We start from the raw sequence: 576,716 nt of genomic DNA, 5'->3' as shown, positions 1-576,716 counted from the left end.
AGATCAATGAAGATCAGACCAAATATTGTTTAATGGCTTCATCATTGCTTGAAGTTTTAAAGGTATATTCCTATTGTAAAAGAGGGACTCATGTATGATTGTACAAAAAAAAATTACAGAAATATTGTCTCTCCCCTTCAAATATTTCAAAAATTAGGATATACCGTACGATTCATCGGGATTTTCCCCTGGGGAAGTTATAGATGAAATTAAGCGTCTCCTTAACGAGTAGTACATCAATTATTCGCGTCATCATTTACTACGGGAGGCCCTCATCAGAAATGTGCCTAAAGACCAGCAAAGGTACTTGAGAGTACAGCCCCATTCAGTGGAAGAGTTGAAGTAAATGTGTGTTGCAGGCAAAGAACTTAATAATTTACATATTTCCACTATTGAAGGCTCGTCTGCTTAACCTCCTATCAATCATATTTTCAAAAAACCTCTTCAAAACACGTCCAAATTTACTAAATCTAAGGGAAAAAAAGATATCTGCTATTATCATTCTAAATTTAAAATGAATGCAACAACTTGTTCTGGAGCTAGTTGCCATTTTTTGTACTTGTTTCAAAAACTAAATTTCCCTCGGTTGCACAGGACCGAGGTTGTAAATATATCATCAAGCTTCTTTTTCATCAAATAAAATTCAAATTTGATTAACTTTCTGGTAGATACAGGAGCTCAAGTGACTGTTATTCCATTTAAAAAATGTAAATGTGTTTTTCAAGAAAAACTCTCCCCTATTATTGGATATGGAAGAGCCCTTGTTGATGTTACTGCTACAACAACTTTAATTCTCATTCTAGAAAATCTAGGAGAATTGGAATGCAAATATATTGTGGTACAAAGTGGTCGTTCAATTTTGGGTGCAGATTTTTTATACAATTTCAGATTTGGGGTTGATATTTTCATTAAAAAGTTATTCCGAGATTAACCGTGCTTCATTTCAGAACTATCGAAGACTCAAGAAATCAAATTGAAATATAATGATGTCTTTGATAATAAAAGTTTCATTGAAACTTATCCAGCACACGGAGTTGAACACAATATCAAGACGAAAGGTCCTCCTTGATTCGCAAAATCACGCAAATTAGATGGTGAGAAGTTAAATTTTGTACTAGAGAAAATCAACGATGTGTTGAAGAAAGGAATCCTACGATCGTCTTTTTCTAATTTTTCTTACGCTATTCATGTCGTTCACAAAACCCCAAAGGAAGCAGGCGAATGTGCGGTGACTATCGTCAATTAAATAGGATGACGGACCTTTATCGATATCTCCTACCAAATCTAAGAAATTTGGTGGCTAATCTAAAAAGTATGACTGTTTTTAGTAAAATGGATTTACACAGAGCGTATAACCAAATACATATGAATAACCCTTCTATAAATAAAACTGCAATCATTACGCCATTTGGTTTATATAAATATTTGAGGATGCCTTTTGGTCTTAAAAATGCTGCTCAGACATTTCAGAGACTCATCGATTTAATTCTATGAGGAATTCCAAATGTGTTTGTGTACCTTAATCATATTATTGTCGCTTCGGAGTCGATGGATGAGCATTGGGAAACATTGGATTGTAATCAAGGACTCATTAACAAACAATTAAAAAAAACGAATACGTTTTTGTTAAAAATAAACCTATAAAAGAGTATCTTTGTCCAACTTTCTTGGGCCCGTTTAAGGTGATTGAGAGGCACGATCGTTACTATAAATTGGATTTTAGATAAAAAACTAACAATGTGTCGATGGATAGACTTCGCTCTGCGTTTGGAGTTCCAAGTATCCTTCCAGCGTCTCCGACTATAAGATGCACAAGATCTACAACTGGAAGATGATCTATTTATTTATTTATCAATGTTTTTATGATGCCTTTTATTGTGTATTACTAACTAGACGATCTCTTGACTCACTCTGTTTTCTAGGGGGAGTGGTGTAGGAGTTCGACTTGATTAGATGATATTAAATATTCATCATAGTACCTTGTATACTTTCTTCCTTTTTATTTTCGTATAAAGAATGATCCTTTTTCCTTAGTTAAAATAAATATATTTAAATCTTAACACATATTATCCATTATTACTAATAATATTGAGGTTATTCCTCTCTTATATTCAAACAAATTACTTCATATGATTAATCATTAGTTATGTATAAGACAATTAATTAGTATCATAGTCTTTAAAAAAAAACTTATAGATAATTGACATTAATGGATTTAAAACATATATTTAATCACATTCATATTTTAAAATATATAATTAAACTGGTTATATATTATGATAAAAAAGATAACAATATTATGAATTAAATAAAAGAGGTTAATCACATTCTCTCAAAATATGATTAATTGCAGTAGTAATTAAGGCTTCAACAATTTTTACATAAAAGTTTTTATTTCTAACATGAATATATGTAATATGTACCAATATTCTACATTTTTTTAATAGATTTTTTCCTTTATAAAGTGTGTTCTTTCCTTTTTTAGAGATTTATGAAAACTTGATAATTTTAATTTAAGCTTCCATTATCTTTCCGTTTTGTTTATGAACCATATTTATTAAAAAAGTGTCTATTTTTTTTTAATATCCACGCCTTTTTTGTTCATCCATCAAGTATATCTAAAAAGTTTTCTCAGATTTCTTTCAAATATTCTAGATCTTATTATTAATATTTCATTGTTTTGACTCTTTCTTTTTTTTTACAAATGCTATTTTCCAATGTAAAAGGGTATCCTCTATACATCAGTAATTCATTTAATCACCCCCTCCCCCCCAATCAAATAAAAGACAACTGATATTAACAAGGGTCTTCATTCAGTAACACCATTTGTTTTGCTTCCGCCTTCTCCTCGCGCTCTTACACAAATCCCATCTCTAGAAATAATATATTTCAATTGTTCATTCCATGTGACTTCCAAAATTTGTTTAAACATTTTTTTTAAATACTTAATGGTTCCACGGGGGGTGTCCCCCTCCTGTATCACATTTATGCAGGAAAGGGACTATGGCTAAACCATTATATTGATTAACATAAAAGGTCACTCTACCCTTCTAAAAAAGTATATTAACCCTATATGGAACTGTGTCAAGTCAGAAGTACGCCAACAAAATCTTTCACATATCTCATATTTATAGTCTAATTTCTATTTATCTTTTCAAATTTGCTCAAAAGATACCAAACCACAATTAAGTATATTAATGTAGATTGAAGTAAAACTTAAAAACAATAACACAAAAGACTATTCACATTTCTAAATTCAACTCCAGTGAAACATGAAAAAATCACTGGTACATATAGGATTAAGATATCTCCTTCATTGCCAATCATGAATTACATTGATTACTATGTGTTAGGTGGATTTGATAAAGGACCGGTGCTACCTATCACAAAAATATGATCAGCTTGAAGACTTCTGTGGAGGAGGATAGGGACAAAATGGGAAAGTCGATCGTGAAGTTACTAAGCAAAATGTTTATGCAAAGAGTTGAAGGGTACAAAGGGTGGGATATAAGAAGATTAATACTTCTATAAATGTATTGTAAATTATATTGAGCAAAAAATTATTTAAAATTGCAATTACAAAATTTATGAACTTATTTGGTCACTTAACAAAAGTGTCCGAACGATATTCAGGCATCCTGTACTGTATTTTCTAATGTTGTTTTTCTTCATTCATACGTAGAGATGAGGATAAAAATATGGATCCTTGACGAATTACTTTTATTAATTTATCGTCATATCAAATGTTAAACTTTTATATTGTAAGATAATGCAGGTAGACAATCACGTTATTTAATGTTGGATTAATAATTTATGACAGCATAATATTTAAATTATCCTTAAATTACGTCAATTTTTCAAATCACAATATATGTATGTATATATTACCTTAACATCAATGTGTATTTTTGATTGTATGGATAACTATCTAAAGCATAGATTGTGATTAACTTATTGGTATTTATTTGTAAGGTAAGACCTTGCCTTTGAAAAAGATACAATGTGAGGAACGTACCTAAGCGAGGGTGTTGTTTTTGTTACACAACACTTATGAAACTTATCAATTTTTGGAATATATTTTTGCAAAATTGGATGACCTTTTTATAAAGGACATGTATTAATTAATTTTTTTAAATAAAATTTCTTTTGTTTTATAAAATTCTATAAATTTCATTATTTTCAAATCAGCCGTCATTCACTCAGAATATAATACATTTAACTGCAAAATTTTAGAGTCATGGGAGCGTACCCCTACTCTTGGAGTCACGGGGGTAGAAAAGGTGTCATACAAGTATGAATCTTGAAGAAAACATTGCCTAAGCTGACATTTAAAATATTGTACATTTATCGCATTTTCAGCCTGTTTTCATAAGGCAATTTTAATAATTGTATTATGTGATGGGAAATTAATGACATGTATACATTAGTAAGACTTTTAGTTTAATGATAATGCAAGATTGATACAGGAGAACAATCAGACATCTTATCTCTGAACAGAGCAAGCTAACACAGTTGGAAAGGGCAAAAAAGATTCCAAATTTTCTCAAAAACAACAAAAATTCGGGTAAAAGTTTTGCTCTTTTAGTATGAAATTTTCTTCACCGTTGATGACACTGTGACTAAGCAGAACAGCTGCTTCATCACAACTGAACATCCAAACAATATCTCAGGTATAGTGAGACTTGTCTTCAGAACAAAAAATCCAGCTGGAACCATGGTCTGGGCGTTGTGGAGTCTGTCTTCCCATTTTTTTTTTTTTTTTTTTTTTTTGAGAGGAAGGATTGTCTCAATGACACCAAACTTCTGAATAAAAAAGTGCTTCTTTGGGCCAGAAAAAGTTTGGGATCAATTTTGTTATCATTCAAGACAGAGCTCTGTATCATTTCCCCGCTAAGACACATACCTTCCTGGGAGACAACTTTCCGGACTTTTGGGACCTCAACATGTAGCTACCCTCATCTCCAGACGCGAAACCATTGGAATACTCTTTGATAAATATTTTAATTTTTCAGTTTCTTATTTATAGTATACATATATAATATTACCTAGATAAAAGGAGAGTATTAAACATCGGTGGACCATGTGCTAGATAATAAATAGAGGTTGAGATATTTATATTAATTACATTTGTTTGTATTTATTTTTAATAAAGCATTATAGATTGTAGATATAGTTGAATAAAGCCTAAATTCGGTTACAACATACTATATCTAGGGCGTGTCTGGAGGAGAGGTTGTGTGATACTCATCAAAGGAGTGTCCAATCTTTTGAGTCTTCCATCAAGAAGGAGTTAACCAAGCTCAAGTCTTACAACATAGTAGAGGTCTACAAGGGATGTAGGCCTCATATTGATGCAATTATTAGAGCTGAGAGCTCAAATATTGAATAAAAGCTGTGTGAAGCACTATTTTTAGATGATTTTGATAAAATAAATGTCCTTACAAAATCTCTCGGTAAAATTTTACTCTTGAAAAATCGGTAAAAATGTACACCACTAGATAAGATCAACCCTGTAATAAATGAAAGTAATTTTTCAATGATAATTATGATGCTATAGAGTTGACAACTTTGTTATCATCAGGTATCAGTTGAATAATTTTTTACACTTATTAAGAGAAAAACTTCTTTATTGGGAAAAACATCATTGCAAATAACGTTATCCCACTTGCATATAAATTTACATTATATTTTGTTGATAGTCGATTTTTTCTACTTCATTCCCGCCTTATATTTATACTGAAATGTTTAATAGATGAATTTGAGTTCTCAACAATTATTAAATAAATAATCCTTCTATAGTTAAGAACTTTAGTCTAAATACCAATTTATGCATTGATTTCCTTCATCTTTTTGGAACAAAGATTACGAGACACAATAAAGGTAACCAACGTGTGCAAGGAGAATATTATAATTCTCCTTATAACAGTATATAATTTTAACAAAATTTACAAGAAATGAGAATACAAATTCTTTCATTCTTTTATTAGAGCAGTGATTTTGGAACATTTTATCTCCATTACCAAATTCAGAATCTCTATTCCCTTCCAGATTTTTTGCTCAGAAAATTTAAAGCGATCATGCATGCTAATACAAATTAACATTAATTGATAAACACTTCCCTCTTGAGTGTCAATAGATACATATGTAGTCATAAAATAGGGGCCAGTGTTTAAAAAAACTGGTCTTCATAAATTCAAATTTCGCACTTTGTCATGTCATGGTTCCACTTGTATTATCCTCGGTTTAATATGACGTCATGCCCTCATTTTAAAACACAGTGCGTGTTATTTGTTAATTTAATCCTAACCCGTATAAATTTAAACGAATATCTCGGAGTAAGCCTAAGGAACGGTTTTTACTTTTTCTTCAAGGTCCTTCTCGATTGTGTCGTCGTAGGAAAGATATCGTGATGGAGATTTTTAATTGATAAAATATGGAGTTGGACCTAGAGAGTTATTTAAATACAAATTTTTCAAGTCCAAGTAAAGTAAAGAAAAAATACCATTCAAGCTAAGCAATGGCTTGAAAAGTATAATAGGGACTCTGCTTCATAAAGTAAATAAGTAAGTAAAATAATAATTTTAAAAAAAACAATTTGGAACGAAAAAAAACTTTTTTTCTTTATTAAGCCCGGAAATTCTTGGCCCATGTGTTTAATATATTCAGCAAACATCTTCGATGTTCAAATTACAAAATATTATGTTTCCTTATTAAGGAATGAAAAAGGTCACTACCTACATACACTACTATGTGGGTTTAAGCCTAAATGAAAAAATAGGAAAAAAGTTTTAAAGTGACTTTTACATATTGTATATATCTTTCAATATAAAGTAGTATAAAGAAGAATCTGTCGGTAGAGGATCTGTGCACTTCATTAATATTCAGAAGACCAAGCCACTGTGACTTTCTTTTATTTTTTTCTTATTTGTTGTTATTCTTTGTATGTATTTTGGGATCCCTGGTTGTTATCATTAGCTATTTACAATTAGGGTACGTAAGACTACTCAATGAAATCTTCAAACTATGTATTTCTTTAGTTAGCTTTTAGGTTTTATTTTTTGTATCATGCATTAATTAACCTGTATCGGATAAAAAGTTTTGTTTTTGAGTAAATAAGTAGTTATTTTTTTGGATGTTTTTGTTAAATTAGTAACTTGATTGCTACAAATATATATGTAGAAATAATATGTAACACTCAAGAACCTACAAATATTTCATCACTAATTCTCATGTAAGAGTTTTTGACAAAGTACAAAAAAAAATATTGGTTCCATTCTTATGTTTTTTCTTGTAATCATGATTTATGAAGAATAACATACAATCAAACTATTTTCTCCTTGTTAGTACAGCTAAACGTCGCCGTTGATATTTAATAGTTGCTAAAAAAAATCCAGAATATTCATTTTGATTAGTTTGTACCTTAAAATGCTGGATTACTAATGTGTTCCATAGTGAAGCGAGAATATGTTTTGAGGGCCTTTTCTATTCTTAGTTGTTAAGAAATTATTGTTTTAAATATATTTAAAAATTAACAGTCTCTAATTAATTAGAAAATAAATTGTGTAATTGCATCAACCGATTAATTATCGGATGGAGAGAAATGAATTAAATAGTAGTTACCTTTGAATAACTAAATTACAATATAGTAAAATCGTCAAAAACGAAATATACATGGTAGATATGTTTAGGCAATTAGCAATCAATTCCAGAGTATAGAATAGGGTAGGCTGTCTTTTTTCGCCGGGGGGGTGTTAAATCACTTTTTGGGAAATTGATAAATGGCTTGTAATAAAAAGTTGATAGGTACAGTTTAAAAACAGTATGAAAATTTTTAGTTCCGTAACATTATTTTTGTAGCTACCGAACCTCGATTGAAATGTCCTTAGTTTTAATTTGCTAAAATGCTGACTTTTATTATATAAAAAAATATTCAATACAAAAATATTACTAATATTTTTATTGGTTATTGCTAATCATATTCATAAGTCCATTTTTATAAAAAATTATTTTTTTGAGTAACAAATAGAATCGAGAATGATAAATGTTTTAAGGCCAAATGAATACATAAACGAATATTTTTCTAACTTTATATTGTAATACTCTTATTTGTTTTGACAAAGAGCACTTTTTTGCTTTTTTAAGAACAATTAATACTGCCCGTACTTGTTTAAGGGGGCATTTGCTCTAGGACACGTGTTTTTACGTAAAACATAGGAATATTGCCTTTTATCTTTATTTAAGATCCCACTGAATGTAAAACCAGACCTGATAGCATCCTTTTTGATGATAATTCATCAAAATAAAATTACTGTTCGTACCTTTTCGCCAATATAAAGAATAACAATAGCTTATTAGAGTAATTGACACAAATATTTTGAAACTTCTTTCATTCCAATAACACACAAATATATTCGATTCATGTATAATACATATAACAATAGTTAGTTAAGAATTTATTACTGTTTGTCATTGTGCATACATACCTTATAAAATACATTACACAAAATACACATACATACGGCAAAGAACACAACCACACATTTGCTACTACAGCAGAAATTGATCTTAAGTCCTACTTAGTTTTATAATTATTGTCAATAATTTGTTTGATTTTTGTATATTGAAGGAATTTAAGAATACGAAGATCTTCATCCTCTTTTGCATGACTTAGTTTCTCTCATATGAGTGCATGAGGGATATCTGTTAATAAGGTGGTCTACGCTTTGTGGTTATTCCATGCAAAAATTGCATTTGTATTTACTCATTTGCTCAAATGGGCCAAAAATGGTCCATGATCTGTTTAGGCTTGAACAATTAAGCTCATGTTTTGACGCGAAAGTTTAACACTCTTTTGTTTTGGTTTCTTCAACATATGATGTGTATGTTTCATTCTTTGATCTTCCTTGTATCTGTTGCACAAAACTATGAAGAAGAAGTCACCAACCACCTTCTTTATGTAGCTAGGAAGTAATCCAACGCACAAACAATTTTGACTTTTAGTACCACACTTTGCAAGAAAGTCTGCAAATTCGTTTACAGAAATATCTGAATGGCCTTTGCACCAATCTATGTTTATTGCACATTATCCGATCTTTAATATTTCTTTGCACTTCTTAACTGTATCACTTTTTGTAAATGGATTTAAAATAGCAGCAATTGCCGATAGAGAATCCGATCAAATGATTACGTTTATTGGTGGCTTGTCTTGGTTAAGAAGAGCTGCCTATGAGTGATGGTGATGATTTCGCATGGAAGACCAATGTTCCATTATTTAATTATGCTGATGATCGATGAATTGACAAGTCACCTCGAGTGATATTCCACCTTCATCTGTGTTGCCTTTCTCATCTTTGGATCCGTCTATATATATAATTGTATTGTTCAACTTGACGTTTGTCGATCTAGATACAATTGCCGCTGATATAGTCACTTACTTTATTCAATTCAACTTTGTCGCTAAAGAAACGATGCCCACGATGTACATATAACAATATTTAAGTAAACAATGATTAGTTGTTAAAATATATACACATTTACAAAAATCTGAATACGATAAACATAATTTACTGAATAGCAAAGTATTTTTTTGGACTCAAATCAAGATATGCGCTCCCTTAATGCAAGTTTTAAAAATACTCGTGTAAAATCAACTTTTGTCACGTCGTTGCAATATTTTGATGATGTTTTTCCCACATCTTTAACTGCTCTTTCGACTCCTTAAGTTTTTATAGATATTAAATTGATATTTTTTGGGAATGAACAGCTCTTCATTATTGACACTGTTATCAATTTGCTCATCTGATACATATTTTATAATGGGGAGTTTAGTCACCTCTACTTTGGTCGAGTCAACAATTTCATAATATTGACTGCAATTAGAATTTAACTTATTTTAAACAATCTAGGGCACAATTTTGGAGGACTGACTCGTGAAAATTGAATTATCTTCTTATGAGTATGTAGACTTATTTTTTGTATAACATTGGAATATAACTGCCCATATTCGATTTTCTAACTTTTTGGTTTTCGGCCCATCCTAGTATACAGAGTGAGGCACCAAAACGTGGACTATAGATGTTGCTTTAAAAATACTTAATGAAATTCTTATTTTAAAAAAATATTAAAAATAATAATTGTTACAAAACTAGTTAACAAGGCCTTAGCAAAATTGGGGACTCAATATGGCCCCTTTCAGGATATATTTCACCCTTAACACGTCATTGAAATGCCTTTCAGAAGTTAATGATAAACTCTCCAGACAAGTTGTCCCACGCAGCTACTATGGCAGCCTTAAGTGAGTCCATATTTTATTGGTTTCCCCCTCCAAAGTGCCCCACACAGTAAAGTACAGCGGGTTCAAATCTAGCGAGGAAGGAGGCACTTCTTGATCCTCCTAGCCTTCATGAGCTTTATCAAAAGGTGGCGTGGGGTCATCATGAATTAAGGTAATCCCAAGTCAGCATTTACGGATCCTGATGGCCCTTGCAACCACAGAGAAGTCGTTGGTACTCATCGATTTGGTAGGTTCCTTCTTGATCTTCTTCTCCCAGCTGGACAGGAACTCTGAACCCCTCGTTTAATTGTACACTCCAATTCCTGATTTCCTGAAAAAAGGTCTTCTCCATCATTCTTCATCTTGGCAACATTAAAATCAGAATATCCATAATCCTCGCCTCCTCAACTTCTAGGAGATCTCATATGTGCTGCTTTTTTGCTTATTCATGATGACGAGATGACGAAATCTTTATAATACTTTGTCTATACGCAAAAAATGGCTAAACTAGAATGTCAAACAATAATCACTAAATCTTCCTACATTAAGGAGAAAGGATTTTACAATTGTAATAGAACCAAAATCTATGTTAAAATAATACAAATTAGTTACGAAACTTATATATGCTAAGCGATTCCAACAAGAAAAAGATTTGAACCCCATAATAAATGTTATTTAATACAAACTTTTATTTTTATTTCAGTTATGCCCATATTTCCTATATTTATTCGACAACAACAGAGTAGTTTGAATTTTTAGACATAAATTACAAGTTTCTTTAAATCTTTAGTATGTTTTTTCACATACCATATCCCATAGTTGATTCATATTGAATTATTTTAGTACATGGGGAAATTGAAAAATAAAATACTTTACAAAAAAAACTATCTCTCTTTCAAAAACAAAAAGGTATTGGAGGAGCCCTCTACGTTTGTTTGCATACCTAATTATAACCTGTACTATGAACTACTATGACAAAAAATGAGCTTTATAAATATGAAAAAATCTTATGTCGCATATATATTTTTTCAAGAATATTATATTAAAAGATAAGCTCTTAGAAAAGGATACTTCCGTTTTTCAATATCATATCTGTATGATTTCACATGATTTTGAGATAAAAATTTATAATTATACATTTATTAAGGCTATGTTTATCCAATGAAAATAATGTTTTTTTTAGTATAATCCTAACTTGACTTTATATATTCAATTAAATTTCCGATGAAAATGAGCCTCAACAAATATTAGTTCAAACCTAGTTGAAGAGGCTTGTTATTCTATGAAAATGAGAAAATTATATTCTATTATCAAAACATTATTGTCAAATTTGTCGAAAAGAAAACATTTTTTCCTCAATTATATTTTTTATTGTAAAGATTTTCTAATTTGAAAGTGTCTGTCCACAAAATACAAATTTTTCAAAGTTTCCCGAAAAATTTTAATTGCCCAATTGAAAAAATATATATTTTAAACATAATTTTCTTTTTTAAATTGTCTTAATGTTCAAATTTTGCATTTTATATCTTCTTATAATCTATATTCTTATCAACTGGAGTGATGGATCGTTTTTAGGAGGTAATATTGTTATGGTGAGTCCTGAATTCACTGTCTTCCAACTTTAGTAATTGTATGGATTTAAATCTGGGGAGATTTGAAGCCATACTTTAGGTGGCCAAAAGAGATGTACATTGATCTTCAACCCTGCACTGGTATGTGTAAAGCCTGCCATTCTTCATCCAGTATACAACAAAGTGTTTCTAAGACATCCAAGTAAGCTTAGTGATTGATTTGGAGCCAATAATTAAGAAATAAGGATCCATAACTTGGTCTTTACTGCTGATGACACTCAATATCATAATAAGAACCTCTTGGAAGATCCACCTATCATTTGGGAGGTTAATGATCGATCTACAGTGAAGAATTTTTCATCAGAAAAGAAACAAAGGTAACCACCAGTTGATTTTAGAAAGAAAGGAAGTATCTTTCCATGGATCACTCTTAAGCCCTTCATTGGATCAGTGAGGAGGTGACGATGCTGTAGGGGATAAGAGGTTAATTTAAGATTATCAAAAGTAGCTCTGTAGATGGTTGTCTTGCTCACCTGGCGATCTAATGCAAAATAACTCATGGATAGGTGCTGCTGTTACTTACCGTTTGACCTCAGACAAGAATGTTGGATACCTTTCTTATCTTCCCTAGGCCTATGATTCTTCCTGGTAGCATTGCCAGATTGTTTCAGTCTGTCTCTAATACGATGGAGAGTTCGATTGTGGAAATTGAGGACTTTGCAATGTCCTTCTCTTCATGGTCCCTCTCTTTTGCTGTGCACTATATTTATCGATTGTTGATAAAAAACCATGAAGATAAAAAATGTAATCAAAGTGTCACTAAACCTACAAAATTTGTTAGTTTGTAATTTGATTCATGATTAAAATTTTAAATGGTGATTTAAGATAAGGACAATTTATCTGAAATGCAATGTAAAATGGGCGGATAGGAAAGGAATTACTTTTGAGCTTACTTTCGTTAATATATACAGACTTTTATATCCTTTTTCATATCATAGTGAGGGGAAAATAACCGTATTTAATGCCATAAACTTTATTATTTAATATTATTCCGTCAGGGAGGAGAAAAAAAGGAAATGATGTTATAAAAACTAAATACTAAACATATGTATTAATGATTGCCTGTCTGTCTAGTTGCTTAACATGTAAATAAAGGGTCAACTTAACTCTTGAAACGAAAGCCAATCCAAATAACACTTATTTGTTATACCCAGTATTGACTAAATATACAAAAAAATATTTTTATTGGTAATGTTCACCTTTCCATGGCTATGACAACATGTACAAAACTCTTAACATAAGGAAGGCTCACGAATGTATTCACAGTCCTGGATAGAGCCATTAGTCATAAATAAATACACTTCATCATTTCAAATATTATAGACATAAGCTTATTCTTGGATAGGAGAGCTGATGAAAGATATTATTTAGGAGTAATAACCATCCATGCAACCTCTTCTTTGGAAGAGGGGGTCTGAGTTATGCGGGGAAAAAAACGTAACAGTTTGTTATTGTTCCTTTATTCAATTTGCAGTTAACAAGCCTTTTAAACTAAAGATAGTTTAGTATTTTATTAGACATCCTTAAAAAAAAACGTCCAATAACAAAGAAATATATTTGAACAAAAATTTATTTGTTTTCTTAGCTTTACATTTTGTTTGTTTTTTTGTCTTTTTGAGAATTACCTTATATTAACGATTTAAATAAAAAAGTTATAAAATATATCATGTTTTAAACATTTATTGTCTCCTTTAATAGTTTCATATTTAATTATAATAGAACAAATTTAAGGAAATCCACTTTTAAAATTTAGCATTGAAAAAAGATAGATTTTATATTTTCTGACTTTATGCTGAAATGGTATACATTATACGTATATTTGAAGTAAAAAAGAAAACGTAAAGTCACTTAGGGTATCGTCATCTTCGGTTTATTTGTTCGATCAGTTTAGTTTTGTCGTTATTCTCCATTGATTCATCGAAAGTTACAGAGGGAAAAACTGCTGAATATACAAGCAGGTCATAAGAGTAGATGCAATTAAGTATAGAGAATAGAAAACTCCGATTTGGATGCATATCCCAAAACAAAGACTAAAAATTAATTTCAACTTGAATCCAAAACCATAGACAACGATTATTTTTGTAAGTTGGGTAATATTTCACGTATGGCAGAATCTCTTATGAATGAATCTTCTGATTAGTATAGTTTATTAAAATAAGTTGGTCACATGTAAATATATTTTTTCTGTTGATAAGATTCAAGCTTGGAGTATGTATGTTTTATAAGATAATCGATGTCATTGAGAATGGGGATAATGCTGTCTTGAGTAAAAAGACAATATATTCTTTCATATGTGCAAGAATATTTAAAATTTTGCTTATCGAGGCAAATCTTTCGTCTTTTGTATTATTGGAACATACTTTGTAATTTTGAAGATACAAGACGAAAAACAGATCCACTTTAACATTCACAGTTAAATTTATCTCAATTAAGTCTGCAGAAGGTTTAAATATGCTGTAAAACTAGCAAAGTCTTATGTCCTTTTCATATACAAATTACAAGAAAGTATTTTATTATAAATTGTCATGCATAAATCACTTTAGTACTTAAAAGTACTCTTTGGAAAAAAAAAACTTACTCTGCTTAACTAATAGGTATATTTTCTTTTGATATCCTAGCAGATGAAGTGGCATTAGACGTTAATTTTTTTCACTGGATTGACATATATTTGGGAAGACTTTAAAATACGCACGAAACTGCCGAAGGTTTCAAATAACGCTTCTCAAGATGGTTATCTTGTAACTAGTATTTTGGAAACTGTCTCCGTTTGTCAACACTCTCGTATCTTCCTACTGAAGGTGGACTGAGCACACTATTGAATACTTTGAAAATGCATAGGCTTCTTTGGACTTCCGTGGTATTCCAGATAGACGCCTTTTGAGTATTCATCTCAAAAGAATGAATGGAGTTAAATGAAGCTTATTCCCTATAATATCCAAAATTGCACCTAGGAATTCAAAATTTGTTGGGATTAATGAGAGATGAGACACAAAAGACTAAAAAATGAAACAAACAGAAACTGTAGTACCAATAAGGCATAAAACTTTAGCTTAGATGTTATGAATTATCATAATTTAGCTTGTAGTTATATAATTACAATTATTACTACAATACATTTCCTAGATCCTAAGATAGAAATACAATCAAAGGCTTTATATAAAGTATTATAACTTTTAAATTGATAATTAAGATGGACAATATCTATAATTAATAATTATTGATTTAAAATTATAAATTTTCTGTCTCTTCCAAATAAAATTCAAATTTCAACTGATGAATATGTAAGGATAAGTAGGTATAAGTAGGCAAAGCCCCTTAATTGTTTTTATACTTCTTTTGAATTATAGAATATAGCCTCGCCTCAATCAGAATTCATTTTGTTTATCATTTCCCTTCAGTGAGCATTCCATGTAATTCAGAATTTCATGCGACAACATGTCACCTCTTTCTCAAAATTTTCCTGATTTATAAACATTATTAAATGTTACTATACAGGGTGTCCACGATAAATTGGAACTAATTTAAACTTCATCTAGATCCATAATGTGGATATTTGGGGTTAAATCCTACTAATATAAAAGGTTGCGTGAACAATATACTATAACTTCCACCACAATTGTTTAGACAACAAACAATAGTCATCATGGTACAAGCAAGGAGAGACGCCATCCTCGAATTGGGTCGCGCGGGAAACAAGCCCTCTGCTATTTACATGCTTCCACAGAAGTCATCAAATCCTTTAGGGCAGGATGGAGAAGATGGTGGCTGCTGAGGGAGGACATGTTGAATAATTTTATTGTTTAATAGCATGTCTAACTTTTTTATATTAACAAATACACTCCAAATTCCAATTTTATTAAGCAGGTTGAATTTTAAGATAGTTCCAATTTATCGTGGACACCCTGTATTTTGGGCTTTTATTCCCTTTGGACCCGATACTATAACCCAAGTAGTGAAACAATTCACACGTAATCTATATTTCCTCATAAGCAGTGGTCTACACATCACTTTTTTTGTCCACTAGGGGTGTTGAAATGTCGTCAAATCTGTCAATAATTAACTGTGCAACCTCATTACACTCACTCTTTTTATTGAGGTCTGCAAGGGTAAGAAAAAGTTGGATAAATCGTTAGGGAAATGATGAATGACCATCCTCTTTTTTTCATAAAAAGCGATATCCTAGGCAGGGAAAAAATTACGAAGAAAATTAATCTACTTAGACTAACAAGAGCATTCTGCGACTCGGCTTATACCATTGGCTTATATTTTAACCTATTTTTATTATTGCTTTTCTTTTTTGTATTTTTGAACTGTATAACTGGTTTTAAGGACTCACAAGACTTTAGCAATTTTTGCATAACCCCCTGCAAGGGACTTATTATGGTTTTCCTGTTTCTTCATTTGTTGACTTTGTTATTGGCAGTGACAGGAATAAAAAGTAACGGCCATAGATGTGAAGTTTTAGTAAGTTACATTATTGAAATTAAGTCGTACTTAATCATAAGACGCACCCCGTATACATAAAATTATATTTACATTTTTAACAATCAAAAGATTATTTGATAATTAAATTAAATGGGAAAATTGCATTATGCATACTTTTATTTAAAAAAAAAAAAACCTTTTGATTCCAAAAAAGTACAATATTATCCATAATTGTGCATCATATAAAAGAATGTAAGGAAAGATATAAATAATATAAATGAATTTTCTGACCTTAGGTACAAAAACCTCAGTAGGAATAATGATATATTTTTAATATGAAGAGACATCAATTTATTAATGTATTTGAATGTCATAAACATTTTTCATTTTGTGAAATTTGTAAATACAAATATTGTATTAGTATTTATTTTATTTTGTTATTTTAAATATAAATGTAGACTCATTTTGTTTGAAAGGACGATTTTTTTTTTAAATATCTTATATATTGAATAAGTCTATTTGAAATGGGATAGAATTGGAAGAATTCCTTGCAATAATTTGTTATTTGTTTGTTAATAAGGATATAAGTACTTTAGGAAGAGCGAACTTAATGAATAATAATGAACCCCAAGGTGATTGAAATATATTACTAATTTCTACTACATAATTTTTTTAGTAAAAATTGCAAATATGATTTCATAAAAATGCTCCAAATTGGGAGGTTAATGATACTTTTTTATCCAGTAACATGCAGATATAAACTTCATACTTTTTAATAGCTGATATATATTTTTTTTTTAAATATAAAAATAAAAAAGCCTATATTCAAACAATTGGTTTTCTGTCAAATTGTCGTTCATAATATATATTTTTTAAATGTCTAACATGAATGGTTTCCTAAATATAATTGAGGAAATATTAACAAATGTGCGTTAAAGATATTTATAACGCATATAAATTTAAGATAGAGGAGATTTATAATTAAATGCTCGTTTCTGATGAACGGCTTATTTTTGGAGAACAAGATTTGTGTCATATTTTTTTCTCACACTGCTATTTCAAAACATATATAGTACAAATAGTTCATAACTATCGGTAGTTATTATTTGCTAATTAAGATTTTTGGGGGTTTTTTCAATTTTTTTAACGGTGGGTTGTCTATATTGAACGAATTTTCATTCAACATTATAATAAAATAATAAAAAACCCTCTAAAATTCAAATAATCTATGTATCCTTCCTATTAGCGAATTATTAATAATTTTTTATGTAAAATTTAAGTCCAAAAATCGCGTTTGCACAGATTTCATTAGCACCATATTGTTCAATAAAATATAGTTTATAGCGTGAAAGATTTTTAGTTGAGAAAAGTTGTTTTTTCTGGATTTATCTTATCTATATTTAATTATATTTTATCATTATCTTTAAATTTTTAAGTAAATTTTGATTTTTTCTTCAATATTTGAAGTCTCCTTACATAGACATTTTTTTCCAAATGATCGTTTTTATTGTATTGCTAATCGGAAATTTTGGCTATAAATTTATGTATATGCCTAGAAAACTTGAGATAATTAAATTTGTACATTACTACTGCAAAATTTTAGTGCTTCAATGTTAAATTTACCTACAAAACTATGTAAGGCTTTTTTAATCATCACTTTCTAATGTTAATAATAGCAGGTAGTCATTTTGTCTCGTTATTTGTTCTAATAAATATATAAATGGGTGTATCACCCATAATTCCTAGCATGAGCCAGAACTATACTTTACATAAACATAAAATTATAAAAATGGTATATTTTATAAAAAATATTTACTATTTTATCTTATAAAAATGGAGTTTTGACACTAAAAAAAAACAACTTCCGAAGTAGAGAGTAAATTACCAACACAATAGGGTTTTTTATACAAGTACTTGTGAAGCACATTTACTTGAGCTTTCTAAATCTCAATATCCATAAAAATCAAAATTGTTTTTGCTTTACTGAGTAAAAAGATATTATAAGTTTATGTTTGGATATTTTTAAGGATTATCTCATGTACTTTTTTTTTTTTTTTTTTTTAAGCTGCATAAATAGATAACAATCATGGGGTTTTCTAAGTTCTAAAAAATCAATCATGATAAACACATTCAATTTATATGAATAAATACACTAGATTTGTTTAACCTAAAGGACTATACAAATAGACCCCGATATAATGAGCATGGAGAAATGTGAACCCTTGTGAAAAATATGATAAATCTGAGTTTCAGTAATATGTGAATCATTTCATCATCTTTTTTGATTAATTAGTTTTATATAGGAAAGGTAAGAAATTTTCAAGAACAGTGATCCATAAAATTATATTTCTAATTATAGAAAAGTTAGACTTATAATTATTAATAAATGTGAAAGTATTTGTGCAAAAAAAAGAATAAACTAACCTAATTGTACAATGACATATGTTATGCTCTTGAGTGCTGTCTAATATAACAGCTCGAAACGAACAAATTATTCCTGTCAAAAAGATTATACAAAGATCTTGGTAAACAAACTACTAAGCAAAAACACTCTTATACTTTACATAAATAATTATTCATATTGATTTTAATTGATAGTAATCATATTATCTGATAAATGAGTCCATCTGAACTCAATACTTATACACAGTATGTCCAAAAATTGATGATAGTATAAAAAATATCCGTTTTATAGTTAAAAAAATATATATTTGGTAGGAGTAAATGAAATTTGTCGGATACAATCATTAGGCAATATTGAATTTTTCTGATGTAATAATTTTCGATGATTGCATCATATATCAGTATAAATGGGCTCAGAAACACCACAGGATGTTATTTAAAATTCAATATCCGAAATGGTGAGAGAGCACACTGTGATGACCTGGGCCAAGGTTGTTAATATGATAGAGGGCGGATCAAGCTAGAGAGACGTTGCTCAAAGGTTATAGATTCCTCTTATGACCATTGAGAATTGGTGTAAGAAAAGTAGGGAAGGACAAACTCTGGCAAATCGGAAAGGTCGAGGAAGGAAGAAAAAAATTAGTAAAGTTCCCAAACTGGTGATTTCAAAATCGTTGACCAAAAAGAGGCAATCTACAGTGAAGCTTGCTGCTAGATTGACTTCAAAGGGCTATCCAATATCCTAGTCATCTGTCCACAACTACCTGAGGCACTCTTTGAATGCTTAGCCATACAAACCTCGTCTGGATCCCGACTTTCAGAAAACCAAAGGAAGGCCCGGCTTCAATTCTGTCGTGAGTGGAAACACTGGACTACAGATGACTGGAAAAATTTCCTCTTCAGTGATGAAAGTCCATTTGAGCTATTTCATGCCCCAAATCCCCAAACAGATCGGGTTTGGGCAAGATATATTATCAGCCACTAGGCATTGTCAGATCTGCATCTGATTCCACAAAAGCAAACTGTGACAGGCAAGAACTACGTAACAGAGATCCTCCGCAATTCTCTGATGTCAACTTTGTCTCGTACTGAAGAAACGGGACCTTCTTTGTAGAGGAAAATGTTGTCTGACACATCAAGACCCATTTTCCAGTAGGATGGTGCCCCTGCTCACCACTCCAAAAAGGCACAAAAGTGGTGTTCAGACAACTTGGATTCTTTCTGGGGAAAAGATACATGGCCTGCCAACAGTCCTGATTTGTCTCTGATTAAAAATTTGTGAGCCTTGGTCCAGAGGGAGCTCAATGAAAATGCGCCAGCAACTTCAGTAGATGAATTAAAAAAACTGACAAAAGCTTAGGAAAAAATTTATCCAGATACTTTGAATAATCTGCGTGAAGGGATGCCAAAACGGATAAAAAAATGTATTATGCTTAAATGTCGTCATATGGGGAAGTAAATAAAGTTTTTTTCTAAAAAAATCACTTGTTCAGGTTATTTCATGATTTTTTTTTAAACCACTATCATTTTGGACATACTGTAGTTAGTTTTATATTAACACATCACTTAAGTAGAAAAATGGACATAAATACACTAGGATAAAAAAAAAGACATTATCCCAATGGAGAAATAAAGTGTTTTTGGTATAAACATAGGTAGTTCTATATTCAAATGAATTCCATGAAAATTATGAGTAATAAATCATATTTAAAATTAAATTATTACGAATATTATATATATTTACCTCACTAACACAAAAAGGTACACTGTGTTTTGTTGCTAGTTGTTGATGTTTTCTGGTTTTTTTTCCCTTATAACTAATGTTCGGAGCGTTCATTGGTTGAATTCAAATTATATTTTGTCAAACTGTGAACAATTCTCAACAATTACTGAATAATAATTCTATATTTGTGAAAAAATAGCCAACTACGAACTGATTGTAAGCCTTTTTTCTGTTCCTTTTCGTATGCAAGGTTGCATGATACAAAAAAGGTAATGTCGTGAGGAGTGAGGAAAATTGTAAAGCTTTCAACCTCTATTGCATTTAAAACATGTAAAAAAAATATTGAATCCGGTAAATTATTTAAAAATTATTTTTTCAAAAAAAGATTCTGTAAAAGTATTTTGGACAAGATTGATAAGTTGCTGTGAGATAACATATTTAGAAAGACTTACGTTTTCTTTTTATTTTAATTATTAATTGTACAATTGTACTGATATTATCATTTCATTTAAATTGATTGAAATTGATTATTGAGTACCTATTCCACTATGAGGCCATATAGTTTTAGGGAATACTTATCAATTATTTTTCAACATTAGAAAAATCATAAGTTATGTTCTTAAGGTATCAAAAATCTACTGAAATCTCAATCATTGAATTATTCTTATCTAAAGTTTTTCATTTAAAATGCTTAATCTCATTTTTTGGTCGTATATTGCTCTTAATTGTTATAAACATAAGATGAATAAAATAATTTTGACTCAATAAAGAACTTAAAGGCTTAAAACCCTTAGTAAAATAGTTTTATATGATTATGGCTTAGTTTAGTCTCTTCAGTTGTAAACTAGCACCTTCCATCATCATTTCGTGCAAAATGCTAAAAGCTCTAGGTTCAACACTCAATTTAAGTACTATTTTAGGTGTAAAAATATTGAATCTTATAGATATATTTTTGAAACCAGACCGTTTTTTTGCAAATTTTTGGTTTTAGTTTTTAATACATCCACCGATGGAATTGCAAAATTTCCTCAGATTCTTTTTTTGTAAACAGGATTACAGAAAAATTACAAAGCGATTTTCGTAAAATATTAATATATGTGTTCACAGTACGGAACCATTAACTTATGAGATGTCAAGTTCCAGCACTACCTTCAAATCTTTAAATTGACCATAACTTTTGAGATACATAACTCAAGTTCAATTTTGAAAGTTCCAAGTCAAAATTTACAAAACAACTTAAAAAACGCGTAATAGACCATAATCATGGGAAGTGATTTTAAGTAGAGGATTATAATTAGTTGTAAGTAATTTGAAATTAAAATTATTAAAAACGTTAGATACTTTTTGTGCTCAGGAATTAACCTATTCCTGGTTGGCTCATATATATTGACTGCACTACTAAATAATACACTTTCTTTTTTAATGGATGAACCTGGTTTTTTATGAGGGTCTTTTATTATTCCACTTATTTCATGTTAAAGTTAAAGAAAATATAGCTTTATCATGCCCCTATAGGTAGTAACCCCTAGTCTTAAACGTAATTTAGTCTATACTATTGTCCTCACTTCCCTTTATTGGTTGACCTTTTGAAATTTTACTATGCTTAATAATGTAAATAATTAAGTAGGGACAGGTGTCGGTAGAATCGGCATGATTGAGCCAATTCCGATTCCAATACTTCACAAAATGCCAATTCTGGCCGATTCCAGTTGGACTGGAGAAGATGATTGTGTGTTTTATAAGCTCTATAGACTAATTAATTTGATTTTTATACCATTTCACTTGTTTGTTTTTTAACAAGATAGAAAAATCAAAATTTATCTACTTTTATATTCAAATGTAACCTTTTTAAATAAAATGTTTGTCTGTTTTATTTTAAAAAAACTCATCATAAGATACAATTTGATCCACGATTTAGGGTAATCGTTATGTACTTGTAAAATCTCAATTTTAGCTAATATATGAAGAAATTTTGAATGAAACTTTTACTTGTTTTAACTTTTGAGAAATATTTTGTATATTAATATTAAATAACAGGTTCAGAAGATATGACAGTTTAAAGCTTGGTGTAAAACATATTTTGTTCTAAAATAGGAAAAATATCAATCTTCATATTTTGGAAATCCATATTCTTATTGCAAAAAAATTGGACTTTGCAGGTAATAACTACATATACACTAAGTTTCATCAAATTATACTTAATTGTATTTAATACTGAAATATTATGCACACAATTTTATTCTATATTAAATAATATACGATAGAAAAATTAATAGTTATAGTAATAAGTAATCAAAATTGATTATTTCTTACGGTAAATCTTTTTAAGTTGTAATACTAAGTAAATTCCTTAATTTTAGCTATTGTATAAAGCAATTTAAAAAAATCTTTAGCTTTGAAATAAGATGCTTTATTTTAATTGATTTTTGTATGATTATACACATTTTTTTAGGAACTGTAATCAAGATTACGTAAAAAATCATTAATCTTCTCAATCCTGCAATGTTATCAATTTATATTAACTTTTTTTTTTTACTTGTATAGGATTATTTCATATAAATATACTCTAAAGACGTGATTTTTTTTAAGAGGCCCTAAATACCAAACCTATGTCTGTTCAAGGTTTTAATTGTCTTTTATGGTTTAAATAATAAATAATAATTGCAGGTTTTAGCCAGTGGGCAAAAATGGCTTTAAATTTAATTATTAGCCAATAATTTTACAAAAGACCTTTTGAAAATATTTCGTAAAAATTAAAAAACCTTCTTCATGAATTTATTCTTCGTCTCCAACATGACTATTGACACAGGATTTATTCATGTTTTAACACATTGGTTAAACACATCTTACGATCCAAAATATCCCATATGATTAAGAGCAGAACTTTTGTCTCCCTAATGTATTTATTTTTTCAGTTCGGTCTTACGTTATTTTTTCTAAAGGGTGAGGACTCAAAAATTAGATCATTTTAAAAGCACTTATACATATTTTATTTTGAGGCATTTTTATGTTTTATCTTTTCAGGAGTATCTGTGATGTAAGAGAACATGGAGTAAGGATAAAAACAGGAGAGGTAGAGAAGACAGGATGGAGTCGAGAACCCCCTCTGCTCATTATGTCGATGACCCCTTACAGGTCTACATGCGGATTGGTTGGTATTGAGTCCGGAGGCGTGTCTCTAATGACCATTAACTCTTGGCATGATGTACAGCTGATCTTCTTCTTCAAAGAAAAACAAATATACTCGGCAACAAAGTAGAGAGTATTACTCTCTCCCTTTGAAGCCAGTTCCTGGAGCTCATCTGGTTGCTAGTTGGTCAAAATGAGCCCTGCTTTTACCAGGTCTTCATCCAGCAGAGCTTTAATTTCTGAAGTAGTCATACCTGAAAATTTAAAAAAGTAAAATATTGTAATATATTATCATATTGTAAAAATAAATAATACCTAAATAAAGAAGCTTACTATTAACAAATATTTTATTTACCTGATAATTTGACAAGACTCAGAATACAAATCTTTTTCTCTGCTTCCAGGATCTATCTCACGCTGATGTAGTAGATAGCTCCAGTTAGTTGTCTGTACCAGCCGAACTTTCTTTCGATAGGATCAGACTGGAACATGCCGAGGAGTACATAGGAGATGTCTTCATCTAGGAGAAGATACTCTGCAGATCTGCTGCGGCAAGGTACGTCTGCTTTGTTGCTAGGAAGGTTTCTGCTGGGAGGCCAGGTGCTTTACTGTTTTGCCACTCGATGAGAAAGTCGACGAAATCTCTTAAGAAAGAGAGGCCACGTTTGTTCTTCTCAGAGATTGATTCCCGAAGCGCATCTCTCTTTTCGTAGCCAACTCCATGTGTCTTGACGTTTAGGATATTCCAAATAGTTCTGACAAACTCTAAAAATTTGGCGGTGTCTTTAAACTCCAGTCTGTTGTCTTCTTTGGAGTAGTACTTCAGTGCTCCAATGGATGATTCGTGAAACACAGCATTCTGTTGTAGTTCATTGAACTGTTGAGTCTTACGTGACGTGGTGGCAGCTTGAGTTGGCCTTGATGATGACTTAGGAGTTGAGAGGTAGTTGGGACAGTTTGGTGATAGGGATGGTACTACATCTGGGTTGAGTTACCTTTAAAAGAAGAACAGCTATTAGAATACGCATGAAAAGTGAGCAGCTGTCTTACCTCTTCTTTAAAGCCTTTCCAAGGGTCTGACTTCTTTTAGACTCACAGATGAAATAAGATTCGTTGAAATGCAGGGAACACAGCTTGGTACTTTTGGATGGTGCATAATCTATCATCTTCAGATCTGTTTCTCTTGGAATGGCTCTCAGCCAGGGGGTATCAAGTCCGGGGTTTCTTTCTTTGTTTGGCCACAGATTGATCGTAATACCAGACTGTTGTGGTTCGTTGTCATAGCCCGGTCTACACCCTGGAGCACAACCCTTAGTGGGCATAATTGGAATTACAAAGCACAATAAAGATGGAGTCCACAAAGTAACTAATAGTTATTAGTTATTACTTATTATCTTACCAAACACGTTGCATTGTTGTTGGTTTTTTTTCAATGGACCCACACACGTATTAAAATTCATGTTTGCGCGTGCCCGGTCCTGCTTACAGCAGTCCTTGCTTCAATACAGGGACAAACAGAACAACAACTAGCCTTGTTGAAGTCCGAGGATAAGTTGTTCCACTCCTCCGTGATCACTGCCTTCAAGGCATTGAAATTCGGTTGGGAAGTCTTGTTTGTTTTACTCTCCAAGACTTACCAAACGGTAAAATCCCAGGGACTCTCGTCGGGTGCAGAGGAATGCCAGAATTCTGGCGACCAGAAGGTAACCATGTTTTCCCTCCAGAAATGCTGCATGTTCTTGGACGTGTGTGCCGGAGCTATGTGTCTTGGTTAAACACATAGTTGTCTTTGGGGAACGTGACCTTCAACCATGGCAAGATCCATCAATGACGTAAAAAAAAAAAAGAGAATACAATTTTTTTTTGACGGAAAAAAAGTCATAGAATTTCAAAGCTCTCTAGGAACTGTAAGTGAATGTGTTTTCCCTGTACTGCCATTTTTTTAGTAAAATTAATATTGATGCACTCTTTTTTTTTTACCGGAATCGATATCTTGATAATACAAGTTTGAATGTTGATCAACTCATCTCGAATTAAATCATTATTTCTTTCTCTTTTGAAGGAAAGATTTAGAGATGCAATGAACGGATTCAAAAAGTTATCTAAATGATTTCTTGAAAACTTTTTGCCTTTGACGTTAGATTTATCCCAAGAAAGTATTGATTTCTATCTATTACGCTACTACACAACTATTCTTGCTCGTTGAGATTAATCGATCACACGCTTCTTCTTTCATTTGACGTGGATCCTTTTAAAAATATTAAGCAACAGTGTTAAATATATTTTGTTGACATATATATGTATTCTAAATCATTTTCAAACTTCCTTACTCTTTCAGTTTATGATCCAAAATCATTCATATTGGTATCATTTGTCTTAGAAATATTTTGTTTGTCGATTGATTTCTTCTTTAGAGTTGTTTTTTGAAAGTAGAAGAAGAAACTATTAATCAATTTTATGGATGAATGGGTAACGTAGGGAAAAATTCACTCAAATTTTGCATTTCACACTATCTCATTCCCTCGTTCATCATTTATGTATATGAATATTATTTCTAAGTATATTGTACAATGTATATATATATATATGTCAAGCCACAAAGGCATTCATCATTCAATTTTTGAAATATCATCTTTTCAGTTCTTTTCTTGTGATATTTTGAAAACTTTTGACACCTTTAGTTTTGTCAAAAGAGTCAGATTACTATATCTTGTTATATCAGATATTCCTAATCAGTGATTTGCAAGAACGTGGATTTGGGTCGTGCAACAACCCAACCTAGTTCATTAGATGAAGAAACATATTACATATCAATAATAAATATTAAGAATGGGGTCTTTTGAGTTTTAGACTTATAGGGAAAGGAATTGCAAGTGCAGAAAGGTTGGAAGCCACTTCTCTATAGAATCCTTAAAATTAACTTTCAACTAGTAAAAATCTGTAAAAGTTCAACTTTTTTTACCACTTGAAATAAATTATGTGTTCTGAATGGTTGAAGACAAATACATCTTCATTCAATTCATTCCCAGTTTTACATTGCTTGTAACTTTATTCCCTGCTAAGTTCATCCCCGGATATTTCATTCCCGTTATGAAGAGGGATGTTTTGTGACGTCCAAATGTCTATGCTTTTAAAACTAGTCAGTAGTTTTTGAGTAACACTAGAGTATACTATCGATGAATGGGAATCAGATGTTATTGTTAGGCGAATTGGTCTTATGGTGTATATGGATTAGAAATGACGTCATTATAAGTATTTAATAGGGAGTATGACTAGAACCCGTGATGATTATTGCTAATTTGTACTTTGAGAGGTTACCAGTAATGAAAAGACAGGTAATTAATTTACAAGGAATGTAGTAACCACTTCCTAATTGTTCTTACCTCAATAAAAATGAAATAAATATTTATTACTCGAAATATCTATTTTTTGTATCCTACCAAGTTTTTTTTTCCAAAAATATATTTCAATAATTTACAAAATTTAGTAAAATTTTTTGCAATCATAAAAATAATCAGTTTGTTGTAAAGTAAGGAGAAACTTTTTTATAATAAAAAAAAAGAGCAACTTAAGAAATATAATTCTTAAATGCTATTTCAGATTTGTTGCTTGGAAAATTCCCTTGGTATATTTACTTAGTCAACATGATAATATATCAATGTTGCTCTTTTATGCATCAAAAGCTAAAATTTTGTGTTATAAAGGGCATTATCATTTTTTTCGTGAAAAAACAATTATGGGTGCACCATTTCAGTCTCCCTCTATTCTATAAATATTTTTTTTTCTAATATATTCATTTACTAGAAGTAGACTCTGAATTCTTTGTAATAGAAGATAATTCTCTAAGAAATCCTCAGTTTTATTCTCGATTTTTGATGAGCACACACATTCTTGAGTACACTTTTTACTTAGATGATAAAACAGCTTTTGAAGATGAAAAAACACGGTTCATATTGCCAACAACATAAAGCTTTCAAGTTAATTTTTTTATCCCTATCTGATAAGTACTCCCCTTTTCCTTTCTTTTTTAACATGACACACAGCATTTTTATATACTTATATCATGAATATACGTAGCTCTCAGAAACACTCAAATATGAGACAGCGGGAAAGTTCCAAACATCAAGATAGATACACTTAATATGGATTGGGTGGTTATCATTATTTTTATCATAATTGTTCTAATAGTGATTCGAGCCAACATTTGAAGCATAGACATAATGAAAAGAATCAATTGTTATTACACCAAAAAAACTAAAACTCAATTAAAACTTGATATTTGCAGTTGGGGGAAAATATTTAAACATTTTATTTTTTGTAGTTTTAATAAAATTTAATTATCATTATTTATGCCAAAGTGGTCCTTTGCCATGTACTCTAGAACTGATATATATAAATGTTTAAAACATAACTGTCCAGTATGTAAATATAAAAGTAGCAGAAAAATGAAATTGTAACCCTGGGGATTTGAAGAATGTTTTCGAAATTAATAGCTTTGTTGTCATGTAGTTTTTTTAGATGAAGAAAATATAAATAAATCTCACTTCCTCTCACAAGCACAAGGGATTATTTATATGTAGATGTTCTCTCTTCAGCAATTAAATAAAAATGCAAAACACCTTTCGAAAATAAAATAAAACTCTTCAGATTACCAACATTAAAAAAATCCCAGATTATCTTTTATACAATTCTTTTTATATACATATGGAAAGTATCCTACCACTTTTTTTTTCTTCTAACCGGAAATATCCGTTGAATTTATATTCATTCTCTTATTAATATTATAATACACCCCTTTCAATAATATTATATCCAGTACATTGAGAAAATGTAATGACTGTAGTAGATACTTGATAAAACTACTTATCCCCTTTGGATTTTCTAGTTGGAATGTTTTTTTTACAAAGAAGAAAAATGTAAAAGAAGATAAATATCTCAAAAATCCGACACAATACTATATTCTAAATTTACTTTATTTATCAAACGATTTAGAAAGCATTCATTGAAAAATTATAATTGAAAGAAAAATGAGTCTTCAAGAAATACCTTAAAGATTGCAGATTGCAGTATTGTTGGGGGGGGGGTTATTACTATTCGCAAAAATGTATTAGTGCATTAAAAAAAGTTACAGTATAAACGGTGCACTGTATTTTATTTTCACTTATACTTTGTCCCTAAGGAAATTTTATTTCAAACACACTTAGTCATTCTCATCCTAAAAGTACACGAACTTATTATATCTGTAAATTAAGTATTAAAATGTTTTTGTTAATCATATTACGTATTACGGACCACGGACAATTCCTAATCAAGTCTCGAGTCCCATCCCCATCTCTGGAATGGCGTTAGTATTTTCCAATTTTAAAAAAGGTGATTTGACTCTTTTTTTTTATTAAGAAGGTGTTTACAAGCTATAATGAAGAAAAATTTAAAGCCAAGTACAAATGAAAGAAAATATATATCTGACGTTTTGTTCGATGATAAGCGAAAAATTTACTTTTATATCAAGTACAAATTCTTAAAATAAAACACACCTAATTAAAGTCCCCAGATAATAGCTCTATTTTATCAAATTTACATGGTTGACATTAATATGACAAGATACCATTACCTATAACCTATATATTTTTGAAGTGAGTTGATTCACGAGTATTAATTTATTTCAATATATTGATGTACCTACCCATTAGTTAAGAAAGGTTATATTGTAATCCAAAATTGAACTATCTAATATCATAGTCAATAATATTACATATAAGTACGCATGGATAATTGAGTTTTTATATTTTATAAATAAAGTTTTTTACTACTTTTCAGATATGATAGAAGATACAAATAAGGGATATGTATGCATGAAAATATTTATATACACATATGTACCACTATATACTCGTATATTTTTGGAATGAAAGTTTAAGAAAATCCATGGTCTGAATAATAAAACAGTTTATGTTGTCAAAATGGAGTTATATTAGAAATAACTAATATAAAGAATATCCCATAATATACAATTAGGAACATATTCTTTTATAAAAACCTTCTTTATTACAAAAGTGTTGGAAGAGCAGTATAATAACGTGAGTTGGATAACACCATAATCACACAACTTTTCAGTGTGATTGTGTTGTTGTTGTTTTTTTCAGAAAGGGAGGGATATTGCCTCTAGCACTCCGTTAGTGAACTAAAACAATATTACACACCACAAAATTTATAAAAATGCTCAATATTCCATGAATTTACATTTTATAGCCGATATTTTCAGTATGCTCCTGAAACTTTCAATTTAATTACAAACAATTCTTTATTTATTCTGATAATACCTCGTATTTAGCAATTTGTAATTGAGGTTTACTCAATTTATTTGACTGTTAATTCTTAATTCATATTATTTATTGAAAAAATTAAAATGGCACGCACACAAGTGGAAGAGATATTAATTGTAGCACGTGACTTTAAATAGATTCTCCGATGCTGTTGAAATAAAAATGGAGTGATTTTGAACAAAGTCAATTACGCTTTGCTTTTTTTGATTTTTTACAATAAAAAATACACATCCCCTTTCATGAGGTTAAGTAATTGACACTTGGTCCACTCAAGATATTAGTTGAACTCATTGATTGAGGCGTACAAAGACAGCAACATAATTATAACATTATTGCCGTATATTTTATAAATTCTATGCATCCTCATCAAAAAACGGAAGGGTAATAATTTGATTACAATAATTCGCATAAAATAATAAAAGTTGTTTAAATATCATAATCCAAAATTCGACTATGTTTATCATATATATAAATACGTATAATTTGTCGGTTATTTTTTTTAACCAGCTCACTCACCATATTATTGTTACTGTCACCGGTATTTTTATATTTCATTTTCTTAAAATGCAGAATATACTTGTCTACGTATCAAAGCAAACACGGGCATCTACCTTAATTACCGAGATATCATAGGTATATTTCCCTATCAACAAAAGATTATACTTACGTAAATAAACTTTTTTTTTTCATGCAAAATGTTTCGAAAACTTATGAAATCTAAGTAAAGTTTTGACATGCTAAGGTACTTGGGGGTAAGCAAAGATTCACTGATATCTTTTTTTAATCTACATATAAATATGTAGATTCAGTTGCTTTAAATCAAAGAGAGTCAACTAACAAAAACAGCCAAAAATTAAAATACATAACTTACTTTTATTTATACCAAAAAGTTATCCTAAAAACTATACAAATTTACATTCTATTTATTTGATAAGCTGTTTATCTTTTACTACTCTTGCTCCTTATTAATGTTTTAATTGTTAATTACTTCTCGTTATGCTCTGATCAATTATCTAAAATTATTTGAGAAGAATTTGATAACTTCTAATTTTATTGCTTCATATCAACTTTCTAATCATTTGATTAAAGGATTGCTTTAAAAAAGGTTTTTATCATGATGAATGAATAGCCGACGCATAAACAAAAGAAGGCAGAATATGTCCAATACTTATAAAAAAGATTTATCATATCAAGGTTTTTAATATATGCAATCCAACACTATCAATATCTTATAGAATGGTGTGTCTACACAAGATATTTTGTGCATTACTTAGAGACTAATGGAAGAAATGAAAGTAGTCATAAAAATATTTATATATAAATGGTTTATTAAATGTATTAGTATTAGGAATTGGTTGGTTTTCTGGTTTTTTGTATCTCTTCATTTATAATAGACAACTATAATGTGTTTAAAATTAATAAAGAAATAAAATATTTCGGAAGTAGAGCGTCACAAAAAGGAAACGTGTGAGCATCCGTATCGCTTAAGAATGGCTTGATTCTCACAAAGAGGGATTTTCTGTAACATAAACTTTGAAGGATCATCCTCCAGGGCTTTTTTGACCTCAGAATGACTCTGCGGCTGCTTTATAGACTTTGTAGAATGAGGCCCATTTGTGGTGGTGGTGGTGGCTGACGATATATTAGGCATTTTTGTTATTAGTTTATTCTTTATCTTAAATTTCTTAACTTTGGCGATGGATCGAGTCCTAGGACTTTTGACTCCGGAGCTATTTACCTTTGTTCGCAATTTACTTGATGAACCAACACGAATCCCCTGCTTCTTTTCCTTACTACAAGATCCTCTTCGAACATTCCGAGAACTCTTTGGGACTGGAGCCACAAATTGACTCCCAGGAATGTTTTCATAATTATCACCTATGCTTAGAGGACACACTTTGGAAGTTTGTCTCTTCATGAAGGACATAGGAGCTTTTAAATTATTCACTGAATGTGAAAACTTAGAGGACTCTTCTTCCTCTTCTACATCCAATACATCTTTTTCAATACCTTCATCCGAGTCATTCTCTTTTTTCCCAATGGGTAGAGCCTCTTTGTCCTTCATTGGATTTTCACAAATACTTGTTTGATGGTGTTCCATCCATTCTTTGACAAGGGATATCTTGGACTTTGTATCTTGAAAACAGGATGGAATGGACATGATATTGTCAATTAAATCGGTAATGATTGGCTTTCGGTTGGAGTGGTCGAGTGTAACGGATCTTTTTGCTTCTGCAAGGAGTCCTCTTAACTCTTCTCTAGGTGCACTGAAAAAAATATAAATATATATTAAAAAATATTCTTTCTTACATTTTGAAGTAGAAGTTTAAAAGATATTATCATTAGAGTTTTAAAAAAATGACCTAAAACGCGTTCGATATTTGGGTATTCGAGCAGGGTTTTTTTTAGTTAGATACAAAACCTGTTATCAGTATTATTTAATTTTTGAGGTGGGAACGTCTAATTATAAAGTTTAACCACGAGTGTGAGTACTCGTAAATAGTGATGACAATACGCTGTATTTTTTAGCCCGCCCGTTTTTTTGGAATTGGTAATCTTAAGAATGAATTTTCTTTTCCTCAGCTATGGTTATTATTATTTAACTCCTGAGGAGTGAACTTCCGTTTCTACTACAATCAATTATATTAAAAACCTGGTTGAACATTCGTATGCTCTCATAAAAAAGAGAGAGTAACCTTGGGGGTTTGTGGTAGAGTTATAACTGTAAAAGCCCTTGTTGGACTCAGATTAGAATTGAGGATTTACATCAGAGTAATTCTTACCTATGACCCTGTTTATTGTCTCCCCCTCCTCCCACATCAAAACTAGTTGAAACTGATCCAATGAAACGTAATGACAGCTAAGCTGCTCTCCTTCAAAATATTCTTCAAATTTTAAGGGTTCTCATGTTAATTTCCAGTTAATTTTTTTAACAAACATAAAATACACACGATTTTCGTCACTAATCATGAAATTATGGAGAGTATCACTGAAGATTTGTTGAGGAGCAATAAATGTCAGCCCTTGTTGTACTAATAAACTACATTGCACTGGTATTTCTCGCCCAGTCATAAAATGTCATTACAGATAAGCTGTTCATTTCCAAGAAATGATTCAAATGGTTAGGGCTACCATATCCATTTTTTAAAGCTACCTACAGGTCATACGATTTAATACTCAAATCATAATTTTATTCAATAATAAATCTCTGAGACTCTTTACCTAATTCGAATATCATTTTTATTATTTTCCTTAACTTTGAGAATGGAAGAGGTGGAATAATGTTGGTTTTTCCTGAAAATAAAAAAATTATATAAAATCCATGTATGTCAATACTTGAAGATTATCATCCTGTTGAAAAAGAAAAATAAGGTTTTCATATCAAACTTAATCCTCTTTCTTTTTATTATTAAGGAAGAAGTGAGATATGAGTAGTTTGGTAGATAGGTATAAAAATGTAGAAAGTACTTGAAAATGGCTCTAGAAGTACTCGTATAATAAAGAGATAATCTGCTTCCTCTCACAAAATAAATTTCTATTCTTTAAAAACTACGAGTAAGCGTATGATGGGATTGTAAAGTGAAAAAACGATTAGAAAAGGGGCTTACCTTCCAGAATAATGACTCAAGCCGCCGCCAGCACAACTACCTCCATTATTCCCAGTGTTAAAGTCAATTCTGACACCCTTCACTGTGAGGTTGATTCCCACGAAGAAAGAGGGCTGAAGAGTGTTTTGCTTATACACAAGCTCAAAGTTCCCTGAGTCGAAATTTTTATTCTTTTTACGATCCACAGTCACCTTTACCACATCTTCAAGGACTTCAGAACAGAGACGAGCTGTAACAGCTGTGGTGGAACTTAGAGCAGGGCTTGAATTGATTTCTATAAGCCATGGGTTAAAATCTTCTGTAAGCATAAAATCTGCACCATAGAGTTCGAATGAATTGTTACGACTGCTCATGTCCATGGTGTCTTGTGTTGCAAGAAGGGAACCTTTAGTAAAATTTTAATTGACGAATTATCGTTATTTTTAAATGTTGCATATATTTAGGATATACCTTTTGCATTAGAATGTTTGGTTTTATGGGCTCAAATATATTTCTGAATGTATCAAAATTATATTTTATGCTAACGATCATTTTTAAAAAGACATTGGGTATGTTAGATACCTCTTATACCATTTTTGGGAAGGTATGGTTCATTTTTACATAATGAATATAAAATGTGTAAGATACTTTCAAAAACATAAAAATCTTATCTTCAAATGAGATTCTTCTATTTCTGTCAAATCATAATTTTAATGAGGATCCTGAACCAGTAAAAGAAGGAGACTGTCTTACATTGAACGCATCTTAAACTTGAAAATAAATTATGAACTTTGCCTTTTTATTGTATCTAGTTCGTTTTTTAAAGTCTTAAATACAGAACACTTTAATGCAAGATCACTTTTTTACAAAATGAGTTGGTTTTGTATAGTCTTACGAGAATATTAAGAAATTTGTCTAATTTTTATAGTTATAATAATTGGCAAAATAAACCTTATTTTCAAATATATTTTAATTATTTTCTTAGCTAAGATACTATTTCTTTAAGACATACCCTCAAACATGACAATACTAGTTGATTGTACGTATTTAACTTTTTCAGCTGTAGTGTGTTGTATTTATTGTCCATTACGCTGATTTAAAAATATATATTTATAGCTTGCTTAATTTCAAAAAAATAAAAAATAAAGTACGGGCTTGGAGATTGAGCGGACATTCACTATTTCTGTTCATTTTTGACTAGTCGTTTACTAACTTTCTTTCCTGAAGATTATTATATTTTCCCACCTTTGTTATGGATATAATTATAACTATTTTTGAAGGTGCCTAAAATCAAATTAATTTATATAGAAAAATTACAGATCTGATTTTGTGTGTAAAATAACTATCAATTACTGTGTACCTTGATTCCTTTCTATTAAATGTCCCAGAGCACATGATTTGAAAATCATTCAACTATGGAATGGTGGTGTATGAAATAGTTATTCTAGGTTAGAAAAGAGAAAAATTGTTTACATACCCATTGATTTCTTATTCTTATGGCTCTAATAAGGGGCATTAACACACTTTCAACATACTTATCGTATAAATTTAAACTCTCAAAACTTGTTTTTGATGACCAGGGTTTCATCTGCAGAGGCTCCAGAAAGCTAAATCTGTCAAACTTTTATTAAGGTAAAAGAAACTGAAAAAACAATCTCTTAGTGCAGGTGTCCCAAGGTAGTTGTGTTTTCTTTTGAGAAAAAAACATACTTTGTTGAATGACCACATATTAGATATTGTTAGTCTTTTTTCATAAACTTGGTAGGCAAAACACCCAATATTTATTATAATGAATAATATATTTACCTTTTGTTATCATTGGATTTTTTGATGTGAGGGATACTTCTCAACGAAGGAATCCAATATTACAATATAATTTTATAGTTGGGTTTTTTTTTAAACTAGGATCTGGGTCTCTGTACTATATGTATAGCTGCTATAAATGTCTAGTTAGTTCGCTAATGGGTGAATCTAAGTGCATATATAGTTATAAATTACTTTACTATAGTGTTGTTCTATATAACGGTACTATAGTTGTACAGGGGTAAGAAAAGGGGTACTACCACTAAAACGATATTAGAAACTATTCTAGCAGTACAATGATAAGAATAAACAAATAGACCTCCTGATGACACAATCTCTCAAATTTATGAGCTAAGAAAATGGTATTCTATAAAAAAAGCAAGAATAAAAAATGTATATTTTAATATCATTAAAATATGTGAGCCTCTACCCTCTTCCAACACAAAAAATTTTTTTTTACAAACTCCTCTAACCCTTGACGAGTTTTTAAGGTCGAATAATTATCGAAAATATCGAAACACCAGTAATGATTTTAGTACCGGATCCCCCCCCCCACCACCAAAGAAAATATAGGTATATATAGGTATTTCACTGTTGTATACAGTGAAGAAACTAAGTATATGATTCCTTGCCAATTTTGTACGTTTGCCTAATGAGAAAATTAAAGTAGGATCTATAATTGTAATAGTTGTTTTTATATTAAAGTTAATAACATTATATGAATTAAAATCAGTGTTTGGAGGAAGAAAATGCTGGGTATAACCCTAAAAACCCCATCCCAAACGTCAAGTATGGGGGTTAAAACATTATTTTTTTGGGGTGTTTATCTCCTAAGGGGAAAGTACGACTTCACCCCACATCAAAGGGAGGAGGATAGAAGGGGTCGTTTACCTTCGAAATCTTGGACAACAACCTTCTTCCCTCAGGGCACTAAGAATGGGTCGTGTATTGGGTCTTCCATCACGACAATAACCCTAAACAAACAGTCAAAGCATGCATTTTCTTTAAACAGAAAGGACCAAGGACTTAATGAGCGAATTATTGTTCAAAATCTTTTTCTAGAAGGGCAAGTTGCCAAATGTACATTTCTCCGAACGGACATTTGCCTGAAAGATCCAATAAGAAACTATCAGCAATCAGTTACATACCTATGAGTGCCCTTCGCATTGACGGATATATGACTGATCCCCATTTATCTCCGTGCCCTTGTGTTTTGAGAAATGAATGAAATGTAACGCTGTCCCACATGTTTTCTGCAGGCAGTTGTAGAGATCGATCCGTGTTGACAGCATATTTTGATTGAATAGCATTGTTGCACAAATGAATGGATTCATGATGGGATTGAAGATTGTAGGGTTGTGAACAAAATCTATAATATTATTGAATATTAATATATTATTAAAATAGAGCGTTATGAAAGATAAATGAATGGAGTGTCAAAGTTAGTTTTGGAACTTACAACACAATTTATCAAAAAAGAAATATAAATAGATGATTCTATTTCAAGTCATTATTGAGTGAGTATTGAATAAATAGTGATACTGATCATGTTCATATGTATATCATTTATCTCAACTTTGTGAATTGATAAATAATATAGAAAAACGATAAAACATGATCATTTTTTATTAATATTTTTGATAAATCTTTGACATCTTGTATGTATGACATTAAAATATGTTCATGATGTACAAATCGTGAAGACTATTATGTCATTTGCAAAATGTATGCATATAAAAATGGATCTTCATTTCGGATCACATTAATTTATTTAAACGATTGAATTTACATACATACCCTCTACACTGTATACACAATCCTAAAAACTGAGATTTAAGCCTCACAGAAGCCCTATAAAAAGGTTAACGTTATTAAATAGTTGCAAAATGGTTTACAAATAATCTTTTACGAGTACTAATCAAGTGTCAAGTGTTTGAACTTGAGTCGAATCATAATCAATAGTCTGAAGGAGCAGTTTAATCATTACTAGGCTATCCACCTCTTCAAATTTAGTCATTGTCTATATTAATGGGGATTATTTAATTTAATAATTCAAAATGCAGGATTTTTGTCAGTGAGTATCAAGTCACAAGTCATCTTCATGTCGAAATTGTTTCAGTATTATTAGACTTACATTAAACTTTAGAACAAGTTAAATGTACACATCCCCAGCATAGTCTAAATTTTCATATTCAGAACCAGTCATTCTTTATATCGAGGCATTACTTGAAAAAATTAGTACAATACTTCTTATAAAAACCTTAGTTGAATAACTAAATTTTCTCATTTTACTTATGGAGGTGATGTCAAATCTTGTATAAAATCTTTAAAAATAAATATTTTCTTTGAAAATATAATACACTGTCATTCATATACAGCAGTACTATTTTATAAACAGAGGCTTTAACGTTTTGTAAATACAATTTAATTGATCCTATCAAAAAATTCACTTGGTCCAAAAAGACAAAAGATTGATCGTCTTAGTTTATTTTAACCCCTTGTGTACGTACCTTTACATACTCAAATAGAGACATAAATATTTAATAGCATCAAGGTAAATAAGTAAATTGAATTGTAGTTTCTGTTTATAAAGGAATGGTATAAATCCAATAATACTTGTAAAAAATGTGAAGCTATAATGAAATCATTTTCCCTTTAGACATGACTTCAAAGTCAATTGTAAAAGGAGGTAATAAAATGAAGGTAGTTATAGATCTTCTACACAATGTGTTAACTAGCTACTAGTGATCATGTCTAATGGATCCAAACGAAAATGGTAATTTATTTTGATAAATAGCTATTAAAAGAATGAGTCGTTACAATGATGAACGACAACTATACTTTGTACTAAATTGAGTGTAAAATCCCAAACTTTTTGAACCTATTACATTATTATAAAAATACCCTATCTCATTTACAACTGACTTTTATTTTAATTTGTCAATTAACAGAAGAGAAATTGAAGTAGCAAAGGAAAAGGAGGGGGGCCTTTAACATAGAAAACTGAAGGCTGTTTGTGATTTATTTGTCGACCTTAGGCAATAAAAATAAGGAAAGTAAAGTATTATGTTACATGTCAAGGCCTTAATTTGTTCTCTTTACTTATTTTGTTTCTACATATATTGCATAAATAGTATCTTAAGTATCTTATTATGTATTGTAGCTTTAAAAACTATGACAATCAATTGTTATAATGAAAAAACCTTAAATAGGAATGTTTATACATCCAAATGTGCAATGGATTCCATGACGTCACAAGGAGCCATTGACGAATATCAAACTTGGTTCGATAAATCAATAAGGGTCTTTCAATATATTTCTGTACAATATATCGAGCTTTATTGCTACCAGAGCCGGATCCAACGGTGTCCATGATTTTTTCAAGTCGCTTTGCGATGGATATCCCTCTTCCACGAGAGGAGCAGCCGGGTTTAATGATCCACATGTTGAAATAACCATCCATTTCAAATTGGGGATCATGTTCTTTTTAAAAGTTTAAAGGCTTTTTCACATTTTTCAAAGAGATCTTTGTTACTTGGTCCCATTTCCGAATAAAATTTCTGCAAAAGAAGTAAATAATATCCATAACATATATATACTGTACAAATTCTTTAGACTATCAATATTTTGATAGTGTAATTCTTCAATATTTAGCTGAACATTACTGATTGACAAGACATATTCTAAAGCTCAAATTCCACCAGTTATAGTACTCACAAACACATAATACCGAATGGTCCATTAAAATCTGAACACTTTGAATTTTAAACTTCAATAAGATATAATTTATTAATAAAAAAACAAAATTTCAGTAAAATTAATACTTTAAATAGATGTGTGTCTGAGCTCTCTTAATCATTAATGTAAACACCCTTAGTGCCAATGATGGCTTTCAAATAGCGGGAGAAGGCCTGGCATCCGCTGCGTATGTAGTCATGGCGTCCCAGTATTGACTGAGAGTAGCCTTGAGGGCCTCAGATGACGGACACTGAAGGCCTTCTCCTCAACATGCACCCAAAAGGTGTAGTCGAAAAGGTTGGCATTAGACCTTTAGACGGGCCAAAAGTGTAAAAAAAAGAGTTTAAAAGAACTCAAAAGACTCATTTAAAATATTTTTGCAACGGAGGAGATGGGACTCTTTCATTGCTGGAGTCAAAAGTGGCCTCTCCACCATCACAAGGCTCTTTCCACTCACTTTTTTTCTGGTGTAAAACCGCGAGATCTCTTGCATGGACCCTGATGGAATTGCTGACGGTGTATACGTTGGTCCTGGAGATACCCAACTGCTTGGAATTAACAAATGGAAATTCCTCAATCACGTTCAAGTGTCATTTTCTCGACTTTTACGTATGCTAGAGAGCTCATTTTTTTTTTGTATTTTTTTTGTAAATAATTGTTTTTACTTTAATATATTGAAATATGAATTAATTTAAATGACTCTACCTTCATTAATTATTGAATTACTGAATGTTCAGATTTCATGGACCACCCAGTAAATTCGTAATTTGAAAAGTCCAAAAGGAAATCATAATATCAATTCATAGTTGATCATTAAAATAACTAATTTTGTAAATAAATAATTCGTTATAAGATGTACAATTTTTAACTTGTATACTCTGATTGTACAAATTGGAACTGGTAATTACATAGATCATACATTAGACTGGTTCTTAAAATGTTTTTTTGTTTGGGAGGGAGGGGGGTTAAAATAAACAAACATAAAATTTAGTTTAGTTCTTATGTGTTATAGAGAAAGGATAAAAAAATGGGCTTCTAAGTATGTCATTCTTAACCATTAAATAAATATGTAAATATTTTTTAAAGTAAGTAATTGAAACAAGTATTAACTTAGTTCAGGACTTAAAAGTCAATAAATGTTATAAGTGCGTGTATTTACAATCGTTGAACTTTTCTTACACTCTATGTCACATTCTCAATAGCATCAAAAAGTAGTTCTATATGTATGTATACATACTTATGTAAATTGAACATTTTTTTATTATAATAACCCCCCCCTTCCTGTTCTCTACTTTGAGTTAACCTTATCTTTAGGTACATATATGATTGTATTTTCTATAGTAGAATGTACACGAATAAAACTTTGTACATAATACTGTAATTTTAGATTTATATATGATGTATAACTTTTGAGAAAAAAAGAAAGATATTTTGGAAAATAATGAGAATATAATACATAGGCACTAGTATAAACTACATAATATTATGTACCAGTCGTAATATCCGGCATTGCCCAGAGTAATTCCACAAATTTTGTTGTAATAGTATAGAAGAAATCCTCAGGCATACTGATCGTTTTTCATTAGCACATTCACACGTACTTAGACTCAACACTTAGATGTTCTCCCCTCAATAATGAAAGAATATGAATATCAACTTGAAATACATTAATTAAAATGGCGTAATGACTTATGAGTGGATTAGGTATATTTTTAATGAAAAAAGAGTACGAGGATAAGGCGGGAGCGACAAATATGGTACTACTGAATTAACTCCCTGTTATTTATTAGTGAAAATGAATTAATCCTCTAAAGAGGAAAATCATCTACATTTAAAATAGCTGTGAGGGAGGAAAAATATTGTAATTATACTTAAATTCATTTATAAATAAATTTTTTTTTTTTGCATTTTTAAAACAATTTATACTAAATATAGGGGAGAATTCTTCTTTCAGAGGGAGATGTTAATACACTTATGGTTTAGAAGATAATGAATAAAAAATACATGTGCTCTTTCTTTCATTCTTTTTTCTCTTTTTCAGTGGGTATAATATATATTATAAAAGAACTAACTACTAACTATGATGCTAAGAAACACAAAAACTAAATAGATAAACATTAAGAAGAAAAAAAAATCAGGTCCACAACATTGTCGTCACATTAACAGAATTCTTTATTCGCGATAATTTAAGCTTGTCGAGAGCTATTCTTGGTGAAGACCTCTGAAGCGCACCACTGAGATAAGAGTCTGGAGCTTACATATCACCTTCGACGTCAACCGTAGTCCCTCCTTAGTTCCTTCAAAGCCGAATATAAGCTCGTCTGGATCAGGGGTTCTTCCTATTTTCTCTCCTATACCTTTTCTAATGTTCTTTATTATGACCGCAAAGTCCCACAGTCCCGGGATATGTGAAAGATTGTCTTCACTTGATTACAATCCACACAGTGCGCCCAAGAGTCATTAAAATGTCTCCCAGTAAAGAAGACCCCCGACGAAATCCGATATTTCAGGTACATTTCCATTGAATTGAGAATTGGATCCCAAATTGTCTTGAGATATTGATCTACTTTTTCCATCTTGACTGTTGCCCTAACGAACTTATTTCTGATATCCTCGATTGCCAAGTTGATCCTCAACTTTCTATTGGGGATCTTATATGGACTCCCCTTCCTCGTAATTGGGTTGAGTCTGTATTCCCCAAGTTGATTTTGAACCATAATTATCAGGGGTTGACTAGTCTCAGTTTTTAACACATCGTCTATCGTTCTCAAACTAATAGATGTTTTCACATTTTCAGGTATTTCTATTTGGAGAAGTTCACTCTCATAGAGCATGGTCGTTCTTCCTACTTCGAGCCAATACCTCTTCCTCGTCTCTTTGGTTATGCTTTGAATCTCTATCCATGGTGACTATTTAATTTCTTTTTCCCACAAGTGCATTATTCTTTAACACGGAAATATAAGCAAGGTACCGCTTTTTTGCCATAATAGCTGCAACATGCTCCATTGTGTCCGAATATCGATCATACCAAGGCTGCCAAGACACTTTGGAGTGAATTGAGGGATCTACATTTTCATTGACTTTCATATTTTCAGCACCTGTATCTCTATATGAGATTTGATTTACCTGCACGATGACTGTCTCTGCTACTTTGAACGATTTTTAGGTACGTCCTCTTTTTTCTTTTTTGTTCATTGTTTAATAAACTGTGGGTGTATTACCATCTCTATCTGCAAGAAGAATTCTTGCCTATCCTTAGTGTATGAGCTAAGGAGTATTTGAGTCTATAGAACATAAGTTGCACATGCTTGATGCTACATGGATCATATATCTAAATATTTAATATACATATATAGAGTGCACTTTGAGTACAAGTTTAATGCTACAGGCAAAATACCTCAGAACTTTAATTAATATCACTACATTGTTAATTGTTTGAACAAAAATAACTCTTTCTCATTTATTACATACAGAAAAACCTAGCTTTATTAATATAAAATATATCATAAATGTTACATTACTTGCAATTTATCCTGTTCATGGCATATAAGGTAATAGTCGGTAAGGAATTGATTCCATTGATGCTCCCAAACTGTAGAGTCCGAAGAGTCCAAATCCTTGTGTGTTCTTTTACTTATAAAATCATTCGATATTCGAAGAGCAAACTCAATAGAACTTCGTCGCGCCTTTCCTTCCCTTTCCTCGACTCCTTCCGATCCCTTCTTTATAAATGTCTCATGGAACCAGCGAATAAGGCTGAAGCAAGCAGTAATTCTGTAGTCTTCAATAAAGGCCTTCCGCTCCTCATCTGAGGATACCTTAGGGGGAGAAGAGAGGAAAAATTATGAATGATGATTTCAAATCATATTGAGGGTTTTGATATTCGTACGTCAATAAAAAGGTATATTTTCATCGCATACTAATTAATTAAACCATTGGTTTGATTCTTCAATAATGGCTTTTCATAACACTATGCAAATAGAAAGTTTTTATGTGACATCAAAATTGTTGATGTCGTGCATTTTTGGGGCCTAAACAACCAAGTCTTCTTAGAATTAAAACCTTTTTTTATAAGTGTTAAGGAAAATAATGAACTATTAGGGTGTCAAAAGGGACCAACAAATCAAAGGACTTAATCTTTAATATCTGTCAAAAATATATCCATCCAACGAATAGTTGTATTATATGTCAGACAGTAATACATATTTAAAAGATATAATTGTATCGTCATACAATCTTATTTGTATAGTGTTGACAATAAATAAAATATTAAATTTTCAATGATATGATATTTTTAATCAATTATCCTACTTTTCTCGTCCTGAATGGATATAAAACAACATTCATTGTAAAAATCTAGTAGTTTCAAACGGAATTGTAGTACCTATTTATTTGATGTATACAAAATGTGAGACGACTTTTCAAATTTTGCTGGCAATGTAATTTCGGTATGCTGGATTTGTTATTTTTTTACATTAGTACACTCAATACGAACATATATTTACTGTTTCAGCTATATAATATGTTTAATTTGTTTGTGAGAGGCATAGCGGTTAGAAGTATTTTGCGTGCTCGTGGATTATGGTCTTGGCTAACATGGTATCTTGTATTTGAAAGATTTGGTTTTGATTTCGATAGCATAACCTTTATACCCATGATTCGTCACCAGTTGCGACCTTTTTGAGCAAATCTTGATCATCATTGACGTCTGTCAACAGCTCATGAGCGATGCTCATACAACGATTATTTTGGTCGAAATTGGACACTCGTCTCATGCCCAAAATGTTGAAAATGTCATGACACGAGCCAACCGATATGTCAATACCCTCAGTAACTCTGATAGTGATACGACGGTTTTCAGAAACTTTTTTTTTCTTTCCATATGTTGCTGACATGATTGGATGACCAGAACGAGTCTTGTCATTGGCATATTTACGGCTATCTTGGAAGAGTTTATACCACTTCTACACATTTTTTTACAAGTCTGAACAGTTTTACCATATGCCACTGTCAGCATTTCAAGTGTTTTGGAGCACTTAATTTCAATTTTTACATAAAATTTGCTGAAAATTCTTAGATCCATGTTTTTCAATAACAAAAAATCGCTGAACATGCAAAATACTTCTAAAAACTATGCCTCTCACAATTAAGCTAAACATACTTTATAGCTGTAACAGTAAATATATGTTCGTGGTGAGTGTACTGATATACAAAAATAAAAAAATTCAGCATACCAAATATACCTTGCTTGCGAAATTTAAAAGTCACATTACTTTTTGAACACACCTCGTATAGTGAATTTCAAATATCACGGTTGATCATTGCCAAAGACTTCCAAAAGATTTTCATTAAATCAGATGTTAAGTCTTTTATGATTTTTAATCCCTGTCTTTAGTTATATAGAAATTTATGACGTCAGCGAAAACGCTAAATTAATTAATAGCCATTTACCCAAAGAGAAAAGGTGTAACACATGCTTCAAGACTCTACGTACCTATCTAACTATTTTCAACTTTTCAATGACAATCATACCAAAACAATATAAAATAGGATGGGATGGGATGAGAGTAGGCCCACATTTATATACTATAAATAATACTTAAAAGGAAATAACTTGAATGTTGAGTCCTACTAACTAAAACATTATGTATTTAAAGCACGTATCGAGTAACATCTTCAAAAATCGTTGTTTATTTGCAACCTCTTAAAAATCAAAATAAAGCCATTACTATTTCATAAAATAAATAAATAATGATGCACCTTCAAGAACTATTACTTGTATTGCAGTTCTTAAATGTTCTGACGTCTTCATGTTTGTTATATAGTATGTATCTATATAGCATGACATCGCTGTGTATGTAGAGACAACTGATCTAACAGGGTTGATTAATTATAATGTAAACTTTTTCTCTTACATATTTTCAACAGGCTAAAAAAAATGCTGAAAAGGTGACAAACAAGTCAATTTATACTGTGCTCTTTGTTGTATCAGTGGTACTTTCCTTAATAAAAAAAAAATCAAATTACATCATATAAGATCCGTCAAAAAAAAAAAAAACAGACTAGAATAAAACAAAATTTAAAACGTATTACGAATTAGAAATTTTGTATTCTTCAGCTAAATATGAATTTTTATTTCTATTCAGTAATGATTCTGATTAATCCCTAGAAAATACCAAAAAATTAACTGAAAGCTCCAAAAATTCAACGTATCAAGAATATGAAATTAATATATTATATTTAAAGGACCTATTGGGCCCAAATAAATTATTTTTAATAAAAGGAAATCTTAACCATGTATAAAAATTTTAAATACTGCAACTCAGTTATACTTTAACGATGTATGTATCCCTTAATAAAAACGCATGGAGTATTCCTCAAATCGAGATAGATACAGACTTTAGAAATAAAATAAGAGTTGTTCATAATTCTGAGATTCGCATCTAATTTTTTTTTCATTGTGATTAGACTGGTCTCTATAGAATATTGTTTTTTCCCTCATTTTTTTCTCTTATATATATATACATATATATAACAAGATCGATTCCCCGTGTCTCCAGGTTTTTTCAAGGTAAAGGTTGACAATTCGAAAAAAACTAAAAAAGTTAAAACTCTAAACAACGATTTATTGTACTAACAGACAAAGGGAAATCACATATTGAATACAAATTAAAAACTGAAAATTTAATAAATGACTACAGCAAAGAAAAAAGAGGATTAGCAAGTTAGTCTTGGATTGCATCTTCATGATGGTTAAAAGAGAAACATATTTTCTAATTATTTTAATTATAATGGCATAAAGATGGAAGAACTTCAAATGTTCAAGTTTTACAAAATTTTGGAGTGATTTAAAGCATTAATAAAAAAAATTCGAAATGAAATATATAATATATATATATTACAGGTACGTCCTAGTATATTATAAATGTTTTTTAATAAAATACTCCAACATTATGAAGTATGCTTATAGTTGGTGTTACTTAATGTAAAATACACTCAGGATGGCCATATTCTATGTCTATTATTTAACTTTTTAAATCTAAATAAGATTGCCTCTGAAACAGATGTGTTTTAAATGTTAAGAAATTTCTGATCCGATAGTAGGGGACTATGTTACTTTAAAATCCACGATTATCAAATTTTGACGAACTTGAAGTCTATACTACTCAATGAAATCATTAATGAATCTAAATTTTATACGAAAATTAATTAAATTTTTTCATAAATAAGAACGATAACTGATGGTTGAGCTAAGATATTAAATTAAGAATTAGAAGTTCTTAATAAATACCTAATGGGATTTAATACCCATTATTTTTACATAAAAATATTTTTTTGAAGAAACAAAAATGGGTGTATAAAAAATGCTGGATATTTGTAGATTTGATCAGTCAAAGTGCGTAATTATGGTAAAATAGCAACCAGGATCTGTAATACAGATTGTTAAAAAAATTAAAGTAAATATTTTTGTCAATTTACAATTAAATAATTAAGTTTAATTAATAAGCTCCAGTTGAGAGATAAATAATGAAATATTACTAAAGTGTGTATTGTATTTAATTACTTAATCAATTGTGGTTTGTATTAAAAAATGTACTTTTGAGAGCCATTGAGAAAAAAAAGGTCAATGGTGTGTTGTTGTAATAATTACATTACAATAAAAAGGATTTTATAAAAACATTCATTCTAAATCATCACAGAGTATAATCAATAAATTCTCTATTTGAAAGTTATTCATTACTACTATTAAATCAAATCAAAACTATATTAAAATAATCAAATGTATGTTAAGTTAAAACATATGAACCTGTATACTGCTAAGATTAAATTGGTTCTAATGAAAGATCAACGACCACTTTTAATCTATTAAATGGCCTGCATGTTTACCCTCTAAGTTACGAGACAATCATTTCTTGATAACGTTTCAATAATGGTTTACTTCCATCTTTAAATTATAAAGTTATTCGACTAAATTGCAATTGTTGAAAGATTCTCCTTTTTTGTTGTTGTTTTTTTTTTTTTGGGGGGGTTATTCATAATAAAGACTCTGTGACATTAATTAAAAGGTAAAAATTAATTTTCACTTGATCTATTAGGTTTGGTTATTCAACAAGGTGGACTTCGAATTGTAAGAAAATTGCCTAAGAGCAGCATAGATGTAGGTGATTGGAGAGCAGAAAGGGGCAACTTTCATTCCATTTTTGACTAACCAAACAATGTTCAAGCTATCTATTACCCCACTTTTATCTCTTATTAGTGCCCTGAACTATATATCTACTGTTCAATCGTGAATAGTCCAACAATTTAGGAAAGAATGGGGTAATTTACTACTTGCAATGTTATATTGACCTATTTTTATTTCTCTTGTATATAGAAATTTATACTCGGGGATGGTGTATTTCATCACAACAAAACGGAAATAATTGGGGGGGGTACTTACCTCATAACATCGAGGGAAAAAGGATGAAACAGGATGTGAGCTAAACCAATGGAGGTTTTGAAGGCAGTAATGTAAACCTATTTTTGTTGTAAAATAAGCATTCGGAAACTTGTTAACTTGTTGATCACGTCGCAAGTTTTTCCAGACAATCCTTCGTCTTTGTAGACACCATTGGTAATTGGGTATAAAACTCTTGAGTAGTCTAGTAAGTAAAAGGTAAAATGAGTGAAGAATGAATCTTTGTATTCATTCATGTATAAATTTTAATAAAAATAAAAAGTTGAAAAGAACGTTGAAAGAAGAAATATTAATTGCACCATTTAAAAGTTATAGTTTTCTCAAAATTGCAAAGTTACAAACAATGTCACAAAATGAGTAACTACAAAGTAAATTTTAGTCTGTTAAACAAACTTTGCTACATCTTTGATATTGAACATATGAATATAATTGTTGTTGATTGCACCTTAGAAATATTAAAAAAAGCTTTAATCTGAAAAATAAGTTTAAAAAAGCACTTAATGGCAATGAAGGGAAGATTGTATCTTGTTTTAATTTAAATGATGTGGATGTTTAAAAAGCTTTTCTACAAAGGAATCGAAAAAAAAGATTTTAATGAAAGAATATATTTCTAAGACAAAATTTTTGCAAAATTTGAATTGATTTGCATATTTACCAATAAAACATAATTTGGACTTGAATAGAATCCAAATTATGTCCTGTCAAGATTCAATGAAAGTGATTCCTATAAAAATGTGTTTTTATTAGATTACCAAGAACCGCAATGGTTCATGCAGGTCCATAAAAAAGCAATGTGAACCCTCAATTACTTACCTATAGTTTATATGTTCACCAAAGTTGGATATTTTCTTGTAGTTTCCCGAGGAGAGCATTTTAATTGTAGACTCCAAGTTCTCTTTGAGGACCTTTAAGTTATACTCATGTGCATCACTTTGGTTATGTGCTATGGAGGGATTCCCTCCACTAAATGAAGCTGCTTTAACGCAACCTCCAGGTCCACGTCCATTATGACAATTAATTTCAATCCATCCTCTTCTTTTGAGAGCCTTTCGCGCCCCATTAAAATGCCCACCCGTGCAAAATATCTTTTTCTGTCGAGCTACACGTTCTATGTTCTGAGCTGTTCGACGAACTAACTCTTCCTTATTATTCACAGGAGAAAATTTGATGACACTGGTTGGAGGAGGAAGAGATACAGATGAAGGAGTATGCTCTACCACATAATCATCTCCACACGATGAAATACCAGAGTCTGTTGATATTGTATCAGTATTTGTGGGCTCTGGAGGATCATATGATAGGTCTGGAAGTGTCTGAGGCATCCTAAAAAACCATGAACATATTTGACATAGATTACGAAGAAAAGAAAAAGGCAAAAACACGCTATAAAATACTTGACATATGTCATTGCGTATACAAGGATCTTGTGTTCCTTTAAACAAAAGGAGACATTTTTTGGAATTTCGTACATGTTGTAACTTGTATAAGAAAATTGTACAAGTTGCAACTTATTTACAAAACCGACCACCTTAAATATCAACTTCTATCAATTTAGATTTTGATTTATTACGTAGATATTTATGAGTGATCCAACAGCGGACCTTTGAGTTATATAGTGTACCGCAGAATATGTATAATCGCTAGTAATTTTCCTGAGAAAAGTTATAAGTTCGTTCTTGATACATCTAATATTTAATGAAATTTCAAATATTGAATTTTACCTATGGCAAGTAAGACAATATTGGCAATATTTGGGGCTACAAAATAAGTAGAAATTACATTTGCAAGTGAAGAGGTTTTTAAATTAGAACAGAAGCTATAATGTACCTACTTAATAAGGATGATAAAAATAAAATGGGTTAAATAAATTTTTGTCAAATACGAACATGGGAGAGCCAAAAATATCAAAAACTTTCTAGTTAATTACATAATACATAACCCCTTGTACATATATAGTAAGTATTCATATCACTTTTTGGTTACAAATGGTGCGAGTTAAACCAATCAGTATAATTTCCCGACTTACATATTGTACACAACATATTAACAATAATTAAAAGATATCAAATGTATATTTAATTAGATTAAGTGTACCTTCTAGGTTAATTTTATGAATAATGTTATTTTAAAATGATTGATTATATAATATTATATCGATAATTATATCACATATGAGTCCAAGATCACTAATGAAAGATTGTGTACATTTTTATACATATCAACGTATATTTATGTGTGTATATACCTTGAAGTAGATATTGCATTCCCTATTTGGGCTATTACATATTATTTATTTTTCTATTTAATACTTACTATTCAATTTAGAGCCTACTTGGTATGAGTGTATTTTTTATTTACTTTTGGTATCATATTAACCCTTGAGAGTTTGTTGAATGTATTTAACAAATAAAAGCATTCAAGGTTAGTAATTTATGTATTAAATATATTTAATAGATAACCGTTAGTTATATAAAATGAATCAAAAAGTTAAGTTTTTTATAGGGTGAAAACAAACCTGGTGAATATATAATTATATTCAGCAATATTAAATAGAAAATGAAGATGGCCACATTTACAAGGCCTTCAGGTCGGGTAAAAAAATCAATAATCGTAAGTGCTTTTGAAACAATCACAGTTACAAATATCTCCTAACAAAATTAGGGGAAAAAATAAACAGGGGCATTTGAATAGCCCTGACCTTAAAATTAATCATTTAAAAACGTTTTTGGAACATTGTTGAACAAAATTAGTAGCCTTTTATTAAATTGTCTATTTAAATACATACAGAGGCCCAATAGGCATTGCAATCCTTAAATGCTTTTTTTTTTTTGGCTTGAAACTAATTTCATCAAATGAAAAAAAAATAGAAAATATTATTTTTGGATTTTTATAAATAATTGAATAACTTCATCTTCATATATAATTATTATTCAAGTATACTTAACTACAAGGTAAGTGCAGATGTAAAAAAAGTGGCTGTTTGACGCATTTTTGTTGAATTTTATACAAAAAAAAACACATTTTTTTGTGTGTTGGATCTATACAACAAAAAGCATTTTAGGCTTAAGACAATAAAAATATAAAAACCAATTGTAGGGTTGTTGTTTTTTTGTAACTTTTTAATATACATATATAGAGGGAGAATGAACAATATTACCTGTAGAGGAATAAAATGGAATATTCCTTTAAGCCAGCCTTAATGAAATTGCACCCATTTTCATTTCAAAGGAACGTTCCTATCAATCGATAAAAAATAGCAATAATGGAAAATTCTTCATAGTGTATCGTCTCTTGATTAGAGTGAAGTAAATAGATTACCTTTCCATGTGAAAGGTAGGGTTTGAACTACTTTTTTCCATAGTTTTATGTACCATATTTTCCGCATTATGTATAGAACACTTTCTCTCGAAGGACAAGCTATATATGTATAACGAATATACTATACCAGCATACACACATGTACGAGTAAGTATGTGCTTATTTATATCCAAGCAGTAAGAAATTGAGTTAATTATACAATAATATCCCTAATGCTTTCGTCAATAATAATTTTAAGAGACATAAAAAGAGAAAGCTTAATTATAGGGAATAGACCTACCCCTGTCACTTGAAAAAATCCGAATGTTTAATTCAATTAACTAATTAATTATATTAGTAAAGCAAAGTTTGTATGTTAGTTAATCGGTAGACGACTCTTTTTTAAGAATGAGTTTGTGAGGCTATAGCTGAACGTGTCATATTAAAATAGAAACTAAAGGAAACATCTCATTGAAATAAAATACATATTTTGTTAAGCTGAAATTTAGTTGCCCAAAACAATAGAATACATCATTATTTATACATTAATCCCTCCAGATCTTGTACGGAATTATCCTATACTTCTATAAAAGCGAAAGAGATCTATAAAAAAAAAGTATAATCAAACATAAAATACAGTTAGGAAGATAAAAATATTTGAAGTACTCTCTATGTGGTTAAAATATATCAATTTATTACTACTACAATTTGAATGTTCCGGTCAACTACAATGGTGTCAACTTATTTTTCACATCATCACTCTATGCTTTCTATTTCTATGGTAGATATATAAAGTAAAAAATAATCAATGTGACTATGGATTAGGTTTAAAAAGGAGCGTGTGTAGCTAAAGCTCAGCGTGACATATTAAAAAAAGTGAGTATATATATATATCTATATATACATTATTAAATTAAAGTGTGTCTTTCTTTTTGTCTGTTCATCGACACTTAATATATCCAAGAAATATCGGAGACTACCACTAGAAAATTATACAAGCTGGGAATTTTAAATCGGCAATGAGGCATACATTCATGGCTGCACGCCGTTCGTATTCGGAAGACATTTCAAATACTTTGTATTATCTCTTAATCTAATACGCACGTTTTAATAAAAATATATATAAAGGTTGCCAAGATATTGTTCCAGGTTTGAAATCACAACCCTCTATATTCAAGAAATCCAATACTTTCGTTCATCAATTTAAACTAAAAAGTTATCATACGAAGGGAAAAAATGACACGTTTAAATCAGTTTTGTATTTTAAAAATGGTTTAATTTACCAAAAATCATGTATAAAATTACGTTAAAACTTACAAAATCAGGATTGAAATTTATTTAAAAAATGTATCGATAATTATAACAGTTTATGAAAGGATAATTATGATAACCAATAGTTTGCCCTCCTATCGAATCTTTGTAGTCCTCAAAATTATACATTGGTTATTATTTATTTATATTTTTTTTTATCCCATAAAATATTCGACTGCAACAACAGATCGTCCCTAACAATGGCGGCCCATATACAATTTAATATGTATCTTTTTGGATTGGTCGTCCAATCTTCTATCTGGTTATTTAAGTCCTTTATCGAAATAACTATACTCCTTATTTGTACATTTATTTATTCAAAATATCATTTGGGACATAAACACAGTCTTTTAATCTAAAAACCGTGTTGTTTTTGTTTTTTTGCTCTCTTTTTCAATGTCTTTCTTTCTTATAGTGGCCATCCGCTTTGACTCTCAGGATCTCAATGTACTCTCCCTTAGTAAAATGAAGGCACTTCCTCAAACTAAATACAAAGAGATATCTTCGCCATTTATATTAGGTTCTTAATTGAAAAAAATAGCTTAACTTTTTTCAAATCTATTTATTGGCCAATGAATTCTTGAAATTGAAAAATGTGTTCCTGATTAGTTTTAACAAATCCAAAATTGACTTATAATAAATCAATTTTTTTTAATGATGCATTATTTAATTATGGTTCAAGGAATAATCTAATAGTAGATATGACGATGTTCAAGAAATGTTTTGAATTGTCCAAATATTTCAAAAATGAAAATATATTCAATTGCTTAAAAATTTGGATCAAAATTCGTACTGTCGGTTTATCAGATTATTCTAGATGGAAACTACGTCCTACGATAGGACGCAACATCCCAAAATTTAAAGACAATATAGTTTCCGTACAGTCCAGACTGAACCAACTAAATTATGCTTTTTGGGCGCAAATCTAGTCCGAAACCTGTAGACCACGTCACAAGAACATCAACATCATGAAGCGGGCCGTTATCCGTCAATGGTAGGGCATGAGTACTAAGTACATCATCAACGCGACTACAGCGTTCAGAAGCCGGTTAAAGGGCGTTGTTTAGACCGAAGGAGGATAGATCGAATAAAAAATTTTGTGTACTATTCCTAAGGTTTCACATAAAAAAGATTAAATATCAAAAATAAATAGACAAGTTTAGAAATAGGAATACAATATTTAAGTTTTCTTCTCTTTTGAGGTCATTTATTATCCTCTTGCAGCGTTTGATTATTTGACTTTGAGTTGTAAAAGGACTTTCAACATACCTCAGAGTTCTCCATCTAGCACATTTGACAATTTTAGAGACTGTAGACTTCATCACCTTCATCTTCCTGGCAAAATGGTTCAATTGACCTCAAACGCATGTGAAGCAGGCTTTGAGGCTAATTTTATTGGTCTAACACTTCGAGGCCATCCCCTGAGACTTCTTCCATCCTCCACAAGCTTTGTGACCTTGTACACTGTATGAAGGTTAACCTTCAGCATCTTATTAATATCAGAGTTGCTATGCCCGGGGCGGACAAATATGGCTATCTCTAACCTTTTTCTTCCATTTTTATTAATAATTAAAGAATAACAATGTTACACCACTTTTTTTTAGTTAAAAAATCGAGCTTCAGCTGATAAAAGGGGAAAAATTTGATTGCAATTTTACAAAAATTCTTAAATTGTCGTCATAAAGGTGGTCAAAGACTTTTTGAATGATCTGTATATAATCCCTACTCTTGTAGAGTTGTGATAATGGACCCATAAGCAATTTATTTGATAATTCTTTCAAAAGTATATAAGCACTTTTTTGTAAGCTTATTATTTGTAAACTACTATGGAGAGTACATTACAAAAATTAAAGTAAATCAATCAAGATTTTTTTTTTTTTTTTTAATTTTGTTTTGTTTTAAAATTTATACAAAGTTTAACATATATAACTTATAAAATGTTTGCTTAAAACTATGTAAAAGCAAATGGAAAAATAATAATGATGGATGAAAACAATAATAAATGGAACAAAAAATCCAACAAATACTTCAATTGTAAGTGAAAGGTATTTTTTTAACAAAATCAAAGGCTTTTTAGTGTTTCAAATGTGTGTTTCCCCCTACTTGTGGTTGACTTCTGGAGTAGACAGTTCATAAAAAAATCATTAAATTATTATACAAATTGACATAAAACAAAATTAATATAACTGCTTGAATAATTATAATAGAAAGTTGGTTTTGTTGGTAGTAGACCAATTACGTCGTTCTCCCTATCTATTGGACTATTTTCAAAGACAAAACAATATAAGAAGACAAAACTTTGGCATGAAGTAAGTGAGAAAAGACGGCAGCAATGTTTTAATGACTAGAAAATAATCAATTTATACTAAAAATATGATAATTGGATACGAACTGCTGTAGAAAATTTATTCAATCTGAATTATTCATTTTTAGTGTTTTTTGTTGACGTTTTCTCTCTATTCAATCCCTTTTATCTTTTGAATCAACTATTTTCTTGCCATTGTCACACAAGAGACCAATTTTTTCACAAAACATAATATATAAAGAACAGTGTAAGACTCGGCTTATGCTGCCATAATTTTAGGTGAGTCCTTTCTATGTATTACTTTATTTCGGAATATCCTTTATTAAGCCGTAGGGATATCTTTGTAGTGACAGTATAAAATTTTGCCTATAGGTCAATGCTCATATTTCTTCTCATATCGTTGAGAGCTTTAACTTTTGAACAATAAAAATTGAAATTCAATTATTGCAAACTTTTGAATAATAAAATGAAAAAAACTAAAAGGAATCAAAATAAACCGATTCTGACTCCCAATTGACTCTCTAATTGACAATTTCCTCGGGAAAGTGAGACATTAAAACCCTTCAAAAGTGTCAAGATTATACTCCAGGGCTTGGTATTTGCTTATGATCACGACGGGGTTTAGATTCGCGCCCGGTCATTAATTGTTTTTTACTCAAAAAGTTATGATCAAATAATTTCAATTTCCGTTTTCAAAACTCAACGTTGCCCAAAATATCGAGATAGAAAGTTAAATTTTGACGTATGATTAAAGTTTTAAACAGTTAAAAAGAAATCATTAGAGTTCAGTAAGTCAATGTTTAAAACATTGACAAGGAGTAAGTAAGCGGAAAAACACTGACGTCATAAATTGCATCATAATGGAAGAAGAGCCCATCTTGGAGGCTCAAAATTGATAGTTTTACTACATTCCAATAAATATTGATTTGAACTCATCAACTGGTTACATGAATGAAATAAGACTTAACACTTGCATTGATGCCATTGATATACAGAAATATTTGAATTAAATCAAAGTAACATGTATTTAAAATCTCTACAAAATGGCTAAAAAAGCTTGATCGATTAAGGACGAGAAATACAAGTAGTACAATTAGAGAAAAAGATATTGTTCTTCCCATTGTAATAATTTATTTATTATCTACAATATGAAAATAATATATTTTAATACTTATAAGGGCCTTATATACAATAAAACTGGGCATTAGAAGGATACATTTTTGATAGGACTAAGATTTAAGTTGTTTTATTTGTTGGTTTCATTTTCACATCCAATAATTCAGTATTTTCTTTAATATTAATGAAAAAATGGGTTCCATTGTTAAAAAACTTGGTTATTTAGGCCTCCAAAATGGCTGTAATCAACCACTCTATAGGAATTATTGATGTTGTTTTTTTTTGGGATACCGTTCTGATAAGAGTAAAAATGTTTTTTGTTTTTTTTTTTGCTTCAGACTTGTAAAAAAAAGACGAGTTGCCTTTTTATTTAAAGTAAAGTAATTTATGACTTGAATTAACCACATCAGATTATTTATCCTTTAATTCCTTCCATTACAAATATTTACAAAATAAATAAAAATGATATCCACATGATCTGTCGTAGCGTCCTTTTTAGAAGGGGCTTAGTATCATTAAAGATCTACATACATCTCGATGTACGTATATTGAGTAAGATTTTAATATTTCTCAAGATATGGTTTGATAAATTACTCATATGATCGATAAGGTTCCCACATGGAATCTATGTATGTACATATTACATATAGGTAAAAAAAAGATATACTTTACTGTCTAAATGATATATAATTACAGAAATACCTCATATTACGTGACACATAGTTAGGGAATGTTCTGATCACCGAGTAATTGATTTTTAATTTGGACTATTTCTTGAATTGTCAGTAGAAAGTTTTCTCTCTTAAGTATCTACTCTAAAAAGACCCCACATCATAAAACATATAATCGAGAACTATTCAGCTACTTGTAACTACAATACACATAAATATTTTGATATGAGTGTTAATATGAGGTGTATATAAGACAGAAACAAGGATCTCAAAGTGTGCATCTCTTAATGATAGATAAGTAAGATGACTCATAGATATGAGCAATTAGTCTATTACAAGTGTTAAAAATCGGTACGAGATCAATTTTTATCGGTCCAGGCTCAAATAATTTATTTTAAGGTGATCATTTGAAATAACAATGGAGGTCATAAAGAAACAACAATTTAAAATCTGTCCAAAAAAAATTAATACAATTTTGGAAAAGTTTAAAATTCCTGGACAGAGTCACAATACTGGTAATGAGTCATGGAGTCCTAATATTAAATAAGTAATCTCTGGTCCTTTTTTTTTAAAGAGTCGTTATCAAATATGGACGTAATGCAAGGGTTTACTGCTTATGTATGTAACTTACTTGAAGTGAAAAAAAGAGAAAGTCAATACACAAATCAGAAATGTGTTTAAATTTCCTCTCTTCCAATTATTTTTTCCTTTTTATTTATTGTTAATATTAAAGTATATATCAAAATAATAATACTTCGAAAAATGATTGCATGAACACCTATCTCACCTTGAGAGTTACATATTATAAGTCAGTAAGTATTTATAAGAATATAAAAGATGGCTACCTTTCATTTTTTTAAGATATATAAATAGTTATATTTGTATTGTTTTTTCTATTTAAATATACTACATTAATAATTTTTTTACAAACACATTCATAAACTTTTCAAAAACTTCACTTTAAAAAACTCACAAAATGAAGTAAAAAAATATTTATTTATGTTGAGAAATAACCTCTATTCTGTAGTTTGACTAATATACATTTTCTTCGTTATTGTATTATTCTTTGTATATCATATATCCTTATATAGTTCTCCTTCAAAATAAGGACATAGAAGTAGATTTTGAAGGCTTGAAGGTTGCTCTAAATTGTTATTATTATTGATTGATTCAAATTGATATTTATAATGATATCAATTAATATCCACATTTCATTTTAATGATTTACTTCTCCTCCAGGAATCAATCAATGTTTGTAAAAACATTCAAGAACCATCATTCAATAATTATTTTTTGAATGTTGCAATATTTATTCAAACCCTTTGTTTAAATCATTTTAAATGTTATAGCGAAAAGGATCCCCTAGAAATGTTAAGGATTCTTGCTCTATAATCCAGTAGCCATTATTGATTCCTATAATATTTATTGTATAAAAAGGGAATAGTTTATTCGTCGCTAATTTTACAATATCCAACAAAATCACACTTTTTTTTATGCACAAGAACATCATACTCTCAACTTAGTACAATTTGATCAACTGATTCCAAATATGGGCTTATTTTTTCTCTCATAGCCTCGTGGCTCGTCCTTAAAACAAAACCTTTTCTTTTTCTCTGTCTTTGTTTCTATCTCTTTTCTTCTTCTCTATCTTTGGGGTAAATGCCCGTCACCAGGACTAGGAATTGTACGAATCTCCACTTGTGAAGATCAATGTCGACAGACTGTCTTTGTTTAAAAAAGTAGAGAGACATCCCCTTCCTGTTACTGCAAATTACCCAAAGGCCATGATGGAGGCTGGATGCTTTGTGTGGTTATTTTTCATACTCTTTCTATAGTATGGACAGTAGGTCGAAAATAATGTCAATTTTTTAGAAAAGTAAATAGCTTAGATTATAAAATGGTATCTAATTGTATAATGAAAAAATTTGAACAGTTCAGAAAAATATTTAGAAGTAGCTCAACGGACCTAAAGTTTAAAAAAATTTACATTTTGTATAAAAATTATAACTATTTGCTTGAATACTGTCCATATACAACAAATTAAAGCTTTTTTGAAAAAATATTAAATAAAGTTAAATAAATTTACAATGAAATATATTTAATAACTATTAGGAATAAAATAGGATTTATATGTCTAAAATAACGTCAACTGAAGTTGATTGATTTTTAGCTCATTACCCCTTGAAGACAAATTCAATTATATTCTAAATATCTAGAACTTGAGTATTATGTTTCACTTTGGAAAGTTATTAATATTGAAGGGTATTTATATTTTTGAGTTAACACTTACCATTGTCCTCAAATTAAAACGGATATTATATACAATTCACAGGAATGACCCTAAATGTTTAGGCATATTTATTTTATAATTTACATATTTTGATTATTTTTACCCTACATGGTCAAATGGAATTTAATCATATTGGTACAAGTAAATTTTAGTCCAGCTAACCTAGAACTTATTGATATATTTGTTGATTTTAAATCAAAATACATTTTTACCAATATGGATTTTTACTTTCATGGGATATAATGGGAGTTCCCTTGAAATTGTAAAGAAAGTCATTAAATTAAAAGTTAACTCTTTGATTAAAAAAATTGGCAAATTTTTTTAAAAACCATAGACTTTTAGTCTTGTCCTATAAAATTGAATTAAAATTATTTCGATCCGTGTAAAGGTTATAAAAAAGTCACAAGGCTATGATTATTAAAAATTCACATATTTTCGCTGAATTTAAATTAGTAGCAAATTTTGATATTTCTCACAACAATGGATTGGTGGCGATATGCTCAGGAAATAAAAAAAAGTAAATATCAATCAACTTCAATTGACGTTGTTATCAAGATATAAATATTTCCATTATTTTATTGTAAATATATTAAACTCAATGGATCATTTAAAAAAAACTTTAATTTAAAGCATATGGACAGTATTCAAACAAATACTCAGTTTTTTCTATGAAAATGTAATTTTCAAAACTTAAAGAGCGTTGAGCTACCTCCAAATATTTTTTTTAAAGTTATTTATATGAAAATACATTTGTAATTAACAATAGAAAAATAATTTTTATTTAATTGAATTACTGATAGTTTATAATAGTATAGTCTTATGATAATAAAAGCGGTTTTAAACTTTAGCTTGAAATAGTTTTTGAAACTAATAATTTTAAAAAATAAAAAGATATAAATTTATTCAATATACAGAACCGTCATATGAAAACTACATTATTGAAAATAAGAAAACTCATATATATGGACTGATATTAAAAAAATGTAAAAAATGAATGGACACAAAGCTATGTTAATAGCTTGACAAAAAAAATGTAATTGTAACACTTAAGCAATAAATTCAAAATATAGCTGATTAAAGCAGCGATTAAATTGTTGAAACTAACGATATAATAAGTGAATTATAATAACAATTAATTTGTAGACAACCATGAATTAAATTATCAAGTCCGAAGGAGATGAGTGTATACATTTGTGAAACTAAGACTTATGTTAGGGTGTAATAGAATGTTCTCTAATGGAAAAAATATATTAATTGAAGAACAAAAAATCTGGTCGAGTTGGTACATTTGCAGTTCTATTCGACGACTTCCTTAAGAATATACATAAACCCATATAGGGTATATTATCTAATCATCCTTGTTGTTAGTGTAAGAGGGTGAATACGAAAATAAACACACATATTCTGGACTCTGTTATGCTGATTTTTGTTCTGTTTTTACTTATTCAAACTTTTGTTTACGTCTTGGTAGGTTCATACATATGTATAAGAAATCTCTCAGGCACATTTGCCCAAGGTATTTCAATGGATCCATTATCAGAAGGTAAACACGGCATAAGAAAGTTATTTGCGATAATATTTTGATCTAATAGAGAAGGGTCTTTAATCCCAATACCAGAATTTCATCATTATATACATCAACTCCCTCTAAATATTTTTTTAAACGTTTCAAATTTTATCAAATGTTCTTTTGTTTTTTTATATAATTTATAATTCAAATTTTAACATAACCCATTTACTTTTTCAAAAAAGTTGAAATTATTATCAACCTATATACCAGGGACACCCCAACAATGGCTGCAATCTCCTTTGGGTACTTTGGTTCTTGAAGAAGTGTGGTAATGATTTCCCCTTTTTGTGCTTGTGTGTGTGTGTATGTGAATTCAATTTTTCTGAACAAAACTTGGCATGAAGAAAGAAATATAACAGTATTCAATTTTTTTACTTCAGCCTAACTAAAAAAAGGCTTGCCAGATTTCGTAAATTAGCATGAAAGCATTTAAGTTTGTTTTTTTCTAGTCACCCTCCTGTACTTTCAAGGAATAACAACTTATTATTTTTGCAATAGCTATGTTTGTTATAAGCTGTGACTCAGATTTGAATTTGCACCCACGGAGTAAGTTTTTTCATGCTCAGTAATGTTTTCTAAAATTCAAGGATATTTTGCATTCTTAAACTGCATTAATCTTATGAAAATATAATAATCATTTTTCTTCATTCGATTTTACATTATTTTTAAGTAATCAGTGAGATAATAGTTTATGAAAACTAAGAGGAGCTAGTTGATACATGTTTAGACTAATAATAAGGAAAAAAGTAATTTTTACATTATCCTACCTAGTATTAAAATAATTTATGTGTTTGTGTGAGGTACGTCTTACTTTGAAAAACAATGATAAAAAAGTATTTATTTCAAAAATGTAGACAAATACAGACTTTAGACATAAGAATAAAAGTTATTCAGAATTCTGAGATACGTAAGTAATGTTATGTTTAATGCTGATGAGACCAGAATCCTGGGCTCTAGAGGCCAAGTGTTTTTTTTTTTTAATTCCCACGAATAAGTTGATTTTTTTATAATACAAGATTGAGTCCCCGTGTCTCAAAGTTTTTTTAAGGTATGGGTTGTTGATTCGAAAATGCACCAAAAAATCCAAAATGCAAAAAACAAAATTATTGTACAAACAGAAAAAGGGAGAACTTAAATACGAATTAAAAAGGAATTAGATAAATGAAAAAAGAAGATGATTAGCGAGTTAGTCTCAATATGCATCTTCAATCTTTCTTATTGTTGATGAAGAAACATGGTAAGTCAGCAATGACAACAAATAAATCAGAAGATCAACCATTTGAAAAAAATCCTTTATATTTCCCAAAATCAGTATTATTAACAAAAATTCCAAAAAAGATTAAATTCTTTTTCTTTTCTATTAAACGTATTTTATCTTAAAGATAATATTAAAAAACTCTTTTTGATACCTAAAAACATGTCTCTAACTTCAATATTAAGGTAGTTATGACCAATTTATCATCGAAATTTCCCCTCTGTTTTTATACTGTTTATGTTATAACCTACACACACTAAAATTTGTGATCTAATAAAATATGATATTTCAATAAAAAACACAACTTTCTTAAACATCAAGAAAATTGAAGGAAATTTTCAGGAATTACAGAATACAGCATTGACCAAAAGATGATGATTTTAAATACCCGCAATTAAATTGTATAATATGAAATTTGAGTGTATGAATATCTTCCCACTCTTTCCAGACAATAAATAATTTTTATTGAAAAAAAAGAGAGGTTGAAAATTCATATAATATATGTACTTACATATTGCAGAGAAATAAAGATTAAAGGTTCTAATGTCGGATTAAAATTTATGCATAAAAAAATTGATTGGAAACATGCCAATTTACTAGATAAATAAATTTATCTATGATATCCATTGATCATTAGATCCATTATTTGTTGTTTTGAAGGCTATCTTGAGATGACTTATTTTCTAGCCAATAGTGCGATTTAAAAAAATAATGGATTTAATTATTTTTTAAATTGTGTGATAGATTAAGAATTTATCTACATTAAATATAATTGACGTCAAATTGATTTCTCTCATTTAAGTAATGAAAATCCAGCAATTCTAGGGACTGGCATTTATGATATAATTTTATGTTGATCTTTTTGTGTTTTGTTTTTTTACTTTAGCTTTGTGTTTTTGTACATGCAAAATTTATAATTAAATGGGATATACTGCAAAAAACTTTTGTGGTGTAAAATTGATTTTCAAAATAATGAACTGTTTGTCATCATCATATTACAGATATCTCTACAAATCAAATTCATTTTGAACTAATGTTTAGCTCCAAATCATTTTAAATGATGTTGGATAATGATCGAAATAAATTTTTATGCGTAGAACAGCATAACACGTACATTGAGAAATATTTACCAAATAAAGGAATTTTTGAAAAATTATTATTCTGGGGGAAAGAATAATATAATCGAGCGGACGCCTTTCAAAAGGGCTTCCAGATTGAAATTTTTTTTGTAATTGTTTTTTTGAAGCAGTTTGGCCTTGAAAAACTAGATTGGGCTTTTGTTATATTTCCCTAAATTTGAAAAAAATATTTATTTAATAGTTTTGTTTTATGAAAATGAAATTTAATTGAATAGGTTCAGTGGTCTATTTAAGTACTTCAAGTATTAATGTGGCCCATTATATTAAAAAGTTGGACATCCCTGATTTAAAGCATCTGAGTTTATTTATTATGAATTAAAACATAATATTCCATAAGATTTTTATATTAATTTATAAAGACCTTCATCTTTCTCCTGATGATAAAAATAAATTTAATAATGGGATTTAAAAATTGTAGTGCAGATCAATCAGTTTGATCTGCAAATTGTTCCATTGATCACGTTTAACAAATGCATTGCTATTGATATAAGGAGCACATTCAACATCTGGGATGCCAATGAAAAGTTTAATCATTAATCACATCTTTTTCAGTGCTAATAATGTCGGAGATGAGAGAATAATGTTGATTTTTACGGAATTGTTCTATGCATTTCACATATAGGTACGTATATATACATGAATAAATATAATTTCCACGATCTGTAAAATTTTGAATTAAGGAAGGCTAATCTGTGTGACTGTACGTACTTTTTTTCAGCCCTTTGGAAAATATATGCTTAATAGCGCGCATTCCACATCTCAATTATTTTTTGTCCAAGACAAAAATAAATCAATCTCAAAAATTCAATCCGTTGTATTTGGATTCTGTGAGAAGGCGCTCAAACAATAGAACGTCAATTAATAGTTTTAGATTTTACTATTAAATGAATTAGAGAGAAAAAAATTACGACTTTACTAAAGCTGACAATTTTCTGAAAACTATATATATATATTTTAATTTGACTTTACTTGAAATTGAACAATCATTACTCGAAACATTCGATTAATGATTCGTCAAACTGTTAATATCACTCAGATGAACAGTAGGAAAATACAACTACAGATGCTCTTTTCTTATTAAAAGAAGAGTTTATATTATATTAACAAGGAAACCCAACATTAAATAAATGATATGAAGAAATTCTTAAAAAGTCGAAAATTTTTACTTGAATCCAACATTACAAATAAGTTTCCTTGTGAAGAAATATTAGGTTAAGTTAAAAGTTCTGAGTGTTTTTCTCTAGATTTCTTTAGTGAGCTATCTTTCATGATTAATACATTACATAACAAAACTGAAAGTATGCTTAAAGGTTAAGCCTACCCTTAAAAAAGTACATTTACCGTTTTGTGTTTGGTGAAGCCAGTTGGGTGTTATAGCATTCCAAAATGGAAGTAAAAAAGAAATAGTTTGATGCTTTCTTCCAAGGTGAAAAGGGGGACCAGTTGGCCCAAAAAAAGTGAGCTGTTTGCAAGCCAAATACAGTATCGAATGCAACAGCAATGCAGTAGTTCCAAGGATTCCGTTTCTGCTAAAATGGACATCGAAAGTGAGGCACGTTCTGGTAGGCCAAAAGTCGAAAATGTCGACAAAATAATGGAAATTTTCTAGTTTGACAAGCATGTGAGCACGTATTCCATTGCCAGGAAATGAAGATTAATCCGAAAACCGTTAGCAACCATTTGTATAAGGCTGATCTTCAGAAAATCTCGATGTATGGGTACCAAACGAATTGACACAAAATAACCTTTAGGATCGAGTTGATGTTTGGGACTCTTTGCGTAACGTAACGAAATCGATCCATATTTGCAGCATTTGGTAACTGGCGATGAATAATGTGTCACATAAGAGAACAACAGCTGAAAAAGATCGTGATCAAAGCACGGTGAAGCGGCTCAAACGATCGCCAAGCCCGGATTAACGGCCAAGAAGATTATGTTTTGTGTTTGGTGGAAGTGAAAAGGAAGGACCTATTGTATTCCATCAAAACAACTCCAAGTCACAAACATCTTTAACGACGAGCCAGAAGCTCCAATAGCTTGGATGAGATTCTTTATCACACCCGTCGTATAATTCAGACCTACCACCAAGCTATTATTACCTTTTTAAGCATTCCAAAAATTTATTGATGGTACAAAACTAGCCTCAAGAGAGGCTTGTGAAAATGAGCTGGTCAAGTTTTTCACCAATAGGGACGAAGTCTTCTTCAACCGCAGAATTATAAAATTGCCTTCAAAATGGACAAAAGTTATCTAACAAAACAGTGCATATTTGATCTAAATCGGATAATCCTAACAATATTAATTTTATTGTCAAAATAAAGCGTAATAATTCTCAGAACTATTTACTTCACCTATTATAATATATCTTTAGAGATATCCTTAGTTTTAAAAATATAATAACCGTAATAACGCTCAGAACTATTTACTTCATCTATTATAATATATATTTAGAGATATCCTTAGTTTTAAATATATAATTCTCTCGATTTAAAGAGATTACTTCATTATTCATTCGTATTTGAAAAAATGATTTTCATTCGTTTATTGAAAAAATAGTATTTCAATATTTGTTTTAATTATATTTTCTTTCAAAATAATGCTCAATATACCCTCTTCAAGTGAAAAGTTATTATTATTATTTGAGTCTACCAAACACGAAAAAAGACACCCTGAATATAATTTAACATTATTATGCAGGTAAACAAAAAAATGTTAATGAAGAAAAACAAAGGCAAAACTAAATATAAAAAAAAAGGCATATAATATTTTCATGAGAGGCATATAATATTTTCAAGAGAGGTAGACAGGCAGGAAGACCCCCCCTGTTAATCATAATGTATGTCATTTTAAAAAAAATTTCCTCCTTAAAAAAACCGAAATAATAATTATCAATAAATATGGGATGACTGCTTATTTTCATCTAATGATAATTACTTAGAATGTTAATTAGTAGATATATACTATATAGTATTTTTACTAGCTGTATTAATAATATATATTGACAAGATTTTTATCTGTAATACACATATATTAGAATACAAAATTCCCAAAAATATGTGTTTCTATTAATAATTATGCTCATACTAAATCATATTTTATAAGATATAATTATAGTCCGACCTTGAAATATGTATGTATATTGTATTTATTATTCTCTGAATAATGGTTCATGTTTGGGGAAATGAAATATAGTTCTATCATGCAATTTGTATTCACCCAAGTAATGTTTGTACATTAGGGTAATGACTTTTTGACTATTTTTGTCAAACGTGATTTCCTGTAGTGATTATAGATAAATATTTAACTAAAAAAGATGTTAATGTTGTTTATTTGATCAAAGTAGAAGAAAAAAATCACGCATAACGCACTTTAAAGGTTATTACTATGCTCAGGAGTGCGTAAGAGAAATGTTACTCAGTAAGTAGCTTACAGCACAAAAGTCGGTCACAGATATCATATATGTAGATAGAAGTGGGTACGTCTGCAGGGGGTTGGCTGGAATGGGCTGCCCCCCAAAAAAAAAAAAGAATTTGTGGTATTACTTAAAAATTTAATATTCGAAATTTCAATAAAATTTATTTTCGCTGCAAATAGGTATGGATTTTTGAAATTTTTCTCCAAAAAATGCCATTTTTTGTAAATGGCTGTGGATTTTTGGGAAAAAAATCCAAAAAATTTAATAAATTGTGAACAGCTCTGAATTTTTTTCCACAAAATTTAATTGATCCTCCCCTTTACTAAATATTTATGGTTATGAATGATAACAATACCTGTACGGATCCAATTGTACAAAGGATCGCCTATCTCTGGGATTTGTTCTATCCGATGGCTGCATTAAAACTAAATTGGATTCTGAAAGAGGATAAATAAAATGATTGATTTGATTTTATATTTAAGTGATTCTTATATTTGTATGAAAACTATAATATTATTTTTATATCAAAATCTAATCATTAATAACAGAAACTTAAAATCATTTTATGCGTGATGTCTTTTGCTTAAATTACTTTAACAGTATGCATTAATTTAAATTTGACATAAAATTAATTTAAAAATTATTTAGGAATATGAGATTATTAAAAATTTCATACCCTTATGCACATATATGTACTGTACACATTATGTACTAAAATAGAACAAGATAATATGTTCAGACTCTGTTTTGACTTTACTTTTTTTAATTTATTTATGCCTAAAAAGACATGCAACTAAAGTACAAGCAATAAAAAATCATACGTACGTGTTCTATGAATCTCATGTCCAAATAATTTGCTAGATAGAAAAAGGATTTACTCTTTATACTTTAATTACGTGCAATAATCATTTCAAAAAAGAATTTATTTCTATAACTAATTCGTTGGAAAACATGCAAAAAAGGATTTTAATATCCGTGATATCATTTCAACATAAATTTTACCAAGTGTAGTGTTGTTTTTATTGAAAAAAATTGGATTCAAGCCAAAATAGGACAGATGGAATTGATCCTATGAACTGATTCTTTACAGACAGAGTTCAATCAAATTTATATATTATTCATGATTTGTTTTGTTAGCCGTTCATTTGTCTACTATTCTTCTCTTCATTAGTTTTGAGACTGAATTACTTATTTTACACCTTGAAGGATTCCCCACTATTAAATGAAGAATAGTTGTCCAACAGCTAAGAAGAATTGGGCAAGTGCTACCAAATAGAGAGGAACTAACTGTCAAACAGCTTCCTTCACAAACCAGTTAAAAAGAATAGAACTGAGATTCTACAATGTAAATACAAGTACAGGGTGCGTGGACAAATCTGCTACATATTAAAGACGACATTACTCCATCAGCTGATGTCTGATCCGTCTGTTTTTGGTGTGAAATTTTTTTTTCGGGTCATAGGCTTTAGTTATTGTTCACCACTTGTAGCGATAGCATCGCCTTAAGACCACTGTAGATAGAAGGAAAAGTTGAGAGATAATCCATATATTTAGGTGATGAATCAGCAGAGAAATCTTTATTTATATTTCCTTTTTGTCATCAGTTTATAAGATTTATGTGATAACGCATACTGTTGTGAATTATATATCTAATATAAATCTTTTCTTAAGCAATTATCTCCTCAAATTATTAATAGTTATAGGATATTAAGGAGTTGTGAAACAGTTTGGAAGAATTGTGTAAGTACTACCAAATAGTTAATAGGAATAGAATAGAAGCAAGAAGTATAAAATGGAGAAAAATATCATCAAATTGAATTCCAATAAGTTTTCAAAAATTTATTACACCGTGTTCATATTTTGTCTTGCATCATTCTTAGTGGTGAGATTTTCTAAGAAAAAATTACAGTTAAATGGTCGTAGCACTCTTCTAAAGTCCCACTCCCATTTTTATTTTCTCTGATGAAGATTGCCTGAATGGGTTACCATAAATTAAAACACAAAACGCAAATATTGTTTTATTCTATTATTATTTTTTAAGTGCCTTGCTACTTCTTTGAGGGAGGTCGAGGAAAGTAGACAATTTTCACATATATCATTTATAAGACTACTTTAAAACATTTTATTCTAATTTTGCAATATAATGCAAATTATTGTGAGGAAAAAATAAATGGTTTTGTAAGTTTTTGATTTTGACAAGATATTGGGAAAAACTGCTTTTAAGAAGCAATACTTTTGTTATAATGCTATGATGAGACTTTGTGGATTACCTTACTTATCCGGATTGATATAGTGTGATTAGTAGATGTAGTATAAAATATAGTCAATTTCCCTCTCCATCTTTATTATGATAGCAAAAGAATTAGAATTATTATGATCTTTTTCAACAACAACGAAGCATTCATATTATAATTGAATAATTCTTTATATAGAATTATTTTCTGAATAATTTTTCAATTATATTAACTATTGTCAATGGGATGTGCCACTCCCTCCTTGGCCGATCAACGCCGGGTAACTCTTTCCAGTATGCTCATAAATTCATAGCATATTAAGGACTAATTCCAGCTCAGTTAATCAGTGTTATAAATGCTTATAATCAAAGGCATCTATGTCTATTCATAAGTGTTGGCAAGCAATTTTTATAAAATGACAACACATATCGAACACCTAAATTTTCATTTTTATTGATTTTCAAAAAGTGTAGAAGGCATGATCCCTGGGCTAACTGCTAACAATAACGAAGGTAATTTTTATACTAGCGGCATATGCTAAAAACATAAAATCTAAAATTAAATGTAAATTTGATTCTTAAAGATCAAAGGAATCTTAGATTTACTTAAAACTCCTCCGCCAAAAAAAAAAATATTATGAAAAGACTTCAAATCTTTTTCGAGACTCCTTTTGACGTTTAATTCCTAATGGATTTATATATATCTTTCCTTGAGCAGAAAAATAATCAATTTGATTGCTTTTGATAGTATGTGTTCAAGTGTCAAATTAAATTAAATTAAATTAAGTACTAACATATATGTGTAAATACTACATAAATAAAACATAATTACTCTTGACAAAAATGGATGCCTTTAAATGGGAACTAACTCTTTTTTAAGGGCTTCTAATGCTATTTAAATATATATCATATAATATAAATCAATCAAATTAACGAGTACATTCCTAAATATATTTTCTTCTTCATGAGGGGGTCTTATATTATTTAATATTCCCTATACAGACTTTTACAAATCGAATAGTTCCATCAATAATAAAGAAATATTTACAACTACATACCTAGAAATATAAAAAATTATCACTTATTTGTCAGGATATTTATGTACTTGTATTTATTACACACACATATATTTTCTTGAATCTCTCGGAAATACGTAATATTTTATGTTTTTTTTTTTTTTTGTGTTCTTTTTGGTAAAGTTCTTTATATGTTAAAACAGTCAATATACGAGGGTCATATTAGAACGTGCGCTATAGTACATATGCCTTTCAATAGATAGAGATATAAAATATAATGATACTTTTTTTATAAGATATTTAATTTTTGATTCTTTTTTCCAAAAAATTTAATTTTTGTGATCAGCTGTAGATTTTTGATAAAAATTGAAATCGTCTTTTGTAAATCTGTAGTGTAGGATGTTAAAATTTAAAGATGGCCTTTTCAGTAAAAATTGTGCCACTCATCCACTACATCCACACCAAAAAAAGGCTACCTCCTTCCAAATTTTAAAGGTATTTTTTAATTTGATCTTCTGTTGTGCATTGATGAAAAAGTGATGTTTGAAAAGTTTCAGTCTTCAGAGGCCGTTTTCGGGACCTCTTTAGTAAATTGAAAATTGCTCAAATAAGGCTCCAAAAATATATATATCAAGTTACTAACAACTACCAACACTATAGCATTACAAAACAGTTTAACTATTATATCAACAATATTTTAGTCCTGATTTTAACTATAAAGAATGGAATCAATTAGTTTATACTCGAGAATTTTAAAAAAATGTATAGAAATATTTTAATTCTTCAATAGGGAAGATACTAAAGTATAAATTTCCATCATGAAAATCTTCATGACTTGTTTCTATTTTACCACTATTTACATTTTATCCATTACGTAGTTTTAATTAGTAGAATTTTTGTTGTAATTATGTACATTACGGTAGTTTGAACAGACTATATCTTGAATAATGTTGTTTCAATTAGCTCAAATATGTTTTTCTTTTTGTTATACGACTATTAGAAGTACTTTATACTGACATAAGTTCTCCTACTTTAAAAATAAATTATCATCAATACTGGAAAAATGAAAATGGGAAAGTCAACATAATAAATTTAATTGAAAAAGTATGCTGATTTTGTTGTAATTTTCTATAATCCATGGTTCTATAAAACAATTCGGATCTGCAAAGGAATAGAGAATAATGTTACTGCAATTAAAGATGCAGAGTATATATTAGAAGTTACTTTGAAAGATTTTATTCTACACAAAGGAAATAAAGTAGTAGAAAATAGTGATAAAATATGACTATCTACTCCGATTTATATTTTATATATCTCAAAAATCAATGATCAGAAAAGATGTATAAATTGAAGGTAGTAATATTAATTAATTGGCCCTAACTTTGATAATTTTTTTTTTAGAAAAATGATTTTAAAAAAAAGATTGTTTACTGATTGTCTATGTATATCAATGTTGAATTTTTATAGGATCTTTCCATATCTTTTATTAAACTTCTCAGTCAACTTCTTGTCATAAGTGTTGGTAACGGAATAGAAAATGGCTAAGCTCATTGTTTTTTTTAAATAACGTAAAAATATGTTCAATGCAATCCAATGTTTTGATCCAAGAACAATACTATTACGACCTACTGGTTGACTTCATATATTAAATAAGTTATGCCTCTACTTCATGAATATATTAAATAGCCGACAATTGATCTGTATATATTCACTTGCATTCTGAACATATCTATCCACAAATGTTGTCAACTTATATTCACCGACCTACTATATTTAAATCCAAACTTTTTAATATATATTTTGATAATAAGTCGATTGAACTATCCAAGTACATGTATCCATCCTTATAATTTTGTACATCATTAATTCTGACTCGGAATTTGCCTTAGACTAAAAGTTAAGACTTGATATTTTTATTCTATCGAAAGAGGGCTGATGTCTTTGGATTGATAGATTTAGATATAATCAGTAAATGAATAATATCTAATTAAAATTAGTTCAGAAATTTATTAAATGACTCCTTATACCAATCAATTCAAGCATCGTTAAATACAATATCATAGTTCCTTGATGGTGATATTATAAAAAGTGGAGACTATCACATAATGGAAACTTTTGTTTGATACTATCTTTCTTCTTGAACATTGAAAAATAAACTGAAGTAAATTCCGACCAAAGAATTACTCTGAATCATGCCCCATATTTTATATATTATGAAATAGTTAATATTGAGCAATTTACTCCCAATGATGATTAGGGCTTCTGTTAAAAGCAAAATATCGGCTAAATACTATGAAAGGAAGTTTCTGACCGCATATCTATGTACATTATACATCTTTACTCATAGTTAAACTAGAAACCATCTGAGTAATGAACTTATACATAGCTACATCAATCCAAAAATATCAATAACGCATATTAAAAATACTTTTTATAGTATTTAAATAGAAGTTTGATACCCGTCATCAATATTGAATCATTTCTACGAAATTCATGTATTATTTCTTCTTTTATTTCATAAACAGCTTCCGTTATGATCGGTTATACAATTATGTCTATATTATATTTTGACACTCCACAGAACAGTAATCCCTATTACTTGAGCCACATGCAATAAAATTTTAGATTGAGCTCAGATGCTTATTTGATTCAATTTGGAGGTCAGTTAAGTTTTTAATTTTTTTATATATTCAAAATACTCTTAAGATATGTGGGCATTCGAAATGTTGGGCAAAAGTATAATTTTCTCATTTTTACAATTTTATATGATCTTAAGACTGTACTTTATAAACTTAAATGTTATAAGTCTATTGCTTGAAGCATACAAAGGATTTAATAACCACAACATTCGCGAGTTTCTTCTTATTACCTTAAAAATAGATTTAAAAAAACGCATTCTTGAGTAAAAAAGTAATTTTGGGGTTAGGGAGGATTTTTGGGCAGAATTTAATTTGCATAAATCCACACCCCTCCCCCTATTTATAAACAAACAAGAATATAGAAGCAACAAAAACTACGTGTTAATAGTGTTTTGAACGTTGATTGATTGGATTAGTCCTTGTTAAGCTCTAAACAATTCTCAACAAATATTGAATAATAGTTATATATTTGGGAAGAATAGGCTAATTGCCAACTGCTTTTGGGCCCTTTTTCTCCCTCTTTTTGGAGGAAAGGTTGCAATATCAAATAAAAATACAAAATTGTTGTACTCCTTGGATAAACTAGTTGTAAATATTTATTCTTTTCACAGAAGATGCAAAATATATTTGTCTTTCACAATATATATATTATTTGATCAATATTAATCAGTCTCCATTTTTTATACCTGCGTTAAAAGTAAAATGCTTTAATGTTGAAAGTAAGACTCATTAAAATTGCATTATTGTATAAATATACTTCAATATACAAATAACCTATTTTATTACAATCTATGTAAAAAAATGCCTATACGCCAAAAGAATTATCTTTCTTTTGTTGAAAAGTATTAAAGCCATTTTCCTTTTATGGGATAGGTATCATAAAAAATAATCACATAATTGTGATGTTATTTTTTCTTCAATGTAAATTTTTTTTCAAATTCACGATTAAGTGATAACATGTATTTATTGATTTTTAGTTGTAAATCGATGCTTGAAATTTTAATGGATGAGCATTCTGAATTTTTGTTGAAGTTCTTAACAATGTCATTGGTTATTATTCAGGGCTGTCGAAATAGAGTGAAGAGACAGTAAGTGCAATCAGTTTACACTAGATGGTGTTAGAAGGATAACATATCTTAAGAGTATTTTGATGAAAAAAAATCAAAATTGCCTGCGCCTACCCCGAAAATTACTTTTTCAACTCTGAATTTAACCGATTTTCAAATCAATAAAGAAAATTCGTGTACATTGTGATCATTAAAGCCCTTTTATAGGTTTTTAATATTTCAAATTTATTGAATATAGTTTTAAGGTCATATTAAGATCATCATAGTAGCATCTATGTATTGCTAATAGCTATTTACAAAAATATTTTTTTTACTATATAAATTGCATCGAAGTTAGTGGACATCTCTTCCAACGGTGCTGTAGACCCTATACAACAAATTACTTTTTGATTCAGTGAATATATAAAATTCATCAACACTATAAATTAGGAATGGGAAAAGAAATACTGTAAAATTTGATTAAACGACCATTTATAAGAAAAAATAATTTTCAAAGTTGGAGTGGCGTAATTGGGCGCAAATTAAAAAAAACCAATGTGCTAAGTGTTTTTTTTTACATGAGAAAATTAGGGGTTAAATCAAAACTGATTTTAACTCTCTCCCCACCCCCTATTAATAGGTAATCATAAATTAAATGTTGTTGCTAGCTTTCCATAATAATGTAGATGACAGTATTTATTATGGGCAATCCTTATAAATTCAATTATGATCTCTACTTAAGAAATTAAAAACTCAATTTCATATTACTTTTGTTAATATTATAATTTTTGAAATATAATTTTTTAAGGATATTTATTTATTATCATTTATTAGCTTCCTTAGGTATTTGAGAAACGAGCAATTTATTTTTAATTTCAAGCAACCTTTCAAATAAAATCATCAAAAAAATGGAACATCAACATGCCTCACATAAACAATTGACCTTTTCTTTATTAAATAAATTTGTTAAGAATATGTTTTAAGTTAAATTAATGATAACTACGGCAATTTACAGTCATTTACAAGATTGTGCCAATATCGGTCTAGCATTTCAATCGGTTCCAATTCTTGAACCAGTAGAACCGGAACTGAAAAGTGAAACTGAAACCGCAATATATTGCCTATCGGTTTCGGTTCTTGTGCTTATATATATATTATAAAAAATAAATTAGCTTTAATCAATAAGTCAATTTTCTGAGTTTTTTTTTTTTTTTTTTTTTGGGGGGCAAGTGTAGCGTTTTCCGATGATTTGTTTTAAGTGCCTGTTTCTAATCTGAGCCTGTATATAAAGAACAGAGATCGAAACCGTTGAAATGAAAGAACCGAGACCGATATAACCGCTTAACCTGGACCGGGCGCAATCAGGTTATTTATAAACATGCTCATCATTCGTTTCGACAGACAAAATATATTAAAACATGCAACTTCTATTTTAGATCATTTTTGGAAAATAAGCGGAGTTACGATGCCAATACAAAAATTGACACTTTATAATATGTTGTAAGCTGTCAAGTTTTCTTAATCTTTTCCCCTCATCAATGTTCTGAATGGTGTTTGTTGACTTTTGTTAAGTTGTGAACAATTTCCAACAAATTATAGAATTTCATAGTTGCTACCAAGTTATTTTGGGTCTTTTAGCTATTTCTTTTTAGAGGAAAGATGGGAAAATACAATAAAATTAACGATATAATTAGTAAAATAAAAACTTGTTCTTGTTGGAATATTTAGCCATATATACTTTTACCAGTTTTAATATGTTAATCGTATTTATTCATTATAAATTTTACCAAGATAATAAATGCACAATTGTTGCAATTTTTTTTTAAATGACCCTGAAGAAGAGATACAAACAGCAACTAAAATTAGAAAATCAAAATCAGAGTAATCATAAAATAACACAAAAAACACAAAGATATGCAAGAACAAATATATTTTGCATTATTCATCAACCTTGTTGAATTGTTGTTTTTTACAATAATGAGATTAAAAAAAAGGCCAGGAAGTAATAGGGATTTGTAAAATCAAGTCATTTAAATTACAATACATCTTCAATTATCCACCTACTCTAATTAAAAGTTCAATTATATGTCTAATTTTTACATGTCCATATTATAGAACAATTTATCTTTACAAAAATCGCAATTTTATTAAAGCCCAACTTTAATAGCAATTTAAAGGTTTATTAATGAAGTGGTGGCATCATTTCTAACGATTAAGTATTTGTTTTAGAACGTTTCTACAAGGCGAATGAATGTTTCCAAACAAAATTTGATGCAAACTAATATATTTTTTACATTGCACAACTAGTAAAAACGCAGTTAGAAAGCTAAAGATGATTCATTCCTTGGATAGTCTTCAACAGTGACTAAATCATATTAAATTTTATCATAGTCTGGACAAGGGGTCATCAAACTACGGCCCAATGGCTAGATCCGACCCGCCGACTGAACTTGAATTTACTGCATAAAACGTATAAAATACGAAACTTTATGATAAAATTTAAATTTGAATATTATGTTGGGAATACTTAGTAGAGGATATTGATCGCTATGTGCCTCAAATTTACTTATGTTCCAGTGTATTTTATGCGTATTATCTTGTAAATAAGTGTAGAGTATCTTTGTCCTGTTCCATGCATTTCAAGAAATAGATATTCAGTGCAATTTAGATGTAGCCCGTTCTTTCATTTTCAGATCCCGTTTTCTTTATGGCTACTAAAATAGAAAGATGACGCCGAGCGTTGCGTTTTCTATGAAGAGTGGGGGAGTAAAGTTTGTGGAAACAAAGAACCAGTGAACTAGCGACGTAATATGCAGCAAAAGTGAAGTAGCTTTGAAAAGGTACAATCTTCGCTGTCATTATGAAACGAAACATCTATCAACATATTTGAATTTTTCTGGAAAGTTATGCTCTGAGAAATATGAACCAATGAAATGTGGTTTAGAAACTCAAAGAAACTTCTTTACGATAAAGTTTGCTGAAAATAAATATGTCACTCTTACAAGTTACAAAATAGTGGCAGAACAATGAAAACCGTTTACGGATGGCAACTTCATATAAGAGTGTATGATGGACGCAGGACACGATTTGAGTCCTGAAAAACCGATTTGTTTGGAATTATCTGCCTTACGGCAAGTTCGGCTGAGCAAAGAACAGAAGAACTTGGAGTGAATATAGTGCTACAAATATGCAAAAAAGCTAGGAACTTTTTGTGGTATTCTCTGGCGCTGGATGATTCTACTGATCATTCGAGTACTTCACAACTGTTCTTGTTCATTCGTGGTGTCAATTTAGAATTTTAGATTGCACAACAGTTGGCACCCTTTTGCAGCATACATGGAACAACAGCATACAAAAAACTTTGCAAGACTATAAGCTTCAGTGGAATCAGCTTCGAGGTGTCAGTTGATGGAGGAAAAAACGTGACTGGAGTGAGGAAGGGTCTGGTGTAGCATTCAGGACTCAGTTGGAAAATTTGCAAATTTCAGGCACTCTGTTCATAAACTGCATCATACAACAGCGAGCACTTAGATACATCTTTTGTACTGAAACTACTCGTTTCAGCTGTGAGCTTCGTTGATGAACAAGCACTCAATTACCATCAGTTTCAAGCTTTTCTTGAAGAAATTGATTTTGATTTCTGTGATTAGCCTTGTCACTCAACAGTGAGGTGGCTCAGCTGCGGTAAACTCCTGTTTCGTTTTTACAACCTACGACACAAAATAGTTATTTTTCTCATTGAAAAAGATAAAGCTGATTCACAGCTGTAAGATCCTACCTAACTGTCAAAGTTGTCATTTTGTGCGACGTTACATCCCACATGAATAAATTGAACTTCAGCTTTAGGTAAAGGATAACTTCGTCTGTGATCTATATAGAACTATCAGGAGATTTTAGAAAAAGCTGAAATTGTTTGAAGCACAACTGGAAATATTTTTTTTCTTCTCATTTTCACAGAGTTTTTTGCTGCATTCACCAAAGATAACAACCTCGATTTTTCGTACAAGATTATTCATGACTAAATGGAACATTTTTTGAAAAGATTTTCAGATCTTGACATAATTGAAAGTGGCATTCTTTTGTTACAGAATCCTTTCGATTGTAACCTTGATGATGCACCATTTGAACTACAGTTGGAACTCATTGATTTGCAAGCAAATGACTTCTTCAAAGAGAATCACAGAGAAGGAAAACTTATTGCATTTTACAGCCGCTTACCTGATGATGACTTTCCGAAACTGAAGAACTTTGCCGCTAGTATGACATCAGTGTTTGGAACAACTTATGTCAATGAGTAAACATTTTAAAAAATGAATTATGTGAAGTCAGTACATCGAGCATAATTGACAGATTAACATGTGAAAGCAATTCTCTGGATTGGATTCAGGAATTATAAACTAAATATAGATGATATCTTGCAAGCCAAACGTCAGTTCACAAATCTCACTAAACTTGTTTGCCAATTAGTTTGAAAGATTAATACATGTGCACACTATGTCTGATGTAAGTATCTTTTTGCTAACGTCGCTTCTTTGATAAAATTTTCGTAAACTAACATGTTGGGTGTTTTTGTTTTTTGTTCATTGCACACCCCCCACCCATGATTAACATTAACTGCTAAACTTAGTTTTTTGTCTTTTTTCCCTGAGCTTTCTTTCTAACTTGTTAGTATTGAACAGAATGAGTATGCGATCCGCGCTTGTCATTCTTTCAGTTATTAGGTCCGTAGTAAAAAAGTTTGGTGACTCCTGGTCTGAACTATCAATTTTGAGTCAATCTTGAATTTCAAATGAGGAAGCTTGAAGATGAATTGATAGATATCCTCTCCGTATACACATAATTTCACTTTTATATATAGTATGACCTTGTCATAACTTATTAAATAGATAGATCCATTGTCTCCAAATATATGTATACGAAATATACGTCATTTTACATTTAAAAAAATTATATACCAATACAATATTGAATAAACATTTTAGAGGGGCTCACGAGTCATTTCTTATTAATCGGAGTCTTATACGAAATTTTAGAGTTGAGTCTGTGATAATCTCAAGCAATAAATCCATTTCATTAAGGTATATGATGATATTTTATAAGAGGGCAATTCTCTATTAATATTGACTCAAATTATATTCCTATATTAGACTATAACTATTTAATCATATCATTTACTCATAAACGAAATATCTAGAAACGTATTTGTTAGTTTTTTAACTAAACATTTTACTTTATGTACATAAATATTATTAAATGTTATAAATATAATACAATATTTATAATATAAATAACTTTTTCATTAGGAATTTGCAATTTTTATGTGCTAAAATGAAATAAGACTTTGAATTTTTTGGCTTCATTCTATTAGAAGGTGTAGTGTTAGATATTATAAATGAGTTATTAATTCAATGATGAATTCTGAATTACATATTAACTCTTGTTGAACATTTTCTTTTGACCATAAGTACGAGTCAGAAAAAAATATTAAATCTCGTCACACTCGAGCCAGAGTCTCCGGCTCTGATACATTTTAATGTTAATACAGCTCATATCTTTAGTTAAAACACAAAACTCAAGATACTTAAAATTCATCAGGATATTTCGGCCAATTCCTAATTTTGATCGTTACAATGACATAAATTCCATTACATGATTGGAGAGAGGGACAATAATTAATTAACAGTTTAATTTAGAAACGAATTAAGCAATTCGATCTTTTAATTATGATGAAAAACAGCATAAGATCAAGTACTGTGAACTATCATAATACTATCTACTAAATATTTGAGTTTCAATAGTTCTGCTGTCGCAATAAGAATTATTGAGTATTGATCAAGACTCGAACGTATCTCCAATTCACGCAAGTTTTTTTTATCTATAAGCATTGATTGTTATATTTTGAGTTAATGGTAATTATTTAAATCCATTATTGTCTCCTCTGGGATTTCCATCTATCAATCATTTATAAACTATAATAAGACTCCGACTACTACAAAGATTTACACATACAATTCAAAATAAAACTTTACAATAAAATCGTATAAATTGAGGGATTCCAAGTTGTACATAAGTAGTGAATCTTTGAGTGTGACAATTGGACGAGCAGATGGGTGAATATTATTAATTATGCAAGAGTAGAATGTATTAAGGAAGTTTCGTTGGTTCGTTCGTGCATTCCTATTGAAATAAAAAAGGATTCGTACCATATGTTTTTTGTAGCTAGAAAATATATAATGTACAATAACTTATAACGTAATTATCATCTTTAAAGAATTTGTGAGCTGAACGGGTAATATCAATATTAATATGTCTGTATTATACAGTAAATGTATGTAATATCAAGGTAGATAAATTGGCAGGGAATAGGATAGGTGGCGATTAAGAGTTATTACTATAATATGTATTTTTTACAGTAACATTGTTATGACATAACGACATGGAAATATAATTTTAATTAGGTATAATAATAATAATCAAAAAGGTAACATTAATATAATAATTTGGCCTTGTTAATATATATATATATATATATTCAAATATAGGTACATACGCCTGTTTGTTTATATGTAGTTTTTGTTATCAAAGTATAATAAATATATATTTTTTTATTTATATGCAATTAATTAATAATATAAAGGGAACATATTACGGACAATTACAAAGTGTCTAATTATCACTGAATATTTCATAACATAACATATGATAATATATAAAAAGAAATAAAATTGCTTGCTACCAATTTTTTTTTTTATGAAAAAGAAATTCATCATTTTCATATACAAGGAAAACAAGAATAAAAAAGAAAGAAAGAGAGAAAAGGCATAATCTTTTATCATTAATACATCACACTGAATGAATATTAGAGAAGAAACTACTACTAAAACATCATTATACAATTTGAAAATGATAAATTCATCAAATGAACAAAAAAAAACATAATTATAATAGTAATATATTAATCATAATACATTTATTTGCATTGTATTTTGGCTGCCAACACTCAGTGTTCCATCACAGACGTATGTACACACATGCTTCGAAAGCAAAGCATGAGGCCATTAATATCCTATGCACAGTCACACATAGTCTAACACCAATTTCAAAAAGTATACTTATTTCTGAACTTCAGGTGCAGGTGTGTTTGAAAATAATTGATAGAGGCCCTCTGTTGTAGGCTGATACTTGATAGGTTGATACTCTGATACTTTTCCAGGCCCAATAATTGCACTTTCTATTTTCTGCTGTTGACTTATGATACCAGATGATTCTGAAAGAAGGGGATTCCCCTTTATTGATCCACTATTTGAGTTTATTTCACTAGCTTTATAATCCATTTTTGACTTATTAAAGACTCCATCCACTTCCATAGGGCTAGGGTCATACATGACCTTTTTGGGGTCGATGGGAGTCATCTCTTGGGAAATAAAGGGAGCAACCACTATTTCTCCAATACCTTTCTTATCAGTAAGTCCATTTGTTGCTCCATTCCCTTCTCCTACTTGATTATTCCAAGCACCAAGTTTACCTGCTTCAGGCACCCAATTTTGCTGAGTAGGTGTATTCTGATCATTAGTACTTGTTGAGTCGGCTGACCAAGTCGAGGTTATAGAATGGTCCCTTGTCAATGGCTTTTCATTTACATTCCATTGAGGGGCTGGAGTATGATGTTGTACCTCACCTGGCTTTGTACCTCCACCAGCACCGTTCACACTACTTCCAGAGCTACCCCATTCTTCGTTCCATATATTATTAATTTTGGCTGGCTCATTAAACCAATTTGGAGCTTCAGAACCATTTGTTTCCTTCTTTGAATCTGTTGACCAATTAGCAGAAGCTACAATAACTTGTTCCTTTGCCTTTTCAGGCCAGGAATTCGTAGAAGCAGGGGGGACTTCATTTACAGGATTAGGAGTTGCCTCATTTTGTTTGGTTTGCCAAACAACTTCTGGTACTGGAGGTGGAATTGCAGCTGTAGAAATGACAATATTATCTGTCGCAACAACAGTTGCGGCATTGGGCCATGTTTCTGACGTTGCAACTTGATTATCACTCCAATTTTTATTGCTTTCACTAGGAGCAACCCAATTCTGAGTTACCGTAACAGTAGTTGCTGGAGTATGCCAGGATTCAGTTGCAGCAACATTGGATGACCAAGTAGTAGGAGCAGATTTGGACCAATTTTCAGCCTCAACTTTGACTGAATTCCAATTCTCTGATACAGCTGCCGCAGGATTACTTTTGAGTTCAGGAATGATATTGGATAAACTAATTTGAGATTTTTCTTGAGGTGGAGGTTGCTCTGACCAGGTAGAAGAAGGCTCAGGTGGTGCTTGAGTAGTGAAAAAGGGAGTTGTGTCCATTGGAGTGTGTCCTTTGGGTGCTTCTTTTGCTATTGGGGCCGTTGTGGTCGTAGAGGTGTTCCAAGTTTCAAGCCAGTTTGAACTTGGTTGAGAGGTGATAACTTGTTCGTTTATCTTTTGTTTTTTGGGATTCAACTCAGGGGGCTCAGAGGCAACGGCAACTAGGGGCGTAGGGGCTGCCGGTGTTAAAGGAGCCGGTGCCACTTGTGTTGTTTGACTTGGTACTTGCTCTGGCACAGGAGCTGATGGAGTGGTCGTGGAATTGTTATTCGTTGTATTACTATTGCGCGATATATTCACTCGAGCCAAATTACTATCGATACTTTTGAGAGTGGGATCGGGTTGAAGCAGAGCCTTGTTAATAGTATTCATAACATTTTCAAACTTTTCTGAATTTGATATAATTGAGTTAGGCAGCTTAATGGAGATTGTTGCATTATCACTCTCGGTCCCTTGGATATATATAGGACCGTTCGTAGCGGATTTTGATTCAATGTTGGTCCCTAGAGTGATGTAAAAAAAAATTAAAAACTATCATTAGAAACATTTCTTAGTTGATGTTGTATAAATTTTAAATAAAGTAGTCATTTACATCCATAAAACATATAAATATGTAGCTCAACTAATTATTTTATCAGCAAAAATGCGTAGTTTCCTCGAGACAATTGCTGATCAATTTTTCTATATTAATAAAAAAAATAAGGAATTAAATATAATGATGAATGAATAACTTCACAAAAAAAGCATCACAGTAACAAAAACTATTTAACGTCCGTCTTTAATATATGGGGTATAAATAGGTATCTTATTACACTAATCAATAAAATGATTGTCATCACATCCCCACTAAAACTTTAATATAAAATACACATAATAAAAAGAGGCATCAAAGCATTACTTTTAGAAATTCCCTATCATTTTTCTAAACTATCATTGTATAATATATGTATCATGTTATCATACGTATTTGTGAGTTTGAACTCGGAGGTGTGCTCCTGGCTTCTTCTTGATGTCCCTTCCTTTTTTTTTTCATCCAACATACTTATATATATTGTATGTAAATATACTATAAATAATAAATATTATGAATGGGAAATACTTAAATTATTATCCTTATTTAAAAAAAAAATGAAATATATATATATATATGTGTAGAGTCGCAACATGTGTTTTGAAATTCGTGAGTATTTAAGTTATTTGTATACATATATATTGTGTAAGTATACACGATGTATTTTAAATCAAGTTATTGTGATACATAATGATAATGACCTTAAGATATTTATATATTGAGTGTATTTATAAATAATTTAGACACGCGCACACACTCAAGACGATATAATAATTCAATATTCAATATTTAAATTTGTGAATTAAAAGATCTACAATGTACATACTTAATGATGAAAAACTTATGTATCTTGGACATGTTAAAAAAAATAAAAACCGAAAATCAACATGGTAATCCTGATAATTTGAAGAATGTTTTGGAGGAGAGCCACTAAGCTGTCATTACATTTCATTAGATCACATTTAATCAGCTGTGACGAGGGAGGACAAGGACATTTGCAAAAACTACTACTCAGATATCGATCCTCAATTCCACTTGGAGTCCAACAAGGACTTACAAATTTACATAACACCGCAAAAAACATCATGGGTACTCTTCGTCTTTTACGAGCACACACGAATGTTCAATCAGGTTTGGAATCTAATTGAATGTAGTAGGAAAGGAAGTTCATTACTCAGGTGTTAAATAATAATGAGTAATGACAATAGCAAAGGAAAAGAAAATTCATTCTTAAAATTACAAATTACAAAAAATACGGGCCAGCTAAATAATACAAATAATTTACATCACTATTCCGTGTGGGGTTCATTATATTTATCCCTTGAGCAAATGCCTTTTCTGCTTGGGAAAATTGAAAATTATTATTTTAAATTTCGGACAGCATGAAATAGGAAAATATAGAAAAAAATAAAAATACGAGCGCAAAAGCTGTTTTGAATTTTTATCTCTTGGTTGGATAAAATTCAAAATAGAACGTACCTACTCTTGCACTCAGGGGAATCCCTGATTATTTGGTCATCCTTGAGGTGAAAGATCTCATATATTTTTTATGAGAACGAATAGAGGGAGGAACAGACATACGGTAAATAAATAAGAAAGAGAAACATATTTCTAAAGTTGGATCAATTATTAAGAGAAATTGTCTCCAACTCACAATCATTTATTAACTTCAACAATCCAGAGTTATCATTTGTATTGCGATAGGCAATGTTAATGTTCTAGCCTTTTACATTATTTCGTTTCATCTGCTAAAATTACACCGTCTCCTAATTGGCTATTTAGTTAGCTATTTGTTATTTTATTCTACTTTCCAGAAATATTAACCTTTAATTTGTCAGATTTCAACATTTCAGATAATATGAATTTGTCAATTATTTGGTGCACATTATCACACAGCGATTATTTCAAAAAAAATATCAAAAAATGCAACAAATAAATAAAATAATCATGTCAAAACTTATATTGAACTAAAACATGGCAAGGTTGTTTTAATATAATGAAATATCTTCAGATTATCACATATCAGAAAATATAGAAGCGTTAAATTTTAACTACATATTATTAAAACTCGAACTTTAAAGTTCTGTTACTCAAAAAATACATCACCAATCGATTTGAAATTTTACAAGATTATTTAAAAATATATGAAGATTAAATAACTATCTCTTTTGATATCCTAGGTTGAAGTACTTAAGAATTGTTGCTACGTCCGTAACATGTCCCACAATTTGGAACACGTTCGAAGATGCATAACTTACCTTAAGTGTTTTTTTTTTTTTTTAAATAAATTAATGGAAAGGTATTAAAATCTTCCTTTTTAGAGATTAATAGCCTTTGAATTGTGAAACTTTTAACTTTATCTGCATAAAATATTTTAGTTTTGAGAAGACTTTTTTCCAGTTTTGTAGAAACCAAAAATTAAAAGACAAATTTTCCAACATTCAAAAATTTCATCAAATTTCTATATATGTTGGTTGACACAACAGCATTTTAATTGTACTACTGAAGCTTAAACGTACTTAAATACGCATATATATACACTCGTCCTCAAAATTATTCAACCCCTTGTTAATTTTTGTGATAGAACTAATGCATTTTTGTCAAGTTTTTTTATGAATTATATGTGACCTAGAAGTGAATGAATGACAACTATACACAATTCAAGGAACTTTTGATTTCATTGGTATTTATTTTATTGATGGATAACTAAAAAATACTATGTTCATAATTATTTATACCTCTGTTTCTCCATATGTATTAATAGTCAATAGCATAGCCTTGGTTTTTTATGACTGCTTGCTTCAAGACGATTTTTGTACGATTCCAGATGCTTCTTGCAGTGTCCAGTACAATTTTGGCCCACTCTTCCTAGGCAAAAGCCTCAAGCTTGTGTTTCTGCACCGCCCAGTGATGTTTTAATGTGTTGAACCTCTTGTGCTTGTTACTTATGCTCTGTACAGTTGCCACAGGAACATCATACTTCATTGAAATGGTCTTGTAATCTTTTCCTTAGCTGTAGGCATTCCCAAGACGCTGACACAGGTCTCCTCACTGAGATCTTTTATCTTGACCATGATAACCAAAAATTGCGTGTGACGATACGACTATTACACTATTTATACTCTTCTGGAAAGATGCTATTTCTTATCTTGCTTAACATTTGGTCATCAGACGAAGTATTTATTTTATTAATGGTTCATTGTAAAATGATTGTGGTAAAAAGGTTGCGGACAAAAACGTTGAGGTAATATCGTTGTGTGCATTGTCATTGTGAGACAAAAACGTTATGGGTAATATCATCGTGAAGCAATATCATTATAGGCAATATGATTGTGAATAATTTAATTTGAAGACAATATTATCGAGTGCAATTTCGTTGCAATTTATATTATATTCGGACAACAAAACTATGGAATGATGAAGAAAAATGCCAGAAAATAACCCTTTTAATATGCTATAATACACCCTGGTCCCAAGTTGTGTAGATGAACAGCATCAATGAACCCTTTTAAAATCCCCTAATACAACCAGGTCCTCAGGTTGTACAGGTGAAGTGCTGGGACCCAAGGCAGTTTAAAATCTACCACCGCCGCGTTTATAAGCACCAAAAACCCCTTCTAATAATACACCTTGGGCCACGGGTTGTTCAAGGCCAAGTCTATTTGATATTTTCATACTTAACGTTTCAATAAAAACAAAGGAAAACTAAGTAAACTCTTTAGTAGTCCTACTCAAAAACATTGATAATTGAAATCAAAAAAGTATTTTTAAACACAAGAGTGGGCTCAGGGTCTTAAATTGAAATAATTTTGATTTAAAAAATTAATGTTAATATTATTACCTTAATTGGGTCAAGGGATATTAAAAGGCTTCCTTGATGCTCAGAGAAGCAGCGGTGGATAAATTTAACTTGCCTCAGGGCCCAGCAGTTCACCTACATAATAATATGGTCCAGGTTATATTATGGGATATTAGAAGCGTTCTTTGGTGGTTAGAAACGCGGTGGCAGTGGAGTTTAAATGCCTTGGGGCAATATTACCATGCAATGATATTACCTCAACGTTTTTATCCGCAGCCTTATTACTACAATTATTTTACCAGACACCTCTATTAAAATATATTCAAAGAAATTAAAGACAAAGATCAACACTTTAGACACATTTTCATTGACATTATCTCATAGGTACGAATAATTTTGAACATCACATTTTTAGGTGATCCATCAATAAAATACCCATAAAATCTAAAATTCCTTGAATTTTGTATTGATTTCATTCTTTCACTAGTTGTACATATAATTCAAAACCAAATTAGACAAAAATGCATTCGTTCCATCACAAAAATTAACAGGGGTATGAATAATTTTGAGAACAAGTGTATATTTAGGGTAGTTAAACATAAATTGATTTTTTTATAATGTGTAAAAATCTGGCTATAGAAGTATTAGCAAGGTAGGCTTGGTTTTATTCTAGAGGTGAGATTCTACACGGCGTTACCTCGCTAACACAAAAATACCATATGTATTTTGTTGTCAGATGTCGATTCCCCTATGTCATGGATATTTCATAATTTATTATTTTTTATAAATACACCAAGTTATTGCATACATATGCTCTATTTCCAAAAGAACAGGAATACAATTTCTTGTTGATCCCTCGTCGTTTACATAATATATATATTGGCCATTTTATTATTTATATGAAGAAATTTTGAAATAATATAATAACTAATCATAAATACTCTTTTAATCAAATATTACTAAGCAATATCATAATATACTAAGAATAAAATACTATGTAGATTTAAATAATATGTAATTTATTTTAAAAATGGTGAAGAAATAACATGACAGTGATAGTCAGCGAGTATATAAGATATAAATAGCGGTTGGTATGATTGACTTATTTGGCTAACTGCCAGATGATTTCGGGCCTTTTTTCTGTTTCTTTTTTAAGGAAGGTTGCATGATACAATAAAGATAACCACGTGTCTAAAGTACTCTTGAAAATAAAATCAATTACTGTTATGAGTTAGAGTAGTGAGGAACGTGCGTTTGCCTCTGAAAATAAATATTGCCGAAAAATAGGTTCACAGAATATTTTATAAAATTTAAATAATTGTAATTTAGCTCCTAAGTTTCATTGGTGTGGCTTATGAAAATCAGTTAATTGCTTCAACTTCCAATACACAAAAAACGATTTTTAAATTCATTTCTACCATTTGAAATTTCCTATATTCTTTGAACGCGAATAACTCCATGAATAATTATTTTAGAGAACTGAGTCTTTTGTTATCAGACTTGATGTCATGCGAGAATTCTAAATTACTGCAGTTTGTTTAAATTGGGTAATTGAAACCGAATTTATTACCGAAACCCCGACTTTATTAAGACCTTTGCTAAATCGCCAAAAACTAATAATCTAATCAACTTATCATCCACAACTATCAAAAAAATATTTCACTAGTTAAATTTTGCATATTTTTGTATAAAATAACTACCCCTTTTAAACTTCTCAATAAAAATTAATTTAAAGAGAAACAAAAAAATCACCAGTTATTAAAATATCGAAGTTAGAATTTTTAAAACTTTAAAAAAAAAAAATATAACTTCTTTGATTTAAAAAAAAAACAACTTGTTCTTTCCCATTTGCAAAAAGGAAGTTATGTTACCGCATTTATAAGTATAAGGTGTCTGTTATAATTAAAAAGTAAATAACATTAGAGAGGAAAAATTATCTTCTATTGAGGAAATGTAAGCTTGATAAAGAACTAAAATCATTCGCAAACCATGATTTAAAGCCAAGTTTGAACCCAAGCCTGAACATATATTCTATGTTAATAAAAGGAAAATGTTATGAATTTCCAAAATCTTTTAAAAAAAACGCATCCCACATTTTTCGTACAGGAGAGAAGGAATCAATATGGTGTCTTCTGTGTTTTTGTTTGTTTAGTTACTTAGTATGTACATAGTTTGTTTGTAGGTAAAACCAAAAGTTTTTAAATTATAAATTTTACTTTTAAAGTCTATGGGAAGTAAAAGAGGAGGAGGAGGCCTGTCATGGGAGGAATAATTCAATTGGCTTTCTAAGGAAGTGAATATATTTATAAGATAATAATTTAAGAAAATTTGCCAAAAAATAAAATAATATAATATAATACATAATACAGGACTTGAGTCAATGAACTTATAAAAATGTGTGTAGACACACTTTGTTCATGTAAGAAGAACTGTTCAACATACATCCGTGAAAAATAAAAGAAAGAAAGCAGAAAATATGTAAAAATGTACAAATATATGTCGAAACGTTCTAGTTGAAATTCAAGGTTAAGTTCATTTGCCAAGCAACGCTGAAAGAAGATTTGCTTTCGAAAATTTAAGCTTCTGCTCCTGCTTACGTCATGTATATGTGGTCCGTCAACACAAAACCAAGCGAGGATGATTTGTATCATAAGAAATGAGTCTGCGTATCATTTGATTTCTTCAATTAAAGATTAAGTATAATTTTCAATTCTATTAATATATTATTCTGATTAATCCATTGGATAGCAACAACATATCTGGGACAGAGATGACAAGGGATGGGAAAATTATCGAAATCCTCGTGAGCAGTCTTATTTGGGAGTGGAGACTGTAGTCCTTCCGGTTTAGTCTCACTCTGGTATAGTTCAGTCCTGCATATCAGTCCTAAAAACTTAAAAAAATCGGTCCTTGATGACGTCACTCACCTTTATTTCTTTTTGTTTAATCTGTTCTAGTACCGGCAGTCCCAAGGACCGAGTGTACTGGTCTTAAGACTGGAGTGGACCGAATAAATAAGAACTGACACAGCACTACTCGTGAGCATACATTTATTTAAAAAATGTAGTTATTAGTAACCTGCAAGATATTAGTGTTTTTATCAATCATTTTTTCCTATTTTGAAAGTTCAAACGTATTAACCAGCAAGGAGCACTATAATGATATCAGTAGGCCGATATTATGTCGTCAATCAAAGTGCCCAACATATAATTTTCTTTATTAATTAAATAAGTCTCAAGAATATCGACAATTTTCACATCTCTTAGAGATCACAATAAAATCTAAAGTGCCCTTTACTGGTGTTGTGTCATTCCTAATTTATTAGGACCAGTCCTTAAGGCTGGCAGTACTAAAAATGATTAAAAAAAATAATTAGAAGGGACTGCAGTCTTGAGTCATACATAAGGATCGAAAAAGCACTAATCCTTTCTCACAAATACGTTTAAATTTTCAAAATAGGTAGAAATAATTACTAAGAGCACTAATATCTTGCAGTTAACCAGCAAATACTTTTTTTTAAATATATGTTCACGAGGATTTCGACAACATTCACACCCCTAGTCCTTTCAAACTAGAAATTTAACATACATAAATCATCATCTATTACGCAACGACTAGAAAAAAACCTACGTAACATTCATATCTTAAAATTAAGTCGTCTATTTTTTTTATTCGAACAAGTTTGTTTTCTAAACAATAAAATGAAGAACACTAATACATATTAGTGTCGGATTATGATCTGGAAATCCTAGACAATTATAATTTTAACTCATTCGGTCTACTGAAAAAAAATCAGTGTTGACCAATCCCACAAAAAAGACGGTGTTTTTTAAAGAAAGAGAGAAAAATGTTATTGTTGACCTTTTTTTATAAAGAAATTTCGGACTAAGATTTTAATTTTGGTCCACAATTCAGATCAGTCTCGAAAAAATCACTCAAGATCATATCGAGTCCAACTGAATCTCAACACTTATATTTGGAATTTTGTCCAACTTGTGCAAACATATTGTACAAGTTGCAATTTTTTCGTATTAAAAGGTCTTACTTACATAATTATAACACCAAGTATTTACATTATAACTTTATATGGATGCTATCACTTCCATTTTGATCTATCAAAACTACATATTTTTAAGTAATTACGAGTATTATTATTCGCTTAACTAAATAATTTGCCATATAATATTTATCAATTAGTAATTTTCATCAAAAAAGTCAACCTTAATAGTTCAAAACATCTAATGAAATTTCAATCATTGCAATATACTTATTAGGTACATATCAGTAAATTGTAAATTTAAACTGCTTCTTCATCTCTTTTTTTTCTTCGTAGTAGCAACCTTTAGAATCTACTTGTACAAGTTATAACCTGTGCACAACAGTGTATATGTAAATCAATTTTCCAATTTAAAAGATTTTATAACAATACAAACGACGACACAAAATTTTAAAACAAGTTACATAACTTTTTTCTCATTAAAAAAACTGCCAATATTGCCAGACTTGTTATTATCATTATTTTTATTTTATGAGGGCAAAAAAATACATGTATATTCTTGCAAAAGCAAAAAAAAAAAAAAAAGATGTGTGATCTAGGAATTGGAGAAAACAAAAACTAAAGTTATGTATACTACATCAAATTAAATCTTCATTTAATCTAAAAAATATTGATATTACTTCAGTTATTTTATGTAAGTAATTAAATTAAAATGAAAAAAAGGATAAGTAATTAAGAAAGTCGTTAATAACTCCATGCATACACAAAAAGAGAAGGAAAATGCAATATATCAACACAATGTAGAAGAATGAAACACTAAACCTTTGAAAACAATAGAGGGGGGGTTACTGCATGAAAATGAACCTTTTTGGAATAATTGAATTTTAAGAAGTATGGTTGAAAGTGATGAATACTACATGCTGAAGTATTCTTCCAGATAATCATGAAAATATGATCGTTATTCTTTCAAGATGGAGAAGATTCTTCAAAAAAACAAAACAACTTTCGGTATGAACAAATTTAACATACGAACAACAAGATAATATATCATTGAATATTAATTTAAGTTGATTATAGTATTACTATCGTTCTCTTATTTCACTTTCTGAAAAAACTGATGATCTATTAATTTTTTAACATACACTGACTATTCTATTACACGATCTATTTACGATTTTTTTTTAATGTTAACTACAATCCCAATATTAATGATATATGCAAAATATGTAGAAATTAAATTGATAGAAGATTAACTTACCTAAAAATTCTTGAGTAGGATTTGTTAGAGTTCCGTTGGAATTCCCATTCACCATGATTTTAGATTCTACAGCCACATCACCCACGTTTTTAAGCAATTCCTTTTGAGCTGCTTTAAGAGTATCTGATGATATTTTAGGAATCACCATAACGCCTAGTGAAGAATCTCCTATGGAGTGTGAAACGTTATTAGAGGGTTTTTCTTTTTGAAAGAGATTCGAAAAAGTCGTAAGACGATCGGATTTGAGTTCTTCATCCGTATTATTATTGTTGTTGTGATTTGTAATATTAGAGAAGCTAACGGAATTAGATTCTTCCTGAATGGATTTCCGGTGATACACATAGGATCCTTTAACGTCCTCTTGCGTTTTTTCTGGATCAAAAACTGTGTCCTCACAATAATCTATTTCTTCTTTTGTCATATATCTCGTTTCCACGGGCTCTAAAATGGTTATTCTTGATGAAGGATTACTTCTATTGGATCTAATTGGAGAAAAACTTTTGGGTGATGAGCTTGTTGAAGAATTATGGTCTTTGGTGGTCTCCTTCAATCGATATGTAAATGAATGAGAGTCTGAAGTCTTTTCACCACATTTTACAAAAACTGAAACATCTATTGGACAACTAGATCTATTTTCTACTCCTGGTCCCAAGGTATAAGGTGGAATTGTGACGATCATATGAGAATTATTAAAAAAATCTTTATCTGCAAAAGAAAATAATGGAATTATCAATTAAAATTATAAAATGAACTTATAAAAAGTTGAGAATTATAAAACATTTCTTTACGTGCTAAAATTGGAATAATTATTTTTATATATTCAAGTAGGTATTTGAAGTAAGCAATGTTTTAAAATCATAAGTGATATAAAAAAACATATTTTAATTGCCTGGATGAATAATTTGTCTCCAAGGAGCTCGATGAAGCGCCTCAGAATTTGGTAAGTTCTCTAGAAAGACGACTACAGCATCCTTGAGAAAGTTTTTACCGATCATCCACAGCTCTCCGCCTCCTGGAAGAGAGGAAATATCAGTGGACATTTTGAGAATTTCTGGCGTTCCGGGTTGCTGAGAACAAGAAATAGGATCCGAAACAACTTGCAATGTCTCTTTGGAGCCGTCTTCCTCTTCGAATTCAATACGAAATACCATACGACACTTTGTGGACTTTTTTTTCCAATTGGTCCTTTGTTTCTGGGCAGGTATCTTACTTTCGATATCTGAATAGCGCTCTTTCAGAATACCGACACAATCGCACCTAACAATGAAGTCTTTATCTACCTCCATGTCCATCAAAATAATGTCTGTGCCTTCTTGACGCCACTCCTGACTCGGAGTGGAGTTTTTCCCCGCCACTTTACAGGCTTGATAGTAGACATGAGGCAAAACTGGGCGGCCTTGATCCGAGCCAATAAACACTTGTAGACGAAGCTTTTTTTCAGGTCCATGGTAGCCCTTGAATTGAATGGTAGGGAAACCGGAGCCTTCACGATCCTTCACAGATCCACGTGAGCCCTCCGTTTGATATCGGGCGCGGTGTTGCTGTTCGGGCTGATTCAGGATTTTGAGGGTTCGTTTCCCGTTTTTAGAAGAGGAGGAATAGGATTTGAAGAGGGAGCTAAAGAGGAGGGAAGAGTTCTCTTCCTTTAGGATCTCTGGAGCTGAGCTCGAACCTGCTCCACAATATTTCCTCTTCTTTCCATTCCCTCCATCCTCCACGTAATTCTCCTCGCCACTGACATTTGAAGCCTCCTCCATACTGTGGTGCCGGATTAGGCTGTTTCTCTTACCAATGGTTTTCGCATCGGATTAGTCCTCTTCTCTTTGAGTCCTTGTCGTCCTATGTAGGTATGTCTTCGTCTTTGTCTTCGTCTCCGTCTCTTCAGAGTTCGTTCTGCGTGTTTATTTTACAATGATAATAAATATCCGAACAAATAATAAAAGGAAGAAAAAAAAGGCAGACAAGGGGAGAAAAGAAAAGAAAAAAGAAGAAGAAAAGAACTGCCAGAGAAGTCGTCGTCCAAAATAGTAGTAGGCGCTACTACTATTAGTATTTCTATTAGCTAGTATTTTATTACTACTAGTACAACTTACTGTAACTACTATAAAGTATGTATATATATTTATATGAACTACTAAATTATTTCGCCTTTCTGTTTCTTTTTTCCCTTTTTTATTATTATTTTATTTTGAATAGGACGTCTTTTTAAACATTAAAAAACACAACATGATGTTAGATTTAAAGATCAACAAACTCAAAGAGAGGGAGAGAAGCTAGAAGAGGACTGAAAAAAAGGGAGGGGAAAAACTGGTTCGACTTCTTTCTTCCAGAATTTTTTTTTTTATAATTTTTTTAATAACATTGTAATATCGTCAAATAAGTAAAGGAAGAGTCTTTGGTCGACTAACTGGAATTGAAGGTTCAGTCATACTTACATGAGTAGGATGGCAATTTATTTTACATATTTGATCACAATAACTAATAAGAGTGACGTCTGCTGTTGTTTTCCTTTTTTATTGTCTTTTTAAATTCCCAGTAAAGGAGGGGAAGAAAGCCATTTGGGCCGGCCCCGTCTTTTCTTCCAAAGTCTTACCTTATTATTCATTTGCTCTCAAGGAGTTATTTATTTTCTCTTAGTCTTATTAGATATTATTTATTACTTCTCTCTTGATCGGCGATTTGTGGAGTATTCGTAGAGTAGGTTTCATTATTAGTATCATTATGTAAGATAAGGCTCCATGATTTAACACCTTAATCTCCTTTCCTCCCAGCAACAAGGTGTGCTACTGAATTAATTAATGATAGTAAATCTCCTCTAAAGAATTAATTAGAAAACCCCGAATGGCATAATTCACAAATCAAATATTATTTATTGGAACATTATTCCTTTTTATCTTATTTATTTCTCAGTTAAAGTACCTGCAAATAAATATATAATATTTGCAATACATATATTATAGGAGTACAACAGGTGATTGACACATGTTTATATTTAGAATTCATTTTAATATATGACCCTTGACTCTGGAGATAGCAGGTTGCCTATAAATAAGCTTTTTGGAGTGTTGATATTTTTTTTAAACTCATAGAGATATTATTACCTGCGTGAGTGTGGTGTATTATTAATAGTAGACTATATACTATCCCATCAACCAGGTATTAAGGGAAGTCTGTCCTTCCTTTATTAATGGATTCACCTATCAACTTTCCATTTTTGAATAATATATATTGTTTGTTGTATTGTTTTTGTTAAGAGAAGGAAAAGGAGTCAAACAACGACATTAGTAAATATGTATATCTAAGCTATTTAATGGTATTCTTAAATATTATCAGAGATAAGCATAAATAAAGTCTAGAAATATTGTTTGAAAGAGTATTAACTGTCAAATGAAGTATACGGATCAGTGGAGTAATCACTTGCCTGAATATTATCACTGATAAGATATATGTATACATAAAAGGCTTGAAGTAGTGGCTCCCAATTAGGGCTCCCGGTGAACTCAAGAGAGCCCTTGACATAAATAACAGATCCTGGTAAACATATTTTATATACTGCAATATAATAAATAATGTCATTGGGCTCTGCAGAGATGAAAAAGTTGGGAAACACAGATTTAATGAGTTAGATTTTAGACATGGGAGCCCCGAATTATCAATTTCTTAATTGATGATTATATTAAATAATGATTTTTTATTTTAAAGATATCTCAAAAGAAAGCATGTAAGATCCCAAATTCCCTGGTTTTGAATCCTGTTCTTAAGATTTATTATCCTTTTAGAACTCGTATAATTTTGGTAGAAACATTTTAATAATTTCACAACTAAAATTTAAATGTACTATTTATTTTTTCGTCAGCGATTGATTATTCTAGTTCCCTTTTCTTTGTTAGGCTTCTGTACGTTGATTTGTTCAAATTTTCAACTAGTTGAAAATTTCTTGCCTTTAATTAAAGGAAGAATAATCATATTGTTGCGATGAATTGGCTAGATACTAATGCTAATTTTGAGACTTATTTCCTCCTTAACTTTGGGAAGAGCAGTTGCAAGTACAATAAAGACATCATGTACATGTTCATAAGTACTGTGAAGCTGATAACCTAAACTTTATGGCTAAAATTGACATTTTCCAATTGGTATTTTTTCCATACTAATTAAGTATTTAATATGGGATGAGTAGACTAAAAAAGCATCAATATCCGCAAGATGGCACAGATGTCATAATAAACAAATAAATATACAAACTACTATAAATAATTATTAACACAAGGTGGCGCCATTATCCTTTGGTATGTGAACAAACTACAAATAAGTAAAGAACGTTCATATCCTATTGTTTTACTTGTTGATTTGATATAAAATGAATTGTCATTCAATATCAAATCGACTGGACAAAATATCCTTCGATAATCACATTTATTTTTTCGTCATCGAACCTTAATTTCAATAGGAGAATAAGGTGATGTATAATTTTAGCTTCTAAGTTTGTATGAGTCCCTTATGAGACTGCTGCTCTTAATATTTTAAAGAGCCTTGTTTAGAACATAATCATTGGCGTCTGCAGGATGTTTTTTGGTAGAAGGGTGGGTCGATGAGCTTTATTGACAGTTTTGACTGAAAAGTCTAGTCTTTTTATAGATTTCCAAATTTCACAAATTATTTTTTATTAAATTTCAGATGAGACAAAATATGAAAGAATAACAATAAATAAAAAAAACATGAGAAATTGATTTTTATTCTTTCTCAAAAATTACGATATTTAAATTTTTTTAGACAAACGGAAGTTTTTCCGTTTTGATAACCATAAAAATTCTGAAAAAGTTGGCCCTTGTGATCCTGGTGCCACCGTAAATCATATATTCTGATTTCTGGAGTTGCCTATTTTGTGGTTCGTATATGTCGGCCGTAGAACGACATATTTACTATTAATTGAACTGTTCCAACAATATATGTGGTTTATAAGACATCTCTGCTTAATTGAAGAAGAAAAAATATCTTGTATCGTATTCCAAACATATTTAGTGATCTGGTCAGTCTTTATACTAATAAATTATAGAGAGATACAAAATGTTTCCTTTTTACAAGTGTCACATGTTTTTTTGTTTTTTTTAAATCTATTTTTAAAGTAAAGTAAACACTAGTCTAGGCAGGATTAATGATTGAGAATATATGGTGCGTATTTTTATTTTCTTTGTCATAAGATCTATGTATATATTACGTAGGGAATAATAGCTAATAAGAACTCCATGCTTCCTATGACTTCGCTTAATCTTTGAGAGATTAGTGGCTTTGTAATTTCTTATAGCTGCACGTATATACATTGTAAGATTAATATAATTATTTCATTTAGTATGTAATTTATACAATATCATGTATGACGTATGTTCTCCATGCCGCTGTTGTTAACAATTATATGTACGTACATAGTAGTTAATAAATTATTTTGTCGTAGTTGAACAATTTTTTCTGATATATTGTAAAATTTTACAAATCAGGAATGACAATAAATAAATATTATAAAACAACAAGCAAACATGCTATGTATGTAGTATGTAGTTTTCTAAAAGGAGGCACGTAGTTCAGTATCTACGACTTAAAGAAGCTCTGAGAAACTGAATGAAAATCATTATCAGAGGCAACGTGTAATGTACCTATATGTACAACCTTGTACAACCTGCTGGTCATGGTCGGTCTTATGAGTAATCCACACATAATGGGCCTTTGTCTATATTATATTGCTCAAAACTTGATTATATAATTTTATTATGATTCAAGCCATAGTGCATCATTAACTTTTTTGTTACACAACCTACCATCCCAAAAGAAATTAAAAAAACCCCAAAATCAGTTGGAAGTTTGCAATTTTTTTAAACTCTATCATTAGTGTTGGATAGGTCTTAAGCATTAAAATACTAAAAAGACTACATTCCTATCAGTCCAAAATGTGTCAGTCATACGACTGGATCTAATCGGCCTTTTATGGTAACTATAATAGCTGTGATGATTTTCTTCGTTTTTATATTCTTCAATTCTAGCTAGGAGTGAAGAAAATAAAGAGATAACTAGGACCCTAGGACAAAATAATCTGTCCTTAGACCGTTTCATCCTTAAAAAATATCAGAACGATCAGTAAAAACTGAAGAGGGGTGTGAGAGACTGATTAAAGAATCAGTCCTAGGATCTAATCTCAATTATTCAATAATTGTTGGAATTGTTCACAACTTAACAAGACCTAATTGGAATTCATCACATCGCACGGTGTACCCTTGCTAAAATAAACTTATCCTATGTATTTTGTTGTCAGTTATGGATGCCCTCGTCTCCCTTGATACTTCATGGCTATTTCATGACTTATTCTTTTTGTTAAATAAACAAAGTAAGTAGCTATGCAATATTTATACTTGTATTAATCCCTCGTCTTATATATCTGTATATATAAATCGAGTTTGTCTGTGTGTGGCCTTTATTCGTGCCCACAGTGATGGACTTAGGAGGCTGAAATTTTTCATGGGTGACTCTTTTAAACCTGAACTTGTCAGGTTAAGATGGGGTGCAAATTCGGGGGGCGGGGACTTATTCTAAACACAAAAGTTTTTTTTTTTTTCAAGTTTAAGGAGACTAAATAAGGGATAGAGTTATAAATCAAAACGTGACTTTTGCCTAAAAAAAAACAACTATACGAATAACGACGTTTTCCAAATTGAGCAAATGCAAAAAGCCTTAGGAGACTATAAAGAAGCTTTATCAACACTTTCATACAGTAATGTTTAATCAACACAAGAAATTCTTTTTGTCCATTTTTTGAAAATCCCTCCACTTCCTCGATTCAAACAAATTTCAAACAGAAAAAATGGAACAATCTGGCTGAAAATTGGTGTCTGTTTTTCCAAAAGATGCTATTAACTAAACGTAATCTCGAAACACGCCAGTAGTACCATCTCTCGGACATTGCACACATTTTTCAAACGACCCTCGTATATGTATGTATAATTTTAACATTACAAAAGGCAAATAGAATCTTCCCAAATCTTCTCAAGTAATATTAATCGCATATTCGTAATAATTACTAATTATATTATTTATAGAATAGTTATTAAATTATTGTGGTGACTGGAACATTCGCCCTTGGAATTTTCACCTTGAGAGTTTTCGCCATAGGAACTTTTGACCTCATACATACTTTAGTATAAATGTATCTTTGCACTTATTTTTTCTGCCTTAAAATGGGTCTTTTGTAACTCATTTTTTTTACATGGACAAAATTACCAAATGAATTCAACAGTCTTCTCAAGAACAATCATTAAGGATTCTGGGTCTAAAGTCTCATGTAGTCCTTTGAACCCTAGGAAAGGGCGGTGGTATATCTCCTGCATTTTATATGGAGGTGACGCGAAAAGACTAGTTATACATGTTTGTCCTATAATGGCACTTATTGTAAAAAGCTGATTGAGAATCCCACTTTCTGCTCAAAAAATTAATGTATGATCCTCATCAAATTGTCCATGTTCGAATATGAATAAGTTCTCTCCATTGGGTAGCAAGGTATATCTGAGAATGAATGCAAATGTGCATTATAAATGACTTCAAGTGGAGCGAGACGCATTTTAAACTTTAAATTAGGGGGTAAAAATATATATTTTTGCCAATATATTTATATATGAGGGCGAAAATTCTGCAAGGCGAACGTTACCTGCACGAAAATTCAGGGCGAAACATCCTAGAATCAATTATTATATATATTGAATTGATAATTTTATCAAAGTAAGTATCAATGAGTGGGTATGAAAGGACACAATTTATAAACAAAGGCCCTTGATTACTATAAATTAATATAAAAATCAAGATCCTATATTATACCTTTTTTGAGCTTTAAATAATTCAAAAGTCAACTTACGAAAATTAATTAAACAGCTGAAATGAAAATACACTATATCTTTGTTTATTTCAAAAAGTGAGTCATGAAGACCTCACAAACGTTAATACTTAAATAGTATTTTGTTAAGAAGCTATCCATTTTCATATTTCTTTTCTATTTATCCGTGTTTTAAGTATTGATTAGTTGAATTCAAATTAGCTCTTGTTATTCTGCGAACAATTTCAAAAAATTACTGAATAATAACACTTAATGCGGCAGCATTTTCGCCAGGCAGCCTGAAACCACATTCAATATTGTTATTTAAGCCATAAAACACCAAAATTATAATTAAAATTTTCAACGCAGTAGGTTTGGTCCAAAGTTGGGGATTTTAATTTAACATAGCTTAACTGAGATAAGTTAATTAAGTTTTAACTTAATTGTTTCATTATTTAAATAGTCTTATTTTAACTTCAACTTAACTAGTCAATTTATCAAAGTTAACTTTGAGCTTAAATAGTTAATTTTTTTAAACTTTTTTAAACCTATCTTAGCTTTAACTTAACTTGATTAAGTGAAAATCCGCAGAGACGTCGTTGAGCGTATTTTATTCTACATAACAAAAATGGATTGCACTATGGAACAAATGACGATCACCTTCTTCGAATGAAAAGATGACCCAAGTTATAAAACACAACTGAATAAACATTGTTCAATATGATGGAATTCATTGAATAATTCTTATTTGGAACTTCTAACTCACAAAGACTTCTTCGATGACTTGTTCCAGGCTGTAAACCTCTCATCTCTCAAAGAGGAAGATAAACAGTTCCTTGAAGAGTTGCCGGCAGTCATGTCTCGAGTGGTGGGGGTACTTGATTTTCTTCAGGGTCAGGAAAACACCATGTTAGGACAGCTGCTTCCAACTCTATTCGAGACAAGACTTCTACTTCAAGATCTTTTGAAGTCTAGATTGAGAAAGTGTTCTTGTCTTGTGGATGCACAATTGCTAGAACTCCAACAAGGATATCGATATTTTTTTCAGTTGAAAACAAGTAATACAGTCATATTTAACTCAATCATATCATCTTTTACTATGCTTGAATTGAAACTACGATAGCTGATGGAGCCTTATAAGAAAAAAAAAGATAATAATACTTGCTCTGAACACAGTTGAAGTCATGCACCAAATCGTACCTCCAAATATTCAGAATAGACCATAGTCTTAAAGAATTATAAATACATGTATGAATTCTTCATGGTATATCAAATTGAAATTGATTTTATTCCCTCCATTTTAGCTCACCTTTAAGTCTTCGTCTACCAAAACTTCATCATTAGATCTATTTTCTACTGTTAAAGAAATAATTATAAAATATAATACTATGATTCCATCCCTGACTCCTGCAGAACGAATATTTATTATCAAAACCACAAAAAGAACCGTTTGAATCCCTCATTTTTTTAGGAACTATTATTTTTGAAATTAAATATGATATTATGATAAAGAATATATATATTATACGGAATTATAAATATTTTGTTGATTTTCCTTTTCTCTTTTATTACATATGTGTTCTCCAAAAGAAAGTTTTGAGTAATAACTACTATGTGTGCTTGGGGTAATTATTTTTTTATTTCATATAATCTCATCTTTGAGTCAAAAGGAGTAAAGATAAACTAGTATAAACTTTGATTCTTTGCATTACTTTAATTATTAAATATTTACTTGTATTTTAGCCTCCTCCGGTAGTTATCATACAAGGCAAACTTCGATTGCATTCCATATTTTAATATATGAAAATAACTTTAACTTAACCAAGGTTGGTTAAGTTAATTTAATTAAATTACTCTAAAGTTAAATAAATAAAAATTAACTAGTTAAAAAAAATTAATCTTAATATTCATTACTTCTTACAATTAGTCAAATAATTATAATTCCATAATTGAGATGAATGAACAAACTAATAGTGTTAGGGTTCGGTCTGGAAATTCTAGACACGTCTAAACCCGTTATAATATTTATGAGATCGAATTATGTCGCTCTGGCAGAAACGGTCTCGTAGTAAAATTTCGGTTGCTTAGAAATATTGGAAATTGATCTAAAAATAAAAAAGGACAAGATTTAGTTAAATTTTGTGTCACGGTTCAGACTGCTGTTTGGACTGAATAAAGGTCCAGATTAGTGAATAAAAAAATTACGTAAGAAAGAACCTAAACAAAATTGGTCTCAGACCTTTTTTTCCTGTTCATTTTTTAATGAAAGTTTGCGAGTTACAACAAACGTAGCGACGTGACATCGTACCTATGTTACGATATATGTATGTATCAATTTGATTCAATCTTTCAAGGTAAATGAAGATTTATGACATCATAAGTACATAGTGAAAGATCCTTACAACTACTTTTGCAGTCCGTAGGTAAGAAATTTGATGTTGATTGAAACAAATGTACATATTATTTAAATATTTATTTTGTTATTTGATAATCATTAATTTGTGCTCAATGCTTCAACTACTTCAACTGTACATGCAATACATTTCAATGCTTTCTTTAGATATGTATACCTGAATTTAGTTAGTTTTGGCCTAAACAGATTTCTCAATTCACATCTCTTCAAATTAAGTTCGTAGTTTGTATGTATGTAGTGTCTAAAGTATTTTCAAAATTATTGAAAATATATGTGGAAAGGAGAAAAATGTATGAATGATGAGTGAAAAGCATGCCAAAAATACATAAATTTAAAGCTACACTAATATTTTTAAAGATTTACATATATTCAATCATTTAAATTATTTATTTTGGCAAGTAAGTGAAATAAACAATAATAGAATTGAGGCAATACTTAAAACTTACAGAGCTAACAGCTAACTAGATTGGATTTAAATATAATAGGAAAAAAGATCAAATATAAGCCTATTTACAAATTTTGTTTGCATATAAGAATGTTTTTCTGTAATTTAATAGACCAGTGCTTTTGAAAAATTTAATCCTAAGGTGCAATGCTGGTTCGCACTTTACAAGATTTTTTTTTTTTTTAAATAAAGATAAAGTATATTTGAAAAAAGAAAACAACTTTTCAGGAACAGGCATTGCTTCACTAATATAAAAATTGACACTGTATTTTGTTGTCAGCTGAAAAGCATTTCTGCTTCTTTTCCCCCTTTATATTTTTTTGAGGAAAAGTTGCTGGTTATAATAAGATTAGAACGTTTCGGAACACAATCCGCATGAGCGTAACAGTGTGTCGGAGTGCACTGTTTGAGTATAAGTGTGACACTAACCCCAGGATACACCAAAGCAATAAAGCAATTAGAAAACGAAGGTCACGTAATCAATATCAAAGGTGTCCGTTGGGACATTTGGAATTCTTGGTTTTTGGAATTTTTTCGAAACAAAATTCAAATATTAAACTTTAAAAATATTTAAAAATCCACAGCTGATAACTAAAAATTCTAAAATTAAATTTTAAATATGAAATTTTTCGGAAAAAAAAGTTATTACTTTAAATTTTCTAGTAAAAAGCAACAATTACTTTTTTTTGGGAGGGGGTACAGCCCCTCCAGCCCACCCCCTGCGGACGCCACTGAATATATCCCCAAATATATTTAGCTACGCAACAACGTTTTTGTTCACTAGGCGAATTGAATATACTTCATTAGATTAGATATCAATAGACATTAGATAGATTACATCATGAGGGACCTTGCGTGCGAAAAAGTTTTCACAAAGACTATACTCAAGCTAACAAACGCATTTCGCCACTTGGTTAATAGTTGATAGCTTTGGATTTCACATCCTTGACATCAATTAAAGTTACGTTAAATTAAGTGGCGTCATAAGTTCTTTGTTTGAAATCAAGCTAGTTTAGTACACTCGAGCTCAAAGGTATGATTCATTGAATGAAAGATATTGTATAGAATAACATACTTTAGTTTGAGTAACGATGTGAACAAATGTGGCCCTCTTTAGCTTTCCAAATTGTTATTTATATTTACAGCTCCAAATGTGGTAGTATACTGTATTAGTCACGTTTTTCTTTAATAATCAGTCACTTTTCAACACTAAAACGAACGAAGAACATTCAATACTACATACAGGGTGCATGGACAAAATCTGCTGCATTTTAAAGACAACATTACTCCATCAGCTGATGCCTGGTCCGTCTGTTTTTGGTATTAAAATTTTTACCGGATCATAGGCTTCAGTTATTGTTTACCACTTGTAGCGATAGCATCATTTTAAGTGGCCAAGAAAAGTCATTATGTTCAATGAGAGAGATCGTAGGTGCGCTGCTATTCAGATTATGCTTAGTGAGCACATGAAATTAAGCAATGCTGTCATCTCTGGCCTTCTTTCAATGTCAGTTGGAACGCTCAGAAGTTCCAGGAAGCAGCTGGAGGAGTCATCGGACCTGATGGACGTTGTTCACAGGAAGAAGAAGGAGGAGAAGAGCACCAGGATTGTCCGGGACTTCACCTTCATCATCAAGGTCAGGGACATCATCGACGAGGATCCCCAGCGTTCCATGAGAGCCATGGTAAGTCTGTTGTCAGCGACAGGCCATGGATGTGGCAGCAGGACTCGGCTCCGGCCCACAAAGCTAAGCGGACACAAGAATGGCTGAAAAGCAATACTTTTGCGTTCGTACCTTTCTCCTCTTGGCCTACCTCATCGCCGGATTTTTACCGGTGGGACTGCTTTGTCTGGTACTACGTGGAGAACATGACCAACCGCTCCTCCCATAACACCAAGCAGTCTCTCATCACCTGCATCATGGAGAAATTCAGTGAGATAGAAGCAGCGCAGATCCAAAATCCCTGTTCTCGATTTCGTAGCCGCATTGAGCGATTTTTGGCCGCAGACGGCGGCTACATTGAATAGATAGCTGCTCTGTATCCTAATAAAGATATTCGTTTTTATTTTATCAATAAATATTATAAAATAAGCTTGTAGTTGTTGTTTTTTTTGAAGATTTTGTCCATGCACATGCAAATCAACTTAAGTTATAAGTTTAAGTCATAACCGTATTATGTAATAAAGACAGGTAGCAAAATATATAATGAGTTGTCATATAACTGATCCTGATTTTAGGAGGCATAAAGGGTATTTGTCTCAGACCCGGTCTTTACTAGGGTACCCGTGCTGAATATTTTATTTAAAATTTAAGTAAGGCATTCTATAAAATATACACACAGTTAACTTAAATAAGGTAATAAAAAAGAATGTGCCTTTTTCAAATTAAATAATTTAAAAAAAAAGTTCTTCCATGAAGTAAGTTAATTTTTCCTCTGAATAAAGGTCCCAGCCTTTTTTATTTTCAGAAAAAGTAATTTTTTTAAAATCAAATTAAAAAAAAAAGAAAATGGCCTAATCATTTATCTTTGCTCAAGGACCCCACGAACACTATTAACCAGCCCTTGATAGTGGAAATGGACTTATAGTTTTATAAGTTCAAAAGATTTATGTTTTAAAAAACCAAATATAATTTATTAGATGTATGTATTTCACTTATTTCGAACGATATATGACTTCATACTCATGGATTATATATTTGACCAGCTGCTGTACAGGAATTGCAACAAATTTGAAAATACATTGGATTTTTAAGGCAGAATTTTCCTTGCACAATCAACTGGCAACGAGCTAACCAGGGTTTGTCCACACACTGAGTTTTGTTGTCTGCTTTCTTCACTTTAACATTTCTCGAGTCATGTGAGGATTCCCGGAAATTCCATGCTCTACACAAAAATGAAAATAATTTAATGGATATTCCATGTTTATGTATCTAAAGGCTCGGTTTCTGTTCTCACCTGCAGGTATAATATCCATTGTCAATTAAATTTGCATTATCAATAAATAATTCATTTGTATCTTTACTCCAACGTACTCGACCTACATGCGGGAGTCTAGCATTATTTTTGAACCAGTTTACCTGGGGCTTAGGAAAGCCGGTCACAACACATCTTAGCATAATGGTAGAACCAATTTCATAAGGACTTTCTCCCTCATGCTGAATAGTTACCTAGATAGGAAATTGTAAACTTATATAATTACATATTATCATAGTTTATACAGATTGAATTGTATCCATCAAAATAAAAAATAATGTGCTTCATTATCAAACTCTGATAAATAATATAACTATTAATCTGATAGTTGCAGAGTGCCTAATAATTAGAATGAATTATTGATGTGATAATAAATAACAAAACAAACCTCAATTGGGGCCTCTGTTGGATTTACAGTCAAATTTATTTCTTCTTTAGACCCTATTCCAATTCCATTGGTAGCACTCACTATCCACTTACCAGTGTCTGATGTTCTTGCAGGATTTATTTTAATTGTTCCTGGTGTATCTATTGAGACACGAGGGTCGTTTGAGTTGATCAAAGTTCCATTAAATTCCCAAATGATAGTCGGTGAGGGATTTGAGGTTATTTGAACTTGTAAAACAGCTGTGTGTTCCTCTTTCACAATGACTACCTATATATATATTAGTAAGAAACATCAAATAATTGATTTTTTAACAGTTTACACTCATAAGTATGTATTCAACTTCAGAAGTAGCCCTGAAATTTGATTACAACATTGATAAAGATACATATATGAAGGTTTGATACAAATGAAATATTCCATAATTGAATTAACTGCAAACTAAACAAATAAACACTTATAAAGAAAGCAAAAGAATCATATGATTTTCACCTTTAACATTTGTTTTACGATTTTGTATTATTCATTCATTTATAATTACGCTATAAGATTGACTTCAGGACTGTGAGTAAGTACATATTTATTTAAGAAATATTCTAAATAAATTATTCATAAAATTACAAAATTTAAGTAATGGATGGTTGCTAAAATTGACAAAATAATTCTATTTTTTAACTTACATGTGACGTAATTGATATGACTGGAGCATAAGTATTTGGACAAATAGACATACACTCCTCCAAGGAATGAAAGATTGTGTCATTTGCGTTTTCCTCAACCATAATGGATCCACATTTGAGATGATCAGTCTTCGACAAATAAAAAGGAGTACAGGAATGGGTATTATCATCAAAATACCACTTGGCTACAACCGAATTTGAATCATGACAATCCCTTCCATCAGTTGGAACGAGTCGAGGCTTCCGACATTGTTTTTGGATTTTTAAAGACATTTGCTATAATTAAAAAAATAAAGATATTTGATTATATAGGTAAGAAGAAGAGTTTATGTTGATGAACCCTATGTAAGAAAGGATTTTATCATAAACAGCTTCTACAAGTTATTTTTACCTTATGTTTGCACGAATTTTGACAAGATTCTTTAGTTTCGAATTGATTTGCATTCCCTTTACACCCTCCGTAAACAAATTCAGAGCATGTTCCTCTCAAAAAATCATAGTACCATCGTGGAAAGTAGCCATTGCATGGACCAGGTTCAACAGGCTGCTTGCAGGGATCTTGATCTCCTGATTTCTTTAGTGCCTTCATACATTCAACCTCACACGAGGCTTGAGTAGTGAACCGATTTGCATTTCCAAGACAACCGTTATAAATGAATTCACGACATTCTTTGGTATTTGAATCAAAATAATAATGAGGCTGCTTGCTGGTACAAGAAGGAGGTCCTGATACCTTTGGTAAGTAGCATTTGACCGTGCCGGAAGGATTAATACATATTGATTCACAAGAATTTCGATCTGTAAGTATTTAAAAAATAGTTATAATGCTATTTATAAAAAGAAAGACAAACTGTTCTAAATATTTTTTAATTGGGCTTGGTGAACAAAGAGAAATTACACTGTGAAAATACTTTATATAAATCAACATCTTATATATCATACTCGTACATAAATTATATTAATTTGTTTTTGTAATATATTACCCTCAAAACGATTTCCATTTCCCCACATCCTCCGAACCAAAATCTAGAACATCCTCCATATGCCATGTTAAAGTACCATTGTCGTGTTATGTTATAGTTTCGACAAGCTCCAGAGTCCTTTGTCATATGACAAATATCTGCTGGTTTATTCTGACACTCTTCAAAGTTCTCACCTCTTGCTGGATTTTTTCCATCCGGACAGCATCCAAACTCACTGGTCTCACAGCTGCATCCTTCCATGTTTTTACCCTTTGCATGTGAGAGACCATCATCACAACATCCAAAATCGGAAGTAATGCAGCTCTTTCCAGTACTTTGACAAGATTTATCTCCATCATTTGGAGTTATCCCATCGTTACAACATCCATATTGAAATGTGGTGCAGGCACATCCCTCATAGTTTGGCCCTGAAGCAGCTGTATATTGATCCGGACAACAACCAAAATCACTTTCAATACATCCACAGCCTAAGGAGGCATAGTTCAATCCATCTTTGCAACAGCCTTTACGAGTTTGTGAGCAATGACACTCTTGTCCGGAGGAAATAGTCATTTCAAAATCGGGACAACAACCTTTTGAACTATTTAGACAACAGCCTTGACCACTCAGACTATGTGCTGGAAGAGTTGAATTAAGGCAGCAACCAAAGGTAAAGTTAGAGCAGTGTGGATTATCTAAATCAACAAGTTGTGGTGAGTCGGTTGTGCTGATTAATTCTTGCAATGAAGTTGTTGATTCTAGTGTGTCTGTTATTGTTGAAAGTGACATTGAAGTCGTTGTTGATGTAGTGGTAGATTCGATGATAGGGGTGGGTGATGAAAATAATTGGCTCGTTGTAGGACCTAGAGTTGTTGTAGACATCTCATCCCCACTTTCAAAGCCTGAAAAGTTGTCTTCGTTCTCCCCTGATATCCTGAAAAAATCTCCTGAGATATCATTCTCTCCAGAGCTGCTTTCATCTCCAGAGCCACTTCCATCTCCAGATCCACTATATCCTTCGTCATAATCACTAACGTAGTCTTCAGTTACTATTATTAATTGTTCATCCTCTGGAAGAAGTAAAATGTCTTCTGAGACTCCTATCCTTTCTTCATCACCACTGAATGAAGTAGTCACTGATAGAGTCAATAGTACGGCTATCAGACACCGATATATAACATGATATTGTTCCATAATCGAAACTCTATGTTGTGTATTGAAATAATAAAGTATATATATTTATTCTACAACATGTTATGTGAATCTAATATCCAGCTATTTCTCTTTATGTAGAATGAGATACTCAACCTCACTGACCGACTTTTTCAAAAAGTATTTTTTTACCTTAAAAAAGAAAGCCAAATTTGAATTTTTAGGGATATGTTTAAAAATAGCTAAAAATGCTTAATGAATTGGAATTCCAATCATTCTTTCATATTATAATATTTTGCAAGTTTTGTTTAAAATAAACTTTACTTATAGAGGAACAAGTCACTGAATGCACATATGGATCACAACTAAATACTTGCAGCTCAACTCTTTGCTCTTTTTCTAAATTCTTTGAACAAAAAAGAAAAGAAAAAAGATGTTCCTTTAACGTCTATGTATTTATTATATCCTGGTCACTCATCTCTCTAGGATTTGTGTTCTGTTTTTGCTGTGATTTTATATCCTACTCATTTTACAAATTAATTAAATTAAAAACATGTGTTATCTTTGTCAAAGCCAGACTAAACATCGTTTATATGTATGTAGATATGTTTTCCTTTACTCATGAATGCCAGGTGTTTTGAAATAATAGAAGATAGTTCTAAATATATAAACATAATGTAAATTGAGAATTCATTCAGCATCTGGATTTGTAGGTACCTCTTCGGTTTAATAGTTGGTGAAATTTGTTTAAAACAACAAGGTTCAAAGACAAACTAATGGGAAACATAAATTGTTTTTCATTAATCCACAGTTATTCAAAATATCACAAAATATGTTCAACTATATATAAATAAATTATACTGCCGAATCCGAATAACCCGGGGGTCTCAATCGAAATATGACTCTTATTCGAAATCCAGCTAAAACTCGCTCTTAAATAATTCGTGCAAATACAATATTAATTCATTTTCTTCATAATTAAATAATGTTATTACCCTACAGTCAAATCTGGATAGTAGCAACACCTTAATTTTAACAAAAATGATTTTCTTATCTAGTATACATCTCAAACTCAATTTTTAAAAAAATTGCACACTACGAGTACTGTACAAAGATATTTATTATTAAAGTTCATAATTAAACTTTAAGCATATTTAGTCTATATTACCAGTCATTTGTTTTTCCAGGAAGTTTAATAGCAATAAAATTTTCCGCCCCATCTCAAGCTATAGGGGTAAAATTACGAAATCCATAATTAAGAATAATAGCATTTGTAGAAGAAATGTTTTCAAAGACATATTTCCGAATTTGATTATTTTCTGTGTAAATACTTTTGGATTTTATGTTATGTCTTATTAAGATTTATTTGAAGCAACATATTCTACATTGTACGCTTCTTTGACATCTTAAGTTTTGAAATTAAGATATATTTTTTGATAGATTAAGACCTATAAAAACAATTACAATATTTGACCCATTGTTTTAAAGATGTGATAATGAAAGGCAAGGAATAAATGGATTGAAACATACACTCATTTTTTCCCTTCCTTTCTTCAGACCAACTACGACCGATACCTTCTATTAATAGAATAGAAATGGAAGCAGGAATTAAATTAAAACAATCTTGTAAGGAATGTTCCTTTATTATCTTAATTCAACTCCTTCATTCATTTCATAAATATTCTACTTTTTTTTAAATTGCCATTATTTTGAGCAACTAAGGGCAAAAAAAGGAAAAGAAACAAGGATGCATGTTTCAAGTATAGATTATCCCTTGTACAATGTATCTGAAAATGGCATATTTTGACCCAAAAACAAGTGAAATATTTATCATGGACAAATTTTCATAAAATATCTGAATGGTATCGAACCTGTTCCCTTCCACTCGACATACATCATTTCCCAACCATTTCCATGTAGAAAGGCTAATGTTGAAGAAGACTTAGGACAGGATTTTTTTGTCAAATTCAAAAGTAGAGCCCATTTTTATAAAAGTGATGTCACCATAATTCAGGCTTGTCCCCCTTCACCATTTTCCGTTCTATTGTTCATTTTGTAAAAACTTTCTGTTCGCTGTTCATTCGTTCATTTTGTTTTCCGTTCATTCGTTCATTTTTGAATTTTTGTTTATTCATTCAATATTTATCTAGTATGAAAATTCGAACCTAAAAATATACTCATTAATATATAAAGCCCCTTTTGTTTCGTAATACATAAAAAATAGCCTCAATGGCGTAGCTTACTAAAAGCAAAACAGGCAATCCCAGGGTCCTAAAATGATAGTCTAAATTTTTATAAAATAGTGTACAATTTCATCAAATTGTTTTTTTTAATAGCCTCAAAATATAGGCATTATATTTATTCAAGACAACCTTTAATTTATTTTCAACAGCGTCTCTCCTTTATAAAATAGCTGTACCAGCATATTTTACCTTATTTACTGGAAATGTTTTCCCGTGGCATAGACAATATAGGCAAATACTTAGTGTGCCGTTCAATTAGGGGTGCCATAATGGGTACATGAAAAAAAAATATGACCCCGAACCAAACCCCACTTTCGGGCCGGTCTCAATTTTTCCGACATTATAGTTTTGGCCAAGTTGCCTTCTTGTAGGTCATCAATTGTCAGGGCCAGTCGGGCCTGACAATTGATCTTTTTATTTCCGGGCTGAATTTTTTCGGAAAGGCCTCTGATTGATTTTTAATTGCTTTTCAAAAGTTTGTAAATTCCTACTTTGAGTTCAACTCGATATACCCATATTTGTCTTAGTTTGTCTATAGTGTTAACCTCTCCAACTGGGTGTGTTCTGTTTTTTATAATTATTATTAATTTTTAGAGACATTAATGCAAGACTTTGGGGTGGAGGGGGTGCTTGCCACTAGTCCCGAATAGCTTGTCTATATTTTCGGCTACAACCCTACCTGAATGCTCTACTCCGACCAGTTCATAAATACATTTCTTAGTATGAAAATAATAAGTGCATATCAACGGTATACACTAAATACATATTTATGCAGTTGCAATATTTTTATTTTGTAACACTTGTCAACATTTTTCTTTTTGTACATAGTTCAATTTTATATTTTGCATTGGCTATGGATGTTACATTTATTTATTATATTATTAGAGGTATTTATATATTCTCAGATATAACAAATGCCTAAGGCAATTAATATATTCAGCTTTGTGTGACAGTATAATATTGAATATACATACATATTTCATTGGCCAAATTGGTTCGGATTGGCTCTGTTCCATTGAATGGTTGATCACAATACCATATAAATGAAATTTAAATACAAAAATAAGAGTAGGGAGAAGCGTCAAAGGTCATCCATTCACCTTTTTTTTATTTTTCAAATGGCATTGCCTGAGGCTTACAAATGAGTAACTAAATCGAACTAACTCGAAAATAAAGCTATTAAATCGACTAAAATTATTTACTTAAAGACTCAACTGCAAATTATAGTTTAAAACAAATAATTTGAATTTAATATTGCAATAATAAATCATCCACGGCTTGCTAGAACCATTCATCAAGTTGTGCATTCTACTGGGCTTTAAAAAAATATGACTTTTCTCATTTTACTAAATAATTGATGTACAACTTCCCAAATATATGATGGTTTGATTTCATAATGTTTTTGAGCTCGAATAAATTAATTAGCATTATAGAAATGCTGGATTTTCATTACTTAAATGGGGAAATCAAATTCATGTCAATTATATTTAATGTAGATAAATCCTTAATATTTTATATAGTTTAAATTTTTTTCAATCTATTGCTTCGTTTAATTGCGCCATTTGCTGGACAATCAGTCATCTCAAGATAGCCTTCAAAATCACAAATTGGGTGAAATAGATCAATAAAAAATATTTAATGGATGTTAATGCATTTACTTATCTAGTATTTCGTAAAGTGTTATCTTTAATCTTGTATGCGAAGTACATAAATTTGCGCCCGACATTAGCACCTTCGAACTTTATAAACACAACACAATATGAAAGTACTTTGTCTTAAATTTTCAACTCTTCTTTTTTTCTTTTTTTTTCAACTCTTCTTTTTTTTCTTTTTTTTTTTTTTTTTCAACAATTCTTATTTATTGTCTAAAGAGTGTGGGAAGATTTTTATATATATTCGAATTTCCTACACCAAAATTTGTGAACTAATAAAATTTGAAATTTCAATAAAACAAAACAACATTCTTAAACATCAAGAGAATTGAAGAAAATTTTCAGGAATTACAGAGTACAGTATTGAGCAAAAAATTGATATTTTAAAATACCTGCAATTAAATTGTATAATAAGAATATCTTCCTACACTCTCCAGACAATTAATGATAGATATTTAAAAAAATTAGAGTTTAAAAATTAAGACAAAATACTTTGATATTGCCCAGTAATAAATATTGAATTTGCTAATATCGGGTTAAAGGTTATGTACTTCGCATAAATAAATTGAATAAAAACTTTAGAAAATATCAGATAAATAAATGCATTAACGTCCATTAAACCTTTTATTTGATCCATTACATTACCCCTTTTTTGTGATTTTAAAGGCTATCTGGAAATGACTTATTTTCCAGGGAATGGTGCAATTAAACGTAGCAACAGATCGAGAGAAAAATTAGACTAACTAAACTTTATTTTAGCCACCATCAAAGATAATAATTATAATTATACCCATAATCAAGAAAAAAAAGATGTAGTAATCTTCAGACACCTCTTATGAACAATAAAAAAATGAACGTCAAAATGAGGGTCGTTCGTTTTTCTATTCAATGTCCATGGCTGCTGTAATTACACACTTTTTGATTGTAAAAATATTTTTAGGCGTGTAGGTTTGATACCCGGTCGCTCATAGAGAAGAAAATATACAAATAATATATATATTTAGGTGATTTTAAAATGTCTATCATCTCAAATATTTATGGGCCCCTCTAATTGCTTTAATTATTCTATTTTCTTCATAAATCTAGTCATATTTAGTAGGAGCTACCGTAAAGCAAATTTTCCTAGTGGTCATTTTAGATTTTAGAAGATATATACTTTAAAAGTAAGTTAATATAGATTTAAAGTCATAATGTTCAAAATCAGTTTACAAAGATTCAATTTTTAGTGATGCTGATAGTGTGCATTTTGGGTATGATAAAAAAAAGTAATCAATATAGTGGCCATAACAATTTGAAGAATGTTTTGGAGGAGAGTAGGTTAGCTGTCATTACGTTTTATTAGATCAGTTACAATCAACTGTGGGAGGTGGTGGAGAAGGATATAAAAAAGGACGTTGGTAAGAAGGACTCCAAAGTGGATCCTCAATTTAACTTTGAGTCCAATAAAAAGATTTATTCATTGAAATGCATAAAAAGGGTGCACGTTTACGCGAGTCATCCAAATTTTTGTATAAATTTCCCCTTTTTGTAGAAGAAACTATCATTTAAGGAAATTTTTTATTAAATACTATATCTAGAATGTACTAACATCTAACAATTGTATATTTTATTTAATATTGTGCTTACCAAAAAATATAGACAAAAAACTTTGAGCAAAATGTACCAACTAAAGATGAAATCTTAGAGCGATGAAATTTTCTACTCTTTATTTTCATACCCCAAGGCAACTTTTTCTGCCTTTACATAATCGAAATTCGAAAAAAGTCAAAACTGGTCTAATGGTAACAATTTGAAGAATGTTTTGGAAATGGGAAAGAATAAAATCAGTGATTACAAGGGAAGAAGGAGAAAAGAATGTAAACAACGACATTTCCTAGAATTACCACTATTATGATCCCAATTCTACTCTAAATCCAAAGAAGGATTTACAATTATAACTCCACAACAAATCTTCAAGATTACTCTACGTCTTCTTTTATGAGCACAGACAAATGTTCAATCAAATTTTTTTAATAATTGAATGTAGTGGGAAATGAAATTTGCTACTCAGGAGTTAAGTAATTATGAAAACGCCTGAGAACAAAAAATCAGTCTTCAGATTACCAATTCCAAAAAAATGGACAAACTAAAAAAACCACACAATTTACATCAATATTAATTTTGAGTCGTACTATAAGTAACTTAAACCCTGGTCTTGAAGCCTTTAACATAAGTCCTGAAATTATTAGACATGCTAGATAACAATATCGTAACAAAATCTCTGAAAATTTGAAAGCTGACATTAAACATAATTTTTCATTAACTTTTCACTGGGATGGATTCTTTTTAGAAGATATAACAGAGAGGGAAGTTCTAGACATGGGTATTATTTATCTAAATTTCTAAAAATGGAGTTGATCAGCGTTTTGGTGTACCAATACGGACTAGTAGTATACATGAGTATACTTTAGTAACTATATAACGACTTATTTTGAAATAGAGAGTGTCAGATCAGGTTGTGTTCATGTTTTATATTTTATTAAATTGTTAATATTGAGCAATTTACTTCCAATGCTGTACAAGTTAGAATTCATGGTATTATAGCATGGAATTGAGTTTCTGGCAGCCTATCTATATACATTTACACCTTTAGTCATAATAAATCTAAATGCCATTTGAGAAATGAATTTATAAATAGCTACATCAATTCCAGAATATACATAACGAATATTATAAATACTTTTTATGGTATTTTCATGGAAGTTTGATACCCTGTAGCAATATAAAACTCTTTTTACCAAGTTTATTTTTGATTTCTTCTCATATTTCATAATCAGTTTCCCTTATAATCGGCTCTCCAGCTATCTTTACATTTTATTTGGACACTCCACATAAGAGTAATTTCTATTACGTCAGCCATTGGCAATAAAATTTAGGACTGAGCTTTGGGCTACAGGATTTTGATTTTTCTTCAAAATGAAAGATAAGGATTATATTCTTATGCATCATTTGAGAAAAGGAACTTTAATGAAACTTTTTAAATTCAGCAACATAACTCTACGGCCTTTAATGACTGAAAATTTTCAAATGTAACTTTTTCATGAATACAAAACATAAAATAAAATTAAAGATTACTCTAACAATGGGACACTTTAGTACAAACGCTAAGATACAAATTTGGAAGGTATTCAGTTTTTCGGATATTCGACCTTTAATATGACCTTAAAACAATACTTTATTAATCTAAAATTATGAAGCTATTTATTCAAGATAAAAGGAATTCAATCACAGGAATTGTCAGTTTTTTCTTATTAATTTAAAAATAGGTTTAAAAAAATCCACGCATTTAGCGTTGAAAAAGTAATTTGCGGCCATTTTTTCCCCCAGCAAAGTACTTACAAGATATATGGCCATCGGAAAAGTTGGGCTAAAATGGAATTTGCTCATTTTCATTAATTAACATCCCCCCCCTTCCCCGGAAAAAATGCTATTGTTTTTTAAGAAGGGGGCGAAAGGGTCATTTGCTCCCTTCTTTAAAAACAATGGTATGTTCCCTAGAGATTAGTAAGTTTATTTTTATGCTTTTTATCACAATTCATTTTCGCCTTTACATCAAAGGGGATGCTAAGTAATTTCTTCTTCTTCATTTTTATCCGGTCATCTAATTTCCGGTATTTTCCTTTCTTCTAATTTCCCAATGCAAATATCATGTTCAATAAGTGGGCACGCTTAACTCAATTTGACAATTGATAAACTGAAGTACTTTAACGTAAAATGTATTAGTGAAAACGATGCCTTATTGAGGCCATTTTAAAATTTGGGACAGTTTTTAAGGATCGATAACGATTTTAACTCCAACCAACAAAGTAATGTATATAACAGGTATTTTAAAGATTAAATTCATTTGACGGGAATTGTCCCTAATTACTTCGTTTTTGTGAGGCTTGAAGATATAATGGGCGTAACCAAAAAAAAAAAAAAAACCTTGAAAAATGATTTTTGCAAAGTCTTCGTGATTTTTTCTACGTTTTGTACTTATTGATGAAGTCAGAGTGGAATGTATTTTTGTTACATCCGATTTTAAATCAATGGCATTAACTCTAGAATAAGATTGCACTCACAAATTGAAACCCCATTCATTCTGTACCATATATTTTGTACATTGCGTTAATCTACTTTAAGTCTAAGTCACTCTGCCCTTCAAGAGCTATAGAAGGGCCACGAGACCCATGTATCTCCTATGATGAATAGTTTGCAAAAAGTTAGTGGGACATTAAAAAAAAGAAGTTCCATGCCCTAATTTTTCTTACATACATACATAAGTATATAATTTTAGAAACAATTTACACTTTAAGACTATTTGATGCATTAAATGTAACTAAGTATATGTTTGCATGTGTAAATACAAATAAGGCAAATTCTAAGAATGGAGAAATAAATAAAGCCTGTTAATGCCAATGCATCAATTTCTACATATATGTGTAGTCGAGTGATTATTTTTTGAAGAATTAGATAGTGAAACTCCTTAATTTTGAGGAACATTTATTTTCAGATGTCATATCATTTTTTTTAAATAATAGGTTGGGAAAAAAGTAATTACGTATATCCCGCCTATTTTCTTTAAACTAAGTATATCTTGTTCATTATTACCACATCGCATCAAACTATAAAGCGTTGTAAAGGTGTGAGTGTATAATACAAACCTCTTTCCGACAGTATTGCGCTTGGCTATTTCAGTCGTGAATTATCGTGCGTTGAGTATGGAGGTCTTAAAGGAAGAAATTCGCCATATTTTACGTTCTTACAACGTGAAAGCGAAAACGACCAAGAAAATTTAGGATGTGTACTTGGCCTATATTGCTTCGGTTCCTGTTGCACAACAGTGGTTCGAGCAATTTCTTCTGTCGCTCAATTCTTCTCTCTACTGTGAACAACTCAACTGTTTGAAACTGGCGATCGAACAGATGCGCCCAGCATTGTTGAATAGGAGAGAATAATACATAATCTAAACAAAAACAGGCTGCACACATCTTTGATGACACGCCAAAAGCTCCAGGAGCTCAGATGGGAAGTTGTCAGGCATCCAACCGAATAGTCCTGACCTGGAAGCAAGTGATTACTACCTGTTTTGACCGTTTAGGGGGGGGGGGGTACAAATTTAGCATTAATAGATGTCTGTGAATATTGGTTGTCCGAGTTTTTTTTTCAATAGAGACAAAGCATTCTACGAGAAGGGCATCCTGAATTTGGATTCTCTTTGGCAACAATTTATCAAACAGAACAGGAAATATTTGGCTTAAATCGGATGATTGTACCACTTCTTATAAAGCATTGTAATAACACAAAATAAATACGAAATTACTTTTTCACCAAACTATTAATTTGCAGAATAATATCTACAAATAATCAAGAAATCATAGATATTTATTTCTCAGTTGTCAATTTTCTACTTCTCTTGCTCCTAACTATTTATGCTCTGAACGTTGAGAGGTTATACACAAATTAAACAATCCTATATTTGAAATTTTTTTGGCTAACTACGGAATAATTTAGACCTTTATCTTTTTGGAGAAAATGTAGAGAGAGAGACAATGAAGTTTAATATTTGTTATACATGCACAATACAAACACTAATTTTGGAACTTATCTTCCTTTCTCTTTCTGAAGGAAAGGTTGAGAGATGCAATGAGCATTATAATTTAACAAATTGTATTCCACCTGTCCCATATCTGTTATGTCATAGCAGTAATTTGGTTCTCGAGATCTTGTTCAATTTTAGTTTTGATCCTTCAATATCTTGAAAATGAATGTATGGATTATGAAATGGATTTTAGATTTCATTGATAGACTCGACTCTCACTTAGGCCATTTAAACTTCGACTTCAGACTCGACTCAACGTTGACTTGAGCTAAATACGCAAACTTGACTATCACTTGTATTAAAAATAGCTCTCTTTAGATACACGACACAATTGTGATCCAATTGCCTCTTCTTGTGTCTGCATGCATAACTATTTACTAAAACTCTTCATAAAAGGTTATAAAACCATTTTGAATCCACCAATAGTATAAAATGGATATTTAATAAAAAAATTTTGTCAAATTGTATATAGCTTTAGTGATTATTTAATTTTTCTTAAATTTATCAGCTACCAATAAAGTGACCTTTAAACAAGGCTGGTCATGTCTCGATAGAACTTTAAGTTAATTGTTTATTGATTTTTTCCTTCTTTAATAGTATTTTCATAAAGTATATTGGTATTATTTATATTTTTAAATATATTTTTGCATTTAAAAATAGCCTTTAAATTCAAAATCCATTATATTTTGCAAAAAAAAAAAAAAAAATATTTTTCTGACAACAAAGTGAAACTTTACATTTAATACAAAAACTGAATGGCCTAGATTCTATTTTATTTTTTGGACAGACTTCACATTGGGATCTTTTGTTTCCAAATTCCATCCAATGTTCACCACAATTTTGTATGCACATATTCTGGCCAATTGAGAAGTTGATTTTTCTTCTTTTGTTTGCTTTAAAGGCCACTGGAGAACTAAGGGGCTTCTCTATCTCTGGTGGACGCCCCATTGTAATTAATCCTGCTGAAACATTTCTTCTAAAGTGTAAACTAGTTATGTATATTTGAACACTTTAATTTTTTAAACTTAATAAAATAATTTTTCAATGACCTATCAATGATTCCGAAAAAAATTCTGTCCCACCACTTAATATTTTTTCAGTCCAATCTAGAGATAGCACAATAAAAATTTGCTTTGTCTATGCGTCATATGTATTTTTATAGTCAAAAACAGCTTTTGGGTAATCTACCGGGGTTTTTTCAGTCTTGCTGTTTTCTAGTAATTGTTTCCTTCTCAGTCCCATGAAAGTTTGAAAGCAAATGAACTCTTTTACTATCCATCCATTTGGTTGTTCAAAATTTTGTAATAAAGGTCAGCTCTTGGCAATTCTTTATCTTTTCTTAAGTTGTGGGTAAATACTTTCTGTTTTGACGAATTGTTGCACACCAAAAAACTTGATTTTTTTAGAGATATTCGAATAGAGGTATTGATGAAATGTAATTATTAAACTAAACTTTGTGATTTTTTTTCCAAATAAATCATTGGTAAGATAAATAACAATATTTTCAAGCATGCCAAAGTCCGTTTACATGTTTCTGCTTTCAATATCGCCATTTTTGCCTTGATATATGCTAAATTTGGAAATATAACCCTCCATATCAGCTTTAGCCCATATTTTATACACAGATTTGATTGGTTTCGTGGGATTATGTTGTTTTAGTGAGTTACGTCCTTTAAAAAATTTCATTTTTTCATCAATATTGAAATGCTCGCTAACATGAAAGTGGATCATAAAATTGTGGTTAATTTTATTGATACAGGGCTTTACTTTATACAGCTTGTCCTTAGTATCCTTTGGCATAGTTAAAATATCATTGATATGTAAATATCGTAAAATTTGAAAGAACCTATTTCTTGAAAAGAATCTTGAAACAAATAAAACGCTTTCATTCATATCAAAAGACCAATATTATTTTATGGACGGTAATTTATGGTATCCCATCAATAAATATATTCCTAAAAAAGCAAATAATTCCTCTGTAGTTATGGATGATATATTTTTCTGTTCTTGATTGATGTATAGCTTTTTTTTAACAAAAAAAATTCTGGAATATGTAGATAAACAAATTTAACAAAAATTTCAAACTCATCAATATAATCAGAGAAATATTCCTTAACAGGACCTTGCAAAAGGCCGGAAGGAGTCAAAGGAGAATTATTTGAGATATCATCATTTGGATTGAAGGAATCTTGAACCTTGTTTGATATAGTCTCTTCGACTGAAGGAAGAATTTCAGGTATTAAATTTATATCGAAATTTGATTCCTCCTCATCTAAGTCCTCTTCTATGTCGGTATCATCAGAAAAGTCGTCAGGTAGAAAGTGTTTGGACAACTTCTTCTAAAGAAAATATTTTTAGGGCATGCTTCTAGATATAAAATAATCAAAATAGCCAGTAGAACACTTACTTATATTAGCATAGGTATTCTACTGTATAAAATATTTCTAAAACGGGACACAGGAGTCCAAGATGAACTTCTTATGTTTACTCGGAAAAGCAAATATTTAAGCATATTTTAATAAATATGAAAATTATGTTAATATTACACAAATCCAGGAAAAAAATTATAAATTATTTAACATTATTGAAATATAAAATGTAAAAATTACTTATTTTTGGACGGGGCTATTTTTTATTTTTTTTATAACAGAAAAGCAAAAAATAGTGAAATACCAGTAATAAATAAGAATCGGAATGGCAAATTAAACATTATATTCTCGAGGCCGATCCCAATTCTGGAAAAAAACAGCCGATTCTCCGATTCTGATTAATCGTCCCATCACTTATATAAGCTTTCTTAAAAAACTACGGAATCGGAAAATAAACTTAATTCATAAATTATATTGTTAAAGTGCAATGCTTCAAAAGTCTGGTACTCGTATGTCACACAGTTAATAGCTTTAAGTATACCATATACAGCACTAATAGCACTCCTGGTAAACTTGGCGTTATATCCAGAATTGAAGCAAGACAACCGTTTATGTTTTAGGAGAGGAAATTTGGGGCACTTTCTCTAAGCTCAAGGCTTCATTATACAATTTAGTGCCCATACTATGTGTCGAAGGGGATATTGTCGAAAAGACAAAGTGTTGAATGGACATAATGTCGAAAGAAAACTTGAAGAATGAAAATATTAATTTATGAAAAAACTTAGAATTAGATCCATTAAGTTTCATTTAAATGAAGAGGAAAATATGTAATTGTAAATTAATATCACTTCTAATATGACCTTCGCAATCATGCAGAAAAGATTGCAAAGGTTTTTTGTTTTTTTGGTTGAAAAATATGAGTTTTGATAAGACCTTGTGGACCATTGGAGGAGACTCTATAAATGTCAAAATTGGGAAGAAAGACAATAACTTATCCGAGCCGATAGGAAAACTTCTTGATTTTGTTACTTAATTGGATATCAATCAAAAGTTTCCGCTAATATCTGTTGGCTCACTTAATAAAGTTGTCTTACAAGATCTCTCAAGGGATCAATACTGTAGGTATCCAATTATCTGTTCCATAAGGGACAGAGTGCTTCCTGAAAGAATATGCCTGTTAGAGATAGTACGTGTGGCCTAAAGCCCTTGAATTACGACTGCAAATATACTTCTCAGGCTTCGGGTGTCGTAACACAGACTAAAAAAACTTGAGAAATATGCAATTCGTTGTTTATTTCATCATTAGAGTGTACGATCCATATTGGTTCCAAGTGAAGGTTAATCAATTTTGGTTCAAGGGTCTAGGCACATTCTGTTTGAATCGGACTATTTCAAGTAGAAGAAGATGATGGCCATCGTGATGCCTGCTGTGAAAAGGTATGCTTCGTATGCACCTAGTGAATCACTCATCCAGACAATTTTGTACTCTGAGGATGGGAAAAAGAGAATTGAAGAGGTAGAAATAATATTGACTATCAGAGGAGAAGGGGAACAAGGCATTCACTTGGGGGACTCCTCCGTCGGGAGCAGGAGAACATCCAACATCACTGTGATGCTTATATGATTAGTGACTTAATATACTAGCAAAAAATTGATGAATCAGAAACACCCTTGCCTGTATTCTAAGCCCTTCAAAGGTGAGAAAGTTCATCGTTACCCCTATGACGATACTCAACTGACTTTGCCCACACATAATGCATCGAAAAAGTTGTAATATTGGTGACTGAAGCCTTCGCCAATTACTTCCTGCACGAAAAGAGAGATGGAGGGATTAGGGCTTGAGAGACCAATATGAGGCCAATGTCAAAAAATGAATCAAAACAGGACATGAGCAACTTGACAATGTTTACGCATGAATAAAATTAATTCATTTTTTATTTTTGTACATAAATTCCCAGAAAACTTGAATTCTTTATATTGAATTGAATGTTAATTGTATTATAAAGGCTATATTAGAAAATATACATAAATAGCAATATTAAACATACTTTATACTAAAACAGATGTTGCTAAGAGTTGTCAAATAGTTTTAAAAATTTTACATTTTTGGATTCTCCATTCAAAAATACATGAAGAAAAAAAAAACACCCCTCATTTTTGATTTTCGAAAAAATGAAAAGTAAGACCCTTCCCAACGGATAACGTCCGCAAGAGAATAAGGGTGAGTGGGTATGTGCTGTTGAGACTGCAATTTTAAGAAAACAGAAAAAACGACGGTCTCTACCCTACAAATAGACTGGATAGTGGCAAGTATATGGAGATTCTTAGACATAAGGTATTTGTATCGGACAACAAGATGGGTCTGGGCCTCACACAGCCAACAACACCCAAAATGTAATGAAGAAAAATACCCCAGCTTTCTTTCATAAGGATTCTTGGCCTCCTAGAGACCAAATTGGTCTCCATTCAACTTTGAAGTCTTTGAGAGGTTCAAAGGGATCTTCTCTATGGTTAAATTGGCGCACAAGGCTGATAAATCAGTTTAATATTTCTTTAATTAAGGTATAAAGTACATTATACTTATTCCCATGGTATTACTAAATTAAAAATGAAATAACAAAGGATAGTATTTGGAAAAGTATTTGTTGTTCCGAGCTTAAAAAGGAAGGAATTAACAATAAATCATTATATAATTATTAATTACAAATTTAAGTTTAATATACAAATCCAAATAATTATTAATATAACTGTAAACTATAAATACAAAAAGTTAAACAATATCCATAACCAAATTATTAGTAAATAATAAATATACAGAATGGAATATTAAATACTCGTATTTTAATAGAAAAATAATATTATAATTAAGTACATCTCCTCTAATAATCTGTATTATAACAGCTTTTAGAATCCTACTTTTATTTCTTACATGAGGTATGTTCATCTAAAAACAGAAAAGTTAATTAATGTATTCAAATTTTAATTCTTATTTACTTATCTTAAATTCGAAACTATGACTCCCTCGTGTGACAATTCAGGTATTTATTCTTGTCTTAATATAATTTTAATAAATGTCATCGTGGAGATCTTGAGCAATTAGTAAATATATATAGTTACGTCCGAAGATAGAACTCCTTATTAAGACCATTATGATAGGTGATTCAACCTCTATATAGGTTTGTAATATAAAAAAAAACAATGGTTAATTATATAGGTACGCTTAAAGCTATTGTTGATACCATTTAAGTAGATGTTCTTACCTTTATTTAGTTTTCTGAGTACAGTTTTTTGAAGCTAATGAGCTATTACTAATTCTGAAGAAGTATAAAAGTAATATTGATTTAATGTAAATATAATCATATTTTATGATTAATTATTGAAAAATAAATACTTACTGTTACAAACAGGAAATTTCAAAGTTCAATTTGATAATTGTAAATTTTTAAAACTTTCTACTGTTCGCCTGGATTGCAATTTGATATGGATGCATCGCAATTTACAATTAAAGTGCTCCTATAAATTGAATCTTTAACACTTGCTAGATCTCGGAACTCATAATACGCCGTGTTTTCAGATACGAAATTTGTCAATTTAGCATGGAATGGCTTTACCTTGATATTATGTCGTTACAATTCTATGATTTTCATGCTAATACGTTGAGGTAACCTGCCTTTTAAAGCTGTGATGGCCTCAGAAATTTGATGGAGATTATTATGAATGATTGTTAGCTCTTCAAATATATATTCATCATTAATAATCTCCGTCACATTAATGACAGAAGGTATCTTTTGATGGATGCTATCTAAATATTCCTGATTACTACGAAGTGCTTGAAATAGTAATATGATGCTTTTAGGCATGTTTCCTAACGTTTAATGACACCTACAAATATATCCTTCCCTTCAATTTAAACTTTGATTTTGGAGATGACATCTTGGGAGGGTTTTTTTTTTATTTTAATTTTTTGAAAAAAAACATATATATTAAAATTTAAAAAAAAAATCATTTCCAAAAATTTAATTTTTTTAATAATTGTGAATTTTTGAAAAAGTTTTACATATTAAATTGTGTATTCGAGTTTTTTTTTGCTAAAAAATATAATATTTGGATTATTTTTCCAAAAATTTAATTTTTCAAATTGTTTTCGAAAAAAGTTTTCATTTTTCAATCCAAACCCTCAGCCCCCCCCGCCCCCAAAAAAAAAAAAAAGTATAACCCTGTGGACGCCCCTGATAGCAAAATGGTATTTCTTAACTTTATAAAAAATAGTAAAGAATCGGAATTGACATCGGGGCTTTTTACTAAAATCGCATTTGAATCGGCATCGTGATTTTTTTAATCGTCCCATCACTAATTTTTGTTCATGTTTGTTTATATGTTGATGCACCACATATCGTCCATTTACATTTAGAACTATGACTAAATAATTTAGCTTAAGTCTGGTTTCATTGCAATTTTTATTACATTTGTAAATACTTATTGATTTAATTTTAAGATATTTATATTTTTTAAATAATATAATTTCAAAAGCATATTCAAAAAAGATTAGTAAATTAATTATTTAAGTTTCTGTCTATTTTTATGTATGTATAAATGAATACTGTAAAGTTTTGTAGTCATTTTACAAAAGGTTCATTAATTAACAAAATCTTCCTCAGTTATATTGAATTAATGAAATTGAAAACTCGGAAATGTTAGAAAATAATCAATCCCATAAATTAAACATTTTGTATCATTATCAAACCAAAGAAATCAACCCTGCAGTGATAAAGCTACGATAAATTTGCTACAATAATGAATATTGAATCTTTTAAGAGTAGCATTCGGCGTTATCACATTACAAGTTGATTGATTAGGATATTCAATTATAAAGAAGAAAAGCCGCATTACAGGGGAAGAAGTAACAAAATTACTAATCTAAGATCCTTTGCTTCTTATAGATCAAAATCGAGAGAAATCTTTAATCTATTATGTATTGTTTAAATAAAATCAAACTTAAACAAAAAAAATTTAAATTATACATGCAAATATTACCCTGAAATAAATTTGCACTTTTGTACAGCAACAAGACTTTAAATTTAAATACCTAAAGACAAACTTAAATAATTAATTTTATTAATAACAAATTTTATAGATTAATGACGAATTATGAGACAAATGTAATTATTGACTGAATATCTAAAAATGAGTATTATCAAAAATATTTCAACCGAAAATTCGACTTTAATTAAACTCGAAACTTTATAGAAAAGTATGGACAGATTTCTATAAAGCATTAATTCAAAAGGCGTGCTCGATAAATTTCACCTAAAACTATTTTACTGTAGGGATATTTCACCGTAATATAAATTTTATAGCTGCAGCCTAATAGCTTAAAAAGATATATTTTAGTTGACGAAATATTAAAACTAAACGTGAGAGCAGGTCGGACTGGAGGCGGACACAGAAACTCGGTACAAACCACCAGTAGCTTCTGCTCTGTTCAAGAAGCTGCGGCGCTGATCTCTGAGCAGCTGTGACCAGAGAGACTCTGTGTTTTCACTGTTTCAACTGTTAAGAAGCAGTCAGTCACTGATCGGCTGCTTCACGTGAACGAGCTCTGATCTCACTGTGTGCGTCTCAAATCGCAACCCTATTTCCTCTGGTCGAGTGAGCGGGGCCCCGTGGCCTGTGTGTGCGCGCGCTGTCTGGGAGAACAGACACGCACAAGCACGCACGCACGCATAGTGCATGTGCGCGTGGCTGTGCGCAACATTATAATCCACCTCCAGTGTTGTTGGGGGTCGCCAGTCTCTGGCACCGTTATTTTTTGGGGGTCGCAGGCTGAAAAGTTTGGGAACCCCTGATCTAGGCCTCGCTCTTGACTGGCTATGTTATTTTTTTTTTTTTCCAAATTTATATTTACCTTTAAAAATATATTTAAAAATAAAAAAAAACATAAATAAAAAGGATAGACATTTTCTAAAAAAGGGGCCCGCATTTATTTATTGTCTATAAAGTGAAATTATTTAAAAAAAACAAAAACGATCATATATTTAAAAAAAAAAGAGGCTTAGAACATTTAATTTCGACTCTGGTTTTCTCAAGAAAAACAATCACTCCCGTTTGTAATTATTATAATTACATGTACAATACAGAGGCGTCCGCAGGGGAGGGTTAGAAGGGCTGTAATCCCCCACTACAAATTAAGCAAGGATACATAGTTAGATTCCACCACAACCCTAATGCCAGTGGCAAGTGGATAATCGTCAACAGCTAAAAATGATCTGCATGACGCACATTTGACTTTCTACTTGAGAGAATATATCCCACAACAAAAACAATGCATTGTTTTCTACTATAATGGGCATTGTCTCAACATCTGAAGGCTGCCAATCTGTAAAAATGGTATCCCATATTGTTACGTCAAGATCTGCCAACACATCTTTGACCTGTAATATGGTCATCTTATTAAATTTCACTAGAGATTTGATCCTAATCTTCTTTTCTGCCTCTAGAATTTGTCGAACACTAATATAATAGATTGCTCCCTTAAGCTGTCTATACCAGCCAAACCTTTCCTCGACCTTATCAGACTGGAACATTGTAAGCATGATGTATACGAAGTTATCCTCTTCTTTGATCACTAAGTACTCGGCAAGATCTACTACAGCTAGACATGTGTGTTTCGTTGCAAGAAAGTTTCTGCAGTCAGGCACATTGAGGTCCACTTTTTGTCTTGGAACAGCCCTCTCTCATTTGAATTCAAGATCCAGATTAGGAGGCACATTGAAACTTGAAAACTATGATATAAGATCTTAGGATTCTTGGGGGCCCCGTCATAACCTTGACGGCATCCGGGGGAACAGCACTTCTGTCCCATCACCTTAAACTTAACAGTCATTATAGGAATCCTGAAGCTATAAGTATAGTATCTTAGCTATCTTTCACTACTGAAAACAATGAAAAATCAATTTTAAAAACAAGCCGTGTCTTTAAATATGCTTCACATCTAATATATTTGATAAGTATTAATTAGAGATTAAGTCACCTAATACAGTGGTTCTCAAATGGGGGTATGTGTGTCCCTTAGGATACTTGGAGGCACTCCAGGGGGGTTCTTGAGATTTTGAAAGAATTTTTTTATAAGTGGTACATAACTCAGGGGCGTCTCCAGGGCTGGAGAGGCTGTAGTCTTCCCCCATATTAAGAAATTTTTGTTAATTACTAAAAAATTCATTTTTCAAAAAAATTAAAAAATTTAATCTAATTTGCTGTGAATAGCTATGGATTTTTAAATTTTTCTCCAAAAAATTTAATTTTGGAATTTCTTTTAAAAAAAATCCAAAGACCAAGCAAAAAAAATAAAACAAAAAAAAGATATATATAATCCAGTGGACATCCCTGTTACAAAAGCTAAAAATGGTTTTTGCTGGTAAGGGGGTACTTGGGTTAAATAAATATTTTACAAGTGGTACATTACTAAGAAAAGGTAGGGAATCCCTGACCTATCAGACTTAATCATATTTAATTTTGCAACCTTATTTATTAAGTATTCTATAAGAAAATTTAAAGTTAAATTGAGAAAAACAATCAAAATTTATCTTTTTATAGAGCAAATCTTTTTAAGTTTTAATATAAGTTATATTCTTTAGTTAAGTAATAATATAAAGCAATTTAAAAAAATATATGAGCTTCCAAATAAAATCTTTTATTTCACTCGATTTTTGTATGATTATATACATTTCTTTGGAATTGTAATCAAGATAACTTTATAAAAATTTATCTTTCATGTGTTGTAATGTTTTTTATCAATTAATTTTAACTTATATTTCCATATATCTAGTTTTTTCACCTCCAATTTTTTTTACGAACCTTTCAAGTACAAACCCTTGACGGTTGAAGGTTGTTATGGTCATTTTTGTGTTTTATGGCTTACATAACAATATTAAATGTGGGGTTCAGCCAGCGGGCGCTCCAAGACTTGGATTTCGTTGTATAATGTTAATATTAATTTAATTCTAATAATTCTTCATTAACTCCCCGCCATTGCAAATGAAAAAAATGTTGAAATGCATTTTCTTCATAAAATATAAGGAATGCAATTTATTAACTTTACTTTATTAAGTATCTATACATCAAAGTATGAATATATTTATTTAAGAATTCAAACGATAAAACCATTGACATATCAACAAATACATACAAGCGTAATCAAAATTAAAATTACACAAAGTAGAGTATAAAATAAATTTTTATTAAGTAGTTTCTAATAAAACATTCAAAAAAAAGTATTTAATGTAATTTTGATTATTAAAACACTGAATGATAATTCCACAAATTAAAATACGATATTTCAACTAAATTGTTTCCAAAATAGAGAAATATAAAAAATAGAACATATATTGATTACGTGAGCTAAGGTCTTTTTTTATAATATACCATTTGTAGAGAATAGTTAGATGAGATAAAAATATTTTCATTTATTTTCGTTTGAAAGATTAAGTGCTCAGTTATTAAAATTCAAGGTTTATATATTTCTTATCATAATTTATTAACGCATCATAGTTGTCAATAATGATCTTTGGCACGGATAGTCTTAAAATAGATACGATTGTTAAAATATCAATTGAGATTACTGTTTGGCATAGATTCGAAGAAAGAAATGATTGTGAAGGAACGTATATTTCCCAAATTAACCCAATCCAGAGTCTTCGAAAAATCCTTGTGGGGTTTCTTCCTACAACAATAAAGAAATATTTGGTCCAATTACATCTTAATAATAGTTATGTATCTAATAATATTTACCTCTTGTAGACAATCTTGGGCGGAGATGGCTTTTAAAACGTTCTTTTTTGAGGTTTCTTGAATTTCTCCTCCAAGTAGAAGCTCATCCAGCATAAAATATGCTTTTTCAAAATTAAATATTATATCCAATTCACAAACACTTCCAAAGTATTTGTCTAAAAGCTCAACATAACGATGAATAATCTCTAAAACGACAAGTTCATTGTCTTCTTCCTCAATGGCACAACAAAAATAAAGACTAGCATACCTGTTGAAATAAAAATGTTTGATTAAAAGTGGTTAATTTAGTCATAGGTACACCTATAATATCCTATAAATTAAAAAACAAAAATAAATAGGTGACTATAGAATGAACATATCTTCTGAGGTGAGCATTGATAGTATCTTCAAACCCAAATCAAAATATAAAATGAAATATTAAAATAACTTGATCCTTAATTACGTAATAGAGCAAAGTCGAAAAACAGAGTAAAAAAATGAATCAAAGGTGCTCCCAAAAAATACATCATAATAGTTATAATTCGATTAATCCTCTGCTTATATGTATTAAATATTGCAAAGTATCTTGGTTTGTCTTGAACAACTATTGTAACGAAGATTTTTACAAAATGGATTGAATATTTTCTCGTAGTAGGCGTTTGTCAAATGTGGATATTTATAATAGAATATTAACTTCAAAAAGTGACTTAATACACTTTAGCATTGAACCCGCATAAAATTGCGGACGGGGGCATTTCTGATGGTAGTAACTATTAACTTGTATACCCTCAAAACTCAAAATGTCAAAAATATTTTGAAGAGTTGTCAAAAGGAAGAATTGAAATAAGATTTAAAAAAATTCATCTGTTAATACAATAGGATATAAGTCATTTTCGAAACTGTTTCATGGCAACGTATTAAAACATGGGCCACCATAGCAATTAAGTTAGATCCACACGCGACTCTGTTAGTTTTAAATAACTAGCAAATGGCAACTTGAGCCCAATATGAGTTATGTAACACATCTTTACATCGCATTCCTTATAGCTAGTCCAAATAATTGATTACCTTTTGTAAACAATTTTAAGATCTTTCCACTCCAAAAAGGAGGACATCTTTGGCTTCCGAGACAAGATGTTATTAATCAATTCCCGACTCAGTTTTTTCTTGCTTTTTTCACTTTGGGCAGTAAAATACTTCTGGAGACGGAGTTTCCCCTGACGACTGAAGAGTAGCATATACTGAATCTGAAAGACATTTTTAAATCATGAAATACACATTATATTTGTCTGTAATAATGATTATTATCACTATATAATATTAAATAACCATCAAGTCTTACCATTTTTTAAATAAAACTGAGGGCTCATAATTTGCATTGGTACCTAATTATTACTTTTGTACAAATGTAAGTATCTGGCACTTGTACAAATAATGTTGTCGTAATTAGCTTTCCACGTGATCGTTATATGTAGGTAAAATGACAACAGTGGCCATCAATACCAACCAACAAACTAATATATAAAAATATTAAGAAATAATATAATCTGGTTGGTAATTCTGTCTGAAACGCCTTCATTTACGAGCAAGTACAAAAATGTTGCCACAGTTATTTGTTGCTAATTGAATGCTGAGAAAAAAAGAGAAAAAAGGGGGAAACAAGAGGGAAATAGAAACGCCATGTTGAAATGCATTTATTTCATTGATTAGTGAGTATAGGCAGGCACAGGCTGTTTGAGAAAGAGGAGAAGAAGGCAGAGAAGGCTGGGTAATAGGAAGAAGAAGTTTGTGAGAGTGTGTGTAGGCGTAGGAAGAGAAGAAAGAGGGCAGAGTGGAGAGGGCGCGCTGGATGGCAGCTAGTAAGGCAAGAAAAAAGACTTGTGTGTGACTGAGTTGAATAGTGAAGAGGAGAGTTTGAAGTAGTGGATTTGTGAATTGAATGACGAAGATGGAGCCGGATGATATCGATCTGTATGCGGATGTCGAGAATGAGTTTCCAAGTTCTTCAATGGAAGGAAGTGAGTCTGGTCCTCCTGGGGATCTCTATGATGATGTCCTGACCTCCAAGGAAGGTCTGAAGCCGAGTATGAAGGAAGAGGCGTCCCTGGGCTCTCTGAATAAGATCGGTAACCACACGGGTGGGTCGGTCAACATTCCTGGGAGGAAATACCAAGTCTATGTGGGCAACTTGACTTGGTGGACAACGGATGCGGATGTGGCAGATGCAGTGAGCAGTATTGTCCCTGATTTTATTGAAGTGAAGTTCTACGAGAACCGAGCTAATGGGCAATCCAAGGGATTTTGCGCCGTCTCTCTGGGAAGTGAAGCCTCGGCTCGGATTCTTTTGGAGAAATTGCCCAAAAAGGTAAGGCTTGAGTTTCTTCTCCCCTTGTCCAATCTAATAAATCTAATTTGTTGTCTTGAATGTGTGTTGCAGGAACTTCACGGACAGGCCCCCGTGGTGACGTACGCTACAAAGCAGGCTCTTCACCAATTTGAAGCTCAGTCCAAAACGAGGCCCACGCCGCAAGCTCCCCCCAACAATGGGACGGCCCCCCCTAAGCCTCCCCCGATTCCTCCACAACAGACAAATTCTCCTCGTCTTCTGATGCGAAATGTGCGGCCGCCCTTTCCTCCTACCCCCCTCTATCAACGTCCTCCTCCACCTACTCCCAATCGCTTACCTCCCCCTCCCAACCTACGAGCTCCTCCTCCACAAGCAGTTTCCTCATCATTAATGGTTGCAATTCCACCACCTAGAGGCCCACCTCCTCCTATTCCAGCACCCCATGTCAATCCAGCATTTTTTCCACCAACGCAACAGCCTCCTCCTCATCACACCGCTTATCCAGCACCGCCTGCTCATCATGGCTTGTCGGAGATAGAATTTGAGGAAATTATGTCACGGAATAGAACCGTGTCAAGTAGCGCTATTGCAAGGGCAGTGCAAGATGCTGCCAATCAAGAGTATGCCTCTGCTATCGAAACATTGGTTACAGCTATAAGTCTCATTAAGCAAAGTAAAGTGGCGTCTGATGATAGGTGTAAAATCCTTATCAGCTCTTTGCAAGACACCCTTCATGGAATTGAAAATAAAAGTTACGGTGCATCAAGAAGGGAGAGGAGTAGATCTCGTGAAAGGCCTTCACATCATCATCATCACCGTCACCATAACTCAGGAATTAGTAGTGGAAGAAGACGCTCATACTCAAGGGAGAGGGATTATCGAGATAGATCTCGGGATAGAGAGTACTACAAAGAAAGATCCAGAAGTAGAGAGAGGGATAGATACAGGGAGGACAAGTATTATGACGATCGTTATAAAGAAAGGAGTGGTGGATCCGGTCGAGATATGGAAAGGGATCATAGAAGCGGTGATACAGGAGATAGAGGAAGAGGAGAATCTCGTAGATCTTCAGAAAGAGAAAAGGATCGCGAAAGATCTCGACATTAAGCGTTCAAAATTTTAAGATCATTCCCTTATATATATTTTTTCTCGTGCCCTATTTTGTATATAGTTCTTCAACATTTTTTTTTCCAATGAAGCAAGTGTTTGATAAAATACATCTCGGTACATCTCTGCGAGTAAACTACCTTATCTGAATTTACACTTCCCAAATCATGGACATAAGAAGACATCATCTCTACATCCTTCAACCTCCGTTATTTACTCAACCAAGGAAAAAGAAATTGCTTTATATGTGGGAAGATTCGACTATTTTAATTAAAATACATGGATTACTTCTATTAGTTTTTTGTTTATACAATATAATACGTGTCTGAATTGTATTATTAATTTTTCGTTATTTTGAGTTACGCGTTCTGACTCGCGTCAATTTCATTATATTGTATATCAAATAAAGTACTATCACCTATATCTGTATATGTATGTTTGAAATACATTGCATCCATATTTTCTTTGTGGGGGAAACTATAAAGGGGAGATTGATTTTTCGAAAAATATTGATGGTTTTAGTGTAAAACTTCTAACTATAATATGTATCTTAATTTGTCATACATTCTAAAACTTGGTTAAAAATGTGTTTTAATATATATGTATATATTATGATTGTGTAAGATTGAGATTACACGCCTGAAAGATAATTTGTTTACTGAATCGTAACTTAATTTAACTTAACATAACTCTTAAGGCATAGAAAATCAATCTTAATTATATATATATATGTATATATTTTTTGTTTATTTCATCTTGCAAAGAGTTGAAATGAGAACATTAGCAACCCTATGATGGGTAATCATTTTCTCATTTCTTTTCTTTCTATATATTTTTATTTCATTTCTTATCTCTTGTCTTTAATTTTGTTTATTTACATTTAAGATAAGTTAATCATCCTTTTTCTTTTTGTTGATTAGTTCTATAATTATTTATTTATAGGAGTTGTTTTGAAAGAATGAAAGAAAAAAAAATATGTAGTCAACATTTTAGATAATATTCTTACATTTGATGTAAACTCTTATTTTTTTATGTTTGGTTCTTATTGAATTGTTGGACCATTGCTTGTTTCCTATACAAATTATTATTATTATTTAGTTGGTATTTTTGTTTAACTATTCATTTTTATGCTAAAGGTTTTTTTATTAAAATCAGCATCATTTTCCTTATTGATTTTATAGCTCATTTTGTTGCACTTTATATCTGTTATATCATAGGAACTTTTGAACATGTTTTTTTATGATATTTTTTTAAAAATATTTTGTATCATACACTCAAAAGCTATCCATCATGTTTATGACAACATATGATCACTTCATAGATTGACTTTTAAAGTATTATTATGAATTTTGAGACAATTTTAGCATCAAACTTTCTTCTTTTTTTTTTTAAACCAGAAACCTTTTAACTTAAATAATTTGAGAGGACCAGGAGGCGCGTATTGGTTGTTTGATTTTGATACATAAACGTATTTTTTATTATCATTTAATAAACTGTTAATTTTCTGTATCCCATTTGATGGTTTTTACATATATATTTCCAAGCTTTGAGCCTGGATAATAAGATAGATTTATATGTGGTATCAAATGTGTATCTCATTGTTCCTGTATTTTTTTACTCAATATGTTATGAACAATTATTTGTTTTGATTTCTTTTATAACAAGGATTTGATATGATAGGATTTAAGATAGTGATAGATAATTAATTATCAATGTGTTATTACTTAAGAATGTAATTTTAAATTCTGGATAATTTTTGTTAAATGCTTTAATTAATTCTTTTTTCAAATGTACACTTCTATGTTGTTATTTTTTATATCCAAATTAGTATTTTTCTAATCATAGAAGTAATTTATTTCAGAGAGGAGACCACTACTACTAATTCTATGTAGTATTCACCATGGGTCAATTCACCTTTAAAAAGTATATATTGCATTACTAATATAGATAATTTTTTTTCTCATTCTTAGGTTCAAAAAGTCAACAGAGAGAGAGAGAGGGAGCCGTGATGATTTGTTTCTTGAATTGCATTTTACTTTGCTAAAAATAGTTGTTGTTTTATTTTTAGAATTTTTTTTTATAATTATTATCTCATTATTGAATAGTGTGTTATTATGCTATGATGTGTCCTTCTGATCACACAATCATTCATTTTTCTAAATAATTATTCCTTGATAATTTTTTGATATATTATTCTTAAACCTTCCTGTCCATTCACCTCATTTCTTTTCCCACACCTTTTTTTATCTAAAGTTTTGCATTGTTGTGATGGTGGAAGTGTGTATTTTTTTAAATGATAATCTTATGTACTTTTTGTATAAATTTTATTTTTGTAGTTGGATCCAAGTGGAAGCAAATCTTTAAAGGGAAGATGGTAAGTCAAGCTTATTTAGTCTTAAGATAAGAATTATAGTTGTGTATTATTAGAGAGATATATATTTTTGTATCAAGTCTAAACCGCAATAAAAAGGTCATAGTACCCTCACGAGAGCGCATTTCCTTTAAGCTTACAAAGAGGAATGGTTACTAAATAAATAAAGAGTCCTTCAGTCAATTATATAGTAAAAAAAGTACCGTAGTTTTAATATATATATACAATGAATGTTCAGCTTCAACTGGTTGTATATATGTATATGAACGGAAAACTAGGAAATCGTTGATTATCGAAAAATTGTTCGATAATAATTGGAGTAGTCAAGTGATTCTAATGGTACGTCTGGGTTTTTTATCATAATTTATGAAACAACGGTTATGATTCATACCCATGACTAAAGCTACTGGAACTTATTTTCTTTAACGAAATTTATTTTCCTCTCTTGGTTTTAATCCTTCAATGGCTCGACATATAGCAATCTTAATCCAAACTCATGTTTAAGTGTCTTAGTCCGGATCTAACCCTTTGTTTCAATTTTAGTTGCATGCTACATAGTTAAATATGTGTAGTGTTAACAACAAGACAACCGAAAAAAAATCAAGAAAAGGAGAAAATCCCGAGTTTTTACTTATTTAATATTTACATACAGTTACAGACATATTTGAGTAAACCATAGACTGTGTTTTCAAATGAGTCAAGATGCCAAGATACCTTACAATTTTAGCCATATCTTAGAACCTTAAGTTGATTTAAGACTAATATTATCCTCGATATTGTCCTAAAAAAGTAACCCATCTGTTTCTTATTCTTGTATTGTGACAATCAATTTTGGGTACTGAAAGTGTAGTATGTTGATATAAATTGACAATATTTCGTCAAGGGATACAAATGTTATGATGCACACACCGTTAGGCTTACGTTTGTGTTGTGTAGCCACAGATGTCTAATGGTTACCTTTATTGTATCACGCAACACTTCCTCCAAAAATAATCAGAAAAAAGGCCTGAAATCATGTGGTACTAGCCAAATAAGTAAATCATACCAACTGCCATTTATCTGTTATAAACTCCCCGATTATTACTGTTATATTATATCTGCACAATTTAATAAATAAATTACATATTATCAGAATCTACATAGTATTTTATTCGATACTGCATATTGCTTAGTAATATTTTATTAAAAGAGTAGCAATTATATTATTTCCATGAATAAATTTTGGCTATTTCTATAATAAAATGGCCAATATATATATATTATATAAACAACGAGGGATCAACAATAAATTTTATTCCTGTTATTTTGGAAATGCAACAAAAGTATTAAATGACTGATTACTTTTTTTATTTATCAAAAATAATGAATTATGAAATAGGCATGATTTATTAATGGAAAAGAAGGATTCGACAGCTGCAACAAAATACACAAGGTAACAACAGTTGGTAACATCGATTAAGTAAACACTAAGCAAATAACAACAAGTCCACGTGCGGTCAATGTTTATGATCATATTTATATTTATTTTATTCGTTGCTTCAAGATCTAGAGATATTTAATTAGATAGATTAAGATTTTAATAGGAGAGGGAATGACGATTGCATCCAAGTGCAAAAAGAAACGGAGGGTTTTTCCTCAAAAAAGAAAATTGAGGACCTCTTCGGAGCCACTGAAACTCAAAGACACTGTAACAAAATGGAGTGGATTCTATTCTCAGGTTTCTGAGTTAAATCTCAAGGGAGCAGCGACTCAAAATCCGGACTTGGAGATCCATGAATCCGAATTTTTCCGTCGTCTTAGGGAGGCCCAAGAAGAAAATTTTTCTGGGAGCTTTCAAGAGTTCACAAAAGATGTTTTCACTTTTAGGAACCATTCTGGAAAAAAGAAAAAAGGAATGAGAAATTTGACAGAGTGCTCCAATTCACTCGCCATATTCCTCTACAACCGAGAATCCATTTACCAAACCCTTATTCAGTGCTTAGAGAAACAAGAGACATCGGATCTGGGGTCTCTCTATAACATATCCGTGGGATTCTTTGCAGATGTTTCTCTAACTAAGGAAATTGAAGTCTATTTTGATGGCTTTATGAAAGTGTTTGAATCGTCTTTGAGTCAACGAACAGATGCCTCTGTGGTTCAGGTATGAAGCTTCAAAATATTATATTAAAAAGTAATCGATGAAATACTTCAAATACTTAAATTTATTTACAGATCATCTTTCAATCTCTTCTGAGTATCGTCAAAGAATTGTTAAAAAATTCTTCTCTCACCACAATGCAGCTCTCTGATAAACTTATATACCTTTTTGACTCGAATAAATATCCCGACTATGTCATTGACTTCATTTCTGTGGTTTTCGCTCCTATTCTCCGAAAGAACAAATTTAATCGGGATGAAGTACTCCATTCTATTCTAAAAACAGAGTGTGTTGATGGGATTGTTAAAGTTCTGGGTCGTGCTATCAAAAACTTCGGGTCCAATTTTTTCACTGGTGCTGAGAAAGCTTGGTCTAATTATCTTGAGTCCATCAACGATTCAGTAATTCTAGAGGAATTGCATGATTTTATTATCAATTCGGATCCCTCTGTAATAGAGTTTGAACCATTGGTTAAACTAACTATCACGGCTTTTATGTCAGATCCTTGCAAATTTTCTCGTTCTTTGAATAAATTGATTATGAGGAAGAAAGCAAAGTTTATTCCTGGAGGTTATATATCTAAAATTTTAAGAAATGGACTACCAGATGAATTATTTAATGAAGGGTATGAAATAGGATCTCTTATTATCACAAGTTTAGTCGCTTTACCTGAACACAAAATTCAAAGATTCGATTTAAAGAATTTTGTTAGAGATATTTTGAAGAAAAGACCTCAAATTATTTCCCATTTATCCGTTGATGATGAAAAGTTCAATTACCTATTAATGCCTTTATTTATTGAAGCTTGTGGTTGCACTCAAATGGATGAAGATATTATGCCCTATGTCGAACCCTTGGGAAATTTAATTGCTGGAACATATTCAGATCAAGATTCAAATCTACCACAATATAAAATCGTCGAATTTTCTACTGATCAACCCAACTCTCTTAATACATTTCCCAATCGAATAATTAGACTAATAGATGATTTAAAAACAAGAGAAAGTGCACTTAAAGCTCTTTTGGGCGTTAGACCCTTGAATAAGAAAATCATTATAAAGAAATTAAGATTATTAGTGGAACTTGATTTTAAGGATGATGAGATGTCCTATTTTGTTTTGCATATTCTGCATGACTTAATGTCAAAATCTGAATTTTTAAAGTTATCAGAAGATTTAAAATTAGTGGATAAATTATTAAAATTAGTTCAAAGCTCCAAAGCAGCGATATATCCCTTTCAGAATTTAAATCTAATATGCACGTCAAACATAGAGAACTTTCTTTCTGCTAAAGAAATATTTGATGTTCTGGTCCCTCATTTATCATCTGGTCAGCCTAAGATTCGGCACTGTGTTCTTAATTCTCTTGCTGCTCTTAAATCCAACGAAGAGGAAAACACAATAATGAAACATGCTCTTGAAGCAGAACGGATTAAAATTGATTTAAGTAATTATAAGGAGCGAATCCGTTTGCTTAGTTATCTTGAGAAGAGACCTGATGATGAGGGAAACACTCTAAGGTCATCATCTGTTCTTGAAGAGGTAAGAATAAGAGTACTCTGCTCTAATCTTATGTTAAATTTCTCACTTTTGTGGGAACCAATTGCTCAATTGATTTTATCTTTCCCGAAAAATTCGTCAGATCAATCTTTATTTTGGAAGATATATTTTGAGATATTAAGTAGTGCATATCAAAATATAACTAGTGATGATTGTGGGGATAATGTGGACTATGTCAACTTTAGAAATCTTCTTTTGAAAATGTGTGAATCACTTCCTGGAACGCAATTACAGAAATGGAATAGAAACTTTGTTTCAAATTTCCTTGATATCTTTTTAATTAATGAATTTAATCGAAAGCGTAAAGACGATGTGAATGAAGAATTAGAAGAAAAAAATATGGATGGAAATGAAGAAAATGGCAATTTAGATGTCTTAAATTGTATAGAGAATGGTCAAGACATTGAAGTCATGGCAATTGACTCAGTTAAAGTTAATGAAAGTGAGAATATGGAAGAGTTTAGTCTAGAAAAGACGGAAACTAAGTATTTTAAGGCGATCAAAAACGTCTCAAAATCCTTGAATCATCATTTGAAAATTTTCTCTAAAATGTCTAATCTACGTTCAGTATACCGATACGTTGATTTAAGAGCATTTATTGTTCAAAATTTACTTTCGGATCCATTTTTAGAGAATCGGAAGATGGCATTAGATTTTATTTTGGTATCAGAAAACAAGTGCATTAATCAAAATCAGAGGGATGTTCTAAATGCCTTGACAGACAAAAAAGGCTGGAAGACCAGTTTGAGGGATTTTGTTCAAAAGTTCAACGAAGAAAATGAAGTTTATTCATCAGTATCATGGATAACTAACAAGTTTATCTCTGGTTTGCTAAAAGAAACGCGTTATCTGAAACATACAAGTCAAGTGAGTAATCGTAAAACTATATTGGAGATTATTTCTAAATTTAAAGACTTTGATAATATTTTCAACGATATCCTTGACGACATAGACACGACTCATTATTGGGAGCTTAACTTTGATATACTTCTAATTGGGCGTCAATATCTTTCAATCTCTGATAATTTAGCAAAGAGGGCAATTTCTACTGTTGAAGTAAATCTTCCATACATTAACAAGGATTCTAAAAAATCAAAAGATCGATACAAAGCCATCGAAGTTTACACTAAGTTAATTAAGACTTTGAGAAATCAATATCTATGGCCTTTTGAGACAAAAAAAATTCATGAAGACTTGCATTCTTCCACTGTTTATCGATATTTATGAGCGAAGAGTTCTTTCTAAAAATGCGCTAATTCTTTTTTAAGGCACTTGTAGAAAATTCATTAGAATGGGTTATTATAAAAACCTCTGAAGATTCTTCACTTTTGGATTATATTTTGAAAGATTTTGATGATAAAAAAAAATATGATGGATCAGATTTTTATAGGTTAAATTTGAATGTTCTTTGCCACGTACTTCGCCATTTAGTTGTGCAAGAAGAGGAGGGTTTTGGGGAATCCGTAAAAATTCTTGCTTCCAACAATTCCCCTCTTTTAAATGCTAGACTAGCCCTTCCAATTATAAGTTCAATCAACTTAAAAGCAAATATAGAGGACATTAATCTGAGATTGGATGCATTGAGAGCACTTACGATAATTTTCCCAAACTATCAGCTTAACAAAGAAGAATTGGATAAGTTCTGTGATAATGTGGCCTCGAGAGTTCGTTTTAGTTCTATAGAACTTCAAAGCGAATGTATTAAAATAATACTAATGACCCTAAAGAAATTAGATAATTCGAAGAGGGATCAGTTATCTACTAGTGTTTTTAAGTTGATTTCTAAAATTCAGGATCCTAATCAGAAGTCGAGATATATTGAAACTGTCTATTCACTTTTATCTGACAAAAAAGAATTCAAGGGCTACGATATTGCTTATGATATATGCCAAAACTACGAAAAAATTATAAGTGGAGCCTCATCTTCTCTAAAGATATTTATATTTTATAATGCCTTGGCCGAAGTGAAAAGATCTGAGTTTGCTAACAGGCGAATGGGTTCTAACTGTATCATAGGACTTCTTCAACATAAAGAAGTCGATCTTATAACAGAGCATGTCTTGCCTGAGATTGTTTCAGTCCTTAACAATAGAAAATCAACAAGTGAGACAACTACAGAAATGATAACTCTTCTTCAATTTCTCATTAAGCACTACTCTGACTCTTTTGAGGATCTAAAAATTCTATCTAATTTAACCAACATTCATGATCCTGATGAAGATTTCTATTCAAATATGAAGCATCTTCAAAGCATTCGAAGGTCAAGGGCGCTAAAGAAAATGGCGAATAAAATAGTTGAATTAGAGGAAGACTTGAGTCAAGATGATGGATATACTCGGGTTATATTTGAATACATTTACCCCCTTTGTGCTTCTGTTCTATTTAATGAAAAAACCACAAAGTATTCTGAGCTTATTGAGAGTGCTATGGATCTAATAGGAGCTCTAGCCAAAAGATGTGACTTCAATCGGTACAAGAAAATACTTATGCACTATTTGAGTATGGACAAATCCATTGAAGGAACTAATTCTTCGGCTTTTAGAAAACAAAGGATTAAACTAATAGCACGAGTTATTGACTCTTTTCATTTTGAGTCTCAGTCTTTAGATTTTCTTCTTTCTAAGATATTTGTTATAATTGATTCTACCAACCATCAAGGATATGAGAATTCGAGCCATGAGGTCTTGTATCTCCCAATTATTAAACTACTTCAAGTTAGTAAATCAAAATCCACGGATGAGTATATTTCCAGAATTATTGTAAAATTGGCCAAAGGATTACGAATGAGGGAATTCACCACGAGGGACCGAATTAGATCTACCCTTAATAGTATAGCTCATCTCCTTGGCCATAACTATTTGGCATACATTATCAGTATTTTAGAATCTTCTTTAAAACGTGGTTATGAACTTCATGTACTTATTTACTCTATCAAAAGTATGATAATATTTTGTTCAGAAAATTTTAAGTCTGGCAATTTGGATTCACTTCTTCCCACTATACTCAAACTAACGCGACTTGAATTGTTTGAATCCGTAAAAGAAGAGAAATCGATTTCTAAAATTTGTACAAAAACTCCAGAAGCCAAGAAAATATCAAGTTATTCATTAGTTGAAGTCATGTCCAAGTTTGCCTCAAGATCCATATCTATGAATATTATTAAGCCATTCGCTGGATTCCTTTATGAATTTAAAAGTTTTGAGGCTCTGGAAAATCTACGAAAATTATTCAAGCACATTTCGGATGGGTTCTGTGTGAATGAAAGTATTCAAACTCTTGACCTCTTAGCAATAGTTCATGCGGTTTTGAACGAAAAAGTCTTCAATTCTTCTGAAAAGGAGGTTAATCTGACATCCCGACAAACGACTGTTTTAGTGGAATTTGCACTCCTGATTCTATCACGAATTTTAAATGGGGTATCCAATTTAGACTCAAGTGACTTTGTTACATTTGTTCCTTTAATATTGGATAAATGCAATAAAATCCGTGATACAGAGGTCATAAGTTTAACAGTATCAATTTTTACTCGACTTGTGCATATGTCAGAGTCATTTAGAGACTTAGTTCCTATGAATGATGTATTTCGTATTATTGTACGTTCATTGATAGTCGAAGGTATATACTCAAAAGAACCAGAGAAAATCAAGTTTCAAGATTTATCCTCGTCATTTCTAAATGTCTTTTTGGAGAAAGGAGGTAAATTGAAAGATGAAGATTTAGATAGCATCAAACTTTTCCTTCAGTTCATTCTGGACTCTAAATCTATCGGTTCAAGAACCACCAAACTTCTGGGAGCCGTAATCAAACGGGATTCAGTATCTACATTAAATGAAAGTATCATGAAGAGATTAACTAAAGACTTTATTGAGACAACTGATGGGAATTTAACAAAAACTCTGGCCGCAGCTATAATGAACTATTTGAAGTCGGGAAAATCATGTGACTGGACCATAAAATTTCTTCTTCAGCAGTTCCATTACGGAGGAGAAAATGGTAAGATTCTTAGTACGTTAATGACACCTTAATCAATCAATTTATAATTTATACATAGGTCGCTTAAGGGCAATTAAAATGGCTGCCGATATTTTGGGGGATGATAAATTTAAATACAATAATATAAGTTTAGTAAGTGTATTTGTAATGACTGCTAAAATTTTAGCGGATGAAAAGAGTAAGTCTTGTGTTGATGCACTTAGGTCTGTTTTTAACTCCTTAAGATGCTCTGACTCTGATATTAATACAATATCCCAACTTGTACAATCCTGGATCTCTGGTTCTAATTCTGATCATTTAATTGTCAGTGCGAAAACTATTCTTCAGATATCCAAAACAGAAAATAAACGATTAATCAACATTGTGAGAGACGTGTCTGAGGACTTGAAGAATTTCATTGAAGATGACAATACAAAACTAGACTCGTTGACTAGAACATTATATGAACATGTCAAAGTTGACTATTTGACTTCAGTGTATAGGACTTGCAAGAAGAAATCTCCAGAATTTTTTACATGGCTCTTACCCCTCGTGGATAAATACATAATGAACTCTAAAAGTATTTTAAGACGTTCTGCAATTGTAATGTTATCAAGTGTTATGAGTGAAGTTCCTTCTGTCATGGATACATCTACAATTGAAAGTCATAAGGGAATCTTCCGCCAAATCTTATTAAATCTTATGGAAGTTCTTAAATTAAATCTATCAATATGCGACGAAGATTTATTTGAAAAGGTCTCTGTGGCTCTTATTTATTTCTCCAAAACAACGGATCCAATGCTACTTATTGGTAAATTAATTGGTGTTGCTAGGTATGAAGTTGAAAATTTGTCCTTTTCATATAAGAGAAGGGAGATCCTCTTTACTGTTGTGGGTGTGCTATGCACTAAATATCCACTGAGTAAAAATATGCTGAGATCAGTACTCAAAATGGCTAGAGCATTGATTGAGCATGAAGAAACCTCTGAGATGGTGGAAGAATTTTATAATAAGTTGGAGGCCTCTACAGATGATCCTGATGCTTTAACAATGATTAGTAATGCAAAGAACCGGGTTGATATCATGGAAGGAAAATTGAAAAGAAAAGGAACAGAAGATGCAAAGATTATGGAGAAAAGAGCCAAAAAGGCCAAAAACTAAATTGGTTATACATAGATATAGATTCAGTCAGTTTTTTATAATGATTAATTATCTCTTTGTGATATTATATCTTATTTATGTCCATGTTATACCTATGTAAACAAAAATGTACTTTGTAACTATCTTTATTGAATAATACTAAATGCAGAAGTGTGATAATAGGCTATAATTTTAGTGAATGAAAAAATAAATTATTGCCGTAAATATCATCAAAAATTTTATCAACATCTTTACTTGCTTTTAAGACAAAAGGATGGTAGAACATAGAAAGCAGATCTGCTATTTTATTTATTTGTATTATGCATCAACATAATATATATTAAATTCTTCACTGATTATATTTTTGTTCTGCATGAGGCTAACGATCTTGAAGCTAGTGATCGTCATTTACACAACTGTTATTTTTAAAAACTTGGTTAATAATGTTATAATCGTGTATGGGAAAGTGAAATAATATGATGAAATCATTTGTCACATGATTTGAGCCTGACCTTTGCTCTTTTCTCTCTTTATCTCTCGCATGCCTTGTGAACTAAAGCTACAATATATAAGTACTATAACTTTGAAGGAGTGGAAGTTAATGTTATGCGTGATCGAAATATTATCAAGGTATGGTCAGCAATCAATAATTCATTGTCATGAATGATGTAACTCTTTTTTTCTTAATTTCTTTAGCTGTTGTATGAAGAGGAGTGCTTTCACAAGACGAGTGCGCTTTTTATTCGAGCTTTCTAAGTCTTATCAATGTAGGCACTTGTAAACAAGGAAAATCCATACATGTCAGTGTAACAGAGCTCTGAAACCATTTTCATCATAATAGAGAATTATTTCTAATTTAAGTGACTAACTGCTATTTGTTGAGAGTGATGTTGAAAATACATTTTTTATAATAAGATGACCTTGGCATTGGCAAAATATATTGCAGAAACGAGGGTGGGAATTAGAACTTATATGTGCACACGACCTTCTATATTGTGCTTATGGGAGAGAGCTAGTTAGCTATTCCGTATATACTGAATAGTTCTTCGCAGAGGGTGGAAATATGGGTAGTGGAAGAATAAAAAAGAAAGAAAACGATTGTGTTGCGTTGTATTTCTTTAAATAATATATTCATATTGATAAATTTACATTATTCAGTCTTGCCTGAGAAGCCGGTCAGGAGAGAAGGGGGATACAAAATAGCTAATAGACGAACGTACAAAATGACAGAAGAAATAAAAAATGGTGAGTTTCTTATTTCTATAGTATCTTATTAACAAATGTTAATAATAATATCCAACTCCTTTGCTTCAAGATGGAGAAGAAGCATGGGTTACTCTGGCCACGAACGAAACCTACGCCATTGGGGCTTTAGTCCTTGCACATTCCCTAAAAATGGTTGGAACAAAAAAGAAACTTGCAGTCTTGGTTACGAAATCCCTTAAAAGCGAAACTATGAGGTAATAAAGGCTATTTTTTCTATCAATTCATTTGAGTCTTGATTTTTTTTCTTTTGTTTTGTAGAACGGCCTTGAAGGATACCTTTGACACTGTACTATGTGTTGAAGAAATGGACAGCTATGATGCTGTGAATTTGGAACTCCTCAAACGACCTGAACTTGGGATTACATTCACGAAACTTCACTGCTGGTGCCTTATACAATACTCGAAATGTGTTTTCCTTGACGCCGATACTTTTGTAAGTTGAGAAGCTAATTTTTGAAAAAAATATTCCGTCTCTCCTAAACTTTCAACGTGTAAATTGATTATGTAACGTTAAAAAATTGACGTTGTTATTCAAATCCTTTTCTAAAAAATTAAAAACTGAAATATGCGCAAAATATTAGGAACTTAATAGTTGGACTATTTTAAAATTTCCGTTCAGTTATAATAGTAAAATAATCACGCATTCTAATTTGGATTTATGGTTCAATAGTAATATCTAATTAAATGAGTATAATTAAAAATTATGTATTGGAGATGAGACTGCATTAAACAAAGTATATTTATAGAAGAGTCTATGACGTGATAAACTATTTTAATATAATTTCTAAGTAAATACAACTAGTCTCGTATTATACACATGCAAGAAATATGTCTCGGTATCTTTTTAAAATATATTTTATATTATTACATTCATATGTATTAATTGTTTCACACTTTCTTGACAACTTTTTAACTATTTTTTTATAAGTGCATAGTTTATTGTATCATTTTAAGAGTAATGATTTTACTTTTTTCGAATATCAAAAATGTGGTCCTCTAATTGCACATTGATTTATTTTCCTTTGCCCATTTGAATATCTTAATAGAATTTTTTTACTAGAGGATTTATCGTGCAAAATCAATTCCTGTTTTCGAAAAGTATGCTCCATTGAGATACATAGATTAATTATAAAATTTTATTACTAAATTTTTTGATTAATTTGTACTCCGCAACTCTTTGCAAAAGTCGCTGTGCCTTGGTGTTACAAGTTGAAAAATGACATAAACTTATTTAATCAATATATTACGGGTATATTTCAAGAAGACAATTGATTATCATTTCTCATTTACATTTACAATGGTAAATGAAATTAATAATTTAATAAGTCGCGGGAATTAGCATATACATATTTACATATGTAACCTCAGCTTTCTAGCTCTTAGGAACATTTTTGTAAATATCATGCAAATCCAGGATTTATCTCCTGACCTTGAATAATATTAATTATTCTACGCAATTCAAATACGACCCAAATATTTCAATATTTTTTTACCGATTACTAAATAAATGAAACACTTTTTCGTTAACCTATTTTAGTTACGTATATTGATTGAATTTTAATGTGCATTTATCACTAAACACCAAAAACGTGTTGCATTGCATTAGAAACTAATGGGGTGTAAAAATAAGATGAAAACGATTTCTGCATCTCTTATTCTTATGTACGAGTATTTGCAAATTTCTCATTGACATTAATTCTTTAAAAGTGATGCTCTTAAAACATTCTGGAAGGGTTCCAAGCTGAGATCTATCTATTTATATATAATATTTTTATTTTTGAATATTATTTATCTATCTGTTTCTACTATAGGTAGAATAATTTTCAATGTTGTCTTAGGCTATGATTGACCAATTTTTTCATTGCTATGACTTATCTTTCATTCACAGATTATATATATGGTCAGATGGAGTAATTCTAATATCTACTATAATGTTTACTCACACTAAATTAGTGCAACTCCATCCGACACATTAAAGGAAAAAAAATGAAAAAATCATTTTGGTCTTGTTCTACTTTATACATACTTAAGTAACTAACCGGCTTAATTATATATATTTCCCCTTCTTTGACTGATCGAATATTTGAAATCTAAACTATATGTATAATGTATATATAATCACATCTTTTGTATCAAATTTTGAATTGCATCAGTTAGTTTGCATAAACAGATGCCTTACAAATGTTTTTCATCGCAGTAATGACCTTGGGTATTTATTATTATGAATGACACATAAATCTTATGAATATGATTTATCTGTTAAAAAGTTATACGAAAACTTTTTCTTCGATAATTTCATAATTTTTATACTATATTGAAATCATATTAATCTCTATTTAATATTGAATACAGGTAATGCAATTTTGCGATGAACTGTTTGATCGCGAAGAACTCTCTGCAGCTCCTGATGCTGGATGGCCGGATTGCTTTAACTCTGGAGTATTTGTATTTAAACCTTCTCTAGAAAGATTTAACTCTTTAGTCAGTTTTGCCAAAACCGAAGGCTCCTTTGATGGTGGTGATCAAGGTCTTCTTAACAGCTATTTTGATACTTGGGCCACAAAGGACATTCAAAAACACTTGCCCTTTGTTTACAACATGTGTGCCACATCTACTTATACTTATCTTCCTGCATATAAAAAGTAAACTGTTTTATAAGAAGTCTATTCGATTTTTCATTCATAAATATATTTTTTGTAATTCTAGATTTAGTGATTCAGTTAAAATTATTCATTTTATTGGCATGTCGAAACCTTGGGATGCACGTATTGAGGGATCAACAGGGAGGCATATTTCTAGAGTAGAAGATTCTCATGCCAATGAACATCTTGAGAAATGGTGGTCCATCTATGAAAGCCATGTTAAACCCATTATTTCTCATGTATGTGTTTTTGAGTTTTATTTTCTCTTAGATTGCTTTTATTTTTATGATTTTTTTTTTTTTTTTGACATTTGACTTTGTTGTGATTTAATTCGCATGTGTCTGTGTGTACTATTTAATTTACTTTAATGGCTCCAATAATTGTAGTATAATTGAGTTTATATAGCTTTTGTTGATACATTATATGAAATGTCAATTTGTTGAGCACATTTAATCGCAACAATTATGTATCAAAAACTGCTTTAAATTATCTTACGCCACCATCTAACACGATTGTTTGTTGATGTTTCATTTTTTAAAATCGGACTGTTCGTTGATTCAACGTTTCTCATTTTTGCTTAATTGTGTAACATTTTTGATTTATTATTACTTGAAGCATATGCTTGGTGTTTCTTTTGAATTTCAGCTAAACTCTCTTTATGTGTACCCTAATGCCAAACCTCCTCAAGTAGTTCCTTACTTTTTTACCTCATATAAAACAAATCAATGCGTCCATACGATAAGTTCAATGACTGAACCGCTCAATAAGACTGTTGCGGTCATAAGTAGTAAAAAACAAGATGTATGGGATGATTCCGCTAGTGTTACACATCCTAGTTCTCCCATTTTATCCTCTTCCATATCTTCATCAAAAGAAAAAGGTCGGAATGTGGATAATTCATCATCGTCTCAAGTAATGTTTGTTTCATGTGATCAAAACAGAAGATATTTAAATTTTCGTATAATTTTACTTCATCAATTTATTGTTCTATAGCCTTTCTAATTTTTTTTTTAAACTCCGTTTTAGGACGTTAGCTTACTTGGATCTTTTTCCACTCAAAATCCATCTCTTGCCAAAGATTCATCCTCATCTATTCAATACTTTAATGCACCACAAAACGTTCATATAGTTGAACCTCCAAAGGATAACAGATTGTCTTGGGAAAAGGGTTGTCCAGACTATATGGGTACGGCTTCTTTTGATAAAATTCTTGAAAAAATTAACACGACACTTCTTGAAGAAAAAAATGAGAATGTTAATCAAGGAGCAACTAAAAATCTTACTGAAGATGGTAATTCATATGTTAATTAATAAAATTACATTATCATTGATATATTATAATCAATATTTTTTTATACATTGCTGCATTTAAAAATTATATTTTAATAGAGGGTTATCGCCATCGGTGAGTTTTCATACATTTTGTTGCATGAGGATGTGTGAGTTAAAGCAGACCTCAATTTTTGCATTTTTTAAAATAACGAATACTAAAATTCCATTTTTTTAAAATTACAGAACCATGATCGGAAAAAGGAAGTCTGTTTCGATATTCAAAAAAATTATTGTATAATATCAATGGATTATCTTAAGAAAAGGTGCTTATAATCACTTCCTCACTTCCCTTTCAACCAATTGTTTATAATTATATATATTTTTGATTATATTTTAGATTGATATAGCATTTTTCTTTAATATTCTTCAGCATTAATTATGCTCTTTATTAAATTATGGATTGACCGATTATAATTTTGAATTAAACTAAAAAATATTTTGTTTGAAATATATAATTACGAATCTAGATTGTGTATCTTAAGATTTTGTCTACAACGGTATGTATCATACATACGTTGCTTAAATACCCCCTACTGGATTGATTCTGGTAACCTTTTTTAACACTTTTGTGAACAGAGCTCAAAATTAAAACATTTTGGTTTTTTTCCCTTGATAAGAAGTCAATGTTTTGCCACTATTTACAAAGATTAAGCTTGAAAATAGTGCTTGTTTGGTAGCTTTTAGTTCAGCAGGTATTTCTTTGCGAGCACGATTCATAGTTCCTAAAATAGTCGTCCTACTTACCGACAGGCTTGTCAAAAACATCAGAATAGTCATCAGAATCAGAAGAACTTGATTGAGGTGGTTGGACATATTCTTCATCTTTTTCCAATTCAAAATCCTCACCTTCTGAATCGGAGTACGATGTGCACTCAAGATAATGTGTTATTTCTTCAATGGATAATTTTTTCTTGGACATCCTTGCACAATAAAAGGTGGAAGCAGAATGGATAGTAAAATTTACGTTTATATATTTATACTAGAAATGTACACGATTCCTATCTAGAGAAGTTTATTCATGTTTGAACTTGCTTGAGCCTGTTCAAACAGGCTTGAGCCTGTTCATACACAATAGTAGAACAAACATATTGTTTAAAATGATTGGGTATCAAATATGATACCCAAGTCTGTCTAGGTAGTGTTCACTGTACCAACGAAACAAATACTAATTTTAATTTATAATTTAGTTTTTTGTGATTAATAAAATGAATTAGGAGAATTCATGAACTTATAAACAAATACAATCAAGAAGTTTCTCACAATATTTCATTGAATCCCAAATGGGTATCAAAAATGATACCCTCGTCGTTCTAGTGTTAATAACTTAAAATGAACTCCGAATTAGCTTCGACGTTTTGGACCAAAAATGACCCTTCAAATTAATAGATACGAATCTCCAGATTTCTCAGTCAATAGCCAATAGATTTTAATAATTGAGGTATTTATTGGAAGAGACACTCCCAACACAATGTAAAAATACATTTTCAAATTAATATTTGGACTTTTTTCAGACTTTGTAACGGCAAAGTGTTCCTGATTTTGTTAGCAATTTTGAACGAAATTAAACAGTAATGAATATGAATTTTTTTAAGACAATATGTGACTATGAATGAAATATGCTCCATCACTACACTCTAGTGTTCAATCGACAATCAGATGTATGGGCTGCACGTAATGAGCCGAATCCAAAGAATGGAAAGACGGCTTGCAAGGTATCAAATCAGTATTCTTGGATTAATTTGTCGAAGTTTCTCGTAAAGTTGTGGACATGCAATTAAAACGAGAACTACCATTATTAACAGATACTAACCTGAGGTTGATGCAAGATTTAAAAACTAGAATTGGTTGTTCAACGTCTGGTACTAAAAATTGTAACCTGTCTTTAGAAGATCCATTATACTTAACAAGAAGGGTTATCGATCCTTTCGTATGGACTACTCTGCCTTTAAAAACTTTAATAGATCCAGCATTCTTACGATCCACAGACTTGCATACCAAAAAACTTGGAAGACTGTTGATATTGGCAACCAGATCAAGTAAGAACTTGATCCTTCTTCCATCGACACTGAGTTTAGCAAACGCCCGTTTATCCCTCGTACTTGTTATCGCTGTAGAGACATTACCCTGAATGGTATTACTGACGTAGTATTTACAAAACTGAGCAAGGTGATTCACTATTACATTTTGTACCATACGTTATACATTTGCTTTTTAGAAATACGTGAACATTACCACAAAATATGCATTTTCCTTCTCTAGGCGTAGACTCTTGTTCATTAAAAGGTTTTATCTTTCTACTAACTTTTGACTTTGGCTTCGAAATATCTTTAGGTACCATGTATTCTGATGAGAAAATAATTTTACTTTTCACCACTTCTCTCAAGTTATCTTCAGCGGACTCCATTGCTCTACCTGTCTGAACCACATCATCTAATTTGAAAAACTTTCTTTCAAACACAGCTTGTCTTAATTTACTAGAGCAGGTGTTTCTTAAAATTGCGCCTTCCCTATGTTCATGTACTTTTTTATTAATGCTGATTTTATTTTTGCAATTTTATTTTTTTAAACAAAGTTAAATTATTTGTTCCCTTGATTTTGATCAAATGACCTTTTTAAAAAAAAAATCCTTTAATAATTTGTTTTGCCCCATGCATTTTTAATTGATATGTTTCCCTTGCCCCAAGGCAAAAAGTACTACACACCTTCTAGCCCTCTCTCTGTGTACGCCCCTGGATGGAGACTGGGAGTTCAGGGGATTGTTTTAATTATACAATATTTCTAAAATTAGAACCTATTTGATCCATTTTCCTAAGATATTTTTCATTTTTGTCGATCAAATTGTCTGCTATCTTTATCAAAATGTAAGGCATGCAGTTTTCTCCACAAATTATTTTTGATTATCGATAAATAATTTGAGTAACTTCTTCAGTTTGTTGACAAAATACATAAATTAGTTACACAGCTTTTACTTCTTAAACTCAAATATTTTCCAATTAGATATTCTCCTATATTTTAATATGAGATTTAAAATAATAAGAATTACGAGTACCTTATTTGAGATCAGAACTAGTACTGTAGTTAAACAATGAAATCGTCACCAGCGGTCTATACCAACCAATGACTGAGTGGCATGACTATCACAATGTGTAAATTTTAACGCCCCTACGCAAATGACTTATAAAATTATGTTTTAAAAATATTTTTTTATAATTTGGCCCCGATAAAATATTCGTGGTAGGGAGATAAATGATATTGACGCCGTGGCTAGAATATCTAATCCTAAGATTTTTATTTTATTTGTAGTTGGTTATCTGGGCAGTTTTTTCCCCAAAGTTGTTTAAGGATGTGAATGTTGTCTAAATCGTGTTGAACATGAAAAACACGCTCAAAAGAATGTCATATAAAATATGCTAACTTTGAGAAATCCCATATTTGCTGACAGAAATAATAAAAAACTGTAATGTTCGTTGCTTGGTGATAGATTATATATTTCAAATTAGGGAGAAATAGTTAATATGATCATCCAAAGTAATCCATCTTACCTGGATATACTTCTTTTAAAATTGTAATTTACGCTCACCGCAATTTAGGCAATGTTTCCATGCTTATATAATTTTTTTTTTCATTATTGGATCATATAAGTTTATAATGCCTGTGCTCATGAAGGACGAAAAGTAACCTGAGGATTTGTCGTAGGGTTATAACTGTACGAGTATATTCCTAGTTGGATATCGGAGTAATTGCTGTAAATGGCTTTCTACATGCCACTTTTTATGATAACGCAGATTACATCTCTTTTTCATTTTATGTCCTATTATGCCCTGATGATGATTACAACTTTTCTGTCTGTATTTACATATAAGGAATCTGTTATAAAAAGGAGGAATTATGTTCGAGATAGTAATAATAAGAAAAACTTTGATAAGAAATATTGCACTACTGATCAAAGAAACATATCAAAATTATAAATGCATTATAATTTTTTTTAGTATATCAAAGATAAGTCTAATATTATTAAATAAAACATTTTCTATTAATAACGTTATCCGAGTCATTTATATTTGTTTATCTGTTACAAATCACTCTTGAGCTTATTATTGATCTCATTTCTTGAAAATATACTCATTTTGAAATGCTTAGAATTTAGAAATTCTACCCTATATCAGGGAGTACTCTCTATAATGCTCCCTGCCTATATATAGAGAGAAATTGATTGATTTTTTCCCCCGAATAGTAATGAATAATGATAGAAATAATAATGGGAATAGCAGTTCCCTTTGATATTGAATGGATAAGAAACGCATGCAGGGGTGCCGCTGCCCATCTTAAATAAAATAAATATATTTTACTTCCTTTTAAGTTGTAATTTTCAAAGTAATTCTAGGAATTTATGGTAGATCAAAGGAAACTAGATATATTTTCATATATCCAGTTTCATGTTATATTTTTCCATCTTGAAAATAACTTTTGCTGGATAGTCTGTAGGGGAGCGGCAGGGGGAGGGGTTTGTAGGGGCTGTAGCCCCCTCCTCCAAAAATTAAGGAATTTTGCTTTTTACTAGAAAATTTAATATTCAATTTTTTAATCAAAAAATTTAATATGTGAAAATTTATTGCATTTTCAATTTTTTCCAAAAAATTTAATATTTGATTTTTTTTCAAAAAATTGATATTAGAAATTAAATTCTTGAAATTTTTTCACAACAACTGTAGATTTTTGAAATTTTTTTCCAAAAAAAAATAATTTTTTGTGATCAACTAGGGATTTTAAAATGTATAAATATATAAACCTACGGACGCTCCTGTTTTTTGTAGTAAATAATTACGTCTAATGTAAAAACCATTATTTTGGTGGTACTGTTACGTGTCTACAATAGGCACATGATTGTAATTTGATCGAAGTTTAAGTAAACAAAATGAGTGCATCCATATAATTTTAATTGTATCTCTTCACCTTTTCTTCAAAAAGAGAATGACAAAGACTCGAAATGAACTTGTAGTTAGATAATTCCTTCATTCCCTACTTAACTGTGGCTCTGTTTTTATTAAATTGGAAGGATATTTACTCATTTGAGATCAATTAATAAACGATCCAAACAATTGATGTTTTGAGGATTCTTTTGTTAATGTAGGTATAATGTAAATATACCAGATATCGTGAAATACACTTGTATTTCTCAACCTTTCTTTGAAAAAAATAAGGGGAAAATGTTCAAAATCAGTAAGTAATTTGCCAATACGTCCTAACTTCTGGATTGCTCTTCAATTATAGCTGATAATTAATTTTTCACAGCTTAACAAAAGCTAATACGAGCTCAACTAATAAACAATCTGAACAATATACATAAAGTATGAGTTTTTAAGATAGTTGTGATTTTATCGGTAAATGTAGCTGATTTCTTATTTCTTACCAGATTTTCATTGATTTTTATCATAATTCCTTCAAAAATAAAATAATAACTAGTGATGAGACGATAAAACGGAATCGGGAAAATTATGTTTAATATTATTGCTAGTATTGAAATATTTATGATTTTTCTAAGTTATGAGAAAAAATAAAAAAAAACAGCCCACCCAAAATTAAGGATTTTTTGTTTTTTTTCTAGAAAATTTAATATTTGAAATTTTCGTATAAAAAAAAATTAATATTTCAAATTTAATTTAATTTTTTTAAATTTTTTTTTCCAAAAAAATTATTTTTGTCTGAATATCTATGTATTTTTTAAATTTTTTCCGAAAAATATAATATTACATTTTTTTCAAAAAAATGTATATAAGAAATTTAATTTTTCAAAAAAATGGCAAAAACCAAGCCCTTCACCTCCCCCGAATCTAATCTGATAGCAAAATGGTATTTTCAACTATTGTTTTTTATATTAATAAATTGGAATCGGCATCGACAACTTTTATTGGAATCACTTTGGATTCAGTATAGGGATTTTTTGGAATTGTTCTATGGCAAATAATAACTGATGAAGTCTATAATTACGCATCTGGTTGTTGTTGTTGTGTTTGTGAAGGGTGGGATATTTTTGATGATAAATTCTAGTGAGTTAACTAATATGAATTTTTGTTGAACTATTATTTACTAGCGGGAGTACCCAACGTTGCTCGGAGTTATAAGCGTCGATGCTGTTATTTCCTTTCATATGATATAAGTATGTATAGTGTTGAGCATCGTGTGTTTAAAAGATGGTAACCCTGACAATTTGAAGAATGTTTCAGAAGCAGCTACAATCAGCTGTGACAAGGGAGGAGGGGGAAAAGTAAATAAACAGGGAGATTATCAAAGAATTAATTTAAATTCGATCCCCAATTCTACTCTGAGTCCAACAAGCACTTATAGTAATAACTCCGAAACAAATCCTCGTGGTTACTCTCCCTCTTCTATGAGCAATGGAATGTTCAATAAGGGTTTGAATATAATTGAATTTTTAGGTAAAAATATTTAGGTAAAGGAAGTTCACTACTCAGACTTAAATATATTAATTAATAATGACAATAGATAAGGAAAAGAAAATTCATTCTGCAGATTACCAATTCAAAAAAACAAACCAGCCAGGTAAAAATTACACAAGATTTACACCAATGGATTTGTACTCTTTTTTTTTTTAATATGACATCCTTAGCTTAAAACGTGTTTTTTTTTTAAATTTTTTGAATATTTCTAAAATTTATATATGACACTCTTAAGCATTAGCTACAAGGTTTTTTCTTTGATAAAAAATTTCTTTACAGCAAACAACCATTTAGATAAACTTTGCATTCGTAAAATACAAAATATTTTTTAGTTGTAACCAAGTTACAATAGGGGGGGGGGGAGATTAATTAATGAAAATTAGTAAATTCAATATTAGCCCAATTTTTCTAATAACCTCATATCTTAGGAGTATTGTCGTACAAAAAAAATAAAATCGACCCTAAAAACTCTCTACCCTGAAAATTACTTTTTCAATACTGAATTTGTGGTTTCTTAACTGATTTTCAAATTAATGAGAAAGCACTCGAAAATATTGCCATCATTAAATCTCTTTTATGGTTGAACCAATAGCTATACTAAAGTATAGTTTTAAGATCATGTCGAAGGTCCAAGGTCACCAAAAATGTCAACTTAAGCAAATGTATATTTTAACGTATGTACTAGGTGTCCCATTATTAGCGTGATCTGTTAATTTAATTTTCTGTTATGTATTGATGAAGAAGTTATGTTTGAAAAGTTTAAGTCTTTAAAAGCCGTTTTTTTAAACTCTATAGTAATTTGAAAATGTCTTTTTTAATGAACTCCTCTACTTTGTAAAGGGATTCAGAGATTTCAATTTTAAAGTTATGATACTGAATTTCAAATTTGTTATGCAAGTTTCTTTCTTCAGTTGATTCAGAAGAATATAGTGCCGACGTTTAATTCTGAAGAAAAAGAAATTGTAGCCTAACGAACTACTTTGGATACTCCAACGATCAGAACCAGAGTACTTACCTTCAAATCGAAAAAAAATTAGTATCAAAGAAAACATCTTTCCTCTGTCGATTAAATCCTTGGGAGATCTTTCGGAGAGTAAGAAAAGTTACATATATAAGTTTTGAATTAATTGGAGGGTGCCTGTGAAATATTTAGGATTTATTGATTTGAATCAAGATGAAGTTCCTTCATTTTAAGTATTAATTTATTGTATCGAACATTTATCTACTACTAAATAAATATATTCTCAAACGACAATGCAATCAAGCTTGGGTGAAGATTAAAATATAAATAAAAAAGTACAAAACCACGGCACAACAGTAAACCCCAACACCAAATTATGTTCAAATAAGTTGATTCCATGATTTATAGCTAAAGTCAGGACCTAAATATTGATAATACAATACTTAAACTGTTTTGCAATGCTATAGTCAAGCATTGACTTAAAAAGGTTGTCAGGAACTTGATACTATTATTTGTTGGAGCCTTTGTCTGTTCCAAAATATAGTTTATGTATTACTATTAGCTATTTAAAAAATATTATTTTTATATTATAATACTATATAAGTTGCAAAGAAGTGAGAGCTCATTATCCTGCGGCCCTTACTGGCGGCATGGACACTTTAGAACAAATTACTATTTGGTTAATGGAATATATAAAAATGACAAATCCCCGGCCCACGAGTTGTGCATCTTCTACTTTTACGCAATGTTTATGTGATGTTTGGTGTAAGCTATAAATTTTTATATTTTGAAATATAATATGTGTATGTTATACTTGTATTTGTTATCATTCATTGGAATGATGAAGTGTATCATAGCATATTAGAAGAAGTCCTTTGTGCTTAAAAACGCGGTGGCGGTAGAGTTTTAAAGTCCCTTTTGGCTCAGCACTTCCCCTGTACAGCCGGATGCCAGGTGTGTATTTTGGATAAATGAAGGCTTCCTTGATGCTAAAGAAGCGGCGTTGGAAGAATTTACCCCACTTTGGGGTGCAACAGTTCATATATAAAACCCATGGGCCGGATGTATTCTAGCATATTAGAAGGGATCATTGTTCTTTAAAGTTCCGGGAGCGGTAGAGTTTAAACTTCAAATATACAACCTGAGGGCTGACATGTATTTTTGTATATTAAGAGGGTTCCTTGATGCTCAGGGAAGCTGGGGCGGAAGAATTTAACCTACCTAGGGCTCAGCAGCTCACCTATTGGGATATATTGTAGCAAATTAGTTTCGAACTACACATACTATTGTGTTGTGTTTATAAAATGATAAGTAATGAGTATAAAAATATTTTTCTATAAAAAACACTCATTAATTTACTGATATGACATTTATAGTATATCAACAATACCCATGTATGATTCCATCATTTTAAATTGAATTAAAATATACAATCGTATAAATCAATAAACGTAATTTTGGGTCAATTGTTCCAAATAGTTCTTTCTCGAAATGTCTGAACGTCAAATTGCTCTTCGGTAAAAATATTTTTGGCCAATTGTCCTAGAACCCAAATTTACAACTCAAAATCTAAGCAGATCTCAGTTAAAGATCTTTCTAAAGATAATCATAAACGTAATAATCTTTATAATCGTATATAAAATACAGTTCGTGTTGTCCTTTATGGGTGCCCACACCGTTGGGCCTAGGTGGCTGAACATTTACATGGGTGCTCTTTTGAACCTGTTTGAAAATTATTTTTTTGGAACTTAACAAGACTAGATAGGGGGTTGAGTTATAAATCAAAAAGTGAGTGCCGTCTCAAAAAACAACTATACGAGAAAATAAGTTTTTTAAATTTATTTAAAATCAAAAAGTTATGGCCAAAATAAGATATCGGTGAAATTTGAACTTTTGTTTAAAAAAAAAAAAAAAAAAATACGAAAAGGCGATGGATTTGTAGTTAAAATAAAACTATGTAGAAATTTGTCTGGATATTCGTTTGCATATAAATTGGACTTAATAAAAATGGTTGTTTAACTGCAATATCTGTCCTTTTCCGAAGAGTTTTTAAATGTTTCCCTTTTTTTATAAACGTAATTTTTTGATATTTAAGAAGAAATGCCACAAAACGATGCATTTTGGACACAAAATTAGAAACCCTGACTGTATAATTATTTATTTTCAATTTCCTACATTTTATTATATAGTGTTTGCTAAAGTTGCAAAAATTAACCAGTTATCTAGGGTTGTTATGATTATTATTTTTTTTCAAGTACGAAAAAATCTTTGTAATTTCAATAAATGCTATTAACTACATTTTTTTTGTTGCTAAATTGGTACAAAATAGATTTTTGAAATTTTCTTCACTAGTTTCGACTTGGTAATTTTTGACATAAATAATGTAAATGGAGGTGTTCTAAAAGACTGTGGCTCTATTGCCATCGACTAAAACAAGTAGTAGTTGAAAAGAAGAATGTCTGGTAAATATGGTGTGTGAGATAGGACATCCAATTAAAGCGGCTACAAATTTTTCTTGAAAATTTTGGGAACATATAGCTAAGTTTTGTCCTGCCGATGGATAACTTTGTCATTTTTATTGCCATATTGGAACATTTAAGCTTCAATGCTTTACTCAATTTCATCAATGTTTGTTGATAACTAAATATATTGGCCACACTATTTTTCTAATGAAAACAAAATGCAGCATTTCCTACAAAAGGAATAACTTATTTGTACTCACATTAGAAGGTAGAGCTTGTGATGCAAATAAGATACTACAAGGATATTTTATTTTCTGGGGTTGGATAAACGCCCCAGTGAAATGATGTCGAGTTAGTCATGATTTTCAAATGTCTATATTTGAAACTTATAATGAATATTCAAAAAAATTATCAAACTATTATTCTTTATTTTTTTTTACAAAATGTAATAAATCAATAACCAATAATGAAGCACAAAAGTATTAAAGAAATATATAATAGACTTGTTAGCAAATGTCAGATGCCAATCCTTTAAAAAAATAGAAAGTTTTTTTTTCTTTTTACATCTCCTAATTTCCTTATATTTTTTGACATATGTAAGATTTTTTCATTTTACTTGCTTATTTCATTTTTTAGGTTTATCCGTTAAAGGATGTTTATTATTCGAGAAGGATATGTAAGTACATATTTCATTTTTTTAATAGTGAGAACAAAGAGGAACAACTGAAAAAGATACAAATCTGGACCATGCATTATTAATGCTCTAAAAAGTTGCCAAAGAATCCTTTTAGTAATCTTATATTCCATTCGAGTATAGTTATTAACATGAATTCATGATATAAAATAATGACCACTAATATTAATTTTTCATGTTTTTTTTTTGTCAAATAGCTAAAGTAATTCTCCACACTCAAGTCCCAAACAAGTCTCAACTCTTCAAGCTCGAGTCTTTAAGTGAATTCAGTCCGAGTCGAAACAGTGAAGGAAATAAATGTTTATATCAGATTATATATGTGTTTCTTCTTGAGCCACTCCTTTATTATCATGTTCGTATTCTTTCGACCATTGGCGTGCTGTAAGACCCATTTTCATTGCCCTGGCCTGAAGGAGGCAGTTTTCATTCAAGATTTACAGGAGGATAAACCTCAGTTCATTTTCCATTCGATGCGTTGAAGTCGTCCTTTACCATTAGCAGAGAAGCACTCAAGAAACATAATGTTTCGACCTCGCTTGACAGTAAAAATGGTGTTCTAGAAGTTAGACTTAGCATTTTTTCCACTCTAAACACTTTTTTTGTTCATATAATGTCTATACTTTTAACATATACTTACGATTAAAATTATTGGCGGTCTTTGTCGTTGTTCAAAATTATAAAATGGGCACAATTTCTGTTGGTCAACTCATATGAATTTTATACAAATTTTGTAATTGTAGTTTCATACTAATATCAAGTGGTATTTTAAGCAATTCTTCCATTTTGGTATAGTTATTTTAAATCTAAAAAAATGATGGATCGACTGAATATATACAATTCAAAATCAAAGAAGAAAATGACTGACTATAAAAATTCATAAATCAATGGTTGATAACTGATAAGTCAATCAAAGTGATATTATTTTCCTTTTTTCTTTTTCTCCTAGCTATATAACTAATCTGAGTGAGATACAACAGTAAAGTTCGAACCGATAGTATAAAACATAAAAAAGCTGCAAATATGTCCTGTGCCAAAATTTCCTCGAGGCAAAATTACTGGTGGTGAAAATGTTCGTGGCAAAATTACCTAGAACCATTTCTTACATACGGGCTAAGTCACAAATATCTCTGGATAAACGTCAACCACAAAATTTCATATTTCCTCCACCATGTTTCACAGTTGGAACTGTGTTCTTTAGATTGTTTTTTTCGTTTAAAAAAAAACATAAGGTTGACCATTACCACAAAAAAGTTCTACTCCCGAAAAAAGTTTTCTTTATCGAAATGTTCTCTTGCAAACTACAAACGATTTTGGAGATACTTTTTCTTGTAACAAGGTGACATTCTAGGACAACTACTATGGGGCCCAGAACGATACAATACTCTAAATATAATTTCCTTTAACTTTTCTTAATCGTAAATGATACCCTTCTTTGTGACTCTTAGGTTGATTGTTCTATATATGGTATATCCAACTCGGGGGAATTTTTTTGCTTTCCTCATGTCTTTGAAAAGTTTTCCACTATTATAAATTTGTTGCATTTGGAGACTATGGCTTTGAACAACAACAGTAAATTAGTGATCCTTCACAATAACTGCCCCTTCTTTTAAGGAGTCAAAATGGTCTCATGACTTCAATAGAAATGGAAGAATGATTTTAAACTACTGGTTGTTATGGTAGAAATTACCGAAATGTTCTAAAATATGGGATGATTAGGATATATAACAACCTAATCTTTTGCAAAATCTTCTAGTAACTTGTAATATAGCAGAATAATTCTGGGTTAACTTCAATGCAGACCAGAGATATATTTTTACTATTGAGTACGCACAATGTATAAGAAATAAAGTTAAGTGAAAATGTCTCAAAAACTATTTTATACATTTTATTTTATGATTATGAATTATTTTAAACAGTTTAAGATGGTACTAAAACTGACAAATTGTATTGATGTATCTAATCATTTAATAGAGCACAATTACTTCAATTTTACAAACTAATATTTAAGCACTGCTTGTTATATGTTTTACCTTGAATTCAGATATATATGTAAATGCCTAGAGTATATACTATTGAGTATATATGAATCCGATTCCCCTTGTGATATTTAAAAATTAAAATATAGTCAGTCGTTAAGCTGCAGTCAAGTTCTTTGGATGTTAATCCTTTGAAGAGAGAGTTAGCTACTGAAGACTATTTCATCATGTGCTCTCCTAAAAAATATGTATTAATAGACTCAAATTCATTTTAAGTTATGTGTATCTTTGCCGTCTCAGCTCCACTTTGTGAGTAAAGGAAGGGAGATCCATAACTAAAGATTTTGTTAATTTAGTCAATTTTTGGAAGTGATTTTCTTATATGGCTTTTCCAATGGGAGATTTGGATTTGGAGAGTGAGAATTTTTTTTTAAAGTGGTTCAATAACTTATTGACTTTGGTATATCGTTGTGTTTGAGGTTTACAATTCGACACACCCAATACTATTTTGGGTGTTTTCATTCAGAGGCTATAGTTCTCACTAGTTTGATTTAGGAAAATAATTTCTCTTTTTTTTCTTATTGTAGTTTCTATCGAATAAGAGAAAAAACAATTTTTGTTGCTTCAAAGACAACTTTTTCTTTAGGTTTAATAGAAAATTTAAAAAAATAAAATTTCACAATACTCATTCTTAGAAATATGCTTGCAGTCTTTAAACTAATATAGTACATTTAAAAATGGGGTTGAGTGTTGACTCATTTTTTTCCCGTAAAAATATCATTAGAAATAAAATATAAAGATAATTTGCCATTTTAATAAAATATATAATTTTTAAAAAACTCGTACATATGTTCTGAATTAGAGCTCTTGAATTAATAACTTTCACAGTTCCTATTTAATAGAATTAGATGTTTAAGTCGTGCTATATAAAACATATGTAAAAGACAGACGGCATGCTACCAATTTTATGTCTTATATAAAGGATCGGTTATCCTTTTAAAAATACTGTAATCAAAGTATAATGAAATACATATTCTAGTTTACTTTACTTTCAAAATTATATTATCAAGCCTATTCCTTTCAGGAATAAAGTATCAACTAATAGGTAAATAACCGACTATAGAAAGATAGGTTCAACATTCCTGCTAAGACACACTAATGCCATACACTATTAGTACGTAAAAATTATCGCCAATAATTTTAGATATGAGTGAGATCAAGCATTTACATTGTTCATTGACTGACCGATAGGTCATGGATCACTTCAGAAAATTTTAGTAATCCATCATCTAAAAACATATTATTTTCTTTTATTTATGTAGCAGATATTTGTTTGACTTTTTTGCTTCATGAGCTTTCTCCTCAAAAACACTCAACTCCAAAGTTTCAAGTTTCAATCAATATGATTATAAAATTTTCAAACCGTCTACAAATCGTCCAATTTATGTTATTCGAACCCTATTTCTTCTACTAGTAGACCTACATACACTGGTTTATCCTTATTACATGGAGTTAATTTGCCATTTGACAGTCAAGAAAGTAGCATATATGTATAAGTATTTAGATATAATTTTACTATTAATTGACTCATTTGTTACACATATTATATAGATACACTTTAATCCCTCAAGTACAATTATTCACCTCTGGGGGATATTTTCATCTTCTGTAAGTTTCCATGATCTAATACGATAATTAATCATTTAAGAAATAACTTTGATAAATTAACAAGATAACTTTTTCATAATATTATATATTAAAATGTTTAGTTAACCCATTAGTACCGATGGTGTGTTTAAACATCCCAGTATTCAAACTAAATACAACCATTAATTTCTCCATAAATATATTTATGTATGTATTTTGATTTTTTTTTGTTAACGATGATGGTCTAGAACGTGGTTTCCTAAACTTTGTAGTTCTTGTGTACATAGTATGAGTTTGCCTACACGTTATACTTTCTCTTTCTATCTCAAAATTGGAGACAACGACAATGGATGAAAGACTTATGTGTTTATCGAGGGGGGGAGTATATATCTAAAGCAGGAAGGTGGAATATGGTTGAAAAGAAGCATGGTAGCCTTAAAGTTTTTAATTATGTTTTGAAATATAAAAAAGGGCGTAGGAGTAGTTGATCTCTTGGATGCATTAACAGCTGTGTACGATGGGATATTTATATGAAAAAAGAGCGGTGGCCTATATTTAAATGGTCAGTAGGGATTCTGATGTTCAAATCATGCGATCCATGAAAGCTAGAACAAATGTGTATCGCACTTATCTATAATTCCTTCGTCATATAATACAATAGACGCTAATCAATCATAAAGTAAAGAGACAAAAACACAGTACTCATCTATTTCTGAGAGGAATAGACAGCAAAAAAAAGTTGAAAAAAGGCAACAATGTTATCCACTTTATCAGGTCTATTTTTTAGCTTAGACGTTGTAAATGTCTAATACGTAAGGAAAATGCAAAGTTTGAGTGTCCAGGATGCAATATTGGACTACATCTATATACATTGCTTCCATAATTGTCTCAAATAATAATAACTATATTATATTTTTTTTTTTCATGATATTTTATTTGTGTAAATACAATGTCTACCTCTCTGAATATGTTTATTTAACTTTTCATTCAACAATAACAATATTTTCTCCAAATTACATACCTATTCTTATATTTAAATACTACCAATACTAGGGATAGTTTTATTAGTTAACCAGTTACTATTGGAGCCCCATGGGTCTAGATTTTTATTCTACCAGACGCTGCCTGTGGATTACACAAAGCACTGCAAGTACACTAGGCACGGTTTTTCCAGAAACGACGATCTAACATGGATGGTGCACCATCTAATGCACTGCAAGAACGTTAGTGATTGGAATATTATAAGTATTTATTTAAAAAATTCTTACACATTTAACTTCTTGAACTAACTTTTTATCTTTTTCAAATATGAACATAAGCGAGAAGCACATTGAGAAAAATATTAATCATATATAGTACAAAATTAATAAAGTTAGATATATCATTCTTGTTGAACAACCTATTTGAACTATTTTAATTAGCATAGAACATGTAATTTGTCCCTGATACATACAATATCCACTTTCTATCATGAGAATAAATAACCACATCAACCTCAGTAACCATTTTTAAACAGCCCACAATTTCCTTTGAAATATGAAGACCATAGAAGAATTTATTTATTTATTTCTAGACCATATTTTGTTTTATGTTAGGTACAAGTAAAGCATTAAAATAAGGTAACGAAACACGACCATTAGCTTGAGTAGATGCAATGGTGCATCTTTTTAATATTTTTTTTTACTAGATATCGCTTTTATTATGACATCACTCAGTTATTTTTCTTAGTAACGTGGATAATTAGTTTATTGTTATAACATAATCTTCCGTATTTTCCTATTTTTTTGTAGCCTTAAAAAATTTGGATTTTATTTGGATTTGAAATATTCATAATAACGTTTATGGACTTAGATATTTTGGTCGGGTTGAACAAGAGATGAAGAAACCACTTCAGTATCGCTGCTATTGAAGGGTGATTAGTTCAAAATATCATTAATATTATTAAAGACTCCGATTCCTTCGCATCTGCTTATATAAGTGAATTATGACCACCGTGTTTCATTGAAATAGTCTACTCCCTGTCATTCTCTGCCAATAAATCTTTTTGATCTTTCTTTCCTGTACCAAGTCTTCCCATGGAATTTGATTAGTGGTGTACTTGAATTTTTCTTTATTCCTAGTTTGTGTCAAATTTCAGAATGAAACCCCAAAAATGAAGTCGGAAAAGGTACAAGTCAGCCCATGATATCTTTCTGCTTATGCTCCACAGTTCTATTTCTGTCTTTCAAACCTCAGATTAGCATCTTCTAAAAAAAACCTATTAAATAACATCACAACTCCTAATTATATCACCAAATAATAACTAAACAATGCCTCTATCGAACAAAAACAGTTTATGTGCACTAGTACATTTTTCAATTATTGATAACGTGGGTCCTCGTTTCGTGACTTGAATTAAATCTTTAGTTATATGTAGAGATGGGATTTTTGTAGAGTGCGAGAAGGAGGCGGGAACAAGACATATTTTATTATGCATTTTTAAATCAATTTAGACCAACCTTTGGTGATCATTCTTCTTTTACATAGAGATGTTAACACAGCTACCACCGAGGCGGAGTTGGCAATGCGGATAATGGATAAGAATCTCGAGATTTGTGTTTCCCGCTTATGAGGGAGCTTTCTAATTCATATTGGTATATTTTTTAGTTTTCTCATACCCTTTTACTTATACTATTCAAAGTATTGCTGTATATAAAATATAAAACTTTTGATGACTCATTTTAAAATGTCCCCTTTTATGACACTATGAATCATAACTTTTAGAAATTGAGGCAATCTCCATCCCTCTCTCCTGACACTTCTATAGACCCCTCTAACCACCTAATAAAGTGAGAGAAGTGAGGAGATCAATAGCTAACCCACTATGATTAATAAATTATTACTATACATAGGACTTGTCATTCTTATACATAAATATATATAAAATATCCGTCTTTTGTGACATGATATATGATATATTTTATTCTATTAAATTTCATCATTAATTTTAAAGGATCTCAAAAGGGTGTGAAGAAGATTGGGTGGGTACTCACTCAAAAGACAAAATATACTTTCTCCATCTTTTTTCAATGTGCTCGTATGTATATTTACATTCATCCCTTGATCCTAAAAAAGTTGATTTTCTGAAATGTAATGAGGTACCGTATTTGATTTATTTATACAGAACATAAAAATGAAAAAAAGGAGAAGATATTACATTGTACCTCTCAACTTTTCCTCCAAAAGATATAAAAAAACAACAACTTAAATCAATTAGTCAAATTTGTACAATATTTTTCCAATTACATATCTTTATTTAATAGTATGAATTTCGCAATTTATAATTTGAATTACATTGATCACGACGTTATATCGTTATAATTATTTTATCTTCCGACCTTTTATCTAAAAAGAAAATAGTTAAAAAATCCGATGGTAGGTTGTCCATGACGTCATTCTTGCCACATATTGGAAAGTTGTTTAGTACAGAATTTTTCTCATCTTATCAAGAGATAGTTTGAGCTTAATTAATCAAAGGTAAGAACCTTGCCCCTTTTGATGAGGAAGTACAGTCAGCCCTATTCAAAAATACAAGCCTGAATAAATGGGATATTAGCAGAAAAATTACCAGTATTTATAAAAATGGCTAAAAAGGTGATTAAAAAATAGGTCTTTCATAAAAAAGATCATTCAAAAATATGTCCTTAATGCAATAATTTTTATATAAATATGTCTATTAAAAAATGAAAAAAAATTCGAATGTTACATCGGTACATCTTATTTTTTATTCGTTAGATGGCTCTTCAGTTCTCTAAATGTTACTGCTTAAAAATGTTTTTGCGACAATTACATTGTTTTTTATTGTAAACACGCATATACTCATTCACTTTAATTGTATCTCATGGCCACATAATGAAATACTTTAGTTTCGTTTATGTTACATCGTTTTAGATTGAAGACAGCAATAGTAGATATTATTAGAAATACTCAAAAGTGTACGTGTGTACATTAGATCTGTTCAAATTTTAACTTTTTTTTCAAACCTCTTAATATTTTTACTTTTTCCCGTTCTCCAAGTTCTGTAGAAACTAAATATACGAGTCATTTGGATTTTGGAGCGCGGCTATGCCTGCCACAAGGGTCTTGAAAATTTACTGTCGGTGGCTCTAAAAAAGGGCAATAAAAAGTGACTTTGTGTATTCTTTTTACTATAGCTTCGCAATGGCTTATCGTATAGCATTGATATGGTTATCAAATCAAAGCCAATAAACTGTGCTTCAATCTGTATAATTTTTTATTAACCCTTTATTTGTGCCCATGAGTAAATTTTACTCCAGATATTAAAAAATGCTTGTTTTTAATATTTTTTCCCCTGTCTTTTTTAGGTATTCTCCTAGGTTATTATTATCATATAATATAACATACTAAAATATTGCCAGATTTTATTTTATAGGCGTGGTCATGCTCTTATCTCAACTGAATAAGTTAAATGGTACTAATTTCCTGAGTCAGATACCAACCGTGATTTCTCATTTTCTGCAGAACAGAGGTTGCAAGTTCATTATCAATATCTTGAAAGTGAAGCATGTTGTTAATCAATTGCAAATGGTGGATAAGAGCATCAGCGGCAGATTTGGCTGTTATCCAGTGCTTTCTATAAAATAAAACCAGGAGTTTATTTATTCTTTCTAGGATATGTATTGTAGTGTCCTTTCCGTACTTTAGTCCACTTGAAATCATTAAAATTTTGAAAGCATATATATTCTTGGCCATCCAACGGGCTTGGTCCAATGAATACCGCGACTAGGTTTCTTACCGAGAATAATCAAGCACAGCTCTGTTACTTCTCTGAAGTCTGCTCTTGGAGATGTCTTCTCTAGAAGGTTTTTTATGGCATTAATTGTTTTTTTCTTCATGATGGTGCAATTTTTTTTTTCAACATTGGCTAAAATTCTTGGATGGTCCTTATCTAACATGGGCCAAACTTCTTTTAATTTATCAAATATTGTATTGTCCGGACCCTGACTCTTCCCAAAAATAGCCTCCCATCTTCCTCCAATTATACATGATGTCTGCGAGCGAAATAGAAAACTTTTCGCCCAAGTTTGTGTTCAATCAGTTTTGCTGCACCGTTGTTGATGTCACTATGGCTAGCTGTTGTGTCAAATACTTGACCAACAACGTTGTTTTTCAGGTTCCATGTTTCCAATAGGTCCAATGTAGGAATGGGACTTTTCTATTGCGTGAGAAGAATAAAACTCTAATTTTTCGCTTCAAAAATAATATTCCTTATAATGATACAAGACCATAAATAATTTTTGTTCAGTAAGCATTTAAACCTTGTCAATTCAAGCTGATAATATTTTCTCCTGTAGATATAATTTTAACCTCTTCCCTTAGAGTCTATTTAGGTGTACCTATTTATTAGGGCCGGGACGGTTCGCTAAACCCACGGCTCAGTTTAACCCCCGGTACACTCTTTACGGGTCGCCGTTCGGTACCGTATAGTAGTAAAATGTTTTTTAATGGAATTAATGGAGTTTTTCAAGTTTTTTTTGGATATTTTAGTTCTTTATAATTTATTTTCGGTAACAATGAACTATTTCTAAATATACTTAACTTTTCCAAATATCAAAAGTTAATATAAAATATATACGGATTATATAATACTATTATTATTGAATTTATAAAAACTTTTGGGAAAAGATGAGCTTGTCTACATTTTCCAGTAATAATCAAGAACGATTGGAACTCACAATATCACCAGCTGTCAAAAAAATAATTTCACCTGATACAAATGTACCTTTAGTTTTAAAGTATCGTGAAACTAACTTGGAAACATAGGGAAATTTATATCAATTATCCATCCACGGAATTTTTTCTTCAACTGTGATGCATTTGATAATTTTGTAAGTCATTATCGTTTTTTTTATTTCTTTTGGATATTGTTTTATTTCTTTTGACTCAGAGTCATAGGCATCATATCGATATTTAAGGCTCAATAGATATTTATAAGGCATGTTCGATTTTGTAAAAAAATAATAATCAAATCCATTGCTCCAGTTTATTTTTAAATGTATTTATGTATAATATTTATACAAACCAATAATAAAAAAAGGATAATTTCAAAATATTTAATATGTAGTTATACATATATATAACAGTACCACAGATCCACAGTTCAACCCCATATCGTACCAATCCTATTATTTAGATATCTATGCATATACAATAGTTTTTGGGTCGATTAATCTGAATCGGAAATGACAGAATCGTTTTTTTTTTCTGGAATCAGAATCGGCATCGGATAAATAATGTTTAATTTACGATTCCGATTATTATTTATTACTGATATTTACCTATTTATTACTTTTCTAAGTTATGGCTCCCCCCTCCCCATAAAAATAAAATCTTGTGAGGGCCCTTGATAACAAAATTGTATTTTTTACTATGATTTAAAATATTAAAGAATCGGTATCGGTAATTTTTACTGGAATCCCATCTGAATTGGTATCGGGATTTTTTTAATCGTCCCATCACTAATATACAACATAGATAAAATGGGCTCCCGAAGAAAATCTCGTTAATCCATTTATTAAACAGTTTTCATCCTGGAATCAATTTGTAAATTAAATGTTTCAATATTTGTTATTGTTGATGTTGCTTTTCTTAACAATGAATTTCATTCTTCCTCCACATTTCCCTTTTCACAAAAAGAGACAACCAATGTTCTTGTGGAACATTTATCATTCTACAACTAAATTATGGCCACCATTTCCCTGATTATTATTATTATTTACATAGCTATGAATTATGAGGATACTCTTTTGTGTGCTTTCTATTTTTCTTTTAAGCCAAGGATTTTTATTTTTGAAAAAAATATTAACATAAACAAAAGAACCAAATTGAGTCTGTTAAGCGATTTTTTTGATATATACAGGTTGATTCAAAATTAGAGTCCCATTAAAGAAATTAAATTAATCACAGAATGATATGGTTTGTATTAGACTATGTAATAATAATTTTTATAAGTTGAATATTGTCCTGTGTACAGGGGTTGACCTCTATTGAACTACCAACACGATTAAAAAAAAGATTTTCTTCTAAAGATTTTAATAGAAACCAATAACAAATGAAAACTGAATCATTTTTCTATATTATCGCCATTTGGCGTTTGGCCTTGCCTCGATCTCGCAACAGGAAAAGGTCTTGATGATAGTTTCCTTTAGTAAATTCTGTAATTTTTCCCAAATTTTCTGTTACATGACGATCTGTTGGTGTGTCGCTCAACTACGCCCCACACAAACAAGTCCATGGGTTTGAGGTCTGGTGAGCTTGGAGGCCAAATTTGCAATGACTTTATCTTGTAATCAGAACGTTTTTCTATTGATTCATAGTCTTCTCTATACTCTTTCATTTCTTTTCTGATTCTCCAGTGAAAGGACTGGTCCAGGTTTAAGAAGTTTGCAATCTCATCATTTCCAGCGCAGATTGCAACAAGGACACAATGCCTTTTCCAGAATTGTGGAATAAATAATTCGATAATCAATGCAATTTTTTAACTAACGCCAAATACTTCTGGCTGGACGTCAAAAAAACATGTACCGTCTTAACTGCACAGGGCTAATCCTCAACCAGTTTCTACATTTCAAAGTTAAAAGGGTCAAAATCAGGCGAAAAGGGAGGCAAAAGGTGAGTTTGCACCATTCTTGCACTTTAATAATTTTTCTGACAAAACCTTGTCATAATATTTCCAACTTTAGTAACGAGAACTCTGAACACAATACTTTAAATTAAATAGCATTAAAACAAAATTTGTCTTCATTTCTGGACCTCACTGAAGATATATTTGAGTGTAGGTAAAAGGGAGGAGGAGAAAGGTGTTGCTATATAAATATACATACATAAATATACTGTTTATACTTGAAGATTATATTCTTAAAGGAAATCTTAAGTAATAAATACAAATAGTCTAAGAAAAAAATAAAAAAATCTTTTTGGTGTCTATTTGCTCCCTTATATATTTTTTTATATTTTTTCTTTCAACAACATTATCATTGATACTAATGATCAAAAAGAATGAAGTGAGTCAAAAAGAAAAAAAAGAAAAGAAAACGACAAATAGGGACAAAAGCATAAAAAAATAAATAAAGAAGGAAATAAGAATAAATGAGATCATATTTTTTGGTTCTTGAAATTGGAAAGAGAAGAATAAATAAGAAGACACAAAGGCGGGAGAGAAAGAGGCGGGAAAGAGGAGAAATTGAAGTACCTACATAATAGAAGTAGTCGTAGTGTGGTATACATGAAAAGAAACCCCCAAGAATCCCCCAAAAAAAAAAGAAGACATTTTTAATTAAAAACTTTTTTTTTTAAATAGGGGAAGAATAGCATTAAAGAAGTTAAATAAAAAAAGGTCTAGGTACAAATGACGTAGACAAATAAATTATTACGCAGAATCACGACTTTTCAAAAAACAAATAACAAACAAAAACTAATCTATAAATGTATTAGTAAAGTTATATGAATTATGACCCAAATGTAAAAGAGACTTTTGTGCAGTTGGTCATCTGAAGAGTTTTTTTTTCTTCAAAGCTGTTATCATCATTATTTTACTCTTGATGAGAGAACATCAATCTATAAAGTAATAACTAGTGCGTGTGACGGAGAGTAACAAAGAAGATTTGGCCGGGAGTTATAAGTATATGTCTTTTTTTGGATTCAGAGTAAAATTGAGAATCAACAATGGAATAATTCTTGCTTAGGTATGCGGCCTAGCTGGCGCTAGGTTACTTTGCCTCAGGACATTTGACCTTAAAGACATTTTGGCTAAAGGATATTTCGTATTAATATACAAATAAATGAGATTTATACGTTGTTTTTTGTTAAAATTGATATTCCCTTGGAATTTTTAATCAAAATATGTTATTTGTATCATTATAAAGCATATTAAATGGTTGTTCTCTGTTGGAAAAAGGATGGAATCATGCCACAAAATCTCACTATGCAATGAATTCGAAACAAACACAAAATAGGTAATAAAATTAGTAGAATAAGAAATCAAATATTGATAAACACAGCCAAGATTCGAAACGAAGAATTGCTTATCATTTCTTCGTTAGTAATTATCATTAGACAGGATGGATTATTCATACTAGAAAAGACTCATGAATTGAAGAAAAAACATAATATGAGGCAGGATCATAATTCCAATATTATTCTAACATAAAACATACATTTAATACATCTTATAGTAATAATTATTTCATATTTTGATTTCAACCAAAAATAAACAATACCGATGTATAAACTTCATTTATTTATAGATTTAGTCGAAATTATAATTGACCTTAAATAGCTTTAAGGTAAAATGTCCTGAGTCAAAATAGTTACAGGCAAAATTACCAAGCAACATTCCTGCTATATGCAGAGTATTGTCTATTTGTGTATATTTCACTCTTCCTCTCACGGCTTCTTGTAGCATAGTTTAATAAAACATCATGACAGCTTAGCTCCTCTCCTTCAACATATTCTTCAAATTGTCAGGATTACCACGTTCATTTTCGGCTTATTCTATTTTTACATATTGGTAGGACAGAAATTATACACCTCTATATACCAGGGCCATCAGAATAACTAAGGAAGGCACAAAGGGTGTATTTGATTCTCTACTAATGGAAATATGCAGTGCTCATACAAAGATTTTTCATTGAAGGTAAAGGGAGGGAGTTGATAAAACTTAAATCATATTTTGACATAACCTTTTTTTTAATACAGTAACAAAAATTAACAGCAATGAATATTATTTATCTTAAATTATAAAATAAACTACACTTATTTTGGAAACCTACATTTATATTTTTGAGAAAAAATGTGATCTACTTCACAAATTGAACAACAAGATTTTAATCAAAGAGGTATAAGTCTAAGGTTGATAATTTTGATAAGAATACAAAAGCGTGCGAGGAGAAGGGAAAAATACTTATGGCATCATTGATTAAATAATATACATCTTCTTCTATCAAGAACGTTATCATTCCCGCCATTATTATTCAATATTAATATAATATTAGATGCTGATAGTCGATAGAGAACTGAATAAAATGCCTAAAATAACGTCGACTTCCAACTGGATTTCTGAAAATGGAGGCCCAGAAATTTGGAAAATACTTATCGGATGAGAAACAGATGGTCTGTCGGATTTGTGGATATAAATGTGCCTTTAGTCCCCTGTCTAAAATTACACGCGACTCATTATCCTCATATCATATCAAGAGTATGGATATTCATCTATAAAATGAAGTTAACGATGAATACATCAAGTCAGACTTTAACGTTGATCTCACAAAATATGCTTATTGCATGTAATCATCCTACGTTCAAAAAGTTTATGGAGAAATACACGGGTAAATTCTTCCCTTCCCGAGGAACCATCATTAATCAATGGAGGATGTTGGTAATGATGTAATTTATAGAAATACCCCCATTGTAAATTGTGAAGTTAAGATAATTTTCAGCATGTTTAGAGTTATCCACAACAAATTACGAAATGGAACTCTGAATTTTGTACCATCTTACAGTAAGTATTCATTTTTTAAAAATCTAATCATCAAATATGATTCTATTTTAGCTAAAATTATCAAGAATTATGATATAAAATCATTAAATGGCAAAAACTAGTACTTAAATAAATGGTCACTACAACGGGGGTAGTTACTTTGGATGATTCGCAATTAGTTTTTCTGACAATAGTTTTCTTCACTTAAAGACTTGGGTATGATCATTAGGTTTTCATATATTACATAGTCAATAAATGTCACTTTTTTTATCACTTAAGTATAAGCTATGGTTAATAAGCTCCAAGAAATGGTGTTCAGAAAACACATAAAAGGCAAAACCATTGCTTAAATAGTTACAACAACGGGGATAGTTACATTGGGTGTAGCATTATAATTAGCAATTGTGCGTATCCTTCATGATAATAGTATAGTATTATACAAGCATAAATAAAGGGGGGGGGGAAATCTTTTTTGATGCCCTTAATAAGGAGTAATACTGCCGGACATTACTACATAATTAGCTTTAGCACTAAATTTTTAAGATGGATTTAATTCTAACATTTTTTATTAGTGTATTTATTGTCTAATTTCTTGATTTTGAAATTTACTTTATTATTAATAATTATTTAGATCTCATCGATGGAGATATATCTATCCTGTGCACAATTGTATTTTGTAACTTCCACATTAGGAAGAAAGGGAAATTATCTTTTTGATTCAGCTCCACGTCTGGCTTGTGTTTAGCAACTAAAAATTATGCCATATTTAACTGAATTCCGATGTCATAACAAGAAAATATCATGTGGATCAATCTATTATTTCAATATTCTCTATTTATAACTTATTGTTATTAGTTTTTATGATTGTAATTGTTTAATTTTGTATATTTATCATAAATGTATGATGGTTTATTTTTTAGCTTGTAGATTATATTTAATTTAAGCCTTCCTTTTAAACTTGGAACTTCAAATATATTTCGAAATACTCTACTTTGCCGTTTCATTTGTCATTATTCTGAGAATATGGTTCATAATGAATTACAATTTCATGGAGTGTGATTGTAATCAAATCTAATGTAACGGATAAAAACTGTCTAAGTCAATTATACGTAGTATGTCTTCATTAAACTTTTTGCTAATAAATACTTTCGTTATACCCTCAGAAATCATAATAAAGCAGGCAACTGATAATCACATTAGTATTTTAAACAATGATACCATAAGTCTCCCCCCCCCTTCTCCTTGCACGCGTTTTTCTCTACAGGATTATCAACTTTAGGTATTACACCCCTCTCCTTGTAGTTACGGGCCTGCTAATATTTTCTCTTTTTAGACCTCTGTAACTTCCCTTCATAACAAAAGTTATAATTAATTATGAACCACATTCTCAGAATAATAACTAATGAAATAACAAAGTAGAGTATTTCGAAATACATGTAAAGTTCCAAGTTTAAAAAAGAAGGCTTAAATTAAAAATAATCTAAAAACTAAAAAATAAACCATCATACATTTATATTAAATATATATATTAAATTAAACAATTAGAATCATATAACTAATAATAATAAATTATATATACAGAATATTGAAATAATAGATTGATCCAAATAATATTTTCTTGTTCTGATACCAGAATCCAGTGAAATATGTCATAACTTTAGGTTGCAAAACACAAGCGAGACCTCTTCTTCATGTGGAAGTTGCTATATACAATTGTGCACAGGATAGATATATCTCTACCAATGAGATCTAACTAATTATTAATAATAAAGTAAATGTCAAAATCACGAAATTAGACAATAAATACACTAATAAAAAAATGTTAGAATTAAATACATAGCAAAAGCTAATTATGTAGTAATGTCCGGCGATATTACTCCTTATTAAGGGTATCAAAAAAGATTCCCCCCTCCCCCGTTATTTATGCTCGTATAACAGCATACTATTATAATGAAGGACACACACAATTGCTAATTATAATGCTAAATCCAATGCAACTACCTCCGTTGTTGTGACCATTTAAGCAGTTGTTTTTGCCTTTTATGAGTTTTCTGAACACCATTTCTTGGAGCTTATAATCATAGCATATCCTTAAGGGATAAAAAAGTAATATTTATTGACTATGTAATATTGGAAAACCTAATGATCATACCCAAGTCTTTAAGTGAAACTTCTAGTGTCAGACAAACTAGTTGCGAACCATCCAAAGCAACTACCCCCGTTTTTGTTACCATTTAAGCAGTTGCTTTTGCCATTTAATGAGATGTGTATCATAATTCTTGATATTTTTAGCTAAAATAGAATCATATTTTATTGTTAGATTTAAAAAAAATGAATACTTACTGTTAGATTGTACAAAATTCAGAGTTCCATTTCGAAATTAGTAAATATTTTATACTTTTTACTGATAACGTTGATCGTAATTTGTTGTGGATGACTCAAAACATGCAGAAAATTATCTCAACTTCACAATTTACAATGGAAGTATTTCTATAAATGACATCATTACCAACATCCTCCATTAATTTACTGATGGTTCCTCGGGAAGGGATAGGTACACCCGTGTATTTCTCCATAATTTTTTTGAACATATGTAGATGATTAGCAAAGGGTACATACAATAAACATCTTTGAGAGATCAATGTTAAAGTCTGACTTGATGGATTCATCGTTAACTTGATTTTATAGATGAATATCCATACTCTTGATATGAGATGAGGATAATGAGAGGCGTTTAATTCTAGACAAGGGACTAAACTTTAGTTATAGGTATGTAAAAAACGTAGTGGACACCATAACAAAAAAATTTATTGTCGGATTAAGTAGCTCTACTATATAATTCTTGATATATATATGATAAGGGAAAGATTCCCTTAGTTTTACAATATACATACCACCCAGTTCAAGCTCCTCACCCTAAAAAACATATTATAATTTGATATCAAAATCATACTTATATCATAGATATGGATCTCCAAAATATTTAATGAGACTCTATGCAACATTATAATTAAAATAAATTTTCATCGTAGTGTGGTTTTAAAATTATTTGAATTTCTTTCAAATATAATGGAACTACACTATACCAGATTGCAAAAGTGTCAATGTAAACTGCAACACAACATATTTAGTATCAATAAGTATGCGCTGTTGTGTTTGTTATGATGATGTTTTTCAATTCGATGATGTACCATCTATTGTTCAAATAGACAAATCAAACAAATACTCATGGAAATTGTAACGATTGTGTGTAATAAAAGGTTTAATTTTTTGACAAAAAAAATTGCAATTTCCTTTATACATATCCAACCAGGTAAGGTAACTTTTGTATCATTTTGAGGAAAAAATTTTATAATAGTTATTATTATGTAAAAAATACAAATTTATATTTTTTTAAACATACCTACATGTAAATTCTGAGACAAGTGAGAAGGGACTTTAGGAGGTAGACTGAATAGCATAAGGAATTGCAAATCATGCATAGTTTATGTTATAAGATATTTTCCATTCTAACATATTGTACGTAATATATCTGATCATTTATATAATGGATGGATGATAGTCGATATATATGTATAACAAATCAGAATTTATATTTATATACGTTGTACATATCATAGGAGTATATATACATACACTGATCCTTTTCATAATTCCGATTGCTCTAAGGAGTAGAAAAGAAATATTATGTTCAATATACATATATATATGTATGTATGTACATGTATTCTGATTCTTCTATTTGATTTCCCATTTCCCTGGCCTATTTATAGATTTATAAAGCAATATCTTCTGAGTTATTTTTATTATCTTCGATGTGAAGAAAAATATATTTCATTGAGTGACAAAGATTATATCTTAAAAGCATTCAATTTCTTATTGTATCATCGTCATCTCTTCCTTCTCGTTTTTATTCTGTTTATTATTATATTTGGTTTTTGCCTTCCAGAAAAGTTTCTGAAGAAATCACATCTTAATATATAAAGTATATATAACATTATGTTGAAAAATTTTATCCGGAGAATTGTTGTACTGTTATACAAGCATTTTTTATTACTCAGGCTATTTGTATTGAAAGAACACCCATTTAGAGACAAAGATATGATTTAGAAACGTTACTTTTGATTTAATGAGCTGAACTACACAACGTTTGGACATGTTACAGGAAAAATTCGGTATATATATAATAGAGTTTGTGTGCGCCCGTGTGTGTCTGTGTCCTTTATGGATGCACACACTGTTGAACCTAGGAGGATGAAATTTTGCAAGAGTGCCACTTTTGAACCGTCAGGCTAAGTCGGGGGTGTCGATTTTTTGGGAGTCAAATAATGGGTACTTATTCTATACCTAAAACACTAAAACTGTTTTTTTTGGAGCTCAAGGAGACTAGATAGAGGATTGAGTCATAAATTAAAAAGTGACTGGCGTTTCAAAAACAACTACACTAATTCGGATGTTTTCTAAATTAATTCAAAATCAAAAAACTTATTGGCCAAAAAAAAAAAAAAAAAAATCTGAGAAAATTGAAATTTCCTTTTATTTCTGGTCCAAAAAAATGGATTTACAATGGAATATTGAATTCGTAGAAAAAATAAAGTTTGTAGAAATTTGTTTATAATTTTTTTTCTTTTTCTTTGGATGTTACAATTTTTTCACAAAAATAAAAGATGGACTTCGAATCTAAACAAATTTTTATGCATAAATGTTAGTATGTTATTTGAAGTTTATAAAAATTTGTTCAAAAAAAAATAATCATAAATAATAGTCACAGGGTTAGTAAGAGTATTGGGGGATGAGAATCTGTGGTCTACCTTAATTTACCAGATAATATAGTGTGATTAGTATTAAAGTATAGTCGATTTCCCGCTCCATCATTAATGTTAAAGTAAGAGAATTATAATTATCACAATCTTTCTCGACAACAACAAAACATTCAATTAAATTTATTAGTATATGTAGTATAAATAAGTAGTTTATATGTGATTTTTCAACTTTTTCAATTATTTTGGCCATTGCCAATGCGATTTCTTCCTTCCTCCTTGGCCAGAGCAACGCCAGGCAAGCCTTTCCTAGTAATTTATATTATGCAAATTATAAATATATAAAATAGAGCTTGTGTGTGTGTCCTTTATGGATGCCTACACAGCTTGACCTCGGACCTAAAACTTTGGATGGGTGCCTCTTTTGAATTTGGTATGGCTAAGACATGGTACTAATTTGTGTGTTTGTGGGGAAGGGGGTCAAATAAGAGGAGGGGGCTTATTCCGTACCCAAAACATAAATACTGCTTCTTGGAGATCAAGGAAACAAGATAGGAGGTTGAGTTATAAATCAAAAAGTGGCTGGAGCACAGTTTGTAAAGAGGTTATATTTAACAAAGTTATAAATTTGTTTAAAGATGTCCTGTGCATTAGATTCAAAAAATTACATCTGAAAGTAGTGGCTCAAATTAATTCAGGACTTTATATTGATCTTATAATACCTTTGTTGGAAAAGTTGTGATATTTCTTTCATTTTTTAAAAACTCTAGTGAATTTCCTTGTCAACAAAAAAAAAAAAAAAAAACCGATATACAAACTGCAATTATGGTTTTTTACTGGAGTGCGCCTCAAAGAAATGTGCATTTTTTAGGTCTAAAACGGTATAAATAGCTGGTAGAGCGCAAGAGTGAGTACATTTAGATTTGATTCTATGTAGCTATGGATTCTTGTAGATTTTTAAACATCGGAGAAACTGTCCCATTCTTCTCCTTCTCGCTCATAAGAGTAAATCATAATTCTATTATTTCGTTATTTTTGGGTCTATTTATACTTTCTTGTCTTTGATGAAGTCATAGAGATATATATATTTGAATACAGTAGATTTTGATTGGAGTCTTCTTGGTTAATTTTCTGAGAGAGGTTGGTGTGAATGGATCCTAGGTATTAATTGTTCTTTCTTAAACCGTTCGAAAAATTAAACTTTATCCTGAATACTCGTTTCGTTCAATCAGTTGAACTGATGTTAATTTAACTATCATCACCAAATCTGTCAAGAATTAGGGATAAAATTCAAACTAAACTGTACAGTATGGATCTTCGTTTTGTTTGTGTACACGCTACGAAGAGCCGGCAACCTCTTTAGAACTTCACAGAATGAATTTCTATGACAATCTACATAGTTAAGGTGCCATTTCTTGCATTTGATCTGTACAACAGCTAGTGTCAGGTCCAGTCCGGTGCACTGACTTCGGAGGTAGAATTTGGCTTGTAGGTACCCGTATTTAGAAGCTAAGGGATTTGATAAATCGATCTCTTAATTTTGCAATTGCTAGGAAATAGTTAATTTATTTTCTGATCTAACGACAAACCGGACTGTTTACTCACTTTCTCCCTAAGCTCACCAACAGTTATTGTAGGACAGCTTGTCACAGTTTGTTATCCCATTTCTATTCTAAATATCTGTCATTTTCTCAATAATATTTCAACTTTTTTTCATAAAGCGTCTATTTTCAATTTCTAAGAAGAAATGGTACAAAAAATCAATTTTGTATATAATATGTATTATATACTAAGAGATGACATTTTAGTATTTTTATCTTCCAGAAAATTTAATGAAATATTTTTTACAATATTTGCAAAAATGAACCAGTTATTGCTGGTATTTTTAGACAGAAATTATTCTCAATAACTTTTTTGTTATTAAAAGTAAGAAAAAAATCTTGGAAGTTTTATATTACTCTTTACAATACGATACGATATTGTCCGAAATGGTTTATGTATTCAGTGAACGTTTATATAAATTAAAACTGTTTCTTCTTTTGTTTTTCATTTAATGTAATTTAGTGTGAGTGTAATCAATTATTTTTGGTGAAGTCTTCTTGTAGACAATCGAAGGTAGTAAAGCTCCTATTGTCCTGAAAATATTAACGGAGCGGGTGAATGTTATCCGTGAAGTTTTTCAAAATTTTAACTTCCACAAGTCCTATGTTAAGTCAAAATTTATTGACTAATGTATTCATTTGTTTAACTGTAATCTCTGCATTATCATTAGATCTGGGACTATATAGTCAAGATAATTAAGTTATAATGCCATAATCGTTAAAAAATTCTTGAAATATTGACGATGTATATTGTATTAAAAGGTTCAGAAGTACAAATAAAATATATAATAGGGACGGGGAAACAGTCGACAAAATAAACGTAGTAATTTATACCGTGATTTGATTTAAAGTACAATTTGGTAATTTTTTTCATAATTGGTATTTGTAAGTACTCATAACTCTTATTAGTGTTATACAAATAGATTGGCAGAACCCGATTATCTTTCTTTTTTCACTCCAAAGTCAAAATTAATAAAAGAAGAGAAAACATTCGACAAAATCAAATGGTATCATTTTTTCCCGTGCAAGATGTTGCTTTTTATGATACTACAGATGATGTCACTTTTTAATTTTCTGTCATTTCCCTGACGACGTATTCAAGGGTTCTTTCATTCGCAGTATTTTTATGGAGACTGTTTAGTTATGCAGTTATATTCAAGTATAATCAACGCTCCTAGCGGGAAGAAGGTTTCGCTACGACCACTACTTTGTACAAATACTGATCACGTGGTCTTCGTTTCACGACTTATTTTATAGCTTTAGATAAAATGTATTAATACCCCTTTTTAATTCCCAATACACAGAGTCAGCTTCTTAAAATCAATAAGTGTCAATTGAGGAAAAGAGCTAAATAAAATGTATATTTATCTCTAAACGGGTCAAAATAATCAAAGAAAGTTCAATTTCAATTAGATAAAATGTTCATTTTAATCTTATGATTGAATTCAATTTGATTATCGGATGCTGAAATATTATCTATTAGCTCAATATTGACTTTTGGACGGTTATTTTTGTTTGCACATAGTTTTTTTCCTCTTGCATTTTGGTCATGGTTATTTATTCACTCGGTTATCGATGATGATTTAGTATGTATGTACAATGTACATATTCTATTGAATGATTAGGTATTATTGAATAGATATCATACATTTCATGTATGATCCAAGTAAAGATATTTTTTTTCTTCTATATTTAAACCTATGGGATTAGAAACATGCATATTAGAGTACCTTATTCTGAAGGAGTTTGATCAATTTTTTTGAACTTAAAGCGGGTTATCGGGAAAAGTTGTTTGTATGTATAAAAATAATCTGTGTAAAATATGAGTTTGAAGGATTTATTTTGAGAGGTTCTCAAATACTACTACAGTATTTATATATATATAAATGATTACTTTTAGTGTAGATGACTATCTTATTTTTTCTTAGTTATTTTTATGAGAAGTAACTATTTATTTGGTAGTGATGATGATTAATAATACTTATACTTAAAAGAATTGAAATATTATTTTATGTTCTTGATGAATAAAGATGAAAATAACTCAATTTTGAACAGAAAATACAAAATTTGATTTATAGTACTAGTTTTTTTTTCAATAAGAAAAAAACTTGAATTATTTTATTATTATATTTCAAAATACCAGTCAATTTTCTCCAGGTATGACATTTCTGACTATAACTATTGGCAATGATATAATGAAAAAAATATTTAAAATAAATTTAAATTTAACACAAAATATTTCGAACACTTTACTTTAATATAAGGTATTTACAATATATTATACTCTAAAAAGATATAAGGCTCATAACTTATTAGGAATAGTTGATTTTAAATAGAATATATTTATTTAATGCATAGACTAGTTTCAAGCCTCTTAAAAAGAACCTGTACACTTGTCTATGGATTTATATTTTTAACTGGTGAATTAAGTGCAAATCCTGTAATCATATTGTGCGGAACAGAAATGATGAACTATAACTCAAAATCCTGAATTGGGTATATGTATTAGGAGTTGACTAAATAGAGAGGAGAGGAACAATTTAATCTTATTCTAATTCTATCTGTTGTATATTCTTAAAAATGATGATGAAATTATAATAAGTGAGTTTCCTCATAACTGACTGAGAAAAACACACTTATTGAATTATAAGTGTAAGTCCTTGTTGGACTAAGAGTAGAATTGAAAATAAACTTGAAAGTAACTCTTACATATGTGTTTGCTAGATACAGAGTGAGATATGGGCTTATTGGCTTCCAAGTAGCACCTCACAGCTGACCTAATAGAACGTCATATCAGCTAAGCTCTTCTTCTCCAAAACATACTTCAAATTGTCAGGCTTACTATGGTAATTTCAGTTTCTTTTATTTAAGCATACCGGAAGATCATATGATCTCTATGATTGCAACAACCGCTGAAAACAATTGCAGCAATTACAATAAATTAAATTTTAGTTCGAAATTAAGAAAATTAGACACATTTTATTTTATAATAAGATGTTGAACCATTAATTTTCGATAAAATATAATTTATAGGACATTACAGGACCGTCAAAATCTCTCAAACATTGGATATATGGAAAGACCAAAACATATTTTTCCCTGTTTATAAAAAGGCATGCACATTGTTTCTTTTTATTAAATTTAACTTTAAGATATATATTTTATCACTTATTAGAATACATTATAAGATTGAAAATATTTATTTCAACTCAGAGTGCCCGTGTACCTTGTACACTAAAACCCATATTAAACCTAACGTGCATAGGGATTTATAGTTATCCATAACTACAAAATATATTTTAGTGATTTAAAATGGGTAATTTTATACAGGATAAGAGCTTGACCATTTAAAATGACATATATCCATGTTTTTATTAATTGTCAAGTTGTGCTATCATTTAAAAAAATTGTCTCTCTAATTCTATTGTATGGATTATAGACTCCAGAATAAACAAGAGCGATATATTAAATAATTATTTAAAATTGATTAAGAATATTTATATTTCCATTTGCAGAGAAACATTTCCTAAAACACTTAGAGGGACTACGTACTATCATAATATGAAAAATCTTTTATAACTACATTAACATTTTTTGCACACACAGGGGTTAATTTGGAACAGATACAAGATTACAATAAAACAGATTACTCGGAACAGATTTGACTAAAACTAAATCAGTATATTTAAGAGAAAAATATCACTTTTTTTCACAATTTTTTTATTTGTTTTCCAATTTACTTATATTTTTATAATAACCTCAATTTTAAAATATGGCTTTTTTAATCTGAGGCCAATCAACAATGCTCAAAAATACATGGGGGTTATTTAAAAAAAACAAAAACCTTGTTTCATTTTTCACGCAATTTTCTTTATATTATTTGTTTTATGTTTCCAGAACTTATTTGTCGATATTTTAATTAAATACATCAAACATTAAGGACCTTGTATCTTTACTACATTTTTCTTAATGGGTTGCCAGATTAAATCGGATTTATCCAGTTATCAGAAAGCTGCTATTCCCATTTGTTGCATTCCTGATTTCCCAAAACACCAGCTACATTCCCGCTTAACTCAACCCCCATATTTGAAGTATTTTTTCTTCCATTTGGCTATTGTCAATTGATTTGGAAAGTTCATGCACGCACCAAATTCTTCCAAAAATAATAAAAATTAGGAGAAATGTTAAATATAAAGCCTACAAAATACCACGAACCGAATAATATCATCATAAAATGGTAGTAAATATTTAAAAAATGATTGCCAGGAACGTGGCTACTTCTCCTTCACTAGATAAGAGTTAATCCATATGGGCAAGTGTTATTTTTCAATAGAAGTACCAACCAAACGAATCTATTATCTATAAAATGTGCTTGATTAAGTACATTAATAGGTTTGTGATGTGTGCTCAAGTTGATTGAAGATTTTTCCCCCACTAACTTTGTCATAATTTACACAAAAAAATCCTATTGGAAGTATGACAAAGATAAATTTATAGTTTAAAATAAACCAATCAATCAAAACATTTTTTCAAAATAAAATTATGAGTTAAACGCAAGAAAATAGTTTCAAAAATCTGTAATTATAATATTTTTAAAGAAATTTAAGGATTTACTTGTTAACAATATTGGTTTTGGAGTTTTGGGTTGTAAAAATCAATACTGTTACTCAAACTATAAAATTATGAATTGTATATGTGGATTACCTAGGATCTCAAAATTGGCAATAACAATTTGTTCCGATTAACTTATCAAAGATCTTTGTTGTTTTAACATTGTCAATATACGTTAGATTAGAAACTACGAACTTTTGCTCCGTGATGTTTATCCCTTGTTAACTCAAAGGAATCTTCCAGAGTTATTTTCATTATTTAGAAAGAATTACTTCTATATGGGCATTTTGTTTTTGAATAAATTTCAGCAGAAATAATTGTCTTAAATATATATGTTTAACGGTCTTGCACATGTCTGCATCGTTAAGGTTCACCGTAATAAGAAAAGAACCAGCTTGAGTTGTCCATTCAGTTATAACATCACCTAATCTTATTAATAAAATATGCTTATATTTCTAAAATACAGTAATTTCCTAGATCCCTATTAAAATTACAATCATGAGCTCCATTGCATAAGATATAAAGGCATTTTTTTACGTATGATCCTAAGTGGCATATTCAAGAAAAACTTCTTCAATTTCATTTTGTGTAACATATGTTTGATATTTTTTTCAGGTCAATATACTATCAGCTGTTATGTTACAATAGTTTTCAATATTCTTGAGAAGTCAATTTTAAAGTGATATTTAATAATTTAATATTTTTAATATATTCTTTCACATTGACTATAGTAACATAGATAAAAGCAACGAAGACACGAAAGTTTATTCCACTTTCTTTGAATAATAAGTAATTGATATTCTAGATGAAATGATATATTATAATACTTCTTTGATTTAATAAATTAGCGTTCATTTATATTGTGCGTTCTTATAATTTTTCTCTATTTGATTAATACTGTTGTTTTTGTCAAAAAAAAGTTGACAAAAATCTCTTATTTTGTCTAATGATATTTATGATATTATATAAATGTGTTGTAAATATTTTTGCCATATCTTTTTTAATCTTCTATAATGGTCTGTTAAAAAAAAATTAAAAGTATAAATAAAAAAAATAAGTAAGGTCCGATTAAAAAAAATATCCGAACCTTAATCGATTAATGTCCAAAAATGGCGTCGAAAATCTAAAGTTAGTAATGTAGTAGTTTTTAATGTTTAGGTTGGTCTGGAATGACTTAAGTATAAAACCTTTTAAGTTACGTTACCATCAACAACTCACCGATGTTATACGAGCCAAAAGAATGTAGAAGTTCGATAACTTATTGGAAATTTGTACGCGGAGGCCTAGAACAGCCTTTAATGACAAGAAAGGGACATGGATAAGAATTTAGCTATTGTCTTCCCTTAGTTTCAGGAATTTTAAGAAAACAAGAAAATTATCCTACAGAAAGATAGACATTTTCAATAAGATTCCATTTTTCTATTTTTTCGAATTAAGGAAAGATCATATTTTATTAAAAAATTTTCGTTAAACAAGTAGGTTATACAGAAATTTTCCTGTATCGAGCAAACACTTCATGTAAAAAATTGTTATATAAAATTTTAATAGAAATTTACTATTTTCGTAAATAAAAGTATCTGTTCTTTCTTATGATATCAAATTAGTTAATATGTGCTTATCATACCATAGCTAGAAGCTTTGAATGCAGATCTAAACTTTTGGTAGACCTTGTAAGTAATATAATATCGTGTATTTGCAAATTTCTAAAAATTGATATCTGCACTCATATAACGACATTTCTACTGTAAGTGTTAGTTACAAACTATTTAAAAGATTTTTTTTTACTTTTAGAAGTCCTAAAAGTACAACTGTAAGATTTTGGATGCCCATTTAAAGCCTTTATGTAATGTGGAATATATTTCTTGAAAGTTTTATCAACACAAAGGGATTAAGTTGTTTGCCATTTTGATTCAGTTGCAAGTCATCAAATTAAGATAGAGCGTAGGAAGGCTTGAGGACATACCTTTGTTTAAACATAAAATGTAGAAATAATTATCGAACTAAAGTAAGTACATTTATTGGTGATCGTATTTTTAATTTAAATGATTTATTTATTTTTAATTATGAATCTTATAATGTTAAACTTAATCAGTAGATAAATTTCATATTTATAAGTGGTTGAATTACTTTTTCTCAGAGTTTATTTCCATTTCTTATTTTACTTTTATTTTTGCTATACGTTAATTCATAACATTAATAACAAAATAAAGATAATGTGTTGGACTTTTCATCTGCTATTGCTAGTTTAGCGCCAACAATTACTTAAAAAGCAATAATATTAAATTATAAGAAAATTTAAATATATCTATTGTGTCATTAAATGTTTTCAAATGTTTAAAAAAAGTTTGCCTAGGAAGTGGTTACCTTTCCTTCACTATACAAGAGCTAGTCCTCATGGGCAATGTATATTCTTCGGTAACAGGACCAACGTAACGGAAGTTATAATCAATGAGTTGTGTTTGATATTGTAGGTTTTTCACCGAAACGAAGTTGCTTCATTATTTTAGTATAAGTATGTTGGTTATAAGTTACAGTAAAAATGCTACTAGAAGTCCAAGGAAGAGAAATTTATAGTTTGAGAGTGATATATAAAAATGATCATTCATAAAGTTCTGAATACAAAATTGTGATTTAAACGCAAGGAAATAGTTTTAAATTTCTATAACTATAAAATCATTCAATAAACTTCAGAAATTAAAATTACAATTTATTCACAACATGGATACAAACCTATAAAACTAGCTAATACTTTGTAATACAGCAGTATATTGTTTAAGATATTGTTACTTGCTAACTTACTGTTTTAAACTGTATTTGAGTAAAATTAAACGGAAGAATCATTATCAGGCCTCTTTATATTTTGATATAATTCAAGTAGGTATCAATATTCACTAAGTAATTATAAACATTCTCCAGCATCATTTAAAATCATTTGAGAACATTCATCATTAAACCTTAGTTACTTTAAATTGAAAATTTTGCTCCAAAAAGCCATTGAGACAAGGTTAAGTATTTTTTTTGAGATAAAATCACAAGAGATTTGAAAACAATCTTTCATTTTGCATTCTCTTTAAAATATATCAAAAAAAAAAGAAGTCATTCAAAATAATTCTCATAGAAATATTATCTAAAATTTTTTACAAAGCTTTTTTCAATGTTAAAAAAAAATGCATAGTTTAAAATTTTATTAAATTTTTTAGTACAATACATAGTAGTACGGATTTATCTTATTATATGAGTGGCACATATTATAATGATTGATTGAATAAAGAAATAAATCAAAAATATGAGGAAATTTTAGTTTTTTTTTAGTATGTACTCTTTTTAAAATTGTTCGGGGGAAATTTCATGTCCAAACTTTTGGTAGACATCCTCAAGCACTCTCCTTGGCGTTGCAGTCTCTTTAATATCCCTAAAACATACCATTAAAGATAATTACGACAAAATTGTGAGAAAGTGACAATATAAGTCAACTAGTACACTTTGCTGAATATTACAAAAACCCCGAATATGGGACAAACTGGGTTTTCCCAAAATTATCCATCTCTTGAGATACACACCATTTTTTAAAAACACATGCAGGAAAATACATTGCCGCAAGAAATACCAAGTCTGGGGAGATAATCTAAGCCTTAGTTTGCTAAAAAGACTCATGACAAGCAAGATATTTGGGCAAAATAAAAAACAAATACGCGTTTCACTGTAAATGTAGATCAGTACTATAAAAAGACATCAACATGCGATCAGAAAAAAATCTGATTGGATTCTTAATGCAGGGGCCACTTTCTTGTATTGTGCTGCTAATGTCCTACAACAAGAACCACCAATCCCATTCTTTGTAGGAACTAGCTCAGTCAAAAGGAAAAAATACAAAAAAATCATGACAAAAAAAAAAAAGAAGACAAAATTTGTTGGTGGAAAAGCGCTGGAAGAACCTTAAAACAAGAAGCGATCAATCTAAGAATAATACACTCAAATCTCTTCACTATATGGTCGTAGAAGCTACAGTTTGGTGTCATCTTCGATATGTATAAATAAGTCAAATAAAGCGGATCGTGAATGTTTTTTCTGCGAATAAACTGTGGAATCTTCATTCCATTTATTTTATTTTTGTGATCGAGTAAGATCTCTACTATCTATAATGTAGATTCTTATCATTAATAACAGGTTTTGTATAAGTCAAGGCGGAAGATTGGCTAATTGCTGTTGCAATGACAGAAGAAAATGACTCTAAAGTGGAGGCGAATTTGCAAAGGCTCTAACGACAATTTATTCTTACAGATCAAAAGGACTCCTCTTCCTGCAGGTCTGAAGACAACAATTGTGATATATATGGACTCAATGGACTTTGAACCTAAAACAGAATTCATATTTTTATTGTATAAAGGGAACTTTTTCCCATCTTTTAACAACTTTTAAATCTTTCATGAGTTTTAATAACTGTTGAAAACTCCATTTTTTATAGATTAATTTTTTTATAATTTTATACAACTGTACAATTTATGCATTTGGCCGATTATATATTTATAAGTCAGTTTTTGAATATAAACTTTCAGTCTTATAAGAGAAAAAAAGATAAATGAATAAAAATTGTATGGTTTTGTTATTATTTACATTTCCCAATACTTATTCTGTATTGAACTTTTCAAAGTCATTCTTAAATATAAGTCGATAGAAATACTTTTAATACAATTAAAGATTGTATTCTTTCTAATACATTAGTGAACCATGAATGAATATAAAATTAAGAACAAAATTTACGTAAAACATTCCTTGTTCATTGGTAATGTAAGTTGTTTTTGTGCAACCATTTTCCCGATATGCCTTTTTAATACAACTGGAAGAATGAAAAAAAATCTATCCTTCTTTTTATCCGAAATTCTGAAAAATAAATTCATATTAGATGTAAAATTAATTAATTTATCTCCGTACTTCTGCAATTTTTCTTTTGTTCCAACACATAAAATCATCATTATTAAAAGTTGTTATTTCTTGTTGAATAATATTTTTGAATGTATCTGCTTTTGCTAATTAGAGCAAGCAATAATTTCTAAAAAAAAAGAATAATAATAAAAAAAATGAAAAAGTTTTTTACCTGTTCTCTTGATGGTGTGTGTTTGATTCAATTGCAAAAGTTTCTATTGCCCAACGCTTGCATACATAACATAATTTCCTGATAAAAAAGTCTATCTAGCTACTTTTACGTTTAACTAAGCTTTCACCTTTGAAGTAATAAGTTCCACTTGGCAATATACAATTGTATTGTAAATTAGACGAGCCCATTCACAAAAAAAAAAAAAAGAGGTAAATTTGGTATTGTTGTTTATAGGTTTATCATACAGGGGTTTTAAATGTTAAAAACATGTGTAGCATTTAAATGACTGCCTCCTTTTTATTAAATAAGAGCTAATTCTCATGGGCAATGTATATTTTTCAATGGTAAAACCAACAAAACTTAAGCTATCATCTATGAGCTGTGTTCGATTGAGTACATTTATTAGTTTATGATCAAAGTAAAGTTGCTTAATTATTAGGTTTAGTAAAAAGTTCTGAGCATTTTCGGTAGATGTCTTTAGTGAGCTATATCTCACAATTAATATATTGCATAAAAAAATAACTTAAAACATGCTTAAAGATTAAGCATACATTTTAAAAATGTTCATTTGAAGTTTTGTATTTGGTGAAGCCAGTTGTGTGTTAGACAGTTTCAAAATGGAAATAAAAAAAAAAAAAATTCGATATATTCTACTTATCACTACGACCTTGGTAAAAAGGAGGAGCAGGCGGTCGTTTTTTTTTGTTGCTGCTCAAATAAAGCGAAAAGAAGCTCAAAACTTTTTACTTCACCTATCATTATAGTCCTACTATGTGTGCCATAATTTAAAAGAAAAATCCTATCCTAAGTCAGATGAAGATAAATTTATAGTTTGAAACATATCTAAATTATCATTCAATTATTAAATAAAGAAACAATTAGATTGAAGGATGAGGGAAATCTTAACAAGGCCTAGATCGTCAGGTTAACATTGAAACTGGTGCTCCATGTTACAAATTAACCTATGCTTTTGAATAAATTATTGCTCCGTATGCATGCACACAAGCTATTACTGAATGAGGACAACTTTTTTTCAGTCTTTAATTGAACTGTATTTTCATTTCAAAAGTGTAAAAATATAAAAAAACTGCCATTTTTACAAGCAATGTCAAAAAATACATTTATTGCGGGTCTTCTTAATTCCTGATTACTTTTTAGTTTAATCACAAGTCATCAAATTAACGCCTCGAGTCTATACCTCTGTTTTTATATTTAAAAATATGTAGGTATTATTAATAAAAAATAAATACATGTGGAGCTAAAGTAAGTATATTTATTTATAATCACTCTTTAAAGTTAATTAACTAATTAATTTTTCATTAGAACTAGAGTTGGGTTGCCTGGCGTTGCCCGTGACATTTAGAAATTAAAATTAATTAAGAACTCTTTTGCTTAATACAAAACAAAAAATAAAGACAATAAAATTTTAATAATAATTCTCGCTGGATATTGGTGTTGTTATGTATCTTTGTACTCTTTTTTAAAAGGAGATAGAGTAGCATGCCAGACGTTGCCTGGGCATTAAGAAATTTATTATGAACTTGTCTGTTAAAAAAAAAAAAATTATAAGGCTGAGAAAATAATATTCAAGTTGAACTATCGTTCGCTCCTCTTTCATATTATTGTCAAAAATCCTTTGTCTTATTCTCTCTTCTCTAAACTTTATAATCTCCTTTAAAAAAAGTCTGCAAATATACATAAAACCATCCAGAGAGAATAGTTTTTAAAATTTTACGTTCTTTATTTTTCGTTTCATATGAAATATACTTTTGCAATCATTTTTTTTTGAAAAATGCTTTTAAAGGCCAAAAAAATGTTACCCGAACCCATCTTGTGAGCCTTAAAAACCTACATGAAAAATATCACCAAATCAGTTCGTTGACAGTTTGGAAAAACAGACACAAACACACAGAAAAAGACACATTCGCATTTAATATATAGATTGATTGATATAATATTAAGTTAAAAGAATTTGTTAAATTATGTTTTTAAGAGCATGCATAACATTTTTCTCAATTTCTACATTTGCTATCAAATTATTTCATATATTTTCTCTACGTTTCCGAATAGGATCAATATAAAAATAAGGATAATGTGTCGCGTTATTAATCTGAGGCCGATCAACAAAGCTCAATAATAAACTTTCAGTCTAATAAGAAAAACAAAGGTTAAAAATATATAAAAATCCATGATATTATTATTTACATGATTTAATTCTTGTTCATTTCTTGAATTTGTCAAGGTAAATCTTAAATATCGATCAATAGAATATCTGTTCAACCTAAGAAAGAGAAATTAATAATATGTTAATAAACCCTATTTGAATATATAATTAACAACAAGTTTACCTACAATTCTCATTTTTCATCGGTGATATTACGAAGTACTTTGCGTAAAACTTCTCTCCCGATATATTTTCCTCATAAACACAGAAGAGCTAATTTTAATCAATTTTTTCTATTATTCGAAATCCTGAAAAACAGATTCAAATTATATTTAAATTAATTTTATGTATTTCCATACCTATGAACTTGTTCTTCCTTTTGAAGGCACGAAATTGCAGATTGATGATCATAAGTCGTATTTTCATGTTGAAAAAAAAAAATCTAATGTATATCTGCTGTTGCTACTGAGAAACTTATCTACGATTCTAAAAAAAAAAAACAAGATGATTGAAATAAAATTTAAAAAGATTTTTTACATTTCTCTTGGTGGTTTGCCGGATTCAGTCGCATTTCTTTATTTATCAAAAGCTGCTATTGCCCTTGATTGCATGCACGATTTCCTGATAAACAAGCCTATCCAGCTACATTTACGCTCAACTAAACCTTCATATTTGAAGTAATATTTTTCCATTTTTCCACTATAGTCAAATGATTTGTTTATTGGGCAAGTCTAATTACTCACAAATTTCTTCCAAAAATAATAAAAATGAGTAGAGTTATTAAATATAAAATCTTATAAAATACTATAAAGGCAGATTTTCTGTTGTAACGAATAATGTTTTTTAAAATGTTAGTAAATATTTAAAAAATGTTTCCCAACGAAGTGGGTCCTCTTCCTTCACTAAATAATAGTTAGTCTTCATAGGTAATGTTATTATTAATTAGCCGTACCAATCAAACAGAAGCTATCATCTATCAACTGTGCTCTATTAAGTATATGAATGAGTTTATGACCTAAGTGAAGTTGGTTGATGATTTTATCCTAATTAATTTTGTCATAATTTACACGAAAAAGCCTATTCGAAATATGAAAAAGATAAGTTTATATTTTGAAATTTATTTCTATTCTCATTTATTTATTGAGTATAGAAACAATCAATCACAATATTTTTTTCATTATAAAATGATGAGTTAAACGAGATAAATAGTTTTAACGGTCTTTAATTTTGAAATAACTAAATATACTTAAGGATAAACCTAAATGTACTTGTTAAAAATATTGATATTGCGGTTATAGGTTATAAAAAATAAATACTGTAACAAAAATTATAAACTTATGCCTTAGTAATTATATAGATTTCCTAGGAACTCATAATTGGCGATAACAATAGTCTTTGTTTCAATTAACTTATCAAAGATTTTGGTTATTAAAATAATGTAAATATGCGTTAGATTGGAGCTTGCTAACGATTGCTCTGTGATGTAGTAGCTCAGTGCTCAGTTGGTAGCTCAAAATAATCTTCCAGAGTTGTGTAGTGCTATTATTTATTTTAAAAGAATCATTTCTGCTTAGGCATTGTGTTTTAGAATACATTTTAATAGGAAAAAATGTTTGACATATACCTTTATAATGGCCATGATCATTAAGGTGTCCCGTTAATGTATTTTTTGAGCTATGTAAGCACAAGAGGTATCAAATTTTGCGTAATTTTACTCATACATAAATAATACAAAAATGAATTTTGAGAGTAATTTAATATAAAAATTAATGATCCATAATATAGAAAAATAGTATAAGCAAAGTAGTGATTATAATCTACGACAAACTTAAAATTTAGTAAAATAGTTCTTTTTTTAATTATATATTATTCTTCTTATTTATTGTTATTAAACAAAATAAATATATAATTTATTATATTTTTATGGATGAGATACACGACAAATTGATATGCAAACAACAGTGGTTCTTAGAAATTTCGAATTTTTCTAGTTTAGAGCAGCAAATTCCCTTCAAGTTAAACTTGTTTAGAGTATTTTCATAAATTTATCACGATATTTTTCATACTTGCTAGATTACTTTTTATGCTATTAAAGTAACGTGTCACAAGTGTTAGGTTTGTACCTGCAAATTTCATCGAGAGGATTTCATGACCTTACTCAGAATAGTTTTTATAATTGCTAGAGTAATGTTTATGCCATGAAAGTACAGTTTTAAAATTTCAGCAAGTGAATTTTGTGGCTTATAAGTAATGAGTTCGAGGCGTAATGAAACTACTTGTTTTATATTGGGACTTTACAAAAAACTTGATGATCAGCACCTACCAACTATAAATGACGTCATTAAATTTATTTTATTTTTCAAGAAGGACTTGAAATTAAATTATAATTATATTAATGCGATTAAAAAAGAAATGAAAAATATTTAAACAAAAGGTTTGATTCCAATAGTAACTAAAGAACGAGCTATTCAACTGTGAAGTCGTAAATTTATAAAAAATCTTTGAAGAGCAGTGGAGCCATCCCAATGATGTACAATTTTTTTTTTAAATTACCCATATTTTGTTGACTCTTGAGTTTGCATAGCTCAAAAAAATACACTAATGGGGCACACGTGTGCATTGCATATGCCTTCTTTCTTGACTTTAATTGTAACAAGGAGAGAATCAGCTTGAGTTGTCTATTCAGTCATAACTCTTTTTACATTTGTATCCATAATAAATGTTGCAGAGATTCCCATAAATCCTCTTGTTGAACATTTTTAAGCAAACTTGAAAGGATACGTTATCAATAATACTAGTTCATTGGTCTATTGAAAAAAACTTACAATTTATAAAAGTATTCCTGGATTCCTTTCTTAAACACAAAGGTCTTATTCATCAGTCTGAATATTTATGCACCTTTTTTTGGATAAAAATGGCGAAAAGTCTTCTAAAATGACCTCATAAGTGTATTGATTTCTTGAGGGAGAACTATTTACGTCTGTATCTATAGTTAACATAGTCTGAAATACTTCATAGGTAAATTTTTGCCATATTTTTTCAATTTCCTTCTGAAGAACAAAGTAAGAAAATAATGTCGATGTTCCCTCATTCAGGCATAGGTCAGAGCACCATGAAGGAGTTACAAGATTTCCTAGGATTATAAATTGCATGACATAAGACATATTTTGTCTTCACTATATCTTCATATGACAAAAGTTAAAATGATTCATGGCGACTCACCAAACTATTGATGACCTATCTTAAATCCCATATTAATAAAATTCCTTACATTGGAATATGGGGAATCTCTCTTCCCAATAAGCATTTTATTCGGCGATTTGTCCCCAAGTATCAAAGTAATCAAATTCATTCTAGACCAATTCCTATAAATATACAAAATAATTATTTATTATAACATTGTAGAAAAAAAAACTTAGGATAAAATTTATCAGTCAAACCCTTTTAATTACTTAACCCTTTGAACCATATTATCTCTTCATTACAAAAAATGACTATAATCATTTTGAAGAAAACATATATTAAGTTGATTTACTGTTGTAAAAAAATTAGAGAATTTTTTTTAATATATACTTGTTTTTTAATTATCAATGAAGCTTTTAGATGTTTTTCTAATTTTTCAAAGGCATTTGTGACTTTCTGTTGTTCATCTTCAAATTCTTTTTTTATTTCATTTACTATCAATATTGCTATTGATTCGTTGACTAATGTAAAATTTGTAATTTCGAGACATTTTGAATGCAATGTGATGTTTTTACGGCCTTTTAGGCACTTAAATTGAATTACTACATGTCTTTTGACAGAAAATGGGACAGTCTCATAATTTTTTTGGATCCATCTATTTAAGCAGACGAACTATTTTAGACTATATAAAGGTTAAAAAACAGTAAATATAAAGTCATTTTATGGAAATAAAGCATAAATACAAAACAAATTAGAACAAGATCATAGTTACAAATGACTCCTTGAAAAGAGACACACAAAATAGGAATTGAACAAAAAGAATGTTTGTTTAAATTCACTTCGGATCTAAATGCCATTTTATTAGTACATCGAATTGCCGTTATACACTAATTCTTTGGATTTTTATCTACAAAAGCTTGTAGTCAAGTAAGTGTTTTAGTTTAAAAAATCTTTTTCTAGTATTTGTATTAATAATTTAGATACGTTTTAAGAGTGTTATGTCTTAGGTGCACGGGGCAAGTCAGTGTTCCTCCATTTCTAACATTTTTCTATGAGTTGTGTATCAGAACTTTCTTAGAATAACGATGTTAATGTTGCATTAGCTAGGGGTCTTTAAGGGTGGTGATTCTGCCTTGTGACTCAATTTCTGAACATTTCACTATTTTTTTCCTCACACATTGTTTTTGGGAGACTCTTGTATTACTTTAAATTCTTAAATCATTTTTGTTCTAGGCAAATAAAATCATTTGTGGTTAGTTTAGGAGTTAAATGGAGTTAAACAGTTCAATATTCACTGAAATATTAGTGTTTGAATTCTAAAAGTAGCTGGAAAATTGTTGACAATTGTAGCATAAGTTTTGAAATTGCAAAAAACACAAAAAAAACAAAAACAATAATAACAACTAAGATTTCAATAGCACTTTTAAAAGCTGAACTTTTTTTTAATTGGCTCTAGAACGCCTTTCTTGGATACTTTTTGAAATACTGCGTTGCTCCAAATTTGGTCTCTTTTGTTATATTTTTTGTAAGTAGTTTCAAGCAGGAATTTTCTATTAATCGATATTTCTTTTGCAATACTATTGCTGAAATTTGTGTTGTTCTCTTTATTCTCTTGGAAGACTCTTCCCCATTCATTTCACAATTCTCTTTGTTTATTCAGGATCCCAAGTAGTGTAATGTTGATTTATATGTAAAATGAGGCCAAGTTTTTCCATGTAACTTATTATAAGGACTGATAATCTCAGATATTTCATTCAACATCAGAACAAATAATTTAGAGAATAAATATAAGACCCCAAATGTACTTTTCATTGATTTAAGTATCCCACAAAATATCATTGTTAAGTTATACTCATAAAATAGGCATTTTAAATTGGAGTGTGACAACTGAAAGCCTTCTATTGTGATCTATGTCCTATACCAGTCCATCAAGGCATATGATAAAAACTGTTGAAAATAAAAGATCTCCCTGTCAAACACGCGATTGTTCAGAAAATATTCGAATGGGCTGTATTATATGAATTTACCAGTTCGTGTTGAGGTAACTGGAAGCATATGAATGATAAAATCTCTAAATCTTTTTTCGTATAGAGTTTTTATCATATATTATTGTGATAGATTATTAAATACCTTTGCAAAATCTATTACCATAACTATTCATACACTTATAGATTTGACAATAATCTGTAGCGTAAAATATATACTGTTCATGACTTTGTTATTTACGAAACCATGCAATCCACTTTTAACGCTACCTTAGCTATAGTATTATGTAATAAAAAGTATAGGTAAATTAAAACAATTGTTTAATTAATATCTTATAAAAATTATTTTTTATTCTCCTATTTACTTTGTATTATCAGAATAACCTAATTAATAAATATACTGAAATAAAGTAATCTTCGACTTTGATAAGGACTACTAAAGAACCTTATGTCGTCATCTGGACAAGTAGTTATCTCCTCTGATGAAAATATCAGGGAAAGTCGACCAAGTTAGAAACAGAAGGAATTATAAATACTTAAATATTAATGTGGAAATTGATAAGTAGGTACATGACATCACAACCACCAAAAACCATAAATATCTCTAATCCAGTTCCCAAACTTAGTGCATTTTATACTTATTACTTATTTTATTTCTGATAAATATTGTAATAGTAACGGAATTCCCATAAATCAATGTGTTTGGGCCAAGATTTGAAATTATTCCTATTGAATTTACAAAAATTAGTTTAAAATGTGTAGTTTTTCAAAACATGTAAAATTTACGTATAGCCATTACTTACTTCTAAAATTTAATTCAACTTATCGCGCTCAATTCTTTAGTAATTTTTGTCTTCCATGGGTTATATATAAATTTTTAAATAGATAGCTGAAAATGAAATTTTGTAATGTTTGATGAATAGCTTTTTAACTTAAATAACGAGATCCTAATTAGTTATGAATTTGGATTAAGAGCAAATTTTGAAACTTATAATCTTTTTTTCCCTTTATATATCTTACAAATGAATAATGGTTATTTAATCTGGTTTAATGTCTTACTTTTTTGAAATATAATTTACTGACTTACCACATCTAAAATGTTAATTAAACTTGTATCATATAATTGCAGTATATATTAGTTAAATGGGAGGATCATATTGCGGAAGGATTGGGAATATTAGAAGTAGATGACCTTATAATTTGAAATGAAAAAGTGATCAATCTCATAGATTATGATGTACTTTTAATTCAGATAATACGATATTTATTATTATACACTATTATATTCTCTATTAATTTGATTTAGCTGTTTGCTTGAAAAATATAATTATTTCATTATTATCAATTAGTGAATAAATTTTTTTGGCTCTATTTTAAAAATAAGTAGTGTCACGTTTGGTTTTGATTTACAAAATTAAATATTAAGGAATTGAATGCAAAAAATAAAGATTGTTAGTTAAAATGTTCCCTACTTTTTATGTATATAAATAAATTGATCTAGACTAAAATATTGAGTAAAATTATTTATTTACATATAAATATATATAATATATTAACATTAAAACAAAATTATTCATAAATTCAATAATAAACAAAAATCAATATGTGGGTTATTAACAATTATTTATAATTAATTATACAAGTATAACGTAAATATAAACATACACTTTTACAATGGGTTCTTATCCATAACTTTTTATTATGAATGCAGGTGGTAGACAACAAAAAATCCTCTTTTAAGGATAATTTTATAATTCATTGTATAGATTATGGACTTGTATTTTGTACAAATACATTTTTTGCACATTTTTTTCTGTTATCTTTTTTTTAATCTAATGTATGCAATATTCACAAATTTTTTATGTCCTTTTTCAAATATTTACTGTGCAAATTAAATCCATCACATGAAAAACACTTCTTTTTTATCTTTTGTGGCTTAAACACATCTGGACGTTCTCGATCCGGATCAAAAGATGTAGCTTAATCCGTATTTGAACAATCATCGTTACTTAATGTGCCTTATAATAGAAAATAATAGGATTAAAATGTTAAAATGAAGCAACGGAAAATGATAAGTTATACCTCCTAATAAATTACTCAACGATGATGATATTCGGTTAAATTAATTTATGTTGTATGAGAAGAAGTTGACAGAGGAACGAAATTGTTATGGTAAGAAGTAAATGGAAACACAAAATCGTTATCTTAAGAGTAAGGAATATTAACTAATTTTGTGTCGGACAAGTTAGATTCCTTTTTTATAGACTTTAAGACAATCTCTTTTTTTTCATTACAATAAACCAAAGGAACGACATTTTTCATTAGATGTTCCATTCTTTCCTCAGGTAATTTTTTTTTTTTTCAAAATATATTCTTCATGAATAGATAATGGCAAATCAGAGTACGGAATTATTGGCTTTAATAAATTTATAGGAATAGCTAGTGTACTATCGGACCATTTTTTAACATGTACGACTCAAGAAAAAACAGATGTGAAGGTTTTTTTTAAATTCCTTTTAGAGGGCAGAAATATTTGTCTAAAAATGTCTTCCAATTATGCCACTGAGTTAGTGGGAAGATATCCCACTAAATTTAGTAGATACATTTTCAACTACTTCCACTAAATCTTCAACACCAACAATTTTTTGCTGATTATAGTATTATTTTGAAATGACACCAAAGCTGCGGTCTGGCAAAAAGTTTTAATGCTTTTTAGCAAGAAAGGGAAAATAAATTTCATCAAATGCACCACAAATAACCGTATATGCCAAAAACGCCATTATAATGTAATTTTTATTCTGGCCTCTGTAAAGGAAAATCAAATGTAGAAAGTGGATAAATTAAAAAACCTATTAAAACTTTCTTACCCACAATTATTGCATTGAATTTCAAGACGCAGAATTGGACTTATACTCTGTAGTTCAGAGCATAAAAGATATGCTACAGAATTGAACCCTTTCTTACATGTTTTCTATAAATATTTAAGAATAAGAATATATAGATTGAGAACGTTAGAAATCATAATTTACCTGTTCGCCCCATCAAACATATATATCTTGTACGTTCCTAATCCTTCATTCTCAATAGCAAAAATATTAACTTTATAAGGAGAATTAAAATGAGTTTTTCCCAATTGTATTGACGTGTAAAGAATTGATTTAGCTTCATAAAAGTCCATAGTTAATAATATGACATATTCCTGATAATTTTGGCATATTCAACCCTCGAATTGTAATATCTACGTTCAGTTTGTACACCAGTTGGAACTACCCCTAGTTACTGTTGGAATATTTCAACGGTTGCATTCGAATACAATATGTTGGAAAAACTAGCATATAGTATCATTTTTAATTACATGCAAAAAATGGTAGACATATATAGGTATGTTGTGTTAAATTTTTGAGGGTTTAAGTCAAAAAACGAAATTTAAATCTTTTTCCCAAAAGCAAATAGTATCGATACTGTTTCCAGTCCCTCTTACTTTACCCATATTTTTGCTTTCTTCCTCTCCCTCTATTTGTATCTTTATATAGTTAATGAGGTAGTGACAATGAGGATTATAAATGTATTCATGATTTAATTTGTTATATTTTTAAAATTTTATTTTTGGATATATAAAATCTATTCAACTTTTTTGCAATTTTTTTTGTCTCAAATAGAAAGAACAAACAAAGAAAATATCAACACACTAGCAGAGAAAAAAAATCCACAAATCAACACCTATACATATAATACATGTCCACTTTCTATTGGACTTAATACTCCATGAATTATACATTATGTTGTACTAAATATACTTGTAGTAAATACATCAAGAGATATTTAAATTATTTGATCTGGAGTAAATAACTATTTTTTATGTCAATAAATCTTTATTCTACATATTAAATGGAGTCTAAAAATACATATTTATTGTTTTTTTTTAAAATATAGTAAGTATAAACTATTACAAGGTCACACAAACAAAAATTGTGTTATATCTTTTTTTTAATGTACTGCTGTAGAATGGAATTTATGGAATTTGTACTACCATAAAAAAGTACTCTGCCTACGAAACAAGTACTCTCTCTGAATGAAATAACTACAGCCCTTCTCCTTTATTTAGCCACATCCAGGAATAAATGGCTACTTCCTTGCAAATTATGGTCTTGAAATAGAATCTTGTGTACATATATGGATTAAAAAAAAGGAGAGGAGGTTATAGTTTATATATATGTTATCTTATGTTGTATATTTTTATTCTTTAGTTTATCAATAGTTTTAAATCACAACTTCATGATTTACATAAGTCCTAATGGGAGTAAAGCTGTTCTTTAATTATTCTGTTTTTATCATCATATGACTAACAATAGTTTGATTAATTTTAATATGCAATGACTGCACCCCGATTATAGCAAACGATATGCTCAGGCCATTATGAAGTAACGATATCCGTCACATATTCAGGAAGTGATACCAAATAAACTCCAATCTGTTCCGTTACTGCTTTTGGAACAGGAAAATTATGTAATGGAGGTTTCTCTTGCCTCCACTTATATTTTGATTTTTTGGTACACCTAGCAGAGCTTGTAATATTCTTTAACATCAGAATCCATTGTACGCCAAATTTTTGTTTGTTTTATATATTCGTCATGGCCGTTACTCCCCGATGCCCACTCATACTTTGACTTTCAATGCTGTTTCTCATTTGTTAATTCATTTGTAAATATAATTTCATACATATACATATAGAGAAGAGTACTTATTCCACAGAGGGGAGTACTTCTCCATATGGGATTTGTAAGGGGAGTACTTATTTTTGGGGAGAAAATCCATACACCAATAGAACCAATGATGTATCATCAAATACAATGACGTAATTAATAGCTTTGGAATATGTTTTGATTTGAGCTACAAAAATTATCGTACTCTTCCTATGTCATATATTTACAACTATGCAATCATTTATGTTGTTGGTTGGTCATTAATTGATCAAAAAAACTGGGTTGGGAAACGCAAATTTATTTGAATAAAAATTATTAAAGGTTTAAAGTACTCTAAAAATCAAAATAATCTCGCTGTAGTAATGTTTACTTTAAAAAGAGAGCGGTTTTAAAGGAAGACAAACTTGACAAGCCTTGGTAACGAATAAATTTTATCTTAGATTCTTTACCTAACGTAATGGCCATTCTTTGTGCCGCACTCTTATTAAGAAGTACATAAGTCATAACACATGCATATATTCATTTGTTTCTCTAACTAAGCAATCCTTGGATAAATTATTAAAAAAATCAATTCTCTCCTTTTTTCTGATTGCATCATAAAAAATATTGGAGAAAGTATCAAAATTTCTAAGAATGTTCTCCAATATTGATACGATGCAAATATTGATTATTTTGCCTGATATATCGGTTTTCCGATTTGGATCCGATATATCAACCCATGTCTAACGTATATACTACAAATATGTCTGCATTTTGCAAGAACCAGAAGGAGTTTGAGTTTATATAATATGTTTTCTTGTAATATATTTTTTTTTTGGGGGGGGGAAATCTCGCAGTTGATTATTTCATAATATGATCTTCCCTCATGTAATTCCTTCAATTAAAAGTTTAATTGAATATTCAATTGAACTATTTTTTTAACAGTTTATTGTATGACAGCGATACAATAATATATATATATACGAGAGAAATAGGGTAATCCTTCAGACCTAACCTCTTTCAAACTTGCTAATCATTTGCATAGTTTGGATGTTATATTTACTGAAGTTAAATCCGGTTTTCAATAAAAATTGGAAAATATCTATTGTTTGCGCATTATTATTTTTAATAAGTGTTATTAAGCAAAAAATGTTATGCTCTAAGTTTTGTCTTTGTTACATTTTTTTCAATAAGGAAGGATTATTAGCATCAGTAATATACAAATCAGTTAGTACGGAATACAAATGCAAAATGCTAAGCTAACAGAAATTTAAAGAGCATATAAAATTTAAGATATCAAAATTACGTAGCTATACAGAATTATCATTTTGTTATTTATCAAACGTGAAACGCCTTACAGTTGAAAACTTCCCTACAGTGAACGAAGAAGAGAAATATATAGCATCCCAATGTGCTATGAATAAGATTCAGTGAGATAAAACAAATATAACGTCGACTACTAAAAAACCATAATAAGAAATACAATTACATATCCTTCCATTACAATCACTACAAAAATTGTCTTAAAATTCGTAGTAATAGAAGATAAACTCACTAAAAAGGCTTTGCGTTTACATAAGAAATTATGATATGAAAGTGAAGATATCAACTCTTAAAAATTTGTAGAGACATGATATTATATTACTTATAGGATCCGCCAAAAAAGTAGATCTTTGTCCAATTGTGGCTATTGTAAGAGTGGTTTCTCCAGCATAATTTAAAATCGACTTTTAATTAAATAATTTTCAATATAGGAGTTCATTGGCAAATAATAAATAATTAAAAGCAATAGAGTCGTAAAAATTTTCCATTCCAGTCGGGGCTTATCAATTTTATCTGTTAATAATGACTATGTAAGGCACAAGTCAAAAGTCAATAAAATCATATATATATATATATAAATATAAATAACACTCATTCGATTCACTTTATTTTTACCATTATATTTTTTGATTTGGTGTTAGTTTTCGTGATCCATTCCGATTCACTAAAATAAATTTGCATAATCATTTTAGATTATTTCACTCAATGTATGTACAATAAACATACATACAATGAATGGACTATATTTTTTGCTAAAGTAATGACGTAACACTTTACATTAGGGTGGACCCTATATTTAAGTTTTTGAAATTTTGAGCCACAAGGGTTTCCAATTTTTCCTTTTAGGCAAAAACCATCGTATACAAATTTTTAACAGTTAAAAAAAATAATTAAAAGTTGGTCAACGGCTCCAAAGTTTTAAAATTTTACGATTATAAAAAAGAAAGTGCTCATACAAGGAATGATATCCATATTTAAAATTAATAAATCATTGATAAAGAGTTAATCAATAAAATGACGAATCTTGAAGGTAATGCATGTTTTTCTTTTTGACATATGTGGATAACTTTCTGGAGAATTACAAATCAACTAAATAGTATGTGTTAGTGTATATACAAATAGAGGACCACAGAGCAATGGGATTTAAACTTAGTGTCAAACTTCATTTTATTCATAGCAATCTTGTTAGGTTTTCAGCTAATCTTGAAGATGTAAGTGATGGAAAGGAAGAAAAATTTTATCAAGATTTAATAGTAATGGAAAAACGTTGGGAATGAAAATAGGATGTGAATATGCTAGAGCATAAAAAGTTCTGAAGTTTATCATACAAAAAAATATCATAAAAGAAATTTTTTAACATAAACTATTAAATAAAAATATATAATATATATGCATATTAAAATATCTGTACTCTTTTTCAAATTATAAATTGTGTTACTATTAGTATATCTGAGATATCCTTGTGTTTATTATATACATTTTTCTACCCTATTAGCTAAAAGTATAGGTGATATAGAGGATTTACAAAGTGATCAATATTAATCTTTTAATAAGTGATAATATAGTCATGTTTAATTATTCATACGTCCTCTTCCAGACCACTACAATATGGCCATTGAACATCTACAAATATTATAATATTGGAAGAGCGTAATTTTTCTTTCCTTTCTTATGTATGTTAATTTTGTTGCTGGAGGTACTATAATACCAGGTTCCCTTATAATGGAGACAGCACAAGCGCCTTTAACAGAAATAAGTTTAATATCGAGGAGGATACAGTGTCTTCGTTTAAGATATCATCTGAAAAAACAGATACTATACTTTGATCTTAGCCAAAAGAATAAAAATAAAATAAGAGACTGGATGTGGAATGTGTTAATATAATAAAGTGAGATATAAGATATTAACAAAACATTAATATGATACATAATCATCAAATTTTATTATATTAAAAATAATATACAAAAACATTTGTGTAAATGGAGAAACAAAGTTTGATGTGCTTTTCATTTCATGAAAATTCCTTATACATATGCTATTAAATATTATGTCAATGACTCTAAGTTATATTAAATACTTTCAAGAAGTTGAAAAACAAAACGAGGATGATACTGACTTTATTTGAACTATTAAATAATTATCTATTTTTGAAATATTTTTATATTTACTTAATTATATGTTTATTTATTAGAGTAGTGGTGACCAAGTATCGTTCTGTGAGAGGTTTTCATTCGGCCCATAACAATATGTTTTTTAGTTATTAATTTTTATTTCCTTATCTCTCTTTAAGTCTTCAAAATACGTCAGGTTAAGTGTTTTGAATTCAAGAAAATGTACCAGTATTGGATATATTTTATTTTATGGAAATTCATGAAGCCCAACATTGCTAATTTAGACATCTCATTCCGAAAACTTGTTAACATCTTTTTGATAGTTACTTCAAATTTTTTGATTGGGACAATACAAAAACCATAGTCACAAAATATGATGAAAAAGTGATTCATTGAATTTTCACATGTGACATATACTAGTAATGCATCAATTCATTGGCAAATAATCTGTAGTTAGTCTAATTGGTCATTTTGTCAAAAAATGTGTTATCGGAAAATGATGTTTTAAGGTAAGAAAATCCCTTTACTTTAAGGGGTTTCCTTGAAACGGAAAATAACCTGTGTTTTTGAAGAATTTTTACGCCGAAAGAGTTTATTTGAAGCATGTATGTGAGTACAATATGTTGTCTTGTTCAAGTAGAAAAAGAGATTAAATTATTATTATAATTAACAAATTATAAAAGGGGGGTTATACTCTACAACGTATAATAATTTTGATATATACTCAAAAGTTATATAAAGTAGTTTAATATGTAGTTAATATTTAAGTTTTATTTACAAAAGATTTTTGGTTTATTAGAATAGTTGCAATATCTATTTGATTTAATTTAATTTGATTGAGTACCTCAATACCAAACAACACCATAGTACATTAATTTGATATACTTATAATTTTAACTTTTTTTAAAATGCGTGTGCCTTATTCTTGCATATTTAATGCATTTTTCTGTAAAAAACATTTTTTTTTTCTTAATATATGTAAAATATACATTTTACCTAAGGATGTATAAAGGAAGAAAAAATAAAACACTATTTAAAATCATTTTTTCGAATAAGAAATTACGGAACATTTTTCATACTACCACTATTCTATCAAATCTACATATTAAACTACTTTATATAACTTTTGAGTATGTATCAAAATTATTATACATTGTAGAGTATATCCCCCCCCCCCTCCTCTTATAATTTGTTAATTATAATAATAATTTAATCTCTTCTTATACTTGAACAAGACAACATATTGTACTCACATACATGCTCACACATATGATAAACTTGAAAAACAATTAACTCATCTCTTAAAATAATTAAGAAGAAAAGATTTTTCGATTTAAAAAAAAAAGTAAAATAATATCCATTGTCATCATTAAATCTTCAAAAAATTATCACCAGGAACCCCTTTATAATTTTTAATCATCGTATTATGCGCCTATTACCCATTTTTATGAAAAAACTTTTTCTTTTTTTTGTTAAAAGTAGGGGTCTTTCAATTGAGGGAATTTATTAAAACTATTTTTAGAATGACTACATATATGTACTGATATATGTACATTAATATAATATACTAATATATATAAATTCAAATTCCAGCTTTTTATGAATGTACTCTATCACAAGCCCCTCGTCATCATCTTTTCGAACCAGAAGTTGTTAAGAGTTGACATGGCGTCAATAGCCAAACAGAGCATTACATTTTGGGCTTCAAAGTGAATCAAGTACAAGCAAAAGTGAAATTCACATTTAAAACAAAGCATGTTGTCTCACTAATTGCTGTGGGAGTCTTCGGGTACGATGTGAAGAAGTGTCTACCCATTTTCATTGGGAACAAGAAGAAGGTCACCTCTGAATAGTACTGTTTTGGGAACAAATAGTTCCTTGGATGAAGAAGAAGACAAGGGGGTTAAAATAGTGTTCCAACAAGATGGAGCTCCAGGCCACACGAGCCAAAATACCCAAAAAGGAGGTTTTGGAGGTTAAAAAGAAGCTTTTGCTCCAAGAACATATGGGCTCCTAGCTCCCCAACGTTAATCCTTTGGACTATTTCTTAAACTTTAAGGTCATTTGAGCTCCCTTCAAAAAGCCTTACGGGTCTATGAGATTTTTGGAGTCAGCCATCAAGGGATCAGAGTGCCAATCAAATCATTTTTTTGTGAAAAAGTAAAAAAAAAAATGAGGGTTCAAATTCGATCTTTTTAATATAATAATACAATTGAAAAAGTTTGAACAATTTTATGAATATTTAAATTTAGCTCAATGGCCCTAAAGTTTTGAAATTTTACATATTTTTGGAAAATACGTGATTTTTTTTTCGTTTCTCATTATTGGTCTGGGAAAATACATACGCAAAAAATATATTAATAAATATTATAGTTTATAATTAAATCCTTAAACAATAAATACATGAGTACCATAAACATGGTGAACAGATAATGTACATAAAAAATGCATTTTCTCTAAAAGATTGATAAAATATGTCCATAGGAATAAAACAAACATTAAAATAATCTTAAGAATTCATATTAAAATATTAACAATAAACAAAAAGAAACCAAAGCTAAAGTTTCAATGACAATAAAAATAGACAACTATTGATCTTTTGAGGCGCATGACTTTTTAAACTGTCTATGGATACGTATCAGGCGAAGTAGAAATTCCTATTCTTATTCGAACTTGAAGGGTAGTAGTAAATAAGATTCCCTGCATTCTGACTGTTTCACTTGAATCCCAGCTATTCTACTTTTACAGCTCGAGAGAGCAAACTCCAAGGCACGTGTCATTGTTGGAGTTTTGGCAACATTTGATGTGACCCCGAATAATAGCAGAGGAGTTACGAACATATCCCGTAGTCCAGATATGCTAAAGGAAATAAATTCCTTCAGCATACAAATAGCAGGGCAGTTCGCAAAAGCATGTATTGCTGTATTAAATAATTTCTCAAAAATCTTTCTAAGGAGCAGTAAAAAATAAATATCCTTTGGATATTTGAAATAGATTGGATGTTGGTAGGTTTAAAACTTTTAAAAACTTGCTGAATATTTCTTCAGCATCTTCTTTAAAATTTCATTCGAACGAACAACATTCTCAAACACCATGGAATGGGGATTTTATGTAATTGTGCAGCTTTCATGTGTGGTAAATTTTTTACTACACTTGAACATTAAGTTGCTACCTAAATCGTTAATCGAAACAATATTATTTGATATAGACAACCCTTCCAATTTTCTGGGTGCTACAAGGGTTTTAAAATAAAATATTCTATTACAATTTGGTCTCACCACGTCAATGGTGGAGGACGATGAAAAAGAAGGTGTCCCTTCCGATAAAATCCTTTAAATTACTGGTACAGATGGAGAACATTTCTCCAGATGATTATTTATGATATCCATTCTAAGCATAAGCCGAGGGTAACACGGACTTGATAGCTACTTAACGTTCGGATGTCGTGTAAGTTCAAACTTTATGGTATATTTTAGGAAGAGTTCTTCTCCAATGAGAAATTTAGGTCTTTTGATTGAAGGTAAATAAAATCTATGAAACAATCGATTAAGTATGCAAGGTTCCATTCCGATTGTTTTCTCAGCCAGCCAGGGATTATCTGTTGCTTTGTAAATTGTAATGGAATTATTAAGAAGTTATACAGATCGATTATCTTCTGAAGTTTAAATTTTCGCCAAGAGGATATTGCTTAGTTAATATATTTATCCAGAAACGTTCAGTTCGAAAAACAGGCACCTTTTCTATCCCATCCGATCCGAAAAATTTCAATTGCACTCTTAGCAGTAAAATCTGCAATTGGAGAATCTTTATCAGGATTCCATTACCAATAAGAAAAATCGTGTTTTTTTTTATTGTTGATTTTTAAACCGGATCTCTTTTCATATTTTTTGATGTAGCCCATTAGAATCTCAATCAGTTTATTAATTGTCTTTCAGAATTCGCCTCTAAAATTAATGTTACGTCATCGGTGCACATATCAAATATATGTTTTGAGTTCTCAAAATCTGCTCCAAAACCCGTAAATTTCTTTAAAAAGAAAAACCCTGCAAGATGGATATGTGCAGCAACGAATAGTAAGAGAGCTGAAAGACAGCCTTACCGACAACTCTTTTTTAAAGCTATTGGGTCAGTCTTCCTATCACAAATTAAATATAACTGATGTTCCATTGAAAAGAAGAGCTCTGGGAGGATTAAAGTATTTATTAGGAAGGAGTTTTTTTCCTGCTTTCATGACATGACCACGTAGAAGTGAATCAAAAGCCTTGCTGAAGTCAACAGCAATTATAACTCCAAAATTTTCCCTTTTCTGTACAATCTCAATGCCTGTCAATGAGCGGCTATTGATATCTACAAAAAATTACAAATACGTTTTTTTACTTAAATTAACAAAAAAAGAAAAAAAAAAAAGTGCCAATTTAGATTACCTTAACCTTGATAACCTTTTTTGAGAAAAAAAAATCTACCTATATAGCCAAGTTTTATAAAATAAATCAAAAAAAAAAATTTAATAAAATATTGCAAATAAAAGTTTATTGGAGCTAATGTTACAAAAAAAAAAAAAAGAAGACCTCTGAGTTAATTTGAGGCCGAGGACAAGGTCGTACACAAGGTCCCCCTCGATGTTTATGATTTACCTATGTAATACATATCATATAAATAATGAACAACGGAACAATCCCAATATTTATGACAATCAAATGGTAGCATTTTATAGTTTAGGCATAGTAAGGTACCTTCGGAAAAGGGAAGATTAATGCTTTTAAAAAAAGTGCCGAAACTACTATATTTTTTTTTACATGCAACATGTCGCTTATAATTATAATACAGATGACGTCACTTTATAATTCTCTGTTATTGTTCTTTCTTTGCCGAATTAATTTTGTTTATTCAGTTAAAAGGGTCAATTCATGGAGGCTGATTAGTTATGCAGTTATACTCAAGTATACTCAACGCTCGTAGCGGGGAAAAAAGTTTCCCTACTATTTTGTACTTAGGTCAAATACTGCTTACGTTGCATTCATTTCGACACTTAGTTTATAGCTTTCGAGAAGATGTATTAATAACCTTTTCTATTCTAGAGTCAGCTTCTTCAAATCAAAATGTATGAAATGGCGAAAACAGTTGAATAAAAAATACATTAAGCGAGTCAAAGAAATTGACAAAAGTTCGATCATAATTCAATAAAATGTTCATCCCGCTTAATTTTAGAATTGAATTCTATGTGATTATCAGAAACTGAAATTTTATTTATTAGCTCAATATTTACTTTTGGGCGTTTTCTTTTTTTTTTTTGCACATAATTTTTCTCCTTGCATTTTTCCTCTTGCATTTTTGTCTTAGTTGTTTGTTCATTTCGTTATGAATGAAGATTTAGTATGTATGCACAATGTACATACTTTATTGAATGATTAGCAATTACTGAATTGATATCATTTATTGAATGTATGTTTCTAGTAAGGATATGATTTTTTTCAATTAATATTATATATACCATTCATATAAAGTAGCTCGTTTTAAAGGGGTAGGAATATTTTTTTTTTCCAATTTGTAATGGGGGTTATCGGGGAAAATTATGTGTTAGTAAAAAAATAATTTGTGTAAGGTATAAGCTCAAAAATGAGTGTGTTGTACATAAATAGGGATATCACTGTTCCAAAAATCGTGTTGGTTTTTTTATCATTGCTCCCAGGGCGGGATCTCAAAGTTAGGTTACTTTTCTCTGGAAATTTGGTCATTTTTACTTACGTTTTTATATCTTAAACTTATTTAAAGGACATAACGTTAAAATAGTTTGTTCATTCTTATTTTAGACTTTGAACTGTCGTCCTTTCACTCTTGCTGCTGCTGTTATCACATTAGCGTCGATAACTCCTTTTTAGGGGTTTAACCCCCCAAAAAAAAAAAAAAAAAATCTTAAACTTTGAAGACCCTATAGTAAGTACATTACATTTCTAATGGTGGTGCATGTAAGTATAAGAACTGTTAACTTTTTCTGAACCTTTGCCACCATTTTGATGACTTTGGCGTTAGATGTTCCTGGTCAATCTTTGCCACAAGACCTGTGGCAAAGATTGACCAGGAACATCTAACACCAAAGTCATCATAACGAGATGAGTATCTATATCTCAGAAACGACTCAGAATTATGTGATGAAATTTGGCACACTTAGTCTACAAATGAATTTAAGCTTCTGGGTAAAAAATCATTCAAATCTGAGATGGTTGGGTTTTATATATTTTCGTTGATTTGACATGACTGTGGAAAAATTATTAGAACAAAAAGAAGGAAATACTCTTTTTCTTCCAAGTTATGTACGGCCTACCACGCTTATTTTAGGATGCAGGTGGGAGACCAAGACAAAGCATGGGCCCCTCATTTTGCAGGTGAACCTTGCAGAACAAATTTAAATGATAAGGTTAATTTACATACGCCTAAGTGACATTGGTTAATTTCTTATCCAACATATATATGAGTACTATTATTTTATTTGGAAATACAATTGACATTCCTGTGTATTACAATATATTAATATATGTTCAGTGTCTGTGTCGCTCCAAACATTATTTTGATTAATATTATACATCGATTTTTGTAACTTCTACTCTTTTCACTCTAACTTGTATTTATTTAGATTGGTACGTGGGTAAAAATAAAAAAATGGATCCCAAGAATTTGGAGGGAGTCTCTGGATCACTCAACAAATTGCTATTTTTGTACTGTGGATACAAAGTACTGTGGAGGCAAAACTTATCCAAAACTTATTAGGTGATCCATTGCTCCAGTACCACACTCGTCGGAGTTTCCAGTACCAAAGCCTCCAAAATTTCCAAGTCCAATAATTTCTTAAAAATGTAATGATACCACATATATGGATTTCATAAGCCCGATTTAAAAAAAGTCCATACTTCCCAAACCGAAAATACTTTAGATGATAAGTCTAAAGCCTTCCTGTACGTCAATGATTTTGTTTCCCTGAGCTAACACCATCCAAAAAAGAGGCTGGACTGTTTACATGTCCTCAAATAAGAAAAATCATGAATTGTTAAATTCATTTTTATTAAATATAATCAAGATAACATAACAAATAACTAATCTTTTAAATGCTGAAATGTTTTTATTAATTTATTATTTACTTTGATTTTCGGATATATCGTTTTTTCATGTCAAAATATGGTGCTGAATCTTAGATATACCCTAAAAACTTGATTTAAAAAAAACAACTTGAAATGACAAACCCTTATAGATTGAAAGTTTTAAAGGTTATATTCGAGTTCTACGGCTTAAATAACAATAATTAATGTGGATTTCAGCCTGTGGGTGTTCCAAGACTTTCATTTTGTTGCATAGTAAAATAATTATTCTAGAAAAAATATGAATATTATTTTTTGGTTTTTGATGCATAAAGATAAACATAATATAATATTAAACAGAACATACAAAATTTAAAAATATTCGACCTAAGAATTATTTCAAAAAGAACGAAGCTTGGACCATTTTGTAATTATAGATCAAATAACAAGTCAATTTTCTTCAGATTTTTCTGGCAATAAGTATTTTAATTTTAAGTTACAAGTTATCTCTTCATTATGATTATTACATATTAGTGATATATCTTGTTTGCATTTATATTCTATTTGCAGTAAGGATAGATTATCAATTTCTTGTATTATAAAACATGTATAAAATTTCAACTATAACTCATAGGCGACTAATAACGAAGATCGAAGATATATTTTTCCATTTTTGTGATAGTCCAAAGTGAATAAAAGCAACGTGAAGTTCTTGCATGCAAGTTATTGAGCGGAGTTTAAAATATGAGGAAGATAGCATCATTGATTTTATAGAATTCATGATCGAATGTTATTTTTAATGATGAATGAAGGATAAAACATTCTTAAGACAATTTACATTTATCTTCGTTTATTAAGTGAACAGTTTTACTTTCTACTATTTATTGAAATTTTCAAAAAAATATGATATTATTCTTAATATAAATATGTTATCTATCTAAACACTTGGATGTCTTGTGTTGTTGAAGTAAATTAGGTAAAATCTTGATATTTTAAAGATTGGTTGTATATTAAACGTCCGATCCTTTATTAATTAATCTAATTTTTAAATCTTATAATAAATCTAGGTTTACTTTCCATTTTAATTTGTTTATTAGTGGTCGGTTCACTTTTGGGGTCAATGAAGTTTACGCCTCTCCTCTTTTTGTTGTATACATTTTTTCTCCTAACCGATTTTATTTATATTTAACGCAACCTTTCATTTTTTATGAAGTAAAATGAAGGGGGGGGGGGAATAGAAAAAATGAAGAATACTTCATAGGAAGAAGTGAAGGTGAGACTCTTACTTCTTCTGAGTGTTTCACTCCATTTCTACTTTTTAGCGTTTCTTGGTACTGTTGCGGTAATTATTGAAGAGGAGTCATTCGAACCTATTACAATAAAAATCATGTTTTTATTATTGTTACATTGAAATAAGTAATAAGAACTGGGAATCAAGAATTCAAATAATATAAATATTCCGGTTTGATTTTGATCAACTTGATCATTTCTCCTTTTTCATGTTCTTGTTATTATTGTTAATACTGAATATACTTAGTAGATATTTGAACCTCAAATACTTAACATTGGTGACCCCAACTTGATTTGAAAAATGCCTCGAAATCAAATTTCATGGCTTGTCTCTGTCCCAAAACAAGCAGGGTCGATTCAGACGGAAGAGGCAAATTTAGCCGTGACTGTCGTGGAACACTGTTCCTCCTATGTTGAGAACTGGTTCTATAGAATTGTAGTTGATTTTGCATTAAGGGGGATTTATCATATCAAAGTTAAATAGAGTCTTATGGCGCCAGTATTGCCGGGTGAGGTTTTTAATATTATTCCTTTTAGTGAGGAGAATATCACTAATAAAGGAGGGAAGAAATCCATATTAGTCCCATATGGGTCATCATCTTCCAAAAGGATAAAAAGAATAATCAACATGATGGTTTATACTTCCGGGCTCACAAGCATGGAGGTCAAAGATGAGGTTGAACGTATTCTGGACGAGAAATATCATAGGGAGTTACGTGAAGTTTGATTAAAAAGGCACTCCACGGATTATCAAAATTTTACAACATTTTTCTCCTTTTTTTTGTTCCATAGAACAGTTTTAGAAAAAAAAACCTCTTTAAATCACTTTTTATTGGCTACAAACATGTCTATAAAAATTTTATTATGCAAAATAACATAAAATTTACTGTTAATATCTATATTGACTAAGTATAGACTTTTAACCTTTTTTCCTAATTTGATGGAGACGTGTGACCTAAAGATGACCACGTAGGAAAATGCTGTTTTGCATAGGTTATTTTCATACTATATGACAACCTTTTTGTACCAGCCCTAATTGAAATTCGAAATAAATTGGAAATAAAACCGTTCTAATGTACAGTATACTGAGTGGATTTATTACTTACTATAATTATCTTCTTATACTTATATGCTTGTGGTTTTTTTAAAACCACCATAAATACTGTATACACGGTTAAGATTTAAAAAAAACAACAACACAAGGACTGTTTCTGCTTCAAAATTTATATTCACACAATAAAATGTTTAATCTGAGGGTATAAAGATGGATTACCACATTTATCACATGTACAAACAATATATTTTTAAGAACTAAATCAATATTATAGTTTTTAAAATCTAAGAATAAAAAAATAACCTTTTAAAATGAAGAAATGTCGTGCTCTTTGAAATAGTCTTGTTTGGTGGTGTGGAATATCATTATTAATTGTATTTTGGAAGCACTAATGTGGCATTTTCTCTCCCACAAAAAAGAAATAATTTAAATAATTGAACTTTTATTTTCAATTTTTGCCAGGGAGAACTGTTTTACCATTGTAGGACATAAATTGTTTGAACCTTTTCGTTCCAATAGACTATCAGTGGTCTTACTTTACATGTTTATACTCTTATTACCTTTGTGATTATCATCAAAAGTGAAAATCTCGAAGTATCACATACCTATAATGTTGGTTTCAGAAGTCAATAGAGCATCATCTTATGCAGTTGTTCTGTGTTTAATAAATTGTCAATGTCCTCTTCATCACCACTGTGTACTTTGTCTAAAATGATATCAATTTGGTCAATAATAGTGCTGCTAAAAAGATTAAAGTTTTTATTACATAATCTAGTTTATGAACAACACTAGATTTAATAATTAAGTATTCATAAAATATATGTACGTACATATTTAAATTTTTAATCTGTTTACTAAAAAAGGGTCATTTATTATGAATACTCTAAAAGAACAAAAACCCAAGATCCTGAACAAATTATTATATCTAATAAAATGAAAAAAAACAAAAACGTTTTAAATCCAGAGGAACACCAGTGTCCCAACAATCTTAAACTGCCATAACTTTTGCATTTTTCATCAAAATATTGCAAAACTTTCAAGATTTATTCCTTATACTAGGCAAATATTAAATTATAAATAAAAAATTAAAATTATAAATACATGAAAAGTATATTTTAAGTAGAATGTTATATTATCAAACTCAAAAAATGACATAGTATGAAGACTTATATAACATAAATATCAGGTCCTATAATGAAATACTTAAGATAAATTTTAGAAATCTACTTTCGCTCTTACTAAAAGCTAAAAAATATCTTAAATATCATAAAAAATGATGCATTGGCAAATGATTGAAAATATAACAGCGGTGTCCCGTCTATTCAAAAGGTAAAACGCTCATATCTTTGTTGTTAATGAAGATATTGGCTTGAAATTTTGCATTCAAACATATTAATTTAAACAAATGATGTAAGAATGAACCATATTTGTGAGATAGAGTTACAATATCAAGACAAATATCTTTTGTCTTGGTGATCTTTGGTGTTTAGAATTTTGGCGTACTCATCAGCCTTCAGCATGGATCCTAAGGGAAAAACACGGGATTCCCGTTGGATGCAACCAGGCCTAACATCATCACTGAAGCAGGTTGGTTGTTGGCGGAGTCATATCGGTGCTCCTTTACAACATCATTTTTCCTGTTGAATACGGGGTCAATAGTTAAGGTCTTCTTATCAGAAAAGATCACAATGAGTCTACAGGTTCCCTGTTTCCTCTTGCCTTTTTTAGAGCTTGGGAAACAGCTTGTGGGGCTTGTTTATCTTCTGGTCATGTCAGTAATTGAAGAATTCTGCTTTTTCTTGAAGGCCAACTTGTCGGACATAGAGAATTTCCCGCCTTATCCTAGAAAGTGTCTGAGATCATTTCCAACCTTCAACCGCATGGAGACGTTGTAAATCATCTTCCTTGAGGCCCCAGTTTGCTCCCAGATGGCCTACTTTGACAATCCCGCGCAAAAGATATCTTCGAAACATTGTAAAAAATGACACTTAAAAAATGTGTATAATAAGATGCGTTCTAAATCTTTTTACTGTAATTATATTTGAATATCTATATGCTGATATGATAATGCTGATTTGAGAGGATTATTTAGTGTGTACTATGGTAGTACTTTTAAAATAAAGTTTGAAATATTTTCCTACACTCATAAAAGATGATCATGTATTGACTTACGAGACTATCTGAAGCCTCTTATAAAATAAAACAATTGACCTTTTACTTCATCCTTTATTTAATATAATTTGCTAATTTTTACTCATAACACAATAATCGGTTTGTAAGTGAGCTTCTAATATTCATTTGCCAATGTCACATATAATTTTTTTTTATTCAAAGGCTCTCAAATGCATCCAAAAGCACGACTAGCTTTTTCATCCAATCTCAACTTCCATTGTTAAAATTAAAAAAAAGCAACAACATATGATAGCAAGCCTTCTGTTTTTTTATTGCTGCCAACTATTAATTATTATTAATTTAATATAAATTCATTTCAAAATCAAAATCTTATGTAATACTTTTTTGAGTTTATAATACGTAGAATTAACTGCTTTAAATCATACCAAAGTATACTATTCAAAATATATGAAAAGAGCATAAAAGAAAATACAATACATTTTTCACTTTGTTTATTTTAAAAAGTGAACCGTAAAATTATGTTATTATTTACCCTTTTCTGGACCATATGATATTTTTTTCCAATTTTTTGATATTTTTTACTCAATGGGACATACAAAACAATTTTTTGTTACATTTGAGATAATTATTTATCTAGGTTTTGAGATATTTTTGGGAACACCGGTCTCCCTGAAGGGTAAAAAAACGAATAAATAACTTTACACAAAAAAGTATATTTCATTCTTATAATTATTTCCTAAAAATTCCTAACATTTTCTTTTATTTAAAATAAAAATATATGAATTTAATTTTATAACCTTTTATAAATAACATTCTTTTTGAGCATGATAATCACGGAACCATTCTTTGATTTTTGTTTAGAATCATTAAATAATTTTTTTTAGTATGTATTACATTGAATATGAGTTTTTTTCTCTGTTTTTTTTATTGTTACAGTTTCTACATTTACCTCTGGTCGATATAATTGTTGGTAGTTGGAGTGGAATGGATTGAAGAATGGTTTTTTGGCATGATGCATGAATTGTTTTTTATCTTTGCATTCGTCTACTGTATTGAAGTATTCAAATAATAACAACATCCCATGTTTTTCGAGCTTATCTATAAGTAGCAGTCTTTTAATCCAGAATATCAACACCTCCGATACCAGAGTTGTAATTTTTTTTAGTAGGTGGACATGGGACTACTATTTTAGAATTTTCACTTTTTTCTCTTCCTAGAACCAACAAACTTAATTATTGCGTTCCAAACTCGTGACAATTAAAGTTTTTCCACGACTGTGAAACCACTTAACTGCTATAAATATTATTTATATATTTTAGCTCGATTTCACATCTACTCATCTTTCTTCATAGTATACAATATAACCAATTTTTATGTAATTTATTAACTAATTGGGGAGAACTGAAGAAAAGTAGGACTCTTGAATTTCTGAGACATTCCAAGCATAACACTTTCTTCAAGAAGATCTTCATTATTTCTTTCTTCCCAATGAATAATTTAACTCATATAGATATTCCATTTTACTACAGCATCTATAGCACCATTTGAATCCCCAATTTATGGGTTTATTCTTCATATATTGCTTTTAGAACAATTTTTCTTTTAATTTAGTCATGTGTACGACAATTGACTGTTTTAGAGTATTGGACATGGGAGATAGAAATTATTCATTTAAATGGTCAATAATTGCTCCTTTTTTTTAAGCTCTTGTCCGATTTATATGCTGCTAAGTTATTCGGGAATTGAAGGTTTTGAAGAAGGGACATATATCGAGCTTTGGCCATTGCATTTTTGATACTCTTAGATAAAATAAAATTATCAACGCTCCAATAAGATTTCAAATTAGGAAACTTCATCACTGACTTCATGAGATTAACTCTCAGAAAGGTGCATATTTTTTCTACATTTCTTACAAACTCTCTATCATGATATCGTAATTAATAAATATTGTTAAATCTAACGTGTTTTACCCTTCAGGCAATAGGGACACCCACATCCCTTTGTTGAAGAAAAAGTAATTTATGAATTTGAAACTTTCACAGTGGATTAAATAGACATAGTTTAATATAAAAAACGTAAAATAACTTCTAAATTAGTAAAAACTGTCTAATTATAAATAATTTAACTTCATCGTACAAATTGTAAAAAATTACCAGGACTAAAATCAGTTTAAATGAGATATTTATTTTAAGAAGATCAATATGACAATAAATTAAATAAAAGAACGGATATAGTTGGCCATTTTAAAGTAATAAAAATAAAATATTTTCAAGAAAAGTTACAGCCAATTAAATTGGTGGAACCCCATGTCCCTATTGTGCCAAAAGGGTTAAAGTGTTATTTATTTGATTTAAAAAATACATATATATATATTACTGAAAAAAATAACCTAAGTAAATAATTAACACTATCGAACTCTCATTTAAATGGTGGGCAGAAGTATCTGAGCAATATTTTCAAGTAAGTTTAGATAACAATACATGGCATTTTAAAACAAAATTTATAACATATCAAATTTAATCTGAATAATTAGTTGTTGTATAACTCAATATGACCACCAACTGTAAACGGGACATAAAGGCTGAGCAGACCTTTATTACATCTTTCTTGTTGAAGCAGGACAGAGAGCTTCATGGATCTCAAGGAGCAATAGGATGTTTGTTTACCTTTTTCTAATCTCCAACTAAAACTAGAAATCACACGGGTTAAGGGAAGGGCTGTTGGTAGGCCACTCATCAGCTTTGATAACGACGTGGAACTGGCTGTAGAGGTAACGTATAGCAGTTTTGACAATATCACAAGCCTCTAAGTCTTGAATCCACATGAACCTTGTATCTGGAGGGTATGTGGCTTCCACCCATGCTATCACAACATTCTTAGGAATGTCCAATTTAACTGAGGAGGTCAACTTGAGACCGTTGTCAAAAATGTGAGCCGGGTATGGATTCCCCTCACTGTTGAGAAAGCCAAGCACCATTATCTTGTAGAGGAATTTGGTCTTAATCACAGAAGGAACTTTACCTCTGTTCTTTGCCAGCCAGTGGTCATTATTTGAGTTGTTGGTAGCGTCAAAGGTGAATTTTGACTCATTAATGATTAGCTTAATGATGCCCGGATTTTATTTACAAATTTGGTGAAGTTTCTTGACTCTTTGCAACCTGATTTCATTCATCTTCTTGGTAAGAAGTTTAAGCTTTCCCCCGATATACCACTTCTAGCCACGGTCGTCCTTGATGGTCCAACTCACCGTTCTCCTACTGATAGGTCTCCTCCGAGCATGAAAACCATTTTAATACCAAGATTTGCTTTGATGGACCTCTTGAGCACAGCTCGGAAGTGGCCAATCGACTTTTTAGCTTTGTGTGAACCACATAAAAAATGGAAAATCCCCTTACTTGGCTTCAGTTGCTTACAGGCGTGCTCCAGGCATATTTTGTAATTTTTAGGATTACTTTCAGGTTAAAGTATAGCTTAGCAAAATAAATGCACTACTTTTAAAAAAAAGTAATTTGAAATATATCCAGATACGTCTGCCCATCAATGTATGTAGTGAGTTCCAACCAGAGACAAAATCGGTATTATGGATTTATAAATATAAGATATAAGAAAAATAAACGTATACAGTGTTGAATAAGGAGTATAATAAACACTATTTAACCATCTTTGAAACTCTCATATGGCTTTTTTATATCATTTATTTTAATATTTTAAATCATTATTTTGAATGCTTTTCTTATATCTATGTACATAGGTATTGTGTGAATATATGTAGATAAAATTAAAGGTAAGCAATTGTCAGAAAAAACACCCCAAAAAAACACAAAACCCAACATATGTATAAGTTAGCTTTGTTCGTATTTTTATCTTGGAGATAACTCGTTTAACATTGTTCGTTTATAGAATTTCTAACATACATAGATATATTCTATTATTCTAAGTTGTTAAACACTTATCTACATATACTTATATACGAAAATGTGTGTATGTACTTTCAAAATAAGGTGTTATATAAAGATTATTTTCGCTCTTTATATGTATAATATATATTACCTCCTCCTCAAACCCATTTAATACATTAGATCTATGAACCATATACCTATATGTATGTATATATCACTTTCGATTCTTTTCCTTTTTACAAGATCTAAATTATTCATGGTGAATGAGATTATTTAAATGTAAATCCTCACCCCTGAAATGGTTTACCTATTTAAATACATACGTACTCCCGTGTTTCTTTTTTATATACCTACATCTATTTTCATCATCATTCCATCGAATAGGCACTGTTGTTCTTTTCCATTAACTCAGAATTGAAAAAGCAAGGAATAATGGTTTACTTCAATGGTAAAACGCCTTATTATAATTTATGTAAAATTGCTATTGGATCATAGAAATGTTTTAAAAATACCCTAATGAAGGATCTTTGTTATAATAATTATCTGAAAGCTGAATATCATATGATAAGGGGTTTCAACCATGATATCTCCTTTCAAAACAGTTATAGATAGGCAGGAAGGCCAAGTGGTGCATGACCATTATTTGACAAATATTTTACCGGAGCCAAAACTTAGAGGAGTCGGCGAAGTTTCAAGTATTTTGTTCTTTAAGATTTGATTTTCTATGAAAAAAAAATCAATCGCCTCGGGAGGGGGGTTATGAGGTTAATAAGATATATTTTGAAAAAGGAGACATAATTTATGACTAATTATAAGATTTCTAAAAAAATACAAGATACAAAATTTCGACTGTTTGGACTCTTTATCTATCGGAAGTGACAGTATATCAATAAATTGTATGTAATGTATCCAGTAGTAAAGAAGACACGGATTCATTTCCTACGAACACCATTTTTTTCTACCTATAAAGTTACCACCAAATTAGCTGATACTTTGCAATGTTCACTGTTTCACCTCCCAAAATACATACATTCATGCTATTTTATCTGATTTAACTAATGAACTGTTTCAAACTGTATTTGAGTAAGAGGAAATTGGAGAATTACCAGCTCTCTTTACATCTTGATTGAGCTCAAGGTGGTGCCAAGATTAATTGAAGCATTATAGACATTTGATATGTGTTTATTTTTTCTACAGAATCATTTAAAATCATCTTTAAAGAACATTCCTATTTCGTGAAAAAATGTCTTTCTCAATATCAAAACATACTCGTAATAAAACTTATGTTACTTAAAAGGATATATGTTTGACATTTATTTTCTATACAAGAGGTTTATGATAGCTACTCTACTATAAGTAACAGATTTATTTATTGTCCAAAATATTTTTGATTTAATATTTACTTCTTACCATCTATTAAATCAAATTAAAAAACATTTTTCAATCATTTTTGACCATTTCAGTCTTTGTATGTACAATATACATACATACAATGAAGGACCATATTTTTTGTCAACGTTATGCTGAAACAATATATATTTTTACAAATTAACTAAAAAGTAAATAAGTGAATTTAAGATCTGTTTTCCATTAGGTCAAATATAGTATTTTGTATTTGATACCTACTGCTATAATTACATGAAGAATGGTTAGTAAACTATTAAAACTAGGCTAGCTCTGTGATTCAATGTATTTAATATATAAGCCTATGATTTAACTATCAAATATTCCGTGTAATTGATTCCACGAGTATACCGGACTGTTCGAGAAACCAAGCCTCCTCTATACTAAAAAATTTCATTTGATAAGAATGAATAATAATATTCCTAGATTTAATAGTTTTTAAGGACTATAAAAATTATCACCATTTATCAACATCTACTTCTCTAGCAATTTTTGAAATGGTTTGCTTATGATTTTTTTGCTGCTATAAGATCAAGATTATCATAAATGAGTCACATAGAGATCTAAATTTACCCATAAACCAAGTTGGGAGAGTCCTGTTGAAAGTTTGGAATAGTTTTTTTTAAATGATGTATGTTTAATTCATTCAATTTAATTGGTATTTATTTCTACTCGGCTTTATGACCAGATTGCCCTGTCGTCCTTGAAGAGCCATTCTTTGAAAAAGACAAAATACGATATTTCAAGTACATCTGTTTTGGTGTAAGGATAAGATCCCAAACACGTTCTCTTATTGTCTCCCTCGCAGTCTCTTCAAATTTGTCTGTGTAGTCTTGACAAAAGTTGTTGTCCATGATAGTACATGTGGGCACCTTGAAGGGGTCCCTGTCTTTTTTTTCCATTTTGGATTGAATGCTGGAGATGATACTTCAGCATCACTAATAGAGGATGAACCTCTTTTGGATTTAACAAATCTTCCACTGTTACTAACCATAAATTATTCTTAAATGTTTCAGTTGGATATATGGAAATCAGCTCACTTCCTTCGATTGGGGTCCCTAAGCCTATAGCTAGTCAGTTTGATTTTCGTGATTTATTCGGAACGCTATTCATTTCTCTCATCGGCGACTACTGTAAACGGTCTGGATACTTTTTACCTTCAGCTTCTAGTATCGCCCTCTTCCATGGGAACCCTACATGTGGGGCCCTCCCAGATGTATATTTCAATTCACATCAATTTTTATGAGTCTAATTTATATGCAAACGAATCTCTAGACAAATTTGTACAAACTTTATTTTTACGAATCCAACATTTCATTGAAAGTTAATTTTTTTATATCTGAAAAAAACAAAATTACAATTTAGGTAAAAACTGGAGATTTTTTTCACATTGACTATAGTAAGAGAAACAAAAAATGATTTTACAGATTTATTCACCTTTCTTAGGATTATAACTAATTGATATTATAGAATAAATTATTTAATGAAATAGTTTTTTTTATATTACGTGTATATTTTTTTATAATACGTGTTTTTATCATTTTTCCTAAATTTAATTAACTTTCATTTATGTTTAGTATATGTGTTTATGTTTCATTACAAAGTTTCTATAAGGCATATATTTCATTAGACCATATCAGAGCTTGTTTTAATGTGCTTTTTTTTTAAATTTGAAATTTTTTTCATTTTTCCAAAAATTGCAGTGCCTTTACCCTCTCTTCGATTTGAAAATAAAAATATCTCGTTTTGTATTGTTTTTTATCAAATAAAGTAAATGAATATTTGTTTTATTTCATATATGACCTTTTTTTTTTTTAGATCAGATCAAACATTTCTTGGTCATTTTTTTAAACTGTGTGGAAAATAAAGTATATTTTTTGTATGCTCTTTTAAAAAAATTCATTCTTCTTGTCTATATTTACATATTAAATATACTTTATCTAGCTCGGGGCTCTATTTTAGAGTTACGAGGATTAAAGGGAAAGAATATACAAAGATAGTTCTAATCAAAAGACTTTCATTAATATCGAATTTTATTTGAAGTAAATAAAAAAATAATAATATCCCTAAAACCTCAAATACCCAAAATTCATATTTGATAAGAGGCTCAAGCTTATTTATGAACAATACTAACTTCCCGATAGGATTGCTCAATCATGTAGAGAAGTGATCGGGGAACAAGGGTAAATTAATCCAAATGAGTAATTAAAACTTTTTTGGGGTTAATGGGAGTTGATGTTTTGAGTGAGGGAAACGAAATAAAAGTTGAAGAAAAAATTGCATCGTAGAGTTCAGGATCTTTAAAACTTCGAGAATGGAGAAATTGTGGTAGGGACTTAGCACAATAAACTAAACTATATATGACACATAAATAATGAATAACAATTTTGTATAGTGTATATGTATTACACCATATTAATTGTGTTTATTTCCATTCCATAAAGAAGGACTTTTATTTCCTACCTAGTGTTATATGTAATAAATAAATGAAAATCCTTTTCTCTATGATTATTATCCATAAATTCTCCAAGTAGATTGGTTGTCCTGTAGAGTATTTGAAAGTTTGGGATAAATAGATTTTACTACAAGTTCCTTTCGGATAACAGGCAGATAAAGGCAGAGGAATGGTAAATCAAAAATAGTTTACGTAAGTTTTACTTTGGCACTTTTAAATTTCTAACAAGTTTTTACGTGTTATGAAATGTTGTTTTTGTTGTTTACTGATTCATTTTTGATCTTTTTGGTGTATTTTATTAACTGATACTTATTTTCAACATCAAGAATATAAGCAAATAACAGTAATAAAAAAATATCTCTGGATCAAAAAATGTTTTTTCATGTTGGGAACGAAAACTTCCAAAAAAGCTTCAAAACTTATACATTCGAAGTTTCGTTTAAAAAAATATAATATTAAGGATCCTTTGAAGGTTTTAAAGATCATGTTTAAATAATCTTGGGATTAAAGAAACTGGAGCAAGTATTAATAAAAAAATGAAGATTTATTTTGAAATATTAATTAGTATGTGATTAATGTTATTCCCTACATTTCAAGTTTTAAAATTAAAAACTGGTAGAAACACGAATTTTTTTATCCTTGGATTATTTAGTTTTATAATATAAAAAACCTCAACAGATTTATGATATAACAAACTTTTTCAAATAGCTAATAACTTTTAAAGTAATATCTTTTCTAAGATTAAAATACAGGTGAATGCTTTTGTCTTCATTCAGAGACAGAATATAATAATTATTAGAAACCATTAGGAAATTGTATACTCCTAAAGAAAAAGGCCATTTTGTCTTAAATTTTAATAACTTAAAAGTGATAATCTCAAGTTTAAAGTAAGATGCAAAATGTTGAAATCGTTCATAACTTCTTTATGTTATATTTTATCATTTTCTTACTCTAGGGTGTGTCGCTCAGTTTTATCTATTTATTTTTTCAAATTTTATATATATTTGAGTAAATTTATTATATATTCTATTTGACAAAAACATATATAGATGATACTGTTGCACAGTAGTATTTTGGCATACTCAACAAATTATTTTAGCATTTATTCTACAAAAAAATGACACAAGGTTTGTAAAATTGAAGTAATTTTTTTCGGGTACGTTTACTAAAGATGCATTTTAATATATGATATTACTTTAGGATTAATATCTAGTTGAGTCAAGGGAAAAAAAGTTCTTGATATAGAAAGAGAGAGAGAGAAAGAATAATAATTGGAAAGAGAAAATGGTGATGGCAGATTTTTAGTAAACGTACCCTTTTTTTCTTTTAAATAAATGTAAATCACAAATAGTACATTTAATATAGATTATATATTTTTATCCTTTTCTTGCACAATACATTCATTTTGCTCATTTTTATTGTGAACTTTGGTCCTTTTGTTGGGCATAAATGTTAGTTTGGTTCATCATAATGTTTATCAATTCATCAATTCAGTGACTATTTCGAAGACTTTAATAATGTCACTGCTCACTAGGGGGTATCACGGGAGCCCAAAATTGAGCTATCACACATTTTGACCCCTCAAAAGTTGCGAATGGTAAATATAAATCCATTTTACTATAAAAAAATACAAGAGAAAGAAATTTAACCTCCCGCCCCCTTTTTTTTGTCCGAAAGGATTCTGTATGAAGTAAAAAAAATCATTATGAAGAAACTTTTTTTTTCTTATTTATAAAAAAGCTTTATGTTCTTTAAAAAATGATATTGCAAGATATGTAATTTTTTGCTAAAGTTACTTCTACAGCGAGATAAATGTTGCGTGCCTCCGGATTTAGTGCGATAATAGACGAAAAAGATAAAAATTACTTATTGAAATATCTTTTTTCTTTTTCTATATAAGTTAGTATATAATAATGTAGATAATTATCCTTAATCTTTGCTGAATGCTATTTTTAAACATATTATATGTAAATATATCAAACTGGGTACTGACACCTAGTTTTAAATTTCCTTAGTTTATTTCTTGATTTTAAAGTTGGCAAAATGTATCCGTGTCTTTGGTTATATCTGTAAACCTTACAGGAAGCCTCTGAAACTAGTTTCACTGCCTTTCTACAGATTGGGAATGACATGGATATTTCTCCAATTTCAAAGGCTCATTCTTTGCTTTCATAGATTCTTTATCTCACCAATATTGTGAGATTGGAGGAACTGAAATTACTATCTTAGACCCATCAATCATATTTATGAAATGATTTGACTCATAGTTTATTTTATTAGGAATTATGAATTGCTTAATACACTACGTTATTATACACTAACTTATATAGAAATTTTTTAAATAAGATATTGGTAAAGTTGGTATGGCAGAATTTTCTCTTTTTCATAAGTAATTTTTATCTTTTTCGTCTATTATAGCACTAAATCCGGAGCTGTGCAACGTTTATTTCTCTGTAGAAGCAAGGGATTTAACTTGAGTAAAAAATTACATATCGTGCAATATCATTTTTTAAAGTACATAAAGCTTTTTTATAAATAAGAAAAAAAAATATTTGATAATTTTTTTTTTACTTCATATAGAAACCTTTCCGGACCAAAAGGGGGGGGGGGTAATTTTTTTCTCAGGGATTTTTTTTATTAAACAGATTTTTATTTACCATTTACAACTTTTGTGGAGTCAGAATGTGTGATAGCTCAATTTTTGGCTCCCGTGATACCCCCTACTGCTCACATATTTTTTCATGTGTTTTTCTGTACTCAACTTTATGCAAATTCAACATAAATTACACAATATATAAAGAGGAAAAATAAATGAAAAAAAGGAAGACTATTTTCCTTTTTAAATTATTGGAAGTAGATAACAGTTCATAAATCTAAAATGATGAAATTGTTGGAAATGTATATAGGTGGATTATGAATCAAGTAAGGTATGTTTTCGCTAATATAAAATTTTATATGAAGTACAAAAATAGGTATCTAATGGTATCTTCTATTTTGAGTTGTTTTAGATTAAATGGCTCAAAAGTTTTGAAATCTCTGAAATGTATTATGTTAGTAAATTATTAGTTGCCTAATTGTAATGTATATTTTTACAATCAGATTATAGGGAGAGTTTCTTTTTTTTGCAGTTTAATAAAAAATGGGATGTTCACAAAAATTTAATTGTAATATCTTCTAAATATATAGTTTAATTTCAACAAACAAAGTATTCCAGAAATGTAAAACTATGTGAAAAGTATTTTTATTTATTTTTAACTAATTTTTATATTAGCTTGTTTAGGAACAATGATGCCATTAAGCTTTATGCGTTTAATACCTATTTTATAGAAAATGTTCAAAATGGTATTTCCATTTTATTTTAATAAATGCAATATACCCATGTTTGAATTATGTGGAAAAAATATTTAAAAATGGCTTGTTTGCAGTTAAACCTACAGTTCCAAAAAAAAATTTTAAATCGGCCAACCGGTTTGCAAGATATGGCTGTTTTTTAAAACTTAACCATTAGGTGGCGCTCAGATATTGGAAAACTTTAACCACTGACTTTAGAGGTCATATTTATGATAGATGTATGATTTGTTATCAAATTATATGTTTTTGGTGCGCAGAGCTTGAATTTGGTGTTATAATTACTGTAAAAATTTGAAAAAGCAATTATCTTCAATATTTTTATGTTTTAGTGGCATTTCTTTGGCTCCCAATTTGAGGATGAAGGATTTTACTAAATTTTGAATAAAAAAATATTTTGATTGCTTCAAGTGTTCCATATTTCCTTAAAAAGTGTATTTATGTTAGTTACTTACATCAACTTTAATTCAACCATGCAAATTTAATGTTAATTTTTTGATATATTTCAACATATGCAATATACCTATGTTAAACTTCTATTCCCAAAAAAATATATTTAAAATTGGCCAACCGGTTAGCAAGATATGGCATTTTTTTCTATCTTAACTGCTAGATGGCGTTCAGATATTTAAAAACTGATTTTAGGGGGCATACTTACGATACAAGTATGATTTTGTTATCAAATTAAATGTATTTTGTGTTGAGGAGTTTGAATTTTTGGTATAATCAGTGTACAACTAATAAAAAGCAATGGGTTTCAATGTTTTTATGTTAAATTAACACTAATTGAACTAAAGTTGAAGGAAGTAACTAACATAAGTACATTTTTTAGTTGAATATGGAACTCTTGAAGAAATAAAAAAGAAAAAAAAATCATGCAATTCTTCATCCTCGAATTGGGCCCCAAAAGATATGCTTCTTGAGACGTAAAGATATAAACAATCATTCCTTTTTATTACTTTTACACTGATTTTACCATCAAATTCAAGCTCTTCACCCCAAAAAACATAATTTGATACCAAAATCAAAATCATGATATGAGATTTTAAATACTGTTATTTAAACTTTGTACAAAAAGGGTTCTTTTTATAAGTTGCATATCAAATATTATTCCATAAAAGACTCTGAATAACGTCGCTTAAGGTATGTTATGTTCCATATAAAAAAAATATTCACCAAACTTTTTTATTGTTTAGTTTAAAACTTGACAAATGTCAATTAACAATGAATGTCTTAAACTTAGTATTGTTCGAAGTATTTTGTGTACATAAACATTTGTAGCCAAATTATTACAAATTGACCATATTCCCAGATTTTAATATTTACGAATTTTCTTACAATGGACATCTTGTAGTTTCAATAAGATTTCTAAATAACAGTCAGTACATCCCATTGTGCACACAAGATCTCAACATTTTAAATTATGCATTAGTCAAATGATCAACCGAATTATCGATTCAAGATAACAAATAAGTTAAAATGAAAGTTTGTTAAACATTCAGATTAATTAGATGTTTAATACACAAAGTAAATCTGAACTATTTGTTAAAATTACATTTGAATTCATATTTCTTTTTGCAGTGTGTTTTACTGCATAACCATGCCTTGAATATATGCTAAAACCGTCTTTTCTTGTTTTGATGAATCTGAATTTAAAGCAATATTTAGTTTCACATTAGAACTGAAATTCAAAGAAGCTTATCTTTCAAATAAGTTCATCAAAAAACAATGAATTATTGAGAAATAGTTTAGGTACAAAATATTTATTTGTTATATTTTTTATTATTTTTGATAATTTGAACCCAAAAAGAAAAATCATTTAGTATTTCACAAGTTTTGTATAAGACCAATCATGAGGACATTATAAATGGCTAACTAAATTTCTCAAGTCTTAAGTAAAGAAGAAGCTAAAAAAATAACCCGTTACTTTCACAAAATAGATAATATTACTCTACAACGATGCCAACACTCTTTTATCAATAAACCTTTAACTATTTATGCTCCAAATAAAGTTAATTTTTCTAAAAACTATTCTATACCTAAATTTGTATTTTGTTTTAAAAAAATCTTGAAAATATGGTAGTTTTTTTTACTTTTAAATTGCATTTTTCTCAGGATTAGATCATTACATAAAAAATATAAGAATACATTTGAAATCATAATATATTTTTGCAAAGAATAAATGAATTTTGATGTGCATTATTGATTTTTTTCTTAATCATAAGTTGCCTTATTTAATAGGTTGTATGGGTGGTTATTTTCTTTCTATCTCCCAAACTTTTCTTCATTTTATTTTTTTACAGATTTGTCTTATTTAATTAATTATATTAACGTTATGCATGTATGTAGAAGTAAAGTACTAATCTGTTCTTTATGACATACTTATATTTTAATGTATGCTTTCTTGTTTGCCCTTTATGAATAAATACAGTAGTTCAGCTAAAAAATGTTTTCTGGTAAAGAAATATATTAACAAACAATAAAATCATGTATTTTAGTCACAAATGTTAAATTTTATATTTTAGTTTCCTCATCTGTTTACCACTTCAAATTAGTTTATATAGATAAAGCATATACGTCTAATAGATTTGCCGGATCTTTAGAAAGTAAGATTCATCTTCCCTTATGGGTCAGATGGAATTGTATCGATTAGGTATAATTTGACATTCGAGTATTACAATTCATCAGACCTTCAAAACCTTAATATCCATATACACAAAGGCGGGCCAAAAAGGAAGTTTTTGACGTCAATGTTTTCATTTACACCTTTCCTGAATGTCTTTTCAATAGTTTTATCTTCTTTAGTTAGGTAACACATTGATATGGTAAGACTAGATTTTATTTTACTTTGTCAGTAATAAGCATACTGGATCTTTTAATAATGTAGCTGATAAGTTCTACAAAAAAAAAAAATTCTAGAGCACGAATCCTTGATTTTGGAATTGAATAGCAAATATTTAGGACATTTTACCCCAAATACTGGAGAAAAGCTTGTTGCTTATGTGATTGAACTATTAGCTTTTTAAGCAAAACAACCATTTCATTAAATTCAATTGTAGATATTGTGATGTGATGGTACAAATGTCAATACAGGGTAAAAAGGCAGAGTTATAAAGTTTTTGGAAGAATATCCCCAAAAACCTCTCTACTAGTTTGATGTGTACAATGTATTCAAAGAAGCTTCCTCTGCACATTTTAATTATAGAGATAGATGGAAAAAAACTGATTCCCGTGGTTTTTGTTGGTCCGTAGGAAAATTTTTGTAACATGTGAAACTTTTCTTTCAATTTCAGTTTCTCTTGCATTAACAGATTATCAATAATTGAGTACAGCTCAAAAGTATTTATATAGCACTCATCATGCTTTATCGGGAAGTCTTGTTTTGGATGATATTACTTTTAATACTCCAGGAAATATAAGTCATGGAAATGGCTTACTACTGCCAATAGGATTTGCATAAAGTTGTCCAACTTATTAATACCCCTCTTAATTTTTGTGATTTTTCATTTTTGTGATGAAACTAATGCATGTTTGTCAAGTTTGTTTATGAATTATATGTATTTCATTGGTATTTTATTGAGGGATAACCAAAAAATGATGCTATGTTCAAAATTATTAACACCCTCAACAATAACGTAAATTAAAACTTATATAACCTGTTTATCTTTGTATTCTAGTTCATTCAAGATATCTTAATAGAATAATACCTCCTTTGATGGCCAAATGTTAAATAAGATAAGAAATAGCAACTTTAAAGAAAGGTATAGATAGTGTACCTAATATATAGTTGTCTCGTCAGACTCCAATTATGATCATCATGGTCAAGATGAAGGAGCTTATTGAGGACCTGCGTCAGCATCTTGTGAATGCCTACACTGAAGGAAAAGATTACAAGGGCATTTTAATGCAGTATGATGTCCCTGTGGCGACCGTCCAGAGCATAATTAACAAGCACAAGAGATTCAATACTATTAGAAACCTCAGTGGGCGTGGAAGGAAGCGCAAGTTGTCCACCAAACTTGCCAGAATACTATAGCTGAACGGTCAACAAGAACCCCCGGACAACAACTAAGACTATAATGGAAACGTTTGGCTAGGCAGGAACTAAAGTGTCATGGTTCACCATCGAGTGAGTCTTGCACAGAGGATGTATCCATGGATGTAGGCCACGGAAGACACCACTGCACAGGGAAAAACATGAAAACTCTCTCCTGGCCTTTGCTAGAGGTTATTTGAAGCAAGATATTAGCTTTTGGTTAACCGTCTTTTGTTCTGATGAGACGAAATTAGAGCTATTTGGCCATACAGATATGCAGTATGTATGCAGGAAGAAAGGAGAAATATACAAGCCAAAGAAAACTGCCCCACCATTAAACAAGGTGGTGGTAGCATAATTCTACAGGGATGCTTCTCTTGCAGTGGCACAGGGAACTCGTCAAGGTTCAAGGAATCATGAAGAAGGAAGATGAAGTTCAGACTTGAATCCTAACGAGAATTTGTGGCGAGACTTGAAGACAAGAGTGATCTCTAGAAAACCAACCAACCTAACCCAGCTTGAGGCCTATACCTAGGGAGAGTGGGCCAATATTCTACTGGCCACATACACAAAGCTTGTGGAATCGTACAAAAATCGTTTAGAGGCAGTTATAAAAAACCAAGGCTATGCTTTTGGCTATCAAAACATATGGGGAAACAGAGGTATAAATAATTATGAACATAGTATTTTTAGTTATGAATCAATAAAATACCAAGGAAACAAAATATTCCTTGAATTGTGTATAGTCATTCATTGACTTCTAGGTCACATATGATTTATAGGCATATCCAGGCATATTAAGGTATACACCTTTCTTCTTCATAAATTTATTCTTTTTAGTCACAGTGGTCCAATAAATATTTATTTTTGATGAAATGGAAGAAAGCATTTTATACAGAGGCCCACATTACATTCATCTTTTAAAAAAGCATTGAACCTTTAAAATAGTCAAAAATAGCAAAAAATATATGGCCTTTTTCTGAAGGCCACGAAAGAGAAAAAATGGGGTCATATTTGGGATCAGGGGACTAAATTCTACTAAGTGAAGCATATGCTGTTCTTTATCTATTTTTGCTGTCGAACAGTGTAATCATTCTATAATAATTGTTGAAAAGTTCTGAGGTAACACCGTGCCCCATTAAAAAAAGATATTGTTTTTCAAAAATAATAATTAATTAATTGATAAAATTAATAAAAATCTATACCCCTACACTTTGATCTAATCTATTTATTAATGGTGTAGTAACATATACAACAAAAATATATAAGAATATAACATCTATATTGAAGGAGGCAAAATAATAATAAAAACAAAAAGAGGGCAGACAAAACACACAAAATCCAAATCTTTTAATCCCATTTAATAAAACAAATTGTTATCTTAAAAGATAAAACATGACAATAATGTAGGAGGTTTAGAAAGCAGAAACAATTTAAAAAATAAATAATCTTTAGAGCTATGTGAATTCTATTTTGTAACTAGAAAGATGCTCAACACTTTAATTCTATATTATTTATTTTCCTTTTTTTGATAACGTAAATATATTTTCAATACACCTGTGGTACGAAAACTTCACAGCCACCCATTCCACCTTTGAGTATAACAAGGAAATTTGCTTTTTCATAGTGACTAATCTAGGTTATAATCAGAGTTTCATATGAGAAAGGTTGGTCTTCTTTTCTATTCAATCTTATGTACAGAGTGTTAACATGTGTACACCAGTGCTTCTCAAAAACCTTCATCCCAGTACACAATAATGAAATAAAAAACATATGGCTCCATCATTTAACAAAATTTGTCATTTTTAAATATTATGTAAGTAAATCACATGAAATTACCGGCTCCTTGGATTATTCTCCGGAGCACACTATTTCACCTTGACTCACATTTTAGGAAAGAATGGCTTATACAAAAATTACATTAGACAATGTATTTCCCTCTTTTCACCGTCAGAGTATTCATTCTATTTCCTTGACTGTGATGAAAATGCAAAGAAAGGATATCTTACGGTGAGGAAAGTTCATCCTACTTCATTTACTGCGATACAAAATGCACTGCAAGGATATTTCACATTGAGGAAACTTCATCGCACATTCGGAAAGTCAGCTTTCGTCACATAGTGTTACAAAATATAAGAAAGTAGCATTTAGTATTATCTAGATAATGCCATACTCGTTTATACACCTTAAACCTTTTTTCCTTCATTTTGAAAAAATGTTATCCCCAGTATATCAATAATTATAGACTTCAAAGAAAGAGGCGAAATACATATCAATGGAAAACAAATTCTAATCTTGTATTGCGATAAGTTGAATTTTTTTTTAATGTGTTAAACTCATCTTATGTGTCAATTCATTGGAATTTTTATAAAAGAAAATTACATTTTTATTTTGTACCATCCTTAGTTACTAATATATTTTTTTATCAAGGTTCTGTGAGTGGATGAGTTGATTATAATAACATGTTTTTTTTGTTCTATAATTATTTCAACCGTCGTGCCCCTTTCGTAAGAGAATCTTTATGTAGTATCAACTACAAGCTGTACTGATTATTGATTTACCAAAGTCAAGTTAAATATTACTTAGTTGTAAGCATATATTATTAAGGTGTCCCATAAAATCAAAAATAATTTTTCAAAAATTCATACGCCCCCCTTTTTTCCAATTTGATCTCAGCTACTCAAATCAAAATAATCTAAAACAACAATAACAGGGGCCAACGAAAGCTGAAAGTCAATTCCATGATTGTAAAACTTTGGTCTCTCGAATTTGAAGTATCTCCAAGTAATTTCATAAAACGTGTTTTCATCCCACCCTACTCCATATAAAGTGATGATACTGAGTTTATCTTTCAGAATTGATAAATAACAAGTCTCTATTTATTATATTACGTAAATTTTTACTTAATAACACGATAAATTACTGTGATTGGATATATTTTCTTTTAAGTGTTTATATTTTACAGTCAGTATATATTTTCTTGTGTTTATGAAAGCAACGTAGTAGAAGTTGCTCTTGTTCCTCATCTGCTGTAATTAAACCATGAAAGTCTTTCGTCAACTTACCTGCTCTCTCAGCCATATCATTAACTGTCCTAAGCATTAAATTATTTTTCTGAATTTGATGTAAGTAGCCTTACTATAGCATAAAGATAGAGCATTGCGAAGAAAATAGTCATCAATTTTGAAACGAGAAAATAGTGACATGCTTTTAAACATGATGAAATTACATTTTTTTTTATATGAAATCAAATTTCCTTTTCCTTGCAGTGTTGTATAAATTGTTAGTAGTAAACATACCCATGCTACAATGGAAAGAATAGTAACGTAACAACCAGTTACTTTTAGATGGTAACGTATTAACTATTTACTTTCAGGCAGTTTTTATTTCTCTTGAAAAGAAGCATGAAGCATATCTGCAATGTCAGACAATAACAAAAAAAATGCTTATATTATTTCAACCAACTAACTTTTAATTTTCAAAATCACAAACTATTTCTCTGTTTCTTGCAACATAAAGCATATTCACTACTTGCAAAAAAAATATTTTCCTCCCTCATTCTTCATAAAATGCAAAAAAACAACATTGTATATAAACTTCATTAATACAATTTTTAGACTTTTTTTGTTACAACAAACTGTCAAAGCTTTTTTTTTGAGATGATGGATGCAAAATGAATTAAAAAGTTAATAATTTACCTTCTTTTATATATTTATTTTTTAGAGCCATATCATAATATTGAATAAGGCTCAATGGGTTTTGAACTATTCATTTAAAGTGAATAAACTATTGTTAAATAGAGCCGAAGGAAAATATTATGCATAGCTAATCAAAACAACTCAATCTTAATAATATCCTGATTGAAGACTAAGATTATTATTTCTATTTAAATAAAGAAGGCTTAAAATAAATTTAAACTTTTCTTTGCTTAGGTATTAATCAATCAAACTTCATAATCTAAGCTTAAATATAAAGGCAAGTTAAGTATTTACACTCAATACATTTATTATTAATATCTTATATGTATGTCCTATATATACTCGCTTTAAGATATTAAAAAAGTTATCAAGGCAGATGTGTAAAATTGAAATGATTTCAAAATATTTTTTTTTTGAAGAATTAAATAAATATATATTTTCAAAAATAAATGCATAAAGAAAGTGAAAAATATAATTAAGATTAAGCGTTTGAAATGCAAATAATATATATATATATATTTTTACATATCTAAGTACATTAAAGCCATCATGTAAATATGTTTACGTATATAATATATCTAAATTATAACAAATAATATGTTATATGAAATCATATTTATTAATATTATATAATTAACGTCACAAACGGAACCTTTCAAAAGATTATTCCCTCTGGTTGGCAAAAATACTAAATAAGAACTAATTTTAGAACACATAGTTTGCTTTTAAACACATATCTGTGTAAAGAGCTGTTCTGCAATCGACTGCGCGAATATATATATGTATTTAAATCAGAGTTATCTTTTTATAGATTAAGGAAAGATAAGACTAAATAGAAAAATCAAATGGGTAGCTGTAATTCACAGAAATAACCGGAATCTGTCCTCGAGCCCTGGATTTTTTATTTTCACAGTGTATCGGATAATGTTGGGTTTTTGGATAGCTAACATTAAATGGTAAAAGAATACAACGTTATGCTTTGTTGCCCACTTATCGATAATATATTTAGAAGAAATATTAATAAGCATTCCTGGGACTGGAGATAATGGAGATAATAAAGGTGATAATGATCATACATGGAAATTTAAGTAAGTGCATATAACAGATCTAATAAAACTTTTATTTTTTTCGGGAAAAAGGAACAATGCCCCTCTTCACTTAGACTATGTGATTTTTAGCTTTACACTGATCAAAACATACTTTGGTGTTTTATTATACTTTCAAATCTAATATTTTCCAATTTAAAGTATTATTGCAACATCAACATTAATTACATAGTCTTAATAGAATATTTTTTTTGATAAAAAGCTATTATTTTTCCAAGAAACATGAGAATCCAAAAAGATTTTCCTTGTATAAGGTATACGCCTTCATTTTTGCCAAAATATGCTTTTTTGGGTGGAAAAAAATTCTTTATTTGTGGGCTATATCCAAAAAATCTATAATTACCTTTGAGTCTCTTTTTAAGCTAATAATTCCAAACACTTATTTTGCATAGCCTCTTTAAAAAATTTTCCGGATTTTAAAACAAAAATTCATTATAATATTACAAAATGATAGATTTAAAGCTTTACTTATCATAGAATAGCCTTCAATTTTTTATCGATAAAATTATCTACCGATTTTCTAATGGTATTTTGTCTTTTTACTATGAAAATCCTGTTATCAACTCTCGTCAGAAACTTAACTCCTGATTGACGACCAAAAGTTATCAAATCACGGTGATTCTCAGACCCTGATATACATTTTGACAATCATTAATGTATATTCACACATCCATTTGCATGTCCATGTCTAGACTTGACATCCTCTACGGTAATTATTCGTCTTGCCGAATTATTTTCACTGTTTGGAATGCCGTCTTACATTCATAGTGACCAAGGAGTATTGTTCATGTCTATAGAGTTAAAACAATTTTTACTAGAAAAGGCAATTGAAATGAGTAAAACAACTCCTTATTATCCCCCAAGAAACGGTCAAGTTCAAATATACAATGTTATAATTTAGAAAAGGGGTTCCTTTATGTTAAGAACGAGAGGATTAAATCAAGGTTGTTGGGATTTAGTATGTATTACCAGATATTCTCCATAAAATACGTTATTTATTAAACTCCACGACAACTGTACAACACATGAAAGAATATTTTCCTAACAAAGTCAATCGACAAAAGGCTCAACAATTCCGTCTTGGTTACTAAATCGGAAAAAGTATATATGAAGAGACATGTGCGACAAAGCAAGATCGAACCTTTGGTTGATAGAGTAGGTCTAATCTCAACAAACCCTAATTATATTGCTGTACATCATGTCATGTGCTGTACTGAAGGTGATACAAGAACAGTATCTTTAAAGGATTTAACTCCACTTTAACAGAGCTCGGTAGATCTTTCTCGTGGTTTTGCAGAAAAATTACATGCAAGAAATTAATGAAATGTAAACGGAAGATATTGGAGGATCTCTAGAATAAAATGAAAAATAGAAAAACAACCCCTTAGTACATAATCTGAGTCCTTATATACTCCGGTGTTAAGAAGGTCAAAAATAAATCAAACATCTCCAGATTAATTAAGATATTGACTAGGAGGTGGAGAATGTGATAAATAATATTGTACAAAGTGAAAGTGCTTTCTAATACTGTCGTTACTATTCAATGTCCAACCAACCAACCAAGGATTATTTTGTATAGATTTTCGGAACAATGAGGTCAATTCTTGAGAATAAGCATAACAAATTGAGTAGTTTGGGGTCAAATTGGTGTATTTTATTTTTTGGTCCATAACTTTTCAGTTCAAAAATTGTGAGGTTTTATTTAAATAATTAGATGTAGTACATGTTTTAGAATTTTACACTCTATAAGTTTCATTAAGTATATATATTTGATATTATATTTTTTTATCCCGCTTTACTTTTTGTCAAACATTATCCTATCGTTCACTGATACACAATTCACCTTTTCTTCAATAACATACAAAAGTTGAATACTCCAATATTTATTAAAATCTTCGATTAAAAAATGATATTCTTTGATAGTAAGATTAGAAATGATGTTTCTTGGTACCAAAACCTATGCTTTTGAATAACATATTGGTGCTTAGTCACTATATTGCTTCAAATTGTCATAGATTCATCTCTAAGTTATTTATTTTTTCAATATTTACACTTTATATGTTTATTAGACGTCCATATTTTATAATTTTCGAGCTAATTTAGATTAATATGACCGCAAAATTATAATTACTTTTAAAGGGACTAAAAAAAAGCTTTCAAATAATTCAAGCTTACAAAATAAGTATTAATGAATGACAATATACAAATATCTTATCCGGTGGTCCATTGAAATCTGAACTCTTACTAATTCAATAATAAAGAAAGATTCAGTTATTAAATTTATTTCTTTAATATATTTAAGCATAAACCGTTATTTACTAAAAGGTCTAACATAAATGCTATTATTTAAGTATCCTTAATAAAAATTGATTTACATTGATATTAATTAAATGAAATCCAATCCAATCCAATTCAAATCCAAGAAAATCCTTTTTGAAATTGAATATTTTCACGAGATACCTAATAAATTATATGAAAATGTTAAAACGTAAATCTGCTCGGATCTCATCGTGAGCTACTTTACGAAATGTTATCTGGACGAAAGACAAAACTCGATTTTTTTAAATTGAGCTGTGAACAGACTTACTATAAAATGAAGTATAGTCTTTTTTGTTTGTTGAAAGAATGACAAAGAAAGTACATATTTTCAGTTTTTTCTCCAGAATTCGGTCAAAAAGAGTCTTTTAAAGTGCATATTTTGTTTAAATCACACAAAATAAACTCTTTCGTTTATAAATTAGACTTTCTTCGGTATTTTGCGTATAGAGTCACAAGTTATCATAACATAAACTTCAGTCTAGTTGTGTAAATACTATTTTTCAAATGGAAAAGAGATAAATTGTTGTATTTTTTCTTAAATGAACAATTTTTATTTTTTTATAGGCAATGAAATAAAAGTATTATAGAGTATAGTACGTTTTTTATAGGCATAATCCAATATTACTTACATATGAGTAATTAAAGATATATTTTTGAGAAAGTATAATCACTATATTCATAATTTTGATACGATCCTATCGCTATTTTTCTCTGCTGAATAAAAAAATAATGTTTCCAACAATTTGACAGTTTGTTGGCGTACTACTGAGATTTAAAAGTCGATCAACCATTTGAATATTAAGATATCGTTTTGCCTTCCAGAGACTCTACACTGTTCACAGTCATATTTTTGTTTTGTTGAAAGGTAAAAAATGCCAGTTGAAAATCCTTTTCTATTTATAAAAAAATTACAATCGGCTAGGTGTGACCGAAATTGAACAATATTTAGAGGTAGATCAATGGCCTCAAAGTTTTGAAAATTGCCAATTTTTTCAAAAAAGGTTACTTATTTCCCAATTATTTTGAATAATGTTTACGATACAACTTTTTAAGTGTTATAACATTTTTAAAATAACTTTATTTACTCTATGAAAGAGACATATTATTCCGATAGAGAAATATTTTTTGTGTGAATTACTAAGCAAATAGTTGAAGAGCAAACTAATACATGTTGAACGTGTAGCGTACAATTTTTTTAAATTTTTCTTCTGCAAAAAACTGATTCTTTGTTTAGGTTGTATCTGAGCTTAATTTAGGATGTAAAATAAGTATCATTTATCGGTCCTTTATAGTTTCCCCAAATATCAAATTGCACTCTATGAAGCATAATTTCTGATACATATGCAGATTTGAAGTACTTTTGTTTACGATTTAAATCCATTCGGATTAGAGCAATCCTTGTATTATAATTATTAATTATAATAGTTATACTAAATTTAGTATCAAATAACACTACCAAATCCTTTGTACTTTCCTTACAAGTTCAATACCACGGTTACTAGTTTGAACAAAGATCGAAAGTAGATATATTACTGGAATATTTTTTAATATCGGAAAAGATAAGTAAAGTCATAGTTTATTCAACAAAAGTAGTGTAAACTCAAAATGCAAAGAGGACACTATTGATAAATCAACACGATCTCAAAGTAAGTTATATCTTATTTGCAAATGTGTTACCAAATTGACTGGAAATGAATTGTTTTTATCGCAAATAGCTTTGGGACCTTTATTGTATTATCATCTTGAATTAAAGAAGATTACCCAGAATCATTAAATTTTATTGTTGAAAAAAATATGAATGCATAGCTCTGCTCCAAAAAAGGTGACAAACGAAACATACAACTATGTATGAGTCTGGAATTTTAAATAGAGAAATATACGATGATAAATTATCAATTTTGCCAACGAACATCTTCAAAGGATTCCTGCAAGAGATGATTTTGTTAGATTTTTTGGAACTCATAATAATATTTCTTGGTAGTATGAAAAAACAGGAACAAAGTCTATGTAATCCGGTTCTATGCGACACAATTTTTGCTTTTCTAAAGTGATGTATAGTTTAAAAATTTCATCATTTAAGTCGTAGGTTAAATGAACTAAAAAAAGATTATATATTTGAATATATTTGAAAGCATGGATACCTTCTCCTACAGCCTCAGATGCTTTATATAATTATTTGAATTCGATGAAATAACTACCAAATTATTACAAAATAAAAAGTGTACTATCAAAAATGGCAGTTTGAAACATTTTTGAAGAAGTTATGGTATTGATCTAAAGAGTTTGTTGTGTTGGATCTATTTGACAGCCGAATCAGTTTGGTATCCGAAAAGTAAATATTATTTTAAATGCAAAATAAGGGAAAACAAGATCAAAATTTAAGACAACGATATATTAATTAAAATTAAAACACTTTTCTAGAAACAAGACAAAATAATATCATTCAGAAGCTGAAAATCCCAGAAGAGTTTTTAAAAGTCGATCCAAAATTGTGGACAAGTAACTATGGTCATAAGAAAGCCCTTTAAACAATTGATGCTCATAAAATTCCAAAACTTCAGTAGTTCAGACATATAATTCAGAAAAAAACTATTATTTTTTTAATATAAATTATCTTATGTTAAAAAAGTTATGAACTAATTAAATATTTTTTATAAATTATCAGTTCTTAGAACTGTTGAGCCACTGCCTCAAAACATAACTCAATTTGAAAAATAATTAAACAATTGTTTGTTAAAGAAAAAGGATCTTATTTTCAATCTAAAAATTAAATAATTCAACAAAATTAAAATACTACATAATTTATTTTTTTTATGTTTTGTGAGGAAAAAAGGGAAAACATTATTCACAATAAGTTACTTCTACAAATGTATTAGTTTTATCTTCATCTAATTCATACTATAATTATCATTACGAATATTTCTTTCCCAAAGGAACACACATATTTCTGATGGTAAATTTAGTGATCTTTAAAAAGTTAAAGAATATAACCTGAACCTTAATAAATCATTTTTTCTGAAGATATGGACAATTTCCCAAACTTTGAGGCCGTTGAAGTACATTCTACACGCATGATATATGTGGTAATCCGCCATTAGTCAAATATGGATGATTACAATACTTAGTTGATCATTGTAAGCCCTTAATATGGGACTTAAAGCCGACCTTGTAAAGTCTCCTTCTACAGGATTCTCAGTTTCACTCCTTGAAAAACTTGCAAAATTCGTAAAAACCCCTTCGGAACATCATTTTCCCTTTGATTACAATAAATTACTTAAGTTGACTTTGTTCAACAAAACTTTATGTATAATTCATTGTTAAATCATTTGGCGAGACTAAATACACATAAAGTTCTTAATTAAGGTTTGTATTGATTAATAATATGATCATTATGTGCTTATACCTACAATCTCATCAGGATGATGACGTCATTGGCATGGTATCCATGATGATGAAATAATTGGACGGATTTTTTGGTGGGAGGGTTATTGATTCGATTTGGAAACACCCACATAATTTATAAATGAACAGGAAATCAAAACTATTGGAGCAATAATCGTTAGGTCTCTAATATGTAGTTGCTATATTAAGGGGTTTCTATGATTAATTTAAATATCAAATTCTTAAAGAAAGTAATATTTCTAGTTTTATATAGGCGTTATCGGATTGTACCAAATAAAAACTTGTAGTATGTTTCTCTTTCTAGCCATTGTTAGTAGTTTCGTTATAAAAATCCTAAAGTATCAGTCAAAATCATAGTTTCTTTCATTCCGAACAAATTGAGTTAATTCTGTATTGATATTGGAATTTAACATCAATTGCTTAATTATTTGAAAGAATGATTTTATCTACTTCGAAATTAATCAATATTATTTATTAAATAACATGTATATTGAACAAAACATGAATTTCAATAGAAATATTGGCTCAAATACTTACGTTAACACAATTTGATTGATTTTATTTCTTGAAATCTTAACATTTAATGTGAAAACTTATTTTAAATATGTATTACCGGTTCCATTCATCGACTTAGAAGACTTATATATTTTTGTAATCTTCCCACTATTTTTTACATATTATTATCATCTTTTTCTTTTAATAAGCTGACGTGTCAAGTGTGATTAAATATGTACGCAGTGTTGATAATCAAGCAAGTTTGTCAATTATCAAATGATCGGTCAACCCTAATTAGCAAACATAAAATGTTCCATTTAGGCTAATTTTTAAATTGTTCTGGAGAATTAAAATAAAATTACATTTAAAAAAAAAATTATGGCATAGTAAATATAAGATTTCCCAGAAAGGACATTAATACATTGATAAGAGCCACAATAATAAAAATTATTTTGAAAGACTGTTCATTTTTATCCTGAAGCAGCTATATATCGAATAACTTGAAAAACTTCATAAACACTATTGGTTTTGATAGATATATTTGAAAGAAAAGTCATTATAGATTCCCCTCTTAACTTTATAACAAATATTATTCCTTTCAAGGCTAATCAAACTAAGATATATAATTTTAGCCTGCATAATTAGCATAGTTATCAATATTTTAAACGTCCTACAAATAAGAATAAATATTTAATATACTCAAGAGTAATTTATCTACATTTTACAAATGATATGTTCATACAAGTAATTGTATTTGTGTATTACACATTTCCTTACTAAAAAATATAGTGGGTTTATTAAAATACTTTACAATTATAAAACCACTTACATGATAACATTAGTTCTGACTAATTATGTTTAAGAAATCATAAATAATGTAGGCCGTATACGTAAGTTTTTATCCAGTTTGAACACAAATATTTATTTATTTTCAAAAACATCTAATTCAAGAATTTATGTTTCGTTTGGAGTTTGGATTTGTATTGAAATATTACTTTTAGTATTATTATCTAGTGAAGGCTAGTTAATATTTTTTTTAGAACCAAAAGAGTTCATAATGAAAGTTAAAATGTAATGACTAAATATCTTTGGAGAAGTGAAATAGATTCAATTATTATGTTGATTTATATTGCTGATGTATATTTTATATAAAAAATACCTAATACATAAAAAAACAGATCAGGGATTATTTTAATTAGAATATGTGCTAAAAATGGGGCACTAAGTTTTAACTTTAAAGGCTTATTTAGTTGTGTTTTGTTTTTACTTTTTTCCTACTCTTCTGTTTTTATTTATGAAGGGAGATCTTCCTTAAATGCATTCAATGCCCTTCTTTTTTTTAAATGAACAATATGTAATACCAAATTTTTACTGCTGTAAAAAAATAAGATCAATATTTTTACCAATGGTGCACCCTAAGGATTTTTTGATCTCAAGTGTAAGAAAAACTTTGAACAGGAATGCTGAATGTATAAAATTTTGAAGGATAGTTAATGAGTTTATGTTAAATATATCTCAGTAAAAAATAAGTGAACCTAAAATATCTTAATTAAGTAAATTGATATTCCAAAAAGCTCTAATGTTTCATTTCAATGAAGGAATTGAGAAACATTTAATGTTTTGAATGCATTTTTGTATGGGGGTGAAGGATTAACGGAGCATGGCCTACTTTTGTGATTGTAATATAATTACAATTATTTAAGCATTAAAACTGTTTAAGATTATATTAATTAAATTATGTCAAACTCAAATCTAAAAAAGTCCTGTTGGATATTGAATATTCAGAGGAGATACATTCTAAAATATTTGAAATTAGGAAAAAACAAATATTAATTCTGCTCGACTCCATCATGAGATACTTTACAAATTGGGATCCGGATTCTTATTCCCTTTAATTTAGCTATGAACAAATTAATGTGAGCTCAAGTACATTCTATGTTTTTAGAAAGAATGGAATAATTAAATAACTACCAACCAATTCTAAATTTTATTTTATTTTTGATTCAAGTGGAGTCACAATTTATCAATTCATCAACTTGAGTCTAGTTTTTGTAAACCACATCTAGTAAGTGTGATGAGGATGATTTGTGGCAAATTTTTTATAAAATGATATTATGTAGGGACGAATCTTTCAAATAACAATTTTGATTTTCTTTAAGGACTAATCTCAATCTCCTACTATTAATTTTATTTCATTTTTTATAGGTCTCAAGTGAATTAATGAGGTTCATGCTCTTTTCCCAGGAGGTTTTCACATATATGTATACCTGTATTTAAAGATGTTTCTTTGCAGCATTAGTCAACATGGATAACCACAATATCTAGTACAGCTGTATCAGTCCTTAAAATGGGACTTGAAATGGATATCAGCACGTCTTGTTCTCTCTTATTCTTATTACTGGTCCTTGTAAAACTTTCCAAATCTTTAGGGGATATCTTTAAATTATCTCTCAGTTTACAATTCATTACTTTTATAAAACTTTAAGTAAATTTCATTTATCTAAGCACTGGGGGGAGTTTAAATGCACAATAATTGTTTGCTGTTAAATCTAGGCGAAGTTTTTGTAGCCATATCCTTTTTAATCATCCCTTAAGCCTTTCACTTTTTTGAATATTTTTTGGAAATTAAATTTTTTTTACCCTTTATAGCTTGTAAAGTAAAAAAAAATCAAACAGGGCCCCAAATGTTATGGTAATATATGTGAGTGATTTTTTTGCACTATTCTTTATGCTCTATTTTGATTGTCTTAATTTCTAACAAGTAAATTTTTATTGATAAGTTAAAGCAAATTATTTTTTGTACAATTAAATTTTAATCATCAGAGAGTTTGGTCCTCTTGATGTCGATACACTTAATTCAGGAACTGTTTATGAACTATGAAAAAAAAAGTAGAAAACAAAAAAATATATTTATATTTCGTTATATGATATCAATGTGTTTATTCTGTTTATAAATAATATAAAGGAATAGGGCGCGATCAAACTAAAAATGAAAACTAATATAAAGGAATCACAATCATGTTTAATTATTAGTGATGTAAATCGTGTGTATTTATTAGCTGGCCGTTTTGTTGGAATTTGTAATCTAAAGAATGAATTTTCTTTTCCCTAGTTGTTTTCAATATTATTTACCTCTAGTGAACTTCCTTTCCTACTACATTATATTATATTCGAAACCAAATTGAACACTTGTTTGTGTTCCTATAAAACTGAAAAAAACCTTGATTTTGATTATTTGTAACGGAGTAACAATGTTAAGGCTTTGTTTAGCTCAGTGTAGAATTGAAGATCATTATCAGATTAACTCTTGTCGAAATCCTTGTTTATATCCTCCTCGTCATAGATCTAACGAAACATCATGACAGCTAAGCTACTCTCCTCTAAAATATTCCTTAAATGGCCAGAATTCATAATTGGGCTGGTAAAGTACGACGTTTTTGAGCAATTTGATTCAGTACAACCCTTACAATTCAGAACGTTTGTACCCTCGGTGCGGTACAAATATATATAATCATATTTTAAATATTTTGATGTTATATAATTTTAATTAATATTTTTTATCATTCTTTTTTTGGTTTATATATTGTATATAAAATACATATATAAATAAACCGTAACAATTGTGTTGGTTATTATTTTTTACAAAACCGAAAATATATTTTTTGTAATAAATATCTATTGTGTCTTAAATATTTAAGCAACCACTATTACAGAATTATTTGGTTTTTTGTTGTTTGGAAGTAATCTGTATTTTCTTACAAGATTTCATTTAAGCATCATCAACTAACAAATAAATATGGATAACGAATTTGATATGGAGATATATATACTTTCCTCTCGTACTTACAAGTTTGCATTTTTATATATTCCTGAATAATAGTATAATTTAACTTGCGTATATTTTATACCAATCTTTGCTTTTATAGTCAAGTTAAGTATATTTAAGAAATTTTTTAAGAATAAAATTTAGGAAAACAAGGTATGTTGATTTTTTTTGATAAAAATCGATTTTTATGAAGCAAATCTTAACACCAGTAATACAAAGTATAATTGGAAATTAATTAACAAGTGTTATTCACACCACTAGATACTAGAGCTGCGGAGTCGGGGTCGAACTCGCCCGGAGTTGGGGCTTTAGCCCGGACTCGCTAGTTGTTGGGTAACTCATTAGTCCGAGTCCAGATAAGGCTGTGAGATCTGGAACCTTGAATAAAACAACAACAGAATCATGGCTGTTACAGCAAATCTATTATTTTTGTTTTATTTTACATTATATACCTACGTTAACAAAACTACAAGTTTGTTCTTGCTCATTTCGGTTCATGCACCAAACAAAGGAAGTTGATAAAGTACTATTCATAATCTAGTGCACATGAATAATCATTATACAGGTGCAAAATACCGTCAAGAAGGTAGTCAGTGTCTTATAATGCCTAAGATACTAGATGGAACACTATGTCAGTATGCCTCAAGATTTATGTAAACAACTGGCCAATGAAGATCTCCAAAGTTGACAGAGAAATGATTGAGTTAGCTGTAAGGAGTAAGGTTTGCAATATTGGACTGAAACGCTCTGCTGCGAAGCTATTGGCTCGATTTCAGCCAATAGCTAAGGATCTAAATCAGGTACAAAGGGACAATTGCAGTAATGTTCAAGCAGTAAATATTTTAAAGAGTAACCACCTCAAAAACAACCAGCAATTGGAAAAAATGTTGAGAAGAAGGTATAAACAGTTCATTACTAAAGCTCATCTCCTTGCCAAATGTTGATCCTTTGATGCAGGGGAAGGAACTTAATGAAGAAGAGATGAATTTGACAATGGAATATGGTAATGAGAAATATCCAGAACTTGTTCCTATCAACATTAAATTTCAGGATAGATCACCTCCTTTGAGTCATTTAATTTTACAGTACACGTGACCAAGACCATTTCAGCTATTGAATGGTAGGAATTTCATGCAGGTTTTACGGGCTTAATAATTTCAGATGAATTAATGTCTGCATGAATAAACTCAATATGAGGATATTTCATAAAAATATGTTCGATTCCGTTAGGCCCAGAATAAATTTAACCTAAAAGGACAATATCTTTAATTTTTAATTAAAGAATAATAATTTAAGTCGTGTATGAAATCTAAAAGGAAAAAAATATTTTTAGTTTACAATAAAGTAGAAATTATTCCAGTTCTATAAGTAAACTCAGAAGAAATTTAGTTAACCAGGACTTAATATACTTAATTTATAATCAAGAAATAAATATTTCAGTTGTATAAGTAGACATGTAATTATGCTATATTAAAAAATTATTATTTTGCATCAAAATTTCTGCATATTTTTAAAGTTTTTCCTTATTTTTTATGTACATATTATAGAAGTATGATTTAAATCAACCTGATTTAAATCAAACAGCCCTGGAAAAAACTATTTAAATTCTATTTAAAAAAAAAAAAAAATATTTTACTATTATACCGTACTTAACGGCATAGGGGGTACTGTGGTTTGTACTAAACAGTGGGCTTAGTATACCGCCTAACCCTGGTCTTTTTTTAAGTAAATTAAACTTATAAATAATAATATGCAGGTATTATACACCGATGAGTTTTTTTTAATTATAACTTCATCGAACATAATATTGTAGAAAAGATAGTTTTCCCCAATTTAGGTCTTAATTGCCTAATATGTCAATGTTATGCATACATTTCATAATTTTGTTTAGTTCTTTACGCACTTCAATAATTGCGTTATTAAAAGGATGATCACTTAGCTTCCTTCTTATTTGCATCTCTTTGTACCTTAGTTAATGATGTATGTTTAACTAAAAAGATTTGAATAGTAGTTAACATATGTGTATTAATACTTATGTTTTTTGCACACTTATGTTGCAATAATATATGAGTCAATTGTTGTGTACACAGGGAGGGAGAGGGAACAATGCAAAATCAAAGAGGCGTAAAAATATTGTTTTTTGCCCCCTTTCCCTTCCATGTTTGAAATATTACATCTAATAATAATTGTCCGGTCGTAGCAAGCCTTGTTTAAAGAAGAAAAAAACAACAACAACCATAGGGTGCTTCTTATGCTGTATGAATGCTAATTTTCCAAAACGTTAAAGAAAATTTTTGTTCATTCCTTTTATACACATGCTAACAAAGAAAGGGGATGGGTCAAAATTAATGACAATTGTTGAAAATTGGGGAATGATTTTATTTTAACTTGCAAAAAAACAAACTACATAAATTGAATAGATAAATTTTTCCATCATCTTTAGTAGAAATAATTAATTGGCATTAACATTATATGATCTTTTTCAACCAAATATATTCAATATTATTTTCTAGGAAATTATTAGTGTTGGACAATCTATGACCGGTTTGAGAGGGCTTATGATTTTTGTTGGGTCGAACTAATTTGGTCCTTTAAAAAAATTGGGCTGGACCGGTCTGATAGAAGAATTTGGTGTAGATTGGTCTAAAGGTAAAATTCGGTCTAGGACAGTCCGAAGGAAAAACTCGTTCTGGAACGTTCTAAAGGTAAAATCGGTCTTGACCAGTCCAAATGAACATTTAAGTCTAGGTTTGTCCCACCTTCTCCCCAAAAAGTAAGTGTTCTGAACTAAAATTCAGTCTATACCAATTCTACATATAAATTGTTTATGATTTCATATGTGTTTTTTAATGTGGAATATGGTACAATGATGTTTAACAAAGTTTAAATAGTGATAGTTTGCAGAAACTTTTATCTTGTCGTTCCTCATTGAATACAGAACTCTAAATTGAGAGATCTCTTGTGAGGGATGATCAAGGTGAACAAATATTCCTTTGTTTCCCTTTAAGTTTAGTTATACCTCTTGGACATAAAACAAGTAAACTACATCGGGTATTAATGAATTAAGAATAACTATTGTTCTTAACAATACTCAAATTAAAAGTAAATCTAGATTTCAAATTATTATATATATTTTAGCTTTATGGTTATAATTTCATATTGTAATAAATGGAGAAACAGATTATGAATGTTACATGGATATAGTATTTAGTTCAGAACAGATTGTGTACTTTTTAGATTTTCAAAGTTATCCAAATATTTATAATCTATTTAAGATCTTTGTTTAGTATAATGAAAAAATCAATGACGTTGGATCTAGAAAAAAAGAAAGAAAGAAATTCGGTCTTTTGATATATGAGACCGAAAAAAACTAGTCCAAAGATTGAGACCGAGGAATGTTGGTTCACAATCTAGGACAGTGTCTGGACTGAAAAATCGACCAAGAAAAAATCACATACTGAAAAAAAGGTGTTAGTCTCAGCAGTAATATTTATGTAAATAAATAGTATATCTTGTGAGATATTGTACTTTTTCTTTGAAGTTGTTAAAGAAAAAGCTTCTTTGATGAACATAGCCTTAAGGATAATTAATTTTAGAGTTTTTTTTTTTTTTTGATGAATTTGTCTTGCAATGTATTTGACTGATGGTATAAGTCAACAACAAAATTATCATAATAGCTATGAATTTACATAATACAGATAATCTAAAAAAGTGGAAAAGTCGGTGGATTAAAGCATGGCATTGACACAGCACTCAAAGTGTCATAATCTTTATCAACGATATAGCTCTACCCTCCCAAATTTTGTAAATTTTTATGACACCAAGAGAATCTGTTCCAACGTAAATGAAGCCTGTGAAGCGTTTCATAGATTCATTTCTTGGACAGAAACTTAGAAGCTACCTATCAATTTTGAAAAAAAGCTGTGCAATTTCGTTCACAAGAACACCTCTTTTTTTTCAACGGGCTTTAAATAGTACATGAATGTAGTAACATTGGATTCTTGATGTCTGGTTACTTTAAATTCTCATAGAACATACAAAATGTCATCCAGAAAACTAAAAAAGTACTAGGAGTCATCCTTAAACTGCGCTGCCCAGTTACTCTGACCAGATTGTATTGTATATATGTTCTACTTATTTTAACCCAATTAATACAATTGAGACAGCTTAGAGTAGATTTGTACGACTAATATACAATGAGACTCCTACGAAGAAAATCTCAGAAAAGTTGGCATTATAAACCTTAAAGCACAAAGGACTGCAAATACCATTTTAACGTTCTATCGTTTATTAATTGGGAAGTTTTGTATCAATGTGCTTGTTGGATCTCAAATAATGATAGCTCAAACTATTTACATGATTGGAACATCCTGTAAATGTACAATAGAGCCTCTTCTAATCAATAAATGATTCAATCAGAAAAACTTTTTCTTGAGGGTAATGAAATATTAGAATTGTATCCCACAGCGTATAAGAAATAATAAAATGAAAAGCGTTTGAAGGTCTTTATTGAAAATATATTTTAGAAAATTAAAATTTTAGACCTGCATTTATATTTTGTTTTTATTATTATTATTACCTCTCGCTCCTATTTTATAAGTTTTTATATTTGTAGTATATTGCTTATATATTTTATTTAGTCTTTTTAATTTTATAAGTCGATTTAGCTCATTAAAGCTGTACTTCTACATATTTATTTTTATGAATTCAAATTTTCTATAAATTTTAGTCGTCATAGGGAACAATCATGGTCATTTATTGACACTGGTCGAATTAATAAAAAAATGATAATGTCTCGTTAAATATTTAATTTTCTCTACTGGATTGAGGATTTACAGTTGTTTCGAAATGACCATTTCAATAATGATGGTATGAGGAATATATTTTATGAGATTTATTAATAGTGTTCCTATAGAATTTTGGTATACTAATATTGAAAAAACTCGATAATTTGAACAACGGCTCATTGAAGCGGTTAGTTCTTGTATAATTTCAACGAAAATCCATAAAATAGGGTTACTTTTTATGGCTTTATTGGAATTAAATGAAAGAGTTTACGGGGTTCGGAATTGTTGTCTGTAGAAATTCTTTATAGGGTTATCCATTGTCCCATCCAATTCAGTGGTATTTGACGTTTTTTAATTGGGATAAAATGGAGAAAGAAACTGAGTCTGGTTTTCTTCTCTGAACAAATTAAAAATGGCCTTATCTAAAATTTACTTATAAATTTTATACTTTTGAATATTCATATCCATACATTATAAAAATTAAATGGACTATGATGATATCGTATGAAAATTAACATATTGTATAAATAACCTCTTTATAAGATATTTAGAAGGGGTTGGAAGTATAAACTCTATTATCCTTTGTTATTAAGGTGGAAAGAAAAGGATTATATTTTTGGAAAGAGAAATAATAAAGAAAAAAAAAAAAAGGTTGTGGAGTTTAATTATGAAGATCAAAACGAGGATCCTAAGAGTATACAATATTTTTGGGAAATAAGGTTCCTTGTGAATTATATTATATTAATGGTATCTTGAAAGCTTTAACCATTTTTAAATTGATATATGCTATTTAATGGATATATAGTTGGTCAAAACTTTTTATACTTGAAATGCTGAATTTATATCACTTTAAGGAAATGAAAAAAACATTTAACTCTTTACAGTCTGGAAGGAGGAAGATTAACTACCTTTCAATGAATTCAAAGGGCTTAAAGATATGGTAATGTCAAAATGTAAAGGCAACAAGAATTAAAATTGTATTTTTAGATTTACAAATATGTTCAATAAGCCAACTCTTTAACAAATATTACATATATTTGTTACAAACATGCATCCACAAAGGTCCGTTTGCCCCAGAGTGACTTTAGCTTAAGTCATTAAAATTATGTAGTATCATAAATCTATAGTTTAAATTTAAGTTAATTAAGTGAAATTAGGTCTAAATTATACCAGAGGCAGGAGGATAACTAATGTACAAATATAAAACTTTGTTATATGTCTGCGGTTTGAATGGTCATCTAAGAATTAGAAACGATACATTTTCTTCAATCATTGTCAGTTTGGGGGTTTCAATGTGGAATATTAAATATATATTATATATTTCCGGGTTAAAAAATATATGTGTTTATTGAATGGTTAGTGATTGACAAGAATCCCCCTTTTCAAACTAGACTGCTATCAGACGGATACCTATCTTCAAATCTAACGGAGGATGCCAGTCACCCATAGGGATAATATAACTTAAGTTTTACAAAATAAATCCAGTGAACTTTTCGAAAACAAAAAGAATATTTTTGAATCTCTTTTATCATTGCTTGTTTGAATTTCCGTAAATCATAAGCCTAAGGCAATCTGTCTATAAATCAAACCATATTTTTCCTATATTCGCGAATCAAGTAGAAGTTTAAATTTCCCAAAGTGAAAATGTTTAGCAGATATCATGCGGGAATTTGTCTAGAATTAATCAGGCCCAGCCTTGAAAAGTTTCTTCGAGAGTAGATTCGAACCTTCATCTCATCACAAATTGATCGACTTGGAATTTTATACCAAACTTTACAGCGAAAGATTTAGAGCCAATGTTTGGTTATAGCCCCAGACAATTATGAATTGAAATTATGAAAAGATTTTTTTACTCTACGCTATCCTCCAATAAACTCTATAGAAATGAAAATGCAGAGACATAAAGAAGAATGGATCCTTGTTTATTCAAGGCATAACGTGGGGCATCTTAAAACATTATAGGAATTTCTAATGTTTGGGATGAAGAAATGACAAAACATTTATGATCAAAGGAAACCCATACAAAAAGTATAAAAATGTACTATCCAATCAAGGATTTAAGAAAATAGTAATTGAAAAGGAAGTGCTAACAGAAATAAAGTGAATTCTCAAATATTATCAAAAAATTAAGGGGCCAAATAAGGTGAATAACTGTGCTGTTTATTTGGATAACATCAAAGAAAATATATTCACTTTATGCCCCGAAGACACTATTCCACACGTATTGAGATTTGGAGCTAATATGGAGACAAAGGGTAAGCTCTCTACTGTTCTTATACAGAGTTGAATCATAAAAAAGGTAATGGAACAAGCATAAACCATAGGAGAACATTAGCCGTTCTAAGGGAAACATTGATTATTTTGTTCCGGAGTATCGATTATGCAAATTGAACGGATAGAAATATTGTTCAATAACAAAATGGATTCATCAAAAAGAGACATACAGTGGATATTTCAAAGAATATGCAGACTGTCATTGACTTTACAAGATTGAGCAACAACTACGGATCAATCATCTCATTTGACTTAAGAAAAGCTTTTGATTTTATCAGTCACAAGGTTATCCTATAGGCCGTGAAAAAAAGTTACCAAGACGTCGCTTTAACCCTATTCGTTCCGTTTTGTTCAATGGGACTTAAATTTTTCTTGTTAGATGGATCCCAGAGTGAACCCATAAAGTTGGGTAAAAGCAACAGGCAAGGTTGTCCGGATTCTCCACCTTCTTTTTCAGTCAAATTAAATCCAATATCTATTTCTTTTTTTAAATTCCATTAGAATGATATATTCAGCGGAAACAGGAATTCCCTGAAAAACCCTCCGGTTTCGTTTTATAATACCAAAAATGAAGTTTAAAAAAAAGCATTGAAAACGTCATTTTTGGGATTATACTTGTCTACTTGGAAAATAGTCGAATTCATTGGACTTATGATCCATAATAAATCTACTTTTTCTTCAGCGCTTGTAAATAATTTGAGCAAGGAGACCTTAATTAATTGACATTGAAGGGGGTATTCAATCAAGTTGATGGCGGGCAGTAAGGACGAAGTAAGCATAAGGGTCAATAGCAAAATGTATAAATGAATACTTAGGAAAAATGCCAATCTTCCATTCCGATACTTTTGTAGGAAAAGTTAAATATATGAAAGAATATATTATTTGGTGGATTTAAGTAAAACCAACGCCATTTGTTATTCTGTCAGAAAAAATTCTTCTTGGTTCCTAGTGGTCTCTTAAGTAACCAGGAACTTTACGCGAGGCTAACTAAAATTTTGCGATATTTTGGACCTTATAAAAAACTGTCTATTTTTTTTTTAGAAAATGATAGTATTTATACAAACTTTAAGCTATAATGCCATTTTGAATTACATTAAAAAAAAATATCAAGCTTCAAAGCATTTTAAGCTTTCAATTTCACAATGTAAAGATATTGATTAAGGTTTGGATCTTATTTACAAAAAAAAAACAAAAATTAAAAAATTTATTCTTTGCTCACTATACAAACATATTATTAGCAGTTTGTAAATTTATGTACATTATACCAATTCTTGAATGCAAAAATGTCAGATGACCCCCATAGTTCTTAATGAAAGAAACTATGGATCAAATCATTTTATGATTATGATTGATTATTCAGAGACAATCATATGAGATCCTCCGATCTTGGATTATTCGTTAACTTATGAAAGCAAAGAATAAGTTTTTGAAATTAAAGAAATATAAATGTCATTTCCAATCGGTGGAAAGGACAGTAAAACTTATTTAAGATGTTTCCTGTAAGATTTACAGATACAATCAAATACACGGATACATTTTGAACCTTTATATCAAGAGAAAAGCTTAGGATATTTAAAAAAAGCCTTTGTATCAGGTTTGGTATATACCTATATCATGGGTTTAATAATAATTATTATTATTGGTAGGAAATATTTTTAATATTTAACATTTATGCTTTCCAGATTATTAAATACAAAACTTGTACAGAACAATAAATAATATATTTCTTGCATTTTCAGCGTTTCATAAGTGATTTATTTTGTCTATTTCTTTAGTAAACACAGGGACACACGAAGTTTATTGTGCTTTAGAATTGACAGATTTAACTTAAAAAATATATTACATCATACACAAAGTCATTTTTTTAATAGGTAAAACTTTTTATTGATGACAAAAGAAAGTTTACTTTATATTTTTTACAATAGAAACATCTCATAACATAAAAGGGGTTCCGGACAAATTTATTTTACGGCAAGTATTTATAAGTACTTGAGGCATGCTTAGAAAAGATTAAGCCTGTAATAGCTAACTTTTTGGTTCCTGTGAAGTCCCTTCATGTTCATTTTGAAAGAAAATATCGTCAAATCTTCTGTAGGAATGCTCACTCAACCTTTGAATAAAATCCTTATTTCCATAGGGGAAAACTCTTCCAGGTTACGTATATTACAAAAGCGATCCTAAGATGTCAAATTTTAGGGTGTGTTTATAAAGAAACTTTATATATTTGTATACTCAATTCAATTTTGATCATGAGCGAAGGAATTATCATGTCTTTACATCAAAACAAAAACATAAATCGTTATATTTTTATTTATTTTTTGGAACTTTTTCCAAGTCTATACTCTAAAAGTGAGACAGAAACAAATATTTAATATAAAAAGAAATTATAGAATCGGTTTGAACCATAATTAAGAACCACTACTCTATAGAGTACTATAATAGTAAATGCAAGATACATCTCCAAGCCAATACTAGTAAATACTTTGCTTGCTTAACAAAGAAGGAAATATTTACCATTTTAAAAATATGACGATTTACCTAAATTTATACAATACTCAAATACATATATTTCAATGACTGGTTGACTTATTTTCACACTTTTTATTCCACCTAATACATAACATGTACAAAGTCAAATAAGATCAAATAAAATAAAATATTTGCATGTTTTTATTTTCCTATGTGAAATGTATTTCTTATTGATTAAGTCAATAATATAATTGTGCAAAAAATAAAATCAAAATTAGGTAGGAATACAGATGTATGTATGTTATGTACTGAAGAAGAACTCATTGTGCAAAAGCTCATGATTCTATCCTTAGTAGTAATGAACGATTAAATGCAATCAGCACAGAGATGATGACAATCAATAAAGTCCTCGGAACTCGGCAGGAATCTGCAGAAGAGTCTCTTTTACCATCAATTAGTTGACTGGACGGAAGATGGTTTTTAGAAAAGATGGAGAAGTCCGAGGAAACGGAGCCGGACTCAGTTAAATTCGGTGTTCTCCCATTGCACAGGGAGGTAGAGCAGAGACAAACTGTTGCACGCATTATGTTGACCAAATGTGTTGAACATCCAAGTTCGGCCATAGAGGGGGCTTGTGTACAGCCTCGGCTCGTTGCTAAAATAGAAATATGAGAATAATTACAAATAATCAAAGAGGTTTCTATTTATAATTTCATAAATGTTGCAATCTATATAAGTCAGATCATAAAATTGTCAGCAAAATAGTTTTTAATTTGACCAGTACAAAAAAAAAAAAAAACGTATTAAGATATGTATTTTCATTTAATTTATATAATAATTTCATTTTGTTAAAATTTAAACTTTTGGCATTAAAATTAAAATGTAGAAGAATCATGATGTAGTAGAACTTTGAATTTATACAAACTCAAATTGAATATTTTAAAATCTATGATTCAATTATGGACAATCTCTATAAAAATTCGATTTATTATGTGCCTTTGAATTTCTTGATGATCATATATTAGAATTTATTTAAAATTTTGATGTTTCCAAAATGATGAAACAGAATTGTCGCTGTATAGTTCTTGAAAAAAAGGTTTTACAAAATATTTTTCTTACATTATGTAATCTGTTCATTCTAATGATATCAAATTGACTAATGGTATGTTCTACTCATACAATTAGTACCTCAATTATTCTCAATCACTCACAAACCCTAGATCAAAAAACTACTAAGAATGTAATATAATAGGTTGGAAAAAAAGTAATTCTGCATTTCTTGCTTTTAGGAAGTGTTACACTCATCTGATATAAGCCAAGTATGCCCCGTTCTGTTTGATAACTTTTTGCCAAAGTGAATCCAAATTTAAAATGCCCTTCTCGTAGAATCCCTTGTCCCTACTGGCAAAAAACTCGGACAACCCATTTTCTCGAGCCTCTATTGAGTCCCAATTTGTACCCCCCATTGCGTTGGTCATAGACAAGACACTTGGGTCCACGTCTGGACTGTAAGATGGATGCATAAAAACTGTTCTTCCGAGTTTCCAGAGCTTCTGCCGCGTTATCAAATATTTATGCAGTCTAGTTTTGTCTAAATAATGTCTTGTTGTCTCCTATATATCAATGCTGACCACTTCTATTCGATCACCAGCTTCAAACGGTAGAGTTGTTCACAATAGATGACAGAATTGTTTTTTTTTCTCGCTCGAACCATTATCGAGCAATGCGATCAGGAAGAGTATACATCGCAAATTTTCTTGGTAGCTTTTGTAGCATTTTTCTCTTTTAGTTAGTAAAAAATGTAAAATATGGCGAATTTCTACCTTTGATACCTCCATACTCGATGTAAGATAATTCAAAACTGAATTATCCTTGTGGAATACTATAACAAAGCATTTGTAGTATACACTCACACCTTTACCACACTCTGTGGCCAATAATGAACAGGATATACTTAGTTAAAAAAGAGGTGAGAAATACAAAAAAAAAAAAAAAAGTGTATAAGAATTTTATGTAAGTGTAAAATCCCGGGAAAACGAGAATTCCAGCAAGAAACCTTATTAGTTATTTATATCTGTCGTAAAATTTTTATGGTTCAAGAACAAATTTCCAAGTTTTTCTTTCAAGATAACTACATCATTTTAATGAACATATATATTTCTAATCCATCATATGATATGTCAAAATGGTTTTCGAAATATATGAATATAAATGTTTACAAATATTTATCTAGATACGAAATAACATTTTTGTTAAGTGCGCTGTAGTTAATATAATTTACAATATAGCTGCAAATACCTACATTGTATATAGTAATGATGGGATAATTATTCGGAATCGGAGAGTAGGGTGCTTTTTCTGGAATTGGAATCGGGGTTGGTATTTGGAAAATAATTTTTAATTTACAATTTCGATTCTTTTTTATTACAGGTAGTAACTATTTATTACTTTTCTTAGTTATGGAAAAAATAGTAATTTTCTGATTTTTTTTCCAAAAAGTTCAAAGAAATTAGCCCCTCCTCCCCAATATATATATATACATAATATTGTGGACACTTTTGGTTGAAAAATGGTATTTTTAAACGAATTTTTAAGATATTAATGAATCTGCATTGGAATTTTTTTTTAGAAACGTATTGAAATTGGGATTTTTTTAAAAATCGTCTCATCATTAGTATATAGAATATACATTTATCTTGAATATACTCATTTTTTAATAAGAAAGTTTGTTGCATAGATATATTTTTATAATAATGAAGACAATTCTTCTCCTTACATATTGTCATGATGAATCTCTATACAAAAAATAAACAAGAATACTTAGATTATGCATACAATCAAGTATCGATGTAGTACATATAAAGTATTATGTGTTCATTGATTATGAGCGTTGAGTTAATATATGCATATTACCTGCCAGATATGCACCAACAAAGTACGACATGACAGTAAATAATAGACTCTTTGTCAAATATTCTTCTGTTGTTCAAACAAGGTAATTTTCTATAGGAAAATTATCCCTTTGTCAAAGCAATACTTATTCTATATGTGTAATATTTTTTGATGGATATGATGACCATTTGGAAGGATACGAGAAAATATTGTACCACCTTGTAATATATAAATGTATCAACATATAAATTATATCACCCTTTCTTCTAAAGGATTTATTTCATTGTTATGTTTTAGAATGATAAACTAATTTATCATTTTCACATTATGGAAAACATTCTTTTTTAAGGTAGTTAGTGAAGTGAGGTTAAATATCCCGCCCTCCCTCCCTAAAAAAATAAATCACTAACGGGAGTACCCCGCATTTATCACTACCTGTGTCGGGTTTCAATTTGTTTAATATCTTAGATTAAAACAAATGGTTCTTAACATTTATTTTGAATAACCTAAATTAGAAAGAAGCAATATAAGCCTTCTTCTCATCTCCAAACTGTTATCAATATTTTGTTGTAACTGAAAGTATTTAATTTTCCTTTTGACTTCTGATAAATGATTTTGCAAATAAAATTAGCAAGTCTAAATCCTCTCACTTCCCTCCCTAAAAATCAAAATCAGCCCTCCATTCGATTAAGAAACACTGGATGAGTGTGAAGTTATCTTAATTTAGCATCTCATTCAATAAAGACTAACCACTCTATCGTTCAACTATACCATTATTTTCATGACCTTCTTGTTAGTAGAGGCATAGATAGCATCTCATTGCCATTAAATGGTTATACATGATATATTTGTTATTAGAAAGACAGCTTCTGATTCAGTTTTGTATAAGAATCACTTTTCTCACATGGTTGTTGGTAGTGCTAATCTAAAATATTACTAAATTGTAATTTTCATCTTTTAAAAAAAATGGAACTTTCTATAACACTGAAAGTAATTTATTACTTCGAATTTACATTTCCATCCTTATGGGAAAGCGTGGTGTAACCTCGCTAAAAACAAAACCTACACTGTATTTGATTGTAAACTTATGATTTTTTTTCTGCATCCTTTCCCCTTATCAGTTTAATTGGTTGAATTTGAATTAAATCTGATTTGTGAAGTTGTGAACAATTCTCAACATCTTATACTTATTGTAATTATATATTAAATGACTATTAACCAACTACCAACTGATTTTGGTTCTCTTTTTTAGATATTTTTGATAGAAAAGTTGCAATATACAGTAAATTTAGTGATATAAAAGAAGCATGGGATACACTAAAAAGAGGTGGAACAACCCTAATAGAAAAATACATTAATAGTCATAACAGATATAGTAAAGCACAATAAATACCTTATGTAAACTTTTTCAAAATTTGGATACTTAGAATTTTTTTGGGATAAACAGATCGATAATAATTTGTAACACATAAACTAATGACTGTAAAAACTAGGCAAACAACATTAGTATAAAATACTTTAAAAAATAATGTTGGACTTATTTTTAATATGCCAAAAAATATATATTCAATTTTGATATTTTTCATTGATTTGTGGTAAAATCCTTCTGATCAAAGTTTTTCAACTTATTATATTGCCAAACATTCCCTAACAAAATTTCCTTTAAATATAGAAACATTTTTCCATCAACAATGTTTGCTTTGTTACAGAAGATATGATTGAATTTGGATTTTTTTATATATTATAATTATTAAGTCTTCCACGTCGATTTGATGAGTAGTGGTAGTAGCAAAATAAGATTAATTCCTGTCTGAATCTTCAATTAATTTTATGAGGATATATTTTTTCAAATGTCTTCATAGAAATAGCTAACAAATAAACTACTATATATAAGATTTCTGATGATGCAGAGAGCTCTTCATAAGGACTTAATTCTGATAAATCGATTTCAGAATGTTCAGTGTTTCATTTTTCTTGCACAACGGCTGATTGAAATTGGCATAATTTTTTCCATCATACTTTAGAGATTTATCCTTTTTGTATTAACTTTGGATGTTCAATAACCTTCGGATTTTGTTCACCTCGCTTACTATCTTAATCATTTTTCAATATATATTCAGCTTCACTTTGAGGCTGACGTGGACTTAAATCCCAACTATGTTCATCCACTGAATTACAATCCGATTCAGAATTATTATCAGAAGGATTAGTAAAAATTCAATCTCATTCTTCTGTTCCTTCCTCTAAAATGTCTAATTTTTCGTGTACTATCAACCAAGCAAAAATCAATTATCTTTAATACCTTCAGCATGTATAAAATATCTTTATTCGTTTACTCAATTTATGGCCAATTTATGTTTTTTAAAATAATATGTCTAATTTAGATATAATTGTAAGAAAGGAAAACAATAATTTTTTAGGATAACTAAATATGATCAAATGAACATGATGAAAAATATATATAAAATCATGGTATTTATCCTTAATTTTTCTTAGAGACCATTATGAAAATTCCCAAAACGATAAAATAATGTGGAAAAATGATATGATTAACATCTAACAACAATTTTTTTAGTCCAATTTGGTTAATACAGTGTTAATATGTATATTTAGACAAGTAAAAACGAATATTTAGTTATATATTTGTCCACAACTTCAAAAACATATACTACTATATATAGTAGGTTGGGCATATATAGGTAAATAATATATAAACAAACTCGTTAATAGTACATTCCAAGAGTAAGTATGTCAAATTATAGAAAATAAGAAGGGAACGCAATGACGACTAATGTATTTAATGCAGAAAATATTTTCACTTGTCCTTATCCCTCTATTGTGTATTCCATGGATAAAAGTAAAAGAATAACTATATGTCAAGCTACAAAATTTCTGCTTTTGTATATCAAAAACGACATAAGTCTTATAAAGACAGGAACGTTATTCATTTATCATTTTTTACATGTCCATTCACATCTATTATTAAAAATACTCAATAGCTTTGAAGTTTCAATGACAAATGGACTACTGTTGTTAAAACATAATATATATTCCAAGTAACATTAATTTTTGAGTTATGGGTAAACTATATATTAAATATTGCAGAGAAAATAAGGAAATTATATAAATATATGTATATACATAACTATTGCTATAAAATAAGATACTCTAAGAAACTTCCTTAAATCGGTTAATACATCTGTATTTTACCATTCTACAAGAAAATAATTTGATGAACATATTAAATATGCATAAATCATTAATCAGGAATATTATATATATATATCACTTTTTTATTAAAAGAATTTCAGACACACACAGACATTTATGCACCTTGGGTTAGATATGAAATTCTATATACATGAAATCTATGGATTTGATTTTTATTTAATTTGTTCTCTCTTGAGTTAAAGACCTTTCTTCTTTTATAAACCATATACTAATACAGTTTTTAATATATGATTTGTAATAAGATATATTTTCTCTTTCCAATTCTTTGGGAATAAACGCACTACCCATACTTGCGGTGAGTAATGATTTTTTTGTTTAAAAAAAAATATATATATTGTTTTTTTGCATCAATTAGTGAGTAAAATTATTTTTTTTTGTAATAAAAAATGATCGGAAGACAAAGTTGTACTGAAATTTGTAAATTGGCATTTTATAATTGTCAAACACATTTTATTTCTTTATAAATAAATATTGACCTATATGGGAAAAATGAAACATTCTGTCTATATTCCAGATAGAGTTTCATGGGTTAGCAGCATAATCTGAGAGGTTTTTCATTATTTCAAAGTGATCAATAGAGACTGAGAATGTCAGAGTTGTAAAAAAACTCTTTCAGATGGGATAAAAATCTTAATTTTTAATATGGATAATTTTCCCAGATAAATTTCTGATCTCCTTTAGAGACATAAAACTTAAATCCAAGAAAATTAAATAAGCTCGCCAAAACTTGATTATAAATTGCAAAATTTACGATTAATTTCAAAAATAAAATTACATCTATTTTGAGTCAAGGTAAAATATAGTTTCAAGGAAATAAGAAGCAATTTTAAAGAACTTAGATTATGGAAAATCCAATTTCCCTTAATCTAAGTTACTATTAGGTCAAGATATAATTGTAGGCAGAGTGTGTTCAGGCTCTTTGCTGCCTTTGATGTATCTTTGTGGAGAAACGTAAGCTGGGATTTTACACAGGGACAGCTTTAAGCACCTCTTTCACTTTTTTAAAGATTCTCCTAAAATGTTATTAAATTCCTTAAATATAACATATTTTAACGGAATATTTTTTAATAATACATTTTTTGGTCAATAAATCTTTATTCTATTTGCAAACATTGCATAAAAAAACTCATTGACCAAGTGTCTTACAATAATATTTATGAACAACATGCAAACTGCTATGATGATGAAGTGCCTTTAGACAATATGGTAGCTTTCTAAATACTAGAAGTTTTGAAAGAGGAAAAAATGACTTAAATTAGTCATATTTTTATGTGGGGAGGGGGGATTGTGATTGACGTTCATCAGAAGGTTTTTAGATGTCTATGTAACTTATCAAATGTCATAATATTTTATTTGCTCATATCTCTAAAAAGCGGTTTAACAAAAAAATATAGAGAAATGAGAATTCTATTTTTTTTCATGTGTGCACATTTTTAGTTCAAATAATATAAAATATCAATAAAAACATCCTTTATCATAAATGTCAATAACTAAATATAATTATTCAGCCTTTGGAGATATCATTCAAAGTCATATGAACGTAAATTGAATTAAAAGTGCAATAAAAAATCAACAAATATAAATAAATTGCCAATTTCTTCTGGTTTAAACTTCAAAACTTTATAATAAATTCATGAATCAATTAGCTCTTATTTTGTTTTTATGGAAAAGTATTGTCATGTGGATACTTCCCTAACTTTCCAATTGGCGGAAATAATGTTTTAATTAAATGAAATAATAAAGATCCAAAATATTGCCTTCAAAGTTGTAAATCTGTTACTATTCATGTAAAATGTATATATAATGTGGTTGATTTGACATTACTAGTTATTAGAAAGATTAAGCTATTTAATAATTACATATTTTCCATCTAATCAAATTCCTATACAATTTTTTTGAAATTTTGACACTTCTTTTTAGTTTCCAGAACATTTATTTAAGTAAGTTTTTCTGTAAAAAAAATTGAGGAATTTTTGTTTGGTACTTTTATTTTACCAGAGTTGACTCTTTCTTCGGAAGTTCGGAAAGTAATAATATAAGTCAATACGTAAAAAATGTTGCGCAACTAAAAACCAAAATATTTTTTATCCTGCTATATTTATAAAAAAGGTAAATATACTTTCTGAAAAAGTGAAATGAAGAGTGATATTAGATATAAGACAAAAAGATATTACCAAATTCTAATTTTGATATCAAGAGACAAACAGCTCTCATATTACTTTTAATATTATTTTAAAATCTAATGGATTTAGAAATGCTATTGGAGAAATAACATCTGAAGTTGATTTTATCTAATTTTTCGATGCAATTATAATCATAGTCCAACAGAGACTTATGTAACTTTTCGTTTATCATGCAGAAGTGATTACTTTATTCTTATTTGTTCACTTTTCAATAATAAAAAAACAATTATGACAGGTTTGGACAATAAAAAAATCATTTTTAGATTCCAATTAGAAAAAGAGTCCAATCTTTAATTTTCATATTTTTTTAACCAATATAGCCTTTAACCTCTGATTTGCATTACAAATTGGTCATTGCGAAAATATTGCATTCTTTTCAGAGTTTATATCACTTTTCTAAACTCAGGACGTTTTTTCTTTTTCAAGTGCTTTCATTCAACTTGACACATTGTTATTCTTCGATATTGACTCTTCAGTAACTTTGATCTCAATGAAGGGTCATTTCTTCAAGGCTAGCTCTCCTCTTCTACGAGCTAATTCCTTTGATTTATCTGTAAGGACTTCAACGCAAGAGTTTTGAATATGTTGATACAAGACTGTCTTCGACACTCAGAGTGTTTAAATATTTAATCAACTTACTCTTTTCTTATATTTTCATATCAAGTCTTTCAGACTCTTGTCAGTCAGGTACGCCATCTTGAGTTGTTCCGATAAATGACTAGCACTTATTATAGAGTAAGAAACTAGATCCTCTTACTTTCGAGATGATGGTATACCGTGTTTTATACGACTAATTGGTCCTGTACCACCTCTCATCTAGAACGACGGATGCTAGGGATTGTTTAAGGTTTGACAGAGATGAAGCTTTTTCCGGGAGGAGAGGGGGTTCCCTGCGTCTCCTCAAGTGACATTTGGAGGACACAGAATTTGTCACCTTCACATTCTTACTATGATTATTCGTACATAACACCACTCACTAAAAGCTTGTGACTTTAAATAATTAATTTTCTTTTCTTGACAACACGTTAAACATCTGTACGAAAAGATATGAAATTCAAGGACAACCATTCTTTATACATATTTATTATCCTTAGGCTAGTTCTTCAATTTTTTATTTATTTTTTTTTTGAAAAAAAAGACAAGTTGCCAAAATGTATCTTTTGATATTAAACTATTTAGATAATTTGATCCATATTAATTCATGTTTAGAGATTCGATAATACCCTTGTAGAAGTAAATTTTACAATTTTATGATAAGCAACATGAGTGGAAATAGAGCAGTTTATAAAGTATATGAATTTGAGATGAATATACGATCCTTAAAACGTTGTAATATTGTTGTACTTTAAACGATCATTTTTTTTTCATTGATTACATTTAGAAATATCTGATATAAGTTATTATTGGTTATTTTCTTTCACAAAATTTCTATTTTTTGAGTAGAATGAGACTTAGTTTATTTGAATCCATAAAATGTGAAGTATAATTTATAAAAATACACATACAAAAATCAGAATCTCTTTTTAAAAGCCTAAATAGATTTTTAAATAATTCTTTGAAACTTTCTTTTTTCTCACTCTAGAAAATTTCACTTGTATTATTTCTTTTATTTTTTTATTTTACCCTCCTAAAAGTTTAATTTTATTTTTAGTTTCTTTTTACTCTTCCCTTTTCAAAAACCTTAGAATTTCTTTTTTTTACACATCATTTTCTATATATAGGTACATACATATAACAGTTTATTGTGGCATACCTTCCTTGTCTACTATTGCTCTCATTATTTGATGTTCTTCAATTTACATATACTATAAACGTATGTATGTATATACACATATTATATACGTAGATTGAAACCCTATATAGTAATACCGAAGATTACGAGCAAAACCCAATGATTGTTCGTTATAAAAATGGACATTTGTTTTTTGAACAAGTCTTTTTACTTCATTTATAAATCGATTCTCAAGTCTTTGTCTACAAGTCCAAGTGTTTGAATATTTTTATATTGTACAATTAGAGCCCTTATTTTTCTTTTGAGATCATTTAAAGTATTTTATTAGTAATATATATGTAAGAACCATAGAGCAACATTTTTCCTCCCTTTAGTATGAACTAGCTTTCTTATCCCAATCAAATCTAATCAAAACACTGTAATAAATACATATGTATGGATATGATGTCATATATTATATTATAGTATATATATAAAAATTAATGAATTCTTCTGGAGGTGAGAAATGATTCCATTTCCCGATAAAATACTATATGTTAGTAGTTTATATCCATAGGTAATAAAAGGACATTTCTTATCTTCATTTTTTGACAATTTGCGCCTTCTCATAATTACTTGTAGCTAATATAATATAACGCCATGAAAGCTAAGCTGTCTCATCCTCAAAAATCATCTTTCATTTCCAGTTTATTTTGTTTAAAACTCCACATATGACAAATGCGTTGATGATGTAAAATAGACTGGGAAACTAAACTTATTATAGATACAGTATTATTCTAAATTACGTGCATAAATTCTCGTTTTCTTCTTTTAAAATGGGGACTAAATGAAATTCCTGACGTTTGAGAACATTCATGTAGATCACACTGGAAATTTAAGTCATAAGTAACTATGAAAAGCTTGTTTTAATGAAGAGACTATTATACTTTATATTATAAGCCTAATGCGAGACATACTCATTATTAGAAATATTCATTGAACAAAGCTGATCAATAAAGACAATAGTTTTAATTAGGAATCTTAACTTATTAGTAGTGATCTGATAACTACTGGAATCTCGGTTAACGTAAAAACGCCTGAGATGATGTTATAATAAATACGATAGCAACTCTTTTTGATAATCTTATTCCTCATAGATCCAATGTCACGAATTTACCGCTAAAGATACAAATAGGTAGACTGTGAAAGTGGCGTAAGAGGCATAAGAAGTAAGGCTGAGTGATTAGAAGTTGATAAGTCGTGTGGAAGTTAAATCTTAATTTGTGCTGCTTCAACTATGAAAAAAAGCTTGTGCCTCGATAATATAACCAAAAGAGAAAACTGACAAACAATAAGTGAAGATTTTAACACTAAATAATAAAAAAACAAAAAAACATTAGAGCTGCAAATATTTAAAGTTTAGAGAAATTGACTTTACATCCACGTCTTCATCGGAACGGAATAAGGTTCAACCAAAGTTAAAATAAGTGACAAATCCACTTGTTAGATTGAGGTTATTTCTTTAGTCACAAAAAAAACTTTTTCCTACATAAATATTACATGCATTTTTTTCTTGTTGCAGCATTCGCCTTTTGAATTAATTTAAAATAGTGAATTTGTGGAGGTTGTGCAATTAGTAATTTAGATTCATTCATGCTATACTCCATTCCCCTAGTGGACAAAAATGTCATCTCATAACCAAGTAAATTGGGAAAAAGATAATCACGTGATCGTCATTTAGTAGAGGTATAATGGGGTTATGCTCTAATATTGCCTTAATATATGAATGGATTAGTTATTGATAAAATCTTTGTACTATATTACATAACACTCAATAATGGAAACTAATATGGATATCAATATTTTCTAAATAAAACTCCTTATTGAGATGTGTATCGTTGAGAAGTTCTGGGTGTGGTGGTAATAGTAAAGGGTTATCCAAATGGAAGCTTCGTATTCTTAGCAGGAACTGTATTTAACTTTGAAATGTAGTATGTAGGTACCTCAGTTCATCTTTCTCGACACATTAAATATGTATATATATTTATATTCATACTTAATATTCCAACGACTTTCAATGTATGTATAAATACATAAATGTTTAAAGCCTCTGACAGTTTTCATTCAAAATTTGATTAAGAATTTTTTTTAATACCATGTCCATTAGTTAAAAAGACGTCGGGTCTTTTTCTTCTCTTCTTCATTTATATATATACGTATATAAAATTTATGTTTATCTTGATATAAAGCATAAATTTAAATAATAACTTTCTTATATCATCTATGTTGTGCTAGTGATACCATCAATTCATTCTTTTTATAGTATATACATATATATGTATAATATTAAAGGGATAATAAAACTTTTTGTGGTAGATGATGCATTATTAAGAATAACTAAAAAGAAAGAAATAACTTATTTTAACGAATTCTATTCCAAATTCATAATTGAAGTGCTTGGTGCAAAATGAAAAATGACATCATTTGTCAAAGATAGTTAATAATATGTTACATATATAACAAATATAATTAGCAAACATAGTTTCAATTGGTTTCCCTCATTATATTGAGATGGAGTGTAAAGTTGTCATTATAATTCAAGACATCAGCAAGATTTTGACTTATTTTTCAACTATAATGTCTAAACCTCAGAAAAAACACAAAATGTAGTTTATAGGTATTTTGAAAAAAATAAATCATTTTCTAAATTTGAAAAAATGGATTAAGGGAAATTCATAATTCAAAAATAAGTCTAAATCACTTGTTTAAACTGTAACCTACGAAAAATACAAAGCATTGATTTTTTTCTAGTTATTGAAATATCTAGACTTCTCTTAAACAGAGCTCAACATTAGGGAAATTAAAAATATATAATTCTTTATCGTTTAATTTTTTGCTGGAAAGGACTTGTGTATAAAGATTATCTTACGGTCATTTTAAGCCCGGTGTTATACTTTTTTTTATACACAACTCAAGAAACACTGATAAATTCAATGAAATATTTATAGATATTCGCTTGTTGAGTAAATAAGACCTTTTTATGTTAATATAGGGTCATAATAAGTGCACTGTAATATGTAGAAGAAACAATTGATTTAGAACTACGAAGAACTATAAATGCAATATGAACGATGACATTAACTTATTTGATCCTACAAATACATGCCTTTGTCTTAAACTATATAATTTCAAAGATGATTTTTTTTTACAAATAAATAAAAACGTATTTTTGGTGATAAAAAAATGTATGAATAAGAAATGATTAAGATTACAGATTGAATTGTGACAGAAAGAACTTAAACAAACTTGTCATAATATCAACAACTATAAGTTGGAATGTTTTTCATTGACACAAAATGAAGACGGAATGAGTTGACACTCATAACATAAAACCAATTAGTACTATTCATCCAAAGTATGCATACCCCATTGGGACACTACGATATACTATTAAAATGTATTAATACTTTTTCTTTTAAATTTCTAACATAAATGGAAGAAAAAAAGAAAAACAGTATACGAGGTCTTTTCTAGAAGTAAGGTGACTTTTTATTTTTTTAGGAAAAAAATAATTATATAATTATCAATATTAATATTGTACCCTTCAAAGTAATCCCCCCCTAGGTATAATGCACTTGTTCGAACGGTTTTTTCAACCCTCAATGCACTTCTTATGAGCACTTTTTGTTTAAGGCTTGAGCTCTCCCAGAGATGTAGTCTTTATCTCCTCAATAGTAGCAAATATCTGTCTCTTCAGTTTTGGGAACAAGAAAAAGTCACATGAGACCAACTCCGGTAATATTTTATAATGTATACCGGTATGATGGTGGTGTTGTTTTTGGCCAAAAAATTCGACAATTCTTATATTGAAAATTAAAGAGTTTCGGAAATAACTTCGCTGGCACTCGTCTCATTCCAAAAATGTTTGAAAAAAAGTTATGGCACAAGCTATGTCAATATCTTCAGCAACTTCTCTGATAATGAGTCGACGGGTTTCTTAAACAATTTTTTCACTGTTTAAACATTTTCAGCTGTTGTTGACGTGCTGGGCGTCCATCGCCATTGGCATCTTCCCGGCCATCTTGGAAGAGTTTGTAAGAGTTTGTTTTTTACCCAGAAGAGTTTTTCCGTATGTTGTTGTCAACATTTCAAGTGTTTTGGAGTACTTCATTACATTTTTTTCACAAAATTTGTTGCAAAGTTTTTAATCCATGTTTTTCAATAATAAAAAATTGTCAAACATTCGAAATACTTCTAACCTTTATCCCTCTCACAAATAAACTAAGCATACTATATAGCTGAAAAAGTAAATATATGTTCAAGGTACTATCGTAAAAGAATCCACCATAACAATTCTACTTTCCCCTCTAAAATTTGAAAAGTCACCTCACTTTTTGAACACACTTCATATTTAAATTGACCATACTTAATGAAAAGTTTTTAATGTAAATACCTTTATCTTCATTGTTCTTTGTAAAAAGTTGTTTTTATAAGCTTATTTAAAATTTAATTTTAATAGGAAATTTTGGAGTTGATATGACTAAAAGTTTTGAATAAGAAACCTAATCCGTCTATACAAAAGCAAATTTCAACAACATTATCAGAATAGGAACAATTATACTTTTTATCATGTTCCTTTACTTAATCATACAGATTTTCTCTGATTCAGTATAGGCAAACATTATAATTTAAGAGTTACCTATTTCACATAGGAACTATTTTTAAAGTCCAAATACTTCTATTATATCTATTTTGTTGGGTTTGCCGATACTACAGTGATACCCAGATATTGACAAATTAAAAATAATGTTATAAAAAGGTTATAATTTAACTGATTCTTTTAATGCTATTACGTATTTAAAATATTGGCCCAAAAATAAAAAGCCTAATTTAATTAACTACAGACTAATCATTACAAGAACGTAACTCATATTAATTGTTAAAACTTTATGGCATCAATTTATTTTTACGGTTATAAATAAGTTTTTTTTGTGTGCTATAAAATGATATTATTTTCAATTGAATTATTTATTTTTCTTATAAAATTGTGTGCATGGGAAAACTTTTTTCCTTTCTAGTACAATATCTTAAATAATAATAACACTTGTGCCATCTTTAGACTAAAAAATTATCAAAAATAATCAAAACACATATATAATTTTGATACCAGGATTGGGACAAAAAAAAAAAAAGAGTTCAAAAGAACGCAAAAGACTCTTCGTTAAAAATTAATTCGAAAGAGTTTTGCAATGGAGGAGATGGGATTCTTTAATTACTGTTGTCAAAAGTATCCAATCTCACACCTCTTTCTACCCACTTGCTTGATAGCTCCTTGGACAGTATTGAGTAAAACCCCAAGATTCCTTGCATGGGACCATATGGGCTTAGGGGGATTGGCCTGGGCTGTTTTCTTTAACTCATCGAGGTCCAGTTTGTCTTTTTTACAGAGCTCTTATTTATCTCCAACGTTTCGGACTTGTTGACTGCGTAGACGGAGGTCCTGTATGGAGTGTGTGAATGGAAATTCGTTGATAATAATTCAGTGTCATTTTCTCGACTTGGACGTAAGGTTCTTGTTTTGTAAATAATTGTTTATATTTTAATATATCGAAATATTAATTTATTTCGCTCAACTTTCATTAATTATTGAATTTTTCAGTGTTCATATTTAAACGTAACACCTGGTATAATACAATATAAAAAATAACCATAGGTGGTCAAATAAAATAAGAAAAAAATAAAATGGAATGAACTTAATTTTTTATAACTTTCGACGTAGATTATCAAAGCAATACTGCATCGATAAACTTAATTCCTTATGCGGCGATCATTCACCATCTAACAGTAAAATCAAAAATAACTAATTCAAGCGAGTTCAAAGTTGGATCTATGACGAATTTCGTGAAGGTCGTCCAAAATCGATTGTTGTGCCAGAAAACATCGATGCTGTGTATAAGTTGATAAAACAGATCGTCATGTGACTTACGGAAGATCGAGGTATTTTTGGGGATCAGTATGACGAGCATCTATATTGCATGAAAATTTGGCTGAAAATAATATTTTTTCAGGGGAGATCCCACGTAATCTGACAAATGATCAAAAGAAGGCTTGTGTCGATGGGTGCTAGGAAATGCCAAACATCCCCAATTTAGTTCCCAATGACTTTCTATTCCTATAAATCATAAATGAATTACGTAGAATGCCATTTTCATGAATAGAAGAAGCTGTTTATGTATTAAAATTCTATGTTTGGAATTAGCTCAATTAGAATGAAGAAAAAAACTCTTCAAAAGATGGATCGAACGTATACAAAAGTGTATTGATCTTCATGGAGAATACTTTCAAAGGCAATTAACCCAATTTTGCTAAAAAACTATTTTTTTTCTCGTTATTTTGCCAGAAATATAATTAGCAACCTATGTACAATTTTGAAATTTGTTCACTGATCCTTAAAGGAGTATCCTACCTATGTAGCAACTATCAAATGTAAATATAGTTTTTGCCAATATATCCACTTTAAGTGTTGTGGTAGCTAAACACTACCTGAAACAATTTTTTGACGGGTCACATACATGTAGTTATACTAACATATGAATGTACTTTCTAAACCCTTTTAAAAAAAGTTATTCACTCAGATATGGGATAAGGGAAGAATCATCATCGTCATGATAATAATAATAAAGAAGTAGTTGTAGTAAAAGATTCCATGTGTAAAAATGTTTCAAAGCACATTTTTTTATATTTAGTTCTCATTTCAAAATTTACTAAAAAGAAAAAATGAAAATTCTTGAATATATAAACACACTTTGTTCCCTTCTTTTACATTTTAAATACTAATAAAAAAATATGAAAAATAACTTTAAATGTACATATTCATAAAAAAAAATGTAAGTATATATTTGGCCAACCGTTCTTTATACTATGTACATACTACTACTACCATTGGGCAATAAATAAGTTTTTCATAATTTTTTCTTTTCCTGGAAGGTTTTTTTAAACATCTTGTTCATCTTTTATGCTTCTCCAAAAGAGTAAGAAAAAGAAAAAAAATTATAAAACTTTTACTTATTTCTTTTTTTTTAAATGAATTTATTATTGTGTACAGTTAGGATTTTATTAGAAATGTTACGAACCGTTGTTGTGTTACACATTTTGAAGACATTGCAGGTCTTTTTATTTCCCTAACTTTTCAACACATTCATTTGATAAATGTCGAGTTGTAAATTCTAAGTATTTTCGTGTATGGGAGCTTTTTTAATTGTTCGAAATCTGAAAAGTCGTAATAATTTTTCAATAATGTTATCACTATTGGAGATAGATCATCTAAATATAAAGTCAGGGCGCCTTTAGGATTATATTGGGAGGGGGGGGGATTCTTTTGAGAAAAAAAACCCTCAAAAAATTACAATTTTTCGAAAAAATATGAAAAAAATCAAAAATCACAGCTTTCCATAAAAATAAATTTTTATGGAAAAAATTTCAAAAATCTATAAATATTCTCAAAAAACAACAATAATCCAGATTTGTTCACAAAAAAAATTCTAAAATTAAATTTCATACATATATTTGTTGTAAAAAATTTCAAATTCAAATATTAAATTTTTCGAAAATCTTTTAAAAATCTATGGCCATTTACATAATATTTAATTTTTTGAAAAAATTAGATTTTGTTTGTACTCTTCCCTTTTCTCCCAGCTGTTTATAACTAATGAAATTCAAAATTATGATTGATAAGCTACTTTGTTTTGACAGTTTCTTGAACCTATCTGGATTATCATGTCATTTACCCCCTTTTTGTACATACCGAAAGTGCTAACAATTTGCAACTTTAGAGATTCGAGGGATGTGTTATCAATAGTATCCATAATAAAATACCAAAGTGTATATTTTTATCTCCGCCAACGTAGCGAGCTATGTTTAATTATGTTTTTGCCTGTGTTTGTTTATTAGTCACCACGGCAAAAGTTGCTGATCGATTATATATGGTCACAGTAAGAGGATATAAAATTTTGAGAGGTCAAGGTAACACAAAACGTAAAATATACAAAATCAATTATAACATTGGAGCAAATTGAGATACATAACTCAATTTGATTATAGACAAAGATTTAACTCTCTACCAAGTGCCAATTTCAGTTTTATATGTTAAATTATAAGTAGAAATTAATGTATTACATTTACTTCATCTAACCTAGGAATCTTTTGGAGAAATCCATATACAGAATGTATATATCTTACTCTAGGAATCACAAGGGTGCGACCGTACACACATTGAATTTAAGAGAACAACTTCCATTGCATTGTGTTGTCCATGAGCTACGGGGATTCCATTCTTTTTTTTTTAAATGTAAGAAATATAATTACAATCAAAATAAATTAATTATTGAAATTCTTTCGATTGTTTGGCATCGTGCTAAACTAGGAAGACCACCAATAAAGAAACTGCACACATTGAGTTCTCTCAAAACACTGGCTATATTTTCTTTTCAAAATATAACAGTAATAACACAATAATTTGACTGACTAGGATAAAGATGATCTTAGGTAGTGTAAGTCCTTTAAACCTATATTTTGAGTTCCCTAGAACTATAAGTTTATTAAAAATCGAAATACCACTGCTATAGGGTTCATATATCAAATGTAGTAAAAAGAAAGAAAAGTTTTACATATTCAGCTTATTTGTATGCAGTTGTTTTTTTCATTACATTTATAATTTTGGCTCTTATCAATTTATTAATGTCCCAATTAGGAATTTTTTTTTTTACCAAGCATAACATAATATTAAAAGAAGCAAAAAAATTATACTTTGCTTTCTTTAGTAATTTTAAAATGGCCAGATAATATTTTCTTAATTATAAAGCATAAGTATCATTTGACTTAAATTCTCAATTGAGCTTGTTTCTACTTTATTAATCAAATATGTGCTTGATGCTTCTGAATCATGACCAAGTATTCCATGAATCCTTAACAATGCAATAATTGTTTTTTTCTTTTTTTTTAAATTAAAGTAATACTTGAAAAAAATCCCTGGGACAATATTCGATACAATATACTCCTGTGAATATATTTATGATAATACTTTAGAACAATACATAGCCCTTTTTAGTAATAAAAAGAAATAGCAGAAAAATGTGCCAAAAAAAAAAAATAATGTATTTTTCTTTTTCCTCTATTTTGTAATTTCTTGAAAAGATAACATCATAATATATCAAAAGAAATATCTATTGTACTTAATGCAAAGTGCGCCTTTGTTTATTGTAGATAATATGATCCATAATAAGACTACATTGATGAATTAACAAATATTTAGTTCAATTTCTACAAGTATATATTTTCCTATCTTTTTACAAATCTATGTATTAATAATTAAGAAATTTTTATTATTTTCTTTAATAAATGGAAATTTATTCTCAAATTAAATAAATAAAAAAATCTTATGTCTCAATTCAAGAATGGGTAATACTTGATGTGGAAAAAATATAATTACCATTAAATGATGACAAATAATATTAATAACATATTATATAGTGTCAATGACAAACTTACAGGTATGGGCTTTTACTGATCGATCCTTCTCTACAATACTTGGATATAGTGAAGAAATAATTTGTAATAGGCTACAAACAACTTCTTAAATTAAAAAATGCAATAGTCATGAATATTATAAGAAAAATAGTAATTTAAATAATTATTATATATATTTTATTAACAAGGTCCAAAGATAAACCGATCTCCAAAAATACAAATTAATGGCTATCTTTGAACGCTAAATGTATTTAAAAAATATTTTTCCTATAAGTGTTCTCAAATTCCCATACAAAAATTATATATTTAACTTTATATCTCTAAGTGGCATTATGAAACAAGCCTAGTCAAGACAATCTTTGAAAAATATTTTTAAATACGTTTTAGATCAAATTTTATAAGTAATTAATAGATATAAATAATTGCTACAATATTATTTTAAAATTATTGTAATTAATTTTTTAATCTTATTACATCTATTTGTTTTGTTTGATAGAGCAATAAAAGAAGTTGTTTACAAAAAAAAATAATTCTAAAAGGTAAAACTAACCTCTTTTTGAGAAGTTTTACTACCTAAGACCATTTCACAAGTCATTACCATTTCTTAATGAACCTTTCTCTCCCTTATTTTTTTCCCTCTTTGAAGAAGAACAATTTACTAATTACCTTATTTGACTAAAAGCAATGAATATATCCCTTGTAATTTTTTAACTCAAATATCCTACATGAAGATAGAAAATAAATTGTTTTTCTTAATGTATTCATTTAAGGATTTACTTTCTTTCTTCTCGACTATGTAATTGTTACACGGATAGCATATGAAACTGATTTTTTAATTTACTGTCCTTGAAGTCCCTGTATATATTATGTTGAGTAATAACGAATATTGGTATTCAGTTTAAAAAAATAATTTTTATAGTCGTAAAAAATTAATTGCAAAGGTTACCAGTTATTTAATTATCCGAGAACCTGACATGATTTCTTTTCAATTGTTCTTTATTCTAACATTTGGAAATATCTATGTAACTTAACAATAGGAGCTAAAAGTAACTTAGTAATAAAATAAATAACATCATATTATTATTTGTCAATTAATAAGAATTAATTATGTTGGAGGAAATGTAGGACGAGGCTGATTTTAAGTAATATATCAATTAACAACTCTTGTTTACATGCTGAACTCAAATTAATATTTCCTCTGTAGTGACAATATCACTACCATTTAATTATGATTAATCCAACAGTTGAGAGGAGGATTAAATTGGGTAACTACTAAATTATTTATGGATTAATTAAAATCTAAAGAGTAGAGACCTAAAACTTGCACTAGCCTGACATTATTATGAAAAGCGTATTTTTTGCAGAATCAAGACAAAACAACACTAAATCAACTTAAAATATGTATGTTTAAATACTATATTTAGTTATACTTTTTATTGAGTATGTCTTCCTTAACAAACAATACCACCCTCGATACGCTGGCGAACCGATTGACAGTTCTGTGCCCATGACGTACCACACTGTCATGATGAGAGCTTGAAGCAAATCCAAGTTTGAATGAGAGGTCTAACATATATTCTCCTCCAAGCCGCGCTAAACTGCAAAGTCCAGGGAGTTGAGGTCTGTGCTAGAAAAGTATTATTGGAGGCAGGCCAGAAGAAAGCCATATTGTTTTTCTTGGCTTCATGGACCTATAATGCACTTCTTGATGTTTTAGGCAGTCCAAATGGTGATACCAAGGGTCTGTCAGCCTTTTGGTACTGACATCGACTCGGAGGATATTGCACAAGCGTTACATTTTTTGTGGTTGCTTCGACATTTTGACTAAGATATATGGAATAAAAACAATTTTTTTTGTTTGTATTAGCTGTTGTTTGGCTATATAATTAAAAATAACGTTACTAAAAGCGTAATTATATGATACTGCAAGTTTTGGAACGTCCTCTGTATGTAACAAAAAAGAGGTCGAAATATGTAAGGAAGATCCATGAGGTCCTGTTGCATCAACTCAGCTTAAAGCTAAACTGGCTTATATGCAATTACTTCATAAGTTTTTAGTTTAAATTTAAGTTAAGTTGGTTCAACTGCACCTAAGAGGTTCGTGATGAACTGTTCCATAAACGTTACTAATAGTTTCAAGGACAAAATATCAATAGTTATTGAATTCTTTCCTCCAAAAAATCCAATTGATCAATAAATTAATGAATGGTATTCCAACTTCAATGATATATGTATTGTAAAATAAAAATTATGTAAATTAAATTCATACTGCAAAATTAAATACCATCTGTGCAAATTGACTTTTTTTTGTAAATGTTCATTTTATTTCATTTTCAAATAATATAATAACATGCTCATTAAACTAGAAAATGTAGATTTGGAATGTGCATAGAATATCCGTTTTGATTTATGAGTTGCATTTTTGTATCATTTTTCTTTAGTTGTTGGGATTTTAAAAGATTAGCTTTTGTATCTTGAATCATGTTTATATTAATAAAGAATGGAACTTGTATTCATCATAAGTCTATCTGGACTATTAGTAAGAGCACAACAATTCCCTAAACATTCTGCGAAAATATCAAATTGTTTGGGACTTCCAGTATAACATGTTAATAGCTAATTGGGATTTTATTCAAACGATCTTAATATAAAAAATTGCACTATTCAAAACCCAAACTGATCCATATGAACGAAACGGGATACTGCAATGTTAAATTTAAAATAACAAAGAGTTATTCAAAAAAAAAAAAAAAATGTGATATTGCTTTGTATAATAATTAAATTGTTCCCTCAATATTTTTCTTGATACATGAGTGCACTTCCTACTTAGAGAAGAATCTGTATTAATGGATTGGATTAAAACTTTGAATGAATAAATTATAATAATTTACTAAAGGTTGTCTAAATGTGGCTTGAACACTTTTTAATGCAACTATAACTTCTTTCATTTGTTTACAATGCAACATTTAAAGATATTTTCTTGACTGAAGGGTTTCATTATTATTCTATGACAATAAACATCATAGTTATTTCAAAATTTGTCAAAGTATTTTTAATCGATGAAAATTGTGTGTATTTTAGGTAATGCTAAAAATAAAATTCATATGGTAACCCTGATATTGGAAGAATGTTATGAAGTGATAGAAAAGCCTTCCCTCCAGTCAAGGTAAATGATAATTATTTATTAGAAAACTGATAATTAATTGTTAAATATATTTTATAACAACACAATATATAATTATAAAAATAAATTGCTGAATTAATTAGAAAATATTGTTGAATGATGAAACATCTTTTTTTATATCAGTTTTTTTACATTGGTAATATATATTAATCATCCTTCTTCAAAAAGATAAAAAAATGCCAATTTGATCTGACGTTTGTATTTAATAATATACTACGTCATATTACATTGGCAATCACAAAAGAAAAATAATTTAATTATCTTTTTATTAGTTTTTGTTAACAAATACACATAAATTAATTTAATTAACATTGATGTACTTCAGTAAATTACCAATATAAAATATTATGTATATAATGTTGTACAAAAATTGGAGCTGTTTATAAGAAAAAAGAAGAAGACTTAATTTAAAATCGACAAAAACTTTACTCCATTCCCCTCAAAAACCTTTAAACATATGTATGAATAAATAAAAATACGTTTTTTTACTCCACCTCGAGTGAAATAGAACACTTTCTTATCTTTTTACTACTTTTTCTATTATTGGAATCCCACCCATTTAATTTTCATTAAATGTAATATTGAAATATCGGAGAAATAAAATATCAATTCTTTTGCAGTTGAGATTCGTTCTAACCAAAGGAGAAAATATTTCTGTTATGTTATGCCTAGAGTATAGTGTAGTGTATACCTTTTTAAATATCAAAAATGAGTTATTCATAAAACACAACACATTGTTTAAATCAAAACGAGATAACTAACACACATACATAAAAAAAACCAACATTTTGATAAAAGGGCCAATAACTCTTCTTTATGCCATAAAAAATGAAGCAAAAAAAAATGTAGAATCATTATTATTCCAGTCGTTGTTATATATAAGTTTTAAGCACAAAGTAGACGTAAAAATAAGTTGCTCCTTTATTGGAAAATAGTAACTTCTTTCCTCTTGGTAACATGTTCACTAGATCATTACTAATACTAAAGAAAATTACTAATAAAACATCAATATTAATCACAAATACTAAAAAAGTAGTCGTTGATTAAATAGTTATAATTATTTAAAATATCGAATAAAACTCATTAAAATTCGTTAAAAATTTATTTGAAATATCTTAGTAGAAAAATTGTTTGAAGTCAAAATTATCATATTAAATTTTCATGATGATCTTCATGGGACTTAATTCCTGCATCAATTTTCCCATTTTATTTTTGCATTATCTGGCCTAGATTTCCATTTATCTCTGTCTTGTACTTTTTCAAGGAATAGATTTCAAAACCTTACAAGGCAGTCTAATGCCATTTCGAACCTATAGTATTTCTGAAATATTATTTTATTTGAACCTTACATGTCAATATTTGCATTTATATGAATTTATTAAGTTAAAAAATTGTAATCATTTTACTTCATTAAGAAATATGTTAATCGTCGATTAATGGTGCCAGAGTTGGTTCAAATTACTCGGTCTTGACAAACTGAACCGACTTAGAATAATTGAATATGAATTATGAATAGTATTTTAGCTAAATCAATTCGGGAGTTTTAAGTGTTCAAAGAATTTTGAAATTTCAAATTTGCAAAGTACTACTTGATGAATGATCGTGTTTTTTCCATCTCGACAACATACAAAAATAATACAGGAAATTAATTTTATTATTTGCCTATCCTCATGTATCAGCAGGAAAAATTCAATTGTGATGCACCAAATAAGGTCTATGTGTGTCCCATTTGTAGTGCACGCTCCTGTATATGACTTTAATTTAAGTTAGATCAAGTAAGTAGATGAATTGAACATTTAGATAAAGTTGAAGCAAAAAGCAAGAAATATATTATCAGTAAGTAAGCAAACTAACAATATATTTACTTTTTGGAAAAAGTTCTAATTACAACTCCGAATTCGTATTTTTTTTAAAATGATTTTGGAGAATTTATGATGTTCTTTTTCTTTAAGATATTTTTACATTTTCTATATTAGAATTTGACACAATTTTAATAATGAAAAAACTCATAAAATCCATTGAAAAGTGAGAGATTCGAAAATAAAAATAGGCTTACACTACAACATACATATATAAATCCTCATTGTATCTCTCAACTTTTCTCCCAAAAACAGAGGAAAAAAGGCTCCAAACTATAATAGTTTACTCTTCAATAATTAGTAGGGAATTCATTGTCCATAGTATAAGTTCTAATAATTTGTGTGCAGACTATTATTGTTTGGGACAGTAATGAGAACAAAAATAAGTAGAAATCCGACTATTTAATAAAAAAAGGCATTAGTTTGTAGATATTTATAGATATCATACACCTTCGATATATCTATTTATCTTTTATTCCATCTATCTTAAGTATTTATGGCCATATAAGTTATAATTAAATGCTAAATTATCATTATACCAAAATCATTTATGAATTTTGAAATCTTTATTTTTTTACATATACGAATTAATTTCAATCGAATATGACTGTAAATAAAAAGTGGTTGAAATAGGGTTGATTTAAATGAGAAGAAATTTAAAAACAGTTAGTTAAATATATTGTAGTTTATACATCTACTCAAAATAGGGAATGCAGGGATCCCAAACTTTTTAAATAGAGGACTGAATGATTGAAAGAATGACAAGCTCAAGGCATGAAAATAAGTATTTTGTTTTAATTTATGAAGTATATTTCCTCTTACGAAATTTTATGATTACATAATTTCCTAATAATGTCATCGACTTTGAAAACGATATCTGGGGGAGAAAAAGAGTTTGGCAATGTAACTTGTACAAGCAGATAACAAGTAAGAAATCGAAAGTAGTCCTATAAGTTAAGAGTTCAACAAAAATAAGTTATTCCACACGGTGTTTAATAAGTTAATTATGTAACTTTTTGCTTTTATCATTACAAATTTTAATTTTAAGCTTCATATGCCCAGATTTATCACTCAGAATCTGCTAGTAGATATTAATGGTAGACAAGATTATATTAAATAGACGACTAATAATACAGGTCACTGAATATTAAATTATAAGAAAATTGACTTGCTTGAATGACAATACAGTAAAACTTAGAGTAACAGCCATATTTTTAGTCAAATATAAAGATAAGTTGCATAATCACGACACAATGGTAAATTCCAGGACGAAATTCTTAACAAAATTTTCATAAATAATTAATGAAAATAATAAATAAATGGAAAATAAAAAACACAGATCAGATCAAATTGCCCCTACAAAAATATCGAACTAATTATAAGTCATATTTATTACAATTTTAATCATTTCTAAATAATAGACTATAAATACAATAAGAACGTGACCAAACTACAGGTATATAAAGAGACATTATGATACCAAGAAGGGTTTACGAGGATATATATGTATATGATGTTATGAGGTTAAACACATCAATATTTATTAAGTTACATATTATTTATGATTATGTGAGTAGATATATGTAGGTATATAAATTATGAGAATCTTGAGAATAAACAACATTCAGTATGTTGGTGGAGAAACATTAATATGTAGTAAGCGTTGTAAGTATTACCGTGATTTGATTTTTGTTACTTGCGTAGAATACAGCTTTTTTAAAGATCATATTCTTTATAGAGAATAATGAAATAGATATTTGTTAAAATAACTTTTTACTTATTAAAAAAGGACTCAAATCCTACAAATATGTATGTATATAAAAATAGCATTAAAATATACGAAATCTGTTTATATATATATTATATACATAGATATAGTCATAAAAAGGCTTAAAAATTATATACTAAATTTAGATTATTACAACTCATTAAATAGAGGAAAACAACAACAAATAAGATGTTTATTCTCATTTCGACATAAGCTCGAATGGTGCATTAGTTTCAATAAAATACACTATAATAATATTCTTTTTTGTACATTGAAATGACTTCTTGAACAATGTTTTTATTCTATTTTATTTAAAATTATAAAATCTTTCCTTTTTTGACAAAATTTTGTTGTTGATATATTTATGTAGATAAATTTTTAAGAAGATAATTTTTAAATTGTATTATATAGATATGTAGCATCATATAATTTTACAGAAAAAATTATAATATAAATAAACTTCAAAGTGACAAATACCTTTGATCTACGTATTTAAATATATTGTATCAAGTCGTAGAATAAACATAATTTAATTACAAATACTATGACAACCTGAAGACATTTTAAAGTAATTTTACATCTAAAGTTACCTTTGTTTATCTTTTTATATCAAATAATATAACATTAAACAAGTCCATTAAAAAGTTTTGAAGTTCAACATTTAATTTTGATAGTACATGACAAACAAATTAGTAACTAGTTTTTTCGTATCAAGTATGGTTTCTAAAAAATTTCCATTTTTTTGTTGTTAGTATTTTTACCCTTTTTTGTCTGAGTCATTTTTTTATAACTCTATGAAAGTAAATTTTTTTGAAAAAGTAAGTTTTTGTTGACTTGTTCTATTATTTGCATCGTTGACCTCGCAATAAAAAAGACAATTTGAATTAAGAATTAGAAGATAAGAATAATCAAATTTGAAATGTTATAAATAAGCTGTATTCTTTTAAAGACTCCTTTTCACCCTTTTAATATAAGATCAACCGAGCAATCATTTCAACTATTCCCCCCTTATATATCGACTAGTGTTTGGTGTTGGTTTTTTATGCTTGGGGACTTTTCCCATTTTTTTAATAGTTTCATAAACCGAAATTGACGCCATATTGAAGGCATAGAGTTGATATATTTATATAAAAAAACACATTTCCTACAAAAGTTTAAAGAAATTTCGTCAAATTGCTTAACAAAAAAAAAAAAAAAGAAACACTTGTATTGTATATAACTTGATGCCCGAGAAAGACATTTATATTCGAAATAAATTTAATAAATAGATCGTGAGAATCACCATACAATGACTTTGTAATTCATATTATTTTAGTTTGATAAATAATTAAAAAGTAGGAACACTATAAGCAAATATATAATCCTTGGATTCTATTCTATGTAAATATAACTGTGTATTGTTGTAGTAACATATTTTTAATACAAATAAGGGTTTGGAGAGATATTGCTTTTAGATAAACGGTAAAGGTTTAAGTACTTAAGTTTGTCATTCATATTTGACAACAAAATACCCTGCAGTTATTCAACATCCTTATTTATATATCATTTGTTTGTTTATACTTCTAATATGGGTGACATCAAACACACGGACATCATGTGGCAACACTCAATTTTGAATGAATACTATTATTTAAATATTTTCTCCAAAATTTGTGTTTGTATCGATAAACTTGTTATAACATCTAGCTGTCATTTTGACAGTTAATATATTGGAATATAGTGATATAAATTGATTTGTTATTACTCAATCAGACACTGAAACTTTATACTTTTTTCATTTTACGACATCTAGTGTCAATAATATAGATCAAACAACTCGATTATGTAAAAAAGATTAGCATATACAGTTATGAAGCCCGCTAAAAAAATTCAATGAAGCGTTACATATGTAGTGCGTCAAAAAAAAAATCAAGAAAATAGTTTTTTAATCATTTATTGATACAGCCCCATGATTTATAAATATATTTGAGTCCGTGGATGTGCCAAATATTTAATTAATATGAATTATTTTCAATTGAAATACTTATAATCCTCTTTCAACTTTTTTATATATAAAATATTTTTTTACCATATGTTCAAAAATAAGTTTTTTTGAACATCGCATTGACGAAAAAAGTTTGCATTAAGAATCACAAAACCTTCTATTTAAAAAAGAAAATAAGGAAATTCATTAATTTGAGAAAAGCTATTTTCATCGAGTGTTATTTTAGCGACATTCACTTAGGTGCCCTTATTATCAGTGAGTTTAAGTTCAGCGGCATTTTCATAGCAAATTTGCCCGTGAATCAAAGGTTTATGTTCATAAAATGTACTGCGATAATAATTGGAGAATATACAAGATTTCCCTGTAAGGAGAGCAATACTCAAAGTGCTTAAACGACATCACACTAAATGAGTTTTTTAAATTCTTCCCTTCACAAAAATTTACAAAGTCAACTCCTTAAAAATCTGAAAAAAAACCTCAGAGGCTTCTGTCAGACTTTTCCCATTTGAATTCAAACCAAACGTTAGCGAGTAACTATGTCAAACAATGACATCGTTTATATTATAATATTTATTATACGAAAATGTTGCTGAAATTAACATCACTAATAATAAACCTACTCAAATAAATACTCGAAAAAATGAATGTAGCTTAAATGGCACTCACTGAAACAAACTTTGCTCAAATAAGGAGACAGGAAAAATGCAACTTTATTTTTTTGATCCAAACTTTAAAAAATTCTTAAAGGATATTTTTTGACCTTTAAAAAAATTTAGAATATGCTATTTACTATATAAATATATGTAAGAAAATCATAATTGCCCATTTTTAATTTGTATATAGGTCAATAAAAATAATTAATTGAAAGCGATGTTTTGTGTCGTAAAAATTAGAGTCAAAGATCAAATAATAAGGTAATGGCCTCATAATGTAACTTTTTGATGAAAATGCTGGAAATTAAAACAATTTACACATTTTTATTGCATAAAAATACATTTTGTGATATGAAAAAAAGCAAATGATATGATAAAATATAGAAGTGTTTGAAGTTTGTAGTATTTTACTTACCCTTGTTCAAAATTGTCATTCAAGATAGTACATATTTAGGGGAAATCAATTTTCATTTTACTGTAACAAATAGATTTGGAGATTGTGTATAGAAGCGAATATCATATAAAAGAGTGCCACTTTTATTTTTATAGTACTGCATATCTATATACTATGTAAAAAGCTTTCAGAAGAAATACACGAAATCATTTTTTATCTCATTTTTAATTGATGCCGTCCCGTTCTTCTTCTTTAATCATTCATGCCGTCAACGAAACAAAAAAAAAGCTTTTATATTGTGACAAAGTAAATAGATGAATTCTACTGAGTGATTAATTACCTTGTTCTCTTATTTTTGAAAAAAGAAAGAAAGAATGGACATTAAGATAAAATATGTAACGAGACATAACAAAGACCCACTTCTTCCTTTTTTTTCCAGGTAAAACGCGTGGATTTTTAAATCAATGGATTGTTTTTAAATTTTTATTCTTATGGGATATTAATTTAATTTATTAAAAATTAAATCTTTTTAAAATAATTTATCTACATATATAGTTATAAAAATACCAATAAATGAAATTTTTATGTGGATATAAGATATTTATTCATAAATATTTACAAACTTTTTATTTTATTAATTCATTTCGTGCTGTCTTCCAATTTAAAAAATCTTATCTCTCCCCCTCCTTTCTCCCTTTTTATTATCTCTATTAGATGTATTCATATATATTTTTTTAATGGAAATAAAGTTTTAAAATTTATTTAAATACGTAGGAAAAAGTATATGTGGGGTACATCAACATAAACGTAATCTTGAAAAAAATCAAAAAAAGAAGAAAACTCAATTTTTAAACAAAACTTATATACACATACAGCCCAATAATATAAGTCTATTATAGGCTTTGTATTCAAATTTGCGGTATGACAAGAGATACTCAATCATTATAACTATAAATTAGAACCTTTTTTTCCACTTAAGATAATTATATTAACCCAAATATGGCTTTTAAATAAATCTTATTCTTGTATTGTGATGATCAATTTTTACAATTTTATTTGCGGTACTTAGGAGGTGTTTATGAGAATAACTTCTTGATATAAATCGATGATAATTCGTCAAAGTCTAAAAATGTAATTTAAAGTCAATTTTGAGAAAGATCTGGCTTCCATTTGTGTTGACAGGCCCCATTAACAATTGACATTCCATGAAAAAAGTTCTTTGGAGCCAAATAAAACATTGACGTTAAAGAACTCATAGTAAACCGAAAACATTTTCAAGAAAAGATGTCGCTATGCAAAGTTTCAAATAAAATGCACAAATATTGTTAAAAAACATCAAAAAACTTCATCTAATTCAATTTATGAAAATATTTTAATATTTTGTACTGATTTAAGGCTGTAATTATGTGTTGTTAATGCGTTTTTGAAGATGTCCGACTTTCAAAATGCTGAAAAGTCAAAGTGCTCTATAAATTAATTATTATGACTAATTTTGCACAGTTTAACTAATCTAATTTTAACGCCAATCGAAACAGATTTGAATTCAAAAAAATGTTTTTGGTAATGATTAATATGTGGATGAGAAATCTTCGATTTAATATTTATATACGTAAGGTTTTTAAAATATTTTAGTCCTCTCTAGTTTTCCTTGTGAACTTAGAAATTGCTAAATTTTTTAGCCTACCTTTTGTTGTTTACAAGATTTTTTCCTTGTAATTCAACCCAAATTCCTGATTGATCTCCATTCCATTATATCCAGTTTTTCCTAGCTTTTTAAAAGAATATTATTAAAGTTACTCTTGATTATTCGTTGTTTCGGTTCATTTTGATCGAGTTTTTCATAAAAATTAACAAGGAGTAAATTAAATTTTAATTCATCTTGGATATTGCAACGAAGAAGATTTGCTCCTTCATTGGATTAGAAACCGAGACAAGCAGACAGCTGACACATGTTCTACAAGTGCTCAAGGATTCAAGGTATTAGGGAGGCCGTAGAGAGGAATATTTTTGCAAAGTACAGGGTCCGAACGATGCGAGTTGGCATGCAAACTGCAGAAAAATTGAGAGTTTGGTTGTAAGCATCCTATTAATACTCTACGCGATCCGGTGCAAGGGGAAGGGGATTCCAGGCGGGTTCGAGAAATATATACAGCAATCGATACGTATCCTTGGATACTTCATAGATAGGGGAGCTTGGCTTGGATCGGGAGAATGGACGGACGAATGTGTATAGGAAAGGATGGATGGATGGCGAGAAAAAAAATATATTATTAAAGTGTTTTGTGTATATATGTTTTTCTACTTTTCACTAATTGTTGGTTTTTAAAAGGATAGTTTTTTATTCTTATTTTAACAATGCCTCTCTACGCTCAACCGGAAATCCATAAGGAAGGGATGAGCGCTCGCTCATCAACTCTCCCTCCTTTTATTTTTTTTATTTTTTCTTCTTCGTTTTTCTTACGTTGGAGGAAGGGGAGGGGTGAAATATAAAATTGTATGTATAACGTTTATATTATTGTGTCTTAGATGTTGTTGGGATAAATTGTAATAATAATTTTTTTTTTAAATCTTGGATATTGATAGTTTTTTAAACGAAAGAGGAAAAAATAATATACACAAGAGATAATGGCCACATAGGTCTTTAATGCATTAATTTTTTTAATTGAAACAATTCTTGATGAGTTTTTAAATAAAATGAGATGTTTAAAATCCAAAAAAGTTATCAAAATTTAAAAAATTTGAATTAAAACTTACTTTGATGATTTCATGGTTTTAATTTGACAGAAAGCTTAGAAAATAAGATTAACTACTAGTTATTTGAAATCATTTTACATGTGGGGGCGTCAACATAGAAACAGCTTTTAGGGAAAGATCCCAAAATTATTTTTTCAGTTCATACATATATACATAGTGTATAATATTTCATAACATTATATAAATCCGTTATAGTGTTTGTATTCGATTTCAGGGAATGAGTTAAGATAAAAGAAGCCCAGAATTTTTAATACTTAAAGTACAATTTGCAGCACCTCAAAAGAGATAATAAGAATAATTTCCTGATAGAAGTTGTTGATAATTTTTCGAAAAATACAAATGTGATCAACACTCAATGTTGATAAAAATCTCTTTAGCTTGCTTTTGTCTTGACAGGCTATTTATTACAGTTAGACAATATCCATCCATACTCTTTTCTAATATGTTCTCTCTTATAGATATTGCAGTTTTAAGTTATTGTTTCCTTCCTGGGATTGTAGGGCAATATGTTGGGTTTTATTTAAATCAAGCAAAAAATATAATACAGTTGGGGAAATAAAAATTGCAAGATTGAAGACTAATTTAGAGAAAAATTTGTACTTTGCTCATAAAGAGTAAAAATGCCTTAATTTATTTGGAAATACGTTGAAATCTTGAAAATTTTCCTCTATCAAAGTACGAAAAAATCTCAAAAGTCCAGATAATAATTCTTACTACATAAATAATATCTATTTTTTTAATTATTTAGTGTCAACGACTAAGTCACTCATTTTACAATTTATCTATTTGGTGGATCATACAAAAAAAAATCTACAATGAAGTTAGAAAGAATAATAGGTTTTTTTTTTTTTTTTTTCAAATTGTCAAAAAAAAAATTAATTACCCTTTAAATGAATATAAATATTTGTAAGTTATTTTTCCACTATTGAAAATAAGAATTTAGGAAAAAAAAAAAAGAAGATATTACAAATGTTTTTTATTTTTGCATTGTATATATTGAAAAAAAACAACAACTTTAAAATAAATTTTATATCTATAGATGTAAAAAAAAAAGAAAAAAAAAATACCATACAAACAATAGAAGAAAATAAACATTTATAAATATTAAAAAGACGTCAAAAAGCCTTATCACAAAAAAGTATACATTCATTTAATTTTTGTGTGTAATATTTTTCGTTCGTTTGTTAAAATTTGTTATTTATAATTTATATATACAATAGGCAAAAACAAAATGAAATTTATAAACAAAAAATTACTTTTGCATTTGTTTTAAAGTTTGTTCATTTTTCGTCATTTTGAATGGTGTACCTGTACATTATATTTGTAGAAAGTTTGAAACATAAGCATTTGAGGTGACATTTTTTTTGCAGTATACGAGTAAATGAATTGCAAAAAAAACAATCTTGTTTAATAATATATATTGTGGGTTTGAAGTGTGTATAATATTTTTTTCTTTTATAAAAATTCTTTTCTTTCATTAAAAAAATATTTAAGTAGGCATTTACAATTTATAAATAGAATTTATTATTTTAAATTACAGTATAAAATGAATAACTAATTCATCAATAGTTCAATTAGGTTAGACCATGTATTGTGAAATCTTAAAGGTTTTTTATACATTGAATTAATGTTAATGCAAAAAAAAATTGTATAATACATGAAATGCTAGAACATTTAGAGCAAAAAAAGTTAATATATGCAAATTGCAATAGTCCTTTTCTGTTTGCAATTTTTTTTTTGCAAACCCCACTGCCCATAATATCTAAATATATACAAAAATAAATATTTTCTTTTTATTATTATTCATAGTATAGGATATATGTACAAATTACAAGGATAATTCAATCAAATAAAAATTATCTACCAATAGAGGAAGAAAATTCAGTTAAATAATGGCACCATTAATTTTCTTATGATATTAATTATATTATCTGGTGACTTGTTTGCAAATATTGACTAGTGTTGTAATATAAAACAATGGAACTACATTTAAATTATTTTTAAGTATTACTAATTAAAAAAAGTACAAAACATACATTGAAGATTGTACTGCTATACCCCATTTAGTCCAGATGAGATCATTCATAATACCCCACAGGTTTTTATAAAAAAACGTTTTAGTAATAAAATCTAAAATTTAAATTAGAATTTGCTATAAAATGATAGTTTGTAACACTTACAATTTATTGGGTTGTGTCTCAAAGAGTCTGATTTATTTATGGAAGCAAAAACAAGATATTTTCTAGGTATATTTGTACATAAGTATCACATATTATTAATAACTCAGTTATGTTACGTTTTTGATGAGGAACGCTTACCTGACAACGCTTCGGCTGCAACAGTATATTTAAACACTTTTGTAAAACTCTTTCCGGACACTGGATTGATTAAGATCCTTATTCATTACAGTGAGGGTTTTCGATTTAATTTACAATTCATGTATTGAATGAATAGTCATTAGTTTCCTTCCTTAGGTCATTCTTCTAAAAAGGGATACTACTTCACTTTAAGCACGACCACCAATAGAGACCACTCAGGAACTTGTGACAAGAAATGTTGCAAAATAAGTCTATGTGTAATAAGCATGTTCGGAGTCAGTTTTCGTTCATAATTATTTTTGTATTACAAACCGCTCTGCTCTAACATTATGGGCAGCTCCTTATTTAAAATATTACTGTATATTTTAACATTTTTAATAAAAACAGTGATTAATTTTATTTAAATATACAACATATTCACAGAATAATATTATATTTAAAATAAAATATTTAAGTTTGTCTTCTCTTTTCATTTTAGGCTTTCTATTTTCCCTCTATCCCTTTGAATACTTAAAAAACTATTTAAATAAAGAAGAATTATGTTTCTCTTTCATTTAATGTTTAAAGTAGTAGAAGTAAAATATATTAAAGATAAAGAAATAACGTCAAAAAATTCAAACATAAATTGGGAATAGATATTCTTGTTCTTATGAAAAAAAACAAAAAAAACCTTCAGGATTTTTGACAGTTCATAAACAAAATATGAATATGTAAACACACATACACACAAAAAGTCCCACAGAATATGAGGAAATAAATTACTTCATGTATGTATTGTATGCTAAAACATATTTTGTTTTTTTTCTTATTTTCCTTCTCTGTCTGTCTTGTGAGGCCTTTCTAAGTAAGTAACATATAATGTCAAACATGTATTTCAAAAAGTTTGTGTGTGTGTGTGTGCTTAGTTTTGCTTATACTCTGTCCATGATTCATTTTATTAGGTCCATTCTTTAATAATTTCTTTCTTTTATGAATATATTTTGCTCGAGATTATTATTTTTCGATATACCGGTACTGGGGTACTGATGTGTTTAAAATGGTACTATAAAAATATCTACTGTAATGGTACTTGAAGTGTAACTACTTAATTATAATATTGATCCCCTGATGGCGAGCCCTCCTGCATAAAATACCTAGGAAAAATACAATAGCCTAACTAAATTACGATAACTTTTGAGGAACCTGGCGAAATGTTTAATTTCCCAAAGTGTTTGGATTAATATCGGGACCAAACTTCACTTTTTGGTGATTGTTCTATTGATGGACTATTAGTAACGAAGAGATTTATGAAAGGAAACAACTAAGTTTAGGGATCGTAAATGGAAAAATGGTTTTTGCGTACTCCTCTTTCTTCTTTTTTGTTCATTATTTAATAGTTCGTCGTGGTGTTAACTTCTCCTTCTAAAGTAAGCTTACTCGAGATTCATTGGTGTATATTAATTTAAAAAAGCATTATTAAAAAAATTTATTTGAATTTAAATGTAATTATAATATTTCCCTTGCACTAATATAATTTTAAATGTAGAAGGTTCTCCATATGTCTCACTCCTGCCTTCTCCTTGCAATCTTACAAAAATCCCATATCTCAGTATTAGTCAACTTGAGCACCATTAAGACAATGATCCATAATCCTGATACGGAACTCAGTGTTAGTTTTACGAAGGAAGAAATATAATTTATGTTGGCAGACTTACGAATGAATATGGGAGAATCAACAACCGAATAACCCTCTGAGCATAAATCAAAGTTTTTGCGATATACATAATTGACAAAGAATTTGGCCCATCCCTACCATTTTTTAGAGTAATTCGAATTGGTGCAATCAAAGAAAGATAATGACGGAGCTTGCCATTTTAGTAAAAGGACAGAAAAGCTAGAAAAGATCGGAAATATTTCACAAGAAATACGCTTTCATATCAATCATACCAACTACTACACTACTTGGCCGCAAAAATAGTTCCAATATAGACTTGGAACCTCCTCTCTATATACAAAATTAATTAAAATTTGAAAACATTATCTGCTTACTTTTAAAAATCTGCAGAAACCTCAATTCTTCTTCTCTAATATAGCTTAAAACTGACCCGATTATAAAAATGGTTGATAGTCTAATCTCAGAAGGGAATGGGATCAAGCTCTCAATTATAGATTGGTTTATCGCTCATACTATTGGAGGAAAAGTCGAATACAAAGTGGAGGCAATACTTTTGTTTTTTTGTTTTGTTTATCTACAACTGTATATCTAAGATGTAGCAGCAGGGCTGGAGGAGATGATTGTACGTTTCATAAAATTTTAGGAATCAAATTTAAGTAATTTATATTTAATAGATAGGCAAATGATGTAAATTATTGTAGAATAGTTTTATAACATTTAATTTTCCTCTGTGATATATATTCATATTTTTAAATACTTAAGTAATTTGTGTTACGTTATCTAGTTTACGTAAATGATATTTAAAGAAGAGAAAAAGTACAAACCTTCTCACATAGGTACAAAAAAAAGTCATCAAATTGTAATACAAAATAAATAATATATACTAATGATTTGTTAGTTATTACATTTCTGTTTGATATTTTTATTCGACAAAAGTATCAAAAGGTAAAACATATGAACGTGGAGCAAAAATTAAATTGTTCTCTAATCGTCTAATATTATTTAAAATTATCAAATTATTTACTGAAACTTTTATTGGTCAGTTCACTTTGAACTTACTAACAATTGTACAACTTTGTATGACGTCCTTGAAGTAATTTTAGCTAATTAGAGTCACAATGGAAGTCATGTACAACTCATTAAAATATTAGTTCAAATTGGATTTTTTTCAAGGATTGATACACAAATAAGAATAAATCGGTTCAAAAAGAAAAACAAATATATCGATGTTGGCCATTATAGCAACACACGATTTTACCTTTGTTGTTTACTTTTGAAGTTTTATTTCTGGTGCATAGGGATTATTCTTAATATATGTATGCGTAAGGTTTTTTTGTTGCAGTGTCATAAATACTTTATTGTTTGTTACATATTGTTATTGCAATCAATTTATTCTTTTATTTATTTTCAAAACAATAAAAAGTTACATACTTTGCTGATACTAACGTGCTCCTTATTCAACTTCTTATAACTAGATGGGAGAATTTATGTGTAAACATTTTATCATTGTTATAATCTATTTTATACAGCGTGCTACTGTTGTTTAACAACAAACTCTAAGAGCCTGCAACAACTGCTCATGCATAAGTAGTACGTTGTTTGTTGTTTTGGGGGCTACACAAATTTTTTTAGTGTCAGTTCAAAGAAGTGACATCGATCAAAGAAGTATTTATTCCACAATCGTGGAAAAGGCTGAATGCCCTTGTTACAATCTACGGAGTACGAGACAAGGAGGAAATTTGAAACTTCCTAAACCTACAAAGCTCCTTTGTGTTGAGAATCAGAACGAACCTGAAATAATCTTGAGGTGATTATGACTCTGTTTCAAGGTACACCCCTAAGAAAACGTTGACAGGGTTGTCAGTACCAGTTTATTTTTAGTATTGTTGGACCCAGTGTTTGACCTAAAAGCTCACCAGAACACAAAACCGACGGACTTCCTTGTGGGGGGCAGTTGAGATTCACACCAACAGATTAATACAAATAATACAAAATCTGAGCTGATGTCCAAATAAAATCTAGGAGGAATTCCAGAATCTGTCAAAGCATAGTATCATCTAGATCTGCTCCCGTTTCCAAGATCAAGGGGAGGATGTTATTAACGCCAAAGGAGATTATATTAAATAATAATATTTTTTATTTATTCAGCCCTTATCCGGCATTTGTTTTTATTAAAATCGAATGAAGAATCGGGTTAGAAGAAAACCCATTCAAAAAAAAAAATCAAAAATCATGTTGTTTGTTAAATAGAAGTATAAAAAAAACACTTAATAAAATTTATAAGTTACACCAATTCCCAAAAACATAAAATCTTCTCAATATTTAATTAAAAGTTTATTATTTTTGTATCAGGTCAGTTTTAATATCATTTAAAATAATTTTTTTTACAATTTGGTAAGCTTTACACAATTTCATATAATGAAGGAAAATAGGGCTATATGAAAAAAAAATGGAAAGAGTTGTTGAAAAATACTCATTTGATTTATATATATTCATATCAGTTTCCTTTTCATAATATCAAAAAGGATAAGATCAAAATCAGGAAAATAGATGTTTGTTAATTACTTTTGACCCTAAAAACGAAAAGTTCTGATTGCATCTGCCAGAAATCTCTCTTTTAAGACGATTTATAGTTTGGATTTAATGTATGCAGAGTGGGCGGGAAAAATAAATTTAATCCACTTACTATAATAATTGAGACTTTATAAGTATATGTAAATAAACTTCTATACAAGGGGAGGGTAGCATGGTCCTTCTGGTCCCCCGTCACCGTAGCCCCTCAATAACGCTGAGTTTTTTATCTTTTCATAAGTAAAATGAACTTTTTACATAAATGAATAAAATATAATACATTTACAAATGAGTAAAAAAATTGAAACAATTTAGAACTACATTTGTGTCACATTTCATGATTTAAGTTATTTTGAGTCATATATGCAAATATATCCCGTCTCATTTTCGATTCAGATAAATATTTGATTCGAGAGTCCACCTAATAGAGTCTCTATGACTCGAGTCACAACTTTTACTCTTTCCTTTGGACTTAAGCCCTGTTATTAAAATACCTATCTCTACCCCATACATTATTATTATATATCTTTAGGTACATGAAATAAATGAATCCCACTTTTACATGAAACATTTTCTTATATTTCTCAATAGACTACATTTTCCAAAAGTAAAGTTTATTGATTTGTCCTGATTTAAAGTTTAAAATATAACACATTTCTCTTTGCTCAGACAAGAATCATGAATTTTTTTACTATTAAATACATACAAGACACATCATTCACTTCAGTTAATTATTAGAGAGACACATCTTCAAAATCAAAGTGCAATTATACTGAATTTATGGACTAAAAGCCATAGCAATAATCATTTAGTTGCTTTTTTAATGTTTTTTTAATTTTTCGGATGAAGTTGCATGGATTAAGTATAAGTAAACATTATATTACTACAATTACTCCATCTGACCTAGGAATTGTCTTTGAAGTCCATATACATGATGTACATATTTTGCCTTCTCTAGGAGCGACAGTTAATCGAATGTACCCATATTGAGATATAATTCTTTTTCCCGATTTTTAAAATTCGTATTGGTGAGATTGACTTGCATCGATTGAATATAAAAAGATATTTTTGTGCTACAGTTAATCCATCAGAAATAGGAAATGGAAGTAAATATACATATTGTACGAGTATGTACAGTGTAGAGGAGCAATACGTGGACTTTAGAGATGGATTTAGAAATTTATCAATAATTTTATAGTTTCAATAATAGGCAAAAAAATAACAAAAAAACTTTTTTCGCTCAATATGATCACCTTCATTATCAGTCATAGCCTTTACACGTTGCCTAAAAGCCATGCAGGAGTTGATGAAAAACTCATCTGACAAGTTGTCCCATGCAGCCAATATGGAGGACTTGTGAGTCCACATTTGGGTGTGAGGTCTTGTTGGTTTCCTTCTCCAAAGTGCCTCATATAGGGAATCTTAGATGCGCTGCCTTTTTGCTTATTGCTTGCTCATGATGATAAAATGACTAAATGATTAGTATAGTTTGTTTATCAAAAATGGCAGCGGAAACTGAATATCAAAAATAATCATTAAACTTTTTTATGGTAATGAGAAAATAAACATTAACTAACTGTCCACGTATGCTCCCTCACCCTACATATCTCATTATGTAGGAACGATCGAGTATCAAATTTACCCACATCTGAAACAAGGATAATGAATTTTTTGACGTAAACATAACAGTCACATTATACACTTTTAGAAAAAAGTTTATTATTATAAGGACACATCCTCAAAATCCAAGCCCAATAATGTTTAATATACTGAATACTGAATTTATGGACTGAAAAACATTACAAAAATAATTTTGTCCCTTTCGAAATAAAGAAAATGAAAAAACAAAAATTGTCCAGAATATAGAAATAAATATAAAATGTACGGATATTGTTGCGACATATATTTTTTTCCATCTATATAAACTTCAGTTTAGACATTTTTCCTACATCCCTTTTATTTTAGGTTTTGTGGATTCATTTACTAAGATAAGCTTCTTTATAAAAATATAAATGATGGCTGATGGAGAACTTTAGAACCATTTAAATAACTTTTAATTCTTTCACAAAAAGTTGAGCTTTCAAAGACTTTTATATAGACATACTTATTACAGAAAGCTCTAAAGTGGTTCATTTAGCATAGAAACAAAATCCAAACAAAAATATTTATAATTTTAAATAGATATTTCCACAACCATTTCAAAAAAATTACTCAATTCTATATACATATAGCTATAATTTTACTATTTGAATACAGCAAACGAAATTATTTATTTAGTCCTAAGCCGAAAACGAAATGTTATATTACATAAAAATTTATTTTAGTATTAAAATAATTCCAGAAATTTCCATTTTTTCAATGAAATCGTTATTTTTTGTAAGATATCGAAGCTTAAAATTGGGGTTGTACAAGATTGCAAAAAAGGTACTCTATATGTAAATTCAAGAAAATATTCTTCAATTGTCCTCTAGAGATTAAGAGATAAAAATATTTTAAATTTAATGCCATTGTAATATTGTAAGAGAGTTCACTTGGCTACCTCTTGCAGATATGAGTTCGAGCCGATGCAACTCCTAGTCTTGAGTTGGCCTAATTTATGACTAGGATTGTTGTTCAGTCGCAAATTCCAGACTACAAAAAATTAAGTAGAATCGGTCTTTCGTGATGTGAAAAATAGTACTTTAGAATGAAGAAATGGTAATTATAAAACTAAATTACATATTTGCAGATTTGGTATGGCTTATTTTTGGGACTAAAAACCAAAATTTCATTTTCCCCAATGTATTATTTTTTATTATAAAATATTTGATTAGTTCTGAAGTAGTCTAAAAAAAATAGGAGTGAGGCTATTTTGCTCTAAATTGGTACATTGTATGTTTATTAAATATTCAATTGAAATTGATTCTGCTTTGAACATTAAGTGTATAGTTAACGTCATACGTTCATAAGATAAGCTATTTATTCATTTTTATCTCCGCTTACATATATGGCGTCATGAATTTCGAGTAAAAAATAGACTAGGATGAGAGGAATTGAGACAGAAACTCAACATATGGCAAATCATCAAACTTGAATTAACATAGAACTGATTAACCATGACTTAGTTTTCTCATAAATACTTGGTTACCTACTTACTGAAGAACCAAATAGTTAAATTTTACCGTTTTAACCTTTCAGCTAAACAATTTCAATTTAGTCACCGCATTTGAAGTATGATGATATTAGATTACATTCAGAGTGAATGTTGGACGATGGTTTTTTTATTGAATACTTATCAAAATCTCCAATATCTCAACTCCCAATAAGATAAGAACAGAAAAGCAAAAATAAGATCCTTTTGGCATTAAATGACAAGTAACTTTTCTTCAACTACTTTAATAGGTGAATCAAATAGAAAAATGGGTTTAATCTTAAACTATTCATATCGTTAAGTTAGTTAAATGAGGAGTTCACACTCGAGGGATAAATATTTATTTCAACCGATGGTAATAGTAAGTACTAGGCTATAATAGTCAACTCATAGTAAGTATTTATAAAATATATGAACTATCATTGTGAATAAAACTAATGCATGTGAGGTAAAAATGTATAAATTTTAAAAATTACTCAAAAGTGAAAAAAAAAAAAAAATCCAAAATGTAAATAGTATAGATGTAAATATTGAATATGTCAAACAAAAAAATAATTTATTAAAAATCACTGGAGGTCAGACACATTTCCTGACGAAAGGATTGAGGTATATAATTCCAGAGAATAGCTGATATATATAAAAAAACTGCACTTGAAAATGTCTATATTCGGTCTTGCGAAGTAGATATTTTAGTGGTCAGAAAGTTTCGTTTCGTGAAAGAGTTGGCCTATGTTTATTATCCTGGGTGTAGTATATAAGTTTATATTTTTGTTTAAAATTCATTGGAGGTTAATACCATCTTTAATGGCTCTGGTCTATGATAGAGAGTGATGTCTTTTGACTTTGTATTGATAGTTTTTGTTGTCGCCCAATGAAGGAAAAAGACGACACAACTCTACCTTGTACCGTTTCTGAAATGATTCCAGATCTCAGATACATAAACTAAGATCAGGAGGACAAAATTTATAAAGTTTTAGAATGAATGAAGAGTTTGAGTTTTGAAATTTATTTCAATGATTCCCAAGTTTCGATTAGCTTTCCTCATAACTTAGTATATATATGCTTAAATCTCAGTTTCCATGAGATGTAAATTCCTAAAGCTAAGTAATCATCTACCACCTTAAGACTTGGGTGGATGAACTCTTCTTTGGAGAAAGGAAGCAGGATACATTTGCCAACATTTATAGGTATTCACCAAGTAACACTCCAGTAAAGACATCTAGTTTAAATATCACCGACAATGTTTAAATAAGAACAGATGATTTTTAAATCATCAACGTATAAAAATATTTCTTCCTAACAAATATCCACTAAATTCTTTATGAAAACAACAAAGAGGGTGGTTCTAAGTGCATTATCTTACAGAACAGATGAAGAGATGTAACAAGGCTAAGAGACAGTAGAATTGATCACTACACACTGTATCCTATTCATCAACTAGAATCTAGGCCACTGTAACGACCGACTCTCTATAACAATGTTGGACAATTTAAAAAGGAATTCCCTCTGAGGGACTTTATTGAAGAGGCCAATTTGTTTGATAATCCGTATTTTTATAGGTACAAACAGTAAAATAAGCGTCTGTTTTTGTTTGTTTTTTAAATACCACCATAACTATTTTACACCATAATTGAAAAACATAATATATTTACTACATAAAGTTTCAAACAGCAAAAAAATGAAAAAAATATAAGAAACCATATGTTGTTCACAGAATATGACTAATTAATGAAATCTCCACTATATTCATTAATCAAAATTACACACGTGTAATAATAACATACTACCATATATTTATATATGTATAAATATATATGTTTTTATACATACAACGTCTACATAAAATACATACACACATATATGCTTCATCAAAATCCTTAAAACACCCTTAATGTTTATGGATAAGACAAAAAATGGAACATGAATAATAATGAATAAAAAATCAAATTCATATTTATTATGAATCTTTATCCCCTAAGACGTGACAAATTTATTTTGAATGTTTCTTTTAAAATAAGATTAAGATAATAGCTTTTTAAATATCTGCTATTGTAGTTTTAAAATAGAAAAAAAAAATTGAGGTGGGGGAGAAGAGAAGAGGACCATTCATTCCTATTGATTACCATAAGAATATTCATTATAGTAATTGCCATATAAACAGTCAAACCTGCATTAAGTGGTCAATCAAGATAAACTAAACAAGCGACCGAACGTTTTGCAAATTTTTTGCTAATAATTGCGGCATTACTAGTCCTTATGTGCCCCCAATGTAGCCAATAATTCCCCAATAATGCAAAAAAAAGTTCTTACAATATAAAATATTGCGGGGAAGATATCCTGAACGACCTTAAGTACACTCTGTATATGTTGTTTCAATCTAGTTTAAAAAGTCAAGCCAACTACTAAAAACAGTTTCTAGAACAATTTCAAGGTAAATAAAATCTTTACAACATCATACGATATTTATTCCAGCTATAAAACAGCTTAAGGAAAAGTTTTCTCGATCTAATCCTAATTCTAGGGTTAGTTTGATAATCAATTTTTCTCTGTAGATTATATTTTGTAGAAAAAAAGAGGTTCAGTTGACGTAAAATAAGTTATTTTTTTCTATTTTTGATTTTGAGCATAAAATTATTGCATTTAATGTATATGCCTGATTGGAGTTACTATGAAAGATTCATCATTAGTAGGGCCAATAAATATAAATAGTGAAATCTCTCTTTTTCTCTTGCTCTTGACTTACAGTTATTATGTCTTGATCCTTTATAATGATTTTGGCATTGAGACCTATGTAGATAGTTTTTATTATACCATAATATCAATGGATTATATTTGTGATTTTTAATTGTATTGATTTGCTTTTAAGTAGCCTTTGTTAAAAAAGATATTTATATGGATATATTATATCTTGGATTACTCAAAATCCCCATAGTATTTAAATTTATTATTAACAATAAAACTATTTGATACATACAAGAAACGATTTGAGAAAAATGAATAAATACATGCAAAAAAAAAAAAATATATATATATATTTATAAATTCTAAACAATAATTATTTAATTAATTTCTTTTTTTATATGCTGACTCATACGTATAACAAATGATTGCATACATCCTTTTTTTATTGCTATTAGTTATATAATGGTTATGAGTACATTTATTTTATTCAATATTACATATGTTACCGTCAACACAAAAGTAAGATAGAAATGATGTTTCTTAAAACGGAGTATAGATTATATTTTGTACTCTTCAATAAATTATTCTTATTAATTCTTTGGAGGCGCTGTAAATTGAATTTATAGTAGCCAAAATTGATCGTTACAATAAAAGCATTAAAAATTGATAGGTTTTATTAAAAAAAACCTTATGGAAATCAATACTTTTTTTAAATCCACATAAAGTTTTTAAACTATAGTTAACATCCTTTGATATCTCATATTTTCTATTAAGTTTGAATACAAGGTCAATTGTTGACAGAAATCCTTCTAAAAAATATTGGACTAGATGAGGTATACCTACAATGTCAAAAATACATTTGACATTTTTCCTTGTTTTGACTTTGCTCAAGATTGCTTTTGTGTTAACTTATCTAATTTATATTTTTAAACTTGAAAAATAACATCAGAGTTAAATAATTCGATACTTAATTAATCCTATGCAAAGAACTTAGTTTCTTGACAAAAGAACTTGCAAAAAAAAATTCACCTGCATAATATTGAGTCATTCAATTTAAACGAGGGCCATAAAAAATTGAATGGAACATGTTTTCAGTATTGAAGCTCATTCTGCGTAATATAAATGTGTACGTAGGTAAAGGATATACCAATAATGGTTAATCATATAAGTTAGTAAGTTTTCATTGACCTATTTGTGCAACGAATTTAATGCAACTGCATCAAAGTAATGCAATAATTTTTCCACATACTGAAGTACAGAGCTCAAATTGGTGCCATAATGTAGGTTAAATAAGGATGTTTCACATAAAAAATATCCAAGGTCAATATTAAAGGTTAAATGCATAATTGACCATCTCTTTTGAACAAATCTGAGATACAGATCTAAAAAACATCTCTTTGTGGCATATATATATACATATATAACACATATTGAAGGATGAATGCAATAGATATTAAGTTTAATTAAATTCACCATTACACATTTTAAATTTAACATAGAGAAAAAATGATATTTTATTAAGGAATTTGATCATAGAAGGATGTTTGCACTCTACCGAGTTCCCATTTTTGTTCATACAAATGTTTTCTGAATTGTTTTACATTTCCTTATAACTTTTTGAGGTTTCGTACTACAAGGCAAATAAAATCAAAGGCCTTTATAAAATATCAGTTATAAACTATTATTAAACATAATTTGACAGCACCAAAAATGTATGTTAACTCTTAACAACCAAAATATATTCATAGAAACATTAGTGGCTAGATAACAACTTGGATTGCATCCATACAATGATAATTTTATGTTAACAATATAGTCTTTAATAGATAATGTTAATTTTTATTCTAAGTCTGCAAATAAAATACGGATGGTTTTAACTAAATTTCACAAAGTACCATAAGAGAAATCAAGATTGGCAAACAGTGAATCTTCTTGACAAAAAATAACAAGAATAATAATATGGTTCTTGCATTTTTATAGCAATATATGTATTCAAATATAATTTATACATTGTATATTTCTGCATTTAATTTTCTATATTACTATTTTTATTCTTATGTGAATATTTAATTATAATTATTCTTATTAAATTCATTCATTTTTAATCTAATTTATCAAAATGGTTTAATATAGGAAAATGTTTTGTTAGATAACCATTCCACCATTAAGCAAAAAATTATTTTCATCATGCATCAAAATAATCCATAGCAAAAAACATTTGCAGATATAATAGAATCATTTAAGTTGTCTCTGATGTTGCCTCATAAAAAAACGGGAAAAAAGAATATACCATTAAAATAAAGATCTTTTGAGGATCCTTAAAAATATTTTGCAAGCAAATAAAAAAAGTTACATTTGTCAACTTCAAATAGTATTTTTGATTTAATGCTTATTTTATATAGTATTGACGAGCAAATCAAAATTTCGAAATTGATTTTTTCGATTTAAATCTAACGTTTAGTATTTTTTTTTTTTTTTTTTTTGTAAGTTTTACCTTTAAGTAAAAAAACATAATAAAAGTAATTTTCAACATATTTTTTTACCTTAAAATATATGTTAATTAAATAATAGGTTTTTATAATTTATGGGAATGATCCAAATCAAAGAAAATAAAATACAAAACAAAAAGGCAAAAATCATCTTTTTTATGAGGTTTTTGTGTGTTTGGGAATGAATTTTATCTTGGTGTTTCATTTAAAAAATATATATATATTTTTTTAAATGCAATTAATTAGGCTTTCATTTTGAAAAATTTACTTGAATTTAATTAGCTTCATATAAATTATAAGCATTTTTAAAAGTAGACATATCATATTTAAATAATAGTAAAGATATTCAGAAAGATAAAATAAAATAAACACAAAAGTTAGATTTGATTGGACAAAACTAATTACTGATTTGTAATTATCGCTTTTATTTTTACCAAAATTAAATTTAAAATTTTTATTGTAAGAGTAATTTATAATGATATATAATATTTCAAAAGTAAAACATATGTTTTATATGCATTCATTCATATCACGAACTTGTAAAAAATTTGGAATAAAAACACTTTTTTGATTAATTGACCAATTTGTGGGATTTTTCATATTATTAGGTCTTATCAAAGCGTGTAAACTATATTTCCCATTTCTCCTTAATGTAAACATCTCTATTAAAATATAATTATATATAAAGCTAGATACTTATACAAATTCTTCCTACAGCAGAAGTTGGCTTAAGATTTTTTGCCAAAAAAACTTTTTTTTTAATTATTTGTCCACATCATTATTTACTTTTATGCTAAAATACAGAGTAGTTCAATTATTTTATTTTTATTGGTTTTGGCCTCAGAAACTATACTATATTTAAGATAAAATTATTTGCCAAATGGAACATAATAATTTCAAATTACATTGTTTTTCATATTAAATTTTTTGTTATTATTTGTATTTTAGCGAAGTTATTACGACAAAGATATTAGGCTTTTTATAATTCTGTAAATAGACTCATTTAACTATATTATTATTTGTTGACCAAATACTATCCCTACTATTAAATAATTCAAAATAAATAGTAAAAAATTTGAAGAGAATGACAACTTTGGTTGGCTACTATTGATGTTTTGTACAGTGGTTTACATATGGATTTAAAACGGTACCATTTTAAATTGATATAGGAACCACAACTTACAAATACACTACTTGATAAAAAAAAATGGGCCGCTGATACTTTAACCCCTCAAATATCTGGCCCATTCCAAAGAAAGTTATCCTTTATAAAAAAGAAAGAATATCAACTATGGAGATCAATGGGCAACGCACGTGTGATATTGTGACGTGATTATTTTGAGCTCAACGTATGTAGTTTCTTTTCAGGATTGCTACTAGAAAAGGAAATGTACATTATCCATATGGACTTCAAAGACAACTTGGTGGTCAGATGGAGTCATTGTATTACTCCAATGTTTACTTAATCCTAAGCTCTGCATCTTCATATAACTAAGTAAAGGAACATTCGAAAAATCATTGTTTACAAAAGTCATCAAACTTTTTGAAAAGCCCTTAAGAAAAAAAATCTCTAGTCGCCCAGTAAGAGCATTTGAATTTCCTTCAGTGCATTTTTATTATTTTATTAGAAAAATTATAAAAAACTACCGAAATATAGATACATTTATTAGTACTAAAGCCGCTATGAAAATATTGGTTTAGTGACAACGCTATTAGCTACCTTTTTTACTTTTTTTTTATGTGAGGAAAGGTTGATAAATGCAATGAAAATCGCTTTATATTCTGGTTAAAACTCGGACATGTAATTACTGTAAGCTTAGTTGAGTATTGTAAATTCAATATCATTTTCCATGAAGTTATTTCGCAAAAAATATATTAACTTATAATGTTTTATACAAGAATAATCTTTTTAAAAAAATAAATAAAAGAATTTTGGGATGTCGTTGTATTTAAAAAAAATACTCTTTTGACTCTAAGAATTGTCTTTTTTTCTCACTCTTATAAAGTCAATATTTTATATTTATGTATATACTAATATATTTTTTTTCTTTATATAAAAGGATAACATAAAATTATGTTCGATAAATCATATTTGGTGATGATATTTCTCAAACGCATTAAGGGTTTTTTCTTATAAATAAATATATAATAGTATATCGGTGAAGTTTGACAAATTTCAAATACTTTAAAATATATTTTATGAGTTATGAGGCTTTATTTTCTATTAGTGCTTTTTTTAATAGCATTTATTGATAACTATACAATATTTATATATATATTGCTATTTAAATATAGATGAAGTTTTAAGAAAAGACGAAGAAAAATACAAAGTATCGAAGAAATTGCTTATCAATAAAAAATAGAAACTAAAGTAGGGTGTGGTTCATTACTGGAATTTTATCAACAATATGTATACTATAAATGGAACCAAAAAACAAAGTGACTGTTAACTTTCTATGTTTTTTTATAAAAAAAAAGTTCTTAATCTTTAAGTCATTAGAAAAACTTTTTGTTTTTTTGCAATGGAAAAATTAAATATGATGGAAATAATGTATTGCAAAATTGTGAGAGCGTGTTAGGGATTATATCAACTTTTTTGTTTTATTCTCATATTTAGTTAGTGCATCGCTATTGTACCATTTTTTTAAGTACTACAAACATTTTTTTTTATGACAACTTTCTGATTTCTTACTGAATCATATTAGAAACAAGGAATACATAATTGATAGTTAATCAACTGAAATATAATTATTAACTCTTGGTATAAGATTTGGGTATATCATTATTCCTTTACAAACTAAGGGTAAAAATAAGTAGGTTTACAATTGCTGAAATACGCATTTAATTAATAAAGAATCACAGTTATCACGAATATATTTTTTATTTATTATGGTCTCCTTCACATGCAATAACACCTTCGATATGTCAGTGAACAAACTGGAGGGTATTGACTATGAATGCCTTATCCATGGCGCACCACGCTGTTATGATGACAGCATGGAGCGAATTCAAATTTGGAAGAAAAATGTGGCATACATTCTTCTCCAACACCTCGTTGGATACATGAGATAAAAACAAAGCTTGTTTATCTTTGTTTCAGATGTCGCATGACTAAACAATGTAATTAAAAATAACGGATATAAAATCCTAATTAAATACTACTGCAAACTTTTGGCCTCTAGTCTGTACATTTAACACCTATTTACTGCAGTTTTCTGAAATTTCGGATATTTTTATTCACGAATATATCAAAATATGTAATTCAAATAAACTATTTTTATTATAATTATGTTAACAAATATATGGCCGCAAGGTTTCAAGCTCAAATGATTCCATTAGTAAGACCAAATCCACCAGACCCCGACGTACATATTTATTATCGACCTCAAGTGGATATAACAATAAAATAATACGCCGAAATTTATGTTGTGGAGCCTTTTATCCCGTATTTTTTCTTCGAAATTCAAAAAATGAATCCACAACAAAAAGATTGATTTAGTGGCTGTTTGTATGAGGCTAAAAATATGGTTAAAACCGCTTTCAAAATCAAATTGAGTCGGAAATGAAGTAAATTATTAAAATAATATTTTTTATGAATAAATAACTAGATCTATCAATGTTTTCTATAATTAATTTCTATTGTATTGTGCACAATTTTTTTCTCATTGAGTTACTTTTGAAGTTTAATTTAATTTATGAGCTGATAGCAAAATAATTCAAATGAGTTAAAATAAGAACAATGAAAAGGGATTGCATAATTACAAAAAGAAAACTCATCCAAAAAAATGAATCATCCAATATTTCAAAGAAAATGAGTTTTCAATTAGAACATAATAACAGGCTTCCTGCACAAAGTCAGTTACTCTGATAAGCAGCTTCAAGATAAAATCAATCAACAAAGAAAATTAAGTGATTTCCCGTTATGAAAGGCAGAGATAATGGTCAAACGTTCCAATATAACTTAAAAGAAAGAGAAGCTGAAGAAACCATTTCTGTTTTCATTCCTATGATTGTCATATGGAAAATTGGCCCAACAGTTGTCTAATTGTAGACATTGTTGATCGAAATGAAAATGGTATTTATAGTATTGCGGAGGAAACTGAAGTTTTAAAAACATGATATTCCTTTAAATAATTCGAACTATGTCCTAAGAATTACCTGAAGAACAATTCGTCGAATTCTAAGAACTTCTGTTGCCCAAGGACTTTTCCGTAGTGATTGCAGTAGAACCAGTGTCAGGCAAATAGATGCAAGTGCTCTAAATCAAAAATACTTCGTAAAGACAGATTGTTATTTGTTGAAATAAGAACTCATTTAATAATAAACCTGATAAAATAAGATTTGTAAATTTATTTTACAGTTAATTATATTTATATTTAGTAATATGACAAAACCATCATTTCTAGTCTTTTAGGAAGTTTGCAAAAAATTTTAGTCATTTCTTAAAGTACCCAAGTACAAGTCACTAAAATTTTAAATATTTTAAACCATTTTATAAAAAATGTAAAAATAATTACATAATAAAAAGTTAGTTAACTTTTAATTTTGTTTAATCATCAAATGGATCAGCTACAAACTGGATAGCTAGAGCTTGCGCCCTTTGTAGGTGCTATTGAGAAAATATATTGTTTAGGCGCAAATACAATGACATCAAACTATAAAAAATGTTATCAAAAAACTAGTTTAATCTGAAACTAAGAAACAAATAAACACTTGCATGTCCATATAAAGTGTATATTGTCATATTGATCTTCATTAATAGAATGCCTTAAGCCTCTGAAACAACGTTAATATTTTTATGTCTGGTTGTAAAATATAAATAATAAAAAAAAGTATTTTTGAGTAACTCTTGGCAAATGTTTTGTAGAATAAACATAGATTCACATTAAAACATATGACCCAAAAAGTAAAGGACATTGTTAATGAGGAGTGTACAGAGTGTATACAATATGAATGAGATAAATAGGGAATATGAGTCTATTTTCTGTTTTGATATTTATCACAAAAAGTTGACCATATCGAACCAGCATGGCATACTATTCAGATTATAAAAATTTCAAGAGATCTGAGGATTGATCGATCCACCATCAAACTGTCAGGACAATCATTTTGTAAACAAAGTGAATAAGCGTAAAACTCTTTATCCTATTTATATACAATGTATATTATACATACATGACTCTGTATATATACACCTTGAGATTTAACCATGTTTAAATGCTTTATAACACAGCGTGAAATCTTTTTGAAGATCTTTGTTAAATGATATTCTTCTACATTTACCCATTTTGTATTTGCTTATGCTATCGACAGAACTTGCTTAATGGGACAAATTGATGAGTTTTAGATAAATGTAGGCATCCAAAGTATACACATTAATTATTGTTTTTATTATTTCGTTAATATATTTTCTGATTTTCCCGACAATAAAAGGGGTTTGGAGCGTGTACAAATTATGTAAATTTTTGACATTTCTTGCTTCCCCTTAATTCCTTTTGTATCATTTGGTACAATTTTTTTAACCCCATCTTCTTATAAAGTAATTACATTATAATTTGTGTGCGCAATTTCAAAATCTATTCTACTTGCGTACGTACTTTGTTAACAACACCTCAATTTTCATAATATTTTAGATAATAATTAGGCTTTGAGAAGTATAAAAATAATCAAAATGTCAATTACGTCTGTTAAAAGCACATTTTTTTGTACAATGTATATTGGTATATTTACCTCTATGATGAGCAAATTTTGTATGTGTTTTTATACAACTGACATAAGAGTCATCCGGGCATTCTTTTGCGTGTTCTTCGTACCTTAGTTTGCCATCCTCACAATCCAAGCAAATGTAACATCTTAGTCCCGCAGCTGGAAGAAAACAATATAATCATACAGTTTTATTAATACAAGTGAAAGCCAAACAAACAAAATAAAATATCATGTAATAAGGTTTTAATTTATGGTACACAGATAAATATCTCTTCAAAGCTCCATACGAGAAGAACATCTCCTCATAATAAATCAAAGATTATATCATAATAAGATTACCTTAGATACTTTGAAATTATTCCTCGCTGTTCTATCTCCTTAAAAGCCGTATAAATTACTGTATTCTACTAATTTTGTACAAAATATGAAGCACTTTTTTTTAGTTAATTTACCTCCATTCTACTAAAACGGTTTCTTTTTTCTACTCAAGTATTGATCCAATCCCAATTTGTTTTTTTTTGTATAATAGATCTGGATTTATATATATATATCTTTAGTGCTTATTCATAAAAGGTTGATAGCCACGGAGCTATATGAATAGTCATTACCTAGATTTCAAGCAATATCCATGGCAGAGAAATGCTTGTATATCAAGTATATTTAAAAAAGATGCTTTTTTCTGAATTGATTAAACTATGTGACACAATTTAAACTTTTTTTAGATTTAAGTGGTTTTTCATTTTGTAACTGTTTATCTATATATTAAATGCAATGTGTCAATGGGTGGGTCCAGAAATCATGGTCAAACCAATCAATTAATTTTATTTAAATATTTCATGATGTATGTTACGGGTAAAAAAAAGGTTCGACTAACAATTTTTTGGCCTTATATTTTCCATATTTTGTAAGCTTTTGAATATTACCATTTTTTTAATAAAACTTACAAGTTTTAAATCTTTTTATCTTTGATATTTTTGAAAAAGTTATAATAATCAAATTTATGTATATATATATTCAACACATCTATGTACAATATATTGTCAGGTTCTAATTAATACACCTGAAGTTATTCATGTTAAAGTTATTTGGGACATTGGTGTGAACAAATAATAAACTGATATATTAAAATGATATATTTCTTCTGCGTAATATCTATTACTGCAGTGATAATGCTTAAATATCTTCAGTTGAATTAAAAATTTGTGATGGAATACGAAGTTAATAAATTAAAGATTAAAATTAATGTTGGTCTTACAACAACTTTACAATAAGTCCAGACCAAATGTGTGCATTGTGCAAGAAAAAATAAAAACTTAACTTTTGTGGTAATTTATTAAATAATACAAAATATCACTTGTAATTTTTGTTATGGTCTTTATTTCACAAAAATATATATCAAACGTACATAACATCATGAAAAAATAAATTACGAGGGAATGCGAAAATAAAAATCACCATCCACTTTGTATTCTTTTAAATAAAAACACACACACACACAAAAAGAAAAATATGCAAACATTGTGAGAGCTAAAAATAACATGTAATGTTTAAAATTACTTTCTAAAATTAAAAATACACTTATAACTGAGGCATATACATAACTCAGCCACAACTAAAAACTAAGAGGTAAACTGTGTTCAAATTTTGTTTGTATATTATTAGAGACATTAGGTAAAATATTTCATTTTATGCCAAATTACTACATACTTGTATTCTCTATATTAATTGTTTTGTCTAGTGAAACATGAAATAAATGTATTCGAATACATAATAAAAGAATAATCAAAGTTAAATTGTTAACGGTCAAAAAACACCCAGGGGAACACTAGTATCTCATAATTATATCGGTGAACTATATGATTCAGAATTTTTTATTAATTTGCATAATGTTAGTATGATCCAAAAGACCCCCCAAAAAATTAAAATTCAACAAAAATCACTTTTATACACGTTATGGGTTTGAAATAGTAAAATAAAAGCTTAGACTCTTTCAGCTATTTTTATCTTTTTTCCTCCTTAATTTTAAACCAAAAATATATAAATCATTCCATTCTTTAAATATTTTATTGTTTTTCTTTTTTAATTTAATTCATTACTTTTCTTTGAATTAATGAATTATTTTTTCTTTTTTGAAACAGTGTATGTATTTTGTTTCTCGCATTCATTCATTTCAACTGATTTAAGTGAAGTCCCCCCTCCATTTTTTTTTTAACTATTGTTGAATACTCTTTAAAACATTTTTTTATAAAGAACTAATGCTTTTTCATAGGTATTTCGTCAAGAAATAAACAAATTTCAAAAAAAGTTGTTGCGTTTTTAAGATATTTAATGTTCAACTACTTATCTATATTTTGATAATAAACATTTTATTTATTTTTAATATTTTTGTATATATTGGAAGTTTAAAGTGATTTTCAAACCCCATTAAGAATAATACTGATATAAAACGTTTTAATATAAATCAAAGTTATGATAAACTTAATGTTACTTTAAAATATGAATTTGTAATTAAAAGTGATATCATCTACTCTACAGAACAAGAGTTCATTCGAAGAAAACACTTTTGAGCTTTTTGTAATATAATAATAGAGTTAAACTAATATGATATTTATAAATAATTAAATCATTTCTGTAATATTTCAAGCAAGTTCTTAACGTATTTTTATACAATGTAGACTTTTTAATTAAAATAAATTTAATATAAAAAAGCATTTCATGATATCCTTCACTAGTGGAATTTGTACATGATCTAACTTATTTTTTATTTGACTGAGGTTTGTGTTTTACCATAATTTTAAAGTAGTATGATCCTTGTTTCTTTAATCCTATCATAGTTATTTTTTTCATGCACCATCTCCTGTCCTCCAGCCAGTGTTTGATTGGTTTAAGGAAAATACAGTGACTCACAAAATGAATTAGAGCCGGACTGGTAAGAATTCAATCCTATGATTGGAAATTATTGTTATTTTATGGTAACTACAACAACGTTTAAAAAGAAAGTATGCCTAAAGTTTAAAGTAGCAGGTGTTTTTCTAGAAACTATAATACTCAAGTAGTTATTTTCATCGTTTACATTTTATTTAATCTCCGGTAGGAGTGAAGGAAATAAAAAGATAGCTATTACCGTGGGACTTTAGGGCGAACTAATCGATCCTTACAACTGAAGAATGATGATGGAGACTGGAGCGATTGAAAAAAAAACATTGAAAGAGAATACAACCCTAAGATCGATACAACACTACCTCCAGCTTATATTAGTAAAATGCTCAACGGAAAAATTATCCCAATTATATTTCCGAAAATAGAGATTGAAATAATTACTGGATAAATATATTTTCATAGTAGAAAAATGACTGAAAATATTTTTTACTTCCTAAGATAAAAGTATATAAATTTAGCATTTTTTTATGCAGTAAGTAGTTTATCTCTGTTCTCAAACAAACATAAAATAGTTGAGAGATGAAGAAACATTCTTATCCAAAAAACTTTTTGGTTTTTTAAAATTATTCCAGGAAAAAGGGCTCAAATTTAACATGTTCTTAAAAACACATATGTGATTATTTTCGTTGGAAAAATCGGCAGTTTCTGAACAATTTTTGATATTTTTTTTCAAGAAACATTGAAACTAATTCTAAACTTTTCAATTTGTCATAGTGCATGATAATTTTTTTTGAAGACCTTTAGTACGTCTCTGTTAGATAAAGATAACATAATATGGAAATATATGTTTGTCTGTTTGTCTTATTTAATTTGTGATACCTAATAAGTATAGCTAAAAGGTAAAAAACGTTTATCAGTTGTGCAATCATTAAATCTTCTTATATCATATGTTGGAGTTTCAAAAATCTTCAATATCGTATACTATGTACATTGCACATACATCCCATTTATCAAAAAAAAAACACCTTATTTTATAATTATTTATCACCATTTTGTCCAACACATGTCAACCCATCATCATTATTATATATCATATCTTTTAAAGCTTTTATGCAATCAATTTACACCCATACTATTTCTCTTTTAATATGATATGTATATATACATACAAGATAAAGATGGAAAATATATGTATACAGTGTACACATAAATACATATACTGGTTCATAATTAAAGGCTATAATTCTTTTTTTATAAATAATGTTTTTCTATTATCTCAAATGACTTTGCTAAATGACCCAATAAATTTTAGATAAACAACATTAACAAAACGAGGACTGCTCAGTGTACATACATATAATATAATCATAATTAAGGGAGAAAAATATGAAGAATGAACAAGAAAGACAAAAAAAAATAGAGATGTTAAAAATATGAATCAAGTATTGTAAGTGAAGATATAAAAAAATTGCAATTCCATGTGTTTGTAAAGACAACATCTTAAATGATGTCATAAAAGTATGATTCCTTTGAGAGACATATGCCAGCTAATAACATGCTATGGTGTTAATGAGAGGAAGTGCAAAAGCTGTTATTATTTAACTGTTTTGTTCAAAAGCAGTATATATTTATCCCATTTGAGAATATCGTATCGAGAACAAAGTAATACGTAATTTCCCATAAATTGTATTTTGAAAGGTTTTGAAAAATGCAAGACAGACAACCATTGTCTTTGAGGACTATAAGATAACTTCTGTAAATGAGAAAACATAGACATCATTCTCCAGTACGGCAAGAGTCTCTACATTCGATATTTTCAGGATGCATTTTTTAATCAATTTGAATTGGAAACAACTCACATAAAAGGCAATATTTTAGATCTTGTTTTTTTGGGTCCCACACTTTACATAAGAGTTTAGGTCATAAGTGAAATAAACATATCGGATTATTAAGCTTTCATTAGATTGAAGCACTTTAAAAAAACTCATTTGTAATATCGCAATATATTTATTTAATAAATGTGTTTTTATAAAAATATATAATATAACTAGCCGATTATCATGGTAGTTGAAGTTATTGCCACTCGCCACGAAAGAAATTGTTTCACATTACTCATGATGGCACAAGAATACCTACAAATTGTTGATACTTTGGGGATACAATGGTCTTTCTCCTGACTTTATTATTTATTTTGTCAATTCATTCAAATACCCAAAAATACAGTCAATAAAAAAATTAGTTTATATTATTCCTCGATATTAACAAAATCATTTTTTTTTCCTCAAAACTTTAAAGTATTTTATATGTAAAATAATATTATAGTTTTTAAGTACATAGAAATAGTGTTGTGTCCGTCCTGTCCAATTCAGTCCTTGATGAAGTCATTTAACATTACTTCTTCTTTATTTATCAATTTTAGTACTGACAGTTTTTAGGACAGATCCCGAGGACTGATAGTAATGGTCCTATGACTGGATTGGACCAAATCAATAAGAACTAACACAGTGCTACATAGACCCAAATTAGATATGTCAAATATGACTATTTACCCTGACACGACTGAAATTAATGAAAAAGTCCGGCAAAACTATTTTTAAGTATAGAAATGGAAAATAACTATACAGTATAGTATTGTAGGTAATGAAACACTCTAAATTTGTGGAATGTATAAATTAAATAACCTAAAGCTACTTCAATGCTCCTTTCACTTCTAGATTCAAAATCAATAATCATATTTTTCTGCTGTAGGATGCACCTCTACAATTGTTATATTTCGACAAAAAAACAGATGTCGATATAATATAAAACATAAACAGAATTATTAGATGGAATAAAGGGTTGTTTTAAAAGGGAGTGCAGGCTGGGAAGTCGTGTAGCTCTACATATGGTAATATGATTTTAAGATTGATTAGCGCCCTCAAATTCTATTTGTTGTATATTTGCCTATTCTGACTGTCATATAAATCTAAATCTCATTTATCAATCAAATATACGTTTGCACTTCTATACATATTTTGAAATAACTATCACAGAAATAAATGAGTAATATTATACATATAATATTAGATACCAAATTAAAGTCAAACATTGACTTATATATGTACATAATGTAAAGAGCATTAATTGAAAAATAGTCATAGAACGATAGTCGTCAAGCAATTTTCATTTTAACTCTGTCTTATCAATGTTCCTATATTTCTTAATATTTTGTTTAACTGCAAATAGTTAGATTAAAACATCTTTTTTACTTATTTAAGTGGATCTGTAAAAATTAAAGGTAGATTTAGCTAGAAAATATCGAACTTTGGGCAAAATCAGGGATGAGGTGTTGCATTTACGGCCTTACTTTGGGAAGTAATCTAGAAACATGGCTTGAAGGATTATCTATATTTTTAACTAAAAAATAAAATTTACCTTCCAAAAATAGGTGGGTTTGTTTATAAAATAACTTAAATGGTTGTAGGTATAAGAAAACAACAGTAGCCGAACAAAAATCCCAGTGGACAAAATTCCCTACTGCTTAAACTCTCCTTAGACATTTCCCACACACTCCCTTTCCCCGAATATAAAGATTTTTTTCCATGTTAAGAAACAGTTAGTCAGAAAATACATAATAAAAGATGAGTGTATGTAAAAATTTATATTGATAAATATATTTTTCAGTTATAATGTATACTATGGGAAACATTTTACTTGAGTACTTAGAAAAGTAGTTAGCTTTTGATGTGTATTACAGGGGGATCAAGCGTTTTTAATGTGTTTAAGAGGGGGGGGGGACAAATTATAAGAACATATGCTCAAATATACGTATTCTTATAATCTTGAGGGTCAAGGAAGCTGGATCTTCCAAAAACTCCACTTAAGTACTTAATTAAATCTTTATTTCCAAAATAAAATCTTTTTATCGACAAAACAGACATCAAAAGAATAATGAAATTTCTTGTACGTTGACACAAAAAAAAATCTTGTATAAAAATCAAGAACAGGAGAAATCCCTTTTTTTACGTCAAAAATAAATACAGCCCAATATTTCATAGACATATTATGGGGTTAATTATAGTGTTTATGCTCAAATTTGTAGGATAAGTTAAGATAACCAAGAATCCATTCACATTTATATAACTGAGCTCGCATATTCTGAAACTGGTCATGAAGAAATCTTGTTTTAAATTTGGACATGCAGTAATGTTTCATTGCCATTTTTCTTGTTATAATCAATCATCTAAAAAAAGTTCATTTGCTGCTGGGAACTTTGCTTCCTTCTGTTGAATAGTAGTCAATTTAGTTTTATTAAGTATCTTTCAGATTGATCTTTTATACATAACTTTAATACTCGATTCGAGTATTACAGCTCTAAGTACATAAAGTTTTATTAACATAATATTCAATTTGATTGCCACCGAGTTAAATAAAACCCAAGGATATTTATTCAATTTGTCTTTGGTCGTTCAGGCGAGAGATAAAAAGGTACCATGTAGTACATACATAATTAATAACTTAGAATACCTTAGAAAATATTTAAGACATATGTATTTATGTGAAAAATATCATAATCTAATAAAGCATTAATTTCTCACAAAATGTCTGTTTTATGATGAGAAATATTCAAAAATCAGAGTTGCGTACAATGACCAAATTACTACAACTCTGAGTTCAAATGGTTCTAAGTCGAAATCAATAGGGTTCTGATTTCAAGTCAACTTGGTTATTGGTTCTAAGACGAGTCCAAGTCCATAAAAACTTGAGGCCGAATTTGAGATAAGAGTACATAATTGATTGAATGTACTACTAAAGTTTGTTTTTTCCTCCGGATTCTTAAAGAAGAAGGATAGAAAAGAATATATATAAGACGGGAGCTGTCTCATCTCATCTCCTTAATATAATATATATATATATATATTTTAGAACATTAAGAAAAAAAAAAATATTATATGACGTATTTATCAAATATAAGTAATGACATTAAATTTATGACTTGCAAGGAAAAGACAAGGCTGTGTTTTATCAAAAGATTATCCGCCTTATAATCTTGAAAGGAAAAATGGAAAATTTACAACTATACATGGTGTCAAAAAGAAAACATATACAAAAACCAGAAGTGACTAACTATAAAAACATATATATATATAATATCATATTGTAATTACATGTAATATCTATTTTGTAGTACTACCTACACATATATATATAATATAATATAAGAAGATCATGTAGGATAAGAGAAACCCTCATTCTTTGTTCTTAGAGTTGTTGCAAAAAATAAAACAGCCAATAAAAGTTAAATAACTATTTTAACTGGATTTATAGGATTGTCGCTGTAGCATGTACTGTTGTTAAAAGTAAGTTATTGAATTTTTTTATATATTGGCAACCGATTCAGGTAAAATTATATATATTTCACCAATAATGGCTCTGATAAGTATTAATTAAATATGTATAGGTATATTTACAGATAATTCCAATTAACTTGCAGAATAACGATGACTTATGGTTTTTAGAGAGATCTAATTTAAGCATAACTCCATATTTAATGTGATTATATACATTTTGGTGGTATTAAATAATAAATAAATGACTAAGGTAGGCTAAAGATGCTAAAAAGGAAAGAGGAGACAAGATATCTGAAATAAAAAGTAAACAAAAACTATGTATATGAATTATGTTCAGGATTCACGTAACCTCGATCAAAAATATAGAATATAAATACCCTTCATAGATGATTAGGGTTATGTATTTTCATTTAAAATTGTTAACCTGAATTGGAAAAGTTATTATATTGAAAACAGTGCGCGTGAGTTTGAATAAAAAATTTTCTTAAAGAAGGAAATATGTGACGCATTAATGCAATTTTTTCAAAATATATTTTAGCTAAGTTAGTTTAATTGTTGTGCTACATTTCGAAATGTGATTATTGGCTAAATTGCGGTGAGCGTAAATATAAAAAAAAACATGTATATCTTAGTACAAACACAATATGAGTACTCTTATATTATTTCTTCTTATTTTGAGAATTCTAACGTATCATAAATCAAGGAAAAGTATAGTTTTATAGTGATCTCTGTCAGCAAAAACTTCCTTATTTTTGACATTATCGCCCGCAGGATTTTGACACTCATCGCAATTTAGACAAGATCTCCATCCCTAACTACAATGTCTACTCAAACCAAGACATTACAATTACATTTAACCACTAAATGAAAATAAAATATTTTCATTCAATAAAAACTGAAGCTCAAAATTCTTAATTTCGGGTAGGGTCACCTATCCGTTGGGTTTTCTATTATTCTACTTCCACAGCTCGAGAGAGCTAACTCTATAGCACAAGTTTTTGTAGGATCACTCGAAATATTTGAAGGGAGCCCGAATAAAAGAATAGCAGTCACAAATTTATCCCTTATTCTTGCTATGTTAAGCAATATAAATTTTTGCAGTATATGTAGTGTTGGGCAGTCCACAAAAGCATGAATAGCTTTGTTACATAATTTTCCACTGTCTTTGCAAGGAGCATGGAAGAATAAACATCCTAAAGATATTTGAAATAGTGAAATAATTCGCTTTCCATCTTTTACTTAAGAAATTGATTCCATGATTCTCTTCTACCACGATATAAGTAGGTGCAATATTTTTAAGAACTTCTAACAGATTTTGTCAGCTTCCTCCTTATAATTTAATGCAAAAGACATCCTCAAATACCATGGAATGGGCATCATGTGATTGTCTGTGGCTCTCTTTTTCGTGAATAATTTTTTTTTTCACAGTTGAACGTGGAGTTGCTGCTCAAATCGTGAAAGGAGATAATACCCTCGATAAAAAAAACAACAACATTCTAATTGTTTTGGTTCCATGAGGTTTTTAGAGTAAAACTTCTTTTTATAGTTCTGTCGCACCTCATCAATGGTGAACGTGAGTGAAAATGACGGAATTCATTTCCAAATAATCCTATGTGCTGCCGCTGAAGATGGAGATAATTCCACCAAAATACCATTTATAAAATATGTTCCCAGCATAACCCATGTGTACACCGGGCGTGAGGAAATAGTAGCTTGCTACTCAGTACCTGGATGTCTTGAAAGGGTAATTATCACTTTTTGATAGACTTTGGGAGCAGAGAAAATCCTCCTCTCAATAGAGATCTATGTCGTTTCGTTGAAGTTAAATATATCCTATGAAATGACTTATTAAGCAAGGACTTTTCTTCTTCAATTGCCATATGAACGAGCCAGGGAATAGCTATTGCCTTACATGGTACATTAGGAATAATTAGGAAATTATAGAAGTCAACCCTCTTTTGTAGATTGAAACTTCTCCATTGGTAAATGGAAGAACACATATACAACGGTTTTTTTATAGTAGATTTTCAAACCAGATCTCATTTCATTGTCATTTTCATTGTACATCCAATGCTTAAATGTTCTGATTTTTGTCTCCACCCTACTATTTTAGTTTTGATAATTTTTACCAGATCATTTTACTAATTTTATTGAAGATTTTTATTAAATATGATAAACTACTACAGAGTATTTTTAAAATCTTTTGACTCAACGTGCTAATTAACTGTTGTATTGACTTTTGCTTAGGGATTTAATTATAAAATGTAATATTTATGTATATATTTAACTTCTCCAAACGAATTAAGTCTTAATATGAAAAAAAAATTGTCAAAAAATGAGTTTTAATCTTGATAAAAACTGAAGAAATATAAGCTTTTAGCTATCTTAATTAATAACACTATCCAACAAAATCAGACTTTTTTTTATGCACAAGAATAGAATATGCTCAACTTAGTACAGTTTGATTCCAAATATGATCTTATTTTTTCTCTCATAGCCTTGTGGACTTCAAAAAAAGGCCATACATTTTTTTGTTATTTTGGCTATATTTAAGGGTCAAAGCTGTTTTAAGCCCTCAGTGTTGAAGATAGAGATAAATTATGTTAATATATTTTAAAGCCGAATGTTAAATAATTTTGAAACCCATTTTTAAAATGGCTGCACTATACTTTTAACTGGAATTATCTTTGTTTAAAGTGGAAAATAGGTGATTTTTATTCAGTGACACATAGCTTTAAGACAAATTAATTCAAAAAGTTTTAAAAAATCTCATTGGATAGTTGAAAATATGAACTTTGATTGAAAAAAAAATGAGCCTCTTCAAAAACACTCTATATTGTTGTCAATTTGAGATAAGGCCACCACAATATTTCAAGCATATAACTAATTTTTGAATTGATTTCATAATAAAAAGAGATAGAAACAAAGAGAGCGAAAAAGAAAAAGGAAAAAAAAAAGATATATTACACAATTTGTTATAACATTAAGCATCATGTCTCAAACTGTATAAATAAATTATTTCAAGCTTCATGGACACAAGAGGACTCGTTGTATATCCACAGTGAATAAGGGATTCCAAAAAATGGACATTCAAGGGAGTCCTCGGAGCAAATCCTTCTTCTTTTTCTCACTCTTTGTTTCTATCTCTTGTAGTCGGGCATACGAATATTTATGGACTTTCGTTATGAAATTAATTCAAAAATGAGTTATATCCTTGAAATATTGCCGTGGCCTTATTTGTAGGATTGCTTTTCTCATATTAAAAACCGATACAATCTTAAAAAGTTTTCATGTAGATGTTGTAGGGGAACCATTTATAAATATTCAAAATAAGACTAGTTTAATTATTTTGTTAAGGCTATAATCGGATTAAAATGTGTATTCTATAAATGATATATTTAATTCTTCTTTAACTGAAGTCTTTTTGAATACTATATAATATTACCTATTTTTAAAATTAAATTTTCTTTTCTTTATGTATAGAAATATTTGGTTATCAACCAATATTGATTATTAGTTAAAAAATAAATTATGTTATGAGTTTTCAATATTTATTTTTTTTAAACGAATAGCAAAAATATTTGTATAAAATATTTTATTTCTAAGGAATGGAACTATATAGATTAATGAGTTTTTTATCAAAATACAGGGAATGGAGAATGAATTTCAAACTTACCCTGAAAAAAATATCTATAAGTTACAAATATCGATATCGCAGTTACTCTTTTTTAAAAATAAGACTATATACCTACCAGAGTTATAGTCGAAACTACATTAAATGAGAATTTCCTAGGATTGAAACGAAGCCCTTCAAAAATTGTTTAAAGTCAAGTCCACGCACATTTAGAAGCTGGCAAGAAACCAATGGAAATTGCAAAGCAGTTGGGTATCCAGACCTACTACCCAGACATGAACATAGTGTTTCAGCAGGATGGTACGCCTGCAGACACGTCCAAAAAGGCCCAGAAGTTGTTGAAGGACAACTTGCCTTTCTGGCCAAAGAAAATGTGACCCCCCTACTCACCAGATGCTAACCCATTTGACTTCACTTTTTGGATGTATGTTGAGTCCAAGGTCTGCACTGTCCGTCACACAAATAACACCAACCTCAAGGACATCGTCAACCACTGAGATGCCATGTTTGAGGACTACATCTGCAATGGGTGCAAGGCTTTCCGTGGCAACCGGGAAGCCATATTGCTGCCAAGGGGGGGGGGGACTATATTGATGATTAGGGTAGCCAAGACATCATATTAGTTTTATTTTTTAATTTATCGACATACTCTATTATAACTGGTTGCTGAAATACATCTAAAAATTAATTTTTTGGTCGATAATTTACATATTTTGGTACACCAAATGACCTTATTAATTGAATAAATTAGAATATGGGAATTATGCCTACTGCAAAATAGACCATATTAAAGTACATTATGAGAGATCACAAATATTTTATTTTATTACAATAATTAAAGAGCTTTATTTCTTGATTGAAAGTGTAAATTTTTTGTCGCTGCACCCGGTATAACTTGTGCTGTGTTGGTTCTTATTTAAGACTGATGACTACTGTCCCATCAATGACAGTCTTGCTCCGGTCCAGTTCAGTCATGCGTAGCAATCCTAATATTAATAAAGTTCTGTCCTTTACTATGTTTTTCAACTTTATTTCTTCTTTTTTAAATCAGTTCTTGTACATACATTCCAAAATATTTACAATCTTAAGTACTGAATAAATATTACATCTATATTTCTAAAGTTCTAAATATGGCACTTAAAATCAGTTCCAAATACTAGATGATCCATTACCAAATATTATTTTTACTTAAATGACAGTAAATAATTTCTGTTTCCTAAATACATATATACGTAAAAACATTGTGTTATTCATTTTTATGGTAATTTACATTACTTAATTGATTAAGGGTGTCTGATGTAATTGGATAAATACATATATAATAGATAATTCTGTTCTATTTTCTCTTTTAGAAAGAAATATAAGAAATGTAATGAAGATTTAATCTTGAGGAGTGTTCGTTATTCATGAATAAGACACTCGTGTCTAAAAATGAAAGTACTTTTATTAGAAGATAGTTATCAATGTGTATAGCATGGGAATCGTAAACCTCGATGAAGAATCCAGTTTAATTTAACTGTGACTTGTCACTCGACTTGGACTTTAATAAGTGAAAGGTTTATGATTCTACTTTCACCCATCAATAAATGAGTTCTAAACATCCCTTGAGCGTAGAACCAAGAAGTTGAATTGTTATAGCAACATTATCCTTGTCTTTGGTGGACAATTGATAGACTTTTTGAATTGTAGGAAACAAGAATAAAAATCTAACAATCCTGGCTTGATATCAAAATTGAAAACAGGCACTTTTAAAAACTGGCTAAGCACTATCCAAAACATATATGTATAATTCATTTTTTATAGAAAAACATTGAGATACATATTTTGAAACAACTGGAATGCATTAATTCTGCAAACTAATTATACTTGGATTTTTAACTACAAATGTATATAATGTACATGCATATAGGATATTACGTGTTAATATTGAGATAATTATTTTTTGTTGCATTCTTTGCAAGAAAATTGTTAAGTCTATCGATTGGAATGTGCTATGTACTTAGGTATTAGTTAAGGTTATTCAACATAGAAATATGTAATATATACTTAATCAAATTTCCTTACTCCAGTGTTCATTAAATATGGGGACTTAGGTTCCCTTTTTGTTTCTCTTTCTTCTTGATTATAACATATATGGCTTGGATAATAAATAAAAGAAGCAAACACTTATCGGGTTCTCTTATCTAGTTAACACTGTAGATTAATTATAAGGTTCCAAATGAATCCCAGCCCCTGGGTTGCTTAAGACTAGGGTAGGAACACCATACAGGTTAAAAACCACTCCCACCAGTTAACAAGGCAGGGGTGTTTAAAATCCTTACAAATTTTGCCCACTGTGCCATGAGTACGCAGAATGCCTGAGATCTGATGTGTCGCTTTTGTTGAGCATCTTAAACAGGGGGGATATATTTGATTTCTTTTGATAAACGTTAAAAAATAACTGCGGATTCATTGTTATTTAAGGAATTTTTAGATTTATCATACAACCAAAAAATTAAAAAAGTGTTTCAGAATTACATGCATCTGGTATATTTTTATTGTTGTTGTCTTGTACAGAGTGGGGACCCAAAACTTTCAGTAATATGACAAAAAATACTAAAAACGTGATTTGTATGGAATCAAGAATATACTACTCAAAACCAATTTGTGATTTGTTGACATACTATGTTTAGCTATATTTTTCATTCAATATGTCCTATTTAAGTAACAGTAACCGCCTGATTCACACCGGTGAACAGATTGACAGCTCTTGGTGATGAAGATTGTGTCACGCTGACATGATGGAAGCTCTGAGAGAATCCAAATTTTAATTAGAGGAGCGGCAGACGCCCTAAACGGCAATGTTCAGGGGATTGAGGCCGGAGCTATAGGAGGCCATATAGAGGCATGATAGAAGTCAGTCATATTGTTGCTGCAGAAGTATTAGCTCTTCTTGGTTTTTATGGGACTATAATGGACTTTTTGATATTGTAGGCAGTTGGGATGGAGATGCCAACAATTTTTGCTGCTTTCTCAGTACTGACCCTGGTGTAGAGGAGATCGCACGTGGGTTGTCTCTTTTATTGATGCTTTGACATTTTAAAACATAGTAACATGGCATAAAAACATAACTTGTTTATTATTGTTTCAAATGTCCCCTTGGTTGTGTAATAAATCCTTGCAATTAGAAGTAACGGGGATAAAATCGTAATTCAATTAGGGGGATATTAATTCATGAAAATGAGCAAATTCAATTTTAGCTCAAGTTTTAGGATGCAACATGATTTTTTAAACACTGTTAAAAAAAAGAATAATAAAAATTACTGCCCCCCCCTCTCCCCCCCCCCTCTACACCCAAAATTACTTTTTCACCCATTAAATGCGTATTATTATAATTTATTTTCAAATAAATAAGAAGAAACTCGTGAATGACGTACTCATTAAAGTATTTTCATACTTAAAACAATAGTTATCTAACATTTTAAATTGATAAAGTTCATATTTAAGGTCATAAAAAAGGTTAGAGGTCACAAAAAGGTCAACTTCTTCTAAATTTTTATTTTAACATGTGTTCAAGGGTATCCAATTTTTAGGGTGACCTGTTACTTTGATCTATTGTTGTAATATAATGAAAAAATTATGTTTTTAAAATTTTAGTAATTGAGTAATCTCAGCAATAGAAATTACTGTTATGTGGAGTGCCAAAAACAAATATACACATAGTTGGACAACGGATAATAAAGGAAACAGTTTATGCAGTAAGAGAAGAAATACAAAATTAATGTCGCAGGAAATAATTCGATACTGCAAAAGGGTTTCAAAATTAAATGCAATTACCATAAGGAGTATTTTTAATATTCGTAATGTATATTTTGGATATTTTTGGATTGATGTAGCTATATATATAAATTTACTTTCCAAATTACACCAAGATTAATTATGAGTGAGGATGTTCAATGTAAATATACAATCAGCTCAAAACCCCTATTTCATGGTACAATACAATTAATTCTGACTTATTTAGTCCACTTGAAGACTGAAACTTTTGAGTTTCTTCTAATTTTTGGGGTAGAGGGGGTGGGCGGATTTTTTTTTTTTTTTAGAGTCCTTCAAAAATCATTTTTCATCTGAAAAGCTGGACTAAAATGGAATTTGGTTTTAACAAATTCAATGCTACTGCAAGAGTCAGCTGACCACTCTGTATATATTTTGTCATGCATAGGAATGAGACACTCTCCACGCGATAAACAATCCCTCTACAAATATATATTTTTATAAGTATAAATAAACAAAAGCACTTATCGATGAAAAGCACACTTATGCTAATATTATGTTTTATCGCGGCCACTGCTATTGATAAAGTATATAATTATTTGATGAAAGAAAAAATCCAATTTTATTCTTGGATATGTATTTTGTGACATAACAGACTCTGCAAAAATGACCTTTTTTAAATTTCTAGAATTTACAATTTCCATTCATTTATATGTAATATAACAATCAAAAATACATATATTTTACCAACTAAATAATAATAGCATAAAATATAAATTAACATCAAATTAGAAGAAAATATAAATAGGGAAAGGAACGAACATTAAACTTTAATGAACATTACAATACATACATACATATAATGTACGGAAATGTAAATTTAGTATTACAAAGTATAAATAATTTATATATAAATGTGCCTTGTAGCGAAGCAAAAATAAAGAAATTTAAATTTGTGAAATAGAATTGTTCAAATAGACTTTTTTTTTTCAACTAAAAAAAGTGCACATGCTTATTTATTGAGGACAATAAGTCCTCCATTTTATTTAATCTAGTATGCATGTACATATATGGCTTAAATAAATACAATTATGTTTTACTGATTATATATATGTATAATAAACAGTATACATATATATGCTAGAACCATTTCGGACATAAAATGAAGAAAACAAAATATGATTCGATTCGATATCCCATTGAGACCTGAACTTAGGAAAAAAATTCCGAATTTGAACCCATTACCCTTCTATAAAAGGATATTTTTTTAAATAAAAAAAAAGGAATATAATTTTTTTTAGAAGAGCAGCTGGCAAGGTAGAGCAGATGCCCCATTGCGATATGGACCCTTCCCTACTATTCGTATTGTTGTTCGTGGATTTTGTGGAGTATGATTTTATAGTTATACTTTGCCTCTCTTCCCGATACTCCACTAATAATCTACATAAAAACTGGGCAGAAAACGATACAGGTTAAGGGTTATTAGGTTATGAGGCATACTTCTACATTGTCCGGTGATCCAACAAAATTTGATGTTACAAGCCTCAAAATGTGTACATATATTTTCTGACTATTGCTGAACAATTAAGTATTAACAAATATATTAAGATATGCATGAAAAAAGATTACCAAACAGACTCTTGAATTATTGTCCAAACAATAAAAAAATTGATAAACCCTCCCTTATATTGAAAGTATTAAAAAAATCCCCTTGATTCTCTTCCTATATATTCTAATAAATAAGATAAAACTCAAAAGTGTCCTCGCATCCTTAATACTAGAAACCTCTTAGGGAAGGCTCAAGCACACCCACTACAAATGGTGTAAAAAAACTGAGAAATAACTAAAATGATATATTCACTAGGTCTTTTGTCAACAATTTGTCCTACTTGTATGGAAATATAGCAATTTATTAGATTTAAATAGTCGAATGTCTACTTGTACTTAAAAAAAGAGGGTTGTGTAAGGCTTGATCTTGGAATTTAATATTATCATAAAAACTGTGCTCTTTGAATTTCACTGACCTCATTTTTTATATAGGTATATATTTGACTATTTTAATCTAATATAAACTATTTTTCCTCATAAAAATATGACAAATGCTATGTCATTGGCGAAATTTCTCAGTTCATTTACCCCATTTTTAAGGGGCACTTACTGGCTTCTAGTATTATATTATATATGATTACACTAAGTTCAAAATGTTAGGTGCGCTATTTTTGAACTTCCTCTTGTTTTTTAGCTACAAATATTTATATTTTAAATACTACAAATCCATATCCAAAGACTCAACAGAATTATTTGTCCTTGGTAATCCCTGAGCCACTCTATCGTATATATTCCAGAGAGCTGGTGGATGCCTAGCAACTCTTTTGGCTAAACCGTACGGTCTACCTATGTATGTTTCTTCAAAATAGTCTGCAACGACTCGTAGTTCGTCCGGAAAAGTATCTGTGAGCTATTGAAAGGCTCCTGGAACCTGGTCCAGAGATAAAAAAAGCAAAAATCAAAAATTGTTCAAAATCTGATAGGATGCTTTTAGGATAGAAGACTCGGCCATGACAACTAAAGAAAAGTCCATTTTGAAATTATTCATTATAAAATTCATTATGAAAAAATAATAATATTAAAAATTTTGGTAGACATGAGAGCGCTGTGAGACCTAAAAAGTAAACTTCCTCTTGTATCAAATGAATTAATCAAGTCTTACTATAGATTTAGAGTTTTACAAAAGAAAATTTTCAAGTGCTAATTATGAGTTGATCACTTAATAAAATAAAAAGATAAATAAATTGAAAATGAAATGAATCAAGAAATGTTTACTTTAAGTACTTTTGAGAAATAATAATTTTTTTTTTGTTTTTGGTTGAACATGAATGTTAGATTTTTATCTACTTTCCTTTAAAATTGGGCTAAACTCTATTTTATTACCCTTTTTTTTACTCATACAGGAAGCATACATCTATGTTTACTCTTATAGGAAGCACACACATCTTTATACTACATAACAATAATAATAACAGCAACAAGGAAGTTGATGCCGTGTTGATGTCAAGAAATGAGAGTGACCGAAGATGTCTTTAGAAAAAGCTATATTCACCCGAACAATGAAATAATCAATAATAAGTCTTAACTAGATTTTATGAGTAATAAAATGAATTAAGTTAATGAAGAATATGTGCATTAAATAAAGAAACCAAAAATGAAGATGGCAGTCTCGACAATTTGAAGGAGAGTAATTCAGCTATCATAATGTTTCATTAGATCACCTACAAGCATCTGTGACGAGGGGAGAAGGAAATAAATAAAGACATGGGCAATAATTACTCTGATGTCGGTCTTCAATTCTACTTTGAGTCCAATAAGGACTTACAATTACAACTCCAAAACAAATCCTCAGCCCTACTCTCCGTCATATATGAGCATACACAAATGTTTAATACGGTTATACATTTATCAATGATAGTTTGATTGTAGTGGAAAAGGAAGTTGACGCCTCAAAAATTTAATAATATTAATAACAGCTTAGAGAAAATAGGATTTACTCTTCAAGTTGTCAATATCAAATAAATGAGTCAGCTAAAAAAGTGCAACTGATAAGCATAACTGAATATGGGATTAGACTTGGTGGAACTAACTCTTAGGTCCCCTCCATAACAAAAAGGATAACATTTTAAGTTAGGATATGAAAATTGTCGAAATCCTTGTGTCCATATATTTAAAACAAAAAAGTATATGTTCGTAATATGAAAAGATATTAGTACTTGTAGTTACAAATTATCCCTAATTTGAAAATTCAAAACGTGTTTGTGAGTAAGGATCACTTTTTAGTTTTATAGATATCTCTGTCAGCAGATATCTTGTGTGTCAATTTAATTATGACACACTTTTAAAATATATGATGAATCTCTATATACATGTCTGATAAATAATAATGATTAAGCTGTTAATGCACTACATTATAAAAAAAGTATATTTTTCAAAAATCCCATCACATTTTCGAGATGCCCAACGAAATCCACCTTAAAATCTCGGAAATGTTGTACACCAAAGCCAAAGTGCGTGAAATTTGTAAGGAATCAAACATATCCTGGTGAAATGTAAATCAAATAAAGCGTCATCTTATGTAAAGATAGGAACTTGGAAGTAGTCTGTATTGCAAGAATACTATAATAGAATATAAATTAAAACAGTCTTCGTTGTAACACACGGTAATCAGTTATTCTCTTAAATTATTGTAATTCATAACACACGGATTTTCGAGATGAAAAACATTGCTGATAAACCCAACTTGGGTTGCTTGAATGGACACACAGCATATGCACGCGTATTAAGACATAAGCTTTTAGCAAACCTTACCAAATTTGAATTTACTTAAGGAACATATATCTTAGAGATTGACAAAACTTGAACCACGCATTATATTTCTATTTCTAACTTTGCAACCGGTGGATACGAGTTTTTAAAGTCAAAAAGCTTGTTCATATTTAATAAAATATTAGTTTAATGTTCTTTGTATCCTATGTTAAAACATCATGTGTTTAGTATTACATATTTCAGATATAAGTACCAAAAAAAAATTTCTTAATCTGACGTGTGTCAAAATTAAATGTATGCCCAGTATGTACATTGTAATGACGAATAATTATAAAGTTTTTTTATAGTTTGATATTGTAATACTCTTACTTTATGTTTTGACATAACATGAAGTAAAAAAGTAACTTTGCATATTTTTTAAGTACGTGATGAATAGTTATGAACTATTTTAAATGAAATATACATATTTATGCAGGCATATATGAAGGTTAAAGAATAGAATATGAAAATTAATATCACAAAGAAAAATAGCGACACTCAGATTTACTTTTTCACATCTATAGATTTATGCAAATATAGATTTGTTTAAAAATATATTTTTTCATCCTGGAAAAAATAAAAGATCCTAAAAAAGTTTTTTTCTCTATATGAATATTTACATTCATTACTTTTGATATATAGAAAATAATAATATTTATATATTTTTTTCATATTGACTCTTCAAGGTGAAGAAGAGAAGACTTAAAAAGAAAAACTTGAAATGTAAATAATATTTGACTATAAATCAGTTAATTCTTTAATCAAAAGAAGTGGAGGAAATCTAAAGAAAAAGAAAATTGGACACTGCGTCAAAAAAAAAAAAAAAAAAAAAAAAATTCTCGTTCCGATTTTAATCTATTATGTACATACCTGGTAAAATGGTATAGGTAGGTAAAACCCCACTGGTGAACATATTTGATTGTAAAATCTAGTTATATATAATTCATTAATAAATCACAGTAATACCTCAATTTACGAGTATTTAGAGCTAAGCAGATATGATGACTTTGACTAAAAACCTTGAACCTCGACCAATTCTCACTATAAACACTTGTCATGTACTCACTAACTAAGAATACGCGACTCAACTTGGAATCAGAATTTAATTTATACTGAGCTTTAAAACTCTTAGACCATATGAACTAACTATTGATTTGAAATGAGCTCCAAAATAATTTCAGGATTCAAACTGGAGTCGATGTAAATATTCAAAGAATGTTTGGATTAGCGTTGGACTTACAGTATAAGAACTTTTTCCTACATCTCGAATTGAATCCCAATTTTTAATTTTATACAGAGTGGGAACCTAAAACTTGCTATAGGACTTAATTTTCACTCTTACTTTTAATTATGAGGTTTCATTGGGCAACCACATGACAGCTGAAACAAAAATAAACACGTAAAAATGTCGGAGCAAATACAAAAAATTAACGCGTGTGCGATCTCCTCTACCTCGGTGTAAGTTCCAAAAAGGCTATAGATCAGCTGGTCTCTCCTTTTGGACTATATACAACATCAAAAAGTCAATTATAGCCTCATACCGCCAGGATGAGCAAAAACTTTTGCATCCAAAATATTTCATGACTTCTGGCCTGCCTCCATGTAGCCCTCCTCCAGTTCTGAGCTCAATCCCCTGGACCCTATAGGCTTAGAGGTTAGGAAACATATTTTAGGTACCTCTTGCCTAAATTTTGATACGTTCCGAGCAGGCATCATAACAGAATGGTATGCCATGGAAACAATCTTCATAATCAAACGCTGCCAATCTCTGCTCTGGCTCTTATTACTTGAAAGGAGGACATATTGAACAAAAAGTATGTCTAAATGTACTATATTAAAATATTTCATCTTGATTATGAGTTGTCTTTTCTAGATTTCATGAAAGTTACGTTTTACTTAGTTACAACAAGGTTTTGGGTTCTTACTCTGTAATGATTGTGGATTGCTAGTAAGTTTCCTAACATTAGTCACTCTAAAAAAAATCTAAAACACAAAGTTTTATGAGGCCCTGATGTTAGAAACATTTACAAGATGTTTTGAATGATTGTCAACTTATTTATTTATGAACAAGCTATCATTTAGTTTTTTATAATTGCTTTCTAATTCCATTTAAACTCCTTGTTTTAAATTCTCCAAAACCCCCATTGTTTAAATTTTAAAGAGCAAGTTTTGAATACGTTTTGTATAAAGAGTATATGTGACTTCAAAACTACTTACGATTGTGTCACGTAAATATAGCTACGTTTATGGAAGGGATGTGTTTAAAGAAAAAACGATGCTTACTGATTATAAAACTAAAAACGGTTGATGCGTGTGTTTTTTGTTTCTTTTTTGTTCATCATTTAGGAAGTAGTGGGTGTTTTAACATTTCCCTCTAAAAGAAGAATTCTCACTAATCTTTAGTGGAAATTTATTTAGAAAATACAAAATAAAATCTATATACTTATATAAAACTAAATTATAGTTATAATATTTTCTCTGCACTAATGCTATTTGAAATGTAGAAAGTTCTTCTCTTTGAAGCAGAAATTCATTTCATTTCTCAAATATCATTTAATAAGCAGCTGATCAGGGCTGTGGAGTTGCTACTAAAAATGTCCTACTTCGACTCCGATTACAACATACAATTTTATAATACTATAATTTATAGCCTAATAGTACTATGGAGTCATTTGAGTGTGAAGAATATAAATATAGATTTAATTCATAGCTATTAGTTATATGTAGTAAATAAATGTGCTAGGTATTTAGAAAATATTCGGAATTTAAGATATTTAACATGATGAACGTCAAATAAAATAGATCAAAACCTTATATCTATTGCTGATACATTCCTAAGTTTCTTAATATAATTTATGAACTCGGAACCAAGGGGAAAAAATCCAAACAGCTTATCACTGCCACATTACACGGATAAAATTGTCTATTCAAGATATTAAGTAAGAGACTTGCATGGCTAGTAGGTAAGCCCTGCGCAAACATACTAATTTAGACGGTAGATATGTTCTGAATGGTGCTAGTATTTATTGTAAAGCACGAATAAAATACGTTAGAAATTTTGTGGTATTAAACATTAATTTATTCAAATTATTTTCAATTTTCATAAAGTAATTGTCTTAAATAAGTATAATCAGAAAAAAAAATTACGAACACTTAATTTAAGCATTAGATTAGAAATAAGTTTTATTTATATAAATTATAATAATTTTTGGAGCCGGTGTCGGTACAAATTTCCCGACTTTTGACTCCAGCTACACCAAAAAAGGCAAACCTTGCAGCTGATAGTAACATAGGTGTTAATTCAGTGAAACCATAAGTCCAGCCTTCTCCTCGCCCTCTTACCAAAAAACCATCTCATTAATAAATGAAATTTCAGAATTTTTTCTATTTATAAAAACTTTATCGATTATATCAAGATACTATTGAAAATTTATACTTCATTTTTGAACTTATATGATGTTAAAATCATGTGTATAAGTCATGTCATAATTGACACCAACACTTTTGTAAAAAGCTGTTTAACTTCTATTGACTAGACACATTAATATCGTAATTACAATTTACATATTTTTATAAGCAAACTTTATCTAAGTTTTCCTTAACGAGATATGGATTATACTCGTGATTATAGAGTTTGCTTTATTTATATACAGGCATATATATATATATATATATTGCTAAAACTTTTTTTGATTTAATTTAAAGTTAAAGGGAATATTTAATCTTATATATTGTATAAGGTGAAACTGCATTTAAAATTAACGCATTCAATAGCTAGCTCAAACATATACATATATATGTGTGAATATACTTTTCATTGATATTGTATGAATGTCATTAAGGTACATGATAAAACAGGATTTGGAATCGGCTTGTTAAATACAATTGATGCAGATACAATTCGTTAAACATGTAAAAAATAATCAATTTGTGTTTAGGATAATAAGGATCAATAGATAGATTGTACATTTGAAGACCAGTACAAAAATGTTGCCTCACCACAAATGATCTACTAGGCAAGTTGCTCGATAGGAAATTGTCCAACATTTATACCTAATTTAAAAGAGTTTACACAATGTATATGCATAACATACTAGCTTAAAAGTCCCGGGATTAAATTTTTTATTTTTGATTAATCAATATAATCTCTAATTTCAAATCTCAAGAGCAACACAATCATTCCAGAGCCGCTCTAAAACTTTTATAAAGCACTTTATTTTTTGCCTCAAAATAGTCCTCTGTTTCTGCTATAATCTCTTCATTGGCGCAAATTTTTTACTGGCAAGTATTTTATTTTGATCTGCAAACAACTAGCATTCACTGGGAGCCAAATCTGAAGAGTAAGGTGGATACGGAAGCAACTCAAAAGTTTGCCATTTTTTTATTGACCTGTGACACGGTGCGTTGTTCGGGTGAAGAAGCACTATCTTCTTCTTCAAATGGGCCGTTTTTTTATGATATCGTACTTCAAACGCTCTAATAACTCTATACAATAGGTGGGGTAAGGAATTTGGTATTTTTTTAACAAATTAAGTATATCTTGGCCTAATTGGATCATACCATAGCTATGTTTTAAGGTGTAAGTGTATACTACAAACGCTTTTTGACGGTATTGCGCTGGGTCGGTACATTCTTGAATTATAATGTGTATTTCTAAGCTCTACATCATTGGTGTCTTCATGACCACGTTTGCAATCAGCAAATCAACGTTGAATTGTTTTTGTAGTGGAGTGGAGTCCCCATAATACTTTTCAAGCCATTGCTTAGTATAAATATTATTTTTCCTCATAAAGAAGTAGTGTTAAATTAAGGTAAAAAAAAAAAATCGTCCATTGTTTTTGGAAGGAACAAAAGTAGCGTCACATTTAGCACAATAACTCACAAAGTAAGAAAAAATTGTCGTAAAACTGGGACAGCTGTCTTTTGAACATTGGTATAAGTGAAAATGAGGTGAATTGAAAAATAGCACCATCTATTCGTGAATCCCCAAACTTTTCAGCCAATATACATGTAATAAATTAAAAAAAATACAATATTATGATACACAGTCTTAAGAAAACTCATTTCCTCTCTTTTTCTTCGTTTTTCACTTTTCTGTAAATATCTACAAAGGTTCGGCGAAAAAACTTTACACTTCCTTTTACTACATAAATCTAGGTTTTTGTGAATGAGGTCCCATACACACCAGATGCCAAACCATTGGACTCTACTTTTTGGATCTATGTTGAGTCAAAGACCTGCACTGTCCGTCACCCAAATATCAACAACCTCAAGCACACTGTCAACCAGGACTGGGATGATATGTTTGATTACTTCCTCTGCAAATGGTGCGAGGCCTTCCGTGGCCGTCCGGAAGCCATAATTGCTGCTTCGATCACTAAGGTAGCCAAGACATCATATTATTTATTTTTATTTTATTGATATACCCTATCACAACTAGTTGCTGAAATACATCTTGATAAAGTTATAGATTGAAAGTGTAAGGATTTGTTTTGCCGCACTCGGTACTAGTCAAATTATGATTCCTTCTTTTAATTTCCAGATATAACATGATATAAAAACTCATATATATTTTTTCAAAGCTGATCACCTTAAATATAAAAAAAGTATCAACTCAATCATTGAGAGTGTTTAGTTGTACATATATAGTTTGTTTGTGTTAGATCTATAAAAGCTAAATAAATGGATCATTGAATATATTCAATCTAACATAGCGATCCATCAATCCAATGATAAGTTTTTAAGCTTTTTCTCACAGGCAATCTTTAAATGTGTTTGTATTATAAATATTCTTTGTTTGAATAATCTCACATATATTACTACTTCTATAAAAGATATACTTTAGTATTTGACTATATTCCAGCCTGGTCTTGAGGTTTGCAATGCTTGAGTTTTTTTAGTTTATAAATAAGAGTAAAATTTTGTAATAGACGTCAGACAATTATCACAATAGATTAAGGACAAATTTATGTAATAGTTAATTGATCACCCAAAGTATATTTTGAATTTAATAATTTTAGAGCATTACTCACAACAAAAAAATGCTTTCATTATAATTAAGCCTCAAATTATAATCTGTAATTGTTTTTGTTTTTTTTCTTTCAAAATTTCAAGCAGTCATACAGAAATATACATACTTTTAAGTAAAATATGTGATGTTAGTTACAAATGTGAGTAAAAACACCGCTCCACTACAAAAATTTAGCTTTACAGGGGGGTTTATTCGGAAGTTTTCATCATTTCCAGAAAAAAAAAATCATTGGTTTTATTTTTTATATCCAAATTAAAAAACTAATCAAAATTATAATTAGAAATAAAATTACAAATAGAATTAGGGGATTCAACAAAAACTAAATGTTCAAAATATTTTTTTGCACTTCTCTTGCGGTTTCTCTATTATTATTATATAAAAACGAGGTTTTTTGCTCTTTCAAGTCCTTCTTAAAGCATACTATCCGAAAGCTATACCTTGTTAGACTTGTTGGTAGAGCTATTAAAGAAAATGGAGAAATATTTGAAAAATAAAAGGAAAAGTGTGAGGGTTGTATAGTTGTTTTTGTTTAAAATAAAAATTGGCTGACTTACAGACTAATGACGTCATATGTAAACCATCTATTGTTTAATACTTACATTTTTTGTTAATATCTAATTTGTATGTACTTATGGATAATATCCTTTGAGATAAGGAGCTCTACTTTTGGTAAATTACTTAAAATACAATAATGTTTAAAAAAAATGTTAATCTTTAATAATTTAGTCATTTAGTCAATTTGTATGTATTAATACTTAAAAACCATATATTAACTGCAATTTTTTCCAAAAAAGCAAATGTCCTTTTTTATTTTGTTCTCTCCAATCTATGAAAAGAATGTTTTATATATTACAATATCCTCAAAATTACTAAAGGAGACAAGGGCCTGCATAAAACAATTTTTATTTTTGGTTCAATCATCCTGAGAGTATTAGTTACACCAGAATAACCATGGCTACACATATTTCTAGTCTACTAAGAAACCATACTTCCCTATTGTTTTTCAACAAACTGCAATTGAACACCATCCGTCTAATATTGCAAATACCTTTGTAGCCAGGGACGGTTGCAACAATTTAAAAAAGATAAGGTTCAAATTTAAATAAAAATTGACTTTATAATATTTTTTGAAGAATAAGTATCTAGACATTAATGTTACTGAATGACTATTTTTCTCTCTATTTATAATATATATTAAAATGTAATAATATTTCTATTATCAATCTCTCATCAGTATTATAGGTCGTAAAAATTCAGTTCCTTCAAACTGAGCAGGCTGTAAAGTGTTACATAAGAAATCAAAGAAAAATATAGTTGCAACCAATTTATAGTAAGTCAGCATTATAATTTGTCAAATTCCTCCTCATTGAGTGAGTTTTGAATGTTCATAAAACTAGATAAATTGACATCAATATAATCCATTATTCAAATTATATTTAGTACTCCAAAAACAATAAAAATTGACATTATAATTTTTTTAAACAAATAACCTCAACAAAAAGTGCTTTAACCTTTTTTAAAACTGTTTTTATCCAATATAACAAAAAAGTAGAGAAGAAATGGTTTATTTTTTCACAATAATCTGTATTATATTATAAAATTGTAATGCAAATTTAAAGACAGTATTTCTTTATCTTCGAGAAAAGTGACTGCTACAAATGTTCCCGGTCTTTTTATCCTACAATCTTGTATTAGTGCATGGACAACACTTCTTTTTTTTTTTTTTTTTTTTGCATAAAACGTTTTGAGAGTAAAATAAACACGGACCCAAATTCATTAAAGAATATTGTCACTAGGATATTAATTTTTTTGAGATGCATCAAATTATAGTGAAATTACTGCATAATTAGATTATACTACCCCCCTAATTTGCCTAATATGTCGTTAATTTTGATGCATCACAAATGAAGCACATTTTGGTGTTTATAGTACAATGTATATATTCATTATACCACTGCAAGAGATGGTTTTGTTATTTTTGTTTTTAAGCCTATTTGAACAAAATTAAAATATAATGGGAAACAATTATTTTTTTTACTTGACAAATAAAAACATTATCAATGAATCATTATTTAGAAATATATAAACATCGTAAAGAAATTGTTCCTCATTGTAACTCTCAAAGTTTTATTAAGAAGCGAAAGAAAAAGTGGCCGAAATTAATTGGTAGTTAAAATTACGTTATTCTCCCCTAATATTATTTATTGAATAGAGGGAATATGTTCAGTGCCAACAAGATTAAATTCACTTTATACAAATTTATGTCCAGAATACTATTATAAGGAACAATGATAATTGACATCTGACAAATAAATGGGAACTTGTAATGTTTCGAGGATACAATTTAAGTTCTCTCTCTCCCCTTTCATAAACTCTATGACACATTTGTCAGATTCATCTCCGACAAATTTACAGGTTGTAGCAACAAAAACCACAAAATTTTTAATGCTATACATACCGAGTATAATATGGGCTATAAGCTAGCATGTATGCACAGCCTTTTTACACGTATTTATATAGGTCAATATTATTTAGCCATTAATTAACTATTGGCTGAACTATTATTTTATTATATTTGACATTTAATTATTAGCAGAATCCGGATAATGAATAATTATTTTAAAGCACCTTTTTATCTGTAGAGATATATAGAGCTTCAATCATAAATTTGTAGAAATTAATGTAACGCTGTTGATATTATCATTCAAAAGAGATATTGCAGACAAATGTATCTCACTTTTTGAGAAAGTTGGAAACAAAATGATGGAGATTGCAACTTTTATCCGTCCCGGCCATGACACTTTGGTCATTGCCAACCAATTTAACTCGTTTGCCAGGCCCTGGAAGATGGTTCCGGTCTCAAGGATCCTCAAAGTGGTAGGCTAGTCAAGCTAAGCTGTCAGATACTCTTTTTTAAGACAATATCTATATTTGGAAAAAATAAATCTCTAGACCGATCTACCTTGTCAAAGATGGTCAAGACTACTGGAGAGAAGTCAAACATATTTGAGAGGATACCATTTTTAACACATACCATTAAAAATTTCTTATGGAGCATAGCAGGACTCTTCCCAAATTTTGGCCACCCCAAAGCCCAGACCTCAACCACCTAGACCACAGCATCTGGTAGCAAGTGGAGATTAAAGCCTGCTGATTCCAGCACAAGTAAATTACTGACTTCAAATCCTCCATGAATATGCAGTGAAAGAAAATGAGGGTCACCTATATCTCGCATATTTGCAAAGACAAATGGTCCTGTTGGGAGGCTGTAGTTGGCACCAATAGGGGATAAGATCACAAATAATCTTGCTGAATATATATATATTAATTAAATCTTCTTTTTTATGTTTGTCCGAGTTCACTAGACTTCATTCAGACTAAAATGAATGAAGAACTTGGTGCGTCTAATAAATAGGCTTGTGACTATTTATGTATATTATCTCATATATGAACAAGATTCCTTTATATCCCCTTAAATGATAGTACTACTTTCCCCTTTTTTTCATTTCTGTAGAAACTTCTTGTACATTCTCACTCCCCCTGCCTTGGAAGGAACTATGTACATCAATATAAAAAGTTTTGAAATATTGGAATGAACAAAAGTTTTGTTATGAATTAAATTTTTATACAAGTTGTTTAATTTCTTCCAAGACATTAATTATTTTTGTGAATGAATATATGTACATGAGAGATTAAATGAACATAATTATTTTTTGAATTCTAAATAAATTAAAGTTTTGACAACAAAATATAATTTATAAAAAAAAATCATAATATGCTTCGAAAAAATGCAGTAGAAGTTATATTACTACATTTTAATTCAGTGGTTCTTCTTAAAAAAAAAATTTTTTTTCTTTATGAAACCCTTACATTTTAATGTATGTTCATATAAGTAAATAATCTTACCTATACTGATGTAATTGAAGATAATTAATAGTAATATTTTCTTCATGATATCCAATATTTTTTCATTTTTTATTTAAAAATTTATTTCTTTACGAACTATTCTGAAGTGGGAATTGTTGATGGGTCCTTTACCTAAAAAATAAATAGATAAATTATTATGGATTTATACAAAAGGTTTAGGAAAGTATAATGCTCAATATTATTATTAATTGTAATTTATTGTTTGTAATAATTCCTTAAAAAAGTGTACACATGTAGATTTTTGGCACAGTAATGCCCTCACATATGTAAGTATGTTTCTAAAGTCTCACCTTCATTAGAGTAGTGCATTTTTTAAATTCTTGATCAAGTACTTCCTCATGAATTTTATATATATTTTTTAAGTTCCAAATTTCAAGAATTATATTTTTTTGGATCCAAAAATATACGAGAAACACCAGCGGCCGTATGAGTATATCTCATGACCGACTAAAAAAATTATGTCATTAAATTTGGCACACTTTATTTACTCATGAATTTGAGCTTGTAAGCCCAAAATTATTAAGTCTGACAGGGTTTTTTTGTAAAAAATTTCGAAATTAATGTTTTCCAAAAGTTAATTTGTAAAATTAAATGTTGGGAAAAAATTTCAATAAATTTACTTCAAATATTATTATATTTCAAAATATGAAAAATAAATTTTTTGGGAAAAAATTTCAAAAAAAAATTTCAAAAAACTTCCGAAATACTCTTAAAAAAATTTTAAATTTATATATCAAATATTAAATTGTTTGGAAAAAAATAGATTAAAAAAATCAGGAAATAAATCTCAAACATGAAATTTAAAAATAATTTTTTTCTATTATGATGTTACACATGTTAACAACTTTTACATCCTAGTTTGTTTTTCTCCACATATAAAAAAAATTGAAATTTTTTAGTGTGTTCAGTGATAAAAAAAGCTTAAAGGAAGAATAAATTTAGTAGTAAATTATTTAGTTTTCAAAATTTAGCATTTTATAATAAATTGTAAACTTGAAAATTTTATATTAGAGTAGTATTTAATATTTTTCCAATAAAATTTTCAGAAATATTCATAAATCTAAAATAGCTGTGTTCAACATTAAGTCCAATATTCATATTTTTTCAGTCATTGAAATACCAACAATTCGAAATTATATAATTCTGACAGTTAGGTTCTATATTGTAATATTTGACATAATATAACTACATTTTGCGAAATCCGTGTTCTCAAAGTAAGTTTCAAAGTCCATATACAAATCGTTTAAGGTTCCACAATTTTGTTTTCTGAACGTTAAAGGTAATGCTTGAAAAGTCATTAGAAAATATTTTGATAAAAAAGTTTATGAAAATGTATTCAAGAATTATAAGCTTAGTTTAAAGTAGGTCTTGCTGTTAATTCTGCACAAACAATGAGGCTCCAATTTTCTTTAAAAAAAAGTAGAAAAAAACACGTTTACATTGAAGCATGTTACATACAAAATGGTAAAAGCTTAACAGTTTTAAATATGCTATTATTGGCTAATTAGTAATAACAGATGTGTAAAAATGTAAATAAAAAATTCTCTTGAGTTCAATTAATATATATAATTCAACTTATATACTCATAAACAAACTATAATTACGTGGAAATAAATATTTTATAAAATAATCTTGTTTTATTTGATAATCTGAACAAAAAAAAAATTTAAATGTACTTTCAATCAAATCTAACAAAAAAATTATTTTAGGATTTTCAGCACCCCAGCACAATAGTCTTATCTTGATCTTCGAAAAGATATTTTTTCTTAAATAAATATTCAAGATTCATATACAGTTTAAGTAATTATAAAATGTTCTTTCAGTTTCTATTACCGGGCTAGTATGAACATTAGGGTGATGTGCCTTGACTGGTTTACGATCGATGGGGGTTTAAAAGGCTTAGGAACTTACTGGAATTTATTTTTATGATATGATAATAAATATAGAGAAGTTAGTTTCTATTGAAGATTTTTTAAACGTTTCCATGTTTATGGTGGAGTAAGGTAAATCCAGACAACTGCATATTTATTAATAAAAAGTAAATAGACGTTTAAAATTTTATTTAAAAGTTCAAATAATAAGAAAAAAAATATGCATTTAATGTCTCCGCCACCTTCACTAATTTTTCACTCGGCACAAGGCCTAAAGGATTTGCAGGCCTTGACCAAGTCTGCAGCAGATTTTGTCCCAGTACTTGATGATGGAGGCCTTCAGTGAGTTGATGCTATTGTGTGAAATAACTCTCTAACTGCCCCTAAAAGGAGTAATGCATTGAATTCATGTTTAGAGAGTTAGAGGGCCAGGTTTTGCGCTTAAAATGGCACATTCTCTTCTTTCAACAAGTTTTGGGTCTTGAGGGCAAAAAAGTTTGCAAAAGTTTTGGGGGCCAAATATTGTTGAAATAGGAGCTCGACAGAATGGCCTCAGATTTCATCCAAGGTATCAGTAGGTTAGACAGGAGATCAAAGTAACTATCGGCACCCACTTTCTCTTTTTTGGCTCAAAGAAGATGGGAGGGATTAAACCGCTATTGCTTCAATGACCACACAGGTCATAATGCTGGCTTAAAACTTTATTTTAAAGAAATAGGAATATTAATTCTCTTTGTGGCCAACCATCTGTCGTTCTCGTTGTTGTGGTTTCTGTTGACAGTCCATTGTTTCTCATCATAATAAATGATGATTCTGTTACTATAGAACTCTAAATTTTTTAGCAATTTTCTTACCTGAGAAACCCGGGTGGCCTACATTTTGTTTGTAAGCATATGTCTTTTGTAGAGGGGTATGACTTCATCCACAGGTCAGTGTTTATGACGCTGGAGACTGTTGCACGGTTTACTTGGCACTTTTTGGCATGAACGTTAATCGGAGTCCCAGGAGACGCCATCACGGATTGTTTCAGGCCTACGATGAATCTGTCTGTGCGTTTTTTATCCCTCAGAGACTAGTTGGCTTTTCTTTTATATGCCCTCTCCTCCTTCCACCAATTTTAGACGTCGTATACTCAGTTTTTTGAATACCCGAGCATATTCTTAAGGTATACTAGACTTTGTACTGCTCCAGCCGATTCGATGTTCTTCTGGGTTACCTCCATCATAAATACTTGTATTGAATCAAAAGTTGCGAAACTTACATAAAGTTTAAACTATCACTTTAAAATTGAAATATCAGATTGAAATGCTTTCCTTAATGTTCCGGATGTAGTTAAAGATTTACCTGAACTACCCTATATTAATAAGTGAAATGCAGCTAGCCATATATGATGCCCGTTCCAATAGATGCAAGATCTTTTGTAGTATCAATGGAGTCGTGGAAAGAGCAATTTATCTCTTTTATGAGGTAAATCCTAGGTATGTTGAGGTTACAAATTTTGTTGTTGTTAGCAACTTAAAAATATATTTTGTCCCATGAAACTGTTGTCATTATTATTTCATTCTTGAGGAGAGAACATTTAAATGTTGAGTAATTACATATGAATGTGCTCATGAAAAACATAAAGGAAAAAAGACGATTTCTGGGGGAATTATCTTCTATATCAATTAAGCAAAGATTTTTAAAATCGTTTCTTTTGATGAAAAATATTATTTGATTTGGCAGAACTATATTAATGAAAAGCTCCATGTGCTTTAAAAATAGGATAGTTTTATTGATTCTAACTTTGATGACTTATTTGGACTAGTTATTTAATTATTATAATTAATTATACAAATTTGACAGCATTTTATTGAACTAATTTTGTTAATTTAACCCTTTATAACTGTACGTGACTAATTCGTGATACTATAAAAATACATATATAAAGAAGTAGAGATTAGAAACAGAACGTGGCAGGTAAAATGAGGTTTTGTTTACGTTTTAAGTTAGTTATGCATCAGAAAAGCGCACCACTTTTCAGTCAAAACAAAAACTTTGTTAATGCATTACAGTTCTCCTTCACATTCGTTTAATTTTACTGGATAGACAAATTTCTGGGTACGCTAAGTAATAGTAAACAATCATCTACGTTTAGGAAAGTATCCATTTATGTCACTAAAACGGAGTATTAGTTGAGATTAAGACAAATACAACAGTTTTTATTGGTGGGACTTTTTTAGTCACATCTGCGGTACCAACTGACAATTTTGCTTTTATAAAGTCGAAAGAAGGAAAAAGAAAAGCAATTAGGACCTATGCACACACCAATAATTAATTTTCAAGAATTAAAAAAAAATATTTTCATATGAAATTGAATTCAGGGCATAATGAGTTTAAACTAAAAAGCTGTCATGTGTCTTTTATGAATTATACTGAAACCAAATAAAGTTTTTTTTTTTTAAATAAAACTGAAATTTTAAAGCCAAAAAGATAACCTCTAAATATGGATAAAGATGATTAAAGTTTCGTCAATCACATTTTTTTAATCAAAAGTAACACATTTTAACCTTCATATCTTTAATTTTTCATAAAACTAAAATAAAAAATAATTTACACAGTAATGAATTCCATGTTTTCAATGGAATTGAATTTATATTCATGTGTCCGTATATAGATATTATTTAAGATAGAGTCTTTAACTTTAATTTTTATATCGAAAAAAGTACATTTTTTTAAACATATGAAAATTTCCAAATTTTTAAATAAATTTTAAATTTATTAAAATTTCTGCAGTCATTACCTCCCTCCCTTCTGCATGTTCTGTTTAATTTTTTTTCAGTTTGCTCCTAACTCTAGAATGTCCATAATTTTGTCATAAGCTAAATGGAAGAGATTTTACTTTTAAGTTTTAACGTGTTATTTATTTATGACACTTGGTACTTTTATATTTCTAACTATAGATCTCCTGAACTGATGTCTATGGCTAAGTGGATGGGACAATATTATAAGACTTATTATTTTATATAATATAGTATCAAATCTTATACCTCCACGAGTTCTCTCACATTCGTTCGGTCATTCTGTATGCTTTTTTGGTACTTTTTTTTTATTTTAACATTTTTGTCATTTGAATTCTACTACAAGGTTGGTCTAGACCAAATTTTTACCAAACTAGTCAAAATTACAACGGTATCGTACCGGTCTAAGATTTCCATATCGAAACCCAATACTATAATTTATGTTGAAAGTGGAAACAAAAAAATAAGTGAACAAAAAATTAGTTTTCCAAATACCCAAAGAATGTAATGATTGGGGGGGGTAATATAAAATCAACTTTTCTTGATCTATGATGGTAAATAAATGTATACTATACTTAGTCAATATTGATTTTATTAAAAGTTATTTACTCTAAAGTTATTTACTCTTCTCTTATTACACTCTCATAGTAACAATGTTTTTTATGACCCATAAAAGGTTCTATCAAAGAATTTATGTACCTTTAGCCATACAAATATTTGTAATTGTGTATGCATTAATATATACAACTACAAGTTATTACACTTATCTCAATCCTTTTCTTTTACAGATGGAATTTAACCTCTTTGATAAAGATTTGTTTATGTATTGACACAATAACGACAGTGGTGTATTGCTTCCAACTTTGCAGACTGCAGGGTTCAATAATGACAGTAACTATTTGCTTACAAAATTAATTTTAAATTGAATGTTGTGCTAAAGGAACACTCCAAAGTTTTTTAACAAATAGACTTATATATATACTCAAACAACGTACAGTGGTTTAGCACTTCACACACCAGTCTTCCAGAATCAAAAATGATCCCAGCAAAGTTTCAAAACTATGCTAGTCAACAAAATAATTATGTTTCAGTATTTAATTTGTTTCTAAACATCAATAGAATTAATTCCTTTTGAAAAAGTAAAAATTGATAGTAGAAAAATGATTCACCGTCCGTTTTTGGGTGGCATAAATGTATTTGGGATAAATTTAGAAAGTTTATAGATCCAAAATTTTGTCTAAATGTATTGATTAAAAAAAAATATAATTTTTTTTGATATTCTGGGGGTTGAACATTTAATGCTAGGTCAAAATTGTATCAAAATGACCTCACCGTCGTTTTATTGTAAAATCGAACTATATTTGTTCAAAAAAATGTTGAAGAAAAAATTATACAAGTTTGGATATTTAATCCTTTTGATTTTTTAATAATTTGGATATAGGTATATAGCAATTAAAATCATGTGTATATTGGGCATGTTAAAAAAAAACCAGAAATCAACCTGGTAATCCTGACAATTTGAAGAATATTTTGGAGGAGAGTTGCTTAGTTGACATGAAGCTTTATTTGATCAACTAAAATTAAGGAAGGGAGAAGAAGGAAATAAACAAGAATATTGGCAAAAACCACTGTGATGTCAATCCTTTAATTCTACTCTGATTCCATCAAGGACTTACAATTATAACTCCTCAATGAATCCTCAAGATTAATCTTCATCTGTTATTAGAACAGACGAACGTTGAATCAGGTTTGAATATAGTAGGAATGGAATTTCACTAATCAAAAGCGAAATAATAATAACAACTAAAGAAAATAACATTCATTCTTCAGATTACCAATTCTAAAAAACTGACCTGCTAAAAAATTTACACGATTTACATCACTACATATATTTACTACATTTTCTAAAAAAAAAAGAGAAGCTCGTTCATAGGGTGTTGGAGTATATAATATGCTAAACGACTAATGAATATTCAAATCCTGGCTTTTTATATTCATATAATCAATTCGATCTATGAATATGGAATTTAATTTTTAGAATAAAAGTTTGCGTGAAATGGAAAAAATATATACCAATCGTAATTACGTCATTTGTGCGTTGGCAGCCCATCACTACGATATTTTTATGGTATCTTCTAAACATAGCTTAATCTTTTATATATGCAATGTATTCGTAAAAAATAGTATTAGATATATATTAGAAAGATATAGAGAGATAGGAGGAATTACAAGGAGGCATGGTGTCATATACTTAGCAATATTTTCTTTGGCACAAAGATGACATAAGATAAAGTCATTAATTTTATCAGATTTGGTTGAATTTAGGGCAAACTTTGCTTGTTTTGTATAATTATTTGATGTAAATCGATTATTCAATTATTATTCGACAAAACTAAAAAGTTACGATATTCAATTTTTTCGGATATGTTGTCAATTATTTTTTTTTTAATCCCAAATTTCTAGAAAAAGTGAAATAAATTAAATAGTTTACCAAAAAATGTTTCATTACGCTATTATTTTTCAATATATGAGTTTTTAAGAAGTAGAAATAGTTACACACATCTACCATAACAGAATCATGCAGTATTTTAAATATGAAGCAGAACAAAGTAGAAAAAAAATAACAGACTTTTATGTGACAATAAAAAATGACATAAATAAGATTAGAAATGGTAAAATGAAATAATTTGGGTAAGCTGCTGTTCTATTTATCAAACATAATATGTGCATTAAACATGGTTTATGTATGTTGATATTTTTTAAGATGTAAATGCCATTTTTTTGCAGTTTTTAATTTTATTAATAATGTATCAATGATATTCTAATTTTGATGAAATTTACAAAACGTTTTAAAAGAATTGAAATAACTTATTAGCTTATAAATTAAATCAGGACAATGAAGAACGTCATGGCTTAATTATTAATCATTGCTTAATCTAATAAGATATTGAATCTTTTTACCGTATGTTTTCCCCATTTCCAACAATAAGTAGTCATGTTACTTACATAGAAGGCACTTTAAAAGTTGTTCTCTTCAAGTGTCATAATTTTTACTAAACTTTAAATGGATATTGTGGGTATTAGATTTTTTTAATTATAAAATTAAGAATATTTTTATAATTTTTATATTGTAAAGAATTTTTGAAAATTATCGTGGTTTGTTTATCTCTCACTACTGCTGATTTAAATCAAAACAATACAATTACAATTTTTCATTTTTTTTCTACTAAGTTTTATAATTTTAAATAATTTCTCTTAAATATTTAAAAAGTTATATTATTCTAAAAAAATATATTAAAACCATCATAGATGAGGGAAGCATTATTTATTCAGACTAAGGTAATATTTAGTTTATAAAATTATTTTTCCGGTAAATGTTGTCAAAATGAATAATATATGACTAGAATGGCGTGATCTAATCAAACATTAACAGAAAGGCGAATAAAGTAAATGATTACTCCTCAAAAAGTGACAATTTATCCGTTTGTACCTCATTGATTTGTTTTGAGTGAGATTATTCGAAAAACGTAAAGAAAATACATATTATGACTATGATTATAGACCTGTAATGGAATATTTTTGACTCCGTGTAACATATCTACAATTTTCATTCAAACAATATATATATTTAATAGGTTATTTGGTAAATTTAATTACAACAGTATTCTTACTCTTGACCCTTATGGTACCTCAGATCTCACTAATAATTAAATATTAAAGCATTTTTAATGAAAATGAGAGAAATATACCTTTTTTACTACGTATGGTCAAATAAATAGCTCGAAGGTAATGTAATCTTTTAAGATGTAACTTTAAGTTTTATAAAAGTAATGTGATAATTATATTGAATATTTAATTATGAAAACTAGTATTATCATAATCAAAGATACCAAAAATATTCATTTTTTATTTTACTTTTATTCTAAGTAAATTTAATAATACATTTTTTTTAATTGTAAGAAGTAATGAATATTTTAAATGTAAATCAATAAATACTAATCAAATACAATGGATATGAAAATATTTAAATTTTAAATCTTCTTGTTTCTAAAATACTAAAAAAATCAGTCAAATAATTGAGTTAAATCAGGTTAATTAGAAAATATTCTTACGCAACCTCATATTGCTCATTTTTAAAATATTTGATAAGAAAATTAAAAGTTCAACTGAAAAAATTAATTAAAATCGAACTATTTTTAACAGGAAATATTTTTAAGTTGAAATATAAAGTTTATTCTCTAGTTGTAGCTATAATATAAAGCAATGGAAAAAAATGTTAGCTTCTATATATGCTCAAATCCATTTTTACTGGATTTTGTGTGATTAATCACATTGTTGTAAGAACATGGTTTAAGATACTTTAAAAAATAATTTATCTTTTAACTGTTAAAATGTTTTTTTTATCAATTTTTATAACTATAAGTTTTCATCTATATACCTATTTCATTTCGAAATATGTCTCTCAATCGAAATTATATTTTAAAAAAACCGTAAGATTTAAAATAGGCTTGTAAGGCCAAACCTACTGGAATAAAAAAATTAATTCCTTGAATAATGTGGGATGTACCCGGAGTGTAAAACAACAACAAAATCAAAACACAATTGAGTTAATACGACGTAGTCATGACCTTGATGACTATCCTAAGTTGTCTTTTATTTCCTCATATTAAGTTTTAACACCTACTTACATCCATATTTTTCATTCATCATTGCAAATTTTAAATAATTACTTTTTAATAGAAAGATTACTGCTCTAGATCTGTACTCTAGATATTCAGATCCAGCAGTTATATAGTTATTAGATTAAATCTGGATATTGGTACTCAAATCTTTTTATTTGTGAGATATGCTGAAGCTGAAATGATTTTTTTGTTTGGATCGGAGTCCTTCTGTATGTAGTCTTCCTTTTCATCTAATTAAATGTAATCCTGACGGATGGCTTAGTTCACATGAAGTAATGCACCGATATCTTCAGATAAAAAAAAACCTAAAGTTGGATATATTCTCCATCTTGTTTCTCATTGAAAAGGCAATACTTAGTTTGCATATATATATATATTAATAGCTGACAAAATTTATGATAAGATTGTAATGCATGTTAAATTTCAAATTAATACTCTAATTCAACTTTTCAATAATTTTTAGAAGGACAAAAGTTAATGATATTTAAATAAAGATATTTTAAAAAATGGATATTTTAGTCATTAATTTTTTTATTAGATTCGTTTTGAAAGAACTATTGAAGTTTCAGCATTTAACTTTAAAATACTATTCTTCAATATTTTTAAGAATATAATATACCTAAATACATATATATATATACTTCTTTTAAGTTTAATATTTGATTATTGCATGTACAAAAATATTAGCAAATAAAAGTAAGTAAAATATAGCAAAAAAATATTTGCAAATAAAGAGTAAATCTAAATTTCCTCTTCTATGATACTTTCTTTCTTTTAAGATTGGATTTAAGAAAAAATAATTGTTAACTTCTTTGAAGCTAAGCCAAGCGAAATTAGCTATTGATTATTATAGAATGTTCAATAATTAATAGCTTATAAAATTTGCAAGTATTTTCGAGTAAATGGATGGAGTATCATAACTATTGATAAACTCATTTCAAAAACATGTATTTTTGTGTATAAATTATACGAGTATCGCTCTAAGCAATACTTACCTATGTGTTTATTGGTTAACCTCATCTACTTTTGTATAAAAGAAAGCATATAGTGCTAATATTATTCCGGTATAACAATATTGCTAACTACAGGCATGCATAACTGCATCTGTTTTAAAGTTATATACTTGTTTATTGCAATACCTATTAGAGTAAAGTATATAATTTGTTTAAATGTTGTTAGTGTACACAGAATCTGGTAATGATTTTGTTGAAAGTATCTTCATTAATAACTTTATTTCAATGCAACATTTGTGCCTTGTTTAATCTCGGTAAAAATTGATAAATTAGAAAAGGAAAAGTAATTAAGTATTCAGGAATGCTCACTGTCAATTTATTAATTTGTATTAATTGAAATACAACTTAGTTTTAAGCTTAGCCACTTTTCAAATAATATTACTATGTTTTAGTAACAAGGGGATCATGCAATTCTGTTACAAAACTGTAGTATATGTTTAGTCTGTCTCTTTAAAGATTAGAATAATCTCATTAGAAAATATAATTGCTTAGAAAATCCATTGGGCAGAGCCTCAAAAAATTTAACAAAATTTGAACATTAATAGGGTTTTTTTGAAATTTGAAAATAGACTCACACTATGAATCTCATATAAAATCATCAAATTATTTCAAATGGATCATTGTTTTAGTCAACATAGTAATATTAGTGACTGAGTATTAATCTACAATGATAGTCAATGCTTTCTTGTAACTATTGTATGTGAAGGCGGTGAGGTTGCAGAAAAATAGATTTCAATTGCATGTTTTTCTGAGTAAATCAAAACTGAAGAAGTAAATATGATGGTGTTGAGGATTGCGTTATAAATTGGAATGAGAAGAAAAAACATGTACACTCCTGTTAAGGCCACCCGAGATGGGCCTAAAGTGACGATTGGAAGGAAGCTCCTCTACATTTAAAAAACGCTGATACTCGTAAGTGAGAAGAATGAGTAAATGAAAGATATAGAGATGTTGATATACAATTTAACGCCATACCTTATGGGAAATAATATGAAGAATATAAAGTTATAGAGTTTCCAGAGAAGACTCAATATCTTCCCTTTTATGTAGAAATTGAAACGACTCTAATATTTCAAGTTCATTTGTTTTCTTTTAATTCTGTATTGTTTATTGTATTCTTTTTAAATAACATTAATTATTAAATGTATGTTTGGAATAAATTGATAAGTATAATTATAGGAAAATGAGCTTAGGTGTCGTTGGATGGCAATTATTAACGTGGTAAGTCATTGAAGATGATAATTAAAACAAAAAATAAACATTAATAGCTCTAAGTTGTAGCTAACATATTTGATCATCATTCAAAAGTTAAAACATTGAGGGTATTAAATGCTTTTATTTTTCTCCACATACATATATACCTGATTAGTGGGTTCTATCCTTTATAAATACAATAATCCCTCAAATTTACAGAATAATGACTATACAATGATACTTCTGATCAAACATTAAGTATAATAAGTCTTTTACTTCTAGATATTAAGGAACCTTTACAAAAATCTACGTTTAATTAGGAGAAGGGATATCTTAATTGATAGATAGAGTTGCAAAGACCCGGCCTTAGATTCTGAAATGATATAAAATCTTGATGAGGTGGTATTGAAAGAAATTTATTTTCACCGGAAAATGTTTACAGATATTCCAGCTGAACATTTAGATTTGAAGGTAGACAAGAATTTACAGTTTAGTTGTGTAAGGTTATCACGTTATTAGCATTATTGAACCTGCCAAGCTTTTTTTTAAATATAAAAATTAAAAAATATTGTTAAGTACTCTAATTTTTCAACTGTTCACAAATTGTTCACAGCTGACCAGGAACCAACTTGAGCTCCACTAATTAACTCTACGAACAGATTAAACTTTCATTTTTGGTAATAAAAGTGCACAATTGGCAACTTCGATGAAAGATATATTTAAAAAACTAAATCTATTGACTTTTTAAAATCACAGTAAATATTTAAAATATGTTATTGGGTGTAAATAATACAGACTATGGAGAAGGAGTCCAGCAGTCCAATAACATGGGGTCAATTAGTATCTTGACTCGGAAAAATGGAATAACTTAGAATCTTTTCACCCAAAATCTAGAACTTAGTACAGGAAACCTTAGCAAATGGCGATTCTCCCCTTGCTGGCCCTGTGATAGAGCAGGGAAAAAGTATAAAATAATGTGTTTTGTCCTAGATTAAAAGACAATAAATATGAGTTACAGCTTAAACACTAGAAATGTGGAAATTGTCAAAATCGTCACAAGTGTAAATTTAAAAAAAAGAAGTTTATATGTAACCTGCAGGACTATTCTTCAATTTTAATTGTTCTTCTCCATTTGAAAGTTCGAACGTTAATAAAAGAAAAGAGAACTAAGGTTTATAATAAGTCTACTAAAACGCGCCTGTTAGCTTTAGGAGGAACATGGTTAGGTGATATTGTGTTTCCCAAGCAAAATTTCGCTAGTAATGATACTACAAATGATGTTACTTTATAATTTCTTCTAATTCTTCCTTATCGTCATATTACCCAATCATAGAGAGGTGGAGTAATCAGGTAGTATTTTTATTCCCTCATGAGGAGAACAAAAAAGGATGGATGTGGTTTAAAAAAAAAGAGAAGAAGAGGAACACCCTTATCTTTACTACATTTTTTTTGAAAAATTGATGAATAGAAAAATAGCGTGAGTGATTATTCTATATGTCTAGAATTCAATAGCTGTATGCTAATTTGTATTTCTTCGCTGAATTTACCTTGTAAATTCAGTTAAAAGAGTGAATTCATGGAGGGTAATTGTTAATTATAGAGTAATACTCAATATATAGCAGACAAAAAAAGCTACGACAACTATCTTGTACAAATATTGGTCTTTTGGTGTTCGTTTCAAAACTTGATTTATAGCTTTGGGTTTAGTCATATATTAGTATGGTGGTTATGCTGCCAACGTGTGCAATTAATTTTACGATTACAAGGATTTCAAAAATGTTCATAGCACTTCTTTGTACCATGAACAAATGGAGGTCCGAATGTGAGACCAGTTAAGATACCTTGGTTCAAGCAACATAACCACAAGAATGAAAGAAATATTTATATACTGCTTGAATTAAAAAAAAAAAAAAAAACAACAACAAAATTTACCGTTGCATTACAAGGAGATCATCTCACAACCTTTCCTTCTAATAGGTAAAGGGAAACTGGGCGCAAAATCAATTCATAATTGGCCCATATCCTCATTCTTTCCATTTGTTGGACACTTTTCTAAATTATTAATAAGAATATGTTCACTGCTTCAACGTTGAAGACACACTAATAAATAACAAGAATTCACTGATCCACAGCTGACAAAAAAATAAGAATAACAATCTAATATAACCGATGTATTTAATAATAATAATATTTTTTTAACTATTTGTGTAAGTTTGTACTTCATTAGAATGTGCTCATATCTCTATGTACTTAGTAGAAGCAAGTACCTTTATGCATCAATATGGTAGAGAAAAAAAAACGATGTATGCAAATGAAAAAATACATATATTAAGATTATGAGTCAGAACGTGAATAAAGTTGAAAGAACAGATATATACATTCATTCACATACTCTATATATATATATATACATTTTATTTTCATCTTAATATAATATGAGCTTATTATGTACACATTTATGTATATAAGTCATAAATCACATAATATTGTCATAAATAAATAGTACTACACTTATCATTGTTAAAATAAATACGTTCCTAAATAAGAAAAAAAACAATATATATATATAGAAATACTATTTACTATGTACACAGAAGTAGTAGATAGTTATGTTTATTACATAGTTGAGAAGAAAATATAGAGAGTCTTGTTTGTAGATAAAATTCAATTTTATCCCTGCTCTTGATATCAAAAAACAAATAAAAATGATTTTATTCTCCTCCAATGTTGCATTTTGATTCTTTTAAATATTCATTTGAAGGGCGTTCACCTTTAGAGAGTGTGGTTGGTGCAGGGCGGTAGGACCCTTCTCCTCATATATCTAAGGATATTTCAGCTGAAGTAAAGGGTATGTAGAATATAAAAATTTAATTAATGTAACTAAAAATACAAATATTTTGAAGAAAGACAGTATTTATCGTGAAAAATGAAATGTCTATTTTTATAAACATCAATTAAAAAAGGTTATTTGTTATTGTCAAATTTATAACGATTAGAAAAGGGAAAAGGTTGATGCGTGTGATCATTCTTTTCCACACAAATCCCATCTCAAGTAATATCGTAATATCGATCAAATTTGAACAACATATTTACATTGAATTGTCTATAATTTACTAGTATATTTCATATGGAAAAATTTAATAAATTTTTGAAGAGTTTTTGTATTTAAATAATTAATTATTCATGTGTAGAGAGGTTTAGTCATTTTTACGTTCTTTGTATAAAAATATTATTTTTTACCCCTTTTTTTTATTAATAATATCAACATCTAAGGTCAATTGTAATACAATATTTAACATTTATATTTATCAAAACCTTGATCCGACAGAAATAATGCCACAGTTTCATCTTAGCATATAGCTAAGTTAGTTACATATAATCTTCGCTACTTCAAAATTAATTGAAAAAATTAAATTATATATCGTAATTTGAATAAATTTTCTCAGGGAAGGAGCGTCGAGAAGATATGTAGTCAAGTTCTGAGTCAAATTTACTCTTCAGAACTAACTGGAAACGGATATATTCATTCTCAACCATCAAGTTTGTATCCTAACAACTTTAGTATAACCGTACTAAAGTTACCCGTTTCTACTATGTCTTTCTTGGACCCCATTTTTTGTCGAACACAGTAGATGAAGTCACAAATAAGAATCACAATATAGAAAAGCCGAGAACACAACATTAAAATGATTTAAAACAAGCTCAACAGGTGGCATTCGTTCAAACTTAAATAACATAGAACAATGTTTCAAAAACTCTTTTTTCAAAAAACTAATTTTTTTGACAAACTATATGCTCTGCCCAGGAATATGAGACATATGAAACAATTTAAAAAATTGTCTCGTTAATTATTTTATGTTATTATTTTTTTACATTAATAATTGGAACTAACCACACTATATTACGTGTTCTACGATAGCACGCAGAAACACACAAATAACGAAAATCAATTCGAAGAATCTATGGATGATCAATATACATATATCTTGTCAATGGATATACACAAATGTAGTTCATAGGCATAAAATGAAAGAAGACAAAATTATTTCTATTCAAACTAAAGTGGAAATAATAATAAAAGAAAAAAACAACAACAAAAAGAAACTTAAAATGGAGACATAGCATTACATTAATATAAATCAGTTCTTGAATGAGTAAAGAAAGAAACGGAAAATCGATATTGGACAAAGTTTTATAAAAAAGAATATACATACATACAACATATATTCATACATAGACTGATTTGAATAAATATATCCAAGTATAAAGCAGAGTTACGATTGTACAGTGAAACCTCAGATTATGACAAACAAAAATACTCCTACATACGTGATGCGTCAGTACAAAATAATGAAAATTGCCTCGAGTAATTCGACGTTGGCTAACAGACAAAATGTTCTTGAATAATATAGAAAATAGCTCCTCAAAAAAATCATCGATATTACTGTAATTTGTTTATGAGTTCACTCACACGTAGTTACTCCATACCTCGATGTTCTCTCGTCAAACATGAAAAAATAATGATAAGAGCTTGATGCAATGATAATTAATACTTTTCAGGTTCCCAACAACCCAAACATTCGCACAATATAAAATGTTTAGGATTTACAATTTATATATGTAACCCCATTTTATTTTTATTATGACGTGATGAGCCCAAAATTTAAAAAATGGCATTAATTAAATAAATTTGGTAAAACATATAAGCTCTATGATATCTTTTATATAGGTCACCAAAAAAATATTTTTTTAAAACATTAAAAACGATTTTTTTTTCTTGACGTTACGAAAAGAAATGAATTTTGTATCTTAATTTTTTGTCTAACTCAAATTTAGACAAATATATATTTTTTTTTTTGACAGAATAGAGCCGACACTAAGTGTGACGGAGAGGGCAGGAAATGTGACAGAGAGGGAACTAAAGGATAATAAAACAAAATTTGACAAAATTAACGTTGTTATGCTAAATGAAAAGTTTTAAAAACATTGCACAGGTCATATACATATACAAAGTGCGCAAACTATTTGCACCACGAAAATGATTTTTTTCAAAACACATTTTTCTCTCCAACCAATAATCAAATTAAAAAAATAAAACGAGATTCTGAAATCTTGATGGATTCAAATATATTGTATTTAATAAAATTACATCCATCCTTCATTACAGTCTGTATATAAGGCCGAAAGCGAAAACATTTTCCCTGGCAAATCCTGAAACTCCTTTTTGATACGACTGATGAGTATGTATTTAGTTAGTATGTTGTTCGATTGTACCCAACACAAAAAAAAAAAAAAAATCATCCGATTTAGATCCAGCGAGTTGAGAGGCCAAAAGTTCCACGAGATGAAATAGTCATTGGAGCCATTGATACTTTTTGTAATGTGTTGCAGGGAGGCTAGTCATTTAGAGGCCTCAAGTTTCCTCCTAACCTCGCGAATGAATGTCTCACTGAGTGCCAGAGTTTGAGCAATTTCTAAGTTTCACTCCTCGTGCAGATTCTAAGGGGAACTATGCCACTCCAAATTTTGGACACGAAATCGTCAATTGATTCCATTTTTTTAACTGGTACAGGTTTGAACAAGTTATCTAAAAAACCCAGCTGTTTTAGTGCCTGCGTTTGTCTAAGAGAGTGCGCCAAATTTGCGGCATAGATAGCTTGTGCACCCTGTATATATAAATATGTATATAGTATCAATTTATATTTTTAGTTATCCCAAATATCGATCATTTTTAATTAGTGAGTGATGCTCTTTATCCAAGGCATGACTGTCTATTTTCATCTTCTATGCAGAATTATTAGGGAATAAGAGGAAGAAATGAATGAAAGAAGCACTTTTTATTTATACTCATATAATTTCTATTTTTATTACTCCACTTTGAATTGAAATGACTTATTTTCTTACTTTCTCATGTCCTGAAATAGTATATGGAAAAAAAAGAAAGAAAGAAAACATATTTTATTAAAAGCAATATGATTTTATAGCCCTTGAGAATAATGATGGTGTTTAGTTGGTTGGTTGAGGAGAAAAAGAGGATGTGAGGGGAAATATCAATGGTGAATTTCTATAGAGGGAGTGATTGGCCTTGCAATTATTTGTGTGGTTTTTTATTTTTCTAGAAAATATATTTATTATACATAGGATATATTTTTATTGATTTCAGTTAGAAAATATTATTTGATCAAATGAAAAAAAAAATAAAGAAAAATAATACAAAAGTATATTCAAATAGTAACTAACTGGTTCATAGGCATTTTTGGCACTACCCAGTAATTATTGACACAGTTCTATATTATAAAATGATATACTTCTACTTCTGATCACTGTTAATTACTCTCATAAAAAATGAGACATATCTTATGTCCCACTATTTACAACAATTAGAGATCGGTAACACACAGAGATAAAGTACTAGTTTTACGATTAGAAAAGAAACACAGTTGATATTTATGTTCTTTTTTGTAAATGATGCTCATTCTTTGATATATTTTCTTGGGGATCTGTAAATATATAGGAAATAGAGTTTGTGTGTGTGTCCACTATTGATGCACACGCCCTTGGTCATAGGAAGCTTAAATTTTGCATGGGTTCCGCTTTTGAGCCTGGTCAGGCCCACATGGGGCCCCGATTTTCGAAGCTCATTTTATACCCAAATACCAATTATTGTTTTAGAGTTCAAGAAGACTTAATAAGGGGTTGAATTATAAATCAAAAAATGACGGCGTCTCAAAAACAAACAAAAAACTATACGAATAACGACATTTTCAAAGTTTATTAAAGATAAAAAAATCAATCTCCAAAATAAAAAATCAGGGAAAATTGCAATGTGTTTTTTTTAGTGCAAAAAATAAATTTTTAGTAGAATATTGGATTCGCAAATAAAATAAAATATATCAGGAAATTTGTTTGCATATATTGACACATAAAAGTGGGTGCTGAACTGAATAATTTTTAAATATTTTCTCTTTTTTTCATCATATGTAAATTTTCAATTTCTAAAAAGAAATGATCTAAAACGATGCATTTTGTGGAAAAAATTTAGACTCTTATAGTCAAAATAATATTTTTTGGAATATTTTACAACAAAATTTTGCAATATTTTTAAAAATGAGCCAGTTATCGAGGGTTATTTTTTGGACGACATTCTCCATTATTGGTTTGTTTTTGCAAGTATATAAATGATTTTCTACTATTTTGCAGAATTAAGGAAAACCAGTTTTTGTGCAATTCTATTTGCAAATTTCGATTGGCAGTTTTTGACAAAAATAAAAAGATAAAGTTATCATCTAAACACATTTTTGAATGCATATAATCGTATGTTGGTATATTATTTGAAGTTTATAGCACAGTTTTTTCTTTCTTTTCATTCATAATAATACATATATATTTATTAAGGCGACATATTATAATACTCACCCACTCCTAAGGGGTATAAACATTAGGAAGAAATAAGATGGGCTATTGTCAATATGATTTCCCCCTCCCTCCTTTGCCGAGCAATTCCGGGTCGCCCTTTGCTAGTTACATATATATCTCTCTAAAAGAAGAAAAATTGCCTGACTTTGGTGTAATTTAATGAAAAAATGTGTAATAAATATATATTTAAATATAATTACAATATTCTCTTGTCTTCAAAACTATTTTAAATGCAACTTTATTGGAGTAATTACACTTTCTCCCTCTAAATTTATGTAACAGGCAATTATTCTCAACAAAGATCTTAAACCAGTAATATTTAGTAAAACTAGCTCCTGCTTTCTCCACGCCTTTTATGAAATGCCCATCCCTAGCAATCAAGGTCGTATATAATTTTTTATAATGTTTAAATATTCATATTATTATTAGTTCTAAATTCATAGTATATTTTTGCAATGGATAGTAATTAATTGATTTAGTATTTATATAGAATTGCACTTTTTTATTATAAAAGTTTGGTTATTTCTATGTTCATACATAAATTTATGTAGGTAGTGATTGATAACTTAATTTACCTACCAAGTTTACTTTTAAGAGTATACATACAAATCCCCCTTCATTTTGAAAGTGTGTAATTATATTTAGAATTCACATACGCTTAGGCATACACTATTCATTACCCCATATAAAAAGCTTCTTAGTTAAATATTAATAGAATTGTTTTTTGGAAACAGTTGCATAGTGCTTTTTAGAGCAAGTTGAAGAAAAGTATATGGATATACTCAGATATTCGAATTTATTGGAATGAGATCAAACATTCCTCTGATTATTTTTTAAAAACTATGATACGATACAAGTTCGTACAATTTAATTTTCTAAACGATATTGATGTACGAATTTCACTACTTCTGCTTAACTTTCCATTACTTTCCTTTCAAATCCCAAAGTTGATAAACTTCTTTGAAGTTTCCACACACCAACACAAAAATTAATACACACTATGTCCATGGTTATTAAGACTTTTTTCAAAAGATATTCCAAAACAATGTAAGCTAATTGGAGAAAACTTTGATAACTTTTTGAGATATTTATTGTGTGGGGTAAACTGTATAACTTTGCCCCTACTTTCTCTTTCCATGTCGAAATTAGATACAACGACAGTAGAGATTGTGAGTTGACTTCTCATGGAATATTCGGGGCGGAAGAGAGGGAATAGGACTCAATCCATTGACTGAGGGATGAGGCTACGATACAAGGTAGAACCGGAGTACGTTTCATAATGAGATGTGATCTCCTCAGTTTTTATTTCTCAGTCTACAGATTGACTCCGAGTCCTTCTCCTCTAATATTCCATAAGAAACAAACTCACCACTTCCTCCAGATAATAAGACCTTTTATTTACTCATATGATATTCCAAAGGGATAATTGTCCATATATCTCGAAACAGTCGATTTCCTTTCTTTCTATTCCTATAAAATATTCTACACTTCGTATGCCGTCGCTTTGCTTCACTTAGCGGAATTATTTCCTTACATTATAAAAAATGCAACGGTTGAATTAAAAATCCCCGACAATCAATTACGAATGACCTTGAATCGATTTAAAAAAAAAAAAAATACAACGATTTGATTTAAGATACAGCCATTCATCTTAATTTATATTTTTAAAAGAAGCAAAATTTGATGAAATCAATCATAATTTAGTAAGTGTTTTTGTAGACATTACGTTCTTTTTGTATATTCTTTTACTTTCTTCTTTCGCCACTTTTTTATTTATTTAAACAACCAAAGTCAAATATTATATATTACTAATAATCATTTTCCATATTACTTTGATAAGAAAGTATCAAAACAATATAACATAAAATTAGGATATCCTTTGATGAAATATGAAAAAAGCATGTTATGTTTATAAGGGGCATGACCAATAGTGATCAAACCGTTTGACAATCATTATAAATTATAATATATATAAATTATTATTATATTAAAAATATTTATGGGTTTTTGTGAAATTCGATGTTAATTATAAGGATTTTAACAGTTAGTTATATTAATTGAGGTCTCACCGAATATGTTCTAAAAATAGTAAATACATTTTTGAGCTGCTTTACATTGTGACGATCATATTTTTTCATTTTTTAATTAAAATATTTGTGTATATTTTTAATATCTTGTATCTTAAATAAGAAATTAATATTTTATTTTTTAATTAATGTTCTTTGTACAAAAACAAACAAAAAAACTACAGGTTTGTTTTTTTCATATTGAAAATCCATTCGTTTTAATTAATATTTTTGGATCTTTTTACATTTCATTTCTTAGAAAATATAAAGTTATTTTTTTTTTCATTTAAATGTTTAAGATCATTAAGAAAAAAAAGTAATCTACCTACTTCATCATTATATAATTAAAATACCAAAACTATATTTCTCTCATAGCTAAGATGGATTGGAATGTTGCCTAGATATTCATAACCAACTTTTAAATAAATAAAAAATATCAGTAGACAATACCATTGGAATATAAAATGTATTAGGTACATTCCATAAAGTATGGTTTAAAGAATCATTGAAAATAGTAACAATATGATACTGTAGTTTAATTTATCCTAGCTATTGGGTGAGCACAAGGACAGGGGTAGAGCGAGACATATGATATTATTAATATATTTTTTTTAAATTACATAATTACTTTATTCTCTGTATAATAATTTGATATATCTTTACATTCCGAAAAACACATAGCTACTTCATAACAAAATGATATTAATTAATTAATATAACAATAGTCACAATCATTTGTTAAGCATTGTACAAAAAAAAAAAAAAAAAATAAGCATGGGTGAATGAAAAAAAAGAAAAGAAAATCTTAATGAGAATCTGCTAAGCAATTAAATTAAAAAACAAGACTATAAAACAATTCCAATTCCATTCATATCAAACCTCTGCAGTACTTCGTGGGATCATAGACCAGTCTTAAGATCTCTGTGCAGACTAGTAGGCTTGTAAGAATTCTTATTTCTTGCGGCGTAGATAATAAATAGCACCATAGTCATTAAGTATTCTATTTTGAAATGAAATGTATGTTTAGGCAGTGACATAACAAAACCAATCCCCAATCTTTATATTTGAATTATACTATTTCCTCAAAAACTCAGAGGTCATGTGCACAATGTTAACAAATTTTGGGCAATTCTAAAGAAGATGTCTTGATGTCTCTAAATTGGACTTCTCTGTATCTTCGACAATCTATTTAGTTGTAAAGAGGGTTGAAGTAACCATCCTGAGGCAGAACCACTTTTACTTTTAGTCCATGCACGGTTTGCAAAAAAATGTTTTTTGTATTTTTCAGTACATCTTCCGGCGGCTTACAACCTTATTGAAGGAAGCGATTAAAGCACCAAATCAGCAGGGGAACCCACAATTAGGCTTTTGATGGCTTTCTTACAGACACTTGAAATAGATATACTTTCTAATGCCATGTAGCACGGGATTGGAGGTTATGAAACTTAGTATATCCTGGCAGCTCTTTAAGAGATAAGCTCGCTTTGAACCCCATATAAATTTTCCTTGGATGATCTGAGTAAAAGGGTTGGAGACAAAGGATCTCCTTGCTTGCATCCCATAGTTTTATCAAAATAATCTTCCCCACACAAAAAGCTAAGTTTAGAAGAAGAGTATCTTAATATAGCTGCTACCAAATTAATAATTTTCAGGGAGAATCCTAATCTTGTTAGCTGCGACAGTATATAGTTATGGAAGATGGGGTCAACGGCCTTCTGAAAATCCACCAGTGTCACTGAAAAGTCCGTCCCATTCATCCTATCTATATCAATAACACCTTTGATTGATTTTAGTATATATTCTGCTCGTCTTCCTTTTGTAAATCTCTTTTGTAAGTCTGGTATAATGGATGGAAGTGTCTGGACTATTCTATTGTTGATAATTCCGGATAGAATTTTTTACGAGGTATTAAGAAGAGTTATCGGTCTATGCTTTGCTATATTCAGTTTTTATTTGTTCTTCTTTAGTATCAGAATTAAATCCCTTTCACTCATAAACTTTGAATATAACCTAAGTTCCTAATTTCGTTGTAAGAAACACTAAGATGGGACATAGTTTTTTGGCAAATATCTTATAAAATTCAAATGGCAAGCCAGATAACCCGGGGATTTAAATTTTTTCTTATAAATCTTTATATATTTTTGGAATATTTCAGATGAGATGGAGGAATCGAGGGCACTACAATAAATTTTTTTCTGCTGATCCTAACCAACGTCATCTACATCCTCCAGTGAGAACTCTTCTTGGCACTCTCTTCATCTGAAAATAAAAGGAGCAGGTACATTGTTTTTTTACAATCGCTACATCTATAAAGGTTTTATGAAAAAGACAAGATTTCTTGTGTAATTTGTGTGGAGTCTTGAGTTAACTCTTTATTCTCCTGTCTTAAAGCAATAATTTTCCTCAAACTTGGAATATTATTCTTTGTCCGAGAAGGGCACTAGACCTTTGCCGTTTTTTTAAACAGCTTTGATTTAGATCTTAGTGCTCGGGCTTCGTTTTTTATTTCAAATAATGCTATTCAGATCCTCTTGAATATCGATCCCACTATCACTCATCTTTTTTAGCCCTTGAAGACGGTTGATTTTTTTACGTTGTTCGAATGCAAAGATTATACCTTTGCCGTTGAAAATATTGTTTCCTCTTTCTTCCACACGTCGGAGGGCCAAACACGGGGAAAGTATTTTATTGTCAAGCAAGTACCTGCATTCCTCAATAACATTTCCTATTTTGTTATGAGTAAAACTATCATTGAGGAGTTATACATTTAATTTCCAATATGTTTTAAGATTTAGCTTAGAGAGATGAAAGTTTGCCATAATTGATGAGTGATCGGAGATGTAAGGTGGAAGTTCTGAATCTCGTGAGGAACTTTACTAAGTTTTATGAGACAAAAATGTAATCTAGTTTGTTTCTCAATAGTATTCTGATTTATTTTTCTTGGAATACGTCATTTACAGATTATTTCCTTTTTCAAAAAGACCTGAGTATTCAAGGCAATACTTTGACATAACTTCCTCAATGTCGTACTTATTTCTAAAATTTCATACATATAATTAAACGTGTCCCTTCCAATTTGTCGAGTAACATTTAGATCTCCTGAAATTAAGATGTTTTGCATTATTACAGAGACTATTTTTGGAAGGAAGGCAACTTGGCCCCTATATGGGCCATATATTACAAAAAATCTCAAAACTTCGCCTGAAAGGTTAATGCCTACATTTATGTAATTACGATTGCTATCTGACTCGATAAGCACATGTGAAAAAGATTTTATCACTAAAAGTAAAACTCTTTGAGATGGATGGGATGTTTTTGATATGACCGCTGACTTAAAAAAAAGAATGAGACTGAGATTAAAAATGAGATTTTTTTTGAATCCCTGAGCCTCGTATCCAGTAAGGCCACAATGTCAAGAAAGTTTGTAGATATTGAATTATTGAAGATCAAAGACGCCCTTTTCCAAGAAGCAATCGAGTTTACATTATATGCTAGACATGACAGTTTCGTATTAAGCTAAAAGAGGGTGGTTGTGGTTTTTCTTTTAAAGTTTTGTTTTTCGAAGTTTTCTTTCTCCTCGCAGGAAAAGGATTACTCCTAGTAATTGGATTTGTAATCCTTGGCCTAGACTTTGTCATCAACACTTTTTTCATCTTTATGGTTCTATTATTTATTTTTTGAGCCGTCTCTTGACCTTTTAAGGAATCAGTGTCGGTGAGCATATTGTGACTGGATTCTGTGTTTGGTAGCGTTGGCGAGTCATTAAAGGGATCGGTTATTGTTGACTGATTGCTGCTTTTTCATTTTCCTCTGTAGATGGAGACCTTGAAGAGGCATCTTCTACATTATTACAGACATCGTTTGGGTAACTAGTAGGACGATTCATTGTTATGGTTTTAGGAGTAATTCTCTCTGTATTAGCATCTCCATCTTTATTAGTTTTTGATTTCCGTAAAAGATTTTTGTTGTGTACTTAAGTCATGAGTCTGCAATTTGTTTGTTTTGGTTATGTTTGTATAAAAAAAGGTAACGACAATGTTGGTCTTTTGAAAATTCTCACATTCTTGTTAACTTTTATATGTTTAATTTTGCTGTCTCCTTTAAGTTGTTTCAATAAAAATTCCTTATATTCTCTTATCAACACCTTTTCCCCTGTAGATATCGTAGTTGTATGGTTAAAATGAAAGTAATTTGAGAATTAAATTTTATTCTTAAAAAGCATATCCCTGGTATGTTATGACTTAAGAGGATATAATAGGAAGACAATGAAGAATTTTATATATTTCAAATAACATTAGATTCTTTTAGGCATTGCACTAAAAACATTCTATTCGTTATATTGCACAAAAGTAGACGGAAAACTATAAATTCTATCTTATTAAGAGATGTTACCACAAAAATAATTTGACAAAAATCAATAAAAAAGCAAACTCTTCAACAGTTCTTCCTTTTTTGATCTCAAAGCAGTTTTATCTATATTTTTTGATAAGCTTTTAGATATCGTTGTCGTATTCTGATGAGAAGATAACATTGAGAACGTACATTGCACTATGCAACAAAATTCAGATCTTGAAACACACGCCAGCCAAAACCTATACAAATTATTATTGTTATGTAAGCTGTAGAACACGAAAATTACAATTAACATCTTCAATTGCAGTTGGTTTTGAATTTACAGTATATTTAAAACATTCACGATTTTAAAATAAAATTTCGATTTAGGGTATTATTTCGAAGTGATATAACTATGAAAATAAAAACCAACAGACAATTTTTAAAAATACTTAAATTGGAGTTACCTCTAATATATAAACTACAATTAGTTCATTTAATCGGCTTATATTATAGTTTCCGAACATTTTTTATGCAACTTTACATTGTTAATTTAGAAAATAAAAGCTTTTAAAAAGTTATGTTACAAAAAATTGTAATATAAAAGCGAATGTTCATTACAAATATGTTCAATGTATATAAGAAAATATTATTTTTGTCGAAAAAAAAAAAAAAAAAAAAAAATATTTTTCTTTATTCACATATTTTGGCACAAAGGAAACTTTCTTTTTAAAATTTGATGAATAAAAACCTTTTCTGCATATTAAAAATTTGAATAAATTATTTTTGCATATAAATGATAATGCTTCAATCATGTCTTTGGAATGACAAAATCCCGATGAAAAACAACACTATATTTATAAAAACTTACTGCAATATATTTGAGTAATGGCAGTTAGTTATTTACTCTATGTAATATTTATTTATAAACCCTTAGTGATGAAAATATCCCTCCTTATTTCCACTCACAAAATATACATACATATACTAAAAAATTGGATTTTATACTTTCAATAATCAAATTCAATGGATGCTGACAGTTTGAATAGCATTAAAACATGGTTTTGACACTTTGAAGACTACATTATATACATGTAATACTTAATTTAATGAAATGAATCAATAGGGATTATAATATGGTGAAAAAGAAGGAGGAGTCTATTTTTTTTTTATGTGATATAATAAATATAAATTGACAGAAAAGCAATTGAACAATGCAAAAATTGAAACAGTGTGGTGTTGCATAAACTCAGTAAGTAAGTTGTTGCAAAAATATGAGATTTTTTTGGTGTACAAAGAAATGGTTCTCCGGATGATGGAAAATATTTTTTTTAACCAAAATTAATTTACTCTGGTACTCAAATAATAACAACATATCAACAGTAAAACTATCTAAAAGACATAAAATTTTATAAATCAGATAAATTATTAACGAAAATCTAAATGATTAAGAAATAAAGCAAAAAAAATAAAAACCTAGTTCATTTAAAATAGATGTTCAAATTTCAATTTTCTTTACCTGGATTGTATAGAAACAATTAAGCAGTTTTACTACCACTGCATGCTGTTTTATCTTACTTTTTGATGAGAGGAAAAAAATATCTCTCTGTGTAATGGTTTTCCAAAAAATACTCCTAGTTTTGGTGTTAGTGTATCATATATTGCTCGAAGTGTTTACATTTATAACAAAGGTGCAATATTGTTTCTTTTTCTTCCTTGTAAACGTAGCAAAGTTACTTTAAAAAGCTGACACTTCCAGGGTACTAGTAATAACACAGAAGAAAAATATTTTTCAGAAGGAGGGAATAATGGAATCTGAAAATTATAATATGTTTGTCCTTTAGTGAATGTTCCTCCTCTTCAAAACATTTTAATCAATGGTAGTGATGATTTATTCAACATTCATCAATATATACCACTTAAATCTCAGTGAGTTGTTGTCTTAAATCCCACTCCGTGGTATAAGATTAAGTATGTCTATGCCGTAACTTTTGTATTTTAGAAATTTATTTATGAGTCATCGAAGCTAATTGATTATTTTTGTAATGAAGAAGACCATCCAAAAAAGAAAACTGATGTCAAATATAATATTGTAGATAAGACAAAAAAAAACCACATCTAACGATTGATTTATATGTTTTAAAAACATGAGTCAACAGTTTGTTTGTTTTTAAAAAAGATACAAATAAAGGACTTTAAAAAGAATGTTGCTTGCCAGGAATCCCTTGATCAATACTTGGGATTTCAACATTGCACAAAGAAGTTAGTTTAAGTGGTCATGTTGATATACACGACTGGTTGAATCCGAACCGTTTCTGACTGTTAGTGATATCAACTTTCATGTTATTCTTTATGCATAAAAATAGGGGATTTTATAACTAAAAGTGTATTGCAATTTGAAAAAGGATTTATAGCATAATCCGTAATTAAGTGTAAACGACTTCGTTTCCAGTTTGGATAACACATTATTTTATAAATTTTTTTCCTTGCACCTCTCACTCGAAAACAGACAAATGATCATGCATTAAACTAGAGCATTAACGCGATAATGATGGTAAGAAATGATTTCGCTATGAGATGGATGTAAATGTATAAAATCAACAGAAGGTAAATTTGATAGTATAATAACCTGGTTAAATACATACCCAAACAAATTGTGGCTGGTCCTTGACTCTTTTTGTTAGTATATTTAATTACATTTAATATTTCGTTAGTGAAAAAAGATTTGTTTGTATTACAAATTATTACAAAACTGCTTCAGTTTATTATGACAATACGTATTGATAGTAAATGCGATGGAATTACTAATATTTTATTCAAACGCAAGATCTCTGAGCATGTGAAGCTTTTCAATGATTGATTATTTTTAAAATCCAAAACATACATACCATGGGTTATTGTACTGTATAATGATATTTGATTACTTTTATATTTTATATATTTTTCAAATATGTGAACTTTCACAACGAAAACAAAATACAATTATACTTTTATATCTGTATAACGTTTCCATTCATATTCGAATTATTGTCCATTTCTAACAAAAATTTACTTTCTCTAATCAACTAAAGACGACATCGCAAACTTCTTTGATTGTATATGAAACACAATAATGGGGGCAATTTAAGCCGGAAAAATAAATGAAGGCTTCAATCTATAGTTAACATTCGTCGATATCTCAAATCATTCAATAAATTTAAGTAAAAAGCCTATATTTGATCTCAATACGTAATGAGTTTTTGGACTGTGTTAACTCGTCGCATTTATCAGGTAATTTGTTTATTATCAATAAATAGACAAAGAGCAAATACCTAAATATTTTAGTATATATAAAAATTGTTTTATTTTGATAAAAAAACTCAAATTTTTAATTAAAATATACCCCACCTCGAAAAAAGCAATAAATTTGATAAATTGAATTCAATTTTGTGAAATTTTTTGTATACACATATTAAAAGAATCAGACGTTATTTCAAAAGTTGTAAATCAAATTTATAAAAAAAGATATGAAGCAGTACCTTTTACATAAAAGGAATATCAAAAGGACGTAACTAATCTGATATTTGTTGCTTTGAGGCAATATAACCAATGTATATTAAATATGATTTAAAGAAAAAAAAACTTTTTACACTATATTTAAAATATGATTATAAACTGCCAAAAAACTGAATAGATAAATATTCCTTATAATAAAATTTTTTTTGCTAAAAGAAAGAATATTAATCATAATATTATCACAGTTTAATGTATAAGAAGTCTATGTATGTAGGTACATTTATGTTCGTAGAATACATATTTTTACCTCCTTCAATATTTAACATATGTAACAAAAAAAATGAACGCAAATACATTTTTCTTTGTAAAAAATACACATCATTTTTATTAAAAAAAGCTTTTTGCTTTTCCACCTAAAAAATCTAATATCTATTTTACTATTACATATTTGCTAAATTAATATAACTGATACATTTTCACCAATTTTCTATTTTGGCTAGATTCTTTTTACAAATAAATTAATCATTTCTTTAATATAAATAAAATTACTCGTAAATAGGATATCAAAATAACGTCCTTTTCTTACTTCATATCAATTTAGCATAAAAACCATTGTTTCTATATAGCTGATATATGATGATTTTTACATTTTATTGTTAGTATGAATGGATTGACTTCTAAACAAATCAGTCACACACTGAAACAAATTTGCGACTACCGAATGTGACGCTCAAATCTGAACACTAATTTATTGGCAAATTGAGAGATCAGGGTAATTTTTTCAGATACGGATAAAAATAAAGTTAAGCACGTTGTACATAGTGTTGTGTTGGTACGGTCCAGTCCATTCTTAGGACCGGCCCTATTGGTCCTTAGGACTATTAGTCCCTGGGACCGGTCCTTAACTGTAGGTCCTTCGAATTTTTCATAAAAATATGGATGGTTTATTAAGCCAAATAAGATATATGAAATATGTATCAAGATAATTGTATATATCTTGCAAAAGATATTATATTTTATACGAGCATATTATATTATTGTTACTTAATTATATAATTTATTCTATTATATAACGAAATCATTAAAAAGAGGGAAAATACCCACATTGACGTCACAAGGGAATGATTTTACCTTCTTGAAGGACCAACAAGTGGGAATGGACTGGACCACGTTCCTCGTTCCTAAATAAGGACATACACAACATTAGTTGTACATTTCAAAGCACTGTGTAGAAATTTCATTTCTTTATCTTTTTTTAAATTATTAAAAAAATGACGTCTGAACGTCACACTCATGTGAAGATTTGGGCGCTTCTTGATGCAGGAAATAAAATCTGGATGCTCATCTCCTCTTGTGGGTTCAGGCAAACTTCCTGGATGATAATGTGGTCCTGCAACAAAACAGCCCTCCTACCCACACTCCCAAATATGTTTGAAAAAAAGTTGATCAATAACATCCAATCATGCCCTAAAAAAAATATGACCCCTGTATTCACCAAACACCAACCCTTTGGACTACAGCTTCTGGTCGTGTTTTATTGTCCAGGGCCTCTACTTTTATTCACAATAAGTCCATGAAGCCCACCATTAAAGAATATATGGCTGATATATCCAAAGAATTGATAAGAAAGGCGTGGGATTCACGTAGTCACAGTGTTTCTTTTGTTTTAAAAATTGAGTAAAATTCTTCATAGAATCTCTTTTTATATTAAAACATTTTTCCCATATTTCCATCAAAAGGCACATACAATTAATTTAAATTATTATATATATTTACAAATAAAAGTAGCAAATTGTCAAAATATAATACGAATTTAGGTGTATATATAAATAACCTCTTTCCTGGAAATTCATTACAGCATTAAATGACTTTAAAGTATGTCAATGGGATATTGCATTAAAAAAAATATATATAATTTCAATTGGATCAAAATCCATTAATCTAATCTAATAATGGATTAAATACAAATCCTTTTAAGGATATGTATAAAAATCTATTCATTCTGTATGTATTTATGTAATTGTTTTGTGAAGCTGAAGAAACGATTTATCTTATGTATATATTTATATTTGTTATTCAGATAAATAGGTAATTAAGTTTAAGTAACTAAAGAAATTGCTAAGAAAGGAAATAATTTATACAGTAGATCATTCAACCTATTTATATTAGATATAATACGATATTTATACACTGTACCTACAAACATATGTACATATACACTTCTAAAACATAAAAGAGGACATGAGACCGTTCCATTTTCGGAAAAATATATTTTTTCCCCCTGCATTAAGACACTTTCTGCTGGAGACGATAAAAAAATGACTTAGTCAAAAATTGAGGTCTCTCAAATTATTTTTGACTGTGGTAAGGGGCATTTTTTTAAATTAGAAAATTGGACTTTCGGTTTAAAATTGTATATATTTTCGACATTTTGAACCGTTTTAAATATGTGTTATATTCTTCTTACTTTTTATATTTTTTAGTATTTGTTATTGAGTAAAAAATATTGTCAGATTTCCTTTAACAAATTTACAGGATTGACTAGAATTTGATCAATGATTTGCATTATTATTATTTTTTTTGTTTTTGTTTTATCAGAGATAACGTTACTCCTTTGTGTTTAACAGCTATCACTTCAACTAGGAACACATTTTTCGTGTTATGTTTGATAAAACTGGGAAACACAAGTCATGACGCAGACCTAAGGGTCCTTAAATTATTAAAAATATACATAATGATAAAAAAATATGTACAGTTATTTTCACCAACAGAAAAGGCATATGAGGGGGGTATTAACCTAAAAACCAGGACAGTCTAATATATATATATATAAAGTAGGAAATTCTAACTCTAAAAGAAAATATCAATACCAATAGAGTTCAATAATAAGCATTGAGCTAAAATAACAAAGACTCTAAGTAAATTATTTTCATTCATCTTATTCATGGATTTTTTCTATGCATGAATATATTATAAAAAAGCAAAATAAATGATAACAAAATCTATTATTACTAGAATTAAGTAAATAATATTTGTTATTCCAATATGGAAAAATCCAGAAAATACTATATTGGAGTATTTCTAGATATATAAATCTTAAGCATTTTTGATATGTAAAACCCGAAACAGAACATTGTCACCAAAGTTAAAGAAATATGTAGAGGCAACAAGTTTGGTAATAAGTTTTATCTACATTTTAGCTCTTCAAATGAACAATTTACTAAAAAAGATAAAGAAAAATGAATAGATTCCAAAAAGGGAAGACAGCCACAGTAATAACGAGTTAAGAAACCGATTAGGGAGTTAATTTTTTTTCTTTCATCTAGGATACTGTTTGGGCAATCATTTAATCAATTTAATGAACTCAGTTGGTATTCAATAGTTCAATTTGTTCATGAAACAAAGAACATCCCTATGCTTTCTCTTTTTATAGCAGCTAAATACTTTTACACAAGCTTTATACACTCAAAGACGTTTATTTTTACTTCCCAATGGAAAATAACTTGACATCTCTATATATTTCTTTTTATAGGATGGGAACTACTCTAGGACAAAAGAAATTATGCATAAATCCCACTTGTATCGAGCAAGGACATAATAACAAATACAATGATGTCAATCCTCAATTCTACTCTGAGTCTATTAAAACTTACACTTATAACTCTCCAACAAATCCTTTCCGTCTTTCATGAACTCACATACTATTAATTACTTAACTCTTCGATTTTTTCTCCTCAATGATCAAAAATAATATTAGTCTCTGTTCAGATCGCCAACTCCAAAAAATGCTTAGGATTTACAACAATACAAATAGGTAACTAATAAAGAGAACATTATCTAGAAGTAGAAACTAATCATCAACACCATTGTTTTGCTTATTCTTTCAAATATACAATAAGCCAATTTAATACTCTACACACTCTTAAACCCATGGGACTTTGAAACTCAATTACAGAACATCTCTATTTTGTTATTCCCTAATTTATTATTTTTTTATAGGAGGAAAATGTAGAAAATATTAAAAATTAGATATTTTTTCTAAACAATAGACAGAAGGACATCTATTAATGAACTGAAAACATTCGTACCTTTTAATTGAAAAATAATGTAAATGTGATTCAAAATTTTACACATATTTGATCTTGAAGAACTGGTTAAGATAGATACACGTTTGTCCGTATATCAGTTACTTAAAAAAGTAAAGTAGACGGTACAGCAACAATGGGACTGCAAAATCCCTGAGGGGACTCTCTGTTAATACTGTTCAGGAAGCCAACCACAAAAAAGTCGTAGGATATAAAATGCTTAGAATTTACAGCCTTATGTATAGATAATGAGTGTTTATTTGTGCTTATATACAACTTGACATATAAAAAACATGAGAATGGCATGGTAACTCTAATAATTTGAATTTTTTTTGAGAGGAGAGCAGATTTGAAGGCATGTCGTTTTATTAGATTAGTTATAATTAACAATGAGATGAATGGAATAAGCACATATCACACTTCGTATGTAATAACAACATATTTAAGCAGGATTTACTATGATGTAGATCCACAATTCCAGTCTGAGTTCAACAAGAACTAACACTTATAATCCCCAACAAATCCTGATAGTTACTTTTTGTCATTTATAAACACACCTAGGGGTAGTACCTTTATGTTCCGATTATAATAGGTTTAAAAAACACTGTTCATTATGATAATTTTTAACAATTTCATTCCTCAATAAATACTTATAATTTACATTATGAACCATATCTTTATTAATAAATTATACATAATTTTTTAAAATCTTAAAGGTAACCTTTAAGGGGCCTTAGGTACTATCAAAAAGTTTCACTTTTGAGAAGTTCAAGAAGAAAGACTCTGTTGTTTTTCGTTAATATTATTCATCATACAATATAATTCTCGTAGAAAGAGGTGTACTGTTTTCTATTATATATTTTGATTTATTTAGCATATTTTGATTTTTTTTTTTTGTTCATGGAGACATAATATATAGGTAAGTATCTTAGAAGTATGTATGGCTATGAGTAAAGTTAGCCTCATATAAACAGAAACAAAAGTCATAACTTGTCAAACTTTTGTAAACCTATTTTGATAAGGAAAGTAAACTAAGTTTCGACCAAGCTTTTTTTTCATACATATATAATGGGAAGTAGTTTTGCTCCATTGCTCAAAACACATAAAAAGAAGAGGCATGAATTAGCTTTGTCATTATTATATGACTCAAATGTATGATATACAAGCATTTTTAAATGGAAACTATGATTTTTTGCTTCTAAAATTTAATCATGCATTCATAAATTTGTTTAACATAACTATGTTTCTAATATAAATAGGATTTGTAAAATATACTTAAGATACAGATTTATCCAGCTGCTTTAGTTGTTTTTTTTAATTATAGATTTTAAATTTGAAAACACTATGCAATGAAAATGCTGTCATGTTATCAGTCAATTAATTTACTAGGAATCTTTTTTTTTTTTTGTACTCAGAGTGGAACATGTACTAAATAAAGAAACGTGGTAAGCTTATAATCAAATATAGGTACAGGGAAACACATTTTTGAGATTGCCATACAACATTAAATACAATAATATGTTAGTTTACGAGCAAAATTCACATTCAGTGAAGTGTTCGTGAACTGAGAGTCTATTTCCTGCAAATAAATTTACTGTCAGCATACAATGTTTTTATATATGTGTCTAGCCAATAGAAGAATAATTGTTATTTCATTTGTATATTGTCTCATAAACTATGAGTTGGCCATTTTGGAGTAATTTTTGAAACGAAACTATATCTCAATTTCAAAAAATTATCTTATTCTTATATTATCTTAAAACGCTTATTCTACAAAGGACCCGCTAAAAAGTGCTTTTGAAGCTCTTAAACTTTACTGTTGAGTCAAAAAAAAAAAAAAAAAAAAATAGCTGGATTGAGATACACTGTATTATCATTGAAAATTCCGCAACTGCAGGACTCAGGGTGGAAATATGCCGGTGATCTAATTAAATATTTTCCATTTGTCTCAAAAAGACACTATAAAAAATCGGAATTTATTTTCAAGCAATACAAAAATCATTGTAGCAAGGTTGGGGAATTCTGATAACTTCTTGGAATGACTGCTTTAAGATTTTTAAATGGAATTTTCGTCGTGATCAATGTGTGTGTGTGTTTTTTCTTTGTTATCAAGTCATACCACTGATGGGCTGTTTATATTAAAGGGCTGCAAAAGGAAGTTAATTAATTAACTATAAGCTACAATACTTTCTTATTAAGTAGATCAATAAAAATTTCTTTATTGTTTTATTTGTATATTTACTTATTTGTAGATATGTATGTGTACATTAGAGTGCCAATTCAATCACTTTTTGTGAACAAGTAAAAAAATTGAGGCTTTTAATGCGTTCCTTTTGATAAGAAATACGATTCACAAAGTTTGAACAATTTTTATAAATATTTGGAGTTAGCTCAACGGCACTAAAGTTTTGAAATTTTACATATTTTTGGAAAAAAAGTGATTTTATTAATAATATCATCCGTATACTACACATTACAGCTTGTTAGATAAATTAACAAATTTAGTTAAGTTAGACTTCCATCAAAAATTTTTATAAATATTTTTGATAAATCAGTTTTTATTTATCTTAAAGAACGGTAAAAATATTTAAAAGAAATGTAGCCTTTTTGTCAGTTCACCTGCATACCTTTTTTTACTTAGATGAATAAAAAATAAGTGCCAGTTTTAATTACCCTAACGTCGATGTTTGTTTCTTTTTGAGGAAAAACATCTATATGGCCAAATAATTTGAAAATAAATCAAAAAATTGTGTAAAATAAAAAAATATTGCAATGAAAATTTAGTAGGAGCTAATTTTATAAATAAATTACCACTAAGACCATTTGAGGCCGAGAACAATAACGGATTAACAATAGAAATAGTCATTATTAAGTTTACACTTAATATTTCATTGTAGAACATTCTCTTATATTTAATGATTTAATAACAAATCAATATTTGAATCAATCACATTTTATAATTATTCATAGTATAAAAACATTTAAATCTTGCAATCCTCGTTCTTCTCTAGGAGTTAATTTAAATTCAGATTTAAACATCCAGATTTTAAGACTATATATTTTGATAGCCAACGGGCATGGTGTATTGCAATATAAATTTAACCACCTGCTTAGAAACAGCACCAAGAGATATTATGAATTTCTTATTAAAGTCCCAGGGAAATTTACTTCCGAGATTTTCGTCAACAAAGTTATAGGCACCTTGTCGCATGTCTTCATCAAGCCTAGTCACCTCTTTATATGCAATTCCATATTCACCCAAACACTCTTGGAGAACGGTCCCAATAACTAATTCGATAAATGGTGCCTATATGCAAATGGAAATAATTTTTTTTTTTCAAGTAATTTTTCAAGCAAGACTCAAGCTCCAGCTTTCCTACCAGTGTTTGAACTTGTCGTGTCGAAACAAATTCCTTTGATATTGTTAATAATGTCCCATTCTTTCATTGTTTTGAGAACATGAGTTGTTTGTGCCCCCCCATGTCCCTGAAGGAAGCTTGGGAGCAGATATCAACTTTGAAATATATATCCTAAATTTTTGAAACATTGCACGTCTTTGCCCTCGGTGTCAAAAGGCCTTGGAGGTCATTTATTTATTTATAAAATTAGCTCTTACTAAATTTTCATTGTAATTTTTGTGTTTTACGCAATTTTTGGATTTATTTATAAAAACTTGACTATATAGATGTTTTTCCTAAAAAAAAGGTCATCAAATTTGGGACTTCTTTTGTGTTGATCTAAGTAAAAAATCGCATTTTCAATTTTTTTAGATATCAGTAGCCGCTCATTGGCTACGATACACAGATAAAAAGACATATAGGTAAAAATTCTACACTTTATTTAAATATATTTATCGTTCTTTAAGACACATAAATATGATTTATCATCAACAAAATTTAGATAAGTTAAACTTCCATCAATTTATGAAATTTTTTGATGGAAGTTTAACTTAACTAAATTTGTTAATTTAACTAATAAGTTGTAATGTATAGAATACGGATGATATTAAAACAAAATCCCGTTTTTTTCAAAAAATATGTAAGCTTTCAAAACTTTAGGGCCCTTGAGCTACCTCTAAATATTCATAGAATATTGTTCAAACTTTGTGAATCGTATTTTTTATCAAAAGGAACGCATTTGAACCCTCAGTTTTTTACTTTACAACAAAAAGTGATTTAATTACCACCCAAGTATACAGGTAATGTTGATGAATAAAGACCTTGGAAAATAAATCTTACATCTCACAGCCTTTCTTTGAAAAGAAGGGGAAAAAATGCTTATTTTAAGTACATCATCTTTGAAACATAGCGGGGTTTACTGCTCATAAACCAAAATTACTCCAAAGTTTACATCTTTATGTATAACCAATTTACTATAATTAAATTAGTCTCTTTATCAACCTATAAAAAACCTGATTGGTGTTTTAATCTGAGCTCAAAATTAAAATGAGACTGCTTGATATTGACGGTGTTACCAAAATGAGAAAACTTGCTAATAGTCCTATAAATTCTGCAGTTTGACAAGGTAAGTCTACAATACTAGCCAATATAATTTTATTAGTCCTAAGAATAATTGCACAAAAAAACCGTTGTTCTGATAACTTAACATTTGAGACCACGATAACAAAAACTGATCAATGGGACAGACTTAGATTATATTGTTATTATTTTCTATCCGTTCGGACTATGTAAATTAAAAATGATTTCTTTATTAAGAAGTTAATACATTTTTTACTAGGTTAGAAAAATATTTGATGTACAAAAGATTAGCCATACAAAATATTAACAACAAATAGAAATGAAGTTTGATATTTCAAATACATATAACTAAGTAAGACTAAAAACCAATCTACGTATCGGAATAATTTTTTGTAAAAAATAACTTACTTGAACTGTTAGTTGAAAAACTAAACTAAAATATCCAAATGGTATGATTTAAGCTTTACTCTTACCAAAGGAAAAAGGCAAAAGGTACATAATCAATTTTGACCTTTCAATTGCATTTTCTCAGGCTTAGATAATCTAATATAATTTATATTGGGATGTTTCAATATAAACAACAATTTTTAGATCTGTTTTCATGAGGATTATTGATATTTTTTTTTTTTTTTTGTAATAATTGACTCAAACATATGGAAACACATAAACACTCAAAAACTTCAAATCAAAATATCAAAAAAAAAACAAAAAAACACTAATTACATATTCTTTATAAATACGTCAAGAAAAACTACGATTAAATATTTTACTTATGTTTACAACAGTTTTTCTCACATGTCTTTGCACTAGGAAAAATGATTCCTATTTTTCATGATTCTAGTAGGTCTGACAAGAATTTATTTCATCAAAACTTGCTTAAAACTTTGAAGTATAATTTACTCAATATCACCGTATTTGCCCTGAATGACACCATTAAAATCTATTAAATATGTAATTGCAGCTTGGACAGATGATGTCATTGGATAAGTTGTTCAACGCCATGCTTGATTTTGGCCTTCAGCTGGTTGAAGTTTCTGTGGTAGGTATAACCAATTCCCCTCTCTAGAATGGAAAATATAGGGAAGTCCATTAAAAAATCATCTGGAGAAAATAAGTGACCACATTTAGATGTTCCAAATTGGAGCATGTGAGTGTATGAAAACAACAAAAGATTTCAAGGGAGACAATGAAGTGTATTGTTCGTTATGATCTGTACATGTATCCATCCCAATGCGATCTTTTATTGTTTGGGAAAATCTTCTTCATTATTGCTTTTATCAAACTTTGAGCAAGGAAATCTGGTCACTTTCTTTCCCAGATTTAAATGTCATAATAAATTCCATTTGAAGAAAAGGGTTGACTGCACTTAGCACAACAACCTCAATGGGTATAGGCTAATGACATTATGATCACTATTTAAGGGGCATGAGTGGTAAAATAAACCATTGCTGATAAACTTTTAAAACAGTGGGATAAAGTTTACACATATTTTATTTTGTCCTTTGTTACATTCCTTAATTTTAATGCGAGTACTTCTTTGGGGATCTTAGCTATGCCAAGAATTAATATATATTTTAACTATATAAAACGGTATTTGGCCTTGATACTATGAACATAAGTAAACAAAGTGAATAAGTGATATGCATTTTATTTCATACCTGCGAATTCATAATTTAAAAAAATTATTTGGAGTAAAAAAAGTTTATTTTTAAAGGGTCTAATGGATAGATTATTTCCCACCTTATAAGTTCTTATCAAACAAAACTGAATAAACCATCCCCTACTCCTTTTACATCTCCCTTTTTCATGGTTGTTTGTCTTGGTAGAAAAATAATAAGAGTACATAAAAAGCATTATTTAAAGCCTCAATCATCCATTCCAGAATTGATGAAAGACTCTGAAACAAATGAATTGTCATCACCAAAAATTGTATACCGGAAGTATATGATTCATTAAGAATTTACAAAGAAAGTGAAACAAAAATTTGATATGCACAAGGTATTACAGGGAGCTTTCCGTCTCTGGGGGGTGGAAGTCACGGAGAGTTAAATTAATACAACTTTTATTAAAATATTTATATTTTTATGGCATTGAACACCATACACAGGAATGCTCTGTTAGTAGTTATAGTAATTATTGTTAGAGGTGCTACTTTTTTCAACTATAAATAACAAAAAAAAAAAAAAAAAAAAAAAAATGACGTGGAAATAATAATGAATATATATATTTAAACGGAATGGGAATAAAAATATGTCATGGAAAACCATTGGTGCAGTATACACAATATATAAATGTATTAATACATTAACTTTTTTAATGCATGAAGGTACGAGTATACTTTGTCATTCTCTATACATACATTTCACACCTCAAATGTTAAATTTTTGTGTTTATGAATACACACACCAATGTATGTACTATGTACGAGTATGCCTCTTAGATATGTTTAAATATAATTGTATCTGAATCCTTTATATTAAAAAAAATTAAAAATTTATATTCGTATAAAAAATGTACATAGGGTAGTAAAAAACAGTATCTTCCACAAACACAAAACTTTTTATAGTTGCAAACTCTACAGAGTTTTATCTATTTTCAAAATCTGTTATTGTTATTCGTATAATCTTAAAGAGGGAACATTTAGGTATAAGGTGCGTGAGCTCGTGAATAAGCACTGGGGAGTAGCACTCAGGATGGGGTGGGGAGTTAAAAGCATAGCTGAAAATAATACTCTTAACTATATGTTTAAAAAAACCCAAAAATTAACGTGGTTTGAATAATTTTTTGGAGGATAGATCCTATGACAACATAGTGTTTCATTAAATTATCTGTAAGCAGCTAATTTATGAAGAAAATAAACACATTTCACATAATATAGTTGAATTTGAGTTCAAAGGACAACAATTAAAGCACTATTAGAAAAATAACAAAATAAAATTTTGTTATTATCTCACCAAAAACAAATATTCAGCAGAACACGATTGGAGGTCGTCAAATTTTCTCAAAAATTTATAGTTTAGATTTTATGTACATAAATAGTAAAGTTTCCATTTTTCTGATTTAAATAATAAAATATTATGGATCTTTAAATAAATACATAAATTTTTTTTGATATGTCGTCATCAAAAATAAGTTTTCCACTGATTATTTTTTTTCTATAGTCTTGATTAGTTTTTCAACAATTTATTTTTACAAAATTCTTTCAACATAATATGAATATATTATGAAAATAACTTTTTTTTTCTCTCAAAAAAGTTGTTTGGATGAGTTTTTATTTGTCAATTGAAGTCAATTAAAAATTGTACAGCCAATTTACAACCCCACTTTTTTATTTTCATTTATTATCCACGTGCAGTGATATAAATAGTTAAATGTTTCTACTTCATGACGTTCGTACATAATGACTTTTATGACCTATGAACCTTATTCATAAGATATTTGGCAAATATATCTATATATGTGCATGTACTTCTTCTGTATATTTTATCAGGAAATTATGTCTCTTTTAAAATCACAATATGAAAATATGGGAATGATAAACTTTAAAGTGGTAATAGGCTTTTATGTGTGGCCTCAAAATTTTAAAACTCATTTTCATATACTTACGTTATTTTATAGGCAATTGATAATATATTGTTGGAGGATTGTAATAGTTTAATAATATTAATTTATCACTTACACAAATTTTTTGACATGATTTAGTCGTCTGTTAGTAATATTTTTTCTTTCTTTACCCTTAATTGGGATTTGGATTATTGATAGGTTGAGTTCCAATAAACTTTTATTAAGCTGTGAACAATTTATAATGATTATTATTGAATAATAACTCCATAATTGGGAAGAATTGGCTAAATAGTGCCAACTGATTTAAGGCCTTTTTTGTTTCTTTTCCGAGAAAAAATTACGAAATACAATACATATGTTGGAAGTTTTCAATAATTATAAATAGTTTATCGAATTTATTTTTCAATTGTATTAAAACTGGATAAATAAATAACTAACAAATATACCTGTCATAGATATAAAATTAATTAGGACTTGTAATTTACTTTCATTTACTAATGTAGGGAATTACCAAATCTTACCTAGAAAAAATAATATATTTATATAATCTATTTTATAAAATTAACAGACAGATTTATCTTCATTTAACAAATTTGCAAACTTTAACTACCTAAGCTTTAAGTCAACATTAATCTTACAACTTATTATTTAATTAACAAGCAATAACATTTTTCAATTAGTTATGATAAAAAAAGCAAATTAGTGTTGAAACTCAATGGAAAAATATTCTTTATTCAAGTATAAAGTGATTTTATTTAAACATTTGAAGACTAACTTAGGTAAAGAAGAGGCTTCAAAAGTTGGTTAGAAAGTTAACTGTTCTCAAATCTTTTATATATATGTACTCGGTTTCAGACTATAGATCTAAATGTTCATTTATCTCACATCGAAATAAGCCATTGTTCAAGTTTTTATGACGGCATCGAATTGACTATTCATTAAATTTCTACTAAATACAGGAGAAACTATTCCAATACATGGCAATAATACTCCAAACATTGTAAAGTCTCACTGGCACCATTGCCCTACCTTTACAAATTCTCTCACTATGTTACTTTCATACTGTCAAAAGAGGGGATAAATATCAATGCATTTTCTGTCGTACCTTAACTATTGTTATTCTCATAAAACAGCATAATAAAAAGATGTAGATCCATCAACAAAACTTTGATAGAAAATGCATTAAAAAAATTGACAATTAATTCTTACGTTTGAAATTAATGTTATAAATCATATTAATGGATGTGTATGTTTAATATTTTCTTATATAGCTATTTAATGTAGTATTAATTACAAGAGATGTAAATCCTAGGCATTTTTTAATAAATGACTTTTTTTTTTGTAATTGACAATCTTACGCATATTTTAAAACCGAATTAGGAGCATTTTACCAATGAGCGATTAGTCTGGTTATCTTTACTTAGAACACGATAGGTTCAAGATAATTGAGAAAGAAAAATCCTATTAAGTCAAACTTATAGAAAATTACTTTTTATATAAGGTCTCTAAAATTTATTTTTATATAATAAATTCAATTACTTCTTAAACAGATATTATAAAGTATTAATTACTTTTTATTATGTATATACTTTCAAGTTTAGATTTGCCATATAATAAAAACATAATAAAAAAATAAAAATGAATATACAAACTTTGATAGAAAATGTATTAACAAAAATGACTATTAATATAATTATAAAACACGTATTTCATAATGCAAAATATATTTTTTAAAGTCAGTCAAATTTAAGATGCTAGTTTATAAAGTTTTTTTAATTTGTATTTCAGTGAATATATCTACCATATTAAATATAATTAAATATATCAAATATGCTCTGATTGCAAAGTGACCTCACATAACTTTGTTTGGTAACACTGCAAGGATGTTTTATACTTTTCTAATTATTGCATATTCTTTTGTACACATATACAAAGCAAAATAGGCATGGTAACGATTTGTATGAAAAAAAAACTGATTGAATTCCCTGGATGAGGTGTCAATAACCTTTTGGAGTGAGATAATCGAATTAATTTTATATTCGCTTGCCATTGACATGCTACTAATTATTAGTGATGCACAAATTAAACAAATAAGATTTATTTGTATTTTGGGCTCTTATTTGTATTTTCAACATTTATTTGCATTTTCCTCGCCATTTTTAGGTTAAAAAAGATTCAGTTAAAGAAGGATTGAGTGCTAGCATTGGAGGAGGAAGAAAGGAACAAGAGGAAAGGATGAATCCATTGGTGCCATGAGTTATAAGGGGAAAGTAAAGGAAAAAATATATTACATCTATCTTGCCACCAAAGTTATTAAAAAATGTTTACAATCTGTTTTTTCTCTATAAATATAAACAGGTAATTCGATGGGAAAGACCCTCTTTTTAAATTGATCATGCCTAAGATAGTGGACCCCTCAGTGCTAATTTAAGAACTTGGTGGCACCAAGATTTGGCCTTTTGTGCCTGAAACAAAGTATTTGCGATGCAAGCTTTGGAACTTAAGCGCTGAAGTCAACAGGAAGTGTGTCTATGTGGAATAGCAAGGACAGTGTGCTAGGTACAAAAAGAATGTAGATTTTAAGAACAAGTGAGACTAAGCTACACAGAAGGGTTTCTATGTGATCCTCTCTAACGATAACAGCGATGGTTTCTTACATACTGACTCACTGAAGGCCATGGGCTCTTCTAATATCCCCCTTGCCTGGATCAACGACAGGGAGTTCAAAGACTTCTTGGAGAAGTACTCAACGAAGACTATGCCTAGTTGCACCAGATAATAATTCAATGGAATAAGGACCTGCTTGATTGATAAATTTTAATTATATTTTTGTTTTTTACCTGAATACATCCTATTTTACTACATTTTCGGTATTCTTATTTTTGCATTTTGTGTTTTTATATAAATTTTTACGCATTATTTGTACATTACTACTAATTATAGTACAAATATTTTTTTCCTTAATCAAAATTGATTTATCTAAATAAATATTTTGAATGCTTAAAGAAGCAAAAGGAATTTAAAAATTATTTTATGTACAAATAACAATACAATTTAGTAGCCAATAAGTTCATCAGGATACAGCCATTGATGAGGAATTTATTGTAAATGTATTTTTCAAATTATTGTTATAGAGTTTATTTTGTTGGGGCGTTGAAATCCGGAGGAAAGTATTCATGTTAGGATTTAAAAGGAAATTAACAGAGAGTTAATATAAAAATATTAAGTTATTTATCTTTTGAATCTCTTTAAAGTAAAAGTGCTAACCATAACTGAACTATTTTTTCCACATAAATATATGATTTATAATGGAATCCATTTATTGTCAATTACTATAATTAAGGAGTTTGATGATATTGTCTCTCTTCTTTTCCCCCTGAAACGTCTTATTCAATTATCTGTTGTTGTTTTTTTTGTTGTTTTTCTCATTGACATGTTGTTTAATGTACAATTAACATTCATTAGTTGCTAGTTAGTCTTACTACATAAGCTTAGCATACAAACAGTTCTCTGCATACTTATTAACTAATTATTATTTATCATTCATAACGAGTATATTAGTTGTCAAAAAGAGTCAATTTAAGAATTACAAGCTTAATTCTTAATTTTTATTAAATTTCAAGATTTACTTAAGAAGATTAGATGAATTTATAATTTGCTGGGTATAAAACCTGTTTGTTCTAACGAATTTTCTTAAACTTAAGTTTCCAAAGTCCAATAAACCAAAAGAAAATATTTGTTATATTAATTTTTACCATATTCTTCAGCTAGCCTTTTTTTTATTTTTTATAATTGACATTTTTTCAGTCTTTTAATCAATGGAGTATGAACAAAATAAAAAATGCAAAACTTCCACAAGGTGTTGTTAATTTTTAGTTTTGGGGGCGTAACATAAAAAATTATAAAGAATTTTTTTTTTGAATTTACATTTTTGGATCCCAAATACAGCATTGAATATATTTATAGAATAATTAAAGAGTTTTATTATTTTCCACAAAACTCCCGATAATTTTGTAAACAAAACAATATATTATTCAACACTCATGTTCCATTCTATTAACAAGCAATTGTTATTTTAGAATATTCAATGATGTACATAAATTATATTGTCGAATGTTATATAAAACAAGGTTCATATTATGTTTCGTCAGCAAAAGGAACACATCATTGTTAGAATGTATTGCTAGGGGTTGAGGATATTTTCTCCTACCAATGGGGTATCCTCATAAGCAGAAAGAGTGTACAAATCACTAGCTGACAAAAGATACATTATAATTGTTGATGTATGTTGATACTGTTGTGTCACACTTTGATAATTTCTTAATATATTTTTTGGGGTGTATGGAAACTATACACTTATGATAATTTCTAGGTAACAAAGATTATCGTAACTAATCATTTTAAAAAATAACCTTCCTTTAAATAATTTATTAAATGAAAAGTTGAATATATATCAGAGATTCACTTGAAATTAACATTTTAAGATAACATTCAAATATTTTGCTATATCCATAGATAAAATATGATGTCACATGATGGAACTATACCAAAACGACAAAATCTTATTATAAAACACATTATTTTAGGACGATTGACCACTATTTTAAAGTTTATGTTAAAATTGGAAAATTTAAAAAAAACAAACTCAAATACACATTATTTAATATGTAAGAACTTTCCGGGATCACAAAATATAGAAATTGGTTTGCTAGGACTATACATAAAAGATGTCTGAAGGAATATGAAAAATACTACTATCATAGAAATCATCAATATAGAAATTGAACACATTTTATCTTTTTAGCATTCTTTTCAATGATGTATATTGGTGGTGAGGGTTCATAGAGAAGATGAGTGAGTATTAATAATCTGTCATGTAATATATATCTAGGTGGTATACATATATACCTAATATATACTTGATTTCCTTTTTCTTAATATGAGATGTGCATTTGTACAAAGTTTCTTCAACTTATTCTTCGTTAAGAGGATGATGTCCTGTCCTCATTAGGTAAATCTTCTTTCTCCCTTAAAATCATTTATATATATACTACATACAGACATATATATATATATATATACATTCATATCATGTATGTAAATAAATAAACAGATTTCTTTTATTTCTTTCTTATGAAAACACTCCAAATGATATATGATCTAAATTGCTCGCTTATAGGCACATATATAATATTATAAAAAAAGCAAGTATATTGTACTATTACGCCCTTATTACATTTCAAACTTTGGTTGGAATCTTTCGTTCATTTAAGAGGAACAAACATGCTTATTCAGTATTAATAAAGTAAAGCTTCTATGTATATATTGAGGAGGCCATTTTTAACATATATGTTATCTATAGCTTACTGCGTCATATTATAAAAGAAAAGAAAAAAATAATTGTGATTGTGACTGTTTATGAGATTTAGCAATGTGCGTGTGTAGCTAAGGCTCACTTCGGTATATTTTATTATAAAAAAATAAAAATGAAAAGTAACATGGTAAACCTGACTATTTAATAAATGATTAATGTCATCAATTTTCATTATAGTACCTGTAAACAGCTGCTAGATGAAGGAAATAAACTCAAGTTCCACATCGTATCAAGTAAAGACATGGGTAAGAATTAATCATTTTTTTAGTCCTTAAATTTACTTTGATTCCAACAAAGATTTATACTTATATTTCCCCAAGGTTACTGTCAGTCATTTATGAGCATATAAACTTAAGGGTCACCATTTGTACTTATTTTCTCTTCTCAACAATTAAATAATAATGATAACAGCTTTATGAAACAAACAAAAAAAAAACAATGACCAGTTGTTCAACAACGAAGATACTCGTTTGCTAAAATATACTTTTGATTTTCCAACCCATTAAAATTATTAAAGCAAAGTTAATTGACGCCTAAGAACTCTTATCGATAATGGGTTTATCTATAGAGGACACATCTTTGTGATTGCGCTTAATATTTTAGAACTGCGAGACTACTTGATCTAAGAAATAATAATATTTTTTATAAAACTAGGTATACTAAATGGTATTATTTTTATATATTTTTACTAAATCTTATAAAATTTGGCGATACATGAATCGTCAAGGTTAAAGTGATCATCCATTTTTGTTTATCTTATTATTAAATAAACGTACTTGCAATTTTTTTTAATAAATATATTAATCAAATCGTGTAGCTGTGACACGCAAATAGGCAAAAGGTTAAATGAAAAAAAAAAAAAACTACTTTGAGACAGGTAAATATAGTACGGAGTATATAAAAACACTTATAATGACACTTTTATTTAACTAAAGTTGTTAATTTTACTTAAAAATTGTAATAAATAGTGAACATGTAATATTTTAAAAATTGAAACAATTGTGTTATCTCCAAATATTCATAAAAGTTGTTTTATCATATTTTTTAATCAAAAGAAACACTTTTTGAACCTCAAATGTTTCCTATTTGCTAAAAATATACATACAAATTGATAAAACTATATCATTGCCAAGAAATAAGTTGAGTCTAGCCAAATTTTAACATCTATTGTACCAGTCGTCCCACCACAATAGTAAGAGTATTTTTTTTAACTAAAAATATACGTAACTATATATTTCTCTGTTACTTCTATTCTCCTGTTGGAAATATGACTGTATTATTTAAACTTTGGTCATGTTTTGGGCGAAGCATAATTTATCATACAAAAAACTCATTCATTTTAAATAATTATTACTTGAGTCGTGAATATTTGTTTTTAAATACTTTTCTCTCCTTAAAACTGTTCAAAACGGCAAAAATTGAGTTTTTCTCTCGCCAAACTGTTTAGTGATGTTAAATTTAAATAATAAAATTATAGGTTAATATTTATTCTAAGTGATCAAATGTAAAATTTATTGTTTAGTGTAACATAATGTTTTTATGTAAAATACACTGTTTCAAAATGAAGTCACATTTGATTTAAAAAAATAAAAATAAAACATTTTCTCTATCTTTTGATGAATTAAAGGTGGTGAAGTTAAATAGTATTTTTGAGAAGTGGAGATTAACAGAGCGCATTGGAGTTAAAAAATTTGGGAATTGTGCGATATGAAAACTGGAAGGGTAAAGAGCTTTAACGAATATGAAATAATTGTTTAAAAAAAAAAGTGAATAGTGATGTACTTCTAGACATTAATGCCTATTTTAAAATCCATTGTCACTGTATTGTGAACCATTCTAACGAACATATACTTTTTGCCTTGTGCTAATTATATTTTAATCAATACTATACATTAAATTGGGGATTTTCTATAATAAATAATTGTAAAAATAATGTAATATACTGAAAACATTTTTTTTCTTTCACAAAACCAACGTAAAAATCCTAAAAATTTGTAACTTTGTTGTTGAAAAACATCACTTATTATTTATTTATTATATATATATAAAAGCTCATTTAAACAATTTAGTGATAATATTTTCATAACAATTATTCACCAAATTATCAATGTTTGTTATCTAATTTTTTTATTACTATGACACATTTAACATATAAACTAACATAATATACTCTAAATAATCTCCCAGAAATTAATTTACAGTAATAGTTCCCTTATGCTTACTTTTTAATACTTTTCATTGGTTATAATTTGAATTCGTATTATTGGTTTATAATCACTGCTATTTTTGTGTCTTCATTATATATTTTTTCCTCGTTAAGTGTTCTTAACAACAAGAAAGTTATCAATTATGTTTCTAAGGGTAACTAAATGTAAGCATTTACATTCAAATATCTCAATTATTGTTATTTAAGCCTTTGCTTAATAAAAACATGTATTGCAAAAAAGGTTTTTATATGTACATCATTATAAATATCTTGAAATAGTTAGGTGTATAATTTGTTACAAATATATTATCAAAATACTAAAGATATTAATAAAGTTATTACAAAAATATATTAAAAGTGTAGTAAAAAGTTGGATAACAAAATTTTGCTTATAGTTTAAAAAAAGTTCTAAAACAAAAGTCCACAAACATCTCAAATTGGCTATGTTTTTAAATATTTTCAAATTCAGAGAAAACTAAGACTAAAGTTAGGGATAATACATTTTTTTTTCTAGTGAGTCATAGTTGTACCAATTTGTACAATAACAGTTCAAGAATAGCTCACGTGATGTTCTAGAGATTTCTCACCATTTTTATCTCCTTCACTATTCAACATAAAATTATTTTACATTCCATAAAAATAATTCTTCAAGAAGTGATTATAAAAAAAATAGAAAGCTGTTATAAAAGTGTTGGGTGATGTGTCAACAAAAATTATACTTCCTCAAATATTTAGATTTTACATATAATAATAGTAAACTGTGATCGTTGGAAAAAAAGGAGTTTTAATCTATGTGAAATAGGTTCAAACATAACCTTAAAAAATAAAAATTCATACACTTTTTATTAGGAAACAAAAAAAAATATTTTTAATGTACGTAAAATTTTGACTGATGAACAATTATTCACAAACTTTCTATTATTTTTAATATGTGTATTAATTCTTACGGAAAATGGACCAATTTTCTTGCAAATTATGATTCAGTTATTTTATACCCATTGATCATTTTCTGACCTAATACAAAAAGGGAAAAAGTATTAAAGAAATAAAAATTTAATATCCACATAAATCTAACCTTTACTGTACAAAAACAAATTTCAGTTTTGTCATGTCGCTGTTTAATATTTTATCTATTGATTTTTTTAAATTTTGAGTTGTCACTACTGCGTTAATGTACAATCTAGCCTGAACAATACTGGGCCCACCGATTACTAAGAAAAACATTGTCCTAGTAACCATCAGAAACACTCAATACAAGAAGAGAATTTAGACCGCAGCGCTCCCACACACAGCATTGTCCCAAAAGGTCATCTAAGAGCGCACTTGGGCCGCGAGGAAGACGATTTACAATGTCTGAATGCGGTTGAAGGTCAGAAAGGACTTAAATCACTTTACAAGAGACGGCAAGAAACCCTTCGTGCCTGTCAACTGCCTGAAGTCGGCTTTCAAGAAAAAACCAAATTTTTGCATTACTGGCATGGCCAGAAAGATGAAAAAGTCCCCATCAGCAGTGTTCAAAGCTCCAATAGTTTACTAATTCACCCAGGATCCTTACATGGACTTCAATACTTTGTGTGTTGAAATGGGTAAATAATAACAACTGACCTGGTATGTTAAAAATATATTGATTAATTACTCTCTATTTGTGGGTTTAATAAATGTGCATAATAATTTCCTATCTGGCAAATATTTATTATGCTTATTGTAACATAGATTTAGTAAAGAAATATTATATTTTACTGCTTCTGAACAATTTTGAAATATTTTCATGGATCATTTTATTCAAAAACACTATATGCTGAAAAAATTAATTACAGTATAACAATTAATCGGACCATTTTTTTGTATTTTTTTTTTTGCAATTTGCAATCTTATACAAATACTACATGTAGTATAAACTTTATAATTTTTATTGCAAATTGCTAGGTAAACTACTTGTCTATAAGTAACGAGTTGACCATGTTGTTTACTTGGTCATATTGAAAGCTTATAAATTATTTAGCTTGGTTTTAATGTACATAAACTATGTATATTTGGCAAAGTGTAATGAATTATTTTTAGTGGAATAATGAATTAATTATGTGTTTATACAGGAAAACCTTGATTAACGAAAACTGTCACCCTTGTTTTAATAACCAAATAAGTTCTTACATCAATGCATAGTTTTTTTTAAGAAGAAGGAAGATTAAATTTTATATAAAGTTTTTTAGACTGATCATATTGTGTACTTGAAATTTTCACTAAGTGAGGCTCTACTGTATACTTTCTCATTTCATTATTCGATATCAAATTTGTTTATACCTTAGAACAGCTTTTTGGCACTTTCTAAGACATTTCAAGATAATGTTTTTTATATATTTGCTTCATTTTTTTTTCATGGTATTTTTGGCAGCATAGATTCCAAGTATTTAGTAAAAATACATACATACATAGTAGGTGGTATTATACTTGTAAATTTGTTAGGGTTTGGGAAAAAATTAATTTATAAAGTATATTTTTAAATCATTTTAAGATAAAAAAAACTTTTTTTCCCCTCAATATTCATATAACCCATAAATCAATAGTCAAAGCTATGCGTTTTTACATTTATTTGAAATAATTTTTAGCACACACGAATAATAAATCATAAAAAGGCTTTTTGGAGAAAAAAACATTGGGTCTTTCACAACAAAAGATGACGCAACATTGCTCTTCATAAATACACTTTTAGCGATATGTATGATTATATATAATAAAAATACCTAGTTGGAAAATAAGTATTTGATAAAAAAAAACTGCTGATGCATCCACCAAACGTGTTGAAGCGTTATTTATCATCACTTATAAATTATATGTGTAAGAGATGAGAAAGAAAGAGAGAGAGAGAGAAGGGTATTTTTGCACACTTTAGGCAGGTGTGCTTGAGGTATGACGTTAATAATGTTTTTTTTTATTCTGTTTTTATTCTCTTTTGCTTCATATAACTGTTAGTAATGGCTTTTTGAAAATATTTATATTACATTAGAATAAATAATTATTATACATATTATTATTTGTACTAGAAAATTGTGAACTTTTTATTGATAAATTGTGGATAATGATTGTTTACATTAGAAGAAGTGGGTTCTCATTCTCTTGTTGTTGTTCTAATTAAGAATGATCGATCGAAACAAATGCTTCTTGCCCTTTTCATTGTTAGTGTATATACAATCATAACTATGTATATAGTAAATATATGGATGTGCTAGTTAGTAATCAACGGAAAGCTTATTCTTCTCCCAATCTCTTCTTTTACTCTCAAAAGGGTGCATGATAAGAAGAAAATGCAATTACTTATATAGGTATAAAGTATAAATATATATGTTGGAAAAGGAACAGCAAAGGGAAAAAAATTACAAAGCGTGGAGAAGTATTTATCTATATATATAAAATATAAACAGTAAGTATATAACTTTACATTGGCTATTTTTCACTCTTATTTGACAAAAACAATAAAAAACTGTATGTATTACTGTTGTTCCGGGCATACCCGTCCTAGAGTAGTACCGGGGTATGGATGCACTTATAAGAGTACTAGGGTAAATACTAATCCTGAAAATCTGTGGAAACAAAATAATAGACTAGTCGGCCAAAGTTTGATACCTTAGAACCGATTAAATGAAAAAAATATTTTATTTCAAAATTTTAAATGAACATTGTCAACTTAGGTAATGCACTGAGAGAAGTAAAAGTTGATGCACTTTTAAGTGTCTAACGATACGGAACACTTTTATACCTCAGAAGATAGTTCAAGTAAATTTTTGATCTCTCGAATATTGTAATTATATAACCTTTTTATCTTTCCAGACTAAACCATGATAAAAAAAGAAATAGAAAAAGTAGTTTTTATGTGAAACATGTCAAAATAAGTTTTTGAGGGAAAAAAAGCTTATTTTTTATGAACAGCTTCAGTTGACAATTTTCTATTATTTTTTTTTTTTTTAATGCAAAAGCATATTAGTACATACTCCCTTGCTTGATGCAAATATTTATTAGAAACTAACTAAACAACAACCAACTGATGTGTAAAATGAGACATTTTGTTGTTTATATCTAACTTTTGTCAGGTAGGGGATGCAAGGGCAGGGCCTACATAATGTAAATACTAATACCAATAAAAAGTTTATTTTGCATTGATAAAAATAATGTTTTAATTAAAGTAGAGGAGTCACAACATCAACTCTACCTACGATGATACAATATAAAAAAAAGAATCAATGATGTAAATTTTTAGTTTTACTGTAATAGCATTAAGCCTAATATTCAGAATTATGAAGTACAAAATAATTTTATTCTATTTCATTTAGAAGCCCTGTAATATTGATTAAAGTAAGAGTATGTTTCTATTCTTTAAGTTACATCAAAGGGAAAAATACTTCAATCGATTTATAACTTTAGTCAGATTATTTGTCTTAAGAATAAATGGTGGGTGGTATGAAAAGTTTACGTCCTCAATGTGAAGATAAAAGCTAGTCACATCTATTTAGTATCTGTTGCCAGTTACTGACCAAAGTTTCAGCCCTTTTAGACCTGCAGTTGTTATATAACAATTGTTTGATTGACTTGATGTGAGTATTTTTGTGAAATTGTACAAAATCGAGTATCGAGCTGTCGTTTTTTTCTTTTCTGAAAGTGTAACCTACAAATAGATTCAAACAGTAACAGACAAATAAAGATCGTTGTATAAAAAATTGACGAATTTGAGAAAAACACCCAATAACATTTGCACAAATAAAGATGGGAGCATACCTGTGAGAAGTGTGTGGAGTTAGTAGGAGACATTGTTGAAAAAATGTCATAAAAAAGGTCTTGTATCTTTGTTAGGTCGGAGACTTTTCAGACTACCCTTGTAATATCAATTTACAGAATAAAAGCTAATACAACGACTTAAATGAGAGTGTACTTTTGTGGTAAACTTATATTCTAAAAAGCTGCTTTAGGATATGTTTTGTATAGGTTGTAGAGTTGCTTTGTTCGACTAAATTGCTAATTACTTGATTTATTGACATTTAAAATTAGTGCAAGTTTATTGTTCCTATAATAAATACAAATATGTAGGTTTGCATTAGATTAATTATAATAGTACAACCAAATTATGGAACAATATTAATTGTACATGATTACTAAGTCTTATATATTATACACACTACCATTATAATGTGCCTAGGTTGAACTTTATCCAAAAATAGTAGGAAATACATATCTAACCATTAATTTTATCATATTAAAGATTTGCTTATGCAATCTTATATTATACAACTTTAAGTATTGTACATATACCTACATATTAATAATAACCTTACCTGACCATTTCTTTTTTGTTTCTCGTTTTTATATAATCAGAGAATTGTGTACAGGGTACTATAGTAATAAAAATAATAATGAAAATTAATATAAAAAAACTTGGCATTTATATGAAAAAAACAAATAGTACATACAATATATGTTCATTAGGGTGAAGCTTGTTTTTCTAATTTTCAAAATTTTGAGTCCTTAAGGTCTCAAAAACTTTTATTTGGTTCAAAAATTATTACAAGTTGTTCCAAAACCCAGAAGTTTTGATTTTTTTGTGCTACACTGCATAGATTTTAAGAATAAAATAAAAAATTAGGTTTAATTAAATTTCAATTCAATACATTTTATTATTTTTTTATACAAAAATTAGAATTTTCTCTTTAAAAAAATATAACTGTAATTTACTTAATGTTAGCTTGTCAGCCATTTACTTCCTTGTTAACATATCACAGTACAATGATTTCACTGATACATACCAAAATGTACAAGTACGTATATTTTTTACTAAGATAAACTTAAAAGTGCTAATTAAGATGTTCTAAGTGACCTTTTTATGACCTTTAATTAAGGGTAAATACCTATATAATAAATGTTATAAATATACCATATATTTACGAAAATAAAAGCAAAGTTTATCATTTTTTTCTATATATAAGAGTCACTTATATATGGAAAATATCTTGCAATTAATTTGCAATCAAAGCCAACGATGAACTAAACAACATATATTATTCTTTTGTCTATTACTAAGTATCAAATGTAGCAGAATTTATGGTCTAAAAAGAATTAATTATTTTATTTTCGAATTGAGAAATACATTTTTAAGTAAAAGTAAGGTATTGATATATAGATTGTTGGATTAGCTGTATTTGACAAGTTCGAAATCAAAAAAAACTTAAGGCCATGTGAAATAAGTATCAATGACGTACAAAATGAGTGCTCAATACTCTCATTGACAAAAAAAAAGAAGTTCGGAAGACTATGTGATAGAAAAGTTAATCAAACCTTTCCAAATATTTTGATTCCCAGAGACATTACTTTCAATCAATTGGGAAGAGTAGCATGGTAGAGAAGATTATAAATAGATCAAGGCGCAGCTAAAGTTTGTTAATAATCTAGCAATTTCAAAATTATATTTAATACAAATTTTATTTTTCTAGATTTTTTTATTTGAATCAAAAAAGTTGTAATCTGTAGTAAGTAGATTATACATATTAAAACACAAATACAACTTTTTCTAAAGAAAGGTGAAATTTCAAAGTTTTGTAGTTGTTCAGTTACCTGTTAATATTTTCAAAACTCCTCAAAATTTGCATTGGTTCTTCTTGAACCAAAGAAATTAAAAAAATAATGCCCACCCTAATGTACATATATAGAACCGAAATATATTATAAAAATAGTTCTTCAGCTGTACACATTATATTTATGTAAATACGTGATTTTTTCTAAGTACATGGTACATGTAAATTAACTTGAATATATTTTGTGATTGATACACATCAGTGATTCTCAAACTGTAATACAACCAAACTCTCTTTTTCTAGTACGTGTGAGCATGAATGTGGAGAGTATGTGTCTAGATAATATATAACTATATATGACACTACAGGCTCAATAATAACTTCACTTAGCAGTTGTATTTATATAAGTAGACATATATCTATCCAATAATATCTTCCCAACTAAGAATAGGAAGGCTCTTGTAACTTATCATCCATCAATGACACAAAGAGATTCAAAAAAAAATTAACAATATATGAATATAGAAATATTAAATTATAATGAGTAACACAATATTAATTAGGAAGTGTGATATTTTAACTTAAAATATAGTGTTTGGTTTATTTTAGTATATAATCATGGGAAAGATATATATTGCACAAAGTTGTCGTAGTAATAAAGAACAATTAAGTCCGAAAGTATTGAAACTGACCCAAAAGCATAACAAAACCACATTTGTATATGATTCCTAAAGATGAGTCACTAAGAAAACTTTGGATTCAAGCCGTATTTAGCTTCAATCCGGAACTTTCAAAATATTCTGCCCTTTGTGAACATCATTTTATCTCTTATGATTATAAACTTGAATCTGATGATAGTAAAAAATTGCGTCGTAAAGATCCTACAATAGTCCAAAAAATATTGAAAAAAGATGCTATTTCATCCTGGTTTCGAAATATTTCTCTTTATTACTCTAAATCAATTCAAACACTTAGAAACCAAACTTAGCTTTCTTCATATCGGGTCCTCAAGCGTTTATTTTTTAGATGGCATTACCAACTTTGAGATGATTGTCCCATTATCTTCCTAATAGTAATTTTACATGAAGCTTGATCAACCTCGTTTAAAAAATTTCTACCACGGACTCTTGATAACTAGTAGTTATTTTGGTTTCAACTATTTTTATATAGTAACTTGAATGAATGTGTTTTATCAATGATGTTTTTTTTTAAATTATTATGTATTAATGAGTTTCATTTTTTAATTTTAAATCAATGATACTAAACTTCAACCTCTCTTCCTCTAAAATACACTGCTTGCATATAATAGGCCAAATATATTTTTTTTTCATCTGGCCTTTTTAATATAAATTTTTGAAAGTTCTTATATAAGGTAATAACTTTAAATTACAATGTTTATTTATATACGTAATTCCATTGTACATATAAAAGAACGGTGAATAAAAAACAACAACTAAGTTCTCAATATCGATTCTAGAATGTTACGCACAGGGAAGTTTCGCCCTGCATATAATTTAAGATTTAAAATAAGTCTACCCTCCCACCCCAATTGAAGTCATTTGTAATGCATTTTAGCATGGATTAGTTTAAATCTAATTTTAATATATTTTAAAATATATCAAGCATACATGAGTTCAAACCGACCTCTTTAAAAACCGTTATACTTCCGATGAGAGAAAAGAAGAAGACACTCTATAAACAAATAATTTAATAAATAATCATGAGAGGAAGTCTCATTTTTTTCATATCGCACAAAAGCTCGCTGATGGGAGGCTTTTCGGGAAGGACTCCTACCAATTAGGAGCACAACAGATCTGGCACCAGGAGTCGCTTCATGACTTTCTTAGTATACCAACAGATCGCCATCAGTGATCAGATCAATTCGGACTGGTCCAAAGAGCCTCTACAACAGATCCGGTTGTACAATTTCAACGTGTTAAAGCTGAAGCAGGGCTTCTAGAGGCTATAAAGAAGCACTAGTCCGTAAGTCCTTGGACCTCTTCTTGTCACTCAATCAGGCTGTGTCTCTTTTAGAACGAGAAGATCTCCGTGGAAGCCAAGGTTTCACATGAACGACAGATGGCTTGTGCAGGATCCCGAGGACGTGTTTTTCATAGGCAAAACAAAGTAACTGGCATCTTTCCATGTCCTGTTCGTCAAGCCACACATAAAGCTCGGATTGTAGAGCCTCTCAACTTGTACTTCTGTGGCTACAATAAAAGGTCCCAACAAGAGTGCTCACCTTAACGTGGGCTCCCTGAGACAACGCAATCAATATTCCTCTTCTCTTTATTCACCTATTTCGGACAATCAATATAGTTTTAAAATTGGTTCCGAAGTAATTCATTTTCATAAAATGCGTCATGTATGATTTAAAAACAAACACATCTTTTCATTGCATCGTTAGGTCTTGAAATGTAATTGAATCGGATACATTGAACTCCTATTAGGAAAATGTAATTATTTTTATTTACTTTTTTCTACTAGTACACAGTTTTGTTTGTTTATAAAATGATTTAGAATTAAGTGCTTGTTTTTATTTGTCTGTACATTGAAATATTAATTGATGCAACCACTTCACTATGATCTATCAATATCACTTATTAATTATGAATTGAGAGGTGATTGAATTTTTATTCCTTAACCTTAATGTGCTATTCAGGTACATAATTATAATAGGAAATTACCCGAAGGATAATTAATTGACTTCCATAAAAAAAATTATCAAGTTAAGTCTAGTAAATATTTAAAATTTTAAAATATAACATTAGAATCTCAATGCATAACTAAAAGTCATATGCAGTACCCAAAAAAGCTAATTTTCTTTTATCATTCCTCATTTTTTTAATATTAATATATTATGTACTTGTCAAATTATCAGTCATCATCTTCATCTCTTATTAAGACATTATATAATTAGATAAAAAAACAATAATATTTGTTTTATAACCGATTGATCACTTTAACTAAAAATGAAATACGACATAATATATATCCCTGTTTATATAACATAAGTATGTATTGATTCAATAATTGAAAGAGTTTAAGCAATAATAAACTCTGTATGTATTGGATTCATAAAAGATCCATCAATGGGTTATGAAATATATTTAAATGACATTTCAATCCACGTCGTCCATCAATCCAATGAGACTTTTTGAAGCTCTTCACTAATTTTAAATCATTATATAATAAATACTCTTTATATGAATAAAGGGACAAATACAATCACTTCTCTTGAATATATATTTCCATAATCGTTAACCCTCTTCAAAAAATAATAATAATTGTGCTGAATATAAAAAACGAGTGTAATACCTTTTTGGGGTAATCTTAGATGAAGACTTTGTTTCTGGATTTATTTTCTCCAAAAGTTAATATTTTTCAGTATTTATGATGTCCATATTATTAACTTACAACTACAATAGTATAACAATATTCAATACTTCAATAGCTAGCTACACATAATGTAACAGTATTAAATCAATAATAGATGTCCAACCGTTTTCTGGCGGGCAATATTCTTAGTGGCCCCATATGATACTTTAAAATAAGTAATTTCCATGAAAAGAGTTATAGCAATGAGAAATAATAAAACTGGTTATTCTTCATTTAAAATGCATCATCCAATTATATTTTAGTTTGTGACTGACACAAAACAGATTATATAAATTACGATGCCTACAAAAAAACAAACTTGGACACGCCTAATATAAAATGTATATTTGTAGTTGTTTATATATTTCAAATTGATGCTAAAATAGAATTACTTATTATGTATTACCTCTTACACAGTCCAACATTATAATATTTATTGAAAGTCAATAATGCAAAGAAAATTCGTAAAAGTAAATATTAGCAAATTATTATTATTATATTGCGAACAAAATGGAGCTTAATTCGTTGAGAGAGTCGCATAAATCTATATACTTAAATTTGCATCACAGGTTAATAATAAATTATATGTTAATTTGCTTATACTTATACAAATTTGTGATATTTTTTTATTATAACTAATTGCAAGTAAACAGCTTAGTAAAACATTTGTTTAGTTAACATTTCACTAATATTTGTATCTATAATTAATAGTTTCATTTTCGGTAATTACGTTTTTAAATATAGCATATATTTAAAAGATATTTGTTATTTGAATTCATAAGAAACTCCATCAAAGTTAGATTTTTGTACTCCACAAAATATTTGTATATATTATACGTATAATAATATGATAAAAAACGTCAATCATCCCTTAGAAATGAAATAAAAGTCTTAATATTGTTGTCAATAGCCATGTTTTTTGTTTTTTCATGTATGAATGTAGAATTTGCTGTCATATTTTTTATGTAAATAGGTTTGATTTTTATGTACAGATGTGGTGAGTGGGTATAATCTATATTGAGAAGAGGAAAAAATTACCCCAAAACTTTTTCTATTGTTTAGTAATACAAGATAAAGGTAGTTGATAACTAATAATAGAATCTATTTTATTTGAACAACAGACATAACAATAAAATATGAATTATATTTTTATATAGATATATGTATTTGGGAAAGTGGAAAGACAATTTATTGTTAGAATTTATGTTCCTATATTTGAATATGATAAAAACATGAACATATATCTACATATGTATGTATGTAATTTGTGTTGCAATGAATATGTAGATTGTACAATAGAGTGGGTCGAAAATCTGAATTGTACAAATTTATGATGGGGGTATTTGAAAATTTTTAATATCGCTATTCCATTATAAACCATATAATTTTGTTTTGGTTGGTCGGAGATGGGAAGGCCAGTTCAGAAATTTAGAGTCTATTTTTTAAGGGACTTTTTAAATTTTCTGGATCACAAATTTAGGGATTACGTCATCGTTTACTCAATATTGTTATCAGGTAATGACACTGTCAGTAAAGTTTGCAATATAATTTGTTATATATTATTTCATATAAATCGTCCTCAGAGGATAACATTTATATTTTTATTATCATTATTTTTTTTCAAGTTAATAATAATTACATTTTCTTAGAGAAATCTTAACAAAACACTTTTAATTAATATTTCCTTCATTTTTGTCTATTAATTTTTCCACAATACCCCTGAAGGAGGAACAAGACCTTGTTATCTCTGCGAGATCATGATTCCAGCCGGATAAGGGGATGGATTAGTTTTGAGAGGTAATATTGTTATAGTGAGTCCTGAAATGTTTTAGCTTTTAACCTTCCCTAAATACTGTAATTGCATGGATTTAAACCTGGGATGCTTAGAGAACACACTTCAATTGTTATAAAGGCTTTGTGTGCTGATGCAGTGTCTCGTTGGAATGGATAAGACCCGCCAGCAGCAACAGTATTAATCCAGTGTACAAAAACCGTTGTTAAGACATTCATGTTAACATACTGGTTGATTCTGAGCCCAATACTAAAAAAATAAAGATCCTTAACTTTGCCTTTACTCCTGACACCCAAAAGTGATAATAGCAGCCGATTTTTTCTTTTAAAGACATCATCGACATTTTGAACCTCTACGTACATCCACCTATAATTTTGGATGCTTAATGATCGATCTAAAGTGAAGAGTTCTTCAAGAGAAACGAAACAAAGATAACCACCAATGAATTTTAGAAAGTAAAGAAGTATTTTCCCAAGGATCACTCTTTTTGGGATTCATCAGATTAGTGAAGAGATACCAAGGCTTTAGACTATAAGAGGTAATGCCAAAATCATCAGAAACAGCTCGGTAGCTGGTTGCAATTCTCACTTGGCGATCTTTTATCAACTTACTCAAAGGAGAATCTGGGCATGCTGTTACCGAACATTTAAGCCCAGCCAAGAATCGTGGGGTGAGTTTTTTTATTTTTCTGAGACTTATAATTCTTTCTAGTAGCATTGCCAACATTTTAAATCTGTGTTTAATACGATGGACATTTTAATTCGGGAAATTTAGGAGCTTTTCAATATCCTTTGCTTCATGGCCTGAATGGATCAGAGTAATAACGAAAATTCAATATATTTATCAATATTTTACAAAAAAAATTAAAAAAATACAACATTAAAATAAAATATGGAAACAAAATGTCACTCAACATTTGTTAGTTATTGATTAGTCATGATTAATATTTTAAATGGTGATTTAAGATTTATATAATATGCACTGTATAGTGCCGTTTTAAATGTGTACCACAATAGTTCTAGTCTACAAAACCACACTGCTGAAACTTTAGTGTTCCTAACTTGCTTATATTATAATTTTCAAAATGAGAAGGAATAATTAATATGCACACCAATATCTTGCAGATTACTAACACACCTTTTCACATCTCTAGCTCTCTAAATATTAGATATAGTGTGACTTATTTTCTAATTTTTTTCGTTTTTTAAATGATATCGAACCCATTTTAATATATATTTAATAATATTGTTTTATACTATATGTGACATAAGAAATGTTTAATTTCTTTCTCTACATTCATTAGGAGATTTAATTTCGCCAAATACAATTTACTATAGGTGCATAAAGAACTTACTTTTCATTAACTGTTTCCAATAGTCTAATCATCCTCACAATGAGAAATGATTACATGTAAGATCTAATAGCATATTGGAAATCAATAGTGTGTGTTTTTTTTTGTTTTTTTACATGTTATAATAATGATCAAAATGAAGTTGATTTGAGATGAATAATAGGACCAATTTGTTTATGGTACGAGTTCTTGCATGAATGTCTTTTATAAATATATTTTTATATTTACGTATGTAAATATGCTCATAAACCTTTTTCGGCGAGTAATTAATTGACTTATTACTATGCATAAATTGCATGACAAAAAGGCATTAGTTCTATTTACTAAATAATTATGTTGGTTCTTTGGTTTTCTTTCTTTCTTTATTCCTTTCTTTTTTCTTTTTTTTTACCTCAAAGGCGCAGTTACATTGTACAATAATTACTCAATATTGTAATTTTCTTTCTGTCCAAAGAATTAACAATTTATGTACGTTTAATCGTATTTGATAATAACGATTACTACTATAGTTAGAACACAATGAAACCACTGCAGCTATAAAATAATAATTAATTAAATATTTGTATCAAAAGGAATTAAATACCAACATATCTACAGAAAATAAACAACTAAAGGCTTTTTTCAATTATAATTTCCTCAAATGGAAAATAGTATATGAATTTATTTATTGCTTGTTCAAGATTTTTATAAGAAAAGCAAAAAAATCTGGGATCAACAGTAATATTTGTTACAAAACAATTTTACATCTATAAGGACCATTTGCCCCTATAGAGAAAGCTGTACATATATTCTTATTTTTTGGGAAAATAATTAATCGATAACAGCGTTTCAACTAACGGTCTTTCTTTAAGATTTAACATGATATATTAGTGTTTTCTCAACTTTAGTCGATTCAGTAGTGTTGATATAATATAATGATTTGTATGTATCAATTAAAAATATCTAAGATTAAACGCCACACTTTCTCATGGTTATATATTAGAGAATACCACCAGGAACAGTCGTAACTTTTTTTAAATTATTATGTGCCTTACTTCTGATACACAATAAAATTTAACACAATATACTTAAATACAAATAATCGTTATTTAGAGTTGTCACCAGTAATTTTTTTTTACACAAATTGCATTCAAACGCAACCTGTAAAATTTTGAAGTTGACTTTTAGCCAAGAACAATTATACAGTTTAGAAAAGAAACATTTTCTAATTAAAACAGGAGATTTGTAAGTTTTTAAAAAGATGTCTCATAACAAATTTTATAACAAAAGGAGAAATTAACTAGAATGGGTTAAAGAACAATATTTTAAAATTGTATTATTTGATCACTTTGGCAAAATTGAGAAAAACTGCTTGTGATAAAATCGAACATGAATCAATTGATTAGAGTCGAGATGTAAACGATCTATCGAGTTCATAAATTTCATAGTGAAAAGGTTAAGCAGTCACATATGTCCAAAGCCAACAAAATAATTGAAAAACAGCCGGGCCTTAGTGTGTCCTTTGTTTTCTAAGTAAGATTATGTTTGCAACATTGATCTATAAGATATTTTTAAATGTTAAAGAGTTGGACATGATCAGTTAATTTTTGTGAGACCCTTAGTTTAAAAGCTACAATCTATATGATAAAACATGCTTGGTCTTGCGTCTATGGTTACTATATAAAAAAACAGCATTATATTACCTAGATCACTGGTTCTCAAACTTTTTACATTAAGTACCACCTGAGAAATATATCGAGGTCCAATTACCACAATCATTTAAATGTTAACAGTTGCTGACATAATGTTAGACAATGTTTCGATTTCCTTTTTTTAGATTATCTTGAAATATAAAACAATATATTTATTGTAATTTTTTTTTAAATATACTTTTGAATGACTTTTTCTAAATAAGCATGTTATTTTTACTTATAAATTTTAAAATAGTATTTCTAATTTTTGAACAAAGTTTTAGTGATGAACGTTTTTATTTGCCCTATTTAAGCTTTCATCTAAAACTATTTGAAAACTACCGTCCTCGAAAAATTATGACATTCAACAAATGTAAATTAGATAAAAAGAATACATAAATTAGAGGTGAATCATTAATTAATTATGAAATATCAACAATTTGGGGCTAGTTTAAAAAATAACAGCAAATATGTATCAATTAAATATCTATTAAAGCTTTGCATACTTTAGCTAGGATTGTGTTGATCATTGAAATGTTTTTTTTATAATTACATGGTTCTTATAACTAGAATATATTGTAGCCAAAAGATGACTTTACAATGATTCCCTTATTTTTGGCCATGACCGTACCTTTCCTTTTATAACCCAATTATATGCCATAAATCATTTTTTTTTTTGTTATATAGATGGAAAATGTGGTTATGTATTATATTCAATTTAAAGTTTGTTCAGAAATAAATCAAAAATATTGCATTAATATCCAAATTTATTTAGAATTAGTAAAAATTGCATAAGATTAAAATATCAATTACAAAAATTAAAAATATAATATTATTTTTTATAAGTTGAATTTATCATTTTTCAAAAAAAATTGACTGGTCTAGTCAAGTTTGAACAATTAGACTACTACTGTACTTATGTACTATCAATGGGAAGTATATAAAAAAATCATATATATTAAACCCTTTTTAAATTTTTCTTCAGGCACATGAACACATTATGGAATAGTAGAAGATTTTTTTTTCTTCATAAATTACTATGAGGCCTAGTTTTTGTTTACTGAAAGAGGTTCTTAAAAGAATGAATCTAATTTATTATAATATTGATTTTATAGGTAAATATATATCTAGCTATTGTTGAATCTAATGTAGCTCAAACATTGAAGTTGTTATAAATTAAATTGAAATTTGTAAAAGTGTATATATTATAGATAAAAAAGAATAGAACTTCAACCCTTAAACGCTTTATAGATTGTTGCTAAGAAAATTTAAAACATAATATATATATATATATATTTATAAGGTTAAGTTTAAATAAAGATCAAGAGCAGCTTTATATTTTGTCTATACGCCAGGTATATAACATAGTTTGGTTCAAAAGCTCAATATGATTTTTATTTAAAATGGGTTGATTTTTGATGGAAAAATTGTTCCGTAAATATTTATGGATAAAACTTAATGTAAGAAATACCTACTTTGAAAGATAAGACTAAGGAAATTGAGTCTAGTTAGCTATGATTAAGCCAGCAATGAATATATTTTTGACATGTGTTATTAGAAATATCAACTTTCACTCTTATATTTATTTATAACAATAACCATAAATAATTTTATAGATCCATCAATTATTTAACAAGAATACTAAAAATATTTGTAACAAAGAAAATCAGTGTAATAATATAGCTATCAATCACTAATATCCAAGATATAAAACTTAATATAATGGTTAAAGGAGGAAAAATACTGATTTGCAAGTAAAAAGGAATTCAAAATATTTGAGAATTAATATGTTAAAATCCTACAAAAACCAAAGGTTAGGCTTGTTCTGATAGAGCTTCAAAAACGTTGATCATTATTTGTCTAAATATTAATTTTTCATTTCAAATCAATGCCTTTACGTTAAATGTTGAATTATTTTAAACAACTTGAATGCGCTTTTTGGAGGGAAAAATTAACTGATATTGAAAAAAAATTACAGATATTTTTGGTATTTATAAATTTTACAAAATTTCATTATTATTTATCTGTTATTTTTTTGTCGAATATTATTTATTTCCTTGGATTTATTATGATTTCAAAATATAATTTTGATACATTTATGCCAAAAATATCATTGAATCACTAGTTTGCGTTAAATATATACACTCCATAAAATCAGCAACTCTTAAAAAATTAAATCATTTACGCTCTCAATAATTTTGAATAGATGAATAAACCATGCATTAATTCATCCATGAATAAAACCCCATAAAAAGTATATTTATTTGACATAAATTTTATGTATGTATTTATAGAATTAGTTTTTTGAAAGGTATATTTAAACCCTAATTTACAATGTAACAAGTTATCAATAAATTGAAAATACAATAAAACTTTACCTAATAATAAATATAAAAAAATAAAAATAATAGTAGATATTTTATGAAAGCGTCAAGCTTTGAAAATAATCAAATCAAGTAAAATTTTTAAATTAAAATGTGATTAACGAGTTCTTTGGGTCCCGGAATTGGGTTACTTTAAAAAAAAGCTGGGATTTTATACTTTTCACAGAAAAACCAGGCATGTTTTATATAAACATTATATTAGACAATCAAAATAATCTTTAGTAAAATAAATCTGCCATTATCATCAAATAATTTTTGTATTTGTGAAATTCTAAACGTGTTTCTACTAATATTACTTTATATATTCTTTAAACTCACATAATTATAGCTTTATTTATGATAATATTTATAAAACATGAAGTACATCTAACAATATAATGAGTAAAATTAACATTACTTTTTTTTTAGTATTACTTATGCTAGAGATGACGTGTAGTATTGTATAGCATTGCAAAGTGTTAACGAGTACATTTTGTTCGTACCTACATTATTTCCAAATTCCTGATAGAATATTATTTTTTAGGTAGTTAATCAATGCTAAGGCACATTTTGGAATATTTTCCGTTTTTAAATACTCATTTTTTCCATTTGAAATACGGGATTATTATTAAAAAGTACAAATAAAATTTACACAAACTTTTAATTTATAGAATTTCTAATTTTTAGATAGATGTCTAGATATTTTCCTACAAAATATTAATTATTTCAGTAATATCATCAAGGGTTCAGGAAATTAATCTGTAAAATTACAAAACTCTTTGATACTAATTGTTATTTTTTAAACATAAATATTTCTCCTTATTGTTATACTAAATTTCCAATGTCTTTCATACACTAATAATATGTATCTTTGAAGAAAAAGTGTTATTTTAATTTAAGATATCCCTGTTGTCTTGTTGTTTTGAAATATACCACATGATTAAGGAGGTTTTTTTTTTTTGGGTGGTAAATTGCATGAATTTTTTGCAACTTTTCATTCCTATTTTTTTAAACAAGGATGTATTTCAAGTAAACTAATAATAAAATTTAGAAAACAAACTATAAATCAAACTTACAAATATCTAACATAGCAAACGTAATATCAAAAATTGTTATTTAAATAATATTATGAATATAACTATTGATTTTCAGACAAGGAGATCCATGGAAAAAATAAGTTACTATATATGTATGGTATTTGTCATTAAAGCTTTTTAAATCTTCCTTCTTAGATGTTTGTTTATTTTTTACAAACATCCGTACATATACATTTTATCTAATTAATCATGTTACATAAATTGTAAGTAAAAATACATTATTTATTTTTGTGAGCATTTATTTTTTTCTTGTCCCTGCCATGCGCACAGGTAGTACATGCCTGTTCCATCTTGAGCATCTTCTTCTTCTTCTTCTTATCCACAAACTATCCCTCCCTATACAGGAAAATCAACGCCTTGTGTGATGTGATTTCTCACTCTCCCACATACTCGTAGGTGACCAAATGTGTCTTCGGGAGGAGACGAGCAAAATATTGTAAAATTATATTGACAACAAAAATACATATAAAAGAAAATATCTCCCCTATTTTTCTCTCAGATAAACTGATTATAGAATCTTATTGTTTGATAACACTGGATTCATCGTTTTTAGAAGAGTCTAGCTCTAATAGCAATCTTTTGACTAATTTTCCAATCCCTACCGTCACAGGTTGATCGTTGAATTTTGCTGCATGTATTATGCCTTGAACTTTGCCTATGATGAACTCTATCTTTAAATCCTCCTCCATATTTGCCGACGTCGAGACCAGCGAGTCGGAAAATCCCAATCCCTTCTTTTAACAAATCCAGATATCAGCTTCTACTACTCTCACCACAGGGGCGATACAAGTACAAAAATAAAAGAGGTGGAAGGAAGTATTGATGATAGTTGCACAAAAATTGCACATATGCTCCTCAGTGGTATCTTGTTGGTAAAGATAGACAATGTTGCTAATCTATACTAAACCATTTTTGTTTATTGTGGCAAAAATGATTTCGGAAAACCACGCACAGACTCACATGTGAAAAGTTCCAGCCTATACCAAGCCTCTTTATTCTTCTTCTCAAGAGGAATTCGGAGTTAGTACTGTTAGTAAGTTGACTGTTGAATAGGACTCTTCTAATTTCCTGATTTTTCAGACAGTTCACACTTTTCATTCCTCCAATTAAATTTTTTGGGGAAAGTGTGCTATTTCCTTCAGAAAAGGGAATAAAAATCCGATTTGAAAAGGGGATATATTTTGTTATAATTTTTGCAAACAACAATACGAATTTTTTTTGAATTTATTACTAATCATTTAAGAAGGGGGTGAGATATAGTATTCTATTCTTCAATCATTTTTTATATTATCAAACCATTCCATGATTTCTTATTCTAGATTCCTATGGGTTTTGGCATTTTTTTTTTCATTTTTAATATATTACCTTTTGAAGAAAGGAGAAAATAGTAATATATATTCTTTCTTTACAAGATTTACAATATGTACGTATGTTACTTGGAAATAAACTCAAATGAAAAAAACAAAAACAAATTACAGATATCAGAATATTTATTGCCTTTTCTCGGGGTTTGACATATATTTTTTTACTTATTCTTCTCTTTCTAAGTTTTTATTATTCTTAAAAGGAGGAGAAAACTACATCTGTCGATGGGAAAAGAAAATTAACAATTTTTTAAGCATGTTCCTACATACTTAGACCCCACATATTTCTAAATACAAAAACATTTTTTCCATAATCAAAGAAAAACCAAGGGTTTCTATAAAAGAGAAATTTAGGGAAATATAACATGAAGAGCACATTTTGTAAAGATCAAATAAGATCTAAAATATTATTTTAATAATTTGGAAAAAATAATTAGGATTCCACCACCAGTAATTTTTGGGAATTAAAAGCCGATATATATATATAAAATCCTGCAAACTAATTTATTTTTAAATGAGAATATCCATTTTGGAAACTGTACAATTTGTCTCGTAACTCTAATGAAGCTTGCCGAGGTTTTTGATAAATTACATCTTAGAATTTATAAATTGTGGTTTCTGTTATACTATATTTATTACTGGGTTACATAGGTTATATCTGATTTTTATCCTTTTAAAAAAATGACAATTAAAAAAAATTCTTACACATTAAATTACATTGATTACTAGAGTCAAACTTATAAATTGAAGAATAAAAAAATTAGAAATTATGGCCTAATTAGTAATGCATGGCTTTCAATGATTAAGTATTTTTTTGGAAAATAAATTGTTAATTTTCTTCATTACTATTTAAAAGTTGGATCTTGTTTTTTAGAGTATAAAATGGCGTTAATTATTATGAAAATCACGGATTAATATAAATTGCCTTAAATTGGCCAATTTAATTCCTAGTGAGAACAAAAAAACTGCCTGGTACAAAAATCAAGAAATAGCTAAATTATTAATTAATTTTTTTCATAGATAAATCGACATCTACAGCTCCACGGCCCTACATCCTTACTAGGCTAATCAACCTATCTTGAGATATAATGCCCCTTTTTCCATTTCAGATCAGGTTACTTCTCTCTTTTTCTATGAGGCCGTACATTTTTGCGGCAATAGGGAGTGCACCTAAGCATGTAAGTCACTTTGAGAATTTTCGTTTTCTTCAATTATGAATAGATATTTTTGTAATAATGAATTACAAATTATAAATTCAATAAAGTTAGACACGGAAAAAAATTACAAAAGTAATTCATACTCATTATTGAGAATCTTAGTTTGTTTTTGTGTTGACTGGCCACAATTGTTTAGTATAATTATAAACAAATTGATAGTGGATATAAATTATGACGACATCAACGAGTATTGGCTAAACTAATCCATATACGAACAATGTCATAAGCAGATTTTTAATGACGGACAACTGTTTTGTAGTCCTGGTGAAATTGTATAAAAAAAAGTGACGAGTCTTAAATTTTTGTAATATTTCTTATGAAATATCAAATAAATTAAAAAATGATATATATTTAGGTTGCTGAAGCTTTGTTTCTTTTTTACTTATATCATAACTAAATATTGTAAAACCATAAAAAACTAAATATGTGGATTATTATTTTTTTAACCAATAGAAGGTAAAAATCGTATTTGGCTATAAAGTATTTTTTGATGGAAAGAAAATATATGAATAAGCTTATATACATATGTAGATAGATAAAATACTTATAAGCATAATGTGAAATAGAACCTATTATAATATACCAATCAGACATACAATTATTACATATACATATTGCTGTTATTGTCATGATATGCATAAGAATAATATAACATATTTTTTTATGAAGAAACATTCACTTTTATCTTCTATGCAGAATGTATAGAATAAAAATTATAAATACTTGAATGTTTTAATAATCAAAAAATACTAATACAACTCATTTACTGAAACATGTGCAGATGTTATTACATTAAAACTAGGAATAGATTAGCATGCTATTGTTTAATTATGGCTTACACTTAATTGATAGTTTGATTGAGGATATATGTAGAGTATAAAGAGACGTAATATGTTGCAATATAAGTCATTTACTATATATATACATAGTATATTATTAAAAAAAGTCAGTTCGTCACTTTATTTAAAAAAAAAGTTAATCACTATCTATGACCTCGACTGGATCTTAAATTTAACCAAGAAATACTTTAATGTATTATCTATGTACAATTTCATAACTTACTTTTTTTTTAAAACAATTTCTCAGATATGGTTGTCCTTATTGATCAAGAAATTTGTTTGTAACAGACAATAAAACACATTCCCACACTATTATTTAATGTTTATTAATTATGATTGTATATTTGTAGGCATTAAATAATACCTATATAAACATTAAATACTTTGAATTTATCTGACATTAACTATATTTATTAACTCATTAATCAATTATAAATCTAATTAATAACAATATTATTACAGAATGGTAAAAATGGATCTATTCAGCATAAATTATGGTTTATAGATTGTGTATTAAAAGAACTAAATATATATGCCTGCAATTTCTTGTAGCTTTTTTTTATGCATTGGTAGCTATCACACAAAATGAAAATAAAATATACTGTAACATTCCCTTAGATCTTATCTAAAATATATTTAAAAAATTATAATAAAACTTGTAAGTAATCATTGATAGACATTATGTAATTCTTCGGTTACTAAATGAATAAAGTACACTCTAGTGGACAGATCAGTGTTTCCTAACAGGCTAAAGTCAGAAATAATTTTTGTAAATATTCTTTATATATGTATAAAAACACCTGGTAAAAAATCACGGCTTACGTATTTATAATTTATGTATGAAAGGATTAAACGAAAAATTTGTATCCTAATTTACCTCAGTTCCCCATGTCATTATTTCATTAAAGCTTAAGATTCAACACTATCCAATCATTATGTTATTGATGCAAATGTTTAGTAAATCAATGATTATATACTAATGATTAGATTAACAATAAAATATTTTTTTTTTTGTAAATTTTGTAAGGTCAATTTATTGTTCGTAAAAAAGCTTAGATTTGAAGTATATGGACAGTATTCAAGAAAATACTTAGGTTTTTTTTTTTTAAACTTGTTATCTTGTTCATTTTTATTATGGTACTTAACATAGACTATTTATTTCTTGAAAAGTACATTGATAGTATCTTTCCTGTGTACAGTAATATATATATATTGTATATAATATGAATACATAGGAATAAATAAGATTCAAACCATTTATTTAATCTTAAGTAATTTCAAAAGAAACTTTTTTTATTCTTCTTAACTGGAAATCGATAAAGATTAAAGTTGAGCAATTAATTTGTTTTTTTAAACCAATAGTATTGGGGTTTTTTATATGTAAAGATACCAACATACATGTATTAATAGAAAGACTTAAATTTAGGACTTACTACGTTGGTAACAATATATACCACTCAATTTAATTTTTATTAACGCTCTTATTTCAATGGCTTCCAAGAAGGTTCCGCGGTTCATCATTAAGGACTACACAAAAGTGATATTACCTTAATAATTTATTACAACAATTTAAATTTTAATGGTCGTGAGAAGTTTGCAGTTATATTTCTGTTATTTATTTAGAAGTAAGCATACAAGTATAATTGAACTTTGCACTCGTGTAGAACAGGGTATTTTAATTTGTCGTTATATGTAAGTACCTATAGCCTCAATTATTAAAAAAACAACTTTTAAAAGTTCAGAACAATATACAAATGCAACTAAGTAATTAATATTAGTTAATTAAGAGTTTTAAGACTCCAAAACAAGGAGCCAAAGCTTGTTGAATAATTTGCATCAATTTATGACGTCATTTTCATAAAATTTCATCATCTTCTTCACTTTTGAATTCATTCCCAGCGCACCTGGTGATGACTGATGAGAGTGAGGCCAGGTTACAAAATATTGTGTGTTCAACTTATAATTTCAAGTGATGACTCATAACTTGTGCAAATAATTACAAAGTAGAAAATAATTGAAACTGCCCGTTCATAGATATAAATATATGACAAATAGAAGCGTAAAACGGTACCCCACAAAATAAAGATTCGAATATTATCTGTTTTTGTGTTTATTTTTCTTATTGATCTTCTCGGTACCTGTCCATGAGAACTACCTAAATCAATCCCTAGAGTGTAGGTAGAGGGGGGTTTGCAAGATTTAAAAAAATGCTGAAAGGATCTTTTATGATAAAAAAGTTTTAAATCAAGAGTCAAATTTATTACATAAACATTTTTTCATGATATGAAATAATGAAGATGATTTAAATTTTCAACCTATGTTTAAACGTTGGTATATTTTGAATCTAATTAATAATTTATGTTGTTGGCACATTTTAACATGTTTAGAATGGGGGACATCTTGGCTTACAAGACATTTGTTTGGTTTTTAGACTAAGGTAAGAGTGTTTCCTATCAATTTGAAAAAAAAGTATCTCATGTGTTAGGTAGAAAGTTTCATTTTTTCAAGTCTTCCAGAAAGGCCAAATATCAATCTCAATTAAAGTTTAGCAATTTTTTGTAAATAAAATTTTATAGCAAGGGGCGAGGGCCAATTATTTATTCATATTTTAACACAAACTTGCCATCTCCTAACGCAGGCTTTTATTTTATTTTAGCCTCCTCATGACCGAATCAGTGGTGTGAATTTGCACTACCGGCCATAGGAGCGCACCAACTCACATGTTTTTATTTTTATTCAACTAGATAAGTATTTAGTCTAAAAATATAAGTGTAAAATTCTTTTTCAGCCAGTAGCTCACTCCCCCAATTCATAGTGCGGGTAAAGTGGGTAAATGGTTAAGTTAAATTTATTCATTAAAAAAAATACTTGTTCTAAATTCTATATTTACTAACCCAATATCTTTAACCTATAATTAAATACTGGATGGCAATTGGTTTTAAGGAATTGAATATGGAATTTTTTTTTTAAATTTTAAACAATGGAGAAATCATGCGTTTTCAAACATTCTCCAAGGGTTTTAATCGGATGGCCATCTGACGCTTAATAACATGATGGACAAATCGGAGCCAATGCCGTTTTAAACTATTATTTTCCATATTAAACTATTCCAAAAAATTATTTCTCATTATCCCTTTGATATATTTTACTTCAATGTACATTGTATTGTTTTTATATTATTTCACATATATATGTCTCAACTTTTTTAAATTTTCATATTTGAATGTAAATATTTCTACTAGAACATAATAAACAAAGGGAGGCAGAGAGCAAATAACTATGGGGAACATGGCCCATAAGGGATCCCTGTTTAGGGAACCAAAAAATGATTAAAAGACTAAGATAAGTCCCCGTCCCGAAAAGGACAAAAGAATCCAAAACAGAAATCTCCTAGCAGGCAAGGGGTGGCCCATTCCCAACAGAACAGAGGGCCGCGTTTCTGCAAGTGTCAAGTCTCTGCCTTCCTTATTTAATAGATAAAAGTATGATATTATTTTTCTAAACACCCCTGAGAAACAATACCATCTTTGTTAGTGATATTTTTTTTTCTTCTTTATAGAGGAATTTCTTGTCATATAACCCCTAAGTAAATTAATGACGTCATAATATATGTCTTATTCACTCAATTGTAATTAATCAACCAATTTTTGCAAAAATATCGATTTTTACCTACTAGTACATACTTAAATATTTCATTTTGATATTAACTGTCTCCACCAAAAATCAACAATTAATTAGAAGTGGAGGAAAAAAAAATCGAAAAATGTGGAGAAAGAATGATTGATCGTTCTACTTAATTTTTTTAAGTTTATTTTAATCGATATTTTCAAATCTATACCATAAACCAAGTGGCGCAACAATGTCCCCGTGATAACTTTTTTTTAAGAGGTATATGTGCTACAAGAATACTTTTTATCCGCTAGGGTTACTCAAGAACATTTACAAGGAGGACAGTGCAGTTTTGTCTTATTTCCTTCCATTTCTACGAACTCAGACCTAAAGTACATGATTATTTATTGTCGGTTTTTTTCTTTAATATATTGTTTGATTGCGTGCTATGAAAAGTATGTAATTATCATTATTTATTATTATATGTTTCAGTATTGGGAGATAACCCCACTCTGTAAGATCAAGAAAGAATTCGAATCCATTATATTTCACCGATTTCTAAGGATCAACATCGGGATTGTACGTTAGAAGACCAAGTAGTCTTTCTTCATGAGTCAAGATATTTCATTCTCCCTCATGGCCGAGGAGAAATGATTGAATATTCGTCGTTAAGTAGTAAAATTTTACTCCTTTTTACTTTGCTCAGCCTGGCGTCAGGCATTTCTTCAGGGAAGAGCATTGCATAAAACTACCAGTTATACTATATATCTATTAGTTATAATAGTAAAATTAGTCAACTTTTCTGCAAGACACGTGATTTACTAGTTTCATTTTAAAATTGGGTTACATAAATTCAGAATACATGAAACGTCTGAATTCCTTGTTGGCTCAAAGTAGTAATACGAGCTGGAATTAGACTGTTTATTTACTTTATACTCGAATATGAAATTACGTGGGTCAACCAGCCAATGATGTTACATAAAACTGTTGTAATTTATAAGGTATGTTATAAAAACGGACAAATTAATACCAAAATGACTACTCCTCTTTATTATTATTTTCTATTTCTATATTAAAAATATAGGGCTAGTATACTCGCTATTTAGATTCACTCTTCTTTTTTCTACAACTCATTCAGTTATTGAATGAATTCACCCTTTAATTGTAACAAATAAGGTGAATTTTCCAAAGCGATAGAAAAAAATCTATACGTCAGGGGAGAAAATGATCAAGTAATGTCATCTCAGAAACTCAAAAGGGACATCTTGCGCAGAAAAAGTTTTACAAAAGCCAAGGATGGTCCTTCAAACCAACAAAAGTTAAGTCTTATCACTTTGTTTATAGCATTGCCTTAAATATGAAAGAATCATTTTCATTTTTGTAATTTGGACAAGTTGATCCTGTTACACTCAAATAGTTGTAAATTCATTCTGAATGAGAAGCACTTCATTGATAATGATGCTTTCTCTACAACGAATAATGACTTCAAATATTTCATCTTATTTTTCTTATGTATATATTATATGTTTACAAAATTAAATAAACGCACAAAAAATAAAAATAAAAAAGGATATATTATAGCCATTTTTTTTTTTTTTTGCTTTGTATAAATGTACATAAATATATCATGTATATTTATATAAAGCAAAAAAAAAACCACTTTGAAATATAATAACGGTTTTGAGCTCTTTGTGAACTATGTAACATAAAAATTAATATCCTATGAATAAGAAAAACTTTACATAGTATACACACAACATATTTATACTCCTCTCCTCTCTTTGTCTACAATGAATAAAAGCACCAAACATGGATAATTCATCTTCTGTCAGTCATTCAAAAGGGAGTTTATTTTTACCAAGAAATAAAAGCAAGTAGACTGATTCTTCTGTGCTCTTATTTCTTTATTCATTCTATGTATGAAGTAAGTAAACCCACATTTGAAATAATTTCATGTCAAATATGTGACGTAATTTGGAAACTAAAAGCTCCAATTTTTTTTCATTTAATTGTATGTTAATATATTTTTAAAAAAAAAAATTATCTCCATTCAACAACAAAAGAAAAATGAATAATCATCATACATTATTGATAATATAATCAGTAATTACCCAACTTTTCATTGTAATTGTCATTCATAAAAGTGAAGGGCTTACAGATGACACAACTGCTCATTTATTATCGGAAAGGGGGGGAGGGAGTTCGCTCAGCCACACTTTCAAAGAATATAACAAACAAATTTATGCTGTTGTGAAATTATATTGATAGACAAAAGCTCAAATCGATCATGATCATTATAAAATGACAATCCACTAATTATAACACTATTTAACACCTTGGATTGAAATTTGAAATTTTTGATTAATTTTTATCAATAACCATAAAAATAACATTTTAAAGCTAAAATATATGTTTTTGTGGCCCAGAGAGAGCAAAGTTCTATATAATATAAATAGGAATTTTAAGCTAAATAAATTTAAAAAAAACCTAAATAATAAATTTAAAATAATATTTAAAATTATAATTTTTTTTATATATTCTTTTTTATTATGATGTCGTATATCTTCATTTTAGAACAAAAATATGATTTGTGTCATGTAATTAAACATAATAAATATATTATAATTTAAAAGGAAGTGTCAATTTTTCATCATTTTTTTGCTTTTACAAGACATTTTCTCTAATTTAATAAATTATACAGAGCAAACTGAAATATTTTTTGCAAATTTGCAAACAATTAGTATTTTATATAGATCATTGTCATGTATCTCTAGATAAAAGAAATCTAGAGCACACAATTTTGCTGTCCAGTGATTTCAATGAGTGCGTTGACCCTCTTTACACCAGCCATACCCATAATACTAAATATAAATTGTTAGACCACTAGAGTCCTAGTCGATTGTTAGTGTATGTGTATTTCCCCCCCTCTTTCATAGCTTGTTCACAAATATAGCTAAGTACAATGGTGATATAAATTTTTTTTAGATTGTTCATTAGAAATTCACGAATTGGAAGCAATGAAATCAATTGCTTATAGACAAGTACAGCATACTTACGTTCAATTCTTTTTTTCTTTTCCAAAGTTAATACATTTATTGCGTCATATATTCACATATTTATACAAAAATAAGCCTGAACAAAATAAGAAAATAGATATATATTTACGTTTTATTTTTTCATCATACTAAATATTTTAGATATTTGTGGGTCAAATATAGCCTTTATATTGAAATTTCCGGGATAGGTTGAGATATTAAAATATGTAATTTGTCGGAGTTTATGATACTTATTTGGTATCCCTATATGTACTTTAAAAGAACAATCAACTTTGAGTTATTTTATTGTGATGATAAAATGTTGTTACTTTAAGTGTAATTTGCAGCATCTTCAAATAATTCATCAGAAAAATTTGCTCATGGAAAGGGACAATAGTTTGTAACAGAGATAAAACAAAAGTTTTCGAATTTAATTTTGAGAAAAACCATTCCCGCTTGTTTTTGTGTTGACGGATCTCATATGTATCTGTATTAGTGTACCAAATATTACTTTGTACATAGTTTATTTTTTTATTTTTCATCCAAATCAAGATATTATTTCCTTTTTTACGACTATAAAGCCACATCAGATTTATTTACTCACAACTTTCTTTCGGTTTATTTTTCCTTTAAAAAAAGGGACTCATATTTCAACACACACTGGTATTATTTGTATGAGGGAGAGAGGAGCCATTAGTAAGTACATTTGTATAAGTAGTCGTAAACAAGTAGAAAAATAGTATAATAAATGGATCGTTTTATATCAGGAGGAGGACATAGATGGAACGAAGTCATTTTTTTCTTTAATCTTTGCTTTTAAGTGAAATAACAAATATGTATTTTATTATATTGTGACAGGAATTACATACACTCTACTTGCAAAGACTCCTATTGTGAAATTTAAGTATTATTTAACAAATTTTATAAACTATAATGATTATTTATGTAAATGACAGTCAGTAGCTCCGGTTTTATTTATATATGCAAGAACTGTTTGATTGGTGTCTGACCCAGCAGGCTCAGCTTTTTGTATTTCTGTAATCCGATTTGGACAACAACAAAAAAAAGTTATAAACTGGCCGGTACTCCATGTTTTATATTCCTATGTCGAAGTTGGAGACAGCGAGAGAGGATAATTGAAATTCAATTATCCAAACCTTTTAATAATAAGGAGATAACTTCGTTAATCCCAGTGAATAATGTATTTTTGGACAAAGAGGAAAAGTATCTTGACTTAACCTATCACAATAGCTCTAATAAGTTTTCACGTAGGATTAGACAATCATTGCAGTTTGTACCTGTATATTTCTATTTATTTATTTATGTTTTCATAGTAATTTTCTGTTTCAGGAGTTAATGGATTTGACAATATAGAAATTCTTCACAATGATACCTATTTCGATCATCCTATAATTATATTATAATGGTTCGTAATAGATACAAAAAAAAGTTGTAGTGCCTTACTTTCTGAGATGTGATCTTTTCCGGCCTTATCCCTCAGTCCATGTATCAACTAAGAGGATATTCAAAGATTAAGAAGGTTTCGCTGATTCTTCAGAACTGAATATATATAAAGGGTATATGAAAAAACTCTGTGTGGAAGAAGTTAGCCTTTTTGTCCTAACTGATTTTGTTTGTAACAATCCTTAGGATTTAGTGGCAATTGAATCAACATTAAACTTTTTTCCAATGAAGAGAATATTCAAAATAAATAAAATTGGCGGCTGAAAAATTGTAGAAAACTTTATAAATTTAGAAGAACCCTCTTTAGATCTTTTAAACGCTTTCCCAAAGTTCAAAAGATATTTCTAGAAAATAATACAACACTACTATCTTCAGCTACCTTTGAATGAGTATTTTATAAAGACGTATTAATTAGTTAAGAAGGTATGCCAGAGCAAAAGCGGGGCCATGCTCACATTTAGTTACTGAGCGAGATGGGAGCACGTACATGATTTCTTGAGTTATTTTAAATTCTAAATTTCATATTCACAAATCAAATATTAAATTAAAAATTCTTAATTCGTTTAACATTTTAACTAAGTAGCTCTGGATAACTTAAAAATATTGGGTAAAAAGTCAAGAAGACTAGATACATAATAATGAAGACAAATAATGAATTTATGTTGAAAGAGAGGAAAAAATAGCTTGTAATGATAAATAATTTACGTTTTTTTGTTGTTTTTTTTAACATGGAATTTGAAATACCATATAAGAGTATTCATGGGTATTAATTTTTTAATCCTTATGTACATCTAGTTTTTTTTAAAAGAGTGGAGCGGCAACAATATTATAATGCATGATGAATTGCTATCCATATATAATAGCTTGTGATGAAATGGTTCTACGCCGTTGTCAATGTGTCATTCGAGATAGTTATATACTGCATTGTTAGATGTATTTTCGTGGCAAATAACAATATTGTATTAATTTTGAGCGAATTTGCTCATCCATGAATGTAAGTCACAAAAACATTACTTTTTCTGTTGCTATAAATTTTTTTCTTTACCAGGGTAGTGGATACTATATGAGGCATGATTGTACACTAAAATGTCCCGTTTTCGAGTTAGTATCATTAATCCACCTGCACAAATATCATTTCAGCTGGAGAAAATCAAAAATCTGAATTTGGAAATAGTCTAAGGCCTCTTAGACTATTTTTGGCATTGTAGAGTTTGTTATAGTTTGGAAAATACATTATTGCCTCAAAAATGAGTATTTTTAGACCTTTTGTATGATGCTTAAAAAAACAGTGTATTTAGTCCTAAAACTATTCTGCACCTTCTGTTTAATAATTTAAAGGTGTTTAATTTGTGCTAATGATTTATTGTTTCCCTGTTTTGTCAAACATATAACCCTAGTTAAAGTAATAGTTACTAAACAAATGGGAGGAACATTATGTTTGATGAAATAGGGACATTGAGAAATTACTAAAACCTTTAATTTATTAAATAAAATGTGAGCAATATTTTTAACAAAAAAAAAAAAAAATTTAAAAAAAAACCAGTCTAATGTACGTAGTCTTAAAATCTAGGCTATTTATTTAATTGTGTAACATATTTGTAATTATGAGATTATTGATATTTGAAGAGGGGAATAAAAGTCATCGAATCTTTTTGTGTTTTTATAAGATAATCTTCTTTCTTTCATAATAATAGAGAAAATGTGTCAATGCGTATATACTAAGTTTGGTATATAGTAAAAAAAAATTGTCTTCATTTTAATTAAGGCCCTATGAAGTAGAGAAGAAGGAAAATAAAGAATATAATTTTTTGGCAAAGAATAATCTAGAAAAGAAAAAAAAATGAAATAGAACCAATATTTATATTATTTATTTCCTCCATGTTTGAAATTGCACAAAATTTACTAAAAAAATGCAAGTTTTTTTCAAATGAAATTTTCCATAAGAACTGTGTATGATGTAAGTACTGGGAGTGTAATGCATATTCTGAAGTATATTTTCCATTCAGCTATCAACCACAATTTTTTTACCATCTGGATTTTGACATAAGGATTTAATTTATCTCTGATAGTAAATTCCAAAACTGACATAAATGTTCAACTACTACTCCAAGCATCATAGATTTCATTGGTTTATATCAATAGTACAGATATAAACAACATGAATATAATTTTGATTTTGCAATTACAGGCTTAAGAAAAATAAGAACTACAAAATCTAACAAAACTAGAAAGAGATGCATATTTTTTGATTAGTTCTTTAAAATATATATAAGATACAAAAATTTTCTATAATATGATATACTATGATATTCCTTATTACTATGAATAAAGTAGAAAGTCATTTACCTCATTTTACTTTTTAAAGAAATAAACATCTTGAGTTCGGAACAAAATACAGTAACTGCAAAAAAAAAAAAAAAAAAAAATCATTAAGCACCTTAACTTAAGTTTCATTAATTACATTTTCAATTTTTTGATTCTTTTATTGGTGAAAAATGACTGCAATTGATAATTTTGTCCCGAATTACTATAACTTCAGATATTTCTGAAATTTGGGGGTACCACAGCAAAACTAGGATCAAATTTGAGTTTTGCACTCAAATATTAATAAACAATCTTGAACAAAGTCCAAAAAATACCTTTTTACTCTTCAATTTTAATGTATTAGATTTTATGAATTTACATTTGTTTTATGAAAAAGAACATTTTGATTGTAAGTAGGTAGTACTAGTAATATGTCGTCATAAACTCTTTAAGTATAACCTTGAAACTTGGCTTTTCCCCCTTTTTTATATAGGTAGTTTTTTTCAACGCCTACTTTCTAAGTAATCATTTACTAAAAACATAGTATTTGCAATATTTCTTTGTAGGTGGAGTTGGTTAAAAAGAAAAATACACGATTTAAATCAAAAATAATTTTATATTTATGTTCTCATAATTAATAACTTTTATTTCTATATACACGTATAATAAGGATACTTCCCTAACATAAAAAATTACACTTTATTAATTTGTTAACTATTGATTTATTACTGGTTTAAACATTGTTTTTCTGAAATTGAACTAAATCTTGTCAATATGTTGACTACTAATATACATCAAATAAGAAATATACTTCATTTGGTTAGAATGACGTTTTTGGCTAACTAATACCTAATTGTATGAATTTTTTACATTTAAAAGGAAAGATGACGAGATGCAATGAAGATAAACCAATATTTGTGATATGCCTCAACAACGTTTTCAAACATTTCAAATATACCTATATCCTACAGTTACTCCTTGGATTAAGAACTGCCTCCATATTAGAAAAGAAATGTTCTTAAATTAAAACAAAAATATGTTTTCGTAAGTATAATCTATAATTCATTATTAAGCATTTATTCTTAAGTCAAGAATTCTCACACTATGGAGTGCATTAGACAAATATGAAGTTTCTACAAACAGTAAGAGAAAAAAAAAGATTAATACATAATGAAGTGTCTGCATAAAAAAATTTCAAGATTCAAATTTGTGAAATTAAAAAAGTAGTGTAAGTCACCTAGCTTGAAAATCATTGACTATGTTTCAAAAGAAGCTAAATACTGTTAAACCTGGCTTATTAACCACCGTTCTAGGTGTGTCACCCTACTTATCCGTTTTTTAAATTTAAAATTATTATACTATAGGAAACTTGGAAAAATAAGTCACCTGCACTATGTGAAGATTTTTATTTTTTTCATTGTCAAATGGGTTGAATACAGATTAGTTATTAAAGAATATGGAAAAATTGGAAAAAATATTCAGGAAACTTAATTTACCAATGTTATGTTTGATGTTTGGGCCTCCATGTTTTGTAATTTTATGGCATGCATATTTTTTGACTTTTTTTAATATAATGATTTGTTTTAAGTAATACCAAAGGATAGTAAATTTCTTATTTTAAAACTATGTCAACAAAAATTACAATTGTGTAATACCCATAACAGTATAAAATTTTAAAAAATATACTAAATTAACTTATTTCTTCATACATTTGTCAAAGAATGACCAGGAAAAGACTTGTTGTATTTGCAATATCATCGACATATTTGTTCACCAGGTTTTGTTCTTTGCCCTCCAATCTCCACAAAAGTGGAAGGTGACAATAATGCCTGTATTGTTTATGTATAATAAATTGTAAGTCCATCATTTATGTAATTTTATGGAGACAAATGTCAAAATAAATAGATCTGCCTTGATAAATTATTAATCATTTCCTATTTGTATTTCATTAAAACAAACAAAGAGTTTATATTCCTTTAAAACTTTATAGTTTATCCCTCCAAATATGACCGACTTCTGAAAATGCATTATATTTATTTAAAAAGTTATACAGAGTACTATATAATTAGAGTTCATATTCAGGAAGAATATTGTTTGTAGATATATATTAGAATGAGCTATTGCCCATACTGAAACTGATGTGCAGGATTAGTGGAGATACTTTTTTTGATATTCTTCTTCACTTGATCTTAACCCTTTTGACTTTTCTTAGTTGAGAATGGTCGAAGAGTAGGTCAAGAAAGCGTTCAGACTCATCAAAGACTTCCTGATGCAAACTACAGAGGTTGTGTGGACTATAACTACAGAAGGCGGATGCGTACTGAGTGAAAGTTTTTCAGAACAAGAGAAAGGACATAAAATGTCACATCGGTCCATAGTACAAAAAGTATCAATACTTATTCTAATACAATCCATAATCAATGGTAATTTAATTTTGCGATGTGACTCTAATTTTTTTGTTTAATAAGAAAACTGTATCTTTATCTTACGGGATAAAAGAAATATGAATTATTTCGATAATACTAGAATCAAAGTAGAAAAAATTGACTAAGGGAGGGATGTAAAAAGAGACAGAAGAGAGCCAAAAATCTAAGAATAATATCGATATAGAATGAAAAAAAGAGGTTTTAATATCGTCAAAAGCACTCTCTTTATGACTTCGGAGTCGCAGAAAAATATTATAGGATCATGCCTTGTTATTTTATATACCTACTTCTGTCCTACTGTTTTAGATTCCATGTTATAAATACATATAACAGCTTTATTACATAGTAGACACAAGTAAAAATCTTCTCAGAATATGCCATTTTTTAAAACAACCTCTTTAAACAGCAAGCTACGGACTGCCATACCATCTTCTAGATAGCATGTATTTTTTTAGTTTTATAATGTCCTATGTTACTTATGTATACTTAATTAAAAGTAATAGTAGTTGGTGGATTTAAATTGTATTTTCTTTAAAATATTATTTGGAATCTTTTTAAGGTATTTTATTCATTAATAAATTATGCTCATACATACGTACATACAAAGATATTGAAGTAAATAACTTTAAAGTTTCTTTGCAATTACAATTCTCCAAAGAAAAATTAAAATAAGGTCCTCTTCTTAAACATATAAATAACTATATAATAGACAAAAATAAGAGTAAAACCCCATGGTATAAAACTTTTACCGCAGGCTAATTTAAAAGTTCATTTATATATATATAGGTAAATATACTGTACTTAAATACCCAGTTTAATTTAGATATAGGTACATACGAGTACATATGTACATACTTATATATTTACATATAAATTATAAAGTTTTCAAAACTTTCTATAAAAGGTCGGATGTTGTTTAAAGTGTTGTTTTATTATTATTTTTATAAATATGCTGCTTAAATAGTACTTCAATATAAAAATCTGTCTTTCAAAGGATTTGTATACTATGTGTGTATAAAGTTTCATTCATCTCATTAAAGCCATCAAAAATCTTATTAGTAAGTATATTTAATAAAATAGATAAATAAATGATATATACTTTTGTGAAACATAAAATATGTACATATAATTTTTTTGAGATTAACTTTAAGCAAAAAAATATTTGTTTATTATATATATAAATATGTACACTGTATCACAGGGTTTGGAATGCTAAGCACATATTTAAGAAAAGGTTCATATTAACGAGGTTATAATAGGTACTAGGTTGATGAATTTATATCATGCGATCTATTTACTTTGTTTAGAAAATTACTTTATCTAAATGACACGTAGAATGAAAAATTTTATGCCCCAAGAAAAATATCTTCAGAATTGCTGTATGCCCAAATCTAAACTAGCATAATAAAAGAGCTTATTAGAGTTTTCTTGCGGTCTATTTGTAAACTTCAAGCAAGATTGTTGACTGGAAGGAGCATAAAAGTAAAAAGGAAGGATCGAATTACTCCAAAATTGTATAAAATGATTTACATCAACTTCCATTACCGAAATGAAATATATCATCATTGTTTTCCACTGACCTTGACCTTTCCAATTTTGGTATACAAGGAATAATTGAGACCAAGGCCTATATCAACTCTCATTGTAGTCTGGTGATCCTTATGGGGCTAAAAAGTTTGTCTAAGGACTTTATTAGCAATACTTTTTGAACATTATAGCTGCTTTTGGAGACTCTGGTCGAGGACAGATGGAAAAATGTTGAAAAATAAGATCAGGATATAAAAATGTTTTTTTTAATAATCTATATGTTTTTCAAAAAATATAGATTAAATACTCAATTGTTTATAATCATGTAGATTTAAGGTTTCTCGTGATGATTTACAAAATCTAAATAAATCTTTAATACAAGCGATATACCAGTTTTTCTCATACATTTTTATTTCGGGAACACATTAATGAGATAACATGAGATGCACAAATCAAAAAAAAAAAAAAAAATTTGGTGTTATTTTCTTATAGATAATATAAATATATATTCTGAGACAAATTTAGCTATTCTTTATGGCGTACAGTTAGAACAGCACTGTTCTAAGCTATATAGCTAACATATTTGAGTATATACAACTCATCTAAGAAATACATTGACCAAAATATGTTTAAAAAGTAAATACAGCAAAACCTCGACATAAAATTTAAATTCGTTCCTGAATGAAACTCGTAAGCCACAACAATTAAACCCTTAAAGTTTTTTACTTAAAGCAGCTCTCGAGGCCAGTCGCCAAGTCTTCGCCAACTTGTACAAAACCTCGTTTCTCAAAGTATTACAGTAAATAAAATAGAATTGATTTTATTTTTATACACTAAATATTTTAATAATCTTGGTAAGAGTATGACGATATTTTCTTCTCGAAATGACTCTGAACAATCCCTACTAAGAATGATGAAGGTCATTCTTTCTCTCTCTTCCCTATGGCCAAAAAGATACTCAAATACCACTACGACCTTATAGCGAACTTCTTTTTTTTTAATCAGAGTCCCAGAGGAATGAACAAAGAAAAAAATTTAAGTAACTTCACTGGTCTATGAGTTGTTAAATGCAGTGAAAACAATGAAGACAAATGTTCTTCCCCAGTAGTGCCATTTCTTTTTCTTTTTTTAAGACTTGTTCCATAAAGTTTTTTTACTAAGAGTTATGTATACAATACATAATAGAAACAGAGAAAAGGAAAGACTAAAAACAAACAAAATGAAAATTCTATACTATATATATATATTGCGCAAAGGTAAAAAACAGGAAAGGTGTTTTCTGTGCTTGACTTTGATTCCTTTCTTTTCTTGTATGTAGTTCTAAAATGACATAATTTTAATTAGAAAAGAGAAAGAAACGAAATTGAATTTGAAGAGTTAACTGGAAAATGTTAATAACCTTATATAGCATAGTATTTTTAAATGGTTGAATATAAATAATCTGGGGAAGAAAGGCTTATAAAATTGTTTATGATTTTGTCAAAGTAAAATAAATGTACTTATAAAGAATAAGAAATAACAGGAAGAATTAGACATAAATTATAAAACTCATGAAAATACATTTGTACATTTAAGATTATTTTGGCTGGTTCACATTCAATTTAGAAAGTGTTTTTTTTTCTACTCTTCGAGATGTAAATGATACTATAAATTTTTTTTAAACAAAACATATTAATCCAAAAACACAAGTCTTTCATTATGATCAATATTTTAAAACTGGCTAAAAAACTATTTATAATATATATCGTGCGCGAAAAACTGCCCCGGAGAAAATCACTTGTGGAAGATTGCTCCAGAGAAAATTGCCATGGAGGAAAATTGCCAGTTAGAAAAACTGACCAAGAGAAAATTGCCCATATTTTGTTCAAACTTCATGATGACTCATTATACAAATTTAAAGAGAAAAAAAAATTGGTTTGACTATTGAAATACAAATAATGTTACTTTCATGTACTGTAGCATTCATAAGAAAAAAGAGTTAAATGACGTAAAAACACAGAAAAAATGCAATGTTTAATTTGCAAACCGAGAGCTTATAATATTTTTTGGTATTAGAGGGGCTCCTTGGATGTATTGGATAAATTTGCGGTGGTTTTTAAGGATCAAGGGGTACCTCAGAGTACCCATAATTAACTCAAAGGCTTTAAACTATTTTTTGGAGATAGAGGGAGATAGTTTCTTGAAGGTATTAGATAAGTTGGGCGTGTTTTTAAGGATCCAGGGATAACTCAAGTATTCCACGCAACCTGAGAGCTTTGAACTATTTTTTGGTATTAGAGGTGTTCCTTGGATGTATTACCGGTCCTTTTTTAGCAATCCCACACTACCCCCGTGCTAATCCGATGGTAGAGTGCATTCAGCCATATTTTAAGAAGCCCCAAGCTATTTATACCTCCGCCCTCCTTACCAATCCTCTTGATCCATTTCTTAGAAGATTGGATTGACTTTAAAAAATTGCAAGGAAATTGTATTGCAATAATATTACTCACATTTGAAGGTACTCCCTTGGGGGATAGAACAGACAAACTTGTTTATATATTTGTCGTTAATAATTTTAAGCGAATTTATAATGTGTTATCATGAAGTTTGAACAATTATGGCAACTTTCTCCCAACAAATTTTCCTAACTGGCAATTTTTCTCCATGGCAATTTTCTCCAGGACAGTTTTCCTAGTACCGTTATAAATCTTTATATATCCCTTTTTGTTAAAAATATTTTATTTCTTTTCTTAATATTACCCACATATATAAGAATAAATATTTTTATTTGATGGCAAAAATTGAACTAAATAATTGTGCAAAAAAATGTCTTTAAGAAATATGTATTTTTGCTTTTCTCACAAATATGGGTTAAAATATGAGTGAATAAATCGCCCCAATCATGTTTTGTTGGCAAGTTTTTACACTACTATCGATATTTATATTATTTCACTGACATGACAGACTTGATAATAAAACAAAAGGGACGTCATCAAGGAAAAATAGTACAGGATATATATATTTAGTAATTGAATTAAACTGACACATTTCCGAATAAAATCTTTATAAGCCTTCAACTACCCAAGTATTGACATTCAGAATGCCCGAAACGAAACTGTTGTATATGAGCTAAAGTGTATATTCTGATAAAATTTTGCAACTTATACTTGTAAAGTCAATAAAACTTGATAATTTTTATATCAAATGAAAATAAGATTTTAGTTACCTCGAAAAATTGCAGCAAGGAAACTTTTGCAATTTGTCTCTTTTCTAGAAATAGCTATAGCCGTAAAATTAACATATTTTGTTATACTAATAATGTCCGTTTTTTATTGTTTTTGCTCAAGTAATTAAGAAAAAATTGAGGCTTTTTGTAAGTAAGTGTACTTATATAACACACAAATATATTTTCCCATTATAACTCCTCAATGATAAAAATCTTGTAGAGAAAAATAAATACATTAACAAAATTTTAATGTCATTACAGTTAAATCTAACAAAAGGAATGAGCAGATTTTATGAGCATGTTTGTAGTGATATCGCCATATGAGCACAATATAATATCTACTATACTTCTAATTTATAGATAAAAAAGTTTTCTACATTCATTGCAAAAAAAAAAAAAAAAAAAAAAATACAAATGAACAAAAAATAAAGAAATACATTTTATGGCTATATTAGAAACGGTTTTTAAAAAGTAAGGTTAAAATAAAGTTTTATATTCCGTATGACCTCTTTACTTTCCTTCCCCCATACCTTTGAAATAATGACAGTCTTGTGGGACTATAGATAATGAAATTAGTTTTAGTGCTAAGTCATTTATTTGACCTTAAATTTATAATAATGGTTATTAGTTATTCTCTTTATATTATAAAAAAAGAGAGTAGTTTTTAAGGTCTTGTTTAGTATTTTATACGTTACTATTTATTCATTGATTTTTGTTACGATAACCAACATTAAACCTTTCATATTAGGGACCTATTACATCAGTTTTATTTTTAATTATTTGAGAAGAAAAAAGACTCGGAATGAAATAAATAAATCTGTTTTGACCCATTTTTATCATTTGACTACAGGTGTAAATTTTGAAATTAAAATACTCTTTGTATAAATGGTTGTATTTGTACTACAACGAAATAAACATCTATATATTTAACTTTGCTGTTGATTTTTAAACTTCACCAATTTCTTTATTATGTCTCAACTAATATATATTATATCTTATTTTTAAAAGGATGTAAAAAAATATGTAAATGACTTATTAGAGTTAACGAATAAAATGATTATATTTTTTTAAATGTGCATATGTCACATTGAAAAAGTACTTATCTGACATTTTTCAAATGCATTTAATAGATTGGAAAAAAAAGTATGGCTAGAAAATTATTCAACACACGTAATTACATTCAATCCTTTGCAATTTTTACTAATATTTGTATTTTTCTGCAAGTAAAAGCAATATTTTTTCTAAAAAAAAAGTTACATAAATATCAACTTATTTAAATTTAGGACAAGTTTTCCATGTATTTGGATCAGAGTGACTACCTCATTACATAAAAACTTCTTATAAGTAACTTTGGGCGAATTGTGGGTGTAACTGAATAGCCCCCCCCATTAAAAGCCGTATTTCTATGACAATAATTTTATTCAAAATTGTTTTGCTTTTATCCTCTATGTCTATTAGTAGCACCTTGTCTCATTTTCATAGGTCAAGAGGACATTGATTATGAGTTCCGGTGAAACTTTTATGTATTTGAAATATAGTACTCATTATATAAGAATGTCTTCACACTAACTAATGGCGAATTGTGGATGGAACTGCAATCTTCAAAATATATACTTGGGTACTTCGACATATACGTAACCTTGTGGTACTATCCAGCTTTGCTCTTAGTTATTGGGCGTCGGCGAACAGACAAACCTTTCAATAATAATTTAATTTGCTTTATCCAAGAGAAGATAACTCCTACTTAAGTAATTAGTGCTAAAATAAAAAACATTGATCAGTTGGCCAACAGCAACAAAAATTGCACCCATAAAAATGCTTATGACTTATGTAATATGTAATCCCTTTTCTTTTCTTTTATAATATGATGTACAGAGTTTTAGCTACACACTCTTGTAGATAAAACTCATCTGAAGTATGATTAAATTTTTATTATGTATTTCTCTTTCCAGTTTTTTTATATGACACGCTCAAGCTATAGCCAATCATTTTTTTTCTTTTTTTTGCTACATTTTATACCTTAGATCAAGTAGTAACGCTCCAAAATAAAGAATTGACAAACATCCAGACAAACTTTGCTTTACTGCTATAGATCAATCTATGAATTTATTAATTAACATATGTATTGCAAAAGTGCTAGCCATTATATTGATGATTTTTTTGTATTTAGTTTTTTTTTCTTGTTCAACTTGAATTATTTATCTACTCTAATTTCTCTTTTTCAATGTTTTCATTTCAGTCAGTTATTTTGTTGATTACATTTTCTGTAATTAGCTCTCTTTTATCCATGCATTAGTTTATTTTAGTAGTAAATGATTAATTTAGTATCATATTGTTAATGAAGGTTGTTTAAAAGTAGTAATTTGCGATTCTAATGTAAAGTTGTACAGTAATAACAAAAGTTGGAAATTTGTTAACACCGTATATTTTTAATTTTATTTCATTAAAAAAGAATTTAAAAAAATCAAACTTCCAAAAAAATTGTTTTAATGAACGTGGTTTTATTTGAAAATCTATAAATGTACAAAAAAATAAATTTTGATGTTGTTTCTTTAAAATTATAGTTTTGAATCCAGTTAAAGGTTTTTTATGTTATTAAGTATTACAGATAAAAAAAATATATTTTGAAATAATACTCTGACAATTTTTTCTCATTTTCCTCTTTGTATTAGTATTTTATTTCCAAACATGCTGCTAACAAATTAATATTATATTTCGGTACCACGTATAACGTGGATTTATTTTGATGTTTATCCTTATTTTTACTTCTCAAATCTTGTTTTTTGATACCAAGTGTAAAATATATTATTATCAAATATACATATGTTGTTTGTTTATACTAAGTAAGACACCTTATTTAGGAATATATAATTTTGATAACAAAAACTGTCTATTAAACTCTTAGAAATACAGCCTTTTATTTATTATTCCTTAATTTCTATGGTTTTTTCTTATATATTCAAGAATATTTTTATTTCATATTTTATAAGTTTGAAATTTTTAAATCTATTATGAATATTTATTTCCTTCTTTTTTTTTGATAACCTTTCACAAAGAAAATATAAATGAATAAATGTTTGCAATAATTTTTTTGTTTCATAAATAGAGAAAATCAAATGCAATTTCAATTTTGCTCTGATGTAGTCTATATTGTCCACAAACTTGAGCAAAAGTACTTATTACTTTTTTATACTGCACTTTCACAACTTTGTGTGTTGCATTGTATTTTGAGAAGTGGAAGTGGGGAAGAGACAAAACTAATTAGTTGACTTTGAGAAATGACTACTGTGATAAAAGGCTCAGTGGTGATGTTCCAATCTTGGATATTAATAAGAGAAGTATGGCCGGATACTGATATCCCTCAAATTCAAAGAATATTAATATTAAAACTCTATTTATAGTCATTCAATCAAAATACATCTTTTGGGTTCTAAATATATCTACGAGACCAAATTAACTTAATTAGCTAATGCATATTGCAATATCTTTTGATGTTCTTATGTTTATATTTTTTTAAAGCTCGTTTGTTTGTTTTCAGTCTTGCATGTGAGTAAGCAAAGTATATCAACATCAAATGGTAAATGTTGACATTTCAAATAAAATATCTTTTTCTTAAAAGTCTTTATCCCAATTTACTCTAGATAATATATTATATATAAAATATAAAAAAAGAGAAAATTTCATTTATCTTTTTTATAAAAAATACAAAAATCCCACTTAAATAAATGCAGTTTTTTAACTTTTTATGTTTGCTCATTCATACTCAAAAATACCCATAGTTATGTTTACATAACTATGCACTTTATAACAACATATTATTCATACCATTATGACTTACATCTATCCTTAAATCAATACTCAAAGCTGTAAATTGCAACTTCAACTTCAAAAAAATTGATTAAAAAAAATAAATATATGTATCAAAAATATTACTTTGACATCAAAAGCTAATTTAAAATTTGATAAATATATCAAAGTTTTGATTTCATATAAAAATCCTACTCAATTTTAGTAGTTATTTTATAACTGATACAAGTATGATAGTTAATTTATATATTTTTCTACAGTTATATTTCAAAATAGCCAGTTATATATTAAGTATCATAAAAAGTATGTCTGCAGTTGTCTAACACTGATCTTGTAGGTCCAAAATTTTGTATTCAAGGTAACGTCATTTTTATTTTTTCATATCTATTCAAATAATTTTTTTTCTCAATTAACCCATGAAAATGCAGTAATAGGAATTGCACAATATCCCAAGTAAGCCCATAACAGTATCATTATATGAATCGTAATCTATTTTGAAAACTATTTTTGAAATTTTTACACAATCGTTGCAGATATTTCAGTTACATGACATGGCATGACCAGGGATGTGACTTAGTTAGAAGGCGAGCAAAAGACGCCTGATCAACATAATATAATAATGATTTTGAAAAAATATATATCAGTTGTATGTATTATCATATTGGAGGTATACGAATGTATATCAGTTCTAGGGAAGTTATTCATTTACATTTAAGATAACGTATTTGCGAGAAAATATAATATATGTAAGTTAATTATCCTAAAAGTGTTTGATACACAGAAAATAAAATTATGGATAACTTAATTGCCCTTCATTGATGCATCTCTTGGGACAGAAAAATGAACGAGAACAGTGTGTTATTAGTCTAAAATTTATAGATGATTAATTTACTTATGATTCTTATAAAAAGTAGTTATTTATTCTTATATATAGTTATATGTCTTTACTAGCTGATATCCATTGTATTTAAATTAAACAATTGTTTCTCGATTGGAGACGCCTTTTTGTCCAATTTGGTAGCATCTTTAAGATTTAAATCGGTATTTGGGACCAATAACCAATTTCTTCAAAAAACAACAAAAATTAATTTTGTTTAGACAGGAAATCAAATTTAAGATCTTGAATCTTCCTTTGACGTTGATAACAGTCAAACTATAATCAATTGATTGTTTTTTTTTAAAGAAGCAAACTCTGGTTCAGTTTGGTTGAAGCATTTTTGTGATGGAAGTTGTATGTATGCTTGTCGTCAAAGGTATTAATGTAATTATTTGTAAAATAGAGTGAGTCAGTATTTGATTAAATGAAAAAAATATATAAGAAAAAAGTCATCAAAAAAAATTAAACTTTGTTAGTTTCTATGTACATATCTGTCATGACAGATTAGTATTTCCCTATTCTTATTTTAACAAAAATATATATGAAGTGTACAGAGTACATTTATTATCTAAAAACAAATCAGTTTTTTTAGATTATGAGTTCCGTCTTTGGATTAATAATTTATCCAAAGTGACTTCTTTTTCTTCCTTAATAATAACTCATACTCACATATTACACCGTTGTTCACGCGAAAGGATGATATTATTTAGTAAACATTATTTTATCAATTTTTTTTTTCTTAAAGTATTCTACTAGTTATATATTCTATTTTTTATCGTTCGTAAGACTCCAATTCCGGGATAGGAAAAAGTTTTGATATTATTTTCAATTTCATTTTTGATAAGTTGAATGAAATAATTTTATTCGTGGAAGAAATCTTAGCTTAGCGGCTTTTACTTGAAACGTAGAGCATAAGAAAAACAAGCAAGATAATTACGATGGAACAAAAAATCGCTTACATTGGCTTTTTATTCCGCCCGGGCAATACCACGTCCGTCATCATGACAACACTAAATGTTAGTAAGCACCTGTGAGTCGAGTCCGAAATCATTTGAACATTTCATATAATCTCAAGGACAAGTTTAACAGTGAGGGATCAATTAAGTAGAAGCCTACTTAGGAGGTAAGGGATGAATTTGAGAAGAACCCGTCCATGGAGTTTGCCGAGTATGCCAAGAAGAAGAGGATAAACTGGTATACAGTTGTCAAGGCTATTAAACAGCTTATGGAAAGCCATTAAAGAGATTTGAGAGGTATTTTTCCCCCAAAAATAGCAAAAAATCCATCAGGGGTGTTGTCAGCTACACTTGAATGACATAAAACACCATACAAATCAGATAATTTTGTTCCTGATAAAAATATATTCATTGATGACCCTGTCTAGTACAAGCTGAATGACCTAGGGATTTGCTTTGTTAGTACCATCATAAAATTTAGTACTGTCACCAAGATCAAGCCTTTGTGATGATGTTTGGAATTAGAACTGCAATTGGACAAAAAATTATTCTTTTCAGTACTGAAAAAAATGCCAATGAATGAATGAACTCTTTTTTCTTCAATCGTGAATACCTTTCTCATTTTGTTGACGTTAAATTACCCGGAGCAATGCCGGATACTCCTTCTAGTATGTATATAACATATTATTTCATACATCATAATATGAGTGAGTTTCCAAATTTGGACAAATTCTTTTGAAAATTCCATAATTCTTTAAGAATAATTTTTATTTTTATTGAAATTCAAATCGTGAATAGAAGCATAATTATTTCTTTTAAAAAGGAAATGCTCTTCCATGTATAACCCTAAATATCTTTTAATGTAAGGTTTATCGTTTTATTTAAGGACTATTCTTATTATATATATATTTGATCTGAAAATGCATTATTTTTCTTGAAATACTATAAAACATCTTTATTTAAAAGAGTTTTAAGACATGTGAGTAACGTTCCATTTATTCAAACGTAATAATAAATGACAAAACTAACATAACTGAAAGATATATATATATACATACAATAACTACCCAATAATTTAAAATAGTTTGTATTCATAAAAAAAGTTATTAATTATAGTTTATTCATATAAAGCAATGTTAATATAAACAAAATTTGTTTTAAAGTGTTTTATTTAAAGATTGATTAATGCCCGTTTTTACGTTTAAGACCTGCATTGCATAGTTTTTTTAATACTATTCTGATCAAAATATTAGAAGCTCTATATTATGATTAACAAAATAAGACATTTTTAAATAAGAAGTTTTATAAAAAGATAGGGTACCATTTATATAAAAATATGATATCAAAGGGGAAATTTAAAAATATGTTTCTGAAATTTTCCTCCAATAGAAAATTTTCATACATAAACAGTTATCTCTTTTTCCAACTATATCTTCTTGTTTTTGAATGACTGATTTTGTAATTCAAATTATACATATATGAAAGGGCTTTATAATTACATCAGTAGAACACTTTAAAAAATTACAATATGACGGATCAATAGTCTAAAAATAGTCGAACATCTTTTTTTTATTCATAAGAAGAAGCATTAACTGAAATTCTATTTTGTAAATAGTAACTGTGTCTAAAGATTTGAACAACAACATTTAATTTGAGGACATTTTTTACGAACAAGATTATTATAGGTTCATACAAAAATATATAATATTGTAAGTTTGTTAAGTTTTCAAATTATATTTCCTTTTCTTATAGTTATAGATTCATTAATTAACTCTCAAACTTAGGTTACAAGACAATTTTCCGATTTTTTTTTACCTGAAGGACAATATTCTAGAGTACATTTTTCTGAACAAAAAATTTCCCGAAAAAGGATATTTAATATTTTGGTTTATGTTATTAGATATTTTAATTATATTTAAAATGATAGATATGACAGTTCTTGTCTATATGCTATATATATCACAGTCTAGAAATAAATTAGTGTTACATTGTAGAAAAATATTTTTTATTTTCTTTCATAAAAATAGAAAATTCAAGCGTTAAAATTTTGTGATGGCTTTATCTCCAATTGAAAAATATATCGAAATACTTTTTGAGGGACAACTTTACTTCAAATTAAAAATTAAGCTTTCAGCTATCGATTATATATTTTTTATTTTTTCCTAACTTATTTTCCTTCAAACTATAAGTCTATGATAAAAGATATATTTATTACTTAAACAAGAATGATTCGAATTTAAATTATAATATTCATGTCAAGAAATGGTTTGGGAGTCTGAATTACATCAACCGATTAATTTTTTTCTTTTACACCAATTGTATAGAAAAGCTTTAAATCTTTTAAAATAACAAAAAAATGTAAAAGTATGTGTATATCAGTCCTTAATATTATATTTACAATCAATTTTGCCTCTTTTATTGGTGTGTGACAAAGTTCCAAATTTTATAGTGCCCTATTTTTTAGAGACCACTGTAATTTGTCATTCTTTATGCACGGGTTACCTCATTTACATTCAAATGTACACTCACTTTATTTGTTATCAGCTGTTTATTTTTCTTCTTCTTCTCCCTTATCATTGTTTGGAATGTTGATAGGTTGAATTCAAATCAGCTCTTGTTCATCTCTTAACAATTCCAAACAATCTTTGAAAAATATTTTCATAGTTTCAAAGAATCGACTTCGAAGCAAAGTTTACAACATATAAAAATGGTAACGCCATTTCTGAATATGAAATTGCAAATTTGACAAATGAACATTTTCATCATGTTATAAGCCACAAAAAAGAGCCCACACTTATAGTACACAGAGTATTTCTTTTTATATATACATAGGTTAATATATCCATATAATTTAAGAATAGTATTATTCTATTTGCTAAACTTAATTACCCATATATATATAATACATCTTAAAAAAAGATGAGATGCACTGTAATTGAAAATAATTGCCAAGGGAAATGTCATTATTTCTAGTATTTACAAAAGCTTTTTTAATTGTTATTTTTATTTGTTCCCTAGTGCCTTGTTTGAGGATGGAGATAAAATGAGGATGAGATTTGAGGATACATTTACTTAAACTTATGCATAAACCCATTTAAAATCCTCTTAATATACCATCAATGAGATGAAAGAAAAGTTGCATTTTTATGTTACTAAATGGGATTTAATGTCTTAATACATAGATGAAAGCTTTTTGATAAATAAAAAGATACATTCTTTAACCCATTTATTTCCATCAATTTTAACAAATATGTTTTCAATTTATGCTCTTTTTTTGATGTTCTTAGAGATGAGTAATACATTTCTGCTTTTGCCACTTTCAAAAAGTTATTTATTTAAACTCAAAATACTTTTTTCTGTCATCTGCAATATAATATATATATATATGAATTTATGTTCTGTTTTTTGTTTTTGAGTCATTTGATGTTATTATAAATTTATTTAAAAGAATAAGTTTTATTCAAGTACTTTTTTGAAATTTTTTTTTTACATTTCTTTAATTTACATTCTTACAAAAGAACAAAAAATTTAAATCTGAGATTCATTAAAAGTAGAAAAATCCCAACTTTTAGAATTTAAAATTTTTATAAATTCGTTCATTTTTTTAATTAAAAAAATGTATGTATAAAGATAGTAGGTTAATAAATATTGCCCAATTCTTAAGGATCTCATTCTTCATGTTATATTTCCCAACTTGGCCATAAACAATAAATGAAAAGGTATTTTTATGACTCCATTGTGATTTCACGGTTGAATGACCCAGAATTTATTTATTATATCATACATAATTCATATGAAGATATCATTTCTACAAGAATGTGTGTTTCAGTGTTTATTACGTTACTATAATCCTCTACAAATGTAAATATTGATCCATAAAAAATATTCAAATAATTATCAATCATTATCGCTCTATCTAATTATTAAAATATTTAAAAAATAATATGATTTTTTTCCTAAGCTTTAACACAACGTCATCGTTCCATCACTGATTTTCTAACAAATAATGGAATTGAGTAAATAATTTGTACTACTTGTAACTTCTAATATTGTTTATACCATCAAAAGTTTTTATTGATTTCTTGTTTGAACTATATTGTCCTTTAAGTTGCACTAAATATCTATTAACTTTAAAGCTTTTTTGTTAGCATTTTGAATATTGTATAGAAGTATTGGTACAGTATGACACAGTTTAAGAATACTAAATATATGGAACATTAATTCATTTGTATCTTTTAGACACAATTATTTCACACTTGTAGTTTATTTACAAACAACATTTCAATAGAACAAAGTACATACTTAAGGCACATCTTTACAAAAGACCAGATATTAAATAATTAAGTTGAAAAGACTCAATTAATTTCCATAGTCAATATTGCGTTAAGGATAAATTTAATTTATTTTTTTGGATCCATACTACGTCAATAGTACTGATATTTCAATAATGTAAAGGTACAAATTAAGTTACAAAAACAAAGCAGCTTTTAATACAATCTATATATATTAGGGATGTATTGGCTTCAAGTTTTTGACGTCCGGTCTTCAGTCTCAAAGATGCGTTTTTAATTATAGTAGTAAACTTCTATTGTCTTGCATAAATATAATTAAAAAATGTATGAATAAATGCAATTGGTAAACTGATGTAAGCATGACATATATCGACTCGATATTTCCCATGAAATGGAAATGCAGTTAAACTTCTAGTTATTTATATTTGCAAATATTATTATATAAATTAATAAGAATGTCAAGTAGATTGCCTATTCAAAAAGTTATTCATACTTATTAAAAAAAGTCCTTAATTGTAATTTAGAATTATAGAATGATTATTTTTGGTATGCATAAATCAGTTATTATTTTGAAAATTCGGAATTATGTAGTTTTTATTATTTATCAGCCATAGGGAACGTGGTGTCCCAAAAATGATCTTTAAAACCAGAGAAGCTATTGAGTATTCAATACGAAAATGGTAATCTCAACTTTATCCAACTTTTTAGTTCATTATTGGTGTGAAAAGGTATATTTAATATTTGTGATAAAAATGTCAGGTTGAGGGTTTTTTAAAATATTGACAGTTTTTCAAGGAATAATAACAGGGAAGGGATTATAAGTCCAATATTTAGTATCTATAAAATTCCGAAAAATATCTTTTGGAAATATCAAACCATTATATATTTGATATTTTGACTTCAATTTATTAATTCAAATCAATCTACAACATGTGAATTTGTACTAATCTATATTTTCCGCCTAGTCCTTTCATGCTTCTGTACAACAACCGGATTACACGTTCGGCATTATACCTTATGATTGTGCTCAATTCAAAGGGAGGGGGAGTCAACAAATTGTTCTCTTGGATTGAGATGGTGTTTTCTTCTATGTCAACAATGACTACTTTGAACAACTCCCAATATTTAAGAAGGAGTAAAATATTTTTTCTAAATCAAAATAAATATTTTACTCAAGTTAAGGTGTTATATACATATTTTTGTTAAACTACTATGGTTGTCTTTCTTGAGGATTGTCTAAATATTCTAGTTGAGATGTCATACATGTAATTTTTGAAAATTCGATTAAGTTCATAGTGAGAAAAATCATATAGGAATTTTCAGAGCAAGAAACGCTGTACATTGATAGATACCCACATATATCTTTATTTCTCAACCTTCAAATCTTCATTATTGGCTCAAGGCCAAAAAGTAAAGTATGGTACGAAATAAAAGAGGTATTTAGAAAATATACGTCAATTAGTTTTTATTGATCGTCATTAGTCTATCTCAATGATATAATATATAAATATATATAAAGCCAGAAAAACCACATAGAGAAGATAAGTGAAAAATGCCCAACAATTAAGTATGAGGTAAAGACATATTTAAGTAAATATAATATGAGAGGGCCAACTTTTTAGTTACTTTTTTACTTTTTACCCCTAAAATACTTAATACTCCTAACTAAATTAAATGTGCCAATAAGAAAATTTGAACTATGAATAAAAAACATACAATTTATTTTTCTAAAGATCACTACTGCACCTTAACGATAATATTTTCATTTTTGATTGGTGTTTTTTTAATATATATATAACTTATATATTTATAGCATTGTGATAATAAATAAATTTTCACTTTGTAAATAGCAACAAATATTATTTTACATTATAAATTTATAGGTAAGGGCACAAGGGTACAAAGTAAATAATAGATCCAAAGATAAACAAGTAAAAATATAACATAAATAGAAAAATGCAAAAATAAATCATGTTGATAGGGGCTGAATGTAGAACAGAGAGTTTGGTGAAGGCTTCTTTTCTCTAATAATCTTTGTATTTCTTGTATCTAATTATAAAATCAGTTGTATTTTTTTGTACTTTGTACTCATAAGTAAAAAAAAATCTTTTTTCCCCTGAATTTGTGTAGGTTGTTATCTTTATAGTACAGAATCAACATTCAAACAAACAACTTGGCTTTTAAAGTCGTTGAGATAAAAGTACTTAGAATAACTATCAAAATAAAATATTTTGTCATATAAATAGTGACTAACACTTCCATTCAGAGCTTTTGATTTCTTGACAACCAATGAAAGTCTAAAAAATTATATACACAAATTTCAGGATAATGATATTAGCTCTTGTGATAACTTTTTAAACTAAGTAGCCAAATGCACCTGTTAACTTGAGGAGATCAATGGTCTTATAATTTTTTTATCCTGCAAATGTTGCTTTTTAACGTTCTGCAGATGACGTAACTTTCACATTTTTGCTTATGCCGTACCCAACTTTTTCTTACCATTGCAGTATTTGATTTTAAACTTTGTTAATTCATTTAAAAGAATGATTTTTTAGATGTTACATAGTTAGTTGAAGAATAATATTCATCACTCCTAGCGGACAAAACAGTACCACCACTTGTGTTGTGCCTGTCGGAATTTATTTGGTGTAGTCCAATTTAGTACTGAGACCAGTCCTATCAGTCGTTGGGACTGGTTCTTTAGACCGTGGGCCATTTGGATTGCCAGTCCTAGAACGGATTTTTTAGCAATGAAATTAAGTTGAATGTCGTCATCAAATACAGAACCTCAATAGTTATAAGACTTATATGCATTACTAAACAGACTGGACCTAGACTGAACTGGACGGGACTGCTTTTTTTTAGTCCTTAATAAGGACCTATAAAATATTAGTCACCTCAATCCCTATTTATTGATCATGTGGTCTTTGTTTTGATACTTTAATTAAAAGTTTTACCCTCTTTAAATATACCTGTAAATATCCCCCTTATTAACGTTTTCCAAATATTATTTCAATCTTAAGTCTCATCATTCAATTTTGTGACACTTTTAAAATAAATGAAATTCAACTTCTTCTTGCTCCTTATTTATAAAATTAATTAATTATTGGTTCTCTTATAAAAACCCTTAAAAATGTATCGAATTTAATACTTATTTAACTAAGCATACATAATGCATAACTAGTTAAGTTTTTATAAACAAATATATTTTAATGTTTGTGACACATTAGGATATTAGTTTAATGATAATTTAAAACCAAATACAAAAAATAAGCTTTTGCAAGTGACATTATTTAAAAAAAAATCAACTTTAATTGCAGATATCATTTTCAAGTTTTTTAATTAATTATTCAATCATCCGAAATTTTATTAATCTGTTCCAAATTGTGACCAAAAGCATATGAAGAAATAAATATCTTGAACACATTAAAACGGAAAATTATTTTTTTAAGCTTATTTTATCTTCTCACGTATTAGAAAGGGTTTATAACGGTAAAAACGTATGTCCAATCCATATACATTTTCTTATATTTATAGATTGTTTAAAGTACATGTTTGAAGCTGCAAATGCTGTGCGTGACATTAAAAAAAATTACAAAAGAAAATGAAATCCCAATGAGATTTTTAGGTATGTACCCCAATTGGTTTTTTTATGTTTTTTTTAGAGAAAATAGAACTTATAAGAAATATGTTGTTTATGAAATGGTTTCATACTTGATATTTATTAAAACAGATCGTGAGTTTAATGAAATTTAAATTCATTTTTTATTATTTAATAAGGTCCTGTATAATTCCAAAATTGAAGAAATTGAAAAATACAATTTGGTAAAATTATAGATTTTTTTAATATCAAAAGTATGTATATATGTAGCTTGTCAACAAAAATCAAGTTATAATTTTTTTTTTAAATTTGAATCTAGTAAATATTCTATTCGACATCAAATTTATGTCGAATAAAAAATTAATAAATTAATTCATTGAAAGGGGTGGGGTGCAAACTGAACTTGAAGAAATCAAAACTTGAATGTCACAATTAAAGAAGAATAAATTAGTAGGTTTTATTTGAAAGAACATATCGGGAAGATATTTTGTCTTACAAATTGAAGGACTGTTATTAAATATAGTTAATATTTTTGGGTATCGCAACTAATCCCATAAATCTGAATACAATGCGTTAAATTAAGAGAAATTCGTCTATGAAGTATTTGTCGGCATTTATGATGTAAAAAAAAATTGGTTGTTTTCATTTTTCGTAAATTTTATTCAAGATTGTTTATCTGTTTATCTTTAAAATAAAAGATAAATAATACCCTTTTGTTAAAATATTCGAAAGGGATGGATGACCTCGACTAATGAATAGAATAATCATATTTAACCAAAATCCAACAAAATGTTTACATTATTTAGTCAATAAATGGTCAATGGTTAAAAACCTTTGCAAAAAAGTGTTTGCAAGGGAGTTTAAATATTTGGGAGACTCTATTTTTATGCAAACTCTCATTTTGATTCTCTTGTTTCAATAAAAAAACTACAAACTATTAAAAAATTGAACAAATGCAGTTACTCATACTGAATCATTGTTGTTCTTCATAAATAAAACTTAAGTATACAAAAAAAAAATTCCATAAAGTTTAGCTGTCAGTATTCCCCATAAGTTATTACAAAACTTGTTAAGAGGGTGTTGGGTGCTGTATATGTACATTTCAGTTTAAGAATTATTCATCCTATATTCATTAATAAATGTAAATATTCAGTTTTACTCAATGCATTTATTCAATTTTTTTAATTTTAAAAAATCGGTTGGTATTAAAGGAAACTTGAACAATCCTCAAAATAAATGTATCTGGGGGAAAAATAGTTTTTATGCATAATTTATTTATAGATATGAAGCTACCTTTTGTATATCATAGAAAATTAATGTCGGAAATATCGAATTTGGTAAATTTGGGAAACACAGGACAGATGCATTATTTGGTGAGTCGTGTTTAAATGTAATTTGTGGAAAACTATTGCAGGATTGTCCGCAGGGGTTGGGATGGAGACGCTGTTTATTTAATATTTTTTTCCTTGTACATGGAAAATTTGAAATTTAATTTTACTTTTCAGATTTTTTTCGAAAAAAAATTATTTTCTGTGAATGGTTATGAATTTACATTTGAAATTTATTTTTTATTAAATTTTTTTTTTTAAATAACTGTGGAATTTGGAAACTGTAGGAGAAAAACTATAATTTTTTTCCCTAAAAAATTTAATTTTTTGTTATCAAGTGTGATTCTTTGAGTTTTTTTTCCAAAAATTTAATTATTTGTAATCAACTGTGGTTCTTCGAATATTTTTTTATTTGAATGGCCACTAAATGCAGGGCAAAACCTTCACCTTAAACCAAATTGAGGTATATATCTTTATTTGTTAAAAAGTTATAGTCCATTATGTAAACTTTGTGTTTTGTGTTAACGAGGCTTTGACCTCTCAAAATTTAATCTTGGTACCAGGTTTGATAAAAGTTGATTTCTAACTTTCGTTGTAATCCTAGTGATTAACAAATAAACTGAAACAAAAAAAGGGAGAAAAAAACATAATCTCTGTGTAACTTTGTTGTGGAGGTAACAATTGTCATGTTAAACTTTGGCGAGTCTAAGGCAAACCAGTTTTGAATAATTGAGCCAAAACAAAAATTGTTGCAACTATCCTTGATCTTCTCCTACATATAAATATATGAAAGTACTATTGTTGGAATAATTAAATAATGGGTTTAAATCAATTAAAAAAAAATGGTGTAATTTTTTACTTATTAAATACTTTGTGATTAATTAAAGAATAAGAAATTGTGATGGACTAAAATGAAAGTATAGCATCAATATATAGTTATGAATAATTAAAAGGATAAAAGTTGTAGTTATATTAGACCCTAAAAGAAGTATGAATTGGATTATGTAAAATCTGTATACCCAATCTTATAAATATATATTCCGCAAAGATATATCAATAAAAAATAGGCTCTATTTTAGAATTAGATGTTATTTAATGAATAAGTATTATGATAAAATACTCAGAAAATGTATATACACTTATATTGTGTAGCATGAATATCAAAAAATGTTGATTTTTTCTCGATATCTTAACATTATTTGTTCAAAACTTTTTGCAAAGTGAAACATTGTTTATTTATTTATATATGTATGTAGAAGTATATATTTATTACAAAAGATATCTTTTTGCCTGAAGACATACTTTTGGCTAAAAAAAACATATTTGCACAAATGCCCCCTACGATTCTTTTATATTTAATTCTGTTTGTATTAAGAGAGTTTTGTTGTATCAATGATGAGTTCTAGAATAGTACTTTATACCTATGCATGTTTTTAACTTTAAGTAAACTTACAGCAAAAATAACTGATAATTGGTTAACGAAGCAGGTTTAATTAAGTTAAATAATTGCTTCTGCCGTTTGGAATGCAATGTTCATATAAGTAATTTGTTTTATTTAATAAACGGTCTCTATAATATAACTAATTTAGTTAACAATATATTATTGTTATTTTATGGAGGTGTAAACTTGAAATTAAGAAGCCTATTATATCAGCACTGGTTCAGTAATACGACGACTTGTATCGGCGATTTTAGACATAGACACATAAAGCCCAATTTTAGTAGCAATATCGAACCCATATCAACTTTTGAATCAGGAAATCCTTACTTAGTTTTGAAATTACTTATTTTAGTTTTTTCCAGCCCAAAATGGACTTGTCCAATTGATCCTTAGGACTGTAGGTTCTAACCAGTATTAATATCTTCTTGTTTCGTCAAATTTGGATTTATTATATTTTATCCCGTCTTTGAAAAGAAAATATTTATTTTAGTCCGACGAAATACTTATTAAATATTTTAAAACGCATTCATTGACGAATTTTTTCTACAAGTGATTGACAACGAAATTAATAATGGTTCTAAGAACTGACATTTTGTCATTTATTATTCAATCTGAATAAGTTTAGATTACTTAGTTAACTTTTTCAAAGGCATAATTTTTAAACCAATTACTCACAGGGTAAACTTTGTACATTTTTGGGTAAATTAAGTAACAAGAAATTAATTAATCCTAATTCTTCAAAACTACATTTTAGATATTCACATTTCAAAATATAATAAATCCAACAATAAGACGTTTTTGTTTTATTGAATTTGAATCATGACAACGATATTGTAGAATCAATTGGCATTTAGTTAACCAATTCATATTTTTGATAAACATAAAAGAAAAAAGATTGTTTATGATGTAAAAAAAGACAAATTTTTATTTCCAGATTGTTTGAAACCAACCAGTGGAACTAGAACGGGACTTCACTAAATTAATTCAAACACAAATCCTATAGTAAAATGAAATATTTTAGTTATATAATTTCAAAAAAATATAAAGTTTAATATACCAAACATTGGGTATGGAATATGGATTTATACATATACATATTAAACAAAGAATCTACTATGTAAGTATAATATAACAATCTTAATCCCGGATTGCTACAGGAAAACTATAGATACCCTCTTAATAGACTTAAAACAACTTTTTTAAAAATCCCTTTGTTAGATGTGGAGCTTTAACTTTCTTAAAAAAATCTTCAAAACCTTTTACACTTTCTATTAGTTCTAAAACATTTATCGCTTAGAAATGCCTAAAAAATGAATTATATATATTATCAAGAGTAGTTGTATATATAAAAAAAGTTTCGAATCCAATGTTTCCTATGAAAGCACAAATGAATCGATGATTTACAACTATTTAAAGGAAAATTACTATCCATAGTTTTCTATTAAAGTATAAAAAAGATAAAAGGGTCTTGAAAAAACAGATTTAGTGTACACTGCAGAACTCATAAAAGTAAAATTGGATTGTACTTAATTGAAAAAGAAAGCAGTATTTTTTTTTTCAAAAGGCCTAAATATCTTGAAGCCCCCTTAATATATGTATGTATGTATGTATAATATGTATACACTTATCCAAGTAATGAAAAAGATTTGACCCATGAATAAGAGAATTAAATTTAAATAGCTTTTACTCAATGACTACTAGTATAATTTCTTTCGTCTTTTTTTTTAGTTCCATCATCATCATATTAACCGGATATTAAGTCATTTTTGTTAAGCATATTCAAGTCGATTACTTGTATTAAAACATACATATATGTATATCTTCATCGTTAAAAAAGACGAATAAAGAAAAGATAAGTGGTAGAGGCAAACTTACTTCCTGAAAAGTCCTTAAGCTCTCTCATCTTATTAAGTATATAGTACAATACACACACATTTATGCTACTTGGGTTGCGATGTAGAAATGTTAACAATTCATAATATATCAATGGAAATGCATAGATTAGGGCTCTTCTCCCAGAGTTTCTGGGGTTTTTATACCCACGGAATATTTCCTAGAAATACCATAATAATTTCATAATATAAGCTTCTTTTAATAAGCATACTTATATATATGTACATACTGAGCTGACTTTTAGCTCACGGAGCGGTCTGTGTATTTTAAAATTACACAACCCCTTGCACCACTAAATTATCTCTTTCATCACTTATTTTTTAAGGTATTTTATTGCAGGTGGGATAGGGTTACGGAATGCAAAAAAAAACTGGATCAGCCAAATCTAAACATATGTTTTTTTAGTCTGCTGATAAGCAATAGCGAAAATCCTATGATAATTGAGCTCTATATTTCGCTTTTTCAAACGTTAAAGGCTCTTATTGCCAATAAATTGAAATGTGAAGAGCAAGTCTATGCAGAAAAACTTGATAGTTTTCCCCATAACAATTAGATATGATGTGTGTTTTTGTTTTTTGAAAATGCGAAGGATAACAGTCAACGCTGAGGCTATGCTTTTGATTTTTTCGAATACATACAAACTGTCAAGTACCTGAAGAAAATCTTACTTAAAAAAAATTGTCTATGGTTATGAACACTTTCATTGAGAACGGCCAACGGATTGGTTCTCATGGTTTGAAGTATTTAGCATGGGTTTGTTTTATGGAAGCGTTTGATTATTTTAGTAGTAGGTCTTTGCTAAGACGTTTTTTTTTGTTTTTTTTAACCTAAAAAGTTTAATTATGTTGGTATAACGCAATTTCTCCTAGCTATTCATATTATATTAACTTTATTTTTTGTATATAACTACATAAATGATAACAATAAAGATACAAAAAGTATTATATTTTTTACCGGAATCCTACTCACAGACAATTCCTGAGAACTGAGAATCTCTATTGCAGGAAGATATATACTGTATCAACATAAGTATTTTGAGTTACAAATTAAGAAAATGAGAATAAAAAAGAAATCTAGTTTTATTACTACATTTAGATGTATTTACATAAAATACACAATCATCCAACCCAAATACATAGAATGCAGTAAAATTTTGATTTTTATGCTTTAAGAAATACTAAAACAATATATATACATATGAGTATAAAGTGGTACGTGATGAATGAATCACAAAGTAAGATGAAAAAAAAATACAAGTTATTATTAGTCATTGAATATTTTTGCATAAATTTATACATTATCCATACAAAATATAAAAATTATGATCTTTGCAGATTACTGATTTTATCCTACTAAAAACCTATGCAAATAAAAATTGAAAATTCTGAAAACAATTTTTCAACTTCTATTTCCTATTTTTAAAGTTATTACTTTAAAAATGAAATATTTGTTATACATATATATAATATAGCGCTTTATGTGTCGTCGTCATAATTGAAGTTGGTCATCTTATACAATGCTAAAAACAAAACATCCTAACTCCTATTAAAAAAATTGTAAGCTTTTCATTTGCATCTACTCGCTCCTCAAAGTTATTTTTACTATGTTCTACTATTAAACGAAGAAAAGTCTAAAAATTGGAAAAAGTAATTTGTAATTGGTTCGCAGAAAGGTAATTTTGGCATTTTGTCTACTTTTCTTTTTTTTAATGAGGAAAGGTTAAAATGTATTTGAAGACATCAACCACAAATTTTATAAATAATATAAACTCTTGCTCCAAATATTTTTGTATTTTTTGGCTTTTTTAAAGCCAAAAGATGAAGTTTTCTGAACTATTTTCTTTTCAAAGTTGTTAATTGTTTTAATGTCAATATTGTATGTCTTCAAAATGATGTCACTTTTGGTTTAAAATGCAATCCCTGACAATAGTCAAAAAGATTGATAAATTAACAGAAAATATGTATTATTTTTCATTTTCTCTATTGAATATTTTAATTTGATGTATGTACTGACTGAGGGACACATATTTAGTTTGGCTATTTCTTGAAATAATTTAATGTACATACATCAATGTTTTTTTGTGAGTTAGATAAACCATATATAAAAAATTGGTTTTAAGGTTCATAGGCGATATATATAAGAAATTGAAAAAAAAGTATAATTGTATGGTTTTGAGGATATAATGTCTAATTTTTAAATTATGTTAGTTGCTGACGTATTTTCAAGACTAATAAAACTTTCATCAGAAGAAAATGACCAATGTGACTCTTTTAATTATGTAAATTCAAATGATTTTTTTTCTATTATCAAGACAATTAAAATTAATAACAGTAGGTAAAATTAGGATGACAACTAATAATTATATTTTTTCTTTCGATTAGTATAAAATATATGGATAAATTTAGTAAATAGAACCTACTTTATAAACTGAGGCAATTGAATAGTATTGATAACAATTTGAATTTTCTCGTTGTAGAAGTGAAATAGTAATATGCATTTTAAGATGCTTTCTTTGTCTTTTTTGGTATGCTTTTAATTTTTTTTTACATCGTTTTAATATTTTACAAAAAAATCGATCATAGTATGTACTTTAGCTGAATAACTAAAATAAATTACATAAAATTTACTTTCTCAACCACTTTAATGATGACTTTAACACTAACACCCTTCAGTGTATCAAAAAATCCTATAGATTTGTTTTAAAAGGAAAAATCGATTTTTTACTAAAATATATTTAAATATTTACAGAACAAAATTCTAAAGATATTTAAAATAAATTGTATTTTTTTATCCTATTAAATAAATAATTAAAAATTTAAAAAAAATAATTGAAAATTTAAATCCTGGATGTTTATCTCAATGGTTAATGAAAAGAAAAAAAGTAAAGCCTTAGAAACCTTTCAAGTGATGAACTGAAATATATTTTATGTGAGTTTTATCATCATATAAAATCTAACTACCGATATAAATTTTATTTTTACTCTCAAGTTTACCCACATATATATATATAATGTGCAAAAATACTTAATTATGTAATAAATAATCCTCAAAAACTTATTGTCAAACCAAAAAAATTAAATCAATTGAAAGTATTTTTATAAGTAGATGTATGGTCGTAAATATTTTCTGTGTAGAGTTGTTCAAAATCTGTTATTTTGATTAAAAATGAGTTTTGGATAGTTTAAATCTGGAATAATTTGTTGCTATAGACTTTATGATGAAAAAAAACCTTCAAAATTACATAATAGTAATGATTCAGGAAGGGTCAATAACAATGAAAAGTTGAATGGTAATGTTGTATAAAAACTTAATTTTTATGAAACTGCACTCATTTTTGAATTGATTCCGACAACCTTAATTGACGTAATTCTAAGCATTTTAAGTGAGGTGATGTCGTCATAATAATACTATGAACTTCCTCGTTTGCTGAGTCATCACTCTTTTATTATATATTGTGCATAAGTACTCTTATAGTAAGTAAGGGAAAGATTCAAAATTACCCGTCAATATTGTTTAAAAATAGTATACAGGGTAGGGATTTTAAATCCGGAAAATTAAGGATAATATATATTACAATATATTTTCCAAAATTAATTCAGCAATTCACAAATCTTTGCTTGTACATATAGGGGTATATAGTGAAGTCAATTAAACAAACCACACACCTTCAGCTTCAACTACAGCCTACAACCTGTACCAGAACTTTTCGCGCGCCTGGATGAGGATCTCCTTGTCCATGTTAGACATTGCCTCGAGAATGGAAGCTTGCAAGGTGTCAAAAGTGATGTGCACTCCCTTTTCAAGACGCTCCCTCCCCCGAAACTAGTTCAAAGGCTTCAGATTCAGCAAGCTAGGAGGCAACATTTCCATTCCCCAAAACCTTAATGTTCGGAAAAACGTTGTTTTTTTCTAGATAAATCCGATTCAATTTTAAATTTTGGCATGATTTAGGCTATGTTAGCAAAAGATAGCGTCTCTAGCATAGTTATCTATTGATTTATTTACGTCCTTGTGCGATTACCCCGCACGGAGGCAAACAGTAATAACCACACACCATTCTTATTTGGAGGACATCTCAAGGATTTTGTATTTTTATCTTATTCGGTTTTGTTAGCTGAGTTTGATGTGCACACTTTTATAAACATATGTAGATGTCAGGGTTGTCAAGTTATTGAGGTTTAAACTTGTTCCAAATTTATAATTTCCATTCTGTAAATGACAAATATCCGGGTAAAACGAGTACTCACCAAAAAATAAAAATACAAATACTCTTTTTAAATTTTATCCCGCTAACAATTAATTTCGTGCAGAATATATATTTTTGCAAGTAATAGAGGGATTTTTTTTTTACATTGATGGTCAGCTACAGGTATTATCTGTACCTACAAGAGACTCTAAGATAAGAAGAGACATGACGACTAAAATTTTAAGGAAAATAAAAAAATCTTTCTGTAACTTACTCGTTCATGACTACGGGTTGGACATCATTGGAGTACGAAGACAATAAAACTTTAATTTGTCTCTACAAAAATCTTATTCTTTATAATAACACGAGATAAATTTAAAACTCTCATAATTTAAGGTGATGATATTTAACTTATTATTACTTTTAAATAACCCCATCACTAACTAAGGAGAACAAGATAAAATTGGAGACATCTAAATACAAAGTACACAAACTTTGTAAAAAGAGAGAGAATAAATAAAGAAGCGTAGTCATTTACTAAAGATAAACCATATAATTCTATCATTTCTATACTTTTATATTAAAACAATTTTTTTACACATATATTGGCTGTTTGGCCTACGGAATTTCAAATACAAATATAAAGTTAAAAAATGCAAATTTCAATTTAAAAAAATATTTGTATTACAACTTGCAGCCAACAAAGATATTAGACCCTGTGTGTATTGAATGTATAAAAGCACATATTCACGTTAAATTATTAAATCACGTGTGTCCATAAAAATTAGACTAATTTTACTGTTATGATTGGAAGGATTATGACAATGTATAAAAATGTCGTCGGGCAGAATAAAGTTAAGAAGTAAAATTGAATATGTTCAATCCTTTTTTCGAGTCAAGATTCTGAAGTAGGTTCCCAAAGGACAATTTGTGTAAAGGGTTCCTGGTCTTCAATTTTACAATCTTAATGTTGATCCTTAGAAATCAGTGAAATATAATGGATTCAAACTCTTCATTTTATCTTTCGGAATGGTTGATCTTCCAATTTTGCAAGAATATAATCATTAATAAAAATAATTACGCACTTCTTTACAGACTCAATCAAACATTGTAATGAAAAAAGAAACAAAATCAGTAAAAGAAATAATGTACTTTACGCCGCCTGAGTTTGTAGAACAGAAAAGAAAAAGGGAGGAACTGCAATGTCCTCCTTGAAGAAGTTCTTGCCTTTATGTACATTAATAGTATATTATAAAAGAGAATCCCAAGGGGGATTAAAGTATTATTTTAATCTAGAATGACATTTTCATCAAATCATAATTATTTTTCAACTATTAAAAGAGTAAAAGTAAACTTTTTCAAGTCAATGCAAGAGGTTGGTGATGTACAGATGTTACCTCGCGAGTAATGGAAATCATTTTTCACTAATGTTTAAATATATACAGGGAGCGAGGATCAAATTGTCGCCAAAATATTTTTCTACAAAAAACAACACAAAAAATACATTTTTTAACTTTTTTTATTGAAAATCAAAACTATGACGAGCATATAGGTATAGAGTATCCATTCATTCGATATAACCACCGTTGGCATCAATAACGGCCTCTGAACCGGCCGCAGGCTCTTCTGACCATCTCATTGTCCATGGTGCCGAATACCTCCTTGATAGAGTCCATCAGGCTGGCCTTGGTGCTATGGGGATGTCTCTCGACATCGCCCCAGACAAAATAGTCCAAAGGATTAAGGTCGGGAGAGTTAAAAGGCCACAAATCCTTGGTTGCGACGTCATAACAGTTCTCGGTTAACCACTGCATGGAGATTTTGGACACATGGCAGGGTGCTGAGTCCTTATTGTTTTCTCATTGCAGCCCAGATCCCTCGCCATGGCCTTCATGGACCTGGTAGGGTCATCCTCAACCATCTTCTTCACCTTGTCGACAAAGTCGGTGTCCCTGACCTTCCTGTCGGCGCCCTCCTCCTTGGGTGCCCTCTTTATGGTGGTATCAACATCCCAGGTGTCCTCTAGCTTCTTACAGATACGCTGAACAGTCTGTAAATTCACTCCTAAGGTTGAAGAAATCATTGAATAGGAGATTTCACAACCATTATTAACCAATGCCATGACTACGGCGGACCTCGAAAGCTCCTCGTTCCACTTAAGGCTATTTAACACCTCATATGATGACGGCATGATGCTAACTGAACTACGTATTGTCAGCTGATAAGAATAGCTTTCCTATTTGGTAACCGGTTTTTTATTTGATAATGTCGTCTTCAAGTTATCAAGGTTTAAAGTAGGCGACAACTTGATCCCCGCTCCCTGTATATATATCCATTCATATTATTAATATATTAGTGCATTAGTTTTGACGTAATTCCACAAACATAACATCATCGTATTCAAATGTGAGCACTCCTAATTGAATTTCACTACTACAAAGAGAAAAACAAAGACATTTTTTGTTTCCAACCATAAAAAGGACTTAATTAAAATTTACTTCGAATCAATGTATATGTAATATTTATATTGGCTTTATTTTCATATTTAATCTAAGTTTACTGCTTTTCTTTTTTCAATGATTTATACCTTTTTATGTGATAAAAAAATACCATATAATTGATTGTTTTTTTTTCCTTTTTAAAATCTTTTAAAGATTTCCTGGGATTTCAAAAGATATTTTTTCCCTTATTTTACTTTTGAAAATCCGTATCGTAAATTATATTGAATTCTTGTAATCGTTTTTATGTGAAAGCAGAAACGAAAAAGGAAAAGGCATAGATAAGTAAGCATACTGTATACCATATGTGCAGTGTGGTGTAATATGTAAAGGGAACCAGTTTTTTTTTTTGGGGGGGGGGGTAATTGTATAAATAGGATGTTACATATTTCTGACAACATAATCATGCAACTAATTACTTATTGTTATTGTTTTTCAAATGTGGAGAGGTGCCAATGGCCTGTCACTAGCCTGCCCTATCTTTCACTACAATTTACTACGGTTGATCAAACATACGGTTTCTTTTAAGATAAAAGCTTACTACTTAAAATCAATATTTTTCCATTTTATTTCAACTTGATATATATTGGAAACAATTAAAATTTGCTGATTATTGGGAGTTTGAAAGTAATTGCCAATTGTCCAATATTTGCTTGTAATATCAAAAGGGGAATTTATTTAATATGTTATTGTGAAATAAAACTCGGGCATGGCATAATTTAAAAAAAATCATCATATGTGTAAACACAAGCAAAGGGTTACTCGGCGTGGCTTGAGCCAAGGAAAGAGCTTATATCACATTGACAATAGAGACTGTTATTTCTTTTAGATATTTACAACTCTTCAGTACTGACGAACATTATAAAAAAGCACCTGTACATTATATAAAATATATTATTATGAATTTTAAGAAAAATATTATCAACCTCAAATACCATACATGAAAACATTTTTGTAGATGATAATTCCATCTTTTATCTTGATAAAAAATTGTTTAATCAGTTTTTGCAAAGAAAAATGCAAAAACAGTTTTACACAAATATTGCAAAAAAGTAGTTCATAGCTTTATTAAAATTGTAAAGAAGAGCATAAAACTACCGACTTTTTCTTGTACTTGCAAAAAAAAGTTATGGAGAATAATTTGTCGAAAAAATAACCCACAATAACTTGTTCATTTTTGAAAATATTGCCAAAAATTATGTATTAAAATGTTCCGGATATTGAAAAAAAACTCTTTTTTTAGTAATGTTAAAGTCTAAAATTTTATGTCCAAAGCAGCATCATTTTTGGAAAAAAACAAAAAATTATTCGGTAAATGAACCCAAGTCTTAACCTGACTAGGTACAAAAGAAACCCACATAAAATGTTTCATCCTTCTAGCACCAACCGTGTGGGTACCCATTACAGAACATATTCACACACAAAAACATATACAAATTATTAAGAGAAAAATTCAAGATGTCTTAAATTCTTACCAGATGGAATACTTTCCTATGTTGATGAGAAAAGTTACACAATGGCAAGAGTTAACATGATCCATTTGGCTTTGCTGTATTTTCATTGTTTCTTTTTTTTTAAACCTCTCAGTTAGTTCAATGTGGGGATTTTCCATCCCAAAGACTGTAATATCCTTGTAATATCTTGTGTTTATCATATTTCTACTTTTAATTCAGCATATATTTTCATTATGCCATTTTTTTAGGCTTCATTTTTTTGACTTATATAAAATTTCTGGAATTAATTATAAAGGTTTCTAATAATTATTTTTAAGTGTTTTTAAAATGTATCATACATAATTAATAATATGAAAAAGGAAAACAAAATGGGAGAAGGAGATGTCATATTCTTGATAGAACATGTTATTAATTCAGAAAAGATCCATCCTCCACAGTCTGCAAAATTTAATATCATTTTGTACAAGTACATACTATTTTAGAATAGGAAGTCACAGGTATAAAATATAATGCCAAAAATGTTTTCTATTAATGCACTGACTCCTATAGTATCCCATGTAACAATTATTTAGAGTAAATACACTCTGATGTTGCTTAAATATCTTTTTTAATATTAGAATGACTAAACAATCTGGGGAAGTACTCAAAAGAAGATTTTAAAAAAAGTAATGAAGGGTAAAATCTACGGACTTAACATTTTTTTATTCTAAATAATTAGTATCGAATCAAAAAAATTAATTTTGTTACTCCTTCCTTAATATGCAATCCTTCTTTCAACGGTTATTTAATTTTTATCACAATGTAACACTGTTTAATTATATTTTAGTCTTAAAAATGATATATTATGTATCCACAGAGTATAGTTATAATCAATACAATAAAGTAAAATCCGGGAAACACCAAATTATCATTGCCATTTTCCATCTCGTATATTGTGAGAGATGATTATTTTATCATATATATGCATTACAGGTTATATATTATTTACCATTGATGGATATTTTATGGTCCTTGGATTTGACAATCATCATATTAAAAATAATAAAAAAAGTGTACATATATCCTAAAAAATTATTTTGGCTTCAATCATATTTGGCACTGCTTAGTTATTGCTTCTTTAAGTATAAAAAGAGCTTCATTTATTTCTATCTATGTCTATGCATGATCACAGGATTATTATCTGCATAAGCACCAAGATGCATTACAAATAGAGAAGTTCTGTTCCATTACCAACTAAACATCCCTTCTTCTTTTTTGATGAAGAGATTTAAAAATTATCATGGAAAATGATTTGTTCATCAAATAATTAACAAAACTTTCTAAAAAGCATAGTCATTCATTTGAAGAAAACACACTAACCATTTTAGATAAATTGAAAGTTTGTTCAGTAGATAAAACATTTACAAAACCACATGCAAGAAAGAAGGCAAACGACAGATGAGAGAGAAAACCTACAGCATTTACTTATATGAAATCAATCATAAATACAAATATAGAAAAAATTAGCAAATATTAAGGGATTCATATCTCATCACCCACTAAGAAAAACTGGTTCTACATTTTTCTGGAAACAAAACATTTATATTATTAAGAGATCTTAACTTAACCTTAATATTTGTAACAATAAAAAAAAAGCTCTATAGTAGCTTAATAAAAAAGTTTTACTTCATATCGAAATCTTCTGGTAAACTCGCAGGGATAAACCCGAAGAAATCTATCTTTTTTATGTCTTATTTTGGAGATACCTAGAAACGTAATTTTAAAGGTTTGTATATACTTTTTTATATCCAATTATATTTTGTCGATTTCACATTAAAAAATATATTTAAACAATTATATTGTACAGGGATATGCAAATAAATTGGGATATTTTTTAATAGACTCCAACTCCTGAAATTTTACTTTTAAATAATTTTTTTGTACAAAAGTTGTTTCTCCGTCAATGGAGAAAAGTATTATTCGATGTGTCCATCGTTGGCGGCGATGACCTTGTCGAGGCAGGTCCGGAAGGAGGAGCAGGCCAAGACAACATGTGTTCAATTTACTTTGCCCCAGTACTTCATGATCAATTTTCTTAAGGTCGGCCTCCAGAAGACTTGCTTCTCTAACTCCCCTTAAAAGATGTTGTCCATAGGGTTCAAATCGGAGAGTTAGAAAGCCAAGTCTGCGGGTACTGGCAGTCAACGATTTCCTCAATGAGTTAGTCGAGAGTCTTCTTGGCCTTGTGAGTTAGGGTTGAATTCTGTTGGAAGGTGAACCCGTTACTCCCATCACTGGCTTTCATCCACATGATAACTTTATCCTTCAGCGCCTCGCAGTACTAGTCAGTGCCGACCCACTCTATTTGGTTAAAGAAGATCGGTGGAATCACCGTCGCGTTGGACCCGATTAGCCCCAACGTTATGAACAAAACCAGAAACTTGGTTGTTTAGACCACGAGGACCTTCTCTTTCTTCTCAGATAAGAAATATTTGTTTTGGCTGTTGTATACGATGTTTACAGATCACTTCTTCTCATCGCTGCAGAAAGTTACAGGACGACGTTTTTCCTTCAGAAAATTCAATAATTTGTGGCTCCTGGTGAACCAGACTTCCTTCATCTTCGATGTCAAGTTGTGCCCCTTCGAGATTTTTTAGTAGGTTAACTTCAGGTACTCGGTCCTTATAGCCCTCTTTGGAGTCTGCGTGCAGACTCCGCTATTTTTTAGCGTGGTTCGCCTCAATTGATCGCTTGAGGCCTGCCAAAAACGTGGGATTACATTACTTGTCGCTTATTGCCTTGTAAGACTTCCCTTGAGACTGGATGGTTAGCTTCTATTTGTCGTGGATCCTGTAGACTGTCGACTTGGGTTATGATAACGTCTTGGCAATCACAGGAAGATTGTGCCCGCGCGAATCATTGCAACAATGACCATCTTTTGCTTTGCTTTTGTGTTTGTTCGCTTACATATTTGAATAAAACTTTTTGTGCTTAAACTAGACACACAACCTCATATTTTTTGTGAAATAATCCTGTAAAATTAAATTTTTTAAAAGTTATAGCGCTTTAAAAATGTTCCAATTTACCTGCGCATCCATGTATGCATCATTGGAAATATAAATAAAAATTGATCCACTAATTGTCATGCACTGATAGGAGCCTTTACAGGATTTCAGTCTGATTAGTTTTTAATAATAAAAATATTATTTTGGGATTTTTTTATTGAAATACAATTTTGTTTTGGATGTGGGGGAAATGAAAAGTTACTTCACTAACGGGTAAATTGTTTTATGGTGTCGTGGAAATGCAAGTACTGGTTCAAACAGCATTTTAGTATAGTTTTTTTTTTTATATAAATGGGGCAATCCCTGGTACCAGTATGGTACTGTAATAACAAATAACACCTGTTCCCACATATGTAAACATATCATTGGAATACCAAATACAATTAATAGGCTTAAGTAAAGTAAATACCGCTAATTTCAATAATAAGAAATGATTTGGAGTTAGAGGGTAGATTGGTAAAAAGGTTTTATTATGTTTCTTTACATATTCAAAAATGCAAAATGACAGGATTTCTCATTCTAACTGCCATCCATATACTTTTTTGCGTTAAAATAAATATATTTACCTTGAAATCCATGTGGTAATAAATAATATCAAATAAAAAAAATAAAATAACCTAAAAAAAAGTTTTTCAAGATGCGATACTCTGGTTCTCAAAATTTTTATATTGAGTACCATCTGATAAAATATATCTATAGCTCTAAGTCCCACCATTATTAAAAACTTTTAAAATTTATTATAAGTTAAAAAAAATATATTTGATAACTTTTTTTACGCTTCTTACTCAAACCTCTAATTAACACTTAAGGGAGATTTTTTTATTCCTGTTTAAGAACCACTGCTTTATTAACCTTTGAATATACAATAAATACAAATTTTTCTATTTCCATTTTGCAAGATTTTGACATTTTTTATTTAGATTTTGTGATCATTTCTAACAATGAAACTAAATTAAAAAGAAAAGACATAAAGTAGATTTAATTTTTTGGTAATATTATATATGAGTTTATATAACTCAAAGAAACTCTTTGGAAAAAAGTGAATTTTAGTTGCATTAAGATATTTTTGTTTGGAAAAACGTTATATTGATAGATGACTGAACAGCGAATATCGTAGTGTTTGTCTTCTCAAAATCAAAATTTATTTTATTTTATATTTTCAAAAAAGAGCCCGAGTTTATATTTAATTAAGATACTTTTAATATATAAAACATTAATAAAGTTATAATCAGGTAATTTTATCCAAAGAAATATACTGTATGTCAAATTATGAATACTGTACCAATAATTTTCACTAACACAAAAAGACACTGTTTCATATACGATGCAACATTTAATTCTTACCTGTAAAGAAAGCAAAATTATCATTTAAATACATTATGTTCAAGAAAATATTGCAAAATATTTGTAATTTATGGGTTTGTTGAGATTTATATTGTTGTATATTCTAATCAGGATTAAATTTATTAACATACAATATCATGAATTACAAATAGTCCCAAATTTAAATTATACTATATACTTCCGGTATATAAGGAATATTGCCATACATGGCTAAAGTTTCTGTTATTAGTTATAGATTTCTAAAAAAGTTACTTTATATGTGTCTTTATCCATACAATATAACATTTATTGTAAAAAAAATTTAAAAATTATATACCTAGAAAAAAAATCTTAGAAATTCTTATTAAATTTGATGGGCAACGTGGATCAATAGATCATATTGAATAAATTTCTTTATTTACTTAAAATGTTTATTAATCAAACATTTTATATTTTTTTCTAAACACTTCTAGTCATTGAGTGAATACTTATGAAAATGGGGACTATGTCGCATAAAGTTTTATTTTATTTGATCAATTTGTTTGTAAAAGTATATATGGAACTTACTCGAGATGAAAGTAATTGTCTATAATTTGACAAGGAAATAAAATGAATTTAAAAACAAACCAAGAAAAAAGTAAATGGGGGTTTCTCAGTTCTGTGTATTAAATTAAACTCTGCTTTGATATTCAAGCGGTATTTTTCTAAAATTTTCTATATGTAAATTTTATCAATTGGACAGCTTTCTTTGGACAATATTCCTAGTACCGATGTATATTAATCCATGGATTTTATTAGTTAATTGGGTTTTGAAAAGTGAAGATGTGATATTTTATATGAACGAACAGTGACCAATGAATATATCCAATAGTATAAATTTTCGTTTCGACAATTTTTTTTATTAAAGATTAAAACATCCCGCATGTGTTTCGACTTTTTACCTCAAATTTTATGAAATATTGACAAATTTATATACAACCAATACTAAAAGACCTCTAGTCCCCATGTTTTTTTAAAAGTCCCAGATAGGAAATAATGTAAATTGTATAGGGCTGTGCTTTTCGAAAGACACCTATGGCTGTCGTATTTCTAATTATTATCCCTCTAAAATTATACATATGCCAGCTAATGTTAATATGGTTATTATTTATTAGATCAATATCATGTTCAATCTTGGTTCCCTCTTCTCTCAACACTTTACTAGAAAATGTTCATCTTTACCATCATCAATCACTACTGATGGATAAAAAATAATTTAAGATTATTGAATTACTTTTATGGTCTTGTTATAGTTGAGCATTCTTTATTAGAGTACAAATTAAAGACTATCAACATTTTTTGGGAATAGTTTCAACCAATTGATTTATGTTATTGATTGTATTAAACTGCATTTAAGACATTTATAGATAATGATATCTATAATCATTTTTGAGATATTTTATTTGTCTAAAAATATACTTTTCAAAGCTTATTTGATAATAACATATGAAATATTTTTGATTGGGTAAGCTCTGAGGGATCTGGTTATAGTCACCACAGCCACTACTTTTTTTTCATGTCGATTTTCTGCACAAATACATACCTACCTACGTATATATAAATGAGAAAAACGAAATGATATATGCCTATGTAGGTATAAATATATACAATATAAGCCTAGGTATGTATATAAATCTAATTAGAAAATGAGAAAATTTTAGCATTATCCCACACTAATGGCTTTACTAATTATGTAATTTATTATTATTAAAAAGAATAGGTAAGATAAACTCAAAAAGTGGAATAACTTCTACATAATAATTATTATATTAGTTACGTATTAGCTTCATGATATTTTTTGAAACTACATACATTTAATAAAAACGCCCACAAAGTATCAGCTTATGTATGTTCATTTTATGTGTGTCATAGAATGTCAACAACTTTTTCATATAAATAAAGTTTTTATATGAATTAATACATAACTTAATTAAATATAACTCACATGGAGTCATTAAACAAGAGCCAAGTGAAGGTCAGAGTGTTATCTATCTTCTTTTTTTTAAATTGTCGAAGCGAATCGACCCTTGTTTCTTATTTTTGACAAAAATAGGCAATCCATTCCCTTATTATTATTTTTTTTTTTATGAATTATGATTTAATTTTTTTATCGTTTTTCTATGTGTTATCAAAAATTAAAAATATATTTTTCCTGGACTTCCATTAGTAAACATAATTTTTATAACGTAGTTAAAAAAGACACTTCAAAAATAAAACGTATTTATTAAAATGATAAACAGTTGCACAATTATAATTTTTTATGTCATTTAAATTTTTAACATTTTTAAAACAATTTCACCCATTTTTGAATTAATAATAAAAATTCAATTATAAAAAATATTTGTATGAATATAAGAGATCAAGAAAAAATATCCTGATCTATATTAAAATTAACAAACTGAGTTTGGGGTTTCAATAATATATAGTTTGAAATTATTATTGTAGTAAAAATATTTAATTTTTGGAGCAAAAAATTCATTTGAAGTACTCCTTTCTTTATGCAAATTTTGGGAGTAAAATTATTGCCTCTGTGTTTTGATATTGTTGCGTTTATTATATAAAATAATAGCTACAATACTATACTTTAGTAGCTAGCATTGTATGATCCAGTCTTTACATTTAAAAAAAAGAACACAATAAAACAAAAGAACGAATTTTCAGCAAAAAGTTAACTAATTTCTATTAAAATGGCCAAATATACGAATAAATCCTGAACAAGGCATTATCACGATTAATAAAGAATGCCATATAATCAAATATAATATTGTTAGGGCATACTGAAAAGTATTGGCTATAAAATGGAAGTTCAGATAAATAAGAAGCGTTTGTATAAATTTTGGATTGTATTATAATATCCTAGTTCACCAGCAGAGGGTTAAGTGTCTTAATTAATAATAATAAATTGGCAATTTCTCCTTTCAAAAAATGATTATTTAGGTTTGTCTATTATGTTATTATTTTTTTTTTAAATAGAATAACTTAACTCTATATTAAATATAAGCTATAGTCATTATTCGATTAAGATGAACTGAGATTGTTCCAAAAAAAAAGTAAACTAGGAATTTCCTTTGAAAATTTTAAATTATCATATTGTAATGATGTCAAAATATATTATTTAGGTAAAATAATATTGATGTGAAACGGAAAATTACAAATTGTTTTTCCAAAGACCAAGTAAAACAAAAGGTTTTTTATGCCTTACATTTACCTCATGTTCCATATTTCAAGTAAATATTTTAACAAGTGCCTAATAATGGCGTACCTTGAGGTTTGCTAGTATTAGAAAATTTGTTTTTACTATCGTCAACATGGTTGAATTTGAAGCGAAAAAAAACAAACTTGTGGTTGAAGTGCCCATCTGCAAGAAATATGTCATAGATATGAGCAAAGAATTTGCCCATCGACAAAAAGTGAGTTTATTGGATTATGGGGCTCTAAAAAATTTAAGAGTCTCTGAAAGGTGTACGGGGATAATTTCTAATAAATAAATAAATTTCTACCTCAGATGACACAACTTTCAAACTGTTTTTAGCCACTTCTGTAAATAATAAAATAAACCAAAGATTAGTCGAATATTCTATTGGAGTGTCTATTATTTACTTACCTACTGATGCTGGTTTTTTAGTTAGAAAAATAAATAAAGTCTCACAATTTTTTGCGAGAAATACTTTTCTAATAATTACTGAACTTTGACTAATAGGTTCAGATGATTTTTTTTTATTTAGCTTCTTCAAAAATAGTTAAAACGTCTGCTAAGATATTTTATGCGGTCTAATTTGACAAAATCAAAATATTACCATCAATAGGTAAGAAATTAACTGTGAATTTGTCAATTCTTTTCTTGTTGAATTCTTGGTATATTATCTACGTTTTTTTATTTATAATTAGGAAATAAAATATTTTAAAAGCACTACCTTACATTATGTATCAACCTAGAAGATTTTTTTTTAAATTAGTTGTTTTAGTTAAATTCCATATATAATGTTTCATATTTTAATGATGCGAAAATTATACAATTATGATCTATAGATCGACATGTATCAACAAAAGTAAAAAGAAAAAAATAGGGAAATCAATTTTTTTATTTTAAATCATTGTTCAAAATTTTATGAATATATCAGCAATACATATGTATATAATGATCAAATTATGTCGATATCTCATGTGTACTCGTATATGCAGAGTGCACCAAAAACATGGACCTACAGCTGTAGATTTTAGCTTACTTTATTATTACAAATATCTTAATCAACTTTCTATCATTTGAAAAAGTGGGGTTTGATAGTTACGAAAAATTTAATATTTTTTCCACATTTATTAATATATATTTCAAAATATGTATGTATACTACCCTCTTCGAGCATGACTAAGCCATAAAACCTTGGCCATGTAAGCAACGAGGGTTTCTTACAATTTACAAACTCTGGAATGTGTTTGTGTTTATTACTGACTTTGATCCCTACCACCTATGACATTATGTCACTGTCAAAAAACAAGATGCAAATATTTTGAACAAATTTGACGGTTTAGGCAACAAATTTGCCTATCCGTTTGTTTCCCTTTTTCTAATCTTGTGAAATACCTTAATTGCTGCTTCGGCCAATTAGACATTATAATTATAAGGATAGTTCTCCGGATAATGAATAAGGTTTGAAAAAAATAAAATTATAAGTATAATTTCTAGCATGAGATTTCAAATATTGCTCATTTTGAAACTAATATTACACTAATTATACACTCAAAATCAATTTTTTGATTAGTGACGTAATTCGAGATAATAAAATGTAGGTTCAACTGTAATCTGATTGAACAAAAAATTAGTAACAATATGGAACACTTATTTTGTTTTCAGGAGATAAACTATAAAAAAAGTAATTTTGGAGATGGACGACCTTGTAGTTTAGTAAGGAATAACTATGATTTTGTATCCACAGTTTGGTTGAACCTAGTGTTTATACGAAATTATTACAAAAATATAATATTTTAACTTTAAATTTGACTTTTATTTGAATTGACTAATACCACTTGTCAAAATATAAAACTTTATTTCATATCCACATAATATTTTGTAGATATCACGTTTCTTTTTTAGTGTATTTCTGATCTTTTCCATTATCTAAACAGGTTCTTAAAGGTACAAATAAATAAAGATATTAAAAAATTAATATATCTGGAGTAGATATTTAAATCACTATGTAGATGTGAAGAACAAATATTTCCGTTTTGGGCAATTTTAAGACAACTAAAGTCCACTTGAGTCATATATGTCATTCATTAGACCCATTATTAAACAATTTATTAATTTTCTTGATTTATTCAATATTTTTGTCCAAATAACTTCATTATTATTTCCATTTACCAATTAAACAGCTAGATTTGATTTCTTTAACATATAGTTTATTGTTAAAATTAATGCAAATTGAGAATAAATAAGAAAACCATATGAAAACTATGCAAATATTATTTTTTCAAAAATATATCGTTACTCGTTTTTCTTCATCAGTTAGTTATATGTTTTGCATGTATATGATGTTAATACTTATTATGTTTAAAAATTTAACTTCAACACAATCAACTTTTATGTATAAAAAACTTACTTATCTGTATAAAAATTATTTATTTATCATATTTACTATCTTTCAAACTTTTTTTGTTTATTTGTAGATAAAAATAAAATTTTACAAAATATTTTCATTTACTCATATGCAGTTTTTTTCGTTCTATGTACACAAGTTGTCGCAATTTATTGTTGCTAATTTTTTTTTTTTTTATACATTTTTTTCTTTATTCTTGCATGACATAAGAATTTGTATATTTTTTTTCTAACAGATTTATTTAGTTAGAACAAATAATTTATATTATACCTCTACAGTAAAATATGAGAATTGATTTTATAGTACATTTAATAGTGTACTTAAATGGAATACATGCTTTAGCTATAGATTGAAAAATCTATACGAAATTATTAAATATAAATATTATCCCTTAACTACTAAAAGTAAAGAATTCTGCCAACAAATTTATATTAGTTAATCTTTTTTAAATAATTAAATTATTTTTGTATAATGAAATGACACAGTTTCTTCTACGAAGATATATGCAAATGTAATTATGGTATGCTAATTGGGCTATGATTAATTTATTATCAATGAATAAAACATTAATTTTTCTTTTAGTGTGGTTATATTTCTCTTTTTCTTCAGATGGGGCATTATTGCCTACAAGCTTTGAGGGAATAATTGGAGGTTTTTTTCACATCTCTCGGCGTAGTCAATTAGCTTTGAAACAATATTGCTTACTTTTATATTTGTAGCCCTTCTTTACTCAAGTCATTGTTATTTTTCTAATTTAATTATTCTTTTTAAATTACTTGTCTTAATGTACTATTAATAAAAAGAGTTGAATCTTATTTTCAATTTATTTTATCTATTTTCCATAAAATATACACGTGTATATTAACTTCCATGATATTTCATTTATTTTACATATGAATAATGAAAAAATTATCAGATATTTGAAGAATCATTCCCAGATAATATTGTAGAATATACTAAATAAAATGGCTAAATACACTATGACCGTCTAATATTGTCTTAATTTGTATTTTAAGGCTTAGTATATTTTCATGATTATTCGGGTTTTTTTTTGGTTTTTTTTTGTTAGTTTTATTAGAATAGGATCGTTTATAGGTATTTTGTAGTTCAATTACTAGGGTTAGAATTTTTAAACCATCAAAAAAATATGCTTGTTTTATTTTGTAAATTTGCTCATATTATATTACTAAATTATTATTATATATATATTTCTAAATAAGTTTCGATTTTTATATAATTTATTGATTAAAACAAATTATTTAAACTGTTCTTTAGACAAACTTTATGAATATTAATTTTAAATGAGCATTAGTTATGAAAAAATTCATAAATTTAATCTATAACAATTGCATAAGCATAACATTCCAAAAAAGTGTATAACATACTCAAAAGAAGAAAAATGATTATAAACATACATTGTGCTTGTGTTGATGGGCTACCCATAAAAATTGATTTTCATCAGTTAATGAATTATATATATAATCAATATCCAATTTTACTTTTGCATAATGTAGAATTGCTGGATTTTAACATTATAACCTCTCTGTTTGTCTCAATTCCCTTAGTTATTAACTACCGGATAACAAAAGTATACATATGAACAAATATAAATACAAACCTCAATTAGGGAGCAATAGTCTAACTACTAATCCCAAGACAACTATTCTACATTGATAAGGTCTCTAATCAATTACTTGCTGTATATTGGTAATTATGTCTTATACAAATGAATTTGTCTAAAAAAAGCTTATTAGCTGTACGTCTTGAAGCATGGATTATGATTACTTATTACAAATTAATAATATTAAATATATACTGTATTTTTCTGGTCATCAGTTTTTTTATTACTCAATATAATTTTTCCAGAAGCAGACTTATATTCCAGAGGGATTTATATGTTACTTACATTCATTTAAGCTCTTTTCGACCTATTTTTCAACATTCTACTCCTTCCAAAATATAATATTTTATGTCAAAAATTTATTTGTTACTTATTGAGATGGGAAGTAAGATTGTTTGTTAAATTCCCTGGGTTCCAGGAAAGGATTGAGATAAAAAATGAAGCCAATCAGCACCAAGAAGAAAAACTATAGTGCAAAAAATAATCAAAAGTCGATAGAAAAAGAAAAAACTAGATCGTGGGCCTTTTTAGAGATGAATAATAAAAATGTTTTTTATTTTTTTATGTTTCATATATGTATTTTTTTTATTTAGTTACATTTTAAAATAAAATATGGTACTTAATAAAAAAGAGGTATTTATTTATGAAAAAAAATTGATAAAGATTTAAAATCAAAATATTAGTCCTTTGATTTATAGTTATGTAACTAATATACAAAATCGAAAGACCCATATTATATTTAGCTGGTAAAAATGTGATAATTTTAAGATCAGAGGGGATCTTTAAAAATTAACCCCTATACTTAAGATGTAAGCGTTCAAATAGGTGAAAATAAGCTCCTATGATGCTCTTTTCAGCCCAATTTAAAATACATTTTGACATGAAGTAAAACTTAGGGATCGATTGACTCTTTAAATTTTTATTTATTAATTGCAGATAAACATATCTGAAACTGGTGACACGGTGTTTTGCTCTCAGAAACTCTGGTTTATTCATCTTATTGTCCGCAAGCCCATAGGAATGAATATTTTGTGTATGTTGGGCATGTTAAAAAAATAAAACTTAAAATACAGACGGTAACTTTGACTATTTGAAGAATGTTTTAGTGGAGATAAAAAAAACCGGGCCAACCGTTATGTTGATTTCATCTCTATTATCCCAACTTTGAGACGTTAGGAGCCATTTAAAAAAAATCGATCAGAAATGTTGTAGAGCACATAATTAGCTGTCAAATTCTAAAAAAACATTTTCCTAGTAGCCACCATGAGCACATAGTACGAGAAGAGAATTTAGATAGCAGCGCTTCTCTGCGTGAAATTGTCCCAGAAGGCCATCAGGGAGCAGACTGACTCTTAACCCCTCAAAAAAGCCCGGTAGCTTTCATAACTTTTTATTAGATCAACAATAACCAGCTGGGGACGTATTAAGGAAATTAACGAAAACATAGGGAAGAACTACTATGATTTCGTTCCTGAGGTCTACTCTGAGTCCAACACGGACTTACCATTATAACTCAACACCAAATCCTCAAAATTACTCTTTGTCTCTTATGGTCACACACAAATATTCATTCCTTTTTGATATTATATTGTATGCAATATAAATGGAAGTAAATCAGAAATCAATAATTTGGATAACAGAATAGGAAAAGAAAAGACAATATTCAGTTCTCTAACTCCAAAAACAGGCGAGCTAAAAAAGACTTACGATTATCATCACGGATTATAAATGTTAGTAAAGATCATTCAAAGCATAACAACTGCTCAACAATCGTGCACTCATTTCATTTTCCAATTTTCTATTTTATGACCTTCTTTTAAGAAAATACATATTTCTTAAAATTTTATGAGGGAAAGCTCGATTATTTCTGAATAACTTCAAATTGTGAGTTAGCTTCTGGTCATTTTTGAATCAATATGGCACCTCTGCAAGACGACTATATTTTGTAACTTGTCTGCTAATAAAATTTGAACCTTTAAAATAGGAAATGATCATATACAAATTTTAAACTATTTTACCGGGTCCCAAAATTTCAGTTTGACTCGATTACAGCAATTTTCATAACTCAAAATACAATATTTGTAATCCTACACGTATTCTTTTTTTTTTTTTCAAATATCTACAATAAAAAAGATGTAAGACTTTAACATATTTCAAATTGCAATATTTATATCATTATTTGTAAGTAACGTAGGACATCCTTCTATAAACATGTAGCGTTGGTGGGCACAAAAACTAATATGTTTTATATGGAAATTGCTTGAATTTGAAAAACAAAATACGCAAAGTACATGGTAAATTGCCACTTACACGTGTGTTATGTTACGTACTTTAAACTACTATGAGAGTTAAATGTATATTCTTTGTTATTTATTTTTAAGCCCTAAAAATGAATATTGGCAATCTTGTTTATTTTGTCATTATTATCTAAAGTAGTGATATAATTGATTGCCTATATCCAATATTTCTAAATTGCCGGTCTTACACATATATGGTAACATTGTTGACAGCCTCATTTTACTAGTTTTGTTCGGTATAACGGTACAATAGTGATATTGGGGTTCCATGTAATTTAAAAATATTACTTCATTTCCTGGATATTACGATCTGTACTTGCAGCTCTACTGATGACAAACAAAATTGTCCTTTTACATAAAATCTTTTTATATAATATTTTATATACTAAAAATTCATCAAATTCATAATAAAATCCCTTTTAAATTATATTACAAACCTAATTGAACATTCTTATGTTCTCATGAAAGATGGAGAGTAACATTGAGGATTTGTTGGGGAGTTATAATTGTAAGTCCTTGTTGGACACCGAGTGGAATAAGGATCAATATCGGTTTAATTCTTGCCCATGGTCTTATTTATTTCCTTCTCCCCATCTCCCTTGTCACAACAGTTCACGGGTCAGGGTAGCACAAAACATAGAAAATACATAATTGACCATAACTTTTGGACAAATTAAGATATAGAGTTCAAATTTTATATTGATTAGATAAAGTTTATTCATAGAAGAAAAAAAAATTAGAAAAAAATGAGCAAAATATTGGTCTCCTAACAACAATACTATAAATATAAATATTTCAGGGAAAAGGGATAATTATAAATCAAAAGCATAAAAAATGCATCTTATAATATATCTGTATACGTATTTTTGTCAAGTCAGCATGGTTTAACATAATATATATATAAATAATATATCTTGATTATAAAAAATATAATTTTGCAATACTCACAAAATGTTTGCATACATACACATTTATAAAATTAGCTGTAAAAAGACAAAAATAACTAATTATATTTATTAGTAAGTTTTGAATCAAATTTTTTTCCGAAGTGTTTAGTGAATTAGTGTGACATTTTCCCCTTTATATACATTTAATTGTTAAATAAATAGAAAACATTGATTTCTATTTTTTGAAATCAAAACTTCCCAAAAAAAACCTTTAAATGTTGGAACTTGAAAAAAAGAAAGGGAAAATTATTTTTCAAATGTACTCTTTTTAAATCGTTAAAAGTATATCATTTTGTCTTTAAAAGCTCTATAAATTCATCCTTTTCTGAATAATTTAAAGAAGTGGTAAATTAAAAAGATAAAAATAAATATTTGGAGAAAACAGCAAGTTTTGTCACTCTGTAGAAAAGTGGTGGCAATTATTATATATGCCTCTTTAATTATGAGACCAGACCACAGGGTAGAAATAGTCACTTTGCATCATTTTTTAATGAAAAATCATTTTTGCCACCAAAGAACAATCTCGCACGCTTTTCAGTTCATAAATTCTAAAAATCTACCTATGCATATCTGTGTCTGCCGTTGTGTAGCATAATTACTAATTATTGGATATGTGAAAATTGCTGAAACCCCGTTCAGTTCAAGAATCAAGCCTGATAGTATGTCCCAAACAATTTGGTACCTCTGAGAGTCGACATATCTGCAGACATAGATCCATGATTATCGGCACGTCATGTGATGATAACAATTGAGTCTTCAACATGGCGAATGATCAAAAATATTTTTTATTTTACAATTTATCAATATACACTTATTTACGCTTGCCAAGATTTTCAGAAATATTCACATCTCACTTATAACTTTCCAACAAATCTTCAGTTATATTTTCCATCTTTTATGGGCACATGCAGTTACTATACCTATACATACTATATATGTTGAATCCTCCAAAATAAAAGAATATTGCTAATTTAGTCTATATTTGAATAAAATTATATTTAAAAATACTTTTCAGATATCAAACCGCTAAAAGTACCACGCACTCAGAATTTCCAGCTTTTTTAATAATTATGAAACAAAAAATCTTAATTCTGGAAATGGTAAATATTTCATAAATATCAATAATAGAGTAGCGATATTTCAGTTAATTAGAGTAAATAATTAGAGGAATTATGTTAATTAACTTAAGCATAAATTACTATGATTGTATAGCCTTTACTTGAATAAAATAGTATAAAATGAACGGGTTTCTCTTTGCAAAAGAGTATAATGATATTGTATTACTTAATTAATAACGCTGGTCAACAAAGTTTTGCCCTTAGATTAAGACAGTGTATTCCTGATTTTTTTTACCTCAAAAACATAGATATAACCTTTATAACCAAAATTTTTGTTTTTGTGGCAAAAAAAAAGTCAAGTGATGGCTTAATAATTTATCAAAGTATTTTTCAGTCAAAAAATAATATATAAATACTTTTTTGAGGGTGATTTTTCATTTAAATGATTATTTTATATATTTAATATACAATTATTTGTTTCATTCTGATAAAAATATTGAATTTCTTATACCTTCAGTTTTTAGGCTATTTTTTTTGTATTTATAAGGCATTTTCTCCGATTAAAAAAATACGTACATAATTAAAACATTTTTTTGAATCTTATTACAAGTATTTACAAACAATATATAATTATTTAAATTTTACCATTACATTCTTTCTTTAGGCGAAAAACAGGACTAAATCATGATTATATTGAAAAAAGTCATTTTTTCATAATTTTTTTTTTTCTTTTTCAAAAAAGTCATTGTCTATACCTCAAAACCAAGAACTTTGTGTAAAAAAGATTATTTTTATATTTTCTAAATAAAAAAAATTCAGGAACATCCTGATTAATAATTAATTATTTCGCCTTTGTCAATTCAAGGACAAAAGAAAGCTGAAATTTTGTTGCCTTGTGTAATCAACAATATACCTCACTATTTACATAATATAAAAGTGTAGCTACGGTTTTGCATATTTTACAAACATCCAATTACAAACTTTATATGAATATTTGAATGATATATACAAATATAAATTTTAATTAATAAAAAAATATATCTCTCTAGGTCTCTCCACTAAAATTTTATTTTCTTTCCCTAAGTTTTATAAAAACTAAAACTTCTCAAACACACAATTCATGACAACATTGTTTCATAATGAAACAAAATGCTTTTAACTTAAACTCAAAGTTTTAATGAGATACTCCTGATCGAATAATAAGTATTGATGTTAAAATTTTTTATTTATGAATAAAGATATAAAATGTTTAATTTATTTATTATTAAATTATTTAAATGTGAGTTTGACATTTATAAGTGTTCCTATCCATTTATCTACCTATGAATAAATGAACTATTATTTATTCAAAAATCCCAATGGGGTAAGTCAGTCAATTTAATCGTACTTTTAAAAAAATTAATTAAATTTGTCTAATGGGAGAAAAAAAAATTATAAAAGAAAGTTAACTCATTCAAATAAAATAAAATACATTATTATAAGGAACCCAACTGATGTTTTTTTCTTTTTTTGAATGAATAATATCTTAGATATACTTCTCTAATGATTTGTTTCGGGAGCTATTAAAAGTAGAGAGAAGAAGTGCAGATTATATTAATATCATTAAGTTGAAACTCCTATTTATTTTACAAATATTTATATATTTTTACTTAGCAAGTAAATTTATAAAGAAAAAATATTACCATTATATTTTATGGAATTTACTTATATATTATATAATATACTCATTGGCTATGCTCATATTATGTTCTTTTAAATATGTAACGAGTGTCAGCGGGAAAAAATTTTATATACAAAGTTTTTCTTCTGACCTCACATAATAAACAAACATAGTTTTTCAAGACAATGAACAAATTTACAATAAATATAACACAAAAAGCACATTCATTACTTGATTTAAAAAGGAAAAGTAAAACTAAACTGCTAGTCACATAAGAACAAATTAAACATTGCTCGAGTTCCGACATTTTGTTAGATGTCGGGGACATTTTTTTTTTCTTTCTTTGGTAGAATATCAAAATATTCTGTTTCCGAATAATATGATGTCTTGTTAAGTGATTTACAGGTGCACTTTTGAAGAAAAAAAATCTGACGCTTATTAGATGCTCTCTAATGGTTCCAAAATCATTTAGGACCGGTTGCACCAATTCAACTTAAATATAGGAAAGCTCAAATGGGGTTGCCTCATATATTCCAAGTTATAATTTAAGTTGGGTAGTATCCTTCGTTTGGGAAAAAAATAAATAGAAATGTTGTTGTGTAGTGTTCGATATTAGCTACTTGATTCTTTTTATAATATTATACTTGTATGTTGTCAACAAATGGGTATACCAAAATACATATGAAGATATATGAATTAAATTTTCGTACCGTTTCGAGGACTAGTGATTATTTCCTAAGTAGTTGTGTATAATTAATTTGTGAAAGTAAAATATTATATGATACAACTTTCAGTACACCTCTGTTAGTAATGTGTACAAGTAGTAAGTAGAACCGAGTTTCCAGTGGATAAAACCATAAGGTTTGGGTTGGTGTTCCTTGAATAACTTGCAAGTTCCATTTTTGACGACCTCATGTTTTTATTATCCTTTTTATGCTGTCTTTTCAAAGTTGTATAACTTTATAACTGCAAAGAACCAAGTTTTAATATAATATTCTCACAATAAACTAACACTAGATACAAGCTCTAACTTTAGATGAAGGAAACCTTTCAGATTGTCTCGAAGCACTTTAAAAACTAGTAGTTAAATAACCTATAAGAAGTTAACTATCATTTAATTTAAGTTTATAAGTATTTTTATAGATTTATATGATCAATAAAATGACTTAAATGTAGTTTAGAAAATAAGCTATGTGTGTATTTTATAATAAAAAAAATACCATTCATATGGATAAATGTTTATCTATTCATAAATACAGTAATACATATTATATTTTTATGCATACTTAGTATTTGGTAAGCATTAAACGATATGTTTATGTATCAAAACATTTTGATATAATACATAAAAAGTATTTTAACATTTAGTGCGTCGTGGGATCTAATAGAATGTTGTGCTTTCTGCCGAGCTAATCATTTTTTTTTTTTTTGAAATACAGAAAGAGATCTTACAAAGAAGGAAACAAGTGTGCTTAAGAGAAAAAAATATATATATACATATTTAGAAAAGCAAAGAGAGATTAGGCCATAATAATATGACTATAATTAGCCTTCTGTATGAGGTTTGGATATCGGCCAAGAAGCATTTTGGATTTACATTTATTATAAAAAAGTTGTCTTAGAGAGGAAAAGGCGGTCTTTTTATCCTACAAACGATTACAGCAAACATACAGTCAAAGAAAGAAATGAAATAAGAATAAAACATAGCATTGGTTGTAAGCTGTAAGTGTGTTTAACATTCGAAAAATGTATACTTAATAAAATGAAGTTAAAACATATTTACGTTGGTATTTTGAAACAACCTTGTTTCAAAATATAAGTAAGCATATCTAATTTAGTTCCATGGATAAAAGAGTCAGAAAAAAAGTTTATTTATGTTGTTAAGTTAAAATAAATTATAATCATAGTATAAAATTGTGAATAGGTATTTCACGATTTGCACATGGTGAAAAATAAAATTTTCTTTTGTGAAATCTAATTTGCACATTTTAATTGATTTTTTTTTTTTGATGAATCAAATAATAGTTACCATTGAAAGACTTCTTATCGTAAACTTGTATAATTATTTTTTCAATATGATTAAATGAAAACTGAATGAATTTGTAGACTATCTACATAAATAGATATATATGTTTATATGTACTTTATTACATGAATCACAAAGAAGGGCATGACTTTTATGGCTTGATTTGAATTGATTTAAAGAGAGAGGAGATATTGAATCAATATGCAGTAGTATCTTGGATTACGAGTGGTTTGTATGCATTGTACTCATAAAGAGACTAAGACATATCTTGAATTTGTTGCATGTATAGAAAAATAAATACATAGAGATGACAAGATGTGCGAAGGATTGAGCAAAGGTATTAATTGACTAAAGGGTCAAATTTTATTGTTTTTTTTACATTAATTATTATTGGCAATTCTAACAAGAGAAATGATATTACACACTGATTGACTTTGATGGTCTAATAAAAGGTTAACTAATCAACTACTCTTCTTTAGCTCACATTAAAATTATATAGATCTTTATTCCCTGAGATAAAATAATATACAGCAATACTCAGAATACGAGTATATTTCGTTTCTAAAGAGGAGTTTGTAAGCCAAAGCAACTTATCTCAAATAAAATTACTAAAGTTTAAGGGCTCTTGCGTTCAGTTTCCAACTTTAAACCAGCTCGCATCTTTTTACAAATGTATATGTTGTGGTATTATTTTTCCATCTTTATTTTACCCTTTTTCATTGCTGACGTTCATTGTTGCATATACTAGAGCTTTACAATGCCAAACTGCCAATCTAAATCTCTTTGTCATTTCTATAAATGAATTTCTCTATGGAAATATATTTCTTTCATTTAGTCACTTACATAAAGGAAACTGATATGTAAGTGATTCATTCACGTTTGAATGTACATCTTCAAACCTTATGCTATTAGAAAAATTACTTTACTCATCAGGAGGATTTTTTCCATTCTGTGAAAAGAAAGTAAATAGTTAAATTATTATAACTTTACGAATTTAAATCCACTTAAAGTTATTTTTGCTTAAAAACAACCAAATCAAGTTAATATTAATGCTAAAATACACCTTTTTATAAAATATAGATACAATATTGAAAACGAAAGTCAATTCATGCTTTAAATTATTAGACGTTATTCATTTCTGAACAAAAATCTTTCAAAAAGATAATTTTTCCTTCTTAAATTTTTTTAATTAAGATAAGATCACATCAAAATATAAACCCATATCTGATAGAAACATTATTTTTGAAATAAAATAAGTATTTTTTTCAGTGGATTTATGATATTTTCCTACTTTCAAGTTGGCTTAAATCTTAAACAAATAGAGATATAGAGGAGATAAGGTGTGTGCAAGACTAAATTATTGAGATCAGATGGCAAAAATGGTACTTTCAAGTGATCGTTTATATTTAAATTCTGTGAATATGAAGTAAATATTTAAAATACAATAATTTTTACGTATCTATATAATCTTAAAGGGATTTTTGCATCATATTTTTATTACAAATAATGTTTTGGTTATTTTAATTTTTGATAAAGTAATATTCCCAATAGATATAGTAATTGATCGCTCAAATATACCAAATTATTTGAATAGACTGTTGTAGACTATTAGTGCAGTGATTACATATCAGATATGAGAAAATGAGAACAATAATTATTTCTGCAAGATATTTGGCTTTCTTGTTCCAAATTACAAAAATTAAGAGCATATTTCCCTAGACTTATGTCTAGGGAAATATGCTCTTAATTTGATTGACTTTCGTGTCTCCTATTTAAACATATCTGGTACTATTTTTCACTGAAGAAAAATGTAAAGCTGGATGATCACTATGTAAATGGACTGTGGTTTTACGACATAACTTTGTCTTAATATTTAATCATTTCTTAATGTTTTATGAAATATTAATTCAACTGTATTGGTGTACTTCTTAAATCTTTGTTGGTTGTGTCTAGTTTTAAAGAATAATGTTTTATAAACGTAATTACAACTAAAATTTATTTTTGTATGTTATAACATATTATAAATTTTCATTTTATTTCATTTTCATTCTTAAAGATTTACACACCATTAATAAATAAATATTTAATTTAAATAACTTTTTTTTAAGAAACCATCAAACATAGAATTACTATTACTATAAGACCATCACAAGAAACGTTAAAAAAATTGGCAACACATATCAATAAAACTATCACAAAGAAGTGGGAAAACCCCCCTAACTTAAAAAATAGGAATAGACAAATATGTTAATTTTAAATTACATATTTTGAGACATTTTATAGGACATGGGTAAGTTCAAAAAATATAAATTATTAAATACATCAAATTATACTGACACTCACACAAGGGATGAAGGTTAACATCATATTAGAAACAGAAAAATTATAAAGTGTCTATCAAGTATGTAATTTTGCTTTAACAAAGTTTAATATTCCCAATAATAATAGTAGTTATATATGAAAAAGAGGAAAGAAATATTTTTTTACCTACTTCAAACACTGTCAGATCTGACATTGAAAAGTGAAACTCTCGCGGAATATAAAAAAAATAAAATAATAATGAGTTAAGTAGAATTAATCTTGAATGGGTTTGTGTAAATACATTTGAAAGATTTTTCTATCTTTTCCCCTTATAACACTTTCTCATCAATATAACTCCTTGTTTGTTTTTCTTCCATCTATACTCGTACATACAAAGGAAAATTTAAGCTCTCTTATATGTATGTTGTACATATACTTAGATGATGTTATCTAGTGTAAGATGCTACATATATTGTAAATACATAGAAGGCTATTTTTCCTCTCTCTTTTTATTTATTTTTTTAAACCTGGTTAATGGGTTTCAATTTATTTAATGTTGTTTTGTGCATATACATATATATGGCTGCCATTTATGGATTGTATTTTTTTACTCTGTACACTTAAAAAACCATTCCACCATATGATACACATTAAATCAAAGCTGAAATCATTAATAACTTCCTGTGAAGTTTTTTTTTTTTTTTTCGAAAATTGGTCGAATAATATCTGAACTAAATTAAGTGAAAGTATTTTTAATCAATTTTGATTGATTAATGAACAATTAGCATATCCTTCCTTCTCCCTCGAAATACGTCATTGGCAGATTTTTTTTAACAGACCACAATTTTAGATTATAGGTACATTAAAATAATACTCAAGTACTTTAAAATAGGGATGTACCGATTCCAAATTTTCAATCGGTTCCAATTATGATACAATCTTTATAGACAATTCCGATTCTTTATTGTGTATAAAGGAATTTCATAAAGAAATAAAAAAATTATATACTTTTTTTAATGCTTAACTTTTTATGCATTACGGAGAGGAAAAAAGATCATAAATCTATCAATCATAATTAGTTGTTAAAAAATTTTAATTAAAAAAGATAACTACTCTCTGTGCTCAGGATTAATTAATTTTTGGTTGGCTTATATTAGGGAATTTGATTTTGTTAGATATTTAAAGTCAGCCAACTCGATCATTGTCCTCTGATCTAATTTCAACTGCCTTACTGATAAAAAAAAAACTTGTAACAATGACAATGGGTTAATTGAATTTTATATGATATTAAAATTTGGCTATTAAGATTTTTTGGATCCAGTCAAGGTCAGAGAAAAGTCAACATCTTTGCAATTTTTTAATATTCAATTATGAATTATTAAATAGATTTAGCTTATAAGTATTTTCATTCCAAAAAGAGGTCAAATTTATCCTAACTTAATCCGACTTTTCTCATTCGAGCAATAAATTAACAATTACTAAAAATTTAAGACACATAAATTGTTGATATAAATATAAATTCCTGTAATGAGCCTCAGATGGACAAACAGCAAAAAATACAATTTAGAGTAGTCTTTGCACTTCGTAAAGTTTCAAAACTTGGGAGCCGTTGAGCTTACTCTAAATATTTTTCAAAATCTTTAAAAATTTATATACTATGTTTTTTGAATAAAATTAAATAAATATTTCTGAAATTTAACAAAAAAGATCCAGCCTAATGTGCACCAATAGTCCAAATATATTATTATAAATACATATACCTCTCTACATATTAAAATATATAGAATCTCTGACCATCTCTCCATTAACAACATCGACTTTCTTAACTATACAAATATATAGGCATTAATATTTACTGTAAAAATACAATACATGTTTTATCATTCAAACATTAGAGTATTTCAAATATTTACGATGGATAGAAACACCACATGTTATGTTTATTTTAAAATGTGTACCATAAAATATTTTACTTAAATTAATACGTTTACTAATTTATAGCGTATGCAAAATAGTTTATAAAAAGTTTCTAAAATAAGAAACCATATCACTATTAAAAAAAAAAAAAAAAAAAAATTCAACTCTTTATATACATTTTGATTTTTTTAACTTCAAGATAGGCTTATCTCTTTACAGTAAGAGTTTTTTTGCAAAAAACGGTTTAAGTTTCTAAATTTGTAGCAAACTATGAAATATCTTATTTGAAGATATAAAAGTTTGGCTGTTTGAAGAACTCTTATTTATTCATTGCAAATTCTTCAACATTAAATAATAAAAACATTGAAAAAAATGTAATGGTCAATATTTGTTAAAGATTTCTTTTATTTTGTTCAAAATGTTCAGTTAGAGCTACACCATAAAATTACACCATTTTTTTAGAACAATATCTTAATGCAAAAGGAAAAAATGCAAATTTGATTGACGATGATAAATATATTGCATTATATGTACATATATATATTTGCCAAAAAAAAAAGAATCTTTTTGAAAGAAACCATTCCTCATAATCAATATCAAAGTTATACATTTGTAGATATTTATAATTTTATTATATTTTTTGATTTAAATCATATTCATTTACTAGGTTCTTTTTTTTTTTTAAACCCCAATGATTACTTAAGAAAAACCTTTATAAATCATATAAAAACCTCAGAAATATTTAATTAAAAATTTTGCTTATCGTTATTTTTTATGTTAAACCACAATTACTATTTTTTTCTTTAGAGTCTAAAAAAAGAGACTCCTTAGATTTGTACAATTATTTTTAAAGAAAAAAAAAGACAAAAGGAATTCTGATATTTGATAATTATTATCAATATGAGTTATGAATTACTTTTTTGTCTACTAGAAGAGCTGATGTAAAATGAAATATTAAATAACTTGTTTTATTTATAAAATATTTTCTTAATTTATCTGGACCACCCTGTACAATTTTTGAGATGTTACTAGAGGCCCAAAAAAGGTCAATTCTGACCCACAAATACAATTTTCTAAACTAAAATAGCCTGAAACCCCTCAAACTTTCCCAAGGTCAGTTTGTTACTGTCTCCAGAAGAAAAAGTCCTTGTGTAAGGAAGACAAATATTTACCCGAAAACGGGACAGTCAAATATTTATCTAGGTATAGAGAAAAAAAAAATTATTTCCTTTAATTTTCATTATATTCTTTTATGATTTACAGCTTTTAATTTTTTAAGACCTGTAGAGCTTATGTATATATATACATTACAATTTTTGAACTTAGTACATGGTGGTGACAAATAAAATCAATGTTTACCTTTTTTGGGGGAATTTAGTTTCCTACATAGAAAAAAAGAAAGGTACAACAGTTAAATAAAGGAAAAATAATAATCAAGCAAGAAATGAAAGAGAAATTATGTAGTTGTTAGAGTCTGCTCAAATATTTGTTCAACTTTCACAATAAAGAATAACATTTCAAAGGTATATATATAAATTCTTTGTGTTTCATTCAAGAGGCATTTCTTTGTGGAAAAAAAATGTTAATATATATATAATAGAAAGAGAATTGTGTTATTAGGTAATCCCTCTCAGGACACACTACCATCTGAGCGTACGATTATCCTAACGCACGGTAAAAACTGTAAAATTGACTTTTATTTAGTGTAAGGAGTACTTTTTAACTTCATTGTGGAAACTTTTATGGACTTTGGTTCTTTTTTGAAAATATGCCAGAAAAGATAACATTTGTATAAGATTTTTGGCATTGACTTTTACCATATGTGCATAATTCTATCATAATATTTAATAACTACTTCATAATCATTTTTTTCCAATTATCAAAAATCAACTGACTCAAACTACTAATTTAAATTATCAGAATATCAAACGTAGGTAAAATTTTAAAGTCTATTTTCCAAACCATACAAAAACTCTACCTAACGTTTGAACTATTTCTTATTAATTCTTTGAAAAAATTTGATCTATTAAGAATATATATTCTAATTTAGTACATTAACGTTCACATCAATCAAATAAGGGAAATGAGTAGATATACAAAAAAGGTTGAAATCCACTCAGATGTAATAACCACACCTGAGACAATATACAAAAATATTTTTAATTTAAAAGATAAATTATATCTTGTTCCTTGCCTGCTATTACGTTTGATTTTTTTTTTTTTAACTTTTTAATAGCAATTATTATTTGGATTTCTAATATCTCAAAGTTTAGCAATGGTATTGCAAACTCTGCATGAGACCAATATCTTTATTTATTTTTCTATACTGGCCTAGACCAATATTTTAGTCCAGACTACTGACTGAAACCGTGAATTAAAAATTGTGGTCTGAAATTAAAAATAAAGAAGAAAAAATAACTTATTGTCTTTTGTTATGAAAAAAGTAATATTTTTTTTTTTGGAAAGATCAAGTAGAATTCCCTTAGGAAGACCGAATAACGGTCCATACCGAAATAGGACCGAGTTTGTTTGAAAGTGAACAAGCTATATTGGTTCCAGACCGGACTAAAATTTCTAGACCGGAGCACAACAATAAAAGAAATATATTCTGCTAACTTTATATTTGTTTATTTTGAAATATACGTTCCCCAGAATTTCAAATCTTTTCACATCTCTACATATAAATAAATGTATAAGGTAAGTACTTTAATACAAAATTTATGACAAAAAATGCTTTTGGTCTCGTTCAGCTTCAAATTCTACAAAAATAAATGACTATAATTGAATTCTAGGAAAGATCATGAAAATTGAAATAATAATTCTTAAAGATTTACACACCATTAATAATATTCCAATTAAATAATTAATCATTTTTTCACATACTGTCAAGTATTGGGACTATTCCACAGACTTTATCGTAAAATGAAATAAATTTTCCGAACGACTAAAATGGGATTAACAATTTATCTGAATAAATTTTTGAAAGTGAGATCCCATCGGAATGGCTTTCAATTTATATTTTTGTATATAAAAACAGATACAAAAAAAAGTTAAAACCTAATTATCGAAGATATATTCTTTTTCTCCCTTTCTCAACTCCGTACAAAGTACATACATATATACTTTGGGTGGGTTATTCCCTAACTGACTTGTACAAAGATTTATTGAGTGAACTCTGGATACAAAGCTTATTTATAAATAAGAGTATGTAATACTTTTACATATCTATAAGATATGAAGGGCATTTAGATTTATAGTTCAACATGTTTTTTTTCTTTCTTAGAAATAAATTGAATGGAGGGGGATAAGAGGGATAAAAATGGAAAATATTTATTTTTCTTATTTTCAATTTGAGACGTTTGAACCATATCATTTACTTTTTCCAACCATTTAGTTTGTATGATTTGTCATAGTAACAATGGGAAAATTATTTATATTACATTCTATGCAATTTTTTTGTCTAGTTTACTACAAATAAATGGTTTATTTTGTGTCAAACACTTTTCCAATAAATTGTAATTTAAAAAAAAAAATCCATTATTTGATATATATTTTGTTAAATCAAATAAATCAATATAAAACAATAAAAATATATTTTATCAGACTCTTAAAGACCTCCCTAGTAACAATTTAGATTGAGCAAAATCAAACTAAGTCCTAGAATATTGATCTCAAATGATTAAGTCTAAGAACCGTTAAAAAATATCTAAAAACTACAGATGGTCTTGAGAAGAATAAATCCAAACAAACCCCGAAATTGATGGAGTTGGATTCAAAATCTTACTGGTATTAGATAGTTGTTAAATTGTAAGTTATCAGACTTTTTTTTAACAGTAAAATTAAAAAAGGTAGATTTGCCTGTTTTATCAGTTCTTCCCTACTGTTAGCCTATTTTATACTAATTATTTTAACTATTCATTACAAACCATGATTTTAATTGAAGCTCATTAAATTAACTTACATAAAAATATAAATAAACAAAAAAGAGATATCTGTATTTGACAAAAAAATAAAATAGAGCTGTTGATGCTTCTGACTAAATCACTTTGGATAAAAATAAAATTTCCAGCATTTTTCCATTCATTTCAAACCCATTTAATTTTCTAAATAGTCAAAGAAAAAATTATAATAATTGATTAAAATGGGATGTCAATCAACCATTCTATCAAAAATGGCACGAACATATGCATATATTGAAAAAAACAAAATCAAACTCGTCACCTTTTTTTTTTGCTTAGAACTCAATTGATTCCCCTATTTTTATTTATTTAAAAATAGTTTTATTTTTTTGACACATATCTAAGTTCATTTCTACATATCTAACTACTTATATACACATCTTCCATTATATACGCATGCCATATATTTAAATAAAATAAAACCTTAAGTAAGAAATGATCTTACTTTTGATAGCTTTGATTTATGTTCTTTTTGACGTTCATCTTATCGTTAAAAGTAAATTTTTATCTACAAAATAAGCATAATGCTAAAATAGAGGTACAAAAATAAAACTTTTCTCAGGGTCAAAGAAGGGTACGGGTGAAAACGTGAGGATATTTTTATTTACTCTGCTTAAAAAATTTCCAATCAAAATATATTTGTAAAACTTTTTGAATGATGTCTTAAAGAACCGAGAGATAATAATTATTATTTATATGACATATATATCAACATAACATCTTCTCTCAACTTAATCTAGTACTTTTTTGAAAAACTTTTTGTCAATGGGATGAAAATTTATATCATCACCGTCAACGGACATGTATATAAGTAACTAAGTTTTGTAAGTCATTTTTTATGGATTAAAAGATATTAAACTAATTTTTTTTGTACTTTTTTTTTGTAAAGTTTCATAATAGCACTGATTTTCATTATGATTATGTAATAAAAATTAAAACTGTTTCTTGTATTTGAAGTAGAGTGCAGATCTTTAATAAAAACGATTGTCATTAGTGCAGTTAAAGTATTTAAAACTTGTTTTATAGTAATTATATCCTTTAAGTTTTTAATGTTTCCTAAAGAGAAACTCTAGTTGGATATGTATTAAAGTAATTTTAGTGATACCAAGTAATGTTTCTATGTATTTAAATATAAACCAAATCTACCAGTAAATGTTTGTATAGGACAATAATTAACTATACAGCGATATTCTATTTAGTATTTTTGTCCCTATAATATATATTAATTCCAAGATCCTTCAAGTATTAAACCCCATCATTTATAGACTAAAGTAATAAATATTTGCTTTCGACATTGATATCTTCGATTAAATCTATCAACCATGTGGCGAAACATCCCTCTTAAATAAAGTAGATTATTTGATACTATAAAATTTATTCCAGGAACACGTCAAGCTTTTAGAAAACAAAGAAATTTTAGCAATCCGCCTGTATCTTTAATTTTGCCAACTTTCATTTATTATTAAAATATTTGTGTATAACTATTATAGACACTGAATTGATAATTTTATCAATATAAGAATCAATTACTCGAAGTAAAAAACTAACTTTAAAAGACTTGTTATTTTTCAATTGCAATTATCAAGGAATCTATCCGACATTGTCAAATGAGTCTCGCATCATGACTCTAGTCTGAAGATAATTGGGAAGGATTTTAATATCGGCCAATTTGCGGTGAGTGTAAATTTATAAAAACCTAAAAGTTGCGAAGAAAAAAATATGAATATTTTTATGATTTAAGTATTCCTTACTTTTTTTTTTTAATTCTAACGTATCAACGAGCAAGGATCACTATTTTTTATAATGAATTTGGTACAAAATACGTCGTTTCCTAATGTTAGTCATTATAGTCTATATAAAAAAGATACTTGCTACCCTAAAACTACTAATTAGTGAATAGTACTTTTGTAACTATTTAAAACCCAATTCAATAAATATCAAGAACGTATGTAAAAAATGTAATGTAACCAGTATTACATAATTTCAGGGACTCCAGCATTCCATTTTTACCTTAGTTGATAAACTAAGGTAAATAATTCAACTTCATTTTAAATAAATTTTATTGAAAGGTACACACTATATATAGATTCATAATAACAAACTTTTAAAATATGTGTACTCGAAAATATCAATTACAATTCATTTTAATCATGTTCAAATAATTTAAATTTATAGAGAAAAAAAATTGATTAAATTTTTTTACATTAGCTTTGGGTATGAAAAAAGTCTCATAAGTTCTTAAAATACATATTAACAAACATTTTAATTTCATACTTAAAGTAAAAAAATCATTATTGTAAATGAATTTTATACAACAAGTTTGTAATCATCATTTTTGATGAAGTTGTCAGTGGTTTATAAAATAGCAGCGTTTATTTATAAATAATAATTCGTAATCATGGAGAAGAATATAAGTGAATAAATCAATTAAATTAACTAAGTCTTGATTAAAAATTGCAAAATATACGAACAATTCCAACCAAAGGTATTTTGACACCATGAACAAAATTAAAATGATTCTTATTAGACATTATTTAAGTTTATTATGAAGCCCTAGCAAAAAAGTTTATTTTAAAATAATTCTAAACAGTTTTATCCAAAAAATTGGGATAACACTAGTCATAGTTCACTAACAACGGTCTAAAAAATAGTTCATATATTTGCTAAAAGGAATTTAACAAAAAAAAACTCTCATTGAAAAAATAAATGTTGTGAATCACGTCAGGTAAAATAATTATTCCTTCTTGTGGCTATAAGTATGTGACCCTTTAATAAAAATTCCTAATAGGATCATTAGATGAGGTTTAAAATAACACTTTAATCATTGTCAAACATATATTTTTGCATAAGAAAGTATACAACAATATATTCATTCAACCATATTTAGCGAATACTAAAATTATATCCATAAATTTTGATGGAGTAGCAGTTGGGATCATGTTGAAAAATCTTTATGGTTTATAAATATGATACAAAATAAAATAAGATAATTTATATGAATTGTCTCTTGTATTTGTGAATTATTTTCCATAGGATCAAAAAACAATTTTAAGCGTCAATAAATCATACGAGATACATTCATATATATAATATATATTTGATGTCTTCTCATGTAGCTACATACATACATTCTCAAATTGAAATTTAGAGGAATATAAATAAAAAATATGCTTCATAATTTTCACAAGAGCTTTCTCTCTCTAGTGTCTCGAAAAAATATAATAAAATATTCATTTTCAAGTATAAGAATGAATATTAGTTTTACAAGCTTTGCTTGTACTTTCATTATTATCCTTCTCTCTAGGAAAAATAAAACAACAGTGACTAGTTTAAAAAAATGTTTCTTTATTTGTTTAGAGAGGCTGTCACTTTGAATAAGTTATCCTGAATGTGTGATGTACATTCATAGAGTAACAAAAAACAAACCGAACAACATATATCTTTGTTTGAATATGGTATTAGTCTGTTTTACTGGGTTTTTTTTTTTTTTTGACTTGAAGGTTATTTTATCTTTTTCTATTTAACAAAGGGAAAAATTGGAGTAGATATTGTTTATGCCAAATATAACATAAACACTTTAATTAAATTTATATAACTTAGCAAATTGATATTACTGTAGAAAGAAATATTCTAGAATAGGTATTTTTAAACTTTACCTCATTTAATATCTATAAACCACCCACTACACACTAAAATTACAAGTCCATATGTTATTTTGTAATCTAAATTTCATTTGATCTAAGGAATTATGATGATAAAGAAACATAACAAAATACTATAATGTTCTTTGTTAGTACACTTTTATCCTGTTATAAATTTTCTATAGGGTGACATAATGTTTTGGGCCATATATAGCTAGTCAATTTTGGAGAAAAAAAGTAAGACATCCCTATCAACAATTTATTAAGGTTTAGTCTTGCAATTTTTAATGTTCCAAGATAGTCATTTATATTGTATATAGAGGAAAAAACGGATTTCAATAGAAGCACAAATAATTAGCACATCATAACAGAAGATTATTTGGTTGTGAAACGTCTAGTTCAGTAGGAATATTGATTTTATTTTAATTTTTACAAAGAAAAAAATTATAATGGTTTAGTTCAAGAATTTTTAATATTCCAAGATAGTTATTTATATTTTTTTAAGGGGAAAAAATTAATTTAAAAATATATAGGTTAACAGTGGAACATGGAATTGAAATCAAATTAATATTGCTGCTGAACTAGACCTCTTAGAACCAAATTCTCTTTTAAAGATGAAATCACTTTTATTTACGCTTCAAATAAATTATTTTGGTATGAATATCGAGGTTTCACTGCAATGTATTCCTACTTAACCCATCATTTATAAATCCATTAGAACTTTTATAAGTGGAAACAGTCTCTCTTAATCAGTGCATAGAATAAAGTAAAATTGTAATTCTTTCAAAAAAGTTTTAAAATTTGTTTTACAGTATTTTTTTTTTTTTTTAAACAAACGAAGACAAATTAATGTTTGCAAAGTTTAATAACAAAGTCATTCTCAATAAATTTTAACGTCGAGAGTAATCCATTAAATAGAAAAAAAAACAATACATAAATACATGTTTTATTTTGTGAAAGATGCAATAATTTACTAAGTCATGATCTAAATTGAATTAAATAATGACTCAACACAATATTCAAGTAATGTGTATTATCATAGGGTTATAATAAAATCAAAAGTAGATCAGGAATGATTTGAAAATGTATATGAACATTTTTTATAAGAACATAAACGCATTTACACACAAAGACGAATTTATTTATAAAAAAATATCAATTTTTCCATGCCCTGGATGACAATTATCGCCATAATATATCAGTTAACGGAGCTCATTTGAAAATTCCGTGCAAAGTCCAAGAGATGGCGCGTATCGAGGGCATATTTAGTTAGTAGTATCTCTTGGAAGAACACAAGCCAACTTTCAGCCAGATTGATTTATTTCTTTCCCTTTGGTATTCGTTTGAATCGAGGAAGTAGAGTGATTTTAAAAAGTGGACGAAAAAGAATTTCGTGTGTTGATTAAACATTACTGTATGAAAGGTAAAACGCCTCAAGAGACTAAAAAGAAGCTTGATAAACATTATAAGGACTCTGCACGTTTGATTAGAACAGTTTATAAGTGATTACAAAAATTTCGGAGTGGCCATATGGCCACAAGTGACGCTGAAAGTTCTGGCGCCCTGTTGAGGTTACTACTCCAGAAATCATTAATAAAATTCATGTTATGGTAATGGATGAGAGAAAAGCTGAAGTGTGTGAGATTGCAAGTGTTGTAGGCATTTCGAGTTGGAAACCTATTTCCATTAATTTTGCAATTACAACTGCTGAGGTGTGAGCTGGTGCTTTGTCGTGATGAAAAAATGACTTTTTGTGGGCCAATTGCGAGTAATATACACTTTAAATAGTTTTACCCTCTTCCAAATATTGGATGAGGATTATTCCGTGCCAATCCGAAAGACAGTCCCTATAATCATTCAAACCGATTTTTCGATTCAAATTAATGGATTTTAAACAAGCCAAGTCCTAAATTGTTCCCTTCGTCCATCACAAAAACCTAACATGTAGTATATAATAACTATTGAAAAGGAAAGTTTTATCCATATCTTTATTTTTAAGAACAATGTCAAAAACATTATAACGGTCTGATACATTAACAACTCGTAAAATTTCTTTCTAAAAAAAATTTAATATTCGTATTCATTTTATTTCAATGATTTTATATTTTTTGCATTTTCTGTAGTATATTTTGGCTAAAAGTACTTTGATGTGTCATCAAATTCTTAGAAAAGACAAAAGTAAACTCAAGAAAAATATCTTTGTCTATGATTTGATTAAGGCTACAGATTTCTTTAATTCTATCAGTTTAGGAGTAAAAAATGTTAATTTTAAAAGTACTTTGATCATACCTTTTTGTAAGTCTATTTGTTGGTATAATGTAGCTGGAATGTAACAGTGTTGCAATTCTTGACCTGTTATATCAGTGTTTTTGTTTCATAATAGGAACAAATAGAGCTGTAATAAATATGTAGAGTCGGTATGCTAAAAAAATTAAGCGAAAATGATCTTGGTAATTCTGACAATTGTACAAATTCACTTTTTAATATCTAGCCAGAGCATAACAAGTAGTTACTCTAAATGCAGTCTTTCACTCTACCCTGAGTCTACCAAGGACCTTTACTTATAACTTCCTAACAAATCATCAGTCCTACTATCTGTTATTACTTTATATTTATATGGTGTCTCCTCCAGAATAAATATAGTAGGCTAAGGAAATAAAAACCAGTCTTTCCATTGCCAACTACAAAAATTGTGTACACATGAGTGAGTGCATATATGTATAATGTAAATATAACAGTATATCTAGATATTTAATATCACTCATGATTTATTTATAATAACTTTCAATCTATTATATAGATGGTGCTGCATGTCTTGAAAAATATGACAAAATTCCGTCTCTAACATTTGGCTTAATCTCACCATCACTAGTATTTGATTCTAGTTTACAATAAATTACTTTTGTGCTTTTTCATTTGAGTCTGAAGATTGATTAGTCTTAGTATCAAATGGAAAAATTTCGGTGAAATTGGAAAAAATAGGAACTTGATCAAATATTTGTTTAAAAACATTTCAAATAATAATAATATATAGAAAATTGAAAAAACTATTCAAACTCTTACTTCTCAATATTGAATAAAACTATGTAAAAGTGAATGCAAGACATAAATCGTTAGCATTGTATTCTACTAGAAAGGAGTTTACATTGAATGTTTCATTATTCATTCAGGGATGAAGAGAAAGATATTATGAAAGGGGTGGAGGGGGGATGGGGGATGTAAGGTTGTTGTAGGAAACATTTTTTCCTTTTTTTTTGTCGATATATAATGAATAGATTCTGAAATTCTACCCTATTTTGTCAATCTTGAATATTTAATATTTTCTTGGAAAAAATCAGCTTTTATAATATATAAATACATTAAATTATAATTGTGTCATTCCACACCAAATAACTCAATAACTCAGTTAACTTCAATCAAAAATTTAATAAAACGTGCATATATTTATATATATATTCATAAATAATGGCTTAAAACGACATTTTTAGTATATATTTGCCAGGTTTTGGACGAACACTTTTCTAGTGTGATGTTTTATTATTTTGGATAAGAAAAGGCAACAAACATTTCATTCATAAAATAATATATATATTTAAAGAAAGTGAAACATCCCTTAGTGGTGAACGGAGAACAAAAATCTGACATCAAAAGGAATCTAAGATCATTAGTGCTCTAAGACTTCACCAATCCATGTATTTCTCGAATGTCACATTTATGGTTACTTCTTTTTTCTGGATTCCAAGTCTAGACAAGGGATTGTGTGGAGTCACAGCAAAGCGATACAACTCATTGTGTTGGGGAGTTATCAATGCGATTAATTCCCCCTTTTTTTAGGGAAAGTTCGTGTAGAATTACTCAAAAGGTTTTTTATAGAAAAAAAAAACATGATTGATTATGTCTGTAGATTTCACCCTTTCCCAATTTCTTTACTGGGTTAAATCTTTACTATCAAAGTCTTTCTTTATCAATTTAAAATTAATCAATTTCAATACTGGATTCACCCTGGGTTAGGGAACTGGCATTTTCCAAACCCCCATATTTATAAAAATGCTTCTTATCCCTCCGAATCTACATTTTACCACCAATGCTTTTCAATTTGCTTTTGAAATATTATATCAGATTATACGCATTCATTTATTTCTCTTGATAATGGCTAGTTATGATTTATTCGTATATTTCGTAATTTGTAATGAAGTTTTTGTCAATTTTATTTACTATTTTGTTATAAAGTCGTTCCTTTGTTTTTCCTTTTGAAATATAAAAATAAAACAATATTGATTACTATTGAAAAGGCGGGACTTTTGTTTACAGACAGAATTTTAAATAACATCTTTATTCAAAGACGAAAATAAAATGAATTACCCCAAGTAGCTATGAACTGTATTCGTGATAGACTTCTTAAAAATATTTATACAATGCATCATCGCTCGAAGGCGGAGTCTTCTTCTATTAATTTCGGCTTTGTGATGAAAATATCCACCTTCCCATGATTTCTGTTATTTCTTCCTTTTCGAACTACTCATATCATTGATTCGATTCCTACTCCATCTAAAACACATATATATTTATGAGTACATGGTGGCTTGCCAAGGAGAGAGAAGAGGTCCCTGCAGTCTTCACCACAAAGTTCCCGGCCTCCTGGATGACCCTGAGTGTCATCTGCAGTACCGGTGAGGTGATGCCTCCTTTCTTCTTCAATCCCAAGGAAAGGGTTAACGCGATAAGGTACTGCGAAGTCATGGAGGAGTTCGTCATCCCCTGGATGAAGGATACGGCCGCTGGGAGGGAGTTCATATTCCAACAAGACTCAGCGCCCGCACACATCGCCATGAGGACCACTAACCTCTTCAACTCCCACGACATCACTTTCTGGGATCGCAACACCTGGCCCTCCAACTCACCCGACCTCAATCTGCGTGATTACTACTGGTAGGGGAAGTTGGAGAGGGAGGTGTGCAAGGTCAGCCACAAGAGCATCGCGGCCCTGAAGGGCTCCATTACGAGGAAGTGGAATGTTGTCGATGCCGCAGAAGTCATCAGGGCATGCAAATCCTTTAGGGGCAGGATGGAGAAGATGGTGGCTGCTGAGGGAGGACATGTTGAATAAATTTATTGTTTAATATCATGTCTAACTTTTTCATATTAACAAATACACTCCAAATTCCATTTTTATTAAGCAGGTTGAATTTTAAGATAGTTCCAATTTATCGTGGATACCCTGTACATGTACAGGTCCGCAAAAAAAAAAAAAAAAAATGAAGCGTCAAAAAAGAGTTGTCTCGTATTTTTGGAAATTCAAACTTGAAAGAAGATTATCAAACTTAATGATTCATCGTCATATTTAAAATGACATTTTATTATTATTCAATGAAACCTCAGAGATACCATCTTCCTCAGCGATATAAAAATAAACGGATGTCACATTTATGTCAAGAGTAAAAGACAAAATTTACACGTAATGTATGTAATAAATATATTTGTAAGGAACAAAGAGTATTATTTTCAAGTATTTAGACTCTAGAGAAGATTTCATCGAAAAAATTATTAATTATAAGTAATGAAATTATTATTTTATCTAATCAATAGAAATCGACATTAACTATAACTCAACTAGTAAAAATAAAATAATAATTAATTTTAACTTAACTAGTGAAAAAGATAAGTTAACTTGCCCATCACTGAAATAAATACAATAAAACTAAGTACATATATTTATTTATACAAAGAATAACAATATAATTTTGTAATTTTCCCTTATCTCCAAAATTAGATGCAATTAATACTTAGTACAGTTATTACAAATGATAAATCCATTGAAAAATACATCAAATCTATGAATAAACTGTATATATGACAAAATAAAAATAAATTCTTGATAACTTAGTCTCTGAAAATGATTTCTATACATAACGATTACAATGATAAATATTGAACCATCCTTAAGTAATATAGATGGCATTTTTTAGGACCATAAAATTTTTTGAGGTGAAGTGGCAGAGATCTATTATAAAAACAAAGATGAGGGCCAGACTACAAGACACTAACTCTTGTAGCAAATATACTCCTTCACCATTTTGTTCCCAAAAATAACAACTTATGTCAAAATTCCAAACTCATGTTCTTAAAGGTATTTGATAATAAAGTTTTTTTTTTTTTTTCATTACTTGTATTGATACAAGTATGTTTATAATTTTAATTGATATTTACGAGTGATAAATGGTTGGAAGAGTTAAAACAATTTTGCAATTTGTATTATCGTTCAACTGTTTATCATGTAATGAAGTATCTTTTATTTTTGGGGTTTGGAAATTACCTAGTTCACTAAACGAGTTAAAAAAAAGAGGTGCATTATGTTAAATATACATGAGTGACAAAAATAATTTTGTTTTCAGATAATTCAGCAAACATTTATACATCTAAGAAAAAAAAAGTAACGTCGACAATGCAACGTCATGTTTGTACAAAGTTTTTACAGCTATATACCAGAGTTAATTATTATTATTTTACTCTAATTTGTACTTTTATTATTTTATCAGCAAACAATTGTTAGGATATAGTTAGTAATTGTATGTTTACTGATTTAACACTAGCTCATAGATATCAACGAAATACCTTTCAAAAGCTCGCCTCCTTTTGGTTACAATACACTAGCTTGAACATTAAAATGTTTAGCAGGATAATGTCCACATTTATTAACTACCAATTTGAGCTCTTTTACTCAAATATAATAATCGTTATTTATGACTTCAAGTCACAACAACAATGTGTAATTGTAATGTAATTTTTACTCTTATATACGGTCTGAATGTTGGAAAAAAATGAACTTTATCTGGTATGGAAACCACTTATAGTAATTTATTTATTATAATAGAAAAACTACTTTAATAAGCAAAAAACTATAGCCATAAAGTTAATTTTTGTTAGATTTAACTATCATATGAGTGGGTTAATATCAGTTTATTTACGATGTAATATAATAAAGTTTTCTAGGCAAGGAGGGTATATATGTCAAAATATCAAATATTTAGAAAGACTCTATAAATACTTTGTAGAGATATATTTTAATTATTTAACAATATCTTAATTCTATTAAAATAAAGAAAACACCTTATTAACAAAATCATTACCTATTAAAATTTTAATTTTAATCAAATTGCTAATTATTGAGCATATAAAGAATTACTCTCTATGAAGAAAGATACATATAATTTAATATCTCAAAAATGATGGAACAGGAGTATCTAAAAAAAAAAAAGTTAAGCTCCAGATGTTACACGAATGTAACTTCAGAACAGTTGGAAAGTTTTAACTTTTTAGAGTAAATGAGAGAGGTAAATATAAATATGTGCTGATTTTGTTATTAGTTGTTAGACGAAGTAAAAGCTAGGGTAGAGGGAAATATGCTTTAATTCATTACTTTTTAAATTTTGTAGTAGATATGATATCAAACGCTATGATAATTACGAATTATGAATAGTTATCTTTAATATCTTTATAATTTTAAGAATGTACAACATTAAAAAAAAACAAGAATTTTATGTCCCTATACTAATAATATGAAAAAAACATCACTTGGATTAGATTATAAGAAATAAATCTATTCAAATTAATGTAATTATTTTAAATTAGCTAACCCCAACAGCTTCGCTTCTCAAAAGTTAAATAAATTAATTAATTAAATTTACGGGGGAAACCGGTATTTTTGTAGTATATCTTATTTTTATTCATAAACTATCTTTATCAGTACTCCCAATAATTAATTATTGGGAGTACTTGGAATTTCCTGGATTTATTAGGCGTCGACAAACACACTCTCTTTTTATAAGATAGATATGTTCCTATTCCCTATATCGTGCATAACTTTGGTAACACACGCTTGTTGCAACATTGCTACTGTTTCGATCAAGTAGTCACAAATTTCCTTAGATACTAAGCACATACAAAAAGATAAGATATCCAAAGACATATGGACTACTTTACTTTATTAATATACCTAATAAATTAATTTCAGAATGCCAGATATACGAGAACTTTGATTTTCTTAATATGACATATATTATAATAGTTATGGCCAAAAAAACAAGGGCTATTAATAATTCCGATCAATTATTAAGTCTGTCTGAAAATTACATTCATATTATAATATTGGTATTTTTGTAGAAGTTGTTTTGAGTATAAATCCTGGCATTATATCACTAGGTCCTTCTATATTTGAGTTATTGCTACTCTTAAATAGTATAAAGTCTTATCTTGTCAGCTGGGGGGGGTATTTATACCTAATTTTATCGTCAATACCTCTTCCTTTCAGCTTTTAAAAATGTCTCGACTGAATATCTGGAATTTTTTATTCTTGCTGTCGTTTCTTATAATTGTTTTTTTATTTTGCAATATTTTTTAAGGATTTTCTAAATTTATATAATTTGTTTGCTTTTTCGGTCTTTCTTTTTTCAAAATGGGGCATTTGCATATATATCGAATACACTAACAAGTGATGTGCCAACAAAATAAGGGATTACATCAGTCGTTATAACAAAACATATCATACATTTTTTTTCGAAATTTAGATATTTTGAAAATATTTGAAATAAATCAATAATAAGGTCGATAAGGATTTGTAAGAAATAAAAAAAAACTTAAATTTCTGAAAATATGGGTGAAAAAAATTATTAGAAAATACACTAAGCTAATCGACCTAACTTTTAGTAACCTTAATCCATTATCTTTCTCCTTGAGATTCGATAGGAACTTATGTGAACATATTATTTTGTTAGTTTTTTTATAACCTGGGTGACCTGTTTTACATCCCGGAGAAATGTGGTTCTCACAATAAAAAGTTTAAAATATTTCAAAAGTATATTTTTCAAAAAATATATTAACTTATTAATTCATAGTAATTTAAAAGGAGTAAGTATATGAAGTTATTCATAAGAAGAAGGACATGTTATGACGACTAATGTTAAGTACGCAGAGAATTTATACTTCAATAGACAAATTCTATTGTTGAATCCATGAGAATATACATAAGGTGTAAATTATAAATACCAATTAACTAGTTTGGTACACAAAATTTGGTTAAGCTACGTGAAGATTTATACAAATTTTTACACATAATATACCAAAATATGATATTTGAAAAATAATAATAATAAATATTTGTATGGTTGAGACTCCAAATTAATATTATTAAGGGGTTGTCCACACAGCAACGTTTTCAAAAAAAGATTTTATTCGGATTCAAATAAATTTGCATCCACACGGGGAAGAAATCTGCTTAATCCAAGTCTGTTAAGAATTTTGATGCATATATTTTCAGTATTATTCAAATATCCTACTCAAAAGAAGAAAATGTCGACGGGTAAAAATCGTGGGACTATTGTGTTGACGGATGACGAAGTGGAGCTACAATTCCGTGTTACATTGGAGAACAAATCATCCCAGCTCCAGGAAAACATTGATTGGGAGTCGTGCCAGACAAAATATTCAGATATTTTATTGGCATTTCGAGGTATATACATACCAAGAGGTGCTGATTCATGCAAGGATTTCCCCCATGATCCAAATTCTATTAAAAAATCTCAACTGATATCAAAATTAAAAAAACATTTGTAATGAGGTCCGACATGCAGTTGATTCTGGGCGTCGAAGCAGAAATGGATGTGTGGCTTTTATGTTTTTTCAGATCTGCCATAAGATCTGGGACGGCTCGCAAGCGACTACTTTGATTCCAAGTGTTATTGAAAGCTCGGACCTTCATGTGGACAATATTACTTGGACAGACTCTCCTCTTTCAATACATCAGAGTTAGGAACTATTGCCCCCACATACCGATACAGTTAACAATCAAAGAAGTTTGCTTCAGGTGAGTTCAATTGTTTATATTTAATAGGTATTGCCTAGATCATATTTTATTTGCTAATCACTTCATTCTGTTATTAAGGAAAAACTAACCATTCATACGACTGAAAAGTTTAAGAGAAAGGCTCCTTTTGATGATTTTGTCCAGGAAGATCTGAATATAAAGCGTGAAATGCTTGACATCATGCGCACAGATCAAAAAGATAGTTCAGAAGCTATGCTGAGGAGAAATACAAATATAGAGAGGCTTACCACAAGTATCACAAAAAAGTATTGATCAATTGAGGATGGTGATAGAAAATAAGATGGCTGGGTTTAATAGTAATAGTCAATAGTTTTATCATTTATATTTTAATGATAAATAAATAAATAAACTTATATTTAGGATATAAATTTAATTTAAATAGATTTATTTAATACTAACACATGATAAAATTTGAAAATATATATTTTGGGTCTAGATACTTAGTAATTACTCTTCTTAGTCTTCTACATCATTAACTTCACAAAAGTAACTTTTGCACTGAGTTGATGGTTGAGTATCCAAATCATATTGGTTTGTTCATTGATTAAACTTTTCCTCAGTTAAGCGTTTATTTATATCACATTAATTGTGTAGAACAAAACATGCATAAATAACATAAGGAAGATATATTAAATTAATATCCATAGGCCTTCTAAGAGCTGTAAACCTGGACTTTAGTCGCCCAAATGCACCTTCGATAGCCATCCGTGATTTGCATAAATACAATCCAAAATATTGATCTTGAGGATTTGAACCTCCGTTTGAGTATTATTTCATTAAGTAAGCCAATAAGGGGTAAACTGTATCCTCCAACAAGCATATGGGAATTGGTTCCTCATCCTCTAATATTTTCTTCTTTAATGGTGGGATCTGTTCAGTCTTGAAGTAGATGTTTAGTTTTGAATTGGCAAAAAATGCATACTACCGCGCCACATCACAACTACTTCCATAAATTGATATTTGTAGTTGCACACGGCTTGTACAATTATTGAATATTCCCTTTCCTATTAACAAAGTCCATGGAATTACAAGATGGCTGTCTTATTTCTCTATGAGTCCCCTCCACAGCTCTTAAGCATTGTGGCATTCCATGTACATGGTAAAATCCAGAAATAAGATCCTCAGGTTTCGTCACGGGTAATTTTAGATATTTTGGACCAAGATGAATTGCAATTGCTCGACCCGTCTCCCTAACAATCACAGATACAACTTGAAGCGAAAGTCCAAAAGAATTCAAAGTCTTTCGTAACCTCCTTCATCACTGAAGTAGTAGAGAGTACAACCAACCTTCTTATTTGGACAAGTAGCTCTTCTCATATTCGTATTTTGGCCCACTATATGAAGACGAAGTTCTTCTGTGAATGTCAATAGTGAAGCTCTGGACATACGAAAATTAGAATATCATTTATCTTCCCTGTTTACACCGTTAATTATGTTATACCGCCACAAACTTGTAACAATCCAAAACCTACTTATACTTTTCTTCTGTCTCTTACGAATCAATCGATTGAGGGTTCAAGTAATCCTTTTATACCTTTTTCTTTTATTTTCCTGAATTTGATGTAGAATAATCAAGTTTTTTTCCAGCAACTGAAGCAATATCTTTAAATTTTGAATAACAAACTGCACTTCTACACTCATTGATAAGCACTTAGTACTGCCCTCTCATCTAATTAATAATTATAATTATAGAATAATAGTTACAATATTATAATTTTGTACCAAGCGTTGTTTTTTGTAAAAAAAAAATATAAATCCAAGAAATCATAAGAAATTCAAAAAGTTAAATAACAAACCGCCCATTGTAAAAACAAATTCAACAATTTAAGAAAAAAAGTTAATTTTTACACACTAAATGACTACATTTTACCTTTTCCATTTTTTGCTATAATCATCTATGGTGAAATATTTAGGCATGTAACTTTTTTGGACGAGAATTTATGCAAAAACAGTGGATTCTATCATCAAATAAATGTTTTCTAGTCTATTGTTTCATACAACTCGAAGTTCATATTCTTATGTCTAAAAATCAGGTTGAATTGGTATATTTAAATAAACAGTTTTGGAAAGACCAGCATGTGTAACACAATATGCATTGACAAATTGCCTCTTCCACCTTAAAATTTAAAAAATAATTTAGCAGTCAGCAGGTTCCGTTAGTATATCATATATTTTCGCATATTGTTAATTATTGATTTACAAAACTGATTTAATGAAATGAACTAATAACATTTAATTTATGTTTACTCTATTGATGCAATAGAAGTCAAAAAAGAACTAACCCTTATCAAATGTAAGGCTTTTATATTCAAAGGAAAAAAATATGTTTTTTCTCTCTTCCTTTAACCAAAAGTTTAATTGGTATTTTATAAAGAAACTATTGAGTTATTATGTAATATTGATCAACAGGGTTGATTTTATCTAGTGGTAAATATTTTATTATTTTTAATCCGGAATTACACATGTGTAAATTCAGAGCAAAGTGAGACAGTTGGAAAGAGAAAAAATTATTCTAAATTTTCTCAGTGCAAGCGAATTCAGGCAAAGTTTCTCTTTTCTGATGTAAAATTTTCACCGTTCATGCCACTATCAATAATTACAACCGAACATTCATAGAATGTCTCAGCTTCAGAGAGACATGTCTTCAGAACAAAAAATCCAGCTGTTGTAGTGTCTACCCTCCTATTTTTGTGGAGAAGAAGGAACGGCTCAAAGTAGACTCAGACATTGAACTTCTTAATAAGAAGTGCTTCCTTGGGCCAGAGAAAAGTTTGGAGACAACTTTTTTATCACTCAAGACGGAACTCTGTGTCATCGCGTCAATAAGGCCAAGGCCTTCCCGAGAGACAACTTTTCGGACTTTTGGGACCTTAAAATGTGGCATCTTTATAAGTGAACCTCTTGGACCACTCCATCTAGGTTCAACTGGAGAGAAGGTGTGTTCTACTACTGACAGGAGTGCCCAGTCTCTAGAGGCTTCCATAAAGAAGGATTGGACCAAGCTCGAGTCCGATTTCAAAGTCAAGGTATACAAGGGATTAAGGTCTCGTAGAGAGGCAAATATTAGAGCCAATGGCTCACATATATATGTACTTTGAAAGTTGTGCCAAAAACTAATATTAAGATGATTTGTTAAACAAATGTCCTCACAATATCCCTACTTTTATTGTTACTGTTGAAGAATAAGTAAAATGTGTACCACAAGATTAGATGATCCCATATATGTGGTCAACTGATCACCATATCCTCCATTTTAATTATTGTAAAAAAATATATCAGTACAATAAGTAATTTAATTTTACTAGGTATATCAAATATTTATACATTAATTTTTTTTTTTGCAAAAAATAATATTATTTAAGTAACTATATTATTAACTATTACTAATAAGATTAGCAAAAAATGTTATAAACAAATATTATAATTAAAAATATTTTCTTCAATTTTGATAAATTGAGATTAATATTTTTTTAAGGAAAAAATAATTGAAAATATAGTCTATGCAGGTCGCTCTTCCTCTCTATTCAATAGTCTTTCCAACGAATTTTCTCTACTAAAAGCAAAATGAGTATTTTGTCAACAAAATCATAATTTATTTTAAGTAAAAGACATTAAATATATTGATTTGCACATTTCCAGCCATTTAAACTAATTATATTAGAAGTTTTATAAATATATATTGTCTATCTCTGTAGATAAATAAAAAAGTCAAATATGATTTGTATTTCGCCATTTTTTAACAAAGTTTGCAAAATTTTATATGATATATGTACATAAAAATTATTAAAATTATAGATATATATTATTGTACGAAGCAGAGGTAGTTTTTTTAATAATATGAAACCCTTTTATTTCAGTTAAAATGACTTTTGTTGTTAAATGAGTGTATCTTTGTAAAATTTAAAAAAAAAAAATGAGTTTTGGAATTTTCAAAACTAAATCAATAAAGTTTTTGTATCAATGAGTTTTAAAATAGTATTTAATTGATTTAAATTCATTTAAAATAAATAAATAAGTAATTTGAAATTTTGTTATGTCTTGCTCACTTCAGTCTGAAATATTAATATTGGAAATTTAAACACATAAAACAGTGTCCCTCAACTGGGATTCTTCCCTTTCGCGCCACGGTACATCACGTATAATAGATAAACAATCAATAAAACATTGGTTTGAACCTATATAATATGCTGTAAGATAATTGAAAAGCATTATATATCTGCTTTGTAATGAGGGAATAGTTAAAAATCACTCTCATAAAGTTTTTTTTTTTTAAATACATAAAGTAATTATGTATGTATTTAATATATTTTTATCAAAAAAATACTTTTTACCAAGCTATAAATTAAAACTTTAGTCATATTGCATATTATAAACTATCCCAAAAATAAATCAAAAGATTGTTCTTTCTTTAGTAGAATAAACCCATATTGAATAAAATAAATGCCTGTGCAAATAAAATTGCACTGTCCTATGCATGTAACATTTTTTATAACTTTCTTTGGGCTAGCATTTTTGTTTTAGAAACTAAGCATACTAAAAATTAAATACACTCAACATTTTTATTGACTAGTATAAATATAGGCATCCAGTGTAATTTCTGTTAATATGAATGGCATATTTGTAACTTTCAATAGTCAATTAGAAAAATATTTATGAATTAAAAACACAAATACACACTTAAAAAACCATTTAATGTGATAAAATATTTTTAGAAAGCAAAAATTATGTCTTACGTTTTAGTGAGCATTCGTTTCGGATGATTATACTGAGAAAGAAACTTAAATGAATAAAGAGAAGGGAGAAATTCTAAGAGCAAACTTCATGCAAGTCAAATCATTTTTAAATATTTGGAGCTATCTATTTTTATTTAAAATGATGATGAAATTTGTACAGTTTTGAATAGAAAAGCACAACCACCGGAGCTGAATAGTAGAATACAACTGAGAGGTAGTAAAAAGAAATAATTATATACATTCCAAAAAAAAAAAAAAACGTCTGGAAAGCGTAGAAGCAAAAAAAAAAAAAAAAAATCACACAGAAGAGAAGTGTACTTGAATGAAGAAGAAAAAACGTTAAAAAGCAGAAGCGTTGTATATTTATGGCGTGCAATGGGAATAAGGGGTACCCCCCTTTATATTATGGTGTATTTACTAGTGAAAATGTATTATATTATTGGACCATACAAATATTCATATTACATATGTAAAAGCATAAACAGAAAGTGAAGGCTTTTAAATTGCAATTGTTCAATGTACATTTTACATATTCTTACAATAAAAATATACTCTCAATTTGGTCAAGATTTTTAATACAGATACTGTGGTCATTCTCACTTCAAGCGGTGACGGAGGGCGTTATTTCATCTTTTCTTATTTTTAAGAAGGGGAAGTCAATTTAAATGAACAAGAGAGAGAGTTAGGGGTTATTAATCCTTAATAAGGGCTTTAAAATTGGCTTTGTCATGTTATCAGTCCTTCAATTTGTTCCAAATACGTGGTAGATTTTCGGTCATTAATATTAATGTACCTCAGATCAACAATGGGGCATGAGCGTTGTTTAGTCATATTATTTTTTAAGCAAAGCAACAGAAAATGGCGCCACCTTGCAACAAAACAATACAACTACCTCAATGAGTTTTTGTTATTCTCATAGAGGGGCAGTGAAAATTCTACTGAGTATGCACTATCTTTTTAAACTAGCTACAGACTATCTCATCACCTTGCGGTGAATAAATATTTTTTAGTTTCCTCATGCCCCATAGAATTACTTTAGTAAGGCTTTAATTATTTGCATGCTGTTGTTCATAATATATATATTATTACTCATATAAACAATGCTTTCTTGATGCTCAGGATATATTGATGATCACGTCATTAGCCAATTCCCAAGATTTAATATGGGAGTGGATGTCAGATCTTTGGGACCGACACTTTTGCTTTACCACAATAATTAGTTGAAGTCGACGATTATTTACTATATATATTTTTTTTTTTAACTCAAAGTAAGATCAAGGTGTACAATAAACAATTAAATCCAATTTTTGTTTGCCTTAAAAATTAGATTTAAAATTTTTCATGACTAAAGTATTGAAAATGTGGACACACGGCCATTTTGAAGGCGCTGTCTCTCTTGATAAATTTTCTTGATCCCTGATGTGACATCAATTTAAATATTATTAGAAAGGTTGCATCGGTCTTTAATATGATATCTGAAAATGTTCCTGTTCCACAACCCGTCCAGCCTCGTCCGGGTTACTGGTCCTCAACAAATGCCAACTGAATGGTATTTTGATTTATTTATTTAAGTTTCTATTTTATATGCACAAATTACATATGAAATAAATGGAAGAAAAATGATCATGTTAAAAAATAACATAAATAAACATTTTAGTTTATAATTATTCCTTTCCTAAAAAACCTACCTAATCATTTTACACATTCGTAACATACAGAATTTGGATCACACATACAAACATATAACAAAAACCGAAACAAGAGTAAATAAGAATAAGATATAAAAAGGTATTCGCCATTAAGAGTACCAACAGTCTACATAAAAGGAATATTTCTTTCAAAAGCTTTGTAAGATCTTTTAACCAACTTTTAGGAGTCTAAATGTTTTTGCTGACATCGAGTGCCTAATAATGTAATCTTAATATTTCGATCCAGATCCAGAGGTATCTGGAACCATCAAAGAAAAGACAGCATACCTTGCAATAGCTGAAATGATAACAGCTCTGATCTGTTGAGCAGCTAAGGGCTTATAATTCGTAATTCATTGCCCTTCATTAACGCTAATTCCATTGCCTTAGTCTTTCCCTGCGATCCCTTTTGTTTAGAAAGCCACAACAAAACTAGTGTTATTCTGAATTTTGATTCTGGGTTATCTAGTCCCCTCATGTTTAAGGAAGCATATTAGAATTCGAACACAAATCAAATCCACGAAGTGTGTAAAGAGGAGTTAAAAGTTTTTCCACAGTTCTTACATGGAACATTAAAAAATTAAGACCAGCGGAGATTTGAAACTGCACAGTAAAAATTTTTGTCGTCCTAAATAAATAGTAGGGATCGTTCTATTTTTTTTATCCCAAGGTTTCGAGAGACCTAAAAAATTTAAATAATTTCCACATAGCATTAATCTTAAAATTACTTAATTATAACATTTTCAAACGGCATATTGAAGGAGGAATTTGGTTTATAGTAGCCCTAAAAAGTGGAAACCCAAAATTTACCCTTCACAAATACTTTCTAGGCAGCTGGGATTCTTTTGTATTGCTGAAGAAATGTTTCTTCGCTACGTTTTGATTAATTACATCTATGGTAGTGTTCGTCTCATAGGTTAGTGTTCCATACCATAAAATACGATGAGCAGCACCCCATGAAAATAATTTATTCTCAATTTAATAAAATATTATCCATCATCAGAAGCATGTATAAGAGAGTATCTGATACAGTAACTCTATGAGCTATTATTTTATTCAACATTATAGTAAAGTATGTCAATTTACTATTTGAAACAGTTGAGTAAAGCTTAAAGTATATTTAATACAAGTAAGTTGTTCTTAAATTAGGCCTAATTCAAGTTTTTAATTAGGTCCTTTAAAATTATAGAGGATTGTTACATGATGACATCTATGGAGGATATATATGAAGAGATAATCTATAATAGATTTTTCTATGCGTCCTCAAATGTTTTGGATAGAAACCGACAAAATATCAAAATTTTGGGACCAATACACTAATGTCATATTTGGGCTTTTGAGATAATATTTTTTTGAAATTATTTGAAGGTGAGTTTAGAGAAAAAAGGTCAACCAATTAATTTGGGATTTATCTGTTTTTAAAGCCCAAATATAAATAAATTCATATTAGTCTTGTTCTAATTTGGAGCCATCCGATCATTTTTTTCTCCAAATCCATCATTTTTGTAATTGATATCTTCAATAAATTAATATTGTATACCATTTTTTTGATTCCCTTCAATATTTATTCATTACAAATGTTAAAGTAAATTTCTTCAAATCGAGTTTGCAATCTACCTAGTTCATAACTATGTGGTTCCTTAAGGTAGGAAAAAATGACTCTTTTGCACCTAAATCAACCTTTTTAGAAGTGAATATCCCATACCTCCCTCGCTTAAAAATTATATCTAGGTCTCTAACTCTAATTATATGTACAATTTTGAAGGACTCCTTATATTTTTCTCTTTTAAGGATAGGAGGTTATTTGATAACTACAGCTAATTAATAATAGTAAACATTTACTTCAGCCTTTATTATTTAATTTCCTTCTTGTTATAATTTCCGTTCTTAGCAAGTAATTTTCTTTGTCATAAAGTCTGCTTTATTTTAAGAAAAGGAATGTTGTTGATGGGAGATCCCAATACATTAAATTCTTAAGAATCATGTATCTCAGTAATGACAAAATGTTGAAAAAGGGGGAGTAAAGCCTCTTTGGTGATATTTATTTTTTATCATGGTGAATATTTTGGTTTGAAATAGTATTATAATGCCATGGAACCTGAAAAAAGATTATACTCTATTCTGACTCTTGTATTTTCATTTGCCTTGTTACTTTCTCTCTACAGTTAGTCAGAGTGTGTATTATGAGTGTGATTGATGCTCAAACACCTACTTAAATGTAGATTGGTGAACGATTAATTGTAATGTATCCAAGCACAAAGTTATAGAACTCGCACTTTGAGGAGAAATGGGTTACATTAGATTATCTTCAGTAACAGATGAACTTATTGGAGGAACAGAAGATTCTGGAGACTAACATATTATTTAAAATTTAAATATCTTAATAATACATATGTAAAGCGTTTGATTATTATTATTTATGAATCTCAAAAAAAAAAAAAAATTTAATATAATTCCCCAAGATGGCTCGACAAGTTTCATATCTGACCCGACATGAAGTCTGTCAAATCTAATTTTTACTATCTGGCTGGGAGAAGATTAAAGAATATTCCAAGATGACTCAAGGAATCACATATTTCATGTTTAATCCAAACTTAAGTTTTTTCAATCTTTTCCTTTGGTTAGTCTATTTTTTTGTACTCCCTCGATAATACCTACCTAATTATACTCTTGGATAGAGCTCTGAAGAACATAAAAATAGGGACTAATGGGTTCTGACATAATATTTATTATCAACGATAAACAAAATTATTTTTTCCCTTAGATATTAAAAAAAACGTACATACAATGTCGTTTTACATGTAAGATGGTCCGCTTCCTTTAATTCCCTTCAAATCTACGAGTACTTCTTTGAGATTTTTAGGCATTCCAACATTGAATCAGTTATTTAAGCAATTTGGAAGTTCCCACTTTAGTACACCTTAATCGTTACATATGAATGATCCTCAAACAAATTGAATACTCTTTAAAATTATATTTTATAGCTGTAATTCATGATTTAAACTAATTGATAAAAAAAGTATTTAGTTTTTAAATTGTGCATAAATATTTGTTTTTAAATTAATAAACTATTAACATACAATATCTAATTGATAAAGAATAACAAATCTCTCTCACCCTTCCATCTCCTCTTTTCATATTTATCTTTAAAGTAAAAAAATTATAGGAAATCATAGAAAACATTTATTAAAATCTAGATGAAAGTCACTTTGCCGGATGCCATTTTGCCGAACAGACACTTTGCCGGGAAAAAATATGTTTAATGATGATTTATGCTGCAATAACATATAACTTTTTCATATTGCACCAATTTTTAAAGATGAAACCAGGAAAATAGTTATTATTTTGTAGGTATGCCCTTCAATATATGGGAATACTTTATAAAAAGAAATATCTATAAAATATTCAAATACTACTAAATGTATCTTTTTATAAAGTATTGCTTATATGGTAATTATGATATCGTATTAATGCATATATAAATTAAACAAGTTAGTTCGGATAGATTAAAATGATTAAAAAAGAGAAAATGTTGGATTTCGAATTAAAAACAATACTGTTAATATCAATACGTTTTGAGTTGATATATTTTCTAATTATTCATTTTTTTATTTGTTTCTAAAACTTTGGCGAGGAAAAACCAACTTGTATGAAATGATACAAAAATCTTGATAAACATACTTAGTAATAAATAATATCAAATAAATAATCCAAATCACATTTGATTTACATTAAATTAAAAACATAAAAATGACCTTGGAATATAAGCATGTCAGTCAGGAATTGACCATGTATATAAGAACTTGAACATATTCAATCTAAACAAGTGATTCATTTGCATTGAATCTTAGTCAACAGTAATTGATTTATGGACTTCCTAGCCCAGTGGTTCCCAACCGATCTTAACCCATGCCCCACCAATGCATTTCTGATATGTGGATGCCCCGGGATATTTGATTTACGGTGTTTAAAAATTAACTGTTATTCACGGTAGAGAGGCTTAAAAAAACCATTAACTTATCTCTAAAGAAGCATCCATGAAGAGAAAAATATAAAACGATAGAACAGTTAAATAAATAAAGATTCCAAACATATAATAAAGAACTGAAATCAGAAGTAGAAATATTGGACAGAAATGTATTCTGTAATACTTTGATCATTTTAATCATTGAACTAATAAAAAATAAAAATTGAGCCCACCTAAAGATGTAGGTTAGTGAGATCCTTGTGCATCATGTCTACGACAGAGAGATTTTATATCAAGCTCCCATTTAGTCAACTTAATTCTCAAACCTCCTCGTTTAGTAATATCCAGTTGATTTCTTTTTTCAATAGCCAATCATTGACAACACTAAAGCCACATTCAGCTAATTATGAACATGGAAAGGGTAACAACAATTTTTCTTGTAAAGTTGGTTGAATATGAGTATTTGGTCTCTGTCTCATAACAAAGCCATGTTATCTCTCCTTTTATATTAAATAAAGTTTTAACTGACTCGTCATTCTGCATTTTCCAAGAGTTCTTCTTGGTACTGTATCGAGACATCAGATATATTCACTATCATTGGCTGCATCACCCATGTTGGAATTTCACATTTTTTTAGCCAATGAAACTGGTCAAACAATTTGTGAGAAATGTTTTCTTGATATACTTCAATAAATGTAACAAAACCAAATATCTTTGTATCCACATGAGTTTTATTTGATCCTTGATTTGATTCAACATATTCAATTTCTCAAAAATATCTGTCAAATAACTCAGAAAATGATTTACCTTCAACGGTTAGCATTACAGGCTTGTCACTTAAAAACACACTGAGAATATCATATAAAACGATGAATCTTTTCAAGTAATTCCCCTTTGAAAGCCCCCTTTCTCACATAGTCTCTGCATTTTCATTTTCACAAAATTGCTTGAATAGACGCTCACATTTTGTATTAGCTTTGATAGAATTAATACATTTTATAACTGAGCCTAGTACCTCATTAAGAAGAGGAGTAATTTTTTTGCCCACTAAGTTCTCTCTATCAATAACACAATGCACAAGAATCATTTCTGGATTCTCATCTTTCATCAATTTAAGGCAGACTTTTTATTGCCCATTATAACCTGTCGCACAAGATATTATGTTTTCCATTGGTATATTATTGACGAATAAATAATTAGTTAGTTTATCATATATATCAGCAGCAAAAGTGGTGGTTTCTAATGATTTGCAAAATAGCATAGTTAGAGAAATTTGTAGATTTTAACTTTTCGACAAGTTGTGTTTCAATATCTTCGCCCATTTCATCTATTCTTCTACTAGTAACAGTATTGTTACTGAGTGGCATGGCTTTAACAACGTTGTCATCTTTTTCCATGACTGTTTTGAGCAATACTGATATTGATGGTTTTATTAAATCCTCTCCTATAGTATGATTTTTTTCCACTATTTAGCAATGAGTAAAGATATCTCATAACTAGCCTCAAGAGTAGAGCCGACCCCAACAGTTTGCTTAGTAAACAGAGACTTTATTGTTGATCTTTTTGTAAACTTCTCCTTTAACGACTTAAAGTAATTTAAATCTGAATTTACAGACACACTATGTTTCGTATTCAAATGCAACTCAAGACGACCTGGTTTCATTGATTCGTTGGTCAAACATTGTTGGCATAACAGGCAGAGGCAGAAAGGTGACTGTTCATCATGTATAGGAGGGATGAATCCAGATTTTAAATATTCTTCTGAATATTGACGAACTTTTTTTTTTACTTACACTACTCATTTTATGCATAAGGTTTGTTACTGCAATAAATAAAATTATTAACAAAGTAGGCTATTAATAGTTATAATTGAATTTACATATTTGCCGAGTTCGATTGGTATATCTATAATAATACAAAAACTCTGATAACGATGTTTCCCCGAATGTTTTACACTTTGTATGTAGTATGTTATCGTAGTGATGACGTCACTGCAGAGTAAAATTATGTAGCAATTAAATCAATATTACGTAGAGAAATCTATTAGTCCAATACCTGCACCTAAATTTATTGAAGCCATCGGAACTTTTCTCTGATAAATATAATAATCAAAACTAAAATTCACATTATCGTTTTTTTAACGAAACTTAACATTTTGAAATAACTTTTTTATATTTGAAAGTAACACAGAACTTAAAGTTATGATTTTTCCAAATTTTATTAGAAAATAATAAAGTTAACTTTATTTCGCTAGTATGTGGATTAATTAATAATATAAAAGAGAAGAGCATATGTAAATAAAAAATAAGTAAACTCAAGAAAATAATAAATTAAAGGCACCACTATTATTATTAATGAAAATACCTATGAACGATGAAAAAAAAGCCTGGCACCCTTAAAACTACTGTTTATGAGAGATAGATGTAACTTTTTGTTCCAGCAATATTTTTGTTATGATGCAGTAAGTTTTTGATTGATTTTGCTTTAACTTATATCATTTAAATTATCTGTAGTCAGTTGATATAATTTTAACGAAATTGAGAGCTCGCCAATTAAGGAACTTAAGAGTTTTGTAACATCTGAATCTGGATATAATACATTTAAAATGAGTAATTCCACGGTTTGAAAGAATTAGTTTTTATTCATGGGAACGGATATATCATAAACTCTGATATTTATTATAATCCTTCAAATCTACATTGCATCGCCAACACTTTTTAGTATGCTTTTGAAACATTGAATCTGATTATATTATTCATTTTCAAAAAAACTTTGTTTAAGTATTATGCGTATTTTTTTGGCAATATTTAAACGAGGTTTAGTGAATTTAATTAATTTTTTTTTTTAAAGTTTTTTCTTTATTTTTCTTTGTGATTTCTTTGATTCTTTTTTTTCCCAATGTGAGAGCTGAGACGTATTGTGGGAGTTAATATATTATAACACTGTAGCTTATATATTATTCACTACACGCAACCTCATCAAAAACTGATGACTACTAAATTGTAAGTTAATTAAAATTTCAATTCAACACGAGAGTAGCGATTCCTTTAAACCTAACCTGTTCTGTCTTCAAAAATTAAAAAGTAATGATAACAGTTTTAGTATAAATATATATAATTTAAAAAATAGATGGCATATTAATGAATATTGTAGTAAATTAGGCTTTTGTAAGTCAAACCAGCTCTGAGCCAAAATTAAAAGTATTTTAATTGTACCCGATTTCCTTGATGTGAAGGTTTTTTTTATATAATTCGTAAATTTTAGTATAAAGCAAAAGGAATGCCGCGTTAAAGGCAAAGCTCTTTATATTACATATTCAAAACAATAAAATGGATCCATTTCGAAAAAATATTAGGATATTTTTATAAAATGATTTTCAGAAGGAAAGTCATTCAAAAAACTTATAAATAAACAGACTACTTCTGTTTTTAAAACGGTCTCAAAACATTCTAAATGATGACAGTACATGCAAACGCCCTCAAATAAACAACCATGTTTCACCTCGTAAATTCTAATAATATGCAAATTTTATTAGTACATTTTTGTCACTTGTAAAAGATATCAACATTCCTTCTTATAATTCTGAAATTTTATCTATTACACTCAAAATTTATTTTATAATCGATGAACTTATCCGTACTATTACAGACCAAATGGAACAACAATCAGTTAATTTTTGCACCTTTTCGCTTGAAAGGGAGTTTTAAGGCCATGTACATTCAAGGAAAATCCCATTAGGAAGTACTTATCTTTATAAAAGTGTAACAAAAAAAAAATAACCTGGCAACTGATGAAAATGATTTTAAAAATTATACAAGAAAACCTTTTAACATTTAACTGAAAATAATTATTTAATTTATTTTGAAAATGAAAACCTTAAATTAAAATTCTTTCCATTTTAAATAGAATATGTTATATATAGTCTCGTACTTATATCGACTTAAAAATACTTAGGGAGAGAAAATATGTACAATGTACATACATATCATTTGTTTATTCTTGACGACATGCTTTAAAGAAATGAATGATGATGTAAAAATAAAATATATAATAACAGTATTATTTATTTCCTTATTCTAAAGATTTATTTTACATAATGTATATTAAATAATCAATCCTTTATGTTTGTAAAAATATATATACATCAAAAATTCTTGGAAACCTGAAATATATAATATATACTTATGTACTCATACTTATTGAACAAAAAATAAAATAATTCATTCTTGTCACCTGACTACAAGAAGTTTTTTGTAGCATTTCTGCCTTTCCTAACCCCACGGTGTGGTCCTTTATTAGACTTCCATCTAAAAAGTTTAGTTAACACACAGATTATGATTTGTATCAATACTTTTAACAGGTTTAATATGGCCCAATTCACTATTGGGTGGAGCTTATCTTTTTAAATGTTGAAATATGAGCTCTTTATCATCTTTGTTGTACACATTACAGGTTTTTATGTGAACTATCTGTCTGATCATTAGCATATTACACCCAAATAATTCCACTGATACATACCATAATTTGCAAGTACGCATATTGTTTAATCAAATAAGCAAAAAATGCAAATTTGGATGACATATGTGGCATAATTATTACATTGATAGAAAATACATATATATCTACATTTTATAAAATAAGTGAGAAATTTTTGTTAAATAAAATAGGTTTAAACAATAAATATGACACCAGTGGTCAGTTGAGGCCGAGAAGAATGACTGGTTATATATCATACTACTAATATTAACTTATTGAAATTAATTAATATTTTGATATCTTAGAGCATACAAAATTAACTACAAAACAAGTCTGAACTCTCTAGCTTACGTACAAGGTGAGAAAATGAAACTTGAACGTGATCGATGAATTTCCATTCGTGCACTCCAGGCAGATTGGCCTCCATGACCGCCGTCAGCAAGTCTAAACGTTGGAAAGGAAGAAGGGTCAATTCTTTGGACAATTCTTATAATTCATTTGTGGTATGAACTGGAGCTTTAATCCTGGAGTCATAATATTTCTGACTTTGTAAATAAATCTTTAGACACAATACTCATAATATAATTGATAATGGTACTCTAATTCTGGACATCCTGGGTCAAATAGGTTGTATAAGAATAAGTTACTTAGAATCAAATGTTTTTAAAAAAATTGTCAATTTTTGGACAAATAATGGTCGCATTTATGGAACGGCGTAGCTCAGTGGACAACACGCTTGCAAAAAGTGATTGAGTTGAACTCTATGTTCATAGATTTGATATGCAGTTGCTCCTAGAGAGGTAAATATGAATATTACACTTAAAATATATGCATAATAATGGCAGTACTTGGAAATATTGATATTTTTTCAGCTGATATAGTTTTGAACCACTCGGCAATACCAAGAAAAAGTTTAAATCCATAGATCAATATGCTTAAGAAAATATAGTTTTATAATATGCTAACTTATAAATATAATCTTCTTATAAAATACAGTGAAGACTAAAATGAAATGTGTTAATTTCAGTTTATTTCGAACCTTATTCTTTTTTGTTCCTTTTTGAAGGGATAAAGGGGATTAGTATACAAAGCAACAACTGATAAGAAAATGCAATATATTTTTTGATATTTTGGGAGTATCATTCTGATAAGTGCTTAGAAAGAGATAGCAAAGAAGTTTGGCCTGATTTGCACCAATATTATATGACGAAAGCTTGTATCATTAGTTTATTTTACAAACAAACTAAATGTGCAATTACCTTTACATAATTATGATTAATTAGGTAATTACTCTACACATAGAGCTTTCCAGTACTCACACATCAAACTATAGAAGTGTAATTTGTTACCGTAATTGTAACGTATTTACTCTATATATATAGTTCTAAGTTACCATGTAATATTCCTATTATTTGCAACAGTTTTCACATAGTCAGAGTGTACTTTTTATATGTCCAGACTTCTTAACATTACTTTCAGCTTCATCGAAGCGCTTTTTACATCTCCAATTAAACTTATTGCTTGCTACAAACATTGTTTTTATTTCTTAATAGAAATAATTGATTATAAAAGCAACTTTTGATCTTTCAGTCCTCTCTTTCCGTTGACTTAAAAAAATAATTTATAAAACAAACTTTATTTACATCAATATAAAATTAAAAGTGCCATACGCGGAGATGTTTATTGAAAAAAAGAGGGACTGTTGTAAAAAGTATGTTTGAGTTTGAAAACTTTACCTCACATAATATTTTTGTAAAAAGTATTTTTTAATCAATACAACTACAATAGATTATAATTTTGTACTTTATGACTAAAAATTCAAAAGCAACATTATGATTATAACAGAAAAATAAAATAAGAGCACTAAAAACTGTAAATAAAAAGTCATAAATATAACATTTGTGAAATTAATGTAATACAAAAGAAAAGAAAAAGAATAATGAAAAAGGCGATAATTCTGTACATCTCCACCCATATGTGCTAACGATTCCATGTATCTCCGTTATTTGTAATCATGGGATAATTAATTCATGATTACAGTATTGATTGGCAAATGATTGTTTTGTCTATGAACATACATATGTCATCATCATTCATTATGGAAAAATAATACAGTACAAACGTACAAATTATAGATGAACATTTATCATTGAAATATATATACAAAAATTATGATTTTACAAATGATTATAACAATAATTATTTATATCCAAGGTGGGCCAGTTAAACGAAGACTCTCGAGCCTCTTGGTCTTTATGACCTCTGTCAAAATGTGGCGTGGGGTCATTGTATATGAGGACAGTTCCAATTTAGTACAGCCATCGTGATGTGGATTCGTCGAGTTGGTGGGGTCCTACTTGATCTTCTTCTCCAAGCTGGACAGGATATCCGAATCCCTCTTTAAATTGTGCAGCCTACTTCCTGCTTTTCTGGAGAAGTCTTCTCCAACATTTTTAATCCTGACTACCTAAAAAATCAGGCAATCCTCGCCACCTTGACTTCAGCATCTAGTAGATCTGTGATACAATGCCTTTCGGCTTCTAGCTCACTCATGATGACTAGACGACGAAATATTTATTGGAATTTGTTTATGCATGCAAGATGATTCAACCGGAATGTCGAAAAATAATCACTAAAACTTACTATATTCATAAGAAAATAAACATTAATTAATTTTTGTTTAGTGCAAGTAAAAGGTAGAAGTGAGACTTAGGTTATAAGTGAATTAAGACTAGGGATGTGAAAATTGTCTAAATCCCTACGAGTAACCTGTAGAATATAATTCCTATTATTAATTATTTATTTCTATTTTGAAAGTTTAAAGATATTAGCCACCAAGGAGCACAATCATTTTTATAGTGATCACTGTCAGCAGATATGTCGTTCATAAAACTTGCCAACATCGACTTTTCTTTTTGATTTACATTGATTTAGAAGCTTCTTCTCTTTATAGTTTTAATTCCTTTTTTCCTCAAAACTTCATTTGTTTGTAATCTGATTTTTTGAGGGAAAAAGGAATTACAACTATAAAGAGAAGAAGCTTCTACATTTAAAATAGCATTAGCGAAGGGAAAATATATGTAAATTCAAATATATATACATTTATTTTATTATGCATTTTTAAAATATTTTACAGTGAATATAAGCGTTAATTTTTCTAAAAGAGAAAGATGTTAAGAACACCTTATAACAAATTAAAAAATATACAAAAAGAGAAAAAAAAGAGGCGCAACAATCATTTTTCGTTTTATACTCGCTAAACTGTGCGTTTTCTCTACAAATATACAACTTTTTATAGTTAATCAATGGAACTCGATCTTCATATAATTTCTGGGGGGGATGTTACATTATAAGTGTCTGAGTTATTAGCAAACTCTGGAATAAATTACCAGGGTTTCAAGAATGTTATTTACGCATTCTACTCCAACAATGCATATGAAAAATGGAAGAAGAAACGAAGTGGGAGATACTTTTAAGTTAGGTTATCACATCTATCAAGCATATGGAAGCAAATTATTTCTAAGATAGCATATTATATTTTTCAAGCCTTAACAATTATCCCATTCAAAATGAACAGTAAATGTGATTTAAAGCGTTTCTTTTTTTCGTAGAAAAATGTCATGTTACTCATTTTCGTGCCTAACACGAGAGTAATTTATCATTTCATTTTCACTTCTACACGCAAGACACATTTTAAATCACAGAATTTCTTTACTTTAAAAAAAAATAGTTGTTAAGGTTTGAAAATTATAAATGCAAAGTTCTTTAAAATATATTTTCATGCAGGGTAGATATAGTAACCCACTTTCATTCGGTAAAAATATGTTTCTTTGATAATATCATATTAATTTAGTAATAACTTATCCTCTATAGTCTAAAAAATTTAATATTCTTTTCTTTAATTATTATTTTTGATCATTAATTTACAAGTATAATGATAAAAAAAGTATTATATTTGTTTACATATACTTATGATATCAAATGTAAAAATAACTACTAATGCTAAATAAATATATTTATTCCTGAAATCTTAAATTTTATGCTAAGAGGGCTAATTAACTAATAAAAGTCCTTGCACAAGGATTTGGAAATAAGTAAGGGAGAGTTGAATATATATATATTGGATAAAATGAATTTACAATCAAAAATGGTTTATTTAATTTTTGGAGTGGAGGAGTGGCATACTTTGCTTTTGTGTTTTTTCGACTGATTTGCCGTAGGACAGTCCAGGAGTGACTTTTAGGGCTCATAGGTCAGAAATATAGGAAGGAGATACTCTTCTTAAAGGATCTTCTTCCGTTTCGTTGGACCTAGCTCACGTCAACTTTTTCCATTAGTAAATGAAAGTGTGTCCTCCAATTCATCACTCGTCCATACTGGCAAACACATTTCCCTTTTTTCTTACCAAATGAATTAAATAAAATATCTTCTAGAGAGCGGGAGCGGCTTTTTCTAGTTGGCAGCCTAAACATACTTTTTATTTCCGAAAGATGTTGTCATTTATTGAAGATATAACATCTAAGTATATAAAGTAATAACTAGTCCCTAATCTCTTAAATGACGAAAATTAACAATAAAAGTTTATCAAGTATTTATAAATGTAAGTCCTAGTTGGACTTAAAGTAAATTTCAAGATCAACACTGGAGTAATTTCAAACTATATTTCCTTGCTATATACGGAGTGGGATCTCTAATTTTTCCCCTTTTTCTCATGGCTGCTTGCAGCTGATCAAATAAAACGTCCCGACCGCTAAGATTCTCTCTCGCAAACCTTTTTCAAATTATCAGGATTAACACTTTAATATTTAGTAGGTAGTTTATTTTTACATACTGGCAGGAAATGTTTTATTCATAAGTTCTGATGAATCATTTATTAGATATTTGTTTCCATCCATCAACTTAAAGAGAGTCAATTTTTGAAAATGGACGAGCTTCCTTCTGATTAACCACTCCAGTTGGGAATACCTTGAATACTATATAATCAAACGAACAAAATATATTATTTTAATATAAATATTTCTTATGATTTAGATAATAGGTATAGATTGGAGATATTTTTCTTTTTGATAGAGGACAAGAAGATAAAATTCTTAGTATCAAAGGATTTCAACATATATATACTTATGATATTGCTATTTTATATGGACTTAAAAAAATGAGTTAACTGTTACCCCTTCAGGTTAATTGTTTTTGTCTTGTCCACACTAAAAATGAGTGAAATAATTGTAGGGTAAGAATTTAGGCATTTGCGAACCCTCTAAAGAAACGATTGCACGAAGTATCTCTCTTAAGGAGATACTCTGGGAATGGAGACTTTAGTCTAACATTCAGAGCGAGTAGATCAATAAAGAATTCAAGTGAGCAATCAAGATGTGATTCTTACTGCGGTGCATTTACAAACTAACTCGATTATCTTAGGCGATAAAAATCAAGTAGTTTTCTTTGAACCTTTAGAAGAACTGAAGTTAAGGGAATGTAGCTATGAAATTGATGTTATTATAAAAAAATAAAAGAACCATAACATATTAATGGTGTTGGTTACATCGATGATGGTGGGCAAAGTAACCTTGCTCATCTAAACCCAATGAACCACACAAAAACCCTGATATTATTCTTTTGTCAAAGACAAGATCAGATTATATATTTTTTTCCTCCCCAACGGTCCTAATATTTCTCCTTAAAAGAATAAACAGTCAATAAAGAGCAGAAAATTGATATTGACTCTATTATTAAACACTCTTTTTGCAATCAAAAATAGAATAATTATATTCTACTTCTATAAATAGGAGATTTTATCGCATTAGTATCGCTTAATGTCCAAGAAGAGAAAAACTATAAAGTTAGGCATGCCAAGATGAAGAAAAGTTTGTCTCTTGCCTCATCCCATCCCCTACAAACAAGTTTTAATAAAAACATACACTAATGCAGAGTAAGTCCGGTACTAATGTCAATTTATCACGTCAGTTGCTTATTATACTTCCTTACGACAACATATCCCTGTCTTCTTTTTACTTGGACAAAATCCTTATACAATTTTTGCGTATTTTGAGTAACTTAAATAGTAAAATTGACACAGTGTTTTTGACCAAAGCAGTCACGTACACTACTCCATTTGTCCAAAATACAGAAAAAGGGTCAAACAGGGTAGTAAGTACCAACTGAGGATGATTGCCATGAAGTTTTGTGACGTGGAATGAGCCAAAATCATTCTAGTCCTGCTTTGTACAAAAAAAAAAACCAAAAAAACATCATGGCTAATCGATTAATGTGATCTCCGAAAGCATCTTTAAAACGTCCTTTTGAATACTCCGTCGTGTAATCAATGAATACTTATAGTACCACAGTAATGCACGTTGCAAGGGATAGCTTCTAACCCTGTCAAAAAGGGAGAAAATGGTCACTCGAACCAGCCCATAATTAAGCTATAACAGAAGCCTTCCGCAAACGATTTTTTTTTTCGTTCTTCTTAGTTGAGAAATATTTCTATCAAACCCAGAAGCATAACTTGAAGAACAATATATAATTGAAAAAAAGTCCATACAACGTCTATATCAGTTTTCTGTACACCCAAGTATTTTTCCGGACTTATAGTATCATGAAAGACCGACCTTGGATCTAGCAGCAAAAGGGGGCATCCTGTCATATCAGCCAAAGAACACCCAATTTCCTTGAATCTGAGAATGTAATGTACATCCTGCCGAGTTCTTGGCCTCCTTACTCCACATAATGTAACCCTTTCGACTATTTTTTTCGGGGGCAATATTTAACAGGTTTACAATGAAGGTCCCCAATGAACCACAAGATCCCTGAGAGCTGGGATAAAGAGGATGTTGTGAACATGTGGTACAACTTATGCGATTTTATTGATTGAATATCAGATTTATATTATAATGTTGATTTTTGCGAATATTTTTTTAAGAAATCGATTAAAATAAAGTCACAGCGGCGTTTTACTTTTTTTATCGGCCTGCAAACGTTTAAATGAACCACCCTTTATAACCTAGTTCATACCTTATTCTGGAGATTTGCTATGAGGAAATCAAGATAGGATTTGATATTAGAATCTCCTCATTCTCTGAAAATAACAACAGGAGTTAAATTTCTCCCTGAACCTTCTTCTGATCATAAATGATCCAATTTGATTTACATACAGTTTAAAAAAAAACAATTTGTTATTCGAAGTTGGATTTTGCAAGATGTAAAGTTTCGAATTATTATTTAAAAAGGGTTTTTAAAGAGACTTGACAACTTGTTATCTGCAAAATTTATGAAGAACTTTATATTAATATACATGTAAAAAAAAAGACTCCATCTTATGATTTTACTCTTTTACTTTTCAAAAAGATTATTATGATTAATTTTGAAACATCATTTAAGGAATAAAATTATGAGCATAAGACCAAAACGTACAAATAAAAGTACAATAGTTGTAGTTATAAAGGGTGATTCAAAACGAACGGTTTTTGGATTGTAGAAATAAAACACATAAAATATTATATTATGGTCAAAACATCATTATGAACGGAAAAAACAATCCTTTACAATTATTTCTAGAAAATAATCCCCTTGATATGTTGGCCGCAACTGGCCTTTAAATGGCCCATTCTTTCGCGCCAATTTTCGATGACGCGTTTGAACATTGTGACCGGAATCTAACGAATAACTCACTCAATATTTGCTTCTGATGCTTCAATCGTCGCTAGTTTATCCACATAGACTTTTGCTTTTACATAGCCCCAAAGAAAACAGTCCAAAGGTGTGATATCACACGATCTTGTTGGCCAATTCATCGGCAAAAACGTGAAATTAATTGCTCACTAAAATGACGTCCCAGTAAGTCCATTGTTACGCACGCTGTGTGGCAAGTGGCACCGTCTTGTTGGAACCAAATATCGTGGAGACCATGTACTTCAATTTGAGGTACCAAAAAGTCTGTTACCATGGCGCGATAACGTTCGTTCGATTCTTCACGATCTTCGGCTACACTCTCGGTTACGGCTGCAATATTTTCTACGCTACGAGTTGTACGTGGCCTACCAGACAACGGGACATCCCAGCAAGTTGCTGCCCCTTCAAATTTTTCGATTATTCTGCGAATTGTGGATTCTGAAGGTCGATTATGTGGACCATAAGTTGGGCGTAATTTGCAAAAAACTTCTTTTACAGAACGCTGATTTTCATAGTACAATTGAACAATTTGTACACGTTGTTGTGGCGTATACCTTTCTATGATGAATTGTAAAACAATACTGAGTAAAAATGACGTATGAATTTTACAGAAATCGCGCGCGCCTGTCAAAAAACCCCTACTGGAAAAAACCGCTTGTTTTGAATCACCCTTTACATTCCTAAAACGCCCTTAACTTATTTTTAATAATCAATAATATCGAGGAGAAAGCTAATTATAATAGTCAGATTATTTTGTAGTTTATAAGAAAAATCTTGGTCTTTCGTATCCAATTGCTTCGACCTTGGTCATAGCAACGAGATGGAATGAGCAAAATCCTCATCCACATCTACGAAACTCTTATAATGATTTTTTTAAGGTTTAACAATTTATTACTCTTCTAAATATAATGTATCGTATCATTGAAAAGATGAGAAGTGATCAAAATTATTTTAGTGTCATGTTTTTCTCTAAAGGTTTTTTTTAACTTACGACAAAAATTGTAACATTTAAAATTTGAAAGAGAAAACAAGTTGAGTTTGTGTATTATTAAAATAAAGAAAAATGTGTAATCTTTTTAACCCATTAGATAATGAGACCCCTTTGTGCGCTTCGTGACAATCATGAGAAGAACTTTTGCGATTATTTGATAAAATAATTATTATAGAGGTCATTTTCTCTATAATATTTGTTAAAATCAATAGTTTTTTTCATGTGCTTGACACTAACACAGTCGTTCAATATGTGCAGAGGTCTCTTCTGCTAAATGAATATTTTCTATTCTATTATGCAATATTGTCCAAGCAGGAGAGCATAAGAAGCGCTACGAAACCTCATACATTCAAACTACTTCATGGGGTGAAGGAGGAAGAAATAAAATGATATAGTACATTTTGTGAAAACAGTTCTTGAGATAAACTTTATTTATCGAGTAAATTGCTTTGAAGGCAATAACGATTGTTTGGATGGATCTTTTATGCGGTTCATCTGCATTTATGAATCTCAGTCCACTCATAGTTCCATTGAATTCATATGTTTTTATGACATTAGGATATCCATGATGTTCAGGAATCTCATCTCTTTAGAAAAGGAACTTGTGCCTTACTCTGTGAATGGCATCTCATTGAATGGAAGTAGCAGTCATTGTGCAGATGTCCTTTAACATCCAAATCTGTTACTTCGTCATCCAATGGTTCAAATACACATCCGTTGCTCTATATCTTGTATGGAATTGTTGTATACTTATATAGGAACTGAGGAATATTTATTCAAGATAAATAATACTTGAACTAAATGGACAATGAGGCAAAGAGACTTATCTGCAGCTCTTCCAATGAACCTTCTTCATAGTTATACTCTATTTTGTCTTTTAATATTTTTAGAAAACTATTTTATTTATTTGAGTCCTTAAGTGTCATTGAGGTACATAACAAATAAAACAAATCTAGACACTAAATAAATTTATAAGACTATATTATTTCTTTAATTCTAGAGATTTAATCCTCGTTTCCAATTTAATTATTACTAGGCAGTCTCTTCTGTCATTGAAAAAAAAGTACAAAACGATCTTGGGCTATGAATTTAATGTGGTCCTCTTTTTAGATATAAATATCAGTAAAGCCGCAAAACATTTTCGACTTTCCTTTTTACTACGTACAAGTATATGCATAAATTGTTCATGCATGATAAATATGTTAATAAATTATCATATTTATGATAATTATGTGATAATTCTTGTTACTCCAAAATTAAAACATAGAATGTTTAATTAATTATTTGTTACAAATTTCAATAATTAAGTGTTCTTTAATTAATTAAATTATGAGGATACTTCAAAAGTTAATATTTATTATTGATCATTATATGAACACAACACAGTAGCTTGTAGTTCGAATCTTTTATCGTTGTAATATTTCAAATAAATTAAATAATAAACAAACACGACAGATATTATACAGACTTTATATCTCTATGGATTCTATCGAATGGAATAAATGCTAAAAATTAATAACCTTAATATATCCGTTATCAATTATAATTCGAAATGATGGATTATTTGTATTTGAAAAGACTCACGATTGCACTCAAAAGTTGGGTTGTAGGAGAAATGTAAGGGAGGAAAACTGTAAAGCTCTTTACAGTTGGAGGAATCTGAATAGAAAGATGAAAACGACGGTACTATGTCTCTTCGTGAACCCTTTTTCTTACACAAAGAGTACGAAACAGGCTAGATTACGTAGTAACTCAAGGGACACAAATTCTCGGAGTTGTGTATCTAGGACTGTGAATGTATACATCCATCGGATCTTAATCCATGTTATGAAAACTATACCAAGTCACTTATGAGGTATCTCTTTCAACAAATTTTTGTGTGCATTTTCTTACTACGATACAATTACATTTGAATATGTAACTTCATTTCTAATAATTGTCCTTTGTGAGTGTTAAATTCCATAAGTTAAATAATTTATTGAATAAATGTACATATATCTATAGATATATTTAATTACTATAAAAACGTTTTTAAAAATATATATTCAATACTTGTTGTAAATATCTCATTTGGTCAATTGTAGTACATATGTAATGCAATAGAATGAATGTCAAGAGAATTCTTGCAAGAGTAAAAAAACTGATATATGATGGGAAATTCAAAATATTTTATCAATTGTTCACCCTGCATATTGTCATTACATTGTTATTTAACATCTTAAAGAGTCTACATACAACATTGAGTCCACAAACATTAATGTTTGATATCGAAAAGGCAATATTAAATACATTCAGTGAAACTTTACCGACTCTAACATCCCTTCTCTTTTTCATATGGCCAACAATTTGTATCAGCACTTTGTAGATCTGGGTTTAAAAGTTAGATATTTAAACGATTCAAATTTTAATAATAAAGTCGAGTTTTTTACAGCCTTGGAATTTCTCCCAGTCATTTATGTAATTGATGGGTTTATATAACTCACCGACAACGATGATATACCACAAGAATTTGTTTCTTACATTGAAACGAATTACATTGCAGGAGTTTTCTCTACAACCTTGTAGAGAAAACCGACCGAATGTACAATCGTCATGTTCTATTGAAATTTAGAATATGAACGAAAGGACTCCAGCTATGACGAGTCGAACGAACTATGGTGTAGAAGGATTTCACAACGCTTCAAAAGCTCTGGATTCATCCAAACATAGGTAAAGTAATAAACGCTCTTAAGAAGGAAGAGAGTCTAGCATTATAAAAAGTGATTTAGACAGGAGTGAAATAACACTGATATCCAAAAAATATTGAAGTATAAATGGATGCATCCACAAGATTACTTTTAATTATAATCCAAACGAAAAGATGGAATATTTAAGATACATAACTTAGAATTTTCATGCGTTTTAACATCGTTATGCATTGTTAATGTTAAATATTATATTCTGTAAAGTACGTTCTTGCTTTTATTACATATAAAAAAAATTATAGAAATAAAGCATGTCAATATATCATTTGTTGTCATAATTTAGTTTCAATAGGTATTGGTTCTTAGGGAATGTAGTGTAATAATGCTGGATTTCGGACACAGAATAACTAGGTACTTTTAAGAAATATATAACAATTTTGATTATTTTAATATCCCCTTCCACTAGGAATACTCCACGCTTCTTATGGGTTCCCTAACAGTTTGAGAGGGCCTGGACTTAGGAGCAGTAAATATACTTAACCAAGCAAAGAGTTATGTTTTTACTTCGTAAGGTGTATTCGGAATCCATAATAGATGTGAATACTTTATAAAAAGATATTTGAAGTGAGTCAGTTCGGAAGACTAAAATGATAAAAAAGAGGAAAATGTTGGATTTATTATTGGAACTAGACTGGAAATATGAATATGCCTTTAGTTGATATATTTTCTGATGATCCAACTTTTCATTTGGTCCTGAAGCTTAGGCAGCACGGACAATAACTTATATGAAAAGATAGAAAAATCTTGGTAAATATACTTACTACTTAGTATTAATTAATTATTAATTGTGCTCCTTGTGTAGTATAAGTTGGATTCTACTCCAATGAAAAAAAACATCTTGAGAATTATTGGGACTCAGACGACCTCGAGATAGAGGAGTGTCCATCAGGACTTGACTAGGTACATGGGAGTTCCAACACATTCAATCCAAATTATTCTTCCTTTGCATTGTCCATCGAATCTCAATAGACACTAAATGAGTCATTGATTCATCCACACTAGAGTCCCTCTCTTCTTTAAACATGTAGAACTGTGTCATTAGGGGACGTTTAGTTCTTATAACGAATTTTTTTAGTAAACATACTGAACCAACTCAGCTTTATGAGTGATTCGTTAGTGTATACCGTAAGTTTCCCATATATAGAATATATCACTCAACCTCAATCAAATATTTAACTTTGACTTTTTGTTAAGATATTATGAAATACTCAAGTATCGCAAGGTAGTTATAAAGCTTGATACATTGAATGCACTCTAATTCCACCACACGAACTACTAAGAAGTCCCCAACTCCTCAACTAACTGTTTTAATAAGAGAACTGATTCACTAAAAGAACTAATTCACCAAAAGAAAGAATCATCAAATGAACTTAATCTTTAAAGGAACAAATCCTCAAAAGAAGTGATTCACTAAAAGGACGTCTTGTAAAATCCAAAAATACGTCCCGACCCACGGGTTGTGCGGATGTAGTGCTGAGTCCCAAGGTAGTTTAAACTCCACCCCGGTCACCCTTTTAAGCATCAAGGACATTTTATAATATTATATAATACACCCCGGCATACGGGCTGTGCAGGTGAAGCTCTGGGTCCCAAGGCCGGTTAAATTACCCCCACCACCGCTTCATTGAGTATCAAGGACCTCTTGTAATATCCAAAAATATACCCCGGCCCACGCGTTGTGCAGGTGAAGCCCTTAAATTAATAATAGGTTAACTAGAGGCAAGTTAAAGATGTTACATCATTATTTGTGCGACATGGAAATCTTAGGATATAGGGAACGTTGAACTGACTTATGAACTTTTACGCCAAGTTATTTAAACTGGAGTGTATTATGGGATATTACAAGGGATCCTTGATGCACACAGAAGCATAATTCTATTATGTTTCAAATTTGCAGTTCATAAAAAAAGTATAAGGGTTCTACTGCTATATGGTAAAAAATTGAAAATGAAACACCATATACCTTGAAAAATTTAAGATAGATAATAAAGTACTTGCTTCATTTTTTTTTTTTTTCAAATATGAAATAAATTTTGTTAAGTTACTTAATAGCTTTTTAATTATTTATTATGCCTATCATAGACTTTGATAGGTCTATCATTTGATGTACAATATATCGTAATTAAATATCCATTAAATGCAAAATTCTTTAAGGCCTCAGAACTCTGAGTTTGATAGAGTTACGGATGAAAAAATTTCCAGGTTTCCAGGAGCCATAACAAAAATGCTTGAGGTAACGTTTCCTTTTAGAAGTAGCATTGTCCATAGAAACAGTTATTACATTACACCCAATATTCAAAAGCTCTGAGTTTATCTGTATGAGTAACCCATAAAGTGTTTTAGATAAAGTATAACGTTATCCCGGTAACTTGAATACGTTGATTTAATCATAAAAACAAGTAAAGTTTTTGTAATTTGACCACCATCCTCCCCTGTTAATCTTCCGCCAAAAAACTCCGCTCTTTATTCAGTAAAAACTTCATTGACCAAAATCACAACTATTTTCTCATTATCAGACAGTGACTTGGCTCTTCTAGATAAGTAGAGTTTAGATGAAGAAGATAGTCCAAAATTCATAGTAAAAGACGATAATAGTTTTTTCAAGTGTTTTGGTGATGGCGAAGTTATCCCATCAGTGGACATCTGTTTATAAAGTGCAGGACTTGTATAGTGCCAAATGAGAAGAAAAGCGTCTAAGGTTTGGAGTGTATTTTTGAAAGACCATTTTTTCAGAGATGAACATTATTTTCTTTTGTTGTTGAGAGTTGATTCCAATGACAAATTTTGAAGAACCATATTCATATCATTAACTGAATTAGAAATTATTTCTTGCATTTATGGAGAGCCTATTTCATATAGGTTAGTATATTTTGAAGCTTATTTGAGGAAGTAATCGTTTTTTCCACCTTTATATGCTGAATTAATTTAAGATTCACTCTGATATTTTTGAGAATGTAAGATCCATTTCAATACTTACCATGAATTTTATTTCAAAGAATGCTTTGGATGAACCCTTCAAGCAGTAAAGTTGAATGTAGTCCTATGTTTTCTTTGAATAAAAATTTCCTGGAAGTTGTTGAAGTACCAATTTGGAATATAAGTTCTCAAAATTGTCCACAAGATCAATTTTCAAGGAAAAAAATCCGCCTGGGTAAGTCATAAATTTTCAGCAAAAAGCCTTGCTGATGGTGAAGCTTTCGTTGTTGTCCGCTCACGTTTTTCCGTAGATAAGTACTTTGGAAGATTAGGTAAAATTCTTGGAAGAGTAGACAGTTTTAAATGAAGGTTCCAGAGTTTAGGATCCATAGACGACAACTACTTCTTTCGACTCTTCCAACAATCACCTTGACTCTCCGTAACAAAATTATTATCTTGAAAATGGAGGGAAAAAACTCTTGAATAGTTAGAAGGTGCATAAGCTCCGTTATTTTTCCTAGGTATACCTCTAAGCCAGGCACTTCTTAAGAATTCATCTTGTGGGAAGGATTGAAAAGAAACTGTAGGATCCTTATAGATTCTTTTTATATGCAGTCCGATAACTGGGTACACAACAACAAGCTGGTATGATTTGCATGATTTTAAAAAAACACCTGAAACATGGCATCAAATTTAGTATCATGACTTTCATTATAATAATAATATTATTATATAATAATTGGATCCTTATTATACTGAGAGAAGCTGATGTAAAAGAGTGCATATTTGAAGAGCCCATTTATTCAAATTACATAAATTTGAACTTACAAAACTCCTCAAAACTAACTATTAAATACTCAATTATGTTAAATATTTCTCTTTATGAGATGATGAATATGGGAAGGTATTGAGTAACGACAAATGATGAACAATAACAAAGTTTGAATAACATCATAGAGAAGATTCACATAGTTGAATGAAAGTATAAATATTATTAGCACTTATGCTGGAAAGAAAAAAACGTAGGAAAAGAGTGCGAGTCTTTCATGTCTCTAGAATTCCATGTCTACTATTATTAATCCGACCTACCAAATTTTAGTATAATCTATTCCTCGTAAAAAAATTTCATAGAATGACCAATTTATAAGTTTATTCAGAAATAAAGCAATTTTTCTTATGAAAAAATCTTATCCTCAGATCTGGTCTCGGGAAAGAAAGTATTTAAACAACGCTAATTCAAATTAATTTCAAGTCCAAATTTGCTCATAGTTGTATATTAACATCCATGCAAGAAAAAAGCTTGCATATCATTTTATTCCTAAGACACATTTTTCTTCCTTTCGCAAAAATTGACTTGTTAATTCAGTTAAATGCTGAATTGATCAAGGCTGCGTTGTACAGGTATCATGGTAAGTAAAAAACGAGCTAACACTAGTTTAGGAATTTCAAAATTTGCTGCATGTAAATAAAAATCCATGCAAAAAAAAAAAAAATGAAATTGCCCGGAACCCCTAACCGACTGCCCCTTTTTTCTGCAGAAATGTTTCTGTATAAAGTAAAATTATTTTTTGTCAAGTATAAAAAAAGCTTTACGTAATTCAAAAAATAAATTTGTGTTTATTTGATATATTCCTAAAATTCAATCCGTCACTTCTAGAGCACAACTAATATTGTGCACTCCTCTAAGTCAATATGAAAATAGACAAAAAAGGTAAAATAACTTATGAAAAGGAGAAAATTCAGGTACTATATTATTTTTTTATTCTATAAAATTTTGTGTATAATAATGTGGATGACATAAGTATAAATATTATTTCCTTTATGTATAGTGACTATTATTTTGACAAATATGGTATTTATCAAACTTGATAATGAACCTTTGTTATAACGTTGAAAAAATGTTTTCGTGTCTTAGATTGAATCTGTCAATCTCGTAGCTGGCCTCTAAACCAAGTTTAACTGCTCTTTTCACAGATTGGGAATGCCATGGTTATTTCTTTATTTTCAAAGTCTCATTCTTTGCTTTTATGAGTTCTTCATCTATCCAATATTACAAGATTAAAGGAACAGAGGATTGCCTCTCACCAATCAATCATATCCATAAAATTACACAATCTCTAGTTTATTATATTAGGAACTATGAATTGCTTATAAAAGGTTATAAAGGTGTAACATTTTTTCGTTTAATACTTGATTCAATGCAAATTTAGGAACTTCATAATTCTCATCTACCAAATCTGTTAACAATACGTTGTTATGGTGACCTAAGTTTTAGCGAAATGCATTTTATTTTTTATGATTTCTCTTCTGAGTATATGGCATTGATTTTCCTGTACTTCTCTCATTCCTTTTTAATTTTTTCCCATAAAGGGATTTGAAGATGTAAAAAAAACTGCATAGTTTTTTAAAGATGATTACATATAGTGGCTACTACTGTATATTTAGCATTTATGCTATCCACATTATTATTTATTTTTTTACAGCAATATCCCTGGTAAATTATTATTGAAGAATAATACAACATATAAAATCAATATTGTTCACACATAAAATAATTAAGTTCCGTTAAAACAATTAAAAACCACACTAGAAATCAATGTCCTGGTAACATAGCTAGAAATAATGAAATATTTGAAAATAAAATTAATAGATTTGAGGTTTGTCGATTTCTAGAAATGTTCCGATAAATTAATTAGTAAAATTATTTGATAAATAAGTGATATAGACTTGTAATGAATAAATACACGTCACACGTATCGCATTACTTTTCCCATCTACTTCTTTAAAATTAAGTTCCCCCATCGTGACCTAGGCACTATTCTTGAGATATGGCATCTCAGAAATACATTTTTCGCTCCCATTGTCTGAAACTTTGCCACTGTTAAGTTTAACTGTTAACTGTTTCCTCAAAGCCACATTTCGGCAGTCCAGCAAGAAGCCGTGTACTAGTTCGTGCTAAGTTAGTGCTCTCCCAATCTATCCACATTATTATTGCACCCACACTTATACAGAATAAAGTATTACATTTAAGCTAAACTTTCTCCTTTTGATAAGTGATATTTATCTTTTTTAGTATTTTTTCTCACTAAATTAAGAAGGAGTTGAAAGTTTGTTGTGTTAAATAATTAACAGATTTCACTTTAAAAACATATGAAATCAAATACAAAGCCATATTTTGAAATAGATAAATCTTTCCTTATTAATGAAAAATAAGTTTACATAAATTTTTTTCATAGACAAACCTTTCCGAACAAAAGGGGGGGGGGAGATATGTTGGATTTCTGTTTATAAGTGGCAACTTTTGAGATGCCTAAACCGAAATAACGCACTTTGCAGTTCCCGCGATGCTCCTTACTACGTAGTTAATTGTGGATTAACTTTCAATGCTTTTAGCGGCAGAAAATAAGTTTTAATACGACCCCTATCTACAAAAAAAATGATGTCTTGGGTTTCGTTTTGTCACTTTGTTTTAAAGCTTTAGTTATATCTGAAGGAAATAGTTATAATTTGGCTACTCTAGTTTAGCGTAATTTATTTTCACTCCATTTAAAAATCATTCCCTATAATGTTCTTTCATTGCAAATAATATAGGCATTTCTTGAATTCATTTAAAATGTCAAAACATGTATAATATATTTTTACGTTAATATATCTATTCAACAGATGTGTACTCAATAAGATCGAAGATAAAATTATGAGTGATGATAATTTAGAAAAATATAATATTAATATGGACATAATACTAAGGGTATAATACCATTTGTCTTTAAGAGGTATCAATGCTCACGGAGAAAGGTTCTTTATTCACTTCTTTCGAAATAATTAATTATTATGATTTATTATATTCATTAAATTTATTTTCCTCAGGGGTGTTGGGCTGGCTCAATATAGTAAATTCATCGTTTTATGTTTTGTTTTTGCTATTAGACGTGCCACGTAGAGTACCTCTTAAACCTTGAAAACAATGTTATTAATTTTGTGACACTCATCATATGAAGGAGATGTGACTACATGCAAATCCAGCTGGATACATATTTACTCTGAAATTTACTTAAATAAGTTTTTTAATTTAATATTGTGAATATATAGGTAATATTAAAAAAAAACATTTTGACGAAAGAGTGTTAGTTTTAAAACTGTAGGGACTTTAGCTATCTCTAAATATTTTTCAAAACAGCTCAAAATTTACAAATTTTATTTTTTAAGAGTAAGAAAATTTTTCCAAACTTAAGGACTCAACATTTCTAAAATGTAAAAGTTAAGCTCCACCCTAGTATATTTTTATAAAATTTAATGCATAAAAGAATAAAAAAGGAGAAAGGCTCAATCATTATTGCCCATACTTTACACTTTGGATAAAATTAGAATCCAATTTAATTTTTAAAAGATGTTTTATATGACATATAAATACATTATTAATCAAATTAAGTAAATTTAATGCAATTAAATTTCAAATGATTGACAATAGAAAATATTTTCTTTTCTTTAATATTTTTTCCTCACTGTTAGAAATAAGAGCTCCATTATATTCTTCATTTTTTTTAAATATATCACTCATTTTGATGGATTTTTATAATTAATTACACAAAAAAAAATGTATATATATATAAAATATTCAAGATTATTTAGATTGAACTACAGGGTGACGCTTTGAAATTTCCAATTTTTTAAGTCAATTTAATTAGGATATTTAATAAAAATGTCGGAAAATTGTAAAAATAAGCTCTATTTATATTTTTATAAAGAGTAATAAATCAAAGTTTGAGCCTCCAGCAACGACACATTTATTTAGCTTGGAGCCAATACTCGAACACTCCCGAAAAATACTATAAATTAATTTATTTTAAGATAAAAATTGTCATTCCCATTCTTTTATTATGTTTATACATATTCAGGGGATTCTAGAGACCTGGAATAATAAGGTAGAATTTGTATTACCACATGAGGGGAATTTCAATGGAATGATTGGTTGGAAAGAAGGAAAAAAAGAGTCAGCGTCGTTTTGTACTTCATTCCTTCAAGAGAGGAAATAAATAAAAACAAACTAATCTGTGTGCGTGATTATTCCACGTATTTATAATTCCAGGATAAAGCTTATTTTTAAAATAACACACACAAAATTGTAGGAATTTTTGCTTAAATCTCTATTGAAAGTCTTACAGTTTAGAATAATGCCAAAACTGTCTCTACGAATAACTGATCTAGGTATTTTCTTCTACAACTTTTTAAAAGAGAGATGATATAAGAAAGTTATTTTTGTGTTGGTTTTTTCTAAGAACAACTGTAGTTGCACCACTGTATATGGCTAACACATGGGGTTAAAAGTCTCGGGCTTCATATATAGGCAGATGATCATATTTACATTACAATCTTCAAAAGACAGCTATCAAAATATCATGACAATCTCTTCTTTAGTTTATGAGTTATAGTGCGACGCTACTCTTGTTAAATTAAATTAAACACAATACAATTAAAATACGAAATTGTTTTAGATCCATTGTATTGGAATATACAATGGATCTAAAACAATTTTGTATTTTAATTGTACACTTCTTCTTGATGCTGAAAAATACCATTTGGGGGTATTTTGGGACTCATCTTTATAAACAAAAAAAATATAGTAATTTTAAAAAATCCACTTTGGAAAGAAAAAAAAAAAAAAAATTCGATTCCTAAGCACAAGACAGTTCAGGGCATATGTAACTAGATAAGTATTAAATATAATTACTTATTATTAAAGAAAATATTCATTAATAAAGAAAGTACATACATATAGCCAGTCATTAGCATTCTGTATTGATTCAAGTCTTCATACAGAACGACTTCCAAGAGAAAGGATGTATGTAAGTAAGTGTAAAAAGAAATATATATTTTTTTCTTTATAATTAATTTGGCTATTAAAGAGATATATGCTGCAAGCCATAGAGTTGTTTCTCCCTTATTAGCACCTAATGGTACACAACTATTAATAGCTTTATTCACACAAATGTAACACAACAATTTCCTGTGCTTTTGGTACACAAAACGTATGTAGGTAATGACCAAAGTTTGACAAGCATCATAAATGTTTTATTTTGAGAACTTTCATGTGTTTTCTTTTAACATTGTATTGTACTTTCGTATCTGTCTTATTTGACAAAAAGTAAAGACAGAGGAAAATGTAACACATAAAAACTTAATAAATATATATATATATATATTTGAACGCTGTAACTGATGTGAAAGGCTTAACTAAAAGCAACGTTATTTCGAAACTAAGTTGATGTACATAGAGTTATGAAACAAAACAAAACATATTTTTTAATACCATATATATACATTGATGAAGAAAAGAGAGTCGAATGGCTTTAAAATGAAAAAAAAAACTAAACTTGACAGTAAAAACGGTAGTATTTGAATTAAATCATGAATTAATACATAAGTGATGAAAATACCATGGAATGTACATTTTCCAGGTTATTGTCAATGAGGTGTGGGATATAATAAGTATTAATAAATGCCAAAAAAAAGAGTTTTTATTGGATAAATTGGAATAATTATAAACATACTCCCTACATACTTTTTGGGATGGCGTTTGAGTTTTGTGACTGTTTCTGAGAGAGAAATATATGTCTTATGAAAGATAATATATAATTTGTAGAAAAATATTTAGTCGTTAAGTTTAGTCGGGCCAGGTAGGGACTGGGAAATAACATTGACAATGGTCAATGTTATATTTTCCTAATGTTTAAATCCAGTATGTGCAAGGAAATACTATAATATAGTGCCTGTAAATAATATTGAAATGTATTATTATGAATTTTAAAAAAAATTATAGAATAAACTTAAAATAATTGACCAATAAAAAAGCTTGAAAAAATTAAATGGATGAGAAGTATATCTTTTATTTTGTGAAAATATTGCCCAATCGAAATTGGCCAAGAAAATTGTAAAACATTACTTTGCAAAAAAAAATTGGAAAAAAATGTATTGCCATTATAAAGAGGGACACTAGCAAGTAAAATTTCTTAACTACAAATTCCAAAAAGTTATGGAGAAGAATATTTTCGAAAAAATTACCTAAGATAATAGATTCATTTTTGCAAATATTACAAGAATTAAGTATTAAAATGTTCTGGAAATTGAAAAAAAATATATTTTTTTACAGTTATATGTCCATAATGCATCATTTTGAAGCATTTCTTCTTAAAAATTGAAAATTGACGTTTGATGAAAAAAAAGAGAAAAATTGAAAAAGTATTCAGAAAAGGACAAAAATGTGTCTATGTGTCAAATTTATATGCAAACAAATCTCTAAACAAATTTCTACAAACTTTATTTTATCTGCAAATCAAATATTCCATTAAAACTCAATTTTTTCCCACCTGATAAAATCGAAACTACAATTTTGATCGATTTATTTTTTTTGCCCATAACTTTTTTGATTAAATTTAGAAAACTTTATTATTTAGATAATTGACGCCAGTCAATTTATGATTTATAACTCAACCTTTTATCTAGTCTCTTTGAGCTCCCAAAAACTATGCTTGTGCTATTATAATAGATAACAATCGTCACCCCGTCTTATCTTGACTGTTTAAGAGAACCTTTGCAAAGTTTCAGCTTCCGAGCCCCAACGATGTATACACCTATGAAGGAAATACACACAAAAACAGTATTATATAAGTATAAACAGATAATAAAATTCTGTGTACAAAGTTCATCATACAATACTCGCTATTTAAAATATTCAGTAGATATTTCAACGCATTCTTATGCTGAGCTTTTGAAAGGTAGTTGATTGCTGTCTACCAGATAATTTTGAAGCAGTGGGAAAAAAACTATTAACTATCGCCCTGTGTAGGTTCTTGAATTCAATGGGCTTAGGTACGATTCCCGGATGCTCCTAGAGAAGGAAATATATTCAATGTACATTGACTTCAAAAATATTTCCTAGGTCAGATAAATTAATTGTAATAGTATAATACTGAGCGTAAATAATAATGCATGAGGGAAGGTCAGAAGAAATATGGTAATTCTGAGAGACGATCAATCCACTGACACGATATTAATTTAGTGCTCCTTGTTTGTTGATCCTGTTTGAGTTTTGAAAACTGACATTAACTAGAGGCAATGATATCGGTGGCAACTTCTTTTGAATTTTGAAAAAAAAATTAGAATCTAATCATCACTTCTTCTACATGAGTAATTTACTCCAAAAAAATGCACCAACAAGCCCCTTTTTTCTTTGTTTTAATAATAACATACACTTGCCAGAATTCTAGAAATTATCACATCTGTAGTTATAATTAATTCAGCTGATCATAAAGAAAAGGATTACTGCAGGATAGTGTTATTATAATTTATTTGTTTATTGTAATATGTCTCGTAAACATAAGGGTCATCATTTTTACTACGAGTAAAGTGTGACAGATATTAAAATAAGTCGATTCAATTATGAAGAATACTTCCAAAAATACATTTGATTTTAGGAATAATGCAGAAGGTATAATTCATTCAATGAAAACTCCAGAAGAAACTTCTTCTTTATTCCTTTAGTATCGCTAGGCATTACATTTCCACTTAGGTATTTGTATTTATATATAACTATTTCAGTACGTTTTCATTTTAATTGCTGTTAAAAAAGGCATTTAGTAATGAAAAATTTGATGACATTCAAGTTCGATTCAACAAGTGCATGAAACCATATGTAGATTCATTACCGAATGGTAAAGAAGAGGGTGTTCATAAATATCAAACGTATACTGTGCGTGTTATTATAAAAATAAAATTTATTTTACAGTCAAATGCAGGAGGAAAACCAATTCAGAATTTCACAAAACTATGGCTAAATAACGCTGACATATATGTAGATGTAAAAATATTATCCAAACAAAGTAGGCTGTTGTTTTAAATGTAGAAGTTTCTTCTCTCTAAAGCTGTAACTCAGTTTCTCCCCCCCCCTCAAAAAAAAAAAATCAACATCATCATATAACAGGTGGCTGATGTTAATAATTATCTTAATTTAGTCTGGCTCCTGCTTTCTTCTTGTACTCTCCAAAAATCCCGTCTCTAATTTAGTTATTAGCTTAAGTACGTTTATTTAATTAGTTGATATTAAAATCATGAAACTTTTAAGTGCTATTTTTTTAGCAAAATTTGAAACAACGAGTTCATTTAATTCTGATTACAAATTGTCATATAATAGACTAACTTAAACTTAACATGGCATTGTGTTTTTATAGGTTTGTTCTTCCAAACTAATGTATATCATGGAAATTGTAGAAGTAGATTATGCTTGTTTAATACAGTGTTTTCTAAAATCACTACTTTAGCCTTAAAAGATACATAAAAATATAAAATTTTGATTTTTTATAGTTCTAATGTGTAACAATTAAAACTTATGAAATGAGGTTTCTTTTCTCGACAAATAGGACAAATATAGCTACTAAACAAAATTATTACAATTTTTTTGTGTTTAGTATTTTGACAATAATTCATTATAACTACAATAAAAAAATATTTACAATTACATATATTTAATGAATAACTTATCTAAATTATGAAACAAAGTTTCATCAAACGGAGTAGGTTACGTCTCTGGAACAATCATGTAGCTTAAACACCATTTCAAAATGTGTTTCTCCCTTGAGTGGTTATATGTTATTATTATATCAATTGCTGGAGAAATCAGGGCAATTTAATTCTTAGTGACATTAAATTTCCCTTTACTATTATTTTTATATCATTGATGGCATATGATAACAATATTTCAATTGTAACTCATTGAGAAAAGGTTAAAAAATATTAATTGATAATCCAAAGATTCAGACTTATCTCGTGAACTTGATTGGAAATTTAACTTATGTTTAATTGCCATTTATGGAGTACCGTTTGGCCATGATTCTTTTATTTACGCATTGGAATAAAATCAGTTTTTAATCGCAGAAACTTAAATATATCCAGTCCTCAAGCTACGAAAATATATTTACTCCATTCTCGCACAGCTAGTAAATGAACGCTTCAGAGATTCAGTGAAAAAAAATGATTTTTTTTTCACACAAACTTCCAATGGTTAAATATATTATCAGACAGGGACCGTAAAAATTCAATTATGCATCTACAACATGGATCCATACGATTCCATGCTTGATGGGTGCCTGAAAAATCTTTTAAAAACTATATTGGCATTTAAAAATACAATTGGGCTGAGGTCTTGAATATTTTTACATATTTGCTGTCATATGCGACAAAAGGCCTTGACGGCGGCACAGAAAACTTCATGATCGATTTGGGTCCATGCCTTAACCAGCGAAGATTCCAGGCTCTAAATTTATGAGGCTTCGCACATGCCTTTTCCCCAAGATTGGACCACAAAGAGTAACCTATAGAATGAAAAATCGAGTAAATTTGAGACCATTCTTCCACGGGATTTGTGTTAATTTCCTTGTGACTTGTGTTTATGTCCTTCCTCTAACGGTTGTTTGTAGCTGATCCATTAAAACTTCAAGACAGCCAAGCTATTTTTCTCCCAAAGATTCTTCAAATTATCAGTTTGACCATGTTAATTTTCTGTTTTATTTTATTTTATATATCGTTGCTATGGGATTTTCCGCCTTGAATTAAGTGAACAATCATTTTCTGCTAGTTCTTAGTCATGCTCATGTAAATGAAATAACGTTTTCATTAATTAAATAAATCAACCGACTCAGTATGAATGAATTCGCAGAAGATGAACCTGACATCCCTGAACCCCCAACAAGCTAAAGACAAATATATTTCATATTAATCTAATTACCATCCCTCCTATATGTATGCTATTTATATTTATTAATTATGTCTATATTGTTATCATGTAGTGCTCCCTTCAAAATCATCACTTAAAATTTCGTCTATGTACTACATTATTTCATATAGAAATAATTCTTTGAACACATTAGCATATGGGACAGTGATTCCTTAATCGACAAAAATATATGTACTACAGTAGTCATAAGAAGGCCAAAGCATAGATTAATAAATATATCATGTTCTATTTATTCGGTCATTTAGAAATGCAGAGACAATACAACCCTATCTGTCCAATGTCCATGGTAGATAAATATTTACGTACTTGTAAATTAGTGACCTAGATTTACTGACCAAGATTTAGATATGAATCCCTATGTATGTTAATGTTTATAAATGGATATGTAGTTACTTCAACTTATAATCCCACATTTTGCTTTTTATTACCATTTCAGAATATGTAATTAATATTTAAATTAGAAATTTACGAATTCATGTTATTCGTTATATACAACTGTACAAAAAGCAAGGCTTTTATAATTTTATTTGATGTTCTATATATGTAATTCCTTTTCTTTTATAATCCTTATGTAATATTTATTTTATGTTGTTCAAAATATTATGTAGAAAGAATACCTTCACCAGTCAAATTTACTCCATTCTTTCTTTCTATCAGCTTTTTGTCATCCCCCCCCCCCTATATCATCATTATACATATTTTAATATCATGTGAGCTACTTTATTTTAATGTTAATTGTACATACTTTTGATATTAGATTTGACTACTCAAGTGGATGCATTATCATGTATTATGTACACAAATAGATACTTATAAGGAGACAGGCTGCTTGATATATGTACATTAGGATGATTACTTTTTTAGCGATCTCATATCCCAGGGTGATTTTTGAAAGAATTTTATGTAGAGATTGAATAAAATTGATCTTTTAATAGCGTTTGAGCAAAAAACGTCATGCATATAATGACTTTAAATTTATGTTATTTGCTTAAAAATATAAATTTGAATATAAAAACGAGATTTTATTATTTTATACAAAATTTAGAACCGCCTAATTAAAATATAAATTCTTGAGGAATCTAAATTTGTTATGATACAATCATTAAATAAAATGAATCTTTTTACTCTAGGGCATGTACAAATCTTGTATAAGTTAAGCATCTTAAAATACGTATATTTGACACAGGAAGGATGATAAGATATTAGTTTTACATTTCTGATCAGCGCTTTACAACCTACCTATTACTGGTATGTGACCTACTACTGGGTAACTGATCATCTATGGAGAAACATATTTATTTAACACACTCCTGAGTATTCTAATAATATTCTGGGTGTACTGGGTGATCCATTGAAATCTCGACACTTCCTAATTCAATAAATAATTAAGGTAGAGTAATTGAAATTAAATCATATTTCGATATACTAAAGCATAAACAATTATTTATAAAACCAAAAAATTCGAGTTCTCTAGCCTACGTACAAGTCAAGAAAATGGTACTTGAACATGATCGACGAATTTCCATTCGTACACTCCAAGACCACCGTCTACGCTGTCAGCAAGTAGAAATGTTGGAGAGGGAGAAGGGCTCTCTCAAAAAGGCCAAACTGGATCCGTAGGAAGTAAAATAGCCCAGGCCACTCCCCTCCAGCCTATAAGGTCACATGCATGATATCTCAAGGTTGCACACCAGACCGTTTAGATAGCTATCAAAAAAGTTGGCGGAAGGAGGCTTGTGAGGGTGGAGAGTCAACTTTTGACGCGAGCAATGAATAAACCCATCCCTCCGTTGCAATACTCTTTTTAATGAGTTTTGAATGGAGCTTTTGTGTTCTTTTGAACTCTTTTTTGCCATTGTATTATATATACATTTTTTAGGTTTTATTGTGACCATATTTATAATCTTTGTACCAAGTTTCAACAAAAATCGATCCGTGATTTTTATCGTAATCCTGGTGACTAAGAACAAACAACGGCAAAAACATAACCCCTGTATAGCTTCTTTGGCAGAAGGAAAAGCTTTGTCCTAAAATATTAAGATAATATTTTATAAATATATTCATATCAATGACTTTTATAATAGTTTTGTGCGTATATATTTTTTGTTTAAATCACAAAATTGAGATTTTTGTGATTTTTATTAAAACAAACATCAAATACTTTTGCAGGATATTTTAAAAAGAAAAGCTTAAAGAGTAATTACCCTTTAATATATATATATATTTCTTACGTATATGTATACATGTAAAACGATAGAATATATGTATGTTGAATATGATAGAATCATTCGTCAGTCTTTGAAGTTTGCTATACCTGCATATCTATATACTTATGTATGTACATATGAATAGTTATTCATTAATATTGAATTGAATTTCTTTTTGAAGACAAACAAACAAAAACAATTTTTTTTTTTTTACATAACAAAATAAATGTACGTTGTACATTTAGGTATAGGCACTGATGCATGATATATTTTCCTTCTCGGTATGTAAAAATAACATAATTATAAAAATTTATGTGGTCACCCTGAGAATTTGAAGAATGTTTGGAGCTTAGTTGTCATGACTTTTTATTAGATAAGATGCAAACGCCCCTAAGAGGAAGGAAATAAAACCAAATCCCACTCTGAAGGCGCAAAGACATAGGGAAGAATGACTTCAATGTCATTCCTCAATTATATTCCGATTCTAAAACAAACTTGCACTCAAAGCTACGAAAGTTGTCTGTATTTCAGTCATTAAAAAAACCAAAAAAAAACATGGTAACCCTGACAACATTAAAAATGATTTGGAGGAATGCATATTAGCTGTTATGACGTTTCATTAGATCAGCTACTGACGACTGTGGCGAAAGAGGAGGGAGAGAAGGAAATAAACAAGGAATTGGCATGATTTTTTCCGAAATCGATCCCCAATTCTCCTCTGAGTCCAACAAGAACTAACACTTTCTAACTCCTAAACAAATCCTTTAGGTTACTCTCCGTTTTGTATGAGGGCACAGAAATGTTAAATCAGATTTTGAATATAATGAAATGAACTTCCCTTCTCATGAGTTATATAATAATGACAATAACTAACGAAAAAAGTAAAAATATTACCAAGCTTAATCGATGAACATTGGAGTTTAATCCCTTTCATACGCCTTGGAGAAAATATAAGCTCTCATCTGGAGCGTGTACAAACAAAAAGGCTAAGGGACCGACGCAGAAAAAAGCAAGATAAGCACGACACTGAACCAATTGCAGAATATCTCCATGATAACTCTGTAATCAATGAAAAAGTAGACGAATTATTTGAGCATGAAAATATGGGATCAATTACTAGAATGAATACAAAATGCAAAGAATCATTTAAACATATTGGAAAGAGGATGGAAGTTTAATCACTTGCATAAAATATAGAAATTTTCTGAAATGCATAAATGAATTCACTCCTAGAAAATGAAAGCATGGGAACAATGATTTTATTTAATTCATATCTTATTAAAATACCATGAGAGGTTATAATCCTTATAACTAATTTTAAGTTATTGTAAAAAACTTCCCAACATCAGGAAAACTCACTGAAAATAAGGGAAAAGTTCTTCTGGAATGGAAAAAATCTTAACATTTCATTTTAAATCCTCAATCTCCAATTAGTGCATGGCAAGTGGAGGTATTCAAAATTGAAACCCGATTAAGGAAACTTGGGAAAGGTGAAAATTATTTGGCTTGAAGGGCAAAATAACATTTTATGAAAATTACAGAATCTCAGTTAGTGAAAAGAATTACCATGGGACCTGAATAACTTGTTTTGAACTTACCCAGATGCGAGTCTTTTTGGAAGGATATATCTTCCCCTTGGAGCTTATTTCTGTCTCGAGCTATTCCACTTTTCGATCATGATGAGCTTGTCAATTTTAATACCCATTTCCAGGGCAGATATGAATTGTAGAAACACTTCGGAAATACTTTTCTATACGTTCATCTGGAAATTGTTGTAACATTTAATAGTCTTGTTACTATTAAGAGATTAAAACAAACAAACATGGCCCTACAAAACCCCTTCTATATTGCAAGGCAGAACCTTGATACACAGTTTGTTGGAAAGGAACTTTAGAAAAAGAAGAAAACCTATATTTTTTGTCTCCAAACGACTAATAAACTGTATCAAAAATATTCAGGTATCAACAAAGTGGAATAGAATATATGTATTCAGTTCAATTTTATAAAAGCTAAACAAAAATATTTCTTATCCTTCTATATGAAATATTTGTACTTTTATGGATTTTTTTAATGTTCAAGGAGTGGAAGGAGATTTTAAAGGTACTCATTTACTTTTAGTATCAAAATTCTTGTATTGAAAGTGTTAATCTCAATATTCAATTAAAGGTAGTTTCCATAATTATATTGTATTCCAATCGGATGATCATATCTACTTTTTTTAATGAGCAAAATATGTGGCGAATACAAAAATAGTACTATTTACTAATATCTGAGTCATACCACTATTAATTATAGAATATACCATTATCTACTAATAGTTAATTTACTTGGCATGTGGTATGCTGCATATTAGTAAAAATATCTGCAGTCTATTGAGTCTTTTCAACATTTTATTGAATACAAAAAAATATATATATATTACTAATTTAATATAAATGGATAATTAATTAGTTGCACATCCTTCTGATAAACGTACTCGTGCTTTACAAAATATCCATGTTCTAACTTTTTTTAAGCTGTACAACAAAATAATTTTATCATTTCCATTATTTCGTCTATAAAATCCTATACAAAAATAACGTCTTTAATCTAAAATCCTTAAACATATTGCAGGAGGAAGTTTCAAATTCTTGTTACTGACAGTTTTAGTGAATATAATTCACTAATCTCATATAAAAATGTACCGTTGGATCTATTCCTAAATTGACCTTATAGCTATAGGCTTTTAAATTCGTTAATGTAGTTTCCTTGTTGACGTAAGTACCTACATACATATGTTGCGTAAAAGTTGCAAGTTGTAGGAGTTTTAACACCCAAAATGAGATGAAAGGTTTTAAATAAAGAATTTACTGTAATAGCTATAGGGATAACACAAAAATGGAATATTCATTAGATTATGGATCTATTTGGCATGTATTTCTTTACTTTAACAACTAAAATTACTCATTGATAAATATAATATGGCACATAATATAGTCCTAGTGTCAACAGATATTATTGATGGGAGGATAAGAAAAAGAAATCCCGATCCCGATGTTAGATTTTCATCAATTAAATGGGTTTGAAAAAAACAACAACTTAATTTTCAAGATATAAAATGACAAAACGTATCTTTCGGAATGTCCAAAAATGTCTAGATAAGGTTGATGGATGATATATAATTAAATCAGAGGGTCAGTCCCACTCACTTTTGATTGTCTTAGGGATATTCCATTCGAACGCTCCGTATCTTGCAACTGCCGAAAATAAAATTGCTCAAATATCCTCAGCAACTATGGGTTCTCTTATAGTTATATTCTTTGGTAGGTCAGCCTTAACATATAATAAAGGATTTTTCAATCGATTCAGTTTTAAGGGTAGGATATTTTTATTTCGATGACACGCCGAAGAGAATTATCACTTCAATTATAAAAACATTTCTGTCCTCCCTCAGGCTTAAACTAATAAATGATCTCAGAATATGTATATGAAGACATTCCTAAAAAGCGTGTCTAATGGTGTTGAATAATTTAACCACAATCTTTGCATTGAGTGCTGAATAACGTAATTCCTGTGGATAATTGAAATTGAGTAGTGAATTTTCTTCCATCAGCTATTTGGGATGTTGATGACATAATCCTATGCATCCAATTACTAGATAGATTTAATTCCCTTATTTATCCATCACACCTTCCAGTCTTCCTTTGAATTAGAAAAAATAGTTTTCATATGCCAAGGAACGGGCACATTTTGTAGTTTGGCATGTCTTATGAGAGGAAAAGTAAATTTCCTTTGAAAAAATGTAACACAAATATAATATATTGTTAGCTGATTTTTTGTGAGTACCTCCCATTCCAAAAACACCGGCTCATGTAAATTCTTAAAAAAAAGGTATTTTCCAGATTCTCAGGAATCGTTTTCCAAAGAGCCCTTTGTCTTCCAGCAAGTGAAGTGTAAAATTCTTCGATATATCCATTTATAAGATATCTTCCAAGCATAATATATTACTAGTACGGACTTGACGTTATCACATATCTCCATTTCATGTTGACATTCTTCGTTCTATAAACCAAAACTTTCGAATAAGTTTATGCTACTATGTCAACCAAAGATTTGAACCCAAAGCCCAATCGATTTTTTGGTCTATTCGATACTGAAATTTAATTCCGATGGAAAAGATTCGCCAACCAATTTGATTTACATTTAACAAAATGTATGTATAACATATCTTTCATTTTAAAAAACAGTTATCATCGAAATTTTCAACGAATTTAAAATAATTTTTCAATTTCTAGTACAACTTGAGGTAACATAATATATAGTTTTTTATTTGATTTGATTGAAATTAGGATAACTAGTTGAAGGGTCAGACTATGAGACGACTTCTATCATGGATCCAATGTTTTTTCTCAGAAGTTTAACAAAAGGTTGATATTATTTCATCAGTCAGTAAATATATATAACTTATAATATAAGATAGAACAACATTGTAATGTCTTATGAAGTGGAAATTTGCATTATAGAGTGTTGTTGTTTTTTAAAGAGTCAACGTTATTTTTTATTGTATTAATTCAAAAAGGGTAATAAAAAAAACTAAGCTGCATACGTCATTAATCATTATTCGATATGTTTCGAATCCTTGCCAAATCCAAGGACTTCCTATATTACTGGACAAGATAAAATGATAAAAAAAATAAGCTGTACCTGGTTTTCTTGTTCGATCGTTCGTTCTTCTCTTTTTTTTAAATATCATTTACACAGATCACATCAGTCAAAAATCAAAAAATAATCCAAATAACAATTATAAGAATAAAAAACACCAACAAGTCAATGTAAGAATTTGAAATATTAGTTGTTTAATTAATGAAGGAGGAAAAGAAAAAAGAAAAACCGGTAGATAAGTAATGAGATCCTCGCTCGTAGGATCACGTAGTATCCATCATTCCATGTTCATGTTAACGCGGGAGTCTTGTTCATTCATTTAATTCTTTAATAATAAGTAATAACAGAGAAGAGCCATACCATACCGAATTCCCTGGTCCGTCGGTAAGCTTCATACACGGTAATAATTGATAATTATCCTGTAATCTCTGGCTGGGGAGAGACGGTTTCTAGGATCTTCATTGAGTGGAAGTACATACTCTTCCAGCCTTGGTGGAATAGGTAATATTTTATTTTTAACCCCATATATTATCCCTTGAACTGTAGACATAATATATTCAATTTTTAAGGTCTGTTTGTATTTCGAAGATGTTGCTACAAGCCAATCCGAAGGGCAGAGTTCTTGGACGTACTTTTTACGGATGGTACAATCCACCATTCTAACAATGGGAGCCACTTTTGAGGAAAAAAACAAAAAACAAATGTAATGAGGTCTCGATTCATTTTCTTTACAAACAGAGCACATTCTAGACTCAACCATTTGTTTCGACTTATTTGTAAATAAAGAAGAAGTGGTGAATCGGTATCTTAACCATTTTTGAAGGGAATCTGTTAAGTAGTTTTTCAATATTGTTTTTGGGTTTAATACCTTTACCATTTATTTCAGGTCCAGTCTCTCCAATGTTCTTTTCACGATAAGAGACGACACTCCGTTGTTATCACCGTTTATTAAAGATCTTATTCTTCTTCCACTTCTATGAAGAAGGGTGTTGGAAGGCTCAAGGTTTTGAAACAGTAGTATAAGACTAATCTCTTGGTTCTACTTCATAGAATGAAATTTCTTAGGTCCGGTTCTCCACGAGATAGGCATTGACCCACAGAAGTTAGTCCTTCTTCCCTTAAAAACTCGTTCCGACTTATCAAACTTGGATTGAAGTTGAGAGGTTCGTTAAAGCTCATGGTATGTAGAATGGTATTCATAATGGATTCCCAAGACCTACCCATCTGTCTCCAATATTGACCGATATATATATATAGCTCCGATGGTCCCATAAATAATCTGTAAGTCAGATCATGACCCATTCTTTTCTCGAACTCACCCTTGATCCTCAACGCCCAGAAATCAATGTTATTCCTCAGTCTTGTAAACCAAGAGAAGTTCAGCAGTTTATACAGCCTCTACGTTTGGAGATCTGAGGCCCCATTCTTCGATTCGCGTATTTATGTGCCCCCCTCTCAAAATGTAGGCTCTTGATTCACCCCCCCATTAATTTTCCCCTCAATTTGTAAATATGCTCACATATTTCGTTGGAGAAAGGAGTATATCTCAAGATGTGGATGACTTTAGTTATTATGATTTGGTTCCAGACCTTGAGCTTTTCAAATCTGGTTATGGGTACACCTTTAAAAAAGTTAATACTCCTTTCAATAATAGATATAATTTTTTCTTCGTTTCCTTTTAAGGCTCCCAAAGCGGACGTGGACACTTGGAACCCTAGTAGGGTTGCCGCTGAGACGAATTTGAATTTCCCAAATTGTGGCATCAGATCTTCCTCACAATTGGTAACGATCATCGTCTTTCCTATATTAACCGATAGTCCGGACTGTATTTTAAATTTTCCCAATTTATCGAAGATTGCACGAAGGGATTCTGTTACTTTCTCTCTGGAGCCTGAACAGAAAACGGCGACATCATCAGCATATAAAAGACATTTCTGAGGTATAATTCCTGAAGATATACTTTTTATCGTTGAATCCAAGTTTATCATCTCCCATAGACCATTCATTGCTATTTTGAAAAGAGAAGAGGAAAGAAGATCTCCTTGTCGAGCCCCTCTAAAGATAGAGAATCTATGAGAGGATCCCCGGAATACCAACTAATGTTTTGGAGTTTCGAAGTATTGCATAGATTTTTTCAATGAATCCCTCCGGAATGCCAAAGAGTGTCAATTGTTCGATGATGTATTTATGTGAAACTGAGTCAAATGTTTTCTCAAAATCCATGAGCACCCCCACATACTTACTTTCTGTTGAAGATTAAATAGCATCCTGAACTGAGCGTGGAATATTTTCTATGAGGCAAAGTTTTATAAACCCTTTTTGAGACGGAGAGATGATTTGTGGGAGATATTTCATTATTTGGCGATTAAGAATGCCTGTGAGTATTTTGTATGATTTATTAAAGAGAAATCTGCCTGTAATTTTAAAATCATATTTGTCTCTATTTATTTTTTTCAGGATCAACGTCAGAGAGCCACAACTCAAAAAGTCTGGGATAAAGTGCATTTCTTATATATTTCCTCGAAAACCTTCACGAGTATTGGTGATAGAAGTAAATCAAACTCTTTATAGTACTCGAAAGGCAGGCCCAAGGGGCCGGGAGATTTGTATTTCTTTCTATAACTAAGCAGAAAGCTGAGAACTCCTCCATAGTGTTTGTACCAGCAAAATTGCTGATTTTTCTTTCTCTTGTAGATGTTCCCATTTGCTGAATAGGAACGGTTTCCATTTCGTTGGATCCTTAATCAGTCTCCAACTTTAGTAGAAGTCACAGAGGTTTTTATACGTGCTGTCTGGACAGCCGGACAGGTTTGTGTAAAAATTGTTGTAATTTGGCAGGGTTCTTCTATGATCTCAACCATCGTTAGTCTAAGTGTAGATATTATCTTTGATTTGACCGCCTCCTCCATATGTTTGAATGAAGATTTTTCTTTCAAGTTTAAGTTTATCAATTCCTTCCTGGAGCGTGTCAGTGCCCCCTTTCTCTCGTATACCAGAAGCTCCTCTACTTTTAAGGATGAGGTAGATTCGTCTTTTTTCAAAGTCTGTATCTCAAGCATTTTTCTCATCTCTCTAGCTTTTTCTCTGCATTTTTGAATGAAGATCCCCCTCTCTTGAGGACTCATTAAGTTCAGGGTATCCCATGGAGACAAAAGTTCACTTTTCATCTTTAGGCCATAGTCACGAATGATCTCGTGTACATTCTGGCAGTCCTCGTTTTTCTGTTAAAAGGTTTTTTGGGGGGAAAGTCATTGCATGTGAGACCTACATTTTGTAAGTTATAATCTGTTATTATTTGTTCCAGATCTGAAGCACTATTTTTATTGTATGAACCATTATAACCCTGGGTAAATCTTTTGACTTAATTTTCGGGTTACATTAAAGTCCTCCGCTAATAATAAATCCTTTCCGTCCAAAGGCCCAACTCCTCCGACTAGTTTTGAGAATCATAGCTTAGGCCATAAACTGCAAACAATGTCGTTTGGTTTTCAAGGAAATCAAAGTCGACGACAACGTAATTACCTCCCGAGTAAAAAAAAAAACCCGAAATCCTAATTTGATTATAATTATTTTGCTGGTCTCCCTCTTTTCTTTTTAGTCTGGCTTTCCACCTGTGGAGGCATTGAGGCCTCAATCACAGTATGGGCTTTAATTTGAGTATTTTGGGCACCTAGGGGATCGTTTTTTTATCAGGCAATAGTATTCCTTATTCATGCGGCGTTCCGTCAATGGTATTTCCTTTATTTTCCTTTTTCAGAGGCAGGAGACCTCTGTCTTTTATATGATATATCTTCATTTCTAGGTAACATTGGTAATTTCTTTGGCACGCACCCGTCAGGGTCTTTACAGTTATGGATGTTAAGAAGAGGACCATCCTGTAAATGTTCTACACTCGACTCATCGCAACAGACTTGCTTAGTTTTTCGTGCCACCCGAGATTATTGAACTCTTTAACAAACTCAACTCCGGACGTTACAAGTATCAAATCAGATTGTAGGTTCTCTCACGGGGTATGGAAGAATTATTTACTTGGACTTCATCAATCTTTTCAGCTTCCCTGTCCGTTTGGATTTTATCGGTCATGGAAATATTCGAAGAAGGCAGTTCCGGAAGATTTTTTAATATTGGACGTTTTTTTTAATGCCTTGCCAGAGGGGACGTTTTACAACGACAGTGTGTCCCTCAGTTCTATCATCTGTTGGATTTTTCCAACTCTGGAAGAACGCTAACCAAGGAGCTAGCCATGATTTTAATCTTATAAAGGTAATCACTATCTTTTGTTCGGCAGACGCAGTATAGGCAAGGGATGAAAATGAGTACACGCTCACATTATTAAAGGAAAACAGGACGTCAACACGGGCGAATGAAAAGAAAATATATCCTAATAATAATCTCACTGTTATTTATCCCTGAGCTTTGACGGTTCAAAGCCACTCTCTGGCAATCCTACTGCGTAGCTGTAAGTCCAACCCAATCTCCATACTTTTAGGTTTCCGATGCTGTAAGAAAATCTTCACTACATTTATGCATTATCGAAGTTAACAATAATGACTTTCATTTCTGAGGATCTCTTCAAACATTTTTTTATATTTTTCATATTATTATGTATGATAATTGTTTCTTTTAAACTTTTATTTGGGCATTTGTTACATTTCAAAATGAATAATATAAGTTTATTTTAAGGATATTATGTTAGTTATTAATTAACTCATAATTTATATTATGTTTCATTATACAATTGTTTGTTTAAAAATATTTTTTTAGCATTTTAAGTTGCTGTTTTATTTTTTTTAGTTTTTAAAATGCAACATTTCTTTTTAATATATAAATACATTTGCATATTACATACATATGTATGTAAGACTGGAAAAAGGATATATTTACTTTACATTGTATATATATTTGTAAGGTTCATTCCTTTAAACATATAAAGAAACTACTTTTAATAATAATAATTTCTTACAAATGTATGTATCTACTATATATATGCAAATTTACTAATATATCACAGAAACTTGTTACTTTTGACTTATTACAAAATAGAGACAATATAACATTTCTTACTAGCACTTGAGTTTTTTTTTTTTTTTTTTTGAGAAATACTTATGTACAGTTATTTTCAATACAATTATATGTCAGTTTTTTTATTGTCCTTTGTGTCTTTAGTTGGATTTTAGGGCAGGATTGTTCAATTGTATCTATTTCATCAGTTTACAAGTTATTTTCTTGCAGTATTTATTTGTGGGTTTTGATTATGGTTTTATATCCTAAGCTGAAAATAACAAATATGTTATTTTCTTGACGAATTATAGACGGGACAGAATTTAACATAGCTGGGTTTCGTCTCTTTGAGATACAGTCCTAATCCAGTTGTTAGAAAGTATTTGAGCCGAAGACCTTAATAAGTGTTCATTTCGTCAGATAAACCTAGACCAGTGGCTCTAAAACTATGACATGGTTAAACTTACATACAATTAAATGATGGCGGTACTTGGAGATCTTGAACGAATGCACTAGATGAAAGGTCATCAAATGAAAAAGAAACAAATTGAAAATTTTCTGATTAAATTTAAACATTTCCGAGTAGAAAACCAAAAGAAACGACTCTAAATCTCTCAGCTGCTCTAATTGCAAAACTTAAATTTAATTAAAAAAACAGATATTTTGCGCATAAAAAAATATATGTTCATAGTGGCTATTGATGTACATATTTGATAAAGTAGGTGTCAATTATATCATGTGAAAAAGTAAATTTAAGGAGGCTTACAAGTAACCCTAATGATAAAAAAGTATAATCGATGATCTTTGAATCTTTTTTTTGAATATTTAGAAGTAGCTTCATGGCCTTAAAGTCTTCAAATTTTAATATTATCTATATATTTGATTACAGTTTTTTTATTATTATTAAAACAAATTTAGTTAAATCAAAATTTTATCGAACGTATTTCATAAATTTTTATTAACACTAAGTATATATCTGTGTAAAAGAACGATAATAGTATTTTTTTAAAATAGATTTCTACCTATCTCTCTGATCGTACCACAGCTGAAAGATTTGACTGATATATACTAATATTTGAATGTAGGAAAATAAAGCAAAACGTTATAACGCAAATCAAAAAAGTATTCTTAAAAATAGTTAAAACTCTCAATCATTTATCTAAAAGAACAATTTTGAACCTCCGTATCTCTAATTTTTCACTAAAAATAACATAATTGACACCATATTACAGGTTGATGCAACCAAAGTTTTACAGAAAAGGCAGAATGTCCTTATTACTATATGCCATGTACAAGACATTGTTAAGATTATAAACTTCTTCAACATTAACAAGTCTATTGTCTGGTGAGTCAAGATTGAACTGAAATAGTCTGGAGGGGATTATGAATCAAAAGCAAAGCTATGGACTTAGAAAATAACAGCTAAGAGTATTTTATTTGGCAACAAGACTCTGCCCCATGCCATACCACAAAGAAATGATGGGGACTAATCTGATCAAGAAAATTACTTCTATGATCTCTCTAGTTTGGGGCTCAGCTCAGTGAAAACTTTGGTACTCACCCCTGTATTTGGAAATGACTCAAGCATTGATATAATTCGGCAAAATATAAATAAAAATTTAAAGGGCCCTTCAATTTTAGAAGAACACGTAATCACACGAGATATTTTAACAGTTCATAATTTCAATTCGGAAGAATTGCTCAACGATGGTAGAATAAGATTTCCACTTGTTAATTCTTCAAAATATTATTCAATGCTATGCCGTGATACGTTAAGACGGCTCCTTAAACTTAGATGCAGCTGTGAATTGATTATGGGAGCTTCATAGTAAGTGTTTGGGCTTCTCTATGGGTCGGAAAAGAAAAATAATGTCTTCTCTGAGGGGAATAAAGGATGATAAAAAGTTTACCGTCCAGTTAGGTCTTGTTCTTTTTGGAATTTCGAAGATAAAAGGCTGATCTTCTGAGGTAACAAGGGCTCTGGACTTTGCAGTTCTTAATTGTAAAGCCCTCATCACCAGCCGACTAACTAACTATCAGCCTATTCGGGAGGATGAGTTGAGAGGTATCATCTTGGTAGCTTCAGCCCGCTATGTCTCTCTCACAATGAAAATTCCTAAATCAGAGTGTGAGTAATGGAATTTTGCAGGGGAAGAAATCTTGTACCTTCCATCAACTTCACGGAATCATCAAAGTATTTGAAAAGTGTGTGAAAAATTTTATCAAATATTTATCATTTGCATGTTTACTTTTGTTTTTTTAAAAGATTGATTTTTTGAGTATTAGTTGAAATTCTACCCTGGAGCATTAAATATAAGCTATAAATATAGAGACTAAATATAATTCCTTCATCTTTTTCTATTGGTTAATTAATTTATCAACATTAATAATTAAAGGAGGAATAATTATAGCTGGAATAGTTAGAGAGTCTTTGATTTGGTCAAGAATAAATTGTTTGTGTCATTTGATAGCTAATTAATTAACAAATTACATTTATTTTCGGGTTAATATCCCCCTGCTGAAAATAATCAAAAAAACTGACTTTGGCAAAGTTTGAGGCATTTCAAATCATTTTTTGTGTGTAGAAGCCATTTTATTTAAAAAATAGATGGATTTTTCAATGTAAATGGGCTGTTTAAAGTTATCTTATTAAGTTATTGTTCATACAATAATATTGTATCGTTCCTTATCTAGGAACGCTGTCCAATCCGATTTGTCTGTCCTTCGAAGAAGGCAAAATTAGTATATCGTTTATATATGTATATAAATAAAGGGTGATCATTTTGGTAAGAATAGAAAATCGTGCGAGGAGAGGAAAAGGAATAATGTGCCTTTAGTCCCCTGTCTAGAATTACAAGCCACTCATTATCCTCATCTCATATCAAGAGTATGGATATTCATCTATAAAATCAAGTTAACGATGAATACATCAAGTCAGACGTTAACTTTGATCTCACAAAGATGCTTATTGCATGTAATAAATCCATTGCTAATCATCCTACGTTCAAAAAATTCATGGGTAAATTCTTCCCTTCCCGAGGAACCATTATTAATTAATAGAGGATGGTGGTAATGATCCCATTTATAGAGATACCCCCATTGTAAATTGTGAAGTTAGATAATTTTCAGCCTGTTGAGAGGCAATTACGAAATTGAACTCTAAATTTTGTACCATCTAACAGTAAGTATTCATATTTTTTTAAATCTAATCATAAAATATGATTCTATTTTAGCCAAAATTATCAAGAATTATGATACACAACTCATTAAATGGCAAAAACAAGTGCTTAAATGTTCACAACAACGGGAGTAGTAGCTTTGGATGGTTCGCAACTAGTTTATCTGACATTAGTTTCTTCACTTAAAGACTTGGGTATGATCATTAGGTTTTCCAATATTACATAGTCAATAAATATTACTTTTTTATCACTTAAGGATTAGCTATAGTTGATAAGCCCCAAGAAATGGTGTTCAGAAAACTCATAAAAGGCAAAAACAACTACTTAAATGGTAACAACAACGGGGGTAGTTACATTGGTTGTAGCATTATAATTAGCAATTGTGCGTATCCTTCATGACAATAGTATTCTGTTATACAAGCATAAATAATGGGGGAAATCTTTTTTGATGCCCTTAATAAGGAGTAATATCGCCGGACATTACTACATAAATAGCTTTTGCACTAAATCTTTACGATGGATTTAATTCTAACATTTTTTTATTAGTATATTTATTGTCTAATTTTATGATTTTGACATTTACTTTATTATTAATAATTATTTAGATCTCATCCGTTGAGATATATCTATCATGTGCACAATTGTATATAGCAACTTCCACATAAGGAAAAAAGGGGATGATGATCTTTTTGATTAAACTCCACGTCTGGCTTTTGTTTAGCAACTTAAAGTTATGACATATTTAACTGAATTCATGTCAGAACAAGAAAATATTATTTGGGTCAATCTATTATTTCAATATTCTGTATTTATAATTTATTGTTATTAGTTATATGATTATAATTGTTTAATTTTGTATATTTAACATAAATGTATGATGGTTTATTTTTTAGTATGTAGATTATATTTGAATTAAGCCTTCTTTTGAAACTTGGAACTTCAAATAAATTTCGAAATACTCTACTTTGTCGTTTCATTAGTTATTATTCTGCGAATATGGTTCATAATGAATTACAATTTCATGGAGTGTGACGTTTTCAAATATACTGTAACGAATAAAAAACTTCTTAAGTCGTATAAACGTATACGTAGTAAGTCTTGATTAAACATTTTGTTAATAAATACTTTAGTTATACCCTCAAAAATCATAATAAAGCAGGCATATAATAATCACATCAGTATTTTAAACAATGATACCATAAGTCTTTCTCCCCCTTCTCCTTGCTCGCGTTTTTCTCTACAGAATTATCAACATTAAGCCTATAATGTTTATTTATGTACTTTTTACGCAATTGCTCCGGTGTATTTGTATATGCATGTTCTATGTAATACTAATATATAAACCAAATAAAAAATATTGAAAAAAAATAAATATTGACCTGTTTCTCAAAAACAATTACATTGTTGGATCCAATGTTTGGACTCCAAACTCTTGTTTGTGTGGGGAGTAGTTGAGCAATACACCAACAGATCCTCTTGCAACACAAAAAACCGATATAAGGTCCAGGATCCGGGAAGAGTTCCAGAATCTTCCACAGAAGATAGTCATCAAGACCTACTCTCGTTTCCAAGGTAGAGTCGAGGCTGTTATTGACGACTAAGGCTATTATTCAAAAAATAATAATATAAAATTTGATTAAGCTTTCATTCTATATTTGTTATTAAAGTCAAAATGATTAGTTTAAAAGAAAATCCTTTTAAAAAAATCATGTTGATTGTTAAATATGGGTTACACCCTGTAAATAAAAATAAAAGCTAAAATCAATTGATAAATATCTTACAATATATAAAAAATTATTAATTTATTTTGCAACTTTGATTAAAATTCTTACTAAATGTCTAATAATAATGGAAATGAGTGAAATGAAGGATCTTATTTTGTTAACTTACATTTATTTGTGTTTTTTTTAGTTGCTTTACATTATAGCAAAAATAAAAAATAAAATATATAACATTTTTTTTAAATTGCCCTTAAAAAAAAATTAATTTTGATTGATTTTTTTGGTCTAATTTTAAATTTTCTTATATTTTAGTTAATAAATAAGCAATGTAAAATTGGATAAAAAATGTTCAAAATCTAATATTACAAAGATGATTATTTGACTAATTGTAAAGATTAACTAATTTTTTAGAGGCAAGGAGATTACTCCCAATTTTTAATACACTTCATATCCAATGTATCTTATTAGTATTTATTACATATTTAGTCATTTAATTGACTGATTTATACTGGCTTGTAGTCAAAACAAATAAAAATACATCATTAATATTTCATATGCTGTTTTTATTAATTTATCTTAATTTGTATTTTTTATAGTTAATTTACGTCAAAGTATAGCTTTGATTCGAACTTCAAATATTTAGTGTTAAAAATGGGATTCAAATAGAGTTTCTACATGTAAATAGTTTTAGATATAAGTTAATAAAACAGATAACAGTCTCTATTGTATCCCTAACATGCCTATCAGCAAATAATATATACTGACATGATCATTGACTGAATGTGGACTATTTTCAAACTACAAAAAACAACTATTAGTTAACTTAAATTAATGTTTCTAAAATAGAAAACGCTAAACTATTTATAAGAACAAGATTTTTGTTCTTATAAAATTAAAATTGTTAATGGTTCAAAGAAACCCAACTTCCCAATTAATGTTGCCAAACAAAAATACTCTATTTAGGTCAAATTGAGTAATATTTAAGAGAAATATAATTCGATTAAATTTATTTTTTACTGTATAAATTTTAATGAAATTAAATTTACAATGTTTTATATTATGTAAAATGCTTTAACTGTAATAATGGGAAAATACATCATTAAAATAAATCAGACATTATTCAAATGTATTTTGTACAACAGTATGTGTATTTTCCCTTGAATAAATTTTAGTAATGAAAGAATAAAATAATTATTGTAGCAGCTATGCATTTTATTCATTACATTAAATCATTTCTTTCAATTAATTTGATTAATTTAAAGTGCATTTTTATTTTAATCGATTTTTTTTTTTTTTTTTTGATTTTTTTTGCATTTAAAACTTCAATTAAATTGCTTAAATTCTCCTCATATGTATGTATGCACATTAGGATGTTTCATTAAGACAAACTATAACAAATGTTTGTTCCTTGTACATTTCCGAGTCTTATCAACCAAAATGTCAACCCATTCCAAAATCTATCCCCCTCCATCATTCAAAATCCCATAATTGACCCATTTCAGTCCAACCTACTTTATTTAATTTTAACACAATTATTCGTCTCATCAGCATGAAACTTGCACAAACATTCTTACAGAGCAAATTAACCATATTAGTTATTTCTCTTTTTGATTTTTATTAATTTTTTTAATAGAAACTCTTTGACTATCATTATGTCCTTCTAGATATCGCAAAAAAATTGCATTTTTGAAGTTTTGCAAAAAAAAAAAAAAATCAATAGGTTTAGTATAGTTTGTTTGAGCTCAATAGACTTATTCTATTATTGATTAATTTTAGACTCTTTTGAATGCACTGTTAAATATACTTTGCTGGGCAAAAGAGAGTACCCATTTCTAATACATAATGGTTCACTGTAAAATGAATGTGGTAAAACGGTTGTGGACAAAATTGTTGGCGTAATATCATTGTATAGTTGAATCGTGGTGTATATTATCAATACGAGACAAAATTGTTATGGGTAATATCATCGTGAAGCAATTTCACTATAAGCAATATATTTGTGAGTAACTTTATTGCAAGACAATATTATCGTGAGCAATTTCATTTCAATTATATAATTATCAAACTATTATAAGATAAAAAAAAATCCAACGCACCCGCCTCTTGCATAATCATTCACCCCTTTCAATATACAAAAATACACCTGGCCTCAGGTTGTGCAGGTGAAGTACTTGGCCACAAGGCAGTTTAAACTCCTCGATTATAAGCATCAAGAATCCCTTCTAAAATGCTGTACTACACCCAGGCTCATGGGTTGTGCAGGTGAATTTCTGGTCGCAAAAGCAGGTTAAGTTTCTCCACTTTTTGAGGGTTGATTGTTAACCGTACTCATTTCACAAAAAAATATTGTTTATGTCAAAAATAACGATCATAATCGAAGGACATATATTATTTCTAAAAATTACTTTTTTTTATATATATAATACAGAACACGCACAATATATGTGCCCAACATATTAAATTTAGTATGTCAATATTTTGCAATGTGTGTAATTTTTTTACAGAAAAATGGTATTCCATGTATGAATAACAAGTTTAATAAAACCCATTTCAAGAAGTTTTATATTTTTAAAGAACTGCAGCATTAAAAAATGGAGGCTTTCCATAACAATGATGTTTTAATTGTTAATTCTTTATTTTTGTATCTCAAAAAATTTAAAAACCCCGCCATAAATACTTTACCTAACTAATTTTTACTTTTTAGGCCAAGTAATGGGAGCAAAAGGCTTGGGATAGAACAACTTCACCAATATGATGTATAAATACATGATTTTGATGGTGAATTATTTTTTTGGGGGCTCTATAAGTGATCCATTTAATCTGAAGTTTGCTAATGGAAAAGGTTCCTCAAAGAGTCCCTCTAAGTTGAAACACTCTAATGTAAATATATATAAAAACAATATTGTAGCTGAAACTTCAATCAATTCACATAAAGTAAAATAATAAAAAATAGATTTATTTTTTATTTTCCCATATCTAATTTCCCTATAAAATTAATTTGATTAAAATCTAAACTATTTAAATGTTTGCATTTATATATGATTAGGACATTTTATTTTGTATCAACGCTTTCAATAGGTATTAAAATAGATAATATGTACATATCAATACATTTCAAAATTACTTTTAGTGTAAATATAACAATTTGGATTTTAATATTATCTCTCTGAACGTATAACTAAACCAAAGAATAAAGATGTGTAAAGACGCTGTTTTTTTCTCTTTTAGCTGTGTTTTTATATATTTGAATTCGAGTTGTTAAAATTACTATTTATACAATAAGAAATTAGTATCGCTAACCATCTATGAAGAATTGTCAATAGCAACAGACGCTTTTATTTTTGAAAAAATATATTTAGAATGGTTCAAATAAAAAATCAGTAGTCAATTATTTTAATTTTGGAGTGTGATAAAATTTATAAAAGAGGGAGTTGCATGATACGTACGTTGAAATAGAGAACATAAAAATAATTCACTTATTTTAATGGTAAGTAGCCCAAAATTGCATTACAAACAGTCATTGATTAAATAAATCCTTGTTCATAGGGAGCCCCATTCAATGCCCCCTAAGAACATAAATATCTGATTGTTAATTATATAACTAATATATATTTATTTAAATATGAGTCGTTTTCTCGAGAATAAATTAGATATTTTACTACTCATCTAAGTATTAATCAAGTAACCAAATGAGTTTATTTTCGTCATTTGTATGTTGCAATCATGATCTGACAACATTTTTAAAATAAATCTACTCAATCACTTATCAGAACAATTACTACTTATTATGAAGGCAAAAATTGTCGAAAGATAGACCGTATGCGGCATAAGTCCTAGTAAACTTTTTAAATAGATAATAAATAACCTTTAAATTTCGCGAAAATTTCATAAAAAGGGAGAAATAATAAAAAAAACCCGTTTCCTTTTAGGTGTTTATTGAAGAAATAAAATCAGCCATAGGTCTTTTATGAGTTACAAAATACAGAAATGGAAAAACTTCGTCATAAAATGTAGCCGATGACAATCTCTCCGTGATTGCACGTAACTTCGGGATCAGTAGGATCACTGTATACAACGCCAAGAAGCTCTACAACGAAACTGTATCCTTTTTGATCGTCACAAGCCGGGAAGACCAAAATCGGTCAACACAGAAAGCCTCATAAGGAGTGTGAAGCCAAAGATAGACGCGAACCTTGTGACAACATATGCCAAATGGCCAGGGACCTCAGAGTTCACGAAACGGCTGTCCAGTGCATCTTTAATGAGGATTAGGGCCTCAAGTCTAGGGCTGTTACAAAAGTTCAGGGTTTGTCGGTTTTACAAAGACAAAAGAGGCTGGAACGATCGAAGGTCTTCCTTAATAAATTGAAGAAACTCAATAGGAATGCTCTCATTTTTTCGCATGAAATTTTTTAAAGCCGACCAGTCAGTGACTCCCACAGTCTTCGGTACATCATTAAGACCCCCACAGACCCCCTCCCGATTTTTTTTTGAAAAATAATTGAAATTAAAATATCTTCCATCTCCTTTCTAATAACTTTTTTTTGTATCATTAATATTAAGCCTAGATTTCTCTTTCTTTCTAATAAAGTAAAAAGTGTCCAAGGACTGATGACGCATTTTTCTAATAACTATTGCTGACTTAAGTATAAAATTTGTGGATAATTTAAATTTACTTTTCATTACCTAATAATTGGCTAATTTAAAAACTAAATGCCTCCAGAGAGGATCGAACTCTCGACCCCTGGTTTACAAGACCAGTGCTCTGCCACTGAGCTATAGAGGCTTGTATGACTGAGAGGGTTTTTAAATTTATGTTTGATTAATTTCAATTAATGTTAATCAAAAATTATTTATTTGAATTGAACACCTGTACACCATAGAAAAATAATTGTATATAAGTGGCAAGTATTTGTAGTTGCCTTAGTTAGACAAGCAGTTAATAAATACTGTGATTTTGAAAAACTTAATAACGACGTTGTATTTGGTGTAATTGCAGATATGTTATAATCTGAAGGAAAAAAATGAGCTCAATTTGACTTCATTTAATTCATCACATCCCAAACTATTTGAATCGTCATCTTAATTTTATTTTCAAGAAAATCTATTCAGGCTATTAAATTTATGACTGTTTCAGTGTTATTAATAAATATGGATCTCATATATATGATAAGTCCATATTAATACATCAAAAAATAATTAATCAGCAGAACAATTAATAAAAAAAGGTTAAAACATTTAACACTATTTAACTCATGGAAGGATAGGGCAGGAGGTAGATATTTGATACTATTGATTAAAGTTTTATTTTTTTAAATCCGCTACGATTTTCAAATATGACGTAATTTTGAAATATAAATATTTCAAATAAAACTAAAGGAGAATTAATATGAATATAACATAGTTTAAATTTTCAATGTCACTTTGTGAAATGAAAAAAATAACTTTCATATTTCTATATTTATAGATCTATTGAGATTAAGATATCTTCCATTTCTTCCCTTAAAGTTGCAAATATGACGTTTTATAGCATAATAAATAAAAAAACTAATGATTATCATTTTACCCGTGGCAGTAGATTACTAGTTAATTGATGAATTAAATTATTTTACAACTTATATTTTTGATGTACGTTGTATAAGTATTGGTAAATGAAAAACACAACCAAAAAACAATATGCTATTGTTAAAAATATTAATAGATGTTATATGCAGAAAAATAGACAAACTAAAAATCAAACGATATTGAAAATATTAATATTAAATAAAACAATAGATTCAACAAATTATCAGCAACAAATGTAAATTATACCTATACAAAATAGAATTAGACATTTTTATACATAAATAAATATACTAATTCACAGTATAGAATATGCATTGCGAACAAAAATATCAATAAAAGAGAAACACATTATCTTTAAGAGTCTAGAATCATCTACAACTTGTTTTCAAATAACAAAAGAGACTCTCAAGTGATAAGGAAATAAGCAGTGAAGTTAAAATGTCCAGTTTTTATAATTGTCAAAATAAACCGTACATCACAAACTCCATCTTATAAATGGAATTTATATTATTATGATTGAGATGAGTAGTTTCTGCATTAGATATATAATGGACACTGAAGGATTTGTATCAATGAAATAGTTTTCTTAGAGTAGGAAACGTAACGGAGTCTACTTAGGAGGAATATACTTATGAATTTCAATTAATATCTGTGGATGGAAAATGATAACTCTTTTTGTTCCAAGTAAGCTAGATTTAATGAGATATTACCTCTACCTTAAAAATAAACATTCCAATGGAGTAAGACTTTCAAGAAAAGAACATCTTCAAATCGTCGAAACAATGTCAATGAATATTAAAAGTATTTGGGAGATGGCTAGCATCCCTTCGCACGACATCAATTACCTCAAGCAAAAGTTGACAAATACTTGGTTCTCATCAAGGACCAAGTAAAGAAGATGAAAAAGAGAAAAAAAAGATGTCAGATCTTTTTGATATTGCTTTATGTTCTTGCTATAAGACTAAGAAAATTAGTTATTTTAAAGTGAACATAAGCAAATGTGATTCCTTCAAAAAAAATACCACAGAATGAATTTCATTTCTACATGGATCAAAACTTTTTTAAGAAACTCATGATCACTTCATCCATTGACAAGGCAGCAAGTCAGTCCTATGGAGATAATTATACGAAATTTGTTCGAAGGCAAGAAAGAAAAGATGAAATGGAAAAACGAACAGAGAAAAAAAAAAGAAAGAATTACTACTTTGGACAAAGAAAAAGAAGAATCTAAACAACAAAATTACATTTTTGGTGATTATAGAAGCAATTAGGATTATTATGATACGCCAAATAATCAAGTATGCCAACCAGCAGTACAAAGACACAATATCGAACTCTAAGAATCTAGCAAAATTCTTATTAGGTATGGTCCTTCAGTTCGTTCTGCTGCAGCATATGAAAATGCATTATTAAGAGATATGAAGCTAGCTCCTGCCCAAAATTTACTTTCAACATCGAAAGTGGTTAGACAAGCAAAGAAATATCTAAATAATATTAATCTAATTGCTGAAGAAAAAACTGCAGTAAATACAGATCACAAAGGTGGCATCATTAGGCTTCTTGAGCAAAAATTAGACACTCCTTTACAATGGATTATTTGCATGCTCCATTTTAATGAATTACCCTTCAAAAAAGTATTTGAATTTTATCATGGAAGATCAACAGGACCTAACACATTTAGAGGAGAATTAGAAATTCCTATATCAAACTTTTCATGCCTAACGGATCCAATAAAATATGAATCCATCAAAGGATGCATTCCAAACGTCGATGACTCTTTTAAAAACAAACTCAGTAGGGATCAAAAGTACTTTTTAGAAATTTGTACAAATGTTCAAAATGTACCACATTCAATCACAAAGCCTTTCCTAAAAAAACATCCAGGAACTGTCCACAATGTTAGATGGATTACTACAGCATCCACTCTTCTGAGACTCTATATCCAAACCAAAAATCCATCAGAAGAACTTAAAAGAATGGTAGTGATCATTCTTAATATTTATGGACCAACATTCGTAAACATTAAAAAGAATCATCACGTTAGATATACTTCTCAGCACTATTTCTTTGCATTGCATCAAGTACGTCAGCATCTTACAAAAGAGGAACGAGATGTAGTTGCAAATTAATTCAAAGTTAACTGATTCGGTGCACCCCAGAAGCTATACTTTTAGGCGCTTTATTTGACTTGGACAAAAATACCAGAAGGACGACAGTCAATATAATCATGAAAGACAGAGAAAAAAGAAAAACTGGATCAGTTAGTCAATATATTCGCCCAACTTGTTACTTAAACTTCAATGCAAAAAGTTATTTGGAGTTAGTTGATTTATCATCGAACCCAAATAGTTTTTTAACGAAACCTCCTTTAACTTTTGATATTAAAAAAGAAAAATTTCTGAAGTGCATTGAAGGATAACTTTTGGCTTTACCAGATATCCCGTGCCATTTCCAAAATGTGGAAAGATGTGTCGCATCAACTACTAAAGAAGCTAAAATAACACCGGATGAAAGAACTAGACATCATAGATTATTAACAATTTATCATTCAATATAAAAAATATTAAAGAACTTTCAAAAGTCAGATTATAAAGCTTTGGATAGTGATAACTAATTATCAATGTGACTCTTACAATCCTTTTTCGATATTTTTATACACATCAAAAATAATATTATCTTATTTGTTTTTGTTATTTTTTAAAAGCTTAGAATAAGAATATAACTTATATTACAAATGTTCTTATATGTGTATTGTACATAGTTTAGTTTACTATTATTTGTTGGAAGTAAGTATACGAAGGACGAAGAATCGCAACGCGCTTTATATTACTCTACACTATATTTCTTTGATAAGGTCCACAAGTGTAGTGAAAAACCTCGTTTTTTAATTAACAAAGCGATTTTTTTATAAAATAAAAAATGTTTTTACAATTGTATTACATTACAAAAAAAAAGTTATTGTGCATGTTTTGCTTATTTTTGGAGAAGTTTTAGAACTAACTGGAAGTAGCCTTTCGAATTTTTGCCGCAGGAAAAAAATATTGCAGGACATTCTTACCCATACTAAACCTCAACTCATGGTGGAAACGGATTTTGGATTAGTAAAAATTGGTTTCGTAAGACACACTCTAATATACATATCAAAAAATACACGCGAGCAGAAGCATCAGCTCAATAATATTTTTGAATAAGTGTGTACTTAATATTTTAGAACTGCACGATCACTTGAGCTAAGAATCAGCAATGTATCAAGCAGCGAGTTTAACTAAAGCTAGCACGTCATACTAAAAACGTTAAGAAAGGGGAGTTTGCGTATATACTATTAAAGCAAACTTTGTTACTCTTTATGTTTCTTCATTCTAAGCAATGTCAGGTACTCTCGATAGGGTATTAATGATAGCATACAAATTTTTTTTTAGTTTCCTTGCATTAAAGTATAATTTCTTAGGGTAAATTTGCTAAAGCCGGTTAATGAGAGTTGAACTTACGACTGTAGTTGATAGTAAAAATACTTTAATATTTTTGGAAATTGTACTATTGGAGATCCTTTTTGAGGGTTTAACAGTATATTATTTACAAAAAAAAAGTGTTCCTAATTCACGACAAAAAAACATATTATTTTTTATTTACAAAAGTCTAGAATGTTTGAAATACTTGCAGAATAAGCCAATATCTCTCCTTCATTAGCTTAAGTAAAATAAAAACTTGCTAATTTGATAAAAATATATAAAAGAGATTTAAAAATAAGCAAAATGTTAATTTTCATTTAACAAGCAAAGTTTTTTTTTTTTTTGACAATGTAATATTTTGTGATGTATTTATTTATATTTTTACAGGTTTTCAAATCAGTCCAATAATTGTTGATTGACGTTTATTGATGATAGAAAAGTCAAAATATAAATATTATTAGAAAATCTTAATAAATACATACATAATGTTCTATAGGTTATTGGAACAGTACTGTTTTAAAAACAGTACCCCGGGTCGAGAGTTTCACCCTCTCTGGAGGCATTTAAGTTTTTTTGAATTGCAATATAATAAGAAAATTAATTTAAAGATAAAATAATCCATAACTTTTCTATTAAAGACAGAAATATACGCAAAATAATAATGATTTGTAGACTCCAGAATAAATGATATTCTTTTTTTCATAATTACACAGTATTATGAGAGAGGTATATAAATTGTTTCTTTCTATAGAGGTGTTCAATTCACTTACACATATAATATTTGATTAAAGTTAATTAATTATATGAAAGTGAAATACATTTTTTTTTTAAATAATTGCACGGGATATCTCCTCTGTAGTTCAGTGACGGAGCACTGTCTTTGCAATCCTATATGTAGTTTTTTATTTTTTAAATAAACTATCATTAAAAATGATTTTGACGGTTAATTTATCCATTCGTTTTCTTTTGAATTAAAAAAATGAACACTAAATAACAATTATAGATAATTTAAAAACTTAGCAGAAAAATCTATGTGTAGCATTTATTTGAACAATTATTGCTTCTATACTAAGCAGTAAGCACCAAGTAAAAAATATAAAGAATGATTGAAAGCTTTATTCTTCAAATGTTCTCACACCATTAATCCACAATTGTTTAATGGACTTATGAAAATGAATATAAATAAACTCTTTATCAAAGATTTTTGAAAAAAAAACTCACAGTTGTAAAAAATAATTAACTAATTATTTTATTATTAAATCATATTCCTTTTGTAAAAATAATTAAAAGATAGTTGTAATATCCAATTAATTTTATTATTAACTTATGTATTAAATGTGAATGTCTAAGTGTGTGTTTGTCCTTCAATCCAATTTTGGTATTTTGGTTTTTAGAAGGGTTCTTTGATGATCCAGAAGTAGCATGGAAGAATTTAACCTACCTCAGGGACCCACAGCTCATATACATAACCCGTAGATGGGGTGTATTCTAGCGTGCTAGAAGGGTTTCTTGGTTCTTAGAAATACGGCAGTGGTGCAGCTCTTCACCTGCACAACCTAAGAGATGAGTGTATTTTGGGATATTAGGTGGGTTCCATGATGTTGAGGAAGGTGGGGCAGAAACATTTGACTTGCCTCAGGGGCAGCAGTTCATCTGCACAACCCGTGAACTAGGATGTATTATAGAATATTATAAGATGGTAGAGTTTAAACTGGATTTTGGCTCATCGCTTCACCTGTTCAACCTGAGGGTTTTTTGATGCTCAGGGAAGTGGATATGGAAAAATTTAATGCGTGTTAGGGACCAGAAGCTCCTATACACATCCCCTGGGCAGAAATGTGTTCTATCATATTAGAAGGGTTCTTGGTGTTTATAAATACGGAGGCAGTGCATTTTAAAGTGTATTTGGCTCAGTACTTCACCTGTACAACCTGAGAGCCGGGCTGTATTTTGGTATATTAAGAGGCTTCCTTTATGCTTAGGGAAGCGGCTGCGAGACAGCAAGTTCGGCGCTTGAGACAGAATAAAGCAACTACTTCCTCATTGTGTAAAGGAAGAGTGCCTATATAATGCCTTTTTATAAGTATATTCATACTCATAAAACCAACATTAAAATTATTCTTAAAATTTTACGGTCTTTATTTTTTATAAAGGAGAATTCTTTTAAATCTATTTTAATTTATTACTGTCTCGTGCAACGCCGGGCAAGCCTACTCTAGTATTTATCAATTTCGATATCTTGTTAGTTATTTATCTAACAATCAAGAACTCTATAATTGGTGGCAGTGGTGGTTATCCCAATATCTTTGCTTGCAAGGAGACTGAGATAATATTGATCCAAACTTATGAAAGAAGTGGTTCTAAGCCTATATCATGAGTCAAAGAATCAAGATTCAACCATCGATTTGAATAATCTTTAATTATTGTATTGGAACCCAAAACAATATATCCCATGGAAATGACCTCTACTTCGTTATTAAAAAAATTCCAAAAGCAATTATAATACTTAAGAGTGGAAAAAAATTAGGATATTCAGGAACGTACTGGAATATAATGAAACCACATTCGGAATATGAAAGAATAAGTAAAGACCAAAAAAGGAAGAAAACGACAAAAGCAAATGTCACAAAACGAAATTTAATACTTTTATTTATCCAAGATGTCGGATGGTGGTACTTAAAATAATTATACATGATATCTATCAAAGTTTTCATTGAATTGTATTACTTTTCTAAAGTTAAAACTCTTTCGCCCACAAAATAGATACCTACTGATGAACATGGAATGAATTATTAAAAACTTTCAAAATCATGATTTGAAATATCAACGAAAGTTTCCATTGAATTTTAATACTGAGCCAAAAGTAAAAACTTTAACTAGAAAAATGTTTATTGGTCGCATATAATGTGTTCATGTACTACAGAATGAGATCGTAACATTTTTTGAGTTATCCATTTCAAGAATCTCACTTTAAAGATCATTAAAAAAATCGAATTTAAATTCAGATTTGATTCATAATTAATAAAGACTTCATCTGTTCCTTTTTCATCTAAAAAAAAAAAAAAAAAATCATCATCGGGTAGTGGTCGTTTCATCGAAAAATTATTAATCATCTATAAGGGTGAAAATCTCCTTCACTTATTTATACAACTATACAGTTTTATATATTATGGAAAGTCTATATCTTATCTTTGTGTTCAGGTGTTCAATTTATTTAAATATTTTTTGATTAACGTTAATTATTGATAAAAAAAATATTTGTTATATCAATTATCATAACAATTGCCTCTATAGCTCAGTGGCAGAGCACTGGTCTTGTAAACCAGGGGTCGAGAGTTCGATCCTCTCTGGAGGCTTACTTTTTATTTACTTTAAAATAAAAAATTATTTTGAAAATTAAATAATCCAATATTTTTTTACTGAAGTCACAAATAGACTGTAAATAATAATTATAGATAATTTGCAAATTTTTATTTTATAAATTTTTGCTTCTTTACTAAAAAGTCATTGTAATTATAAATATTCTGATAAATGATTAAAAGGTTTCTTAAAACTAATTCCACAATTGCAACTTTCAACTGAAAATAATAAACTTCTTTTGAAACTTTCTTTTAATGTTCATGTAATTGATTAGATGGAGTTTCACTGAATATGTATCAGTAAGTATTATAGTATTACAATTACTCAAACTAACCAAGGAACCTTGTTTGAAGTAGATATACTTAAAGTTTCTAGGAATCACATGGGCACAAACCTACGCACATTGTGTTCAACAGAATAATTTCTGCAGGGCGTGTTTTCAATGAGCTACAGCGATTTCATTATTAAACTTGATCAATATTTCAAATAAAATGATTATATAAATAATTAACAATCAGATACTTATTTGGAAGTTTTAAGAAGTTCGAAAACTCCCCTGTCTCTTTGTTTGATAAGTCGGTTATTTATTTGATTGAAGTTTGTATTGAATAAATATTATAATTATGTTGAAATATTGTTGTACTGTTGTACAAAAAAATAATCAAATAAATATCAGGAGTTCCGGTGGAGACATTAAATTGAACTCCCATTCAAAAGGTTTTTTTCAATGAATGAATTTTAATTTTGGGCCACATACATTCGAACAGTAAAAATCATTTTATTTCTCCATTTCAGTGAATTATCTCAATTCCTTCTATTCAATTATAGTCATACTCTGAGAATTCAAATCAAATATTTTTATATTTGACTCATTTTAATCAGTATTTAAAGATTTGAACCAACTTTTGCATGATAAAAATCTATAATCCCCGTGAAGATACATTTATTCATTGCAAAATGGGAGGTTAATTCTAAATGTGGATTATATCTCGTGTATAATAATATAATCCCTGAAAAACGCAATGCAGAGTGTCAAAAATCTTTTTTTCTTTTGGAAAGAATAACGCTTTTGCTTTTTTTTTCTTTATATGTAAAAAAGTTAAATGAAGTAAAAAAAAGGTTCTTCTTAGATGGTTGCATATCTAAATCAGAACATTTTTATTAAGGTAATATTGATCCCTTCATTTTAATAGGTGTTATCGGTTTTTTTACATTGTAACAAGGTGTATTAGCAACTCATTACCTGATTTCTTAATATCTCTAATGAACAGATCAAGAACTTTGAAATTATAACTTTTGAGTTGTTCTTAGTCCTTTTTGCATATATTAATTGGTGTGTTTGCGTAATAATGGCGTGGACCTTGCCTTCCTCCTTCCCACAATAGCGTCCTAAAAATTCATATTTTCCAGTTGTTCCTCTACAATTATCTAGCAGTCCATATGAGCTCCGCTCATATGTTACACTTCAAAGCCTGCACCTCCAGAAAAGATGGTCAGTAGTCTCTTTTGCTTTATTACAAAACGGGCAAATACTCCTCTGGTCGTTAAATAATTTTCCACCAACCTCCAACGTTTCTGAGAGGGATTGATATTTGAACCTGTTCCCAGAAGATGTCAAATATTTATTTTTTATTACTTTGATCCTGTTATAAGTCACAAAAAGGAGCCATAGTTGATTTTTTTGCAACATCTTCTGATCTTTGACATAGAAACTATCGAGGCTTTCATCTTGAACGGCACTAGAGGCCTTTTGATGCCCTTAAAAGGACCTAACTTTGATCAAAAGGACTGTTCCGTCATTTTCTCAAATAGAGAGGTGGACCATCGAACGTCCGCAGCAATATCGGTGGAGACGGTTCGCACTTCTGGGACATTAGAGCGTCCTCATATGGGCAACTCCCAACCAAGAGACAATTAAAACTTCGTAATAACATCTATGCACACTTTACATAGACACTGCATTCGTTTGAAGTATAATACAAGATTCTCTAGAACATTTTTAAAAGTAGTAAAGGGTTACCATTAAGAAAGACTCAGAATGATAGACCAGGGTTCTTCGCTATTCCACGTTTTTCTAACCCAATAAAAGTTCAGTACTTTCCATATTTCCGAGACGCTCATCACAGACAGTCTTCCACTATTCAGAGGGTCGTGAAGCCTATCATAGGAGATGTTCCTTTTTCTTTTCGTTTGGAGAAATGAGCTCTCTATAGCGGATATATTTTTAAGAGTATCCTCATTGTATGGCGTTACTCTTAGAAGATTAACCACTTTTGGGACCACATAAGAGTTTCATGCTGATATTTTGTCCCACATATTCAGGTTGAAGTTCGTGAAGAAAGAGGTAGCCTGATTAAGTTTACTGACGATTTCCTCATTATTATTTTGACAACTCTCATTCCCCACTCAGACTCCAAGGAGTTTGATGATTCTTGTACTATGGAAGCTTGGTAATCCTTTTTCTATCAGTCCTCCATAGGCGCTCAATATCTCTGCTTTTCCTGACTTAATATTTAATCCGGAAGTTGAGGAGAACTTTCTGAGTATTATCATAATTCTTCTAATTGAGTTCATTGTTTCGAAAGGACTTCCACACAATAGCAAGGTTAGGTCGTCAGCATAGCAGAGGCATTTGTGATGTGATGGGATCGCCGAACATCCAATGATTTGATCATCTTTCTGTACATTTCGAAGAAATCTGCCTTACTCCTCTCCTATTCTCAAAAAATGACTCTTGATTCCCATATGGCAGAGGAACCCACTAAGATTACTCCGACCATTCTAATTATAAAATCGCCGAACCCTTTCTTATATAGCGTACGAATGAACTCATGAGACAGCGTGTCAAAGGCTTTGTCAAAATCTAAAGCGATCACAGATGTGTTACTCGACGATTCGAGGAATATCTGTACAGAGAAGGAAATGTATATTGTTCTGCACTACAAAGGCAGAACAAACAATAAACATATAATCACTGGACGCGAAACTTCCACTTCCAGCAATGGACATCAGAACCTTCCGTCTGTTACAAAGGCTAGCACACGACAACCTGAAATACCTCTGAGACAGAAACCCCAAGAAACTCTCTTTGTACCCAAACAAAAAAAGAATATATTGCCGGCTAGATCTAGAACTAACTCTAAGAGAGCCTTATATAGTTCACGATCGTCTCCGTATGTATTTGTGTCAAAACAACATAAAAAGAATGACCATATCAATCCCTTCTTTGAATGTTAACTCCTTACAAAGTTTGAAGCGTAAATATGACGTAGCTAGATTTATCAAATGTGCTAATTTTTCCGACATTGTCATACTTTGTGATACAAGATATAATTTGGGGAATCATTACTCAATTCTGCCAGGTTACCTCTCTTTCTCGTCCTTCAATATTATGAATCAGAACCCAAAATGTGGAGTAACTTTACTTATCAAGTCGACTCCAACCCAAAAGTTCAATACTGCTGCGCAGAGGGAAATTTCATTAAAGCACAGTGTTATTTTCTAGGTGTTAACTTTGAAGTGATTGGTCTATATTGGCCGAACACTGACGACCCATATTTTTACCAGTGTAAACTTTTATACATTGTCTCACAGGGACCAAAACTTATAGGAGGAGATTTTAACGTGAAACTAAAAAGGACCAGAGACACAAAAAGCAAGGCACCTGACTCCTATCCTCAATCCACAAAAGTTATGTCGTCAATTATTACGTCCCTCGGTTTTATTGATGTAGGATGCAAAATGAACAATTTAAATAATACCTTCTTTTCTATTGATAAGAACTCTTTGCCAGTGTCGTCAAGAATCGACTTATTCCTGATGAAGGGATTTGTAGAAGATGCAATTGATTGTTATGATGTAATACATGCTAAACTTTCAGATCACAAGGCAATTAACTTAGTATTAAAACCCCAGTTGAAGGAACTTAGACATAAAAACAAGAGGGCACTTAACTCGAGCATCATGGACAATCCCGAAATTAATGAAGGAATTGTAAGCTTAATTCTGGACGCATCCCAAAAGCGGCAGTATGAGGGGGATGTTTCTGCTTGTGCAATCAATATTACAGAGAATAAAAGTTTTGTGCAGAAGAAGAGGATCTGTTCTTTCAAAAAGGGAGAGGGAATACCTTAACAAAATCGAATCTATTTCCAACACTATTCTTACTGACGAAAAAAAAAGAAGCCAAGTTAGACTAGATGTATGGGAAAAACGATCTGAAATATAGAGTCCGAATAAAAATTAACAATATTCATAACCTGTCACATTCCAGACTGCAGTGTGTGCGGCAGGAAAATATTAGAAATAGAAAGAAAAACAAAAACATTTATGCTATTTGATAATAATGCCATAAAATTGGATGACCCAAAATTCATCTGCAGTGAGGTCAATAATTTCTACTCTAAACTCAACTCATGTTACGATTGCCAGAAGGATAATAAATGTAGGAGATGCTAGACAAATACAGCTTCCTTTTGTGAGGTCTTGAGGTGTGAACCAAGTGATGATGCTGAGATATCAGAGGCAGGTAAAGATCTATTGTAAAAATATTTGAAATTTAAATTAAAAAAACAAAACAATTAGCTAACTAAATAGACAAATAAATAGCTAAATACCAAAGAGAAAATCATTCAAATAGCTGTGATGATGGAATGGAGGAACAAACGCATGGTGCATAATTTAAGATTAGAAAAATCCCTCACGAGTCACCGTTATTAATTAATAATTAATAAAATGGATAATATTTGTATCCGCACATCCAAATCCGTCTCGTGGAAGAATATAAGGGTTCTAGTTATTCAAGATAATGTCATTTATCCTATGGATTCCTCAAAAACAATACATATCTCTCCGAATTATAACTCTAGCCAACTAGAGTCGATTCACACTAACTAATCACCTTGGGGAATTATCAACTATCGTGTTCAAGCATAAAAAAATGTTTTGGATCCCCTAATAAGTGTTCGTACCAAAATCATAAAGTCTAACTGGATTAACCAACGATTCTACATGAAGCAATATCAATATGGTGAGTTGAATCTTGAAGTCATTAGGATGAATACCTTTTATTCAGGGGAAAATATGAGAAGACATCAAAAGAATCTGTAGACAATATTATGCTCCATCTCTCCCAATGGCTTATTACCTGTAGTATATTGAGACCCTACAAAGGTTCTTCTTTCCTTCCTTCTTCCCCTCCTCTTATTCTTATATCAAATGTGTTTATGTAAAGTACTGATTTAGCTTCTATCTTAATATTGTAAATAGCTGTAACTCTCATCTATTTATCCGAGTGAGTAGTGTCGAGAAACAAAGATGTCTATAATATGCTTGTTTATATATAATTCCTTTAAGTCTCATTCCTCTACGCATTCTTCTTGTTTCTCTCGGTCGTCCTGGATTCTCGGTATTGAATAGTTTTTGTCTTTCAACCTCGTCAAGACACAACATTACCCAATCAAGACGATATATTCAAAATAATTAATCAATTAAATACTCAAATTATTTCATCTATGAATTGTATATTATTTAATTAAATTATTTGATTAATCGAGGCGCGAGTCACTTATTCCGAGGTAATCCGACCCAAAATAATCAAGTTGGATATGGAGTGATTTCTTTTTCTTATTTATGTACCGTGTGTCTGTGCCTCGCTCTATTCATTCTTACAAAATGATATGAGATCATGCAACTCAAGGATTGCCCAACAATCAGAGATTCCCCTGTGTGCAAGAGTAAGTACGTTGTATTTTGAATTTTATCTATCCAAGAGGTAAAAATTCAATGTAGCATTTGCACTCGTATGTATAATTTTCTTCTATATTTTTGCTATTTTATGCCGTTTGAAATTAAGAAAAATGATTCCAATAACGTCCCGAATTAAAAATTCTAATTTGAAACTTGTCTGAATTAATGAATTTTGGGCATTTTTAGATTAAGTTTTAAAAATCATTAATAATTCCTCTTAATTCGATGTTTTAATGAAAATATTCTGATAAAAACTTCTTACTAACATATATGTTTATTTAAAAAAAAATCTCAAATATAACACACGATGTCTATATAATGTACTGAACGTAAACACCTCTTCAATGTGTCCGACGATGCATAACTTACCCTATTTATTTTGTTAAAATGTACCTTTAAAATTTATTTTTAGAATACAAATTAGAGAAACATGTGCAAAAGCAAAATCAAAACAATAATAATTTGAATTATTCCTACTTAATGTGTGTTTGAATTTTATATTTGCAAATAATTTTGCAGATTTGTGTTTCTTTGATGGATAAAATTATTTAATGAAGAAAAAACATATTAACCCTTTCAGATCCACAAGGAATTGAAAAGAAAATCAAAGATAATTATAGTCAATTCTTGATATCTTTGATCATATTAGAACTAAATAGAATTATTTTTTTTAATAACTTCAATAGGCTCGCCAGAATTTGATGGGGCACTAGTGTTCCTCTTTGTGTGAACGGTATTTTTTTATTAAATACAAACCAAATAATAAAGTTACGCTTTGCAGTTGAATTCTTAACATTTTTTAATTATTTTGATATACTTTTTATTTATAATTCAATTAAGTAATAATTCTGCTATGAAAAATTGATTAAAATTAATATAATAACTGCTTTACATGTGAAACATAAGGAAGCAATTTCTATTTCTTACCAATTATCAAGCAATATTACAAGCCATACAATTGAACAAAGGTGTTGTTCTATATTTTTGTTTGCAATGTAAGCACATCTTTTATTTTTTTTCAAACTCCTGTAAATGTTCATTATGATTGTCCATTATAACAGAGACATTTTTTTCTTTTCATTGGTCTAGAATACTGGATCGCCCTCTTACACCCTTCATAATATTCAATTAGACTCTTGTCAATTACAACTTTGAAGTCAAGAAGCGATAATTTATTCGGATATTTAATGTTATAAACTGTATAACATACTATACCAAGAAGATCAAAGAAAATTCTTAGATGAAATTGTGTTGATGACTGAATCTTAGTGATTTGAAGCAGTTCTTTGATCTATGAGATTGACTCCCCAATGGCTTTGTTGTAGAGCTTAATAATTGTAGGACAAAAATTTTGTGAGCCTTCTGTTCAGATAGACTATCCGTGCTCTTAATTATATGTTTTATCACTCTAATCATCATTGAGATTATCCTCAAAGTCAAAATTCCGAAGTATCATAACAACAACGTGAACGTTGGCTTCAGGAGTCAATGAAGCATCTTATGGCTTCGTTTCTGTTGTAACCTCTTCATCAGCTATAACTTAAGAATGATAATTATATAAAAAATGATCAGTGTTTTCTTCATCAGCACTGTCTGCTTCGTCTAAAATAGTATAAATTTTGTAACTAATAGTGCTGCTAAAAAGGTTAATATAACTTATTCTTTGTTTTGTTTTTTTCATTTATGAAAAACTCTACATTCAATAATCAAGTATTTATAAAAATATTTGTATGTACATGTATTACTTAGTAATCTGTCTACTAATAAAGAGTATTTTAATATGGCTACTCTAAAAACGACAAAAACCAAAGATACATGTCTCATCCTGAACTAATTTTAATATCTATGAAAAAAAGAAAAAAAATACTTTTCAAACCCAGAGGGACACCAGTATCCTGACAATTATAAATTGCCATAAAATTTGCAGTTTTCATCAAAACATAGCAAAATTTTCAACAATTACTCCTTATACTATACAAATATTAAACAATTAATAAAAAAAATAAATTATCAATACATGAAAAGCAGATGATAGGTAGAATGTTATTTTATGGAATTCCAAAAAATGACATAGTTTAAGGACTTAAAAAGGACGAATATAAAGTTCTATGATAAAATATTTTTTGATAAATTTTAGAGATCTATTATTACTCTTTCTAATAATTTAAATATATCTTAAATATAATGAGAAATAATGCAAGGATGAATGAATGAATATACGGGACACTAGTGTCCCGTATATGCGAAAGGGTGGATATCCTAGAAGCCATCTCTGCCCAATTGGAGATTACAAGTGTATGAAAGGTCTTGGATCTATGTTATCATTTTTTTCTACTATTGTAATTATTTACTTATGTGTTTTAAATTTAATTATTTTAAATTTGAGATGCTTCTAATTGTCTTGTATTTTTTATCTTAGTAATAGGTTTAAGAAAAGTTTTATTCTTTTCCACGCTCCACCCCCTGGTTGCTGTTGGGAAGTAAGGGATGGGAGGAGGTAAGAAACTCTGATGTATAGCTCGCTTACTTGTTCAAACATTTCTCTGGGTTAAATAACAAATTATATTCACAATGTGTATTATTTTGAATTGTCCTCATCTTAAAACATATCTTAAACTGAATCTAAGTGATTTTTTTTCGGAATATTTTAATGTGTATTTAAAATATTTATTAATGATAAATTAAAGTTTAGTATTGTACATTATTATAAAACTCCAATCTCTATTCTAAGTAATAGTCACCTTAAAGTAATTATTATTCAAATCAAATAAATAACTATTTTATATATATTTTTTTATCATATTAATCATCAATCAGCAAAAATAATTTAATGCTTGAAAAATGATTGATGTGATTGACAAATCGAAAAAACATAGTTATGAAAAAGTTTTATTATAATTTTATGTACTTAATTTTTGATTTGTTTTAAAATACATTAATATAGTAAAAAAATGGATTTGACTATGTAGAAAGGTTAAGCAAAGTTTATAAATGAACTTTAAAATAATTCAATTTTTAATATGGGAAACGAAGCAACTAAATCTGTCCATTATATTTTTTGTTCATTCATTACACAATTAAAAAGTAATGAACATAAATATGAAAATGATGTCAAAAAATGTATCAGTAACTTTTTTGTTTCAAATCTATCAATTTGTAGAATTGTAATGAAAAATAAAATACGGAGACAATTAAGGGGCGTTTGTAGGATTTATTTTGTTTGTAAGGAGTCTTACTTAGAAGTTAAGAGTTCCAAGTAAAATAATTTTTAGAAGAAGCTAGAGTTGAAGGTATAAGCCTTGTTTTAAAAAATAAAACTTAAAAAAATGGCCATTTAATTGTTTTTTTTTAAACAAAACAATATATTTTTAAAATCATAATGATTTTCCCCTAGCAGACGTAATATATTTACACGCAAAAAATATCCTCCCTTGTCTTCTCAAAATGAAAAAGCTTAAAAATAATTGTCAAAGTTTAATTTATTATTTACTAGTGGGAGCACCTGGCATTACTTAACATGAATTAAGACTCTATAAAGGACTTGGATTAAATGAATGATGATTGACGGATTTAAATAAGAAATTAAACCATATTTAGATGATTAATAATGGCCAATTGGAATAAAAAAATATGTATAAAAAAAAAAAAAAAAATCTATTTATATCATGGAAGAAATATAATTTTATAACTGTAGAAGATATGAACTTTTAAAAAATAAATTTGCGTTTGGAAAGTGAAATGGGAATGTCTTTATTAAATTTTACATTTGTAGTAAAAATTCGATGATAAAGATCCATAGACAGCAAAAATGTTAAGTCTAAAATCAATGAAGGTACAACCTCAAATTGCAAAATTTTAATTAGAAATAGACATATATTTGTAAAAATATTTACTTTTAAAAACGCTTACCAAAAAACTTTAGATCTGATGTTATTTTGTAAAGGGAAAAAAGTATGGCCTATACGTGGTATAAAAATACTTAATTTTTATTTATCTATTAAATTTTAGGTTATTTAGGTTATAACATTTTAAAAACATTATAGGAACAGATACATCGTCCACAGCATCAGAAGTGATCAAGTTTATTCCTTCTATAGGATCCAAGAACAGAAGAGTTTTTAACAGAATAATTAAAATTTAGAAAAATATTGTTATAGTATCCTATTTTACCGTTTTATGTATTACATTTAATTTGGAGAATTTATTTCGTGTTAATGAATTTGTTCTGCATGTAAAGTTATAGTAGATGTGGTTCAACTCCGGGACACTAAGTTTAAGCTACAATTTTATATATATATATATCTGTACTTTATTGTTATATATATTATCTTTATATATATTTTAATATGAAGGAACCCAATACAAAAATTCATCTAAAATAGTTATTTATTATACATGACTCTATTTAGACGTATATAGACTATCTTTAGGTATGATTACTATTTTTTCAAAAATTGTGAAACTTGAAGAGCGATGCTTAATTGTTCAAAATTGAGTAATATGGGCGAAACTTGATATTTGATCATGTTTTTACTATGTCTGCCGAATGTTTTGGAAAATTAAAACTTCTCTATTATTGATCTATGGTTAGAAATGTAGTTGGTCAGAGTGGCAGTGATAAAATTGCCATGTTTAAACATGTACATACATTGTACACATACATCGTAAAAGCCTTAAATATACACGTTTGCCACCTAGATACGTACATTTAATTGCTTTTTGCTAGCGAGCCTAGCAGTTTACCTTTATTCAGTTGTATTCCTATATATATTATTGATTGTCAGACGTTATTAACAAGTGTACACACGGCAACGGCTTCAACCATGCTGTATTTATTTTATTGGATTTAAATAGCTGGTCAGAGTGGCAGTAATAAAATTGCCATGTTTAAACCATTGCATCACATGGAAATCTTATTATGAATTTATATAAATATTTATTTTTAACTATTCACATGGCGTTTTGCATTATTCTCCCCTAACCCGTCGTTACCTTTATTGTGTCCCACTTTTTTCGAAAAGGAAACAAAAAAAAAAGACCCGACATTTTCTTGTAGTTAACCTAATAATTTAATCATACCAACTTCTATTTATCTCTTAAGTACTCACAGACAATCATCGTTATATTATTTATCCACAATTTTTAAAAGGACTTCTACATATGATAATATTAAGATTCTATCTAATATTACAATTTGATAATCTATTATAATATTGCCTAGTGATATTTTATTAAAAGTGTAGCTATACCTTTTTATTTGTATATGATGGCCAAAATTTATTCATACAAATAATAAAATCGCCAATATATGTGTATATGACGACAACAAGGCATCAACAATTAATTGTATCCTGTCCGTTTGGAAACGGAACATAAGTGTATGTAGAATAATTTATTACTTTTTTTATTTATCTAAAAGAATAAATTTTGAAATAGTCATCACGTATCAAGCAGACGAGGGAATCAAAAGCTGGTAGTAGAATACATAGGGTATTTTTGTGTTAGCGAGCTAACGCAAACTAGAAGTCGTTTAAAAAATTGGTTTCATATAAACGGAATCTCGACCTTATGTGGATGTGAGCCCAAAAACATAGCATATTCTCAAAAATATGCTATGTTTTCCTATTTACATTGTACAGAATTGAGTGTTTTGTTGGTCATAATGCTTGGATTTATTGTTTTTGAATGTTTTTTTGTATATATTTTTTTTGTATGAGTTTAATGATTTTAATATCTAAATCACGCTAAGACCTGCTTGTTTTCATTTTTATATTGTACAAGTAATATCAACTCCTATATAGAGTAAAAATGTATTTTTGTCAAGCGTTATTCCTTCTTCTGGTTACTTATTTCTCTTACTATATTTCCAGACCCTAGTTGTAGAACCAAATACTTTTAAGCCCTTTTCTTTTAAAAGAAAGTATGAAAAATACAATGTAAAAATCGTAGTGAGAAATGAAGAAACTAGCGTGATAATACACATTTGTATACATGTGTCACTTACTTATACTTTCTGAATCAACACACAAGAAAAACATTTGAGCATCGTTTTTTTAATGATATAATTTTACAAAGCAAATGCTTTGTATAATCATAATAAATTATATCTCAGTTGAATGTATTTTCCTCTTTTTTAATAAAAATATAAAAAATATGAAGGTAATATGTAATATTGTGGGGTAAAAGAACCCATGCCTTGCTTAACAAAAATGATAAAATACCCCAAAACTTGTAAATAATACATAATTATTTTATTATGTTGTTACCATCGTAATGAATATGACAAGAGACAAAAGCACACAAAAAAGAAAGATTCGTGATAAAACATTACAGTTGAAATAATTAGCTTTGTTTCATTCTTTCATTAATGAGAGTTTATAAAACAAAAAGAATTAATGTTTCTTGTTCTTTTCATTTGACAAAGAAGTTAACATTTTAATTCATTAAAATATTTTTGCTTTCCCTACAGTTTGGAAACAAGTCTATCTGAGACTGAATTATATATTATTAGTTATATGATAGAGTAATACCTTGAGATACTAGTTTGTATGTTGGGACACTTTTATCTCAAAGTATTACTTTATAGAGTTTAACTACATGGAAGCAAATGAATACTTATTACATTTACACAGAAAAAACTTATTGATACTGTTATTTCCTAATATGTGTATATATAATTAAATGAAATTCAGGAGTGCAAAGATGAAGAAAATTGTCATATGAGTTTTTGAATTTAAAAAGCTTTCTTTAGCAATGAAGGTAGCTAAAAAATAAAATAATTTTAAAGAGAGTAATCACTTATTTTTAGCAATAAAAACTTATATATGTTGTTGTTGGATGAGGACTAAACATACTATAAAATGCCTTTAGGAAAGAAAGTGTCGTCAATCAGTAGGTAAGAAGGGAATAATTTCAAAGGAACAAAAATGTCAAGCCCAAAACAATAAGCAGAGGCTTCTTGAGATCAAAAGGATATCTCCAAAGTAAGGCTCGTTTACGTGTATATGTCTTAAAAAGGAAAAGCAAGAAAAGATACTTGCATATGTAGAGTTTTGGACACTATAGGGAAGAAGGCATTTGTCATCCAAAGAATCGCAACAGATACTATATGCTTTATATATAAATATATTAAGAGTTTTATGGAATAGGTTTATCATTTTTTTTACTAGACGGTGCATGTGATGGTCATAACCTTCTACTTAAAGACACTGGTAATAACTATTTGTACAAGCTATCATATTTTTTTATAAATTCAGCAGTCCACTTAATAAAATACAAGTAATGTCCACGAAATGACGTGAAAATGCTGAAATGGCAATTCAGAAGGGAAAAAAACATGCTCAATACCTTGCTTTATAATAGTAGTGTGAGAACATTAAACAAGCCAAGAAGTCAGTTAAGAGGTAGTGATACCCAATTATCTATTATAATGTAACAGATCTGCTGAAAAGCTATTTTTTTTTCTTTTCCTATTAAAAATAAAGATTTCAAATTTCCAAATGATAAAATAAGGAGTTTAATTACTTTTTTTGAAAAAACAAAACATGTATCTATGTATCATAGTTTTTTCTTTGGAGAAAATTAGCAAACATATAAATTGATCCCCTTTAAATTTTTCAGTCTAATATTTGTCTGCGTCCTTGGTAATCCAATAACAAAATTTGATTTTTTTTTACAAAAAGCCCTATAAATATATATTTATTTTTTTGCTCGTTTTATTTTTTTTACGACGGAGCCAAACATTTCATTAAATTAAGAATATAATTGTGGGTAATTGTAAACCTAATAAATCTCTCGTTGTACATTGATTCAAATAACTTAAAAGCTGTTAAAAACCAAAATATATTTTACTATACGTAATTATTTTATTTTTTGGATGAAAAAAAAGCTGGCCGGATTTAAATCAGATTTTGTTGATGTCACTATTCGGGGCATTTTTTATGCTTAAAACGGCCACAAAGTTTATTTTTAAAGATGAATTAAATTGTGAGTATAATGCTTACCAAAAATTATTGCATATTCTTCATAGGAGATGGTTCTAGTAGTGGTTTCTTACCATTGGTGTCTACGAAACAGGGTATATCTACTTGTATCAAAGAATTGAAGTCGGTAAGCGATAGGTGTATGATATCTCTCAAGGAGGCGAAAAGTGAGAGTAATTAAATAAACTATTTTAACCAAAAGTCCCTGAGAGTCATTAAACCTAGTTGTTTTGGTTCTTCAAGAAAAGTTCAAGGAACAAAAAAACTTTTGTAAATATGGTTTTAATCAGTTCACAACTATCAACTAACGGTTCGTGTTTCCATTTACATATATTTGCTGTTGCCTAGATCTGGTGAGACGTACACAATTTGGCAGTAAGAAAGATTATGCACACAGATGCACATAAGTCACCAGCCCAAACT

At 28.9% G+C, this 576,716-nt stretch overlaps 9 protein-coding genes, 9 long non-coding RNA genes and 2 other non-coding genes across 38 annotated transcripts; 11 read left to right on the top strand and 9 right to left on the bottom strand.

The window, feature by feature from the left end:
• Positions 1 to 31,217: 31,217 nt before the first annotated feature.
• Positions 31,218 to 42,686, bottom strand: LOC121115966 (uncharacterized). The gene is made up of 6 exons (XM_040710153.2): positions 42,557 to 42,686; positions 38,501 to 38,857; positions 36,446 to 36,666; positions 33,516 to 33,900; positions 33,130 to 33,201; positions 31,218 to 32,174 (listed from the first exon to the last, which is right to left on the bottom strand). The coding sequence occupies exons 2-6, from the start codon at positions 38,758 to 38,760 to the stop codon at positions 31,358 to 31,360; spliced, it is 1,755 nt and encodes a 584-aa protein (XP_040566087.1). The 5' UTR covers positions 38,761 to 38,857; positions 42,557 to 42,686; the 3' UTR covers positions 31,218 to 31,357.
• A 36,104-nt stretch (positions 42,687 to 78,790) lies between these two features.
• Positions 78,791 to 93,307, bottom strand: NFAT (NFAT nuclear factor). 3 transcript variants are annotated; one of them, XM_071887929.1, is made up of 4 exons: positions 93,217 to 93,307; positions 91,671 to 92,674; positions 90,782 to 91,486; positions 78,791 to 81,659 (listed from the first exon to the last, which is right to left on the bottom strand). In XM_071887929.1, the coding sequence occupies exons 2-4, from the start codon at positions 92,536 to 92,538 to the stop codon at positions 79,909 to 79,911; spliced, it is 3,324 nt and encodes a 1,107-aa protein (XP_071744030.1). In that variant the 5' UTR covers positions 92,539 to 92,674; positions 93,217 to 93,307; the 3' UTR covers positions 78,791 to 79,908. The 3 variants fall into 3 exon arrangements, with proteins under 3 accessions (XP_071744030.1, XP_040566086.1, XP_071744031.1); XM_040710152.2 differs by having other exon boundaries at positions 93,036 to 93,302; XM_071887930.1 differs by lacking the exon at positions 93,217 to 93,307 and adding an exon at positions 92,993 to 93,214.
• LOC121115965 (uncharacterized) lies at positions 92,755 to 93,194 on the top strand. Its single transcript, XR_005863735.2, has 2 exons — positions 92,755 to 92,889; positions 92,978 to 93,194. It is a non-coding gene; the product is annotated as an uncharacterized lncRNA (long non-coding RNA).
• A 10,811-nt stretch (positions 93,308 to 104,118) lies between the features above and the next one.
• Positions 104,119 to 108,010, bottom strand: LOC121116609 (papilin). Its single transcript, XM_040710873.2, has 6 exons — positions 106,513 to 108,010; positions 105,921 to 106,327; positions 105,530 to 105,805; positions 104,853 to 105,119; positions 104,447 to 104,658; positions 104,119 to 104,374 (listed from the first exon to the last, which is right to left on the bottom strand). The coding sequence occupies exons 1-6, from the start codon at positions 106,538 to 106,540 to the stop codon at positions 104,173 to 104,175; spliced, it is 1,392 nt and encodes a 463-aa protein (XP_040566807.2). The 5' UTR covers positions 106,541 to 108,010; the 3' UTR covers positions 104,119 to 104,172.
• Positions 108,011 to 125,804: 17,794 nt separating this feature from the next.
• On the top strand, positions 125,805 to 128,815 carry LOC121116463 (uncharacterized). Its single transcript, XR_005863867.2, has 2 exons — positions 125,805 to 125,960; positions 126,025 to 128,815. It is a non-coding gene; the product is annotated as an uncharacterized lncRNA (long non-coding RNA).
• On the bottom strand, positions 127,612 to 129,809 carry AP-1sigma (AP-1 complex subunit sigma-2). The gene is made up of 4 exons (XM_040710151.2): positions 129,636 to 129,809; positions 129,362 to 129,540; positions 128,315 to 128,561; positions 127,612 to 128,246 (listed from the first exon to the last, which is right to left on the bottom strand). The coding sequence occupies exons 1-4, from the start codon at positions 129,636 to 129,638 to the stop codon at positions 128,202 to 128,204; spliced, it is 474 nt and encodes a 157-aa protein (XP_040566085.1). The 5' UTR covers positions 129,639 to 129,809; the 3' UTR covers positions 127,612 to 128,201.
• Positions 129,810 to 130,089: 280 nt separating this feature from the next.
• On the top strand, positions 130,090 to 132,168 carry Cpsf6 (cleavage and polyadenylation specificity factor subunit 6). The gene is made up of 2 exons (XM_040710149.2): positions 130,090 to 130,658; positions 130,731 to 132,168. Exons 1-2 carry the CDS (start codon positions 130,233 to 130,235, stop codon positions 131,745 to 131,747), a joined length of 1,443 nt encoding a protein of 480 aa, XP_040566083.1. The 5' UTR covers positions 130,090 to 130,232; the 3' UTR covers positions 131,748 to 132,168.
• Positions 132,169 to 132,960: 792 nt separating this feature from the next.
• On the top strand, positions 132,961 to 139,160 carry LOC121115958 (uncharacterized). The gene is made up of 2 exons (XM_040710143.2): positions 132,961 to 136,258; positions 136,330 to 139,160. The coding sequence occupies exons 1-2, from the start codon at positions 135,710 to 135,712 to the stop codon at positions 139,039 to 139,041; spliced, it is 3,261 nt and encodes a 1,086-aa protein (XP_040566077.1). The 5' UTR covers positions 132,961 to 135,709; the 3' UTR covers positions 139,042 to 139,160.
• LOC121115959 (uncharacterized) lies at positions 136,805 to 143,163 on the top strand. Its single transcript, XM_040710144.2, has 2 exons — positions 136,805 to 141,807; positions 141,866 to 143,163. Exons 1-2 carry the CDS (start codon positions 139,530 to 139,532, stop codon positions 142,945 to 142,947), a joined length of 3,360 nt encoding a protein of 1,119 aa, XP_040566078.1. The 5' UTR covers positions 136,805 to 139,529; the 3' UTR covers positions 142,948 to 143,163.
• A 16-nt stretch (positions 143,164 to 143,179) lies between these two features.
• Positions 143,180 to 148,632, top strand: Gyg (glycogenin 1). 4 transcript variants are annotated; one of them, XM_040710146.2, is made up of 9 exons: positions 143,180 to 143,556; positions 143,623 to 144,171; positions 144,242 to 144,386; positions 144,451 to 144,625; positions 146,545 to 146,834; positions 146,899 to 147,073; positions 147,480 to 147,746; positions 147,861 to 148,125; positions 148,350 to 148,632. In XM_040710146.2, the coding sequence occupies exons 2-9, from the start codon at positions 144,150 to 144,152 to the stop codon at positions 148,355 to 148,357; spliced, it is 1,347 nt and encodes a 448-aa protein (XP_040566080.1). In that variant the 5' UTR covers positions 143,180 to 143,556; positions 143,623 to 144,149; the 3' UTR covers positions 148,358 to 148,632. The 4 variants fall into 4 exon arrangements, with proteins under 4 accessions (XP_040566080.1, XP_071744027.1, XP_040566082.1 ...); XM_071887926.1 differs by having other exon boundaries at positions 148,224 to 148,632; XM_040710148.2 differs by lacking the exon at positions 147,480 to 147,746.
• An 84,622-nt stretch (positions 148,633 to 233,254) lies between these two features.
• LOC121115957 (uncharacterized) lies at positions 233,255 to 245,231 on the top strand. 5 transcript variants are annotated; one of them, XR_011779845.1, is made up of 4 exons: positions 233,411 to 234,230; positions 234,375 to 235,080; positions 235,615 to 235,891; positions 244,331 to 245,231. It is a non-coding gene; the product is annotated as an uncharacterized lncRNA (long non-coding RNA). The 5 variants fall into 5 exon arrangements; XR_011779843.1 differs by having other exon boundaries at positions 233,413 to 234,455; positions 235,038 to 235,080; XR_005863734.2 differs by lacking the exons at positions 233,411 to 234,230; positions 234,375 to 235,080 and adding an exon at positions 233,255 to 233,402.
• Positions 245,232 to 246,616: 1,385 nt separating this feature from the next.
• On the top strand, positions 246,617 to 249,541 carry LOC121115956 (uncharacterized). Of its 2 annotated transcripts, none has more exons than XR_005863733.1 (2): positions 246,617 to 248,656; positions 249,239 to 249,541. It is a non-coding gene; the product is annotated as an uncharacterized lncRNA (long non-coding RNA). The 2 variants fall into 2 exon arrangements; XR_011779846.1 differs by having other exon boundaries at positions 249,227 to 249,541.
• A 5,203-nt stretch (positions 249,542 to 254,744) lies between these two features.
• Positions 254,745 to 540,472, bottom strand: LOC121115955 (uncharacterized). 8 transcript variants are annotated; one of them, XM_071887921.1, is made up of 6 exons: positions 498,205 to 498,414; positions 418,716 to 418,770; positions 391,958 to 392,015; positions 338,060 to 338,191; positions 308,194 to 308,328; positions 254,745 to 256,136 (listed from the first exon to the last, which is right to left on the bottom strand). In XM_071887921.1, exons 4-6 carry the CDS (start codon positions 338,103 to 338,105, stop codon positions 255,817 to 255,819), a joined length of 501 nt encoding a protein of 166 aa, XP_071744022.1. In that variant the 5' UTR covers positions 338,106 to 338,191; positions 391,958 to 392,015; positions 418,716 to 418,770; positions 498,205 to 498,414; the 3' UTR covers positions 254,745 to 255,816. The 8 variants fall into 8 exon arrangements, with proteins under 8 accessions (XP_071744022.1, XP_071744024.1, XP_040566076.1 ...); XM_071887923.1 differs by lacking the exons at positions 391,958 to 392,015; positions 418,716 to 418,770 and adding an exon at positions 456,491 to 456,552; XM_040710142.2 differs by lacking the exon at positions 418,716 to 418,770 and having other exon boundaries at positions 498,205 to 498,413.
• On the bottom strand, positions 503,479 to 505,849 carry LOC139905075 (uncharacterized). The gene is made up of 2 exons (XR_011779551.1): positions 505,739 to 505,849; positions 503,479 to 505,681 (listed from the first exon to the last, which is right to left on the bottom strand). It is a non-coding gene; the product is annotated as an uncharacterized lncRNA (long non-coding RNA).
• On the bottom strand, positions 512,218 to 518,163 carry LOC139905223 (uncharacterized). The gene is made up of 2 exons (XR_011779838.1): positions 513,167 to 518,163; positions 512,218 to 513,106 (listed from the first exon to the last, which is right to left on the bottom strand). It is a non-coding gene; the product is annotated as an uncharacterized lncRNA (long non-coding RNA).
• LOC121115953 (uncharacterized) lies at positions 518,947 to 520,767 on the bottom strand. The gene is made up of 3 exons (XR_005863731.2): positions 520,500 to 520,767; positions 519,553 to 520,320; positions 518,947 to 519,426 (listed from the first exon to the last, which is right to left on the bottom strand). It is a non-coding gene; the product is annotated as an uncharacterized lncRNA (long non-coding RNA).
• An 83-nt stretch (positions 540,473 to 540,555) lies between the features above and the next one.
• LOC139905224 (uncharacterized) lies at positions 540,556 to 541,903 on the top strand. The gene is made up of 4 exons (XR_011779839.1): positions 540,556 to 540,789; positions 540,858 to 541,123; positions 541,175 to 541,291; positions 541,354 to 541,903. It is a non-coding gene; the product is annotated as an uncharacterized lncRNA (long non-coding RNA).
• Positions 541,904 to 543,376: 1,473 nt separating this feature from the next.
• LOC121115951 (uncharacterized) lies at positions 543,377 to 544,228 on the top strand. Of its 2 annotated transcripts, XR_011779841.1 has the most exons (5): positions 543,377 to 543,519; positions 543,593 to 543,635; positions 543,707 to 543,817; positions 543,887 to 543,981; positions 544,091 to 544,228. It is a non-coding gene; the product is annotated as an uncharacterized lncRNA (long non-coding RNA). The 2 variants fall into 2 exon arrangements; XR_011779840.1 differs by lacking the exon at positions 544,091 to 544,228 and having other exon boundaries at positions 543,887 to 544,022.
• A 10,675-nt stretch (positions 544,229 to 554,903) lies between these two features.
• TRNAT-UGU (transfer RNA threonine (anticodon UGU)) lies at positions 554,904 to 554,975 on the bottom strand. Its single transcript has one exon. It is a non-coding gene; the product is annotated as a tRNA-Thr (tRNA).
• Positions 554,976 to 562,487: 7,512 nt separating this feature from the next.
• TRNAT-UGU (transfer RNA threonine (anticodon UGU)) lies at positions 562,488 to 562,559 on the top strand. Its single transcript has one exon. It is a non-coding gene; the product is annotated as a tRNA-Thr (tRNA).
• The last annotated feature ends 14,157 nt before the right edge of the window (positions 562,560 to 576,716 follow it).

This window comes from Lepeophtheirus salmonis, chromosome 4 (assembly GCF_016086655.4).
Source record: "Lepeophtheirus salmonis chromosome 4, UVic_Lsal_1.4, whole genome shotgun sequence".
Classification (NCBI taxonomy): Eukaryota; Metazoa; Arthropoda; class Copepoda; order Siphonostomatoida; family Caligidae; genus Lepeophtheirus; species Lepeophtheirus salmonis.
The sequence above is the reverse complement of the archived record's forward strand: the minus strand, read 5'-3'. Positions and strand labels throughout refer to the sequence as shown.

Excerpts from the sequence above, each read along its gene's own strand:
- LOC121115955 (XM_071887922.1), bottom strand. The coding sequence starts at position 338,105 with ATGAAGAAAATATTACTATTAATTATCTTCAATTACATCAGTATAG. Across the intron at positions 308,329-338,059 it reads CTTCAATTACATCAGTATAG|CTGCGGGACTAAGATGTTAC; the intron begins GTAAGATTATTT and ends GTTTTCTTCCAG. Across the intron at positions 256,137-308,193 it reads AAAATTTGCTCATCATAGAG|CAACGAGCCGAGGCTGTACA; the intron begins GTAAATATACCA and ends TTTCTATTTTAG.
- LOC121115966 (XM_040710153.2), bottom strand. The coding sequence starts at position 38,760 with ATGGATGGTTATTTCAACATGTGGATCATTAAACCCGGCTGCTCCTCT. Across the intron at positions 36,667-38,500 it reads TATAAACATTCCTATTTAAG|ATTTTGTTCACAACCCTACA; the intron begins GTTTTTTCATTA and ends ATAATATTATAG. Across the intron at positions 32,175-33,129 it reads AAAAATGATATTCGAATTAG|TGCACCTAGAGAAGAGTTAA; the intron begins GTAAAGAGTCTC and ends TATTTTTTTCAG.
- LOC121116609 (XM_040710873.2), bottom strand. The coding sequence starts at position 106,540 with ATGTGGGGAAATGGAAATCGTTTTGAGG. Across the intron at positions 105,120-105,529 it reads TCATATCAATTACGTCACAT|GTAGTCATTGTGAAAGAGGA; the intron begins GTAAGTTAAAAA and ends ATATATATATAG. Across the intron at positions 104,659-104,852 it reads CAACAGAGGCCCCAATTGAG|GTAACTATTCAGCATGAGGG; the intron begins GTTTGTTTTGTT and ends TTTCCTATCTAG.
- NFAT (XM_071887929.1), bottom strand. The coding sequence starts at position 92,538 with ATGGAGGAGGCTTCAAATGTCAGTGGCGAGGAGAATTACGTGGAGGAT. Across the intron at positions 91,487-91,670 it reads GAGACAAATTATTCATCCAG|ATAAAGATTTTTTTAATAAT; the intron begins GCAATTAAAATA and ends TTTCTTTTGCAG. Across the intron at positions 81,660-90,781 it reads TCCTACTCAAGAATTTTTAG|GGACCAACATTGAATCAAAA; the intron begins GTAAGTTAATCT and ends ACATCACTCTAG.
- Cpsf6 (XM_040710149.2), top strand. The coding sequence starts at position 130,233 with ATGACGAAGATGGAGCCGGATGATATCGATCTGTATGCGGATGTCGAG. Across the intron at positions 130,659-130,730 it reads TGGAGAAATTGCCCAAAAAG|GAACTTCACGGACAGGCCCC; the intron begins GTAAGGCTTGAG and ends TGTGTGTTGCAG.
- AP-1sigma (XM_040710151.2), bottom strand. Across the intron at positions 128,562-129,361 it reads CTTAAAATTGTTTACAAAAG|GTATGCTAGTCTTTATTTTT; the intron begins GTAATCAATTAT and ends TTATTTCAACAG. Across the intron at positions 128,247-128,314 it reads CCCAAGATTGTCTACAAGAG|GAAGAAACCCCACAAGGATT; the intron begins GTAAATATTATT and ends TTATTGTTGTAG.
- Gyg (XM_071887926.1), top strand. The coding sequence starts at position 144,150 with ATGACAGAAGAAATAAAAAATG. Across the intron at positions 144,172-144,241 it reads GACAGAAGAAATAAAAAATG|ATGGAGAAGAAGCATGGGTT; the intron begins GTGAGTTTCTTA and ends CTTTGCTTCAAG. Across the intron at positions 148,126-148,223 it reads TAAAAATCTTACTGAAGATG|AGGGTTATCGCCATCGGTGA; the intron begins GTAATTCATATG and ends ATATTTTAATAG.
- LOC121115958 (XM_040710143.2), top strand. The coding sequence starts at position 135,710 with ATGACGATTGCATCCAAGTGCAAAAAGAAACGGAGGGTTTTTCCTCAA. Across the intron at positions 136,259-136,329 it reads CAGATGCCTCTGTGGTTCAG|ATCATCTTTCAATCTCTTCT; the intron begins GTATGAAGCTTC and ends ATTTATTTACAG.
- LOC121115959 (XM_040710144.2), top strand. The coding sequence starts at position 139,530 with ATGACCCTAAAGAAATTAGATAATTCGAAGAGGGATCAGTTATCTACT. Across the intron at positions 141,808-141,865 it reads CCATTACGGAGGAGAAAATG|GTCGCTTAAGGGCAATTAAA; the intron begins GTAAGATTCTTA and ends ATTTATACATAG.